At 39.2% G+C, this 576,716-nt stretch overlaps 3 protein-coding genes across 12 annotated transcripts; all 3 read left to right on the top strand.

Moving 5' to 3' along the window:
* Positions 1 to 134,930: 134,930 nt before the first annotated feature.
* Positions 134,931 to 360,675, top strand: LDB2 (LIM domain binding 2). 9 transcript variants are annotated; one of them, XM_050896283.1, is made up of 9 exons: positions 134,931 to 135,089; positions 215,808 to 215,910; positions 307,525 to 307,697; positions 312,870 to 312,992; positions 314,629 to 314,712; positions 349,180 to 349,303; positions 350,446 to 350,594; positions 356,808 to 356,950; positions 359,672 to 359,729. In XM_050896283.1, exons 1-8 carry the CDS (start codon positions 134,958 to 134,960, stop codon positions 356,910 to 356,912), a joined length of 993 nt encoding a protein of 330 aa, XP_050752240.1. In that variant the 5' UTR covers positions 134,931 to 134,957; the 3' UTR covers positions 356,913 to 356,950; positions 359,672 to 359,729. The 9 variants fall into 9 exon arrangements, with proteins under 9 accessions (XP_050752240.1, XP_050752241.1, XP_050752239.1 ...); XM_050896284.1 differs by having other exon boundaries at positions 350,443 to 350,588; XM_050896282.1 differs by having other exon boundaries at positions 350,443 to 350,594.
* Positions 360,676 to 429,376: 68,701 nt separating this feature from the next.
* TAPT1 (transmembrane anterior posterior transformation 1) lies at positions 429,377 to 478,623 on the top strand. 2 transcript variants are annotated; one of them, XM_050895396.1, is made up of 15 exons: positions 429,377 to 429,617; positions 434,420 to 434,550; positions 438,699 to 438,817; positions 443,673 to 443,696; positions 451,761 to 451,923; positions 455,787 to 455,922; positions 456,789 to 456,886; positions 457,040 to 457,109; positions 465,349 to 465,429; positions 466,313 to 466,422; positions 468,026 to 468,085; positions 469,456 to 469,524; positions 471,046 to 471,122; positions 473,620 to 473,780; positions 476,484 to 478,623. In XM_050895396.1, exons 1-15 carry the CDS (start codon positions 429,377 to 429,379, stop codon positions 476,711 to 476,713), a joined length of 1,770 nt encoding a protein of 589 aa, XP_050751353.1. In that variant the 3' UTR covers positions 476,714 to 478,623. The 2 variants fall into 2 exon arrangements, with proteins under 2 accessions (XP_050751353.1, XP_050751354.1); XM_050895397.1 differs by lacking the exon at positions 443,673 to 443,696.
* Positions 478,624 to 510,157: 31,534 nt separating this feature from the next.
* PROM1 (prominin 1) lies at positions 510,158 to 575,845 on the top strand. Its single transcript, XM_050895540.1, has 28 exons — positions 510,158 to 510,216; positions 516,630 to 517,043; positions 534,389 to 534,447; positions 538,485 to 538,511; positions 540,080 to 540,285; positions 546,850 to 546,970; positions 549,759 to 549,822; positions 552,134 to 552,223; positions 553,568 to 553,785; positions 554,198 to 554,272; positions 555,500 to 555,563; positions 557,367 to 557,526; positions 559,598 to 559,750; positions 560,596 to 560,719; positions 561,144 to 561,247; positions 561,663 to 561,747; positions 563,100 to 563,246; positions 563,528 to 563,599; positions 566,296 to 566,388; positions 567,517 to 567,570; positions 569,085 to 569,165; positions 569,258 to 569,326; positions 569,884 to 569,976; positions 571,529 to 571,644; positions 572,334 to 572,357; positions 572,738 to 572,806; positions 574,907 to 574,947; positions 575,176 to 575,845. Exons 2-27 carry the CDS (start codon positions 516,824 to 516,826, stop codon positions 574,923 to 574,925), a joined length of 2,607 nt encoding a protein of 868 aa, XP_050751497.1. The 5' UTR covers positions 510,158 to 510,216; positions 516,630 to 516,823; the 3' UTR covers positions 574,926 to 574,947; positions 575,176 to 575,845.
* The last annotated feature ends 871 nt before the right edge of the window (positions 575,846 to 576,716 follow it).

Here is a 576,716-nt window from a genome sequence, read left to right as displayed (position 1 = left end):
GGCTGGAGGGGCACAAGAAGTTGGGAGGGGACACAGCCAGGACAGCTGACCCAAACCGGCCAAAGGAATATTCCATACCATATGACGTCACACCCAGTATATAAACTGGGGGGAGTTGGCCGGGAGGGGGATCACTGCTCAGGAACTAACTGGGCATCAGTCAGCGAGTGGTGAGCAATTGCATTGTGCATCACTTGTTTTGTATATTCTAATTCTTTTAGTATTATTATTGTCATTTTATTATTATTATTATCATTATCATTATTATTATTATTTTCTTCCTTTCTGTCCTATTAAACTGTCTTTATCTCAACCCATGAGTTTTACTTCTTTTCGATTCTCTCCCCCATCCCCCTGGGTGGGAGGAGTGAGCGAGCGGCTGTGTGATGCTTAGTTGTAGCTGGGGTTAAACCACGACAATATATATATATTAAATTCCAGATTTTTCAAAGCCTGATTGTTACATTTTTTTTCAGATTGGCAGCACCAGGAAGTATTCACTTTTGCTCTTTGGACTGTTAAATGTTTCTTCAGGCCCTTAGCTCTGACTGCAGCTTTGCAGGAACAAAGACTCCAGTTCATGTTGTTCTGTACTGGCTTCTTCTGCCAAACTACTCCAAAACTTTGGCCACTATATTTCCCTAGGCAGCTGTTCATCCTTCAACCTCTAAAAGGCTTCTTATCAAGTCTGTCTCCACAGAATAGGAAAGCAATTCATTCCATTTACCATTGCTAGCCTGCTGTCCTTTTCTACCTGAGAGATTAGGAAGGTTTTACCCTCTGATTATGGGCTTCAGCTTGGGGAAACTCCAGATTCTTTGATTCAGGTAAAATCTGACCAAAGAAGACTTGAGCTCAAACTCCTTTTTCAATGGTGGTGTATTGGGTTTGCATGGCAAGGTTTTGGTAGTGGGGGGGCTACAGGGGTGGCTTCTGTGAGAAGCTGCTAGAAGGTTCCCCTATGTCTGATAGAGCCAATGCCAGCCGGCTCCAAGACAGTCCCACCACTGGCCAAGGCCGAGCCCATCAGTGACGGTGGTAGCGCCTCTGGGATAACATATTTAAGAAAGGGGAAGAGTTACTGTGCAGCAGCAATTGCAGCTGGAGAGAGGAGTGAGAAGATGTGAGAGAAACAACTCTGCAGACACCAAGGTCAGTGAAGAAGGAGGGGGAGGAGGAGCTCCAGGCGCCGGAGCAGAGATTCCCCTGCAGCCCGTGGTGAAGACCATGGTGAGGCAGGCTGTCCCCCTGCAGCCCATGGAGGTCCACAGTGGAGCAGATATCCACCTGCAGCCCATGGAGGACCCCACGCCGGAGCAAGTGGATGCCCGAAGGAGGCTGTGACCCTGTGGAAGCCGTGCTGGAGCAGGCTCCTGGCAGGACCTGTGGCCCTGTGGAGAGACAAGCCCATGCTGAAGCAGGTTTGCTGGCAGGACTTGTGACCCCACGGGGGACCCACGCTGGAGCAGTCTGTTCCTGAAGGACTGCACCCATGGAAGGGACCCATGCTGGAGCAGTTTGTGAAGAACGGCAGCCTGTGGGAAGGACTCATGTTGGAGAACTTCGTGGAGGACTGTCTCCCGTGGGAGGGACCCCACACTGGAGCAGGGGAAGAGTGTGAGGAGTCCTCCCCCTGAGCAGGAAGGAGCGGCAGAAACAACGTGTGATGAACTGACCACAACCCCCATTCCCCTGTGCCACTGGCAGGGAGAGGGCAGAGAACTCCGGAGTAAAGTTGGGAAAAAGGGAGGGGTGGGGGGAATGTGTTTTTTTAAGATTTATTTTTATTTCTCATTATCCTACTCTGATTTGACTAGTAATCAATTAAATTAATTTTTTTCCCCAAGTCGAGTCTGTTTTGCCCGTGACGGTAACTGGTGAGTGATCTCCCTGTCCTTATCTCTACCCATGAGCCTTTCGTTATATTTTCTCTCCCCTGTCCAGTTGAGGAGGGGGAGTGATAGAGCGGCTTTGGTGGGCACCTGGCATTTAGCCAGGGTCAACCCACCACAGGTGGTTCACCAAGAGATCACATTTCATGCTCAGAGATATGTCAAAATTCTTTAGCATGTAATAAATACAATCTAAATCTACTACATCAAAGTGGCATGGAGGGAAGGTAACTGAAGATTTCCTTATTCCTACTGGATCCTCTTCTGCTTCCTAGAGTGGAACGCAATCTCTGTAGGCAGAATTTGATTTGCAGGAAATAATAAACTTTCGTATGACTGTCTCCAAGCTCAGTGTTTCTGCTGGGAGAAGGAAGCCACAGATTGTCTAGGGCTCAGCTGAGAACAGCGATCATGTGGTGAGAAGCCTGAAGACACGATATTCCTATCTTTCCTGGCTAGAAAAGTACTGGCCTTTTCCCCCATAAACCTGTTAGACTAGACTAAATTAACAATGGTGAGATCTTTGTAGTAACCTTTTAGGTTTTGAGCCTGTAGAATATACTCAGAACGTGTTTCAAGCTTTTCTCTGCCAAAAAGACAACCCTCTCCCTTTTTATTTTTAATGAAAGTTCAAATTTTCCTAAAATAACAGCTCTTAAGGAACTGGAACAGAAAAATAAATAAGCAGGTAACATCTCAATATCATAATTGGTGCAAAATCACAAGGATTTTCAGTGTCGCTTGGGCTTTGCTTTTTTCAGTCCTCAGAAGGAACAGCATCCTCCAGATGCCAAATCTGTATATCCCAGAATGGGAACAGGAGCATCCATGGAATGAGATGGGCAGGTGTGGTGTTAGGTTTAGAAATGATGGGCTGGGACGTATAACAAGGGCAGTGATTCAAAGAAGAGGCCAGGATGAAGGAGAAAATGAGTATATTTCAGTTTCATCAACTATGCCAATATAAGCCCTTTTCAGATGGGGAGGAACTTTGCATTATATACCTTACCTCCAAGAAGTTAACTTTTGGGCCTGACTAGGGTTGGAAATGCTGTGCTGCCATAACAAGTGATGGCATGTGAAAAACAAACTCCCTGAACTGGCTCTGAGACTCCTTAAAACATCGGGTGAGGTTCTGCTTGGTGCTCTGCCAGCTTACTTTGGCATAAATCCTGGCACAAATGCCTGGCACTAGGAAGTCTGCTGGGAGGAAGGTTATAGCAGTACAAAACTGCTGCAACATCCCTTGTGCCAAACGCTGTTCCAAGAGGCCACTGCAAACCAAAGGACGGACAGTTTTAAAGGTGGCCAAGCGTGGCTTGCAGATGTGCACAATGAAAAAATGTTTGAGGTTGGATGGGACCTCTGGAGGTCATCTTGTCCAACCCCTCTGCTAAAGCAGGGTCACCTAGAGCAGGCTGCCCAGGACTATGTCCAGATGGCTTTTGAATATCTCCAAGAATGGAGACTCCACAACCTCCTGGGCAATCTCTTCCAGTGCTCAGTCATCCCCAGAGTAAAAAAAAGTGTTTCCTGATGTTCAGAGGGAACCTCCTGTGTTTCAGGTTGTGCCCATTGCCGCTGGTGCCCACTGTCACTGGGCACCACTGGCTCCTTCTTCTTTACACTCTCCCTTTAGATATTTGTAGACGTTGATGAAATCCCCCCTGAGCCTTCTCTTCCATAGACTAAATAGTCCCAGCTCTCTTAGCCTTTCCTCATATGAGAGATGCTCCAGTGCCTTCATCATCTCTGTGTTCCTTCACTTGACTCTATCCAGTAGCTTCATGTCTTTCTTGTACTGAGGAGCCCAGAACTGGACACAGCACTCAGGTGTGGCCTCACCAGTGCAGAATAGAGGGGAAGGATCACCTCCCTCGACCTGCTGTCAACATTCCTCCTAATACAGCCAAGGATACCATTAAAGGTCTTTGCTGCAAGGACACATTACTGGCTTATGTTCAACTTGGTGTCCACCAGGACCCCCAGGTCCTTTTCTGCAAAATTGCTGTCCAGCTAGTTAGCCTCCAGCATATACTGGTGTGTCTCTTACCGGCACTGCTCTGCTGGAACACCTGAGTTCTCATCAGTCTATTTATCCTGCCATACAACCTGAGAGAGATGCAGCATTGACATGACCTACTCTTATCATGTGGCCAAAAGGGCACTGCTGGAGGGAGTTGTGACTCCCTTCTCAATGCACTGCCTTTAGTAAAATGCCTTCATTCTTGGAGACAGAGGTTTAGTAATCTTTGTAGCCCATAAAATGATGAAAGGTCAGGGGCATTTGACCCTTGCTGGATAGGTTACTTGGCAGATGTTCCCATGGAATCCTGAATCTTAGGCCTAAGGATGCTGTGGATGGTTTTGCAATGCCTAGGGCAGACAACAGAAACAAGATGAACGTGTCTCCAACTCAGTTGCCAAGTAGAGAAACTTTGCCCAGGACTAAAAGAAAACACAGTCTTTAAGAGAAGCAAGAGTAATGAAGTAGGTCATGACATGGTGTGGTAGGTTGACCCTGGCTGCATGCCAGGTGTCCACCAAAGCCGCTCTATCACTCCCCCTCCTCAACTGGACAGGGGAGAGAAAATATAATGAAAGGCTTGTGGGTCAAGATAAGGACAGTTTAATAAAACAAAAGCAAAGGTCGTGCACGAAAGCAAAGGAAAACAAAAGATTTTATTCTCTACTTCCCATCAGCAGGCGATGTCTGGCCACTTCCCGGGAAACAGGGCTTTGGTACGCGTAGCGGTTGCTCCAGAAGACAAACATAAATAACGAATGCCCCCCCTTCCTCCTCCTTCTCCTAGCTTTTATTGCTGAGCAGATGTGATATGGTATGGAATATCCCTTTGGTCAGTTTGGGTCAGCTGTCCTGGCTATGTCCGCTCCCAAGATCTTGCCCACCCCCAGCCTACTGGTGATGGGGGGGAATGTTGGAGAGACAGCCTTGATGCTGTGCAAGCACTGTTCAGCAGTAGCCAAAACACTGGTGTGTTATCAACACCTTTCTAGCTACCAGTACAGAGCACAGCACTATGGGGGCTGCTATGGGGAAAATTAACTCCATCTCAGCCAGACCCAATACACATGGAAATGTGAGTGGCCTTTTGCAACGTACCACAAAATGGGGCTTTGCAAAGATGATGCAATCTGAGAGAAGTGGAAGAAGAATTTTGTACAGCCTGCTTGGAGATTTTGATAGAAACCTCATGCTAAATCAGACAGAGAGAATTTGAATCTGTATCATCACTCAGCAGAGGCCTAGACCTGAAATTGTCAGAGGTAACAAAAGTCCAATCCAGTTTTTATATAAAATTGCTTGCAAAAGCCAAAACAACAACAAGAGACTGTGGCTATGGTTGCATGATCATTAATATCAGATCTATGTTCTGGAGAATCATCCAGCAAGACAAATTAGATCCGGATCAGGCACAAGCACACAATTGCATTTCTGTCTATTTAGTCAGAACATGGTATGAAGTTTGTGCCAGCTTTCTTACTTTTACACTAATTTTATGCTGATTGTAGAAAGACAGGTGATATCTGATCCAGAATAAAACCTGGCAATACAAATGTTTATGAACAAATATGAACTGCCAGAGCGAGTTTAAGCTCTTATGTAAGTTCTGTAGACACAGCATTTTTGATCTGGTTACTTAGGAATCCTTAAGTTACATTTATTGTCTCATATAACCACAGCATGAGTTTTTTCCAAACCATAAGTCCTACTGACAGACCTACAAGCTGTATTACATGAATTTCTGGTAAATAGAACCATGTCTTCTCTTGGTACTTTTCTGCCTGCCATGTGCTTTTGTTCACACAACTGGATGCAGGCAAGCAGATGAAAAGCTGCCTGCAACATCCCAACTAGTGCCAGGTCTACTACAACAGCCAGACTGAACTAAGGGGGCTCAGTCATCATAGCTGCACCTTGCTACTAAGAATACTTATTACTAAGATGCCTTACTCCAAAGAGCAGTTAGCATGGTTATACAAAACGTCTTAACCAGAGGAAGCACCTCAGCTGTAGTACTTAGTTCTCCTATTATCTCTGTCTGGTTTGACCTTTCCCTCCCCCCTCTCCCCTTTTCTTCTTTGCCTTCTGTTTTGACATTTATGGCTAAAAAGGCCTCTTTTGTGACACTGCCATGAAGTCATAATTTAGAAGGCAACTAAAGGCAATCTCTTAAGCAGGTTGATGTTGGTACAGGTCACTCAAGTCCGTAGTAGCGGATAAAACCTTGTGCAGTGTCTGCCTTTGTCAACAGGGAGTCTGTCAACAAAAACTGCATTTCCTGCCTCTGTTGTTTGCTTTTCTTTTGCATCACCTTTAGGTGTATGTTTGTCTTGGTTTGTTTTCAAAGAAGCAACACTGAACTTTAACAGCAATTCCCACCCATGTCAACTGTTGCTAAAAGGATAGTTCTTACCATCTTTAATATCACCTGAAAGATTACCAGGACTGCTTCCCGTTAAAAATGTCTCTACAAGTAAAGGGCAGAGGAATAAGGGGTAGTTAATATAAAAGCGTGAGTTAATACTTTACAGTTTCAGTTCTTTGACTGTTTTTCCATTATATCTTTAAGAAAAGGTTAAAGTGATTCTTAATAGTTCCTGTTGCCGGGGACTAAGAAGTTGAAGATCAGAATTTTCTTTGCTTAGTTTTAGACAGTGACAAGATAGGCAGTACCCAGGCCTGTTTCTTCCAGGAAAATTAACCCAAAATAATTTGTCTAAACGCTGAACTTCAGGGCATAAGCAGGATCTCCTTATTTCCATGTTCTCACCATGTACTAAAAATGGCCCCCAAATTGTCATAGATCAAACAAAATATTTCATTTAACCTGTAATGAATGTCTTAAGTAAAAAATTCCCTGGAGTTCTAGTTTCAGGTTGGCCTCTTTTTTTTTTTTTCAGTTCAGCCTGTGTAACAAACCCCCAGTTGATGCTTTCCAAAAGCATAAACCAAGATCCAACATCTTAATATTCTTTTTCTCATGTCTCTCAGTAATTGTATTTTTTCTCTCCTTGCAACTAGGGAAAAGCAGAGAGGAAAAATGAAAAATAAAAGTGACTAGCCTCAACATTAGTTGTGTATCTATAACTAACTTGTGTTAGTTCATCATTATTAGTTAGCCCTGTTCTTATTCTTGTCATGTTGACATGGTAATTGGAAGACAAAATCCACCTAGATGAAACACAAGGGAAGTGGTTAATGCTTATTGTTACCACTTTGCATTAGTCTAAACATATTAGAATTGCAATGAAATAAAAACTGCCTTGCTATCAATATTTTATTTTGTTACAAGAAAATACAGAGATGTATACAGACTGCCTCTGTATAGCAGTCTACAGAATGAAATTACTGGGAAAACAAAGAAGGCACTAGAAAGGAGCTAATAGACTATATAGCTTGTTAGTGAGAGTTAGTTGTCTGATAAGTTTGTGCCAGTCTCATCTCTTTTATGCCCATTTACCTCCTGATGGCATAGGTCTAAGTCTGTAAAGGAGATCCCAAAATCTCTCATGCTTTTTCTTTTTTGCTCTTTTCTTTCTCTTTTCTTTCTCTGTTTCTTATTTCTAACTTAAAATAGGCCTTTGGCCCCACCTTTTGATCATTTAAGGGAGAAAAAGGTCTTTTTCATGTTAGAAGTGTTTGGCCTTCCTCAGTTTTATAGAAAATACCTATAGGAAGGCCAGATAGATTGTGAATCTTGAAATACCCCTGGAGTAAATTGATCAAGTTATGTAAACTTTTGTGGCTGGCAGCACATGAGAACAGACTTATCAACATCATCAGCCATCAGACAGCAACTTCTAATTCCTAGTCCAAATGATGAGATGATACCCTTTCACAGTTGGGTAGACTGAGTCTGGGGAGAGCCTTACCTGTCTTAACTGGCTGGCCTCTGTTTATCATGAGGTATGTAGCCAGAAGTGAGGTATTGAATATTTAACAAAGACTTCATTTATCCAAAACATTCACTTGTCATTGTAGACAAGTAGGTGCTAATAAGTACCAGAAAAACACCAATAGTTTAAATAGTATTAGCAAATATCCCTTCCTTTCTTAATTGGTGTATGCTACACAGGAACTGAATTTTGAATGTACAACCAAATGTTAAAAGTTGTTTCCAAGCCTTACTCTCTCCTCAATGAGACATCAAACTGTTGTCACCCAATCCTTTTTACTTTATTTTTTAGTTCAATACTTTGATCATTCCCCTCTGACATGGTTCCTGCTGTACCAGATTAGCTAGCAGCAAGTTGCTAGCTAGATGAAAAAAACCCTTTAATGGGGTCTGTTTAGTACTTCATCTGTAAATCATTTATGTAAAGAAAGTGTAACCAAGTCACAAATTGGCAGATAATTTCTTAGACATTTGTGTTGCTTATGAAATTATTACCCAACTTTCCCTTCTGCTAAATACTCTTTAAAATGTTGATATAAACATTTTTTGAAAGGAAAACATGTAGAAGAAGATTGGAGCAAGCTAACCAAATATTTTCTTTGAGAAAATAATATAGCTCTTAAACAAAGGAAATGCACTTCCTCTAATCCACTGGAAGTCAGTAAAGTAACGGATATGGTGCAATAAGGAAAAAGACTATTTGAGTTGGAAAGATGGGAGTTAGTACAAGTAGCAATGGAACTGTTTAGAAGAGAAAAAGTAACAGAGAAGAAAGGAGGGGCCAGGAAAATGATTGGAGTTGTAGCAAGAGACCTTTAAAGCTAAGGGAAACCCAGAAAAGCATCTTCCCGTACACAAAGGATTTGAGGAAGGAAACCATGGGTATTATTGCTTGGTTGAGACTATTTCTACATTACTTTTTGTTGGTACAAGCTAGAGCCCTGGAGGAAGACAGAATTGGGGTTATTGAAGAAACAGGAGGAAATGCCCTTTTGAGGACTCAAATCTGATTACAGGTTAGGAAGCAGACGGTTGAGTTTTAAGGTCACTTCAGAAAGGAAAAGAGTGAGTAGTGGAGACTCCCAGAGACCAGTGCTAGTACCATTCTTATTCAACACTTTCATTGACCTGGAGAAGGGAGTGTGCAGTGAAATCTCCAAGTTCATGGACAATACTATGCTCTTTCAGGTTTTCAAATGCCACACTGTTGATGAAGAACTCTGAAAGGACCTTGCAAAATTGAGTGAGGGGACAAAAATGTGTCAGATGAACTTCATTATAGATAAATGTACAGTAATGCATCTGCAGAAAACTAACTTAAAATATACATACTGCAGATCTTGTAGTTACAACTCAGAAAAGAGATCTTGAGAGTTATCATTGATTTCAATTCTCTGAAGCAATTGGCTCAACGCGCAGTGTCAGCCAGAAAAGCAAACAAAATGTCAGGTGTCATCAGGAGGGGTTTTGAGATCGAGACAGAGGGTATAATTTTGCTGCTAAGTAAAACCTTAAAGAATGCATATCTGAAGTACAGTGTGCCATTCTGGTCTCTGTAGAGGACACAGCAGAACTATGGAAGCTACAGAAGAGGGCAACTGAAATGATTGAGGGGGTGACAGCTGTTGCATTACAAGGACAGACTAAAAAGACCTGGACCTTTCACCTGGAAGAGGTAAAAACTGAACATGATACATCTGATGTTTGCGAAAAATGCGTATGTTATTCAACAAATGTGGCAACAGTAGATCTAGGGACACCCACTGAAAATAGCAAGAGCGAAAAACAGGGAAAAAAAGGAATTTTTTATGTGGTGGATAGTGAACTTGTGAAACTATTGCCACGGGAGGTTGTGGAGAGGAGACAGATGATACCATCAGGTGGAAAAGAGCCTTGGAGAAATTCCTGGCCAACAGGGCCAAGGCAAATACTCAAGACAGAGGCAGGGATGAACCTCTGAGATCCCTAATCCAATGATAGCAGCTGCTGGAAGAGCAAGAGAGGAATGAGCTGCAGGTAGTGGCCAGGCTGATGTGCTCTGCTGCGCTAGGAGCAGAGTCTCTGATGTGGCTGGAGACAGAGGCTTGGCTAGATAGTCTGACCCAGCAGGACTTTTCCTGTGCTTTTTTGTTAGACTGGGTGTAAGGGAGGCATCCCCTGACAATTCTTTGAGGTTTTGCTCCGGTTATAATCTAAATAACACATATGAGGGTCTTGTCATAGCTCTCTAGGTGAAAGCACAGGGGATTCAGTACTTTGCAGGTTACAAAGTAATTGTATTTGGGTAGACTCTGAGCAATCAGGGAAGCCTTCAGCAGTGCAAGGATCAGGGTGATTTCGGTTGCAAAATGGCAGGTAAGTAGTTCCAATGAGTGCTTTAAACTTGGTAGGTTTTAAAGTTCAAAGCAAAAAAGTTTTCCCTTCTTTATATGGCTTACATACATATTTCTGTCTCTCATGTATGCATTGACACTGTCATGTTTCTATTCAGAAAGTATTTAGTATCTTTTGTGGTTTTGGCTGCTTAGATGTACTTGTTTCCCTGAATTTTTTCAGGTCTGGATTTTGTTGTTGTGAATGTCTGTTTTGTTACTGTGGCTTTCAGTAAGTAAATGACACCATATAAACTGGCTTAAAATGAGAGTGTTTTGTAAATTAAAAATATAGAATTTAATTTGGATTTTTATTTATCCCAGTCTTCAAAGTAGCCATGCCTTGCTACAGCCCTAAATGTTCCTTTCTGTTCTTGATATTTTTGCCTTTCAAATAGTTAGTTTTGCTGTCTGAAACATTCTTTTTAGTGCTACACTTAATGTGTTACTGCTGGGGCAGAAAAAGATATTTTCACATCTTCCACATTTGCAGATGATGTGGTGCCAAAAGAGTTTCACTGTTTTACAAATGTGCAGATCCCAATAGTTGCCACAGGGTTGCATAAAAGTGCATATTTTAGTTTATTAACATTTGCATTTGATTCAAGGTGTTGATGATTTTGTTAGTCACTGAGGGACATCTACCTTAAAAGCTGAAGATAGATCATGCTTCAGGTTTTTTTACTCTGTTTATGTGCAACTTGCAGCATATCAGACCCAGTGTTAATTGAGTTGTAACTATCTAAGAAATGGTCTAAAAAATTTGTTGAGTGCATGTTTATATGGTAGACTTTTGCTGGCATAGCTCTGTTAGCCAGGTAAATTGTGCTCTGCTGGCTGATCACACTCCGACTCACATGTCTGGATTTCTCTGAAATGAGACAAGATGCTACTGGCCTTAATTTTTTGCATTACTCTATTGCTACAGGTGAGCAGAGGAAGCAGAAAGGAACGCGTATCTTTGTTATGAGTGTTCCAGTTCACATTCTGCTGTATTTGCTTAAATTGCTAGTGAAGACAGGCTTGTGCTAAACTGTGAACTGGAGTTTGCTTTTGTTGTCTCTGCTGTGGGGGCAGTTACCTCTGCCAGGTGGGTGAGGTAAAGAACTGCAGGCAATAATGTCTTAAATTATTGCAGCAGTTTTCTTTGCCTGAGAATCAGTCTGTTATATCTAAAAAATGTATTTTTATTAGTGCTACTTGTTTAACTCTTGTGAGGATGAGGCTGGGCTAGATATAGTCTGTCAATATAGCAACATCTGCTTTAGAAGCATTACAGTGGTATAGAGTGTGTTACACTTTATAGTATGCAGGCATATATAACCTGTTTATATAACACTAATCTGATACTAATATAGATGGTCTAACTGATGTGTAGATATGCTCGGATTGAAATAGCTGCAGTGTGGCTCACCCAGGATAGGAGAGCAGGGATTATACTTTATTGATTGGATTATTTCTCACTTTAATTATTCTTACTCAGTCGCAAGCAGCTAATTCTACCTTAAAATCTAAGGATTGTATTTCACATAATTTCCCTTCCTCCAGCAGCCAGAAAAGGTGGAACCCCCTTTAAAAGGTGTTTATAAAGTGCTCTTATATACCAAAAAGTCTTGGAGAAAATGTCAAAATATTGGGCAGAAGCAAAACCTTGCTGCATCCTTTTCTGATTCTTGTGAAACTTTTTTTGTGTCATGTAATGTGAACAGAAGAACCAGACTGCTATTGTGATGTTATGTCTCCTCCTTCAAAGGGTTACGTGCCTGCATTAGCTTTCTGTAGAAAGGCATGATTATGGCAGCTCACACCAAGGCTCACCCTTGAGATGCTGACTAAATAAGTAGGTAGGTGGTGTCACATTCTGTGTTGCTGCAGCTATGTTACCAGTGACACCTGAACTAGCTAGTTTTAATCTAGTTTATGGCTGCTTATAAGAGCTACAGTCACTACAAAGCGGTCAGACCTTGAGTCAGATTCAGTTGTAGGTCTAAGAGTCTGGTAAACTGTCTGTTTCTGCAGCATTCCTTTACAAAGGAAACCAGAAAGGTGTTTGTATAAATTTTGCTTGTGAATGTTCTTAAATTCCTAGATCTTTAGATGTTTTGGCACTGTTCCTGGATACACACCCTTCCAGCCTCAGGATATAGTAGTGAAGGTCTGATTGTGCTCATTTGTGGTGCATCAAACAGAGATGCTGCTTTGGTACAGACACCCTCTTTCCCATGCTGGTATGTTTTCTGTTTTAATACAAAAGTCAACCCCTAGCTGTTAGCCTTGAAAACAGGCACTGGATGCAGGGACCTGAAACAATAGCTCTGACAGATGTGACGGGCCCATTCATTCCAATGGTATTAATGCTGATACCTAGTTATACTGTAAATGTCAGTGCTGTTAACTATTTCACTGCTCATCAGAAGCATGTTAGAGCAGGATTATAAACAGCTGCAAAACCTATTAAGAGCCAGAGCTTATTTGGTACCACTAGTACCAGTGTGGGAGATAAGCCACCTCTTTACCTTAATCAAGAGGGAGCCAATTGTCCAATTGTGGCAATAACTTTTACCACTCTTGCTTTCTTCTCTTTCCCTGTAGTTGCCGTTATTTTCTTCTGGTGAACAAGGGTTAAGAAACACATTGAGACATGCAAAGTTTATTGAGATGCTGAAAATGAGAAACCCATAAAGGTGATTGAAACAGTCAAACCCAAGTGATGGGAACCTGTCACCATGGAGCCCAGATCATATTGAGAATGTCTGCACTAAAAGCAGCATATGACTTCTACAATAGTAGAAGAATAGATAGATGATTCTGGAGCCAAAACCCGGAAAGGGTAATGTTTTGCTCTGATGCTGTTGAGGGCTTGTACCACAATAATATGGTCTTGCCCTTGGGGAAATGCCTAACAGAAAAGAGAAGGTGACAACAAATGACAACAGAGCATCTGTATAGTTGAATTCTTCCTAGGAAAATGGTATAGCTGCTAAAGCAAAGCACACATAACTAGATTTTGCTGACTTATTATAGTATACTGCACAGGGTTAAACTTTTAAACAGTATTAGGCTAGGCTATCTGCTTTCCCTCTATACCTTCTATACAGCTGTACAGTGTAATGATAAACCAGAGAAAGCTGTTGTTTTCTTTTGATTGCCCTTATTTGTAACGTGAAAAGACAAGCCTTATTCCTATTCTTCATGGTGCTGTTCAGTAATGCCTGTTTTGAAAGGGCTAGCAATAATGCAACACAGAGTCACTGCAGATTTCCGTCTCTGTGCCCTACCTCTGCACTGATCAATTCTTCTCATACTTGTGGAAGAGAAGTTGCTGTTTGTCCTTTATTGCTGCTTTAGTACGTAGGTATCAATGAGGAAATTCATTACTAACCATGAATCAGAGTACTTGTCTTATTTCAGGTTTGTTTCTTATCTGGTTATTTACGATCTGTGTTTAATTTTCTTTCTTAATTGATGCACTTGTAATACCAGGAAAATTCATGTGGACCGCTTCCTCTTTTGATAAACCAGGAACAAAGAAGTAAAGTTACTAAATGTGTACAGTGTCACAGTTGTAAGGCATGTGGTTTTAATTAAGTTTTAACTAATTCCCTTTATCTTGTCATAGTAATTATGACTGTGCAAGTCATGTCACATTAATATGTGAAAGCAGCACTTTGGCATGGCTGGTCCAGGAACAAAGCCTTTATGACCTGCCTTGTTAAATTAAACCAGAGAGACTGATCAACTTGTATTTTGCTACCTTCTTTGATAAATTATGTTAAAGATGAAGAAAAGTGCTAAAGGGCCAACACACATTGGTGCTAGATATTGCTGAACTACGGCAGCAAACAAATTGAGAGGAGAGGTCTTGCAGACCTTTTAAAGGCCCTGGGCTTTGATAATGAAAAATGAAATGACATGTAGCAATGAAGTAGCTTAAGTGAATTGATAATGCTTGAACAAACCTAAACTTTATCCTTTTTTGTATGCTAGAGTTGGATTCTCTAGAGTTTCAACTAATTTTTCCATCTTCTTTTTAAGCAGAGGATGTCTTATACAGAATATAACTCTGAAGTTAGCTAGGGCGTGGATTCATACTACATTAGCTAGTCTACTACCAAATCATCCAGATAGTTACTGAGAAGAGCAAGTGCAACGTAGTCTTCTCAGCCTTTAGCAGGACATAAGGTCTGCTCCATTTGGAGAAAGCTACTTTTCACTGTCACAGGAAAGTTGTTTGAAATGAATAACATACTATAAATTTGTGTTCTAGCTCACTTTGCAGTAAATTTCCTACATAGGCAAGCTCTATCAGCAACCTTGTAGCTTAGCTAAGTCATCTTGAGTTTTGGCTTCTGTACTGATTTATGTATGTTTGAACTATATCACGATAGCAGTTCATCTCTTCATTACAGTGTGAAGTCATGCTCATAAAAACTAGGAGAAGAATGAATACATAACCTTGTGTCAAATTCTTCGCGGGAATGGTCTGCTTCATCCTCTCACCCCCCACATAGACTTTGAAGGAGCAAAAGAGAAGTGCCATCTTTTTCATGCTATGCCAATAACTACTGGAGGGGTCCCTCACAATCCTTCTGACTGCTATGTCAATCCTTATCTTTTTGAGTCATTTTTCATTTTAAATAACTGTAGTATCTGCTTCTGTTGTTTTTGCATGAAGCTGCTGTAGGGGCAATTTTTGAAGACTCCTGGCTGGATTCTTAGCTGGGATCTGTGGCCTTTTCACAGCAGAGACTTTAATCAGTTTTGAAATTCAGTCCTCTGTTCCATGAGGAATATGCTGAGTAATAGCAGCATATCATTGTCACAACAGCTTGCAGGCAGATTCAGGAAGACAGCCCTGTTTTCTTTTCACATATCTGCATATATTTCTTTCCAATATCTTGGGACCAAAAGGGACCCCCAAAAATTTCTTTTCTTTTTCAAAGATGTCTAGGAAAAGAGTATACTCTAGGTCCTTCTATCTGTGTGAACAGTCACTGGTGGATGGCATTCTTCAAAAAGGGAAGATAGATTGTGTAGGAGATTACAATGTGACTCCATTTTGCTACATACAAATTTTAACATTGTGTACTTAAGTTTTACATACTTCTTATAGTAAAAGCATTGCAGGCAAAGATGGGTGGTCTGACTTTGGAAAGTAAATAACCAGGAAAATGAGAACTAAGAATAAAAGGCTTATTTACGAGTCTGGAAAAGAAGTTCAACATAACCACCTGTTTGTCCACGCCAGCATTGGGAAGTTGCCTCTAATTGACATGTCACTAAAATGAAACACAGCAGCAAGATGCTTTGAGGGCCCTCATAGTGTTCAAGACTTGCAAGATTATTTTGTTAAAACACCATAGAATTCAAATGGAGGAAAACATAGTAATTTGGAGACACTTGGGTTAAGCTTTTTATAAGACTCTGAGAAGGCAAGTGGCTGATGTGAACTTCCAAAAAGTTCCATTTTCTGACCATTTCAGTCAACATTTCCTAAAGCATAAGACACCAAGTATCTTTCAGCTGCAAAATAGATACCAAGGTCTGATCTAGAAAATTTATTTTACTAAACGAACGATACAGGAAAGTAAGCATACACTTACTTTGACAAGAGACCTGTTTTACAGGCATGTGTATGTTGGGCATAGACCTATTTTAAAAACTGTCTGCTCAGGAAACATTTAATCAGACTCTCCTATATTTCCTCTGTAGGTCATTTAGAAGTTAAATGGCCCAAGGGCAACTTTTGCAGTGGTCAACAGAATGACTGAATGTTTTCGGTGAATTAGCTCAGGAGAATTTACAAAGCTCTGGGTTCTGACACTTTCCACTGAAACCAAATATAATCATAGCTCTTTACTAAGTTTTCAGAACAACGTACACAAATATCATCCTCCTCTCAGACCTGTTCTCTACCTCTAGATTCCTAACTAGCAAGACATAGCAAACTTGCATACCTACTGATGTTGCTGTTTATTGCTCCACAATCTGCAAACAGGAAGCACCTGGGAGATTAAATCTCAGAGTGGGTTGTTAAAAGCGCAAGAAATCTGAGAACCTGACAACTTAGAAGGCAGAAGGAGACTGCTGATATACTGAGGCCATATGAAGCATCAGAATTATGAATCAAGCTAGTGATTGGCAGGTTTCTTGCTTGAATAGAGGTTTGTGATGAAAATTTGTGGAAAGTAGTGATTTAGAAAATGTGAAAGTTCTGACTCTGCTGGTGAAGAAGGAAGGCCTGACTACATCCTGGATATGTCCTAGAATGCATCTTCTGGACTTTCATAAATCAAACTTTTGGTGTTTTTATACTTGCTTATTGTTGATTGGGATGGAAAAAGTATGGAAGCTGCTTTTTGATCTCCAGATAATTATCTCCTGCTAATTATTGAAATGTGGAGGTTTGTGGTTAGAATAGGGACACCCTTTTGCTGTTGGGGAAAAAGTACATTTTAGGAGAGTTTTCAAAAGCATCCATATAATTGTTAGGATTTCTTTGTCAAGATTGGAATATTTAGTTTTGTGCTTGAGTTTTAAGTGAATAGGCTTTTTAGTTTTGTTTCAGCTTGCTTTCTATTAAAGAAAGATTTTTCACCAGCTGACCCTGCATTAATCTAAGCAATGAAAGACTTTAATCAGATGCTGCAATGTGCCCATTTCCTGCAGGCTTCTAACATGAATTGGAACCTGCTGGAAACAGAAGCTGACTTTCTTGGTAAGTTGTTGTTCAAAGTGAGCAGATTTCAGGAGTGGCACCTTTTATTCCCCAGCGGGAGCTGAACCCCTACTTCACTAGACCAAAAAAAAAAAAAAAAAAAGGCAGAAACACTAAGAGTGAAATCAAAGGTTAAGGAAATAAAGCCTGAAAGTGAGAAGTGGGGTGGGGAGGCATATTAATGCAGGTTTGATGGAGCCTGCTCTGCAGAATCATGCCTTTTACTTCAGACACTCCTACCTGCTTGCAGAGCCTGTCAGTGTAGAGTGTCTGCAGTGAAGGGTGCTCTAGCATTCCCCTGCTTCCACCTTGACAGCCAAAATAGGCTGTTTGCCATAATATTAATCTTGTTTCCATCACGGAGCAACTAATAGTTGCTCAGCCTTACCTGCTCCCAAGTCAATGATTCAATTCATCATCTAAGTCAACAAAAGAACCCAAACTCATCTCTGGAAGTTAAAGAGTCTGAATCTTGAATAATCTACATTCCAATCAGTATTATTTCATGATATTTAACATTCTCTGCCCACCCTCCATAAAATCAGTGAACATTTTTCTTTGTAATGTATTCAAAGAAAAAAAATCTGTACTTTGGAGGATTTCCTGCACTAGTGGCATTGTAAGATTTTTTTTTTTCTTTGGAAGAAGAAAAACAGTATGCAGTTTCCTAATGCTGGCTCTGCCCCAGTGCATTTCACTGGTCCTCAAAAGGGAAAAGATTTGTATTTCCAGTTCCCCACTTGAAGCAATGTTTGTTCAATAACATCACACCACACCTCCAAAACAAAAACAAACCCAAAACAAACCCAACAATCCCCCCCCCCTCCCCCTCCAGGTTTTGCAGCTTGGAGAATAGGACACATAAAATACACATTGCAGAGCCTAATCAGTGTGAGACAGGAACAGTGGAAACAAGAGTAAGAGATGCAAAAAGAACACTTGTGTCTGTACATTTAGTGGAAGGGAAATAGCAATAACAATATTCTAATTGTAAGGTATTCCTTTTAATTTGTAAGTGTTAGCACTGAAGCTGGTCAAAGACTAGCCTAGAAAAAGCCCCTCCTTGCATGTCCTGCTTACTCAGCTCAGTACAGCAGCTGTTCCAATAAGCAATTTGATGTTTAGCACCTGAGAATTTGCTCTCTCCTTCAGCCAGGATTGCAAGCTCAACAAAATGTATAAAAGCATGAAGTTTCATAACTCTTTCTCCCTAATGCAATAGCCATAGAAAATCTGGGTTATGGTATATTCATTAGCTTTCTAGTAAAATTAGTTTTTATATTTTGAGGCTTTCCTTTTTTCTCAACACAATGAAAATCTCTTCTCTGTGTCCAAAAGGAAGCATTTAAAAGAAAAAGAAGGGATAGGGGAAGAGTATGAAAGAAAGATGGTGCTGATTCATACCTCCAAATAGCTTGCTAAAGATATACATTCCTTGCTTGCAGCCTACCTGTAACCAGGAAGTTACTATTATTTAAGGATAAAAATGATGAAATAGAAAATTTTTCTTCATTATCTTTTTCCAATCTGTTTAGAAAATCAAAAGTATTTATTTCTCACATTCTCAGAGCTTTAAATTCACATAAATTTTACCTACTCTCAAGTGGACTTCTCTCCAAGCTGCTGGGTTTACTCTTCCAGTTTTGTCACCTCCAACAGCTTTCATATGAATTTCACTATATTTATCTCAAATTCCTGGAGTCATGGGACTTATTGTTACTGCTTTCTCATTATTGCATCAGAAAGGTTGGCTGAAACATACCCAAATGTTTCAGGAACAAGAAGAAAAAAAAAAAAAAATCCTAAACTTATTTTTGGTAAAATCAAAACTGTAAAACTTTAAAGCCACTTAGGAAAAGACATACTTCTGATCTAAAGAAATATTTATATATTTTGTCTATATTGTATTCATTCTCCCCAAAGAGTGGCATTGCTTCCTTAGGTCTGACACACTGTCCACCAGCTCCATCTTTTCCTGGTTTTGGTTCTAGGTTAGTTCTTGGCTGCTCCTACCCAGGCTTCTCAGTAACTGTGATAGCTCAGCATGGCTCTTGGGAGCTGGGATTCATGGGAGTTGGGGTACATGAAGAATGTAGCCCAAGAAACAAGAAAGGTTTTGTGAAAGCATGAGATGTCAGAGCAGTTCCACCAAAGAGCCCCTGGAAGTGTGGTTAGATCCTTCTTTTCAAGTGGATGTCCTATTAAGTCTGAGCACAAAAGAGAACTGTGTTTGTTGCCAAGCATTAAACATCTGTGGGATGGGCAGGAGGAAGGAGGAAAAGGAAAATGGGGAGGAGAAGGACTGTGTTAAAGTAATCTCTCAGTGGATGCAGCAGTTATTTCTCAAATGTTGCATTGCTTTTTATCTTAACTGTTTAGCAGTCACCAGAAGTACAAAGTTACACCATGAACAAATTCTGATGGGGATGAGAGCATAAAAAAAAGCAGTAATGTATCATCAGTTTCTTTTATGATTTACTGCTAAAAAGGAATTCATTTCAGGAGCTGTACGAGCAAGAAGACATTGCTGTCAGCTGTGTAGCTGTTGCTCTCAGAAAAATCTTGTATTAGAATAAAAAGATGGGTTTGGAGCTTGCTAACTGATTTACCAGGATTACTAAGAGTTTCTGGGCCTGTTTTCTGTGAGGCTCTAAGGCACTGAGGAGAAAGGATTTGAAAGCTGAGGACGAGGTTGTCAGTGATTGCTGGGTGGGTGCAAGTGGAGAATGGAAACCAAGGAGAAGGTGAAAAGTGACATGGTGTTGCTACCAATGTGGGTGGAGCTAAACAGAGATTAGGGACCTAACTATGCAGGATCTCCTTCTCTCTGCAGAGAGGCTAAGAACTCTTTATTATCCTGTTCTCATCAGGCACAGCATGATATGAAGATAATTTTACAAGATTATGGATTTCCGTGATATGTGAGGAAATTTGTATTCATTTCCTCAAGACAAAGACTTCTTGGCTAGTTTTTCATCAGAAATAAATTGCAAAATACATATAAAGCTTTTTCTCCCTCATTCCTATTGGAAGATATCACAGATCTGTAATTTGCTTGAAATTATTCTGTCTTCTGTTTCGTCTGTAGACTTCAGTGAGAGTTTGCTTTTTTAATTGTTTTGGTCACAGCAAACACTTTCTGTTATGCCTCATATAGCAAAGGATTGCTGTCTGAAAGGGGGGTGATTCTGAGAGAGAATTTGGAAGACAAGATTTTTCATGTTTGGCATTCTTTTAGAACAAAAGGGCTGAACTTACAGTGAAAATTATTGTCTTCAGTATTTGTGCGGTTTTAAGTCTGATATTCCTAAATGTTGTTGCTTGGATGGGGGAAGATGGTCCTTAAACAAGAATCAGTAACAATATGTGTTAGCACACTGGTTATATGTGTAGTGTTATCTGAGTATTGATGACTGTGGTATTAGAATAGAATTTGACAGACCCTGTCCTATCTAATTCTGGACATTTCACTTTTCTTTTGTGACTCGTTCTATTCTTCCCCTTTTGTCTTGTCTATTCAGACTATAGCTTTCTTGGAGTAAGGGGATTATCTTTTATTATGATGATTGCACAGTGATGAAACTATCAGAAATCCATTTCTCGAGAGGGTTTTCTAGACAGTGCTGTTACATGTGAAGTCATCTAGCATTCAGGTACAGTCTGGTTTTACTTCTTCAGCGCCTTTGGAGACAAAGACATTTTGTATCTATATGCAGATAATAGTCTTCAAAATTTTTTGGATCTTGGTATTAATTCTGTGGACATGTGTATGCTATCTGTATCTTCAGTGTTTTGTGATCACACTACAGTATTAAAAATACGGACTGTTGTAGAGAGGGTTGTCAGTTGAGGCAGGCAATACAAACAACACAAGCAGTGCATTTACCAAGCTTGGTAAGTTCATTATTCAGGGAGGGAATTTAGTTAAATTAGTTGAAATGACAACCTGTTTGGAATGATGAGATTCAATGGCAATTTAAGATTAATCAGATGAGTATGACATGCCTTCAACTGATAATGAGGTTTATGCAGATGTGCACTGTTTTCTCTGTTCCAGTGATCCCAAGTACACATAACCAGCTGAAATGTCTAAAATTTAGTATTAAACTTAGCTCTAGCTTCACTGGTTTCTTGTAACAAAAGGTTACTTTTGTCTGAAACTCAACAGCTACTCAAAATTCCAGGGAAGAGTTGTTGTTTAGCTTAGGAATCTCCTTTAATTTTCTGTCTCTTCTAGTTCTAAACTTGAAGTTCTCTGCATGTGCACATGGTGCTACCTGACACAGGTTAAATGTCAGCACTGTGGCAGCTAGCTTCCTTTAAGGGACCTCCACTAATGATAGCTATTGATCCAGTGGTCAGCATAGCTCAAAGGCAAGATCAACTTCAATGCTTTTCCCTTCTCCTGCCCTCTCATTTATAGTAAAGTTGCCCTCAGACATCGCTTTCACACTTGGGGGTGAAACCTACTTATTGGTGAAGCATCTTGTGCATTCATTTATCAGATTTTACTGCTACATTATTGTTACAGGTTCATAGCTAGAACTTTCACAAGAAGAAATCTTTAATATGACATGAAAATATCCACAGGCATTGTTCATAACACTTCAGATGCGAAGATCTCACCCATCGGTACAATATGTTGTGTAGAGCTAAGGTGCTCGTGCTCAACATGGGGTAACTTCTATTAGCTAGAAGAAGTTTTAGAGTGTTATTAGAAAGTAATGACTGAGTAATTATGCTGTATAGCCTCTCAGTATTTCTGTTGATTACCATGTTATTAGAATATTAAAAACTTTTAACTTTAAAAATATTTTTCTAAAGGGAACTTACAAATAACTCAAATTGACATTTGGCTTTTAAGGAATCCAGAGTGATCCTAAGTAAGCCAACAGGCTTTGATTCTTCATTTTATGGAGCACATTAAAACTGAAGTAAAAGTGATGCATAGTATCTGTGAAATGCCTTCCCTCAAATTTTCATATCTGTATGTAGTGTGTGTATATATACATATGTGTATATTATGTATTATGCATATATAAAGATGTGTACTTAATGGGTTTAAATAGTGACTGGACAAATTAATGGCAAAACCCACCCAAATCCACCATCAATTCAGGTACCTCTGTCTCTCAGTGGCAAATACATGGAGGCTTGAGAGTATCCTGGGAAAGTAACACTGCATGTTTTCATGCTGTTGGCTACGGTCTGAATACTGATAGGACTAGGTGGACCTCTGCTGTAAGTGCTTTTCACCATTATTCTAGAAGGCAAAATATAACCCCCTCACCCAGTGGATGGAAATTAAGTCAAAACCAATGTAGTTTCAATGACCACCTACTCTTTCCTTATGAATGGAGAAACAGAAAATTCTACAGCATATTGGAGTTTCAAGACATTTGCTTGTTTGGACTAGGGAAGAAAATCTGAGAAAATATAACTCCTTTTTTCCCCCCCCTTCTAAAACTGAAAGAAAACAGGAAATATGAAAATCTGAATCTAAGTCTACGTTCGTTTTTTCCACCACTAAAATAATCTTCATCATGGAGAGAAGTCTGCATGTGGTACTATGGAGACAGAATTCGTTGCTTATATAGGTAACTTGAGTAAGTAATTAAAAAACTAGTCACTGCTGAATGATTTTCATCTTGAATGCCTATTATGCAGTTTGAAATTTAAAAGATTCGAACCATATTTTTGCGGCTAAGTCCTGCTGAATAACAAATGTTGTATATAAAATTGTTGTGCTAAATAATTTGTTGCAAAAAGACAAGAATATCCATCAAACAGTAATAAAATGTAACCTGTTAATTTCAAAAGGTTCCCACACAGAACTGCCTGGAATGTAGTGTAACTTCTGTAAATGCTTCTGATGCCTGGGACCCTGTTCTTCTTGGCACAGACATGGACTTTGTCCTGAAAGAGCCTTTTTTATTTCAAATGTGACACAGAGACATAAACGAAGGGAGAAAAAAGGGAGACGACCGGTAATTTTGAACCATTAATATGTTAGGCATGTCAGGATGCCCCATGGAGCCACACAGTGCCTTAACCAAGGCTTAATTTATACTGAACCATAAACTAAAGATAAACCAAAATTGCTGTGAAATGCTAATAAAAAATTTTCTTCCAAAGCTACTCTATCAAGCAAATCTTAAAAGAAGAAAATGTTCCATGGCTGAAGACTGATTAAAGGGCTAAAATGGAATGGAAGAAAGAAAATGATGAAAATCCAAAATAATGCGGAAAACAGAACTGTCAGTGCTAAGGATGCTAATAACCCTACTGCTAAGTCACCAGCTTGCAGATCCCATGTACTTCATAAGTTTTGCATTTCTGTGAAGATAATGCCATTGAAATAAATGGGATTGAGTCAAGGTGAGGGTGGGGTTAATAATCTGATCAAAACCAAGAAGAGATAAACCTCAGTTTAACTAAGATTCAAATGAATAAATCTAGGGATTGACATTATGGTGGTTAACACCAGAAAAAGGACTGTCTCCTTTTGGGACACAAGTAGAGTAGACTCTGGCTAGAACTGATGGTCTAACATTTAATCAGGTTGAAAAAAAATCTCCAAGTAATTGATCTGGAGGGGTAAAGCTTCATTTATTAAGGAAGTCCCAGTGTCCCCAATAAAAAAATCTCAATACTCAGTCAACAGCTCAGCTGTTGGCTGTAAAATGCAAGGAACAGATTCAGCGAATGGTTGTTGTGATTGCCAATATGTTTAAAATAGAGCGAGGAAAGGCACTGTAAAAAAAGCCCAGAGTAGCAGAGTTCATAGTTTACTTTTGTCTAAAAAACAAGAAAAGCTAAAGAGAAACTAAAATAAAAAGACAGAAGTAACAGTAAAGTTGGTATGTCTGTAGAATTAGTAATGCTGGGTGTATTTGTCCTGTAAGAACAGGAGCTAAAAACTCTCAAAACAGAAAAATATGTATAAACAGTAATTCTTTACAAAATTCCAGTACAGAGATACATCTTCAGTTTTTACCTTAAAGTCAAAACTACTATTGCTTATGTGATGTTATGAGCTACACATTCCCAACTGTAGCTTGAGCATCCATTTACATTCATGGGGTCAATAGTGTCTCTGCCAGTTTGCCTTAGTGGACCAAATGAGAAATGCTAATAGATGGTCTTAGCAAATGTTAATGTTAGAAAATGCCTTGGCGTACACAAAAATGTTTTTGTGCTTGACCCTATAATGTAGTCTGGATATGAAGTATTGTACTAAAATTAAAAAAAAGCTACAGTTTGCTGCAGCAAAGTGAACTGTGTTTGAAAACCACTAAAACTGACCCAGGACTTGACTCAATACACTGTGGTCTCAAAGGGAGTATGTGTTGCCTGGTGAGCTGAAGCCAAAGCACTCATCCTTTAACTGTTGACCTTCTGAAATGCAGTATGATTATTCTCCAAAAGGTTAATTACTTTCAAAGAATGAAGTGGGTTTTTATGTTTTTTTCTAACAGTTCTAAAAATGAGAACCTTAATAAAGAAGACTGCCATAAGACCAGTCTCTCTGAATGGATGTGGGCATTCTGGCCCCGAAGCGTCAGAGGGCTATACCTGGGGGCTGTGCAGGACAGTTTTTTGCTGGCAGAACAGAGATTGGCAAGTTTCGAGAGGCAAATGAGGAGAAGGAAGACCACCAGCAGAGCATTCCGTGTCAGGAAATTATTCACTTCCCTGCAGTAATCTGCTTCCTTGTCTTTGTCCCACATAATAGGGTACTTGATTTTTCAGGAACGTATGTGGGACTGAAGGAATTTCTTTGTGACCTCTTTTGGAGGGATAGCTGACTTTGTTCAGTCTTCTTCATGGAAATCAATAGGAAACCTTGTTCTATTAAGTTCAGCTGCTACATATACTGACTTCTTAATTCACTTCATAAAAAGGAGACATTACTGGTGCCTGGTGACATCAGGAGATGAGTGACCTCTGGATCCTTTTGGTTCCTGTGCACGCTGTTAAAGAAGGAAGCATTGGGCCTAGCAGCCTCTTCAAATTTCTTTCTCCTTCCCTGTTTAAATCAGACATCAGGTGGTTTCACTGACCTCCCTAAAATAGATTGAGCAGAAGAAAATAGGCTCTGCTGCAGCCAGCCTGTGGAAAATCAATGAGCCTCTTTGGGCGATGCAGCCAAAAAAAAGAAAAAAACAAACAAACAAAAACAACCCAAAACCCACCCTGTGACTTACTTTGAGTTTCACAGACTTTGCCCAGCTGGGCAGCCATATGGTAGAATTTGTAGTACCACTTTTGGAAAAGGCCCAAGCATTGTGACTGCTACTGAAGGAAAAACTTCCTCATTGGGGGCATCCTCCACAGCTGCATATTCAGGACAGCAGCATTAAAGATCTTTTTTAAACATGAACGTAGTTTGGTTGCATGCCATATATATCTTATACATTTCAAAAATACCAGATTGAAAATACCAGATTGTGCCTATTCAGGATGCATTTGTTATGAAACCTATTTAAGCCAAAACTTAGGTCATACAAAACTTAGAATATATAAAATCTTTATTTAAAAAGTCAATATTGAAATAGTTCAATAAATGAAATAAATTCTACTGGTTAACAAAAACAATTGCCTGAACTATAAAACTTGCAATGTTTTGTTCTTAGCTAAACCGTTTTTTACTTTATAGAGACTCAGAATTATAGTGTCTTTTTCTTTTCTTTTTTTTTAATGCATCACAAACCTGATGTAGAAGCACATGTAAAGGCTGGGGACAAAAGGTCTTGGCTGTGGAATGAACTTCCAGAAGAGATTAGGTGAATTGAAACCCTGACCATCTTTAAGAAAGGCTTTAAAACCTCTCCATCTGATAAAGTCTTTCCATCAAAACTAGAATGTCACTCACAACACCAAGCACTCACACTTCTTAAATAATCATAATTTTCTAAAATCTCAACAAAAGCAGAGCTTTTCCACAGCCTCAACAGACAGAAGGGCCAGAAATTCCACATGGTTTACCAGAGACTTCATTAGCGCTAATCTGTTTTATGTAGAAACATTCACATTCTCCAATGGCTGGTGACAGTACAAACACTCAGATCAGAGGAAGAGGGTTTTTAATGCATTAAGGAGTTTTATTTTTTTTATTGGCTTGCCTTTCAGTATAAATTCTGTAGGCTTTCACAAGTACTTACAGCACAAGGGAGGCTGAAGCTTTGTGCTGGATGAAATAATTTTGAAATGTCTGACTCTGATACATATAAAAAAGACAAGAATGTGATGACTTTTTTATAGAATTATTTTAAGCAGAATTATGTTTTCTTAAATATTTTATACGAGGAAAGTGAAACTGAATATGAAAAACACTTGGCTTAGAGCCAAGTCCTTTCTCCAGGGTCATGGCTTTATAGCTAAACTTAATGTAGAATTATTTCATGGATGCTGGAAAAAAGAATCCTTCAACTTGCTGAACAGCAGCAAAATTATTCTTAAGTTGTAACCTCAGGCCTCTGCTGCAGCTCTGCAGAAGGTAACATGCATTGGACCTGCTCTTACCTCCTGTTGTCCTCTCCGCCTCACCCCACCTCAGCACAAGATTTGATGCAAAGAAAGTTCAAAGGAGGATAATGAGGCATTTTTGCAGATGCTTAAGGGCACTGCTCCAAGTGTGGGCAGTAGCATGGAAACAATGCAAAGGTGTTTATTTGAAAAGATATCAAATGGCCAGGATAGGCTGATCTAATGGATCAAGTCCAGTTGTCCTCTCAGCTGCGAACAGAAGAATTTGGAAGTGGTGATGGGGGCATCAGATGGTGTATCAGATAAAGATAGAAAAAATATTACATAATTATCTAATACCACATTTAAAATAATATGACCAAGCTTCTAACTGAGTTGTGTTTAGGAGGAAGAGAAGGTCCTATCTAGTTCCATTGAACTCTATGGCCAGTCCCTTAGCAGGGTAACAAGTAACTTCATATTCATTTAACAAATAACCCCATTAGGAGTGCAGGATAGCCAAATCCAAAAATTAAAAATCTTGAGGCAGACCTCCAAAGAGCCATGAGTTTAGCTGGTATGTGTGTACATATGTGCATTTATATATGAGAATATGAATTTACGTGCATGTGCTTCAAATGTTTAGATGTATTGGCTTATTTTGGTGTGCCTTTTGATTTTGAATATCCCTGTCTAGCTCCAAAGTGTTGGTCTGACAGGGTTATCAGCTGTTTTGGTCTGCCTGATGTTGTGAGGCTTCCAAAATTATAATTAACTCTGTGCCTCTCCCAACCTGCAGATCATTGCAACAGAATTGACATCTGCCTGTCCTCAATCCTGATGCCCATTCTGAGAGGACTGAAGCTTCTCTTACTATGGACAAAAAATGTAGTTCCCATATCAGTTCCATCTCTAGATCCAGAAGTTCTTACATTCCCCTCTCCGGTATATTAATCTCTCTGTTTCAGCATTGCCACTTTTAGTTTCATCATTGCTTTTCCTTCAGGCCCTGGATTTCTCCAATTCCTTGAAAAGCGTTAAAGAAGTGGTTAGGGTCTCCAACTTCTCCATAAAGCCTAGTGTTAGAGAGGGCAGGAGAAAGGACTTTTTTTCTCAAGAAGAACTAGATAAAGGTGGGAAAAGAACCTTAAAATGCTGAGCTGCTTCTGCTGTCTCGTACAGTCTCCCCTCCAATGAGAAAAGTATCAGCCTCTGGGATCTTGGTTTGGAGAGGAGAACTACACTACCCTTGTGCATCAGACCTGCTTCTCTGCTTGACTTGTCATAAATTCCCTTCCACCCCTCCAGTCAGCATAGAAATTTTTGCTAGGTTTGGAGCTTTTCTTCTCATTGCTAGGTTAGCTTGTCTCTACCTCAGCTTGCACAGGAATCGTTGTGGCGTTTTGGAGCCTTTATATGGTATGAGATTTGCTTGCTCAATGTGGGCTCTGTGTTAATGCCCAGTAAAACTTCTCAATTTTATAGGGAATGGTAGAACTTCCAAAAAGGAGATGCTGCCCAGGAGGAGCTCAAGATCTGTCTGTGAGGTATTTTGTTATGATGACACTTTTGGGTGTGCTAACTAGAGCAACCAAACCCACGTGTTAGAGAGAATAGCCAAAAAATGGCAGTCAATCTTGATCACTGCGTTTTTCCTGTGTGTAAGAACAACGGAGTTACCACTGCAAGAACAGATCATTTCCTTTTGTGATAAACAAAGCAGGCACAAGCAAAAGGAAAATCATTAGGTGGCCCAACATGTGTAATGTTAGACTTGTACACATAGTGTACTTCAGATGTACACCGCAGGGGTATAATGTGATGTGTTTAAGCAGCAAGCATTGTCACGAGACTGCCCACAGTAAAGAGCTTCAAGGATTCAAGAGATGCAGTAATATGAAATTGGATGAATAGCTCAGTGGTTACACATATGGAATAAAAAAGTGATTGTAAGTGGAGCTATTTCAATTTAGGTAAAGTATTAAATGGGGTCCCCGGGGATCAATACTTGAATTTGTACTGTTTCTAATCTATAATAATGCCCTAGGTGAAAAACCTAACTGCAAACCCATACAATTTTCTGGTGAAATAAACACGGGAGAAGGTGGAGTACAGAACAGTCAATGAGCAAATGTAACTTTGAACTAGGTCAGCATATAGCAAACAGAATCTGTTAAATATATAGCCAAGCAGATGGGATCTCAGAACTGGGTAAATCTGACAGGAATAGAACTGTACTTGGTTAAGAAAAATTTAGAACGGAACACAAATGAATTGTGGTAGAAGGCAAGGATTTGGTCATGTAGGGAGGCTGAAATGCTGGAGACTGACTCTGAAAAGTATAATGGCAGAAAGTAATATTTCATCTTCAGCAAAGCAAAGCAGAAAAACTTGCAAACTCCAGTCACTTTTGGAAAAAGCAATTCCAAATTAATTTAAACATGAAACCTGATCCAGCTTACTCTGCACCCTGGAGAAAGCTAGGGAAGTTTGAGATGAGTGCTGGCAAAATCTACTGCCGACCAATTTAGAAAACCTCCAGTGATCTATCCCGAAAACCTGAGCCAGAATCAGCCATACTCCACAATGCCTTCCAGCAAACCCTAGCAAGGGGACTTGGAAGAAACAAAAGGAAGTGTCAGAATTTTTATCCCAATATTTAAAAGTATTACATAAAACAGTTTTCCCTATGGATTATTCACCTTACCCCAATTTGCTTATGTACTTTGCTAAGTTAATGCTTTTCCTATTTGTTATTTTTGTTAAATGGGATTTAGATTTCTGTCATTTTGTAGCTCTGCCAAAAATTGCCTATAGTTTCCAGTCATACTATTCTGTTGTTTTTCCCCAGTTTAAAAGATAACCTAAATAAACCTAAGTATCTTTTATATGATCAAAACTTCTGTGTTTTCAGATATAACTGGGTATTGACTGGAATTCATGTATGACTATGAAAAAATGGGGTTTTTTTGTTGTTATACATGGATATGAGCTTTTTTTTAATACGTTACTTATTATGACAACCTCTCACATCATACATGAAAAATATTTGAAATACATTATATTCCTTCCCTTCTACCAGTATTTCTTGTTCAGCAGGTGGTAAAAAATGCTCCCTTTTTACATACCTGCTCCTTGCTATATAACTTAGCTGTAAATAAAGTATGATCTCGATCTCTCTATCTCTTTTATTTCTTCTATTTTTAAAACAATGCACAGTGTGTGGACTCACTCCGTTATCTGTTTCTCTCTTGTACACCCAGAACAATATGTCTCTTGAGCTCCTCTTTTGGCTTCTGTCATGAGGTAAGAGCAACATTTCTACAGGCGATGGAATTATCTATATTTTGTTTTCTGGGGGGAACTTTGTCCCCAGAAGACTAATTCAGACTCTTCTTCAATCATTTTGACCTATCTGCTTGATGAGACTGAATGTAGGATGAGTTTTTAACATGATAACAATTACTTCTTTTTCACTGGTGTTATTGCAGTTTCTTTCTCACCCATGTGCTTAGTGCTTAGTTCCCTCTCCAGAGGGAACAGTCATTCCTGTAAGTTGCATTTTTCACCCATTTACTTTCTATTACCTGTTCCTAACTACTCCTTGGTGCATGGGCTGGGCTGATGTACAAGAAAGGAATGTCCTGCTTGATTAAAATTGGGTTATAGACTATTCACCTGTATTGGAGCAGTGAGCTGGCAGAGGTGATGTTTTCTTGTCAGCAGCCCATGTTACTGGAGCTTGCAAACTACTGTGAAGTGATCAAATCTATTATTTCATTTATTTCATTTCATTTCTTACCTTTTTCTGCTGTTGCAGCTTACATTAATTGCCATAATGGATATGAACTTTGAAACTCCCCCCTAACTGTTTTCCTGACATCTTTCTTCTGTTGTGTATCCTTAATCGTGGCTTCAGTGTCAGAGAATTGCTGACCTTTCATAATCCCATAATCTTCATTACGTATTGGACAACTATGGTTGTGTCGTAAATTCTAATTGCATAGTTCAGGGTTAATTCTGTGTTTTCCAGTGAACACTCAGTTTTTCTTCCAGATCTCAGTTACAGTCTTATCTCATATCTGGTCCTAGTTAGACTTGCAAAATTGGCTTAGATTGATCACAACCCCCTCTGTAATTTCGCATTCTTCTGTGCCCTGATTAAAAGCACTACTTCATGTGTTTCATTTTTACAAGGAATGCGGTGCTCCTCGAGTTTCTGGTATGGTTTCATAGTTAGACTTCTATGTGTAAGATAGCTGAAAACTATTAAACATTGTGCTCTGAATCAGCCAGTGCTATGTGAAAAATCAGACCACCTCCTATGTATCTTCTTATTTTTTGGCTTCTTATTCTTTGCAAGTACATCTGAAGTGCTGTCTGAACTTCCTTAGGTTTTTCCTTTTTGAAGGTATTTCCGACTCTCATCAGGCTTTTAGTTACTTCATTCTTCCACTGTGTGCGTAATTTAAAAAACAAAAATGTCATTATTGCATCAGTGGCTAGTCTGAAATCAGAGTCAAGTTTCTGGGCGTAGTGCAGGGTATCACAGCAGTTTGAGCAGATCTAACTGCAAGAAGTTGCCACCTTCAGAGAAGTCTTTGTCCTTATCCTTGATGCTGGGCTATACAGTCCTGCAGCCATCCTGCTGTATTACCTGCGTACAGCTATCCAGTCAGCCAGACCTACTTGCCAGTCTGACTGAAAGATGACTAAGAAGTTCACATTTTCCTGTTAGATGAATGAGATTGTCTGTGTGAATAGGCAGAAGGAAGAGGTGGGAACATGCATCTGGGGAGGAGCAAGAGGGATTCAATTACACCTTTCTGTGCTGGTTTGCAGTTAGATCAGTTTAGACTAACCTTGAAATCACACCTACAGACCTGCATCATCCAGTGTTTCGGTTACAGCTGCTTCTGTGTTACACAGCATGGGATTGTAGGTACCACATACTTCCTCACTGACTGCCGTTTGTCTGGCTGTGCCTCTCGTTGCCTCTCACCTCTTTGTTGAATAACTCTGGACTGTTACAAGCATAAGCATGGTTAACATTGGCAAATTCCTGAGAAGCTTGAGTTTTCTTGGGTTTGAGCTCTTTTTTTTTTCTGTTGTTTTTTTCTTTTTTAAACTCTGGACAGTATTTTTTTACTGGTACTTAATCAAGTTGAAAAATGGTCTCCACACTGAGAGTAGGGCAAATTATTATTACCTGTATTACCTCTTATGTTGGAGATATTTATCTGATAGGGCATATTTAGAAGTAAAAGACTCATAGAAAAACAAAATCTTGCCCTTTCTTGTCCCTGATCCTTACAGCACAGCTGAAGTTATACATGATCCAATACTGAGGTGATATTTTCCAGAGTAAAGAAAATTAAATTAAAAAACAACCTCTTTTCTTCTAGCATTCACATTTCTACTGAAACATGGCTGAATTTATCCATGAAATGCACAGGTTAAAGAGTTCCACTGCTTCTGAATACACTTTTAAATTTTAAAAGGCAACTTTCTACTATTCTCTTCATGAAATTAAATGCAAGTCATAGGAAAAAAAAAAGAGCAAACCAGGTGTGTTTAGATGGGCGTTTGAACTGAAGCAAGGAAAAGCAAAACAAATTATGAAAAATGTTTTTGTTCTGAACCACTTTTAAAATCTACTATGAAATATACCCCTTTTGGGGTTCTGAATCCTTTTCTCCTTAATCTTAAATAGCAGATCTCTCAACTTAGTTGATACCCAGAGCATGGTGGGAGGAGCTGCGATCTGCAGTCACAATTGCAGCTGGGAAAAGCAGCATTTCTCATGAGACTCCTTTGAACACAGCACCCCATCTGCTTCATAGTGTTGCATCCTATTTCTAGGGCCACATGTGAGACACAGCTGGTTGGAGGTCTAAGTGGTATTGTCTGGCATAGAAGGTTCCTGGAGCTGGAGAGAGAAGCCTCTGTGTTGAACTGTGAATGCAGAAGTTGCCAGCATCACAGCAGGGGACAATGAGACAGGGTCTGGAGGAGAAATCCTCCTGCATGGAAACTTAACAAGCAACATTCAAGGGGGATTTCTAACCAGTAAATCAGTGGGATTCTAGAACAGCCTCCCAGTAGGACTAGTGGGACAAGAAACCTAACTGGTTTCGACATCAAGTTTTATAAATTTATGAAAGTAATTAGATACTGCTGTTGTATAGAAGCAGGGAATAGGACTCAGTGATTGAAGATGTTTCTGCTAGATTAAAATTCTAAAGCAAATAAGAAATACATTTTCTCAGTTGAAATATACAGGTGGAATGAGGAGAAGGAAAGAAACTCAACCCCCTATGCCGCACATCTGAATAGGCTTCCTCATAGAAACCTTAACTGAAGTTTAGCTCTGGAACACAAAAATGCTGATTCTGTATTGATGATTTCAGTACTGATGGATACATCAATAACTGCTACAGAATGCTCATATCCTGTCATCTTGAATCTGTCACGTCTGCCTAGGACCTAGAAATGTAATTTGCAAACTGCCAGATTACCAGGCCACTTTTATTTTACCAGCAACCTGTGCTGCTGTAATGTAAATGGTACATCAGTCTGGCCATTGCAAATTTGAGGGGAGCATAAAATAAACTAAACTGTGTATAGAAGAACAAACTCCATGGTGTATAGTCAGTTTTCATGTTTAATTAATAAGCTTCTGATTTATGTGAGGCTGCTACAGAATTTTTAGTTCACTGCACTAGAATTACATAAAAAATCAGGCAATTCAGACAGAATTGGTATTTTATTGGTGCAAGTTTTAGGTCTTGACTATTAAATTTGGTTTCTCTCCTGTGAACAAACAGAGAATTTCCTGTATTGGTTTTTGCCCTCTGGTGAGAAAATCTACAAGTAAGCCTTAAGTATTTACAAAAAGGAGTGAAAGGGAGGAAGGGAAACTCAATAGATACAGTTTGGACCATGCTGAAGTTAGAACTTGATTAGAACTAGGCCAAATGCTCATCCTTAATTAAAAGTATAGTAAAAATATTCTGAAATATGCATATTAAAACTTAAAGTTATTTTAAACCAACTTTAAACATTATTTCAATTTCGCCAAATATAGTTTAAGCTTTCTTTTAAAAAATACTGCTTTACCATGAGCATCTCTCAGAACAATCCTTTATATTAAATGCAGAAAGCTTCTAAAAATGCTCTGGTAGCAAGACTGTGAAGTGCAAGTTTACATGCAGTGTTGAAGATATTCATTAAAATTGTAATTAGACTCACGATTAAATTCAGCCGCAGTAGAAACTTTGTGTGTAAGTGTTGCTACAGGAAGAAACCTCCAGTCTGAAAATTAGTTCAGCAGTCTGAGCTATTTTAATTATGCAGAGTTGATTATCATTGGAGAAAGAAACCTTTATTACTGCACCAGAATGCTGATTCCTTCCACCCCCCAGCACACTGCCTGTTTTTCTGGGCTACAGTGTGGTATGTTTTGATAGCCTTACGATGTTCTGTGTAAATAATAGGAAAGTTAATCTAAATAAGTTCAGGATCCTGCTATTAACATTTTATTAAGTGACCATTCATATGGTCATTTAATGTAGCACCTATCTTGCTTATCATGTTACAGCGGTAGCTTCTAGTTGCATATAGAAACTTGGACTTGTAGTGAGATGGTTTTTAATCTGCAGAATTTTGCAAAGCTGCATTCCAAGGCAACATCTTGTTTCCATTTTTGCAAACCCAAAGCTAGTGACAGAGATGCTGATGGATGGCTCTAACTGTCTAAAATGTCACAAATATACCTAAATTTGGCAAATCTGAGTATAGCAGAAGGAAATGTCCCTCCTCCTATTCATGTCTAATTTGATTATCGACAGAGTCCCCTATCTTAGCAGCAGATTTTATACATCAGTTGAGAAGAGCTTGATTCTCCGAAATGGATCTTGACTTTATTTCAAATGAAAAAGCAGAGGGTACAGCACACACTCTCCTTGCCAACCCCTTCATGCATATGTCCTAGTATGGTGTGGAGGTGATGAGTAGCTGTGCAAAGATTTTTGGGCAGGGTAATCCGACTGCAGCAGTTTGCCTTGCTCCCTGGGAGACTTGCTTAGACTGCAGTGGCCAGAGAGGCAAGGTAGTTGTTGCCCTGGTCTGAAAGGGTTCTTCCGTCCGTCCCCTAATTTTCATCCATTGTCCTGGAATTTAATTTCCAAGCTTCACACACAGCTTAGTCATTGCTATTTTGTTTTCAGGCAAGTGAGTTTTAACAGTACCTTTGGGATTCCCTTATTTCTGGGGTTTTTTTGCTTCATGTCTGCTGCTTTTCAGAAGCATGTACCTGCCCCAAATGTGCCAGCTTTCTCTGAGCTGGTCCTTCTTTGTATGTGTATCTGTGATTCTGTGAGTCTTGGAGGTGTCTAAATATTGAAACGTAAGCCATGTAAGGTATGAACTATTCCTTTCATTTGTCATAAAGAAATGGATATGTCAAAATAAATTGATGGATTTAGCCAGATTTACAAACTTACAGCCCAACTACCTATTTAGGTACGCTGATGTGATAAATTATACTTTTCCCCTATTCTCTATATATTAGTGCTTAGAAATATATATTTTTATTTGAAAATAAAAGCTTTAAGGTGGAATTGGGTTAATACATCTAGGTGGGCTAATTCACATGGAAGGGCATGACCAGACGACAGGAAGACTAGGCAATTCATAGAAAGGTGTGGCAAACTTGTACTGTGGCGTAATGCAAACCTGCAGTTCTTCATCCACTTGCTATTGTTACTGTTGCTAAAAATAGAGAAAATCCTCAGCTAAGACTTCAGACCAAGTAGATCTCACACTGTTGTCACCTCTCACCCAGCTATCATAAAACCAGAATATACTACCCTTCTTTTTTTTAAAGAATGAACTGCTTTTAGTGTCTGCCCTAAAATGTATGGCTTTTTGGATGCACAAATTTAAGATTAATCCCTGATTTCTGTAGGTGTTGCTACATGGCTGTTTTTTGTAATTATAATTATTTTCAATAGTGCACTGTAATAGGTGCTATCCACGTATTGCTGACGGCCCTGGCCTGTTATTAATGATGTTCCACATTATCCTTTTGGGGGGAGGAGAACAGACCTATAACTGTGGTCTGACTGAATTTTGTGCTGCTGGCAAATGTATTTTGAAAGGATAAGGAAGTTCCTGGTACAGAGCCAGCCTGGGTGAATATCTCGGATTTTGAAGCCTGGATAGTGACATGAATGGTTTTTGGCAATAGTTCAATAGTGATTTTACTTGGTTTTTCATTGGTAATAATGTTGCCAGGAAGTGCTCTGGAGCAACCCCATCTCTACTTTAACTAAGGTTGGTTCATTTATTTGTTAGGTTTTTTAACAGTAACAACCCTATCATAGGTACCCAAGAGTTCAAAAGTAGTTTGTCCTCTCTGTCACTGAGAAGGCTCTGTTTATGTCCACTTGTGCTCCAAAGGAAAGCAGAGGTTACATGTCCTCTTGTTAATTTAGTCAAGCGTAAGCATCCAGTGTACGTAAACATAGCTCTTAATCTTTGCTCACAGTTTTTTGCAGGGTGTATATTATACCTGCTAGGTAGTTCTCAATTAAGTGAGACAGGCATGGGACTGTCCAATGGATATTCCATAAAATCCTCTAATGTCCCTTTACTGGAAGGGGATTTGAAAGGATGGGGGAAGGCTGGAGGAGAAAGGCAGAAGGCAGTAGCAGTATACATCTCATTCTGGGCCTTGAAGTGCTTTCTGAAAGGTTTTCAGGCTCTTGATCTCACTGGAAATTATTTCTACAGACATCTTAGTAGTTCCTTTTTTGTCTTTTTTACCTGAGTAAGCTTTACTTTTATACAGTACAAAGTACATGGTACTGGTGGGTTTTTTAATTGATTTACAGAATGTATTTTTTTCTTTCATGTTATTTTCTGTCTTGCTGTCTGTATTAGAGAAGTTGGGGTAATCATATATTTGTTGTGCTTCTGCTGGTTGCCAATTGTTGCTGTTATATCTTTTTATTACAGTGGAGGCTCTTAGTCATATGTCATCTCAAAATGTTTTTTCAAATACATAAGTTTTTTCCTTTATTCTGGCAAATAAACAATCCTCTGTGTTTATAATAATGTATATATCTTTCTCCATTGAAATACTCAATGCAGCAAAAATATGAGTTTTAAGAAATATTAGTATGACATGATAAATATGAACCATACCAGGTTTGACAGTAACACAAGTGAAGATATTCTTTAGTCTGTCTCTTTGTCTTCTCAAATAGCTCTCTGCAGATCATGGTGGATGGATTGACATGAAAGTAATTTAAATAGCCATTTTTATTACTGATTTAAAGCCTGAAGCAGGAAAAACTTGTTTTAAGTAATAGACTTTTAAGAGGCTTTCTTCCCCACCACTTCTCTGCTGCTTTCTGAAAGAAGAGTTAGTTTGTGTCAGTTGATAGCCAGTGAATTTGTATTTTGAAAGTTGAAGTTGCCATTGAGTGTTGATTTGCTGCAAAATATTGCCTTTACAATAAAAGAAACACTTGCTGGTTACCCCTATATACATTATTTAAGGTATTCATAAAGAAAGAAGCATATATTCAGATTATTATCTGAAGTAGATTCAAGAATTGAATGTTTTACTCTTCTAGTGATTTATATTTTGAACACCTTTTGGAGGCGATTGAAGTTCAGTTAATAGATATAAAATGGTAATGTGAATTTAAAAAATCAGTTAATTTAAACATATTGGATGTATAAGTAAGTTTATCAAAATATATTTCACATAAAAATACAGTTATTTAACAAAATGAGTATTTTCTGCAACGAAGGAACTGACGTAATACCTTCTGGGGACTGAGTCTGCCAGGATTTAGAAATAGTGGATCTCATTCACTAATGCCTAGTTCTAGCCCTAATCTTGGAGAGGGAAAATAAGTTTATACTTTTTCAGGTTATAGGTTGTTGCTCTGTTTTTCATTATCTAACTACTGAGTTTGCTAGTTGAATAAGTAGAAGTGAAGAGAATATCCCCTCTCCCTGGTCTTCAGAGGCTACTGCAATAAATTCTGATTGAAAAACAAACTGTAGTATTAAGGTTTTAGTGACACGCTTTAACCCTGTTCTTGGGCCTTTCACAAAGATTATCATAACTTGAAATTTAATTTTAAATAGGTTTACTTTTTAAATGAAAACATTATTTATTTTTAAAATATGATTTTCACATAAACTGCTTAAATTTGGCTTAATTACTCCTATTAGATATTAATTTGGTTTAATTTTTTTAGCTGTCCCTATATAGACAAGGACAGTACTGGTATTTACTGGAGTTAATGGTAAATTAACACAAAGAGCTAATAGAAATATCATGTGAGAAACATTCATACCCACCTCTTAACTCCAACAGGGAAAAATGAACAAAAATCAGTGCCGTGGACATCTTTTTTTTTCTGTCATTTTACCTGGATTGTGCTTCATTCTGTCAAAATGCTGAGGGACATGCACTTGTACTGAAAAGAGCAGGAGATTTAAAATGGGCACACACAGTCTTCGTCCTCTAAACTGTGTTCTGCGAACTAGGGAGTGTTTTCTGTCCCCACCTGTGTGAAGAGGATGTGGGGCATTTAACACACTAAAAAACTGAGTCCTTGTACGTATAGCGGAATAAGTACATATAACTTTTACCAATATGAATGATGTGTTTCTTGCTCAAAGATCCTTCCAGCTTGGGTCCATGATGATTAAGTGAAAATGTGGCTTGAAGCATCTGTTGGCAACAGTTCTGAATTGGCACGTTGGGCAAAAATGCCCTGCAGTGAGGAAATGGTGGTGGGTGATAGGGTTAAGTGATAACAGGCTGAAAGTCACTTCCTCATCAAATTTGTGAAGTATGATTTCTGGGCACAGTTCTGAAGTCAGTGAGAGAACTTCTGCTCAAATCATCATGTTTTAAAAAAGCACATTGCAAAAATTCATTTTTCAGGTTGAGCATCTTTTTGTTGCTGAACAGAAAAATCTTGAGTAGGTGTTATGGAAGGATAAAAAAAGGCATCTAGGATTAAGGCCTCACAGCTGTTTGACAGTATATATTAAAAGATCCCTTTGCCTTTTTAATTTTTGATTTTCCTTTCAAGTTTCTCTTGGTATCTCAGTGGAATTGGGGGAAAAATTATTAACACAATACTACGGCTTCCAGTTGCAAGGGAACTGTATTTGTGCACTAGACAGGTAGGCTAAAAATGGCTTAAGGGAGTAGCAAATATTTTTGGTATGTGTTTTAAGTGCTTGAGAGTGAAGATGTCTGAAAAGCGTCGGGGGAAATAATGAAGCAGCTGAACCTGTCTGAATATTTATTTTTCCTCAGTCATGTTTATATACTAGCTAGTCCATTTATTTATTTATTTTTAAACTACCTGGTAACTGCATACCCAGAATAATCTCCTGGGTTGCTTCCCTTGCAGTTTTTCCCTTGTGGGCAGAATTTTACTTCTTTTTCTCATGTTATAAAGTGTGCTGTCTGCCACGAAACCTATGTAATTTTGTTTTCCTAGACCAAGAGCTGGCTTTGAGGTGCCAGTGTAGAAATTTAACTCTCTATGTACAGCATGATGGCACACTGCTGTGAAGGAAATGATTTAAGAGTGGGGATCTCCTGTATGGAGAACAGCAGAGACTGTTCCAGCACATGGTTGCTGGCTGTGATAGCAGATCGACTTCACAGAGGTACTGCAGGCTGGCACCAAAGGGTGCTGAGAAGAGGGCTCTTTCCCACTTTCCTTGCTGAATACTTCCCTGCCAAGCTCATTGGGGGGAAGACTGGAGGGTTATCTGTGCAAAGGAATAGAGATTACCTATACAATTTATTTCTGGTGTATGTTAAGCTGCTAGTGTAAACAAGGTAGTGGTGTAAATTTTACGTGTTAGCTAAGGAGAAGAAATACCAAAAGCAAACAATAACTTGCTGTCAGAACTTTAGCTCAGGCTAGGCAGTAGGGTTAAAAAAACCTCCACCCACCAAGCCCCTGCCCTAATGTTAGTGGGCACGAGCATCTAGAGATCACCAAGATTAAATTTAAGTGATGCTAGACATGGTATTGCCTGTCCGATTCTTTTCGATTTAAGAGGAGGAGAAAGAGATTCTGTAAATGATGGCAGAAGAGAGTCTGATTCTCCAAACCAGCATCTCTCAATATCTCGTGAGAGGCTCACATGCCAATTCAGCTGTCTCCATCTGACACTCCTTTTCCTCACTTCAATTACTTACTATTATTATTTCATGTGCCAGTGTTACTATCTTCACTGACAACCCTGCACTTACTACCTATTTGTGTTAGACACCTGTTGTCCCTCAAGTGTCCCATATTACTTCATACTCTACCTCAGGTCCTGGTGGAAACTAGTCGCCTAAAGGAAAAATGGCACACAAGCTGTGTGCCTTCCCCGTTCCTGCTAAGATTGTTCTCGCTGAAGAAAAAAATTTAAGAACAGGTGTCTGGAGCCAATACACTCCCACTAACACTTACAGGAATGCTTAACTTGCTGCAAATATTATTTGACATTTCTTCACCTGTGTTGAAGGGGCAATGACAACTTGACTGATAGATAGAAAGGCCTCATGGCTTTCTGGCTGTCATTGGTTCTTCTCTATTTACAGCCCAAGCGCTGCTTTGCTACCCTCTGAGATGAACTCTCAGAGAAATTAGATGAAGAAATTACTGTAGATCTGTGAGCATATGTACATTGTTAGTGAATATTCTTTTCGTGTGTATGTATAAATGGAAGCATGTTGCTGTGGAAAAAAGGTGGTATTAGAAAGGGAAATAACATTTACTGCTCAAGATTACTGCACGTAGGGCAAAATGTACCTTGTTCTTCTGGAGCAGTTTGCAAACAAAATTTGTTCGTTTTTAAATTCAAATGTAGAAAACAAAGTCTTCTTGCTATCAAGAACTTCCTCTGCCCTTACTTCTTTGCCAGCTCTCCAAATATACAAGTATCTTTTCTGACTAAGAATTTAATGATTCATGTGCTTGCTGGATGGGTGACCAAAAGGATTGCTTCAGTGCTGAAACAATGATTTTGCAGTGGGCAGATTATTGTTGCAACGCTACCTCTGCACACTGTAAAGCCAAATTAATAGAAGCAAGTAAAACAGCACTTGTAAATAATCAGTATAATGTAATGAACCTTTTGAAGTTGTACCATCCTCTTTCCCTATAATTCAGGTAGTTTCAGAAGGCTGGAAAGAATAGGCAGATTTTATTTGGCTACTTTCATACTCAAGGTGTCACAAAGCGGTTTTAGAAGGAGAAAAGAATAATAAGCAAGAAAGGACTGAGTTCTAGCATTGTAATAGGAGATACAGTCAAAATCCTATGTTTGTTGATTGATGTGATTGTGTTAGGCAGCTCAACTTTCCACCTTTTCAAAAAAACAATTTTCAGAAGAAATAAATATGACAATATAAGACTTTTTAAAAGCTAGAATTTCTCTACTTCCCATTCAGATGATTGCTTAAAAAGAATTCACCAGTTTGATTAGAAGCATTGTTGCCACGTATTCTATGACCTTTGTCAACTTGTGAAAAGAGGATTTAATAGAATATTGCCATTTTAACCCCTTAAATGCACTGTTCCTTTCAAAACAACCTACACTTGCACAGGTTCTCTGAATTTATGCAACTATGAAGAAAAAGACAAAATGGAAACATAATTATGAGCTGTGCTACCACCACTGGAACTCATACTTGAACCTTTCTGTCACTGGCAATCTCCAAGGTTTTATTAGCTCTGAAAATCTTCAGTTACACCTCCTGCAAGCACAGAAATCAGACAGAGGAGCAAGACTGCCTCAGAAGGAGGAGCTGTTTTATGTAGTCAAATTCCAGAAAGTAGCCTGACAGCCTCTGACATGATGGACATCACAAATGTCCTCAATAAGTGGATTCATAGTGATGTTGGGCCATTGTAAAGTGTGTATAATTGTTGCAGTTGTGCTGAGGAGAAAGGTGCACTTCAAATTCCTTTTTTTTGCATGTTTCATTTTGGGAATGTCAGTGAAGTATAATGCCTTGTGAAGGAGGAAGGAGGGAATTACAAGATTGTATATGGCTAAAATATTTGTTTTCATTGCCTGAGCTTGCAGCCTAAGTCCTTTCCAAAGTGCTTTTGAAGATTCTTTTCAGCATGCCCAACAAAAACCATACCTCATTAGTAGTCACTAGAGTAAGCTGCACTTTCTAGTAAATGGGTTAGCTGGGCAAAAGCATTTCATGCCAGAGCCCATTTCAATAAACTTCAGTAGAACAACATAGTGAAGAAGTATGACTAGGCCAAGAAATTTCTGTATTGCTGAAACATGAGAGAAACATTACAGACAATTGCTCTGTACTCCACTGAACAGGATACAGTTTCACTTCAGCCGAATTCCTGAGTGGAAGTTCCTGGTCTTTCTACTGAATAGGGCAAAGCTGTGTTGGGCCATTCAGGATTTACATTTTTTATTCATCCTTTATGTATCAATAGGAATAGTGCTGACAGTTATGGTGAAGTCCTCAAAATTTGAGTTATGGGGGGGAATGTAGATGTAGAATTCATGTATTTTATCAGCTTTATGACACAGCTGATAAGGAGTTCATCTTGATGATTCCTTAATACAAGGGGAAAAATAATAATAATAAAGAAGAATGCAAATGCACAGTTAATGGAGGAGGACTTACATGATGATCTCATGATTTTTGTCAGCTGTTGCAGAGAATGAAAGCTAAGGTAGCCTTCTGCTGGGGTCTCTTGGGCTTTACTTCTGAATTCTCCTCTAATACCCATAGACTTTGGTCAACAAGGGTAAATCAGGAGAAATTAGACATGTTCCTGGGCTTCAGATGTCTTGGGTCATCACTTCTAGCAGTGAACAAATGCTAAAAGGAGTGCATATGGTCCTCTTCACTTTGCATATTATGGACAGTTCTCACAGAGAAGTCATGTTAGTCACATTAGGCCAAACTGCTGCCAACAGAATAAGAGTCACTTCAATACAGTTTACCAGTAAATAGCTACAAAATGTGATGGAATGAGAGCCAGACCTGAACAGTTACCTACATATTACTACACCATTACGCAAAATGTCAAGGACTGATCATTATTCATGAGAAAACACTGAAGAAAATCCATCAGCAAAAGACCCTTTTTGCACCAACGATGCCAGTAATGTCTCTACCCTCATTTCTGAACAGACATGAGGACCTGGGATTTGGCAACATTCTTGTTTTGCAGTAAATATTCAAATAGCACCAAATAAGTTAGTGATGTTTCCAGAAATATATGTACTCTTGTCCTTTGATTGATTCCTTGATGCCATATGTCTGTGCTCCCAAACCTTCTTCTTCAGCTATTCTCTGCCCTGGACGGATCATGAACCTCTGGCTGATGTAGGCTGGTGTTTGGCCAGCTGCATTGGGGCTGTTCTTTGCCTTAGGCTCCTCCTCACCCAGTGGTTACTCTCCTGAAGCAATCATTGCTTTTAAGCTGTGCAAAGTGTTTGGTGCACAGTCTTCACTGAAAATGTGGGCTAAGATTTTTTAGGACTGTTAGGAGGAAATGGCGTTATGGTATTTAATTTGCTTCCTTTTTGTCCACCGAACGCTGGGCTGCTCTGGAAGTGGTTCCTGCAAAAGTTAGGATCACCACTCTTGCAGTTACAGCAACTTCCCTGCATTGCCTTGCAAGTGCAGTGCTGCCTGCAATTACTGCCTGGTGCAATGCTTTTCCTGACAGATCTCTTTGGCTGTCTTCAGACAACTGCTCCTTCATCACAGCTTGCAGAGAGACCCTAAGGAAGTAATTCCTTCTCTGGGGAAATCTCTTCTAGGGCTTTTATGTCACTCCATTCCCCTTATGTGTATGTGGACCTCACCAGTAGAAAGAAATTTTTCCCTTGAAGATTTGTCGTTGTCCTAGATAAGATTAAAATTTCCACTCTTATAATCCCAGTGGAAAATAGGCAGGAATAATACTAGTTTAGGTTGTTGCCAGATGTCCTGTTTCTCTGCTTCATTGCCCAAAACCAAAAGCACAAGACTAAGGTAAACTGTAGCTCTCAACTATCAACATGTTGTTTAACTATTTAGGGAAGTTTCAGGGGCTGGCAGATAGGAAGTGGTTTGTTATAACTTACAAACTAGCCATGAAGAGGCATGGTATGAAGAACCCCCTGTGTTATTTTCTGACAATAACTACATTTTAAAAATCAGACTAGAAACTCTTTCGGAGCTGATTTTAAATTATTCTGTGAAGAACTCGCCTTCCTAGAGTTGCTTAATTCAGGACTTAAAAGATCTCCAAATATATAAATCTACCTAAGAAACAATTGAGAAGTGCTTTTAACCCCTTACTTAAATATGTTATGATATAAGGAAATATTTTGACCAGCAAGAACAAATCTCATAATGTCATTTAGATAGATGAAGACATTTTCTTATTTAAGTTATTCCAGTTATATGAACTAAATATTCTGGGATCAGCTAACAGTACAGAATACTTCTGTAAGTAAGTACCTTTGATATTGGTGTGAATAATCCTGACTTGCTTTATCAAAAATATGGAGGAATGTCACATATTGCTATCAGCATATATAGCTTTCTGTAAAATAGCTGTAAGGTTTGCACTTACAGAATTGCTGGAATAGAACCTCTATTGTTGGTCAAATGTTCAAAATATTTTTCTAATTCCATGGCACTATTATCGTGTCTCCATAATGCTTGCATTATTTCTAAAAGATTAGTAAACACACTGTAGTAGTAACTTAATTAATATTCATAGGAAATAATTGTCAAGGGAGTTTGTTGATCTTGCAATCTGAATGAAAGATAAAGTAGGTTTCTGATGGAATTTTTTAAATGCAAAGTACATGCTTCTTTTTTCTCCTCTTAAATAAAAAAAAAAACCAAACTAAACAAACAAAAAAAAAGCTGAGAAAGATTCTGTCATACCAATAGTACTACCAGCTGTCTAGACGCATAAGTAATGTGAGGTGATGCTGTGATGGAGCACTTTCCATTCTTCTATTCCTCTTTGCAGTTAGACCCTTTCTTATTAAGGAAAATGTATATTCCCTGTTTAAGAATTTGCAGCGTGAAATAAAAAGGAGAATACATTTCAGAGAAGGAGGGGAATACTGTCATTATCATTGTAACTACGGTTTTTGCATAATCTTTACGATAAATGCACGTAAAGCAACAGAAGCTAAGGAAGGTTTGTGCAGCATTGTGTTACTGTGTCTGTAAAACCTTTTTCTCTCTCTTTTCTTTCTCTCTAGAATGTTAAATAGAAGCCCTAGCTTGGGAATCGATAGTTCAATTAGATTATATGGTAGGTTTTTGGATGACTGTTAGCATAGCCGGGAGATTACTTTCCTTGGATATTGGGAGGAAGCTGCTCTGGAGTGGAAGCCTGTAACTGCACCTTTAGCTAGCCTGCACTGGGACAAAACTGCAGTAAGAAACAGCCATAAGCTTGTGGTTTTATATTATGCTCGCTGGATGCCCAGGGACTAAAACATAATTAGCTATCCCACGTCCAGAAGGAAACAGAAACCATTTGCAATACATACAAACAATGAAAGGAAGTATTAGGCCCAGGTCCCAAAAAGTATGTACTTAACTTTAAGTATGCAAATTGTTGCACTGGAGTCAACAATACTGTCTAAGTGCTTTAAAGTATTGGAACATGAGTGCCATAAAATGACACTGCACAGACATTACGGGATAGCTGACTAGAAGACTCCATTTTGAAAGTAAAAAAAATTATGTTCCATGTTGGGGTAAAATTCAAACAAAAGTTTGCTTTTTAAAATCTTTAATAAGCATAGATGTATGCAAATAACCCTGCCTAATAGCATCACAAATAGCTTGGCCAAGAGAGAGAATGCACTACTGACCTCCTAAAATAAATGTCTGTAAATTCTCTTTTCCAAAAATCCTCAAGCAGAGTGTCTGCCGTTCCATAACATCAACATCCATATGCATTGCACAAATACCATTTTGAATATTTGTTGGATACCTAACACTAAAATTGTTGAACATGGACTTACTTTGTGGCTAAGAGATCATTCACATAAATTGCACTAGATTATATAGGCTTTGGTTTGCAGTTCCCCCCCCCCTCCTCACAGATAGACAAGTATATTTCATTTTGGGAAGCTTAATTTTTTATAGACTATTCCTGTAAAAATGTTACATGGATTGGAGTAGAGATAAGCATCTATTCTCTGTGTTAAATAGTAGTATGTCATTGCTAAAGCAAATGTTATCATCTAGGTGGTCTTCTGGTAAATTCTTAAAATAAGAAATAAACCCGAATTGTTAATTTAAAGAGGGCTAAACATTTCCATAAAGATACCTTTTCTGGAAGCAATCTTTTACTTTTATAAATGATCTGTCTGTTCAATAGTATAGTAATATTGCAGGCATCCTTTGTGAAGCTCAGGCATTGCTCATTATCATAATATTTCCGGATGAAAGGTTTGAAAAGGTTAGTCTTTATTCTTAGAGTAACCAATTTAGAGAAGCTGTAACGAATCACAATTACAAAAATCATAGATTTTATATTGATCAAACCCCAATTGCTCACTCAAAGAATTAATTAGAAGGGAACAAGAGCAGCAAAAGGTGCTGGGGAATTTTGAAGTTCAGAGTGCATGAGAGCCCTGATATCCTATGGAATCCTGGCTGATGGGTAGAGTCCTCTTTTTTTTGTTTGTTTCCAAATGTGTCTACAGCTGTCCTAACCTCTTTATAAAGAACACTAAGGTTTGTAAAAGGAGGAATGAACTTAGCAGTGTTTATTGGTGGCTTCTGTTGCATGAGGGAGAACAGAACTGCAACTGATCTCTGAAAGCAGAGCCACCAGGGAAGATAGGGGCACCAGCAGAAGAAGCAGGAAGGTTCAAAAGGACCTCTTTACCAGGGAAAACTGAACATGGGGACATAATAGAATGGAGTTGGAAAAGAGGAAGATGCAAGTAGAAAAAGAATATCACAGCAAGTAACACAATCCTTTTCCTGACCTCATCTAAGCTAAACATTACTGCAAAGATACACTGTTGTATTTTCCCATTGCACACTGTTTGGAGAGAGTTGTCTTGCTGTCTCATTCTCACCTACAAATACAGCATTACATGAGATATAAATGCGTTATCTAAAATCTAGTTACCATCCTTAGGCACCTAGAATGGAGAGCTACACTGCATGCAGTGACAATTGCCAATGTGTATGAACAACTTCTGAACTTTGCTTGGTATTATGGAGTCTCCATAAGTATCAGTTTCTGTTTTGATTGCGTATCTATTTACTTTCATCTTTTCACCTTTATATTGGGCCAGAAATCAAAGACTAACAGTGACAGTTTGCATGGCAACAGCCCTGTAAACGTAAATAGACAAGAATTGATGAGGTCATTACTCTAAAAAATGAGTTATCTGCTGAGGTATGCCAACTGTTTCTGATCAAGTCTTGTCAAAGGAAATGGAAAGTACCTTACCAAGCATTGGAGGGGGAGATGGGCAGAGATAAGCTTGGATGGACTGACCAGAACCGAAGCAGATTTGCATGATTTAGAAGAGATATGCTAAAAGAGAAAATCCTGGAGTTATACATTTAGATTAATATATATCCCTGGACACGAAAACTGTAAACCAAAGAAATAAAGCTTTGCTTAAACTACAAAACACACATGCAAAATGTGCTGGAGAGCCAAAGAAAGACACTGCTGAAGCCTGGAGAGAAAGCTAAATTTCCATGAGTGCAGTGTGGTGGGACATCATGCACATCTGACCGTAAGAGCTAGAGTGGACCTGTGATACATATATTTCACTGCCTGGGTTGACAGAACATGAAAGGTTCTTTGGTTTTCACTAAAATAGAGAGAAAAGTAACCATAAAGTATAGGGATTCTGGTTCATCCTTTAGTCTGCTACACTGTTTGAAGATAACAAAGAAAAGGAGTCTCTGTTTATTTGGGAAGTGTTGTCATTTCATATTACTTTCACAACGAGGTAGAGATGAGTTGAGATGAGCCCCAGCAACTGAGCTCAAGATCTGAACCTCCCCAGAGACTGGGAGGCATCTTTGTTCTGTGCCTACACGCCCATGTGCTGAACCAGTAAGTGGTGAGATGGCAATTGCTCCATGTCTTTATATGATAGATAAGGAAAGACAAATCTTGTTTTGCCATTCCCCTAAGCGTCAAAGCTTAGCCTTGAAAAAATGTTGAGGAAAATAAAATGATAAAAATCCCAAGAATTAATTGGCCACTGCAACTTTTAAGGGTCACAGCCGTACAGGCTTTACAGGCAATTCTTCTGGTTCATCAGCCATGCCTGTGTAAGAGGGACAGGCTGCCACCACTTCTGCAGTGACCTGTGCTCTGTCCGGTGTCACTGGGTTATTCTCCCTCAAGAAAACACCAGGTGTAAAACAACCTGTTGTCAGTGCAGCTGCCACCATGTGAGTGAGAACCTGTCGTGATGTTGAAAAATGCCACTGATAACAATGGATGTGTGCCCCTTTCTTCTTGCTCCCTCCACTGAACACTGTTAAAAGGTGAAGGCTGATAGCTGATGCCATGTTAACAGCAGCAATGGATATACCGAGGTGAGGAACAAGTACATTCAACGTGAATTATTGTTTCACGTTTTCTCTACAAAATCAACAACTGATACAAATTGAGCATATCTCTGTAAATAAAATTTTAGCCAATCTACAAAACCCCCCATGATTTGTTTGCCTGCATGTTATCTCTTTAGAAATGATTAGTATTTTTTGGTATCAGGGCTGTAAGTCAAACTGGAGACATTATTAAAAATCTAGGAGAAACGAGGTAAAAAAATGATACATGTGATGAAACTTCAAATCCAAAATGATGTTAGAATGGTGTAGGTTGATCATTTTCTCGTTAATCTATAACTTTCATGCCATAAAATAGCCTGATCCCTAGAGGTACTGACTGCAGCTTAGCAGCTGTTTTGTACACATGTAGTTTATTTTTTCTGGCAAGATACAAATGAAAGTATGGTATCTGCTCCAGTTAAGTTATATGAGAGAAAGTTGGAGATAAAAAGTAGACATGGAAGATACTTAAGAGAAGATTAATCACATCATGTGATTACAGCTGAACCAAACTCTGTAGCCTCAGTTCTGTGATGTTCCTGTCCTTGTGTTGCTCTGGGGGAGAGGGGCTGTGTCTCACTCTTGCTTATGAAGTGTCTTCCCTTCCTCACCTTCCCACACATTCCTGGACATCTATCTTGGCCATGCCATCTCTTCCAGTATCCACAATTCAACACCAGCTGTGGCTTTCTGGAGATACTTCTTCCCTTCATTCTCCCCCAACAAAAGGCAACAGATCTCATGTTGGAGTGCCCCTGCCCTCCTTCCCTCCTCAAAAATGGCAGTAGCTGCAAGATCTGCTGCAGATCTTTCTCTGAATATTTTAGAGTCTGCAGGCTGTGCAAAGGAAGGGGGTGCTTTTTCTCTTTTTTCACCATCTGCTTTCATAGAAATGTGTCATTTTCAGGAGCTCTGAAGCAGGTAGTTGCTGTATTGCGCTCCAAGTAGCTGTTTTGCACTAGATACAATGCCTGGATGGGCATGTGTTGTGGTTTGAACTTAGCCTGAAGCCTGCCTGTGGAGTCTCATTGATCTGAAAATATTTCTGTGAAAATAAGACACACACCCCACCCCAATTTTCCAAACTTCATTCCAAGGCTACCGTAAGAAATATGCAGGCAGCCCACAAGACCCTATTGCCTTACTAGAGTTCTGAGCTATGAGTTTAGTGACAGGGTGTTTGGTGGTCTGCAACAAATGTTGAGACTTCACTGAAGACCCATAATTCAAAAGCTTTGGAAATCAAAGAAGATCCTCACTGACATTTGACAAAACTGAAAATCTGACACGCTTTTATAGATGTCACGATAGATGTCGGTCATTAGGCAGGATTGAATATTTAAAGGATTTTCAAGTATCATGGGCATCTTGAAAGAAAGCCTGAAATTGCCAACGGGGAAAAGGAAGCCTGGATGTGAGGCTGGTGTTGTAGCCATGACAACCAAAGCAGAGGAGATGTGAATGAAGGCAGGCATTCAGAAGTAGAGCTGCGCAGGGCCTTGAAGAAAAGGCCAGATATTAGGAAAAAAGGTGGAGCTAGTTGCTGGTAGATAGAATCAAAATACGGGGAAGGAATTTGATCAGAAAAAGCACAGATGCGTTTTACAACATGCCGTGCTTGTGAATGGTATATGGAGACTTTTATGATGTGAGAGGAGGGTGTTGACTCTAAAGGAGGAAAAAAGCAACTGTAGAAATGATTTGGAGGAAGAAGTATATCAGGTGATAGGGCTTCAGTGCAAGGGCAGGTATCTATGATGTCTGCAGAGAATACTGTGGTATTGACTGTGACACAGTAGGAAGGAAAGGACGGAGCTGGGAATGGAAATCAGTGGTTCCTCTGTTTTAACTGTGAGTTATTCCAGTTGGAAATGCAGATGTGGTTTTGGCTGGACAGAAATCAGTTGTGAGCGCAGATGCGCAACTGAGCCGTCAGCAAAATGTTGGCAGTCGGACCATGTAAATGGCTGCCACCTATCCAGGAAGGGATGTAAGCAAGGGGAAGCAAAGAAGTAAATAGTTTGCTACATGGATATATCCCTGGATTCTCTCTAAGCTCTGTCCCTGTCCTGCTATGTGATACTGGGCAAGTAATTTAAATCTGTTTCTTATCCTATCCTGTGACTTTATATAATTCACAAATACTGTGAAAAGTATGTTTGGGGTTTTTTAAACTATCTGTATGTACAAAGTTTACCCCAATTGGCCTCACTTTCAGTGGGGTCTTTTAAATGCTACCTTAATAAATTTACAAATGAAAAATAAGAAGATGTGAAAAAGTCTGAGGAGCACTGCAGAATATCCCAAAGTCACAGTCAGTCACTGTCTGTCATGTATCTCTCGCTGCTTATACTCATTACATTGAGAAGACTTCTCCTTCTGCCCCAGTGTTTGGATTACCAGTTCCCCAACAGGCTTTTGCAGCTCTATGGGGCCCTTTCTCACCCCTAAGAGTGCTAATGTTGTTGAGTTTGCCTGCTTCTAAAACATTTGACTCCAAGTCTGTTTGTTTGCTCCATGAATGTAAAAGCATTCTAGATTTATTATACTTAATTAAAAATTATTGTTTGAAAAAGAAAATTCTTCTGATCTGTTTGTTCTAGAATAAATATACATTTATTCTAGACAATCTAAGAGTTTGATTTTCCTGATTACAAAATAGAAAATAAAGCTACTAATGAAAAAAACCCAATAAATGACAATTCTGTTGTTTACTTAACCAGTGACCTCTTCATCTGCTTTAGCATCTTGGCTACTTTTGGGGAGGCTGACAACTCAGTCTCCTTCCTCCGAGTTCAGGCTAGTATGCCTTGGAGAATTTTTCTGAGGTTACATATCCTCTGAGTTTTTTATCCAACCTTAAAATAAGATTGTATTTAGTTCTTGGCATGTTTCAAAGCCCATATTGCTCGTGGCTGGTTACATTTTTGGTAAATGGATGTAACCATTCTCTTTTTTTAGTTGACTACCCTGAAAAGCAGTAAGTTGGAGTGCTCTTCGGGAAGACATGGAACTGTACAGAAATCTAGGATAAATCAACTGAGCAAAAGAGAGATTAAGGCTACACAATTTATGGCTTACACTCGCAACGTGTGCCAGGGCCTCTGAGTGTGCCCTGCTTCCTTTCTAGGAGTTCAGTGTTTCACTAGAGAGATAGCTCTTGCAGATCTGGCCACTCCACATAATTTCCTAGGCTACTCTAGGCCCATACAGCTTTATATGCTGATGGCACACAAGTAACTGTGGACTCATAAATCTGACCTGTAACCTTTTTTGTTTTCCTGTGAAGTGGCATGTGTATTTGCTCCGTTTCCCACAAGTTCTGCTGCTGCTCAGAGCACATATAGTATATGGATGCTGTGCCAGCATGGCTACCAGGCTTGATATCAGGTGACAAAATAATCTGGGAAATAAGTTATAGTGCCTCCTGAAGTTTTGGCTTTTCAGCCCTGGGCAACACAAGCAATAGTAATGTGAATTTATTTTTAAATATGGCATCACAAATTAAAAATAAACTTTCTTTCTTTTTACCTGTTTAAATGCAAGCATGATCTTTGTGGTGTTTTGAAACAGCTCCTTTACATCCATAAATTTTGATGATAAGGTTACTATCTAAAGAGTTAATTTCTCGGAACATATACCCAGAGCCAGAATTCTCCTCGACCAGTAAAAAAACCAGATTGAATTACTACTTTATTGCTTAATAACCTAGTAGGTTTTGCTTTGATATTTCTTCTTTTAGTTACTAAGTAAGTCACAGATGCTTTTTCAAGAATTACACAGAGTGGAGTAGGTGTTTCTAATTATTTCTTCAGATGTTTACGTTTTTAGCACTGGAGTCTCCACTGGCCTAGGGACAGAGCAAACTTATGACTTCGGTCTTATGGCAATTATTTTAAATACTTTTGACTATCATTACTACATGAACAGAACTTTATGCACCATCAATATTTCAAATGTAAATAAAATAGTTCTTTAAAAATGAAGATCACTTAAAACATAGTGCTGCTTGAATGTTGAGGAGCCATTATGTTTAATAGCATTTTTAAACTATTGAAGTTGAGTGGTTACTTTTTATTTTGCATTTAGTCACTCATGGGAGACATTTATTTTGTCTCATACTCTGCAAATAGTGATGCTGTTAGTAGAGAAGGTTCTCATTTTGAATAATGGTCTCATTTATATAATATCCCTTAGTATAATATATTCATATCTTAGAGAGGAATGAAAATTCACAAACTGTTAAGGGGTGTACAGAAAATCAAATGAAATGTATGTCTATAAAAAATCTTGGGGGAGGGGAAGCAAAAGGGTGAATGTCCTATTCTAGTAATTATTTGGTTTGAAGTTAACACCCTTTTTTAGCAATGATGACATCAATAGGAAATAATGATAATAAAGAATAGTTTGTATTATGGATTGGATAAGATTTTTTGCAATATCCTTGGACAGTGAAGTCCAGGACAATTCGGAATGGCTGACTGCATGAAAACGCAGAAAGAAATTATGGAATTAGATGTAGCAGTTTTTATAGCCCTGACTTAGCTTTATGTAGGCATTTGAGAGCCATTCTTGCTATTTTTTATTCACTTTTTATGGCTATTCCAGCATGTTCCAGTGATTCTCTTTTTATGCTGTGGTAGCACCAAAAAGAAAGGCTCATTTATTTGCTACAAACCTTGCAGAAAAATGAATAAAAGACTGATTCATCGTTTGTTCCACACAACGTATTTTTTTCTATTACTTTTGGGTGCCTTGCCAAATGCCCGGGTTTATATTTCCTGATCCTGAGTGCTTTGAAATTTGAACCAGAGAAATGGACAAATTGTAGGTATAGGTGTACGAGTCTTTTTGGACACTCTTGTTTAAGACAGAGTAGAAGTGGGAACCAGAAACCAATACACATTTAGAAGTACTTAAATCATTGGTGGGGTGATGGATTTTGGGTAGATAAACGTGCGTATGTATGTGCAAATGCTAGAAGCTATATGTATGTAGCCACCTTCTTGAATATACAGCTGTTATTGCTATCAACAGGACTTTGACCAGAATAGTATATGTATCTACCTATTTAAGTAAATACTGCTTTTAAAACAGTTATTTGTAGCATAAAATTAGCATTGACTTTGCAATTACCAGAGCTGCAAATGGAAAGTTAGCAACAAATTTTGGAGGTTTCAGTGTGGTGTTGGACTCTGTATTTTGCTCGCCTCAGATCATGTCAGAGGGGACAAATCAATGCGTTGCAGCTTAAATCATATCGGTCTGATAAGGATTCTTTAGAAGCAAGTGAGATAGCCAAAAAATCTGCACTACAGGACTATCTTTCAATTTGTTATGCCATTGTAAATTTTAAAATATACTTTAGTTTTAAAGAAACAAACCTTGCAAATTCCTCTTTTTCCTAAAGCAATCAAAACCTGTATGGATTCAGGCAATACCTTTTTCAGTAACCACGTATCATTTAGCTACCCATTTGTGCTTTGTAACCTTGGCTTGATAAAGCTGTTTAAAAAATTTTAAGAAATCTTTTGTATGGAGGATTGTTAATACATGGAAAAGATCCTATTACTTTATCTAAAGACTAATGCACTACAGTAGCCTTTTCAGTGAATATAAGCTATCTTCTCCAACATGTCTGTAATTCTGTTAAATATCTATTTAAAAGATGTCTAACAGTGTTACTAAAGTGATAGATGTTATTTTTACTTTTAAAACTAAAAAGTACAGCACCTTCTGAAATACTTTAAGATCGTTTATGTGCAAAATGAATGCATGGTATACTTTAAAGAATAGATTTTTCAACTCGGTAATTTTTGCAGTCTTTGAGATTGTTTCAGTTGCTACAATGAGGGAATTTGAACTCTAAATAATTGGCAGAGCATTGTGAGTTTTATGTGGAATCTGTGGTCTTTTGAGCATGAAACATAATTGCTCTTGGCTTTTAGAAAGGTTTTCTTTCAATAGCATATTTCCTCATTCTCATTAATGGAGATTAAATAATTATTTTTTTTAACTTGCAAATTTTGGGCAAATTTCTGTCTAAATTTATATCTCTGTTATCTATCTAATTAATGTATTACAGGTTTTTTTGTATTCTAACTATTAGTGTAGCATACAAATGTCGTAGTTAATTGATGCAATTTGTATTGTGCTGTATGGCTTGGTGTAAAATTTTAATGTAAGCAGGAATTTGTAAAGAAATTTTCAAAGGAAATTATCTGATAGTAATATTCAAAGAAACTTTTAAAATGAAATTTAGTGTCTCATGTTATATAGAGGCATAGATATACATGCTTGATACGTATTTTTCTCTATTAAAATTAAGTTTTACAGAAATAGAGGTATCTTGGAGGAATTGCTAGCCAACTTTCTTATTTTCTTTGCCTTCCACTACCTGCTAAAGAGCTTTTAAACCAGTAGATTCATGGTGAATCTCACTTTTATAATGCAATAAAACAAATGTTGTCTGTATGATTATAGTTACTTGAGCCCCAAGGCTGTACTCTGTTACATGCAATGTGCACTTCTCACTGCCAAGACATGGCCCTTGTCCAATGTATACAATCTAAAGAAGAGTTTAGGCTCTATACTCAGGTTTACACTTTCAAATCACTACACCTTTGTTTTCTACACTGTGTGTGCACAGTAACTGATGAACAGTGTTTTTGCTTGCACACTATGGACAGTGTTTGGAAATCAGCATATCTTGTAGTCCAAGATTTCTATGTATCTTCATCCATAGCAATGTTTTATGAATCTGAGGCTACTGTATTCTTTATTTTGGGACCGCTAGTCAGAGGTGTGACATCTGGAGTCAGGCAAAGTAACTTCTATGTTTCTTCTCCATGTGCAAGCTATCTTAGCACTATAGAAAAGCCTATGGTCAGTTGCTCTTCAGAAATTTACTGTCACATATTCTTACCCACCATGTTGTTGAAAAGAGAAACCATGGATATACACAGTGGAATAACGATGCTGTGCACTGGTTCCCAAGAAGATGCTGTGTATTCCCCTTCCAAATCACTGTCCCTGTTCCCACTCACAGACATAATTTTAAAATCACTGTTACTGCTTTAAAAAAAAAGAAAAAGAGGCAAGCTTTTCTAAGCACAAAAGAAAATTTTAAGGTCTAGGGCAAAAGAGGATTTATTGAAAGTGTTTTGCTGAATACAGTGCCTCAACTCCCCAAGAAGTGCAAGAATTGCAACATACGCCTTTGCCAAGCATTCCTTGTTGCTTAAGCTGTGTGTAGCTACTCATTTAGCATGCAAGTTTTCTGGCTCACTATGAGACACCTATTTCCCCTCTGACAGAACAGGGCATCTGAGTCATCCCATTCAATCCAGACACCTTTTTTTTTAGGAGTTGCAACACTTGTGTACTTAATGTTATTGATCTGATTCTTGGCCCATATGTGTGGCCTTTGTGCCTAGCATCAGGCTTTTGACAGAAAAAGGGAAGTTTCCAGTGGTGGCATGAAATGTGGAAGGTTCATGGTTTCTATGTGAGATAGTCTAGAAAGGTCCATGCTACCTAAATTTGTAGAAGATAGGGAATATTTTATGTGATGGCAGAACATCTATTCATAGACCTTAATAGTGGGACCGTTGTTCCAGGTTAACCTCTTCTTGCTAACTTAAGAAACCTTTTACTGGATGTGCAGATAAAAGAACAGAACTGTTTAAATTTATAAGTAGCTGTAGAATCTCTATGGAGTGTGCTTTTTGGAAGACTGGAAAGCAAAAAATCTTGAGACTGAGCATAAATACCAATAGATTACGTCTTCTTTATGTTCCAGTTTTGTAATGAATTTTGCACAGCCTTCATGAGAAGAAAAGAAGGCTGTTCAGAATGTTCTGAGGATCAGGAGGTGAATGTTTCGAGTGGCCAGAGTAGAAGTTTCAAAAAAGTAAGACCTCCACCCACAGGCACAGAATGACAGAAATATTATACGTGGACATCAGGTAAAAGGGCCAATTGTGAGGGACTTGTGCTTTGTGTTAAAGCTTTTTTATAACTAGAAGTACGGCATGCCATCGTGAGGAATTCAAACCAAGCAAAGGTAGAGTGCCTCTGCATCTAAACACAGAGGAATAGTGTGAATGAGAGAGGACCCTCTCTTCCTGGAAACTTTCCATAGTAAAAATGCCTTGTTAAAATAAAGATCCTTGATTATTAACCTATGTCTTGTTACTATTTTGTGGTAAATGTGGAACATACTGAGCAGAGAGAAGGAAGTGAATAAATACTATGCTAAACTTATGGACATAAGAAGATACTCATAGTGTCTGTCTTTCTGCATTATCATATGAAAGAATGGAGACTTTATATTTACTTTTTGGTGATTAAATGAATGCCAGTTTACATGCCCCTGAGGCAGAGAAAAATTAGACCACCAGTTCCCAGGAATGCTTAAATTCTCCCCTATCCCTCATTAAGTTTTATTACAATGCATCATGTAATGCTTACTGGAATTGGTCCCATCCACAGTTAAGAGTCTCCACCTGTGATTCAGGCTAATCCTCCAGCTGTGATTCAATTTGGGGTGGTTCAGCATCTCAATGATTCTGCCTGGTACTGGGTTTACTGAGAGTCACCAACATCCCAGGTTTGTGGAGCAGACCACAGCAAACTGGAATAGTATTTGTGCATCTCAGAATAATGGCAGTGATCAAATTCTACCTGGACTATCTATAGCTCATCTGAAGTACCTTTACTTCATTACAACAGTTAGAAGTGTCTTGAATGTGCTTCTTATTCATCATTTACTGTGACGCCTGTTTTTATGTTTGCATTACTATATAGCTGGACACTTGGGCAAGATAAAACACTTCCCCCGGGCTAGATAGTATCTCACTACAGACAGGGGAACAAAGCGATACACGGCTGATGAATAGTCAGAAATGTGACATAACTATGGGAAGTCCTTAGGAAGTGGAATTAGAAAATATAGTCATAAAGATGAGTTCAAAGAATGGGTTTTGGATTGAGGTGCCAGGTACCCTACAGGAGCTGAAATACACATGTACCCCAAGTGCTTGTTTCTCCAAAATAGAAACATTTTAGCAGAAATCTGAGTTGCTTAGTACCAAAATGAATTAAAAATCCCTACTTTTTATCTGAGCAAGTAGTTCTTCTGATCTTTAAATTTATCATTAGGGTAGTTCGACCTCTTATGTCTAGGCCACAGAATTTCACTGATTATCTCATCAGTAAGCCTAGTTACTTGTGTTTGGCTAGTGCTGATTTTCTAGTTGTTTTTGATTCAAATTTATCAGGACACAGGGAATCCACCACTTCTCTTGGTACTTCCAAGAATCCATTGCTGTCATTGTTACAATTGTACCTTCCTTCCAGTATTTATTTTATCTGAATATAAATTCCAGTCATGGTTCCCTGTTACATCTCTTTCTGTGGAATTTAAAAAGCCATTTACAGCTTGATGATTTCTTCTTTTTAAGGTGTTTAAATGTTGCAATCACATCTCAATCTTCTTTTGCCTATACACACACACCAAATTTGAACCCTCATTGTAAGTTCTCCATCCCTCACATCATTTTTGTAATGATCCTGGATCCACTTTTAATATAATTTAAAAAACGTGGTCACCAGAATGTACATAGTGTCCCAGTACTGCTGCAGAGAAAGGTAAAACAATCTCCCTACTACTGCAGGAAGTGAAGGGAGAAAATAAAGTTTCTGGTATTGTATCTTATTTAGGGATGCTTGTTTGCTTGAGATTAAAGGGACATGTGTTCCATCTTCTAAAGATGTCATCATATAAAAGTTTAGTTCTACAAAGTCCTTATTCACCTGGCTAACTTCACTGATTCATTAGGTCTGACCATGCCAGCATTACCTGGTATGCAACTGTTGGATGTGTCAATCTGCAAACTGACTAACAACTGAAGCCTCTGAAGGAAGGGACTGTCGTTGAATAAGGAGTTTCTAAATAGTACCAGGCACACTGGGTCCTACCCTAGTTGCAACTTTTAGGTACTATGAAAATATAAAGGTTAAATTTATTATGATAATAAAAGATTGTGGGAGCTGTGCTGCTGAAATCGATCAGAGTAAGATTAAACAATAAAAAGCTGGTTCAAGGCACACTGAAGGGGGAGCATTCATTGGACTTTGGATCAGGCCCAAAATTAAAGGTTTCTTTCTTAAAAGAGATTTTAAATTCCCTATATAGATCTCCTACACATTTTTCCAAGGATCTTTAAGAAATAACAACTTAAAAATCATCACCTTTCTTATGTTCTATGTGACCTGAAAGTGTATTTTCTTGATAAATCAGTGACACAAACTTAAGTAGTAAAAATAAATGGTTTTTATTTTGCAAATACCACCTGCACTTCTTAAAGCCAGTAAGATTCTGCCTGCGTGTGGAGGGGGGGGGAGCTGGTGTATTGATCAGCTGAAGTGCTGCAGAGACTATAAACTGATAGTCAGAAGGAGAAAAGAAAAACAAAAAGAAATCACAGAAGACATAGCAGCAGAAAATCTGTTGAAAATAATCCACTGCTGTCTTCTTCTCAGTTTTTATCCCCAAATGAGACTATATCTCAGTCTGTTTCTGGTCAAGACCAAGCATAACAAACCTTAAACATTTGGTTTCTATTTTTTCCCCATGAAACTTTGAAGGAATTATAGAGAAAATCAAGGCATGTCTTTAAAAATTCTGATCAGGTTTCCTCTGGAGTCTTGCTGCTGGAAGAATGTCTTATGGGTAAATTTCCACTCTCTCAGCGGGGCAGTGTTTTGCATGAACCAACTCCCAGGAGAAAATGTTGTGTGCTTATTCTGTACAACAAGGCTCAGGCAGCATCTCCATATTAAACTGACCAGAGGGAGGGAGGGGAAGCAGTTGACCTGAGGGGAAAGGGGGAGGGATGAGGAGAAGAAGACAGTGTTTATTTCCAAAGCCAGACAGTGCTATTCATAAAACTAAAAAAAAAAAAAAAAAAAAAAGCCCTCAAATATTCATACAGGTTTCCAGTGTGCTATATTACTTACAGCAGTTAAAGAGTGTGAATATCACCTTACCAGAAATACGCTTGTTAAAGGTATGAGATAAAGCTTCTCAAACAAGAAATCCTTGTGTCAAGTAATTTTTTTAGTCTCTTTTAGAGAAAGTCAGAAAAATACTCTTCCTTTATTCTTTTACTGCTTGGACTTTAGGCTTTTTTATGCTTCCTAAAAAATTGACTTCACTTTTCAGTCTTTTTTGAACCTGGTTGGCAGTACATACTGTCTCACTAATGGAGCTTGTTGTTACTGGGCTATTTCTTGGTATGGTTCTGTGATTCAATACTTTTAATTATCTTTTTATTACAACATGTACCAGCAGTAGATTTACTGATAAGGCCATATACCACTTGTATTGTATCCATTTATAGTCATTTTTATAATGGTATCTTGCTAATAAAATGTTATCTTATTCATTCAATTTGTGCGTAATAAATCAACAGCCTGTTCGCTTTCTTCTCATGCAGATATCGGTATAAGTATGTATGACTGTGTGCATGTACTAAACCTGATGATGTTGCTTGCATACAAATGGAAATTAGCTTAAGAGCATTTCATTAATGAAAGTGTAGCTGTTTGCCTGTGACCCGAGTAAAATTAATACCCTAAATAAAATAAAATAACATGGGACTTTATTTTACCTCTCACAAGTTGTTTGAAAAAATGCATCCAGCCCATTTTTTCCTGCCATTATTCCCATATTACAGATTGCAGACCTAAATAATTGTAAATGGTATATGATGCTCTCTTTCAGTGTTGTTTCCGCTGTATAAGATAGATCAGGGATTCCTCGATTCACGTTTTTTGTGTAATACCACGAAGATGCTGCATTAGCTAGCTGTGGAAGTAGCAGCAAATCTCACTCTACATATATGCAAAGAAGGATGTATTTAGCTGCTTACACTGCATTGTTATCACATTTAGAAATGTGTGATATACATAATAGAAGATGAAGTAGTGCTCTATGCCCTTGCTTTAAAGGTGGCCCATTGAAAGCAGCACTTACATTGTACCTCCTTTCAGAGGAACCTGAATCAGACTACAAATATCATGAGGATGTGACGACAAACACAAAAACACCTCGGATTTAGTCTGGATCCTTTATAAGTGTAATTCCCCCCATACAGATAGTAAAAGTTTGAAACAAGCTTTAAGATGTTTGGAGAAAATGCAGAATTAGATATTTCAATCTTCTGTAAAAACAAGCAATCAAAAAGCCCTCCATAATTCTGTCTGTTCTCTATGCAGCCATTCTTCCCTGTAGAAGAATAATCCTAATAGCCATACTACTTAGTCTTTAGACTACTTTAGACTTGACATTAGGAAGCATTTCTTTACTGAGAGGGTGGTCAAACACTGGAACAGGCTTCCTAGAGAGGTGGTTGATGCCCTAAGCCTGTCAGTGTTTAAGAGGCATTTGAACAATGCCCTTAATAACATACTTTTACTTTTGCTCAGCCCTAGAGTAGTCAGGCAGTTGGACTAGATGATCATTGTAGGTCCCTTCCAACTGAAGTATTCTATTCTATTCTATTCTGTTCTGTTCTACTTCAAAAAGACAATTGAAGAGTAAAATCCACACATTAACAAAATTTTTAGGAAAATATAAATTGGAATTTGTTGCTAAGAAAGCAAGTATATTACTGTAACTGTTATGGGATGGACAACTTACGTCCTAAACATGAACTGTGTCACCAAAAAACTATATACGCTAAAGACAGTGAGAGTACGTCAAAGTGGTCTTCTGGTAACTTTTCTCTCTGATCCACGTTTTTAAGTTTTCCTCTCCTTCTGCTGAATACTTAATCAAACCATCTTCTAGTTGGCAAAATCAGTTCATGCAGCTCTTCCTGCTGTTTGGAATCGTCTGGTGAGTAAATGAAAATGGAAACTAGAGGATTAGATTAGTGATTTTTTTTTACTCTAAAGATTTCTATTGTGATTATTTTGAATGTGAGAACCTGGGAATAAAATAAGATTTAGGACTGATTATCCATGTCTGTATATCTCCATTGTTCTAAATGGAAAACTAACTTGGTCTTGCATGAAAGAAGTGCATGGACTTTATTTCTTGATCAGAAGCAAGAAGCATATATTTTCTCTCTGAGAGCAGGGTGGCAAGTGTCTGCATTTGCTCCAAGAACTGCCTACTAGTTTTCTCAAAGGAGACTGCAACTGGCATTAGTCGGTGACTCAATGTTCCTCAAAAGCAAGAATCCATTTAAGAAGAAACTGAAGGATTTGAGCAGAAAATGAGGTGTTTCTCCTTGGGGCAGAGAAATGTAAAAGCCTGTTATGGTAATGGACTTTTCCCCCTTCTTATTACTCAGTTTTGGGAGGACATTTACCATATTTTCAACTCCTATAAGGAAAGCACTTGCTTTACTTGGGACAGCTGATCAGCGAACACGGTTCATCTGCTTCTGTTGTAGATTCTTGTCTGGCTGTACTCCTACCTGATCAAATCTCTAAGAGATACGGGTCAGGCTCATCTTGCTATGGTAGCAACCTCTGTCCAGGGAGAAATTTTAACTTCATTTTATGGGGTCCAGACAAATGTATAATTTATTTATATGTTTATTTTTGATCCTATTGAGTATGGCATGTTAAAAGATAATCTGTAAAGCTTGGTTAAAGAATCACCTCCTTAATTCCCGCCCCCCCCCCCCCCGTAATATTTTCCTTCCTTCCTCTGAAAAACAATTTCTGAAAACCTTTAAATTTTTTCCTTGGTTACATTTATATTATTAGCCTCAGTAATTAAATCTTAGTAGTTCAAACTGTTGAATCTCTATCTGTGAACTGCAATTCTTAATTCAGAGTACAGTGTGAGCTAATCAATATCCCTACAGTAATCCAGTTCTCATGATAAAGGTCTGATCCTTCCCCACTGAACTCAGGGACTGGTTTTCCCTCTCAGCACACGCAGGATCAGAATTCAGCCATATCTTGACCAATGCTATAGCCTCTGATAAAGAAAACAGAAAATTCTATTGATGTGTGTATACAAGATATTTGATGGTTTAAGTTATGACAGGTTTTAAATAAATTTGTCCATCTGTTTATGAAAAGACAAGTTTGAAGGAAAAACTAAGCAGTATTCTTTAAGATAGCATCCAGCATGTTAACTGTTGAAACAGGATAACTATGCTAAATTGGTACGTTCTTTTCTTTTTCTCTTTCTTTTTCTTCTGTCTTCCTTTTCTTTCAAAGTATTTCAGGGAGTGTCATAAACTCATAACAATGGTCTTTCTTTTAAATCTCAATCATAATAATAATAATAATAAAAATTGTGAAGGGGGAGGAGTAGAGATCCAGATTTTCCAAACAATGTTCTCTTCTAAGCCAAAACCAAATCATCAAATCCAAATCCAGGTAGGGGATTAATCCAAGCACAGTGGCTCAGTCACCTTTCCCACATGAGTAGAGTGAATTTCAAAAAAATTCTCCAAAGTGAGAAGTATTTTATTGTCTAAACCCCAGCTTTTCCATGTACAAGTGTTTTACAAAATACCAGAACGAGATAAAAGAATCCTAACCCTTCCTATCCAAAGGATTCATTGCTTTAGTTAATTGTTTCTCAGTCTGAGCTCAACCTTTTCTGTTTGTGTACAACGTTACTATCGGCTACCCTGAAATCTCTGAATGAGATGCCAAACCTGGAATCCTGGGCATACAGATTGATCGTGCTACTGTATTTTATTTCCTTTCTATAACCGAGTTCTGTGTCTCCAGGCAGCAAGGTATTTAACGTTAGTGTGAGTAAAGTGCTTAAGGTTTAAGCATGTGCTTAGGAGCCTTACTGGATCCGTTTTATAGTTAACTAACTGACAGACTTTGAAATGATCAGAAAATTGACTTGTTATTTAATGACACTGTTTTGGAAAGAAAAATTGTATTACTCATAAGTATTACAGGTAGGAGGAAGTGGCTGATGATGAACATGACAGATCATTGATACACAGTGATCTCAGATTGCTTGTTAAGGTAAGTGGAAGCAGGCGATATGTGTTGTAGTACGGTCAAATGGAGACGAGTAAGGGACAAAGCCAATGCTTGGAAAATGGAGACTCCATTGTGGGAAGCTGTGGCTTTAAAAGGCTTCTGAGTTCTGGTAAATAATCAGCTAAAAGTGAGCTGCCAGCTAATACAGTAGGGAAACTAATGTGATGTTTGGATATATCAAATGGAGAAATCTCAAGTAAAGGACAGGAAAATGATTTTGTTTTGGGGGGTCTGATGAAAATCTAATGAGACTTTGGGTTTAGTTTTGGTGCCCAATTTTCAAGAAAGACGATAATACTTCAGAGAGTGTTGGAAGAAAAAAGAGAAGAATGGTTCAAATATTTTTTTTAAATATGCTTTGCAATGAAAGAATCTGAGATCTCCATCTGTTTTCTTATCAGAGGAGGTTACTTAGTCCTGGTGTACAAGTACTAAAATAGATAAGAAAATTCTAGAAGGTTACAGACAAAAGCAAAACAACACTCTGAAGCTGGAAATTGAGGGCACTTTCTTAAATTAACCATTGTAATACACTTTTCAAAATCAATGGAACAACTTACCTAAGATTTTTAACCCTGTGATTCCCTATTGCAGAAAACATATGAATAGGTGTTTTTGTTAAAAGTCTTTGCTCCTGTTCAAAAAAGGTTTTTTTGGAAAAACATCCATGGTCTGAGTTACACAGAGGGGTCAGTTTTCATGACAGCAATGCCTCTTGCAGCCTTTTTCTGATAAGAATCTGTAGAAAGCAGTTCAGTCCCCGCTTTTAAGAGAAAAAAATCATCCTAGTTTTCTCTTTGGAGAAATGAGAAATGCCTCCATAAAAACAGTAGGTACCTTCCTCTTTCAAAGACTGTGCTACGTTTACACTAAAGTGGCTCTTAAAACTATAATTCTATTTATATGCATGAGGAAAAATACTGAGAATTATGGGAGAACGGACACTTTGTCTTCAGGAGTCAAAACAGCACAGCAAAGAAATGCAGGCCTAAAGCCACCTCATATTAACCAAATAGATGGCTGAATTAGCTGAAAATACTGTAACTTGAAGTACTGTGGGACACAAGTATGATCTTCGCTGATGAGGGTTGTCGACAGAGCTGCCCCCTTCCCTGGGACTGATATACTGGAAGGTGAGCACTCCTGTAGGTGCTCCTCTGAGCGCCCAGCACAGTGCCAATGATGCTGGTCAGGAAGGAGAGAATGGTTCAGCTCCATAAAGTAGCAATGCTTCAGCACTATAAAGTATAAATGTGGCTAGTCGGTCCTGTTTTTCAGGTGGGATGAATGCTTTAGCAACTGCACCGTGAAGGCACAGCTGTAGGGATCTTTAATCAGTGCATATTTGGTGCTAGTGCTCAATGAATTGTATTTTGAGGATGTGGGTGCTGCGCCCGCTGCTGGGTGTAAATATGCCCTCAGTTCAAGTGAAGCATGCCCTGAGCTGGCTGCTCTGTGCAATGAGATCAGGAGTAACAGAGATGCTCTGATGAAAGTGTAATTGCATGCACAGTGTTATTTATGACTCAGTTGAGTCTACACTTGAGAGATACCTGGTGATAAGGAGTATAAGCATTTACAGGATGGTGTTTGTGATTTGCCTCGCTTTTCCAGACCCCATAAATGGCACAATCCCCTGATAGTTTGTTGCGTTTGATAATAGTATCACTAAATCCATTGCATGTAATACTGCAATTACTTTCTTACAGGTTTTGCTTTTTGTACTTTTTCTTTGGCAATTATTTCCTGATTCACCTCTGTAGCATTAAAATTACACTTCTCAGAGCCAGCTAACATAAAGAAGATGGGAAGTGCCTACATCTTTTCACTTGTTTTTTCCTCCAAGCATTTTATACAAAGCAAAAGGTCTGTTTAAAGCCAGAAGTGGAAAACTTGCACTTGTTTTTAGAAAGTCTGTTTGATATTTATATTTATTTATGTGTCTGAGTTTGTGTGAATTTCTTTTAATTACAATGCCATCTTGGCCTGTTATGGCATTGCCTAAATTATGGGCTAAGAAGAAAATAGTCAGGTTTTAACATCATCACATTGTCTTATACCTCTATCTTAAATTGTAGAAGGAAGAAGCTTCAGAAATCAAAGTCCTTTGAAGAGATTGATGGTGTTTAGGCTTGATCCTGAATAGTACTGAGCATTCTTTCCCCGGTCCTGTAAATTCTTAACTTTTAAGTTCTCTGCAGCTGTCTTTCTTTGTGTTTCAGGTCAAGCATGTGTTTAAGTGTTTTGTTGGATTTGGGCCAGAATGCTCAGCATTATAACTAAAGAGTTTTAACCTGTGGGATCTGGATCCCTTAAACTTGAAATGAGACATCTAATATTTCCAAGACTAGCAATTAAAATAACTTTCAATCTCTCTTGGCTAAAGTATTGATTAAGAAACAAATTTTAATCATCATCAGTTGTGCTTAGACTCTGATCTTGCAAACAGCTGCACATATGCTTAACTTCACTAACCCATAGACTTCAGCGTTAACATATAACGTCTTTAAGTGATTTGGAGAGAAAATCATCTTTACTATTACCATGTCTCCTCACTGCAGTTTTTTCACAGGGAGTGCAGTACGGTTGAGGTCTTCTGGTGAATGGTAAAGTATTTTGGTCCAAGTTTAGAGATACCTCCTGCGTTCTCTGACAAAGTTTGACTTCAGTTATGATAAGCAAGGATGCATTTGCTTGCTGTAGTTTGTAATTTGGCAGGGGGATATTTTACTGGTTGTTAGGAGAGAAATGAGTTCTGCTTCCTAGTTAGGACTTTGTTTTCATTGGATGAGAATGAGAGCAAATATTTGGACATAAATGTTTTATGGCAGTACCATATGGTCCTTGGTATTTTATTTTTAATTTTTTGCAGTTGCATTAAAATTCCTTTAATATTACCAATGTATTTCATTTAAAAGATAAATGCTGCACGTAACCTGAACAGCTGTTTTTCCTAAATTTGCTACAGCACCAAGAGTTTTGCTTCTTTGAAATCCAGTGGTTTATCTGAATAGACAGTTTTATCTCTGGTTTGTTTGTGGAGAACTTGCTTCTCTTTTAACTAATAAATACTATGTCAGTTATATTGCATTGTCACAGCTTTGCTCTTAATTGTAGTTTGTGATTAATTTCTAATAGCAATCAGTGAAATTAAATAGTTGGTTAATATGTGTTGCCAGGATTTTCTTACCCTTGAAAGAAATGGCACTAAATTAAACACAAAGAAATCAAACCACCAAAGCAAAACTCTTCCATTCTTTCTTTCTCCCTTCCCCTCCCAAAGGAAAAAAAGTCCCTTAACTGGCACTGAAGACTCAAACCTGAAGATTTACCTTATTCTCTTCTCGCAGGGTAGTACTACAGGGGAAATGAGCTTCAAAATCTGAAGGCCCTTGCAGCACCTGGGGACTTGCTGGGACAAATGAAACACACAGGGGTTTAATCTTATGAGTATCTTCACAGAAGAAAAATGTTAGATTGGAGTAAAATTACTATAAAGTTATCTCTCAGTATTTTCCAGTGTCCAACAGTGTGCATGCTATTTAACAAAAGCAAATAGAGAGTAAGAGCTGTAACCAAACAGCTCATGTGTGCACTAAATCATACCCTAATAAATTGGGAAGAAGGCCAATGATGGCATTTAAAAGACTCTTTACCTTTTTAACTGTATCTGGCCCACAGTACTCTTTTTTTCTCTTTTAAAAATTCTGCATTTTTTGGGGAGGGGAGGTGGGAGAAGAAGAGTAAGATTTCATATCAAAGTCTAATTTTATACTTAAATTCTAAAAACTTATTTTCTGTGAGAAGTTAATTCAGTAATAGTCACCAGATGGTGTGCAAATACTAATGAAGGGATGTTATGACTCTTGGGTTCCTTGTGGAGGTTGTAGGAGTCGGCATCTTGCCATCAGAAAATAGATGCTGGGGGAGTAGAAGTCCTCCCTGGGGAGGATGTGACTGGACCAGCAGGGCTTCATTTTTGTTGCTGCTTTGTTGGTGGGGGTTCTACGAGTTGTAAGAAACTTTTTCTTCATTAGTTTTAATGAAAGAGAAAATGGTGGGACATGGTGCTCTGTATCACTACTTTGAAGAGTATGATTAATCTTTGTTTTCATCGAACCTGAGCAAATAACCCTGAACATAGCCCATATTAGCTACTATAATGAAAATTAACTCTGTCCCAGCCAAAACCAGCACAATACTTAATACAATTTTTAAAAGTGAAGTAAAGCACTACTGTAGCCCAGATAGATTTAGAGTTTGGGACATAGGGTGAGATGATCATTTATGGGATAAAGAAGGAGTTATTTCAAGGAAGAAGGGAAATGTTCTTATTTTTTCTGGTGGAATACTTAATGCTGCCTCTTTAGAATGATAATGCTGTACGTTCTCTGCCATATGATTTATTGCTAGTTAATCCATCACATCTGTTCTCCGTCCCAGTGGCAGCATATAAACATTGTAAGGCAAGCAAGATGAAACAGAGCTCTGGGATGTCTTTTATAACAGATCTATGTAAGTGTGAAAGTAGAAATGTCTGTTGATTCATAGCAGCATGCTAAGGAGCTTCTAGTCAACAATGGGCACTGACATGTCAATTCCCTTGTGTGACTTGGTCTCTTTTCCCATCCACTCACTCACTCATCCCCAGAATTTACACTGCCAAACTGAAAAGGAAAAGAAAATGTTGACAAATACATAACACTGTCTCTTCCAGATACATTGCATTTATATTTGCCAACAGGAGAGCTACTGACTTCAACTACTGAAAAGCCTTGGGACACCTGTTCAGGGGCTTAGTAATGAGATGTAGAGTACTGTGCTGCTATGGAGAAGTCTGATGCAAGATGGTGTGCAAAGAAGTCTGAAGCAGTTCATTGCTCTTATTCAGGTTCATGAGAGGGGTACCCCTATTATATAATCTGTGGTGATGTTCTTTTAAATCCTACCTGGTGAAAATTGTTAGACACAGAGACCTCGTGTAGTCCTAACATTTAGGATTGAGACATACTTGTGAAGCACCTTGGAGGACTGCATTTCTTCTGTTTTCAGTGATGGATAGAGTTAAATCTCTACTGTTGTAACCTTTTTATGAATACTAATCTTACTCAGAAAAAACGTCAAATCACAGCAATTTTTTAATAGCTGGCTTGTGAGTGTTGAGAAGTGTACCTGAATACATATGCACCTATGGAGAACAAATTGATCCACTAGGAACTGTAGATATGTCAGCTTCATTAAGAAACAATGAAATTATTTTAAGAATAATATTGCCTGTATTGAGGCCATCAGTAAAGCATGTAACTTGACACATCAAACATGATGAATTTAGGGAACTAAAGAAATGGACCACTTGACCAAAGTACAGCTAGACAAAGTAACTCTTAGTACACCCCAACTTTCACTCTCCTAGTTCAAGCTTGGCTATATTTTAGTCTTAAATGCTTTGAGTGAAGCATACTGTGATGAATTCTGATTCTAGGTTCAGAAAACCAAAGCAAGCTATTTTGTGAATTTGATTCACCAGCTTCTGGAATTTGATAGACGTCTTTTGGAAATACAAAGAGGTTTTTAAAAATCTTTTTCTAAACCCGAATTCTGTTTGGTTTCCATTTTGCTTCAGGCCTACATGAATTTAAGACATGTTAGCTTGCATAATCCATGACATTTTTTTCTTGTATTAATCTCTGGTTGTAACTGTAAGGTATACGTCAAAAGCTAGAATGTATGTTCATATCTTGCCAATGAAATTTTTATATTCTCCATTATCCAGGTTATTTAAATGGAGACCAAGGTTCTGAACCTTAGAACTAAAAGCATTTTGCTATCTTAATAGCCTGCTATATCACAGATTCCCATTGTATCTGCCTGAACAAATCCTACATGTGTAACTGGCATGTCAGGACGTAGATCTGGAATCTGCTTCCATTACCATTTATCAAAAAAAAAAAAAGTAAAAAAAAGTTTGGCAACCTGTACTATACGGAGATAAGGACTTGATCACTTGTGTCAGCGGTTGTTGGCAAATAATTTTCCTGGTGGAGCTCCTCAGCACCCCAACAGAGTTTCTGTTTGCATCTAAATCAATATGTAAAGATGAGAGAAACAACATTCTGCTGAACTTCCATTGAAGTTTCAAATGGGTTTGGATGGAAAATTTGGCTGAGGTTGGAAGGGACGTCTGAAGGTCATCTTCCAACCCTTTTGCTCAAGCAGAGCCACCTAGAGCCAGTTGCCCAGACCTTGTCCAGTTGGCTTTTGGATCTCTCAAAGGATGGAGATTCTGCAGCCTTTCTGGGTAACCTATTCCAGTGCTGAGTCACCCTCAGAGTAAAAAAGTGTTTCTTGATGTTCAGAGGAAACCTCCTGTGTTTCAGTTTGTGCCCATTGCCTCTTGTCCTGTCACTGGGCACCACTGAAAAGAGCCTAGCTCTGTCCTCTATGCACCCTCCCTTCAGGTATTGATATACATAGATGAGATCCCCCTGAGCCTTCTCTTCTCCAGGCTGAACAGTCCCAGCTCTCTCATATGTGAGGTGCTGGAGCGTCCATGCTGGAGGCATGGACATACTAGAGAGAGTGGCCCTTTGTTGGACTCTCTCTAGTATGTCCATGTCTCTCCTGTACTGGGGAGCCCAGAACTGGACACAGTAATCCAGGTGTGGCCTCACCAGTGCAGAATAGAGGGGAAGGATCACTTCCCTCGACCTGCTAGAAACACTCACTCAAATCAAATCAAATCGTACCTCTCATGATTTGTATTCCATTGTACCAGCTGAGATACAGCCACATCTAACCTTCTTATACCTTCATTTTTCAAGCACTTGAAATCATCTTCAGTCTCTGATCTCTTTTCAGCTCCTGCTGAAATTGATCTCTTTTCAGCTTCTGCTAGACTTTTTGTGTGGCCATTAGAATAAGGAATTATACTCTATAGGAGTGTATTGTTTTCAGTTTGGGAAGTTATATCAAACAACTGTTACCTATAGAAAAGCAGTTTCCACACAGTTTCATTTGTTATGTATTATGGAAGTGCCTGGGATGTAATCAAACACCTGTACTGATTTGTGCTAAGCCCCATATGGACAACTAGAAAGGAAGAGAGTTTGCTGTGGCTGTACTTGTAAATTAAGCAGTGTCCAGGAGTGCTCCCAAGCACTGCCATTCTGCTGGTACTTTGGGAGAACAGTTTCTGGCATGGCTTTCATCTGTGCCCGCTAGCACTTTCCCAAATGATTCCTACCCATAGCTCAGAAATTAGCGCAGGTGAGGGACCACTCCCAACAGGCTGTTTGCATGTGTCCACCCTGTTTTGGATGCTCATGCTGCTTTATAATATGGCTGCACACCATTCTGTGCCTGCTGACCTCAGTGCTGTAGTATGGTCTCGGGCAGATTTAAATTACTGGGATAGGCATAACCTGTGCCTCTGGGTCCCATGATGCCTCCAGTATGTGTGGCAGGATATAAACAGAGAAATGAGGTTATAGTGGGGAACAAGCTAAATGAACACAGTGGAATAATGAAATAGAGCTTATAATTCCTAATCAATACCAGATGGAAGAGATTTGTAAATACCATAGCAAAAGTAAAGTTAAGAAAGGATTTAAAGGATAAAGTAATGGCGTTTTAAAAGTTTGGTGGCGCTGTTCTTTCTGCATACCAAGGCAGTCTGAGAGAAATCATCACTGCTTGCAGGGCAGCAGCAAGAATTTGATACTCACGTTGTTGTCAGAATGAAATGGGGGATGGCAGGCTCAGTAAGGTAAGAGATCTATGTAACAGATTGTTCTGAAGTTCTGACAAGGCATATCATTTACTGAAGTGGAAGTCATCAACAAGTGAGCTTAAGGGCCCGTGCAGTTTGGTACAATATATGGCAAACTGTAAGGCCTCAGAAGTTTCCAACAAAGAAGTCATAAATCGTATCAATGTACCAAAAAGTGGCTTAGTCTTGTAATTTGTGATTCTCTGAGGGTCAGCAAATACAACTGCAGATTATGTGTATTGTAGTTACATATATTTCTCAACACAGATTCAACACAGATATATATAATCTATTAATGTATTAGATTAGATATTTAACCTACCAAAAGCTAGGTAACTTTTCTTGTTTGGTTTATCAGTCTTCACAGCTTGTGTATTTGCAAATGCATGAAGATGGGAGAAGTTATCAGAAGTTTGTTTTCCTTCCAGACTTCTGGGAATATAATTCTATCTAAGGAGAATGGAGATATTATTAAATGCACATTAGTGCAAGGCAGTATTTCATGGGGGGGGGAAGAAAAAAGCAACCAAGCAACTCACCACTGTTGTTGGATTTCACATGCCCCAGGCCACCCCCACAATGGATTATGTAGATAATACAGATCCTGATAGTTTTGTTGGCTTCTCACCCTTTTGTTAGACCAAACTGTGGTGGTTTTGCTTATCTTTAAAGCAGAAGTTATTAATAAAAACACATTGCCAAAAGTGCTGTTTGCCGTGATTCAATCCAGTGGCAAACTCTACAGTAGCAGCTAATCTAGAGGCTAAACTCAGTCAGATGACCATAAACGGATTTCCAATGAGCTGCTTACTATATTTAATTCAAGGGCAGATCATACCACGTTCCCAGTGACACACTCAAGAAGTAAAGGACAAAAGTAGGACCATGAAACATGGAATCTCAAAGCTAAGTAATAAAGGAGTTTGCTGGAGTAGTGAAAACTTAAAGAGAATGAAGGTGGAATTGAAGTCCTAGGAATTGCCAAGAGGTGTGTTTTCAATTCTGAAATCTTTTTTGCTGTGTGATGGAGCTTTACCTTTTTTTTAAGTACCATTTTTTTCTTTTTCATCTTAATTAGATATATTATGCAGCAGAAAAAAAATAATTTTTCAGCTGTATTTCAGATATGCCTTTAAACCACTTGTGGAAATGGCAGAATAACTGCACTGCATGGACATTGAATCTTTTTCAGGTGGTTGGACATCTAAATTATTGAAAAGCTTTTTTTTTCCTTTGGAGGTGGCTTGGAAAGGTTGTGGCAAGGACTTAAAAATACAGTTAGGAACCACTTTTTTAAATATGTAAAGAACATAATACAAATAATCATTATATAAGTGTAGCTCTCCAGTGACATGCAAGTAGAAAAGACAGAGAATATTTTAAGGTTAACATTATTATATGTGACAAGAGCATTGACTTTTTATGAAGGAGGGGATAGAACCCAGGGTTGCTGTGCTGCTGCCCTCTAACACTGAATAGTTGCAGTAGGTGAATTGGTAAATCTCTGTTTTCATTTTCCCCAACACTCTTATGGCACATGTCTAGGAAAACAAGCTGAGCTTGAAATGTGCACTTGGTGTGTTGCATTTTTCTTTGGAAATCCATGTAAAATAGGATTGTCTTTCCTGAATGCATAAGCTACTCAATGTCGAGTGCAAACTTAGTATGTGTTGCAGTTTTTTGAAAATCCGCAGTATTTCTGAGCAGGTACAGATACTTACTTTCCATATATCTGTTCAAAATACTTTTGAAATTCCATTATAATAGTTTTATACTAGTAGATCACTTACCTTGTGTTGAGAGAATTTTTTTCAATCCACTTGAATTATGTAAATGATTATACACTATACCTAATTTAGCTTTCACCAGAGCTAATATTAGTGCTACTTCCTTGCTTTTTGCATTGGGCTCTTTCTTTACTATGGAGCTGTCTTGGGATATAGACTGGGACTTCGGTGTGAACGGCTACTCTGCAAGACAGGACTTCAATCTGTCTAGCTGCTGCTTCTGTGATAAGAGTTGCTGCTAATAAAGGCACTAGGACTTCTCTGATCGTACTGTCTGTTTACCAGGGCTGTGGTAAGCTGAGATGCTTGATGATGCTTTCCTGCAGACTTGTGGGAGATACAATCTGGGTTTTTTTGGTGTACAAATGAAGGATTATGAGAAGGCTTTGAGAGGACTGCCTGAGCTCAGGTGGTTTAGTTTGCATCTGGGCTGCCAAGTGGATGTTTAGCCTCTCAAAGAGAGTTGTCTGCCTGACTGTAGCCTGACCTTCACATTTATGGGAAAAGATTTACGTGTGCATGAGGGGAGATGGCTGTGTATGAACTTATATAAACTTAAATAAACATATTTAAGACTATAAAACATCTTTCACAATGAGATTTTTCAGGGGAAAAAGTGTTTATGTTTACTTACTGATTTATAATGATTCTGAGAGTAAATGTTCATGAAACCTTTGCAATTAGGGAACTTTTCCATTCGCTTGTAATGATGACTAAGTACTGTCTGATAAGTGTCGTCGTAGTGAATGTTGCACTTGTCAAACAGTGCCTTGAAATGTGATTTTTTTTCCTGAATACTGTTGAAAATCATTAATCATTAATCATTTATTAAGTGCCAACAGTGCATTACTGCAGTATGAAGAACAGAATAAGACTCAGTTTGGCTCCAAGGAGATTACAAGACAGCAGATATTTAAAGGAATAAATATACTGGGCGATTCAGATGTTCTGACTGCCAGTGGTGTCACTGTTTTCTCTTCATCTGTCCTCCCTCATAGCTCACATGAAAGATGGCAAATGGGTGAAACACTTTTATCTAGGCTGGTGAGTGCTGCAAAAGAAAGATTTGGCCTGGGAAACATGGGCTGTCTATGTATGAGAGTAAGAGGGAGGTCTAGGTATATAGTTCTAAAAACTGGGTTTTCCTTCATTACTGTGCCACCTGTACAGCAAGAGGGCTGCAGCGCTCGCATCATTTAGTGGCTGGAGAAGCAATTTTGGTATGAGGACTATAAATTTTATTTCTGACAAGCTGTATGACCTTAGGGAAGTTATTTTATTTATCTGGGCTTCAATTCATCCAACTATAAAAAGTGGAAAATAATGATTTTCCACCTTTCCAAAGTGCTTTGAAAGCATTATAGATACCATTTACAGAATATGCAAAATATTGGTGATATTCAAACTGACTTAGAGGGAAACTCCTTATCTTCTTACTGATCCCTTGGGATATCCAGCTGTCTTAACTAGATTTTAGGTGCATCTCCAAATCTTAGTATTCATAAACCAGTTTCAGAAAAGTTTTCAAAGCTGTACTTCATGATCACATTTGGTGTAATTCTTAACAAAAATGAAAGCCCAAGGTATTTCTTTTTAATGTCATTAACTCTGTAGAGTTTAGCTAATTAATTTTAAAGGCTGATGGGCCTTCAAATAGTCATTGTCTAGTCTGAACCCCTGTTTCAAACTTACCTTGAGACCAGTGGCTCTGCTTGAATGACAGATTGTCTTTCAGGGGGAAAAAAACAGACAGAAAAAACAAAACCTCATTCTAGTCTTGGTTTAAACATTTCTAATAATAGAAAAGCCACTACAAACCTTGGTAAATTGCTCTGGGTTTAATTCTGTTTGCTGCAGAAATATGTGCCTTTTCTCTAGTTTGAATTTGCTTAGTTGAGGTTTCAGTGTTAATTCTTGTATTGATTTTAAGATGTGAAAATTCATTTTTATATTTAACAGGAAATGGGTCTGAGTTTCAGTACACTGTGGAATAGAAACAATGTTGAAATTATTTTTCTGTGAAATAATTTTCCTGTTATTCAGTCAGCTCTACTATTATCCTGACATAGTTTTGCAATTTTTTAACTCCGTGTCATTTCTTGGGAATAGAAGTCAAACTTATGCAAGAGTAAATTTCATAACTCTTCTTCTTTATTTTTCATGAATATTTTGTTACTTCATTTGCTTTTCTTCAATCCAGTACCTCCACAATTCTATTATTTTCATTAAAGCACCATCAGTGGTATACATGTCATTTCTTTTTAATTCCATAGAATGAATACCAAGAGGCCTTTGCAGAACTGATGGGGTTATGTGGTTAAAATTAGAGGCTGGATAATAGCAGCACTTTTGCTGGAGAAAAGCAGAGGACTTCTGCATTCATTCAGTTTTGCATTAAAAATACATTGGTATAAATACACATTAACTTTTTTAAAAGAAATTTTGGAAATCATGACCACTAAATCATGTTATATAGAAGAATGAAATAGTTTATAAATAGTAGATAAAACACTTGCAAAGATCAGGTATATAATTGCCCAGTGAAGAAGTGTATAGGGACTGAAAGGTACTGAGGTATGTAGGACTGAAAGCATGGTTTGTTTGCATCTACTCATGCTCACACAAACAACCAATTTTTCTGAAGCAAGCCTAAATTGGGTTACAGGCAGACCCTCCCGATTGTAAACTGTTTTGAAAAACACATTAATCTTTGATATTATGGTAGCAAATGTACTAACAGGATATAATTCGGCATATATAATGATAATAATGCAGAGATACATAAAACTAGAATGAATGATTTTCTAGGTGATCCCCAGTAATGCCATTGCATATGTGCTATTGCATATAAATTAGGGCACCACTGTTTTGAGCAGGGAGGGTATGTGTAATTGTTGGTAAAAGAAATGCCAGCAATTTGGTGAAAGGAAGTTTAAGGAGTACTGACTGAATACCAGGTGGGCTGTTCACTGGTTGAAGTGGCTTCCCATTTGTTTTGGCTAAGTGCCCCTAGACTTGATGGCTCCAGTCCCAGCAGGAATGGAATCTGCTCTCTGAGATAGCTCTGGAGAATCAGTCCTGAAAGACTAGTTTCAGACCATCTGGAGCCAGATGGCCAACTTCAGACTTGTACAATTTAAAGGGCAATTTATTGGGCTTATTGAAGTCTAAGTGAGCTTTGCCATTGATTTCAAGGAGGGACATGAATTTACACAGGGTTTTGGATTCAGAAGTATTACCAGGTTAGAAATCTTTCAGGATAGAAGACAAACACTCTAAGAGAAAATGTGTGGGGGCTGTACTGGGAATGAGAATCTGGATTTTCCAGGAGCAGATGGTGAAAAATATCTTTGCTGCTAGCTGGTGCCTGAGCTTGAATTGCACTACTTTGCTGTTAAAATCCAGTCTATTCAAAGTCTGTCTGCATGAATTGTACATTTCTAAATAAAAGTGTAATAGGATAATTTAGTAATTTGGTGTCTGCTGTCTACTCACTTTCTCTCCTAAAAGAAATTACCAAGATCCAAATACACTAACCACTCAGTGTCATGACTACAGATATTGCTGAATGATTCCTACTGTATTCATTGGTGAACTATTGTTTCTCCTGGGTGTTTTGACTCTTTGTTCTTAATTTTATTCACCTTGTTTACTGAACTATCAATTTACCATGCTTTTGCAAATTGAATTACCTTCTGTTCATGATTCTTCCATTTAAAAGTCCCTGCAAAAATAAACCCTAAAATAGTAGAATTACAAATATTAAGTCCTTCCTTTGAAACAAGCTGAGTAATTCAATATGGGAGGACACGGGCTAAAAGAAGAATCGAGAAAGGAAGTCCATATATTGAAAAGAATGGTGAATTATATAGCAAAAAAGGTGAGGACCTTTTAACAGTTACATTATTCAGTGCACAAAGTAGCTTATTTTGGGCAAAAGCTACTTAGTGTATAGCACCTATATAGACTTTTCAGGCAATGTTTTTATACCTTGAAATTGCATTGAGTTCTGTGGAATCACAGCATCCTACGAACAAGGTTCCAAATATATGTGTGATGTTGAAAAAGAATGGGGTTAAACAGTGAGAAATTTGCTTATTACTGGCATAGGTGTATAGACATGTATAACAGTGATAACAAAGTAGTGGTAGTTACTACTAGATGAGTTTTTATGACTCTCATTGCAATTGTGCAAGTCCTTCATCTCATTTTCTATATATATAAATAAGGACTGTTGTTTTCATTCTGTAGTAGAAAAACTATGACATTCCATGTTTTTCAGTATACAGGAGCTTGGACTTAATCAGCTAACCGTTGCTTATGGCCCCAAGCTCTGAGACTCTATGGGTGTGCCTCTGATACACAGCGGAGCATGACAGAGAATTTCCCTAACGAGTAAGATGATCAGTTACATTCCCTCAGTGCCGTGCAGTATGGCACCATACTAGTCCAGCAGTGGCATACACATGTTACTTCAGCCTTGCTTCCAGGTCGTAAACTGCATCAGATGTTCTGATCCCAGCACGCTCATTCATCTCTGATCTTCACTCCTCTGTGTGGACATGCTGTATGAATCTCTATAGCCCTCTTATACTAAAAAAGAATGGAAAAGACAATGTACATTGGAATACATGGAACATGTCAATAGATACTGGAGTGCAGACACTAGTTATAGGGCCCAGGTAACTAGATATAAGATGTCTGCTATCTAAAAGATATTAGTGTTGGCCCCATTTTATTAAGGGATGGGCATCACTCTGCTTTCTTCTGTATCTTCGCTACACCTCGAGTTTTAGTTTTAACTTGCAATCTGACAAGTAGTGATCTTATTACTATGTCCAAATCATCATTAAAAAAAAAAAGGTTGAGTACTTCAAAGTCAGACAGAAGTCAGTGGGACTGCCACTATAAATATCCCCACTCAAGGATTCCCTGCTGACACCTTGTGCTAGCAATTGATCAGTTGGTCACGACTTCATTCATATAACACAGGCTTTATTGATATTGTAGAGTGCTCATGTTTCAATTGGGTTGTTACACATTACAAGTTAGTGCCTTATTAAAAGGTTAAGTATATTGCGTTCAATTCAATTATATTTATCAATTTTTCAACTTTTGCCAGACTTGTAATCTGTTAAAAATGTCAGATTTGATTAGATTTATTATCAGTAAAACTGGTTAGCTGGCATTATTGAGGCTTCTTTGTGTTAATTTTTATTCAGGTTAGTACCGTATGTGATATCCCATTGGCTTAATCACTGGATTAAACCTAGGCCAATAGTTATCTGATTTTATCACTTGGTTCCTTTTGAGTATTTGCACAGTAGCACTCTGCAAATCATCTAGAATTTCCTTAATACAGCAAGATTTATTATGGATTAACATCAGTATGATGAACATTTTCTTGGCCATTCCTTTAATATACTTGGGTGGTGCAGATTACTGAGATCCATTGACTTCAGAATACTTATTCCAAGTAGCTATTGTTTTAACACCCGCTATGACTCTAATGCATTAAAAAAATATCATCCCAGTGTCACTGTACATTACCTTTTATCATAGCTAAAGAACATGTCAGCTTTTTCTATATGCCTTAGCAATTTGTCACCTTGAAACAGTCAATACATTGCTAAAAATCACTTTTGTTAATAATATCCTTACCAAAAAAAAATATTTACCAGGAGCCCTGCCAGCCCTGGATTTTTCTGAATGCCTTTAGCTTTCTTCCCAGTCAAATTGTCCTGGTTTTTCATTGCAGGGTCATAGCTTTTTTTTTGGCTAGATAATGAGCTCTTCTTAGAAAAGCTCTTATTTCTATTTATTTGTTGTCTTTACTTTTTCTGCCCAGTCAGTCTTGCTTAGAACTTTCTGCAGCTTTGGGAAATTAGCTGTTTGGAAACCTTCAATGCATATGTATTATTGGTGGTATCAAGCTCTGCCCATATTAAATATCAACAAGTCATGCTTATACATCCTATCTATAATGTATAGTTTGGTCTTAATTATCATTAATAAGAGTCTAAAATAGTTATGTCATGTTGGGTTCAACTTCTTTTAGGTTGTTTTACTGTTACTATTGGCTGAACTGCAAGACACAAGTTTGTTATTATTTGATAGGTGAATTTCCACATCTGCCTTCCAAATGGAAGTACCCCATAATATATTTCTCCTCCACAAATTGCAAAGTTAAGGAATACTTTATCCTGGTTTTGGTTTAATTTATTGTTTTGGTGTGTGTGTGTGTGTGTGTGTGTGTGTGTTCATTTTTTTAAATCAGATCCTTGCTATGGGCTTTGTCATATAGCACATTGGTCTGCTTCCATTGAAGGTCCTTTGCCTCTGAGCAATCGCTCTAAAGTAAGTATCGTTTTTAGCAGAGAGTGTCACCCTGTGGTTTTAGTTGTACTGGAATAAGTGCCCCTCCGCTGCCACCCACGCACCTGGTGTATAGTCAGGTACTTCAATATTCTAATCATTCAGACTATCCCAGGTTTCAGTGACTGTCCATTTTCTCGAGATGCAAGTAGGGGCAATATAATTTTGAAGAAAGTATTTGTATACAAAGAACTTAAGTTCCTAAGGAAAAGCTCTTCTAAATACTTCTCTTTTTGTCTTTGACATCTATAATGCATACTTTAAACATGCATGTATTGTATGTATGTGTCCTGGTTTCGGCTGGGACAGAGTTAACTCTCTTCTTAGTAGCTGGTACAGTGCTGTGTTTTGGATTTAGTGTGAGAATAATGTTGATAACATGCTGATGTTTTAGTTGTTGCTAAGTAGCGCTTATCTTAAGTCAAGGACTTTTCAGTCTCCCGTGCTCTGCCAGCAAGCAGGTGTGCAAGAAGCTGGGAGGGAGCATGGCCAGGACAGCTGACCTGAACTAGCCAAAGGGATATTCCATACCATGGAATTTCATGGCCAGTATATAAACAGGGGAGGCGTGGATCGTGGCTCTGGCATCAGTCAGTGGGTGGTGAGCAACTGTATTGTGCATCACTGGTTTTGTTTTCTTTGGGTTTTTTCCTCTTATTTTTTGTTATATTTCTTTTCATTACTATTATTATTATATTTCGTTATTATTATTGTTAGTATTATATTTTACTTCAGTTATTAAACCATTCTTACCTCAACCCACGAGTTCTACCTTCTTTCCCGATTCTCCTCCCCATCCCACTGGGAGTGGCGCGGAGTGAGGGAGCGGCTGCGTGGTGCTTGGCTGCTGACTGGGGTTAAACCACAACAGTATGTCAGCAGAAGACAACATACAAAACATCTTTCTCCACATATCAGGGAAAAGGTGTCCCATGAGTCCCCATCAGTCAAGAAGCAGAACCAAATTCTCTGTCTCTAGGGGTCCATGGGCTGAGAACTAGAAGAAAATCTTGTCCTAACTCTATGACACAGCACGTCATAAACAGCTTGAACCAACGTGCTAAAGAATGCAAAAAGTTTCAGTTGCTTATAAATCAAGAGTATTGAACAACAAATGGACAGTGGAAGTCAGTTCCTAGAGTGCATTCACCCCTTCAGCACTGAAGTAATTTTAGGATGTAGAGGACTTTGAAAGTCTTGGAGACCTTTGCTATGTTTTCCTATAATTTGCATGATGATTTCTACCCCCAGCTGCAATATTATTCCCTGCAGTATTCTCATTCCAGACTGTTTCCTTATTATGTGATTATTACAGTTTTCAAGACTGATTGTTTTATCAGTCAGCAGCGATATAAGGGATCTGGCTAAAATGACTTTCAAATACTATTTATTTAAATGCTAAAACAGTGTTCATGATTGTGGTCACAGCTTCAAGTCACTAAATTCCCAAATGTTTGTGAAGCTGAAAATGTAAAGATTTTATATATATATATATAACAATATATTAATTTTATAATCATTGGCATGATTATAAAATACTTTAAGTTTATTAAAGATTTTGTAAAAAAATCTTTCAGATTTATTTTCAAATTGATCAATCCATCATATATTTTAGAAACAGGCCAGTCAGTTCTTTCTTAGATATAAAGCATAGAAACCATACATTCCTCAGATATGTACATAATTTTTCTCATATAAGTTAAGCATTTTAGCTTCTGAGAGTTGATTTCAGAAATAAAACTTTGTTGCTAAGATTATAAATCTTCAGCAAGACATACCTGCTCAGCATTTCAGGATGTGATTCCCAGGGATGTGAGGCACACAAAGAACCACTGAAGTCAACTGGAACTGTGATCAGTTCCCACTTCTCAAAATCTGAAGGGCTATTTGCTTTCATCTTGTTAGTGATCATGTAATGCTAGTTCAGATCCAAGATGCAGGGATAAAGTCAGCATTACATAGGCAAGAATGAAAGATCTTCATAAGATTTTCCCACATAACTACTATGTAAAGCCATTTCAAAGAAACATGGGGCCCTCTAGTCAGTCATTTCCACTGGGAACAGATTTTTAGGGCCTAAGACTGGCTTTACTATTTATTATGTAGTAATGGAACATTACCTTTGTTGTGAGACTAAAGGAAAAAGTTGAAAGCTGGGTTATAAAATCTAAAGAAAGCCTCACACTTGCCAGAAGTAGCCAGTAATTACCACAGTGATAAGTTTGAGGACTCAGGTCCCAAACAAAATCAAGAAATAAGAATTCAAAGAGAGGATTTTTTTTTTCCTCCCAGTTTCCTCTATTCCAGGAAATTCATGTGGTCAAAGGTTTCTTTTAACAGAAAATTATTTACAGGTGCTGTTCCTGGCTCTGTCACAAAGTTGTGTCTTACACCTCCGTCTAAGTGCAGTCAGTCTTTGGATCAATGTGACTTCTTCCTGTAGGGGTCTTTCTGTTAAATAATTGCCTGCTACAAAGCCAATGTCCGTGGCCTTCCAGAGCTTTGGATGACTCAAAAGGGCAATGACTATTTCGGCTGGATGGAGCAATAGTATTTCTAGATGAGGTTATAAATTTGTATGTAAGTTATAAATTTGTATGTAAGTTACTGTATTTCAGAAACACTTCATAGCAGAACCTGAACACTTATTAAAAAACTAAAACTTCAGTCCACAGCTTTTCCTCTGCAATATAGTAATCCTGGGGTATGAGAATTAATGAACATGCTTGACCAATAGTGCATGACACTGCTTACAATGAGGTTTGTTATTTATTATTGTTTAATCTTTCTGCATTCCAATTAACTATCAGAAATCACAGTTAGTTCAACTAGAAGTTGACTTAATTTAAAGCTTCTATTACCTAACACTCCAAAGGACATGTGCAATATGTTATTGAAAACCTGCTGCTTTTCAATTTTTTCCAGTTTCTGAACTGAATTCTTACTGTTCACTTGCTTTCAAACCATTTCTTTATCAGGCATTTTTTCCTACAATCATGAAGTGTGGAAATGCAATTCTTACAAATGATGAAAGAGAAAAATAAAAGAAAGTTGAGATTCAGTCATAACCACATGAATCCTGAAGCTGGGGCTAGAAGATACACACCTTTAAAGTCCTGTGCGTTGGCACTGCCCTGCAGGTATAATGAATTGCAGCTTATTTTGTTTTTGCATTACAGTTGTCAAATAGCCTTCCTTACAGTAGCTCTGATCAGCTTTGAATTAGGCCAGTGTGGCCTCTTCAGGGGTGAATCACATTTTGAGTAAGGCCTGAGCCAGGTAAGAGAGCTGCTTCCCACAACGTCACATGAACTTCATGTTCCAATTCACTGTAACAGTGTAAAAAGGTGCAGAAGTACTACAACTTCAGTCCTTTTCCAACATTAAAGAGAATTTCTTCAATTACAAGTACATAAAACAAGGGCTGTGAATTGTGTCTAGCACCATTTTGAAGTTACCACAAAAGGTTTGATCATGTAAGATACCAATTATTTAAATTTTATCTAATTTTGAAATTGCAAAACTGACCTAGCCTGAAAGTTCTCTCGAAAATCATTTGTCTAAGGAAAAAAATAAAAGAAAAATCTCAGCCTTTATGGGATTTGTTTGAAAGTGTTCTAATTCAATCTTTATTACTTGTCTTCTCTTAGTAAAAGTAATATAAGTACGTTTCATCCACTTACTGAATTTAAGCAGGATTTTTTTCAGATTTAAAAATATTTTGATAAATGGGTGCCTGTAACCCTGAGGAACTTTTACTTGCAAACCTGCTGAGTTTAACAGAATGAAGGGTGACAATTCCTGAATATTTCCACTTTGTTTCATTAGATCCAAGAGGTTCGGGGCTTTCCTCAGTCAAGCTAAACTCTAGATGTGAATCGTTCAGGATTCACCCAGAACTTAATGATTTTTATTTATGTGGTGTAAAATCCATATCTTCTGTGCACACACAAGTGAAGCTTGTCAACTTCAGCTCAGTGTGATTTCAAACAGCTGAGCTATTGAACACTCAAAATGAGTTTTGTAATAGAAACCTCAATTCAGCATTAACTATGGCACTTTTAAATGTATGCATACTATATTAATAACATAAAGCAGCATTTGTAGCATTTTAATCTTGCTGTCAGGTAGCTGATCTGTTAGTAGTTTTTTGTGACAAATTCAGACAATTTACGCTTAGGGCTTAGAAGGTGAACATTGCACAAAATCAGTTCAATAGTGAAAAGAAGAATTTGTTACTAAATTTTCTTGGTCACCAAAATATTGAAATTTCTGTAGCAGCCTCAGCTGAAAGCTGGGCTTATTTTTACAACTGAGTCTTTTCCATTATCCAAGAATGGTTTTCCCATTTTAGCTTTCTCCTTTCCTTCTTTTTTTCCATACACTTTTTGAGGTTTCCCTGCTTGGGCCTCTTTTCTATCCTTCAGTAAGGTTGAATTCCCTGATGGTAATCATAATTATAAACATATGTTGTTACTGTGGGCTACCAATTTACTTGCAGTCCTAGGTATTAAAAAAAAAAAAAGTAGGTTTTGGAATATATTTTACATCATCAGGGCATATCTCATGAATAATTAAAGGCAACTCAAATTTATAGTAAAGAGCAGCCTCTGGAATGCCATGTCTAAAAATAATTGTATACTAAAATTGGTTTGAATCAAGTAACCACTCCAAACAATTAATATCATGGCAGAAAAATATTTTTGAGTTTCATTATCATTGATATATTTTTAAAATTCAATATTTGTGTCTTTGAGATTGGGATGACTATTAGGAAAACAGAAAAATACAGAAATAAGTATTTTGGAAATCAGTAGACAGAATATTTAATTTATCACAGATATTTACTGAAAAAAACTTTTCAACTAAAAAAAAATTAAGAAAGACAAAGTAAAAATACTCTAAATTTTGCATTTGTTTTAGTGGCTTCTTCCACAATCTGTCTTTCATTCAGTGTTATTGCAAAGAAGTGCCTCTGTAATTAACATGTTAGATTTTTAGTGACTTATTTTACTGTGTAGCATTTTATTGCTGATGTGTCAGTCAGTGTAATGTTCACAGTGCTGCAGGGAATAATCAGAGCATGCATTAGGCAATTCATATTGTATTTGGTATCCTGGTAAGACAAGATAAAATGTTTTGAAGATTAGTTTAGAATTAAAAAAACCAACAAAACCGATGTCCCCCCCAACACACACACACTGGGAAGACATAACAATAATTAATGAATGAATTTAAAAGGAAGGTAGGTCCATTTTAAATTGGGCTGGACCTGATAAAGTTTGCCACAGGGTACTTCAAGAATAGGTGTCAGCAATGTCACAGCCCTGAGTGAGCAGTTCATTCATGGATGTGGTGGTAGCAAGAAAAACGGAGTATCTACCTGTGAAATGCAGTGACAGCGATGCTGGGAGTTACACACCACTCAGCTTAGCACTAGTTCCTGGAAAAGCATTGGAACAAACAATGAAGGTTTGTTAACAACCATATAACAAGGAAAAGAATAAGAGGTAACATGGATTTATAAACTAAATGTGTCAAACTAGTCTAATTTCTTTGCTTAATAAGGTAACAAACATAAATATGAAGGAAATAGATGTCATACATCTTGACTGTAATCAGGCTTTTGTCAGTGTCTTACGGCACAGACTGGATGAAATCACTATAAACTGAAAGAAATACTGGTTGGAAAGCAGTATGTATAGTAGTTATGTGTTAAACCAGGAGGAGATACTGAGTAGGGCTCTGCAAGAATGTCTCCTGGGTGTGGCTGAATTGCATATTTTCAGTAATGAAGTGGATGACAGAAGAAAGAGCATACTTACTAAATTCACAGTGCCTAGCTGGGAGAAAACAAAAGTTTTTGGTAAGGAAGAGATGCAATTCAAGCTGATCTCGAGAAATAATCTGAAAAAAGCATGCAGTTCAAGGAAGAGAAGTACAGGGTTAGGTATGAACAATTGCACAAAGATAGGATAAGGAACAAGGGGCTTAGATATGGTCTTGGAGGTCTAGGAGGCACAGTACGTTGCAAGCTGAACATTTACCAGCAGGTAGCACGAATCAGCAATGGCACACTGCTGGGGAAAGGTCAGCTGTTTTACTGGGATGGAGAGATGATTATTGTCTGGTCCACCTTTTTGATCGAGTCAGCACAGATGTTGCCTCAGCTGGAAAACTGTGCCCATTTACAAGCATAACACTTTGAGAAAGATATGGATCAACCGGAGAAACTCTTCTTGCTGTGGATAGAGAAAATATTGGTCATAAACTGCAGAGAGAAACATTCAGGTCAGATATTAGGGATTCTTTTCTTATAGGAATAATTTAGCTTGGGAAGAAATTGCCTAACAGTATTGTGGAATTACTGTCACTGGGAGATTTCGAGAGCAGATTGGGTAAACATCTGTCAGGAATGTGGTAATTATGTTTGATACTCTGCTGAAGCAGAGAATAGACTAGATGACTTCTCACTTCTCCCACCCTGGTTTTTGATGATTTGTTGAAATGATCTCAAGCTACCAGTTTTGACTAAATGACCAACTGTTCTTATGTTGAAGTCAAGTGATGTCATTTTCTATTGATTTCACTAGGTTTGGATCAGGAACAGAGCGAAGAAAAGGCATATAAATGTCAGTTGCAGAATAAGTATAGGAAAGGCCTGATCCTGCTCCCATTAAATTCAGAAGAGACTTGATCTCTTTCAGTGCAGGTTTAGTTGAATTCTAAATGTAGGCCATGTATATGTATGTATATAGGTATGTCAAAATATGTAATGTTGATACAGTTCTGTCAGTTAAGCATTATCACTGAAAACTTGCTGTTTGAGCAAGTGTGAGAGAACTAAAACTTTACCAACAGTGTGTCTTTTTCAGAGTTTAGCAATAGAAACTCCAAAGAAAGTGTTCCCCAGTGACGCACATTCCAAGAAATTCTCATAGACTTGCTGATAGCACCTGGGTGGACGAGGTACCGAAGCATTTAAAATGTATGGCTATAATGAGTGAATAAGAAGCCAGGAAAAAAGGGATACTTGGGCTCCACTCACAGTATCCTCTTGGTCACCTGAATTTTTCTTTTTCATTTTAGGGGCTTATACTGTATTCTAGGAGTGATAAAAGTGGGATTTTGTGATCTTGCTGTCTGGGAGCGGAAGAAAACTAGCAGTAGAAATAATCAAAATGTGCAAAAGACTCTTTTCAGCTTCTCCAGGACCTAGCCAAACTCATAGATGGCAGCACAGTAAGAAAATCCCCTTCCAGATTATTTCATTGTTAGACTGGTCCCAGGCTGGTAACTTGTCCCTGTTTTTTACACTAAGCGAAGTTCCTTTGTATTGTCTGGAATTTTTGCTCATCCTCTTAGCACACAACTTCTTCATAAGCCTAGCCTTAGGAGTTTTACGGCTTCCAGAACCAGAGAGGCTTAGCCAGGTTTAAATAAACATCCATGCTAACCATTTACCACCGAGCATTGTGATATTTGCCAGCCCCATGGAATGCATGCTCTAAGCATCAGCTAGATACTTTGAGCCCCTAAAAAGGGTCAGTTTTACCTGAGATAAGATGGGCATTAAAAATGAGATACTAGACTGCAGAATAGCCTTTTATTAAGGAAAGTAGACTTTCTTTTTTAGTACAGGGAATATTGGTTTATATCTGATCTTAAAGATTTTGCTTGAGGTTATCCAATGGAGGAATGATTCACAAGAGATGGCTCCTAACTGTGCTTCCAGATTTTAGTATTAGTTTGTTAGCTAATGTGGCTTTTTGCACTAGAAGGGTTACAAGTTCTCCACTCTCAGAAACTCTTGTGAAGAAATAGTAAAGTGTTTGAAGGCCTCCCAGGTCGTTGCAGTCCACACAAAGGTGGGCTTTTGCCTTGTTTGTAACATTCCTCTGAGAGATCTAACAGGCTTTTAGAGCTGACGTTCTGTATGTCTGCACTGAAAGAACAATGTCATTCAGTAGACTTGCCATGAAATGCCTTGGAGGAATTCAAACAGCAATGTGTATATGTGCATGATGCATTCTAGTCCACTGTCATCCAAACCCAGCAGAGGAAAGAGACTAGAAAGGTTTCAGGAGCAAGAGGAGAAAAATGTGTAAAGGTTAAACTCAGTGCTAAAATCACTGACATTTGAACAACATAGATGTAAAAGAAAACTGAAAGCATCAGACATTAACTAGGGTTATTGTACTGGAAACTTTATCTTTGTAATGATTGCAAAGCAAAAAAAACCCCAAACCCCAAAAAAACCCAACCAAAAAAACCCCAAACCAACCTACTAGGAAGGCTGTGGATCAACATAAGTACATTTTTTTTTTAATGCTGTTAATTGGAAAATATGCCTTTATATAGATATGATCAATATAAAATTTTGCCTGTCATACATGTTTAAACTTGTTCTTTTGTAATTAAAACCAGAACTAATTTAGAACTTAATGCCATAAGAGCATAGTGTCAAACAGAATTATAAATGTGATGCCATAACAGTATTTTTATCTTCTGAATTATGTATTTCTTCAACATCCCTTAATATGTTTGAATCCATCTAAATATCATGGATAGATTAATTGACTGTTAAACTAGTGCCTACTTTATGTACAGGCATGAACATTTCTCTTGTTTTCTTTCTGATTGAGAGGACATTAAAGGGTTTTTTTATGAAGAACAAATCAAAGATTCTTGCTAAGCATATGATCAGGAATTTTATGTTTGATTTGAAGTAATATCTGAATGTGTTTACATTTAGGAATAGAATGATTTCTAAAATAGCCTGAAAATCCTAGAAGAGCAACTGAGTCTGATAGTGCCATGTGAGCTCTAACTGATGTATTTTCAAATTTTGTAACAAGTGTTTGAATTCTTTTACATTAAAAAATGCCCATGATTATCAGGAAGGACTTCTCAGCACTACATAAATAAAATAAATTTTTTTAAAAAAAGTGCAAAAAATGTCAAATGCCATAATTTCAGTGAAGGACTAGTAAGATTTATACAGGTGTCTCTACTTGTTTGTTTGCCCAGTTCCTGATTAAGAAAGAACAGATATAGGTATATATTAAGTTCCTTTCATTTAAGCTCAACCACCAATAAATATATTGAAGATAATAGCTGTTCTTGAGCTAGCCTGCCCTTGCCAGTGGCATTATTAGCTCTTGGGATACTAACAACACAGATTCAAATCTCTCCTGAAATCTAGCTGCTTTTGAGAGAACCAAAGCAATAAACATCAATAAAAAGCCATCAGCATCCCTCTTATAAGCATGTGTGCATATACTCACAAGTGTGGATCACTTTTTTGTAGGGGCATGAGCAAGCATGGGCTTCCTGGATTCCATTTCTTTGAGACCTTATTAACTTCAGTCTATTTCTGTCTTCCACTTAGCTGACCACATTGTCAATGCTTACCAAATAATAAATCGTAATTATACTAAAATCAGGTTTGGAGCACACAGCTGCAAGTCAGTCCTCCAAATTTATCTTTCATTCTGCCTCTAAAAACTCATCCTCGCTGAGACTGCTGCCTTTCGAGCAGCAGTATTCTTGGCCTGAAGACTGACTGATATTTGAAATGAATCAGCACTACAGTACATTTAATTTTCAAAAACAAGCGGTTGTTCATATTTAGAACTTGGCCAGAAATTGTAAGTAGCATCCACTCTGTGTGCTTTGCTTTCAAAAGGGCTGGTCAGTGGTAAAATTGCACCAAACCAGGGGACCTCTAAGTATGGTTATTGGTATGGGTGAAGTCAGGCTGAGAGAAGGCATCTCGAGTATCAGAATAGAGCTGACGCTTGAGGGTGTAGCCTGTAAGTGATCAAGCCGTAATCATGGGAAGCTGGGACCAGCGTGTGCAGGTTCTGACTGCAGTTGGGTCAGTTCCTTGCACCTTTGCAAAATCAGCACAGGTCTTCCAAAGTGGTCCTGAGCAGAGAGGAAGAAGAGACACCAAGGGAAGGAGAGAACTGGGATACAGATACTGAATAATAAATAGAGATAGCAGGACTGCTCAAGAGCGTCCAAAACAACATTTAGAGCCATGTCTGAGATTCGTTTATATACAGAATAGTCACTTCTTTCCTTTTCATTTGCCTAGGAAAGTATTTCTGTTGTTCAGCACGTTTTCTCTATCACTCCTATCAGGCAGAGCTGAACCTTGCTATGTTGGAGCTATGTAGTTGCATTTTGTGTTCCCTTAGCAACTGAATAACTGACACTTGAAGAGGAAGCAATAAAAAAGTGTGTTTTAATTTTTTTACAGTTTGATAAAGCTTGAGAGATGGAGAAGCCATGTGGCAACTTCATGAGGAAGGAGAAAGTAAACTGCCTTTTGTTTATATCTATTAACTGTTCTGAAAATACCTGCACTGTTGCTTTTACTCAAAAAGCACACTCTATATAGCTAATCTGAATTGATGTATTTATGTTATATGGAATCCTAGCTATAGGTTATTTGTAATACTGATTTATGTTTTTAGTATAGTAGGGCGAGAGTGAAAAGAAAAGGGAGAGGAATGAAAAAGCTAAGCCACACCTTAGCCACTTCCTAATCCTTTTGCCTTCAGAGACAATTCTGGTTATACAGGTTGGTCAATTCTAACTTTTGTTTTGCCCAGCCTTGGAAGCTTCTTTGGTGGGAAAATTCAAGGCGGCAGAAGAATAAACTGGCAATTTGACTTTTTGAGGAGAGAGGTGGGATAGTTTTTGGAGGACCCATGAGGTGGCTGGATAAAACGGATCTACCTGTTCTTTTGGGAAATGGTATGCCTTTAGATAAGGCACATAAATATACTTACAGACAGACTGGTATTTTAAAAAACATTTTCCTTAAGGGAATCGTTCCTTCTGTTAAATGTAACCTTTTTGCTAAGGAGACTATTATTTACCCCATTTGGTGCAGAGTTGTGGGGGATGGAATGGAGGGAACCAGGCTGCATAGGAGATACTCAGAATGTAGTCAAAGTACTGTGGTCTAGGGACTGTTCTGAGAAAAGTAAATTTTTTGAAGCTTCTCAAGAAAAGGCAGATATACAAGGCCTAGGATAACACTCATCAGAAAAGAGTAGAATGGTGCAATATCCCTCTAACCATGACACACGTCCTGTAAGAAAAATGTTATATCCCCTTATTGCCTCTTTACTTTTCCTTTTTGTCTGCTGTCTTCTGTCTCACATTTTACCTTTCTCCTTGTATTGTCCCAACCATTCATTTTCATCAGCTCTTCTTCCATAACCTGCAGCTTTAGTATTCTGCATCTTTCTGCATGTTAAAATTGCTCTCCCGAGCATTGCTCCACCCACACTTTGATGGATTGCTGTTTACATGCTACCGCTCCCCTGCTCTCTGAAAAGCACTGCGTGCACACAGGCACACAGTGCAGACACTTCCACACTTTGGTATAACACTGAACATGGATCTGACTAGACCTACAGTGATGCTTCTACATTTCTATGATTGTACTTGAATACCTTTTGCTATCAAAACCGTTTTGGGGGGATGCTCCTTCCTCATGTCCTGTCTGACTCTCAATACTTTTTTTTTTTCTTTTGTAATTGCATATCTCCAACCCTTCAGAAAAGCACATCTTCCTCTATTAATGATGCTTGCCTAGGGCCAATGCCTGTCAAAGCAGACAGGTACTCTCAGTGTCCTATTAAATTAGGTAATTTCACTCAAATATCTGTAAGTATGTTCAAGATTTTGGCTACTTTTACTTTGCAAAGTTTTCTGATGCATGGCAATATCCCTTTCTTCCCCACAGATAGGCATGGCAGCAAATGCTCATCTCAAGCCATTGAGTCTGTCCTAACTCTTTCACCAGGACATCTACCACAGGGGTCCCTTTCCACTAGTGGTGACTTGCTGATATTGCAATGATTACTCTGAAAGTACTGTTCATAACCCTCCATTTCTGAATTCGTAAGATGACAAATAATTTCCACCTGAACATCTGTGACATTTGGGTTCTGAAACAGTCTCAAATACCATGCTGTTCATTAGTAGGGATTCAATTTCCTGTCCCTCTCTGCTTCAGTTTTGCTTCAATGCATAGAGTGTGCATATTCATTAAAAACAACAATAATAAAGTTTTGCCGGAAAAGAGGGGGTTGTAAATAAAAGATGCCTGGGGCAAAGCTGTGTTTTGTGTTCTGGACATTTATATAGCTATTTACAGTGCTCTTCAGTTAAATAATAATAATAATAAAAAAAACCCAGAATTACCATAGCAACTGAAGCAAGTATGTGTTACATTTTTAATCTCTGAGATACACAAACCCCTACTAAGAAAACACACAGAAGAAAAAATGTGAACTTGTGTGCCTTCCCTATGTTTGAAGGGAATTTTGTTTCTTATTTCCTTGCCAGTACTTAATGTTGCCTTTGTTAGGGGAGTAGCTTTGTTCTCTTTGCATTGTTACACTTGCATCTCAGGCAGAGAATGAGTGCAGGAGACAGCTGGAATGCGTTCTCTTCCGAGACGTTTTGGAAACTGCCAGGAGTGTGCAGCAAATGGTGGCTATGAGGCCACTACAATATTTTTTTCTGGTACACTGGAATGAATTCCACAGGTGAACACATGGGGAACACATCTATAAATAAAACATGCTTGTATTTCATATCTGCACAAAACTACTTGCTATGCTTTTCTGCATCTGATGTACAGGGAGGTACTTGTTCAAGTTTATTTCCCCTCCCTCCCCGCCCCAGTTCCCTGGTTTTACTTGGTTTCCTTAAATCCTTTTTGAATTGGAGTACACAACATTTCCACTACATAAAAGATCCATAACAGTTCTGTTTAAAAATATATAAAGTTGTGTCTAAGAAGAGTGAGGGGAAAGAGGCATTGGTTAATCCATCAGTAGTCTCTCCATTACTCTCTCCTATGGTGGTAAATTGGGATTTATTTCTCTTGTTGATGGTAAACATTTTTTCCTCTATTCTATCCGCCCCTGTTATTGGCAGAATAATTACAATTCCTCTTATCAAGACAATCAAGGGACTAAACTAGCTGCTTTCCCCATATTACTGCAGTACTTTGTTTTGAATCTCTTGTGAAGAATGGGGCTTTTGCAGTAACATGCCTGGACACTTCACTGTTTCCAAGACAAACAGCTCTTGAGCCAAGATCGATTTGGACAGCATGCAATAGCTTGCATCTTTTTTCAGGAAATTCAGAGTCCTTTAGAAAAGCTAAATGAGCCTTACAGCAGCCCTAGAAGGAAGGTACAGAAAGATTGTGCCTGCCCAAAGCCATATGAGTTGACTTAACGGTACAGAGGCCATGGTTCTCTGAACTATTAAACAATTTCAAGCCTGATCCTGTTGGTGCAGGCCCCTGACACACATTTTTACCAAGTATGTCTTCATAATCCTTAGGGAAAAATCTGTCCTTCTCATTTCCCTGTCAAATGCCTGCAACTTACTGTATTGCAAAACCAAGTGAGGCTCCAGATTTTGGAGCAAATCCTTAAGATACTGATGTTACATGCTTTTCATATTCTTTACAGACATAAAATTTTAGGTAGAACCTTATTGTGTTTTGTCAGCATGGCTGTATGGCATCCTTTCTAGAGCTAGCCAAGAGTGTTTCTCTTGCAAACTAATGTTTTCTCAGAATTAAACTTTGCATGGGAAATCAGCTGTTTCTGATGAATTTTCATTTTAAAAGTTTTTGATGGAATCATAGCAGAATGTTTATAACTTCTTGGGTTAGAACACTTTAATTTGCTTTGACGCTATGCATCATGCACCAGTCAAACTGAATGTCATGGTTTAACCCCAGCCAGCAACTACGCACCACGCAGCCACTCATCCCTTCCCCCTCCTAGTGTGATGGGGAGGAGGATTGGGAAAAAAAAGTAAAACTCGTGGGTTGAGATAAGTGCAATTTAATAACTGAAGTAAAATAAAATATAATACTAACTAATAATAACAAAAATATAATAATAGTAATGAAAAGGAATATAACAAAAAAAAAAAAGAAAAAGAGAGAAATAACACCCAAGAAAAGACAAGTGATGCACAATGCAATTGCTCACCACCCGCTGACAGATGCCCAAGCAGCGATCCGCTGCTCCCGGCCAACTCCCCCCTGTTTATATACTGAGCATGACGTTCTATGGTATGGAATATCCCTTTGGCTAGTTCAGGTCAGCTGTCCTGGCTGTGCTCCCTCCCAGCTTCTTGCACACCTGCTTGCTGGCAGAGCCTGGGAAACTGAAAAATCCTTGCTTAAGATAAGCGCTACTTAGCAACAACTAAAACATCAGTGTGTTATCAACATTATTCTCACACTAAATCCAAAATGCACTGTACCAGCTACTAAGAAGAAAATTAACTCTATCCCAGCCAAAACCAGGACACTGAATTAAATAGCTGGCATTTATCAGTAAAGAATATTTTTTTTAACTCCAAGCAGATGTAAAAAATTGTTTATTGAAAATTTCTTAAAAAGTGGAAATTCTCAGTTTCATCTAGCTCTATTTTTTACCTCAAAATGGTGAAATAATAGTGGCATAACTCAGAATTTTTTCTGGTTTATTTCTGCTAGCTAGCCTTGAAGTAGCACTTCCAGCTCCTGTGAATGTTGAGCAAAATCCACAAATGAAATATGAATTTTCAATAGCTTATGTTCAGCTTGAATTAAAAACAAGTAATTCTTCCCTTCCTTTCTCATCTTGGAGTTCATCATGCGGTGACAATTTGAAATTTACAACCCAGACATTTAACATCCTTCACAAGAACATATAATTTGAAAAACTTGTGAAGAGAGATGTCTCTTCTAAAAAATGGCACTATCTCTTTGTAAAAAGACCCCTGTCATTTAGATTTCTGTTCAGCTTCCCATCTTAAGCTAAATAACACTGACATTTTTTTCAGATGTATTTCTTTGAAAGTTACCCAGATTAGATATTTGCTTAAAAGAGTTTTAATGTGACATTGCTGGCTTTCTTCTATATCCCTTTGTGTAAATTTGCAGCTAATGCAGAATATAGATTTTATCAAATTCCATTGCTGAAAACAGAGGCAATGCCATTCAGTAGGTGTTCATAGTCCTACAAACTACCAAAGCAACATTCACCCTGAATTTGGAAAATGAACCCCAAGAATTTTCTTTCAAAAAATGTGGAATGATGTATGTTTTGATAAAACCTAGCAAAGGAGGGTTTAAGATGAGATTCTGTCTGTGGAAATAGATCTCTGATGAGATTAATAAAAATAGGCTTGATGTCTAACTCTCTTTGACTTCACTGGATATTGGACACAATCTCTTTTGGTAAATCCCTATAAATGTGTATCTTTATTTTCTGGTAATTAACCATCTTTGCAAATCTGTTCTTTACAAACCAATAGGTATCTTTCAATTATGTTTGGCATGCCTGATCCACATGAATACCTCCTTATGTTAAGACCCCAAAAAACAGGGTATTTGCCTCCTGAATTTTATGGAAAGATTCATTTCCCCACTAAGCTCTAGAAAATGCATCATTTAGAACACAAGTCTTGTGGGAAATGGCTGCCTTGGAAAACTTTTGAGTTCCTTCATATTTTAATTGGCATGAAAAAGTCTTTTAATTCTTCAGTATTTCTAATGTGTGTTAGACCCCCCACCCCCCGTTCATATACAGATAGTAGAAAGAAGAGGGAGGGAGAAATTAAAAACTGAACCTCTACAAAGTTTGCTCTTCGATGTGAAAGTTTTGTATGATGGCAAATTAGACAAGGGAGAAAATGACAAGTAGAAGACACAAGAAACCATATTTCTTTTGTGAAGCAGTAGAGCAGATTACATATTTTGATTAGACGAGATGCTTAGCTCAAAAAAGGTAACAGAAAATCCAAAGGAGTCCCCATAATGGGTTGTCTTACATGGTAAGCTACATTGCCCTACAATGTTTTCTTTCCTCATCGTCAATAAACAGGCTTATGAATATTGGCAGAATTGCAGAACACAAAACCAGTATAATAGCGAGCCAAATTTTATGCTAGGAAATGCTCACTTTAATATCTTTAAAATATTGTACAGAGTCTTTTTTAATTCTAATCCTGGCATCAGATTGAGGGAGAAATATTTCTGTAGGGTAACTTTGATGATGACCAAGAGACACAGACCTAAACTTTCAAAGCATGCAATGTGAGTGTTTAATTCCCATTTTCAAGAGTATTTGGAAGCTGAGAAGTCCTTAATATGAAGCATGTTGCACAAGTTACTAGCAATCCTACTATGCCAAGTAGTTATTCAGGGGTGGGGGTTGCTTAACATTTGCTGCAGACAGGTAATGCTGCATATTTGCCAGAAGTGAAAGACAACAACTAGTATGTACATAAACGTACTTTAAAAATGCACATGGGGAGACAGGTACATAAAGCTTATGCATTTTGAGTTTATTAGTGATCTACCTTGTTTTAGCTTCATCTTTCATTCACCCAGCATTTCTATGATGAAAGTGATTCACGTCTGCACTGTATGAGCTCAGGACTGCATACAGTCCTGGGTTAAAACATTTCTCCAATTAGTGTTTATTAAAAATGTCTATGGTTGAGTTTACTTTGTGATCATACTTGTGTGCTATATGTTATGAGCATACTAAGAAACAGTACGTTTTCCATGTCTGACCAGCAGCTTGAGACCTATCTGCATATCTGGTAGGGGTCATTGAAACAAAGAGGTAGAGAAATATTTTTTAGATTTTTTTTTTTTAATGAGTGAGTCAAGCTGCAATTAAGGCTCAGAAATGGTTATGCTTTCAGATTAGGTTATCCTCTTTCCGTTCCAGGATTCTCATTGGGAATAAAAGTATGAACAGGGACAAAAAGGGTGAAAGAAGAGATCATTCTCTTGGCAGAGTCCTGTACTGGTGGTCAGTTTTGTGAAATGAACTATAAGTTACGGGTTGGGAGCATGATTTTATTTCTAGAAAGAGAAGCAGCCTAAAATTGCTTAGAAAGTCAGTTCTAAACTGAAAAGAAAGTCTCCTAAACTTTGGTAAGTTTTGAAATTGGACATGAACTTCTCAGTTCCCTTGGAGCTTTTCTAAACGCACTCACTTTATCCCTTGTCCGCATGCTGTGTTGCAGTTTCTTTAATCTCTGAATCAGTTGCAGAAGTTCACAGGTCTCTCTGTTTTGTAGTCTGGTAGATTTTCTGATACAACTAATTGGTTTTGACTCCCCTGGAATGGTCCATTGTGGTTTTACGTAGTTTGACATTGTAATGAGATACGTTTGTTCACAATGTTAATTTTGTTAGCACTGAGATTCTTTATTTCTATTAAATATTAAGAAACACAGAATGAATTCTTGATCTTCAGACTTGTGCCATGAGCAGCAACATAGATTACAGCAAAGTCACAATGTTTTAATTCATTCTGCTATGCTTTCATTTCTGGGTTGTAAGCCCAAATACATTTGCCTTTAAATGCTTTAGAGGTAGACAGGTTGGGTTTTCATTGCTTCTAAATATGTGGCTGCCTTGGGGCTTCTAATTTATTTATTTTTTTAATGGAGTGAGAGGCTATAAAACCTATGTGCTGTAAAGCAGGCAGACTTCTAAAAGTTTCCTACCAGCTCACCAGGCTCAGCTGAAAGAGCAGGTATCTTCAAGCTTATTTAACTCTTGTTCCTAGGCTTCTAATTAAAACCACTGAAATGCTCCCCATTTTGAAAAGGTCACATCTGATTTCATCTGAGACATTCCCTTTGTCTCATTTTAGCTGTCTCTGGTTTATATACTTACGAAAAAAAATAAGCAATTATAGTCAACTGGTGGATGAGCTTTGGCAGAGGTGTGGACACAATCTCCCTGTCTCTACACATATCTTAGCAGAGTTTAACCCAGGAGTGCAGTCTAGAGACTCCTGAATGGCTCTGCACAAAACGAGGGAGCACCAGGGAATGGTGCAACTATGAATGGGTTTATTTGTTCAGCCCCCAATGCTTACGAATAAAGAAATTTGATTCTTCTGATTCTTATTGCATTAATTAATTCAGTTCCAATCCAGGGTTCTCATCTCAATAATCTAAAATATCAGAATTTTTGGTGCTATCCTACAAGGTTAACTTTTTAATATATTTTTTAAAATATTGTAATAAGATAATTGTCTTTATGTTTAGAAGATTCATGGAGTGCACTCTCCAAATGCGGTTATTTATCTTTGTCTATTTGCATGGTTCCCATTACCATAATATACGAGTTTCATACCCTTTAATGTGTGAATCTGCCCCAGGCCTCTCTGAATAAGTGAGTATTAGCTACATTTTGAAAACTGAATGTAATTCATACCATCCAGCTTTAATTGTCTAAGTTAAGCCTCATTTTGTTGCCTTGGATCCCAGTATGGGCTATAAAAAAGGTTAGGCTGTTAACTTAGCCATGCTGACTTGTACTCTACAGTCTCTGAAATGACTGTTCAGGAGTCTCAGCACCTAAATAAGGTAGTATCACTATCCCTCCAGGAGACTAAGTAACAGGTTTTCAGAGATGTCTAGACACTTGAGAAAGCAGAGGAATATCAAATGGGATTTAAAAAAAAAAAAAAATGCTGAAATGCTTAGGCATGTTCAAGACTTACTGAAGACATTTATCTCCATCTGCCTGTCTTGCCAGAGCAGAGCAGGGTCTTGAGTTCAGGTCTGCAAAGTCCTGTACCTCTGCTTAGTCAGTGGCTCAGTCATCTTCTTCGCTGCTTTATTTTTTTGTAATTCATGTCTTAGGACAGAGAATAGACATTCTGCCCAGTGACCTTTGAGAAGTCTTTTTAATCACATTTGTGCCTAGGGAATACCAGTAAGAAATAATACTAACAAGTACTGCACAATGACAGGGTCAGAAGCTGTCCGCTGTCGAGTGGGTAAGAGGAACTGTAAACTTTATCCTTCATAACTATTTCTTTTTAATATGTGACATAAGAAGAAAGATAAATATCACTTCCTTTATTTGTATAGTTTATGATATTATTCTTTCTGGAAATACTAGTCTGTAAGACTTTTTCATCAGACAGCATTCGAGTCCTGGCTCAATTGATGGTATTTGCTTTAACTGGCTGTACCAAAAGGTCCGTGCTCCTTTGTATGCTGGTGTTGCTGTATAGCTTTATTGTCTCCCCTCAACTTTTCTTCCCTTAATCTGAAACCTTAAAACAAAGTACCAAAATTTGCTGCAAGGAAAGTAATGATCCTCCAAAAGAAATTCAGTGCAACTGGAAAGAACCATTTTAATTAGCTGACAGAATTGCATTGTTTAGGTTTCTTTTAAAAATCAATGAAGTGGCTGCAAATGTTTCTAATGTCTTCATGTCTTTAAAACTCTCACTGGGGAGCCCTCATTCTTACCACAAAAGAAGTTTTTATCATTTTGAAATTATTGTAAAGGCAGCTGGTACTTGGAAGGGGCTAAAATGCACTTCTTCATGTCTACAGTGTTTCTCTGAGTCTGCTTGGTGGCAAAAAATAGGTTTAAAAATCCTTTCCCTATTTCTGCTTTCTTCTGGGTTTTGGGGTTGGTTTTTTTTCTGACTTTGTGTGGGTCAGATGTACATGCTATAGAATTTTGTGCTATAGAATATTGTGCTATTGAAGCCTAAGCCTGAAGTAAACACTTCTTCCCAAAATTTCTCTATCCAGTAAGGATAGAATCATAGAATCATAGAATGGTTTGGGTTGGAAGGGACCTTAAAGATCATCTAGTTCCAACCCCCCTGCCATGGGCAGGGACACCTTCCGCTAGACCAGGTTGCTCAAAGCCCCGTCCAACCTGGCCTTGAACACTTCCAGGGATGGGGCATCCACAACCTCTCTGGGCAACCGCTTCCAGTGTCTCACCACCCTCACAGTGAAGAACTTCCTTACATCTAATCTAAATCTACCCTCTTCCAGTTTAAAGCCATTACCCCTTGTCCTATCACTCCATGTCCTTGTAAAAAGTCCCTCTCCAGCTTTCTTGTAGGTACTGGAAGGCTGCTAGAAGGTCTCCCCAGAGCCTTCTCTTCTCCAAGCTGAACAACCTCAACTCTCTCAGCCTGTCTTCATAGCAGAGGTGTTCCAGCCCTCTGATCATCTTTGTGGCCCTCCTCTGGACTCGCTCCAACAAGTCCATGTCCTTCTCAGGTTGTGGGCCACAGAGCTGAATGCGGTACTCCAGGTGAAGTCTCACAAGAGCAGAGTTAGAGGGGGAGAATCACCTCTGTTGGCCTGCTGGAGGATGCCACAGACTTCTCCTGTACCTAGCACTGTGCTCAGCTTAGACTAGCTGGAACTGTTTTCTAAAACCCAGGTCTGGATCAATCTTCCCTTCCATTCACATGGAGAATACACATAATTATGCATATTGCTCTAGTAACACTTGACAAATGGCTACCACTGACTGAAATCTGTATAATCTATGTAACAAAACGGTTCTGAGAAAATAAAATATGAAGTGGACAAAGAATAGAGCTACATCTTCATAAACCAAAGTGCACTGAACAGCCCTGCTCAATGTGCAAAGTGGACATTCCCCTTCAAGGTCAGATTGACCAGAGGCTCTCTGCTGGAGGTCTCACCACTGATACCTTTTCCTTCATTCATCTTCATCTTTGGAAGATTAGCATTTCTCTAAGGTGAGTCCAAGTGTAGCTTTTGAAATCATACAAGCACCTGATACAGTTACATAAAAAACCCAAACCTGTATGTATGCTTTTGTGCCTTGCAGTTGTATTCTCTGAACGCTAACAATAAAAGAGAAAAACATATCAATCATTCATGGGAAAGGCCTTGCTTTAGTTTAGGGAGATGGAGAGCAGGATGTATTGCTCCAGTTAGTGGCAGAAGGAGACTGCAGTATTCTGACTATTGCTTCCACTTCTATGAGCCCCCGCTTGCTCCTATCCAGTCCTAGCTTAAAATAACAATAACATTAGCTTTGTCTCTGACTCTGAAAAGAATTGATTTCATTTAAGTTGCTGTGTAACTGACAAAGAAATGTTGCAAAAGTGTTACTGTTCTTTCTTCACTTTTCCTTTGTCTTCTCCTTAGAAAAGAGTTAATGATGGTATCAAGCCATGTTCTGTCGATATTTATGCATGTGCAACTCCCAAATAAGGTGTGCTCTGCTTGACGTAATCAACAGAAGATGCAAAGATCACAGCTGATCAACGTGAACTGCTTTTCTGTGGTAGGGTTTTTTCAAACAGATAGATCATGAGTCGAATCCTGCATTCCTTACTCCCAGGAAACCTATTTGGATTTCCTTTAATGAATATCAGCACTGTTAATCTCTAGTGATTAGAATATCACAGGCAAGCATAAAACTCTGAAGTCCCTGAGACTTCTTAATATGGGAAAAATTCTTCTTGAGACCTTTCCTAACTTCCTATCCAACATAAACAATACAGAAAAATATACTCAATATTTTACTTTCCAGTTCTCTCATTCCATCAGTATGTAACAGATAATATTATTGGTGTTCCATTTCTATCACTTTTTTTGAACTCTATTAGATATTTATTTCTCATGTACACTACAACACCACTACAACAGCTAAATCATGGTTAGAAGTTATTATTATTCTTATACAGTGTATCTCTTAAATATATTTTTCTGATTCAGACTCCTCAATTACATTCCTCAGTTCATTCTGTCCGGACTTTTCCTAGCCAATCACTTGTGAACATGTTGATGATTGTGAAAGAGTAAATAGAATTTAACTTGGATTCTCAATTCTTCCCTTGCCTCCCTCTTGAAAAACAACATAATTGATTTGAAAATGCTTGCCTTAAAGGTTAGGAGATCAGAAAATCAGATGTAATTTTCTAGCTGTGAAAGATTTTATTTTAGAGGGAACTACTTCAAAAAAATTTAGACTGACAACTACAATCTGCTGTCATTCCTGAGAAAAAAATAGTGACATAGCTGTATTGGGTTTGCGTGGCAAGGTTTTGGTAGCGGGGGGGGCTACAGGGGTGGCTTCTGTGAGAAGCTGCTAGAAGCTTCCCCTATGTCCGATAAAGTTCATGCCAGCGGGTTCCAAGACGGACCCACCGCTGGCCAAGGCTGAGCCCATCAGCAACAGTGGTAGCGCCTCTGGGATAACATATTTAAGAAAGGGGAAAAAAAAGTTACAGGGGAGTTGCAGTTGCAGTGAGAGAGTGGAGTGAGAAGATGTGAGAGGAACAACTCCGCAGACACTAAGGTCAGTGAAGAAGGAGGGGGAGGAGGTGCTCCAGGCGCCAGAGCAGAGAGAGAGATTCCCCTGCAGCCCGTGGTGAAGACCATGGTGAGGCAGGCTGTCCCCCTGCAGCCCATGGAGGTCCACGGTGGAGCAGATATCCACCTGCAGCCTGTGGAGGACCCCACGCCGGAGCAGGTGGATGCCCGAAGGAGGCTGTGACCCCGTGGGAAGCCGGCACTGGAGCAGGCTCCTGGCAGGACCTGTGGCCCTGTGGAGAGAGGAGCCCACGCTGGAGCAGGTTTGCTGGCAGGACTTGTGACCCCGTGGGGGACCCACGCTGGAGCAGTCTGTTCCTGAAGGACTGCACCCTGTGGATGGGACCCATGCTGGAGCAGTTTGTGAAGAACTGCAGCCCGTGGGAAGGACTTGCGTTGGAGAAGTTCATTGAAGGACTGTCTCCTGTGGGAGGGACCCCACACTGGAGCAGGGGAAGAGTGTGAGGAGTCCTCCCCCTGAGGAGGAAGGAGCAGCAGAAACAACGTGTGATGAACTGACCCAAACCCCCATTCCCCGTCCCCCTGCGCTGCTGGGGGGGAGGAGGTAGAGAAAATTGGGAGTAAAGTTGAGCCCAGGAAGAAGGGAGGGGTGGGGGGAAGGTGTTTTAAGATTTGCTTTTATTTCTCATTATCCTGCTCTGATTTGACTAGTAATAAATTAAACTGATTTTTTCCCCAAGTCGAGTCTGTTTTGCCCATGACAGTAATTGCTGAGTGATCTCCCTGTCCTTATCTCGACCCACGAGCCTTTCATTTTATTTTCTCTCCCCTGTCCAGCTGAGGAGGGGGAGTGATAGAGCGGCTTTGGTGGGCACCTGGCATCCAGCCAGGGTCAACCCACCACAATAGCTCTGATGTCAGACTGTACCTTAGTTTTAGGAGTAAGAAGAGAATTTTGAAATTCATTAAATACAAGCATATATCTTTTTTCCTCCCAATACATGAATTACAAGCAAAGCTAGAAAGAGCTTACATTTTATTTGTTGTACAAATACTTGTGAAGAAACACTGTCCTGATTTGAGAGAAGGCTGCTTTTGAGGCAAAAGCAACGTAATTGTCAAATGAGCTTACCCAAGAATTGGATAGGAACTCACTTCAGCAAAGAAGGAATTTCCCTTTATTCGGAGACCCTCTTCCCTAGCTATACCTCCATAGTTGTCAATAACATCTATGACTTAGATCAACCCCTTCATAGCTGATGATCAGTAACATAAATGTGGAAATGTGGTGCTCATGTTCGCTCCATGTAGCCGTATTTCAGCAACAGTTAATTTATTTTTCTGATTTTAATTCTTGTGTTGTTAACCATGAATGAAATGGAAAAAAAAGTTCAAATGCAAAGTCAGAAGTTCCTCTGTGAAGCTTTTTTTCCCCTATTCAGTTTACATGAAAGATGCTGTTATGTGCTTGAAGTGCCAGTGTGACATACAGTCACATACTGGCCTTGTTGAACTGCTGTTGTTAGCTGTATTACTGGCTCAACTTCTATAATCATCAACGGAATGAAATACTGGGTCATTTGATACAACTACTGTGATGTTCAGCAACACCTATTCGAAAGCTGTGTGTGTGCATGAGAGAACAGGAGGCTTGCTTTAGTAGCAAAGTTCCCTTGGTACACACCTTGCACACGAGGATGTGGAGAGACATTTTCGTTTCTTTAGCAGGCGTGAGGTAAGTGGTATAGGTGGTCACCGCAGGGTCAACACCACAGAACGTGGAGGCTTTCAGCTCGGCCTTGCGAACAACTAGTTAGCTTGTGTCCACTGAGCATTACTTTGCTGCACACTTTGCTTAAGTCGTATGGTAGCGGTAGGAATAACTAAAAAAGGCCTCTTTTGCAGTTACAGGTTTTTTCCATTTTATGCCTTCCCAATCTGTAACTCCAACTTTTCTCAGGCTGTTAGTCATCTTCTAAAACTTTCACATTTCTGGTGTTTACAGAGTTTTAGGGCTCAGAGAGAGCTGTGAAAGTATGCAATTAGTGACAAGGATGAGAGACGGCAGAACCTTGTCATTTCATCATATTTATATTATAGTGCTCACAGAGCTTCCTAGTAGCCAGCTGCCTCTTATGAGAGCTATTGCACAGAGCTAACAGAAGACTGCTGTTGCCCTTACCACCTTGGACTTCAATTTTTCACTATCCTTTTGTGGTCTGTCAAAAGGGAAACTGGAGTACTTATGTTTCAAAAGTGTGGGGTATCCATATGGATGAGAAGCTAAACTGTGTGCTGTTACAATTAAATAGTATGTGGTACCAGAGTGAGCTGTCTTTTTTTTTTTTTTACAGCTGCCTAGGGTATGTCTACATTGCAGTGCCATTTGTGGTGTAGATGCAAACTTCTTTAGCAGGAACCAGATTTCAGTTTCTCAGACACTTGCTTAAGCAGAAAGGAAGCTAAAATTCTCTTCTCACTATTTTTATGTCTGTGGCTTTCCAGGGTTTCTGTTTTGTTCCAGATTGCTTCACCATGTCACATGTAAAATTCCACGTCCAAGAAAGGGGTGGAGGGCTATGCCTCTTCTGAGCTGAAGAAAAAAGTCTGAAATCATTTGTGCAGTAAATGAAATAGACTCAAGCCTCCTCTATGGTATGCAACTAATTAGCTGATGTTCATTTTCAAGTGCATTGTTCACAGTCAAGCTGAGACAATGCATAATATGCATTATAATGCCCCAGGAATGTGTCCTGATTCTAACTGCTTCCTTTTACTACTGCTGCTCCCAACCATGAATAAACCCTGCTTGAAATCTTGAAAGGTGATGGGTGTATTCTGGAGACATACATTTTCAACATCTTCTGAATCTGAGCTCTCTGTGATGTAAAGCCCGTGAAAGAATGACTCTGGCACTACAGCCTGGGAAATGTCTTCCTTTTGGCTTTTTCTCTCTCTTTGTTTCTTCCTCTCTCTTCTTGATGACTACCAAAAATTTCAGTTCTTTCATTTCAAAAAAATTGTTGCTCAGAGACTTTTGACTATTTGCATCCATTTAATTTTAATAATACATGTACTGGATTTTAGTGCTAGCAATGAAACATGATTTATTTTCTATTATTTATTGCTATTTATTTAGGATTTAGTTAACAGTCTCTGTAGTTACAAGCAGCTATAAGCCAGCCTAGTGAGTCATTTCCTTTACACTGACACCCATTGAAATGGCTCCTTTGCTGAAAATTCACTGATGTAACCAGACAAGCAGTATCGCGAGAGGTCATAGCTCATTATTTCCCATTTGCTCAAGTATGTGAATGTTTCCTGGACAGAACAAAATCAAAAGAAATCTAGGCCTAGGGGGGTCAAGGACACAAGGGAGAATGAATTTTATTCACATGAATTGATGCAAAATTTACTTGTAAAAGTAGGTTTAGTTCCCATTGCAGACAGAAATGGGGCAATGAAAATGTTCTTATTAACGCTCCCTATCTACACAAGCCCTGGTGTCAGGCTTGCCTACGTGTTTGGAGATAAAGTATTAAAATCGTGATAATGCACTGACTCTTGTAGAGAAAGCAGAACCGTAATTGACTTAATATTTAGAAGCAGCTAAACTAAATAGACATTATTAGTTCTTGGCATTTGTCTGATAACTTGTTCATTTACTCATCGTGGTCATCTGAGGCCTCAGTTTTCTCCCTCAGTGCTTAGAAGGCATATAACTGGATCAAGGAGAATTTTATTTCTGGAACATTCAAGTGGAGGTTGTAGCTGTATTTTGTTGGTAAGAAATCAAATGCTTACAATGTACAAAGTGTAAAGGCATGCATGTAAATGCTGGAGATCAAAGAGTTAGTCTTCTATGGGGATTATCTAATGTTACTACTTTCTTCCTCACTTATTATTATGGTATCACTCAGAATATAGTGGGATTTCTTGTCATATTTGTTGATATACTGGAAAATACTTGAACTTCCTCCAAGTCTGCAGATCTGTCTGCCAGGATGGATTTCTGCAGAACCCGGAGGGGCAGCTTTGGGAACATCACTGTGGTTTTTCACTAGACTAAGATACATTCAATAAATAAACAAGTAAACCAACCAACCAACCAACCAACCAACCAACCTTGGGATAAATGAGGTTCCAGATACCGACCTAAAAAAAGAAAATCCTACCCTCGCATGCTTCCTCTCCTAGATAGCATTGTGCTGCCATGTTCTGCCTGTCCCTGCAGATTGTGCCTCATCTTCTTTTGTCACACGCTTAGCTTGTGGCTTTTCAGGCCAACAAACAAACCAGCATAATGAGAACAGAGGAAAGATTTACTTTAGACATTAAATGGTCTCTGTGGTAATTTATGATCTTTTTTATCTTTTTAAGAAACCCCAGTGGTTAAAAAAAAACAGGTAAAATTGCATTTTTAAAACAGATACTGCATGTTCCTTACCAATACTGGGGGGAGGGGGAAAGCGAGATTTGGCTGCTTTAGTGTGTTTGCTGCTCAGCATCCAGAGGGGAGGTACGTGGATGCCTCGCTGCCTGCTGTGGCCGGGTGACCACAGGGCTGAGAGGCAGCTCCAGAATCAGCGGCAGGTAGTTTGGCATGTCTTTAGTAATCACTTTGCCTGCACAACCTCCTGTCACATGGCTCCCACGCCCACTCCCTGTCACAGCTTCACTTCTTAAATAAAAAGAAACTGACAGCAATAAGGAATTAAAAAGGTCTCTGTTGGAAGAAAGAAATGCATGCAACTGTCCTGGAAGGAAACACGTTTGGGTATAAGGAGTTTAGGAGACAATTTGAACTTTTCTTGTCTTTTAAATACCTGACTAAGTTCATTTGCTTCGCTGAAGCTGATTTTGTGATTAAACAGGCGTTTATCTCCCATTCACTTTCTGCAGAAAAGGCAGACAGAAAGGAAGCCTTGCGGCTTTTCAGCCTGTTGAGTAGAGGCTTTTCGTGCCTTGTTACATTCTTCGCATTGGGGTAAATAATCCCCAGTAAGAGGTGGGGAACCTCACATGTATTTATGAGGTGAACCTCACAAAGCTCGAATTTCTGATTCTTTTCCCATAAACATGGAACAGTATTGCTGCTTGACTGAAAGTGGAGTCTTTTATTGTTGGGTACATTTGCTGTCGTCACTGATGCTACAGCATTTCTCATGCAACCTTGTCTGCTGATCTACAGAACTCCTGAGCAGGGGGACTCTGCAGACAGCTTCTTTTCAGGCATCAGTTTTCACATGGGAAGCCTGAAACTACTTGCTACCAGAGAAACCATCATGGATCACTGCTGTCTTTCTTTACAGGACTCTTTCAGAAGGTAGCTATGGGCTCCCTACCTCACTGACAGTTTTAACGGAGTATATGAAGTGTTCAGGTTCATACCACTGTGTTTTGCAGTATTTTGTGGAAGCTTGTTTAGAAATATTCTGGTCATGATCATTTTCTAGCATCGTGCTATTTAGGGGAAGCAGAATAGACTATGCTTGACTAACTACAGTCTCATTCATTTTGGGGCAAAAGGGCAGGTTCTACATTATTGTGCAGCCCCTTTTTTTTTTTTACTGATCTATTGGGGGGGAAATGAAATAATTAATACTTAATTGCATCAAATGGGTCCAAAATTTGCTCGGAATTGCATGCACATAACTCACTGGCAATTGTACTTGCATTACCTGAAGGCATTTAGATTGCTCCATGAGATTCCCTTTCCTTTAGCCAAATACATAATACTTCTCCTCTGAGATCTGAACTGTTTTGTGTAGTAATTAAGGTAGTTTGTGCAGCATCTTAAAGATGCAAAGTGTAGATACATCAATTCCAAATCCAACGACTAACTCAATGGCTCTTAAAGGTTTCCCGTTAGCGAATTCTCTGAAGACAGAGAATTCTTTTGAAGGCATATGCCTCTACCTTTGGATTTGGCCCATTTTAAACCAGTATCAGAGACATAATGAAAATAAACACTCCTAAATCTAGTGGACGTTTAATAACATCCTCTCATTATGTAGTTTTACTACTTTCTTTTTCATTTCCTTCACATATTTTAGAGCTGACTCTCTCATGTTACTCACAGCCCTTTGGTCACTGCAGGTTTGATTTTGTCCTACAGAAGATGTGTGAATGTGTGTACAAATTTGAAATGAAGTTAACTTTGTGTCGATGCTTGCCAAAGAGAATCCTCAAAAGATGCACAGCAAAGCTTTTGACAAATTCTAAAATTTTGGAAATCTTACAGCAATCCTGGGCTGTTATGGCTTGAAGATGATAATTTCATCAAAAAGTTCCCCAAACACAACTGGGCAGGTGAACTAGAGCAATAGAAATAGAAATTCAAGTTCACATTTTTTGCATTTAATATTATTTTTGCCCTAGGTTCTACACATATGAGTGAAAGAGGCCTGATCTATCTGCACATATAGGATAAAACTAGATAGCAAATTAGGAATGACATGTTGGCAATTTGCTAGTGGATGAGTGTCACTTGTTTTACAACACAATATATTTTGCATTTTGCTGTCTTCCTTCAAATCTCCCCATTCATATCTCTGAATGCTCAGTTTTGGCTGGTCTTGTATGCCAGAGATGAATGGGAGGCATCTTTCCTTAGCAAGGTACTGTGATCCACGCTCCTGGCTCTTTCTGCTCTTTGATTTCTTGTGTTGTTTGATACCTCTAGTGGCAATACAGAGCATTGGGAGAGCATATAATTATTTGTCCACATCCTCTTTTGGAGACTAGTTACAGATTTTCCCTGCACTCTTAGTCGGGTTGCTGGATTTCTTCTCAATGGAAATGACTGTAAGATTTTAATTGGGCTAGGCAACTGATTTTTGAGGTCTGTTCCAGAATTCAAACAAAAATCTGTCTGCTTTTGGGGAAACAAATAATTAAAGCTGCTAGATGAACCTGAGATAAAACATTTCATTTCATTTTGAATTGTTTAACTCCTTTTAAAAGACACATGTCAAAGTAAAAAAGCTATTTTGAAAATGAATAATCAACAGTTTTAGACACAAAAATTTCTTTCTGATCTTTGTGAGCAAACCTATTTGTTTCCCTACTGAAGTGCATTCTGCACCAACTTTACTATTCACTGAGAACATCTTTTTCCACCATTTTACTGAGCCAACAACATTCTTAGCAAAGACAAAGACTAGCAAAGACATGGAGCTAGACTAAAAAAGTTTGCTCTGGAATTAAATTTCTCACGAGTTATATAAAGTAAGTAAACTTTACTGCTTTAGGTACAGGAAGAAAAGTAAGCAGTTTCCATCTTGTTACCATTAGTTCCCGCTCTCTGGGCCTGTCAAATGCAAACCAGGACCAACAGGTTTGCTCTTGGGCCCAAGGATAATTTATCAATCTCTTCTGATATCTTACTCTAGGCTTTCCAAAACAATTTTCGCTGGCTATGTACGCACAGAGTAGGGTTTTGATTTTACTGTTCTCTTTAGGCGATAGAACACCAAGAATGGCAAAATCCTTCTGGGATGAGCAAAGATGGCTATCTTTGAGAGGTTTAAACCTATTCTAATTCAGGTATTAACCCTCACATTGGCTGCTTTAATCTAGTTGTGGAGTGAGATCTTGTTTAAAAAAATCTTCAGTTATGGTTCAGATTAAAACATTGGCTGCAGATTGTGGAACTTCGGTGTGCCCTTGCCCTGGGACACTGACTACTGAGAGAGGTGGGACACAGTACAGAGCAAGAATTCCTGTAGCCATTCCAGCTTAATCCACTTCCCCACATGAACTGGCACCCATCTTCTTTTCTTGTTTGTTCTGACACAGTGGGCTGCTCAGTAAGGGCTTTGAGATATACTTGTGCCACTAACTGTAATATATACATTGCTCAATGGCTGAATTTGTAATAGCGTGTTTGTGGTTTGCGTATGCGTACACGTAAGAGGCTATTTCCTGTCTTCCAGTCTCCGTTCCATCGCCCACAGTCCATGTACCTATGAAAAAGTGGACGTTTTGGATTGTTTTTAATTAGTCTAAACTTTCTTGCAACTTCTTCTTAAAAACTAACATTATTTTGGCTCTATTTTCTACCGTAGAAGAATTTTATGATTTTTTATGAGAGTGCCTCAACTGCGGGTATTTAATTGAAGCTTGCAAAACAGTCAAATAAAAAAAAGTCTGCCTCTTTCCAGCTGTCACAGTTGTTTAAGCCTATTTGGTACCATATCAGGAGTACTAAAATTTTAACTATACTGAACAGTAAATGGAACCGTTTAGTAAACTATATCTGCAAGATTGTAAGTAAATCTCTCTTCCCTAATTAGCCAGTAATACATTATTTGGATCAGCTAAAATAAATAGGCAGTTGCTGCTACTGCCATAAAATGCATTTTTAAAACTCACAGAAAAAGAAGGCAACTGCTAGGAGCTTGTTTGTCCGGGTTGTTCATGACTGTTCATGCTGTAATGTTGTCAAATTGCAGCACTGCATGGTATTTGCTGTACAACAAGTAGGCATGAAACTGTGTTTAATACAAATTATACTCTGTACTTTCTGAGTGAAATACGACTGAGTTTATTTGCCCAAATAAAGGGATAAATAATAAATAGGTCACCCATAACTGTTTTGTAGCACTATTTTGTGTATTACAGATGAACTCTTTTCTGTGGGCTAGTTTCCAGGATCCTCTGTTTAATTGTCAGCTTCAACTCTTCAGAAGAAATGTTCTCTGAAAAATCTGAAAATACCAGGGGTTTTTTGATAATATGAGATTTTTACTAGGATGCAACTATAGACAGTTCATAACCTGTTTATTCCTTCTGGACACTGAGAAAATGAACATTAGATATATTATCTTTAAATTCGAAAATATATGCATGTATAGTAAAATAAATTACTTAAACTTTGTTAAAATCAGATGTTTACACTTAAAACACTACAAAAAGAGGCTTACACTGTGTGGCATGAGTATGAAATAGGATGTATGTTTTAAAATGGCTGAAGTTTAATATTTTAACAGAAATAAACTTTGGTCCTTTTTCCTCAAGAAATAGCTATGGAATTTTTTTGACAAGTTTTGAACAAATAACAAGACAGCTAGAGATAATAATCTATTAAATACAAAGTCTTTGAGTTAAAATGCATCAGGCATGGAATGTGAATTTGAAGGAAAGCTGAAAATTGAAGCATGAAAAAATGAGGAAATAGTTAGCTGATTTCAGAAAATGCTATATTCATTTTCATGGAATTTGAGTGGCCCTGCCCAGGTTTTACTTACTTCATGAGAGATTATTTTCAGGAATAATTACATGAGGAAGAAGGACAAAAGTAGAATGTTGAAAGTGATTCATTTGTAGGAACAGTGGGGGCCTGCTGGGTGAGTGATTACGGTAAGTTATCAGTAACTTTGGCCAAGGAATAATAGCATCCTGAAGGCATCTATTCTACACTACTAAACCTGTAATTTCAAAAGAAAATGTAATGCATGCATTTTTGAAAGAAATATAAATGCAGGTTTGATTTTGTGATGTGATATGGTCCCAAGGCGCTCCGCTGCACTTGCCTCCCAGAAGAGCAGAAAACAGCCCAGATCCACAGGATGGAATAGGTAGGGTGTCGTACTTCTGTAGTGTCAACTGGCCATCCATCATCAACAGGTGTCCCTTCTCTACCTTCTTGTGTACATCAAAGCATACATCAAGGAACTGGTGAACTTAGGTTGCAGGTTGACATTACTATTGAATCCCTTGCAGGTGCTGAAACTCCCAGCACGCAGCTTACTCATTGAATACTCGCTGTCATCTCCAGCTGAGGATCTACACTCATATGCTTGTACATTTGTTACTCTTGTATGAACTCTGAACATGTATGATACCCATTATGTTGTCTTTAGCATGTAAGAGCCTCCAAGAACAGAGACTTTTTAAAAAGTGTATTCTCAACAAGGCAACCTACTGTGAGCACATCAGATCTGTCCTCTGATGCTTTCACTGGCTTCCCCTCAGATTTTAAATCAGATTCAGGGAGCTGTTGTTTATATTCAGCCTTATACTTCATTGCCTTGTATGCCAATGAAGGCATACTTCATTGCCTTGTCCAGGATATGTAAAAGCTGTGGAAGGGATTTGTTGCTCACTACACTTCCCTGAAAAATGGAGCACTCTATGTTAAGAGGAAATCTCATCCCTATGGAGAGGATAACTTCCTCCAGGGCTGATCTCACACTGGAATGAACCCTGGAAATTTAAAAAATCCCCACAGACCTCACTGCCTTCTGCTCCAGTTGCAAGGCACTGTTCTTTGACCGCATCCTCTCTAATGTAAATATTTTAAAATATACATATGTCAAAAGCAACAGTGACCACAACTCTGAAACTCTACCAAGCAAAGCACAAGCTTTTCCCATGGGGAGTGAGTGAGAGGACACACAGTACTAGTGATAGCGCTTCCTGTACGACTGTAGGTGTTTCTCCATACATAGCAAGACAGTACTGAGTGTGCCATAGGAACCTCTGTAGAATAATACAGCAGCTTTGGGTTGCCTTTGGGAGAATGTCTAGCCCTGAAGCGAGTGGCCAGCCCAGACTCCTTTGCATTTGAATAAGCAGTGGAGATGGTACAGGGACATCTGAGTTACAGGCAGCCTGAACCTTGTGTCCATATTACCTTGGATCTCGTAGCAGTCTAACCATGTCGATATCACACATTTACTTCAGCTTTATACTTGAAGTTGTAAGACTTGTGTTTTAACTAGTATGCCTTGCCACTTCATGCTAGTGGCAGAATTTCAGGTATCTGAGTGCAGTACTCAAGGGATGTGACATTTTTTTCTGTTGCTACCTCATCAGAGGCTAGTGGTCAAGTTGATAGCCTGACCCAGGCTTTTTCAAGCTGTATTTCAAGACTGAGATGAGCAAGTTTAAGTATTTGCTCAAATAAATAAGCAAAAGTATTAAATCTTGGTAATAAGAATTTGACAACAAAAGCTTTTTATTTCTGCCTTGGAATACAACACCATTACTTCTTTCTCTCCTTCCCACTCCTTTGATTTTCCAGGTACCACTCAAATTGTCCATAAATCTTGGACTCTTAATTTCGAAAACAATCTCTCAATCTCTACCACCTCCTAAAAAATACTCCTGAAAAATGGTAACTGTTTTAAACATCACATTATGGGGTTTGTTCAGCTTTCAGTGCTTGTGCTACTGAAAGAACATTGGGAAAAAGGGAAAATGAAAGTAATAAAAATAAAAATCCTAACTGTGTGTAGATTTCTCACAACACATTAAATAGAAAACACGTATCATGTTACACCATTAGATTAGCTGCAATCTGCCAATTCCACTGAAGTGCTACCACCTACATACACACTTTTGTCCAGTGTTTGTGACAGATTATACCTGGCAATAAAACTCTTGGTATTTTTGAAATAGCACATATGCACACGCAATACTTGAGATATATGCCATAACCCTGTGATCATGTTTTTAGTTGTATTTACAGGAACACAGAGGCCTTTAGTAGTGATATGGCTTCTAATGGCCCCTGTTCTATTAAGTGTATATACACATAACCAAGACAATCATAATACTTAAGAGTTTATCTAATTAATGTGTGGCTTGTGTCCCACATTTGTGAGAGATATTTCAGGGGAAAAAAAACCAACAAAAACCCCCACTTGTCCTATCTTTTCTATCCTCCACTTCCTATCATTACAGGCAATTTTTGGAGGCAAATAATTGTGTCCTTCCATCCATGATTTGTGTCCCTACTTGAGAGGGAAAATGTACCTATCTATGTCTCAGGCGGTTTGATGAGAAGTTAAATGGAGAAGCCTTTGCCTGTCTGAAGCTGGCTGTTTGAAACCCACCCCTCAGCCCCAGCGCCCCTGGCTGCCTGGCAGAAAGCGCAAGGGGGTTGTGACAACCCTCCTCTCGCCCCAAAGGATTGTGCAGGGTGCAGAAGTACACCTCTATAGTGCTACTACGGAAGCACAAAACTATGTGTTTCTTGTGCCAGTTACATTCTTATCATGGTGCAATTCTTTTAGGTGGCAATAGTTTATTTTAAAGTTGGGGCTTTTTTTTCCTTTTGCAAGTATTTGAGATAAAAATTGAGTTAAGTAAGCTATTAATGATTCAATGGGTGTATTTTTAGGAATGACCACTCTACCTGTGCTCAATATGGCTGAAGAGAACAGCTGGTGCTCTGGTTACATTATCGTGCTTTAAAAATTCAAAGGGAGATCCCATCAGAAACACTACTCCTTATTCACTTGTGCTCCCTAATGGCAACTTTAAATTCTGTCTTCTCTATTGTCTTTGCTAAAGACACATGATTTGTGCCTTTGCTGTCAGAGCAGCGTGTATTGTGCCAGTGAAATCAGTCAGTGCCTAACGTGCATTTACAGGACTTTCAAAGACTGTTATATATACATTTCTCTTCTCTTTTTTGTGGAGGATGTGTGATTTCTTCTATCAGTGCAGCAGCTTGTGATGTGATAGTACAATGAAACATGAGGCCAGTGCAGCCAGATACCTTTTTTCTTCATATTGTGTTAACGGTATGAGCCTTCTTTGATGTCGGTAAAGTTAATAATGTTTAGAGATATAAAAATCAAGTCAGTACTCACTGACTAAGAACATAGTACTAGACTCCCTTGCTAGCCTTGGTGTTTACTAACTTTTCTATTTCTATAAAAGAAAAAGCTTTTAGAAATTGAGACATACATCCTTTGTTTGTACAAATTCTTAGGCAATATGTGGAAAAGAAGACCATATGTTCACTCCAAACTTACACCATCTTTTGGTCATTTTATAGCACACAGAAAGGTGTCTTGCAGAGAAAATCGCTACAGCTGGAATCCCTCTAATCTCTCCACAGAACTCACAGCAAATCCAAACTGAAAATTAATTGAGATTGGGGAAGAAAAGCTAATGCCTTCTCCCTTCTCAGTGGGCATTATTTTTACTTTGACATATATCTGCATTTTTTTAGTCTGAAGAGCACAAGGAGAATTCTTAGGGAAAAAGGGTGCTCACTGAACATTGCCACAAAGTTCAGCCTATAGGCTAGAGAAGAAATAACAGTGTAGTAATTTTGCCTTTTTTACACCTGTCCATGATTTTTTTCAAACATGCTTTTAGTTTCCTAAGTATACACACTGCTCAAAATCTGGCAACAAAATAGATCTTTGGCTGTTCAGTTTTAGCAATTACATGACAGAAATGTTGTGGTTTGTTTTGATTATAGGTAGACTACATGATTTTTTTTTCTGTTCTTTTATTTTAGGACTAACTCCTAGAATAAATTGACACAAAATTTCAAAGTTGGCTTTCACTGAATATTTGCTAGTTTTTTCTTGTTATGTTCTATATCATTTTGGGTAGTGACGATGGTTACTATTATGTATCATGTAATTTATAATGCATCATACAATCTATTTGCTGCATTACTTGCAGAGATTGAAAACAGAGGGGCAGAAAAATGCTTCGCTGCTGCTGTAACACATAGTCCTGAGTACATTCCTGTTGCATTATCTTTATCTATTTCCCAAACAGAACATGATTCTAAAGTGGCTAAATATGCAACAAACTAATTAAAAAAAAAGAGTCATAAATTGAAATGTGTCAAAATGCGTACTGAAGAGGTTCTTGATTAATTAAAGACTCCTCCTTATGTTCTGAACATAAGCCTGAGCCTTGATACCCAGTTTGCTTCTTATCCATACCTTGTAAATGAGGGCTTTTGCTTAGTTTCAGGTATAAGGTTTGAGCTTGAGCCAACTTCAGAGTAATGCCCATCCCTTAGGTCAGTCTACAGTATCCAAAGACAGCAATATGAATGCATAAAACTGGACAAGGGAACTTGCTGGATTCTTTTGCTGGGCTCTTTTGCCTGGCACCCTAAATTCAATACAGACCTAGCCTGAGGAAGTGTCAAAACAAGGTTGAGAAGAGACTTGTGACCTTATCTTGCCTTTTGCATTCATAGTTGCTTATGATTTTCAAGGATACCTGTAGCATGTGCCTTCACAGAATCTGCTGGGTTTTTTTAAAGTTCAGCCCTATCCGGAACAGGACCATACCTGCTGGTATCACACCTTAATTTAAGTATGATGTTTAATAAGCAGATAATAAAGTCAATGACTGAAATGCAACCATGAGTATAATAACATACCCTAACACCTTTCAGCTGACTGTCTCATGTTCATTTAAGTGGCTGAGGATTAAAATAACGGGAATAAGGTAAACCAGGCCTGTTCATAACATGTACCAGCACAGTTAAGCAGGGACTAACATACCATGTATTTATTATATTGTATAATAGTTGTCCTTCAAAAGTCAGCATTGCCATGTATTTCTCCATCTTTTATCCAGAGGGCAACATAACTCTCTGTAACTGGGAAATGCTAAGCTTTTAAAACACCTAAGAATGAGGAGACATATTACCATGATATCATATGATGAATGGAAGATGTGACGCATCCCTCTTACTGCATTTTACTGGCAATATTATAGATTTACATATATTAGCAAATTAGACGGTAGTCTTAAAGGACGGCATTCTGAACATTGCATTTGTACCCTGGACATTAATATGAAGTATGTCTAGTATATAAATATCATTTTGCTCTGACAAAAAAAAAAGGAAAACTGCTAAAGAACTGTAATTTACATGGTTATTTTGGCTAAGTATCTGAGAAATAGACCAATTCAGATAAGTTTCCTTGCAACCTCTATTTTAATGTCTGTACCTCTTTTCTAAAGGCCAGGTCTACTCATGTAAATGTTCCATGATCTGAATTGCATGCAGTAATCTTGAGGGGAGAATATGTATTTGGCACTATTTTCAATGATCAAGACACTTTACATGACATTCTTGTTTAAATGGCATGAAAATCAGAGTTAAGTGCTGTGTAAATGAGGGCAGAATAGAGCCCTTTGTATCTCATTTTCCAACTGCCCTGGGATCATCTGGAGGTATAACCACATAAATCCCCTGAGGATATGTCTCCAGCTCTCTCCCTTAACATGCTGTTCCCTGATCACATTGGAAATCCACTCAATTTAGATTTAATCTCAGCAAAATCTACCCAGGACTTTCTTTCTAAATTTGCAATACTATCTTTTTGGCACTTTTTTGCTTGGGCTATTATGTTTAGCTGCATTTTTGCTTAGACATCCTCAAACCTGCTTCTCTGTGGGGGCACCACTGTGTGTCAGGAGGGTAGGGGTCTCTAAAAATTAGAGATGAAACTGTTGGCTCAGCCTCCAGTATGGGAGGCATGTTACTTCCGCTGTCACTGACTGCTGCATGATGTTAGGATTGTACTTTCTTTGCTTATCTAAAATATGGCCATAATGTTTTCCAAACATTTTTTACTTTCTAATCTTTCCAAGTTAAGGCTCTGCCTTGCATGGAGCAGAAGTACGACCATTCTGCCCACCCAAAAAGGAAGCTCCGAGCTTGTAATGAATGAGTATAGCAAATTTACAAGTAAAAAATAAATGGCAAGTTGCATGTGGAGAAAGAGAAAGAGACACAGAGACAGATGGATTTATATAAATTCAGCTTTTAAAGTGTTGGGGTTTTTTTTTAAATTAAATAATTGTAAACAGTAACCAGCTGTAGTATTATTCTTCACTGTGTAATCTGCACAGTGAAATGTAAACAGGGGGTCAGGCTCTCCTGTGGCCATATGACCCTCTCAGCAGGAAAAGGGGGCACGGAGAGAGGCTGTGCACAGAGAAGCGTACAAGGATATTCATGAGCTGGGAACTTTTGCAGCAAAAAATAGCTTTCCTGCATAGTCAATGGTGCATAGCGTTCGGTTTAAAAACCCTTATTAAATTAAGAGAAGCTTTCTGCATCCACCAGCCTTTGCCGCTGCTGCTGTGTGTACTTCCATAATGTTGTTGAGAATACTGGGGCTTAATATCAACTTGAAGGTTTAGAAAAATGCAATAACATTCAGATACAACTTGATTACTGACGGAACGGAGATACAAAACATGAAAACTGATATGTCTGGGGAATCTAGCTCTTCTGAATCTCTTTGTTCCTTAAAAAAATTCTTTCTTAAAAAATAAACGTCTATCTATATGTATATATGCATTCCTTTGTCAACACAGGAAGATGGAGGGATTGGCAGCCACGCATTCTTCAGTATGTTAATTATCTAATGTTTTCTGTTCTTTAAAATTCTCTTCTTTTCTTCCTTTTTTTTTTCCAGATTAAAAAGCTGAGCCCATCTCTTGCACTCTGATCATAGTTCTCATGCTGTGTATTTAATAGAGCATATTTTTTAATTCACAAGCATACTCTTTCTGTCATTGCTATAGTCACTATAGCTCTAACTACCTTTTTGTTGTGGTTCAAACATCTTTTCCTTGCAGTATTTTTATGGCATAACAAACCTTTATTTATTTCTTCATTTATTATTTTAAAAACCAATATAGTTTTCCACCTGAAATACCTGTTTTTACGTAACTTTGAGATGCCTATTCATTCTTTCCCAGGAGGCATTCAGGGGAAAGGTGCAGCACCCCTCTAAATCACAAATGAAATGAGTTTGTTGGCTTGAATAGTATTTCTCCTTTCAACCCTCCGCACATTTCAGTGCATTCCATTAGTCATTGTTCAAATGAGGCTGTTCTCCGACCCCAGAGGCAGGGGAGGAAGGAGTTTGGGGTTTAAATGAGTTTGCCGATCAGTACATAGAGGCACATTGTTTCTCATCTTATATTTTGCATGTTCTGTTTACAGACAATAACCCTGGTTCCCAGTACCAAATTGTTTCAGGTTTTGAGCATACTGTATGTTTGATGCAGCTAATTTAAATAAATGACTTTCACATTTAAGCAATTAAACCTATAATTAGCACTGTTTGAATGAACTAATCAGCTAATACCCTATGACACACAGTTCTTTTTCTCCTCTAAATATTTTTAAAGGGAAAGGAGAGAGATTTATGAAAAATTATAGGTGATGCAGTAAAAAAAAATGCTTTGATTCATGGAAATTAGAAAACAACACCACAAACTATTTAGACTGATGTTCTCCTTTTGCCTTCCAGGGAATGTGGAATTATGCACACTCATTTCCTCTGAATTCAGGGGAAAAGACTGCAATAAACAAAGTAGCGAATCTTTTTTAAAATGGGGCAAACTTCTACCACTGTTGTGTGTTTTCAAAAATACCCAAACGCACTGTTAGAGGTACTCTGTACTCACTGTATTTTAAAATGTGTGCATACATCTATTCCAGTGGCAGGAGAGCTGCGTAAGCCATACCCTTGGGAGTTCCCTCTGACTGGCAGAATGTTAGCCGCTCTCAATAAGATGGAAATTTATTAGGAGGAAATTATCCTGGTGTCCTCTGAAAAACAGCATTTCTGATAAAAATCTTGTTCTCTGACAGCAGTCTAACAAGATACATTTGTTAGCTGGTTTTGTTCCTTGGACTCATCTGTTAATTTTAATTCTTCTGTTGCACTGCTGCGTATTTACGTTCTGAGGCAGACATGATCTATGTGTGCTCAGTGGAGATTGAGATGTTGGGGGTGAGAGGGCACAGAAGTTTAGGAGAAAGCTAGTCTTTTTTTTTCTTTTCCTCTAGTTAAAGTGGAAAAAATGTCCTTACATTTTTATTAAAGCTTGAATTTGTGAATAAATGTTGTGCCTCTTTGAATCTATGTTACTATAGATTTCTATTACTACAGAAATATGTATAATTTATCATATAATTCTTCTTTTCTTCAGCTCTGCTGTCCCTAAATGTCACAGTACTGCACACAGGCCATACGAGTCACACCACATACTAGCATTTTACTTCCCCCCCCCCCCCCCCCCCCCCCCCCCCCGAACACCATTAAATGTCTTCAAATGCTGAAAACAGCTTGAACACCCTTGAGTTGTTCAAATCTGCCTATCCTCACTGCAGCTCCACTAAGGATGGGATTCAGGACCCTTCTCTCCAGCCTAACTTTTCCTTGAGTCTCTGCCTCATGTGGGGCTCAGGCTGGAAGGTTTTCAAAGAAGGAATGTGGATTTTTAATGAATGAAGCTGGCATTGGGAACCCTCCCCCCAACATTATGACTTGCCCAAGTTAGTAGGTATGTAGTGCTCTGTTCTTGCAGAGCAGAAAGGACAGCAGTAAGATGGCAGATGGTCTTTTGTGGTTATATGGCTCACCAAAACTTGGTTTCTATACTGGTTTCTATTCCTGTGTGATAACTAGCTTCTGAAAATGCTTTTTCATCTGCCAAGCTTAAGATAAGAGCTAGTTTAGATTTAGATTCTTTTTGTCAAACATTTTGGGGAGAGTAGGAAGAAAGAATGGGGTCACAGAACAGTACTGCCTTATCAAAACTTCTTTTACTAGGACTGGATTCACCCTTGCTTTTGATGGAAAGTCTCAGTTTAATAGGGAATTTCTTTCTTAAGTAAGAGAAAGAGATAGTACCACCCTATGCAACCAATACTGTGGTGTAGGGAACATTCAGAGAAGGTCTGAGTTTGAACCATGAGGTTCAGAGCAGAAACTTGCACCTCAGGCTTTTACGCACAGGCAAAGGATTTATCTACCCAGTCATTTCCCATGGTGACAGTCTTTCTACCTAATGTTTCCAAATGTTTCCTCTGGCCTGGACTGGGGAAAAACATTACTTTTGTGAAGATTTAATAGATAGGAAAATAATTTCTTCTTGGCTCTGCTTCTGAAAATCAGGGTATAGGTGTCTGAAGCACTGATAGTTCTCACTGTAGATGAATCTGAAGGAGGGGCAGATAGATAACCAACAGCTCAGGGAAATCAAACCCTAGGTATTTGAAGTTGGGCATCTAATCACTGAGGCACCCCAAACTTGATGAATTCACAAATTTTAGCCTTAATCTTGTTATGCTTCAGAGCCCATATGCAAAATGGAAGCACTTATGCCCTTATCTAACAGGGGAGCTCATCGGTACTGCAAGAAGTGCCTCCATTTGAGAAACATATGATACCGATGAAGTTCCTGGAAGAACTCATGAGAAAATAGATAATTTCTTATTCAGTGCAGCTTTTGGATAAAGTGTAGTGAGTATTGTACGATAGGGCTGGCAAGGTTCACACATGGGCTGAGAGATACCCAGTTATGAATATGCTCTCTTGAGAACTTTCCCCTACAGGAAGAAACTCCCGAGTACTGATACTCAGCAACAGCAGAAGGAGGTGGCCCGCAGGCCACCCCACAGGGATGTGGTCAGTCTTGCAGAGGTGCCCTGGAAATCTAAACTATGATCCTCCCATGTTTCTCTCAGGATGCAGATCAACTGGACCTTTTCTTAGCACATGTCTGCCACACCTTTTAAGGCCTGCTAGGGAAATTACTCTAGCCGTAATTTTACAGATTTGGTTTGGAACAAAGTGGTTTTGCTACCAGGAAGCTCATTATTTCTAGAGCAGAATGAAAATGGAAAGACTTCAAAACTATTTTAATATATTTTTTCTATGTAATAATCTCTGTATGATATTAAATGATGGTTGTTCTGATTAAGTATTGACAGCCATTACCTCTGAATGCAATTCTTTAAATACCAGGAAATATGCAGTTAAAGCAGCTTCTGTAACATACCTAACTCCTACACAGCATGCTAACCTATCACTTTGTTAGGCTCTACACCTCTCCAGTGCCGTTAGCACAGCTGACCTCATGCAGCAAAAATTACATCTGCAAAAAAGTTTCTAAATACTATCCTGGTTGGTTCAAAGTTTAAAATTCTACTTTGAAAAGTAGAAATGCTCTTTTCAAAACTATTCTGCTTGTTGTTTCTATTCATTGTTTCCATGGCAGAGCTGAAAAACTATTACAGCTGTGTTTTGGGTGGTCTATTGTATACCACTGTTGGTTTTGATTATTACGTTCAACACTCTCTTGGTATGTGTTTCACTGTCCCACTGTCTCCACACAACTAAAGAGTGGTGCTGCCTCCACCCATTGTTTATACAATTGCTCTATGGTTACAAAGTGGGAAACCTAACTTCTTTGCCCTCTTCTGCTTAAGGGGTTCACATGGTATTCCATGGGTAAAACCCATGAGTTTTACCTTTTTTTCCGATCCTCCTCCCCACCCCACTAGGAGCAGGGAAGGGGGAGCAGCTGTGTGGTGCTCAGTTGCTGGCTGGGGTTAAACCACGACACCATGCAATGGTTCCTGGGAGTGTGCCCTAAACACTAGGTTATAGCTTAGTATTCAAGAGGGCATCGCTCTGCCCTTCCTTCAGGAAAAGTCCTGGAACCAAATGTAGAACATAGAAGAAGGAGCATGATTTAATGTCCAAGTGACAGCTGGCTGAGGACACCAGGTTTCTGCTGGTTTGACTCTGTGTTTTATGTTGGACCATCATCAGATTAAAAAAACCCAAAATGCAAGGAGTATAGAAAGATAGATATAGGCTAAGGTATTGCTGACCGGATTTTTAAACATCCTCTTATAACGACCTTCTGCTGAAGTCATCAGGCAATACATAGTGCATTTGCCTGGAATATACTGCTCAGTGTAATGGAGACTAACTTTCAATAACGTGTTTAAATGTCTGCATTTGGACTTTGCTCCAGAAGATGTGATTTACTAAAGGTTCATAACTCTAGAACAGAATTATGCGTAGTTAAAATACAGACTGTTGTCTGTAAGATACACACATTATTTGCTGCAGATGATGGGAAAATAAAAGTGCTTCCTTGGACCCAGTATTGTGAAAATAAGTGATTGTGGGTGTAAAATTAGTGATTACTTGTATAAAATGGCAGTTGTAAACAGTGTGTCTCAGCTGACCAGCAGCACACATCCTGTCCCGTACAGCAGCTAGTGAGGATCAGAGTAAACAAAAACTGCATTGTGGCCTGTCTTCTCCCGCTTTGCAGTTACACAGCATTTGACCTTCTGCAGCTGAAGCAGGACCTTGTAGCCTCGCCATAAAAAACATCCTTTAGAAACCCGCACCTTGAAGTGGGCTTAGGACAGCTGAGACACGTGTACCTGGAATCAAAAGTAACTGATGCCTTACGACAGTCAACAGAAAACTTTCTTACGTGATAGACTTTTTCTTTAACTATGCGGTCTCATGTGGTTTTAATTACTTCATGTAAGTGTTTCCATTTTACTTTGGTTTTCTTTGTCCAGTTTTCACCAAGAATAGGAAATCTGTAAAGGCAGGATTTTTAGCTCAAATCATTATTCAAAACTTCAGATGTTTGTCTGAAACTCATCTGAGCTTTCTGCACGTGTGTTTCCAGGTTAGTTCTGGCAATATTGTTAAATGATCTTTTTTGTATGTAAGATCTTCAGTCCTTGATTTAAGATGGCATCATGGTAAAAGTAAAACCAAAATAAAAATCCAGGACATTATTTGAGCATTATTTAAGGGAACTAAAATTAAGATCAATTCTCAAGTAGGAAAAATGTACAAGATGGGGCACAGCAGCCTTTTGTATCCTGAAAAAAAATCACTAAGCTTTTGTATTCATGAGAAACAGAAGTTTGTAACCTACTTGGCTTAACAGTAGAACAGGAGTTGGTTGAGCACCCGAATGGACATAACTCTGGGTTGAATGGGGATGACTACAAGCCACACAGATCATGTTGTGAACACCACTGCCTCCTCTCTTTCCTCTGACTCTATCCAAGTCTTGAATACATATTTCAAGGAACTGTGACCTGAATTCAGATGATTGATCACGGTAGCAGTAGAGTAAACTTTCAGTTTATCTTCACATTGACAGTCAACCTGATATCAAACTTTAACCTGCAGCACTTTGCTTTCCTATAAAATAAAAATATTCTGTCCTAAATCACTGCCTTTTCAAAAACATAAACAAAACCAAAAAGCCAACTCTTTTTGACTGGCTGCACTCATTTCCATATAATTCCAAGTTTCTTATCTCTCTGATTTCCCATGCACTCCCTCTTACCTTTCCTGATCTCCCACGAAACCCTGGCAGAATATCAGCAGATCGGATATTTTCTTCTGGGCTGGCTGCCATTACCATATTTTATGTACTTCAGGGTTTCTGTGGGATTGATGACGCACAATGCATCATTGGACTGCTGTGACCAAACAAGGTTTGTGTGCTGCAGCTTCCCCTAGCATTTTGCCAGAAGTGCTGAGACCTACCAAGGGGCTGAAGAAAGATGAGTAAATGTTGGTGAGGGATGGAGGAACAGTGTTGAAACAGAGTAGATGCTGGGTAGGAGGAGAGGTCTAAAAACAGTGGCAGGGGAAGAGTTAGTAGGTGTTTCAGAAATATCTGAAATTGAAGGGAAGATAGAAATGTTCTGGTTCAGGATAAGATGTAAGGAACGGGCTACTAGGGAGAAATGAAAACTGGGAATTGAATAGAATGGAAGGAAAAGAAAAAGGTGAGTTTGGATTGGGAGAATGATGACTGCAGGGCAGGATGATGGTGAAGAGGAGGCTTCATTAGGATACAGTAAAATAAGTGTCTTTGTATCTATGCCTTTGGCTGAACCGAACTATACTTTCCAGCCTTTGTGAAATAGCCTGTCCCTAACAGCGGTCTATCGCTGTACGAGGTTATTAGTGTTAACCAATGTATGACAAGGATTACGTCTACACTGCAGGACAGGTGCATTTCAGGATCCCATGGGTGAGCCTTGCAGTGATGTCCTAACCCTGTGTTGGGAAGACAACGGGGCGTGCTCTCTGCCCCTTTACCTCACTGCCGGCAGAAGAAGACCCAGCTGCATGAACTGCCGTGTATGACTTTAGAGAGATCAGTTTGGACAGCTGGGAAATCAGTGCCACAAGACACACTGGTGAGTGTATCTGCCTTGATACGCACTGCCAGATTCCACTGATCTGATGCTCTTATGATAAGTGTAGGAACTGCAGAATATGATTTGAGCACAATATGCCTATGGAAATGCCATTCTGAAATTAGCAATAAATGATGTCAAGCTGTATGCATGATATATGCTCCCGGTTTCTTACAGGAAACATCATTAACATAAATTTTAGGTTGTTAAACTTCATTTAGCACCATCATATACTGTAAAAATCTAAGAAATAGCTAGCACAGCCACTCAGCTCACTATCCCAGTCTCCCACCTCAGTCTCACCTCCTGCCTTTTCATCTCAATGAGCACTCTCTTTGAAGAATGGTCGTGGGAGATGCATGAAGAAACCAAATACATGAAAATAAAAATTTTGGAAGAGGAGGCAGAGGGGTCTCTCCTTTTTGTATTATGGCCTTATTGTCCGACTCTGAGACTGTAAGGACAAGTGTAATCTATGTCTTCGTAAAGGCTTGCATTTTCCCTAAAGTGGCAGGTGCCTGCTTTTGCTTTAGACAAGAAATACTGTAAGATTTTCCCAGTGTGACTCAGTTTGATTGTTTTGAATCAAGGAAATTAATGTGAATTTGAATTTTAGGGTTTCCAAAGTGGCAAAGGCTTAAAATTGTGCCGTAGTGAATATATTTACAATTAAGACCTTCTGGGAAGTGTAAAAGAGGTAACAGCAGTAAACATATAGAAATTAGTCTGGACAAGTTTTCAACAAGGGAACTTTTTAAAAATGTTTCCTCTGTACCAGTTAATAAAAATGAATCTTAAGTATGGAATACTTAAAAAAACTGTTATTGCCTTTGACTTATTTGTAATCAGATGTGCTCCCTGAAACTACTTAGAAAAGCCTGAGCTGCAAAATGGAGGTGTGACTGCAGATCATATACAAACTACCTGCCATCTACCTTGCACAGGGAATGGTAGCAGCAAGGAGACAATCCATGGACATGTCCCTCCATAAACGTGACTACACAAACTGATCATGTACGCATCCTGACACCCCCATCCCATTGTGCTTTTTTATTACTCCACTAGAAAACTGTAAGTGAGCCTAGATATGGCTGGCAACACTTTGGTCTGTCCCATAATGCAAAGAAGTTCTGAAAATCTAAACTCAGTTCATCAAAATATGAAATGATTGGATTTAAATGGGTTTTTTTAATGACAAATTTCAGTGTAGACTTAACTGAAGGCATGTGAACACCTCTTTTGTTTTGATCTCTACGTAACACATATTACTAACTAGGGTGCAATTATAATGTATGTATATACATGAAATACAAAGGTTGTATGAAGACTTAAGAAAATTTTCAGTACTCATGCTGTTAATATAAAACAGCCCTGTAACTGTCCTTATTATGTTCATAATTCTTTAGCTGACTAAATGTCCCTTCTCACACACTTTCATTTATCCTTCCCCCAAATCTTAAGATTTTAAGTTTAAAAATGCAAAACCTAGAATGTTGTGAGTTAGAATTGTAATGCCTGAACTCAGTCCAAAATTTCATATCATGTTAAGGATGAAGTGGTTTTAAAATAATTGGCATTGTTGTGCTACCTTTTCTAGCTAAGACACAGAAAAGTTTGACTGCAGGTCCTGTGGTAATTTTACTTGCTTTTTTTGCTTTTGCAAATTAACACAAATGTCTTGCTGGTTAATTTAAAGCCTTTTATGTTCCCTCCAAAATTTCTATCTTTATTGGATTCACATCTGTAGTTTTATTTAATATGAACCAGATGTTGAAATCAAGGCAATATTTATTAGGACGCTTGCACTGAAGAAGGCTTGCTACAGACAATGTGTTGTGCCAGTTCTCTGGGTACAGTGTCAGGCAGAAATAAAGTATGCTGGAGGTTTTTTCTGTTCCTCTAATTAGAAACAAAGCTTTCTAATCAATAACCTTCAAACTTCAAACTTCACAAGCAAAGAGATATGGACAAATGTACATAAAATTCCACAAGCTGTTGTACTTCATACACAAAACATTGTGCTGCTGTTAAAACTGCAGGTTGTTAATACACCAGTATAAATGGGCATGCATGGCTGCAGAATCTGTGCAATGGGATGATGCTGGGAAGACAACAGACAGCAGAGATCAGAATGCACTCTTAGAATCAAAAATCAAAGCTAGCGATGAGAGTGGAAGCTGGGAGATGCAGCTGCTGCCATTGAGCAGCTGGTTGGTGGTGTCCTGTCTCCATGAGAGGCAGCAGCTCCTGATGTGGGCTGAGTTACGAGTCAGAGGGAGCTCAGATCTGCTGCTTCTCCAGAGATGTCAGCATCTTTCCATGCTCTCTGCAATATGTGCACGTCGGACATGTTTAAGATGCGTCTGGTGTGTTTTAAATACTGAATTAGATACATGGTCACTTTTTTGGTCACTGTTTGCATATAGGTCACTGAGTATCATGCCTGGAAGGTATGAGATGTAGAAGGAACAGAATCTATGACATAGAAGAGATAAAGGTCTATTCAGTATATATTTTGCTTAGACTCTATTTTTCTGTGCGAAATCGTTATTCACTAAAAGGAGAGGCACAGCCAGCCTTTCGCCCTCATGAGCTGGAACATTTTGCTCTTGCAGCATAATCAGATTTTCCAAGCAAAACTCCTGGTTATTTCAGTCACATTTATGCAGCCGTACAAGGCCTTGGCAAAATTCAAGCACTGCAGAGCATGGTAATATTTCAAAGTATAAAATTTAAATCAATAACATACTTAAATTTTAAAGGCCAAATTAAAAAAATATATTGTGTCTAAAAAATATGCATACAGGTAACTGATTGCATTTTTCACGTATTGTGTACAGTCTACAACAGTGTAGACAGTACCTGCAACAGTGATATCCAGAATCTCAATGGATCATGTTCAGCATGCTTTCATTTCCTGGCAAATTTTGGCTTCTGTTTTGCAAGTGCAAAGGTTTAAGCTTAAGATCAAATCTTTATAAAGAACGGAGAATGAGATAGCAACGTGAAATAAAAGACTCTAGAAAAATCTGTGTAGGAAATAGTATTTTCCAACATACATTTCTTTCCACTTTTGGTTGGGACTTGGTGTTAAAATAATTGAATAAATAAAACAGAGTGGCACTGCATGTTTTGTAGTAAGGCATAACTGTTGGTTCAAAGCAACGAAGTGAATGCAGTATAGGCTTTGGTGGGAGCTTGGCTCAGTTATATGATAAAGGCCTAATTACAAGATCTAAATTGCTGTCAAATTAATCCCACCTTGGTACCAGGCACAGAATTTCTCCGTGCATCATTCCCTTTCACATCACTTCTCCTGTCTGTCCATCACTTGTTCTACTTAGTATGTATGTCTGTGCTGTGCAAGATCCAAACACAAATCCGTAAGCCATTATTTCCTGAGGTATAACTACATTTCTGCCACTGACTTCCTCAGTCATTCATCTCTCCCTTACCTTCCCCACCTGTAAAATGGGGAGAGAGACCCATATGCAGGAAGTTGCACAGTTTTGTCGTAGTGCTAATCACCACAGTGTCTCTATGAATGTTTATAAAGTGCTTTGAAGATGAAAATTGCCAAAGAAGTGCTAGGGATGATTATTATAAGTTAATGAATAAATTTCAACATGTATTTGATTGCCAGGTAATTCAGAAGGGAATCACCAACCCTTCCCACTCTTCGAAGAAGAAAAGTTGACAGTCAGCTAGTTGCTAATTAGCACTCAACTGAAATGCCTCCAAAGCTGAGTGCTCCCAGTTGAGTCCTTTAAAAAGTAAGCTTTCAACTAATTGAAATATGCTGAAAGTTGAGCAGTGGGTGAGGTGTGTAACAGGTAAATCAGTATGGTGGAGTTTGGTATGTAGAAGGAATATTAAGCTTTTCCAGGTAGGGACTAGAACTTTTGGGGGAAATGCTAGCCAAAATGAGCATCTCTTTTTCATATTCACACATCTGTTCCCTTTCTGAGGCCCAGTTTGTAATCTGTCACAGGCAGGCTATGCTGCCATATATTTGTGAGGGTAAGTTAGGGAGGAAGGGTTGCTTAAAGATTGTGTTGAAGTCTGGTGTTGCTTATTTCTTACTATATTGAGGGGTGGTTATAATGATTCTTGCTTTGGACTGAGATAAACTTAAATTTTGGATAACACATTGCGTAATATGTTAGAGCTGAGTGACTGTGCCACCTGCATTTAATTCATATTTAGCTTGTCTGTAAGGGAAACCAGTGTATCAGAAAGGGGCTTGGGCTCTTCAGGTCCTTACCTCTCTGCTGGCCTGTCTGATTTTTCGCTGGAGGGTCAGTCTCCCAGACCATAGTCTGCTCCTGTAGCTTCCCCCACCACTTCTTTGGATTTTTTTTTGGCTGTCTGCCAATGCTATAAACCGCAATACTGTCTTCTCTGCTGCTGAAGGCTGTTTTCTTCCTCAGCCGCTGGGAGATGGCTGCAAGAGGCGAATGACAGGAATTTCATCCCTTTCTTTTCCCTGCTTGACTGCTCTGGATGCACCATCCCCAGCATCAGCTCTTCAAGCTTTCTTCAGGGAAAACACACTCAGCTAAACTTGTTGAGCACTTTGGGTGAAAATCTCAGTTGCTTCAAGTAGCGCTTACCAGCATCAGCCTCCAGTGATAATCCACCCCAAACTTCAGCAGCCTATATGGGGGCAGGGGGAAAAAGAAAGAAAAAACATGTAGGGTGAGAAACTACCAAGGCAGATATTTAGAAATTATTTATGGAAAAGGAACTCTGTACTCTGAAAGGGGCTACGGGAAGCTATGGATGGTATGAAGGAAAATGGGAGAAATGGAGTGAACATGGAAACAAGGGGGAGATGGAACAAAACAAGACAGAAATGTTCTTGAAGCTGCTGGGTTCTGCAAAGCAGCCTTCGTGGTGTCCTCAGAGATGCAGCAAAACCAAGGTATATAAAATCTCTTTGGCGTTTTACTAGTCTGGAACATGATCTAGTTCTGTCAATGGGCAGGTGTTCTTTGGTATCCTGAAGCTATTGCAGCCCAGGGAAGCTCCCCTGGAGGTCAAGGGCTGAATATTTCACACTTGGGACCTCATCCTCTCCTCCCAGCACCTCATGGAGCTATTTCCTGTGACAAGAGTCCTCTCTGGTATGGTCACGATGTACTTTGTAGTTACAGTGCCCAGGTGTGAGGCAGGGTAGGTGGAGGCCTCCCAAGTATACTGTCCACTCAGGGTGCCACACTGACAGCACAGTGAGGAGCAAAATGAAGCCTCTAGTGCTTAAAGCATAAGTCTCTTGTGAGCTGAAGAGCCTGACTCTGCAGCTAACAGCTCCTACAGACCAGTATCCCCTCTGCAGTAGGCATAAAGGGAGGACACTTAAAACACACTGAACACTGGCTTACCATAGCTTAATCAGAGAGATGACAAGTCAGTTTGCCTGCTGTATCTTGGTATGTTTAGAGAGCCCATCACTGTAACACCAAGATATGATTTGCACTACTTCAAGTTTGTCTCATGTTTTCTTCCCCAGCTCTGTCTGCTGCAGGTGCTGTGCATGTACTGTATGGGTAAAGCAGACAGACTGCTTGGTCAGACATGGGCAGGCTCCTCAAAGACTGCATTCAACTGAGCATTCATAAAGTTCCAAGAAAAAATTTAATATCCATTTTGATTGCGGACAAAGACATTGTGTACGCTGCAGAACTAAAAAATATTTAAAATCTCTTTTGTGTTATCATCTATTCAGAGGTATTTCTAGCATCATTGGTGAGTGCTGGAGCTGTAACTCTAATTTACTAGCATTAAATAGGTGAAGAGAATTCTTAGAATTGTCATATGTATCAAATTATCATTATATGTAATTTATGCAAAGTAGGTTTGAGTTTGCAAAAAGCCTGAAGTATTTAAAAGATGTGAACCGTTCTTGCTGCACTGTAAACTCTGAAACACAGTAGTTTGGTGGGCCCCACTTATGGATTTTTAATAACCTTTCTGATAAAAATAATCATGTCATTTATTAATGACAGAAAAGGACAATTATCACGAAAAAAAAAGTAGTCTACATGGAAAAAGCCTGGAAGTGTATACTGAGACCAGCAAATATTTTTAACAATGGATTAAAAAGATCTACTTAGTTTCCTGTCCACCAATTGTCTGTGAAAGGACAGTGTTTTCCAGAATATGTTTTTTATTTCAATATATTAATATTTAATGCAAACAAATTACAGCTTCTAGATTTCTTATAAATTGCAAGCATCTGGTACACTCTGTTCTATAGCTGTAGAAATTAATGGCAGTATTCAGTTCTGAAACCTGTCAAAATCCTGTGTTTGAGCTCAGCAATTGAGCGTATATTACAGATGATGGGGTATTGCTGGTGGTTCTTCATTGTGCATCCCAACTTTTGATAAGCAAATTTCATTTAGTCACTCATGAGCATCCACAGGAAAACAGTTTTGTTCTTTTACCTAAGGTCACTCCATCAAAAGTCTTCAATGCTTTCTGGCTTTTGTATAAACAAAGGACAGTTTGAAAAGGTAGTTTTGTTATTTTTTTCAAGAAATTCATGTTTACTTGAGTATTCTCAAGAAATCTCATTTCAAGTACCTCTAGTTTTTAGCTCTTCCTTTGCTGTGTATCTTTAACTAAGATCAGTCTCTCCCCTCCTGTCTTTTCAACAGCTACAAACCACCTTAAATGTATCCTTGTAAACCTGATTACTGACAGAGACTGAACAGTCAACGCATACCAGGGATAAATACAGCAATTACACCTATTTACAGCTGTATCTCTTTTCTGCATTATTATTATTACTAAGTGGTTATTAAAAATAGTGCAGCCTTCAGAGCTGCTTCGATTGTCAGCTTGGCAAAGCGAGGACCATGCCTCAGTTGCGCGTGGCGCTTTTGGCAGCACTGTGCTACGGGGCTGTTGATGCTGCTTGGTGGCGTGGCGTGGCAGTGGGCAGCGTGGGTGCCCTTGCAGTACAGGCTGTGCGGGACCCCCTGTGCCAGGGGCTCCAGTAATAGTCACAACGAGAAGGCAGCACCTGACCACGTGTGACAGCATAAACAGCAGACACAGACGAACAAACCACTCTAGTTCATCCCTTCTCGCTCCCTGCTTGTGTCCTGGAGGAAGTTTCTGCTGTTGGTTTTTGGTCCTTCTATCATAGCGCATCTCGGCTACTCATAGGCACTGCGGGTTTCACGCTGGTAGGTGCAGAGGAAGAGGACCTGCACCCTTCCGCTCCACCAAATCCATGCTTCCCCCTGAAATGAAGGGAAATTGTCCTCCAGAGCTGTCAGAGGGGAGTCCTTGACTTAGGTGGGTCCTTCTGTTTCTGCCCAGGAGAGGGCAATCCGGCACCCAGACATCAGCCAGCTCAGCGCACCATGTCTTGAGGCTCCTTGGGGTGTCGGGGGCCTGTGTGGTTAGTGCCTGGCCAGAGGGACACGAAACATGGCTCTGTCTCTGCTGGTGGGGTCTGACAGCACACTTCTACCCAGCTCCCCTTCCTCAGTTGGGAATCGCAGGCCTGCATCCTGGTGCCTCTCTGCTCTGGTGTGCCGTCTCCTTTCATGCCCGGGTGCAGCACCCATGCGGGGGCCGGGCGAGCCTATGCAGTGTGGAAGTTTGAGGACTGGGTAACCGAGGTGGCATCACAGTCCCTCCTGTTTGGGCTCTGAGTGGTGGGTAAGGCTGTCCACTCTGTGGTGTGGCGGTATTCGCAGGTGCATACACCCGTGTAAATGCAACTCTGCACATGCTGTTTCCTCATCTGTTTGTAGCCGTGCATACGCAGGCACAGGAATGTACTCATTTTCAGATTTGGGAAGACTAACTAGTCTCTTCCTCTTGTTTTCCTCCACCTCTTTTTTCCTCTGCTTGCATTAAACTTGTTTTCCAGGTTAAGGAATTTATTGATTGTCCTAAATCTTGGGCCAGATGTTTGCTTTGACCCCACAGCCGCTTTGGGCAGTGGCTTGATGCCAGTGGTGTGGGGGTTTGGAGCCGCCCAGGCAGCGGGGCTGGCTGCATGCCCCTTAACTGGCACTCCCGGAGAGCACTCGAAACTTTAAAGGCGGCAGATCCAAGTGGGAATCAAGATGACACTGTCAGGATCCCTGTAACTTTATTTTCCTTTGATTCTGCCTTCTGTTTTACTGTTCTGCACATCACACTGGTCTGGATGATAACAGGCAACTGGAAGTGCTGCTGGAGCCTGTAATTAGCAGGTTCCCACCCTGGGACTTGATTCTTGCTGGTGGGCTGTAGGTGTGCAATAATTTGCCAGTTAATCAATGGGAATTATTAAAATATCACTGCATATTTTTGCTTTACACTAGACCTGTACACAGAAGCTCTTATATGGGGGGGAGTATCTGGGCTTCGCAATCATGAAAGCAAATCCTACTGCTCATTCACTTTCAGTACTCTGAGTTTGTCTTTTTTTATTATTATTTTAAAGCAACCTCTTCCTTTCCCCCCACCCCAGCCAAAATGAAAAATATTAATATTATTGCCATGTTTAACTTCTTGAAACATTGAATTTTAGCCTAGTCAAAAAGTCCTTAAAACAAATATAGTTTTCAAGCTATGCAAAATTCCACCTTTTTAATTACAAAAAGCAATGTGTTCCTTCTCAGGCAAATATGTTCTACTTTGGATTTTCTTTGTAAACAAAGTAAAATCCACAGTTTGGTGGGTTGATTTTTTTTTTTTTTGACATTTATTTAAGTAGGTGGTACTTCAGCCATAAAAATTGTGTATATTACTGCTGTAATTCTGTAATTTTTCTGGTCATTTTGGTTTTAGGCTTTAAGGTAGCCTTGCTGGGATCTGTTAAGAGTACAAGGTAGACACAGGGAAGTTTTCTCCTAGGTACGCAGCCATGTTAGAGGCTTCTTGTGCAGCCAGTGAACCCTGGCAGAGCACTGTCACTGTCATTGCAGCACTATTGAGCCAAACGTTGTACATGCTATTTATTAAACTCAGCACCTCCTGTGATGGTACTGGAGCAACAGCGTAGTGTTGCTACATAGCTGGGGAGCATTTAAAGAGAGAAGTGAAATACCCCATGTATTATCTGTTGGCTCTGTGTTTAGTGACAGAAGCTGTGGGAAGTCTATAAAACAGCTCAATACGTCACTTCTTATGGAAACTGTTATTCCACAAGAGCGTACAGAAATAGTTTTGCTAAACAGCGACTGGTACGTCAAAGATGAATTGTGATCCTGGTCAGTGGTCACTAGAATAAAACGATGAACTTTTGTATTTTATCCTGAAAAGAGAACTCAGATTTTCCAGATTCAGCCAAGTGCCAGTGAAACTGGAATTTTTCAAATCTGTCTTAAAATATTCCTAAATTCAGTCAGAGTCGAATTAATTTTTTTGGCAGTGGGTGAACTCATATCACGCTCAAATATTTTTCAGGATTATTACATAAATTTAGAAAATGTAATGGCATGTGCCTTGATTTCCCCATCTGTGAAATGGGCGATCCCGCAGCGTTCCTGTGAAGCACCCCGACTGAGAACCGCTGTGACTGCAGCTGATTGTTATTCTCTTAATCATATTAGTTAAATCTGTTCCTAGAGTGGTTCCATTTGCTTGAATGAATTTACATCAGAGATTAATTCAGCGCTGTTTATTGTTGTTTTTACATTTATTCAGTACTGTAAATAATGCCTGATACTTTACAGCTGTGTATAAAGACACGGTCTGTGCTTCAAGGGCTTTTTTGTACAGGTAATTTGAAGGCTCCGCTCTTAAACCTTGCACTTTCCCATGTAGCGGATGAGCCCATTTTGTTTCCTCTATATTTTGAGGACTTTTTGTTCACGTGGTATCTGCTCCCAGCACTTTCCTGCAAGTATGATTCAACAGATAAAGTTCATCCTTCACCTCCAAAGGGTGATTACCTCCTCTTTGCCTTCCCCTCCTCCCTCGGATCCCCCCCTCGCCCCCCCCCCCCCCAATTTTAGACATCTTTCATTTGCAACGTATTCTAACGGCTACTGGATTTATGCATAGCAATGATTCTGAAAATAGGGACCAGTCTCCTACCTAGCTGCCGCCACCTTTAAGCCGGATAGCTGCTTTTAAAATGACCCATTTGTTTATTCCTAACCCCCGCCGAAGGGGATTGCCAGCAGTTATTCGGGGGTCTCCTTCTCCCACCCGGCTCTTTGTGTTTTTACATTTTTCCGGGAGGTTTCTGTTATTAGCATTTGACTGCTCTCCATTGTGTGAAGTGTGGTGTACGGAGGTTATTTCTTTGTGCAGGCTCCCCGTCCCCGGCCATCCCGCCTCTGCTGCAGCAGCAAGGCCGCCCTCCCTTTCGTCCCCTCAAACTGTTGATGTGAGGTGCAACCCGCCCCCCCCCCCAAAGGCACCGCCGGGGTGGCGAGGGCTGCCGAAGCCTCGGGAGCCCAGCGCAGCCACTCTGAGCGGGCAGAGCTGCGCTGAAGGGAACCGTCGCGGAGCGGGTGAATCACCAGCTGCAAGCGGCGGGGATTGTCGTGGCCTGTGTTTATGTATTTTGTAGTAATCACATTTCTGACATTACCCAAGCGTGCTCCTCGCAGAGGGTGATTGGCTCAGGCAGCTTTTAAACCACCTATATGCTAACAAGCCTTGCTGCCAGGTTCCTGAGGGGTCCTGGCTGGGAAAAATTAAACCCAAACCTTAGACCTCTGTCAGGCGGAGAGGAAAATTATATTTTTGAACTAGTCTACAGCGTGGACAGGAAATGACCCCTCCAGAAACTGCTGCTTTAAAAACGAGCGGTGGTGCCTGAAGCTATCCAGTCTCTCTCTCTCTCTCTCTCTCTCTGGAGCGTGTGCGCTCCCGCTCCCTCTCCCCCCCCCCCCGTCTCCTGCTATAGAGGGCTCCCACAGCAGTTCCCAGCCAGTGCGTGCAGCCTGGATGTGTGTGTGTGTGCGCGCTGCTACTTTGTACTGTGAAGAACACACAGCCCATGTGCTCTGTATGGATGTTGATGATACTCTGTGTAGCTTGAATCTCTGCAAGCAGGCAAGATGTCCAGCACACCACATGACCCTTTCTATTCTTCTCCTTTTGGCCCATTTTATAGGAGACACACACCATACATGGTGCAACCAGAGTACCGAATATATGAAATGAACAAGAGGCTGCAGTCGCGGACGGAGGTAAGTCCCTCAGCCTTGTTTTCCTGTGCATGGACCGTGTAGGTTTCAGCCCGAATTCCAGCTGAAGCGTCCCACTAGACAGTACAGTATATGCAGGCACAAACCCTAATTAATTTAGTAGTTTAATTGGGTAATCCCTCATTATGTTTCCACGCAGAGCAACTCTTTGAGGAGATACCAGCTTAGGCTGAAATCTTGAAATTACAGTACAGCACTTCAGGATTGATTATAATGCTGGTCTCAGGAAATTTCTTTGCCTTAGTGTGTTGTTTGCTCAGGATCTGTCCTGCTGGCATTCGCAGCTATAATATTGCAAGGTATCGCTTGAGCTTTTGCACAAAACTAGTTCAGAAATGTTGCAGGTTTAGGGGGAGAGATGAACCTTTCTCTGGTTTTGTTTTGTAAACTCGTTAAAATTAAAAATGAATGATAACAGAAAACAGGAGCAGAGTTTTAAAAACTTATTCCTAGGCTGCACTTAAAGAACACATGTTCAGGATGACCGACAAGAGAAATTCATGTTTACATTTAGAATGCAGTTGCTTTTAGTGAGAGAGATGATCGGTTCACGACTTTATCATATAGCTGTCAAAAGTACCCAATAATGTAAACTACATTCAGTGTTGGTTATGCTTTGTATAATCTGTTAGTGTTTTATACACCCTGGCTTCTACACCCAGATCAGCTGCCACAAAGAATATGCTGAAAGGGAAGGGGAAATACTTCTGTCACTTAAAGACAAAAAATAGTGGAGGCTGCATCTTGTTATTTACATGGTTAAATAAAGCACACTTTTTAGTCTGTTGAAGTGAAAAGTGTGTGGACTGAATCAGGCTGCGTTTCTGCCCATGTGTCTGTGTTTGTGCAGCAAACGTTCTTGGTGCTGCAATTTTTCATAACAGTTTACTAGTGGTGCCCTGAAAACACTTTTAAAAAGTATTTATCTTTTATAGTGAATGGCTTTATATAGAGGCCAATATCTGCCAAATTCGTGCCATGAAGCATGGTAAAGGATCTCAGATTGATCTGTTTGTTGTATTGTAATTCTTTAAGGGAACATGAGGTTATCATAAAATAAAACACACATGCCTGAATTGTCAGCTAAGCCATGGAGAATCTGTGACGTTTAATGTATATGATACAGCTAACGAGATGTGACCTGCTTTCTGATTGGGTAACTGCTACGGGGTAACTGCTTTTCTAACACTGTTATCACTGCTAGTCTTAAAACATTGCTGTGGAGTAATTGGTAAATACACTTTGTGCTGGCTAAAAACTCCAAGCAGCTCATTGCTCCCAAAATCATGGCAACTGTTTGTCAGTTTTGCCCAAGTTGTTGGTTGCGGAAGGTCCCTGCCATTTAGATAGAATGAGGGAGTTTGGGGAGATTTATTTGCTACTGTTTATTTGTCAGTGTCTTGCAGCTCTGTTCCTTACGTTCCTGTACATATTAATGTAATAATTTCTAGACTTTTTCAACTGAAAATAAGAAATATGTATCATTAAGTGATTACTTCAGGGTTTTATACACAAGCTGTTCTGAAAAGCTGTCAGTGCTAATTTAGCCTTTTTACATATTATTTTAGTGGTACTTTTAATAATTGACCAGTTTCTCATTGCAGCTCCTTTACAAATGTTACACTAGAAAAGTTTTTGAGGGACTTGTGAAACAACTACCCCCCTCCTGCATTGCTGAGGTGTGCTGGGTTAGACTTGGGTGCAGTTTTTGCCGTGCACATTCACATGGATTGTTGTGGGCAAAAAGTGATAACCTACTCTTCCTTGCTAGTACTGCCATAGGTTTCAGCAGCATTTTACTTTGACAGACAGTGCTTAGTTAATGAAGGCCTTATACTCCAGGATTTCTTTTATTTGCTCAGAGGAGAAATACTTTTGCCTTGTGATTGTTCAGTGTTTACATTCTGGTTCTCTGTTTTTTAATTTCTGAGCTCCGTGCTGTAAGCATTGTTGTTTGTTGAAATGTATTTTCTAGCTAGCTTCAGCTCATCTCATTCATCCTCCAATTAAAACACCTTCCTTAATAAAAAAACATTAAATTAGTTTCCTGGGACACTTACAGTGACTAGGTGTGGACAGCCTGTAAAGAATCATGCTGGCTTCTGGGGCAGGTTGGGAGTGGAAGTTTCACATTAATTTTACGCACTTCCAAGCATGTTTGGGATTGGTAGCTGAAGGCTTCTGGAGCGTGTATAACTGGCTCTGAATTTTTTGAATCCAGACTGATGGAGCCCTGTATGTCATGGAAGGAATGTGCTTGTGCTGTGGGTGATACAGGCTTACTGCATGAACGTTTCTCTTTAGGCAGTCTTTGGAATAATGTAGGCACTGGTCTCTGAAGGGGCTGCTTGTACTCTGTGAGCCCCAGGGGGTAGGTGAGCACAAGCAAAGCAGCTTAAGGGGAAAGGAATTACAAAGAAACTTTCCAAAAGACTGGGGGTAGCAAGCTGGCAGATTCCACTTGGACCCAACTTCTGGAGAGAGCCAGTGGCAAGTGAGGATGCATTAAAAAATGGGAACCTACAGCTCTTATCCCAAATACATCCTTGGAAAGCCTTTGGGATTTTCCTGTTTTCCTACAAAATAAAAATGTTCTTAATAATCCTTTAGGGTCAGATTCTCTTTTGTCCCTGGCAGTGGTGGAAGTTCCAAGGCAGAGCAAAACGTACATAATTTAATTAAGTTGTACAGAGGATGGATGGAGAGCCTGTGAAAGGAGTATCTGTGTGTCATGTCTATCTGTTTTCTCCCCTCCATCTGTAAAGCTCACCTTTGTAGTGAATTCCTGTAGCTGCTCTCCAGAGCTTTCAGGTAGGTGAGAAATGATTCAAAAAAAGCAATGGGCTGGTAGAGACACCATTAGGGAATCCACTGGTAAATGCCATTTCTACTCCTGCTCTCCCAGCAGCAGGGTCTGCGGTATGTTGGGGGAGGTAGAAGTGCCCTCCAAGTGGCTCTGCGCTTGGGGACCCTCCCTGAGAAATCCACTGCTTCCACTCCTGTTTGTGTCAGCATTGGGTGGAAGGGAATAATAGTCGGTGTGAAGGATGTGCTCAGTGTATTAAGCAGACAAAGTACAGAGTGATAAAGAAAGGTCATTTGGATGCAGCATGGCTATCTTTGTTGTTCTTGTTTTCTTTAGGAAGAACTGGTAGTCATGAAAGTAAAGAATTAGCCACTCTAGCCTGTGCTAGATGTGCAAACTTTTGCTCTCCAAACTTCTTATAACTTTATGGGCTTCTCAGGCAGAACCTACAACTGCCTTTTTAAATTCAGGGTCAGTCTTAGGCGAAGAATTCCAATCACACCCAGGCAGGGGGTGGTTTTATGATGTAAGTACTGGCAAAAGTCCACCACCTAGCTAATTCTTATGTGATCTAAAGTAAATTAGGGAGTCTGACTTACTAACTAGTGTACAGGAACACCTTACCTTCCTTAAAAGTTGTTCAAAGAAATCTAACCTGGTAATACTTTTTTCTAAATGGAAATTAATACGTGCTTTCTTAATAATACTTTGGGAGCATCTAGTGCCATTTTGTAATGTATCAACAATGCTGATTTAAAGAAGTAAAATGAATATTTAAATGTTTAATAATCTCTGGCAGATATAAAGATAAATCTTATTTACTTCTATCATAGTTGATTAACTTTCTGGTTAACCAAAATGCAGCTGTTTCCTTGCTCTGTGTGTGGTTTTAAGGATTTCATTACCATTCACTCAAACTCAGTTTATCTTAATATTTTTATATCTGTTAGTTTAACGTTTCAGGAAAGCAATCCTGTTGTGGGATAATCAGCAGTTTCTAAAGTTCTAGGTAGCAATACACAACATAGGTAAATTAGCTTAAACAGGTTCTGTTTTTCATAAAACTCGATGTTTAAAAAAAAGCTTCTCTTCCTCTTTGATGTTGTAAATCCTTTTCAGTTCTAATTTTTAATCATTTGAAATTGCTCACACTTAAAAGAAAACAAAAGGTGATTATATCTTGTATATAATTATTTTTCAGTAACATTACAGTGCGCTTTGGATAGATCACTTAAAGTTGCTGACAGTTTACAGTTTGAAGCGTTCCTTTATTGCCAGTAATGAAAGAAATGTATCAAGCCTTTCACTTGTTTATTTAGTCCCCTATATTGTTAGAACTTTTGCATATCACAATATATTAAATTCACCTGTCTCTCTCTCTGTCACTACAAGAGATTATGCTTTACATCACCATTATATGCAAAACACAGCTTTACTTCTGGCTAAGAGAGCAGTGTTTTAAGGGTGACTAGAGAACTTGGTTAGTAGCATATTTGTTTTAAAGACAATCAGCTTAATCAAATCATATTAAACTCCTATTAAACTGTATAGTGAATTGAACAAAAGTAGATTTCATGATGGAAGAAAATGTGAAGAAAATTAAAAGGAAAATAAAGGAGGATGTTATGATTATTTAAAAGCTACTAAATGAACTGGAAGCTTACACAGACATTCATATTCAACCAAATATTTAAAGCAAATCAAAGCAAAACAAAATTTCTGCAGCTTAATGGAAGTCTCTTATTTTACTTCCTCACATTGCTTTCTGATGAAATAATCTTTTCTTCTTCTTCCTGATGCATTTTTAATAGATTAGTCATAAAAATCTGTGTTGTGACATCACATTTGTTCACATAGCAACTTAGTATCGCAAACAGATCTCTCATATTGTGTACATAAGTCTGAGTTTGTCCAATGAGTTTGTGTTGTTGAGGGGAAAACACATAAACTTCTGTCTCAAAATATTTTTGAGGAAATATTCTTTCACCCACAAATATACTAATACTTAGCAATTCGGAATGTAAGTAAAGTATTTTAAAAGAGTATTTATAAACCATGCTTTGCTGAAACTAAAAGGTCAGTTTTAAAAGAAAACCCTTGAACTCCTTTAGGCAGACACTGACTTCAGAATGGATTCAAGGCTCTTTTTACTGATTGTCTTTTATTTCATATAGTTTTTTCATGCCTTTTAAAAATTTCAGTTGCAGCTGTTTTCAATTAAAATTGTTACAAACTAACAATTCTTATGAGGCTGGGGGGTGGGGGGGAAGACTCTACTTCCTTTCCATGCTGATCCTTAGTTTTACAGTCAGGGATGTCTTGCTGCTTTTTTTTTCCCCCAAAGTTATAATATAGAATGTAAACTGCATGCGTAAGGAACACGGAGCTTTTGGGGGCAGGGGCTGGTGACGGGGGAGAGAGAGTCAGTGTTAAAGTGTAAAAATGGATCTCGTCTGCAAACCACTCTGATGCTTACTAGATCATTTTCTATAAAGAAACCTTTTCAACCCTTCCTTTTCTCTTTTTCATTCTTTACTCTTTAAAACATAAATCCACTTAAAAAACTTAAAATCAGTCTTTTCCTGACGTAAACAAGATTTACTATGCAGATCCAGTCTCAAAAATAGAAGCCTCTGGATGGTGAGAAGGAACAAAATAGAGATCATAACAAGGGCCCAGTCCTGTGCTCTTATTTAAGCTGGAGTTTTGCCTGCAGTAGGATTGCAAGATCAGATAAAAAAAAAAATCTTTTTTTTGGTATATATACTTTCTTTGTTTACAGAAAAAGGGTATGGGTAGATCGCTAAACTCATTGCAATATTTTTAGCTAGACTCCTCACTTCAAATGGTATTTTTTTGTATCTTTTTGCCAAAAGTTGCATATCTGCTGTAAACAGGCATTCCAACCGTGCCGATACTTTTTTCGGTTGCTTCCTCCCCAAGAAGAGCTTTCTTTCCTGCACTGTACTGTGTAAACAGGCCAGCATATATCCTCAGTTTTGCTGGGTGCTCTCTTCCAAAAGTTGTTTCTGGGCTACTTGAAGCCTCAGAGGGGTGATCCTGGCAGGGACAAGGTTGCCCCAAAGTGGCTCATGATTAGTCTCCAAAAAAGACTGTGGTACTTCAGGGCCTGTTGGCCAGGTCTCAATGATCTTATTTATTAGGCAAAAATAGTAGTGAAAGAAATCTTCCTGAACCCCTGGCTGAAATCTTCTCCCTAGGCTTGTGTCTGTCTTTTCCCCAGTACATTCTTTCTGTGTTTGGTTACTGTTAGCATTTCAGAGAGAAAGCACTTTATGGTCAGAATACTGTTTCCATTTCTATTACATTGTGGTAGACAGCCATGCCCTTCTTAACTAAAGCCTGTAAGTTGCTGACCTAAGCCAAATAGTACACTTGGTACTCCTGAGGTAACCGGGGATCAACTAGAACCGCCTGTGGACCATAAACCTCAGTATGGGAACAGTTGATGCTTCTGGAGACAACTCTGGCACTTTCGTGCCTTATGGGGCTAGTGAAAAATCACCGACCTGGAAAAATCAGACCTTTGCAGAACTAAACCTGAAGCAGGACTTGGTGGCTTTCTAAGCCTATCACCTCTTCAGGACTCAAGAGTGTTGGTAGCGTACAGTCTTTGCAAAGGCCATAAATTTTACAGGAGCAGGCTATCCTCTCCATGAAACTTAGGTTGCCTTGGCACCACCTTGCTGTTTATACACCATTGTCAAGAAGACATACTCATGATGAAGCTCCTGGCCAGGGTGGTGTTCCCATCTGCATCATACAGACTTGAAGCATGAGACTTGAGCGTAGCAGACTTCTTTATGAATAACTCTGATAACTACAGCCAAAATATACGTATCAAACTAGAACTCCTCCGTAAGGTCTTTCTGTTGTCAGTGTTCACATCCAGGTACTTGGCCAGGGCAGAGTCCCAAACTCACAGCTGACACAGTATAGCCATAACTTTATGTAGGTTTCTAAATGTACTTAAAATCTACTGCCTGGTTACCTGCAAACTAAATAGTTAGATCTTTGCATCCTTCCAAGCAACTAATAAATTAGAACATTGCTGTAATATCTATCACACGTAATGTGCAATACCTGCTGATATCCGTCTTTCCTGATTCTAAGCCACAGAGTCAGCTTGCCAAGCCTAGTTAGCTGAGCAGAAACATTCAAATCTGTCTGTACCATTTGTGTGTGTGTTTAAAAAGAGAAGGGGGAAATCTAATCTCTGGGTATAGTTTTGCCATCCGATTACTCACATACAGCAGATTCAATATCTGTCCAGATCCCGTCCATTTTACACAACTGCTAGCTGCAGACTAGAGCATCCTTCATGATCCAGAAGAATTGCACGGGCTAGTTGGATGACCTTATCTGTTACATTCAGAGGGCAAATGAAACATTATGTGTGTACATAAGTGATCATATTTGGAAACCCCTGATTAAGGCAGACCCAAGAATAGACCTAATCGTAGATCCACTGTGCTCATTCTTCAAAAACTAAATACCTGGAAAAAACAACTGTCCCTGTTTGAATATTATTATGTGCAGCCTTAACATCACCTGTGCAGCAGACTATTTTTACTTTGGACTTTCAAACGTCTCTTTTTTTCTAACTACATTTTTTATTAGGTTACTCTCTAAAGTAGTAAATTGAGAAAATTATGACTTCCAGTACATTGCACGTTTAAAGTATTTCATGTACCTTATTGTGATTCTTGTTCCAGTTGTGTAGTTTTGCCTCAGCCATTAGCAGAAGATTGTATCAGAGAAAGGGCTGCCATCTGTCCTAGAGCAGGTTACAAAGAGATTTCTGAAATATCAATGACCACATTATACAAAAAGAAATATTCTAAATCTTTAAATATAGTAGTCACATGGAGAGAGGAAAATGGTCAGAAAACAAGAAAGTAAATAGAGTGCAACTTTTTTTCATGTTATTATTGTTTAAGCTGAAGCACCCTCAGCATACCTCATCCCTCAGGAAGGCAGTCAGCAGCACCAGCGTTCCTAACCATCTACTCTTCTGCGGATTAGAGATCCTCCAGGGTGCGATTGGCAAGACAGGCATGAAACCTGCTTTGCCGCCAGGTTTGCAACCAGGATAGTGTATTACAGTTGGAAAAAGGGAATATGAAATGCCTTGCACCCAGAATGCCATGTTTTATTCATGCAGTTCACAAAAGCCTCACATGTGGGTTATGCGGCAGTGGAGGAAGGCCTACAACTGTCTGTTTACCCTGTCCCCCATATTCTGATAGTAACTTGCCTTTTCAGATCAGTGTCACCGTCTTCCATAATTCTTGTATGCACTTTAAGTACCAAAAATGTTTCCATCTTACTCCATTTTGCATCACAATAATGTTATTGTGACTAGAAAGGAGAAGAACTGCTGTAAAATAGTTCCTGTAGAGCAAATAAAAATTCTTCTTGTTGAAGTTGTTCGGCATCTTGCAGGAGGGACCCTCCTTCCTTTTGGTACTCGGCCAGCATTTCTCCACCTTTCTTCTTCGCCATACCAAGATGTTAAAAACATTGACAGGATATAGATTCTATATGTGCGTTTGCAACCATACCACTTGCTGTAGTGGATGAAGGCAATACAATAGCTCTAGCACTTCTACCTAGACTTAATCACTGGAGTATCAGTTAACCCTTAGGGTAATTAGGTAATAATGTTGTTGACGTGATCTGAAGTATCATTTTAAGCAATTAGAAGTTCAGATATAATATGATGCAATTATGCATTATATAGCGCATCTATCCATTTTACAGAGCAAAAATTACCATATGTTTTGTGGGAAGCTTGGCATTTTGCACTGACTGGAGTTCTGCTTGTATTTACGAACAGCATGCCTGTAAACTATGGTAATAACTCTTTGAAGGCCACACCTATGCACGTTGCTGATTATGTTAAAAAGCATAGGCCCATTTTAATGAATGTGTTGGCATGAATAATGGGACATGAAAAGCCAACACAGTGGGTAAAGGTTCATTACCTGAGTGCAACAAATACTACACGCAAAATTTCCATGACTATTCACGTGAGTTTAACAGCGAATTTGCTTTGGCTATGCTCGTGCTCTTTATGCATTTCTGTGAATGTTTGATCAATGGAGTTTTATTCTTACAAATAATTGCAGAATGCAAATTTCAATTTGTTAAGCATTCTGGAAAGAAGTTGCTTATTTTATATGGGTTAAGCTGAGAGGCAGTGTCTCCTGTTTTGAGTTTCCAAAACCTCCCAGATAGCACCATGATACTTAGAAATGAAATACACCAGAGAAGAATCTCTGATTGCTTTGCAGTGAGGACTGACTGGCGTATGAATGTAAAGCAAATTGATGGCAATGACTGGTGGCAACGGGAAAATTACAGGTCAGTAAATATGATGTATGTGCATATTTTTTTCATGGGACAGGATGCTGCTTAACATGCAGTTACTTTAGAAAGATGTAATAAGAAAGAATTGGTGAAAAAATTCAAAGCTTCCTGGCATTTAAGCTCTAGCTCCATCTGTGCTCATCCAGTCAAGGATGTGAAATAGTAACACACAGTATATGACCAATCGCAGCATATAGTCTTAGCAGAATATTACATGCTTACAACACACTGCTTGTTATGAAAGACGAGCAAAAATATGTCTTAAATTTGAATAATTAATGCATTCAAATAAATTGTTATTAATTCTTAGCAACTCTGGGTAGAATGAAGTGGAATTCATAAAATTTATTATTTGGTGTGAATGATTAGCTCGGCTCTTTTCAGTACCTCTTAACGCTCTGTCAGGGTTAATAATGCAAAGTAAAAAGATCGGTCAAGATGCCAGCGCACCAAGTACATCTCTTCTCTGACGATGCTGTAAGATTATTTAACACCCACATCAAGAGCATCCTGAAGCAACCGAGTTACACCTTGACTGATTGTTTCATCCAAAGGGCTGCACTTCTAAATACACAGTGTAGCACAGGCTTCCTCGTACAGAGCGGTGTTAGCACTGGTATGTAACCTGAAGCCACAACCTGCGTGTCTAGACTGACAAGAATCCTACCAGTTGAGCCACTGTGACACCTTGTGGCTTATGAAGCAACACAAGCATCTTTTAGAAAACTAACAGGTAAAAGCCAGAGGTTAATGGATATTGATAAATGCCCCATCATACAACTATCAACAGAAATCTCTTTGCTGGGTTGCTTTACTATGTTTTCGAGATACAGTTAAATTAAGTGGTAGTGGGCTCATTTCTGTTTGGGCTCTTTATATTTTGTATTTTACTGTGACGTGTCATAAGATGGGGCATCATTTCGCTAAGTCTGACCTGCTGCTGTTATCTCCAGTGCTCTGGTGTTTGCTCATCATTCAGATTACATGAAGAAACACTGTTTTGGCTGCAGTACAGAGTAAATATTTTATTTGTTTGCAACCATTAATTTGGTTAACCAAAAGAACGCTTGAAGGAGTAAAATACTTTTTGGTGCTGAGTATGTTCAAACAGTAGCAGAGTGAAAAGTAACTAAGATCTAGTAAGCATTTGGCAATGGGCACACAACTCCGTAAAACCCTGAATTTGGGGTTAAATAGATCAGTGTTTCAGCTGCAGATAATTCATTAACTACAATGAAGCTGTATTTTGCTGAGGAATTCTCAATAAACTTAAAATTGGGCCAATAATGCATGGAGCTGAGAAGGAAGTCTACATCTGTAAAGGCTCAGGACCTCACAGTACCTGACACTAGTCTCTTGATTGTCACTTGTTACGTCTTCAAACAAGCATGTCCATGTTTCCTTCCATGATAATCCTGAGCATTTGAGAGGAGTTTCCTGTAAACTCATGCATTATGTCCCATAACTTGGCAACAACTGGGCTGAAATAGTTGCATTCTGTTGCCAAATACAGACTTATTGCTGAATACGCTCCCTTACGATGCAACGGGTCTGCATTCCTCTGTTATCCCTTATCTTCAGGTACATCCACAGTGCTGTCACTTAAACATAATACGTAGACATACATGCCCAAACTTGCATTTAACTTGCTGGTGTGGGAAGCAGTAGCAGCACAGGGCTCAGGGCATGCAGTCTACCTTATTTCATGCATAGGTATTTTGATCCTTTGCTGAGCTTTATGCTCTTAAAGTTACGTGGCTACTGATGCTCATATGCAACCCTGTCTTCATGATGTGTACCATTATATTTATTATAAGATTCTTGGGACTGGGACCACCTTCTCTGTTCTTGTACAGTGCTAGCACAGTGCAGTTCTGGTCTGTACCTGCAGCCTGTTTTTAATACTGTGCTATGTATTGTAACTAACTAAAAGCTAAAAGTAGATAGTAGTATTTAAAATACTTTCAAAACCAAATCTAAATATACCACATTCATTTTGATTTCACACATCAAAATGTTTTAATTGATATTACATGTATTTATGCACTACAAAGAATTACCTGACTAGAAAATACCATGATACTCTAGGTTCTTGGGAGATGACTATTTAGTGTTGTTAACACATTTCGTTACTTCTCAAATAATTCAGCACACCCGTGCAAACCTACTGGCTTTGCCAAGCGAGTACAAATATATTTTAGGGCAGCATTCTGCTGGTTGATTTGTACATCTGATATTGTTATTAAATCTACTACTTTTTTAGTGTGATTCAAAGAAGCTCATTCCAAGTCCATTTTCTCTTAACAGTGAAAAGACTATCTTATCTTAAATTCCACAGGAAAAGCATATTCTTCTTGATGGGAACTGGCGCTGTGGAATATGTATCTTATTTCATGAGGATTTGGGAAGGGAATATTGTAAAGTCTTGTAATAAATAAGTTCTTGTAATAAATAAGTAGAGGTGAACCAGAGAGGTTGTTCTAGGGAAGAAAGGCAACACTTATTTTTTCTTTTATTGTTTGCACTCTACTGATTTAATTAGCCAGTGAGAACAGACCCACTTTGAATATTAAAAAGACAAAATCAACTCCCCCCTCCCCCGTCCCCACATCTGTTGCCTTTTGGAGACTACTTACAGTACCAAAACTACCCAGAGTCTAATGGATTTTGCTTTTTAACAGACGTTACCTGTATTTGCTTGCAAATAAATGAGGTAGTTTATAAATATTTTATTCTGGTTCTGAGGGAAAGGCGCTGTTTAAATTGTCATTTTGAAAGAAACTGGGCTACCTTAAGCAAAACTAAAACATTTTTGGTGTTACACAAATGAAGGTAGTCACAGTCTTGATACATTTCTGAATGGTGATCTAATAGCAATATCTTAATGATTACCATATTATAGAAACGTAAATCATTCCTGAGGCTGCTTGAAGTTGGAAGGAGTGGAGTCCTGTGTGGGGTTATACATTGGTCAGGAGCAGGAGAGCACAGATGGGTAAAACTACTGAAATGATCTCTGCTCTATTTCATTATGCTACCGCCTTCTGCAGTATCAATTAGAGGGACTGAATTTCAATAAGGAAGCGAAGCAGTTCGCTGCACCTCTGCTGGGTTAGGCCCACCCCCGCACAGGAGCTAGAGCCTTCTTTCTAATCGCAATCTAGAATATGAATATTAATGCCTCATCCAGATCGCAGTATTGCAGGACCAAGGGATCCTTGTCCTGCTCAGTGCCCATCCTATTTTGGGACCTTTCATCATCCGTGGACCCCAGAATTCCCTTAGCTTTGTTTAATGCCACATCTAAAGACAGCATCAAAAAAGGGTGGATTTTTTCAATAGTTTTTTCTCACCATTTTTATAGGTGTATACTAGCTACTCTATTAAAATATTTTTCCTGTTGAAAGAACTCTCCCAATTTTGCTGAAAGTGGCTTTTTAGAAACACCATTACCTATATAATTTTTCAAGATTTTTATTAGGAAGTATATGAAACTATTAGGACCATGGGAACTTGGGTAAACCCACCTGGTGTGCAAATTTTGTTACCAGAATAGCTGCACTAAGCTTGAGAACACTGAGTGTGATTATAAGAGTCAACTGAGAAACATAAATTGAGAACTCGGCCCAGCAGTTTTTCCCTTCCTTAGAAATTGACGGCACACAGATGCACAATTGCAAATAACATAGTTTGTGGGCCAATGGTGCTGTTGTGATTTAAAAAAAACAAAACAAAACTTTATCACAAGCTTCCTAGGTTTGTTTCAGCCTGATCTTGTAAGGGCAGCTCCTCACCTCATGCAAAGCTTTCCTGTTTATGTCAATGAAATGAGCATTTGGCCCTGTATATGAAGGTGCTAGAAGAAGGTGCAGAAGCTGGTACAGCAAAAATTTCTTTTAAAAATTTATTTTAGGCCTACCTATTCTAATGGGTTTAGCAATTTTAGGTGACTTAGTTCTTAGAGATGAGTTTGAGGCACCTTAAAAGGACTAGAAGAGCATATTCAACTTTTACGTGTTGTCCATAGTTTGCTATGTGATAAAACCGCATGTTCAGGGGCTTAGATTGTGTTTGCACTTATCATTTCACAAATGCCGAAGGTATAATAGAAAGCATGGCTAAGAACAAGCAGCACTTGCTATTAAGGAATATTGTGTAGCAAAACAAATAACAGAAAGGGGGTAAAGTTTTTCTCAATCAGAAATTTAGCTGGAGAGAAATGTATGGCCCATAGATTAGCAGAATAGTAGGTAGATCTGGCAGGCTGTATGAAGTACATCATTTAGCTGAGCTTATCCATATGCTCCTTGAAAGTGGACTCCAAAGCCTACATTGTTAGCTGTATTAATAAATAACAAATTTTGCAAGATTTTTTACTAGGTTTATTCTTCATTTGTTTGGTTTTAATACCAATCAGAACCAAATCCTGGACATTCATAGTTAATATTTTTCAGCATTTTTCTCCAGCAGCTGCTAGCCTCTACTGCTTTACTGGGAAGGGGAAAGGAGACGATTAAATGAAATTCATAGCCTTTTAGTGTCTGCTCAGCCTGTGACTGGCAGCATGTGGGGTTTGTGGCTACTGACCTGGCAGACTTACAGCATTTTTATGACGTCAAGTGCACACATCATGGGTCTGTGCAAGCTAAATATGGGCTTCAACCCCCCCCTCCCTGGTTGCTTTCATTTAGGAGAGTAAGGACTTCTCCCAGTAAAATTCAGAGTGAAAGAATTGAGCCACTCATTACAGTTGCGAACTTGTGTGCTTGGCAGCATGGCCTCAGTTACTGGGCCCAGCAGCTTTTTTTTGTAGACATGCTTTCTGTATGGTGCTTTATTTGTTTAGTATAGTAAATGATAACTTGCTGCTTTAATAAGTGAAAAATGGATGCAGCTAGCAAATCTGAGTTCTGCTGAAATAAATAGCAAATTCTTCATTAGCTTCAACAGCACCAGCACTGTCTGTCTACCTTAAAGTATGGATTCCTTCAGTTTGTTATTTGTATGAACCTTTGGAGTTCTTCTGCTAAGAAAATGAGATTGAAATAATTATCTCTACAAGGTTTTATATATGTTGACAAAATGTTACTGTTGTTTCACACTCAGTTGCATTTAAAACCTGTGGGTGCATTTCAGGCCATAAAATAAGTTTACAAAATAACAGCCGCTTGCATTTGTAGTTGTCTCCCTTGCATCTACTTAATGATTTATTTATTTCTAGGAATTACATTTGAAATTCCCAGACATCTAAACCTTTTTCAGCATCAAACTGACCACTGATCTTAAAAAAAATCATCTACATCAGCACCAGCTCAATCATTGACAAGGGCTGGAGGAAATGAAACATCTGGGATCTATTAAGATTTTTATTTATGCTTTTAAATATTGAAATGTGTATCGCTGCTTGCCTTTTATGCTTTGAGCATGAATCCATTAAAGAAAGCTCTCACAACACAAAGAGTTACATGGTAAAGTGCTTTGGGCTAGAAAGCTGGGACCCCACCAGGTAATTGTAGAGGAATCACAAGGAAGGCGACAACTGTGGTGAACGTCAGTGTATTTATTTATTGTGGTGATAGAAAGACTTTACCAGGTTCTTCCCAGAGATAACAGACTCTTCAGTTCTCTTGTGGCTTCTCACAGAAAATGCTTCACCGTTGCATTTATCTTTCTATACGCTGTACCTTTGAGGTGCAACCTTGTTGGCGTCTTCAGTGAAAGTGATGGCCTGAAATTTTCTCACGACCACACTTTCAAATAATCCCCTACTTGCACCCTCATCGAAGGACATTGGTTTTTATTATTAGCTTGCCTTTGTAGTCATGTAATATTTTTGCAGAGGGCCAGTAGCCCAGGCCTCATCGGAAGTCAGCCGAGTTTCCACAAACTCTGCTAATTCTCTTCATCTCCCCTGCGCTCCTCCGGAGCCTGTGGAGAGAGCAGGGCGCAGGATGAGGGAATGAAAGCCTCTGAGGTGCTCTGTCACCACAGTACCAGGCCGATTGTAAATATATCGTTAAAGACAGACATTTGGGCAACAAGCAGTACTGCTACTGGGCTTTTTCGGAGGTCGGCTGAGGAAAGGCCTGAGCTGGAGTGCTGTCAGGTTTTCCGCAAGGCAGCCCTGCACCTGGAAGGGAACGGCCATGTCTGAACGAGGCAACTGTTGTGTTGGGGCCTAAATTTTCCAGACTGCAGGCCCTTGTTGTCGCTTTGTAAATATGCTTCTCTGCCTTGCTCCTCTTTCAGCCAATACATTTAATTTCTAAACTAAAGAATCGTGTAGGCTGGTCTTATTAATCAAGTACTTGCAGATGGCCCTTAGGGAAGGAGAAGACCCTGGAGGGGTTCCCACTGTAGGAGCCTTTGGCAGAGCACATGCAGTATGGCAGCGCTGCTGGCGTGCAGACACCTGCATCGGCAGCACGCACAGCACCTGGGATTCTCAGCATCAAAAACAAAAGCTGAAGGAATGGCTCGTGTTAACGATCAGTAAGTAACTGTATCCTATTCTCACTGGGACCAGTCACTAGAGGGGGGTGAGATCTCATATATTAACCTAGAGTGTTACAGGCATTTTGGAGGAAGATTGTAAATCCTATTTATAGTGGCTGGTGAAAAGAGGAGCTCGTTACCAGGTAGCAGTCCTTCAGCTGAGGCCGACTCCCTTCCATCCCATGGAAACCCTCTTGTAAAATATATTTGAGATTTTGTCTATGGCTTGCTGATTTTACTGGAGACTCTGAAAAGATATCTGAAAAGAATTAACTGGAAACCATGTCATTTTGGGGGAAGAGGAAGGAAAAAAGATGCACACTTGCAGATAATTGGTGCATTCAAAGTATGCTTCTCATAGTGATTTTTACTAGAATTTTCCATTCTTTACTTTTGGATTCAGGGAAACAGGAGAATAATACAGTAAATGGTGAAAGTTAGCTTTAGGAAGGGAAAAGTTTTCAGAAGTGACTTGCCAGCAAATATACCAGTCTGACTGACCATGAATAGAATGAATGTTTAAATACCATTTTTATAGACAGTACTAACCCAAAGGGAACAGTAAAAGCGGAAGGGTTTGGTGATGCAGCATACAGTGTCTTTAAAAGGACATTTTGAAATTTGTTGTGACCTGACGTGAAAGTTCAAGGTTGCATAATATCCTGTAGTGAAGAGGATTTACTTAGTTAACTTCTATTACCTTGATGAGCTACATTTAAAACTTGCCTAGGATGTATCTAAAAAACTATATTAGCTTTTCACTGCATTATTACTTCAGTGTATTATTTATCAAGTGTCCAGTAGATTACAAAGATTTGGATATCCTTCAGGATTTCCCTTTGGGTGTTGCCACAACGTACACATGAAAACGTCAGACATGTCAGCATGAAAACTTAAAAGTGAAATTAGTTGAAGTTTCACCCAGAACCTCCATTGCTGATACAGGGAACTGCAATGAATACAGATGATTCCACCACTGATTATCATTCAAAATACCAATGCTGTGGGTTTTTCCTATTAAGTGATACTGTAAGAGAGATATTTTTTTTTACAAGTTTAAATTGGCATTTCTCTTTCACTTAGAGAGATGCACAATGTTGTAATAGCTGACAACCTAAACTTATGCTATGAATGAAAAAGCACATTTACAAAATCTTGGAGCTAGATCCTAGCGTGGCAATTCTGTGAAAGACTGTTCACTCAACGATTAGTTGCAGCATTCTTACTAAATGTGTTTCAATTCATTTTTTATCACTGAGAAATCGAGAAATAGGTAGCTTATTAAAGGCGACCACATCCTTTTATGCAAATTTAATGCACTTGGCAGGTTTATCATGATAAATGGTCAGGATGAGATAGTTCATGATGTATCTCTAATCTCTTCTGTGAAGATGTTCATGTCTTGCAGGGAGTAGCCCCTTGAGAGCTCAGATCTTTAGAAGTATGTGGCAGATGGTGATGTCTGCAGAGTCTTATAGATTGCTTTGAAGTTCCTCAAATGATGCCTTCAGTTAGTGTGTCTGAGTTTTTGCAAGTTCTCTTGCTTCATCTCTCCTTTGGTGCACTCTTCTCTCCTCCATCACGCTGTGTCCACAAGTTGTTTCTCATACTGGGAACATACACCACATCCTTACAGAGTACATCTCAACTCTCCCCCCAGTCCTGACATATCGTTGCCTGTACAGTTGTTCTTCCATCAGGCATCTTGCATATTTTAAGTGCAGCGGTTCACAACAGGAAAACAATAAAACAGAACAAATGTCTTAGAAAAGCTTATCTATCATTCATGCTTTGTGTTCAGTTTTTGAGTAAATCTTTGGAGCCAACATCAGCACCAGTGTCATGTTAACTAATTCATCAATTATAATCAATTACCAATATTAATTAGGCCAACTTCTCTTTAGATTAGTAACAAGAAATGGTTAAATTTTAATGCTGCTGCAGGGAGTCTGAAGGAACTCACAAAATCAAAAACACTGCAAAGCTTTTGAAAATCAAAACTTAGTTCACTGGAATACAGCTAATGAAATAGATACAATATAAAAGCATAAAATAATACAGGTTACAGATCTGAACAACTGTGTATTTTCAGAGCTGAATATTTTCACTTTTCACTAGTTGGCCTTGGTTGATCTGAGTTTGGATGGGCTTTTTTTCTGAAATCAAGTACCAAATTTCATGTAAATTTTTATACCTGTCATATTCCCTTTGTAAGTTCACATTTTAGAATCATTCTCCTTAAGTATTTATGTTGCCATCTTTACTATACTTAATCTTGTGTGTAATAATTGGTAATATTTAGTTAGGTATACATAAATTTTTAGTGTCTAGGATTTTTTTGGCATTACTTCTCTCTCAAATGCAATTCCCACAACTTGATCCCTTTTAAATATCTGTATTTGTAATGGTTTTTCAATCATGGCCTACTGATTCCTACTAAAAACATTAAAAAATCTTGTATTACTATTTCAAGTAATAGTTTCATAATTATTGTGCTATTTCTCAGTCTACTGTATGCTGTGTAACAAAGAATAGCTTCTATTAAGACTAAGACCTAAATATTTCTGCTTGCATCACACTTTTGCTGTTTAAACCATCCTCGAAGGCTTTTTTCTTCTTATACATACAGGACCCGTGGCTAACCATGCTGTGATACCCAGTTGCCTTTAAAAGGGAGAGGGCCAATGAGCTGCATATTCTTGAGATGTGATTCAAGGAAAATTCAGGGAAATCATTAACTTCTGTGATTAGTCCAGTTTAAAAATTCTTGATTTTGAGGTTGTACTTGCAACCGTCAATCTAAGACATTAACTAACCTCTCCTTGGACTGTTGGCATTTTTTTATGAAGTGTTGAAGGCACATTAGTACATCTTCATCAAAATATGTTTTAGGTCCTTGTTATTATAATTTGCAAAACATTATAGTTTCATATCACAATGTAGTTGTTTAAAAAAAAAAAAAAAAAAGGCCCTGAAAAACAGTACCACACACCTGACTCAGCTGTCTGTGATCTAGAAAGGGGTACTAAAGAATTGTAAAATCTCCTTGTTAAGATTCTGCTCATGAGTTAAGGAAAAGACTGTAGTGACTTTTCTGTCTCTGTGACATTCCCTTTGTTTCTGGTTATTGCTATAGCATGTCATCCCAAGGTGATTTATAGAATCACTTGGAATGATTCTAGATTTATAAGAATTCATTTGCAGAGCAAGGAGGTTTTTTTGCTTTTGGAATGGAAAAGAAAGTCCGAAATTATAGTTACAATCTTTAATTTAAATGTGTATATATATTCTCTTACCCAATCGGTACTTTACAGTCTAGATCTACAAGGCCTATCAAAAGTCTTCTTTCCCTTCCACAAATAATTCTTGCAGTTCTAATCCAGACCCAATGAATACTTTAATAATGATGTATCTTGTACTATATTTTAACAAATTATGTGACTGAATGCGAAGTTAGATTAATCCTCATTCAGAGTGCCTGGCTGAAATGTCACCTTTGCATTTCTTCCCCCGCGTTGAACTGGCAAACCATTTGTACATGCAAATGAAATAATAAACATTTACCTGCTTACTGCCCTTCCTGTGAGTGGAGATTTTTCTGGAGGAGTGTGGGACAGACCTGGCAGTTGATTCAATCCATGCTGAAACCTTTGGCTTGTGTGCCAGGGAGACTGAATCAGTACCTGTAACTTGCTGTGCGCTACCGCAGATCATATTAAAGTTTAATGGACAAGACCATTGGACGCAAGCGGGCCATGACCAGAAGATTCACGTGTCCAAACCTCACCTGTTTTCCGATTCAGCTGTTAAAAATATGTCTGCGCCGTCTGTGTTCCTCTCTGTTGCTGTCCTTTTGTATGAGCCATGCTGCTTGTCTTTCATTTGTTGAGCAGCACCCTTTCTTTCTCAGCCTGCTTTCAGACCCAGACCTAGACCTCCTCAATGCCATGCTCTAACCTAACTCTTCTTGTCCTCTGGCACTGGAAAGATTGTTAATATGGTGCTACATTTTTGCTATTGAAGTTCAGTAATGAGTATTGTACTTCTCTGGATCATTTCTTAGGCTTTCTGGAGCAGCACCCAAAACACCAATATATTCACAATTCTGAATTTTCCAACTTTGATGTTAATTTTGTTGTAGATTTTTTAAAATAATAGCAAAATAAGAAACTTCTTTCAGTATTATTCTGAAAATCATCATATATCCATGTTGCAAATGAATATGCAGTACAGTGGTATCAGTCAAGAATGTCCTGAACAGTACATACATTGCACACATTATGAATCATAACCCAAATCTTTTATCTAGGGCATCTTTTGACTGTGCTTATGAGTGGATTGCTATCTGGTGATCTAGTGATCTTGAGAGGAGAAAAGCTGCTTAACTGGAAAGAAAAAAAAAAGGGGGGGGGGGGAAGATAATGCCATCAAGACTAAATGCTTCACCAATAGCTAATATCTGTGTCCACGCAACTGATGCTACTTTTTAATCGATAATATGCACTGATAAAAAGGAGGTTATGTATTCCAGCGTGGAAAACCCAAAATATTTACTCAACCGTCTGTTTGCTTCTATAGTAGCAACCAATCTAGACTTTTATTTGCAAATTGTGAACAAAGATGAAACACTAAAATAGCTGTGAAGTTTCCTTTTTTTTTTCTTTTTCTTTTTTCTTTTTGGAAATACTTTCCACAACCGTCGGTTTAGTAAATGAACACATTTTTAAACTTTAGGCATCATACATGATAGCTGTATAAACGAGCCAGAGCCATTTCACTTACAGGAATGCCAGCAAAGCTCTGAGAACTAAAGTAGACCCTAAAGCTAGCTTTAATTGTCCTGGCTGTGTGGGCACAAACATGGAGATACAGTGCCATCTCTTCTGTGTTGCTTGGCCAGCCTGCCTGGAAAGAGAGATCAGGAGAGGACAAACTGGCATAAACCCTCATGCTCGGTTCCTGGGAACACCATGAAAAAACAGATTCAAACTCAATAATACTGTGGGCTAGCTAGCAGAGTAAGGAAAATATTGGCAAAGTAACAGCTTTGGTTTTAGAACAGCCCGGAGGCTCTTATTTTTGTTAGGCAGTAAGAGTAAAGATAGTTGATAGATGCTATTCAGATTAGTCAGCTTTGATGCTCTTTCTAATGCTAAGGATTGCTTTAAGTAAGTATCTTTTTTTTTCTTCATAGAATAACCTTCCTCTGGACTTAACAGATGGGTTAAGAACAGTCACCTGGTGATGATCAATAGAGTAACTCTTGTTTTTTCAGGAACGTAATTTAGCGATGAGTGTGTACAATTGGCCTGTGTGACCATCATGTTTATACAAAGGCCAAAACTGATACATGGCTTGAAATATGTTACTTGACCATTTTCCATGAGCTCTAACACAGAGAAAAGAAGGTGAAGGACAGACTCTACAAATATATCTGATAACTAATAGCTGTAAAAGGAGACGGTATTGCAGGATCCTCCTCTGCCCCCCCGTATGTCAGAAAATAGTGTATGAATGAAAGCAAGCAAAACATTGTAAACTTCTAGGATGGTCTGCAGCCAAAAAGTGGCAATTCTACTTACTAAAATAGAATAGGCAGTGTGTTCTCAACGGGAGAATATTGCCAAAAGGAGCAACTGAATACATATTCTATAAAAAGTATGGGTTTAGGTCCTGTGAATTTCTCGTAGTTGAACTGAATATCACATAGGAGAGTGTAGAGCACTTGAAAATGCACAAAACCAAAACCCTAGAAAATTCTGTTGTCACTTTTCCATCCACACTCCCTATCTGATTTTGTCTAAGATTCATATTTGAAACTTTAGTGAAAAATGTAAGCTATATAAAAAATAAAAAAGCAAGGAAACCAGAATTCCTTGCCAGTAGCACTATAAATAGAAGAAACAATTTTTTTTTTTAAAAAGGTCTGATATACCTAGCACTGTTTTATTATGTAGTGTTCAAATTTGCATAGTGTTTTCTACCTCATAGTGAAAATACATTAATTTTTTTTTTTTTTTTTTTAAATCTGTTTGTGGCAGATTTCTGGGAGGGATTTTTCTGGGACTGGTTGACCTGCAGGACTACTTATAAGGGCGTCATAAAAGGTAACTAGGAAGAGGAAACTCCCTGTTGGCAGCCTTTTATTTGCCTTACAGGGGTTGGCATATCTTCTGTTTAAAACTTGTAGGTGTCTGCGTATAAAAAAAAAAATGAAAAATGATGCATTGTTTGGTTTCATTGTCATATTTTAAACACTAACTCCATTGTGCAGTGTCTGGATTACAAATAAACTGATTCATTGTCCTCTACTTGTGTCCTAATATGCAGGCTCAGAGACCTCAACAGAGATCCATTGAAATTCATTAGCTCTGACTGTAGCTTCCAAGTTTGTTTGCTAATTGATAAAAATACTAAACAAAGCCTTAAAAAGATCATTGTCGCCCCCACCAAAAAAAAGAAAGAAAAGGGAAAAAGGCCTGGATGCCTGAGTTGAACTGCCAGACATTATCTGTTTAAATTCTCAAAGATAGTGAGACCTGCATAGAAACTCAGAAAGAGCATCTTATAGACTGAACACTTTCTCGCATGTCAGTGCTCTCACGGGCTGGCATGTCAGAAGAGGCTTTGCAGTTTTGTTTTTTAGGGTGTCACAAGCTAGCACAAGCATGCAAGCCTTCTACATTGCATGAAATTTTAAGGAAAAACTAATCTCCTCAGATAAGAGTACAAAGGAAGTGGGTAAATGCTGCTGTTTTCCTTCCATCCATCCTCCATCTTGCTCCCATTCAGAAGGTAACATTTAGATAGAAAATGTAGATCTCAAACATTCTCTCCTGTATAACATTTTTTGAAAGATCAGTTTGGGATGGGGTTGCGTGTTATGTTCTCATAGACCTTCACCTATGAAGTCATCTACCATTGAGAAGCTCTGCACCCCCCCACAAGTCTGTCTTGGTGCCTGACTTCATTGTAAATCTGGGGCCTAAATGGGTTTTTTCAGCACAGATTGCTGCAGTGAAGATAACTTTTCCTATAGTTTTTATTGTGCTTGAGCTTTTAGAAGACTTTCCCCTTTCTGTGCCTCTATGTTCACACAATAATTCATTGTTTCAGCTGGGATCAGCAAAAATAAGCATTAAGTTGGATGAATGGATGAATGGAAGGAGTGAAACTCTCAAAGCTAGCAGTGAATCTTTAATGTACGAATTAAATGCTTCTTCCTTCAGCCTGTCCAACTATTTTGGTGCCCCTGACAAGAACTCATTGATGGGCTGGCATATCTCTCTCTTACAGTAAAACAGTTTTTGGAGAATGTCCTAATCTGCCTGTCTAGGATCTTGTATTAACACTCATTGCCATTGTATCTGAGCACTTCCCAAGTGTCAGAACAACAATGATCTCTCTCTCTTCCTTCCCCGCCAGGGTTCGAAACAGTTAGTTTGTCCTTTCCCCATAAGGGAACTTAAATGGGGTCAGGGAGCCAGGATGGTTAACAATATGGTTTTTTAACTTAGCTGGATGGGTGGATTTCATACCCATTGTTGCTTTCTTCCTGCTTTGTGGTGGTTGCACGCTTGCTTGCCAGCTTCCCTTCCTGGTCATTGGCACAACTCAAAAGAGGAAAGGAAGGCTCTAGAGTGGCTAGTTGCAGAAGTGACGCTGGGAAGAAGTGAGATGTTGCATGAAGCAGACTGATAAGGAAGAGGCTTGATGACATGGTCAGATAGAGGAGCTTTAAAAGGCTAAAGTCAGATCTGCTGAGAAGGATTTATTGCAGTACCAAGAGGTGATGTATTTTTCTCTTATGAAGCCCTATAGGAATGGGCAATAGTGCAAAGAACTATGTGAAAAGCCTAACAGCAAGGAAGGGGAGTTCTCTCTCACAAACCAGTGGAGAGTGAGTCATACACTGAACTGTATGGGCAAATGTGCATGGTGGAGGTCATATAGCTGGGGGCAGGCCCCAGCTTTTGCTGCAGTTGGGTGCTGTCTAGGAACTTCTTCTCCCAAAGGCAGTGACTTTAGCAGGGTCCTTCTAGTAGGCAGGTCATGCTGCCAGAAAGCGACTCTGAAAATATTGGGGGGGGGGGGGGGGGGAGCTGAGAATATGCTCCTGGCCAAAGGTTTTATTTAGTTAGTTATTTAGCTCAAAAACATTTTAGCAGTGTCCATGCACCCTTTGCATGAGAGCTCTGAGAGGTTTCATCCTTTACTCCCCTGAGATGGGCTTGATGGCAGAAGGGAAGTAGCAGAGGAAAGACAGGGTGGTGCTGAGAGGCTCAGAGCCGGAGGACTGCAGGGTGCAGGATGGATTTGCCTCGTTAAGGCAGGATGCAACGTTGGCTTGAACATGTCAGACATGCTGGTTGCATGGTCAGATCAGAGGAATGCCCCATCCTCAAGTATTAAGCTTCATTAGGCTTTTCAGAGTGTGTGAAATGCAGGGGATTTGCATTTCTTCGAGAAGATAATATTTCCATGCACTATGTGTCCACCCCGACCCGCCATACAAACAGCAAGAGTGGCACAACTGAGCGTAACAACACAGCATTAGGCATGATGTTTCCACTGTGGTCAGTAATTCTGCAGGATTCTTAATGCAGTGAGTATTTACAGTATGAATTGCTACCAGAACTACAGGCACGTTGTTGCTAGAACAGCAAACAGTAGAGAGCTAAAAATACCAAGGGCCAAAATTTACGATTGGATTAAATCTGAGAACTGTGTTTGTTAGTTTTTGAGGGACTCCCTCATGCATAACCAATTTACCAGCATATGCTGCTTGATGTCTGGCCATACAAGCCCTTTGCTTTCTCAGTTTTTGTAGTACAGGATTCCTCCAGATCTACCTTATTTCTTTTTGGAAGGAAAGTGCCTGGACTATGAAAGCTCACTCTTTGCCTCTTGTTTCTCCATTTATTTTTTAATCCTTCCTTGGTTTCTCTCACCTTTGGTTCACAAAAGCTGATGTCCTTAGTAGCTGTCAATGCACAGGATGCCCCAGTGCTAGCTGGTGATTGATAGGTCCTTTACTGAACCCATGTTGTCTTTCTACATCCCCTTCCCTTTCCGTGTTTCGTTTCCTTTTCCCCTTGATTACGCAGTGGTTTCCAAACTGGATGTCTTTGGCACTGCTTTGGCTTTAAAAATACTTCAAATTTACATGTTTTGGGAGTTCTGGAAAGGAAAAGAGGATGGTTGAGGGCTTTTGTGTTCCTCTTATTTTCTGCTAGAGTTTGAATTTCCGTGAATTCCCATGGGAAAGAGAACAACTTTCACAAGGAACAGCTTTGCCAGACTGACCGGCAGTTAAATCCTGGGAACTTGCACAACTATTCACATGTACTATGAATGCAGCAGTCAGAATACCTCCTATAATCTCCTTCGTCTTGCAATTCAAAGCTTTTGATTCAGGCTGCAAAAAAACATTTAGTTCAATATCAAAAGAGATGAGAAAATACAGGTATCCACCTCTTACTGGGCTTCTAAAGCTGCCAGAGAATGAAAAGCCTTCCTTCTTGCAGCTGCCCATGCAGTGGTGTCATCTCTCGCCTTTGCTGAGATTTGCACTATTCTGGAGAGCTCTGCCCAGCATATGTTAGAGATATTTTTCTGTAGGTATCTTCTGTCTCAGTTTTACTAGCTAGACTCGACTCCATTCTCCCACTTTCCTTTTGACTTTGGATTTGGTTCATATATTTGTTCTTCCATAAAGTGTAGCCAGAATATCCGAGGCAATTCTTTCCACACCACTCCCTGTGATAGTCTCCCCTCAATGACCGTAACAGCCTGGTTGGCTGGCAAAACACCTCATCTAACAATCATTTGTAATTGTTTAATTTATGTTATTGCAAATCTCTAAACAGTTTCCACACAGCCAAAATTTGGTTATATTTTCTACATTTTCTATTGAACTCTGCACTGTTCAAACTTGAAACTCCCTGGTGCGGATGAGACACCCCTGGGAATGGAGAGTTTTTAAGCTAGCCCTTCTCCACCTCCGTAACTCTTAAGCGATAGCATGAAAGAAATGGAAAGCTGCTTTATACAGTTCGAGAACTATTTATCTTTGTATAGAAATCTGTGTGTGGCTGTGATAGCAGAGAATTCTTACGGGAGTGTGGACTAACCTGTGCAGTATTTTGGGCAAAACTGCTGATGGCAGAAAAAAGAAGTGTCTACTGACCACTCTGTTTTCACGTGGTGGAAAACAACATTGGCCATTACTTGTTGACTGAGGTGCTGCCTTGATCCTTTTGGCCTTGGAGACCAAGAATAGAAGTACCAAGAACTTAACATGACTCAGTTACAAGCAATTACTTGCTACACTGAATAACGCAATCTAGACAGTTTTTTCTTCCTATCTACATACTAGCTTTGGCTTAATAGTTCAGGAGGATGATCCAGAAAATAGCTCTCATGCTTTAGTAATTTCGGCAAATGTTTATTTGTGTTCACAGCATTGAGTGCAGACTGAAGCTCACTCAAATAATAAATGTAAGTTCCTCACACATGCACATGTTTTCTACAGTCTATTGTATTTATTAGCATGTGTATTTAAAATAACACTACACAAATGTTAGTCCAAGCTTTTTTTTCTTGGGCATGATCCAGCTTAACCCTTCTCCCCGTGGTAAGCTGTTCCTACACTCCATTCCCACAGGACTTTCCTCTCTTGAGAGCTGTTGTAATCTCCATAAATATTAGGGTAGACTAGCCTGATCACTAATCATCACTCAGCATTTTCCAGGTGGAACAACACCTGTTCATTTGGATGTGGGGAATACGTGGCAAAACCATTCCTGCTAGCCTGTGACAATTAATAATGTTTTGTTAGTTTTAAAATTAGTCTCCTAAAACATACAAAGAACTGAGGAAAGTTCTGGGTGTATGGCTATTAAACACACTTGTCTTAGCCTGCATCAACAGAGTTGATAAATGCTGATGCTACGCTTGTATGATTAAATAGGGAATACATAGGTGACCGATTGAAACAAGAAAAAGACCTGCCACACAGGAGCATTTAAAATTCAGCTTCTTCCTTTAGGACTGAATGGCAGTTTTAGCAGACAGAGAGCTTGGACAAGCTCACGACTGACCCTGCATGCTCCTAACCCGCACAACATAGAATAAAATACATCAGCTTAAACGCTTTGTGCTAGCAGTTTCCATAATGTGCCTTACCTTGAATTTGTGGTAGGCTAACAGCATGCACCCAGCCAGTTGCTGTCTGACTGATGTACAGACACATGCTAGATGGTGGTAACTCATTGTCTGGGTCTGAACCCCAGGTAATGTAGCAAGAATGGCCTATGTTTAGAGGACTGGGTTTGAAAAGAGGGTTCCTTAAAGGCATTTCCTACAGGCACTGCTGCTGTAAGAGCTCTCTAAGACGAAGGTTCCGTAGCACTATGATGAACAGAGGTTAGTTGACAAAAAATAAGAAAACACCTTTACGAAGAGGTAACAATCCATTAGATAAAAAGCACTGCTTTGGAACCTGGAGAAAGAATAAATACACCTGATAAGCCTTGTTGCTCTCATGGTCCTATTTTTCACTCTTAAGATTCAGTCTGAGATTTCTGGACCATAACTGATTTTTCCAAGTCTAATACCTCCCCAAATACATATTACATATGTTAGATATAAATACATATAGTAAGAGCATATTTTATTCTAACTTTGTCTGATATTTTTGTTACCCTCCGTTCAAATGAGAGAACGTGGGGGAGATGACATAGTATTGCCCATGTAATCCTGCCACAATCCTTTGTTAAGCAATCCAGAATGCCAAAGAAAAAGCAGGAGGAAACTGTGTTTTATAGAAATTTTATCCCAGTGATCACTCAGGCATCCTTACTTAAGTCTTCAGCCTCTTGATCAGGGTTGGAGATCTGTTGCTCTACATGCCTCTTGGCTTTTACCCTCCTCCTCTAGGCCACCTCTGGATCATGTTAATTGGTTTTCTTAGTGTTCTGTTGTGGTTTTTGGGTTTTTTAATCAGGCTACTTTCATTTAAGGTGTCTAATTCAGATTTAGTAATGCAAGTATCAGCAGTCAGATTTAAATATCTTGGCCATAATGTTCATACTGCACTGAAATATTGAATCTGTTCTCACTAACAAGGCAGTTTTTCACACATTAAAGGAATATGTCGAATGTTGGATCTGTTATATTCTTGAAGTGTTGGATCTCTCCCCTACTCAGAGCAGTAGTCCTCATCATATATTGCAATTCAACAGTAAAATATTGAAACACTATTGAATCACATGTATTCTTCCCATGCTTCAGTCTATAAAACAAGAAACAAAGCTCAATTGGCCCCTTGAGCCTGAGACAATAATTCATCAACGCTGTTAAAAGAGAATGTGTCTTAAAGTGCTAACATAATTTTTTAGCTTTATATGTCCTCTACAAATAATTGGGGGGAAAAAAACCCAACACCACTCAAAATAAGTGTATATAACATGCAGTGCCTATTCCTTCCTTCTATCTTTTCAGGTTTAGTGTATGGCACCGTCTATGTGTCTGCTCAGAGCTTGTTTAAAACCAATATGCCTATTAGGTTTCCGTACACTCTGTTTATACGGTCTCCTGGACCTCTACAGGAGGCATTTAATTCACTGATAAATACCTCAGCTGTTTCCTAGTTAAATGATAGAATTCTGTGCTTCAGTAAAACTGAGGTAATAATATACATCTTGACTAAAAAATGGAATAGTTGGTACTTTAAGATACTATTTAGAAAAAATAAAACTATATAAAATAGAATGTCAACTGAAATAGTAGACAATGCTGTACCAGAAGTATCTTTAAAAAGCAACATTACTGGGTGATTAGACTTTGTTTTTTAGAGTTAACAGTACTGAGTTGCAAGTGTATATTGATGCAATTTTCAAAGTCAATAAATAGTGCATCAGCTCCGGTATGGAAAGAGGATGTTGCAGAAATAATTATGACATGATGTGATAACCCCTTCTTTAAAAAAAAAAAAAAAAATCAAAAAAGAAAGGAAAAAAGCAAAGCAAAACAATACTGTAGTGTTCTGGCCATCAGGAAACCACGACAATGCTCCCACCTTTTTCCTGTGACTTACCCAGAGTTCCTTCCAGGCGACACAGATAACTGATAATGCTGCGGACTGGATCCTGTGCCAGATGAAAATAGAGTAATTTTTTGTTAAATTTATATCTGATTAAAAATGGATCTTAACAACACCCTTTCCACTCAGCTTTACGGCTCTTCTAGGTAAAATACTTCTTTGTAACTTTACACACTGCATCATTTCCTAGTGCAAGTGTTACTTCAGCGGGACAAGCACAAAAAATTACTTTACTTTGTAAATTCATATCTCATAAGCTAACTGTGACTGAATAAGAAGGTTGCTCATCTCTGTTTCTATTGAAGAAAAAAATCTTTGGAGTTAGGTTTTCTGATTCTCTGGGACTTGAGTATTCCTGAAACAGCTAGATTTACCAATAATGCTTTTCAAAGTGCATGTGACTTAGGGAAACCATCTCATCTCGCAGTACTTGAAAAGCAGATGTATTCCTCTACATGTGAACATCTGGGGTTGTATGTGTGTCTTCGTGGGCACCCCCTATTCTTCGCGCATCCATGGATGTGTGTTTTACTGTCTCCCTCTGTGCTCTGAGCACGGTGGAACTGGGGCAGCTTTCCAGCCAAGGCTGCAGCAGCACATGGGTTTTAGCTTTAGAGGTCCTTGGTGTCTTACCTAGAATAGAGCCGGTGTTTTATCTGTTTAGGAATGGTGTTTAGGTAAAATTCCCCATCGGTGCAGGGCTCTGCAGCATGTCTTTGGGGAGTGCACTATGGATTAGGAGTTGGCTGCGGCATCAGGGTGCAAAGAAACTCTTTGCCTCCTGCTTGCTGGGCAAGAAGGGGCCTCTCTGATGTGGGCGAGTGATGCTGGGGTCCATGGGGACTCGCTGTGGCTCCCATCAGCACACACCCACAGTTACCTCATGCTTTCCTTACAGGTAGGGAACTCTTCATAGTCCCTTGTTTTTAGCTCTGCTCACCCAGTTAATTTCCTCAGGCATTTTGCATGCTTCAGCCTGTACTTAGCAGCCAAGTCATTTTTTTCTGACTGGCTACTAAAAAAGAATAAGTCAATTTATCCTCATCAGTTAAATTATAAATACAGAAAAAACAGAGTAAAAATGTCACCACATAGAGATGGCTTCGCTTTTTTCCATTCCCTAAATCCTAGTTTATGTAAACTGAGATAAATATTTATAAAAATTGCTGGGCACAGTAACCCTCTTTTTTTAAACTATTTGGATTAGCTTGTGAGATGTAACTATTGATAACACAGTTTGGTACCTTTGTAAATAGATTTACTCAGTACAGCTATGTCTTCCACTAGGTTTTAAAACAAATGTTGTCTTTTATTTGAGCTGTGTAAGAAAGGAACTTGTGAACCACCAAAAAAATAAAAGACGTCAGAAGAAGGTTTAATTTTCATAGTATATGTTGTGATTTAAAAAAAGAAAATGCCTTCCTTACAGGCCAAAACTTGGCCCCAGACCAAATGGGATTAAAGGGGACAGACAGGAGGGACTTCCATGGACTCTGTGGAGATCTTCGGTGCACCCAAAACACGTGCAGGATGCAAACGGTTGTCAATGCAGGTGTGCCAGTCTCCCCCCTCCTCAGCACGTGTGTCTGTGGGGCTGTGAGGAATGAGGCAGCTGATCGGCTCAGTCAAAGTCTTTCTCAGAGGGGCTGATCCTGCTCCCATTGAAATCAATGCCAGGGCTTCCCTGTATTTCAAAGGAACAGTGTTAAACCCTCTATTACATGCCCTGGAGGTTGTCCTCTGGTGTGACCACCTTGTGCCATCCTAACCTCACAATTACTACTTCTGCTGTAATAAGTGTGCAAGCCAGAGGAGTTTGTATAATTTTTTTCCCTAAAAAATACAGTGAGGGATTTCAGCATTTTATGACATTTTTAATAATTAATTGTCAAAAAACACAACAAAGATAGATGGAGCATTAAAGCAAATTTGCAAGCCATTGAAGTAAAGAGCTGCAAATAGAAGCAATGCCTGTATTCTACCTTCAGCTATCAGTATAAAACTCATCAAAGTAAACCAGTTTTATTTAGACATCTGGAAAATGTACTTTGACAAACATCCACTTGATGACTGTCAGTGTCTTATAAAAAGACTTTGATATCAAAGATCCTTAGAAACTGTCAGAATAAATAGTATTTTTTTTTTATGACAGAAGGATGTTTCCTAGCCATGATTTGTATTGTCTGGGTGATATGTTTTTAGTATCTTAATACAAAGGATTATTTTTACAAATGTTTTTGTATCTACTTGTGCAAAATGACGTGACGTTAAGAAGATATTTTCAGAAGTTAAGCAAACTAGAAAAGCAGAATCTGTATTCTTGCTCCTTCCAGGACTCTTAATTGTTCTGTCCCCAAGGTTAATGGATAGCAACTTTAAGACTTTGTATTTTCGATAGACTCACAGAGCGTAGGTAATCTATCAAAAACCCTTTTCAAGCAGATGAAGAGAATACGCTAATCATGTACTTTGAATAATATTGTTTCCTTGCATTTATGCTACTGAAATATATAGGAACAGGGCAAAATACAGTTGATTCTGTTACATATTTTAGCCTTTCTACAAATGGCTTTTCATGAGCCATATCCAACATACCTCACCTTAGATACAAAGAAGATAATTAGTCACTGAACTGTTTGAGGCTGTAGGTATGACTGCAGATGTCCAAAACCATTTTTTCCTCTTGGCGCCTTTTTTTTTTTTTTTTTTTTTTTTTTTTTTTTTAAAGATCCAGAAAGGAGGTATTGCCTTGCAGTGTTACTGGAGATGCTGAATACATTAAAATAGGAAGATGAGAGGAATGCCTTGTGGGGACTTCTTGTAAACATGCAGCATGATTGCTTTTTATTGGAGAAGGCATTTCTGCGATGTTCTGTGCAGTGCTGTAGTGCCATAGATATGTTGAAAATGCTATGAAAGCCTTAACTATTTAATTCTCGTAATCCATCTGCGAGCACTAAGTGATTAGTTGCAGTTTATCCCAGTGTCGAAGCTGGTCTTGGTGCTTGCATAAGCCTGCCCTGCAAGGCCCTGCTGGAGACGGCAATGCCCACGCTTGGTGTGGGTGGCAAAACTTCTCTAGGAGATTAAGAAGAGGGCTGGCAAGGTGGTCCTGGGTAAACAGAAAACTCTGCAAGAGTTGAGCAGTTTAAACTGGTTGGGGGAATAACAGTGTAGTGGCTTGATGGCTACAAGGATGCTCACACTGCTTAATTTTAAGCACCAAATTTATGAGTCTAGTTCCCTGTTTTGTCAATAGGGAACGGAGGCTCCTCACATAGGTGAATCAGAGCAAGAGACAAACTAAATTTTAGGTTTATATATACATCTCTAGGCTCTCCTTTTCAGCCTCACTTGGATAGTCTGGTATTTGCTTAAGTGTAGGTTTCTGCACATGTGTTTTTCTGGTACTAAAGAGATGCCATGGTGTATCTCAGTGTCCCTGCCTTGGGAGAGTACATTGTTTGCAGAAAGACATTTTATAGGCAGATAAAAGAAATCCAGGAATCTTGAAACAGTTTGTTTTAGGAAAGCAGGCTGCCTTGGGGTGGATATCCTGTATGGAGTCAGGAAGGTATAGGAGGGGACAGGAGATGTTGTGCTTGCAGTGGCTGTAGATCTAGAAATGGATAACAAAGGGGCAAGGGGAAGTTAGTCGCTCTCTCGCTCTTTCTCTCTCACACATAGGCTATTTTTGTCTAACAAATATCAATTCATCAGTATTATAAAGCAGTCCTGCTAAGGAAATACCCTATTTTCAAGTTTTTGTTTGCTGCAGAGTTTCAGAAAGTTCGGCCAACTTTATCTCAAAATGAAGTGACTGAATTATTTCATTATTTACCTTTAGGATGGCTAAACAAGGATTCAGTTCACTTCTAAAACACTACGCTATTTCAGAGCAATTGCCTGTGGTACAGGTAATTACATGATACAATTCCCTCCTTTAAGGATGGCTGTTCAGAAGAACACAGGTATCAGCCTACTGGGACACGACTAGCATCAGCTGCAGCCTGAACATTGGACTAAATGAGTTAGGAGAAGGCTATTTCTACCTTTGAAAATCTGTTTTTCTTAGATAGTTTTTTGAGTATCCTTCCATGTTTTGGGTCAACCTCAGACGGTGCTCCAGGAGAACCAACTTCAACTCTCAGTCTGAACCAAAGGGCAGCTCGAATCTGCTTTTTCCTGGAGGGTAAAAGATCATATGCTCCGGTGTCTCTGCTATTACTTAGTGTATATGGATTTTTACAGGTGTGCACAATGCTTAGTCTAGAATTGCTTGAGGAAATGAAAAGGAATCATCAGTAACTTAAATTTTACCTGGAATGAGGCAAAGCTCATTTAGGAAGGGGCTAGAGAATCACTGAAAATAAGTGTATGCTGCTAAACTTTGTCCTGCAAGGCAAGACTACGAGCTATTTTGACTAGGTGGAAAAGTTTTTAAAGCTGTAGGTAAGGTTCCGCAAAAATAGCTTGTGTCTTTGTGATAGTTGTGTCCTGGATTATATTCCCCACTTTTTTTCCATGACCATAAGTGTTTGAGCTCACCACCTTGTATTTCTAGCAAGGAGCTCCTTTTAGCTAATTTGGGTAGGTTACTTTCCTTGACCTAGGCATGGTGTTCTTCCTCCCCACCTGCACATGTCTTTCTTGAGGGAAGTGGCCTCCTCTGCTGGTCATTTTATTTTTTCTTCAAATGTGGGAGATGGAGAACTAGTATCCTCATTTCCTTTTTTTTTTTTTTTTTTTTGTCCCCAGAAATGATCTTCAGTTGTTTGCTTTGGCAAATGATTTCTGAGAAAGGATCCGTGAGAGCAATTGCTACTATTATATTAGCTTCCTCTAACTCATTTCTAGCCCCACCCCCAAGTCACCTCCTCTCCCTGCTTTTACTCTTCTTGACTATTCCCCCTCTGGTTTCCTTTGGGGTTTTTTTTGTTGCCTGTTTATATATTTTTGTCGTCCTTTCAGTTACAATTTTTCATCTATCAACTCACTGCTTTTCTAAGCCAAGCCAAGAAACTGCAATAGTTTGCACCTACACTCATTTAGCCACACAGAGATTTAAATCTTCAAGCTTCCGACTGTAATTTGTCAGCCAGTTCTCACCTTCCTTTCCCTCTGTATGAACAGCCTGTGTCTTTCCAAATTCCGATTTTGGGATACTCTTTTTTTTCTCCCCTTATGTTTAATTCCTAGGAGGTAGGCTGAATTAGGCAGAATAAAATGGTGGCTACACTGCATGCTCTTTGCTACAGAGCAGTGCCCACACTTTTCATCTCTGTGACTCATAACATACAAAATTAGTGCCTGTGAAGCTCAAAGAGCAGGGAGAAGCTGCAGTTCCCAAGAAACACTGTTAGCAGGCATAAGCCACTGCTGTCACTGAAGATGGTAACTTTCTTCTTTGGGCTTATCCCTGTTGCCCACCCTGCCTGTCTTTCCTTATGCCAGAAGAAGCATTTGTGTAACTTGCCAGATCAGGGAAAGATTTCAAGTAAAGCAACTGGGGAAAATAGAAGGCTAATTTGATTTTTTTGTGTCAAATGCAGAGATTTTTTTAGTTGATTTGTTCCTTCTTTTTAAGGAATTTCCATTAATTGTTTTTCTTTTTTCTTTTCATGGATTCTGTGGTGACAGAGAATGCTTAAATCTTGTGTTTGCTGCCAGAGAAAATGTGCAAAATTTTGCATTATAAATCTGACCAGGGTTTCCTGTGGTAGCCAGAGACCTGCCAAAACATATAGATTCCATGGGAATTTCCCAAGCCTCCAATGAAATCTCACATCAGCTACAAATTTGTAAAAAAAGAAAAAAAAAATTTTTTTTTTAATTGCCTTTACCACACCATTTAAGAAGCAAAAGTTACTATCCCACAGAAGGATTCCCAGTTGGAAACTATTTCAGTCTTAAGATGAAGGTGAGAAACTTGATGTACTGAGAGCATTATATCAGCAACTGTAGCTAACAATGTAGTTTTAAAAATATTTTAAAACAGAGAATAAAAGTTACCATGGTTGTTTACATCTAAATCCAAACTAATCTCCTTATTTGAGTAAACTTTCAAAACTGTTATGCTTTCTAATAATTGTGTATCTGATATGAGTTCGTGCATTAAGTGTTTGTCATCCAGAAAATTGAAGCTTTACAGTTGGTACAACTAAAAATATTTAAGAGTCCAAAGACTTAAATTTTCAGTTTTTGATTGAGCAATATATATACATATGCACGTATGTATATATGCATATGTATACACCCTTTCAAACATATAGCTAACAATATGTTTTTCTGCTAGATAAAAAAAAAAACAATAGAGCAGAGTGTAAGTAGTCTGTAATAATCTAAAATAAATCATCCAGGAAAGCTGAGGTGACCATATTTCATTCAAAGCTGCATAATTCTGCCCATTTCAGAATTATGATGTAACAGAAATTTGTATTTATCAGCACAGTTTTTTGAATTCAACCATATTTTTTAACATTTGAAACAGCATGTAACTTCTCCTCTGTTTAGGGATGCTTTCCTGAAAATTTAAGTCTGCTCCTAAATGCTAATGCAAGAGCTAGTTATAGTTCAGTTGAATTTTAACAAGTGTATGGATGGCACGTTTCTGTGAAATAAAATTCAGCGTAACTTTCCAGGATACTTGCTGTGCCAAGAAGTATGTAATTTCCCAAGCTAACTGTATGTAATCGTTGGATGATATCTTGTGGTTTCTAGTGGTGGAGATGGAAAAATATGCCAAAATTGGTCAGGCTAGGTAATGTTATTTTGAGCTCAATCCTACATAGCACTGAGCGTCTCCATCACTCCTTCTTCCTTGCGGGAGACAGCTGGGAGGGAGGCACAGTGATGCCCATTTTTCTTCTGTCCCACTTGGGACTGTAGCTGCAGATCCAGAGCAAATGGATCACTCTTTAACCCCAGCCGGAGGTTATGCCCATTAAACTCTCTGTTTGCTTTCTAACCCCTCTCTGCGAAACCATTGCCTTTTATAAAGAGGGCAGCTTTTGGTTTTAACTGGAATCAGTTCACAGAACTGGATTAGAAAATGGCCGAACAGTTCAGCTGGCTGTAACGGTTGTGCGAAGTCTCTGTGGCACTGAGTGGGGAGAGAGGGGACTGCGTGGGGACTGGGAGGGAATGTGAAGGAATGAAGGAGGGCTGAATGAAGGTGCTAACTTGGGTCTGCTGCCGGCTGGGCTGTTTGGTCAGCCGGCAAAGCTGCTGGTTCTTGTCAAGGTGGTCTCCCTCTAGCTGTGCCCTCTCTTGTAGTTGCAATGGCATGTCTTGAACCCCGCCATGAATTGATTTGACTTGCTAAAGAAACAGAAAGCTACCCCAGCAAACTAAGAGACAAATCCCCCCAGTGTTTTGCCGGGTGAATGACCTGACCAGGCCCACAGAGCAGTCAGATGAGCTCAAACGTGGGAGGTGGAGGGCGTGCAGAGCCAGGAGAGGACGAGGTAGGAAGGGAAGGAGGCCGAGAGGCTGCTCATTTTGACACGAGGAGCTGTTGGACAGGCTCAGCCGTACTGCCTAACCACACTCTCAAAATGGGATTTGCAGCTGCCAGAACACTGTGCGGGGAACCCGCCAGCCTAGCCGCAAGGTAATGCAGGAGAAAAACCAGGAGCTGTAAATCCTGCCTTCGCGTTGGTCTGCAGGGAAAGACTTACTTCAGTGTGGGACTGTCAGCTCGACTGCTTCCAGGAGCAGCCATGTATCCCTTTCTGGCCCCAGTTTACTTGCTCATCTTTGCATAAGGTGCTGGTGAGGAAGAGGTTCCTCAGCTCTCTTGCATATGGTGGGCAAATGGGCCCAGAGAGCCACATCCATGCTTACCAGGCAGGATGGGGTTGGAGAAGGGACTCGAGACCACAGGTTAGGGAATGGGGCTCTCACCTGGAAGCAGGGAAATCTGGGATCCAGCCCTGCTCCCAGCACACCGGCCACAATTCTGATTATGTGCAGAAGAGGAGACTTCTGCAAACATGAGGGATGGGACTCACCTGATCAAATGTGGATGGCTACCTCTGAGTTGTGTTTCTAGACTCCATTTATAATCACTAGAGAGAAACATGTTTGCATAGGAAACAATTTATCTCCTTCCAATGTGGACATTTAAAATAGATCAGATGAATTGCAGCCTCAGAGCATCTCTTTCTCTCCACCGACTACAAGGAGTTTAGAGAAGCAGCTCATATGTAGGTGGCTACACTAAAGGAGCCTGGTTGAGGTAAATCTTACAAAAGGTAACTGAGGAATTCAGGGGTATTTTGAGAACAACACTTTACAATTCTATTGCCTGAATTTTCCTATCAGCATCTAAGTCATTTAGTGGATCTGGGTCATGTTACCTTACAGGATAGGACCTTTGTTTCCCAGAGTATAATGATTTTCATGTCCAAAAGCGCACTTCATGTTGCACATTCTGATGGAATTTATAGCAAAAAGCCTAGCACGGAGGAGACATAAAATGTCAGAGAATAATTGTCTACTGACTTAAACAGTGAGCAGAATTTGTTTTGTGCAACTCTTTGTCAACCTGAGCCTTTTTCATATCATTAAGATGCATACATTATTTAGATTGGGAAAAAAAGCATATTGAACAATAGTCTGGTATCCACAAAGCTGGGAAAATGTTTGCAACATTTATCAAGTAATTTCGTTTGAAATATTGCAGCCTGATCCTGCCAATTACAAAACCGATTTTGTTTCCAGGCTGCGAAGATAATGGCTGACCGTAGTACACAAGCCTTTCCACCAACAGAAAGGTGGCCATAGCACACTGGGAGCAAGTTGTTCCCCTCCATGCTGGTGTGTTACTGCATACTGGGTCACATACATGTGTTTGCAGAGCAAAAAAAAAAAAAACAAACTGGAAGGAAAGAGAGGAAGAATAACTCCCTGCTATCCAAAGGGCTTGGCTGTATCTCTAAAAGTAAAGGTGTAGTGAAGAGAAGTTATTGTGCCATTTTCTTAAATAGTATCTTCTGGTTTTATTTGCTCAGTATAGACCTGTTATGGAAATTATGAGAGAATTAGAATATTGAAAAAGTGAGCTTGGGAAAAAAAAGTAACATCACTGATTGTAGCACAGCTCTGTTCCCCTTATCTGGCTGTGCTGCTGTGCCCTTCCTGTATGGAAGCCACCAAATTTCAAACTGTAAAATAAGTGTCAGGATACTTGTTTTTCTAAAATTTGTGAAGTGACATGACTCTTGAAAGTCTGTGAAGGTTTCTTTTCACTGGAACAGATCTAATAAATGCTAATTCGTCTGCAGAAAGAAATAAACATTTCATTCTATTAAAAACATATCCATATCCATATAACAGGTGTGGTTGTGATCCAAAAGGGTTGGTGTCAGGGATTGTGGCATATGAATAAGGTCTACACAGGGCCAAATAGGACTGGCAAGTAAAAAGCCCTCCTCCGCAGATTTTCCATAGGCAATGACATCTGCTGTGATATGCAGTGGCATTGCTGTGATACATTCCCATCAATGTCATCCTCAAATTAAGAATTTAGGTCTAAAATCAACATTTTTATTTTTCATTGAAACAGTAATAGCTCAGTAAAAATGGACTGGGAGTTTTAAGAAAGACAGATATCCGTTATTACAAGCATCTGAATAAAATGCATTCGTGAACAACTAATCAAATTTCAGTATTCTGTATTTATATATCACAGTGTCATGGACTGCAGTCCCCTTCAATCAAATGACAGTTGCTTTATAGTGACTACAGTACTAATCATAATGAAGCAACAGGTGAAAAACACAGTAATTTAATTAATTGAACCTCAAGCATTAATTTTCCCCTGATTTGAGTCATACTTTTGGGAAAGAATAACAGAAAATTTATGTTTGTTATTGGAAGTTGTTCCTGCATAGCAGCTTTGTTTTATCTATTTTTTTATTTTCTAAGCTTCACACAGTGGTTTGATTCTGATTTAGTTAATGTTCAGCCTATTCAGAAGGGTAAAATTACTGGGGTGAGGTTTATTGCTGTAAAGAGAAATTTAAATTGAGAAGTATTCTAATGCATCTCTGTAGAATATTATCTGCCTTACTTCTGAATGCTTTGCTACCATGTGCAGAACATGGCACATAAGTGGCTTTTGGGGCTTGATGCATTTATGCAAGTGTTTTTCCTTGCCGTCTCCTAACACAACAAAAAGACACTTGAAGCCTCTTCTTGGGGCTTATTTTTATTGCTAACTTAAATGTAAAGAGACTAAAGTCCACCACAATGCGCCTGTAGGCTTTTTTTCCAACTGTAGACACAGTGATGATTTTCAATGAAAAATTCTGTTGCTGAGGAATTGTTGAAGTGAAGGTTTGTAAAAATCTATTGTTGTAGATAGAGCCAAGATTAAATTAAACAAAATTATTTTTGCAACTTGTTGTAGATGGAAATTGTTTATAGGCTTATATTAGCCAGTCAGGGAACATAAACTTTATCCTGTGCTTTAGCCAGCCGGTTCTATAGTGCAAATGTTGAACTGCATCTAATGAATTATCTAAGGAATATGCTCGGTGAACAGTTGCAAACATTATATGCTGAGATGTGTTCGATACACTGTTCATTGAGCAACTCTGAAGAGTAATAATAATAATAGGAGCCTATTTGCAGACAGTTGCAAGCAGGAGAAATGGCTAAATGCTTCAGTTAAATGATTCCTTATTTGCCTTGTCATACTATGTGGTAACAGTTAATAATATAATGCATTTTAGTAATGGGTTGGGTTGGGGTTGTTTTCTGTATTACTTCCTCTGGCCAGCTTATTCTCTTCCATTAGCCCATTCTCAGTGGTTTATTTGTTTGCGAAGTCCATCCAATGATTGTAGGCTGAATTCAAACTCAGCTTTCCTACTATGTCCACATGATGAAATAATGTGTTTTTGTGGACACTTTTCCAGCAGATATACTAGTGGAGGGTTTTGTTGCCATTTTATTGAAATTCTTCCTGGAGGCTTGGTAATAGCTGTGCTGAGTATCAAAGCTGGAGATGGATATGGATCTCCTTTACACATTTTTCAGAGAACTTCTAACCCCATTTTCTGACCTTTAATACTATAAGATACTTTAACAAATATTATGATTGAGACTTTCAAACAATCAGACTTAGGATAGTATTAAGTCAGTTTAAAATTACATCAGTTTTGTAGTTCAAATATGAGACTTCACACCTCACTAAGCTTTCCTATTTGTATTTAACTCATCTATTACTTTCTGCAGAGAAAAGTATTTAAGCTTGTAGAAAACTGTGTCTTCTCTTAGCTGTTTATAACAAGCTGATTAATGTAATATATTACAAATAATGTGGTATTCAGGGTTTTTTTTAAACTAAATAAGTTCATGTCAGACTTTATAAAAATGCTAAAGACATGAAGTATGTTCAGATATATCCATCTAAAAGCAGAGGAACATTGTGCATTAGAGTGAAGCAAGAGGAATTTTAGTGTATGCAGTGGATATTGCCGCTTGCATAACAATTCACCTCCCTCTGTTGCTAGTGAATATTCATATTCCCATAGTAGGGCTCTTTGTATTTACTGTTCTGCCGAAGTGTGAGATGGCATCCAAGCCCTCTAGCGTGTTTTATCCGAGTAGCACAGCATGTCATTTGCAAGATTGTGTTATTACTAAGCCTTCCTAAATAGAAAATAATAAATAAAAAAGAACAAAAAAAAGAAAAAACATGAGCAATGAACAGTACTCTTGTTATACCTCTCCTATAAAACTCCTTATAAATGTAAATGTAATGTGATATTGACTCCTCTATAACTTCCTCATTTTGTAAAATCACTTATACTGGCTTGACTTGGAAATAGGAAAAGCGAAGGTGGGGAGAAGGGAGAGAGGGTGGTTCTCTGGACCCTGAGCAGAATGTATTTGTAGTCCAGAAAGCAAACTCCAAGAATCACCTGCATTAGAAGAAATAGTTTCTAGTATAATAGTATGCAGGAGAGAATTGTTACACAGGAAACAAATTACAGAAGTTACAGGTGATTCCATTCAAGGGTTCTGTTTGCTGTATAGCTGGAGTACAAACTTTCCAGTAGCCATCACTGCCTGCCTGTAGAAGCACAGCCTGTAACTACGAACAATAGACTGCTTATAAAATAAGTTATCAGCATGATTCCTGGCAGTCTTCCCTGCTCTGGCTACCCCTGCCTTCATGGCCCTTCCCTTGCTCCTTATACCATCCTTCCTACCTGTGCTCCCCCTCAGGCCTTTTCTTCCCGCTCTTACTGCACTTTTCACGTGCTGCATTCTTCACTGTTCAGCACTGGCGCTGCTCAAACCATCCACTCTGGCAGCTGCATCTTTTCCAGGAAAGCAGCCCTCACTCCCTGCTCCAACAGCCCTTTTTCCGTGCGGGGTATTGGTTGTTCGCCTCCCTTTCCTCCCTCCCCTCTGCTGCCTTCCCACTCCAGCAGCTCATTACCTTGGCACGTTAAGTAACACCCAAGGGTTGCATGCAAATTTTAGCACACTTTATTTACAGCTGCATTGGCTACGTTTTGCTAAGGGAGTCTCGCCAGAGCGATCTGGACCCAAACCATAACAGTGCTAGGTGCTCTCCCTGGCTTTGAGGGGGCTGTTCTCTCTCTGGGATGGAGGGGCTGCTCTCTGAGCAGTCCAAGGCACAGCGAGTTTCATGCAAAGCCTGAAATCTGGACTCTCCAGGTTAGACCCAGACATGAAACAAGTATACAGTCGCAGCCTCAGGTGCCAGATGTAAGTAACTTCTTCTGTCTTGAAAGGGATTCAAACCACCTGCATAGCCGCCCTTATCAGCTAGCTTGTACTCATACAGTTAGCTTCTACAATGTTTGTGTGCAAATAGTGCTTTAAAGTGATCAGGCAGCGTAATTAGGCAAAACTGTACTTTAGAAGCACCAAGTGAGTTTCCTCTTCATCTTGGTGGGAAAAGAGGAAACAGCCATCAGGCCTCACACTTCAGCACGCCAGAGCCGTACGACTCCTGTCGCTGCTCTTCAGTGCCTCTCTAATCAAGGTGCTTCTTTCCAGATCACAGTTAATGCTTTGGCAAACCCTCATCAGCCTCCAGTGCACTGCAAGGACTGGGAACGCAAACATGGAAATAACAACCTGTTGTTCTGATGGGTTGTTGTGTGCTGTGCTGACAGCGTACCTGCAGGAGTGGGGCTGGCTAATGTATGAAATCAGAGATGGGTAGTGGAAAGTTCGTTTTTAACAGTGCTGGAAAGGGCTGAGCCTTTGATGCTTGACCCCTGGCAGCAGCTCCGTGGCTGAGGGGCTGCCAGCCCAGCTTCATGATGCAGCCCTGCAAACTGCTGAGGGCTTCTCCGGGTGCCTCGGGACAGGGATTCAAAGCCTGCAGACAGACCCCACTAGGCAGCGTAAGGCAACTACTTGGCTGCTTTTATCGACTGTCCTTATTATATATTAATATTTCCAAATACACGAAGGCAGAGGTTTAGTTCTCAGATTATACGGTGACTTTTGTGCACCATCTGTATTCTCTAGGAATACGCCGCAGCCTGCCGTTACAGGTAGACCATATTTATCCACGTAGTTATCCAGTGCCTGTTCCCTAATGAAAACATCATTGCCACAGGTTTCTGTCAGGGCAGGGGACATTCAGAGCAGCAAATGGGAACCGGGTGTCTCATTCCAGTTGGATTTCTTTGACTTCTGTGTATTTCAGCTGTGGTGCTGTTGAGTGTCCTTTTTGCTAGTGTAGTTGTCATACGGGGTTTAAAGGACTGATTTTATTTAGTGAGTGTTGTTATCAATAAAGATATTTTTAATAATTCTCTTTCTATAATCTTTTAGTTTTTCAGTGTGACAGGGTTATATTTGCTATTTGATTTTATTGCAGTCTCTATTAATTTGAATCTGATTTTTGTTACTTTATTACAGTATTCAGCAGCCATTATATTTTATAAATATAAATGACTTATGACTTGAAACACTTGAGTGGGACATCATAACTTGTCATTTTGTATTTTGGAAAAGAGATTTTCATTATTTTGTCAGGCAAACTTTAAGCTAAAATGCACCTACCAGTAAATGAACAGCATGACTTACCTTGGCTGGGAGATCTAAAGTAATTTGAGTGAGCCGACTGCAATGCTTGCTTTGTGCGTCTTACACAGGCGATACTTCCATCAAAAATAATGATTCTTAGAACCACCTTTTCATGGAGATTTTTCTTTGCTCTCAACACACCAGCAGATACAAGAACTCTTTTTACAGACATATACACGTGTGTAGATACGGAGTAAGGATGGGGTATATTTCAGATGGCACCAGCTGCCTCTGATGCAAGAGGAGGGGAATGCAATTACTTCTGTGGAAGTCTGTACATATTTGCCAGAATTTATAAATGTTTACAAGTAACTGGTCTTCACATAAGCAGGGCCCTCAGGGAGTGCTAGGCCCCCATCTGCTGGAGAGTTTTATGTCAATTCTGGTGATTTTTAGGTTATTTTCCCTGCATTTTTCTCTAAGAATTATCATCACTTGGCTTTCTTACTTAAACGTTGATAGTGCCTGGAGAGGCAAAGGCCTGATTGTTCGGAGTACTCTACGTACATATGGTGAGAGACAGTTCCTCTCCCAACAAGTTTTCTGTCTAAATAAACAAGGTTAACAGGGCTGGGAAGAAGCAGTAACTCCCCATTTCACGGAGGAAGCACCAGAAAGTGAGAGGAGCTGAGCACTGAGCCCCAATCCTGACAGGCACCAAAATGCTTGCTCCTGGCAAGGGCAGAGGTTTTTGGAAAATATTTTCAAGTTGAAAACAGTTGGAAACGTGCTTCAAGAAAAATAAACATTGCAATCTGCTTGGACAGCTAAGGAGGAATGGCACAGAACTTGGCATCCCAGAGGCTGTGGGCATTAATGGCTTTCGGCTACTTTTATGCCCTTTTGGGGATATTCTGTGGCCTCCTGAGTAAGTTTGGTAGCTTAATTTGCAGCTTTTCCATGTTACAGTGCTGCCTAGAGTTGTGCCTTTGACTGGAGTCTCTCAACTGTACTTACACAGCAAAACCCTTGATGTGACCGAACTCTGACTAAAGTGATCCCTTCCTCGGTGGTTTCGAGGAGCCTGAGAAGGTAGCTGAGATGTCTGCCTCAGTGTTTGCAGGGAAGGCTTGCTCGAGGAGCTTCTGACATGGCTGGCAGTGAAACAAATGGGGACTCTTTCTAGGGTGCAGCTTGTCTTCTGTGCGCTGTTAGTTGGGATGTAGGAGGATGACATAGGAGGATGTAACCAAGACGTTGAGAACAGTCAGGCTTGTAGAGAAATTCCCTCCTTTGTTCCATCTTTCCCCCAGCATGGCCACTGCAGAAGGCAGCAGTGAGAGTGCTCCTGGGACCAGCCTTACAGCTCGTGCCAGCCACCTCAGGGCACTGTGTTCCAGTGGCTGGAGTAAGATTAATTGCACACTTGAATTTCGCACACATCTTTAAGGGTACCTCTAATTATGAATGCATTACAGGTTACAGTTAAAAATTGTTAAAAACATGCAAAAAAAATTTTGACACCTGAAATTGTAACATTGGGAATGTTTAAAAACAGACATTTGTCATCAGCAGGGAAGTATTTAAGGAGGTAAATCTTATATTATCATTTCCATCTTCTCCCGGATAAGAATAGGAGTAGATGAAGAGCGAAGGTCTCTGGTTCTGTAGAGGAAAAGCCCCTCTGTCCAGTGGAGATGACATTCCCAGGGGAAAGCATCCAGGTTTTGGGATTCTTTGGGAAATCTGCTGTTTCTTCTCTATCAGATCTAAGAAATCCTTCACAGACCTGCCCGAAGAAACTAGCGTGAAGCTGGGCCCAAGTTGTGCCAGCAAAGAGTAGTTACACTTCAACACACAGTGTAGTTTGAAGAGACCATCAGAGCTATGAACACAGTTGCCTGGTTATAACATTGGGCTGATTTGCAGGGGAAATGAATCGTATTTAGGCAGAATCCCATTTATTGCTGCAAATTACAGTCACTTTGAAAGTGACTGGATTCACCTGATTCTTCTGAAGTCCTGCTTTCATTCTGTAACCCGATGTGGTGTAGAAAGGATCAAACAATCTCTATATTAAAAAAAAAGAGAGAGAGAGAGAAACTGTACTCAAACCATAAAAAGGTTTTTGCTTTCTTCAAAAGAAGAAAGGCAGTCTTGCCATAAGTTCGGTAAACTGCATTTATAGTGCTTATGCCCACAGATTTAGCTTGTAACAGGGAAATGTGCTATGTTTAAATACCCAGAAGGAGTCTGGAAGACAGATTTGTCCTGATAGCTTGTCATTTACCAAAATGGGTAGTGATAATTGGACACAGGAGACGCTTGCAGATCAGCCTTTAGTGACAGTGCTGATAGTTACTGAAAACATAAAATATCTCATGGTGGAGCTTCAGTGCCTTTTCTCTGATCAGCCCAGGCGATGTCCCCGGCAAACACCATATGCACCATTGCCAACTGCATTTTATCAAAGATATTCTCAGTTCAATCCCTTTCCAATTCTTTAAAATATTGTACAACTGTGCATATTAAAATTTACAGAATATTAATGAAATTGGAGAAGTGTAAGATAGGGATAGATAAACCCATCCTTCTGAGGTTGCCTTTGGCTCTGATGGCTCTGGCCTGGAGTGCAGCAGGCATATTAATTACCTGCCAGGTTTAAACCTGTTTTCCAAACCTTGCTACCCTTGATCAGCATTATACCACTAATCTTCACCTTTTAGCCACCCCTTTGGTATTCTGTGCCATAGGGCTGAACGTTGCTCTGGTGGAGTGGAACAAGACGATGAAGAAAATAACTTCTTCAAAGAGTGAAAAATCACAGTTAACAGAGAATTCAGTTATCAAAGAGCCTCCCAATCTTTCTTAATTAGAACCTTTTCTTTTGCATTGCTTTTAAGTATCACTTGTTGCAACTTCCTTTTTTTTTTATGCTTTTTAAAAAATGTGGGGTTTTCTGTAGGGCACTGTACACAACTATGATATAATGGTAGAAATTTCAGAAAAAAGTCGTGTATCATACTGACTTCTCCGACTAAACCTCTGCCTGTCAAGTAACTTATAAGAACTGGGTTTTTTTTACTGTTTTTACATGCTTGGGTGCCACACCTTGGATGCAGGATACTTATCTCCTTGCTCTGTACTGCCTTTTCTGCACTTTTAACTAGTCCCTTTCCTGCTTCTCACATAAAATACACAACACTGCCTGCAATGGGTGCCTAGATTGCTTAGTTGTAACATTTGGTTGTCTAAGGAGTTGCTGAAAATGATACTCAGATGAAGCTAAATTGCCAGCTAAATATTGAATTGAGCAGTAGATGATGAAGTCCCATGTGGTATTTTATTATTAATCTAATCAGGAGGTTGTAAAGAACAATACCAATAATTAGTCGGCCTTCTAACCTCGCAAAACAGAACCTATTAGTTATATTACCCTTCATATTGTATTTTATTAATAACTTCCTATTTTCCTCATCATATATTATGACGTGAGAAGGATTGCTGGATCTTAATGAAGGTGTTATATGAATTAAATAATATAATTTGACTGAACAGGTTAAAAATTTATTTATTCAGATCTAAACCAGTGCTCAGTAGGTTAGTGTGTGTGGTATAAAAGGTAACTGTTTGTTTCTGAAATGAGACCTTGGATTAATGGATGCTGGAAAGATTTAAGAACTTACTTTGCTGCCCTTCTGCTTATGTTGTTACCCTAGTTATAAGATAGTCAGGCTGTATGTTATATTCATATCCACTGCTTCTAAGACAGATGACCTGAATGTAGCAAAAAGATAATTTTATAATATAATGGTAAGAATTTATAAGGATAAGAAATGAGGCCAGTAGCTAGCCTATAATGAAGGTTCTTTTTGAGGAAGGGATCCGTGTACAGGAGAGCTGTTAAGATCTACTAAAGTAAGTGGAATTTAGGCATATACATAAAGTTAAACACATACCTCAGTGTTATTATTAATCAGGATCAGAAAGTTTGTTGAAATTTGTAATTGAGTCAAGAGAAAATGTTTGAGTATGTTTCCCTTGAACTTGTTATGGCTTCACTAAACTGTCTGCTGCAATCGCATGATTCTACCCAAAAGTTATTGGGAATAAAAGACCAAGGGAGTTCAGTAACACAGACTGGCTCAAGTTCTCAAGAGAGCACAAACACTAAATACATTTATAAGTTTAACTTTAAAGCATTTTGCTAAAAATTACATAATTTAACATTTGTTGCTATGTGCTAGAAATGGTTTCTCTGACCGTACATTCGATGTATGTATGAGTACCAGGTTGGCTCCATGCTTTGAACTGATAAGCATTTACTTAGAAAGATGTTGGGTTTTTCTCTAGTTATTAAGCTGATGAGTGACTAGTATAGGTCTGGTGTGAAGAGAAGTGCCGTCTCAAGCCAACCCTCCTTAAAGTAGGCTAGACACCGAGACTGTCTGTTTTACTACTGTCCCCTCAAATGCTCACCACAAGCCACAAATTGCCCTTTTAGGAAAGCATAGCAAACCGAAGGCAATGGTAATCAGCAGTGCCTAGGCAAAAGCACTTTTTAAAGGGACTTGCAAACATTGCTGTAGAAACACACAAAGGCAATTAAAGCTTCAAGTAAAGAAAAAAAAACAACCCCCAAACAAAGAAGGTAATGTTAAATGTCCAGTAGGATCTGTCAGTATTTAAACTTATGGTTGAAATCCCATCCCTAGCTTTCCTCCTGCAGATTGGTTTGGATAGTTACGTGAAAGAGAAAACCCTGCTTTTGCTCTTAGGAATCTTCAGTTTTTCATTTATTCTTCTGTCTTTGGCCCAAATTAATCCAACTCTGATAAACTTAATGTTATCATCTTTTTTTCAAACGTTTGAGGAGAAAGGGGTGTACTGAAGACCAGTTTTCAAGCTTTAGGGCTTGCTTTCTTTTCTTGTTTGTTTTGTTTTGGGGTATTGGGTTTTTTTTATGGGAGTATTTTTTTTTTCATGTGTCTAAGATGCTGAGAGCCAGGCTAGTGGGTCTCTGAGGTATCTGATAGACATTCAAAAACATTGTAAACTGTATTTATTACTCTGTGTAAGATACAAGGCTAATGGAATGAATCGATAATGCTCTGCATACACACGCTGTGTTTACCTAGTTCTGCATAAGTGTGAATGGAAATTTTACTTGTTGTTTAACTAATAATTAATTAACCAGCTATATTAGTTCTGGGTATTGATTTTACACTAGCAGTAAATTTGAGAAATCTTTTTACAATGATTTAATTGTTTATTTCTTTGTTTGTAGATAATAAAATTAAAAGTCATGGCTGAGACATTCAGCTGCCAGGAATGAGCACACACCTATCCAAACCCAATAATAATTCTTTTCTCCCGAAATTCTTTGCAAACATCAAATCGGAGTCTGATCTGTGTACCCACATGTATCTAAATGTTGAATTCTTTAGAAGTTGAAAATAATAAACCTCTAATAGTACAGGCAGGTGTCTGAATTTGGAGTAAGATGCCCACTTAGAGGTCCTAATGAGGAATAATTCAGGTGAAAGTTGCAGCCACACTTAGCTGTCCTGTGACTATTTTAAATTGAGTTAAAGATGCTTAAAGCTGCATGGAACCACCGCAGTGTAGAGGACGGGGATCTGAACACTAAGAGCCTATACAGGCTCCACCTAAAGTTAGTAAGTCAGAGTCCTGACGTATACTTCTGCGAGTAAGCATTGTTCCTGGGGGGGTAAATGGTGAAGAAAAGCATGTTTGGAGCAATGCTGGTTAGGAATGATGTCCTGCTGCTCATTTAGATCATGAACTGTTCATCAATACTAACAATTAGGGGGCTAAAGATTCCATTGACCACATGACAAGAATCAATATACACAGTACTTGTTAGTTATTTACCACAGAGTGTATTAAAGCCTATAGATTCACCATAAATCCTTTAAAGCTATCCTGCTATGATCCTTGCCACAACATGCATTGAGACATCAATAAATCCTTTTGACAAGGACGATATGTGAAAATCAATACCAGTTTATCAGTTATTTCCATGTAGTCTTTTCTACAAAGGTTTAAAGATCTTTTCCCAAAGCTGTATAACTGACACGGTGTAGGGACAGATCTTGTATCAAATAGTGACCTTGATTAATGCCGTTCACTCCAAGAATCTTGTAAATCCCATACAAGGGACATAAAACCATTTCTGATGGGTTCACTGTTTGGAAAGTGCTTTTCAAAGCTTTTACCGAAACTATTTTTTTTTTCATGAAAGCGAATGAACTTTCTGTATGCACACAGAATGAGTTAAGCTTTTTTTCTCAAAGAAAAAGAAGTTTCTTCTGCTGATAAAAAAATGCCAGGTGTTTCCTTTTCACTAAGCTATTTTCTACAACATAAGGGCCATCACCAAAGGCTGTGACGTGTACTTATTCTGCTATACAAACTTTATTGCGTTATAAGAATAGATTTAAAACATATATGTATAATGTAAAAGTATACAATTTAGGCAGAGTAGACCATTTGTTTTTTAGCTGGTTCTTATTTAGTGCTTAAGGAACTTTGAGCTGATCCCATCTGATTTCAGGTGTTGAGCAATCTTTTAAAAATCTAGGCTCCTTAGGCTTCCAGTGGTTGGTTATCTTTCATGTCCAAGTAACAGATTTTTTAGGTTTTTACAATGATTCCTTCTATGCACACTTTCCTCCAAACGTATGCAGTAGTTTTATCCTGGAGTTGTATACACTACTTGTTTTACCAGCAAGTTCTAATTGTCCTGGAGGATGTAATAACCTTGGGGACCAATGGAAAAAAGAAATCTCCCTAAAATACAGAAACATATCTGAAACAAAACTTATTCAGAAAATAATAGCTACATTAATAACATTAATTGTTATTCCTTTTAGATTAAACTCTCTACCCCCTTTCTTGCACAACAAATTAACAGTTGGAATTCCAAAGTAGGCAAAATATTTAATTAGTTCTGTATCTTGCATTCAGGGGCATGTAAGTCACGCAGCAGGTTAAAAACCATCTCAAACCCCACAGAGGGGAAAGGTTAAGGTAGCCTGTTATATGGCTCTTTGGGAGTACCTCTGCCGAAGTCAGCTTTGATAGAAGCAAATCCAACTCCCACTTCAGTCAATGGGAGCTGGCGTTGCTAACGGTAGGGTTTGATTCTGCCGCTTTCATATAACTTTTTCCTGTGAAAGCTGTATTGTGTGTTACAACTCAGTGCAAATTTTTCCTGTAAAGTTTTCTGCAGACACTGACCCTAAAGGAAGGAATAAGAAAGCTTTGGCATACCTTGCTGTGGTTTTAAATGAACTGATGCAAAAGATAACTGTAACACTCATGATGGGAGATGCTGGTCTCTCAGTCTCCCCCTGCCCCATGCTATACAGTATTTTACTGTAAAAATCTTACTTAAAACCTCCACTCTAAAATCTCAATTATTCTGCTATGCTTATGATATAATACTATACACTGTGTTATCTGCCTTTCTTTCTCCCCTTTATTTTCCTCACCTCTCCATCATTTCTCCTTTATGTTGTTCCCTCTGATGAATCTCTGAAGTACTGATAAATGTAATGTATTAAATGGCAGCAAAATACAGGGAAAACTGTGTATTGTTTAACTACCTTGTTTATGGTGATAAAGATATTTAGATGGCATCCCCTCCCCGGTTTAGATACATGAGCTATCCTTAAAACTAATTAGTGAATTTTTCATTTTTCACAAAGGATTTGTTAAATACCTTCTCTCTGTCTCTCTCTCTCCTTTAAAGAGGAAAACTCTGTTTTCACTCAGAGCTGCTCTTTCCCATTAGAGTAGTCTGGATTTCTCAGTGCACAGCCAGGATGGGCTTCTGGTATGTGCTGTAGGGACTGCAAGCTGAACAGGGAGCAAAGCATGAAGAAAGGGGTGGAATAAAATCCACATAAACAACTGAAGAACAATGATCCCTGAATGAAAAACAAGGTAGAGTAGCCTCAGGCAACAGATAACCCAAGCTCCAGCTGACCTTGGCAGCATGACAGGGTCTTTATATAAGGACAGAATCCTCCAGCAATGTAATCAGTCTTGCCCCAGTGTCAACCTTGCATCTATTGTTATTTTACATCTTCTTTTCTTTTATTTTCTCTGCTCAAATGTATTTATTGTTCAAATGTATTTATTATGGCTAATAGAAGGAAACTCTCTAAGTACGCTTGAGCTCTCACGAGTCTCTCAGACTCCAGAGGACTGATGAAATTCAGGACTGGTGGTTTTTTTGTTTCAAAACTCTTGAGCCAAGGAAAATTAGATACTAGTTCTGCACCAGCAGGGTTGAATTTTGGGCATAAGAGCAGTCTTGCTTTTCATTTTGGCATAGTTGTAGAGTACATCTTTCGCCCTTTCTGCTGTGAATGTGCAGTTAAACTAACAGCAGAGGATGGAAAGGCAGCCGTTTCAAGCACGTCAGTTGGCAGCGACAAGACCTTAAGCATGAACAGATTTGTTGAGGCAGCTTTCCCAGCCTATTCAGTAAAGGCAACCAATTCTGAGCCTTGTGTACTATGAGCTGATGGGGTCTATTAAATATCCTCACATAAAACACACCAGGGGCCAGTGTAAGGGAAAGAAAAGAGTATTCATTTAGAGACCTAAGTTCAAAACTGTCAACAGTTCTGTCTCACCAAGGCTACTTGTTTGACTATTCGTTTGCAAAGGATGCGTGAATGCATCTTACTTTAAAATTATAAAGTCTGCATGAATTTTTTATCGTATAATAATTTTGCCATTTCTTTGGCTATAACAAATGATCACACTGCTGCACTCACAGCTGGTATATACAAATGAAAGTCTGGCCAGCTGAGAGAGGAAGAGTGCTTGGTGGTGTTTTTGTTACAGACTACCATGTACCCTATGCACCTGTGTTACTGCATGAGAAGAACTTTTAAAAGTGACAATATATCAACAAGAGTCAAACGCTTGTGAACTAAGCTGTACAGGATAAAAATGTGTTACCATGGTGTTTTGATGTTTTAGCAGTTTTAAATGTTAGTATCACTAAAGAGAGTGAATTACAAGTTTTAATTGATGATTGCAAAAGGATCATTTCTACTATTTGAAGCATTTTGTGTATATCTTCATTTAAGACTGATCAACTAATTTCCAATGTGTTTATTTTTAAAAGAATGAGTCCTATAGCTTCAAAAAGCACACTAGTAAAAATACTGTTAATTTGTAATGCTGCTGAAAATAAAGGGGTCTTCTGGTCGCATAGTTAAAAACGAGACTGTTGTCACATGACTAGACTGATAAATTATTACACGGAGCGCTGTTTGCTGTTTTCAAAAGCACAGAGAAATGTTGTCAGTCTTCTGCTGATTGCACCCATCTTGATCAGATTTTGCTGCAGAGGAGGTGCAGTGGCAGAAATCTGTGCAAAAAAAAAACCCTCTAGGAAGTATTGCTGCATGACCGTGAGGTCTCTTCAGAAAATTATTATCCCTATAGTTGACAATTTGGGTTAGGAACAAAGTTAGAAATTTGAACAAACAAACAAATGCCAAGGAGCAAGAGAGACGATTTCAGAGGCAGGGATTTGTTTGGTAGTCAGGAAGATGGTTTTATTCCTGCCCTCCAATCTGACCTACTTTCTTTACTTTAGTTGTTTCATTGTTTTACATGAACAGTGATGTAGCATGTGTGTTAAATAAGTGGCAGTGTTTTGGCAAGAAGAGGTTATATTTGAGTAGAAAGACTGTATCAATTGCTTTAGAGAGTTTGTAAATCCACTAGTAGAGATACCTGAAGTCTGACAATGCTGCATAGATATTTAACTGAATTAATGATAAGATGTAAAAGCATACCAGAGCCCGTTAGACAGGGAAGCAACAAGCACATTTTGGTTTCACCTTCAGTAGTTGTGTGACAAAACCAAACCACCCATTTTTCAATTTGTGCTTTGCACAGCGGGGGTGACGGAATATTTTACTTCTTTCCAAGTATATGATGGTAGTGTGCTAAAATACTCAAAGCTTCTTTCTTCTAGAAATAATATTTCCTCAGCTTCTAGGATCATAAAGAGAACAGACTTTAAAAAAAACCAACACCGAAAATCTTGGGAAAGCCTAGGCTGTTAGGCTGTGTAGTCAGTCTGCCCATTATATGTGTTTGTTCCTGGGAATTTCTGAATTCCTGGGATTCAGACATCCCTTCCGTACTCTGACTGAGACTGGGGCCTGTGCTGGAGACAGGTTGGAAGAGGAAGGACTTGCTTTTAAAGATGTCTTAGCATGCATTTTGGCTGAGGTCCTCTCAGGAGTCATAAAGAAATTTGGCAGGTGAAATGCAGTGGTCCTTTGCAAAGATGTTTCCTTGTGTTTGAACAGCTCTGATGGCTGGTGCCGAGGAGGGACAACTGCCAATCACTCCTAAACTCTTCCCAGCCCTTTTTGGGAGAAACTGATGTCATGATTCATCTTTGCATGAGGCAGCGTTCATGTTTCCCTGCTGTTTTATGCCTCGGCACAGGAGGAGGTTCTTTGTTTTCTCTCCCCTCGTGCTCGCTCCTTGCAGTCCCATGCAGGGCTAAATACAATCTGGCCCATAGTAGAGATTTGGAATCCATTTGCTTGCTCTCCTACAGCTTTCAAGGCTTGCCAGCAATACTGTGGGAAGCCTGGAAAAAATTAAAGTGTTATTCTATCCTGAAACTTGTCTCTGCAAAAATGCTATTCTAGGCTCCCATGTTTATTGTTTCTCCATGATTCTCTGTATGAAATTCGATCAGTTTAAAAAAGGGGACCAAAAAAGCAAAAAAAAGAAATAAAATCCCTGATTACCTGCCCAGCAGACTCCTCCTGTGAGCAGCCAACCTGAATTCTCTCTCCTCAATCTGAGAAAAAAAGATTCTTCAAATGGGATTTAGCACTGGTGGTACGCACTGCCGGTGAAAGGAGTCAAACCCAGCTGAGAACAGCTCTGCTGTGTTTGAGCTTAAAATTCTTTTCAGCTGAAAAAGCTGAAGCTACTTGACAGCAAATTCACAGTGCAAGGCTATTTTTAAAGGTTAGTATATTGACTGGTTCATAGGGAAAACTGAGGACTGTAAACTGTGGAGCAGAGATGGGGTTTCCTCCGAGCAGTATTTTCGTCACCTGTATTCCAGCGGCATTTATTCAGCCTGCAGAGTAGCTTCTCATGTTTCAGATGCAAATCACAGACCAGTTCTCCACTGAGCCCTCTTACAACAGCCCGAATCACCCCTGTATTAGTTCAGCTGGAGTGAGCCCCTGGAGATTTGAATATTTTATCTCTATAAAATTCAGTGAAGTTTATCGCAGACTTTCCTTTAGAAGCTTTTATTGGGAGGAAAAGCACATGGCACATATCTTGGCTTTACCTTTAGGCTAGTGGCAGAGAAGTTGTGCTCTACTGAAAGGGTTCCTGTGCCATAAATACAGAGAGGTACATCACAGGTCCTGATGTGGAGAAGATCTGCAAGAATTCTGGATTAAACCCAGCAGATTCATTAATGGTCAGATCTTATAAACAGGTGAGTAGCCTTTCCCGTTTCTGGGAACTGTTTCTGTTTACATACAGAAAGCAAACAAGTGAGCTCAATCAAGTCTTCTTGATCTGTGAAAAATAAAGCTCTTCTGGCCTACAGAGCCATAAAGAAGACACCACTCTCCAGGGAACTAAGAGCGTGGCCATTATTAGTTAGCTTGGGAGTGTACTTATCTCCTTAAATATAAATAATAAAGAAGATCAAGCTTAATGGACCACTACTTATTTAAGCATAGAAGAGCCAGGAAACTCAGAAGTCACATATGCAAATCTATCTTTTATTCTTTTGGTTATTCCTATACAGCATGTCTTGATAGTCACGTATGACAAGCCAGAGAAAAGAGTGGGACTTTGTACATGGCCTTGCAGCTGGCATCCCCTTGGACCTGGCTTCACGTCCTGGCCTTAAAGGAGCTGCTTAGTCCGATTGCCTCAAGTGGTGTGTGCCCTGCTTCGCCTCCACAGTGCCAGCGCTGAGCGATGCGGGCAGCCTGGCACCGAAGGCTGAAAGCTGGTGCTTGGTGCTTGTCGCCAGGAAGGTGAAGCCAGGCTTCACTGCGCTCAGTGGGGTAAATTACTGCCTCAAGCCTCAGTCTTAGCTGTGAATCTCTTCACTTATCTGCATTTAAAACTGTCTCCTATGGTTAGTAAGGCACATTTGAAACACGGCTGTTTTCCCATTTTTGAAAATCAAACATAATATAGCCATTAAAAAAAAATTGTGGATACTTGCGAACAAAGAGAATTGCAGGGCATTATTTGTTGCAGTCATTGCCAGGGTTGATGTTCTCATTACTTCTAGTTTTAAAAGTCCTTTTGGCCCATGACAAAAAGGATTTTTTCGATTTGATGACATCTTCAAAATAAAATAATGCACTCTTAAAATAATGTGCAGTGAAGTGATTGCCAAAATCTATCATAGAAGGCTATGCTTTCATTATATCAGAAGCATCAGTAATCACGTTTTATACTACGTTTTGTGCTCTTTGGTGGTGTAATAGATGAAGTTTTACTAAGATTGCCTAATGTTCTCCATGATAACTCCCTGTTTGCAGTTGCTGATAACTTTGCCAAACTTGAACCATTTGGCATCTCTGTGGGGCGAAGCTTTCCATGTTGGTTTTCTTCTTAGTTGAATCTGTTTTGGAAAATTCAGCAAAAATGATTCAAATATTTCCAGGCATTAGGCAAGGGGAAAATATATTTGTTTTGACCACACTGAAAAGTCCTGGCAAACCTTGCTCTGAATAGCTGTAGCTTCCCCTCCCTCCCTCTGTCCCCCATCCTATTGTTTTGGAATAAGGATCTGAAATTTGGCAGGAGGGTGATCTTTGTTTTATAAAATTTTTATGAAAGGCATCACATTGGGTGAAGATATAAATCTTTGAGAAAGTTTAATGAAGGCAGGTGGGAAAGTGGAATCAGCTGAGAAAAGAAATAGTGCTATCTCTGGTTATTGCCATTAGGAAGTAATGGGGGAAAGCAAGGAGGAAAGGGATATGAACAGAGAAACAGTTAATCAGGGATGAGACACTGATATGAAACTGGAAACCAAATGGAGTTACAGGATTTGATATTTCCTACACAAAAGATCAGGCCTTGGATTCAGCCTTTGCAGAAGAAAAGATTTGTGGGGAAGAGGGGTCAAATGTCCACTATCCTGCCACCAGCAGCAGATGGTTTGGGAAAACATAAGTGAGCGAAACTGGGAAAGGACCAAACACTTTCTACTGATATATCAGCTCGTCCCAAAGGGGAGGTTGTGCCTGGAGCACTGCATTCAGGAATTACCAATGCATTCTGCTTCCACTAATACATCTAATATGTTTTAAAATTTGTTTATGCTTGTGACTTCTATGAAGCCCGGCAGCAATGAGTTCTGCAGCTTGTGCGTTGTGTGAAAAATTACTTCCTCTTACTGGGTTTAAAACTGTGAGCTAATTTTATTAGGTGTCCCCAGATTTTTTTTTTTGTAATTTATTTATTGCAATGATGATTATTAGACTGAATAATCATTCCCTAATCACAGACAAGAAACCCCAGAACTTTTATGACTTGCAAACCTCTGTTGTACCCATCCCCAGTTACCTTTTTTCCGAGCTGAAAGCATGCCGTTGGCCTTTTTTATCCCTACATATCATTAAACCAACATTTCCATGGAATCATCCATAATGGTTCTGAGATTTTTGTGCTGAGTGATAATAGCTAGGGTCCGTTGTGGTTTAGATCTAATTAGGATTGTTTTCCCTCATATGCCTTACTTTGCATTCATCAATACCCTCTGCTGTTTTATTGTTTAGTATTTTAAGCCTCCCACAACTTTTTGCATTCAGATCAGCTAGCCAGAGTGACTCTCCATGCCTGGTAAACTTTTTCATGTTGTTATCCATCTTCTTTCAAAGTCCTACAAGACTATGCCTAACACCTCAGGTCCTTGGGAGATGGGCTGGTAGGTTTCCTCTTTTGTGAAAGCTCACCAGTTATTTCTGCCCTTTGTTTGCTATCTTTTAATGATTTATTAACCAAGTCTTTGGTTATCCTTTATTAAAACTTAGAATAAGATAAAAACTATCTGACTTTCATAAAAAACTTCAATGCCACCACTTGGAGATGCAGGAATTCAATTTGCCTATGTAACTTTAACGGGCATCTTTTAGCTTACAATAAATTCTCTAATTAACTGATCACACAGTATCCAATCATGTGATTCCTGCTTTCTTCAGTGCACAACATGGCCCTGTAATGGGAACGAATCAGGATAACATAGGGGAAGAGACTTTTGTCTGGAGTATATTTCTTCCAGAACTTGGCAACTGTACTGTGAATAAAACAGGGGAAAATAAGTCCCCCGGTTGAGGTGGTTAAACATTAAGCTGAACAACTGGTTGCATTTTCACATCTTACTTCAAGGTACTCACATGTGCAAATAACACACAGGTTCTCATAGGTATCAAGGCCTCTGCCTAGCTATTTACAACAGGCTACAATAATTTTACAAGAGATTGGAGCAGTGAATGTTGTGGCATTCTCTAAGAAGAAATTGTGGATGAAAGAAGACACTCCCACACAGATATATGGACAGATAGATCTAGGCACGTAAGATCCTTCTTCTAAGTGAATTCAGAATTACATTATTAGTATTATTATTAGAAAATATCTTTGTCTCCAGGCAGCAGAACCACTGTCCACTATGATACAGAACAATTGCTTGCAAATGATTAGGCTTAAATGTTGGCAAAATAATATCTAAACTCTCAAGACAACTCTGGTGTTTATAAATCAACACCAGCTGTTCCTGTTTATGCAATACTTTGTAAAAATAAAAGAATAAAATAGAATCTGATATGACAGCTCATATACCAAGATTCAGCTTTTTGCAGAAACAAACCAGGCCATTAAAAAATGTGGGGTTTATTTCAGATATTCTAACAGAGCCAACTGGTCTCATGATAGTAAATGTAACCATGTTTCTCTAATGCCTTTAGGCATATGGCAGGTACTTGGCAAAGAGACTCCTAAAGCTAAGCCGTTAGAGGGGTTTTCTTGCTCTCGCCCTGGAAGGAATGAAGAGGAGGACCCTCTCATAGGCAGCACCTGTCAAGCATTTCTGAGCCATGTCGGGCTCAAATTTGCCCTAAGTGCCAAATTCTGATTTCTGTCACACAGATTGTGTCACAGAAAGTGAAGGGATTCTCTGAAGTCGGTGGGGTTTGCTTTAGTCTAATTGTCCTCAGAATATAGCCCCAGATCTCTCTTATGAGCTGGATGTGTAGTACCGTTGGAGTATTACTCCCTGCATAACTAAAAGCTCTTGGGTTGCGTATTTTGGTGATTATTTCTCATGTGCAGAGTGGCCTAACTGACACAGTTAGCTAAAACCAGTTAAGTGGGGAAAAAAGTAAGATTTAGTCACCTCACAGCTAGGTGCCCGGCCCCCAGAATGGAATAAAACCACAGGCTGATTCCATGTAAAGTGTAGGGTGAAAGCCAGATACCTCGGAGCAGAGTTTTGAACAAGCCATTTGCTAAGCTCAACACTAAGCTCATGATGGAGTGGTCTTTAGAAGAGGGGATTATTTTTTGTTTTGTTGTGAAAGCTCAACACCTCTCCAGAGCTGGCATTCACCCAAACACAACTGCCCACCCAAATCCCTGAGGATAGGAACCTAAAATTTTCTTCTCAAAAACTGGTGCGGAAATGAACACTGTTTTTCCTCTTAATTGTGTCTGGAAAAGGTAATAGGGGCTGCATCTTCACCTCCGCTAGTGTTTTAGTTTCTACTCGGATTGCCACTTTTGAAGCAAATTATCTGAATGTCTCCACTTACTGCGTGTTGGGTCATGTTGCAAAGCAGTATTGGCATGTGTGAACTGGACCTTAAGGTCTCTGACTGCTCCTTGGCATTCATCCCGTGAGATTAGTCTCTAGCTCATTGAAATTAAACCCTTCTTTCCTCCTCCCTTGCCCCCCAAAATCCATATATTGTGGGCATTGGATCATCAGCACCAGCTTTTGTGCTTTTATTGCAGCTTGCTAATGCAGATATGACTAGAGACCATCTGTATGAAAAGCTACTGGTTAGTCTCCAGAAATACAAGATCCGTATCTCCCAGAGGTGCTTGGCTCCCATAGCTCCCATAGCCCCAGAGTAGACTTCTTTCTTGCTTAGTCCCTTCTTGGCCCTGAAATTTTGTGTTCCCTTCTGAAAACAGTGACAGAGCCTCAAAAGAGTGACTAAAAAGAGATAAACGGTGCCTCTTTTGGACTCTCTTGGAAATTAGAGCACTGCCTGGGTGCTAGGCAAGCAGTTTTGAATCTCTGCAAGCTGCAGAGAGACTTGAATTTGGGCCTTCTCGGTAAATACTTTACTGACAAGTTGTCATGTAGGAATTTTCTCCTCTTTACCCATACTGGCCCAGCCCTTCAGGGGCTTAGGTGCTGTCTGGTGCTTGCCAAACCATGTTGCGGCTGTTTGGGGAGGAGAGGTCTTGGGCAGGACGGAGCCAAAATCCAGCTGACTTAGGATCTCTTGGTGTGGACATGACAGTGTTTTCAGAGAGGGAGAGGTTGCATTGTGGAGGCTTTTTTATTAAAAACATGGATGCAGGTGGACTTCAATTGACCTAGTCTGTTTTAGGTGATAAAGGCATTCTTTGGTTCTGGCTTCCTATTCTTTCTAGATGGCATATCTGTAAGTTTTTCATTCATGAAATGTTCAAAAGCAGATCATAAATTTTTTGACTGCTTTTGAAAATTGTTCGGATAAGTGTTATATCTCACTGTTTATTGTTCATGAACTGTTTGTAACAAATTTCCTATCTCTATTCAGATTTGCTACTCTTGCTTTATGATTGGTCACCTTTACTCATCATTTCCTAGTATTTTTTTAAAGCAAACAGAAATCCCATCATGTGGCAGACTAACTAGTAGGAATAGTAGGTTGTCATGCTGGTTTTTCTATTCTCTAATTCTGCAACTCATTTTTTATAAGCTACCTCTGTCTCCACTGGAAATGAATTTAATTTAATCACAAAATGATTTTTCTTTTGATGATTGCATTCATCTTGGCAACCTGCCCCTAAATTCATTGTTCACAAACATTTGTATGAACTAAACTTTGGTTGCAGAAATCTACATAAACAAATCAAATTGAGATCAGATTTGTAATTTGAAAAGTTCCCTACAAAAAGGTTTTTACATTATTCAGCGACTTCTTCTATTGACTGTTACACTGCAAACAATGCAATGAGTGTAATGCCTGTGGATTATTCAGCAGTGCAGTGGTAGGACAAAACATTAAATTGAATACTTGAGAAGTGGGATGTACTTTCTCTGGCTGAATTTTATGGCCCTTGCCTTGATAGAATTGTTCTCAGAATATTTACTGTTCAAAAGCCACGTTTATTTCTAAATAGTACATTGCAAAAACTGTATACAAAAGAGCGCCATAATTTTTTGAAGGCGGGGTTCAGGTGATGTTTGTCACAGTGATTTGAAGCTAATCAAAAGGGCTGGGTAAAATAAAAAATGCAGTCCTGTTAACAGAAGCTTGGCCCCAGGATGGAGCAGAAATGCTCCCCTGGGAAGGGAATTGTTGCGTCTTGCTCTGCATCCAAATACTGTGATCAGTGCTTATCAGAAGCCCACCACCTTCAGGGTGTCTATCATAGAATCATAGAATGGTTTGGGTTGGAAGGGACCTTTAAAGGTCATCTAGCCCAACTCCCCCTGCAATGAGCAGGGACATCTTCAACTAGATCAGGTTGCTCAGAGCCCCATGCAGCCTGACCTTCAATGTTTCCAGGGATGGGGCACCTACAACCTCTCTGGGGCAACCTGTTCCGGTGTTTCACCACCCTCATCATAAAAAATTTCTTCCTTATATCTAGTCTGAATCTACCTTCTTTTAATTTAAAACCATGACCCCTTGTCCTATCGCAACAGGCCCTACTAAAAAGTCTATCCCCATCTTTCTTATAAGCCCCCTTTAAGTATTGAAAGGCCACAATAAGGTCTCCCTGGAGCCTTCTCTTCTCCAGGCTGAACGATCCCAACTCTCTCAGCCTTTCCTCATAGGAGGGGTGTTCCATCCCTCTGATCATTTTTGCGGCCTTCCTCTGGACACGCTCCAACAGATCCATGCCTTTCCTGTGCTGAGGACTCCAGAGCTGGACGCAGTATTCCAAGTGGGGTCTCACCAGAGTGGAGTAGAGGGACACAATCACCTCCCTCGACTTGCTGGCCTTGCTTCTTTTACTGCAGCCTAGGATATGGTTGGCTTTCTGGACTGCAGGCACACATTTGCCAGCTCATGTCTGGCTTTTCATCCACCAGTACCCCCAAGTCCTTCTCCACAGGGCTGCTCTCAATCCACTCATTCCCCAGCCTGTATTCGTACTGGGGGTTGCCCTAACCCATGTGCAGGACCTTGCACTTGGCCTTATTGAACCTCATAAGGTTCACATGGGCCCACTTCTTGAGCTTGTCCAGGTCCCTCTGAATGGCATCTCATCCCTCAGGCATGTCAACAGCACCATTCAGCTTGGTGTCGTCTTCAAACTTGCCGAGAGTGCACTCGATCCCACTGTCTATGTCATTGATTAAGATATTAAACAGTACTGGTCCCAATATGGACCCCTGAGGGACACCACTCGCCACTGAAAAGACATACAGATGGCCTTCCTACTTACCAAATTTTATGCAACATCTGGAAAGTAAAGACATGAAACTGTGAAATCTCAACTTTCCTGTTCAGAGATTTTCTGGGACATGACATTTTAGTGGCAGAATCAGCTAAATAGAACACATTATTTTGGAACTCTATTTTTAGCTTATTTATTTACAACTTGGCAGTCTCCTACTCAAGGGGGGATAACCCTGGCCCTAGTGATAAGTTTTAACAACTGCATATTTATGCACCAGTAGGTATCAGGAGGTCAGTCATAAAAACCTGTCAGTTTGTATTACTTCTCTGTTGACTTTCTATCAAAGCATGAAGGCAGGGGAGCAGCCATCTTTCTCTTCCTACCAGTGGGTAGTATGTCATGAGTTAGATAAAATAAGCTGATTTTTTCTTATGTTGGTGCAAAATGCTGTCCTTTTCAGAACTGGAGAAAAAAAAATTGATTTTCCATGTATTTATTCTGTCACTGAAGCAGAGATACCACTTTTGCAGGTGAAGACAGTGGAAATAATGTACAAGACATACTTCTTCTGGGTCTTTTTAAAAACGCATTGGCAGTGCTCTCAGATACTTGTGGTATCTAGTGTTGAATTCTGATCAGGTCTCCCCAAAGCAGATCTGTTTGGATATTAATGAACTGTTAATTTTTAAGTCATATGCAACAGGGACTAGTGAAACTTGCATCATCTTTAATATGTTCAGGACACTTTCTTTTGATACCAACACTCAAATCAAAGAAGCTGAATGAGAAAAGATAATATCAAAGATGATCATGGCTTCTTCTGCTCCAAATGAGAAATTTGCACTCTGTTTAACACCCTGCCTCCAAGTGAGCTTCCAGTTATCTGATAGTGATGGCCATGAGAATGAACATATGCAATTAAAATAGGCAAGCCACTCAGTGCTTCTACCTAAAGCAGAGCCAGGCTCTGAAGGATCATGCAATTGGCTTAAATGTCATCCTATCGAAGAAGAAAAAGAGTTTGGAATTCCCTTTATTCCCTTGCTCATGTTTAAATGCATTTTGTCACACTCAAGCTTCTCTCTGCAACCATGGCTACCATCAGGATAGGCTCCTGTTCTTAAAAAAAAGAGCACACTTTAATATCTATCTAGAGGACCTGAGAGCTTTGATTTCAAGTTAATTTTTTGATAGGACAAGCTACAGAGTACAGTCTACAGCAGAAGAATAGAGGACCTTGTTATTCTAAGCTTGTAGCAAGAAAGTAGATATTAAAACCTGACAATTTCAAATGTTAAGTTACAAGGTCTGTCTGTTTGCTCCCAGCACTACACCATGCAGAACAGACACTGCTGCATCTCAGCTGGGGTAGACCCTGTAGTTCAGGAAGATATCCAGAATTATTTTGATCATTATCTGGGTGGGAAATAATTTTTTTTATATTGAAACATGATGTATAGTAGTTTCCTTAGAGGAACTACTATGGTAGCAGTAGTCAAAGTGAACAAATTGTATACTTGTTTCTCTTTATTTCACCATGAGGTAAGTTACTTTTGGGTTTTTCTCTCTCAAAATCCAACAGATGGCCACCTTGGAAGTACAAAAGTACTTGATTAAATCTAAGAAGTGCACCTGGCAAGTGGACATTTTCTAGGAATGAAAACAGAGTGTAGTCTTTCAAGTAGGAAACATCAATTCTTAGAGCTATGGTTAGTTCATACGGTACCACCTTTTCACCTTGCATTTCTTAGGAGACATTTATTATGCCTGACTGCTGTGCTTATTATCATAGGAACATTGTGGAACATCATATCTCCTTTTGTGTTTGCAAGGCACTGCTGCTGATGGTCCGATAGGTTAGATATTTCCCTACGACATTCTTTATTGTGAGACTCATCCTTTACAACGTAGAGGACACTTCTGTTTTCATGTCCCATCCTCACCACTGGGTTCAGTTGATAATATCAACTGACAACCCATAGGATCCTATGTCTGCAGCACACTGTATAATACAGTTGAAAATATTCAGTATCTCTGCAGTTTCTAGGCCATTTCCCCTGGGCAGTTTGGCATCACCTCCTTGGCTGCTACTAATGAGTGCTTGGAATATTGGCAGAGGGATGAGGAGAATACTGACAGCGTAATCCTGCTTGTGGTCCCTTCAGATCGAGGTGTGTGAGTATTTTCAGGGAGAGAGGGGGGATCTGCTTTGATTCTGTACTTGTTCCGCGAGTCCATTGAGGCTTTAGGATGCAGAGGCCTGCGATTGTCAGCTGTACTGGAGAGTGTTGAATCAAGTCAGAAGGAAATCAGCCCAGATCTGACCCCTGCCAGATGTTGAGCCTTACTGAACTAGAACATTCACAAGAGTCTGAACAAGGAGCTGCTTGGTTAGTACAAAGCATATTTGATCTTCAGTACACTCCTTTGTCCTTGCTGATATGCCACGAGATACATGGTGGGCTCTGTGCTGACCTGGCCTTTTCTGTTGGGCCTCTTGCAGCTTTCAGACCTCACATGTTGTGGAGGTTATAAAAAGTTCACATTCATTCTGGAGTGCCTCAGACCAGGGATAACTTAATATATGATTTTTTAAGAGGCAGATGACCTGATCCAGGAGACACTGCTGCAGAAGCTGAGAATATCAACAAAAAGTGAGTGTATGCACACCTGTATCAGTGCATCTGCTTGTAGAAAAAATTCTTCCAAATCAGAAAGTAGAACTAAGAAAGCAAGAGGGATAAAAAGAACAGAAGTCATTTGTTCTAGAGCAGAGAGGTGATCCTTCAGTGTGGCATACAGAAATCAGGTGTGAAAGTCAAGCTAATTGCAGAGGAACTCATCTGGAGAAGGAGACTCCTAAGATGTTTGAACAGTCAGCACCTGAACCCAGCACTCTTAGAAGAAGATCTGTGATATTTTGATACAGTCTTTATTTGAGGACCTAGAGAGAGATCCACCTATGATCAATTTTGTAGGCTCTGATTAAACATAGTGCACAGAAACATGATAACATCTCACAGTAGTTGTCACTGCATTGGTGGAAGCCAAGCTGCTTGGTGTGGATCCATATATTCTGGACTGAGCTTGACATAAGCTTCCCCTAGTCTAAGAAGACATTAGCACTGAATCTTTTCTGATTTTCTGTCTCACTCTCAGATGACAGCTCCTCTGGCAGTTCCACGTTCCCAGAAATGGGACCATGTAGTTTCTTGGCTTTGTCAAGGATACTGCTGCCTTCTCAGGCTCTTAGTAGTCTGGACAGAAATCTTCCAGAAAAGCTCTGAAACTGTAGATGCTCTGGGTTTACGGCACTCTTGAGGAACACATAGTACTTAAAAAAAAATTTAGGGTTCTGAACATGATTATTGCTTATTTTAGTTAGAAATGTGCAGCTGTAGCAAAACAAACAAAAAAACCCAAGCCCCACACTATATGCTTTTGTTAAGACATGAGGTTGTAGATGTTTGAAAATAGGTCTGAGCTGCCTAAGAAGTGCATTCCTATACATAGCTTCTTTAAGTTATTCCTCTCTCCTCTGCAGCAATTCTGTGCATGATTCACCATGTTATGCAAAAATGTTTTCTTTCTTAAAATAGTTTTGTGTGTGTTTGAGCTTTCTCCCAGACTTCATATTCTTTATGGTTTTAAAGGCTGTATCAACACTGATATTTTTGTTTAGGCTATAGATATGCACCATGTCTCTAGATCCTGTTCCTTAAAGAAGTTGGGGAGGAAGGGAGCTGCTTTTCCCAAGGCTTTGCTTGCTCTTTGTCAGAAGATGCTTTCACCTGCAAGGCAACAAGGGTAAAAATCTACATCAGCAGTCCTAGGTGTCACTCATTCGGCTCTCAGACTAATGTAAATGTTAAAAATCAGGAAGACAATTAGTCAGTTTTCACAATGGAGCTTGTCGGCTGGCATGAACACACCAAGAAAGTCCAGAGTTTCCAAGCAAATTCACAAGCTTTCCGTAAGCAAGTTTTCCACATTGTCACATGCATACGGTCCTTTTTTGTATTGCTTTACATCATACAACTTTATACAAAGAAATTTTGAAATCATTAGAAAATAGGGAAGGCCAAATACCATCTATTGAAAGCTAAGAAATCTCAAGTGAATCAGTTTTACTGCTGATCTAACAGGTCCACAGAGTCTGAAGTGATAGGTTGTAGTTCATAGGAGGCTACTGCTGTGATGAAAAGATGTTAAAAATTTTATTAGATGTTTATGGACCTGGAGGTGAGGCCCCAGTGGATTATCATATACAACATAAAGTTTTTTTTTTTTAAAAAAAGGATTAAACGCTGACCTGTTATGATCTTTCGGCTAGATCTTATCAGGTCTCAGCTACAAGGATGACCTTAGTGGGTGATTTCCCTGACATACGTAGTTCACACTTGGCCTTGCTTACTTTGTTTAAATTTAGATTTATACATTTTTCATGTTTAAGCAGTAGGGTAGCTAGTAAGTAGACATTTTTAGTAAATAATTGCTTATGTTGCTACTAGTTGACTGACAGCAAATGAAATCCGACAAGGATTTTTATACATTTTGGTGGTAGTGATACAACTAAGTGGCCACTTGGTAGGTGAGAGCTTTGTTTGTCTAGGGTTTTAGCATAATCATTAAATCACAGCTTTCTCTAATTGCTTCAGCCACAGCCAAACTCAGTTGGATGGGATTCTGTAGCAAATGGAATTCTGTCACATTCGATATCAGTGTTTGCTTTATTAAATAGCATTTCTCTGGGGACCCACATAGACTTTTGGAGTTTTTAATTTGTTACAGTATGTAATAGCTGCCTTCTGTGAAGGAATTGTTCACCAAACTGCATTCTGATTATTACTACTGATGCCTTTTTACTTTAAATGAGGTTGACAAGATAAGATATGCCATTTAGAAGAAAGCTGTACTTACTTGGCTCAGTGCAGACTGAGTTTTGCAAGGGAGCACTTCTTGGCGTGCATAAATTCTCCCATTTCTTTTGAAGTGAAAATTTAAAGTTAATAATTAAAACAAACACACAAAACCACTCTGTTATCACAACCTCTGGGTTTCCCAATGTGTGCATCATTCTCTCTGTATTTCTTTCAGTGCCTTGCAGGACAGGAACTAAATATCCTTTGATTTAGCAACTTTAACACCCTTGTCAGTGTTCTGTTACACTGTTATACAATATTATAGCAGCAATAACTGTAAAAGTTTTGGTTCTAAGTAGTTTTTTTCATTGTAAGCAGGTGATTCAGACATCTCCACTTGAATCAGAGTTTTAATTTGTAAATGCAAATGTCAGTTTAAAAAGTTGACTACCGTGTGCTTCTCACCATCAAAACTTGTAAACCATGGTGTATACTGAGAATCTGTGAGTGTCTTAAGCACAACCCATCCTCGCTTTATCAGAGCAACCTGGACTCCTGATTATTGTTCCTTCATTAATCAGACTTGGCTGTCACATGCCCGTTAGTGAGTGTTACGTGCTTGAGAATGATAGTGCTACACGACAGAAACAGGGAGCAACCGAGTGATCTGACGGTAGCAGAATAATGCATGAGAAATGGCAATATTTGATATGTGTTGTCTTGACTTAGGATTTCCTTATATTTCAGGTTTCTGAGGATGTAGGAAGGTACATATGAACAATTCTGCCTCTAGTTTAATTGTATTTCGTACAGGAATTTTGTATCCAAATACAGGGTAAGATAAAACGCAGGACCTGAGGGCCTTTATTGGCAACTATGGCTAGCTGGGGAGTGAAGTTAGGAAGCCAGGCAAATAATCACATCTTCTTCATTTAAAACATCTCATACTGGCAAAAATCTTTAACCAGTGCTCCAACTTCTGTCTGCCACTCAGAGCTTTTTATATGAAACAGCAGGAACCTGGCAGCCTGGAGATCTTTGAGTGTTGCAAGCAAAAAACTTGAACATCATTTATAGGTTTTCCTGCCAAGACTGTAAAAATCTAGACAAAGTAGATACAGGTATTTCACCCAGCTTTTCACTTATGTTTGTCCTTCACTATGTAAGCTCCCAAAACCTCAACCAGTTTTCTTCCTGAATTTTAAATTCTTGGTAGGTACATAGAATAGGATTTATCTTACCTGCCTTTATCCCTGTAAAAGTTCCATGGCTAGACTGAACTATTCTCTAGGCTCCCTCTACAGTCAGAGAAGAGACAGATATCTCCAGGAGGCTTTTTATCTCATATGAATTTAGACAACTGTCTTGGGGTGAAATGAATCCCAGCCCTGTTGTCTCCCTCCAGCTTTGATTCAGCAAATGTAACAAGTTCCATTTCCATGCTGGGATTTGGAGCCTTGCACAGAATATTCCAACATCTGATTTCCACTGAATTTAATGGAAAATGAATGCATAAGTCTTTTAATTAGCTTTGAAATCTCAGCCTTAATGTTTGATTAAGTTTGAATGCATATGTGTGTGTATATCAAAAATATAATACAGCAATAAATGTAGCTGTATTATTTTCAAAAACCTGAGCATCTGACAACTTCAGCTTATTAGTGGCCCAAATGGCTGATACGGATGATACTAATTATGCTGTAATGTCAAAAACTGGACCAAGTAGAGTCCAAAATATGGACTTAATAACTTAATACCTCAGCACTACCTTTTTTCTTGTCTCTCTCTCAAGTAGTGTTTAGATTCTGAAACACACATTTAGCACAGATAATATTTGTGGATAGAGTGACATTGCCAGTTGACAAAAATGGCTGTGATTACTAATCCTAATAAGTACAGAATGTATACAGGAATTAACTTGAAATGTACTTTTGCTATACTAAAGAAGTAATCCTTTAAAAAGATCACAAGAGTGGGGCTTCTGAGATAAGCTGAATAAAAAATGTGAATGAACTTTTAAGGGACATAATTTGCAGGTGAATATATATCTTTTATAAAATTACTTGTTAATTCCCACAGTGGTTTTTTGCTTAAAGAATATACACTGTTTATGTAGCAAAGATACAGTATTTTTTTTATTAATAATACATAACAAAACTCAATTTTGTACTTTGCCATTGCTTCTTACCAGAATTTCTGTAAAGTGTTGTAACATTTGCTTCTCTGCACTATCTGGAATTATATAGTGCTGTTACAATTTCTTTGGGTGATGCCTGAACACCCAGAACCACAGTTATATTATTAAGCACTTAAATGCAGCCAACAATATATAATTTAAAGTGTAGATAGGCTTGTAAATAGTAACAAAAGGGAGTGATTTCTTAAATACTTCCCTCTTAAATGTCTTCTCTTTTTCTGACTAGTTATTGCTAAATTAAGCTTTTGTGCATGAGATTACCTGTCCTCTAAAGGAGGTGGGACATATGATACCCTGGATCTTTTCCACTTCATGTACCTTCCCAAGAAATAACAGCTCTTTGGTTAGACAGAGCTGTCCAACATTGTGATGTGCTCTTACCTGGTTTGCAAAGCTTAATGGGAAGTCATAATCTTTAATTAATTTGACTTGCAGGCTAACAAATGCATACTTGGATCCCAGTCCAGCAAAGGATTTAAGCATATCCTTAATTTTAAAAGTCTTTTGCTGAGTCTTAGCAAGAGTTTTCTCAAAGTCCTGTAGGGTAGATGGTGTGTGTCATATAGAGATATATCTCCTCACCTATATGTCTTTTCAACCCATATAATCTTTCTTTATGATAAAATCAACTCTTCGTTGCTGCATTACTTAGCCCTGTCACCGTTTGATACTTCTCCAAGAAGCTGGAATGTAGGTAGAAGCGTGGTTTGTCTTATCTGGGTTTCCCTTCCCTACCTGGGCCACAAGACTTGCACAAGAATAAGGCACAAGAGATAAAAGCAGTATGTTTTCTTAACTCAGCTGAAGAGCTGTTTCTTACATCTCAAAATACAGTCTCTTAGATCATAGTTTAAATTGTAGTTGTTCAGAGACAGGGACCTCTGAAGGTCCCAGCTATGCACTTGTCTCTAATATGCGTGGTGCTTTCTTGAGGCTTCAGTGAACAAAGAGGTGGTGAGAGTCCAGTGTGAAATGGAGGTGTCTTCATTGTGTTCCCATTGTAGTATTTAAAAGTTGTCAGTAATAATTTTACTTTCACTGTAATAACTGATAAAGACATTTGTGTTCACTAAGTTTTAGAGCCTTGGGAGTTGGTGCAGTTGGGTAGATAGACTCAGAGAGGCTCTTTTACTAATGTTGCTGGGAATATGACTCTTTTTCTGTGCCCTAGTGACATACGATGTTTGATGCTCTATATTCACTGATGGCAATACTAGTTATTGCCTTTTCATTGGGATAGATGGCATAGTAGCTTCCATTTACTCATATAGATGGAAGTAAACAAGGTAAAAAAGAAACCAGGTCAAACTGTCAGAATAAAGTAGGAACATTCATATGACTGATGCTAGTACAATAGATAATAGACACACTTAATATTCCATCTCTATAAACCATTCTCAAAGGCTGAGGCTGTGGGGTATTCTGTGGCAGAACAGAGAAGTGTAACTGTGGTTCATTTTTGATAAACACAAAACTCAAGTCTGTGATTTGTCTGCAATGATCATGGAAATCCATTACTGTTCCCAGCCAGCTAGAGTCATCCTCATGCCTTTTGAAAAGAGGGCTCAAATTTAAAACAACTTTGAATATGGATTTAGCATGCGCTGTATATATACCAAGTCCAAACAGATACTATGCTATGGGTGGAAGTGTCTATTTCTGTTAATAACTGCACATGATTTAGTTGTTAGTGCCCAGTCTTTTTGTTCACACAGCCAGAATATAGGTCTTATCCATAAAGACCAAGTACAATCTTATCCCATATACTTAAAAACGACAAAAGAGCATCTTCTGCTAGTTATTGATAATATTGCTGTGAAATATCAAGGATGATGCTATGGTGGCTATAAGGAATTGGCAGTAGAATATGTCTTGAGCCCAGCTTCGTTGCTCTTTTTTCCCCTTTCTTTCTCCTATCTATTCTTGTGCACAAGTTCCAGGAGTGGAAATAATGAATTCAAATTAAAGAAGCAGGTGAAATGACACATTTCATAAATTAACTCTTTCTGCTCTGTACTGCTTACAATGCAATATTAAACTCTGCAATCTGTGTCTGTTTGCTGTAGGTGAATAGTGAAACATGCACAGAGTGAATATTTAAGGATTCATTTCTCTTTTGTCCACAAGCTGCAGTAAAATTTAAACAATGACAAATAATAGGTTTGAGACCAGGCATTCTTCTTTGATTCTGTTATTAGACTGAACCAGATAGCTCTCTGTCTTATCCTTTCCTGAGAACTTAAGTTAGAAAATCTCCGTAATCTTAAGGACTCCAATTTTAAAAGGATATCCAGCTTGATATACGTGTAGCATCTGTGTAGATGGAAAAATTGGGTGACTTAGATGTAATGGAATAACTATACTTTTATAGCTGTGTGTAGACTGGTCTTGCTATTTGCCAGCTTAGTGAGCAGTTGCCACAACTACTCTAACAAAAAGTCTCTAATTCAGGCATACCTTAGTGGCCAAATAACAAGGAAGAGGTCAACCATCCTTCTAAATACAAGAAAAATATTTCTGTTCCTCATATCAGTGTCAGCATGTTTCAGTTAATCTGAACCCCTGGTATAATTGCCCAGTGTGGACTTGCTATTTGAGAATCTAAGTGACGCTATCTCAAAGCAGTGTATCCGCAAAGCTGAGGTGTATGGCCAGTATCATTACAGCATAATTATTTTGCTGCAGTGATGCTGATTCCCACATCCCTGGGTTCAGAGTACATCAAGAAAATGGCATGAATCAATTTGCATATTTTGCAAGGCCTCTGTCTTTTTTTTTTGTTTCTCCTGTTTTTATCTGAAAAAAAATAATTAATGTTTCATTTTCACAGTTGCCCATTCAGAAAATGAGCTGTTACTGCTCCCCCCCTGCCCTGGTATTTTGTTGCCTTATAGTGTAGTGGTTTATGGGCAGTAAAAATAGGATCCTCGATATATTAAAAATTTCCAGTGAATCTGTAAGAGTAGCTTTCTGTTATGAGCTTTTTCCTGTAATTCCATTGGATTCTTAAAGTTACTCCAGATTTACATGAGAAGCAGAGACGTTGCCCCCATTTTGCACCCGAGTCAGTCTCTCTGAGGTGGTATTGCTGTGGGGATTTGTTACATGACTATATTTTGCCTTTTCAATAAAACAGAAACTTGATGTTGTTTCTTTACTGTACAAATGAAGGTAAGTTCCAAAGTGGAATGTAAACAATAATTTAATTAATTGTTAAGTAAGCTGAAGTAACTGATATGTTTTGGGCATTGAGCAGAGTTTTGGCAAGAAGTTGTAAGTATATAATGGAACAGAAAACTACTTATGACCAAAGCCAAGTCTTAAAATCTTTCTGCCAGTTTTACTACACATTGTTTGAGAGATGGCATCCAGCCACACTAGTAAGTGAAATAAAAGCAAGCAACACCATTAAAACTGTGAATATGTGTGAAATAACAAATGGAAGGAATAGAGTCGGGCATTCCTGCAGGGGGAAGGGAGCTGGAGATTCTGTAAGATATCACTAGCTGCAAGATTAAAGGTATTTTTAATGCTATGTAAAACATGCTTTATGTTTAAGATAAAATAAATGAGATAGAATAACAAATGCAAAAGCAATGGGAGTGGTCCTTACAAACCAGCCCTGGGCAACCAGATTGGTCCTCTTTTTCAGGTGCTTTTAATAACTGTACAAGGTACCACATATTGCTAGCAAAGATGCTCTGAATGTAAGATAGGTGCGCAACTTCTTGTACCTATATGATAACAGACAGCCATTTGACTATATGGATTTCTCACCTACATACTGTATATGAGTATTCCACTCTTTCACTCTGTTCATACTGTTTCCAAGAAAATCAATTTAAGACTCACAATATCAGTATTCCATATAGAATTTATATAAATAGCAAAAACCCCCTATGCCAGATCATAAAAACATTGTGCATTGCAGGGCCAGACCTACAGTTCAGTACTCAAATGTCCAAATGTATAAAATTAAGATATATGGATCCTTATTAATTTGTTACTCCTGTGAAACTTATATCAGAACCTTAAATATGTTGGGTAGACTCAAGACGGGTCTAATTTAAAGCTAATGGGGAAAGTTATTGGTTTTTTGTATTCAGGCATTTTATTTTAATGGTCTGTCAGTGTGCTCTGAGTATAAACATTAGTGTCAGAATTTTTTTATGATACTTACCTTGTGAGTTTCATAATTTGTAATGGCTATGCAGTTTTTACAGGTGTATTTAATGGCAAAATCTTATCTTGAACTGCATTTTAAAAGCTCAAGTGTAGTTTGATTTGCTGGGAATGGGAGGAGGGGAGGAATACCATTCTCTCCTTGGAGAGACAGCAGTTTCCTCGTGTAGCATTAACTTGAAAGAATATGAGAAACGTCTATGTTGCCAACAGGAGTGTGGATGTATAGAGTTCTGAAAATAGTAAGTGTCAATAGGGAAGGGTTGCAGGTGCCAGAAGAAAAATGTAAGCTCCCAAGGGCACTATCTCTTTTTATTTTTGCCTTGTCCAATGCCAAGCCACATAGGTTGATGTTTAAAATTCAGTTCTTTGCTGAAAAGTGATTATATAAAAAAAAAAAAAAGTCCTGTTTCAGAACAGATGTGTTTCCTGTGTGTATTCAGAATCGCATTTATTTGTTTCCATGACTCTCTTTAATATACTATTTACACCTGTTATATGTGTGCAGCCAAAAGCAATGTGAGGGAGAAACAAAAATCCACTTCTTGCTGAGTACGAGCCATGGAGCTGCCACGATGGGACAGCTCTGCCCGAGGCTTGTAGGCAGCGGGACCTCAGCATCCACTCTTCTTGAGAACACAGTAGCCATGCTCTGCGGCTCTTTCCCATCTGCAAAACACTAGCCTAGAAATCTGTAACAGGGGATTAAACCACTTAACCCGCGATAGCAGCAAACTGAGCCGATTATTACTTCTTCTGTCCTTATTAGCCACCGAGGACAAGTGATCGCTCTTCTTTATAGCAGTCTTTTCATATGGTTGAAGGCTGTCGTCATGTTCCCTGTGAGCTTCTTCTGTCTTATACTAAACACAGCTAGGTCCTTCTGCCTTGCTTCCTAGGAGTCTTTTGTGGTTGGTTGGTTTGTTTGCTTATGTCTTCAAACTCAATGATTCCTGTTGTTCTCAGCTAAATTCTTTGAGAGTGGGTGACCCAGACCTGGCCACAGTACTCCAGAAGTGGATGGACTATTCCAGTTGAAGTCCTTCCAGAGATGTGTTTGCTGGAGTGGAAGGGAATTATATCTAAGACATTTTCCTTATTTGCAAGAGCAACAGATTGCTGACATATTTGCTTTATGGTCTGGACCATTTTCTACAGTACTGCTTAGCCGGTTATTCCCCATTTTGTATTTGTGCTTTTGTCACTTCACTTTAGTGAATTTCATCTCCATTTCAGATCATTTCTGCAATCTATCAAAATTATTTTGAATTCCAATTCTGTCCTGCAAGGTATCTGCATCCTCTCTAGAGCATGGTTTCATGTACTGACTTTTTACATGAACTCCATTCTGCCTTCCAAGACAGTAAACAAAAATAAAGGAATTTGGAGAAAATGCCGTAAGCATTTTCTTATATTCTAGTTGCACTATCTGTTTTGGTTCAGCAATCACCATCACAGGCAACTAAAAAAGCCTCATTTGACTTGCAGACTCTTAATTATGCAAGTGTGTAAGGTGTAAAGAACAACCCAGCTTGAAGAATCAACACCCAGCTTGGTGAATCAACAAATGGTTACGGGACTGGTGCCACAGCCAGGGGTTTGGCTACTTAGACCATGGGACTCACTTTGAGAAACCTGGTCTACTGGGGGCTGATGAGGTCAATCTATCAGAGAAGGGGAAGAGTATCTTTGGTCATAGGCTTGCCAAGCTGGTGAAGAGGGCTTTAAACTACGGTTGCCAGGGCAGGGGAACCTCAATCCATCCCACTCCTACCAGTTTGATGCCAGTGCCAGCAATAGATACCCAGAGCCTGAAGAAGGATCACAGGTCAGCAGGAGAGCACCTGAAGAGCAGCACAAAGGAATTCCAGCCACTCCAGCCAGAAAGTCAGCTTCATTGGGGGCCCAACTTAAATGCCTCTATGCAAACGCACGTAGCACGGGGAATAAACAAGAGGAGTTAGAGGCATGCGCACGCTTGCAGGGCTATGATCTTATTGGCATCACGGAGACATGGTGGGATGGCTTCTATGACTGGAGCATTGGAATGGAAGGATACAGGCTCTTTAGGAAGGACAGGCAGGGGAGAGGAGGAGGGGGTGTTGCCCTCTATGTCCATGTTGCCCTCTATGTCCATGACCAGCTGGAGTGCATGGAGCTCCGCCTGGGGATGGAAGAGGAGCCAACCAAGAGCTTATGGGTCAGGATTAAAGGGAGGGCAGGGACAGGTGACATTATAGTGGGGGTCTGCTACAGGCCACCCGACCAGGAAGACTGAGCAGATGAGGCCCTCTATAGGCAGATAGCAGCATGCCTCACATTGACAAGCCCTGGTTCCTCATGGGGGACTTCAACCCCCATGATATCTGTTGGAGGGACAACACAGCAGGGCATAAGCAATCCAGGAGGTTCCTGGAATGCGTTGATGACAACTTCATTCTCCCAGTGATGGAGGAGCCAACGAGGAGAGGTGCTATGCTGGACCTTGTTCTCACCAACAAGGAGGGGCTGGTGGGGAATGTGAAGCTTAAGGGCAGCCTTGGCTGCAGTGACCATGAAATGGTGGAGTTCAAGATCCTTAGGGCAGCGAGGAGGGCGCACAGCAAGCTTGCTACCCTGGACTTCAGGAGAGCAGACTTTGGCCTCTTCAGGGATCTGCTTGGTAGAGTACCATAGCATACAGCCCTGGAGGGAAGAGGGGCCCAAGAAAGCTGGTTGATATTCAAGGCTCACCTCCTCCAAGCTCAGGAGTGATGCATCCCAACAAAGAGGAAGTCAGGCAAAAACACCAGGAGGCCTGCATGGATGAACAAGGAGCTCCTGGACAAACTCAAACACAAAAAGGAAGCCTACAGAGGGTGGAAGTAAGGACAGGTAGCCTGGGAGGAATACAGAGAAATTGTCTGAGCAGCTAGGGATCAGCTTAGGAAAGCTAAAGCCCTGATAGAAATAAATCTGGCCAGGGACGTCAAGGGCAACAAGAAAAGCTTCTATAGGTATGTTGGTGATAAAAGGAAGACTAGGGAAAATGTGGGCCCTCTCCGGAAGGAAATGGGAGACCTGGTTACCCAGGATATGGAGAAGGCTGAGGTACTCAATGACTTTTTTCCCTCAGTCTTTGCTGGCAAGTGCTCCAGCCACATTGCCCAAGACACAGAAGGCAAAGGCAGGGACTGGGAGAATGAGGAACCGCCCACTGTAGGAGAAGATCAGGTTCAAGACCATCTAAGAAACCTGAAGATGCAGAAGTCCGTGAGACATGATGAGATGCATCTGCGGGTCCTGAGGGAACTGGTGGGTGAAGTGGCTAAGCCACTATCCATCATATTTGAGAAGTCGTGGCAGTCTGGTGAAGTTCCCGCTGACTGGAAAAGGGGAAACATAAGCCCCATTTTTAAAAAGGGAAAAAAGGAAGACCTGGGGAACTACAGGCCAGTCAGTCTCACCTCTGTGCCCTGCAAGATCATGGAGCAGATCCACCTGGAAACTATGCTAGGGCACATGGAAAATAAGGAGGTGATTGGTGACAGCCAACATGGCTTCACTAAGGGCAAATCGTGCCTGACAAATTTGGTGGCCTTCTATGATGGGGTTACAGCATTGGTGGATAAGGGGAGAGCAACTGACGCCATCTACCTGGACTTGTCCAAAGCATTTGACACTGTCCCGCATGACATCCTTGTCTCTGAATTGGAGAGACATGGATTTGACGGATGGACCACTTAGTGGATAAGGAATTGGCTGGATGGTCGTACTCAAAAGAGTTGTGGTCAACAGCTCGATATCCTAGTGGAGAGCAGTGACGAGTGGCATTCCTCAGGGGTCAGTATTGGGACCAGCACTGTTTAACACCTTTGTTGGTGACATGGACAGTGGGATTGAGTGCACCCTCAGCAAGTTTGCTGATGACACCAAGCTGTGTGGTGCGGTCAACACACTGGAGGGAAGGGATGCCATCCAGAGGGACCTTGACAGGCTTGAGAGGTGGGACTGTGCAAACCTCATGAAGTTCCACAAGGCCAAGTGCAAGGTCCTGCACATGGGTTTGGGCAATCCCAAGCACAAATACAGGCTGGGCAATGAGTGGATAGAGAACAGCCCTGCGGAGAAGGACTTGGGGGTGTTGGTTGGCAAGAAGCTCAACGTGACCCAGCAATGTGCGTTTGCAGCCCAGAAAGCCAGCCGTATCCTGGGCTGCATCAAAAGAAGTGTGGCCAGCAGGTCAAGGGAGGTGATTCTGCCCCTCTACTCCGCTCTCGTGAAACCCCACCTGGAGCACTGCGTTCAGCTCTGGGGCCCCCAACATAAGAAGGACATGGACCTGCTCGAGCGAGTCCAGAGGAGGGCCACAAAGATGATCAGAGGGCTGGAGCACCTCTCCTATGAAGACAGGCTGAGAGAGTTGAGGTTGTTCAGCCTGGAGAAGAGCAGGCTTCAGGGAGACCTTCTAGCAGCCTTCCAGTACCTAAGGGGGGCCTACAAGAAAGCCACAGAGGGACTTTTTACAAGGGCATGGAGTGATAGGACAAGGGGTAATGGCTTTAAACTGAAAGAGGGCAGATTTAGATTAGATGTGAGGAAGAAGTTCTTTCTTTACTGTGAGGGTGGTGAGGCACTGGAACAGGTTGCCCAGAGAGGCTGTGGATGCCCCCTCCCTGGAAGTGTTCAAGGCCAGGTTGGATGGGGCTTTGAGCAATCTGGTCTAGTGGAAGGTGTCCCTGCCCACAGCAGGGGGGTTGGAACTAGATGATCTTTAAGGTCCCTTCCAACCCAAACCATTCTATGAATCTATGATTCTGTGCTTGACTCTCAGATCACACAGTGAACATGTGGGACTATTAGATGGAGGGGGAAAAAGAACATCATTGTACTTAAAATCTGATTACATTTGCCAAAGAAATCAGAGTCAGGAAAAAATATTGAAACCCTAGGATTCCATTTACTTGGAGACCCTATTCAGAGTTGAGCCATGCTTGAAATTACAAATAATACTGGGGGTGGAGGGGATCAGAGGGAACAATGACAGTTGTGGCAGAAGACATTTTGCTGCTTGGGTAGCTGGCTACAGCAGCATGGCATCTTCACTTCTGACCCAACTTGCTGGCTGTCTCTGCCCTCTTCTCTCCTTTGACTCGTTCCTTAAGTTTATTTTAATACAAAATATTTTTACAGTATTAATTTTTTTTTGTTATGTTTAGGCCATTATTTCAATGTTTGAGCGTGTGAGTGCACTACGTGGAAGGGAGGTTGCCATGGTAATTTCTCATTATTGTTGAATAGAAAAATAATTACTCTGGCAAAATCCCCCGTAACCTGTCAGAGCATAAGTTAAAGATGCCTGGGGGCAGCCTTGCCTTCACCATCCCCTTTTTGCAAGAAAAAGGGGGTGATTTTATTATTCTTCTTTTTTTTCGTAATAACTGGATCCTTTTTCAGCTTGGCTAGGGGACACCTCATTTGGTTTTGTTCACCATTTGGCTGTGAGAGTAGTTGGGCCCACCTGTGACAAGGGTGGAGCAGGGAATTAATCAGTAGAGTGTATCCAAGCTTGACAGAGGATTTATATATTCTATTAAGGTTTGGGGGTTTTTTTGTGGGTGGGGGTGGGGTGTTGCATTTTCTGTTTTTCCTTCTTCCTAACATAAAATATGCAAAAGCATAAGATAAAGACCTTGGACAGTATTCAAACTGTGACAGAGTCTGGATATTTCATCTGTCCAGGGAGGGAATCCACAGTAACTCCGTCTCCACATTTTTCTTGACTTCAGACTTCTTGGAAGCAAGAGCGAGTGCAAATATGTGTGGTTTTGAGGTGAGGCCCTGCATTTTCCCTGCTCTTCTCTGTCTTTCCCATGTGCATTTGCATCCTGACTATGTGATGATCCACTTTTGCCTCCCGTGTCATTGGATGCTCCATGAGTAGCTCCAGTGATACTCAACCACTGAGTTAACAAGAGCCGCAAATGTGGTATGTAACATTGCTTCAATCCTTCCCTCCCTCCTTCCTTATGACAAGTATGTCTGAAAGATCCCAGTTAAGCGATACTGCAGCCTCTCTTTTGGCAAATGGCAGAGCATGGTAGCTCATAATTACTTGTTGGACAATAACAATCTTGTATGGGCTTATAATGTCACCCACCAGGCTGTCCTGAGTGAAGGGTCAGTGTGCAAAGGTGCGTTGCTCAAAGCTGGTTGCTGGGCTGCTGTTGAACACAGCGAGAGAGAGAGAGAGAGAGATTCTGTACTTACCGTTGTGGCTATTCGGCTAGTCGATGCAGCGATGTTTGCATGTGGAAACACTCATCAGGTTTACACCAGCAAAGAGGAAAGAGCAGCAGCTCTCTGTGACAACAGATTTCTAAGACGTGAGGACGGTTTTGATACCTCTTTGTGTGACTGAATTTTGAGCAAGTACTACAGGGCCGTGCTGCTCATTGTCCTGCCGCTGCTGGGTGGGATAAGCCTTGGCAAGGAAGGTGAATTACAGGCTCTGGCCCAGCCAAGAAGTCTCTTGGGGGTCTCTGGTAGGAGCTGGAATGCTAAAACCTGTCCTTACCATTTCTTCATTGGATGCTTGGCAAAAATCAAAGTAAAGTTGTGAGGCAGGAAAGATACCCTGCTCGGCAGTTTGGAGTGCAATTGAATAGTAACGTCTTCAGGAAAAACAGGAGCAGAACTAAAAAACCCAGATAGTTATTTCTCTGCATGTGTACATATAATGAATATGATAGATGCATATTTTGTCTTAAATCGGCATTTTATCTCAGTGTTTTTTTTTCCTGTGAAGGTAACAAATCTTTTCTGGCTTATATATTGCTCAGGCATTAAGAGGTACTCAGTGCTCACTACGGTGAACTGGCCTTGCACGCTGGGAAGGCAGCTGCCGTGAGTGGGATAGAGTGGCTCTGAGGAGTGCGACTGGGGCATCTTCAGAAGTGTATTTTCAGCTTCGTTGCTGATCCTGTGTGCTGCAAATGATTTAAATCTCAGGGCCTCAAAGGAGCAGAAGAGACTGCACCAAACATTTCAAATCCAGCTATTAAATATATCTATAGCTTTTGAATGAAGCAATTGGTGGATTCTGTTGTTGTCTGACTTCTGTGAAAACTCTTGCAAGCTAGACCACTTGCACAGATGGTAGACATCGAGGTTTGGGTGCCTGTTGTTCATCACCCAGGTCTGAAAATGCCTGGTTCAATTGTTAAAGCCAACAGACCACCTGTAGTGGTGTATTGGTATATGCTTTACATTGTACACTATATTAATAATTGCTATGTTCCAGCTATGTGTATTACTGTAAGTCTAAGTATACACAGGTCATCTTAAAATATTGTTTTCACTTCATGTATCACACTGAAAAGTAAAGATTTCTCACAACAATTACATTTAAGTAACTAGCTGGTATTTAATTAACCTGCAGTAGCATTGTATTTACATTAAATGCATTGGAGTGGAATGCCTATTATATTTAGTTTCTAAATAACTTTCTTGTCAGCTCATGCTGATAATCAGGTTATGTAGCATTACAGAATTAAGTACTGAGGTTTTTTCATTATTAGGACCAAGCATTTGAGATACACAGCCCAGAAAAGGGGGAAAAAAGTCATAATCACTTTGTTTGCAACTGATTTATAAAACCATTTTTAACATTTGAGGAAAAACATGTATTTATGAGAATGAAAGTTTTTACATATTTAGTGTGCTCGATAAAATGAAAGACAGTTTATTGTATAATAAACTAAACATTTTAGCTTTTTTCTTAAATTAGAACTACAACTTTATCTAGGAAAATTAGTTTGAAATATATAGACATCTACACCCCAAAATAGTAGGTGAAGAAATGCAAACTATGTGTGATCCTGTCGAATTTCTTTTACAAAGGATGAACATATTTTCATTTTGCCTCCTGTTAAGTGAATCATCTGTTGCTTCCTAGGATAGTGACAACCTCTGGTGGGATGCCTTTGCAACTGAATTTTTTGAAGATGATGCAACCTTAACCCTTTCATTTTGTTTGGAAGATGGACCAAAGCGATACAGTAAGAGATACAATTTTTGTTCTAATTTTAAGCCTCAGTTTCTAAACACAGTTTTTCTGTAAGAGACAGATGCAACTCTGGCAGTGACAAAGTCACTTGTTTGTATTCAGTGACCATCAGGTTCCATTAAAGAATTGCATGGGTTGGGAATCCAATTTTTGTGGAATTCCTCTGAATTTTATGACACGAAAATAAATTATTTCCTAGTGGAGTAGGGCAATAATACAATATAATCTTTGGAATTTTTTAATTAATTTGCTTTGGCTGTGCTTGCACTCTTTGTTAATTTGGTTTCCGCAAACGTTCAAGTGTTGAGTCTTGTGGGCAAAATTGTTCACAGAAAGGGAGCTTTGTAGCAAATTTCAGTATTGTTGCTGGAAGGGCTTCCAGATTTAAACAGGGATCAGAAAAAAAATACCAAAAGCTATATCCTTGCTGGTGTAGGTAATCATTATTCCATCAGCTGCGTGGATCTATGCTGTTTGCACACATTAAGGACCTGCCCTGGATGTTGTCTGAACAGCAGTGGAAGTCTAGAATACTCTCAGTCAAGCACTAAATGAAAGCTTGAATAAAAGTGAAGCAGTGAATAGATTTGATGGCATTGGTATCCATTGCCTGCATATGCTGAACAGGAAAAAGGGGTAAAATTCATCGAACAAATTGTCTGAAGTGAATAATTCACTCAGCTTTAGCACTAAGCAACAGAGATAAGTAAACATTGAAAAACTGTATTGCCAATTGTTTCACTCCATTCAGTGTGACCCCTGTTTCACGGTGACAGCTTGTGCTCTCTGCTTAATGTTCTGAATCTTGCAAGGTTCTTCTTTTTCGTGAGAGTGACTGATTGTCAACGTATCACTCACATACTTCTAATTCCTTTTATCAATTATCTCAGGTATTTATTTGACAAGTGTTACCTTCTCCTGGAGAAAAAATAACAGCCACTTTGAATGTAGATTCTGGGATTAGTGTTGACAGAATTACAGTTTCTTGCCTTTCAAAGCAAGTGATAACTCTGTAAAGGTCCTCAAATTATAGCCTATAGCAACGTTGGTAACAGCTGATCTGTCCTGATTAGGTTGAGTCAACTTGTCAGATATCAGATTTGCTAGTTGTGTTATCAGTCCAGAAGGCACAGATACATCAGCAAAAAAGCAATTAATGTCCAGTTAGATCAGAGGGAGTTGTGTTTCTGGAAAACAGTGCTGCATATGAAAGAATTTGTCAAAAAGTAAAATATTCCTGTTGTCACAAATGCTTGATAATGGTTGTGCTATCGGTAACTGGGACAGTTTGGTATGGGGCAATACTGCGATTCTTAGCATTGTTGCTGATAAGCATGATTGAAAGATCAAATTACTGTAGGCAGGTTTTTAAAAGTGACTAGTACACAGGATTTTTCCTCTGGTTTTAATTTCTGACCTCTGCACAAACTGTTGTTATTTTGGTGTTGTTATTCTCAGCATCTGGAATTAAAGCTCAGCATTTAGGGCTCTTTCTGTTCATTCACATTTCCTTTCCTTCGTTAGTAAATATTTATGTAATTCTGAACTACAGTATTAGTGATTCTTTCTGACACGGAAGTTTAGTGATACTCTAAAGAGCATGCTTGAGCTGTTCCAGTCTGGGACTTCCATTGCCATCTGAGCAGGCTTTGAGAGCAGCCTTGGGGGTGCCAGGTTGTCCAAGTCCCTGCGTGGGGACACCTCCAGCATTGCTTGGGGAGGGCGCAGAGTGGAGGTTGTGTATTAAGAGCAACGCTCTCTTCCTACCAAGGAAGTTTGTGTCCAAAAACACGTCCAGGAGTTGAGAACAGAGCAGTCTGCTCCCCTTCGGGTGCAAACATTAGCAGAAAATCGCTTCTACCTGTAGCAGGTCCTTGCTGAGCACAGAGACCTGATTGAGGTCTCTGTTTTGCCTGCCCAAGCCGCATGTGTGCTCTATTACGACTATGGAAGGTCTTGGCATCTCCCAAAGACCATAATGTCACCCAGTACCTTTATTTCAAGTAACCGGTGAAATTGCTGGGCAGTGGACTGGGGCTTCTGTTAGGTGAGCCAGAGTATGCTGAGTGGTGGCAGCACCAAGCGTGGAGTGTTGGAAGACATGAAACAAAAGTGCCTGGTCTCCATCCGCGCTGTCCCCAGCGAGACACCTGCCTTCTTGCCCAGTGTGCACGCTCTTTAGTATGTAGTGGGCATTAAAAACATTGGAGCTGGCTGAGAGGGAAGAGAAAAGACAAATTGTTCTTACTCTTGCAGGCACGAACGGTAATGGAGGGAACCAAGATTAGGCCCTAGGAAAGAGAAATAGGCATCCTTTGAGAAGTCATTTATAGAGTTGAAAGTGATGAAAGATGCTGACCTCTTGCCTTTGCTCCAGGATTCAGCTCAAAATTGCCTGCCTTTGTCTTGCTTCAGCCTGTGAGAGATTTGCTTACATCTCTGACATCAGTTGTGGCTGCCACCTCAGTTTCTTTCCTTTGGGCAATGGTTTCCCTCTTTTGGGAACTGAAATATTCTCTTCTGGAGCAAACAAATTCCAGAAAAAATCTTGGGGGGGCGGGAGGACATAGTTTTTCGTTGTCCATGGCCACAGTTTTTCTCTGGGTTATGGCAATTCCAAGTCCTTTTCCCTCCTTGTTCTCAGGGACTATCCGGACCTTGCCTTAAGCCTCCAGAGACGAGGAGGAGCATGGTGTTTTGCCCCAGGTTCCTTCTTCAAAGCCCCTGATAGCATTGTGGGAGGCTGCTGGGAACTTGCATATTCTCTTCTGCTCTTCTCTAATCTTGACTGCAGTCCCCAAACCCCTCTGAGGGCTTCTTTTCCATGCTTGCTTTAAACTTTTCCTTTCCATGGGTTTCCTATCGCAGCCTTTTTCGCAGCTGGCTCTCTCTGTCCTCTGCTCTTACCTTACTCTTAGCCCAATCCCACGGCCAATGCAAATGTTCAGAGCACGTGAATCAGGCCTGTAAATCATTGTTTGTGTGTTACAAGATTAAAAAAAAATACTACTTTTACTTGCCTCCCATTTCTTTTAACTTTTAATATACAGTTCTGTCCAAGAAGCTGTAAGGGTTGTAAACTCACTTTTTTTTGTCTCAGAAAGCTAAGCTGCTTATTTAATTTCATGGCCCCAAACTGAAGCTTTATGAAAAACACCAAATATTTTTAGGCCTGCCTTTCACGTTACCATGTTTTACAGCACTCCTCTCTATACTGAGAAAAGTGGTTTTCTTCCCTTCGCTACTCTCACTGTTGGGTCTGCAAGTTTCTCCTTGACTATCAGCTCTGAGATTCTTTAATATGTAGGGAAAAATAGATATGGGTCAAAGTGGCGATTTTAAGTCACTGGGTTATGTTTACTTTACTTGGCATGAGACAGCACTATGTACTGATACTCGAGCTAGCTTTAAATGTGCCTGTATATCTGTATGGCACAGCATGTAAAGATACTTACTTATGCCCTGGGAAGAGTAGAGGTCTGTTAGTTCAGTGATCCACCAGTGCTAATTAATTTGATTGCCAGGTTTGTTAGACCTAGACCAGTTATCTTTGCAGAACATTATTCTGCCTCGGATAGATGTGCACTTGAAAGCCCAGATCAACTTTTCATGCAGAGATTCTGTGTCAGACCTGAAATCGCTGCTGTGCCCATCTTTGCAGCAATTTTTGTCTTTCTTCAGTATTTTATTTCTGTAGATGCGAGAACTTTACCTTCTGCAATCCTTCCTCCCCGGTACGGCATTCCAGAAAGAAGATACTGTCTTCTTTCAAACATCCACTGAAAATGTATGTTTTTCTCCTGCTTGCTTATACCCCTCAGCTATTCTTTTGGTCTGCTATTATCTATGAACCCTACTCATGTTATTAAATTCTATGTTGAAATTGAGTTTTAATGAGAAACGCTACAGAAAATAAAGATATATTTTACTGTAACAAAGGTGTAAATTATATGTGTTTTCTCCATTCTGGCTTTTTGGCTACAGTGAGATGGAGAGAAAGCTCACACATTCCAATGCCTAAAGACAGGGAAAGATTCCCAAAACCAAAGAGATGCTACCCGTTTTAAACTGCACTGAATGATATTCAACAGAAACTAAGAAGTAAACCTGTGAAATTCATTTTACAGTGAGAGCAAAAAGAAATTTGCTTTGATTTATTATGCCCTGATTTATTGGGTCAAGAAGTAAATAGGATTTGAACAAAACCAAAAAAGAAAATATGCCTAATGGAGCAGATTTTTTTTTCCTTGTTGTGGATAAAACATACTCGTTTCCTGTTAAGAGCCTTCTATCCCTGTAAAAGAGTAAATACTAGACTCTGATCCATTGTTGCCCAGGTTCTTTGTTTCTTAGAGACAAAATATTTCCCGAACAGATAAGAGAAACAAGTTTGATTGACAGCTCTTAGCAGAGTCTCATCAGCTGCTGTGCTGACAGCCTGGTGATGCGCACTGTGCTGATGTGGTAGGGACTGACAGGTGATTGACAGCCCAAGACTGTGGAGACAGGAAAGATGAAGCATGCTCAGTAAGAATAATGTGCAGTGTTTATGCAGCACTGCAGAGAATAGGAGCTAGAAAGTTAACTCTTTCAGAGCAAAGTGACACTGTAACGCATAATGGATGCGGTTGCCACTGTTACAGAAAATTAGAGTTTGTCTACATTTCTCTTCTGTTCACTAAATGCTTTCTGTTCATGGAGGAGCTATATACTGTGAAGAAGCAAAAGCATGAGCTATCACATTTGTAGCTGTAAAAAAATTTCATGTGTGGTATGTATGATGGAGTCCTCAAAATGGTTTTATTTAAGCCTATAGATGTAGAATGTATTAAGAATTTCAGGCACTTTTTATGGGCTTCCATCACCCAATTTTATATGGCATTGCATAATGTTATACAGCAGAAATTTCAGAAGGAACCAGCTGAGCTCTTTTGCTCTGTGTATCCCTAGAAAAATATAGTGTTTTCAGTTTTATTGTTGCTCTGAATCTGTACCTGATAATTGAATATGCATTTCGTGTTATAATTGCTACTGCAGTTTGTGTTTGGAATATACAATATTACTATACCATGCTTTGCATTTTATGCACTTATTGTTCATTTTCTCTATTTGGTGCATGGACACTGCTTGGTTTTTCTTCATTTCTTGATTTTTTGATAACTGGAAAGTTAGAGTTTTCTGGGCAATAGTTTCAGAGTACAGTGAACTTTGGGCCAAATGGTAAAATCATCAGCTTTAAAGTCCTTATCTAAGTTTCTCTGTGTGCCTTTAGAATATATTACATAGATGTATCTTAGACTTTACTACAGATTGTTTAGTGAATACACAGTGAGTGAGCTGCAACAGATTCATTCTGCCTTTGTCCCTGTTTATAACCTGTGCAATACAGGTAACTTTACAGCCCTTTGTTGGATAACTTCTGCGGGGGTTAATGGTGGAAAGCTACATCTAGTGGGCATTTCTTACAAGCAGTGAACGTAGTTTGGGAATAAACAGGGAAAGTTCGCCACACATTACGCATTTGCTTAACTATTGTCAAAAAAATGGTTTCGAGAGGCTAGCACGCTACATTATCACCCCAGGTTTCTGTAAAACTGTTGTCTGGCTTCTCTCACATAACTCTTACAGAGAAAATTAAATTTGCCAAGAGAAACAGATTGTAGTATTTCCAGGAACATGCTCTTTCTTTTTCCTTTTATTTTTTTTCCCATAGAAATCCCAGTCATTAAACATGATTTGAGCATTCAGGTACAACACAGTAAATTGGCCTAGCTTAGTGAGATTATTCTGTGTGACTGCCTGGTCTTCATCTTTATATACCACTCTTCTAGTTCTGTTTTTTTCAAAGTTTCTTGGCAATACTTTCAAGTTTAATTTCAGAACATAGATGAAAATTTCATTAAAATCAGGTCTAACAGGTCCACAAGTGCCTGTGGATCACCACTAGCACCTCCACCCCCCAGTTAATGATTTCTAATTGATAATGACTTCTTAAAATTGGTGTTTTAAGGAGCTTTCAATCCATTTTACATATGCTTTCTTAAAACTGTATGTTAATAATTTTAGTAAGAACATAAACAATGCACTAGAAAGTCAAATACATAACAGATGTCTAAGTGTATTACACCTATGCACTTACCTTTATCATCCAAACTTCTGTAAGCTCATCAAAGAATAAAATGAGATCTGTTTGACAAGACCTATTTCACATAAACCCATGTTGACTGGCATTAATTACATCTCTCTCACTTCAGTCTTCGTCAGTTAAATCCTGTATAATTTTTTTCACTATTTTGTCTGGATTGATATCAAGCAAGTGTATTATGTTATACAGTTACCTGACTGTATAGTGTCCCTTCTTAAATATCAGCACAACAGTAGTGGTTTTTTAAAATTCTCTCAGTAGTTCTTTTTTTTTTTTAATTATTATTTTATAACACCAGGTAGAAATGTGCAAAAGAAGCTCTTAGAACTGCTAATTTTAAAACATTTACTCCTAATAAATAGTATTTAAGATCCTTCTTAGCTGCTGACGGACTAGGAAGCACTTTTCATCTCAAGATCAACATTCTTTCCAAAAGTAGAACAAAAAAGCTTTTTATATATTGATGTTAACAAATTTTCTGTTTCCAAATTAAATCAAGTTTTGAATAAAATTCAAGATCTTTCTTATTTTCTCCAGCCCATACAGTCATGGATTTTTCACTGCCACCTTCAGCATCTCGTTCTAATATTTTATATTTCATAATGTGTTTTTACAGAATGCTTTCCCCTTTTTTGTCTTTGCTTTTACATTCTATATTCATCATAATTATCAGGGTTTTTTTCTTCTAATTATTGCCTTCATTTTTCTACTAACTTTTTTGCCAAAGTTGTTTTCTTTCTTACAGTATAGTTGTGGCTTTTGTATATCTTATCAAGTCTGTTTAACAGATTCTTAATTTTCATGCATAGTTTTTATCCATATTTTGGCCCAGTCAGTTGAGCTTTGGTGAATCCAGTATTTTGAAGCACCAGCTGTATCTCTCCTACTGATTGGGATTGCCTTTTCTTTGTCTGTACTGAATGCATGTTTTGGATGGCATTTGTACAGAAACATATGGTCTGATTGGAGAGTGTCCAAAGGAAAGCAAAAGTCTTGAAAATAAGACCTACTAAGAAAAATGAAAGAATTTGAGTTGGTCAGTCTACAGAAGAGAAGGCATGGGAAAAAGGAGAGGGGAAAATGGGATAACAACACCACCTATCAAGGAAAGGCATGTGGTCTGTTTCCATATCCAGGATGAGCAGAAGAGATGCTGGCCTTAAATTGCATTAAAAAAGTACATTGAGGGGTTAGTTCCTACTGATAAGAAAAATGAGGTGCTGGAACAGATTCCCTGGGGAGGCTGTGGAGCCTCCACTGGCCAAGGGGCTGTGTCTGACCTGCATCTCTGATTCCCTGGAGTCGCTGTTCCCAAAGCAAGTGCCAGCTCTCGGCCCCCTGTTCAGTTCAGTCTCAGCCATCTTAACAAGTTCGGGAATGATTTTCTCATCTTAGGTGCTAAACTTTTTGTGATTAAAAACACCCTACTATTTCTCATTTTTAACAATATGAATAATGTTTTTCTAATACTGCTGGCTATGCAAGACTTCCTGCACAAATCTTCCACTGATTTTCTTCAGAACATGCATTTTTCTTTTTCTCCATATTACTGACAGGTGCTGAAGGAATAATTCCTTCTAGTTCCTGATTTGCGATTAGCAGATATGAATTAGACCTTCAGCTCTGCCCGCTGCAGGCTTGTTAGTTAGCATAATGTTCCTGAGCTTCTGAGTTATTGATACCTTTAAAATACAACAGAGCTTCTTTACTGTAAAGTGCCAGCCATGTGCAACATGTATGTGCATGTACATATGTACACACACAACCTCGGCTAGGTACTCCATAGAAAGGTTTATTATGAAAACTGTCCTAGCAACCTCTTTTTCAAATATCTTACAAATAAATACAAGATTTCAGATATCTTACAAATGGGTATCTCAAATCTCTTCTGCTTGTTACTAAGCATGTTATACAAATCAATGGTGGCGACCCTGTGTCTGTAAAGTGGCACCTGGAAAAGGGCTACTAAACTCCTAATGTGAATATTGCACAATTATATATAGCTTCTAATTGCAATGGCACACCAAAATCCCAGTCAATCAGATTGATTCTGCTGCTGTATAAACAGATTAAGCTATAAGCCCTCTTTGGGAGAAATCATAATATAATAGGACATGATACATTATAGGAGTCTAGGGTCCATTCAGAGAGCAGGAAGAATAAAGGCAAAATTAACATGAGAGAATCACAGTGATTTATGGGCTTTTCCCCTGTCCAATACAAATAATCCCTTTGTTGTGGTTGGCTTTTGTTCACTCATTTGGTCCAAATTATGTAGCGTTCAGTTCTTTCTCTCTGCTGGAGACAATCTTAATAAAATGCTGGAAATCCATGCAAAATAATGGAAATCAATAGCTTTTTATACCAAAATATTAAACAACTTTTCACTATTACAAACTCAGGGTAAATGATTGCTTTCTTTGCATAGTGTGATGGCAGTTGTGAAGAATTGGTCAGTACTTTGTTTTGCTGAATAACTGGCAGGCAGATCACTGTTTGGCTTCAAATGGCGTCAGTACATTAAATACAAATTGTTAAGTTTTTTTTTAAAAATTGAGAAATAAAAATGTTGCTATACTAAGGTATTTTAAAATATTTTTGATAGGAAACTGAAAATATTTGGTTATTACTTCAGCTTTTAAAATTATCAGGTGATTTTTAAGATGGTCAGTTAGTATATGTTATGTTCTTGCAGAAAAATGTTCTAACATACTTACAGAGTTCCTGTAAGAAACAAGACTCAGTTTGAATATTCATCCAAATCTAGAATTATGTGTATCTTTCCCTTAGTAGTCAGGAAATATTTTTCTTCTGCATTTTTAATTTTATTTCTTTTCTTTTATTACACTTATGTTGTTTCTTTTTCAGAAGTGAAACACCCCGCTCTATGAATGACCTAAGCAATACCATAAAAAACTGGAAAATTTGTGGCAGAGCATATTTTCATATTGTTATCTCGCTTCTAGACCAAAGAGAGGCATTTAACTAAGTATAGTAGTTTTACCCCCCACTGTATAAACTATAATACTTTGGAGCATACAGATTGCCTGAAGGTATTAGAAACGAATTTCATTTTATAGAGCACTGAATAACTAAACAGTGGACCGTCAGACTTTTTTCTTCCCTTTTTGAATCCTCAGGTGTAGGTGAATCAGAATATCAATCCTAATGGGTCTGGGAGCATTTCGTATATTATGATAACTTTATAATAATTTGCAAATTTTATATTGTGCATATACACTTAACACTGCAGGTAGTGGTGTTGCAGACCTCGCAGCTCTAGGACAGTAGCAGGACAAGGCTTGTAGGTGCAGAGGATCTTTTTTAAGTTCAGATAATAAAAAATTCGCTGCAAAATATGACCTCCACCCACAAATTTAATCTCGCAAACATGTATGCACACACAAATAGAACACAGTCAAATATGCAAATGTGCATCCTAATACAGTGTTGGATTTATTACACAAATGTGCATGTTTGTGTTTACTGTACAAATAAAACTTTAATAAAATTTTACATTGTATTTCAATGATGCTGTAGTGCTGTTCCACATGATGCACCTTATTTTTAGGCACTAAGTATTTACTGTAGTGCAATATTTTTAAATGGTTTAGGAGAATACAATATGCAACATCACCAAAAATTATGGAATCTTTATAGAAATACATTTAAACTGGGTCAGCTGCAGCACCACGATTAGTAGAAATAGAGCCAAAAGCTGACTCTGGACACTGAGATACTGTTCCCAATTCCATATTGGAAGTTTCCTTGAATTAATGTAGTCATGATTTTTTTTTTAAAGTCTGCTGTGTATGAGAAGGCTGAGATATTATACAGTGGCTATCGTTCTTTATCATATTGAATTCTGCACTCCAAATTGTATTACCTTTAAAATGTTGCTGACATTTTGCTGTTCCACTATTCTGATCCATACAGGTTTTGTACCATAGTATTTTAAGTTCATTCTGGTGCATATAGCAGTGTAAGCACTACCTTGCATTTCTTGTTTCTTCTCTCCTTGTTTTCTCAGAGAAGTGGGTTCTGTGGAGTATTTGTTTAGGATTTTTCAAGACAAATGCAACCAATATATAGATACTATTAAAAGTTTACATCAGAGAGGACAGCTTATAGGAATGTGTGTTGGATTTGAAACAGAATGATTGAGATTTGTGATATTCCTTTGGTTTTGTGGAGTTCAAACTACTTTTCTTCTGAACTACTGGGAATGTCCTGTCTCCTGAAGGACATTGTTCGGTGCCCCGCTCTGCCTGCCCAGGAAGGAGTGCTAATCCAGGTCCAGTATTCCAGAGCTGCTCTTTTTTGAAGTATCTTGGCTCCAAGCCATTGAAAGTGAGTGATGATACCTTGATTTTATATGGTATGGGTGTGTTGGGTTTGTGTCGTGAGTGAGGGACTACAGGGGTGGCTCCTGTGAGAAGCTGCTAGAAGCTTCCCTGGCTCCAGCTCGGACCCGCCTCTGGCCAAGGCTGAGCCCATCAGCAATGGGAAGAAGCTACTAGAAGCTTCCCTGGCTCCAGCTCGGACCCGCCTCTGGCCAAGGCTGAGCCAATCAGCAACGGTGGTAGCGCCTCTCTGATAGCATATTTAAGAAGGGGAAAAAAGACTGCTGAGGGAGAGAGTAAAAGGGTGGAGGAAGATGGGGGAAGAAGAAGAAGAAGAAGAAGAGAGGAGGAGAGGAGAAGGAGGAGGAGGAAGAAGAAGAAGAAGAAGAAGAAGAAGAGGAGCTACGGTAAAAAGAGAAGGAGAGGAAGAAGAAGATGGAAGAAGAAGAAGAGGAGCTACAGTGAGGAGAGGAGTGGGATGTGAGAGAAACAACCATGCAGACACCGAGGTCAGTGAAGAAGGAGAGGGAGGAGGTACGCCGGAGCAGAGATTCCCCTGCAGCCCGTGGTGAGATGGCAGGCTGTCCCCCTGCAGCCCATGGAGGTTAACAGTGGAGCAGAGATTCCCCTGCAGCCCATGGAGGACCCCACGCTGGAGCAGGTGGCTGGGCCCGGAGAAGGCCATGACTCTGTGGGAGAGCCCATGCTGGAGCAGTTTGCAGAGGACTGCAGCCCGTGGAAAGGACTCGCGTCAGAGAAACTCATGGAGGGCTGACCCCCGTGAGAGGGACCCCACACTGGAGCAGGGGAAGAGTGTGAGGAGTCCTCCCCCTGAGGAGGAAGGAGCAGCAGAGACAATGTGGGACGAACTGACTGCAACCTCCATTCCCACCCCCTGCGCTGCTGGGAGGGGAGGAGGTAGAGGTATCGGGAGCAAAGCTGAGCCTGTGAAGAAGGGAGGGGTGGGGGGAAGGTGAGTTTTTAAGATATGGTTTTATTTCTCATCATCCTACTCTGATGTGGTTGTTAACAAATTTAATTGGTTTATTTTTCCCCAAAATCGAGTCTGTTTTGCCTGTGACCATAATGGAGAGTGATCCCTCCCTGTCCTTGTCTCAACCCACGAGCTTTTTGTTGTATTTTCTCCTCCCCATCCCACCGGGGGGGAAGAGTGAGTGAGCGGCTGCGTGGTGCTTTGTTGCCGGCTGGGCTTAAACCATGACAATGGGAAAGCCAAGAGAAGGAGTACAGGCTAGCTCTGATGCACTAGAAGTGGTCTGGGCTGTTGAGGAGATAACGCTGCAGCACATGGAGTTACCTGCAACCTTGTGGTTTCACTGTGTAGGTCTGTTTCATTGCTGTCACCCAGCCGAGACATGTGGATCATCATTCACTGGTTGAGAAAAGTTTATTACTCGAGGGTGCTATCACATGCAGCTTAGCATTGGACAAGAGTCTAGGTGATGTCTCTTCCATACCTCTACTCCAGAATGAACTGCCCGCTTGTAAGAGTGTTCCTTCAGCCAAAGGGGCTTGCGCCTTGACTGCAGTGTCTTGAAAGTGCTATTCCTTCATTATCAGTGTTGCCTTTTGCATACCATTCAGCTTGAAACAGCTGCTTTTCATCTGTGACCTGGGCTAATCTTAGAAGTTTACCATTTTAGATATAGTGGAGGAATGTGTGCAGAGAAGCACGAGTGGACAGCTATCTGTTCAGCGGCAGCTTTTGAGTCAACATCATCTGTGCAGTTCACTGGGTGCCTGAAAATAGATGTTGACCATTTTGTTGTATCTTTTAAAAATCCATTACTGCTCCCATCTGCATTTGGCTATGAAAAAGGCTTTCATATACAGTTTTATCTAGTCCAGAAATATTAGAATACTGTGTAATTCAATTTTATTTTTGTCTTTAATGTCTGGACCTGAATTAATAGGGCATTACTTTTCATCCTGATATCAATCTTGTTCCTTTCATTCAGATCCAAATTCCTTTGTAGTACATGATTTAATTCACTAAAATGAGGTAAAATGAAACCCTGGTCCAGGGAGCATTAAACTAACATATTTTTGGTGGCACATGTGATGGCAGCAGCCTGCTGTATAATTGCTTGTGTTTCCCTCCCCTCTTAGTTGCTCAGAGACTTTAAAACTTTTTTCATTCTCAACAACTGATATTATCTATATTTGTTCCCCGCCCCCCACCACCTTTCAGCCTTAAGGAAAATCAGTTCATCCATTATTAAATGAGATTAGAGAGATTAAAAATACACTTTTCTTTTATAAAATCAGGTCCCTATGATTTTTTTTTTTTAAGCAATCCTGAACTCAAACTAGCTTGGTATTCCCTAACTGAGGATCAGTGCTTTCTTTTGTGGCAAATTAGCTTTGATTTGACAGCTATTTTTGTTTCAAGATTGTACGCACACCAGCTTTTCTGCTGAGGCTTGGCTCTTAGGGACAGTTGCACATGCATGGCTGGCTATGCATCAAATTCTGTAATCCAAAGGGATGCTCCAGGTCATGGTTATTTAAAAAAAAGACGACAATAAAAAAGTCCAGGCAAAGAGATGTTGAACCAGAACGTGGCCTTGCACCAAGAAAATGTTTATCAAGTTGGAAAACAAAGGAGTATCTGCCCTTTCCAGACTGTTTCTATGCAATATTCTGCTTTTCTTCATCATGCATACCCAACTAAATTGATTGAACTGGTTAGTAGTTTTAGAATGAAAATGAAATAGACGATATCTTATACTGAGAGAAGGGTTTAACTTAGCTTAGTAAAATGTGCACGACCTGTAATGTGAATTTGTGTACAACTTGAGAACTGTATTATGGTAGGGAGTAGGTGCTCGAGTAAATAGAAAGGAGAAGTCTGGACAATACATTCCAACCTGGTGATCCAGCATCTCCAACTACCTTCAGAAAGGTAGAGTTTGTACTGTTAGCAGTCTCAGGGCAGCTTGTTGATTCAAGGTTATAATTTGTTGTGCTAGTAGCTGGACGCTACGTCGACATTAGTGTGCAGTGCAGTAGGAGAGGATCTGAAGAGCAAAACAGCTGATGTTGAGGACATGACATCCACACGGCACATGTTTTGCAGAGGTTTACTTTAGACGAGGTCCAGTCCAGTCTAATGAAATAAATGCCTGTTAATGGCTGGCATGCATTAGGTGCATTCCTGGAGTCCATCTGATTCCTCTCTTGTGAAGGGAATCCAGTTTGTGAGCTTGGAGACCTCTCCACAGTGCAGACCAAAACGGGGTGATTTGGACACTGACTTCAGAAAAGTGGTCCTTAACTGAGCTAAAAAGTGAGTGTGAATTTAGCTCTGGAGAAGGAACCCCTTTGTGATAATGCCTTCACTAGGCATCCTGCCAGGTGCCATGTCTGGCATCCTGGGTAAAAAAGTTGGTTTGATTTTACTTTTGATATCGTTTATAGCATAGAGGCAATAACCCTCTGCTCTTCTCCCTTGCTTCCAAAAAAACCATGTTAGTCCTGGAGGAGTCTATTCTACATATCCAGCACTGATCATGTTCCTGTGATGATGCTCTTCTCTGGTCTGATGGCAATTCCTCTTCCCCAAACACCTGCTTGATTTTTTTTTTCTTCTAGAGATGTGAAGAAGGTAGACTACTCAGCATGCCACCTCCCACTCTTTTCACTTATTTTAGTCTTTGTGAGGTCTGTAGCCTTGCTCTTCAGCTATGTCTCTACCCCTGCGGTGCTGCTGACCTCCCTCCACATAAGCTGGTAGCCAGGCTTGGTAGTAGCTGGTTTTTCTGCTCTGGACCCACTTCCCCCATGTTGGGTCAAGCAGTTAGCCCCAGCTGACAGTCCTAGAGTGCTGTGTGGAAAACCCATCGCTCAGGGAATAGGGTCATGCATGTTCTTGGCATACTTTGAAAGCCAGTCTTACGTCCCAAAATGCCTTCTTCTGAAGCTTCTTTTCCCCCATCAATTCTCTTTAATAATAACAAAGATAAGAGACCTATTTAGAATCTGATGGTGTGATTCTACAGTGTAGAGCTCAGATATAATAAATATAACTTTAGCTGCTCCTAGCAATAACTTTTTCAAAAGAATGTAACCAATATGTCAGTAGAAATATTGTGGACTGCCGCAACTTCAAATTAGTATTAATATACCTTGATGTGTCTCTTGATTGTAGAAAGGTGCACACATATATCTAGATTGTAGTAAATTTGTATACTATCAAATTCATTTGTGCAAATATATGTGATCATGTAATTACAGTCTGCATTATTGCAATACAGATGCACAGGGAAGCAGGATTAAGATTGTGCTGTCAGCTTCAATTTGAACATCCCCTGGCATCTGAGCACACTGCAATGCAACATTAGCTTTTGGTGAAGCTTTTACTGCAACTGCTAGAATTAGGATCAATGCCTGCTTCTCTTTGGCAAGTCACTGCTATCCTAAACCCAGGTATGTGGACCTGGTCATTCTGATCAGTGTACTGGTCACCCGCAGCACACAAAAAATGTATTAGAAATGGAAGTAATGTCCATGGAGAACATTAGCTAGTATAGAAAATGGCAGTGTACTTTCTCAGCAGAAGTGGTCAGTGAGAGCTGACACAAGTACACAGAGCAGAGCGTCCTCTGGACCTGGCCACCACTAGTTCATCTTGCTGCAAGAAAAAATGAAGTGTTCTGCAAGACAGTTAGCAAGGACTGGCTCTCTCCTTGCTTTCATCATTACAGAACTGCCACTTCTGGAGGAAAAGGATTGACCCAGCATTTAGACCTCCTAGAAAGGAGGAGAATGTCAGTATTTGATTTTTGCTTGTTTGTACAATGTATCATGAGGTAGTAATTCAATTCTATTTAAGTTGAATGATTGTTTAAAGACATTTTAGTATCTACTGAAAGTGCTAGTTAACATGCAGAGACAATAAAAAAAAATACCATTTACAGAGAGCATGTTAAAGCCATTTTTAAGCAAGGCTTTAATGAGATAATATTGGCATGTGAGAATTTTCTGGCTTGCACGTCTTTCTAATTGAGTATTGCACTTCTTTTTTAACGTAAGACTTACTGCAGTTGCACAGCATTTATAATTTGTCCTTATGAAACTGATACATCTACTCACCAGACCATGACACATTTCTCTAGACCTGTTGATAGGATCTAAACTATACTTCTTCTGTGTGCTTTGAATTTGCAAGCAAAAGTCAGCAGGATTGAAAGGGGCAACCATGAGTCCTTTACCACGAAAATTTGAAACAGTTCTAATATTAGAGAAAAAGAGCTGGGAGCCTGGATCAGACAGCTGTGTTACGATAGCATGTACAGCTTTTCATGTACACATTACCATCTGATTTTCATTCTCACTGAAGAACATTATAGATTTTTTTTTTGCAAGCTTTTCAAGCGCTTATGTCTTTCTCTTTTCCTTCTTTATACAATCATAGTTATACTCTGATTTTTGTCACTGTTTTACTTTATGGAAGATGCTATTTGACATGTCTAGCTAGTTTAGTTATTAAGTAAGGAAGCAATGAGAAAATAGCATCCTAATATACTCATTATATTCAAGTCAACAGTGCTCGGGCACAGCAATGCTTTTGGTTTATACTCATATGCCTTACCTATGCAATGATGAGGCAAAGGGGCAAGGACCAAAATTTTCAGAGGCAGGGAATGCTTACAGTCATTTTATGCGTTCATATAAACTTCTCATTAATATATCCATGACAACCATTATATACAGCCATTTGGGGAAAAGAAAAATCACTATTAAAAACATCGTGCTATGTTTTTAGAGTCTCACCATCATTTATGAAACTTATTCATGAAACTTAAAATTTTGCTTTTTCATAAAATAATTATTAGTGTTCCTAGGTTTCTGGCACAACCGACTTGGTAAAATGTCAGGCATGTATAGCCTTCCTATTTGAAAAGCAGTCTAGGAAAGATAATATTTGATTGATTACATATGAGTAAACCTACTATTTCAGACAACGTAGCTGAACGTATTTTATGCAAAAATATTAAAATGCTTGGTTCTTCTAAAACAAAGATAGGCCAAACCATCAGTAATTATAAGAGTCTTTATGCAGGTTCACAGCAGTACAGCGGTTCTCTTTCATTTGATAATTACCTTGTTAAACTAGTGTCCAGCTAGCTCTGTATCTTTTAAAGAAAAATAATCTTCTCATTAATTCATGGCAGAGCTCCAGCACTCTTCATCAAAATATTGGTCTGGAAATTTAACTGAGTTTTAGATTTTCTGGACTGAAGTAAGCAGCTCCTTCTCAGATTCCCTCTGGATCATTTGCCACTCTCTTTTTCCATTTCTTGTCTCTACTATTATACTTCAAATTATGCCATACTTAGTCGCCTGTGTTTGGATGAATTCTGCCCAGCGCTACATAAATGGCAAGAACTCCCTGTTTCAGTACAAACCAAAGAGTATGTAATTTTTTTTTTTAATTATTTTTTTTCGGCCTGTCCATTTCCCCTCTAACTTTGTTTGTTGAAATTAAAAAAAGAACAATATATACCACCTTTTTAACTCATCACATATTTTTCAGAAGAGAGAGACACGTGGTTCATGTTGCAGGGATGGCAGATAACACAAGAATCCTTTAACAAAACATGTAAAAGTTTCCTTGGATAATGTGAGATGGCTACAAATCCTCAAAGGGAAGTTTCTTCCTTCTTTGATATTTCAAATGTAGCTCAGACTTGTTTGGTGGGATTGCTGAGAGCTGTTGACAGACTTAGATCAGTGGAAACCTTTCTTAAAAGTTACATTTTCTTCTTTTTCTTCCTCCAGAAGAAATCTAACTTCCTGTTTCACATCTTAGATGCCTCATGCTCACTGAGAATAGCAACAATCAGGTTTATCCTGTTGCTGAACTAGCTTAAATATAGATATCTACAAAGACAGCAATAATGAATCTCAGCTAATATCCTGTTTATTCTTACAGAGCTTTTGTATAGATTCCTTTGCTGTCACTGAAGATGCTTTTATGATTTCTGTAATGTATTTCTCTTTCAAAACAGCAGAGAAGCTTTCATCTGTCTGCCATCATTACTATTTACAATTGCAGTGGCACTAAAGATGATCTTCCTCAAGTTTCCAATCCACAGTATTTTCTCAGGCGCTTCAAAACTGCCAGAAGTTATTTCAGGGATAATACATTTAATATAGACTATTAAATCTGATGCCTTGAATTCCTCAAGACATGTCAGGAGTGACTCAAGCTCTTATTTGTTTTCCCACAGACCACATGAGAGCATCCTTTTATTTGAAATCAACCCAGTTTTATCCATTGCCAAAAGTGCAATGAAAATTAGTTCAGGATGGCTGAAAGGTCATAAGATGCTTTGCTAAAGGTGTATCTCATCAAAGTCCTCCGCCCAGTGCTCTAGACACGCTGCAGAGTAGGAAAGTCCAATTTTCTACTTCAAGGAAAAAAAAAAAAGGCATGGGGGCGTGGGTAGTGGTGTTTCAAAGTCCTCCTTTGCTTTTACTTAACATGACATCTTAAGTAGTCAGTTCTTTTTTGACTTTGTATGGCAGTTGAATGCCCAGTTCCCTCATACGCTTTCACATCCTGACCTTGTGCATAATCTGAGAACATGAAAGTGGGAGAGGGCAGGAAGGGGCTCTGGCCTGTTGGATCCCCCCTGTGAAGGACTCATTACCCTTACCAGCTCCTAAGCTGTCAGTGCATAGTACCGTGTTACGTGACATCCAGAAGTGCCTCTCTGCAGCCTCTGGGACGACTGTAATTCCCATGTGGATGGAAGCTGAATTGGCTCTAGCAACTGCTCCCTGCCTCTTGGTAGGAAGACCCAGCCGTTTTTCCTGTTCGGGAACATTTACAGGCATGCATTGAGCCTGCCTTCCCTTCACCATGCACTTTTACGCTTATAGTTCCAAGGATCCCTGAAATGCTCTGGAAATACCACGTTACTGATTCATCCCACCCAACTGAGCCATCTGTTAGCAGGTATCTGGATTTGTCTGGTTTTGGGATTTTTTTTCTAATTTTGGTCAAAGTAAGAAATCTTCTACAAGATTCAGTCCGGACCTTCCTTCCCTGTTCAAATAGCAATGCATTGCTATGCAGAATTTTACTGAAGACACCTGCCTTTTGTTTGAAGTTTGGTCAGACTGTGCTATTTCTTTTAAGTTTCGTGGGACACAGGCATTCATCAGTGCTATGCCTCTGTAGGCAGAAAAGTGTCTTTTGGAATTAGAAGGATGCCACACTTCAGAATCTCAGAAAGTGTCATGGTATACAAATTTGACACAGTTGGGAACAGTTTTCGTATTCTCATTTCTGCAGTATTTGGACATCTGAGCTCCTCCAAGCTCCCCAGTACCTGCCGCTTCATCCCCTCCTCTCCAGTGCATGCAAAGAGTCAGCGAGGGCCCTACCACAGGAGCAAATTCTTCTTTTAGCTGGAGATAGAGGATCACTTCTGGGGCTGGCCAGGGAAATGGGACCTGAGACCCTGAGGGGGACTTGGTACAGGGGAGAATGAAGGATTGTAAGAGTTTGTTATGTCTGCCAGTGGGGTAAACACTGGAGAAGGAAGTAGGAGAAGAACAGATCCCAAATATTTATTTTTGTGTGTTCATTTCTAAGATGTACTTGAGGCTTAGTATTTGGCTTATAGTACCTGTGCAGAGAAACCTAGCACCTGAAAAACAGAGTGATCCTCCCCAGACTGTTGTGGGTCTTTTTTAAAGTAAACATCAAGATGAATTTTTTTCTTAATATAATTTTTGAGTGTTCTGAGGTCTTATCTCTTGCGAAAGGCAACACAGTGAGCTGGAGAAGTAGTATTCTAAAAGCTCTGAAAATAATGAGTCCAAGATGAATTGTCTTGCTCTAGTTATATGTAGGGGCTAGGAAGAAAATACAAATCCTCTGAGTTATCATTCCTGAACTTTCACTACAGATTTTTTCTTTAGACCACCCTTCCTAAAGCTTTGGACAAGATGCTGCCTAGTTAGACAATTATTTCTGTCGTTAACCTCTTCTTTTACTATTATTTATTTCACTTATTTTTCTGCTGTTGCCACCTTTGCCACATTTTGCCTCATTTTGGAGAGAAGGCACTGAAATAGCATGGGAACCGCTGTTTTCTCAAGATCCAGAAAATTGCGAAATACCATGCTAAAGTACTTATCATTCTAAGAGATCCAATCTGATTTTAAGATCAGAGTCAATGACGTCTAGCTATGTAACCAAAAATTTGAAAGCCTGCGTGATCTAAACTGGACCTCTTGTGACTTCTATATCACCATAAAACACACAGCAGATATTTTTCTTTTGCTGTAAGTGTTGCTTGAGGTCTGAAAAGAATTCACAGAACTTGCACAGGAAAAAAATCTCTCTTCCACATTGGCATCATTTATCCTGCATTTTCTACAGCAAAATACAAATTAATTTTATGTAGCGTAGAGCTAAAAATCAAAGGTAATAAAACCTTGCAGGTTACTTCTAATCTTCTACAGTGTGTCTGACTGCATCACATTATCAATGGAGAAAAGACAGTTTCCATTTCAGCACACAGTCTTTTTCAGCTTTTTATCATATAACCTCTTGGTTTTATGAGGAAAATTACCATGCTGTCATTTATTTTGTCTCTCCCAGTTTTATCATCCCGGAAGTGAAAAATTCTGTACCCAGTGATTCCTGTCCAGTAGCTGTTCTGAGAATTTGTGCTTCTACATACTTTTTTTAGTGAGATTTTTCTTTAATTCATAACCAAAAGCTACTGTAGATAATACTGTGCAAACAATGTATTGTATCTGCTAAATTAAGCTGCCGCCTTCTGCTATGATTTGTGATTGAAGTTACACCTCGGCAAGTGGAGAAGGTCTGTGGGATGCAGCTAGCAAAGGATCAAAATCTTGTCTACTCAGATTGTGACAGTTAATTCAGGTAAGATTTGTTCTGTTGGACAAGTTCAGAAGCCTTCTTTGATTGCCTATCCTAAACACTGCCACACATGGGAGATGGGTATCCAACAGTTCAAACTGCCTTTCCACATGCACAGGTACTGGGAGCTTCCAGGCTCATCAGAAAGTTGTCTTCTGCACAGATCAACTGTAAAGACTTTCTAGTTGACCCTCTTGCAAATGGAAGTCCATCCACATCTTAGATGGAATTAGATGGTATGAGTTTTGGTCATGATGTTTGCAATAAAGTGTTTGTCTTTACTTGCAACACCAGTCCTACTTATATTTGTTCTGTTTCTTATATCTGCATTCCTTATTACCGAGGCAGTGCTTTAGTGTTAGACTGTGAGGTGATGAACATGGACAACAGGTTTCAACAACAGGGTCCTCGAACATGTTCTAGAACATGTATTTAAGGCCTTAAAAAATTGCCCTCATTTTCAAAATTCCAAAACACCTAATTTTCCACAAAGTCAGTGAAAGTTACTTGCATGGTTGAGGGGAGGATTGTCGTAGGCACACAGAGGAGATAAATGCCACATGCGTGTGACAAGCCAGTGTGAGGTTAGCTGGCTGATACCACTAGTGCCGTTGAAAATGCAGACCTGAATATCAAGGCACATTTTAAGAGCAAATCTGTGCCATGGAAAAAGTTTGTCATGCAAATAGCCAGCATTTTCACCCATTAAGTTTTTAGCATCCAGGATACCTTTGGTCTATATTTCTAAGTTTCTGATAGGTGAGAAAGCCTCTTAGAGGCAGAAGATAAATGCTGGTGTCTCTCTCCATTATTAAATGTCTGATAGAAAAGGGCAACGCTTGTTCAATCACATGGCAGTTGTGCATTGGATTTGTGAGGCTAAACTGTTAGTGATTCATAGCTGTCTCATTTTGGATAGGAGAGGTAACCTGTTAGGTCCTTGTGAAAGACTGAGCCTCTTCCATACCACTTCTTCATTCATATCTTTTTGGGTAGTAGTGACAGTCTGTGTAGACTGCATCATCTTGTCTATGTCTGTCATTTGTCTTGTAACTGTTAGGTATCCATATAAATACATGGCTAAGGAAATATAATTGAATGAATTATACAGTAATTTTATTAGCTGACACAAAAATCAACTTCTACGCCTTTTTCCCCTAGAGAAATACCATGACATTTGTGTAGATGTGAATTAAAAATGCCATATAGATAGGGCCTGGACTTCTGAACTCTGTTGAAAATGGAATATATATAGCTGTCAAAAACAGTAACAAAAAACTAGGCAGTGAGGAGGCAGATCTGTCATTCAGACTGATTGGGCTTACATACATTCACCACTTTCTGTATCTTGCACTATGCAGTATTTGATCGTCCAGACGGCTTTTATCAACTGTTCAACTGACAGAAGTCCACTGAAAATTGGCCTAACGGTGTGTGAATTACCTTGCTATGATTCCTCAGGCACCGGAGGGCAGCTGTTAAAGGCTGAATCCGATTCACCTCTGTGCTCATGTCAGACTAAGCAGGTGTTACTTCTGTTTTTATTTGTTTTATCTGATTATTCATTTAACAGAAATTGCCAAATAAAAAACCCTGACGACTTCTTTTAGCTAAAGAGAGGAGAATTTGCTGGAATGCAGTGTTTACTCCTTCCCTAATGTCAGTTTTGTTTCCATTCCTTTAAAATACATATCCATATTCAATTAAGTTTAGTTTTCTCAAACAGCTAGTTGTCTGTGCTGCTTCCAAAGCAAGGCAGGCTTGCATCTTTGCTTTATGTATTCTGATGTCCAAAACAAGACAAAAAGGATCAGAGAAAATTGAAATGGAAGGACCTTATTTACAGGAGAAAGTTCTACAGATGTAAATGGCTTCAATCAATTGAGTAGATTTTATTTTGGTATTTCATAATTCCCAAACTTCTGTGGCTACTTCTAAAGTGCTGTTCCTGCTGTTTACCAGCACTTAAAAATTTACAAAGAGCAAAGACTTTTTGCATTAGTAGATTCATCTCAGTTTCCTTGTCCTTTCCTGTTTTCAAGATCAGCCACTGCCTGGCAGGGAGCGTGCTGTTCTCTCACCGTGCTCCCTACTACGTAAACTGCCTACTGCCTTCATGTAAAAGGTGAGGCTCTTAATACATGGTTAAATTGATAGAAACTAAGTAGCATAATGCATGTGGTGTGTTACACAAGTTAAAAATCACACACAACATGAAATGCACATGGTGTTTGACACAGAAACCACAGCTATGAAATATAAGATTCACTGTGCTCAAGCCCACATTGAAGAAGCACCTTTTTCCATTCTGCAGCAGTCAGAAATCTGTGTATTAAGTGCTGTATTTCTGTTCCTTATTCTTTGCATGTGTGTGTGTATTGTATATTTTCAAGAGTCTAAAATCGTAACTCATGTCTGCAGTTTTATTTATAAAGCAAAGTCTTTGAATGGACAAAGTTTTAATGTGTACAATGTGAAGAGGGACATTTAAATCTCTCAGCGCTGCTGGAGTTGTAAGTCAAACTTTCTAGTCTTTGGCTCAAGTCTGTAGCAAATCAGGTTGAAATCAGGGAATGCCATGGCTGATGATTTAATCTTTTGAGAGGAATTTCATCCTATGGGGAAATGTTCCCCTTTTAAAAGACTGAATTCTAGGAGGTGGGACCTGGATCTGATATCACGTTGGTTTCCCAGTGCTGTCACTAATTGGCTTGGGGCAAGTTGCAAGACTAGATTTACACCTGTGTGAAATGAGCATTAGCCCTTTCATGCCAGAGTCTAAGCTTGATTGTAAAGCGGATTTAGACATATCATTTGGATATGTCTAAATTAGATAATAAAAATTGCTTTGTTTTCCTGGCACAGTTGGCAAGGGACTGGAACTGGAGAGCATCTCGGTTGATACCCCGAATCCCAAACAAATCCCAGTGCCTGCTAGGAGAGCTCAGGCATAAATTTAGCATCTGTGACCACTTCTCTTGTTCTGGGTTACACATGGGGTTCTGGGTTATCTACAAAGAAATGGCAAAAGCATCCACATGCTATCAAACCAGGTGCTGTACTTCATTTTGTGAGGTCTCTGAAATAGATTATGTGAGTGCAAATATTTGTCAGAACTGGTCTTGGCTATTCACTGATTTTAAACAATTGGACAACTGTCATACTGCTTCCCTAGGTGTTAAAAATCAATGATAATGCCAGACTACTTCACTCATTGTTATTTTAGAAAATCCCTAATCAAAACAAGTATAAGTGCTGATGTGTGCTCAGTGGTGGAGTTTTGTGTGTTCCTTGGAAAGACGATATTTCCTGGAGAGAGAGGAAAGGATTAGAAATGATAACCACTTTTTAAATACGTCGGCTTGCTCATGTGTGTGGTGTTTTTATCAGCTTTACAGCAAAAGCTTCATTTGATTTGTGCAGGGATGTGGATAATAAGGAGAGAGGCCAGCGAGCTGATTTTTATAGTCTGTTTGTAGCTTAAACAAAGATCTGGGATTTTGTGGATAAAGACCGAATGAAATACAGCAGATTATGCAGCTTTGGTTTTTTTCAAAGATTTGTTAATTTTTCTCCCACGCAGCCTGATTTTCATGTGTCCACTCCACAGGAAAACAGGGAGTTTTAAAACAGAATTTGTGGCAGAACTGCTCCTTGACTGTGGCTGATTCTTTGTATTCAGGAATGTGCCATGCTTAGGCACTGTTGCATTTGTGATAAACAGGGTTTGAACTTAGACCACTGTGATATTAGCAGGCATAGTTCTCACTGCTAAAATGCCACTGTTCTGGATAAAATCCTTGAAGTCAAACAAGAGGTGGAGCAAGCTGCCGTCTTCACTGGAGAGTGAATATAAGTCAGTGGCGTGGCTCCAGTTTTTCTGTGACACAGTTAGAAAGCTTGATGAAAACTGTACTGCCTTGTCTCCTGTACAGGAGTGGAACGCACAGCCCTGCCAACAGATTTCTCAGTGCAGGCAGAAGTAGTATTTTCCCTTTTTTCATTTAATTTCTTGTGAGCATTGTATACTTCATGCTTAAGTTACGATCACTTGGATGCAAAGTGGCTTCTGGATGCTGAGAGCCAAGTGAGAACTGCTGTTAAAGTCCAGCACTGTGGCTCCTGCACAGACTCTGCAGTTCAGCTTTCTTGCAAAGCTGAACAAGGTGCCTTCACAATAGAGCTCAGACCTCCTGCATTGGCCGTTAGCTGGAAGTGCAAAGAACCAGATAAATAAAAAGCATCACAGAGATGCTCTGTGTGAAAGTATCTGCGTTATTTTTAAATGCGTAGCAGAAAGATAGGCAAGTGCAAGGTGGAACGGCAGGACGACACATAATTTTAGCAGTACTGCTAGTTTTCTTATTCTGATGAAGTTTTTTTGTCCAGTGTTGGAAGAAATGGATGTTTTTAAAATTCATTTTTAGCTTGGTCTAGAATTTAGCTTCTTTCAGAACCTGCGATAGAGACGTTGGTCACATTTATTTTTAAATTCCAAAGGAAACAAATATAGGAATAAAATCATGTCTCCCTGCAGCACTTGGAAAGCAACTACTATTTCATCCACCAGGTACATGACCACCTGGAAATTCAGTTGACTAAAAATTGACTAAACAAAGCTGAAACTGCAGGGAATATTTCCATTGCAGAGAAAGCTGCAAGGAGTAACTCAGCAGCGAGGCAGTGTGATATAGTGGGCAGAGCTCTGGCACAGCTCTGGGGGGAGCATGAGGAGACATGGGTCTCAACTCTTGTAATTTGTAAAACAAGGAAAGCAATGCTTTTCACGTATGTGTTTTAATTTTTCCGATACATGATTTATATACTTTACATTTTCAATAAGCAATCCTTTTTTTTTTTTTTTCCCTTTTAAGCAGGAAATAGCAAATTGAAAGAGGTGGTACAGGCAAAACGAAGCATTCGTAAATAAACTAGAGCTACTTGTAGGAAGATTGAACCAGCTGTCAGTGACTTAGAACAGCTAAGGGATGGGAGCTGATTTTGCTCTTAATAGCTAGACTGTCCCTTGTTTTAGAAGACTGCTAGATATTTTCAGCTTATGTTTGCAAATTTGCCATCTTTGCTGTAGTCTTATCATATCTCATGTACAACTGACACCCTGATGAGAGATTTCTGAGGACAGCTCAGCCTGAGTGATCAATTACTGCATATTCAATCTGTAAAGCACTTCGGGTTCTTAGTGAGGTTAAGATGCTGTCTGAGTTTTCCAGCACTAAGGGTCAGACTCTGATGCTAGCCCTCATATTAGCTAGTACCTAATCCTGTATCAGCTTCAGTGGGGATGTGTGTTGGATGCAATATTATTAACCATGAGTTAAGGTAGCTGACGTAATCCTCAAAAGAATACACATCGGTATATAATAGATATGGTTAAAAAAACAATGCCTTTTATAAAACCATTGGCTATACATGAAGAGGAAAATCTCAGAAAATAATATTCAGAGCTTTCCGAAAAACAACTATTAAGACCTCCACTTTCAAATCATCCATAAGTGTGTTGTATTTTGTGGTATGCTTTTGAATGGTACCAGGCTGTGAGTTCAGATCATGTTCAGTTCTCTTGCAAGTGTCTGGCCACAAAACACAGTTCTGAACGACCTGCTTTTTATTTTGCTGATTTTGAAAGGACTGAAGTAGTGGGGCTACTGTTGAGGGACTGCCAGCCAACTGCCATCTTCAATTATATCTGGCCTTCTTCAGCTTCAGTAGGGTAAAGTCACAAAGTCCCTTTAAGAGCCTTTTTTGCTCTACAGGAAATGTCATGTTTAAGGTATAGTAGTGCATCTATCATGAAGTGTTCAGTTATGGGGCAAAACATTGCTAAGGGAGGTAAATTTGGTCTCTGGGAAGCAGATGAAATAGAAAGCAAGCTAAGAGTCTCAGTTATAAATGAAAGAATTAGTATCAAAAGGATAATTGTGATTGTGTGAGACAAACCCTGTGTTGCTCTGACTTTCATACAGCTGGCCATTGAAATTCAGGGTCAGGTTGTGCTGGGTACATAAAGGCATATTTTGAGGACTTGATCCAAGGGAAAAGCTTACAGTGGGACTGGCTCCATCAGGACAGGCTGCAGCCCCAGACTAGACAGGGGTTGGTACGGCCGCATTCATACTGTAGGACCTGAAGCAGAGGCACGTTGCACAGCTCAGTGTTTCCTTTCCTGTTTGTGATGACCATTGGCCAGTGTGGGCTTTTAAACTGCCCCCACCACGCAGGCTGAGGAACCCCCTGCTCCAGGCAAGGGCATCGTCCCCATGACACAAAGTCTTTAGGTGAGCACCAGGGGGAATTAATTACTAGCTATTTACCCTTGCTGCTAGCCAGAAGGTTCTCATGTAACTGTGTCCCATTTTTTAAGAAGTGGGTTATCTCGGCTTAGCTCAGCATGTTGACTTCATTAGGGACCTTTGAAGGTACCTCCATGCTTGCTCCTGCCAGTGGAATAGGTGCTCTGCGTCTCCAGCCCCCGCTTTGTCGCAGGCCAGAAGCAGAGAGTGCCCCAAAGTTGGGTAGTGGTGGCAATCCTCAATCCTCTGCATTTTCCAAGTGCTGCTTCCAAGAGTGCCAGTCAGCAGGAAATAATTTCTGTGTCTTACTGTCTTGTTTTGTGCGTTTCATTGATCCACTCAGCACTTCAGAAATGGTAGAAACATGACCTTTCCCATGAATTTTTAATATAAGGGCCCTTATCTTGCAAACTCGTCTGCCTCTGCACACCCTAGAGGACTAAAGTCAGGGCAGCTTGATAGGGTAGCAACATTTGTTAGCAGAGATCATCCTGAATCTGGCAGAACTGAAGCCTAAATACTTTCTGATTCTTTTAGAAATGTCCAACAATTTTAGGATTTTTCTATTTTAAATGTATTAAGCAGAATCAAATTTTTAACCTGTGCTTTACATTAACTTTCTGACCATATGGCAGTAATTTCAACCTGTCTTTCTTAGTGCATAAAGTTAATTTTTAATGCTTCAGTTTACAATTTGGAATAAGATTTTATGACATTCTATTACTGTACATCAATTTGACAAGATTCTGCTATTGAAGTTAAATGTTTTAACACACATTTATAGTTGGAAACAATCTCTGTTATTGTGAGATTGTTTAGCAATAAATAAGCTGAAATAAGTAAATTTTATCTGTTGTGAAAATAGTCTGTCATTGTTAAACAGAACTTCTATTATACACATATTATTTACTATTATTTGAATTAAAAAGAACAATTTATTTACATTACAAACTGTAAATTTAATTTACTGTTAAACAGTTAAATTACAGCATTTGTGAAGCTAAGCTGCCAGTAATTTGACCATAAATATATGCGATTTTTTCCCCGAATGCTTTACACAAAATATTATGAAAATGCATACATTACACGAATCCAGAGGAGTGCAATTCAAGCTCTCCTAATTTTTATCTGAAAATCTATCCATTTTCAGCATTAGAAAGTAAGATGCAATAATGTATTCAGAGTGACAGAACAAGGGATTCTGATGGCTTTCAGCATCTAACACCCTTCTTAATGCTTCTAGGTTTTGATCCTTTAAGATATCATCTTGAAAATCATTGTGAAGGAAAGCTACTATAATGTATGTGATACAATGTACCTGGTATCTGCTTTCGTGCATTTTTTTTTTTAACTGCCCTTTTTTCAAGTGCTTTAAACTCATACGTATTTTTGAACTGGTTTCCATAGTCAACAGTTACTACTGACAACAGTTTTCATATAATTCACCAAGGTCTGGGTCCTACAAGGTGTTGACTGTTCTGGTGCTGATCTCACAAGGGTTACCTCAGCTTTAACCTGAGCATGCATCTCTGTTCCCTACTGACTTAGTGCAGTGCTAGCAGAAGGGCTTATATCCGGCTGCTGGATTTGGGGAGGGAGCAGCCTTGTGGATAGCAAAATAAGAGACCTGTCCAAGACTTGACATCAAAAGCGTATGAGCCGTGAAAATGCAGAAGGTCTGAGTAGAGGCTCTAACCCTTTCTTGCTGTCCATTCTGACTTCCAAACTGGAGGCCTTCAGTTCAAATTCTTGCTGGTGTATGCTTCTGGATGGCAAAAGGTGCTGTCATGTATGTCTTCTGCCACATAAACATTAACTCTGGTGGCATACAGAAAGGAAACATATGGTAAGACCAACCAGTCCACTGGCAGGACTAGTCAGGTGGCAACCTTGGTTTTTGAAGGGTTAGTAAGAATTTGTAAGTTATTAGTGGGACATTGCTGCTGTTGGATGTTTTCTTCATCTGCTTTCTCCTACTGTGGCATGACAGAACACGCACAGGTCATCTGCCACTTTGACACTTAATTTAAGCAGAGACCTTAAAAGATCCCTATGGCTATCAGTTAATTTGGCAGAGACTATACAGACCTACTTTAAGTGATCAATTTGTCCCTTCTCAAGCCTAGGCACTTAAAATTTGCATTTTCTTGTCTTAGCTGTGCATTCTGGATCTGGCCTTTAGTTTTTCTGCTACTGGTTGGACCCTTGTGTTTAATTCTGTCCCTGCCTACATAGATAGGGCTGTGTCTCCTCTTCTGTATCTGTACTGTCATGCTCTTTCTTCATCTTCTTTGGAACAGAAATAAGAGTCACAATTTGTCTTATATATAACTAGCCAAACAAGAAAATATTTTAAAATTTGATAATAGAGAACAAAGGGAATTTTAAGATCACCAATAAATGAAAAGCTGAATTGCTTGTGCAAGCGCAGTTGGAATGATTATGAATTCACCATCTTTTCTCTACTTCAGCTACTCTACCCACCCTCCTACTCTATCAAAACTCTCAGATGAAAATCTCATCCTGGCTTTCCATTTTCTTTAAGATCTGCTTCTGTACCCATCACCTCTTACATTGCTGCACACTTGACAAACCAGAACAGCATATGTCTTTACTGTGCTGTCATGTGCAAGAAGCAAATTAAAGTGTTTTGTGAATCTCACTGCTAGTTTCATTTCTACATGATGTGGTACAGTGTGTTTGCCCAAGCTGTGCTGACAGATAGGATGGAGAACATATACCTACCTTGAACAATTATAGTCTTATCAAACGTTAGTTGGCTATGGTTTTGAGTTAGATCTTCTCCTGAAGAGATTCAGTCAGTGATAAACATACTACATGTGTTCTTCACAACTCTTTTGAGAAAATTCCCATTCAGAGCAGAGTGGTATTAGAGAGCACCAACTTGGCTGGATGGTCGTCGGCATGGCGCTGGCTGTATGTTCCTCATGTGAACCACCGCCCCATCCTCTAGCTGCCTCTGGTTTATTTGTAGTTGGCAGATTCGCAAGGAATGCCTTTGTGAGTACCAGCACGGGCAGCTGCCATGAACCAGTTGTTCGAGACGAGCAAACTCCTTTCTGAAGTTAGTGAAAAAACATTACTTGGAGCAGTAAGAGGTCAGGATGTATCTTTTTTAACACCAGGAAAGCCTCTCATTTGAGTCATGCAAGCAAATTTGCTTGGTGCTTCTTGTTCTCTTGCTCTCTGTTATTGAGTTGCACGTATCGAGTTCCTTGCCTCACAGTAGCGTGCCATGGGTACATCTGTAAAAGGTCACTATATAATGATATAACAGTTTGTACTTGACGACATTTTTCACACTGGATTTTTCCTCCTAAACATTTCTAAAAAATATCACACAGTTTTTAAGCACTTCTGAGCTGAATTTGAACAAGCTGCCGTTAGGAATTCGCCATCGCACTGCTCACCCATCCCTAACCTTGAAATGTTTAAAAATAAATAAATAAACGGATTAGCATAAAATAATATAGTAACCCACCGAATTTATTTAGTTTAATTTATGCTAATCATGGCATATTGGTGCTCTGGCAGATAAAATAAAGCTGGTGGAGAAGATTGCGTCGAGGAAGCTATGACAATTAACCCTAGAAATTACCACTCTGAAAGTGGGTTCAGCTTTGCCATTGAAAAGAACCAGTCCAGCAAATTCTGTTAACTGTCAGTAATAAGATGGATTTATTAATTTTAGAGATGTGTAAATTTAATTTTGTATTTATATATACACACATAGGTGCACATGTATTTTCTTAGGGATGTGTATATTCCTGTTAGATATTAGAAGTTAAAATATTTGAAAAGATGAAAATACAACTTAATCCAGGAGTAAATCCAGGTTATTTTGTATAGGCTTTTAATTATTTCTGGCTTATAATTCTAATTATGTTTTTTTCAGGTTATACTGTACATAATACGGAATTTAATATTAGTTTAGGCTTCCAGTAACATCAGAAGTAATGAAAATGACCAAGCAGAAAAGGTTGTATTCATCTTTACTGCTGTTTGATCAGAGAAGGATAGAGGGAGTGTGTCAGGTTGCATCTGTTACAATTGTGCCTTGGCTCTGGCTACCAGAGGAAGCATATTGCCCACAAAAAATAAATAAAATTATTATCATAAACAAACAACTATCTCAGGACTTCTCATGTGCTCTAGTTCCTGTGTGTGCTGATTTGCTTTTAGATGTAAATTAACTCCTTTAGTTTCTGACTTACAGATTTGTATAGCACTCAATGGTAACAGAGTTTTAGCTGTAACTTTTTTCCACATGAAATGAAAGATTGAAATTGGGGGTGAGGGGAGAAAAAAAAATGTTCCCTCCTTCACCATAGACCACATTGCATAAGATAAATGTCAGACAGGATTTAAGTGCAAGCAGTCTTTGAAAAGGCAAGATATTTTTACTGTTTGCTAGGTTGGGGTTAGGATTTTTGTTGTTTTGATTTGCTTTTTAAGGAGTAGAACCACAGGCTTAAAGGTGATGGCAAGGATTTTCCAAAAAAATAGCCTCAATTAGATTTTAATTTTATTTAGGGCATAAGTAGGTGGGCTGATTTTCAATATTGCAGAGCAAGCAATGGCAATCCAAGGCCCATGAGGACTGCAGGATTTTTAGAATCCATCCATTTGTTTTGCTGCTGCTTTTTGTGGCTTTAAATCATATTATCCTGAACCTTAAAACAGTTCTCTCCTCCTGGTTACTGCCTGCAATGTCTGAACAAATGGCAGGAGCTGAGCAAGTAGATGCCTCTGCACAGGGAAGAGTAAAACAAACATGAAACTAAAGCTTATTTTCTCAAAAGCTTTTTGTTTGCTGTTGTTATTTGAAGCGAGGGTCACTAGCAAATTTTTAGGTGCAATTACAATCTCTTATGGATTGCATTACATGTTGAACTTGCATAATAGTTTTCATTTTAACTTCTTGTTTTCAGTCACTTATAAGTTGCCAGAGTCTTCACTTGGGGGTTAAAAATGCTCCCGCTGCACACCTGCCTAGAAATCTTGTTTGCCGGTCTGAACACGGTTTGAGCCATTTTCTAACATGGACCAAGATAAAACATACTTTTCCACTTTTACAGAGAATATTTGTGGACTCTGACAGCTTGTTCGGCTGTAGGTAGAAACTTGAAATTTGGCATGGAAATAGCTCTCATGAAGGAGAAGTGCTGTTGCTTTTTCTAGAGAAAATCGCTTTTGATTTGACTGAGCTGTAAGCCTTTGAGCAAGTGGAAAAAAAAAATTATTCTCTGAGTTTACAGGGTGTGCAGCGGAGGAAAGACTCTGCATATGGTTAATTTAGTGAAAGTGCTGATTGTAGTGCAATATGCTTCTGAAAATGGGTGGAGGCACCTAAGGCTGGGACTTTATAATGTATGAGGGACACATCAGAAGAACTTTCAATTTTTAGGGACTAAGCCAAAGGCCTCCTCCTCTTCTCAGCTCCTAGAGATCTCCTAACTGATGCTCGTAACACAAGCAAGCAGGTTTTCCTACACACACAGAGTTATGTTGCTCTGCCCCAGAGAAACAAAAGAAGGAAAAGACTTTGTACAAATGTTTTTAACCTCCTGTGGAGTTGAAATTACATTATGGTCGCACTACAGAAAATCCAGCAGATCTGTCATGCCATATACACCATGATCCAGGTAGCAGGGTCTGTATCTAATTTATCACTTGCCACATCTGCTGCCTCAGTTTCTTCACTTCTAGCTAATATCAATCCCACATTTAAATCTTTGAAAATCAGTCTTCAGGTATCTTGCACATTTTTAATTTCCTTCAGATTCATTTTTTTTCCAACCATCTTTCCAAGGCCAACATATTCCACCCAGTCCTTTACCAAAGCTTAATTTTTTTGTTTGTTTGTTTTTGTTTTTTTTGTTTTTGTAGACTTCCCATAGGGTGTCTACAGTCTTCTCTTCCCTAAAGTTCAAAGTGCTCCTCTGGATTTGATGGCACAGGACAGAAGAAGGGATCTGTGGCATGTTCCTTCCAGAACAGCTTTTGTTGCCTGGGCAGACAGCAGCTTTCCAGAGCTCTGGCAGCTTCTGCCCCGGCTCCAGCTCCCCTGCACCTCCCTGCCTTTCTCGTTGACTGAGCCCTGAGCTTCCTTTCATGTGCAGCTGTGTCACCTGGCTGTCACTTCATGAGTAGATCTTCAATTCCATCACCCATGAAGCAGATGAAATTGTTGAACCCAATATATACTTAAAAGGCCAGCTCTGTGACAGGCCCGAGCACTTTACACTGTGCAATTTTACTATCTAAAGCCTTACCCAATTATAACTCCTCTGACAGATACTGATCGACACCCCCCCTCCAAAGAGGGTCAGATCCAGTCTCCCCAAAACACCCCTCCATCAACCCCGGCTTGACTTCCTGCCTGCAAACACGGGTACTGAAATCAGGCCAGTGCTCAGGGAGCAAAGCAGTTTCTCAGTTGTGTGCAGTGAGGTGAACAAAACCTCCCTGCAGGACCTTCCTTCACCAGAGCTTCCTCACCAAAGGCTGCGGGTAGAGATCAGAGTGCCAGACCAAGGGCAAATCCATCATAGATCTACCTATCGTAGAAGGGTATCATGATTTTCATATTTCCCTTGTCTTTATTACAAAGCTGTTTTCTCCAGAAAAGCTGCCAAATAGACACATCATTCACGCTTGCTCAGGCCTGCCTGTTGGCCTGTCCCGCTCCGTCAGAGCCAGTAACGCTCCTGACCCCATTGGACTTGGTCCCCATGGAGATTTCAGAGAAGGGATGCTTTTCTTCTTTAGGCCTCTAGCTGCCAGGCTTCCCCACTAAGACTGACACAATGTCAAAGCCAACTCATTCACTGCTAAATTAATTATGTTGTTAATTGGTTAACCTAGGGCAGACCGTATGGAAAAAAATGCTTAATATGTGTTTGTTGGCAAGAGTGGATGGAGTTGGGCAATGGAGATGCACAGATTATGATAGTGGGACGTTTTCGTTGTAAAACATTGGAAGATGATGTACAGTTGAATGTTGTAAAATGTTGCTAATATTATTTGAAAATACAAATCCCTCTGGAATTAAATCGTAGACATGTGAGAACTCAGCGTAGGTAATTTTGGTATCTCTTCACTTTTTCATGCTTAACTGGTACGGTCTTACCATTCTCCTAGCTGCCTGGTATACAGAAGACAGCATGGCACAAAGTGGTAATGGGGTGGTGCCAGTCGAAATGGCGAGCTGCAACAGCTGGGCCTTGAATCCCGTTCTAGCAAAAGGAGAGGATGCCACCATGAGCATTAAAAAAAAAAATAAAAAAATTTCCAAAGGTAAAACATCTACAGCAAAGTGCTGCAAGGAAAAAAGCCTAATTAAATTGCCCAAATCATTTTAGCCCCAGAGCTTGGAAATGTCAGTAAATAAATAATTGGTTATGCAAAGATTACTCTTTTCTGCTAATAGAGCATAGGAGAAAAGAAACAAAGCCACTAGGGGTTCCTTCTTTGATCCATAGCAGGTAATAAAAACACAGACAATACCACCAAAATGGAAAAAAAAAAAAAAAAAAGACATTTCCTTTCATAGCTGTCAGTCCAGTCCTTGCTTTGGAAGGGAGGAAGGCAGGTTATCACTCGTGCATGCATGAAATTCAGCCTTGTTTGCAGTATGATTGTATAAATGGCACTTTATTAAAAGCTAACTGTTATTTGCAGACTTTAAACTTAAACACAGACAAGTTCAGGGATAGATATAAAATCAATATAACTCTTCAAGTATTGCAGACAGCATTTTGAAAGGCAACTATTTAGAGTGTAGCAAGTGATTTACTGATAAGGTTGTTCTGCTGATCCATTTGTTGCTGATTTGCTATACCTTGTCCATTAACATGACGGCAAAATGGGACTGAGAGCTTAGTTTGATTCTGCTGTAGGATTTTTATTTTATCCTCTGAAAAAATTGAGAGCAGCGTATCTGAAAGTTTGTACAAGAGAACTCCTAACACCTAATATGAAGACACAATGTGTTTTTACACAAAACATGCTGTGCATTTCAGATGATTTTTTTAATCATGAACTGTGCTAAAAATCTTGATTTATTTTGGAACGATTACGTGCACACAAGTCTAGTAGTGTGTAAGCAGACCTAATGAAATGCTGGGTTACTAAATATGCCTTTAACTACTTCTTATTGTCTTTATACGGATTCTGATGAAATTATATATGAATTCTGTAGCATTAATATTAATAGTATTTTCCTTGTATTACATGGACTGAAGTGAGCACAGTAGCCATGAAACAGAGTGTCAATATTTCCTTGATAGCCCCATCTTACTACATTAGTTTTCTAGCTTATCTGGTTCTGAGTACCATCTAATAGGTGAATGTCATTCATCGCAGCGACATTGGTTTGATGTCAAATGTGACTTACGCTTTGAGGTTGATGGGATGATAAGTAGCCCACCGTTTCCCCCTGTGGGAGATAATGTCTGCACCAACCTGCCTTTTTACATTCAAAGGTCATGTCCAGTTGAGAGAGCAACATGTACAAATGGGATTTTTGGTACAAATTACCTTTTGCCCCTGAAAGTACAGGAGGGTTGTGACGCAATAAATATGCAGGGTTTTCTTCAATCATCTTACCTGTTCCTATGACTATTCAAGCAATTTAAAAAAATGTACACAGCTTTAGCTTAGATATGCTTGTCTCTTTAATTAGATCCTTCGCCCAAAAAGTCAGTTTTTCAAAGCACAAGTCAGTCAAAAGAAGGAAAAAAAACCGCAAGGATAGACTGGGCAAGTGTCTTTATAGTCACTGTGATGAGCACAGTAGAGGAACTCCTATATGGTTTGAGTATAACAGATGGAAGAGCTTTTGAGAATTTTTTTCTGAAGAGCTTTCTAAGTGAATTCAACAATGATATATTTTTGCCCATAATTTATATTTAGTATTTTAGGTCTCTCATTTTACTACCTACTCTAGAGATCTGAAAAAATAACTAAAATATGAAAAGAGGACATACAAATACATACTGATATAGTGCTGAAAATGTGATGGGAAAGATTCTTATCACTTTCCAGTCTGTATTGTGAAAATACTGTTTTTTAATTGTGGTATTTGATGGTACATAGACACCATATTTTGGACCAACATGAGTTTTAACAGGTAAGGCATCATTTTGCCCAAGGAAATATGGAGTTTATGGTGGTATCACTGCCAGACCTCTAACTGCTGTTACCGTGACACGTAATAGTGACACTAGTGACCACCACTGTTGTGGGTGTAAATTCTACATGCACTGAGCTTTTATACACAAGTTGAAAGGTGAGGGAGGGAGAAGGAAGAGGAGACAATGCTGTACAATGCTTCATGACCAGCTTAAGGGATATTAAATCGACCTTAAATCCTTGCCAACCAGTTAGATGGATAGCGCACTGTTTCTAAAATTTGCAAGTCAAAGGGAGACAGGCCTAAATTCTTTCCGCTATGAAACCCCCACAGTCCTCTGCCTTTCAGGCAGAAGCAAAAAGGAATGGAAAATTCCAAACTAACGAGCGCTTCATTTTTTTTTTCTGCAGTGCTGTGCTTAGAAAAATTGCACTCTTTTTTTTCTACGGCAAAGAAGTAAAATTAAAGTTGTATGACTGTTATAAATATTACATGTTCAGGGTATCAAGAGTACCTGTAGTTCTCTGGTTTCTGAGGGTGTTTTTGAATTAACCCTTTTATAGATACCGGGTGTTGGTAGGAAAGGATAACATTCACGCTTAGTCAAATCTTACACTGTCTATTAAGGAGAAAGTATCCTATCTTAAAGGTGCACTCATTGGAGTAATAATTTGTGGTATTTGTATGTACACCTGTTTGCATGTCTGTTTTGTGTAAGTGGACTGTAGAGCATTGAGAGAAATAGTGATTCGGCCAAGTTTGCCTGACAAGTCAGAGATGGAGCAAGAAACGGAACCCAATGTCTTCAGTCCAGATTCTGTGATGCTTCGTAATTCCTTCAGTTTCACTGAATATTAGAGATTAGTCAATGTAGACATTGGTTCCATATTAAATACATATGTATTCAGCAGCAGAAGGATTCAGGATTCAGGAAATGGTGAACTTCTACTGAATTTCTCAAAGGCTGAGACAAATACGCTGTCCTGTTTCACTGACATGGTTCAGAAGCACTTCTGACTGGTCCTTTGGAGGAGTAATGTAAGACGGAAGGAAGTTGGAGCTGCCAAATTCCTTGGCTGAGATGTCCTAAATCTGAAGGACCCATACAAGCAGGAATGGAGTGTACAGGAAAGCAGGCTGTCCTGCTGATTCGGACAAGAAACGTGCACTGTGCAGTGCGCCGACGTTCAGGCAGTAGATGTAGCCTGGAATTCACTTTGTCATGAACTTCACTTTAGCTGAGCACTGCTCTTGCAGGGGATGAGATCTTCCCAGATACGCTTCCTACATGGTTAAAGCTCATGTGTAGCTTTCTGCTGGGTCTTGTATAAGCAGTAGAGAGTCTGTATGTCCTCATTTCACGTATTCGCAACATCTTCCTACATAAAATCTATCTGTAATTTAACCCATACTGTCCAGATTACAATGCTTAAGAAGAACTTCCATCATAAGCCAAAGTCAAAAAGAATACTGCCCAGTTTGTTGTATTTCTTCTTGTGATACTGTGAATAATTTTTTAAAGCTGCTTCACTTATGCTTCTCTCTTGACTCCAGTGAATTTACTCATTGGATCAAACTTTGCTTTTCCCTTTCATCATAATACCCCAACCACACACCCTAACATGTCTCTGCCTGCCTCCAGTCTTCATTTTGCAAGCTGCTCACAGCCAGCAATAATGGTGTCCCTTCATTTTCTTCATAATCTTTAGCTGTCTTTGGGCTGGTTGATGTTCCCGTAATTTAGGTAAATGCTACCCTATTTAAATAAATAAACACATTAAGTAGATTGTCAGGTATTAACGTAGACAAGACAACCCTAGCGTAATTATTGTTCTGTGCATTAGTGCTTCAGAAGTGGATATTTTCTGTGTACAGCATTACAAGACTGTTTTTGGGGAAATGAATACCAACTCTTAAATTCACTACTCTCTCTTTACTGCAGAAGGAACCGGTGATCTTTGAGAAAATGTACCATTTTGGATAAACATAAATAACTTTACTAATTGTGTCACAGGCAAGAACAACAATTTGAAAGGATGTTAAATTTTGTATTTAATTTATGTGGCAGTTCTTAAAGATTCCCCAACATGTCTGTCTCTTTAAAGTATTCACTTGCTTCAAAGCTATTTTTGCCTCTGACCACTATCTGATGAGAAATTCACATGTGCTAAATATACCCATAATAATAATCTTATTTTCAGTCCTCCACTAAAAATGCTGATGGCCTGAAAGGGATTTGAGTCCTCAGTGTAGCTTCCCTGCCATTATTTTTCCAATGGATTTCAGGAGAAAGAAATGGTTAGAATGCTAAGCAATAGATATTGCCGTAATGTTGTTTACCAATAATTTTGTCAATATAACAATAATGTAGCAATAACAATATGTCAATATAACAATAACAGTATATATAATAATAACGATGATGTTTGTCTCACAAAGGACTCTTAGTGAATAAGTGACTAAAGAAGGGGGTTGGGAGAAATGAATTGCTCACACATATAATACAGTGCCAGGTGTGAGTAGTATAATTCCACCTATGTGATACATTTGGGACAGAAAGGAGTGTTGCAAAATTGTTGAGTTGTTCAATGAAACTTCAATTGGATTTTCAGGTCTCTGGGCTACTGCTTGATATACAGACCATGGCAAACCTCTCTGATCAGTATACATGCATTCTTAGCTTGAAGTCAGTGAGACTATTGCAAAGTCACCTCAAAAAGACCAGGTGTTGGAATCCAGGTTTCTTCTGGAACAGATCTAAATGCCACTTTCCGCTGATTATTTTGGCATGTTTAGGGCAAATGAGGTGCATCTGTACGATCATGTGCCATGTTTTGGTAGCTAGACCACAGCTTGATTAGAACTCTTCTGTTGTCTTCATGTTAGTCCTTTAGCTGAAGAAGTAGAAGTTTTAGTTCTTGCTTCCAGCAGTTCCTGATTTAGCTCAGGTAGATGATAGATAGGGCTTAGGCACAACTACACTGTTAGTAAGTGTTGAACCTCTCTGCTGTAATGCCCTGCAGAAAGATGAGGGCACCCTGGTACCTGGTGCATTGTTGCCGTAGAAGTATTTATGTAGCCTACAGGTAGCAATGTCTTTATTTTTCTCTCTCTCTGCCTGAGCTGGTCTACACAGAAGGCAGCAGCATTCTTGGTGTCCACCAGACATTTCTGTGAGCTGAAACAAGAAAGCTGTAATGAGATTCTGAAGGCTATTGATGCAAACCTTTCAGATTACCAATGAAAGATTAAAACAGACAAACAAACAAATCAAACCCCCAGGCAACAACAACAACAAAATGACTAAACACAAACCCCCAAGATTTAAGAATCTGGGCATTATTTTTGGAAAAAGGTAGAGGGGAATAAATGTGGGTGTTATACCAACAGTGGTTTTATTCCTGCATTGTTTTTGTTATTAAGGCAGTCTGGCAGAGTGGGATTATTTTTGAGAGTGAGAGCAATAGGGAAGATCTCGGCCAGTGTCTAGAGAATACAAGACACTGTATTTGTGAGCTCCAAAAAAGTTAGGAATCGATTTAATGAACTTACTTTTCCAGAAAACAGGTTCATTCTCAAATATTTAACTAGCATGGCCAAAACTAACTGCTTATAAGCGATAGATCACTCTCCAAAATAGCATAAGCTTTAAAGAACGTAGTTTTAAATTTTGTCACTTGATTTCAAATGTTTTGGGTGTGTGCTGGTTCAGTTTTGGTTTTCTTTTGCAACCACTAAGTCTATAAGGATTTTCTTTTTATCACATGAAGGCAGATTCTTATTCCATGACTTGCTATTTAAGACAGTCATCAACTATCGTTAGACTTTCAGTAGAATTATCAGCTAATCGTTTATGGTAGACTGCATTCTTCAGGGTACTATCAGTGAACCACAGAGATGTTCTCACCCACAGGCCACCATTTCTGACTCCCATGAGATGAAGGCTGATACAGTCATGCAGAGCATGAATTTTACTAGAAATCTGAAATAGCAAAACTGTACTTGCTGCATACATATCAGTTAGGTGGAGAAAATTAAAAATCAAAACAATGATCAGGACCTAAACTCTTAATTTAATTTAATTTTAGATTTGATCTCAGACATAAGCATTTGTAACTTTGAGGCTTAATAAAGATAATGCCTATAGGACCTTTTTCTACCATGATTAATTTTGAGGTTTGTGAGCAGTTGCTACACTTAATCTGTGAGGGTCTCCACTTTTGAGTGCTTATTCATGGTGGTAGTTCTCCTTGAAGATTTGGATGAAGTTACGGTGGTATTTGCAAATTCCTGTCCATCAAAATGATTCCAACGGTAGTAGAAGTTACATAATAAAGAAAGAGCTTTATCTGAATATTTAGCCCTGAAATTAAATAATAATTCCAATTATAAATTATAATTATTTTACTTAATTATCATGTCAGAAGATACAGATAGATAAATGAGTCTTTCTGGTAACATTCTGAATAAAAGCAGCATTTTAGTGATCAGGAACATTTTCTTCCTTCTACTATCAAACTGACAGAAAACTACAATGCAAATGTATTCTCATAATTTGAAAACACATTCCTTCAACAAATATTTGATTTGGGTTAAGAAGTGAGGAAGATTATAGCTGTCTCTTGGTGTTTTATACTCAAGTGACGTTAGTTATCTAACAGGAAAAATTAGGAATGTGGCAAAGAACTGCATGGAATTCTGTGTTATAGAAGTACATTTTATTTAGTAAATCTTATTCTCTTTTGTATATGTTAGGTGAAAACAAATGACATTTATCTGGATTTCTTTATGGTACACTCCACTACCTCACATGAAGGTTTGTCACAATTTAGCAGTACCAATAAATGTTTAGGCACATATTATTTTAAGAAATTAATCAGTAGCCTAAATTAATGCCAGGTTTTCTTCACCTTGAAGTTGCTTTCATGTTTAAATGGAATTTGGTTATATAGAGAAATAAATTCTGATTATTTGTCTGATTCATGGACATACAAAAATCACTGTATCAATTCTTGGGGGCTAATTTAGCCTCCTAGTGTGGTGTGAACCTTCAAATATGACGGGGTTGTAATACTCATGCTTCATTTACTAGCTCAGTTTACAAACTCTGAGGATTGTCATCCTTACGTAGCAAAAAATGGGCATAGGCTTACTGCCCTTTTAAACCAAAAATTAGTCAGTCAAGTGAATCATAGAAATATTTAGGTTGCTAGGGTTGTCTGAAGGCCATCTGGTCCAAACTTTGTCTCAAAGCAGGGCTAGCATCAAAGCTAGAAGGTATTCTGAAAGATCTAAGTCTAGGATCTGGTCAGTGACAAAATAACCTATTCATTATTAATTTTATTTTAAAAAATTATTTACTTTAGTTTTCCTTTATAAAGGAAAATAATTGACAGTTCTTCCAGAAATGAAACAGTGGGTCTTTAAAGCACAGGTTTCTGTATTGTATAACACAGTCTGGATTATCTCAGTCTTAGCTCAGTGAAATCCCGTCATTTTGTATGTATAATTTGCTAGACTAGTGGTATGATTAATACTTCAGCTTGCTACGCATGCTAAAAGATCTAGAAGGAAAACAAACCATTCTTTTTCATTTTACAGATAAATAATCTGAAAGGCTGCAGGAGATCTCTCCAGGCATAGACAGGAATCGAGCTGATAGATCCAACTTTTATCCACTTGTTTGGAAAAACCATGTTCTTTCTGCTTGGCTGTCCTGCCCATATGCACTAAAATACATTCTTTTCCCATAGCTAGAAATAAAATCTCAGATTTCTGTTTCCTTCACTACTGTCTAGTAACTGTAATGGCAGGTAATTGGTCATTTTTCCATCTATCTCTTAGTTCATATAGAAGCTATATAACTTGTTTGGGCATTAGAAGTCCATGGTCAGAAATTGAGAGTGCATGTAAGAAACAAGATGACTAAGTTTTCAACAGGACAAGACAGTGCTGAAAAAGAAATCAGATAGAGTTTACTGATTTGACAGCATGAACAAATCTTCTGCAATGAACACCAATGTTTTGCAATAAAGTTTTATGTTAATCTTTCAATTGAAATCATACAATTGAATAAGAGTGTTTTACATTTCAGCCACTTCTCAGACTTGGATTTGTGTGCGTTTCTCCTCAGTGCCATTGTAGATGGGAAGCTGTGAAAGCAGTTACTCATATCTTTTGGCCTCAGTGGTTACTTTGCATTGTTTTATGTTGGTTAACTTTTGCAGAGCAATCCAAAAAAAGCAAGGAGGATGGAGAGTCCGTGGTGATGATCTAAGAACACAAAAATTATGGATCTCAGGGCCTTTGGGCCCTGGAGACCAGCTGTGTTAACTGTACACTGACTGCTTCTCCTTCTCTTCTGCATCTGATGGTGCCACAAGTTTCTGTAAAACTGAGCTCCAGTTCATTGCCACCAGATCTTCAAAAGCACTGGAGTGAGTCTTCCCCTTCCCTGAATATTGAAGGCGAATGGGAGCATTATATGGACAATGGGCTTTGGCAGCTGAGGCCTTTCCCAAATGCATGTGAAAAGTCAAAAATATTTATATCAATCATGTGGAATGTTTTATTATTATTGATAGATACAACCCCCCTCTCTTTCCCCTCCACAAGAACGAACTTTAGGCTTCACTGAACCCCTGGAGGATTCACTGTCTGAAAAAGGAGGAAAGCACAGATAACAGAAAAAGAACTCAAACAGGGGAGAGGAAAAAACAAACTGGAGATGTTCCCAAAGCAGCGTATAAGGCCTTCCAAAATGTCACTAAGTTATTCTCATAAAGCAGCTTAGCTCTAGGTTTTGGCACTCTTCATCCAATGTTTTTGTGTGAGACAGCAAGAAAGAGACTCTGGTGAGACCGGTCATTTCTGGTTCTTTGGTCATTCCCTATCTAATGTTTGGAATATTCATCTGCCTCCTTCCACACTTAAGAAACTTGGTCATGCCTTTCATCTACCTCACCAGAAACCTGGGAAGGAGGAGTGTTTCCTTCCCTCAATGAACCCTTATCGCAGCTGGGAACACCTTTTCTTCTCTCTCTGTGTCTCTGTTCAACTTCGCGTCTACGTATCTTCGAGCATGTTTTTAAGGCCAGGAAGCTCAGCAAGGAGAGAATCATGTCTGTACTTGTACCCATGGTTTGAAGGAATTATAGCACAGAATGATTTACAGATATTTTCTAAAAGGCAGTATTTTGAGGCATGCACAGTCCTTTTTTTTTTTTTAAAGAACAAGCAAAGAGCTGTAGTAATTACCTTCAGTCAGCATAACCCTCAGCGTTCATTGCTGTCACAGAATAGAAAAATATTTCTTCTTTATATTTCTGGATGCAGTGTTTTCCACTTTTAACTGCTGTATAAAAGGACAATGATTTTCTTCTCCACCCCCAGAAGAGTGAGAGATGAATGTTTAATTAGAGCCAGAATTTGTAATGTTCACAGAACAATTTTTTCCCCATAAGTGTCTCCACTGATATGGATACTGTTTGTAGCTCATCTCCATACGTCCTTACTATCTGCTAACAACAGAGCCCTGCTGCAGTTGCTGCATAAGCAGTTTTTGCTTTTTTAATAAGGAGAAGGGAAGTCTTGTGGTTCATCCCAGTGGTGCAGTTTAAGAGAGAAACAAGAAATGAGGCAAACAAGGGCAAAGACAAGATTCTTTTAACCCTCTAATTGCTTTTGCCACATTGCTTAATTTCCATTAGTGACAGAAATTTCAGCAGAGTGTGCCTGATGCACCTCATTCCCCCTCGCTGCCAAGAAATGTCAACTGGATGCTGTCAAATGACTTTTACCTGGCCATTTTTTCTTGCATAATTTGTCATAGCACGTTATCTGCTTCGACTATTGGCTCCCTCAGATTGCTGTGGCACGTCAAAAAGGAGGAGGGGAAATAGCAAACTGTCCAAATGGGATCTGCTCAGCAGGGCCCTGGTGAGAGAAAACCTGCTGAAGCAAAAAAGAAAAGCTGTGGGGGAAGCAGGGGAGAATGAAGACCAGGACACCAACAGCCTCCTATTTTAAACCTTCTATAGAAATCAGCAATTGTTTTCCTCAACGATTGCCCATATAAAACAATTATAACAGAAACAATCCCATTGTTTGTAAAGGAGCTCTTTGCTGCAGCTTGTGCATGAAGTGATTTTCCATAGTCTTCTGAATCTTTCAGAAACGGGTGGGACTCTCAGGGCTGTGTTTTTAAGGTGGATTTGCCTGGCAGACGCTGCACTGACCTGCACACTTTGCATCCTAATAGCCAATTTAATTGCTCTTCTCTGACTTCAATGAAACGACTTACAGAAAGGCAGTGCAATGTTGCCAGGCATAAAATCTAAACCCCACAGAGGGGTGGGATATAGGAAAAGGTGTGATGTTCATGTTAATCACTAATTCCAGTAAAAATGAAATATTGGGGAGGGAGGGTTATATGATCGCAAACATATTGCTGGAGTGGAGCTGCTGTAGTAGCGCTCTCATTTATGGAGCAGTGAAATGTAGGAATGATAATAGCTTGAGTTTATATAGCACCTTTCATCACAAAGGATCCAGTGGTGATTTACAAACTTAAACTGTTATATAGATGACACTTATAAAACAGAACACAATTGCTGTTTTCAGAGTAATGGTCTGAAACACTACGGATTGTATTAGTGCTACTGAAATGATTTGGGCCATTATTGGAGAATAGGTAGGATTTTTTATTTTTGTAGAATAAAAACTGGATCATAGTGGCCAGCTCGTGAGTGAGCTGTGACAGCTGTTTAAATGTGCCCAGAAAAGCAGCACAACACAGGAACCGGCGCATCTGGGGAAAGAAGGTCTCTCTTGTCACAGAAACTTTAGGAGTGGTTCAGTGAAAGCAGTAGCATCACCATCCCATGGAAAAATCCATGTATAAGGGCTCCTGATCTCTACAGAGTGGCACGGGCCTTTCAAGAAGCCTTGACTTCTAAATTTCCTGCAAAAGTATGTCCAGCAGCTTGATGGCCCAAAGCACTGCAGGAGGAAAAAAGGCCTGCAGTCCAGGCTCCTGGGGAGGAGCAGCCTCTGCTGAATTTGCAGTCTTACTTGTGTCGCCTTTAGGTTCCCTTCCAGGTTTCCAGCCCAGGTGCTGGTGCTGCCTGTGATATTTAAATGTGATTTATGGAAAAATACACTGAGGGTACGCTATATGAAAGAGGTGGATCTGACACCTGTAGGAGCTATCATCTTTTTTTGTCACTCATTACCCCTCAGATTGTGATTGCAGAAGTGGTCTATGCTGGCCCAGCTAGAAGGAGGCAGGTAGGAGCAACTGCTGTACAGTTGTACAGTCAGACTCTTTTGTCTTTATCTCGAGTGCCCGTTACTGCCTGTTACAGGTGAAGTTACAGCACAACTTTCTCCAGCATGAATGTATGTAGTGACTCATCTGCCTATAAACTGAGCTGAAACACTCTAACATTTTCTCTGCAGAAAGAAGTTGGTGTTGTGGGTAAAGCTGAAAATCAGACATCTTCGTTTGGTACAGACTGAAAGCAGATGTAGGTGAAAAGGGGTTCAAATGACTACTAACCCTTGACTTACTAATTCCATACTAGTCATGAGGAGGTGGTGCTGACACCTCGTGCAAACCATGCTTCTGCACTGTGCCTGCGTTCCTGTGCAATTATCACCACACAGTATTAAATGGAGGTTGCTTTCATCAGTGCTTTCAACAAGACTTGCATTTCAGTCTGTAGGAATTGTATAAAATATTCACTGTAAACTGTTAGCGTGAAGTGGTTGGAAATATTTAAGAGACGGGCAGAGGAGCTGTGTGCTTTTTGTTTCAGTAACAGATTTAGTCCAACAAGCTGTTGGGGGGCTGTATGCATTTTTATTTTTGTTTTCCTGTTATCCTGATTCATTGCGGACCCATCTACTCCATGCAGTTTATTTTGACCTAAAAACAAAAGTTCCAAATGTAATGTATTCTAAGCACTTAGAATTGAAGGAATGTGTCTTGCTGGCTATATGGAGTACTAACAAAGTAGGTATTTAAAAAAAACGTAAAAAATTTCAACTGAAAGATATGAGATCAGCTTGACGCTAAGCAGAGTGTTGGCAGATCTCTGCATGGTTTTGTAGCAATGTGACTCCCGTGCAATTTACTCTGGAAAATGCAAACCTTAAAACTTTGCGTAGCAATCTGAAAATATTTGTGTCTGTCCTGTGCTTATTCCAGTACAATGTGAAGGGTAATTCTTAATGCAACTACAGTAATACAAACTGATCTACGTAATGGGATTTGTAGATTAAAGCCTAATTAGGGCAAGTAGCTCGTGAAAGCCTCCTCCAAAGTGCAGCTGCTCTCCCAAAAAATGCACCATAGAGCAACTTGTAACAGTCTTTTACCAAACAGTTCTGTATTTGTAGCTAAGTAGACTAAATATCAAAAAGATCATTGGTCCTGAATTTATATCTTGGTTCTGTTAAAACTGGAGTAAAGAACTAGTGAAGGAGATGAATGCTGTGGGGTTGTTTTTTGGTGGGAAATGGGGAATTTGCTCAGGAATATAAAAAGTTAAAATAATCAACTATATGTAATCCTTTACAAATGCCTGTACAAAACTCAAAGCTATTCTTAATTCTTCCCCGGGAGATCAAATACTCTGCCTGGACAGGTTGCTTTTTGAGCTAGCTAGAATATCGGGAGACCATGCTTTTGTTCTATTTTACTTTAGCTTATAGTCTTATGTATTCTATTATTATTATTATTATTATTATTAATGTTTTAATAGGTTTATTTCTTATATATGACATATAAGTTGACGAGACAAAATAGGACAATAATATACTTTCATGTAGTCACATTTTATTAATTCTGGATCAGTACACCTGTTCAACAGAGAGATGCTTAAATTTAAGCCTGTGTATCATTACTTCACTAAAATGTGATCTTACTGTTCTTGTTCAGTTTTTGTTCACTACTTTGGTAACACTGTTGTTGATGTCAATGGACATTCTGCCTCAGAAAGAATTCACTAGAACAAAAAGGAAATTTGAAGGTATGACCTAACCTATAAAGAGTTGGATTTGCTTGCACCAGAAATGCTGGCACAGGAAGTAGCTCTTTCTTACACAAAGGATGGTAATCATGTGCAGCTCTATCCAGCTGAAATTACAAGGGAAGGTTACAAAGACATAATACAAACCCAAATTAGATTTTGGTGAACTGGGCAAAACTAGCACCTTACCCTTAATTTTTTTATGTGATTTCCAGTGTCCCCAGTGGTCAAGACCTTAGATTTATTTCTCGTAAGAAGACTTGTGTGTCCAGGAGCAACACATGTGAATTAGAAGAGAACAGAGGGAAAATAAGTCAAACAGGAAAAAAAACCCACAACCCAAAATAAAAAAAAACCTCGAAGCACTTTTATTTATGTGAGAAGAAAAAGGTGTGTGCCTAGAAAACTAAATCAAATTCTGTGTGTAGATCTGAGAAATGTTCTGCTGTTTTATGAAAATTTGGTGTTGATCAAAGAGAGGGAATCAAGCAGTTAGCTTCTTTGAATGAATGCTAAAATGTGTGTTTTATTAGGGTTTCTGGTACTTTTCAGAAGTATGGATGCCATCCCTCTCAGCTAAGCTTGCTGGGACTCCGGGAGGGAAGGTCCCATGCAGGACTGTGTGCCACTGCGGCTGAGGGGGCCCTGGTGAGCTCCCGCTGCTGTAGCGCTTCAGTGCAAATGTTTCTTTTCAGCAGGCATCTCAGCAGAGAGTGCTGATTTAGAGCAAAAAAATTTGTTGATGTCTGTTTCGCTGATGGCCAGTTTTTGTGGGAAGTCAGGGCCCCTTGGAGACTGCATGCCAGGCTGTGCTGTTACCTGCTCGTGCTTAGTTAGCAGCAGACTTGAGGCAGACCTAGGAGAAAGCTCAGCCTTTGCCAGGAGTGGTTCTGAGAGAAAAGAATCTGTTCACTGAAAGACACAGAAAGTCTTTTCTTGTGCAAAGTCCCCCCGCTCATTCAGTCTTGTTTCCCGAACTGACTGTAGGCTCTTCTGCGGCAGTTCGGGCACCACCAGAGAGGGTGCTGCGTGGCTCTGCATCACCTGGCTGTAGCTCCCAGTGCAGTGTGCCCGCGGGGGGCATGTCCCTGGGGACACAGCCTCCCTCCATGTGGCTTCGCTGGAGCTCAGCACTCTCCCGGCCGCCACCACTGCTGGCACTGCTGCCTGCCGTAACACCCACCCCTGGCAGTGCTGCGCCACACGACCCTGCCGCTTTCCAGCCATGCCGCACGCCCGTATCTCCACAAAAGCCGACCCGCTTATGTGGGTGCCCCCAGTCCCCTCACTTGGACCATGCAGGGATTAGAGTACGAGCTTGTTTCTTCTTCCTTTCTCTCTGCCTGGTTGTACAACCCGCTACTGGGGACAGGCAGCGGCTGCCAAATTGCATCCTACATCTGTTCATTTCCAAACGCGCCTTTGTTAGGTGCAAATGAAGGCCTCATTATTGGCTGTAAGTATGTAGTCACTTAGGAAAATAAGCCGGTAAGTAAACATCTGAGTGAACAAATTGGTGATTTGCATCTACTTGTTCCCTGAATACATTCACAAGTGGTAAGAAAAAGAGCCAGTGTCTCCAAATACATCCACGTGGCATTTCCCCACAATATACTTTTTCAAATTGACTGTCTGGCTTTTGCAGCCAAGCGATATGCAGCAAAGTCTGGAGAGAAGAGAGATAAATGTATTGGATTTAGTAATATGGAGGACCGTGGTAAAGGTACAAAGACTACTTTCCTTCTGGAATACTTCTGATTTACTCCTAAACACAAAGTTGGCCATATGGAGAACTTTTTATGTCTGAAGAAAAGCAGCTCACTAATTCAGGTCTGCAAGGGGAACTTCTGCTTCTTATGACAGTAAATCTCTGGGCTCTCCATTCCTACAAACTTTCCATTTTTCTGTTCAGTAGACTGAAGTTTAGATTCAGAAACAGTATAGAATTAGAAGCAAATAAACTGTTAGAGAAACTCTTAAGTCATATTGACTTAAGTGATGAGATCATGCCAAGAAAGTTAATACAGGCAGCTCTAGGGGAATGCTGATCAGCTGATTTATTCACCTCTGTTTGTTCTAAGCAAAAACATATGTCTAAGAAGGCTTTCAAAGCAGAACAAAAAGCTGAAAAACCAAGTTTCCTTTAAACCACTGTTGTCCTCACTCCCTTCACTATATAGTTTTCATATAGAGATAAAACAGTATGAAGACATGAACACACAGCATAAATGCTTTTTAAAGTATCTTTTCAATTCTGCATTGACATTTATTAAAAAATAACCTTGGATTCCAGGTTGTGTGGTCCCCACATCACTGGGGCAGAATGTGGCCATATGTTTCTGCTTGCCTTGGTCACTGCTGATCTCCCTTGCCCACTTTGGCTATGCTAGAGGCCACTGCCTGTGGTTTTATTATAAATGATTTTCTGCAATTTATGCTTGCCTGTAAGGTTGTACAAAGATAACTTGACAACATAAGATCTAAAATGAGTTTAGGCTTTTCCAAACTGTAGATGCACATTGCCCCCACAGGCACATGGTGCCATGTTAAAAGGGTGAATTTTTTTTGTTAGTCCTCTCCTTTATGGGATCCAGTCTCACCTTGACATGCAGATTTGCTGAGAGTCTGTTAGTGTTATAAAGAAACAGGATCCCTTTTTCATTCTTCAGAAAACTCTCAGAAATGGAACAAAACAAAAATTCCAGACAAATGTGCATGACACACAAGCATCCTAGGAACACTTAGAAATATATTCTATTTCTAGACCATAACCTTTCCCAGAAGTTAATAAATAAAGTTGTCTACAACAAATCTGTGCTCTGGACTAATTCAGTGTGGACTTTAATATAGTTAGTCATCCATCAGTATGAACTATAAAGCATTTATATCAAGGCACTGAAGAAGCTTTTAAATATTGTATTTTTAATATATTTAATAGAGACTTATAAGTTTAGTTGTGATTGACTATCAAGCAAATAATGCACATCTCACATGCAAACATACAGCTCTGAGGACTGGCTGTGTAAATTAAACTCATTTGTGTAACTGTGCTTTTGCATGCATCTGCCTGTTTCTGTGATAGATGGAGATATTACCACATCAGCAACGAAAACCCCCACCCATGAGAGAATTCATGTCTCTGTTCATTCAGCTGTCTATGGCCAGAGTTTTGAATCCTTTCTCGTAAGGATTCTTTGCGTGTGTCTGGCTTTATTTATGTCTTTGCTTACATATGAATTTAAAGGCTATCTTCTCTTCTGCTTCCATATGTAAGCATTAAGAAACACATTTAGCTGTATTCACCAGGAAGCACGCATGCTATTCTCTCCAAGATCATATTTTTTGTTCTTAGATGTTGAGATCATTAGATGTTAGACCACCAAAGTGTTGAGAGATATTGTGTCTTTGCTGAAAAATTCATTACCACAACTCTTTGTCACAGCAGAACCATAAAGGGATCCCTGACAAAGCAGGAACCGACTTCTGGGGGACTTTGCGAGAACCTTGTAATTGAGTGGGTATGGACCAACCACCATTGCTTGAAAGGGCAAGTCAAGTTGTTTGAAAGGGAGAGAAGTGATGAGCGTGGTCTGGATGAGAACTGCAGCCAACAGTGAAAAAGAGAAAGTTTAGACCAAATGTTATGGGAGAACGTCACATGGGCCCTATGGTGCTCTCCACTGAGAAGTGGTTAAATAAAACAGTTGGTTGGATTAAAAAATACGTAAATAAGGGGTTGGGAAAAGTCACAGAAGAGTCCCTCAGGGGATGATTTTACATGGTTTCAGGAAATGACCAAATAATACATTCATTCTTATCTCATTGATTCATCTTAATATGAGCCAAAAGCTCTTCAAGTCTCTGAAGAGGCACATGGCTCATCATTTTTCAGTGTATATAGGTGACAGAAGTGAAATCTCATGTTCTTTCTTTCTCTCCAACTAAGGCACTCACTGTTAAACCTGATACACTCTTAAGAAAAGACTTTCCCCATGAGGCACATAAATCCTAGTGAACATAAAGATTCCCCAGTTGCTGCGGGATGGAGAATTTGGATGTAACCAGAATCAAAGTTACCTTTGAATTCCTAAAGCAAAGATGCCAGTTCACTAGCACAGGAAATACTGCTCAGTACAGGGGGTTCTGATGAACCAAGAGTTAACTCATTATTTAAAAAGCATTTGTTGCATATGCGACTAGTGATCATGAACTTCTGTGAATAGAAATTATGGCACCAGCCAACAATATCTGCATTTGATACTTTAAAAAACCCCACCTTTTTACCAAAGCTGAAATCTCTCCTGGCATAAATGATGGCAATATTATATTTAGAATCGGAATTGTAAATCTTTCGTATTGCTGAAAGAGATTGTACTGGTTGATCCAAAAGCGATGACTGTAAAAACGTGAAAAAAGTTCTGAAAAGTCCCTGATAGAAGACATGTAAAAGACATGTAAAGACATCTTTAAAAAGTAAATACAAGTAAATATAGAAATAATGGGAAAATGTGAAAGTAGAAGCAGTGAATTTAAATTACAGGTTAAAAATGCATGCAGTGGATAAGAGAAGCTAAAGAAATTAATGAGATATAAGTAGAAATAGAATTAAAATAGTAAGAAAGATTTTAAAGGATATTAGGAATAAAAATCACCTTAATCCAAGACTAGGTCCGTTGCAATATGCAGAATGTAAAATCAAGTAATACAGAAAAGTCAGAAATGTTCAACTAATAATTCTGTTCAATGTTTGAAGAGAAACAGGAGATGATATGGTGGATGAAATGAGAAGTTTACCATCTGCAGTGAAAGAGAATGTGAAACAGTATCTGCTATAATTAAATGCTATAGAAACGAAAGGCCCAGAGAGTGTACAATTAGAAGTCTTAAAGGAATTATCCAAGGAGCAGAAAGAGCTGAATCACTTGATGACTGAGACATAACTTTAGGACTGGACATGGATAATTATCCGTGGAAGACAGGCTTGATGGAAGCTTAGATGTCACAAACAAAAGCACATAAGGGTCCGGTGGGTAAAAGTGGAACTTAGACATATTCAGCCTTGAAGGAGACAGATTTTCCTTGTATTAAGGTAATTTAGCATGGGAACAGCTCGCCAGGGAAGGTGGCAGACTCATCAGTTGGAGACTAAAATGAAATGAGATAACTCTTAAAAGAGTTGCATCTCAGAAAAACTCTGTCCTGTGTATAGAGGAGGTCAGACTAGATGATCAGAGCAGTCCCTTTTGGCCACAGAGTGTATAAATTATAAATTAAACTCAAACTAATTTAGAAAATGATGTTTCAACCCAAACTAGAAACTAATTTACTGTCTCCTGCATTAGACTCTTCCCTCTTACAATGTCTCCAGCATAACTGCCATTGATTTTTATTAATTAATGGCACATGTTTCTTATGTGGTCTGTTTTGTGGCCAGTTAGTACTTAGGCTCCTCTTATATTGCTGCTGTATATGCACGTGTAATGAATTATATGTAAAAAAGGACTGTAAAAGAACTTACACTGGAAAGATAACATGAGAGGCAGCAGGTGGGCACAACAGCCACATTGAAGGGGGCTGAGGGATGGTACAATACCAGCTAGAACTGAAGTGTTTCTGTTGAATATAATAAGGATGCCATCTGTCCAGACATGCCTGAATGTACTGTGGGGGCTTTTCAGCGAGACCGGCTGCCCTAGCAAAAGGCTCAGGAGGAGCATTAAAAATGACAAGGAGAAAAATTTATTTAATTATCAAAGAATCCGACTCAACAGAGGAAGGCACCACAACGCTGCGAATACAGAGAGCACATGCACAGAATCCAGGCCTACATAAATATAAATATTTTCAATGTTCTTTTTTTAGAGGATGTTGGATGTAAGGATGTTGGCATCCTTAGAGAAGCTGAACCAAGTCATTGAAGTTACTCCTTGAAAACCCTACCAAGAAATATATACGTCTGTTCTGTAACAGATACTTCCAAAAATATCTGAGCAGTAATGGATGTTTTATCATCAGCTCCAAGAAAAGATGGGGTACCTCTCCTACCATTTAAAATAAGTTTAGAATGGGTATGCAGTAAGAATGGTTGCTTGTAGCAAGTGAGCTTTTAGATTGAGAAGAGTCGTATTGCTTCCTTCCCAATCACTTGGAAGGGCAGAGTGTATCTAAACCTTGTGAAAAATACCCTGCTTTCAAATTCTCAGTGGCAACCTGTGCTTTACTGGGTACTTTTCACCTGTTCAGACACTGTTCTACAAGAGTCTGGTTAATTATTTTTAAAGGATAAAGACAATAAAAGACAAAATGAGCCAGTAAGCATCCCCCAAAACAACTTGTAATACGTGGAATATAGTGGGTTTCATATACATATACATATATATAAAATTATATATAATACGTATTATATAGTATTTGTTTACTTGTTTGTTTATTTCTGTAGCTAGCTCAACTGGCTATGCTAGATAACCTGTAATGATTCCAATATTTCTGGGAAAGCATCTTTGATGGACTGGGAAAAATAATCTTAGACTACAGGCAGTGGTATGCATATTGATACCTTTGTCTATAGCTGTATGTGGGACAACTGTATAAAAGGTGATAGAGAGCTTCAAACCTTTATGTGTCATCTCTATCTCAGATGACATTTAACGTGCACTGTATATGGTACTCTTATCTGTAGCACTTCCCAGAGCTTGTTAAGAAGCAGAGGCAGCGGTTTGCTAATATGCTCATATATACAAGCACTGTGCAGAAGTACACTGTGCAAACTGAAATGTGGACCATTTGAAAAGTGGAATTTGTCCAGTGATTTTAGTGGGCAACAGATCAGACCCATACCGTTCGTCATCATTCCTGTTTAAAGTCCCAGCTGTCACGTCTGAAGAGTTTTACAAACAGCAGCAGAAGAAAATCTGTATTTCCCAGCGACTAGTTAAAGTCATTCACTGAAGTACTGCGTCTGTCTGAGGGAGAGCAAAGGTCCTTGGGGTGTAGTAAGGCAAGAGAGGCACCAATGGGGATTTTCCCAGCACCAAACCCCCAAATCTGGGCCAACAGTGTAGTTTTTTCGGAGGCTGCATAAGTCAGTTTGTATTAACATCGTGGCTGATGGTCCTTAGCACAGGAAGAAGGATTAAAAAAAAAAGATTCTTAATACATTTCTCAGGGCCCCTTGCTTTTTGCATTATCATCTATATACCTGCCTGCCTCTCTGGGTGTCTAGTTATCAGTCGTAGTGTGGCCTTCCTAGAATGCTGTGTGTAGTTATCATTTGAGCTGCTTTTTCAGTCTGCTTTTTTTCTGTAGAAATGTAATGAATATATAGTGCAAGCTGAGGTATTTCTAATATCCCCATAATTTGGAATTCAGGTGCATTGAGAGAAATTGGTGATGCTATTCCTTGCCCAGTCAGTTACTTATCTGGAGTCGTTTTGTTTTTCCTAAAAATTGAACAGTTGCAATCCCAATACAAATGTTATATAGTTTTAATATATCATTACTTATGAAAGCAGAACTATTGATTGCAAAACATAAGTGACTGCAGATAGCTTCTTTTGTTTCTTACTGTGTTTGGCCTCACCATCTCAATTCTTAGATGGCAACTCTTTTTCTTCTTCTATACAAGGCACATTTCATATTGTATTACTGAAATGTACAGCTGTGTTTAGTAGCTCCATCCTCTCACATTTAAGAATAGCCGTGCCTGATTTTTTTGAGATTGTGCCAATATTCCAAATGGCTTCTCTTTTGTTTTTGAGAAGTTAAAGCTTAATTTTGACATTTATCAGTTCTGAAGTTATGTTTGGTTTCAACAGCTTTTTTTCTAAGATTCATCATCTGAAATAACCCGCAGTAATTACAAGAATTTGTCAGGATATTGCCGATCACCTCCTGCACGTGTTTTTTTGAGAGAAGCGTGGGGGCAGGATGCGAGGAAGCATGCGGGTGTGCGCGAGCCCTGCCTGGGGAGCGCTCCCCAGCTGCTGCCCGCGCCATGCGGTGTCAGCAGCAATCCACCTCGACGGCTTCCTGATCTTCAATCAGTCTTTATGGCCCCTAGTTGCTTGTTGTTCAAGCTGTGTGTCACAGCCAGTCACAACAGTTACTTCAAGCAAATTTTCACACTCTTTGGCTCAAACTGCTGGCAGCATTCCTAAAGACTCTGAGGAAATAATTCCACAAAGTGGCATAAATTAATGTGACTAATTAACATGATGTTAATTATTTGTAAATTGTATGTTTGGATACACATTACTTGAGAGGCATATGTTACATTCAATGTTTACTGAAACAAGTGACTGCTAATCGCATCTCCTGAGTGTTCCTTTCACAACAGTCAGCAAATAGAGGCTTCTCTAAAAATAAAAATTGTGTCCTAAGGGAATGCATGAACTATAGCATGCAGTGCAATGAGGAACTGGAGTAGAGAGTTACCTTCATGTCGGCCTGAGAAACGCATTGGAACGAGTTTCATAGGTAGTAACTACTTTCACCTCACGTGTAAGTCAGGACGTATGTAGTATATTAGCAGAATGTTTTTAAATGATCAAGCCTGTGGAAAAAATAAATGGAGCTCATGTAATTCAAAGTTGCACACAAGGACAAGACCTCAATTTAGGGTTGAAAAAGCAACAGTAACACGGTTGTTTTCTAACTTTTGAGTTTCTGATGTGGTGCTGAAAGGGTCCTCCTGCATCATTAGCAGTAGATGCACGGCACTTGAGTGGTAAGTGCAAGGAGGGCATAAATACGACATGCTCAGTAACCTGCGACTTTCTCAGCACAAGAGCCTCATACAGTGGGTTACAAGCTGTCTACAGACAACTGCTCCAACCGCACCTGGTAGCAGACTAAGGTACACATTATACTGATCCCACACAGGTTCTCGCATGCTCTAGAGGGCATCGACAGACCACGCTGGTGCTCATCGTTGCACGCTGCTTTTGTGAACAGGGAGTTTAGTTTTGAATAACAGTACTAAAGGGGTATAACAGAGAAATGCAGTAAGTCCAGTGGTGTGGTACCACAGGCCACCACGTCATATAATCCCTTTATTAAATTGGTCAAGCTCCATTATTTAGGATTGTTTTCTCATTACTGCTGCCAGAAAGTTATTTTAGAATACAAGGCGGTAATGCTTAGAAACTCTTTTGTAATTTCTAGATTACATTTCTCCATGATTGCTTAGAGCTATTTTTTTGTCACATCAACATTCTCTTTTAGATTAAATAGTTCTTTTACCTCTCTCATGTTTCCCCTCCAATTTCATTTACATCACATCTTTCAAAGTGCAGGTCCATGGAAGCTTAATTACTTTAAATGCTGGGTTATTTTCCTGCCACAGCAGCTCCCTAAACTTACTCGCCACCTGACTGCACATGCGCTAGTGGTGATGTAAAGGAGAGGGAGGAACCATGTGGCTGGAATAGAAAGACAGAGAGAGAAATATAGATGTATAGAAAAAAGGACAGGCATATGGTAGCTGTGAATTACGTCAGTTTAAGCTGCCATGATACACCACCTTCAGGCTTCACTTCTCTATACTGAAAACATTAGCTCTTATTTAATCTCTTCTCATGAAACAAGCTCTGAACCTTTCCAATCAAACCCATCTCTTCATCTTTTCTAGTTCATGTGTTGTGAAGAGCTGTCACACTGTGGTTGCTTTCAGTTACAGAGCGTGGATAGCCGGAGTCATTCAAAGCGCTCTCGCATTGCCTGCCTTGGCCTCCGGTCTTCCCAAGGTCTGTGGCATTTGTGCCAGCCCCATGGGGGTGTCTCAGATACCCTACAGCATCGCAGATGGCACCAGACACTTAACGTTGGCCATCTCAGTCAAGTCCTGCATGACTGATCATTTTAGATGTAAAATTTCATCTCCTACCATGAGATTTATGTTATTCCTGAGTCAGCAACCTTTATATTATTCAAATATTATTGAATTAAAAAAAAAAAATCCTATTTTCTGCAATTTAAAACCAAACAAACACTGTCTTGAGAATTATTGGAATCTTTTGCTGAACAGAATAAGTCTCCATTTCTTGAACTATGCAGTTGGCAGCTACAGAAAACTCCGTCTCTAAGAGATGTACTTTAGCAGCCAGAGCCGAACGGGAGAGCATGGTCAGTACAGACAGAACATTTGGTGACTGAGGTGACTGATCTAACAGCCTCTGATGTATTTTATTGTGTGAAAAGTACAGATTTTTGAGAAGTGGATTTTCAGTCACAGTAACAACCATATCCTGGATACTAGGGAAACCTTTGCATTTTACCCTTTCTCTTCATCCTACCATGCTTCCTATTCTTGCTTCAATGCATCAAGGCATTTGAGCTTCCCAGTAAAGAAAAAGGTTTTGACTTTTTTTTTTTTTTTTAACACAGGCAAATGACATGTTTCCCTAACATTCTTTTAAAAAATAAAGTTTCATCTGAGGCAAACATCTAGCCTGGAAAATTTCAGCTAATTAATTACAGCTTGGCAAAGACATAAGCAACTGAAACCAATGTATTATATTAAAAAATATTAAGCAAACTTAACCGTAGCTCTTGTCTATAATAAAAATGTACGCAGGCATACATATGTATATACTGTGCTATTTTCTTATATATGTAATGAATAATGCAGTTCATTATTTTTGGAACTGTATCATTTGCCGTACTCTTTCAAGCCAGCTCCTGAATTCAATGGGGCTCATTGTATATGTAAAGTTTAATACATGCATAACTCTTTTGCAGGATCATATTCTACAATATTAATGCGGTATTCACATTATGAATTTACCTGCCTGAATATCCAGAATATTTTAAAATATGGCTGCACACATACTGGCAATTAAATTACAAACCCTAGCATTCTACATTTTCATGCTTTCTTTGTGTAAAGCAGTTGTATTATATTGAAAAAAAGACAACATGTAACTTCTGGTTTTTTTCCAAAAATAAGTTATTGTGGTTTATAGTCTTTTTTTTTTTTTTTCTTCTCCTGGAAGAGGAAGGGAAGATACATTCAAACACAGATTTTACATTTTTCTTGTTTAGGTAGTATTTCGACAGCTGGATGCATGAATCCTCTGCTGGCAAGGGTGGGGTGGAAGACCCAGGTGCTGCTATGCTGAGGTGCAGATGTTCAGCAGGCTGGTTTGGGGCCTTTGTTGACTTAGGTCTACTTGAATAAAGAGCCTTCCACAAGCAGAGACTCTGAAAGTCTGTTTTGTGACTAGGAGTCTGATCTGTTTGAACGCTCTTGACTGTTAAGTTAAAGGGGAAACTCAGCTCTGTTCATGGATGGGCAACTGAGACTGGGATTTGGTGCTGAAGTTATACAGAATGCAATAGTGAGCTTATTTTCAGAAAGTTACAACTTCCAGCCACTTTTCAAAAGAAACTTAGAAGAGCTTTATTATGCCACAGGTCATAGTGACTCAGAATTCTCCATACAATGCATTTTCAGATAAATGGAAATAGGTGAGTACTGGGAAAAGTTTTTGTTCTATAAAAACAAAAATGCAATTTTTGAGGTTTTGCAGTCATGTTGAAATCATATTAAGGTTTTTGAAAAGAGAAACAAGAGGGTGAAGAATTACATAAATATAATGACTAACAGCAGGTCTTTAAGCTATGAAGTCTATTTCAAATAGAAATGTTTATAGATCTCTTCCTCAATTGAAGTAGTTTTCTTAGCATTTAGGTATTTCCTAAATGTTTCTGACAGTGGTCAGACAACAACAAAAAACCTAGGATAACTCAAAATATTTTTACAAAAAACCAAAATATTGATTTTTTTGAAAATTAAAAAATAATTATGATCTTTCACTCATATATCCCATTCAGCCAGGCAATTGCTAGCTGACTCAGAGAGCAATTGAATCAATTACACTGGCCAGGCCACCCTTAAAAAGGTGAGAGAATGTGCTGGCAGGTCCTGTCTCGTGTGGCTGTGCTCAGTCATGTGAAACAGAGCCACTACTCACAATAAAACAACACAAAGCAAAGTTAGGATAGGACAGGAGGTAAATAACAGAAATTGCAGAGAAGAAATTGCAACCTGCGGGCAGAACTAATCATCAGAGCTAGTGTTGGGAGATACCATGGAAATATGTCCAGAGAAATACCATTTCACTGAGCACATGTGCTAAGGACTGTTTCTTTGGGGATCTGCTTTCCCCAATGGCATAGTCCTTCAAGGCTGAAACCTTGCCCAGGCAGCAGGTCAGCTGAAAGGAAAGCTTTGGTTTGCTTGGTGGCCCCTCCATCTTGCAGCGCTTCAGTTTTCACTAGACGTTTCAGGCACAACCCAGCCGTGATTAGTCTGAGGAGAGGACAGGCTGAGACCTCGTGGAATCAGCTGTATGACATGAATGTAATTTTAAGGGCCTGACACAGACCCCAAAGATTTGGCAGGGAAAACTGACTTCCATTCAACTACTTAACTATTTGTAGTTTTCTTTTTCTTGGTGACTGTACTCCCTGTGCTGAACAGCCCATACGAACCGTTGTGAAGTCCCAGTTGTGAAGACCTGTGCTGTAAGGCTGACAGCCAGTACTTGCTAATCCCATGGATTTCACTGGGAGTTTGACCAGAGCCCAAACACCAAGACACCACAGGAAATCCAGTTTTCTTGCTGAATTCCTCCAATCTCCAAGCGATATTTTGAAATATCCCTAAAGAAATTAATTTGAGAACTGCAAGAATCCTACATATATTATGAAAATTGTAACCAAAGCTATTGCAATCCCAGACTGCACTGAAGAAAGCTGGTATCAAATGTCTCTGAATTATCTTTCGATGTTGAAATAATTTCAGACACATAACTTCTGCAGTATTTTCTGGGGAATAATTTAAGTTTCAAAACTGTGATTTCTGATTTTGTTTTACTTTCTTTGATATTTTATATTATTTTAAACTTTTATTTTATATTGGTTTTAGCTCTTTATATTCTTTGGCATTTTTTTAGAAATTTTCAGCCTCATAGTAACTGCAGCTATAAATTCATCACAGTTGCATTCTAGCTGTAAGATTTATGATGATGCAAATCCCCCCAAAAATTCAAGAACTGGATTTCTAGAAAAAATGGGTTACAACTATAAAACAAGGAAAGTCATCAAAACCTAACAGTAGTGACTTTCAATGTATATTTTAATGTGTTCCAAAAATTGATCTGCCTTCTGGAATCACTGCTGCCATCTCAAGTCCAAAAGGTGTTTTCTGAAATGAAAAATGATAGTATTAGATTTTCAAGAGTCTCGTTGGGTGTGTGCAGAAGGTTGCCTGCAGGTAAAGCTGCTGGGAATAGACCCCACGATAACATGAAGTAATGGGGCAAGGAGAAACTTCAGGAGGCTGGTGGCTTTTTTTACTTGAAGGTCAATTTTGTTTGTAGGACAGGAATGGAAGAATCTGCAACAGATTTTGGGGAACCAAAGGGTCAGATTAGGCCCCTAAAATTATAAGTACCTCTCTGGCTGGGCCAAGTGAACAACTGCTGTCTCTTATGGAGTTTAAAATTGAAGTCAGCACCTTGGATTACGTCCTAATTTCCTAGTGGCAAAAATTGTGCCGATATATTAGATGTTTTTAACTTGAGCATATACTCATTCACAAAAATAGCCAACTAAGGTAAAGTTAAACTGCAGGCATATAACTTTTTCCTCTATGCATCATCTTTCTTTTAGGGGTGTTTCTATTTGTAGGTTATATCGTTGGGAAAATGCATGTCCCTTTGCGCAAAACTGGAAAACCTTCTCTTGCTATATCCATAAAGGACATATTCTTGTTCCTCCCTTCTCTGCCTGATGTGTGACACACAGGACAGGTACACCCACCAGCCTCTCTGGTTTTGTGTGACGAGACACAGGTCCAGCCGTTGTTAGGGCACCTATTGGCACTGTGCATCTCAAAGATGACGAGTTTCAGGTACGTAACCTTCCCAGAACGAAAAACCACCCCAGCATCTCTACATTAAAATGAGGCTCGTTCAAAAAGTCACATGAATGTGAAGTTCCTATGTTAGCTGTATTCTTAAAAAATGCAATGACATTCAGTGATCCATTTTAAGAATTTTTGTATAATATTGTCACAATTTGCCTATCCGTTACTTAGACATCTCTGATGGAGAGATGTCATTTAAAAGTGCAACGGTGATGATACTTGCTTGATTTATAGTCCATTCTTCTCCCTAGCTTTCTGGCCTGCAGTGGGTTTTCTATTGTTGTCTGTTGTTAAATCCCAGCATAATGGATACCACAGCTGCAGTGGACAGCTGTGATTTTTACTGACTTCTGTCTTGGTGTGTGACTCAGCTATGCAGTTCAGTACTCAGCCCATGTGTTTTGAAAATGGATTTAAATAATGTAAGTGTATATATTGTTTAATTAACAATAGGCAATGTTTATTCTTTTGAACTTCACACTGTTGAAAGAGAAACAGAACATGTGTCTGTTTTGAATTTAATATTGGCATTCCCTATGTGCTTAATGAGGGAATGTATAGGACAGCTGTTTTGGATGTATACAGAATGTAAACCCTTGGTGGAGTGTTTAACTTTTTGAAACTACATTTAATTTTGAAGTCTCATGAAAGGTAAAATAGTCACAAAACACTGAAGGAGTCATATGATATTACTACAAAAACAGCAGGAATATGGTATGTATTAGCCAGGATCCTTAGTACCTAACATCATGTTTTGGTGTTTGAAGAAGAGTTTCTTGCCATCATTTACTTACTAACTACTTTTTTTTCCCTGCACAAAAGCCTTAGAAAGTACCGTCATCATCCCTGAGCTGAAATTGAATTGATATAACAGCTTTTCACTAGAATATCCCAATACATTCGACTTGTCATGTTGTATGTTGGATCTTGTCCATTGAATGACACCTGATACCTCGTATAATTGAACAAGAATTGTATGCTGCTATTGTTGGGGTTTGTACTTAATAACAGGTAACACACGTTTACATGTAACTTGCTCGAAAAGCTGAATATTTTCCTCCAAACAACTTCTACTGGGAGAACATCTGTAAACACACGCTATCCTCATGTCACTTCTCTATGGAACAAAAGAAGAGAGAAGATGACATATTTGCACACACTGAAATGGAGCAGTATACCCAAAAAGCATCCCAAATTTAGCTATATGCGCAAAACCCCCTGAGAAGTAAGAACCATCCCTGAGAAGTAAGACAAAGACATAATGCACAATTTGGCCTCTCTGTTTTGTACCTGATAAGCCAATGAACATCCCATAATCTCATAAAGCAAATCTAGATTACTGAATAGTTTGCAGGTGAAAAGCCCAGTGCTAACTACAGTTTAAATATTTAAATAATAAGTCCTCCATTGCATTAGGTACAAATCTGTTTTCTGTCAACAGTCAGGCACTCCAACCTAGGATTTTAAAAAGAAATATCAGTCGTAAATCTGTCTCCAGGCTGCATGAGCCTCTCTAATGTGTAATTTCAAGAAAATTGCCACAGGACTAATGTGTATCCAGCACTGAAGCATGTAGCACTCTCCATGAGATTTGGTGTGATAGAAAAGTGGAAATAAAACCCTCAGTCTCTCCAGGAGGAGGTACATTAGTGTAGTGGTTGGCCATTTTTAATATCATTTGATATCTTGTAAATGCATAAGAGTATTGAGAATTAGTAGTCTGTTTTTCTTGTGTTGCAACAGGAGGGCAGGTGGTTTTCTAGCTCTTCTCCAGGTGAGAGCCAGTTTTGCTGGCAGCAGTGGTATTTTAAGAGAGGAAATAGTGTCGGTATTTCCACATTTTTATCTGATTACAATAGCTACTTAACAAGATTCTTTACACCCTCAGTCAGGGAGGATGCTAGCTACAATCTGTTAATTAAAACTGGAAGGGTTTGGGTTTCCTTGTAAGAATTTTGGTCAACTGTCAAGTGAGTGGTCAGAAGGGACACTGGATACTTATGACAATATTCAGCTTCTAACTATCAGGGTCAAATTCTGTATTGGATTGATAAAATTGAGAGTGTAAGGCTGTAGAATACAATGTAGTAATAAAATTCATTACCTTGGATATCTGGAAAATTATGATAGCAAAGAACATTTTGAATATATACAACTAAAACTTTTTGGCTTTGGAAAACAAGATTTGCTGCTATGGATCAGCATATGGTTTACTGTTCCATTTGAAGTAGTTTGATTTTTAGCTGGTTTAATTCAGAGGCTATCACTGTATTAAAAAAACCCAACTTGTTCTAAAAAACCTTTTCACCTAATTATGATTTACATGACTAATGTAATTAATGTAATAACACAGGTAATGTTTCTCACAAATATCCCAGGAATAGTATTATCCATTTATTACTTTTTTGGTATTTACTCTTTGCATCTATATGCTGTTGATTTTTCCTGTTAATAGTTTATTTAATTTTGTACTCTCTTGTAGAATAACTTTCCATTACAAGAAATACCTTGCATAGAAGATCAAATATTGCGCTATGTAGTCCACTCATTAAAGAATCAGTAAGCTGTTTTCTGTATTCTAAGTAGCTTGTTCAAAGTAGGAGCTTGCAAAAGTAATAGTGAGACACCTCTAGTCTGTTTTTTCTGTTTCCCTGGATATAAAAGGAGCAGCTGGATAGAATCTGTCTGCCATATTAAATAACATCCCAGTAGGAACCGCTTCTCTCTCAGAGAAAAGTCTGACACTGAAAGACTTACCAAAATGTGCAGACTGTAGATTCTACTTTGGCTTTTACTTTAATTCATCCTATAGGTTATGTTCAGGTATATGTTGCTACTTTTCTACATATGATTTTTAATGAATGTATTTTTGAGTATTTAAATTAAAACCTAATAAATGGAAGGGGACATTAGATTTTTCAAAGGAAGGATGTAAAGCTCAAGTCCTGAATTCTGAGTTTTAAACTCCTCTGGGAGGGATGAAAACCCTATAAAAATATTTTTGGTGGTGGTTACAATGTGCATGTTCACATATTACGTATGAAGGTAAAAGCAGTGCGTAAGAATTTTCTGAAGAGCCCTGTGCATGATGAATCTGCAAATTAGATGCCAGTTATTTATTTTATTTAAATTGTATAGCCATTTGTCACAGAGCTTGGAAAAAAGCTGTAGGTTAGAAAGGGTATGTTGAATTGTACACGGCTTAAAATATCTGAACAGCATTCTGTTCAGGTGACATCTTCAACTATTAAGTACAAGGTACTCATCATCTGAGTGCCAAATATAGAATGTTAAGACAGCTATTTGGCATGTTGGCCTGTTATATGTACTTTTTCTAAAATTTATGTGATAATACTTGTTAGATTTTTAACAGTTTTCCTTTGTTTTGTAATCAAGATTTCTTGGTGATTATATTTGGAATATGTTTGTGTAGGTGTACACAGACACACACCCTTAGACATATGTATAAAATAATGAGGTAACAGTTTATACAATGGTGAGCTATTTATGCTTAAATGTTGGTTACAGATTCATTATACTCTTTGACATCATTATATTTATATGTTTAAACCATGAATAATTCTTCTTCCATAGCAAACTAAGACTATATTATTAAAAGAATTAAACTGTTGAAAAATAGCAGTAGTAGTTAACCAGAAGTTCACCTTGGTGAGTTAAATTCTCCTATTTAACTCACATCCACTCCACTGTGAGGGGTTGTGAACGAACTTCATGCAAACCTTTTCCTGCACTATACCTGCAGGAAAGCAGTTGTTGTTATTACAGGTTTCAGCTGATCTAAGAGTAGGATTTTGTCCAGTAGATTATATTGCATCTGTGCATAATTGCTGTATCAGGGGCTGCTCCTAGAAGCTGCCCCAGGAGACCAGACACCACCAAGGGGACCCCTTGCAAATTGATAGAGGTACAGAAGATATAGATGGTATAGATGTATGCTGAGGCCAGCTGAGGTGCGGCATCGGGAACTGGGTCAATGGTATCTTGTGCCGCGTTGCCTTGCTCTGGTGTGGAGGTATGTACATGCCATGAAGAGAAACCCTCCAGTCACTGAGGAAAGGCCAGGGGGAAGACTCTCTCATGAAATCGTAGAAATGAAGGGAACATGTTACAGAACTGATTCCTTTTTCATTCTGGGTCTTTCTTAAGATGATTGTACAGGATTGTACTCCCCCCTGTTTGCTTTATTTTTCTTTTGGAAAGGAATTTTAAAAAGGAGTGAGCAAACGCATGCTACCTTCTGTGAGGGAGATCAGTAAAATGCATGTGCCCACAGGATGGGTTACAAAGGCAACTTTGGCATTAGAGATAGTGCAAGTTCCAGTGATATTCCCTGTACAGCAAATGAGGAATTACTCTGGCACCTGCAGTTCCTGTAGTAATAGAAGAAGCTCATGCAGTAATGAACTCTGTTATTTTTATTTATTTTTATTGTGACCATCCATAATGAGAAATATTGGGGCCTGTCCCCGATTACTTTCCTGCTCAGAGTACTGTAGTTCAGTGCAAGACCACTGCTCAAAAGCATATGGAGAAGAAGTTTAATCCCACAGTCATGCAGGTTACTGCTCTAGAAAATAATGTATAGTCTAGTTCATCACATAGGAAAAACATGAGTTAGTCTTATATTCAACTGTATCTGTGATGAATACTGTGTATTGCTATTGATGTATAACATTTTAACAGAAAGTAAGAGAAGCTATTGTGGTAATCTAGGAAACAGCTAATTTTCCTCATTTTTTTTTCAGCTGTTCCTTACCAATGTACTTGGCATTGGACCTTAAAACTTTCACTTCTGATATAGAAAGTGTAGAGGAAAATGGAATCTGCCTGATAGTCTGGCTGACAGCTTCATTCAGGAAACAATAGTTTTCATCTTTTAATTAATATCATCTGATTCATTTGCCAGACCATATATTTTTTCATTTTGCTGCTCTTGTCTGTAATCAATTCCTTGATTTTTTCTTCTTGGAAAAAATGTGTGGTTAGGTTATTTTTTCCCATCGTTCCTCCTGTTAACTCTAACTTTGCCTTCGTGCATGTTACAGTGTATCCCAGAAGGTCTTGACTAATTTCAATAACTAAATAATCTCTGAGGTGGCAGCAGCATTTCTTAGTGTTCTATAATGATTCTGAGAAACAAGATTAAATTTAGTGCAATGATGACATAGGAACCCATTAATTGTCATGAATAGATAATATTTAAATTGTAGAAACATTTTACAATACAGGTTTATATTAACAAAGTCCAGGGTGAAGCAAATAAATTCATAACTGCTCTTCAAGCCTGGAATTGTGTGTCTCAGTCTTACCTGAGGAGAAAAGGAAGCTGCTGCAGAAACTAACTTTATTCATGTGATAGAGAGTGACATTGCATCAGAGGAAAAGGGTCATCACTTCTGAGCTTTAAACAGTCTTTTAAACATCCTACACCCAGATCTTTAAGTGATTTGGAGCTAAGGCTGCAGAACTGACCTTAATATAATATTCTGGAGGGAACTGGCGTAGCTAGTGGTGATAGATGTGACATATTCTTGGCAGTATTTCCAACCTTTTGGCTGGAGTAGCCTTAGAGGCCCTTTGGGAAGTGTTTGGTGGCCCCCTGTCCTGTTGTCTGACTACAGATGTGGTTCTGCTGTGATCCAGGTAAAGCAGGAATCAACCATATGGCAGCCACATGCCTGTCACATATGCCTCCTGAGCCATGATGGGACATGTAAGCAGCCTCCATCATGTCACGAAGGGCATGAGCACTCCCAGCATGTGATGGATGGGAGGCTCTGGAGCTCCAGAAAGCAGAAGGCAGCGAGGCAATCCCAGGAGGCACAGCTGGCCTCTGGGCTGGGCCTGGGCAGTCTTTCGTTCAGAGCATCGCTTCAGATTAGACAGCATACTGCCATATTCGCTACTTATGGTTTCTTTCAATGTGATGTTTAAAGCTCAGGCAAGCTGCACTGTTACAGCCTGGTCAGATGTTTCTTTCAGCTGCAGATAGGCGTGTTAATTTAGTTACATGCTCTCAGAAACATCCTTGTTATCAGTTCATAGTGGTTGCCTCCTGGGTGACTACAGTTCCCCAGTGAAGATCTAAAAAGCTCCAGGAAAAACTGAGTCCAGTGGCGCAGAACATCTTCCAAAACTCTTTCCACAGTCACATATTAACTACTGAATTTAGGCTAACAGCTACAGATCTTCCAATGATGTTGACTTACTTTCTAGCAATAGCAAGCTCAATAACTCTGCCAGAGCACAATGCTAATCAGCCTCTAATCAAGTCTCTAACCAGCCTGGAAAATGCGTTATCTGTTTGAAGAGCAGAAATTCATGTATTTGTCATTTTTTATTTTTCTGCCTAGCACTTATAATAGCTTTTTCTTGCTATGCTCCATCTGCTATGAGAAGCCTGATACATTCTCACAGATCTGTGCTTTTTCACTTCTTTTCCCGTATTGTGAAGATGCATGAATGCTTAGTTTGTTAATAGATATAGGAAGATAGTTATGTTTAAAACACAAGTTCATATAACAATGTTTATTTCTTGCAACTTATTTTCTTCTAAGGCTGTATACCAAATCTACATGATAAGTTATCCTTTTTTCTTACAACCATTTTAGATCACTTTAGATTTTTTAGTGCTTTCGTTAATTTCTTGCATATAAGTTGTCTTTATTTCATGGGTTGCTCTGAAATAAAATTTCTTTAACGACAATTTTCTTAAGAGGTAATTTACTACCATCTCATTTTGTCTGACCTTTAAATTAGTTTTAAGCAACACGATATTAGAACATTCAAACAAATGCAACATAGATTTATCAAAGTTATTATCGCAAACTACACTGATACCTAGATACAGGAAATGTGGTAGATCTGATATTATTTGGACTTCAGCATTTGATACAGGATCACATATGGGAAATTATTAGTCCAGTTCAACAAGGTGGATGTTAGTAATGGTACTGCAGAACGGAATGGAGCTGAATAAAAAAGAGATGACAACAGGTTATGTTAAATGGAGAACTGTCACAGTGGAAGGAAGATATCAGCAGAATTTTTCAAGGATCAATCTAGAGGACTTGACTTACTTAACATTTTAATTAATGATGTTGGCACAAAATGTAGAAGTAGAGGAATGGAATTTGGTGGTGGCAAAATATTGTGAGGCATCATTAATATAAAGGATGATCAGAATATTACACAGGAAAAATCTTCTGACCTTGAGGACTCAAGTAATAGAAATGAGATGAAATTTAAGAGTACAGATGGCACTTAAGGGCTGCTAAAAAGAATTTCTGCTAGAGACTTATCAGTTGAAAACGACAGAGGAGGCAAAAGACCTGTGTGTAACAATCAGTCATAGAATAACTGTGAGTCACCGATGTGATACAGTTGTGAAGAAAGCGATGTGATCCTAGAAAGTATCAAATGAGATATTTCCTGCAGAGATAGGGAAATGTTAATGTTGTAGCAGCACTGGAGAGCTCGCTTTTGAAAAAGTGGACACCCATTTTTAAGAAAGATGAAATCCAAGTGGAGCAAGCGTTAGGAAGGGTTATAGGGATGATTAGAATGATACAGAAGCTTATGTTGTGCTAACAAAGCAAAAGATTGTGGCTCGTTTAGTCCAGTAATATAAGGTTGCAGGAGTCTGGATTGCTGTCCACATGGTCTTCAGAGGGGAAACAGCAGCATGGGAGAAAAGTGGGACTTGACACTAAAACAAATGGATATGAGTGAATATAGGCTGGAAATTAGAGGAACATTTCTAGTCATCAGATCAATGGGGTCTGAATCAGTAGTAGCAGTGGAGGAAGAAATGGACTGGTTTTAAGACAGCTCAGTAAGCTCGTGGAAAAGATTATATGATGTGATTTGCTGAGTCAGTAGGGGACTAAATCTGCAGATTTATGAGGTCTTATGTTCTTTGTTGTTGTTAATCACCTATGTATGCATCACATGTGGCACAGCTTGCTTAGACCATGCTATCTTATTTATCCTCAGATTGATATTGAACAGCAAGATGCAACCTTTCCTTGAGAGGCATCCTCATTCATACCTAAAATATTGCTCAAAAGTACTCAGATATCCTCATTCATACCTAAAACATTGCTCAAAAGAACTCAGGCCCAGAAGATTTATGTATTTATTAGAGGTACTTTAGATTGTACAAAAGCTGGATTGTATTCTAAAAAAATTATGAAATTATTCTCATTTATGTTAAGACTGCATTACATAATTCTGGCAAAGGAAACACAAAATGGGTGTAAATAAAACTGCTGGGTTGCTAAGAGGACATAAAACACCTTTAATATCAGTAAAACTCAGGTCTTCTTTGCTGACACGAGTACAAACCTTAAAAAATATGAAAAACACAGTGTCTGCTCTATCCATTGAATGTTCACTTCCACAATGTCCTGGTTTCGGCTAGGACAGAGTTAATTTTCTTCCTAGTAGCTGGTATAGTGCTGTGTTTTGGATTTAGTAGGAAAAGAATGTTGATAACACACTGATGTTTTTAGTTGTTGCTAAGTAGTGTTTATACTAAGTCAAGGATTTTTCAGCTTCTCATGCCCAGCCAGCAAGAAGGCTGGAGGGGCACAAGAAGCTGGGAGGGGACACAGCCAGGACAGCTGACCCAAACTGGCCAAAGAGCTATTCCATACCATATGACATCATGCCCAGTATATAAACTGGGGTTAAACCACGACACACAACTAATTCACTGGAACAGTGTGGTAGTAAGTTTTACTGAAGTAAGAGGTTGAATTTGGCTCAGAATATAAAAGGAACTTCTTGGAGGTTACGATGCTTGCAATGTGAGTTCTACCAGTAGAAATTCAAATGCACATCATTTCTAGCAAGATAATAAATGTGAAGGTTCTGGGCCGCTAAAAATGTTGATCTTTAGATACCTGTCAGTAACAATTAACTGTACAAGAATGTTTTCCTACTAAAAATATTTGTAATGGGCTAAATTATTTTCTGACTTTCGGAAATAAAAATAATTTAAAAATATATGCAAGAGAAGAAAGAGGCTCTGGTGAAAAAAGCAAGTCTAGGTTATCTAATTTCAACTGTGAAGTGGTTCTTCATATTACTCCCCTACTGTAATGGAGGGAGGGCGGGGTATGTCTTTAAAGAGCACTTTAAATGACAAGAGTTGTTATTAAAAGAAAGTAGAAGAAAATTCTTAGAGGGGAGCATCTTGGGTTTGCCTGGCTCACACTACTGGAGAATACTTGTCTTGCTTGAAAAATATTTTAGTATTACAATTACAGAACCCTCTGAGCTCTCTTCAGCGCAAAGTATCTGCTGCTTTACCATTATGGACATTGCAGAAGGTTGTGCATAGGGTTCTGCAAAAAACCAATTCTTCCAGCATAAACATCCTTTTTGCAAAAAGTTGAAACAAAAAAAGAATGCAGTACACTGACATGTTGCTAAGCAGCAAAAAGGACATATGTCAAGAACCATCTCTGTCTTTTGTATTACTACACTTGCTTTCCTCACACCTTCATCACACAAGTTATGATTCTTACGTAGCCATAATATGGACAGAAAATGACACAGAAGGTAGTTTTTCCTCCATTTCTTCTCCATTTCCTTTTTTAAAGATCTACTGTTAAAGACAGGTCCCTAGTGGGTCTAAGCTGGTTGAGACATTACTAGTTTCAGGTCAGTCCAGGGCTTTAGGCATTTTTGGTGTAGCTGATTAATTCATTAGTTGATGGGCATCATGTTGAAGTCTTTTGGGCCTGGGTTACTCTCAGAAATGAAACGAAAATCTCGCCAAAAGGGAGAATATTAACCTTAGAAATAAAATTGGCCTCCCTAGACCATGAGGAGGTTAGCAGCATTCTGCTGCTGCTTTGCTTTGGCTGGGATAGTTAAGACCTGCAAAATGGTGACTGCCAGAAAAAAAGAGGTAATTTGAAAACATGACCAAGCAGGAGTTTTGAGATGGCTTGCACTGACCACTAATTTATGTTGCTGACCGCGTCTCTTATTCACTGGAGCAGGTGTAGTTGCTTCCTAGCAAGTTTTCACTGAAAAAGCATTAAGGTCTCCCTCTTGCTCTCCCATAAACATTTATTTGTGTGAGTAGTTTCACTGACATGTATTTGTAAAGTGTCTTGTATTAAAGAACTTTTGCTAATTGATTATATTTTTTGCAAGGATGCCTTTTATGGTAATCACATTCCATGGTTTTAAAAGCATTTATTTACTGTGAAACTATTACAGATCACTTTCAGGACACACTGTCTTCCTGATAACAAATGTCTCCTGAACTGAGAAAGAGCTTTTCTTAATTTAAAATTTCAGTATTGGGATTATTTTTTATTATTACAGCCATTTAATAATTTCTTCCAAGTAGTTTCATATTTTCAAGGTCAAGATTTTTTAAAAGGACTAATGAGACCCAAATTTCTTTTCACTTCTATCAGAACAACTGTGATGAAGTAATGGTGTTCTGCAAGTTGGCACTGGAACAACAAATTATACATCAGCCAGGATTCGTCAGCCAGGGCACATGCCTTATTCCCTATGTGCCCTATGACTATATGACTAATAAAATGCCTATTTTTATTGTGTGTGGTCCAGCTTCAGAATAATAATCATCCTTGAAGATTAAATTAATGAAAAATCAATTTAGCAATCAAATATTTCAGCCATAGTGGGTGGCTGAGTTAAGAAAGTATTATAAGCAGAATATAATTTGTTCAGCCATATAGGCAGTTGTTGAATTTCTTATTCAGCCATCAATTACTACAAAATGGTTAGCTGAAATTACAATTAAATAATGGTTGCAAACCACGCTGTTAGAGCACAGTCACATGTGGAAACAGCTATAGTTATTTTAAAAGTGACCATCCCTGCTGTTTGCTACTGCTCTTCCTCTGGAGGTGACTGACCTCAGAGGGGGGCTTTTGTCACGCGCTGCCTTGCCAAGTCAGCTTCAGCCACCACCAAGCCCTCGTTTGGAGTAGGAGCCTTCACGAGGGCTATTGTGGTGTCTCCCCGTGGGCTTGTAACTCCCAGCAGGATGACAGCAAGCAGCTAAGGCTGGTCACGTCTTGCGTTGTTCCTGCTCTGCCTACTGCATGGGTTTGCCTGTGAGCACGGGCCTTTGCTCACATGAAGTATTCCTTAACCCCTTTCATGGTGATAAGTTTATAATGGCATTCTTCATGCCTGTATACAAAGAGGGATAAGCTTTACCTGAATAATATCTGTTTACCCACTACTATACTACTGTGACCACTCTTGGAATGTTGCTGCTATAAGTATTTCAATAGTATTTACTGTCCTACAATTACACTTCTATCAAACTGTGTGTAGATTAGGAACTAGGCTGTAAGAGCAGTATTTTCAGCGAAAGTATTTGCCATAAGCTTTCTGTTTCAATTTCCCACATGTTCAGTACCCATCTTTATGACATGAGTGAAAATAATAAAGTGCTTCTTGATGAAATAATTGCCCCCAGTTTACTGTGCACCATAGGACATTATAGAAGACATGGGAGAGGCTTTGAAATTTGCTGTCAAGATTTTGAAGGGAAAATGATGATAAGTTAAGGAAGACTTTGGGGCTCATCATGAGTTTGTGATTCCATTTTAGGGCTCAGCTTCTCACAGAAAAGCAGTGACATAATAATGCAGACCAAGTCTTTTCTTTTTATGCATGGTACAACGTTTTTTTAGTACTTACTGTCTCTCTCTCAGAGCATTATATGCTCGCTTACATATTCAGGGGGAAAGGTTGTTCTCTGCAAGCTTATCTGTTGCAATATTTCCAGCCATCCTGTTTTAAAGCATTCGCTAGTAGGCATGCGTATGCAATACACCATGAACAAATGCCAAAAAAAACCCATAAAAACTTATTTTGTGTCTTGAAAGAGGATGTGGGTTCAGTTGTGCTCCAACACTGCACCACTACTGTGTCTTTTTAGTAGTTTTACATGTAGGCGTTTGCTATTAGGTGTTTGCTATTGTTAAAAGTGACAGCTACATCCCCCTCTTTAGGCAAGCCTTTTAAAAATAAGTGTGATTTACATATGGTTTGCATATTTTAATTCATAATTTGCATATGTTAATTGACAGTGCATTGCAGCGACAAATGGTATTGCATGTAGTCAGCATGAATTGTAAAGAGTTACAGGAAAGTTTGTCTGCTCAAAAGCAGGGTCCCTTCTGTATCTCAGCAAAGACTGAACTGCTGTTGACTTTGCCCAGTGATGCTGAGGGGGGTTCTGTATTGCACGCTTCAAAAGCATAAGTAAATAAACACGATGGTCTGCTTCCTATTTTCAAAATACGTCTTGCAACTCTGGAAGGGAATCATCCCTTGCTGTCAATGTCTTTCATGACAGTAACTTTGTGCCACATCATATAGAGATCTGCTCTTAAAGTGAGCCTACATTTCTGAAACTTTTTCAGGTAATGAGGCTCTTAACTTTACCAGCAAAATAACATATGAAGTAAATGTCTCTTGTAACCATACAGAGGAGTCTGCAAAATATGTATTGGAGGAAACATCCACGTTTTTGCTCAAAAAGGTGTTAGATAGGAAAGGACACAGTAGGGAATAACTCCTTTAATGATATTTTGCTGAATATTGCAACAGTTGACCTGTACTGGAATAATCTTATAAAGGGAGCCCACTGGGATCCTTCCACTCTGTAGCAGACACACTGGCATCGGTTTATATATTTTCTAGGCCACTATGTTTCAAATAAGAGCAGTTTCATATTACTACTGTCAGTGATGCATTGAGAAAAAATAGTGAAAAAGACAAAAAGAAAACCTGTATAATTTTCCATTACAGTGGCACCAATGTGGTATCAATAATATGGATCATCCATCTTGCAGTAGTGTATTCCTGTGGTTAGCAAATATGCAAGTGGCTGATGACTCTTTCCTTCAACCTATCTAATGTTACTGGCAGTACAGTTTTTATTCAATGTTTCAGCAAGACTCCTGCTTAGTATCACATTTAATAAAGACAACGTAGTAACTCCTGGTAAATCTAGGAGAATGGTTCATAGATGGATAGGTAGTTGGAAGAATCCCCCATAATTGTCATCTCACTGTGCCCATTAAGAAACATCCATTGGCAGTCACCCTCTTGGGACTAGCTGTCAAACTTGGCAGGGAGCACTGCTACATTTGCTTAAGATACGTCAACCCAACATGCCATGGTCAGTTTAGTAAGTATGGTGTATGGGAAGGAGTTGATTATTCCACATCAGTCAGCTAGTTATATAAAGGTTTTGTATTTCAGATAAATCACTATAGAATATACCAAAATATTCTTAATTTCTGGAATCACTGGGGAGACAAAAAAGACACCCACAACATAGATATTGTCATTTTTTTCGTGATACTGGAGTGTAAACATAGAAGTTTCTCTGAAAAAAAGTAAGAATTTTTCTTGGTTTCTGATCGCATTTGGGATAAAATTTACTCCTTATAAAGTAACACCACTTTTTCTTGACACTGTTAAGAATGTCATTCCTCAAGTGTAACTTGTAGCTCTGATGCAGTAAACAAAAATGTTGTTTTGTTAGTACTACCATTTGCTCTTAAATCTTCTCACAGTTGCATGAAAACCTGTGTTCTGAAATTCAACTATTCCCATCACCTTTCTTGAGATTCCACAGTTTTGGGTGCATTTATCACTACTCAGAACATACAGAGCACCGATAACTTAACAAACAAGTGGCAAACACAAATTCTTCAGTGGAAAGGCTTTGGGTGACCTTCTTGTGAGTGACTTCCATGTGAGTACCCCTTTGAAGGACATTGAATGGAGCAGACGGCTTATGACATGGAAGAATAAAATGTGAATGGGATGACATACAAGTGATGAAACTCGGGGGGAAAAAAGCAGGTGGAAATAACAGAGGAGGAGCAAAAGTTCAGCTCCCCTACGCAGCATCCCCACGCAGAGCGAAGGCTTCCTGTGAAGTTGCCTCTTTGGGGGTGTAGCCTGCCATCTGCCTCGGAAATAGCGGATTTTTAGGAGAAATTAAAGGTGAGAAATGTCACTCAGAGCCACTGCTTGTGACTACGCTGCACACCACCTCATGGGAATAGCTCTGGGAAATCAAACTCATGCTGCTTTGCCAGCACAATGTGCATATGGTTAGAAGCTCCTGTTCCACCCCAGTAGGATATTGCGTGAGTGTGTTGGCATAGAGGATTAGCCTGAAGAAATTCAGAATCACTTTGCTAAATGTTTATTGCTCCTGGAGTGGGCACGTGTCATGGTTTAACCCCAGCTGGCAACTAAGCGCCACACAGCCGCTCGCTCGCTCCCCCCGCGTCGGGATGGGGGAGAGAATCAGAAGGGTAAAAGTGAGAAAACTCATGGGCTGAGATAAAGACAGTTTAATAGGTAAAGCAAAAGCCGCGTGCACAAGCAAAACAAGGAATTAATTCACTACTTCCCATCAGCAGGCAGGAGTTCAGCCATCTCCAGGAAAGCAGGGCTCCATCACGCCTAATGGTTACTTGGGAAGACAAACGCCATCACTCTGAACGTCCCCCCCTTCCTTCTTCTTCCCCCACCTTTATATGCTGAGCATGATGTCATATGGTATGGAATATCCCTTTGGGCAGTTGGGGTCAGCTGTCCCAACTCCTTGTGCACCCCCAGCTTACTCGCTGGTGGGGTGGTGTGAGAAGCAGAAAAGGCCTTGACTCTGTGTAAGCGCTGCTCAGCAGTAACTAAAACATCCCTGTATTATCAACGCTGTTTTCAGCACAAATCCAAAACATAGCCCCATACCAGCTACTATGAAGAAAATTAACTCTACCCCAGCCAAAACCAGCACAGCATGTTATGTAGACACAAAGCACATACTGTAAGAGAGGGCTGATATTTTCTTCTTTCAAAAATATAGGTCCCTATATACTGATACGAGTTTAATCTGCAGTAACAGGTGAGATGCGGTTGCATGGTGTGGCAAAACCAAACCACCCCATGAATCTTTTCTGCAGTTCTGTGGCATGCATTGTGTTACATTGTGCAGTCAGTGTGGGCACCTACTGGGTACGAAGCCCAGGGGAGAAGAGTCTTTAGTATCACATTGGTTGCTGTGAATTGTTTTCTATGTTAACTTGTGTACATTCAAATATTTAATGAGTTAGTTATAAGTTCCAAGCCATAGCTCAGACCATCAAAGTAATTTCACTGTTTTCCAATGGCAAGCAAAATAGCCATCCGTTTTTAAGAACCACTTGCCTCTGAGGTTCTTGCAAAGGCAGGAAACAACAAGAATTTCAAGCTCAAAAGCCTGGGAGAATGAACTCCCTCATATGATTTTTAGCACTTCCTAACTCTAACCAGATGTGAGGTATGCAAGAATAACCTTTTAATTTATATTTCTAGCTGTGCTGATTCTAGGAACAGGAGAATAGGAGGGATGTGGATAAAGTACTGTATAAAATACAAGAGTGCTGATCCAAAAAAATGTTAAATGTCATGTTCAGTCCAAGGTTTGTGCAGAGGTCTGGGAAGAGCTCTTATTTGTCTAAATTGCTTTATGCCTCACTGTGGGTGATTTTTCCTCCTTTTCTATTTTTTGTAGCAAAATGACATTTTAGTTTTGAATTAATCCACAATTTTGCTGAAAAAAAATTATGCAAAATTCAGTTTGTATTAGCGAGTAGTTGCAGAGCAAAGCCCATGTTTTGTGAGGTTTTCAAGTTGTGTGGTGTGCTTTATTGACAAGATCCAGACACACAGGGAGGAGAAATAGTGCAGCTACCTGTCCTGCATCAGAGTATTGCACTCCTCCTCTGCCCTTACCTCTTAGATGACTAACTTCACAAAAATGAAGATAATTTTCTTCAATTCTTCTTATCGTTATGCAAGCAAAATTCCTGCTGTTTAAGTGGAGATCCATGAGGGACCAGGATTTGTCCTTGAATAATGTCTGAAGTTAGATCAGGATTAACAGGGAAAAATAATTTGAAAATATTCATGTATGAGTATAGTGAATGAAGACTGACTTTAGGCAGAGGTATTTTTCTATGGTTATGGTGAAAAAATGACTGTGTTACTTTCTATTACTCTTCGGCGTAATGGACGCCCACAACATAACAATTTTGGACTGGCATTTTCTGCATTTTATTCCAGCACCTTTTTTATTTGTCTTATAACAAAAGCATGAATTGGTTCCTACCAAGGTTACTCTTATATGGTGTTAGGTTTTGTAAACAAATAAGTCAGCTAACTATTCACTGCAGTAATAGGCACACAGATTTGTTTCCAGATCCTGAGCTGAGTTTGCAATGCTGCTGTTAAAAAAAATATTCTTAGCTGTGAAATATGTACAAATTATTTGAAAGCCAGGGGGATATTTCAAATATGTATGTATACAGCATCATATTTGCAAGTTTACATTGCAAGGTGGAGTATCTTATTTTTTTTTATTCGGAGTCCTGTTTGACCGTAATGAATGTGAAATATACCAAATTCAATTGGTTTTCCCACATTAGGTGATTTCTGTACATTTTTCAAATTCAGTAGATTTTGAAAAAATATATTTAATTTGTGAAAGAAGTATTTTGAATTAGATCGTCATATGCATGTTAAGATATCAGAACATCGAGTTATCGATCTGGATCATTCTCCCTGATGTCAACAGGGATGCTTATCAGCAGCGTTGCACTGTAACACTATCAACAGTGCCGAAAGACAAATGTTATTGCTAAACCTTTAGAGAGGAACTTCCCACCTTGAATTTCTTCAGTTCTGTAAGAAAATATGTTCCAAGAGAAATTTTTTTATACGTTTCCAGTCTGGGATCATAAAGTTTGTATATCTTTTTCTGTAATTAAATTAAGAGTTGTTAGGTTAGTATTTGGAGCATGGGGTTCCCTGCAATCTTATTGCACTTGGATGTTAATAGCTATTTGTAGCCATGACTTCCATGTGTAATTGAATGCAACCATCACCTTTGTAGCTTTCCACCTGTTCATTTTTGGAAGCAGATATGATGGACCAGGGCAAGGATCATGTCACACTTGTCCTTTCTTTTTTCCATTTTTTTCTTGGGTTTTTAGTTTGGCTCTTGTCAGGCACAGGTGTTGGTCTGGGTGGGCATTTGGGTTGATCCTGTGTGGTGGTGGTTGTGTTTTATGTTCAGGGGGTCCCTGAAGCTGTCCTCACAGTGGCAGTTCAGCGTTGTCACAGGAACTGCATCTTACCCATGGTGGTTCCAGAAATCACAGTGAGTAGTTGTAGCAAAAATATATCAAGAAGATGATATAATGACTTTCTGTGAAATGTGGAAAAAATGTATCATACAGCTAAAAGGACAGAAAACATAGGAAGAGGCTTTTTCAACTTCAGTACAGATTTGTTACAGCACTTATTACTGACGTTACCTTTTTTAAGTTAAGAGCATTCTGCATTACTTGCTGCATAAAATTTTATTAAAAACTACGTATAACGTGTGTTCTGACTGAAGCTTATAAACCTGTTACATTGCTTGCCCTTTTCTGAAAGTGATTCTTTATTATTTGACATTATTTTGTCAGACATCTGATTTGTATAGCTGAACACAGGGCACTTGCCTTCATTTTAAGGGTAATAAACAAGCTGCACTTTTAAAACCAACAAAACATTTTTAAATGGTAGAATATTTTCCTAATTATTTTGTCTAGTGTGTTGAATACCTTTTTACTTTCTCTGCAGTTAGCTTCCATGAGCTTGAAAGAGAAAGAGAAAGAGAGTGGGAAAGCAAGCTTTGCTGCAGAAAAAAAGAAATCAAAGCCAACCACCAACGGCTTTTTGAAAAAGAGTGTTCTGGTTGTTATAAAACATGTATATAACCGACAACTGATATTATCCACTGGTGAGATATTGTTCATACGTCTACAGCATAAAATTACCAGAAAAATCATGCTGGTTATCAATCCACATGTGCTCAATGCAGTTTGAGGATTTTGAGAATGCCGTGTGTATCTTTTATCATACCACCGTAACCCCTCACCTCCCACCAGTTCTCCAGACACACTCCCCACTACGTTATGTCCCCTTTGATGCACGTATCAACACATTTCACCTCTGATATTTTTCACCTGAATGCGGACCGTGCTGTGATGCTTGACTGACAGTGCTTGAGCATGAAGTCCTGTGTTCAGGGAAGGGACTATCTTTCTCCTTCACATCACCTACCCGTGGGCTTCAGTCTTGCCATGAAAAGAAGTCTTCCAGCATTGAGGAGGTCAGCTATGCCTATATGGCAAATGCCTATATAAGGCTGTTCTGCCCACATGCCGGGCTGACCAAATGCTGTGTGGCCATTTTCATCTGGCTCAGAGCCCAAACAAATATATCCTGCTTCTTCACAGAGTTTACGTGCTCAGACGTGATGCCACGCTATGCAAACATGTAGCTTTTGGGTCACTTGGAGTGTTAGCAGAGCAAGTTGGTGTCTGCCTACAATATGTTTTATAGACACGTGCATGGCTAACTTTAACTAACTTAAACTAGCTGCCATAAGTACTGTTACTAGCTTTCTCTCAGTAGAAGGGAGCTTGTGAAGAGCTGCAGAAAGCATGCAAGAAGAAAGGTAAATTCTGCCTGAGCTGAGCCCTGTAAGGTCCTGGCAGCCTGTGCTTGTCCTCAGGCTTCTCATCAGGCTTCTCATCAGGCATGGTGGTGATGGTGTGAGGTGCTATTCTGGCAGATACAAACTGGATTGAAACCAAAAATAGGATTTATCAGAGTTGCAGCTAATGAAAGGTGTGTGTTGCTGCTGATTTTGCCTGAATGTAAATCAGGAGCTTTAGAAGTGAAAAAGCTATCCACTACACATGGTACTCTGTCTCAGTCACTCACAGCTTCTCTTTTAATGTTTCTAAGGGTGAAAAGGACCTATACATTATGCAGATGAGTACTTTGTCAGTTGTTTATTCTTCCTTCATATAGGCTGTAAATGGTTAATAGTATTTCTAGAATACATGTAAGATCTTTTTTTTTTTTCTTCTCTGCCTCAGCTTCCCATCTCAACATGGTTCAGAGGAGAGAGTGGAGGTCAGACACTGGTAGAATTAAGTTTGTAAACATCTGCCTTCAGAACAACTTTGCACCAGCAAACACAGCACGACAGATCCTCCTACATGCTTTCATAGCAATTACTTGAATATTTATACAATTGGGGGGGTGGGGGGGGGCAGGGAAGATCCCCAACATAATGGCCAAATTCTTTGAAGGTGGTAATTGGTGTGGTTCCAGTGACTTGCTTAATTTTCGTGGAACTGTTTGGATTCAGATCAACAAGAGATTAATCGAGTTGATTGCTGTGAAATGTGTGGGTTGGTCCGTTAACCCACCACCAGCAGGAACACACACCACAGAAAGGCAGACACGCATTTTCTGCAGCAACTAAGCTTTGGTTTTGAGCTCTCTGTCTAGGTTCTGCCCCAGACCAGCTTGGGTACCTGCATAAAAGAATTGTGGCAGTATGTGAGGGTATAGCCAATATCACTTTATCTTAATGTAATTTTGCTTGTGCTTTTACATAATTTTTTTGTTTCATGCCGCATTTAGTATTCTGCTAGGTCAGATGAAGTCAGGGGTCAGGGGTGTGCTTGATTTAATACAACTGGATGGTTTGCCTGTTTTTTGTCTGTTCCTTTTGGTGTCCTGTCATTTGAATTTTATGTTTTTGCCTGTATTTCTTGAGATGACTTTTCTGGGTATCATTTTCTGTGCTGTGTTGGTCCTTTATGCTGGTACAGATTGCATTTGTTCATCTAAAATGCCTGTCCTGCACAATTTCCATCATTTTTACGGTCTTACATTCTGTCATTTTCTGCTTGAGTTTGGTTGTGGTTTGTTATGTTTTGACAGTGGTTTGTCATACAGCTGTGAATAACCTCTTTGGCTTGCCTTTAAGACTTTCTTCTTTGCTGTTGTTGAACAAAGTTAACTGAAATACTCTTTCTTCAAACAGAATGATTAGCATAGAAGCATGAGTGGCTGTATACTGCAGCCAGGCAAACCATTTGTTCTGGCTTTATTCGCATTCAGAGTGCAGATTTTTTATGCAAATATAAATATTCTCTTCGCTAAAATATTCGTGTATAGATCTTTGCTGGGGAGTGATGGTTTTGATTTATAAGATGTGGAAGTTTTACAGTTAAAACTGGAGCTTCCTCATCTAAGGTATGTCTTTTGTCTGTGGAAAAAGAATATGGGTAACCCCCTCAAACACTTGCCCTCCAGCCTAAAAAATCAGCTTAGACCATAGGCTTCCTCAGAAATGGGCCAACCATAAGAAATTCTGAATTTTTCAATGTGGGGTAAGGGTCTGGACCGCTCTGTGCTACTAGAAACCCAATTCAGTTGTTTAAACAACAAATTGTATGGGCTCTGAGTTTTCATTTTATGATCGGTTAGCAGACTCCCCGAGTTCTTAGAGTGTTGTCACTGGAGACAGAGCGAAAACTTAAAGCTTGAAGCTGGTACAGAACTGTGCAAGGCCACTGCTCTGCTATTTGTGCTTGAATTTGAGGTGCTGCTTATGAGACCTGCAGGAAAGGAGCTGAGAGTTCAAGCTGACTGTGTGCCCGCAATGTGCCATTGCAGCAAAGAAGCCAACAGCCTCCTGGGCTGCATTAGGGAGAGTTTGAGGGAGGTGATCTTTCCCTCAGTGCTGGTGAGACACATCTGGAGTAGGATATTCAGTTTGGGCTCACCATTTGGAAGAAAGACATGGATGTACTGGAGTGAGTCTAGAGAAGAGCCATGAATATGATTAAGGGCTTGAAGGATCTGCCATATGAGGAGAGACTGAGAGAGCTGAGACTATGCAGCCTGGAGAAGGGGCACCTTATCAATGTGTGTAAATATATGATGGGGACAGAATAAAGAAGACAGAGCCAGGCTCTTCTCAGTGTTGCCCAGTGAAATGCAAGAGGCACTGGGCACAAAGTGAAACACAGAAAATTCTGTTTAAACATAAGAAAAAGCATTTTCCTTGAAGGATGGTCAAACACTGGCACAGGTTACCCAGAGAGGTCGTGAAGGCTCCATCCTTGGAGATATTCAAAACCCAACTGGACGTGGTCCTAGGCAACCCACTGCAGGTGACCCTGCTCTGAGTCGGGGGTTGGACCAGATGATCCCCAGAGGTGCCCTCCAAGCCCAGCTGTCATCCTGTGAAAGGGATCTTGGACTCTGCCGCTTGCTGTCCACATCCCCTGGTCCACACTGTCTTAGCCCGAGGCTGAAATACTCGAGATCTGAAGACTGAATTTTGTAGTGAGCAATTCCTTAAAGACTGGTAGTATGCTGCCAGTATAATAAGGAGAGGGTTGGGAGGAAATTTTATTGTAATAGGTAGGCTGGCTGAGCCTTAATGAAAAACTATGCTGATGCAGTTTAGCTTTGTACTGAGACATACAGAGCTTTTTATAGTTGTTTTCTGACTGTTTTTACCAAAATGAATTGTAGTAAAATATTGTCTCTCTTCAGAGAGATGATGGATTTAAGACTGAGTTGCAGATTATGTGTCTATGAGAATAAGGGTCATAAGGTGTGGGGAGTTAAGCTGAGGTCTCATTGTCATGAAGTTTCTGTTACTTGTTCTTGACTCAAGTGTGTTTTAGAGGATTGAAGTGCTAGTTACAGACTTTCAAGAAAAGGAAATACACTGTCAACTGAATCAAAATTATACAGGCAAATCGTCACCAGGGTAAAATGTGGTTAGAAAATACTTATTGAAGAAAAGACGGAGTCAAACCTAACACAATGATTGAATTACACAGGATAGAAGGAACTGGAGAGGAAAACCTATACATTTACAATTTTATAAGCTGTAGTATTTTGGGTTATAGCTTTTAACTGTAGGCAATATTATTGACATAAAATAAATAAGATATTGCATGAAAGTATCATGGATCAAAACAAAACCACCCCAAAACATTGGGTTCTGGATGTGGGAAGCATTCAAGTCACTCAGTCACAGTGCTGAATCCATGTTACTCATCCCACTTTGCAGTTTTGTTACAAAATTGAGAACAGAAGCAAAATGGTTGGAAACCTTAGATTTCCCCAGTTTCCATAAATTGTTAAGTAGATCATTAAAGATACAAACAAAATTGTAAGGATGTGAAGAATGTATATATGGCTAATTTTACTCCTCAAAAAGCTGTGCTTTATTAGCAATGTGGAGGTAGTACTTCCACTGTCTTCCGAACTTCGTGGAGTTTAAAATCTGTAATAATGTCTGTAGATTATACAGATGTTTTCTGAATGTTTAAATATAATGTGGTATATTACTAGTATACTACTATTAATAGTATACTAGTATACTTTAGTATATTATTATTATTACTACTGTTGTAACAGATTTTAAATCATGCATTTAATTTTACTTAATATTTAATTTGTATAAATAACTAGAAATTTCCTATAAGTGGAAATTAATCATACATTATAATTTTTATTCTGTAAGTAGTCTAAATGATAGGACCCCAATCTTACCCACTAGATAGGGAGGAAAAAAAGGACAGGTCTGTGTGTGCCAGATTCTGCCTTGGATACATGTGGGTGGTTTAATCAACAGGGCCCACGTGTGTCTGAGACAGAATTTGGACTTATTAGACTGCCTTTTCACTGCCTTTTGTGCCATACTATCAAATCTGACAGTAGCTTTTCCTGGGAATTGACAGATTCATGTTGTTTGGGTTTGAATCCACTCACCAGATAAGGTCTTATAAAAGTAGAAGGGTGTTCAAACGAGCAGCCTGCCTTGCAGCTCTTCCAGCGAGCAGGTCACAGTACTGAAAACTGGAGCTTTACTGTTGTCCAGTTTCATGGAGGGATCCCTCCCTCCACATGCCAGCCAGATGGACTGTGTCTGGGAGGGAGCACACCTGATGTGCTATTTCACTGGGACAAACTTGGGCAAATAGAAATATAGGGAGAATAACAGCAATGACATCACTATGCAACTCCATGAAGTTTTGCTTTGTGTGTACTGATTTGTTTATTTCAGTTACAAAAACATACATAAATGAACATGCCAAGCTCTGGCCCACAAAGATCTCAATTAGCCATACCCAGAGATGTCAATTAACACTTAACAGAAAGCTCAGGCTTTCTTCTGTGGTGCTCAGGAAAGCTCATTTGCAATCAACGGGAAGTTGTCTCCTGGCTTCCCTAGCCCTTACATCTGGCTGAGGGAGAGTTAGTCGGAGAGTTAGTCGTAGCATCTCCATTTAATTACTGAGATCCAACTGTGATAATCGTTCAAGCAAGAGACTTTCATGGTCTGCCTAGAGCTTTCAGGACAGCTCAACATTTTGCGTTGGGAGCCAAAAAAACCCACAGCCCCAACCAGTGGAGTTCCTCAAGCCCATCTATAGCATGTTGATGAGATAATCAGCTGCAGACTGCACCAGAGCTTCCAGACAGAGCTCCTTTAAGCTATAGTCACAGGGTGGTTTTTTCATTGTTGCTGATTCCGAGGAACTTTTAAAAGCTTTTTATATTTTATGTTTTTATTTGTGTCTGTTTTATCACTTATTTTATATCCTAGCTCTAATTGAAGACATAGGACTTGACAGGATTCAGAGCTGCAAAAACTAGCCTGGAAGCAATAAACCCAATATTTTTATTTCACTGATTAACACTTCCATTGTTTCACTTCTATACCAACTTGGCAGTTATCTTACATGGTGTATATGTATATGCTAAATCCAAGTCTCTGCCCCTGCGAGCTTCTACTGTAAAGGCAACACATGAGCAGTTCAGTGAGCAAGGAGGGGTTTGCTATCAAGCCCTGCTTCTGCAAAGAGGCAGTGAACCTTCGTTGTGTAGAGAGGGCATTGAGATTTTGACAGCCTATCTTTGGGACACAAAGGGAGGAAGTGTTCTTCTATTCCTAACCCACAAATAATACCAGTTTCCTGTGAACTAGAAAAACATGTTTACTTTCTATTTTATTCAAATCTTCCTTGGGAAAGAAAAAACCAACAGTACCATCACCACCACATGGTGTGTGGTGGTACCACAATTATATTACAAACTATTTTTTTAACTGGCTTTCTGCCCATAGCTAGTCTGAGGCTTGCAAAAACCCTGAACAAGTTATGGCCATTCCCACCTAGAGATCATTGGACTTTTTGGCTCAATTTGGGATGGAAAAATAATTTTAGACTTAAACACATTCCTGAGAGAATGAAGTATTTTACACTCAGGCAAACATATTTAAAAGGAGAAATAAATGAAAGGACAGCATGAAAATAACGATTGCTAGGATCAGAATGACAGGGGGCCACTCTAATCATTATCGTTGCATGCCCAGGCCAAAAAGCAGGAGCGTGACCTAAGTGCGTCCCTCCCCAAGAGGCAGGCCTTGGGCCATTTAATATGTCAAATGGTTTCATTCTTTTCTTTAGAATTCCCCAGGAATGATACTTAAGAAATTATATATAATATAACTGTTACTGATCTATAAAGCTTCTTGCCTATGTTCATAGATTGAATTAATTGATTTCTGGACCGCTCATATTTGGGGGAGTGTCACAAATCTACCTGTCTTACTTCAATTCTAAAATTGTGTTTAGGTCTCTGATACACCGGAAAGGTATACAAAATCACATGGAGCCAAGCCATTACACCACTGAATAGGCTAAACGTACGTCATTCCAGTGGATGACAGCATTATGTTTTATGCAAAATAGTCACTTCAGATATGCCTTTCTTATAGACATTTTCATATAAATAACTATTACCTGTTGCTAAATCCAGCTGATCTTTGTCAGTTTGCTTTGCTATCTGGGGATTTGCTAGCACAAATGAAGCAGACGTTAAGGGGCAGTGCCCGCTTCTCATGGGAAATAGTACATCCTCAGATACTCAGCTAGTGATGAAGGATGCTGCCCAGGACAAAATGATAATTTAAAGCAGCATTCCAGTGATCTGGAATTAATGCCTGAATGCTGAGGGGCAAGTGAATTTTCCTTCTAATATATCCAGTATCTTACGATGCAGGGTGTCACATTTCACACTATAAAAAGGTCTTTTCTGGGTAATGTGACTATAAGAGCCTGTTAGTATTTGTATAGATGTGGGTATGAACCTACGTCTGCTTTCCTAAGCCGAGTATTGGGCTCAGAGCCTCAGCATCTGCAGTCATGGCTATTCTAATGTATTCTGCAGGCAGATGACATAGCATCTATTATTAATATTGTTTGATAAGTCCCATTAAAAGGCCTTCTTTCGACTTATTTATAATTTTGCCAAACTTGACCCAATAAAGCTGAAATTGTTTTTGCTTTTAGCTAGTTCTTTTTTATTTAAGCCAAAAAGGTTTTCTTCTTTCCCCAAAATGGAAAAATATTGTTTTGTCCATGTTACAAAAGTCTTGCAACTTTGTTTTTTAAATGCGCAAGAATCTGTATGCTCTGGAGTAGCGTTGCTCACCTTTGCGGCAGAGGTTTCCCTTTTGTCCTCTGTGGAAATCTGACTGAATTTAGCAAATTTATAAATCTTTGGGGAAAAAAGCGCCCATTCTCAAGTACTCAGTGCAGGCTTTACTAGAGTTTGACAGCGAAAATTTCCAAGGCCTCCCTTTCCCAGGAACATAGTAAGGCTCCTCGTAGGAGCCCAATGGGGCTATCCACGTGCCAACTGCAGAGAGTAACCAGACATGTTGCAGCTCAGGGCTATGTGGAGTCATGGACATTTCCACTGCAAAGCCCGCAGGGAAGGCTCAGCCAGTGCTGTACGCGAGAGCAGGAAGCCCTTCCTTCTCCTGTACTGCCAGCGGATGTGCCTGGGATCCAGGTGGCCCTGCAAAGGAAACAACTTGACCTGAATGTGGGGGAAAAAAGAGGGAAGAGGAGGAAAAAAAAGAGAATGGAAAAAATCAGGGCAAGATGACATTGATGTGAGAGAGGGGAGAGAAATAGTAACTGGGAGGTGAAAGGAGAAGATGGAGGATGATTAGGTAAGGCAGAGTTGGAAGTCAATGAGAAAAACACAGGAACAGGGAGATGTTTGGCTGGGTAGGGAGCACAGAGGGAAGAGGTCCTCTTGTCTGGTCCCTGGCTGGATGAGAAGCTGAAGGAAGGAAGGAGAGAGAGGATTCATTTGGAGAAAGAACCTGCTGTTAGGAGGAGGCAGAGTGGGGAAAAGGGCTGAGAGAGAATCTTGGGGGGAAAAACACAAAATCAAGATCCAGAAGGAGGGCTTAGACTGCTGAGGCAGGGAGCCTGGGACAAGGAGCTGGGGCAGCCTGGCTGGGTAGGAAGGGCACCGAGAAAGTTTGTGTGAAGCTGGTGTTTTGGGGAGAGTGGAGGAGGACAGGGAGACTGAGACTAGATAGCTGGGCCTGCTTAAGTAATGAGAATGAGGAAATCGGGTAGATTTGGGAAGGGTTAATGAGCCTCCTTGAGCAAGAGAAAAAGCATGTGAGGAGGGGGAGAGAAGAGAAGGCAGGGAGATACTGGGAGTTGAACAGTGAACTTGGAAGATAACCGATTGTTGTGGTTTAACCCTAGCCAGCAACTAAGCACCACGCAGCTGCTTCCTCCTCCCCCCTCCCAGTGGGATGGGGAGGAGGAAAAAAAAAGTAAAACTGGTGGGTTGATAAGAACAGTTTAATAACTAAAGTAAAATAAAATACACTACTAACTAATAATAATAATAATATAATAATAATTGTAATGGAAAGAGATATAACAAAAAAAAAGAAATAACACCCAAGAAAAGACAGGTGATGCACAATGCAATTGCTCACCACCCGCTGACAGATGCCTGAGCCACGATCTGCCCCTCCCGGCCAACTCCCCCCTGTTTATATACTGAGCATGACGTTCCATGGTATGGAATACCCCTTTGGCTAGTTCAGGTCAGCTGCCCCGGCTGTGCTCCCTCCCAGCTTCTTGCACACCTGCTTGCTGGCAGAGCATGGGAAACTGAAAAGTCCTTGGCTTAAGATAAGCGCTACTTAGCAACAACTAAAACATCAGCGTGTTATCAACAGTATTCTCACACTAAATCCAAAACCCAGCACTGTACCAGCTACTAAGAAGAAAATTAACTCTATCCCAGCTGAAACCAAGACATCAATGCAACACAACCAACCATAAGGTGAGAAAACGGAGGATTGGACCATGGGGGTAGGTGAGCAAAGAGATTGGAGAAAGAATAAAGAGCAACAGTTGGATAGGAGACAGGACTGGAAGGAGATCCAGTTGCAGGGAACTCCACAAGGATGTAGGCAGAAAGCCTTGCAGTAGCTGGGCAAGGATTTCCCCCGAGAAGCTAGAAGGAAAATCTGCCTGGCAGCCCAACCCTGAAGCAGGGGTGCTCTCAGGGCCCTGACACTGGGAAAGAAAATTACAACAGTCTCCCCATACTCAAACTGCTACTGCAAATGCTCCCTCTTGGAGCTCCTATGGCAAAGATCTGTGTGCTGGCTCTGAGGGTGTCCATATGATGCTCCTTTAGGGAAGTGTGGTGTGGGAGGGAGAAGCCCTACAAAACCATGCACAGAGATACATTCTTAAAAGTGTATTCTGTGGACTAAAAGCGAAGCTCTAAAACATGAAGGAATTCCAATGGCAGTAGCATGTAAAGCTTCGTTCAGCCCTGTTGGTGCGATTAGATACTACACCATATGCTATTTAGACTATACTTTCCATTATTGTCTGTGACTGCCTCCGGGGAATTGCAAACCCAAGACCAAGCTAGCGTACAGCTTACTCTGTGCTCTGCGAGGTGTGAGTTCACTTTACTGGCGCAAGGATGGCTAAACTACATCCTGAAGTGGCCACGGGTATCAAGTTGTCCCAAAATCCTGCCTTCACATTACTTGGACTCCTCCTAGGAAATAGCCTTCAGCTGACTCTGGCAGAAGATACATGGTGTTGCTAAAATCCTGTTGAGATGTACAGTGGCAGATACAGGTGGAGCATGTACATCCACACCTGAGTGTGTCCGTCTACTGCAAGAAGGGAAGGAAAAGCACATTTGCCACATTCATATTCCTATGCCCAGGAAAGGATTGTATGTATGCATGCAGCAGAGCTGGGGGTGCACACACATATGTGCTTGAATACTCATATACACAATTATGTTTTGGAGGAGAAAAAATCAAGGAAACGTCCTTTGCACTTAAAATGCACAATGTTTGTGATGATTCCTAGACTTTATAAGAGCTGTTCCACAGCCTTTTGTTGTTCTTGGAAATACCATCTCCTGTACAAATAAGCTTTGTTACCACTGCAGAGTGTTCCATGTTTACCCTAGAAATGAAATGATCTTTTTAAGCCATTGAGTGCTTCAGGAAGAGAACCAAAACCTTGAACCTGCTTCAGTCTTCTGTGGCAAGGCAACATGGTGAGCGGAGGACAGGTCTGCTTATTAATACAGGTTTCCATTAATGTTTCTTCTGGAGCTGAATATTAGCTATAATCGTTTATGCTGGACATTTGCATTAGCTATTTTCAATTTTACAGACAGACAGGGTCTGCATGTGCATCTGTCATTGAAAATCAGGTTCCATGGGGCATATCCTTGTGTGCACCTCTATTCCTCTTCATCCTTTTCGTCCCCCACTGTGTTGTTCACAGTAGCATATCTCTGTGGCAAACATAGATAATGCTTACTAGGGAAAGTAATAAGAATAAGGTATTTAATGTATTTCTAGCCTTCTTTAATGTGTTGGAGCTGTAAATACAAGGCAAAAAGCAACACCGTATGACCATGCTACTTTGGGAATGGTCTATAAACTGAAGTTAAAGTAGTTGCAAGATATTTATGCAGTGCATAAGTCACGTGAATAGAGGTTTATCACAATCAGTAGGAATGCTGGATTTTCATATCACACATTCGCTGCTTAGGATGATTAGCAGGAAATTTAATTTGCACTAATTAGCCTTAGGGGAGCAAGAAATTAACTTGATGGGTAAATTTCACGTTTTACTATATACCATACTAACATGGAGAAATTTGAGTTAAAGCCTGAGTTGAGTCCTGTGCTGATATACTGGACTTCAGTTTTTCTAAATTAAATTAAACGACTGTAGAAAATTAATATATGCGTGGTGAGTGGGTGGGGTTTTTTGGGAACTAGAGTCGTAGAATAGTCGTTCAATGTATTCATTGAATTGTCAGCCACTTCCAGAGAGTGTGGTATATTTTTATACATTAAATTACATTAATATCTAATATTACAGCATAGCTTTAACAAGTCCTAATTTTCTATATTTGTATATTTTCATTATATAATGTGTGTTATGACTGCACATGCAATATTCCACATTGTAATGCACAGAGCAGGAACAGTTTTCACAGAACTACTGTGAAAACACCATACTTTTTAATTTACAACACCCACTTGCAAATACATTTTTAGGGTCAGGAGCCTTTGTTCGTATGCTGGCAAAATTCCTATGAAAATAATTTTTTTAGAAATTACTCTCAAAAACATACAGCAAATGAGGGAGGCATGAGTCACCACATAGTCCTAATAGACGAATAAGAATTAGGAACTAATAAACTCTAATCTTGCCTGTTGATGGTGACTTTTCTATCTCATTCTTCTAAAACAGTTTAGATTGGCTGGTTTTCCCCTCTGTAAAATGGAGGCAATTTTTATGTATCCACCACTCAGAATTACTGTGGATTGATTAATGCATGCAAAGTAGTGAGTCATTCGGTATGGAAGTATTGGTCTATTATAAACTGAAGTGTTCTGTCATACCAGGCTTGTGGTTGCATCCAAATTTATCTGTAGAAAAGGAGGTGGAAAACATCAGTTGCATATGAGATAATTGCCTTTGATGTCAGTGCTTCTGCTAGTTTGTGCATCTGAAGTACACTCAGAAGCTCACTATTACTATTACGTATTTGGAATTAGACCTTGTAGTACTTACCTGAAACTGCTGTTGAAGTGAGAGGTGTGACTTCAGTGAGAGTTTTGCCTGAGTAAGTATTGCAGAATTGGGTACCTTGAGTCCATAGTTTGGGATTTAAGTGGTGCATATAAGCTAGTTCAGGCGTCTGCTCAGACTTTCTAGCCTATGACATAAATACTTCTGGTCTAAAGAGAGATCTCAGATAGACCCGTGGGTAGTCATATATTGTGTAACGAGTATCATATTGCATTCTCAGGTCCTTCTTCAATCCCCAGGACTCTGATTTCTCAGCAGTAGCCCTCCTATTCAATCAAGAGTGTGTGTGCATGTGTGTGTGTGTATGTGTGTATGTGTGGGTGGGTATATATAAATATACATGTGCCCCCACACAGACAAACATATATGTGTACACAACCCCCCTATATAAATGTGCTTTGCCTTTTGGGTGTACGAGTATATTTCTGTAAATGCTCACCACTTGTATTTATATATTTATGAGTAATATCCAACTTTCAGTCATAATTGACACCATGTGGCTTTCTGTATAATAATTACTTTGGGACAAAAAACCTTGCAGATGGTTTCAAGAGTGACTCTAACTCGCCATCAATGTAAAAAGATTAAATAAGATGAGCCCACTCCCTCTGAATGGAGTAAGCCATTTTCATTGATTTCAATGGGAGCAGGCGCAACTTCATTTCTACAGCAGACAGAGAACATGTATTATATTCGTTAAATGAAAGTTTGATTTCATTGCACTTAAAATTATTCATGTTCTGTTAGCAAATGGTTTGAGATTTTATAACCTAGAGCATTTGCTGAATTCTGCTTTGTATTTTCCTCACAGCAATTGGAAGGACCCTCATTCCTCGTTATTTTAGCACTGTCTTTGAAGGAGGTGTAACAGACCTGTATTACATTCTCAAGCACTCAAAAGAGTCATACCACAACTCATCCATCACAGTGGACTGTGATCAATGCACCATGGTCACTCAGCATGGAAAACCCATGTTTACCAAGGTAACAGGGAAGACTCAATAAAGCATGTTGTTGGTTTTTGTTTTTCTTTTTCTTTTTTTCTTTTTCAGTGTGTATAAGGGTGAAAAATATTGGCTGTTGCATTTTTCTGGTAGACTGAGATTATTTCTAATACTAAAACCCCTTGAAGCCATTTAATTACTATTTTCTATATTCATTATGTGATTGGAAAATTCTGTGGGCATCCTCTGCAATTCTCCCAGAAAGATTGCAAGAGAAGCCCGTAATGCCAGGTTGCCAGAACCATTAGTTGTACATGAATTAAATTCAACCTGCCCATCTCCTTTTCTCTGGGCTTGATTTTAAAGCAATAATGAGATTTCACATTGCTGGTACCTACCATTTGGGATGGTATGTGTTACATTTGATACTTACCCAGTCCAAGGACTGTAAATCTCTAGGAAAATAGTGATTTAATACAGTAGGATGCTGGTCCAAAGGGTAGTGAAGTCAATGGAAGGAGTCAATTGATTTAAACATGCTCTGGATCAGGCAGTTAGTGAATATTCAATATTTGTAATTGATAGTGAATTATCTTCATGCACAGGCCACTTCTAGTCCTGTAATTAAACTGAGTGCTATATATTTATAAAAAACAGTACCAAAAAGGTGGAAAATACAAATTAAAACAAAAATTTTCTTATATTAAAAAAATCAGTAAACTGATTTTCAAAATGGAAATGCCCCCTTTCATAAATTAACAGGAAATGATGATTTTCAATCTTGTACCTGTTCATCTGTATGAATTTTAACCTTTGCATGGAGAAAAGCACAAAAGGAGAAGGGGCAGCAGGAGGAGATAACACATCCATGTTGCTCTTGGCCTGCAGGACTGTGGAGGTTTTAGAGTCAAAAAAGGCACTGGCTATGGACAGCATCATGACCAGGGCCCACATGGCTTGCACTGTTTCAGCATGTATGTGAGTCCTGTCCCTTCGTAGGGTCTTCCCTGCCATCTTCATGGCTCTTGGAGTGGGGCTCAAAGAAGAGGGAGAGGAAGCCACTGGTGTGCAGAGCACTGATGAGCTGGGAGGTGTGTGTTTAATGGTGTCGTCGTTCCAGCTCTCCCACTCCAGCCCCCTGTGACTTGCATAGACACAGAGAGAGAAAGAGATGCAAAGAGACCAAATATTCCTAGGTAGCACCTCTTTGCCGCCTCACTGCTCACGAGGAGTTGTGTGTGCTGGCCATGTGCAGAGGACGTGACGAGGGTATACAGGAGCTGCTTCTCTGCGGAGCTCCCTAAAGCGATTTCGGTGTCATTTCCCTTTGTGTCAGCTTTAATGCAATAGCAAATAAAAGAGGGATTTTTTGGAATCAGTCAATACAACACGTTTTTCTCAATTCAATTAGTTTATTTTACTTATCATGGCAGCACATTACAGTGTTGTTACTTTGGAAAGGAGGCTAGTATCCAGCAAGTCAAAGATAGACTAGCAGCAGGGACTAGGCTGGGTGCACACCTTGGGGGGGGGGGGGCCACAGTCACCTCCCGTAGCACCATCCTGTTGTGCACAGTGAGTCTCTCCTTCTGCTGCAGCCCTGGCAGTGCACAGCCTGCTTCAGCCCTGACATTTCTGTTGCAGATTCTAATACAAACCTCTGTATCCCGGTAGAAAAGTTCAGGTGGGGATGTGATTTGGATTCTAGGAGAAAAATCAGGGGGGTTTAGTGGCTATATGGTTAAAATATGACTGTGTTAGTAAGAGCAAATTTGAAATAAAACACATTAGTTGGTGGAATAAGGGAGAAAAGAATATATTACCCTCTCAGAAATAAGTTAGAGCTGAATGTTGTCTCAGCTGTGCATGTGTAACTTCTAGCAGAGATACTGAGGGCACCAATCTTGTAACCCAAAGGTAAACTCCTACTGTCACACCATCGGTGGTGGAACAAAGCAGACCTCCCATAATAAGCAGCACTCCAATGGACTGGGTAGGTCCTTAGATCATGTCTGAATCTAACCCAGTGAAACTACCACAAAGGGGTTTTTTAATGCAAAAATACAAACTCACTATATTTGTTAATAGCTGTTTCGGTTTCACAAACAACTTCTAAGCTCCAAATTCACTAACTTCTAATATAATGGGCTGAAACAGTTCTCATCATGTATTGAATCAGGAATCCACAGCTGCATTTTATTCATTTCAACATTTTCCTAGTTAGAGCAACTCACTGCATACTGCAGTATTGGATGAATATATAAAATGGCATTTCCAATTTTTTTCAAACAAATATGGCTAGAACATACCTAACAGTAAGAATATGAACAGTCCAGCTTGTCTTTAGAGGACAAGAGGTTCTTGTAAAGTGTCACACACTTAAAAATTGTTTTATCAAGGTATAAATAAATACTATAAAGAATTTAATACAGTTCAATGTCATGAATTAAATGTGGTAAAAGAAGAGACTGAAGCCCTGACTACCGTGTTTGTTTACCTGGCAGATTCTTCATTTTTTTCTCCAGGTAAAGGAAAGCTTTAGGAGTCCCTCCTAAGTCTCTGTTTTCACTGTGTTTACCGACACTCCAACTTTATGTGTAGGCAAACTGTTTTTCTGCAGTTAGTGATGTTTATATTTCCCAATAGATTGGCAGAGGCGAGCTTTGCCTTCACCACTAGAGCAATGAGCACCCCGTGTTCAAACCGTTCTCTTCCTGCGCTCAACCGTGGGGCCATCAGCTGGATTTTATAGGTGAAGCCCTTGAAACTCAGTGATTTTAATCCTTACTAACATCTCAGGCATTTCCCAGATTTGTATAAGCTTTAGGTTTCTTTTCAAGCAACGACTCAGGTTTGAGAAATGGTAGTTAATAAAAGGGGAAGACTTTTAAAAGATGCCCGGTGTTAGGAGAGGGAGACTGAGCGATAAGGCGCAGGACCAAAGTTGGTTTTCATAGGTGCAAGCAGTTGAAATTCCTACAATTAATAAGTGCAGTGAAGGGGTTAAAAAGCTATTGGTTAGTTTGAGAAATGTTCTTTTTTAGTTTTTTCCTGGCCTAGTCTAGAGCAACCACGTGATATACTGAATGCCTGCCAGCCTCTTTCTTGTTGATCCTCCGGAGACCATCTGTGCTGGGGGCATTGATTAGAGTGTGTCTGCTGGGATTACATCTTTTCTGTTGCCATGCCAACTAATCAGCTGATTTTGGTTACCACAGAAACAAAATGTCAGAGCTCACAGTACGGTAACATGAATTCAGCACAACAGAAAATGTTTTCTTAATTGGAGACCCTTTTGATTTTTTGGATTCTATGTAAAAGGCAGCTTTAAAAAAAAATAGAGGCCCATTTAAAATAAGAACTGTGCCAATTTTATTGATTAAAAGCAATGCGTAAAATTCTGCTCTACATAAGGAAATTAAATTCCTTTATAAGATGTATAAATTTTTACCACTGTGATATGAGGAATGTGTTTTAGTTTTTCTATTAAAATTTGTTAATGCCGGTGCATAAAATAAATCTGTTAAGAGCTGTGGGGTTTTGAGCTTAAGAGAAGAAACATTTGAGAAGCCACAGGTATTATTATAAAAAAATATTTTAAACCTGAAATATCTTCATGTTAACTGGTCAGTAATCAGGATCTTTGGCCTCAACACAGTAACATTAATATAAAATGTTTTTCTTCTTGTATGAAGCCTTATGTGTGTGCATGTGTACCCCTGTGTAATTTCTCATCATGGTGCAAGAGATGTGAAAATCAAAATCAGGGTCAAATACAAAATAAGTCACATTAAAAATTTGAAGGCATCATGAAGGTGTGTTGAAAAGGGCACATAAGAACCTGTTGCAAGATTCTCCTTCATAGGTCTACAGTAATTTGTCTGTATAGTATGCCTGTTAAAATTACCTACGTGTTTTTGCAGAAACAACCAGGAGGAAAAATTATGACGACATTAAGTGAACTGTTAACCAGAAAAGCCACACATTGCCCAAGTGGGAGCTAGCCAAGTCTGAGTTGGGGCTTGTAAAAAGGCTTAACAGACTCAACTGAATCTAGGATGGCTAATTGTTCAATCAAATATTAGTTGTATTAAAATTAAAGTTTCAGAAACCTTTTCTTTTGAAAGCCGTTGCACCCTGTTTCTACAATGTCTCTGTACCCTGCACTTGCAAGTTTACTTTGAACAGGAGTTGTAAGTCTAAATATCCAATTTTAAAAATAAATCAATGACAGAGGTAGTTAATTTTTAGATCAGCATCATTTACAGTACTCCACGGTACCTGTAGTCAAGATACCATGCTGGGTGTATATTTTGCACCTTAAAGAAGACCACAGCCACAGTGGTTTTTCCACATAAAGTTGTGGACAGTTGTTTAAAAGTCCCCAGTAATTTATTTTATTTTTCATTTCCAGGTAGTACCCACTTGCTGCATTTATTCCTCCTTTCTTACACAAGACCCCTCACAAAGCTGTGAGAGCCACTTTCTGTGGAAGCAGCTCTGTTGTCCATGACTGCAACCTCTCCTTGGCTCCCCTGGCTCTCAAACCGGCCGTGGCGATGCAGCTCATACAGCCCGATGGCAGACACCCTGTCTGGCTTTCCTTGGAAGGAGGGATTAATAAAAGTAGATAAGAAATGAAAGAAAAGTAAAAATGGGATGAAATGCTTGGAAAAGACAAGAACACTTGGAAAAGACAAGAAGGGAAAAAATAGGAAAAAAATCAGGTTTGGCCACAGGCATTCAGGGCACTGTGTACTCCAACTGGACATGAAAGGAAGGTTTATATGCCAAACTATTGTAAGGAAAGGGGAATGTAAAACAGGTTGGGAATGACTGGTTCGGCAACTTGACATCAAGTGCACGCAGTTGCACCACAGCCACCTCCACTGTGAGGTTCAGTCATTAATTAGCAGTAGCGAACTGTGAGGGAAAGAGAATTGATGCAATAAATAAGATTTAGCACACACAATATTCTATGTTTGTAAAATGCTATAAAATCTATAGTATTATAAGTTACTGTCTCCACAGTAAGGCCTATGAAGTCATTTTCCCACATCTATTTTTTATCCCCAAGAGAATGAAAAACAATCTAGCAGAGACGAACAATAGAATACTGCTCTGATATTTTTAAATGTTGTTTAATCGATGATACAATACCATTGAAAACAAAATTCCTGGGAATTTATTTCATGCATTTTATGTATTCTAGGTATGCACAGAAGGACGTCTTATCTTGGAGTTTACTTTTGATGATCTTATGAGAATAAAAACATGGCACTTTACTATTAGACAGTACAGAGAATTAGTCCCACGCAGCATTCTAGCCATGCATGTAAGTAATCCTTTTTTCACTTGACCTAATGCAAAGAGATGAGATTAGGTTTATGAAGAACTCCAGCAAATTTCACACCCGAGGCAATTAACTATAAATATTTTGTTTTGCCTACAACTACGTCCATTTACAAGTTCTTTCATCACTCCCTTGTTTCTCAGTGCTCTATTGTTGCCGCTGTTGCTAAGTTTTCATTTTGTTTTAGTACATAGTTGTCCTTTTAATCCCATTTGGTAGTCTGTATGATTTGAGCCCCAAATCTGTTCTTATTGATATGAACTACACTAAAGTCAGTGAATTTTCATCATTGTAGGTACGAATTATATTTAGTCTTTAAATAAAGCAAACTAATGTTACCCTTGCATGAGACAGAAAATAAGTAATTACCCTATATTTACTTAGAAACCTTTAGAATTTTAATCCAGATCTTTTTTTTGACATTCCAAGACTTTTTTTTTGTAATTGAATGAAAACACACACAATAGAACATTAAAATATTAAATATTCTACAAGTTGAAGTCAAAATATCGTAAGGTAAATCGTTGAGGAGAAACAAAGGACAAAGTCTTATTGCCACTTTCAGTTCTGCACTGTAGAAGCATTTCGACTAGTAGTACTCTATATACAATATTAATTGCAGGACTATGGTTTTGTAGAGGGTAAGAACACAGGCCCAAATATGTGCCTGTGTTTTGACATTGAGTTACTTAGATATCCATAGATAAAGATATATTCTTAGTGAGGGATTTTAAATGACATAAGAAGCCTGGACTTTTTTGAAGATGCTATTACAGGCCTGAAGAAAATACCTTTGAAAACCTACACCATCATTTTTGTCCCAGGGTTATCTTTTATTTTAGAGGGCTGATCTTCTGAACTCTTCAACAGTGTCCCATTAAGGGACAACAAGGATGGCCATGAGCAACATTATGTATTTAGGGGACTGCTGCAATTCAAAGAGAGTGGAAGCAGGTTAGCCAGCAACCAGCAGGTATTAATTTTAGTAATGAGATTGATCTCATTTTAAAGAGGAGGCTGGTCTCACAGGTAAAGCTCCTGCCTAGGGTCAGAGAAGGACTGTACTTGCATTTTTCCTGTTTAATTCTGGGAAAATAACTTAGACCAGAAGGGTTCTCCAGCCTGTGCTTAATGCCACTTACATGATCAGCTCTGCTGAAGGTGCCTTGATGAGTTCTCTCTGCTTCAGTTTCATATCCACAAAAAGAAAGCGATGCCTTCTTTATTCCTGCCTTTATCTGCTTAGTCTCCTGGGGCTCCCAGCCAACAGATGGAAGGCTCAAAGTGTACTGTGATCCCTCAGGAAGCTCTTTGGTGGGGCCCTGCTCACTTGTACCCCTGTGCACGACCGGACCTCCTAGGTCTATCTTTTGAATGGGCAGGGACAGAAGGAAGGTATTGGAAAACAGTCTTTATTCTGCTCCAATTTCATAATGTTTTACATTTTCCTATGTAAACAGAACTCTAGCGTATTACAAAAATTTAGCATCAATGTGTAATTTTTCCATAGGAGTGGCACCTCTTTTCAGAGAACCCTCCCTGCACTCCACCAAGCACATAGAGAAAAACAAATAGACAAGAACCAAAGTGAAAATTCTTTTTTTCCTCTGTTGTTTAGGCACAAGACCCTCAGGTGCTGGAGCAGCTGTCCAAAAACATCACTCGAATGGGTCTGACAAACTTCACCCTCAACTACCTCAGGGTAAGCATACCATAGCTGATGATTATTGTGAGCATTTTTTAAAAGTTACTGTTAGCTTTGAGTCAAGGTAATGAGAGCAAAGTCTGTGTCGGTCAGGTAAGAAATGGACCTAACCCTTAATGAGGGTGAAGGAGAAACACAGAGACTGAAATAAAGATGTAGCTGCTAACAATGCACCATTAAAAAGGATAAGAATTTTATCACGGAGTCAAAGCAGTGTGTGAGTAGCCCCTGTTTTTAATAGTCTTTCTTCTCAGTTTTGAATAATGGCTTTATTTTTTGTAAGCAAGTTCCCCACCATTTTTCCTCTCTGCTTCACTGTTCCTGAGAAAACGGCAGCTCATTCTTACTAAGAGCTGTCTGTCTTCTCCAGCTCTTTGACCTCCCCACCTCTCCCAGGCAGAGGCAGGGCTGAGGGAAAGCTCAGCTCCAGCCCTTTTTGCAGCAGTCCCTCAAAGTAGTCCTCACTTCACTTGCCTCTGGGAGCCTGAGCTCCCTCCTCAGCCTTGCACTGAATCAAGTGTGTTTTTTATGATTAAATAATGCATTTGTTCCCATTGCTTTTTGACCCTTAAAGTGCATTCAAAGTTTGGAAGTTTATTTTTATTTTTGAAAGCATTCCCTGGTGTGGGCTGACAATGCATACGCTAAAATACGGGTTTGTAGAGTTCATATTTCAAGGTTAAAATTCAGATTTTTCTTATTTCTAGACATGCCATTAGTAGATAAAATGAGGCAAATTGCTCAATGATACACCAAGCTAACTTGGCCAAGAATATCTGATTTTATTCCTTTTAATTGTGTGAGTAATTATTCAAGATGCTTTTTGAAGATAAGAACACTAGAAAATGCAGTTATTTTCGGCCTAATGTAGAGCTGTACCTGGCAGTCTGTATTTTAGCTGCACTTCATTCAGGTCTACAAACCTTGTAATACCTTCCCTATGGATGGAGTCCTACTCCTAGAGTGTTTTGAACTCCAGGGGGGACAGTGTGCAGGACTGAGACGTGTGGTGAGATCTCTCTCACTGTATCCCTACAGCTTATAGACAGCCTGTAGTTGTACTTACTCTCCCAATATGATAAGCCATTGCTGATTGTTGCTTATGTGGTGTTAGCGTAAAAGTTACTGTTCAAATTATAGTCTGAGTTGTGTCAGGCCAGTCTACTGTAGCATGATTGAAAGAAGAATATGGCATAAAACCTCAGAGGAATAATACATTGCATTAGGATTTTTCTGGGTATAAATTCAAGGATAATACGTCTATGTTTTGCGTATTGTATTCTCATGGTTAGTTTAGTCTGTGGTTTGGTACAGAGAACGACTGTTGTGCTTTGGCAACATGTCTGTAGCCACGCTGTCATTGTCTCATGGTGAGGCATCCTAGAGCATGTTCTCCAGAAATCCCCACTGGAGATTCCTCCTCAGTCATGCCAAGTTTTGCATTACACACCTGTGGCAAACTGGGCAGCAAGTGGCTGGCTTAAGTAGGCTATTTCCATGTTTTCTTTCCAAATTGTCCTGTGGCACAAGGTATTGCCCCACTTTTGAGGTCTTTGATCCCCTTAGCATGACCGGGCGCACAGGCAAGCACTTGGGCTGGCCCACACCAGCCGCAGTACTCAGTACCTGTCCTCTGTGAGGCTCGGAGGGCCATGCTGAATTTGCAGCACTATCTCTATCACCGACCCCTTCTGGGTCCTTTGTGGTATATTCTGTAATTGCTGAATGTGACAATGCAAATGAGAAAGGCAGGGTCCCTTTTAGGACGCAGCTGGCATCAGGCACCCATGCTGCTCCCTCCATCAGCATCAAAAAAAAAACAAGAAAGGAAGGGGGGGAGGGAGAAAAAAATCCTCAGAAAAAGAAAACTGGGATCAAGATAAGCACTAGGGAGATGAGCAGTGAAGTGGAAGGGGATGAAAAGATGAAGTCTTACTTTCTTTCTTCTTCCAGACTAGTTTTGTTAGCTTAACAGACAACTTTAGGTCTCTGGGTACAAGGCTTCCTCTGACTCCCGCTGTGGTGATTCCAAAAGGAAATCTTTTTTTCCCCAAGCCAGTCTTTGCATCTCTCTCTTGCAGTGAGGAATTGATCATTCTACTCTTTTTTCCGGATGTTCAGCTCATCATGGGAGCTCGTATTACATGATATATTTCCATTTTGATTTACTTCTTTCCAATTACTTTCTTCTGTTAATTTTAATATGAAAATCTTTTCTGAACTCAGGATTGTAAAATCATGCACTAAAAAAATGTGGTAAATGCACTTAGGTTTAAGGTGTTTTGGTTTGTGGTTGGTTTTTTTCAGTCAGCATTTCATGATATTTTATTCAGTCTTCCCAGTGTTTAGTAATTAGCACTGTTACATGGTTTTGAATAAGGATTTGAAACTAAGCATAAAAATGATTTTCATTTTTTTTCTGCTGCACGCAGCAAAGGTTTGTGATACTCATAAGCTAAAACTTCACTGATGGGCAGAATTAATCATTTTTATTCTCCAATGTGCACACAGCAGCAAGCTGTGCTGCAGTCTCTTTAAAGGCAGAATTTAAACCTGGATTTCAGATGGTTGTGATATAAAGGTATAGTCTGTGTTTTTTACGCTCTAGACATCACAGAATGCTAAATCATTGCTAGTTGGGATAATTGCAGTTGCTGGCATGTAAACCTCCATTCCAGAGTGCCACATGCCTGTAGAGCCACAGCTTTGGATGCGTGCCCTGGTTTGTCTTCATTCACTCTGAGTAAAGCTGTCCAGCATAGAAGAACATTGATTTTGTAAATCATATTTAATCCAAATTTAAAATATATCTTCTTGGAACCTGGAAATGAAATGTTTTGTCCTGTGTCATTTGCCAAATGCTCTTTCTCTCTGTTTTCTCTGGCTCTATATAAAACCATAGGCTTCCTTTCTTTCTAGTTACTAGTTTGTTTTGTTCCAGCATAATTGATTACCTCATCAATGGGGTCAGCATACTTTGCTGTAGCTGCTGACTAGGAGTTGAATAGGCTGTCTCAGAAATAATGAGCAAAACCTTGTAGGTTTTAAATTAATATCAAGCTTTTTAAAATGTAATTTCTCATCAAGTCATCAAGTAGTAGATATTATGAACTATCAGATAATAAGGCCAAGACCTATATCCTAGTCTCAGTCAGTATGAGTCCAGGAACAAACAGGAATCCTGTACAGAGTTTGAAGATGGAGATAACACTCAGAAGAACAGTTTCCACCAAGCTACAATAATTTAGTCCCCACACATTACCTTACTTTTTTTCTATGTAATTTTCTAGTTGCTCAGCTATTTTATTTAGATCTTCAATGCGTAATGGATTTGAATGCACTCTAAAAACGGTAGCTTTATACCAGCAGCACTATTCACAATTTGGAGCACAAATGTTTCTTGCTGCCTTCTATAAAATGATTTATTCTCTCAAAATTTCTGACATTATAAAAAAGCCAGCCCCTACTTTCAATCAGGTAGGACTACCTGGCCTGAGCCTTGAAATATAGTTGTATCATGCCCAGCTGGTTTTCAAATTTGTCTCTGCTTTCTTGCACTGGCTGGGTTGGAGTGATTTCTTAGAGCTCTTCCCCAGATGTAGCTATTGCATCCTCTCCATGCTGTGCTCTGCTCTAGTAGCCAGTTTATTGGTGTTAATGGAGCCGAATCTGCATCTGCCCTTTGCAAAGTGAAAGCGTGGCAGAGCCCTCCCGCTCTGCGTCAGGAGAGGTATCTAGGCAGGGGAATGCACACTCCCATTTCCCCTTACATCCTGTATGGCTATATTAACCAAGGCTTATCTAAGCTACAAATTATCCAATTTGTTTGTTTTCTGTATAAACCAATAATGAAGTGTTACTATTACAACACAGAGGACAATATTTTCTGAATCCCCACTTTCGCTAATTTAGTTCCTCACTAGACACTTTTGGATTTCTTCTGCTAGGAGGATAACATGAGTTATTTAATGGGACACAATTTTCTAAAGGCAATACTTACATTGCAATCAAAAGCCATTTGTATGTATACCCATCGTGTATGCAAAATTTTCTTTCGCACATGCAAAATAGACACGCATGCAACAGCTTCCTTTAATGTGCAGGGAAATTTGCTTTTCTAAATACAGTTTCATGCATGGAAAAGATATGAACTCAAATCATTTGGGAGCTAGTTTGCTCCTAATATGTAACAGTTTGTGGCAGCTATCTGGTCAATATTTTACAGCTGTTTGTGTATCTTCAATGAAGAAGGAGAAAGATTACACGCAAGCGTGTTAAGGATGCAAAGTCAGGTTCTCGGGGAAAAGAAATGCTGTATTTATAGTCACCCATGCAGCATGAATTCATTTCCCTTTGTGAGTTACATTGTGTCATCATCTTCTAACTATCATCGTGCACTGTTTCCCACAGTATCCCTGATGCATGCAGTGCACGGGATGACTAGCCCTCACTCAGTAGCAACTGCTCCAGTGCTACTCATTTCCTTGTAGGCTTTTCTGCAGCGTCATTCTAATATCTCAACAGCAAATGTTAATGGCTGCATAGCACCTACCAGCTGAAGAGGCATTGTCATTCCCCGTGAGCACATGTGACATGGAGGCTCACAGATGAGCACCGGGGCGTGAGGGGTCAGCTAAGGGGAGGTGGCCATTCTGAGAAAGCAAGGGCCTGATTTTGCAGAGCACTTGGAATTTCATCTCACCCCATATACTAGTAACAAAACTATTGCTGTTGAATGCAGTCTGTTGTCTCAGGCTAGCTATATAGTTGAAAAAGGAGCAGGCGGTGTTTCTCGGAACACACTGGTGAAAATGCTTTTTCCTTGACTTAGTACCACAGTAGAGCTTGGGGGCAGGGGCAGTTTGTTAAAGCAGCATTGCGTTACTCTAAGCTCATCCTTTCTTTTCTGCAGTTCCCTGCTTCATGCTTCTGCTACATTTCCATGTCTTCAGTAGATATGAATGAAGTCCTACACACAGCAACTTCATTTACTTTGTGCTGTGCACTGAATGGGGGGTGCTAGGGAAACAGAGTATGTGATCATGTAGCGAGATGCTGTATCCTAATGGATATGAATAAGAAGTTCTATTAAGGGTTGACAAGCACTCAAAGAAGGAGGTTTGGATCATTTAATCATTCTGGAGCTTTTCCTGTGAAAGCTGTCAAAATTTTAAAGAATCCTCGAAACTGGAGATGCTGAAAGCAGACACAACATTTTGTAGACTTTATTCCTATAAATGATGGAATTTTTCAACCTAAACCAATTCGGCTTGGGGCAGCTCTCCCTAGGAGAATGCAGTCAAAATCAGAGGGTTCTCACAGAAGGATTCAGATGACTATAGCTGGCTATCCGTAATCTATCTGTGCCAACTATAATGAGCTAATTCTGCCAAGGTTTTCTGGTAATGTAATTTCTTAGCATTTATTTTAGTAATGATCACAGTGGTTTCTGTTCCTCTCTTTTATGCATCTAATGCTTTGTAGACAGTGTTATATGTTACTTTCAAAATAATAAATGAGAAGAAATGTATTCTTTGCAACAGCTCACACAGTCAAATGTTAGCTTTTCACTTTTTTAATAGAGACACAACATCACAGAATAGTTATGTCAAGAGTTATTCCATCATAAGCAAGAAAGATCAGAGAAAACGATACAGCAAAATTTTAAAAAAGAAGTGGTCAGGATGGAGTGGGTGGGACAAGGGAGCAGAGATGGGAGAGTTGCAGAAGACGGGACAGGTAGAGAATGAAGCACCAACTTAGAAATGTTCTGAAGAGAAGATGGAATTCTGAAGCAATCTCTGGATAGGACATGGGTGGGAAAGATAACATTGATATTGTTAAGAATAATAGTGGTGTGCTTTTTGTCCATTGATCTCTAAGCATTTTATTAAAACAAATTAAGTGTTTCATAGATGGGAAAATTGTGGCACATGAGAAGCAAAAAAAGATGGAGCAAACCCAATAGCATTTAAAAAAATCAGATGGCAATTTTAAACCAGACTTTGGAAAGTACAGTGAGCTGGTGCAGTAGTGACCACTTCTGCTTCTCATGGCTCAGAAACAGATTTTAGTGTCTGTGGATAGCAGGAATTTCAGAAGTCAGTGAAAAATGGGGGAATGGGAACAGAGTGCAAGTGATTAGAGAACAAATTAGGATTTTAGCAGAAATGGCAAATTTTACCGGTATTCTGGAGATGGTAATGGCCAATCTTCAAGGGCACTACCAGGCTCATGAATATCAGTTAAGGAGAAAGATATATTGTGTATGAACACAAGCCAGCTACCATGCCCACTGGACATACAGACCATATGACCTTTAAAATAAAATTAAGGTCTGGACTAATGAGAATGGAAGGATGATAATCAGTGATATGAGTCCTTGAAGCATCCATGAGTAAGAAATCAGAATGAAGTTAGGTTGGAGCAGTTTAAAAATAAAAAAGTCAGAAGGGTAAAAGGGAGAAAAAGAGAGACAAAGACGAAGCACTAGCCATACAAAAACAAGCCACAAGATTTGAACTAATAATGTTATTTCAGAAAAGAAAAAAGATGAAGAAAAAAAGTCCAAGAACACTGCCACAGGCTCTCTTTTTAGAAGACCAAATTAAAGCTTGGACTAGTATGCAGTGCAGTCATAAATAATAATAACTATTAATTAAGTTTAGGAATGAGAGCTGCAGAGGTACGATTTGTATGAAGACCTGAAAACGCCAAAACCAGCTTCTTGTTCAAAGCAATGAAAACAGCAAAAATTTTAATTAGTTGTTTAATATTGAATATCCATGCGTGTTTGGTGCAAATTGTTATGCAGGGAGGGGTGGGTGCTCAGAAGAGGTCAAGAAATAGGCTTTAATGCAAAGCTGGTGGTTCAAATCTTTGTTCTTGGAAGCTGTTATTTTAGAACCTGAAGTATTCATTGTGGAAAGCTTATGGCAGACCTATGGTCTGCTCTTGATTTGGAAAGTGAATCCTATACCCCCCCACCTTGTGTTTTTAATCTTGAGAAAGATTATTTCATGAGTCTGTTTATTGTGATATCACAATCAACTAGGTCATATAATCTTTTTTAATAATTTTCTATATGTAGTTAACTTTACTGGTTAGCCTGCTTGTCCCTTCCCCTTCCTCTGCCACTCTTTCTATAGGTAAAACAGCATTACTGCTTACCCGTCTCTGCTGAAGGGATCTTCTTTGGTGCATCTCAAGATCAAATTTGGCTTTTCCATGTCTACATATGTAGGAGGTTTGCTTTGGGCTCTTGAGTTTCATCCTATTTCTAGGATGTTCCTGAAAAGCCCTCATCTTTCTTGTGTGATGCCATGATCCTTGTCTGTATGGAGGATTCCTCCCCACTTTGTCATTCAGTCTGTCTGTATACTCCCACTTTTTCTTCTGTAATCTTGCCATTTTATTTTCACAACAGAAAGCCTAAAAACCAAAATGTGACTCTAAACAGTAAAATAGAGAGAGCATTTCAAAAGTGAATAATAGTCCTGGGTTTCTGTGGGTTTTAGAGACTGGCACACACAAAGCTAAATTTGTCTTTGTCACCTCCCTTGTAGTGGTGCAAGCACTGTCAGAGCTGGGTCAGGAGATTGATCTGATGAAAAAACTAATCTAGTCTTTTCCACCCAAATGATGACCATCCTTAATAGTTCCCTGAGCGCTACTTGTGCTGGGCAGGGAAGAGAGCAGCAGTATGGATTCATATCAACTGGCATCTGTCTTGAAGTTGGACGTCATCTCCAAGTTTGCCAGCACTGAAAGGAGAAGACAAGAAAGTGCTGGGGAATCCTACAGATCCTAAGCTGTAAATTTCTCTTTCTCACTTCTGGATCTGAGAACATTATAGCAGTTGTGTCTGACCTGTTATGGCCTCACACTGCTATAAATTTATTCACTTCGGTAGAGTGACTACTGACTTTCAGCAGTACAATTTAGAGCAGATTCTTGCTTATACCAGGTTACCGTAATTTACAAAACTTGAATTGAAAACAAAATAAGCAGAAAGAAAAAAGGTTGATTTATTGCACTGGTTCTGAGTGAAAAACAAAATTCTATCTCTATATATGTACATACAGATATAAATGGAACGCACAGTTTTGTAGGTACCCTATGAACCATACTATTTAGTAATTTACTGCTCAATTGCAAATATTCTCCATTTGTACTAACCTATTAGAAACCTTTAGTAAACTTTTTCACTGCTCTATGTACACATACATGAATATCAGTGTCTAGCTGGTGGTCATTAATGTGCAAATCTGCGCATTGCTTTTGATTTGTAAGCATACCTTCTGTTCATGTTAAAGGACATATCAACAGGTGGATCAAATTAATAAACAGGAGCCCATGATTTTGTGTTTACCTTGCCTAAGGTAGACCCATAGGATGTAATGTGGAGCACTCATACAGGCAGTGCTGATGAGCAGAGGTGCTGATGCATACATGAGGCTTGTAAGCAGAGAGGAGGTAGAAGACATTATCAAAACAATAACACAGGTTTCCTTCTGAATTGTGTCATTTCTGGTACTGTGTTCTGCACAGCTAGAAAACTGGGCTATATTGAATATCCTCCCTACCCCACATCACTTCCTTAATCCTGTGCCTCGCTACCTTTTCCAGTCGGTGTTGCTGCGTCACCGTTACTTCATAAGGCAGTTTGTTAATCAAAGATCCAGTTCAACATCGATTAAAGTCAATGGGTATATCTCCTTTGATCCAAATGTCGTCTCATAGTTTTTCATTTATTCAGAGGTCTTTTATACCCATAAAATCCAATTTATTGAAATTAATTTCTCCATTCCCTCGGGCAATTTTAGCCATGAAAATGCCATGCTTCATGAACAACAACAACAAATGGTTATTTTTATTGCTTTTTTTGTTGTTGTTTTGTTTTGGAGTTTTGTGACAACAGAAAATTAACTTGATTTAGCCACAGATTATAGTTCTTAGGTTAGCCCAAAGGAACAAATATCACCTTGGGGATCTGATTTGAAGAAAGGGTTTAGGAGTAGAAAAGAATGAAGGAATACAAAAGACTAGAGCTTTCATAGCAAGACAGAGAATTTTCTCATTTTATTAATCATTCAGGCAAAACTTAGAGCTGATTTAATTAAAGGACTGTGCACCATTTCTACTCAAGATAAGATGATTTTACATAAAGTAAGTATGAGGCACAAGAAAAAAAGCCCACAGCTGTATTCCCTAGCCTAAATTTCGTAGCATCTCATTTATAAAGCAGGATTGCACCCAGCCATGCTGGATCAAAACCTCCAAGGAAAACACAAGCTCTGTCTAAACGAAATGGTGTTGGTGATTAGGCAGAGATCACAGTACTCTCTGGAGCAGACCTTGTCTCACTCTGGTGCTTCACTGCACCAGCTTCATCAGGAGTGTTACCACTCTGTATACCACAATGTAATGTAGATCCCAAGTCTACAAGAAGGCAGAGGTTTCTTTCTAGAGACTTTCCAATCAAAGTAATGAAATATAAAATGGAATAATCTTCTGATAGTGATAGGCAAAGGAAGGAAGTAAAGTTTCAATCTTCTAAACACTACACCAGACCTTTCCACTGATTAGCTTTTGACAAGATGTATTAGAGCTATGGTGTCATTTGAAATATTATAGTCTATTTAATAGCAAGTCTCTGTCTTTTATAACTCTCCCAATATTGTGTTGGTATTCCAGTGTATCCTTGGATGCCTTACTGATTTTCTTTCCCAGTGTGTGAGATGAAATGTTCAGCCATACAAAGGAGAGAATATCATATTTTCTATTGCTAAGTGCCCTTGAACAATGTAATTTTTAAAATGGATTAATTTTATGAAAATAATTGCAATAAGAAACAGAACATGAAATACAGCTTGCTCATTATGATAGCTAACAGTGTAAGGAGAATGAAAAATGATTCAGGACAAAATGTATATTCTTGGAGTCTTTCAATATTATCCCCAAAATCGTATTCGTGACACTTTTTGTTTCTTTTGTGCACTTTTGTTTTCTTTCTTCTTGGTGGCTAATTGTATGTTGAAGACCATCTGGTCTCTATTTCTCAGCTTCTTCAAATTCTTTCTAGTTTAGTATAAGGATAGGTTGGTTCCTATAGTCTTATTTTAATATTTAGATTCCTTCTGTGGGCCACTTTGCTACCTAAAGTAAGCTTCCTGTTGCTATAATAAATGGTAAGGAAAAATTCTGCTTTCAATTACACAAGTATACGAACTGGAATAACATCTCAGACAGTGATGGCCTTTCTCCAGAGTGACGTAAGTGGCGCAAAGCTTCTCCTGTGGTATTTATATATTTCATTAACTTTAGAAATACAAGGTACGAACACTATCATATTAATCAGTGAACTTCACAGCAGCAAAGGACATGTGGACACTGTCATATTCTGACTTCCAAGGCTTGCTCCCAAGCCTCGGCCAATCAGCCCAGTTCTGCTGAGACCACAGGGAGCGGCCATGCACTGCTCGAGACTCTTCTGAGTACGAACCCAGTTTGGAGGGAAAAGGCTGTCTCCCTTCTAGACCTAAAAAAAAGGACCACAGAAGCTTCAAGAGCTTTCTTTTTCACTGAATACTGCAGCAGGGATTAGAAATACATGAAGCAAGAGGAAAAGCAGCAGAAACAAAATCTACTCACATAAGCCAAAGCACTGTAGCCCCCCAGGGGGCTTGAGAAGGATGCTGTCTATGAAGATGCTCTCACTTCTCTGCTTACACTGTCCTCCCATGTTTCTTGCACGAAATTCTGCTAAAGACCATTTCCCTGAAGCGGATGGAAAACCAGAGAAATCATAGGAAGGGTCAAAATATAAAACAAAATACTTTTTTAACACTGATTGGTTTGGAGTGATATTTTAGGCTTTTTTTCTCTCCATTTCCTTTAAGTGAAATTAAAGAGGAAAGCAGCCTTTTTTGACACCTGCTATGAAGGCAGTTATTGGTCCTTGATAATGCCTTTGTTTAAATGGAAGTTGTGGCTGCTTAGTACTTCTCAAGATGGATGTATCATACCAGCTTTTACCCCTAATTTATGTTCTCATACAAACCTAAAGGGAGCTTACATTTTTAACTTCCAGTGTTTGATTTCATTGTTCAAAGTTTTGTTCTTTTATAGTTTCTTTCTGGACAAGAATTAGATTAGAAAGAACTTCAGAGGATATCAACTGCAAGAGGGTTGTTGATTTCAGTGGAATTATACTGAGTTATAAAAAAATCAGGCCAAAACAGGAAAAAAACTTAGAGGAAAAGCACATGCATTTAATATTCTTCGAGCTTGCTTTGACAAAGCTTTTAAAAGGTGAGCTGCTTAAATTTTTCTCACACTCATTTCTTTTAGGCACATAAACATATGCTTTCCCAAACAATTAATACAGTTCATCTTTTCTCAGCTTCCTACTAGTAAGGCTGGAATCAAGTTCTTGAGACAGTGTCTGAGGCTAGTTATGGATACAGTCCAAAAAGCTATTCATCTATATGTGTAATCATGGAAGGTGATGTATATAAGGGTGAAAACAACCATTTGTCATCGCAATCTAGCTTAAAGATGATCTGTGCCTTGGGAATAAGGCAATATGGGCAGTTTTTCTTCTCATTAGCTCCTTTATTTGTATCTGCAGGGGCTGTCAGAAACATGCATTTAATAATACTCAACTCTCTGTGTTTTAATAAATAAGGCTGTATGAATCTATAGAATAGCATAGAAATTGTGATTGTGCAGAAAACGCCTTTGGTGATGAACAATTCAACCTGCTGCTTGGGAGCGCTCAAAAAAATTAAACAAAACCCAGAAGGGATTAATCTATGATGACTTTTTGGTTTTTGCTTATCACATAGATATTTTTATATGAATATAAAATTCTGTGTTTTCCCCAGTTTTAGTTGAAAAAAACCTCCTATATTAGTTGGCCATTTTAGGCAGTGTGTTACTGAGGCAGTGGGAAAGTCCAGGGAGTGCATCTGTGGTTGGTTATCAGTATTAAACACCTTGAATGAATTGCGTAGCATCAGGAAAATCAGATGACTTCAGCCATCCAAAAAGTGCAAGAAAATGCATTGCCTGCAGGCTCTTGTGGCTATTATAAAATAGAAATAATTATGAAGAGGGGAAAAAAGTTCATCCACATACATTTACTAAAGTATATGTCCATGACATCATTGAAAATGTGCCTGGAAGTTCTGGCATAGTAAAGCCATTTCCTGTAATGAATTTTGTTATGCCTTCTCATATTTTCTGTGGACTCCAAAAATCTAGATCTACCTGGACTCCCATCATCATAGTATCTGATCTTTTTGCAATTTTTAATTTTTGATTCTAGCAATATTGTTATAAAAGCCATTATACCCATTGCACAGATGAGGAGCTTTAGGATGCTCAGAAGGACATAAAGCCACAGTCAGACTTAGGGGCTTTACTGCAGCCTTAAGCTAGAGGCTTATCTTTGACTGGAGTTCATTGCTTGGGACAGCACAGGCATCTGTGCCATGCCGGTTTCAGCCAGCCATTCTTTTGTTTATTTTTACAGCACAGCATTGGAGGTGGTAAGCGTTGCCTGGCTTTATCTGGTATTCCAGAAACCTTGCCCAGAAATCTTGACGTATGGGTCAATGTCCTCCTTAACCTGAAGGAGCTGAAAGCCTCACATGCTGATGCACGGCTAAAAAAATAGTGTGTGCTGTGAGCAACCTGTTGAAGCTGGGCCATGGTGCAGCCAGAAGGGCATGGCTCCCTGGGTCAGAAAGGAAAGTACAAAAAGGAGCCAGATTGTCTCAGCTGATAGGGAGCGTGGACTTCTGTGCTCCAGTCTTTGCTCTCAGGATTCATTTTTTTTATTGAAGAGCCACCTGAACAGCAGGTTGGAGTAAAGGTGCCAGTGGTTGCTCTTCTATGTACTCAACTTGTACTTCTATGTTCTTAAGCCATCCAGGTCTGTCAGACTTAGATCTCATTTGTCTGTTTAAGACCCTTAGGTTATGTCCATCCTTGTATATTAAACAGCATCTAGCAATGTTGTTAGGTCCTGAATGCAATGTCTATACTCTTTTAGAGGTGTCCCGGGCCTGCTTTGCAGACTCTCAAATAATTCCTGGGTACAGTTCAGGAGTTGGTGTGATACAGAGTCCATTGCTGGAAGGCAGTTTGTATGTGGTCTCCTGCCTTGGTGCATGAGAACACTTACCGTTATGAAGGTGAGCCATTCCCTGCCAGTTGGCCTCACTGCCAGGGAACAGCGCTGGCACATTTAGTTTACTAGGGTTGCTATGGCTTCAGGGGGCTTAAGCACACTATTTTGTGAATTCTGAATTGTTTGAGTATGTGCCAGGCTCACCTCAGCCAAGGTAGGTGAATCACAGGTGCCTCAGCAGGACTTTTATGGCTCATACTCTTGGAGTTGAATGCTTAAATGTAGGTACTTTTGGATCCTTTTTTTTCTGATGTTGCATTTAGTGGTACGACCATGGTCACAGACCAAGAATGAGCTTGAAGACCAGCTCTCCTAATTTTTTGCCTGATATCATTACCACCGTTTCATTCATTTTTTTCTATATTAACAGAAACACATGCTTGTGTGTACCTATTCTTTCCGTCACAGGAAAATGCTACTATTGTTCTCCTGTGTACTGGGATCACAGTTGGTAATAACAATTTGCTCTGTCAGCAGCAGGAGAAATGGCAGTCTCTTTTTACTCCCCTGCCGTATACACTTCTAGTAGTGACAGAAATACCTTTACTTGCCTCTCTGGAAGAGGCCAGCTGCCTAGGCTGGAGGCAGGCATGTAATGGCCAAGCATTGGTGCCCAACTGGTACATAGCACAACATGTTCCGGGATGTGAGGACAGCTCCTGAATGCCATGGAGAACCTATAACACTTGGAAGTGTGTATCTGGGTCCACAAAATGGGGCTGAAATCTGGAAAAAAAAAAAGCCAGCTCCTTCTTGAATACCTCTGGTCCTTGTCTGCCTGTCTGAGTAAAGTAAGAATTTACTCTTTGATTTCTTTTGTTAGTGCTGCAAAGTCATGCAGCTTGCAAAGATTAGAGGGGTTCCTCCTTTCTGAGTTGCACTTTACAACAGAGTTGTTAAGCGCTGAGTGCAGTGTTTTATTGTGGTGATATATGAGACAGAAGGAACACAGCTTGACTTTCAAACTCCAAGCAAGAGTTTGCAGTGCTAGCAATTAGGAAAAAGATATTTGTACATGTAAACTGCAAGTCTATCTGGAAATCACTGTGAGATAATAATCTTTGGACCTTATGACCTAATTTTACCAAGACACAAATGAAGTATAACAGCAGTTTAAGGACCTTGTTGTGCGAAACTTTGCACAAATCTAGTCATAGATCAGCTGGTCTGTTTTTAAAAGGAGGGAAGGAAGACTATTTATTTCCCCCCAAAGGAACTGCTACAAAGCTATTTTCCTTATCAGAAGAACACCTTTTTCCTGAATGTTATCTCTTTGACATTTGTTCTGTATAACCTAATGAGGGCAGGTGGAACACCATGGGAATGAGTTATTGTTGATTTGATACAATTTTAACTTTTGTTTCAAGCCTGCACATGGAGTTGGTATTTTGAGCCTGCATTTTGCTTATTGGTGACCTTGGGCTATTTTATAGTCAACAGAAGGAAAAAAAATAGTGCTTCTTTTTAGTGCTAGTCTGTTAGGTGGCTCAAAGTCTTATCTAGAGACCATGACAGAGTTTCTATATATTTTTTCTTCTGTGAGCAGCAGAGAGTGTTGCTTGATCTCCCCACATAAAAAGGTAGGGAGCATTTGTGATTTAGATTCTTCCCTGAATGTTTGATTTAGATCTCTTACACATCTCATAACAAATACACAGTGGTCTTCCTGGCTAAGGGCCCTGCTGTGCCGGCAGGGTGAAGCAGCACACTGTGGCCCTGCCTGCTGCCCCCATTACTCAATGGAGCTGAGAGCCCGCTGGGTGCTACCCGCCCTGGCAGCCAGACACAAGCTGACCTTTCTGCATGAGAGAAGGTTCCAGGAATCCCCCCCCAAATGATCTTTTGAAATGGTCATGCCCAGAAGGTGGGCTTTCCTCTGCCAGACGTAAGGGGCTGTGCAAACCTGTTACTCCACTGGTGTCAGCGGTATTGGCATAGGGGTTTGATCCTCCTCAGAGTGGATGCAGTGTTGTGCACACAGTAAAACCCAGTGATTGGGAGAGGAGCTTGTGCATCCTCAGCTATGCCCATGCTTCTCCCGTGGCCAGCCTGTTTTAATTTGCCTTCTTGGCACTAAACAAATAAGTATGGGGGAGACCTGAGGGTTAAAAATGATCACCATGGAAAGTAAAGATTTAACCTTAATCCAGGTGCAGCTTCTTCCCATCCTGGCATGAACCCAGAGGTGTGTTAAACTCTAGATCAGACAGAATACGAGGTTATGGAATATCAAGGCTCAGGGAATACTTTGACACAGTCTCTTGAATCTTAAATGGGTGAATATCCATGGTCTGTTTACGTGTCCCTAATACTTTACATGGTGCTATACTACCAAACCCTGGAAGAAGGTGAATTCCCAGTGCTGCTACTCTGCCAGGATCAGGGGGCAGCTTCTATCACAATAAGAATAAAAACTGCTTTAGCTCAGCCTGCCAGATAAATGACCATTCTTTAGAATTCCATCAGGAAAATGTTTCTTCTAAAAACCACTTTCTCCTCTTCACCATACTTGGCTACTGGGAAAACTAGAAGAGTCATACACAGATAAAAAGAAATTTAAATGCAACATAGAACTAAATGTAGTTTTATCTGTTGTCATCTATCCTGGCTTCTGGCCAAAGAGATTTGGTCCCCAGCTGTTATGTCATCTTACTTATGCAGCCCAGCCATAGTGGAGTAAGGGTGATCCCCAAGAGCTCTTCTGAGTCTGGACCTGAAAGCCACAAGCCTCCACAGTGCCATCAGTCTCTGCTCCAGAATGACCCTTTCTGGGGAGCAGAGATAATCGGCAGTAATTAGAGCTAAAGTAAGATAGCTTTCCTTAAACAAGCCAGCAAGGATCTGGTTCAGAACACAGTCCTAAAAATGCCTATGTCTATCACCAAGCAGGAAACCTTCTCCAATTGCTTTCAGAAATCCATACACGGATTGGCTGTCTGTACCAGTTTCTTAAGCAGCATTTGTCCCACATGACCAGTTTCAGCCACACATTTCTGCCCACATGCTGCCTATTCCCTTGGTTATTTTTTGGACAGATCTGTTCCCCCAGCTGGTTTTCTGTACAGCCACACAAATAGCTGTGCTCGCACAGCAGTGGGGACAGCACGGTGCTGCTTAAGCTGGCATTGCCACCTAAGAAACAGCAGCCTTAGTGTAGTGTCCTTTGGATCCTGTCCCTTCCTAAAGCTTCCACATGATTTCTTCTGGCCTTGCTTTCTGGGAGAGGGGGAGAAGGGAGAGAAGTCAATTAGTACTAACGTCTCTGAAACAAGATTTTTCCTAAGTAGCAGCTTATTTAACATTTGATGGGTCATTCAATCACAGGTTATACAGTTGGATACAAATACTTGCAGTCTTCTTGCTTCTCAACAAGAGAAGAGTTTAACTCATTTCTCCGCTTAGCCACAGATTACTGAAGGGTTGGGGAAACTGGGGCATACCTAGTGAATATAAAAATATTGCCAGCATTTTTCATGTTCTCCACACCATTAATGTTCACTTTGTGGTGTACATACCATATTGCTTCCCAGAACACCGAGACTAGGATTCTTTTGCAGTCTGCAAAACTAGTTAAAAGCTTAAAAACAAGGGGTCTGAAAGAGCATATTCCTGCTAAAGCTTTGCTGGTCAGTGCAGACTAATTTATCCTCATGTCTTGATCAATTGACTCATGCCATCGTGATCTCATACTTTTCCCATTCAGTCGCAGAATATTTTTAATGATTGGAAATCTCTGGCTCTGGCTGTGCTTTATGCCTTGTGTCATCTCTTAGACTTCAGGAAATTTCTTAACAAGAGTTTCCACCTTTCAGTGGAGCTAACTAAAGGGCTCTCCAAGCTGTATGATTCTTCATCATCAGCTCCCAGAATGAACTCACTCGGGAAGAACAAGATAAATCAAACAACATAGGCAAGGACATAATGCAGACAATTCACAATAATAAAGTAGCTGCATTAGTCTCAAAACAGCAATTCAAAGGAGCATAGGATTAAGCAAATACTGTATATGCCAGTTCATTTGCACCATCTGCTGAACCAAGTATCAGAAGGGGGAAGGATAGTAGACACATGGGACTGTGTGTTGAAATACATTTGGAAAAAGAAAATTGTTTCAGAAAGCTATGAAAACAAAAATTTGGGTGCTTACAAGTCTGCAGCCAGGAGAGGGAAGGAAGAATGATGTCATTTCATAGCCCTCGGAGATTTGATTTTTTCATTTACCGTTTTTAGGAGTGGGGAAGGTTGTGGAGCTTAATATTATCTACTCTGGAGTCTCGTTCAGACTCAGATAGGAATTGCTATTTAACTATAGGAAACACAAGTGTGGAAATTATTATGCAGAGAATAAGAAGCACAGGTTTTTCAAACATGCTTGGATGCTGTGAGTGAGTACATGCAAAGTTTGGGCTTGGACACAGTCACCAGGATACGGCCACAGACTTGACTGGGTTTTAGATGGTTTAGACAATGCAGCTGTTTACTAAGAATGTGTTGTGTTGATCAGAGCGGGTGATAAGCATTTGGATCCTTTCAGCTGATCTTTGGATCAATAATGTTACTGAGGATGCTTTCCTGTAAAATATGATCAAAAGCTGAGAAACTCGGTTGTTCAGATACTATTGTGAAATATGTGTATTAGTCAAAAGATGATATTGGATTTATGCATTGCCAAACATAGGAACAGTAATATAGGGAAAAAAGATCCCAGTATTCCAGTAGCCTGGGAAGTGCTGGTGCATCTCTCTGAAGTGTCATATGGCGTATTAGCATATACCAACCCATTTCAACTGCTGAAAATATGTGTTTATTTCTCTTCATCAAGACTGCTTAGATATTGGAAGTTACAGTTTTTCCCTTGTAATATAAATTGCTATAAGAAACATAATTGAATTGTTAATTAATTAATTGATAATAATTACACTTAACAATCTGTGCCACAAAAGATAATGGCTGCGGAAGTCAAAAGGCATTTGCACAGAAGTTTAACTTGGTGATAAACAGCTTCCTGTGTGAGATGACACACAAGAGCTGCAAATACTGTCCCGTCTTTAAAGACTTGAAAAATTCTGATTTAGCTGCAGGAAAAAAAAAAAAGAGGAAAAGAATTTTCTGTGTCCTTTCTTTTGGTGTTGAATAGGGCAATATTCTGGAACATGATTGTAAAAATTAGAAGGGTCCCTTAAAAATGCAGTAAAAAGTAGTAATTGTTTAGATAGTTTAATTTTCAGTTCTTATAGTATCAGAACACCTCAAAATTACTCATAAAAGCATCGTTGATTCATAGATAGGTGGTGTTAAAGGACATAAGGCATCAGCAGAGAATCCAGTCAGACTTTGTGTATATCATAGGTTGTTATATTTTACTGAATTACTGCCAAACTGAGCCCAGTGGCTTCCATTTCACTGACACATAACTGGTGTTTGGCAAGAGCAGAAAGTATCCTCACAGTACCCATTTCGAATTATGGAATTATTAGTTTCCTTATTGTATAGATGGGACATAGAGTAGTTCAGGGAACCTTTGGAAGGTCTTTCTGGATGTTGCATGCTTTACCAAGAGGCTATTTTCTTGGGGGAAAAAATAAAGAAAACACCACAGGAATCTTAAGGTCTTAGTAACTCCTTCCCCATAAAACTAACTTCTCCTGACACTAGTGGTGATAATGAGAATTTGACGATTGTTCTGTGACTTGTGTGATATTTTCAGTCCTGGCTGGAACACATTAAAAAGCTGTTTTGAAGATAGAGGATGCATTACTGTGATCACACTAGCAGAGAAGTTCAAAATCTGTCCTTGCTCTCTAAAAGCACTGAACTGCCTGAAGAAAATTGATGTGTTAGCATAGGCAAAATTACCCAAGTTGTGTGCCAGAAGTAAAATTCACATTGCCTTGCTCATGTAAGAAGATGTAAATTGTAAATATTTTTTATAAATAAAGTATAAAAAGCCAAATCATAATTGTTGTTGTGGTCAGAGTTTCCAGAGACAGACACCGTGTCTTGTGAGCTTCTGGGGACATTGTGGCCACTCTGGAAATAACAGCTGCACTGTCCCCAGCAGCACCAGGACCGCTGCGTACTGTCTGTATGCATCAGTAATGTACGGACGGTGCTATCTGCAAGTGATCACAGATTTCGGCTTCCCGATCCAGAAATGTACATCTGTCCAATTAGTCCAGTTCCTCTTCACCATAGAAAACAAATAGGACATCCCAGTCAGCAGACCTGTAGCTGTCATTAGGTAGACGATGTTCTTGGCGTAAGTCTCTCTGGCTGCATTTCTGCTAGTAAACCAAACAGCGCTACAGCACTGCGTTGAGAGATGGCATATAAATGTCCACCCAGGTGAGCTGTTGGCACATTTTCTCAGACAATTTATCCCATGCCACCTCAGTCTCTTCCAGACCGTGTCTTGGTACTGTTCTCAGAGCAGCCTGGGCGAGGGATGGTTTCCAGTAAGAAGTGCGGTTGGGGCCACCCTCCGCTGGCGGCAGGAAGAGTTTAGCTGTGTGCACACAAGCGCTGCTCTGTCACACACCCTGAAGGCTGGAGAATGGGCCTCACCCATTTTATTTGGGAGCATAAATGTACCCATAAGTCTGTGGTTCCATACCCATTAGTAATGGATCCTTGTGCGCTGGATCACCAGGCCATATAAACTTAGCCTGGATCAGACGGGAGCAAAGTTGCATTTCTGTTGTATTAACAGAGCATCCATTGTGGAATTTAGACTGATGTTTGTTCTTTGTGCTGGGCAATAACTGATCTGATGCTGGAATGGAACTGGCAGATGATTCCTTGTATGGCATGAAGCGTGCTGATACAAAAGTAATCTGTCAAATATTTTTGAAAAAATTTGAACCGGTCAAATTAATTTCTACAAGCACAGCTCTCTGCATCACTGGTACCCAGGAGCTTTAACACCAGGGTTGCTGTGCTGCTGAAGCACAACCTCAGTTGCACAGTTAACAGCATCGAGAGCAGTGCTGCAGTGCAGTTGGTAGCACTGATACACGCACAGAAGACCTTTTTCAATATTGCTATTATTGAGAACTTCAAATGAGTGGATGCATTTGAAAGACCTCCCAGAAAATACATTTCCTTTTCAGCTGGCAGTTCAGTTATTCATCTAAGTAGTCTGTGGATTAAGTAATTTGACAACTATTGAAAGGTTTCTTTTTGTGAAACAATTGTGTGTTATTGCTCTCTCTGTTTTCCATTTCACCTGTACAACTAATCCAGAAATTCAACACAGACATATCAAGACACACACCGAGACCAGATAGCAGCCACACCAAGTAGCGTGTGATGATGCTGGTGCATCTCAGGAACTACCGCAGGACGGGCTTGTAAAAGACTGGGGAGGGAAAAAACAGAAGCAGGGAAATGGTTAAGAAGATTGTTTTTTCCTATTTGCTTTTTAGCTCACTTCTTTACATACATGGGGAAAGAGGGAGCATGGATCTTGGTCATTTCACGTCGCAAAAGATTAGTGTAGGGGAGGTCAAGTTGAGGTACAGCATCATGTGTTATAAGGCAGTTGAATGATCTGGTATCTAATTTATTACGATACCAGGCAGATTGGGCAATCTGATTTTTCTAAGTGCGTAGCGACTGTCGGTTTGGTTTGGTACTTCTCCTTCTTTCTGTCTAATGCTATGCTGCAGTGGCGGGGGGTGGAAAGAGGCTGGACTGTCCCTGACTGGCCACAGCTGCCATGTCATGGCACTTTTCCCCCTCAGGGGGGACGTTAGATGTGTTTCCCTGGGGAGTACCTCCACAGCACCGACAGACCACTGAGCACTTGTGTGAGCGGGTGGTGTGAGGCAGTGCCATCGCCATGCACGATGTCCCCACAGCGCTGCGAGATGCAGTTGTTCTGGGAAGCGGGGGCCGTGCGTGCCGGTGTGTTATACCTCCACCTGACCGTCAGATCCACCCACCTTAAATCCCATCTCTGTTTTTTGTATAGATCCTGACAGAACAGCTCGAGTACACTGTGTACAGTCAGAGGAAAAGTATTGATTTTGCTGTACCTGAATAGAATTCTTAACAGAAAAACAAACCTAATGTTGGTGTTTTGTCTTTTTTCTCTTTTGACTTTTGTGCGTGGGTTTCTGTACTCACCATATAGTATTTGATCCATGTGAAGCAGAGAGTTAGAGCTTGACTTTTAAGATGAGCATGACCCAGGCTCTGATCTGTGCAGGCACAATTTCAGAACCAGTAAATAATTTTGCCCTTGTTTTATTACCTGTATTTAATTGAAGTGCAAAGTGATAACTTTCTTCCTACCTACAAATCAGAGAATCAGATGGGCAGTTATTACATTTTTCTGGGGCAATTATCAGGAACTGTACCTTACTACATCAGCATTACCAAAAAGATTCAAAATATAGCTTATCCGCAATCCACTGGGCCAAGGGACAACTAGCCTGATCCAAAGTGTATCCTTATTTATTTTGAGGATGTTGCTGTGAATTAAGTTTATTAAAACATTATTTTAATAATAAGTATAGTATACATTAGTTGTGTTACTAATTATATTGTTATGAAAACAGTTTAAACATTATTAATGCACATACTATCAATACTTAAAAGCATGGTTGCCTGATGGTGATAATACAGCTTCACTAGTGGATGATCTATGACTGCAAGCATTAAATACTCTCTACTTTAAAGTCATTAATCCCTACTTTCTTCAAATACGTTTAATTAAAAAGTTCCATTTTCCAGTAATTGCTGTTTTTATATAACCACGAAATGGAATTTTATTGAGGCACAAGGTCTTTTATATAAACATCCGTCTGTCCACAGTATAACAGTGCTGGGACAAGTTTTGTGGATTGGGCGAGAAGTGGAGAGATTACAGAAGACTCTTGTGTCCCTGTAAGAACTATGAACTTTTGTCCTCTGTGTAATGGCTCTGGAGGATTTTTGCTTTCATAATTTTGGTACCAAACAAGGGAATTGCAGAGTCAATAGGAGAGAAAATCATGAAACAATGGGTTTAGTGTCTAGTGGAATTGCTTTATTAGTTTATAAAGAAAAGCTCCTTCCTTATTCCTTTTTGCCTATGTCAAGCTCTGCATTGCAAAGTGTCATCTGCTTCTTATATTGGTCCTTTCTATTTGAACACAGAATTAAGCAAACCTCAACTGCATATATAAAAATACATATACATATTTCTATATCTATGCTTCAGGCTGAGACATATCACTAATAAAATAGAAAATATGTTGGTATTAATAAGGTTGGCATTCAAAAAGTATGAAATAAATGCATGGAAGTTTGTCAGCTTATTAATCATTCCATTATAAGTGGTGTTTTTACTTTCATTGCTCTAACATCTAACCACAGTTCATTGGCTAAAGGCCAAGCTAGCTTTTGCATTGGCACATTACCATGCGGTGTAGTTCTGTACTTCTCTTCCATTTATTAATGCTGCAGACTTCCTTCAATTCAGGCTAAAAATAGAACTGGTTATGTGAAAAACACTGCATTTGTGCTTGAGCTGCAGTACAGAAACAAGAGAATTTTATATCACAGGGGAAGAGATTCATGACACAGAAGAGCTAGCTGCTTATAGTCTGGAAAAAGCTTTCTTTTTGCATGGTTGTAAATAAGATTAGAGTTGCTATGTACATGTTAGTCTGAAGGCTGAATCATAGTTGTGGTATTGCCTCGGTATGTATGAATCTTCATGTGTATCTATTGTATGAGGGAAAGCTGATTTCTTGTACAAGGAAACCTGAAAAGAGTGCAATGTACAAAAGTGAATTTGTAAAATCAAAAGGGGAAGGTGATGTTTTGTTTTTCAGTATAAACAGCGTCTTCATCTGTGGCACATATTTTGAAGTATCCTCAAAACATTATACACTAAACTAAAACTTCAACCACACCACTAAATTTTTAGACTTGTATTTTGGCCAGGCATAGCCTCTCCTATTGTTCTGCTTTCAGTATCTTTAAGGCAGCATTTGCTGTCTCCAGACCACTTCACCATGAAAACATTCCTAAACTTATTCCAAGTTGTAATACAGCTGCACACTAAAAATTGTCAGCATTCAAATGCAGTCCCTACACTCTTGATGTTTTTTATAATGCTGTGATTTGTTTTGGATCAGCAGGAGTTTGAACAAGACAAACAACATACCGGATTCCATCTGAACCTAAGGGAGCTGCCAGGGACACAGGTGAAGAGTGATAGTGGATGCATTTCATAGTCAAAATGAAAAGCGGCAAAACTGATAAGGTCTCATTGTTGCACAAATAGAAAAAGCTAACAGTTTGCATATCAGAAATATCAGGTGTTAGGATTTGACTCAGAACCGCTGAGTAGTAGCTTGTTTGCCTTTGGAGAAATAGAGAGGAAGGAAATGTCAGGCAGCAACATCACACGTGATAGTGATGGGAGATGGCAAACAGGGAAATAGACCTTTCCGATGCTGTTTCCTAAAGATACTGTTTGGACTAGCTGTGATGGTCAATTATTAAGGAATTCTGATTATTAAATATCTGCACTTGGCAAAGAATAAGAGAGGAATGAACCTCTTTTGAAGTGCACAACAGTCTCCGAAGTCACCCTTGTTTTGTTCTTAACTTGGTACTGTGTAAGAAATAAAATTGGTGATTGTGTTAGGAGCAGAGGCAATAATAATGAAATGAGAATAAATTGTAAGCTGTATGATTTTTGAACTATCTAGAGAAAATGAAATTAAGAAAGCTTTCAAATGTCATGTGCTTTGCACCAGGCCACCAAAACACAGTGAGGTAAAACAACAGCTATTGGGCTTCTGTGTTGATTCATAGCCTATAATTGGATGTAAAAAAGGAGAGGTTAGTTCACAGGACAAGGCTCAAGTAAAAAATATTTGGTCCAAAGTGCTTAGTTCCTCCTCTTAATTACTACAGACCAGCTTCAACCCGCACATAATGGCAGAACTCCGTCCAAATCCAGTATAGGCTGAAATCAATGAATCTCTTCGATTTACATTAAAATTTAATTTTGTCCTGACAAGCTCTCTGAAATTGATACTCAGCGCAATACCAAGTGCAGTATAAAGGATCATATCGTGCAGTCAACATGATGCACTTTGCAATATAATTTAACGCTAATGTTAAATTAAATTACAAAGATAAATTTTATGGTCTCTCGAAATCATTTAAGAGCTTAATTCTGATCTGAGATGTGTAAGACACAAATCTTGCCTATTGATCATTGAATACACAGATAGTTGTGAGAGAAGAATCACACAATATGATGGGCTGTACAAGACTTTTCGTTATGATACAGGCTTGTGATTTAATGTATTGATCCTTTTCTGCAGTTAGGATCTCTGCTCAAGGAGAAGGCTCAAGCAGGTTGACTTCATTGCAGAAAACACCAAACAATCTATATACTTTGGATGAGGCCAGATTGCACCAGAAAGTCTATAAGGAAGAGTTAGATGGTGAATTATTCAGATTCTGGGTTTTCACGGCCTTCAGAACTAAGGCCTTCAGAACTAAGCCCATCAGGAGGAAGATGAGAGTTCTCCTGCAAGTCCTTTTGTTTTCATTAGCTGAAAATACATACAGCAACTGGATGCAGTTTGCCTCTGCCATTGGGATTCCAGGAATGTCTGCTTGTGTTATTGAGACCAACTGCCCTTAGTTTGCCTGATTTGTCATCAGGGAAAAAGGAAAGGAACCAGATAACCTTCACTGTTCACTTTGGTGTAAGGAAGTAGGAAGAGGCATGAGCCCAGCTGGTGCAAACAATATTAAAAGCTCATAAGACTTGTGTGATGCTGTTGAAGGAAGGGTTTTTCAAAACATAGAATCATAGGATGGTTTGGGTTGGAAGGGACCTTAAAGATCATCTAGTTCCAAGCCCCCTGCCATGGGCAGGGACATCTTCCACTAGACCAGGTTGCTCAAAGCCCCATCCAGCCTCTCTGGACAACCTGTTCCAGTGTCTCACACCCTCACAGTAAAGAACTTCTTCCTTACACCTAATCTAAACATGCCCCCATTGTACAGAGGGTGAATAGGAAAAAGAGCATTTACTGAAAGGACATTCTTTTAATGGCTGGGTAATGAGAGGAAGAGTGAATAATTTAAAGTTGCAAAGTTCTTGCAAAGAGTCCAAAAAATATAAATCTATTAAAAAACAGTATTAAAACTTCAAAGAGAGAAGCAAAAATACAAACAATAGAACTCCTTTCTAAACCCATAAACTATAGATCTAAATAGAAAGATTAAGCAAAATCACAAGGAAAGTAAAAAGAGCTACTTTTTCAAAAAGTCTAAGGGGAGAGGATTATCAAATAGTTACACCAATGGCTGGGAGGCCTAAAACTTTTTTTAATGCTTAAGAGTATTGTGAAACAGAATTCATACCAGCACATGCTGTAATGATGAGCGTACTGCCAAATTGATAACTAAATAAGGCAGATGTCAAACTCGTCTCCACAAATGCAACTCCAGCATGAGTGCTTCCCCTCAGATGGGGAAAGGAGAGCACGTCTGTCCAGTTCAGCATTCATTACATGGCATCTTGAAGGTCTTTCACACCATTCATTACATATAAACTGAAGATGTCACTAAGACTGCTCATGTCCAGCGTAAGAAATGCTTGTTTTGGTACCATATGAATGCTAAGGAGGCCCTCAAACAAGGCTCTCCTCAGGGGAGAGTGTGCTCAGCTGTCTGCAAAGCATTTCAGCAGCAGTTTTGCAAGAACAAGGAGGTTTACAGCAATGCTTTTCTGGTTACAGAAGTGTTGAACTCAGAGTCCTTTTGCTAGTATGGGCACACAGCAGGGAGTGAGGAACCTGAAGTCCCGGGTGGGATGCAGGGAAGCAGGGAGAAGCTTTTTGAATTGTAAAGGAGGTTGGGTTCCTTGCTGGCCAGGCACGCGGTTTTGATACTGTCACTGATGCCACCACACGAAAGGGCAGAATTAATGGCCGTGAGAGCTAGCAAAGTTTCCGTAATCACCTGCATTGCTCCGGAGCGCATAGAGGAGAGGGCACTGGTGGAAGCTGTTAGCTAGCTGATATGTTAAAAAAAAAAAAAAAAAAAAAAAAAAGAGGGAAGGAGAGAGAGAAAGAAATTAAATTGGGGTCCAACACTCTATCAAGAATTAGCTGCAGCGCTGGTGATAGCTGTGCTGTGTTAAGAACTGTTTCTGTTTCCTACTCACTCATAGTATTTGCCTGGAAAAACACATTTTTTTTAAGCTTAGCCTTACCTGAAATGAATGCTGTTTCTTTCCATTCTCACTGTTGCTGGGAATTGAAATGGCTGCAGATACAGAGCAGTGTAAAAACATGATGAGCTATGTAGCTTGGGAGCAATTGAGCAGCTGAATACTGCATTATTGAGAAATCATTTGCTACCTCTGGGTGTTAGTGAGAAACTGGAGAGTCCTAGACTGGCATTCAGGGCAGAGCATAGGATGAATAAACATTACGGAGTGCTGAGTATTTACTAGTGAATCCAGCATGGAGCTTCAGTAGTTGCATGTCATCCCACTGCATCTTGCAGGGCTGGCAACACACAGGAAAGAAGTAGTGAATTCCAGGAGCCTTGTGGCAGAATTGATCTTATATTGTTTCCTAAATAACCAAATTATCAATGAAATTAATGACAGTTTGCTTAATGTGCGGCAGGCAATCTGCATAGCAAAACAGCCATATTTTCAAGTGACAACACATGAGAACCATTTAAATATATATCACTAGTACTCAAGGGACTTGTAGATAGCTACATGAAATTGTTGTTTTCATGTGCATACCTTACTGTTGCCAAATTACTCCTGGCTTAGTATTTTCCCTCTTATCTAGTTGAGATAGGAATCTCTTCAGAACGAGGGGCTCAGTAGTTTGTATAATATCCATGTATATCTCTGGCATTGTATAAATAATAAACAATAAGCTGTAGATGCTAATGATCATTAATATTGCAAGTGGTAAGCTGGAAATTCTAATTCCTAGCTTCTTAGGTGATTGCAAGTATAAATATTTCTTGACTCAGCATGGTGAGTAGTCACAAAACGTGGAACCTTCTCCAGTGCAGAGTGATGGCTATTAAGTATATCCCAGACCCAGTAAATCTCAGGTTATGGAATTTGTCCCAGAATCTGCTCTTGCTATGGTATTGTGCTGCAGAACGAGTTTCTCCATTTTTTGAAGCAAACACAAAATATCCACTCTGTATAGTTTTGGAGACGTACTTAAAATATGAGCCAAGTTCAAGCTGATGCAGCGCTGTCTTGCTGAGCCCTGAACTAGTCTAAAACAATTTCTTTGAGAGGTGCGATCACATTCATCTCAATGAGATTTTAAGTTAAAGCCTAAAGAAGGACATTTCAGTGACAGTTTTTAAACCTTTTCATTACTATCTGTTTAAAGCAAATGTATTTAATTTAGGAGTAAATACAGTAAATGTGTCTATACCATATTTCCAAGCAGTTTCCCATCTCCTTCTGGATACCAAAAACTCATATTGTTCCCTACCTATGTAGCAAAACCAAGGACTTCAATCTGCTTATACACTGCCAATTTAAAAATCTTTGGCACAGAAGGAATTGGAAATACAGAGAGAACAGTAGTCACGGTAAACAAGTCAGGGATTACTCTATGGTATTGGACTACTTAAGCTATTGGGGTTAAGAGCTGCCTTTTCATTCTATCCCAAAGATCATCTAAGGTTTCACTAAAATAAATGAGCCTGTGCAGACTGGATTTTGAATAGTCAGGTTAAAATAACTACTTTTATAGTTTAAATCGAAGTGGTTACTGAATTTGCTGCTTGCTACATTAAGTACTGCAAAATTTCAAAATTGATCATTTATTTATTCCGTGTATATCATTACATGTGATGTACAATGAACATTTCTTATTAGTGTCCACATCTCAGCAGGAGTGTACAGTGGCTCTTCAAAAAGTGAAAGCAGTTAGCAGACTAGTATGTTGAGTGATGGGAATCTCAAAATCACTTATTTTGGCTTAAAGTTTATCATGCAGGGAAGGAGCATGGATAAAGTTGATCCACTGAAATGCACTGATGGAAGAGACTTGTATTTGACTTGACATACTGGGCAAGAGCTTAGAACAAAGCAAAAGCAATCCCCTCCAGAAAAACAAGTATGTAAAAAAAAAAAACTCATTTCTTTTGGTTCATAAAAAACCCCAAACATTTCTCATTTATATCTCCATGTTTTTAATGGAAAACAAAGACGGTTTTTAAGATGAATATGTTCTGTATTCACATGTGATTCTTAAAAAACACAAGCTATTTTGAGCAGTGAATTGCAAGCCAGCCAGTGAAAGAAGCAGCAATATGTTCCTAGGAAATTTTCATTCCTCCCTCTGTTCTGCAGAGGAATGATACTTACATTAATTTTGAAAAACAAGCATGAGCAGAGAAATTTAAACTCAGCTATAAGCCTTCCCTATTTCTAACACCAAAGAATGAACCCTATTGAGGACTGCAGCAAAGCATTACTGTTTCAGTGCCATACTGCTGGGAGTGCAGGGCACTTGTACAGGGCTTTGACACCACACCTGGAAGTCACACTTTCAGGTATAGCTCTTTCACAGGGGCTAAAAAAATATCCATAATGTGTCCCCTTCCTCATCACAGATGTATCAGTAACACATCATGGACCTCTGGAAATATATATCCGTGGATGTCCATAAAACAGTGTGCAGAGACATTTCGGTTCTTTTCAGAAATCCTGCCCCACTGAAGTCAATGGGACTTTGCCCAGGGAAATGCATTGGGGCCAGAATTTCATTGCCAGCGTTAGCTGGAGCTATTCTCTCTAGAGCACATATAGGGCATGCAGAGGGAAGACTGCATTTCAGCATAGAAATAAAATGTCATTGTGTTCAGACTTGTTGGTTAATAACTCAAATTCTTTGTGGAGGATAAAAAATGGGCTCTAAAAGAAAGCACTGAACCCCTTCAAGGCTGCACAGTATATTCCAGATATACCTTCACTGTCAACATCCTACCTGAACATTAGACAGTGACTAATACTCCCATTCAAATGTTTTTTGTCACTTTTAGGAAGGGTTGTAAATCTCTGTGAGCTCTGACTATGCAACAGTTCCTATAGTTTTCAAGTGATTAATACAGGCATTCAACCAGGAGAAGCTTCAAGCAGCAAAGAGTTAAAATTAAATTTCAGTAAAACTTCAGGGAACACTCTCGTTGCTGTCAGGTTCCTTGCTGGTTTCATTCAGAAAAACTGATGTTACATTATACATTAACATTTTTAAGTGTCATCTACATGAAAATTTTAGATAATTCCTTTTTTTTAATTGTGGTTAGTGAAACTTTTGCTTATGCAGACAAAACTGGTAACCATGGGAAGATACAGTTCTCAAAACTTGCTTCTTTTAGTAGACTTTGGGACTCGTTGGCTGCCCAGCACTTACTGACCAGATACGTTTCCTGCTTTAAAGAAACTGGCTGGTGGTTCTGTCAGTCTCACCGCCTAAGTGTTGCAAGACTCGAGTCCCACTGAATTCTCTTTAAAATGCAAAAGGCATTGAAAGGCTGAAAGGCTGCAGTTCTTTTGTGCTCCTAGCATGGAAGCAGGGGAAGACTGTTAGCTGGGCTAGCTCTGCCACCTGCAGCTCAGAGCCGGCAGGACCACAATGTCTTCACCAACAGCGTAACAAACCTTCGCTACTGGAAATGTAAAAATTCTCATGGAGACAAGAGGTTTCACTGAAGAGGGTAACTGCTAATTAAATTAGCAGTAGAATACATAAGCTTATGGCATGCATAAGTAAGGTAAAAGAAAGCTTTCACATTGGTCTTTCTGCTAATCTTCACTGCTATCAGAATGCATGTCTATTCTCAGAATGGGATAGAAACCCGGTGTTAGAACAAAAATCATAAGGCTAAAACATATTCTTGGTGTGACTGGAGTGATCTCAGAGCTGAATCTGATCCCTTAGCTATGAAGGCGGATTTTGGCTCTGCTGATACCTGAAGTATTACAGGAAATTACGTGTGGATCCATATTCTCAGAACCCTCTAACTCCTGTCTGCAGTGCCTCCAGTATCTCCTCATATAACTCCCTTCTTAAAACACACTGTTTTTTGAAACCTATAAATGCTAGTCTTCTCCTCTAAAAAAAAAGTCCTTAAAAAAATAAAATAAATCAAATCCTTCCAGATGTGTTTTACTAACGGAAAAAAACATGTGCTTTATTATGTTCCCTACTTTCACTTCCCTGAGCCCCAAGGGTATAACATTACCATTTTCTCAAGTTGGATCCAAGCCCTGTAATTGATGAATTGTCCATAGGATCCATATGGAACTCTAGCAAAATCACTGATACTCTATACAACACTAAAATGCGTGCATGTGTCCCAGTGTGTGCCGGGCACCCACAAATATAAACTTTTCATGCCAGTGACTTCTCTCACTGTAAAGCGCTGTGTTCGTCTCTAGCGCTGGATCCAACTTACAGCTATCCACAGTGAAACAACAATGGCTCTGCAGTAGCGGTCAGACATCATTGTGATGAGTTCAAATAAGAAAACATGACTGGAAACTAATTCTAATAATACTGGGTTACTAAGCATCATGTGGAGTTCTTTCAGTATGTTTTAGTACTGCAGAGGGAAAGTATATAATCTATTATGATACACATTCTTCCGAATATGTTTTAAAAGCTAAAAGATGCATCATTTTTCTTTTAACTTTGGGCTTCATTCAGTTGCCCACACACTAATGACACCTTCTAGTGCCTGAAACATCCACATGGAGCCTTGAGTCCTTCTGGGACAGCAAGAGCGATCAGGTAGATCAGATCCAGGATAACCTAGGGCATTTCAGCTGGCGCTAGACAACTATGTGTGGGCAAATGAGTCCCACCTTTTGTGTTGTCTAAACGTGGAGCTTGGAAATGTCTGTGTCTTGTCAAAGCATTGCCATTAAAGGTTCTGGGCCCCTAGAAATGTAGAAATTATTTCTGTGATCATACATCGTCACTGCACTGAAGTCCTTAAGTATTTAGGGTGCTTTCCTGGGTGACTGATTCTGAGCTGTGCAGAAAATGCTTGTAGAAGAGATCAGTTTTGTTGGTGTTCCAAATATTATTATTATTATTATAGTACTACAGTAAAGACTTGTACATTTTAATATTATCAAATGCTTGAAAAAATGTTAAAATAGATGTTTTGCAAAGGAATCTCACAGAGTGAGATTAGGTGATCTGTGGGGAATAGGCAGTCTAAGCCTCAGGCTTCTTCTATATGCCAATGAATGTAGGAGTATGTAAAACATTTTGTTAGCTTTGTTTTAAGAAGTCATTTTGTAAAATGATGCAGTCAAACCAGCCTGCCAGTTACCCTGCTCACTAGCAGTTAAAGACAGCAGGTGGTTTTGGCCAACCTAGCTCTTAAATGCATCTTGTCCCCACATTTTTAATCTAGCTCTTTGCAAAAACCATGCTACTGCTTGTCACTGGCAGGTTCCTCAGACTTAAGACAATTGGACCACGATCTTTTCCTCTTTCAGGGATTTGGTTTTGAGTCACTTTAGATTTCAAGTAGGTCTCAAAGGTCACTGAAAAAAACTGTGAGATTTAATATCAATCATTGTTAATCCAGTTTGTTTTACATTTGTGCCCAATTCACATGAGCTAGACACATTTAAAATGGACTTGTCACTATAGAGTGCAGTGCCCTCCTGTTACTCAGGCATCCAAAGCTGACCTTACAATTTGCAGACTTTAGAGGGAGAAAATGGTTGTGAATTCCCCAAAACCAGAAGAGGAATTCACACGAGTCCGTACAGCTCCCAAATATCCAGAAGATGAGACCGTGCCATGTCCCAGTGCAGGGGCCCCAGCGCTTGTCATTTTGAGTCCATGCGTGTGAGATCAGTCAGGCATTGCTGCATTTTGGGTCCATATCCCATTTTAATCTCGTGTGTGAAGTGAAAGAGATTATAGGCAGGATTAGCAGTCAAGATATCTACAGGCAGCAGGGACTGTGTAGTTATCCTCAGCACGCATTACGGTTAGAGCACAATAGGAAACATCTTTGCCAGATGATAAAGAAGAAACATTCTCTTTGTTCACAACAATAAATATATACAGAGGAGTAAATGTGTCATGAATAAAGTGTCCCTGAGGAAATCTTGGAAGACCCTACATGTATATTTACATACTTTTAGTCCCAGCAGCAGTAGAGCTATGTGAGTGTAGTGCTCTGCCCAGGCTAACTAGTTTGTTAAGAATTAGCACAGCTATCTTTTTCATGCTAGTTACTCTCTGCTTATAATGAAACAATTTAGGCAGCCCTGCCAGAAACCCAGACTTTTGAGAACCAAAGGAATGGTGTCGATTATGATCATGAATCTCTCTCTCACACACACACACACACAAAACCTGAGCAAGTGCCTGCAGTTTTCAGAATAAATTGAATAAGAATTCAAAATACAACACCTCTTTCACAGCATAAACTGGATCCTGCACATACTTTAGAACCTGATGCCCTTAATTTTTTGTAGAATATTGAACCAGAGGAAAATCTGAGCCCAAAGTGCACAATCTGATAGCAGCTCTCTGTCTATTAGATTATCTTGCAGATATTTATCTACAAAAATATATGTAAAAAGTCTACGTAAGAAAAAAGTCAATGAGGCAACTGCAGATTCAATTTCTGCAGTTGGAAAAAAATAATTCCTCATATTGAAGCTCTTCATTCTCCCTGCTGCTTTATGTTATCTCTGTTTTAACTGCTGTTAATGAAAGGCTCATCAAAAGGCAGTGCCAATACACAATAATATTTAAATGCTGAATTAATCTCTTAGTCCTCATGGCAGCTCCCTTTCAGCTATTTTCCCTGCATACTTTGCATCTCCATTTGTATGAATGAGAGTGGGGTGCACATGGGGAGAATGGAGCAAACATTGATCGGCTCTGCAGCCCAGAGAGAAGAATTTGCCTCATGTCTTATATATTTGTAAAAGTATGGAGGGAAAACATCGCCTGCTGAAGTAAATCCAAGATGCTTCTTCAGCAAGACTTGCTAAAATTAAGTAAATAACTCAAAACAAGACTTAGCTTAAGTTATGCCTTTCTGCAGTTGCCATTCTGACTTCTAATAATTTGACCAACTTGTTGCCTTACTTCTGTTGGTAAAAAAAGCCAAACCTTCCCCTGCTTCTAAATGCAGTTCTGCTTTGAAAAGTGACTAGAAGTGGCATGCAGGCTCCATGTTTATTCTGTGTCAGCTATTTCCTTGTCAAATGTGCTCAGTTAGCAAGTAAGAACCTTTCCCTCCTATGTGCCAGCCCTGCAAATTTCAGGTGGAACCTAGGGGTCAACCTGGATTTTTTGTTCTCATGTAGGATGACCAAAAAACAAGGTCTTGCAAGTGAGAGTAAGCCCTCAATTACATCTGTGTAATTCTGTAATCTTCTGTGGCTTTGCGTAAGGTTTAACTGACTGGAAATGATTCTGTGGTGATAAACAGGAGGGAATAGAAACCAGCTCACTGTGTTCTTTATGCTAGATCTGCTGTGCTAACAGGAACAAAAAGCGGTGAACAGTGATTTTAATTACTAAGTGAACAGACAGAAAATATGTAAGACTATTTAAGGAAGAGGTTTGCTTGAAATGTCCATGTTTTCACAAAAATCTCCAGCTTCAACATAATAGAGCATTCAAGCTGATGAGGAAAATAAAATGCTTCTCTTTTTTTCTTGGACATGTCATTCATGTAATGGGAAGAGAATGTATAGTCCTCATAACAAGAAAGGAACAAAATGATTTGACTTATTTTGCATGCAATAGCAAGATAAAATATCATGTTTACAACCCTCATTTATGAGAAGTCTTCACTGTGGAGTGCAGCAGGTCAGAAGATGACTGTGTGTACATTTTGCTATATGGGAATGATAACCCGCTATGGGCATTTTATTATTTATTAATTCATCTTTGCAGCTTTGGCAATCAAGCATGAAAATTTTCTACTCTTCTGAAATCTCTGTGGTCTGGAAGACCAGAGTTGAAGTTTATCTGATTTTTTTTTAAAAATAGTTAAGATAGCGAATAGTGAGCAAAAGTTTTCTCAATTCAGAGTTTTGATCCTGCAATCCCAGTGCAGATTAAACTGAGCTGTACAAGGCATACTCTGTTAGCAAGGGTAAAAAAAAGCCAAGAATATGCTTTCCAGCTATGTAAATACTGATCAACTGAGTCTTTGCTTGGATGAAATAATTCTATTCTGACTTTTTCTTCCAGTTGTGTGTAATACTGGAGCCAATGCAGGAACTGATGTCAAGACATAAAACTTACAATCTAAGTCCTCGAGACTGCTTGAAGACTTGCTTGTTTCAAAAATGGCAGAGAATGGTGGCCCCACCAGGTATGTTTCATTTCCAGTGTTTTACTTATTTTATAGTTAAATTAATATAGAAACAATGGGAAAATTTACTGCAAATTTAGTTACAAAAGAAAGTAATAAGAATTAGCACTGTTCCACAAGTAAGCCTGAAAATTATTCTGATGTTTTATGATTTCAGTCTGACCCAACTGATTTATAGATGTGCACGTTCAGATGGTTTCACTATGACTAGGATATAATTTAGTACAAAAATATGTGTAGATGGAATGCAAAATGCCTACTGGCTCCATTAGAATTCATCGTTTGTGTAATTCAGCTTCCTGCTGTGACTCTGAAATTACAGCTACAATTCATAATTAATTGTCTTTGAGACTAATACAATGTTATTTACAGGCTTGGACCCAATCTCCTTCCTCTTACACCTCAAAATAATAATTCTCTCTTTTTTCAGATTATTAAAGATTTGTATATCTAAGACTATTCACATGGGTGCCCAGGCCAAGTTTTGAGAAGTACAATTGCCCCTCTGTTCTTTGCCAATTTAAGCAAAGTTATGTAATTGTCCTGATTCGGTCTGAGTTTGGAAGACTTGCAGAGAAATGGCATTCAGCACACTCCAACGTGTTCTCTTGGGAGTGGCAGTTTTAAAGATGAAGCTCACATCAGAGGTAGAAAGAACTCAAATGCTAGCTGCTTGTATGCTGCATTGATGGCAGCAGTAGGGTAGAAAGCTACCTTTAGCCTTTGCCTCTGGCTGGGTCAGTTGAGGCTATACCCTACATCAGAATAAGACCTGGACTTTTGTTTAGCACTGTTGCTTGCTGTGTGACCTTCAACAAGTTACACAGTCACTTTGAGCATCATGATAGTTATCATGACACTCCCATTGGTAAAATGCTTTCAAATATCTTTATAGATAACGCTGTGAGAATAAGCTTCATTAGTCCATTATACAAAATTGAAAGCAGATTCCATTGGTTTGGGTCCAAATATTATTCTACGGTTCGTATGTTAAATCTAATACTACTAGTACTACTACTAGTAAACACAGAAATTTAAAAGTAGATGAAAAAATATTTCAGCACTTCTGCTTATGGATCATTTTAGTACACACTTTACAATATCTACCGTTTGCTTTCCTTCTTACCGTTTTATTGCAGCAGAACCCACAAGACAACCGACAACCAAACGGAGAAAAAGGAAAAACTCTACCAGCAGCACTTCCAACAGCAGTGCTGGGAACAATGCAAATAGTACCAACAGCAAGAAAAAGTCAGCTGCTGCAAACCTGAGTCTATCAAGTCAGGTACCTGTAAGTCTCACTTTCCTTTTAGGCCTGAATCACTTATGGTGCTTTAATTCTTTCCTTACATTGTAAAGAAGGTGCATTCTTGAGCCTAAACTATCACAAGCAAAAGGCGATCTTGCACAGTGTGCTGTGGAAGCTGGGGAATTAGTGGAGAGATATGAAGAAGCCATTCTGCAGTGCAACTTTAACGAACGACCCTCAAGCAGGGATATCCTGAGGACCAGATGTGATTTTTTTAAGGCCTGGGCCAGCTCCCCTTCTTGTCAGTGGGAGCCCTTCCACTGGCAGTGGGACTCGGGTTGGGCCTCATGTTTTTAGATATAGCATGAGTCTCGTAGACTTCCATCTGCCAGGTGCTAAGTGAGGATGAGTCCCTGTGGAACAGGACAGCCGTACCTGAGCAGATCGCTGGTCCCTCTACGTTAGTACCTTCCTCTAATCGGTGCCGGGTTCAGATGCTTCACTGGAACAGGTTATGAATTAACTTACCTGCAGAGGTTATCTCTTTTTCCAACCACTCCACTTGCAGAGGGTAGATCCCCTGGAGTATGGGTCTCAGCTTATCTACCCTGCTAGCTGTAACGGTTGTCATCCTAGTTATATAGGGAAACACCAAGTCATTTCCAGAACTGTACTAGCACTTTAATAATGTCACGTTTTGCCTTAGTCACAATATAGGGGTAATCAGACCCCAAATTGTGACAAAGTGTGCCTTAGTCAATAAGGAGATAGCTTATGCATTTTAAAGCTAGGGAAATTAATTTGATATTATAGAACTATAAAGTGGTATCTTGGGAATAACATGCAGGGATTTTTATTGGATTTCTGATCAGCAGATAGGAAAGGGCTAGGTCTCCTCTGAAGCCTGACAAAGAATATAGGCCTTTTGTTAGCACAAAGCAGGCACTTCCTAGGAAGCTTGAATACCCAGATAAAAAAGAGGAGTAGACTAACACCAGTGAAATGAAATGAAGATTTTTGTTTAGCAATTGATTCAGCAATCCACTAGCTTACAGAAGCTTTGGGCTTCAGTACATTAAACTCATATTTTCTCCTTGTCATATTAAAATTTTCATGTGGCTTGCATCCCTGGAGTCAGATTCTTTCCCTAATATAGGCATCTCTGGGTTTTTCTGGCAGCAAAAAGCAGTCAGAAGGCCAGCTACCTGATCTCCTGGTGGCAGGGACCGCTCTGCCTCACTGACTGCGTCTGCCAGAGAAACCCTTGGATCGATGATCAACCATATTTAAGAAAAAACAGCAATTAGGTGCAAAACTGAGCAACCAGCTAGTTCCCTGCTGTCTCCAGGTTTAAAAGACAGTAAAATCACTTTATCTTGGCTACTGCCTGCCCTGAGTTCAGTTCAGTAGGACCAGAATCTGACCCCCACCTCTCTTCATCCTGCTCCTCTCTGGAGAGACAACTTTTGTTGGCTTCAGTGGTAGCCATGTGTACTTGTATGTTTGAGTGTAATTGAGCCCTCTGATAGTTACCTGTCACTCCCACTGATATTCAAGCTGACTTCAGGTACTGAAAGGCTACTCCTGACAGATGAAGTAGTCAAGGCTACTCTTCCTGATGGAGATGATAGTTGAGCATCTGAGACATAATGGTGAAGTTTATCATGGTATGAGGGATGGATTTTTAGTCTTCATTGACTTTCAGGATGCTGCATAGTCAATATTTTTCCATATTGTTTGCTTTCTGTACCAGAGTAGCAAGATGGTCCAAACTCTTTTGTATGGAGGATCAGGTTCCATTTTTAGGACGCTTCTCCTTTCCCTCTGCAAAGTGGAAAATGCTTAGCTGTTCAATTTGGCATACTAACAGCTCTTCCCATCTTCCCTACAGCAAAGATAGCAAACCAGATGGAATTGATGGTTGGGCCACCCTATAGAGCAGACAGAACTCAAAATAATTTTAGCAGTAGGATATTTTGGTGTAAAGCTATTCAACACTTTTCAGTTAAATAGAGAGATGTTACCATGTTTCTTCAAAATTATGCATTCTTTGAAGTGGGCCTTATTACAGGCATGCCACTGCTTTCTGAAGTTCGCTGCAGGTAGCAGTAACTTGCTTTCTGTTTCTTTCTCTTAGCTTTACCTTAAGTGAATCCTTCAGTAGTTAATGTTTGATTTCCCTTATATGCGATAGAAGACAAGATATCCTCAAACACAATTCGACAGTTTTCAAAAAACTAAAAGCTTCATTTGGCCATAGAGCTTTCTGTGAATGGGACTTGCCTGCTTAGTAGAAAAAAACTACTGAAATCATTCATTTTCAGTGTTAAAAGCATTTTCCCCCTCATTATTAGAGAAGAGGAATGAAATCACTGCATCTTCTGTCCAGATGACTCACATAACCAGAGCTAGTTTCAGTTCCATTTTTACCGTCCTCCTCTCTGGAGAACCCCAACAATGAGCTCATATCCATACCAAACCTGGATTAATACGAAGCCATGTATTCCAGCTTTCTCTTTTTCTCCAGTGATTTCTTCCCAGCCAGCAAAGACAGTCTCTCCACCATAATATAATCTAACTCCTAATTTCCTGTCACTTTTATGCTTCTATGTTGTTTTCTCTTTGATAGTAAATTAATCCTGGTTAGAGAATGTTTCCTTAGCCTCTATTCTATGTAATGTTTCTTGGTTTAGGACATTAGTAATTATTCAGTTTTGCTCCTACAGTAATGCTGTGTACACTCTGGCAAATGTGTGAACTCACCATATACCTCATCCACATTTCTCACTTGCACCACCAAATTCTGTTTCTTTAATGAGGTCTTCATGTCTGGAGAGGCAAATGTTCCATGTTCAGGACAGTGACCGGAAAGCAGCTGGAGTACCATCAGCTATGACAAAGCTTGAAACTTCAGAGAGATTGGTCATTTTCCCAATAGCCCCTTCCAGATCTTCAGATAAATACATGGGGCTATGCAAACCTTGATCAATGAGATGGAACAGTACTTGTTACATACATGTTCTGCTTCAGTCACAGGAGGTTGTGCCGTTTCCTCTACCTGCGTTATTTTCTGATCAGTTCTTCAGGCAGGGACAATGCTGACAATACAGAGCCAATTCCAGAAAGTGAAATGATGTGGTTGTATTTCCATGCATGGGTCAGGTTGGCACTGCACCCTGAAGTTCAGTTGCTGAAGCCTAATCAATCCATATCATTTGTGCCCTTTGTGTTGCTTTAAATTTATTAGCACTTTGACTGTGCTGACACATTCTGATACATCTTTAATAACACAATCTTCAAAAGCATCTTAAGGGTCTCTGCCAGTGGGTGGGTATGCATCTTCCCTCTCATCAGTAATTTGAAAAGGGTCAGTCTCAGTCTGTCCTCATGTCTCTAACTATTCTTTATACTTTCTCAACCCTGCTAAATAAAATACAAAGTTTTGCCCTTTTCACAGTCACTTGCACTCTGTTACACTCATTTTCCCGTATAATGGTGGGAAAACCAGTGGTTTCTGTGATTCTATTAGTTCTTATGCTACTGATTGCAGACCTTCAGCATCTCTTGTCAATATGACTCTTCCTGCTCAAGTCCCTTGTTTAACACCTTTTCGACATATTACATATTTCCTACATTCTTAAAACAAATGTAGTTAGCCAGTGTACTACATGATTGCACTGCACAACTCATGCCTAGGTTGGCCTATTACTTGACAGTGATTCTTGTGACCTGAATCCTGCAGGTGCTGAGGCAACACTGTAGTGTGTTGGAAGTAGAACCAAGTGCCACTAAAGTCACTCCAATAGCACAAACACAAAAACATTTTTCTCGCCAGAAGTTTTCTTCTCTCAGGCTCTCATTGGTGCAGGCTCAATACTGCCAGTGCTTTCCACAAATGCATTGGCTTTTTTTAGTGCATAAAGTTGACAGAACAGGGACCCAGAAATTGTAGTCCACTCAGCTGTCTTAGTCTCAGCAGATGCCAGTCATTTGAACTGTTCTTATATTTGTTCGTTCTTGATCACATCTGATCTTTGGAAGAAACGTTAACCCATTGTGCAGAAACTGGAATTACCAATTTCCTCTTTCCTCTAAACAAAGAGCAAAGATGGGCAAGACTCCTTCCACAAGGTTCATAGAAAACCTGCCTTTCTAATGTCAGCCCTCCTATGATTTCAAAGAAATTAGTTTGAGTATGTCATTGCCTTATCACTTACACAGTACTAATTTCCTCTAATACTTGAAGCTAGCTGCAGTGTTTTCCCAAGTCTTTGCTCAGTTTTCAAGCCTCTTTACTGGCTGAAATTGTATTCCTTTGCATTTTTCATATTCTTCTGTTTCAAATAAAACTTTCTTGCAAGCCCAGGCCCTTGTATGTAGAACAGTGACTTGTACACTGTGATCTGTGGATTACAGGTATATGCAAGATGATCAGAAGGGGTCCATACAGCCATTATCACTTAAATATCACTTTCTGTTAAGTTTCATAAAAACAGTTCACGTCGATCCATTTTCATCTATTTGAATTTGGAAATTTGACAACAATACACAACTCTCACAAACTCTAAGAACCATTGCTCTAGGCTGCTCCCAGTCATAACCATAGAAATTAATAGGTGGATTTTGCTTTCATTTACTAATGAAGATCCTGTTGAGTGTAATACTGTAACCATGAACCCAGAGAAATATCATTTGTGTTGGAAAGAATAAAGCATCACTACATGCCACTAAGTAAATCAAATGTTCTTTCTTACATCCAGAGGCTTAATTAGTGCCTCCTTGCACTCTTTAAGCAAGTTACATACCTCAGTAATCTCTCTTTCTCTTTGTAGTTCTCGGTAAGCTCCTCAAAACCCAAATCCATAAATAAACCTGCTAATGTGGAAGGGAGCAATACAATCTCTTACGTGTTTCAGAAATAGGGGGGTAGGTTTAGGTGGTTTGTAATGGATGTTGTAGTACCAGAGCTACAGTTCCAGGGCCAGAAGATTAGTGTCAGAAATTATCCCGTGTCTCAGAACTGGGCAATTCAGAATCTAAGATTTAGCTGTAAGGAGATGAGAGTGAACAAATTGGTTTCCAGTTGTGCTTTAGGAAAAATATGCCAAACAAGACCAAAATGTGAAGTTAACAGAGAGGACTATGATGAGATGTGAAAGATAACCATTTTCCTCTAAAAAGTGTTTACTCTGAAACCTAATTAAAATGTCAGTTCTGTTTCTATGGATCATTTCAACACCAATGTCAGTCCGATGTTTTTGTCTTGGAAGCAGTGACCATTATGGATGTGGGCAGCAATGGGGCTCTCAGTCAGTAATTTTTGTGGCAAGGAGCTAAGAAGTCAATTATTAAAATAATCGCCACTAGCACAATTCCGTAAGAAGGAAGGCAGGCAGGAGGAGGTACCCTTCTTCTTTTGACTTAGCACTTAGAGGTATGCTGGCTGCTAAAACTAGTGCAACTTTCAGTCCTTGGAGTATGAGACTTGCTTGAACAATATACTTGATAGTTTCAGGTGTTTTTCATTATCTCAGGCTTGTGAAGCACTGTTTGTCTGCTTCTGGGGACTGTGACACCTGAGCTACGAACTAATCACTGTAACACACTGAGCGGGGCTACGTATTAACAGCAGCAAAGATGGCAGGCATAGGGATGGGGAATTTTACATGGCCCACCACACATTTTTACCTCCAGACTCCAGTAAGACATTGTTTAGCCATAGGATGATCTCTAAAATCCCAAGTTAAAAAGCTTAGTTACGTAACTGGGCATAGCAGAGCTAGACTTTGAGGCTAGGTATAAAAAAGATGAAGCCTGAGAAATGACCGGTCTGTTAAATAGAAGTGCTTGCATTTGAGTTGTGTATGAAGTGATCTCTGTGTATAGTTTATATGCATCAATTTAAGTTTGGATGGCAATTAGGGTTATTTCAGGATGAAAGGTATGATATACATGAAAGCTGCTTTTGTGGTTATATTATTAAATAATACATTTCTATCACATAATGTAAAACATCCACTGCTTTATTTACAGTGCTTCACTGCAACCATATTTTACTATCATGAGACATTCCTTGACCAAAAATGTTGTTTCTAATCACAGAGTAACTTAATAAGATTGAGTGACTACAGTCTAAATCTTTTTTAAACTAATCTAGTCAAATATGTGCTACCATAACTAGGCCATAGCAGTGTGTGCTGCCGTGCAAGAGACTAGGGTTTAATTCTTGGATTCTGCTTCTCACTCCATGAGCAGGAGCTAGGAGCACTCCAGAGCTGCAGCCTCAACCCTGGGAGGGATGGAGCCTTGTGTCATTCAACAGCAGTGACCCCCACTGGCCAATTTAAGGAGAAGCATTGAGGGGCTCTAAAAGGAGTCACTTCCAGTCCTCCTCAGAGGTTGGTGGTCATTGCACGGGATCTAGTGAGTGGAGGTTCAATGGGGTGCACTCGGTGGGGTCTTCAGCTTTCAGTCTGAGGAGCAGAATCCTCTCCGGGGAGGAACCAGCATGTGTGCTTCCTGAGACACTATTTTTGCCTGACATAACTATAAGTGGCAGGATTGTCAAGAATATATATATTATTTTTTTAAAATGTCCTGTAACTAATGTTGTGATATCTATCTTTTAAATAGAATGAGGGAAAACTCCACTAACCTCAATATAATTGTAGTTTGATTCCCAGAGAGAGAGAGAGAGAGAGACACTCAATAGCATGGAGAGAAATATACGTGCAAACTGTCCTCTCAGTGGGTGTCATTATATTAAAGGAATAATATTTGCAAAGAATCTGAGAAATTAGAGATGGAAATACTTACAAGGTCATTGAGCATCTCCCCGCTGATGCATGAATGTTTCCTACCACAGATTGAGATTTTTCCCAGCCCGGTGTTAGGTGACCTGAGCAGCAAAGCTAGCACTGTTCCAGCGGGGTCGTTAATCCTCAGTCTGTGGTTCTCAGTAACAGGAATATTGTCTTAGCAGTGGGGGTTACATTTTCATTCACTTAATGTCATCTTAGTACCCTAGTTTACATCTCATCGGATTGGCCTAAAGCGATCCTCTTCCTTTCAACGCTTGCAGCTGTTAAGCATATTTACCCCTCCCAATCATTTGGTGGATGCAATACGTATTTAATTCTTTCACATGGCCTCCCCAGCCAGCTGTTCTAGCCCCATACTTATTTTTGATGTGCTTCTCTAAGTCTCATCCAAGTTGCCAACATCTTGCTGGTATGGCAACAGGGAGAACTTGAGGTCCAGGCTCAAGGGCATTGAAGTAAGAGGAACTGTTGCCACCTCGGTCTGTGATTCTGTATTTCAGCCACTGTGGTCCTTTTTGCCTGCCGTATCACATTGCACGCTCAAACCCAACTTGCTGTCCTCTGCCAGGTTTCTCTTGTCATTAATGCTCTCGCAATACAATGGGGTCAGGTCTGGTTCAGCAGTGCACACTATACATTGTTTGTTGTTTAGAGGGACGAAATAAATTAGGATAAACTTTTGGTTATAAACACCTTTGTCTTTTAAACTTGTATGTCACAAAGCTGTGTGTGAGTTTTATTTAACCAAATATTTTATGGATATATGGAGTAATAAAATGTAGACAATGTAAAGAAGAAATCCTGTAACAGTTTCCATCTACTCACAAATTTTTCACATAGCACAGGCTGAAAATGTGATATAAACATTCTTCTGTAGCATGTCAGCCTTTGCTGAGGGATATCAAGAAACAGTGTAAATACTTACAGGCAATAATTTGTATTGTTTCATGGTGAAGGAAGTACGTATCTGATTAAAAAGAAACCTTATTAAATGCAAACATTTGTCTTCTGTTTGCTTTTTACAAATGCTTTTACATTCACAAGGAGGAACAGATCCTTTAAAATGTGAATCTGTTGTTCGCTAGGATTCTCGGAAGGGCTTGTTAAATCAGCAGGTACAAAGCTAGACATCTGGAACTACTGCACTCTTACCAAACGCTAGCTGATGCCCTGCCACCTGAGCTGCATGAAAAGATGCATCCCACGTATTTCTTTAGCGGTTAGCACAGTAGCCTGATTCTCCATTGAGCAGAGAGAACCAGCGAACTCTCTGGCTTTGCACCTTTGCTTTCCAATCTCAAGTTTGCACCTTTCTATCCCATGCTGGTTAGGTTTTTTGCAGCAAATGTGTGATGCACTGGAGTACAGTAGGCGGTTTACTTGTTTTCATGGAAGGACAATTTGTACTTAAAGCAGTGATTAGATGAATTCTTTCTTTCTTGCATGCTTCAGTTTTTGATGACTACTAGCTTCATCAGTGTAATTATAATTAGCACTCTTCATCTTCCTTTTACGGTACCAGCTGGACAGATTGGTCCTCTTACTGCACAGATTGGCGGCAGGGTTGCTTACATGGAGTTAGGTGACAGGCACCATGAAATAACAGATGGTAAATTCAGGGCTTGTTGGCAATCAGCAGGTTTTTGCTAATGACTTAATTAGCTATGCAAATTGTCAAATCAGTGTGAACATTGTTTTTATCGAAAACTTTACCTAAATTAATTACCATAATTAAGTAGCAGAATGTCAAGTATATTGGATGCGTAAAAGGGCTTGGCTGGCTATGGATAAGAGAGTTACCATCTTTATTAGAGTGCTGTGCTCCACATTTGAGAAGTCTGAGGATAAGAAATGCAGTTTCTTTTAAACTACTTTTAAAATACGCATATCGCCAAGTTCCAACTGAGATGCACCCTGGTGCCTTTCCAAATAAAATGGCTCAGGAAAGAATTACTGGATAAAGGCTAAATATTTCAAGCAGGAGTTTAAGGCAGTTTCATAGCCTGCTTATTTGCTTAAAATCATACACATTTTTCAGTCTACCTGCTTTTCAGTTCTGGGGTTTCTGAGATCCAGAGCCATGAGCCTGGATGCGGCTAGAGAGATGTGTTACAGTTTTTCATTTAAATTAGAAATAAAGTGTAAGCCTGTCTCCTGGTTCCTACTATGCAGGAACTTTTAACTCTGTTGTTCAAATATCACAAAGTTAAGAGATGCAAATTCTCTAACATAATTTTTTTAAGTTGATTTTTTCTCTCTCAAGGTTTCCATATAACAAATATTGGGTGCTGTTCACAGGATGTGATGGTGGTAGGAGAACCAACTCTGATGGGAGGCGAATTTGGGGATGAAGACGAAAGGCTTATCACTAGATTAGAGAATACACAGTATGATGCAGCAAATGGCATGGATGATGAAGAAGATTTCAACAATTCACCTGCACTGGGAAATAACAGCCCGTGGAACAGCAAACCTCCTGCTAACCAGGAGACTAAATCTGAAAACCCCACACCACAAGCTTCCCAATAGGTTATTCTGCAGCAGTACCCACTGCAATGTCTGTCAGTGGGTTATTAATTACTGTTTCACAGCATTCTTCAAAAAAAAATTTAAAAACCACCTTTCAACAGATACAGTATCTATTTCTAAACTAAAGCTATCTGATTTTTTTTAATTAGGGAAAACTCTTGTATAAGCTTCCATATACATTTCTTGGAAGCATTCACATTCAACATGATACTGGCACTGACCTCAATTAAAATAATTGAATATTAAATAGCATCTCATGGCAAATTTCTGACAATGCATTTTATTGGAAGGGGTTGTTTTTTTCCTCATCAAACAATGGCCATATTTTAACAAGTCATCAGTGCTCAGGATCTCATTAACGTAACTATGTAAAACTTTTTACAATTGTAATATATTTTCTGCTTTTCAACTTGCACCTGAAATTTCTTGTTTCAGAAGAAATCAGCTTTTAGGGAAAAGTAATTTAAAGTAACTTTTGTTCTTTCTTTAACTTTTCTTTCATCGGTTAATCATTTAAAGGACCCAGCATTTTTAATTTACGTTTAGCTGATGCCAGTAGATACTCTTTCCATCATTTAATAAAAATGCTGAAACAAGAAATGTCTTTTTTTCATCAAAGACATGAGAAATATTTTTATGTGGAAAAAGACACCCAGTCCTATGAGAGTTTATGCTTTGTAAAATTGCTGTCGATCCAGATATTTTAAAGCCATGTAATCCATTAACTTTGTGGGCAGCTTAATAAATCTAAAACTTTTGTGTTTTTATTATTGTATCTGAGTTGGCTTTGTTGTTATTTCTTTTCATAGTATATTTCTTGTATAATATTTTTGTAAAGCCCTCAAACCATTTTTTGTTTTACTTTTTTTTTTTTTTTTAATTCCGGTGTATTTATGTGAAACTTTATAAAAGAAACTAATTTTTTCATTTACATATTAATATGTTCAACTCATCATGTAAAGACACAGTGAGTCAGTGTGTTATATAATACAACTGTATTTTATGTATGCTTTGCCAATAAGTGTGCCAATAAACTGTGTTAACAAATGTGCTCTTATATAGTGCATTTACAGTTCCTTGCATGCAAAAGACACACGCCCATGTGCAGGATCATGCACCAGGAATTTTTGGAATTAGTGTTTCACTGAATTACAATCTTTTTCCAGCAAAAAGGGAATTCTGTAGTTTAGGTGTGAACTGCTTACAGCTCAATTTGGTTAGATGCTCTTTTTTTAACATTAACGATGTGTAACACCACAGGTCAGCAACAGCGGCAAGAGCCAAGCACGAGGGAGTGCAGGGCATCCAGCAAGCGCACCTCCATCCTGAACTTTGCATCTCTTGCCTCCCAGGGCTGGGGCTTATCAGAGCAGGGATTTCCATTCTGCTGAATTCTGTCTGATAGTTTTATGATGAGTCCCTCAACTGGGGCTGAGAGGATTTAAAAAATTGTCCTTCTTTCTTCCCTTTGCTATCAAATCAATTGTTCACGGGAGCAAGCAAAACCTCTGGACGGGTGCAGCTGCTCTGACTACAGCCCAACATGTAAAGCCCCTCGGCTGAGCTGGGAGGCAGAGGCACACGCCTGCATCCCGAGGCAGCTGAGAAGCCCTACAAGGTGCACCCTGCGGGTGGCAAACACTTACAGGGAGAATTACAGACGCAGAGAAACTGAATCTACACGATCCTGCCTTTTGTGCAGGGGAGTGATGTTTTGCTCTTGATTGAAACTGTACGTTTAATATTACTGACATTATAAAAGCGTCTGAAGATCTCCTGCTTTTTTTCTAAGTGTACCCAGAAGCCACTCTAGGGAAATGTGCCTCCCAAGCGTATATATGTATTTTTGAAGCATGCTTTCGCTGGCTGTCATTCCGCCAAATAGTTTTGAAAACACCATTGCAGAAGAAACACAGGGCAAAGCACCCTGTGTTGCCACTTGGTTCTTCAGCGGGAGACAGCTCCCTCCCTGCCAGAAGAACGAACCTCAGCCTCTGACGTGGGCGCCGTTCTCCTGCAAGCAAACTCCTCGTTTGATGAATTTCGGCACCTATGGTAGGCCTCGCAGGAAGACAGCCTAAAAGACACGCCCAGTTTCTGTAGGATCTAGAGCACAAAGGATATCAGCTGTGGGGTAGAATTTAAAACTAACTAAATAAGAAATGTGGACTGAGTGTGTCTGCATAGATAGCAATGCTGCTCCTTCGTAACACTTGCAGGATGTAGGAAACGGTAGGTCTATCATTCAGTGACTATATCAGCCCTGATTTTTCCATGTAAATAATTAAATTCACAATGTATTCCATTAAGGGATCACTGGCTCCTATATAGCCACTATAACATTACAATTATACACTGTAATTCTAATGTTCAAAAACACTAATCATTCATATTACATTTCCATGAGCACACTCTAAAAGGCGTTCCTTATTATTAATCTTTCAAGACTGGCACTACTATTTCAATTTTTAAAAGATTTATGATGTCATATTACTCCTGTTATTTCAGTAAATAAACATAGGAACGCTTGAAAAATGAGTAACAGACTCCTTAGAGTGCTGTCCTTGAATTAATCTGGAAGGACGCTTTCTCCATATCTCCTCAAAACCCCATCTACAAGCTATCAATCCACCCTATTGTGGTTAGGGTGAATAACAGACAGAGCTAGCTGCTTTTATTTATTCACTTACTTATTCATAAAAGGAAATGTCCAAATGGGCCGGCTCGATGAAGCAGTTTGAGACGTACAGCAGCTGACCACGCAGTCTCGTCATTGCTACTTCTGTCATCCCCATGCCCTGGGCCGCTGCAGGGGCTTTTCTTACTGTGTTTCAAATGACATGGTAAACTCGTCAGGGCAGAGCCTGTGATCCCGTGTCTTCCCCTGTGCTTGTGCCCTGTCCTCAGGAACACTCCCTACAGGTAGAGAATTAAGGTACAGCAATGACATTAACTACTGGATTTTATGCCTTTCGGTTGTGAGTTGCAGTTAAATGACGTTGCAGCTTCTGTGTGCTCCGACTGTCTGATGCAGAGATGTAGGAAAGGTGAATAAAGATCACAGGTGAGCTGAAGTAACACGTTCATGAAAGCTGAGGTTGCTGCCTGAAGAATGAAAGCTTGAAACCAACAATTAATTTTACTGTAATCTAATCTCACCACCTACAAGAACATTGTATCTCTCTCAGAATTTGGAAGGAAATAATGTTGTTGACACTTTCCTCTGGAGAGCCCTGCAACTATTAAAAGGAGGAAGGAAACTTATCTCATGATGCTGAAATACTTTCAAAGTGAAAGCTCTTGTTTGTTTTAGCTAAATGGAGGGAAATACTGGCCCTGAGAAGTGCCCTCGCAAATCAGAGGGAGGAAATTCCAGGAGTTTACTTAGAAAAGCAGAATCATATAATTAGTAAAGTGACTGAGTAGGAACACTGATAACTAAGCTGGTTGCTGTTACAAAGGCCTTGGAACATGCAAGAATCATAAGCACTGGTGGTTTTGGTTATTCTTTGAATTGCTTTGTTTGGGGATTTTTTTTTTTTTTTTGTCTTGGGTCAGCGAAGTCCACTTCTCAGGGAGCTTCCAGCTGGTCTCACCAGCTGCCCCTCCTGAGAACATTTGAGTTCTTAAAGCTCCTTCTTTCTTCCGTTTCACAACAAGCAAAAAGAAGCAACATGTTCAGCTTTGTAGTCTTCAGAAAGAAGGTATCCTCAGGTCTCATCATCTTTGCATTGGTATGTATGAATGTAACAATAATATTGTAGGATAATTCAATTTGGAAGGGACCTTGGGAGGTATAGCTAGCATTTGTATGCTTGCAGCATCATAGGGCTCTGTGAAAGTCATAAGCAAGTAATTTTTAACCTTGTTCCTGGAGAAGGTACTACTCTTGCGCATTGGGGAAGCGTAACCAACTTGCGTCCTTGGGGAACAGAGCAGAAGTACCCGTTACCAGAGAGATGCCGAGGAGAATCAGTCTTGAAGTGTGCAGAAAGAGATGGGAGTAGAGGGGAAGGAAACTACTGAATGGAAAGGCAAAATACTGAGCATTACTGGGTGTTCTCTAACACCAGGGTGGAGAGAGGTTCCTCACCCAGCCTTTGCTGTGAAACACCATTAAAGGAGTCTAAATGATAGAACCAGCCGTAAGAGCAGACTAGATTTTGCAATTTCATGGCCTCCATGAAAATCCCATTTTAGCAAAGACAGGATGAAAGAGAAAACATGAATGATTGATATTGAAGGAAACCCAGTTTGTGCCTAATATATCCTGGAGAAACTGCTAATGGAAATTGAATAGTCCTGAAAATATTTCCTGAGACTGCAACTCTGATCAAGTAGCCCTATGGTGATATATTGCACGTCCAAATTAAAGCTGCCCTGGGGCACAAGTAACCCCAGCAGCTGGTTTTACGGTGTAGGACTGGATGATTTGTATGTTTTTTCTAGCTTTTTGACAGCATGTTTTTATACAGGGCTAAGGCCTGAATCTTCTACTATGTAAGAGGAGCTACTGAATATTTAACATCCCATAGAACTGATGTTACTCCAGCATATCATTATGCTTCTATTAGGAGATCTGGTGGTACCCCACCATTGCAGAATGGCAGATGGTACCTTTAGATAAAGAGTCACTTATGGAAGTCTCTAAATTTATGGACCATGCTGCTATGTTTCGTGAGAAAAAATGAATTTCCACTGAATGTTCACAGTATTAAAATCTGTTCTAATTTAGCATGTTATTTTGACAGCGACTAGTACCAGCTCTTTCAAAGGGAGAGGCTTTATTAGGAACAGTGATGGCTCAGTCTAACTGTAGGAGCATTTCTTCCATGACCCTGTGAGTCACTTCTGAAAAAAGAGAACTATATCCCTTACATCAAGAAATAATTTTAATGGGTCTATGGGCAGTCTTAATCCATAAGCACATTTTAAAACACCTTTGTGCACTAGATGACATCAGAGAATAATACACTTGTGCATACAGAATCAAAAACTTTATAAAAAGCATCCAGCCACCCCACAGCCCAAACACTCCAGCTCCCCAGGAAACTCCTGATTGTGCTTCCATCAACTTTACAGGGAGCAGGATCAGATTGATAAGCTTCAGTTTCGATAAGTTACTAAATGCATCCCTGATAACTCAGGTGCTGAATGCCATTACTGCACATTAGTAGGGGAATGTGCTTCAGTTGAACCCAGATAAATGCCCACCCAGTGTGTCTCCATGCCTGTTGGACACCCAAATTTAGGATTCTTTAGGTCTGTGCTCATAGCTGGAGTCCAATATTCTTCAGGTTGTTTTTCTTTTCTTTCTCTGTGTGGTTGTGGGAACTTTATGAGGGTGGGGATTTTTTGGTTTTGGGGTGGTTTTTTTAATTTGTACAGTGCTCTATGATATAAATACTTCTCAGGTGTCCAAGATCTTACCAGTTGGAAGGTGGCATGCAGAACAGTCATTAGAGTGTGTGTGTGGAGAGCAGTACTTTATGTTATGCTAAAAGGAATTCTGTCTGATCTCTGGAGATCCTCAAATTGTGTATTGCCCCAGTTTAATTCAGAGCTCTGCCTCAACAACTCTGAATTCATCTGAGATACTATGTATAATTTTGTATTGAACAGCTATAATGCGTAAGGCTAGCGTCTCCTTTGTAAGTGCATTAGGAGACATTTTAGCAAATGCTTGATACGAAGCAGGCATTTAACACTCCTTATCACATTCGACTGCAACTCTCATTTCATCACATAAAGTTTCATCCTCCCTGAGTGATCTCTTGGGGGGTCTGACTACTGGAAAAGCTTTTAAGAACTGTGTTTGGTGCTTTCAGATGCTGGGTTGAGGGTTTTTTTTCCATTCAATTTTCTTTCATCTCTCTTTGATAGCTTATGAAAATTTGGTTGCCATTTTGCCCAAAGTTTTTAACTTTCCATCTTCTTCTGGCTGTGTGTAAAACAAAACACAGGACTTGCTTGTACTCCACACAGACAAACCTATCAAAACCAAGGTAGGTTGCTCCTGGGTTGCCAAGAGAGATCAAATTCAGCAGACAGAAGGTGTGAAATTTAGGAACTGTGATGGATACTGGGGCTTGTGTCTGTCTTTGACTGCAAACTCCATTTTGAAAGGGAATTTTCAGCTGTTTTCTTTGAAATTTCCCCTCCAGGTTAAACTCGTGTTCCAAAGGGTGATAACAAAAGGTGAGCAACTGAGACAGCTATCTTTTCACACAGGTTTTTCAGCAGCTCTATGACTGTCTCTGTGCTTAAATCACCAGCTCCTCCAATGTGAATCAGGTGTGAAGTGCCACAGGAGCTCAATTTATAGGAGCTGGGCTCATAGCTAAGGAGTCCCTGGATGGTGATCAAGAACCTTTATTGTGGTTCCCAAGCTTTGTAGGAGCAATGCAATTTCATTTTTGCATATTGCAGCTATCATCTCCTCTGCTTGCCTCTGTGTCAACAGAGACAGGGAGTTTCAAGTTGGCTTTGTTTAGCAAACTTCCAAGTTTTGCTGTTATTTCAGCCTAAGGGCTCAGAAAAATATAACCTAAATCAGCCTTCTTTCTCCCAGAAAATGCATTATTTTTCAATATCCCCCACTTTTTTTTTTTTTTTTTTTTTGAAGTCAGAACTCCCTTGAGAAGGGCCTAACTCACAAATTTCACGCAGCAGGATTTGGCTTTACTGTAGATGCCAGCCGCATTCCTGTCAGGGAGGAAAAAAAATAATACTAATGGCCAGTTTATAATGAGTGATTGAACAGTGGCACTCCACAGGGAGGCAAAGTTTTTAAGCTCAAGACCATGTAATAGTGGGATGTAGGCTTTTAAAATGGAAACAGAGTTGTCAAGTCCTATGATTTTATTGTGAGACCCGCAGCATAGCCAGTTCTCAAGTAGAGAGGGGAACTGTTGGGGGAGGAAGGAGTGGTCTGTATAGTAATTGCCTTCAAACAGTCTGACACTTCAGAAACTGGCAATCTACAAGGCGGCAGTTTCCAAGAAAAGCCCATATACCGGGGAAGAAAATTGCAATCAGTAATGAAGGAAACCTTCCAGAGATGGGCCTCATGCAGGCACTGCCAGATACCAGGGTGGGCACATAGCTGCAAGGTCAAGACTCGAAAGGGAAATGGAAAATTGATTTTATTTTATTTTCATTTTATTAATTTATTTTTAATCATCTGTGATAAGGCAGGTCAGCACCAAAAACTGTTCTGGTTTCTTAACTGCAAAAATCTCCTTTAACGGATTAACAGATGGATTAATTTGAAACAACCTTTGAGGTAAAATAAACAAAACACAGGGACAGTCCTACCTTGAAACCGGTAGAGTCATTTTGTCACATTAAAGGCCTGGCTGCAGTCACAGCTTTTCCAGGACTGTTATACCCGTCCACCTACACCTCACCCTCCATCCAAGTACCCTGCAATCTCCTCCAGGCCAGTGCCTCCCTGGTGGGAAGGTTTATGGCCATTTGACTTTCACTGCAAAACGCCTGCCTACGTGACTGCAGGCTGCTGTGAAACACCTAGAATAGATGTACAGAAATAATGATCATCAAAATCATGATTTTTTAGATTTTATTTTATTTTATTAAACCAGAACTTTTTTGTTTGGTTTGAATGCACTTTTTCTTTCAGTTCCTTCCAGGTATTGAAATTTTAACTTATACTTTGACAATTTTTTTTCCAGATTTTATTTTCGTGCAGCTACAAGCACTACAAATTTGGTTTTCATTGAAAACAAACAGTTAAAAAATGCTGGAGCTAAAAGTTGAATATCAAATATAAGCACCTCTGATCTAGCCAGGGGTGGACGGATGAGGTTCCGTTCTCAAGGCTCCTGACTAAGCCACGACGCTGCAGAGTGAATTACACAGATCATGCCCTGCCCAGCTCTCTACAGAAATATGCTTGTAAACATCGCAGAGAGGTAGCTTGAAGGACATACAAATAATATAGATCACCCAAAGCATCAGTTATTCCATCTTTCTCCTCTCCTCCCTTCCCCAATTCCCTTCAATATTTGAAAATAGACTAATCCAGGAGAGTCGCAATAAAAAAAAATAATCATAAAGAGCTGTCAGCTCTGGCTTTCCAGTTACAAGTGCACATCTCAGGATGCTCTTCTGGCAGCTGGTGCTTTACATGTGACCAGAAGTGAACAACCCTGACTGTAACGTGACCTTTGTGTGCCTGGGTGGTGTCGCGGTTTGACTCCAGCTGGCAACTAAGCACCACACAGCCGCTCGCTCACTCCCCCCCGCAGCGGGATGGGGGAGAGAATCAGAAGAGCAAAAGTGAGAAAACTCGTGGGTTGAGATAAAGACAGTTTAATAAGTAAAGCAGAAGCCGCGCACGCACGCAAGCAAAGCAAAACAAGGAATTAATTCACCACTTCCCATCGGCAGGCAGGTGTTCAGCCATCTGCAGGAAAGCAGGGCTCCATCACGCATAATGGTTACTTGGGAAGATCAAAAGCCATCACTCCAAACATCCCCCCCTTCCTTCTTCTTCCCTCACCTTTATATGCTGAGCATGACGTCATATGGTATGGAATATCCCTTTGGTCAGTCAGGGTCAGCTGTCCCAGCTGTGTCCTCTCCCAACTTCTTGTGCACCCCCAGCCTCCTCGCTGGTGGGGTGGTGTGAGAAGCAGAAAAGGCCTTGACTCTGTGTAAGCACTGCTCAGCAATAAGGAAGACATCTCTGTAATATCAATACTGTTTTCAGCACAAATCCAAAACATAACCCCATACTAGCTACTATGAAGAAAATTAGCTCTATCCCAGCCAAAACCAGCACAGTGGCTTTATTGCATTTTCTGTGTATACAGTGCAGCAAGCAGGACTGAGTCCTTCTCCCTTTTTGTTGTTCCTAAAAAAACCCCCCAGTTTCCTAAAATTCCCACAAAAGGACTATGTTGAGGACCCCACTTTCTGTACAAAGATAAAAGGCTTCAGAGCTCAGCTGGCCTTGTGGCACATCCATGGTTCTTCATGGAAGCACACAGTGCCCTGGTGAGGACCACGGCCCACGCAGCTCCTGCAGCACGGCGCTGCCCATCTCATTAGCTGCCCCATCCCATCCTTCGTCAGCTGGTACCACCCCTCTGCCTGAGCATCCACAGTTCCACGCTGAAGCCACTCAGCCTTTTACGTGACCCAAGACACTTGTATGTCTTAACATTAGTGAGTCTTGAGTGGAGCTGTGCCAATTTGGATCCCTTTATTAGCAGTATTAAATTCCATTGTGCAGGTATTTCCACAGCTGTGAGTTATTCAACATAAACTCCTACTGAAGTAGAGAATAGGCTGCAAATAACCCACCAGGGAACAATTTCTTAAGTGCTAGTCATCCAGCAAATTCCTTTATTCTCAGTTTTTATAGCGGGATTATTCGATGTAGAGGATATGTCCAGGTTATAATGTATTTGATTATTTATAGCAGATATCTTGTGGTGTGAGCTCCACTTTAAAATGGACAAGGATTATTGGAACTAGACAGATGTGATGTTAATTTCCAAAACTAACCTCATTTTCTGTGGAGCCTGTGGTATTGCTTGCACTCTTGAGAATATCACTTTTCTGGTAATTTTTCAAACCCCCAGTTGTTTTCCTACTAAGCCTACTTCAGCCTGTGATTTCTCTGTTTCCCGTATCTTTCCTTGATGATTATTCCTATTTCCCAGTAAAACATTTCCCTCCCTGTACCACCAAATGGATCCCCCCACATGGAAAAAAAAGAGCTCTTTTTCTGTTCCACTTTTCATCATCCCTTGAGATTTGTTTTCAGTTCTAGGGAAACCCCAAGAGCAGGTGTCGCCTGATTTAAACCCCTCATTAAAATACCTCGCACTCCACTGAACGGAAGCTCCCCCTTCTGCCCTGTCACCTGCCTGAGCCACCAGCCTGCCCTTTGCACTGGGAAATGTGTTTAGAGGAAATAATACGCCCTTTTTCTAATGCTACTGCATTAGCCTAAGGACAGGTAGACCCTTATACAATTCTTCTTGCTGGTGTCTCCAAATCAGGCTATTGACACAGCATGGTTCAGTCCCTTTCTGAAGCCATCGTTACTCTCTGCCTCCTCACACCCTGTTTGCTACTTAAAATAGTTTGAACCGACCCAGTAGCTTCGTCAAGGGCCCCTATGTCTTGTACCGAGGGGGTTGTTGAACAACAGCTCCACATTCAGCTTCTCTGCTGCCTTCCTGCTTTCATAAAAGTGATCCCGTTACCCGGCCTTTCTGCCTGAAGGTTTCAGAGAAGCATGTCAGCGCAAGGCTGGCTTCGGTCCTACCGTGTAACAGGCTCAGCAGGGATGGTAGGTGTGCTGGAGCAGTAGTCAGGCAGTGAAGTCTTAGCAGATGCTGTGCCTCTGTATCTACAGCTCTGTCTGCCCCTTTCCTCCATGTGATGGAGAGACCAGTTCTGGAACGTATATTCATGAGGTTATTCCTTACTGAGCTGAGCCATTAAAGTGCATTGCCTACAACTAAGGTCCTTTTATTTATTTATTTATTTATTTATTTATTTATTTATTTCCCGTGCATTTATGGAGGCACACTGGTGTGGTTTCAAAGTGCTGTGCACAGTTTTTATTTGTGTGACTGCCATTGAATTTTTTTTTGTTTTTTAAATAGAAACTTTGTAGCAAAATCTTCGAAGTGCTGCTTAACAGTGCTAGGATTTCATTCCTATCATCCCGATCCTTTTTTTGCAGACTATTCAGCCAGCAATATTCAGGGCTATTCTTAATGCCTTCCATCTCCTCTACACTGCTGGGAAGGGGCCAGCCATCAGCCAAACAGCAAGTAAATAGACTGCATGCATTTAGCGTAGTGACGGGCACATATGTTTTTAGTGAAGAGTTTATTTGCCAGAAGAAAAGTAGTTTGAGAATTCAGGTCAACTTTTGGTGAATCACTTTGAACTAATAAATATAAGAGGTGAGGACAGAAAGATTTCAGAAGTGCAGAAAAAGTTCCCATCAATTTTTCTGAAACAAATCAGCTCTGTTCAGTTGGGCTAGGCTACTCCTGTTGCAAGCAGAAAAAAAAAAAAGGGGGAGGGAAGAGGAAAAGGGGCAGGAGATTCTCTTACCCCAAACCCAACATCTAAGTCAGAGGTGTTTAATAAATCCATTTCCTTTGGTGCCCATCACTCTCCCGCCCCAGCCCTTGCCCCACCTCTCCCCCTCTCCTGTGCCAAAGCTCCTATTTCCAAACCCATCCATTACAATCTTCCACATCCCTCGGTCCTTCTCACAAACGTGCCCGGGACCCAGCTGGAGAACCCCCAGCCTCTGCCATCCCACACCTCTCCTTCTAAAGCTCTGCATGAAACTCTTCTTGTCCAAACCCACCCAGAGCTCCCCAACCTCAAGCACCTCCACAAAACCTCCCCAAACCCCCTTCCTGCTTCAGACATCCATGCCAGAGCAGGTACTTGGCTCTTCCCTGTTGGCTGCTGCAGTCCACTGTGCCCATCTTCACCTCCTGAAAAACCCTCTGACTGTGCTCCAGCAGCAAGTGAAAGATCCCAGAGGGATGCTGCACTCACCAGTAGTAGAGTCCTGTCCTAACAGGTCTCCAAGGGCAGGAAAGGAGAATTATGACGGGGGGAAATCTGATGTACGGAACCTCTTTTTTCAGGTTGCATTCACAAGAGACTGAAATGTCATTTATATCTTGGCAAAAATGTTGCCCTTAACGCTTACTTAAGATGTAAAAGAGCTGGATTCAGTCCTCAGCCTCCCATGTTACGTGGGGGTTACACTGGAGGGAGGGCGATCTCATCTCCTGTTGAAGGGCAAAGATGATCTCAGTAGTACCTGGCCCAGAGGACAGCGAGCGGCTCCAGAGGATGCTGACACTCCCCGCAGAAACTTCGTCCATGTCTTTCCTCCAAACCAGTCACAGGGGGGATTTGAGCTTGGTTTTTGTACCACACAGAAAACACTATCCTGTTGGTTATTCAGGTGCCACTGGGATCACGCTCCCTTCCATCCACTGTCCCCTGCCAATCTCAAGTTCGGTTTTTGTTAGAGCGAATAAAGAAGCAAGTCCCAGTGAACTGAGCATGCTTCTTTCAAGCACACGAAGAAATTTTGGTTGAAAGCTGACTCAAAAACATATTACTTAATTTAACTTCTTTTTCATTTAGTAAATTAGGAAGCATCACTACTGAGAGAGCTCCAGCCATGTGGCCCTGCCATGGAAGGACAAGGTCATTTTGGTGCCAGGGGGACTGTACCGGCCATGCAGAGAGGAGAGTCCAAGGTATCCTGTAATGAGGTGGCAGTTTCCCACTGGGGTAGGTAATTCCGCCGATTTTGGTGAAATGAAAAGCTGTGAGGCTCAAAGATCCTAATGTTAACCTGCTACCACCACACTAAACCCTTCTTCTGGCTTTTCGAGTTCAGTGAGTTCAGCCCGTGCAGCTCCTGGCAGCAACCACCGGTGCAGGTATTTCAGCATAATGGTCCTTCTTCACAGGCATGGCAAATGGAGCTCTGAAGAGATTTATGCATTAACGTATTGAATAGCATTGCATGCTTGAAGGTGACAAATATCAGTGTAACGGACCACAGCCTGACTTTACAGCATCAGTTAGGATACCTCTTCCCACAGAGGCATGGTGTATGTCTGCCCCGCCTCCCACCCAACTTAGCTCTTTCCAGGCCAGCTACAAAGCTCCAGTCCTTGCCCACGCCGGCAGGATCCCCAACTTGAGCATACCCCGTTGTTGAAATCTCATCTCCGACTCACAAAACGAACACACCTGTAGTCTAACTGCCGGTCATTTAGCAAACGACCTCATTTAGAAACTAACCCCCTCAGCCCAATTATCCCTCTTCTTCAGCCACATGTCCTTATGTAGCAGCATTGCTCATTTATATGCTAATTTTACTAAGTCTACTTCAAAGGGGAGAATTGTTTGTTAAAAATCTTACACTCCAGCCTCAGTTCAGACCATCTCATTATTTACCTGCAAATTTAGAGAGATATGGGTAAAAGCTCTGTTCTTTTATGATCTATTGTCTAGGTGATCAAAGGAAACCATTCAATATGAAGATCAAAAAGAGTCTGGCTCCCAGCAGCCCAGCAGCTGGCTCTGCCAACTCCCAAAGTCCGCAACCTCCGTTATAAGTAAAGACTGATTTTACTATTAAATAACTTTTGATTACAAATTGGAGGGAAAAAATACCCTTCACATCATAGTCTCTTTACTAAGGTGTTAATGAAACTAGGCTTCATATCGATATTATCTCAATTATTAGTCAAGGAATAATCACTATGTATGTAGTGTGTCTATTAATAATCCTCAGATAATGAAAAATATCCCACAGACATAACTAATACTGCTTGATAAATTGCTGGTGGCCCACAGCTAACCCCGATTTTCTTTTTTATATAGATATACTGCTCAAAGGATTTTTTAAAACAGGAACTCAGACACAGAAGTGTTTACTATTTAGAGAAGGCGAAAGCAGTGACTGTAGGTTGAAGTATCAAACTGGGACACCTCATGTCCCAGTCTGTTAGGGAATTATGTCAACAGAGTAACACGATGTGAATAATGAACCCATGCTTTTCAGGGCTGACATAATTCCTCAGCCTAAGGTATTTCAAGAACCGTGATTTGTAGAAATCCTACTCTTCTACAAAAGATAACCTACAGAATTTTTCATCTTCATCACAAATGAATGTTAAACAGTATACAGCTTTCTTTAGAAAAATAATGTGAGAAGTAAAAAAGCATAGACTTTCAGGCTTTAATCTTCCCTTTAAAGTCAACACACTGTTATTCACTATAGTGTGTCTCTTTTCCACGCTACAAATGGCAATAAACAAGAGGCTGAGCACTGAAGCATATTTGGGGGCTCTGCAAGGGGAGCACGAGGATATTTTGACTTCTGAGATAATGAAATGTGTTGGGTTTTTTACCAAGTCACTTCATGCATTTCTGAAAATACACCGAATTCTCCTAAAAATATTAAGCTACCTCTAGAGAAGAAAAGCCTCCAGTGCTGCTAGGAAAGGTATTTTTCTTGTTGTGCTATAGCTGGTTTGCATGATTCAGTATGTTGTACCCTTTCCTGTCAGTCAGTAGTAAATGAGTACCTCAGCAGGTCTTAGGTGACTTTTAGTGCTGTTCTTGTTTGGAGCAGATCTAAAGCTGATGTTTTGACCAGTTGTTAGTATTAAAGGTCCGATGGCACTTTACAGGAGGGCTGGGGTGTAAGTTTTGGTGTCCTGGCCAAATTCCAACATGGGTAATTAAATTCTGTCCATCTAAACTTCCCCCTGTGGCTTTAGTTGGCTCAGGTATTCTTAATTTCCTGTCTTAAAATGTTCCATAGTGTTGCAGCGGTGCTGTTTAATAGTTGCCAGGTTCCACCTCGGCAATGTGTGAGATGATTCATACCTTACAGATTTTCAGATAGCTGCACGTCAGTACAGCCTATGAGAGCTGGAGGAGAGGCAGAGTAGAAATGACAAGATGTCATAATGACTGTTTCCTCCATTCATTTTCTAATTTTGTGACACTTCAGAAAAGAAATTAAAATCTCTCAATTTGTTAATGAAATAAATTCCTCTCCCCCTCAACCCTTCCATTTCTTGCATGCCCAGAGAGAAGAGAGCAGCTGAACAGATGTGGGGGGGGCTAAATGAAAACCCAGATCCCTGACTATGCCAGGACGTGAAGAAAACGGAGGTCTACGTTTGAACTGTTCTCCTTCCTCACCTCCACAACAGGCAGGAGCACATTTTTCACTTCACGTACTCCGAAGCTTTGAGAAATTTCACTTCCAAATCTAAGCTTTATGCCCTGAAGTCATTCTTACGGTAGTTTTTCTTCTTAAAATGTAGCAACGAAGCACCAAAACCGTGCTGAAAGTGAGATGATCCCAAGTGAATGTGTACTTTAAGTTGCTCCCTATTTTGTCCTTTCACTGGAAGTTTAAAAGCCAAACAAAGTCTAAATTACACCACCCCCACCCCCCCCCAAAAAAATAAAATACAGCCTCCAGAAAGTCCTTGTTCAGTATGGTATAGGCAAGTCTGTTATTTGACACTCCTTCATTGTTATCTATATCTGCCCTGTTTCCTCCCGTAGTCTGCTTCAGCATTGCAAAACTTCTGAACTCAGTCTGGATGTGGGGGAAGAGCTTGAGGTATTCAGTCTCTCACCAAAAATAACTTAGGAGGTGAAGCTGTCTTCGTGAGGGCAGAGAAAGAAGCTTTTCTATTAGCTGATTCAGCCCACCCAAAAATCCAAGGAGCCCCCCAGAAACGTCTACCTGAATCCATTGCTCAGGTAAGAAGAAGTAGAAAATGAGGCTTATAACTTAAACACCTCAGTTTGTTGCCTAAGGTGGGAGGAATATCCCTGCCATTTTAACACAAACGATATGTAATGTGTCTGCCTTGCGGTATGGCTTATGCATTTATCATGAGGTAGCAAAACTGGAGTAGTAATAAATTGGTGAGATTTCATTCTCATACAAATTTCTGAAAACTCTCAATAGCTATAGAAGTCACTAAGAGCCCAGCAAACACCCACTACAGTATTCTGCAGTGTCCAGTATAAGAAGAATCTCTTTTGCAAGAGTAGGGGAAGAAGCTGAAATGCATGACAGCTCGATACTCCCAGTTTTATGGCTTTCTCCTGCAAGCCTTGCTTCAGAAATGGATACCAGCGTAGCTCACAGCAAGAGCTTTGTCTGACTTGTCTGCTCAGGAGCTCAGTGAGTTACTGGCTGGATTACAATCGCTTGGCTGCCCCGTCTGCAATTCTGTGTTAGTGAGGGGTAATGGGCAGACTTGTAAACTTTTGTAAATAAGGAAAAAAGCTCTTTCAGAAAGAGAAAGCAAATATATGCCAGGTTTTGTTAACGACAAATGCAGAGCAGTAAAAAGGGGGGAAACATTAATGCTGCTTTGGGATAAAAGTGTCTCGAAGAGGTACATCTTTAACTGATCAGGAAGCTCTGGAGGGTGGGCCTAATCTTTTTGGTCTAAGCAACAAAATCTATGTGTCTCATTTTCTGGCAGAAAGCCAGTTTTTCTAGTCTCAAGATTTCCTGAAATTAGATCAGTTAGGGCCTGATCCTGGTAACATGGAAGGGGTTGAGTTCCCAGGAACCACTGTGTAGTACGCTGAAAAAAAAAAGTTTTTCTGCCACTCTGAATGAAAGCAGAAGTCAAGCATTTTCATAATTGGGGTAATCGTTGGCTATATAAAGCCAAAAAGTGATGAAAAATGTGGTGTAGGAAGTCCCAGTAAGTGAAGCTCTGTTTGAAAGTCAAGAGTTTTCACTTTGTCTTCCGTGAATGCAGGCAGGGATCATTTTCTTGAACTGCTCTGATCCTGCTGCCCTTAAACATATAAAACTCTGTCGTGGTTTAACCCCAGCCAGCAACTAAGCACCACACAGTCACTTGCTTCCCCCTCCCCCCTCCCAGTGGGATGGGGAGGAGATCAAAAAAAAAGTAAAACTTGTGGGTTGAGATAAGAGCAGTTTAATAACGAAAGTAAAATAAAATATAATACTAAATAATAATAATAAAAATATAATAATAATAATAATTGTCATGAAAAGGAATATAACAAAAAAGAGAGAGAAATAAAACCCAAGAAAAAGACAAGCGATGCACGATGCAATTGCTCACCACCCGCTGACAGATGCCCGACCAACGATCCGCTCCTCCTGGCCAACTCCCCCCTGTTTATATACTGAGCATGACGTTCCATGGTATGGAATACCCCTTTGGCTAGTTGGGGTCAGCTGCCCCGGCTGTGCTCCCTCCCAGCTTCTTGCACACCTGCTTGCTGGCAGAGCATGGGAAACTGAAAAATCCTGGGCTTAAGATAAGCGCTACTTAGCAACAGCTAAAACATCAGCGTGTTATCAACATCATTCTCACATTAAATCCAAAACCCAGCACTGTACCAGCTACTAAGAAGAAAATTAACTCTATCCCAGCCAAAACCAGGACAAACTCCCACTTCAATCAATGGGAGCTGTGCATACTTAAGAGCTACTGGGTCGAGTTCATAAATGTCTGTCACCGACTGTATGACACATCAGCACTCTTATGGCTGATTAAAGGAACAGATGTGTCAACAGCAGATGAGACCTTTGCACAAATAGGATAACGACACCATGTCAATATTTTCTTAATTTGTGAATAAGTGCTGTGAGGGACAGGGCACACAATATTCAAGAAACTAAAGTGTGGGAGATGATTGAGGAAGCTTGCTGAATTCTTATCTAAACACAAAAAGGAAATATTAAATATTAAATCAAATTGTTAATATTAGAATATAATATGTTAACATGACACTTCACCTTCTCTAAAGCAGCCTGTTATCACTTGCCCTTGATTTTCTGTTACTGCTTTCCAGTATGGAATAAATGGGGTGGAAAAGCTTTCTTTTAGTCAGAGAGAGAGAGAGAAATTTCCAGACAAGATTGCATGATGTTTTTACTGGAGGTGGCAGTAGCAGGGGTAGACTTGGATGGGCTGGCCCTTGCAGCGTGTGGGGATAGAGGTATGCAACGGTGTTAAGCCACCGTGAAGCCCTCCAGTCCTCAGGCTCTCCAGCTCCAGGACAAGTCCTGTGCAAGAAGCAAAGCAGTGCTGTTTTTCTTCTGTCTTATGCCTTGTTAAATATGGTTCGGAAACAGCTAATTGTGTAAGCGTAAGTCTGCATTTTTAAGATCACAAATTGATCTAAGTCTAATTGATTTAGTATATTTATTTACTTCAAGCTTAAACAGAAAAGTCATCATTTAGGTGTACAAATGCTTGTGAAAAGGCTTGTCTGGTGTCTGGGACCACCTGGGGATGCTAAAAACATTTTATCCTTGTCCTTCCAGCACCAAAGTCAGTGTTAGAGTTTATAGGAGCAATTCAGAGGAGACAGGAGAAGGGAGACGGTGGTCAGCCATGCACACAGACAAGGGCTTCCCTTCTCAGGAAAAGCTTCTCCTTGACAGTTGTCTTGACTTAAGGCTGCTTTGTAGCACCTCACAGGGCAGGAGATCTTGCCTGCTTTCTCACTAACAAAAATGTTACATGTTTATTAACTTTTTCTAGTATTGCCATTTTATTGAGGGGTAGGTTTCCATTTTTCTCCAGTCCAACACAGTGAGAGTGGCCCTTGCTTACCTCATTTTTCCCCTTTGCTTGAGATGGATACACGATGTAGGAATATGAATGCATCACCAACTCAGTGTTGCCATTTGCCTTTCCTCCCCACCAGCCCTGAGTCCTCACAGTCTTTTTTCTGACGCCTCTTGTATAAGCCATTCTCAGAGTATATAGGCTCTCTAAAGACGTAAGTGGATAGCAGTGCCAGTTACCTGAGTTACCTGCTCTCTTGGTTATGACTGTGGGAGATGCTAGTCCATTTCTGTCCACAAGAAGTCTTTAAGGAGTCTTTTTATAAGCAAAGTATTAGCAACTAAAAAATGAAAGTAGACAAAGTGGACAAAGCTAGTATTTAAGCCAGACTCCCAGGCAAAACAGAAGGGAAGACTTATGGTTGGACCCACTTTGAGCAGGGCCTGGACCAGAGGATCTTCAGAGGTCCCATCCAACCTACTGGAGTCTGAGTGTGGAAGGAGGGATGGAGTGAAAATGCATCAACATGCTTTTGCAATGGACAGGCCCAGCTCAGATCTTGGCTAGTCATAAGGAAAAGGAATGAGAGGGCTCATGATTCAGAAAAGGATCCCAGACCTCCAGAGGATCAGGTACTCCTTGGCACAGGCTTGGATGAGCTACATCAGTTTCAGGACATAAGCATATAGGATCAATCATTAAGTGAAAATGCAGGAGGCCTTCGAAGTGCTTGAAGTGAGCACCTGATGTCTTAAACTCGGGGCCAAGAAGCTCTGGGGAATTTGGAAGTCCCCAGCAATCATGCAGGGGGAGCTCAGTCATTCCCATGCCAAGTTAGTGACGATTTCTGACGATTTCTGAGTCCTACAAGAAAACTGGTCATGTGTCAGCAGCGTCTATAACAACTGGACTTTCACATCTGTGTTTTTACAGTAGAATTTGTAATTCTGTAAAGTACTTCAGTGCTTGTGAAACCCATTGCATGAATTAATAAATAATAATAGCTTGGAAACGGCAAGACATTCTGCTTCAAATCTAAGAGGACTCTAATCCTTTCATGCTATGAGGACATCTTTTCTATATTCCCTTTCTTGGGATGTCAAAGATATAGTTTTCCAAAGCATTTCAACAATTTGACTGGAACCCAAGGGGAAATTCTGGATGCTTTGTGGTGGAGTAATGAGTCAGAAAGTTTTCTTGCCAGGGATTGAGAAATGCCTGACCTCATTTCTGAGAACACTACATGCAAAGGAAAAATCTTCCCCTTAGTGGAATTCTAAATGTTTAGTGTAGACCTCTGAGCATAAGGCAATGGCATCCCTGTTCAAAAAAAAAGAATGAATTTGTGATTATCTTTGTATTTACTTATAGGGAAATACATGGTTTAGGTCAAATTTAAAACCTGAACAGTACAATTAAAATCTTTGTTTTGGACTAATTTTAGGTGTTAAAAGAATGTAATAGTGAAGAGTTTCTAATAATTTTTTATTGAATATATAGCTTTGACCTAAGCTGTAGCTTTGTATACATAGCTTTGTCTTTTAAATCATAAGTCTGGGAAAGCTGCTGGGGGTCCAGCCATTTGCACCAAGGCAGGATTAGCCGTATCTATTGCGTTTCTGACAAATATTTATCTAATTCCTTCTTACAGACCTCCGGCATTGAAGATGCCCTAGGCAATCTATTCCCAATGTCTAATCTGAGTTGTCCTTGCTCCAAATGTAAACCCAGTGTCTCTCAGCTGCTGTGCTATAGTTGTAGAGAACAACAAGCACATATTAGCCCTGTGGCTATATGGAACAAGTTTTCCTGAACTGCTGGCAATTAGAATTTGAAGCATTTTTGTTTTATTTTTATAGTTCCTGGGTCTGTAACCAACATACATGTTCCATAAGAAGAATTACTACTGGACCTAAGTAAAATTATATATATAATTGCCAATTTTGTATCATTTTCTTCTGCAAAGGATATCTAATTCTTTAGGCACACAGCAAAGCGCCTGTGGTTGGCAGCTATGCTGTGGGTGGCAGGCTGGATGAAATCCCCAGTGGATGCACACTGCTCTCTGCTTTGCTTTTTTGTTTTGCTTTGCTTTGCTTTAAGGTTTACCTCAGTAAGTCCATAAACAATATTATTCACTGAATTCCATTTATTTGCCACAAAACTGTTTGAATTGAGTACATCAGGGTTTGACTGCCACCTTATCTTGGTATTTGATCATCAGACAAACACACACAAGTGTGTACAAAAATCTATGGAAAAGTTAACAAAGCTGATTGATAGCTTACAAATGTTTTTTTTTATGGTAATTGTTCCAACTTATGATATTCTACAAAGGAAGCTCTTAAATGCACAGCTTTTTTTTTTTTTTTTTTTGTAAGGCAGTGGGTACCACTGTCTTTAATGAAAATCAGTCTTTTTATCCTGGAGACTAATATAACTCCTGGCCCTGGAGTTTGAACCCTATCTCCCTAGACTGCCAGAGCATTCTCATTTTTCATCCCTGCTGAGAACACAGCTACAGCACATTTCCTAATTTCTATCATATGTTAGTGTGCTTTGTAAAATGCAATTCCTTTTTTTTTAAATAAAATAATCAAATAAACCACATTGCAATGAATAGATGTCTTCCACTTTTTTACCTTACTTGATCAACTCATTTGAGAAGCCAGTAGTTATTTTGACTAGAGCTAGAATTTGTAAGACTTCAGTCAAAAATGTGACTTTTTATATCTTATTAAATTTCATGTGGGTTATGCAGAAAATAAATTACATGCAACTGTACTACATAAGTACCATTGCTGTATTTTTTTTCACTGAGCAATTTCTGAAAGCAGTATAAATCATAGGCTAAATTCTGCTGCCCTTCCTCCAACCTTGCTGAGCCAAAATCCCATTAAAGTTAACTTTGAGATTTGGCCCCATGACTGGATGAGTATGGGAAAGCCTGTAATTTATAAGGCCATATCCAGTCTATTATACTTCTGGAAAATGTGCAGAAATATATTTTTAAGAGACTTTTCTCTCCAAATTCCTAAAAAAGCCTGAGTAATTTCAGGGAGGCAATCTGATAGACAGATTTGTATGAATATTTATATAACTAATAACAGAGCCAATACTTCTAAATATTTTCTAAGAATATTCAGTCAAGTAAAACAGTGAATGCGTCTTGGCTGTTTGTCTTCTTTCTATTTACTTCCTTTGAATATGCCCACAGATGAGTTCACAGGCAGGAGTGTTGAAGAATAATGACAGTATTCACAAAGTGGATTTAAACTTGTAGCTTGGAGCAGTTTCATCAGAAAACTCTCCTAATTTGTGAATAGAAATAATGATACGTGGCAAGTGATGTTCAGAAAGATCTTACATTTTTAATTTCGAATAGTGAGTCTTTCAAATGTAAACAATCTACAGGTGATCTTCAGAGAACTTATTGAAAGAGTAATTTCAACTAATCCAAGAAAATTATAAAGTATCTTCAGAAAATATGCAAACAGAGAAAGGTTAAATCAATTAAGTAGGTTATTTACTACAAAATACTCATTCAGCTGTGGCAACTAACCCCAAACAGATGTACACTGGTCTGATGTACACTTGTGGTCTATTTGAAGATAAATTAAAATGCTTCTCTTAATATCAAATAAATACTCTTCAAAATGCTTCTTCAGATCTTCAGTCATTACCACGAACATGTGCAGTGCAGAATTAAACACTGCAAATATATGCATCTTAAAGGTCAGGACCTGAATAGAGAAGTCTGTATTTCCATCATAGGAATTAATAAATTCCCACATATCCTATATGCTTGAGCTCAAGTTCTTCATTAAACAACTTGAATTTTGATGACTGGGATGAAAACAGCCCAATACAAATTTGAGAACTTCCCTGGAAGCTATTTTGATTGTAGCCAGGGTTCCTGCTCCAAAGTCCTGCCAGGCTCTTCTCCAGAAGGACATCTTAAATCTGGTTGAGTCCCCACTGCTGGGCAGACTCTAAACAAATGAGGGTCCCCAGTTTACCTCCTCCTTACAGTTTTGAGTAAGTAATGAATGACAACCCAGGAAAATGTATCAGTTAGGTCCATTTTTTTCCCTACTTACTGCCTGCCAGCAAGGGGGAAGAGACTAAAGCTTTTCTGTCTGAATGGGCAGTGTGGACACATTAATAGGACATGCAGAAAAGCTAGCATTGATTATAAGAGTCTCTTGGATCCACTAACAATAAAGCACAGTATAGATTTTAGAAATTATAGGCTGTTCAAGCAATGGACATTTACTACAAGGCTAACTACTTTATTCATGGAAGTTTTACTTTCTTATATGTTTAAACTGCTTGCACGTGTATGTGTAAACCATATACTTAATTGTGCACATGGTCTGCAATTGTTTCAATACCCATAACTTGTCAGACATAGCTGGTTATTATATTTTACAAGCACTAATATGTTTGATTGATGTTGATATGTTCTGATTAAATTTACTGCTGATTAGTTGATCATCACTTTGAACAACAAGAAATTATATTTCACTGTTTTTATTACACTGATTGGCATTCAGTTTATCAACCGTGGCACCAATGGGAATTATCAGAGCTAATTGATTTCTAATGAGGATATATTAACTACATAGATGTAAGGAAATTCAACCATTTTTAGTCTGTTTTATTTTAAGGCAAGCAAACATAAAACTATGAAAAGGAAACATCCAGATCCTACAGTAATCTTTCAATTCTATACAAGTGCATTGACCTTATACTTTAGATTGATCTGCCTGTATAATGGATCTTTACTTCTGAGGGCTTTTCCTCTGATTCTGACTGAAGATTTGAAGAACTGTGTCTTTTTTCTTTTAAGTTTAACATACTGCTTTTTTCATCAAAAAATAATTCCTAATGGGAGAAATAATTGTTTTGGTTTTATGTTGTACAGCTTCATATCTTCTGGGGTAAGAAAAAATGATTTTAAATAACACTGTTATTAGTTTTAAATACATGAGTAAAAAGGAATCAAGGACATAAAATATAAAAGTAAAAAAAAAATTAAAGCAATTAAAAACCTCTTCAGAGTCCTTACTTAAAATCTCATATCTCTGCCTTCCCCTGCCTGTGGCTGCCAAGACGAAACGTTCAACTGATTTTGTAGTTTTTAATACTAGCTTACTGGGGTTTGGGTCATGATTTTATTATAGCCCTACTATCTGGTTCTCACATACTGATATCATCAGTGCCATTGGCCCTAATTCAACAAAGCACTTACATATGTGTGTAAATCCCACTGACATCCACAGAGGGTTGCACTTTGTTGAATTGGGGGCTGCTCTCATCACAAAATTAAACATGGGAAAAAAACTATAGTCAAGACTTTCATATGTAACCTGAAAACTAGCAGCCGTACGTGTAGACTTCTGCTTGCATTTTCCATGATACCCTCCCAGCTAGCCTGCAGGTCTCTGCTGCACGCTTAAGCTGATCTGGACTATGGGGATGCAGCATGCTCGCACCAATGAACTTTCCTGTCTTTGCTTCACATGTTCATTCTCCCTTTCTCTCTCTCTTTCTCTTTGTCAGATAATTTGGTGTTTTGCAAGCCACAGTCTCAATCCCGCTTTAATGCTTTCTGAAAGCCGCTTGTTGCAGGCTCAGGATCGTATCTAACGTGTGCCAACATTTTCTTTAATGCTCTTGCTCACTTTTAGGCCCACTAATGAAGGCTGAAGTGTTTCTGCTTAATATATTCAGAAGAATCTTTTTGAATGCGCTCTAGTTTGAGAATAAGTTGAGGGTTTCTTATGAGCACATGCTCCAAGAAGAAAGCACATATACTCCATCTTTAGGGAATTGCTGGCTGTCTTAACATCTCTCCAACATGATTCATGCTAAAGCACTTAGGAATATCAGTCTGCCCATGAGTTGTTCACCAACTTCCCCAGCCTGTGCAGGAGCAGCAAGAGCGGCCAATTGGTATGAATAATTCATGGCTGGGGCTAAAGCGTTTTTACATCTTCATATGTTCACCCATTAAGTGCAATTCAAAACCCACAGGAATGCACAGAATGTGGGGACTTCAATGGGCTCCGAGCACCTTAAAGGAAAAGAAACTTATCCTCATGTGTCAATGCTTCAAGTAAAAATAACTTGGGAAAACTCTGTTTCTAATGCAGTATTTCAAATGGAGGATCTTAAGACAATTAATATTTCTTAATTATTTTAGCACCATAGTGCTGACCACAAGACAGATGCCAAACTGACAGCGCAGTTATTACCTGAATGCTAAAGTTCAGCTTTACAGATGGATGTGCTTGCAGCATGCACTCATTAAAGCACACATTTCCAAACATACTTTATTTCAGATTCTCCTCTTTATAGTATTACAAGACTCATTATGAATAAAATTAGTTTATTATACATCGATAAGATGCTTATAAAGCACAGAGTAATGTTTATTTTTATGAATCCTTACCTCAACTCATAAAGGTTTGTTTATCTTTACAGTAAAATAGGAACCTGACTGTCCTATTTTCAAACGTGCAGTTTATTAAAACACTCAAATTCCATATTTAAATATGCTCCTGCTTTTTTACAGTTGAAATTCAAGTAATGGTATTTAGCCATCAGCAAATACTACATAAGTGATGGGAAAAGGTAACAGTACTCTCCTAGTATGCTGATGGGGCCTGTGACACATTTCCAGATGGGCTGTGGTTTTCCACTGTATGGGGAAGGTTAGGTACTCACATGCATAGCTTGGATATTTTAAAAGTGACTAGCCAGAGCTTAAGCATCAGATAAACAAACCCAAAACTAACCATAAATTCAAGAGGAAGGTTCAGAGTTTACAGTCCCCATCCAACTACTGGAAGATGCACAATCGCTATAGACCAAGAGGTCTTTCAGAAGTGGCATGTTCCTGGTATCGAAACTGCCAATATTCTCGCTGGGCAAAAGCATTCAACAGAGCCTGCAGCGTTGGAGGAAAGTCTGAGCAGCCCGTAGCTAACATATTTTGCTTATCTGCTAGGGGATGGCTCAGGCACAGAATGGTCTAACTGGCAGATAGGAACTGTAAGAAGATAGAACCGGCTCAGTTTAGATGAAATCTTCTGACAATTAGCCACAAAACTCTGATGTGTCTCAACAAGGCAAGAAGAAAACACAGACGAATTTTCATGAGCTTGAAAAAAGGAATGTCATTGACACCAAACCAACCCTCTTGGCCAGATTTCAAATTCTGCTATAACTATGAGCATGATAGAGACTTTTTTAAAAAGTAGTGTTTTAACTCTAGAAAAAATAATTGCTTTCTTAGTCTTAACTCTGGAAAATCAGAAATCTGTCTTAACTCTGGAAAAGCCATTTGAAATACTGATTCCCAAGCTCTCCAAAAAGTATATCACCCTGGGGCAGAAACGCAGCACAGAAAATTTCAGCCTAGCTGCTTTGTATTTGGCAAAGTCATAAGATCCCATAACAGGAGTGGCTGAATAAATCACTAAAGATGATGGAGACAGGCCTGAAGAACTCACGGTTGCGAAGCTAAACACTGAGCAGTCAGAAAACTCTGGAATTAATGTTAGATGATGAACTTTAATTTGCCATGCTTGGTCTTTAAACACATGACGACATGCTTCTCTTGTTCCCTCCTGTTGAACAACCGCCTTGTCCAGTGCCCAGAATGAGCAGGGTTCAATTAATGAGCAGATCTTCTCAGGGAAAATGTGAGTCCAATGTGAGAAAGAGAAGTTTTCCCCTTGCCTTGTCCTTTGAAATGGTGTACTGGTGTTCACTGACATAAAAAAGTTTTTAAAACATTCTACTTAGCCAGACATCGATGATATCAAACTGGTGAGGTACAGCAATCTTAAAGGCATCGAGAGGTATTAAGGAGGTATTAAACAGGAAAGTCTGAGGAACTATAACAGCAGTGAAATTAGTATTAAAAAAGAAAATGCTTTTAAAAATCATCTGAAAAACAAAAGCCTACTTATTAAGAAGTACACATGTACTTTCTGAGTTGCAGGTTTGGTGGTGGTAAAGAAAGCTTTTCTTACTGTTTTAAGAGGAGTCACATGAAATATGTTTATAGCTACATTTTGTGAACATTTTCTCTTTAAAAAAGTGAAAAAAACACTTTTCATAAAACAAAACATGTTTGACAATGATGTCAGCAATTTTTCAGACAGTATTTTCATTTTAAAAAGAAATAAAATTGGTTGAGAATTTTTCAACAGCTTCTTGAAACCCATTAGCCTTGGCTGCCATTCTTAAAGGAAGTGTACAAGAAAATTCATGTATTTAGAGAGACACAGATGAGTAGTTAAATCTTGTACTTTGCTGGGTTAATGATCATACACAGAATGTCAATAGAAAGGATGCTACCATGTTACTTTCTGACTTTATTGAAAGAAATACACTGGAGAATGCGTTTGAAGGTAGGCAGCCCTTACTACTGAAAGGGGAATAAGGGGAATATACCTCTTGGAAGATACGCTTTGCATCAAAACAACTTTATGAACAAAAGCTGTTTCCCTGCAGAAGTATTTCTGATTCCAGACCTTTTATTGTGAAGGTCTTTGTTCCTCTATCATGACACTGAAATGGTTAACAGCAAACTTTTGAAATCAGATTTGAAAAGCTTGATGAAAGAGCCTGATGTTTTGCCTGATTTTTCTTTTCTTTTCCTCTGCGGACAAAGGCCTTGAATGCTGAAGGCTGAAAAGCCTATTATTACCAGAAAGAAATGTAAGTAAACAAGGCATTACAATAATGAATTCTACAGTACATGACACGAAGGCAAGAACCAGCTCTGTGCAGCAAGCAGTGAAAGATTCGGCTGTATCTTGGCAATTTTTCAAAAATGATAACAATAAGAGGTTTTGTCGCTTCAGACATGTAAATCAAAAGGATATTTCAGCACTAAAAATGATACTGAGAGTTTCTAACCATTGACCCTAAAACAGCATTGAAAAATAGACATTAAAACTAAGAAGCTATAATCCTACAAGCCATGCACAATCAAACCTAAAGAGCTAAAAAGATTGAATTTTTAAAGTCTATTTGAAATTAGGTTGGCAATAACCACCCTTATCCACAGGAGAAGGATTTCTGATATTCAAAGTTAAGATGTGATAAAAAGGAATAATCCAAAAATTATACCAAGAGTATATTTCAAAACCAGCATTTGAAATGGTCTGAAATTCCCCAATCTTGTTCCTAAATAAACAGCAAATACAGAGGCCACGCACACAGGTAGTTTGGACTATGAGGACGCTGAGAATTTTATTTATAAGAAGTCAAAGTGTGCATAAGTGAAACATGAAGATGGTGAAATTTGATATTTAGGCTTTTTATAGTGCATTAACAAACTGTGCAAATGTGCCTAAAAGCAAATAAAACCAACAGCTTGGCCAAACGGGTGCAGCAGAGATTTGGCAGAGCAGAAGGGATTCGTTCAAAACTTCATCTACTGATAGAACTTAAAGCTGCTTAAAACTCTCAAAGCAGGAGAGAGTGTCCATATATGTGAGCAATGCCTTACAAATTCTAAATGAACACAGAAATGAAAGCATAGTATAGCAACCTGCTAATGGTGAATTGAGTCTTTTGCACTCTCCGCCTCATCTGTGAGGGAGGACAAGAGCCCTTGCTGCATTGGCGAGGTGTAGCTCTTAATGCTACTGACAGCAGAGTATTGCTGACTTATCTGGGGCATCCTATGGGAATGAGCAGTGTCGCTTCGAGAGACATATCCAAATAGCAGGCAGGATTGGACTAGGCACTTGTTCCTTTCCTTACCTAAGCCCTAACTACACACTCATACAAAAAAAAAGCAAACAAAGGAGCAAAAGAGGGCTTTAAACAAAACACATACTTAGATGAAGCGAAATTCCACCACAGATGGGGTGCAGGTTGAATTCACGTATTGTCACTAACCTAACTGAGGTCAGCACCGTGCCTGGCAATCCCCAGTGCTGCAACACTACGGCCCCTTTTCTCTCACATTAAACTGAACAAGTGTGACAGATTCTCAGCCACTGAACGACCTTCCCTTTGGGATTTGCCCCTTGAGAAGTTTGTCAGAGCCGGACTCGCTGAGCAGGAGCACAGAAAGTTCAGGCAGCAAAACCACCACAAATCTCAGTTCCTGATACAAACCTCCCCACAAAAACAAGCCCAAAAGACTCCTCTTGACAAGCCCAATGCCTGAAAGGACAGTACGGAAAAGACAGAGCTGCCTCTGAGGTGGTTTTAGGGTATGACCTAGACTGGGAAGAGTAGCTAAGATGATTTGACTTGGGTGAAGATGACCTTTGGGGTAGAGTGCAATACAGGGTGTGATGGGGGTCAGTAACACTTTTCTAATGAGGAGTAGAAAGCAGTACCGCTCCATGAGGAGGCAAGAAAAACATCTTTCTTGTATAGATTGTCACCAAAGGGTCAGCACTCAGGCTGTGACATGAAGTAGGCAATGTTAAAGAAAGGATTTGGGGCATGGGAAAAACTTACCCTCTCAGCAGGATCAGATCGGGCTTTCATCCAGGCTTGGATCGATCCTAGGCTACAAGCATTTCTGCGCAGCTCAGCTGAGTCCAGTGCAAATAACCCCCAAAGCAGTGACAGTCCAAGCCTGCTCCAGGACCAGAAGTGGTAATAACACATCACAAACACAATAACAAGTCCCACCACAAGTTCAGAAATTTCTGTGTAGTGTTGCATGACATAACATGGCATGCTCTTATACAGCTACAGGTAATTTTGAGTAGAGCAGAACAGTCTGAACATGTTCTGGATTAGTGCTTACTGTTACTCCCTACAAAGACAAGACCTTTCAGTAACAGGAGCACCCACAGAGCAAAAAAAAAAAAGAAAAAAAAAAGGCCAAAACCTCTCCTCACATCTTTAAGATCTACAGTAATCACATAAATTTGTAGGAATCGTGATGTTAGCAAACTGTGAGACCTTTGTTAAGGCTTCTACAAATGGGCCAGAGTGGAGCTGAAACCTGGAGTCTCCAGGGAAATCTCCACTTTCCTAAAGGTCTGCCCTGACTTCAACGTGTGGAGCTGAACAACTGAAAAAGCAGCTCTCAGTTTCAGCTAGCACCAACATTGGAATCAAGATCAAAGATTTGGTTCATGATCTGTCCCTGCTAGCCCAGCTCTGCTGAAGGCAAGAAAAGTTAGTTTCAGTTAAAGCTCTGGCTCAGGGTATATAAATGAACCAAATAAAGTGTCAGAAACTATGATCTTTTTCAGTGATAAATAGTCCACTTCGGGTTTTTTTACTGATTCCATTTTATAAATCATTTTAATGTGCATGTGAGGTAATATTTTCATGCCAATTTGAGTTGCTTGGTGCTGACTACTTGAAGGTATATATATACAGAAATGAGGAAGAACTATGAAGACAAATCAAATGGTATAAATATTTGCACTGTGAAACAAAACTTGATTATTCGTTGAAACATGTAATTAGGTATTAATACTTCATAATGGGTAAACATTTATCCAAAAATCAGCAAATAATAGTTCTCCCATTATTATTATAAAGACCTAATCATATACCCCTTTCACAGGCAAAAATTACTGCCTTGAATGTGAATATTCCTGTTTAAATAATGTGCAAGGGAAAAAACCCATCATTTTCCTCATGGACACGTTTATTCAGAAGTATTCAGTATCCAGTACACTTACTGGAAGCAGTGGGATTACAGGTGATCATGCAACTTTCAGCAGTATAAGTTACTAAACTTTCTGCTTTATCAGCATATCTCATACATGCAGAAAATTTATTGCTGTTACATTACAAAAGTCGTTGCATTAGCCATTGGTCTGGTATATTTTTTCTCAACATTAAATAGTTCCTCTAGAGTTTGCTACTTTCCACATACATAATTAATTCCCAATGGATTTAAGTGATTTTAGTAACATATTGACGACATCAAAGTACTTTATGTATCTAGAAGTTGAACCCAATATTTTTATTAAATTACTGCATTTGGATTAAAATATAGGTAGTGAACTACAGCTCCCAGACACACTCCACAATGTTCATGCTTAGTGGGTCACAGAACCATTAAGGTGTTATTGTAAAGCTCAGCAAGGCTTGGGGGGTGGGGAGGGGGGTGGGGAACGGGACAAACCAGAGTGAGAACAACCAGACCAACCTAGACAAACTACACTAAATTCCATAAGCCATACAGACTTACTACATGTTATTTATCCAAAGAAGAAAATATTAGGCAGGAATGAGGAATAACACAGTATGATATGAAGAGGAATTGCATGGCCAATTAATTTATTTTTTGTGAAAGGGAAGGAAGCTGTAAAAAGTTGTCATTGGACAATTTAGTCCTAATAGGACAGCGTAGGTTTTAGGCTCAGTATTACATGTGCCAGGCTGTTTACCTGTAGAAGCTATTGAGTGGGTTGCAGAGAGGAAAGCATGAAATAGCTGTAAGTTTTGTGTTTTGGTGGCTATAAGTGTACGCTTTAATTTCCAGCCTGGCAACAGACACATGAAACGTGGGAGCTTTGTTGAGCATTATGCCCAAATTAACAAATTATAACGATATTTTTTTTCACTATAAACCTGTTCCTAGAAATATTTTCCCATTGTGGGAAGCCCATTTGGCTCACAGTGAACACTCCCCTTCTGACAGAAGCTTCATCTGGTGCCTGTTTAGGTACCACCCAGAGCTCTAAGCTTCTTGGCACTGTCAGGATATATTTCATGCCTAATATAAACACATCTGATGGGTACACTCCCTGTTGACCACATGTCCTGTGCCTGGTCTAATAGCTAATTCTGACTACCTCAGATGGTAGCAGTGGTTTTCTACTTTTGCTCAGCTTCCCTTTTCATTTCTCATTGGCCAGGGCCTTAAATTACACCTACTTCATATATCCTACTGGGTTACTGCTCCATGCAGCTGCACCTGAGAGACCAAAACCCTATTAGACTAGGTGCTGTACAAATATCAGTTTAAAAAAAAAGATTGATCCTGACATAAAGAATAAGGCAGAAATGGAGAAAGAGTATGTAGTAATGCTAATAGGTGTTTCTAAGACTTCCTCATAAAGTATTTTAGAAAGTAAGTTTATTTGCCAAAGTCAGGTCAGAAGAGACGACAAGAAAAGAAAAATCAAGGTGAAAAAAAGGAATGAACCGGTGCAGATAGGACTGACCACAGTACGAGATCAGGCTGGTTTAGCTAATCCCAGAATACACACTAATGGACTTAGATCTAGTCTGCCTGGGAAGACATCCACTTGCCTTATTTGTAACAATGCAGCCTGTATTAATGTTTGGATACTAAGCTATTAATGATTAGATAATAAAGATCTACATGCCCTACAGCAGCAGTCCTCTGCAGCTGAACATCTGCGATTGTTGAGGTCCTCACCTGCAGGGCAGAAAGGTCCTCACTTTCTCATACCTTAACTGCAAAAGCTCGGACAAGATTTAGCGCCAATTGGCTAGCTGTCTATTAATGGTTTTTACGTCCTTCAAGAAGAATTTTGGTGTTAGGCTTCTTTCTGTTACATTAATAAAATTATTCTGCTCTTTTACCTCTTTTACTCAGTATTTTTGTTACACAAATTGATTTACAGCAGTCCATTATTAATATTTTCTGTTAACTGCTTCTAAAATCAGTGCTTTGCAATACTTTAGTTTTTCAGGCACTGGTTCCTGGAAAGCCGCCTGTGATTCCCAGCTCAGGTCTGGAAGTCTTCTGTCCCTTCTGGGAACATACCTTTAGTGTCTGACTCTTCCACTTCATAATCTTGTACCTTGGGTCTCTGAGATGGCAGGGTGGCAAGGTTAGGTGCTGCAACCTTCAGCACTACAGTATTAAAGGTCTCTCCATGTAAACACCGACTAACCACAGCAAAGGTCCTTGAACAAATCCTACTACCCAGGCAAGCTGGGATAGCTGAGCTTCTCCCTAAAGACTGGACGCTGCCAGCTTTCTGGATGTCAAATAACTCAAACATCAGGGGACCTTCGGTTCTATATCCCAAGGGTGTAACAAATACTGCTTTTTTTTCCCGTCCTATTCCTTAGGCTTACCCAAAAATTCTCTGCAGACATTTTTACTTATATAATCAATTTATGGGTTAAACTCATCAAGGAATAATGAATAGGTATCATATCAACAATTCACTACTGCAGTAAATTACATTTGTTAAAATTAGAAACTTATTGAATAAGACCTTGATGATAATTGCTGAAGTTGAGTATTTATGGTAAAGTGACACAGACTCAGTCATTAGAAAAGCAAAATTCAGCATTTTCAAAGTGTTGGTTTTCACTGACTATTGAAATTCAATATGCTATCACTGGAATTATTTATTGATCTATTTAACAGTTTTACAGACCATTGCCATATACTTGTTAACATTTGAAAAGCAAAACCAAAACAGCTATCTTTTATGTTCAGTCCATCTTGTACTATGACACATTTCCTGGATGAACTATGAGCAATAAATTCCATGTTTGCTACGTGTTTTTGCAAAACTATAAAATCTACAGAGGCATCAAAAATAAAATTTAATAACATAGATGATGCCCAGACATTCCTTTCCCATTGAAACACCTAAGGGCTGACTTGCAGAGGAATCTAGATGTGCGTTTCCCACTGATTTCAGTAAAAGCTATGAATAAATCCTTGAAGTAACTTAGTCACTGAAATATCTTACTCATAGATGATTGCCATCTAATACCATCTCCGTTCCTGATTTAGGAGCCTGTGGGAGCAGAGAGCACTTCTGGAAGAAGAGAGCTGCTTTATCAGCCACAATTGCAGTTCAGGGGAGAGGACAAGCCCCAGGAGCCAAGAGGCTGACCCGCCTGGATTTGGGCACCTAACTCTGATCAAGTATGCTCCTCCAGCAGGATCCTGAGGAGTGAGACACATCCTGCAACCATGCTCTGCTCTCGTTCACAGCAAGAACTTTAACCAACATTTTCCATCCCCTTGGTCAGTTTAGGATGAAACTTTCCATCTGTCCCACTGGTGCTGTTCCACTTCATACAGTTGCCACACGAACAGAAAGAGGCAGAACATACAGAATGCTGGTTAATTAACGTGAACAGAATATCCCTGCTCCAAGGGATATCTTTTATTTATTCATAATAGAATATCTCTAGAAGAGACATTTGGAAAGGACAGAGTAATCAGATACCTTGGCCATTGGGGATCTGGTAGAGCTGAGTTTAAGCAAATTTCTTGGATCATACAGAAGAGGAGTATGAGTCTTGGTCCTTCATCTCCCTAACAGATGCTCTAACTACTTAACTCCTCTGGACATATGCACACAGTCTCTCCCCGACTTACTCCCTCTCCCTCCTTCCGTTTCATGCTTTGAGCCCACCCACTGGCTGTCCTCCTGTTTCTTTGCACAGATTGAGATGTTGGCTTTGGCGCTGGGCAGCAGTAATAGCAAACCATATGTAAGTTTCTATATGCTAAAGAACGGAAACATTTTCTTCTTAGTGTACCTGGTTCAAGAAGGAATGAAATGAGAATGCATTGAATAGAGCTCTGCGATACAATTTGCGCCCTAAAACTACTAATAGTTAAGTCTTGTCCTAAAAACTGTAGCAATTTCATCAAATATAATTCTGTTATTTCTAAAAGAATTGCTAGAGTTCCCCCATAATATTTTTTGCAAATCTTAATAGAAACACTAAAAAAAAGTTGAAAGACGTAGATGCAACTGAAAATGTTTAGAGAAGAAAAATGAAGTTTTACAGTCCAGTACCTAAATTCAGCTAAGACATACTTGGACTGGGACAATTAAATTGCCACACTTTGTCTGACTTCAAAAAAGTTGTTCTTCAGGACAAAAGCTAGGATAAGTGGAAAAGGAAAGCTTTATGTTTAGAACTATAAATTTTGGAACAAAAGAACACAGTTTCATTTGCTTAGTTTTTCATACTTACTCAACCAGGTATTTTATCAAAGGTGTGATACCATGTAAAAATAACTGTTCATGTACAGTATCTACATATGTATCTCCATTGTAATATTAAATGACCAAATTAGAAAAAAAAAAGAGTTCGTATGTAAAAAACATACAATGATGGATAACATGCCATCAGTATTAGACTTGCTTGGAATTAAAGAACAAGATCTTTGGACGTGTATAAAAGAGAGGTTAAGTATTCCACCTTTAAATCTGGTACTAAAAGCTAAGGAGAAAGTCTTGCAGAAGAAAATGAGAGATGAGTCACTGTTATCCACGTGGGTGGGTTTTCACCATCATCTGCTTTTCCTCAGTCCTGGTGTTCAGTGAGGACCAGGAAAGCAAGATCAGTGGCACTTACTTTCACTCATGGGGCTTTACGTTGGGACTGTGTTTAGCAGCTGGGCCAGGCACAATGGTCAGCTAGGCTATGGCCAAAGCAGCTGTCGTGGTTTAACCCCAGCCAGCAACTAAGCACCAGGCAGCCACTCGCTCACTCCTCCCCCCTCCCAGTGGGATGGGGAGGAGAATCAAAAAAAAAGTAAAACTTGTGGGTTGAGATAAGAGCAGTTTAATAACGAAAGTAAAATAAAATATAATTCTAACAATAATAATAAAAAATATTGTAATAATAATAATTGTAATGAAAAAGGAATATAACAAAAAAAAAGAAATAACACCCAAGAAAAGACAAGTGATGCACAATGCAATTGCTCACCACCCGCAGACTGATGCCCAAACAGCGATCCGCTCCTCCCGGCCAACTCCCCCCTGTTTATATACTGGGCATAACATCCTATGGTATGGAATATCCCTTTGGCTAGTTCAGGTCAGCTGCCCCGGCTGTGCTCCCTCCCGGCTTCTTGCACACCTGCTTGCTGGCAGAGCATGGGAAACTGAAAAGTCCTTGGCTTAAGATAAGCGCTACTTAGCAACAACTAAAACATCAGCGTGTTATCAACATTATTCTCACACTAAATCCAAAACCCAGCACTGTACCAGCTACTAAGAAGAAAATTAACTCTATCCCAGCTGAAACCAGGACAGTAGCTTACCCTGAAATCTGAAGCAGGAACAGCCAGGTACACGCCAAGCTGTTCTCTAAACCTGAAAACACGTGACCATTTGTCACAGCCTTCAGGGAAGTATGGATATAAGCAGCTATATGATCTTTCACTTGCAACACTGGACAATCTTTTGGTAACCTTATAAGTGTGCCAACACCTCACTGTTTTTCTGTCAGTACGCCTGGCTACAAACTGACCAGAATTTAGTCCTCAGTATTTTAAGGTATCATCACAGTTAACGGCAAATCTTTTCCAATAACAAGAAAAAACATTTTCACCCTTCGGTCAATAAACATTTTCAAGCACTGCAAAAGCTAAACAAGAGAGCTCTAAAAGTATGGGAATACTAAGCCCTGATTGATTAGAATTAATCATTTATAATGAAGGAAGCAACTGCTTCATTCATGCCTCAGAGTCTTGCAGGATTTCATGAGGTACTTGAGGGATGCAGGTTTTAAAAGAAAATACAACATTTTAAAATGTAAAATTCAACATAGTAGTTGCAGCTAAGAAGTCTGAATTAGCCAAGTAGGTATTCTCCCTTTCTGTCATTTTATTTGTAAAGCTATATTCCCTTTGGTGGGTCAGGTTTAGTGTTAATGCATTTGAATATTGTGGCACATCACAAATACTGTAAGACTGGTCTTAACTGCTAGAATGGAAGAGTGTTGATTTTATGCCATGCCTTGCGATAGATGTGCCTTTGTGTAAAGCAGTAAAAATTGGTAGAGATGAGATACAAGTAGCAGTAAAAAGAAAAATGTTGAGACTCTTTCTTTTAAAATACATCCTGCAGTTTAGCTATAAAGCTCCTTATTTTTAGAAAACCAGTAGAATTGTTCAGGCTCTGCCCCTGCAGTTTCAATAGCAGTCTAGTGCTTTAAAACCCTGACCTTGAAAAGAAAGGGTTTACATTGTAAATGTACTGGCAGTATGTAGACTATTCTATGACTGAGTATCCAACTGCGGCAAAAAGTTCAGAAGCAGATTTTCTTTATTCTGAAAGGCCTAATCCATGGGGCTTTTTTAGTGGTAAAAGCACTTGGCACTAATTGTGACTTAGTTCTAGCAGTGAACCTGTATAATTCTCAAATTTCGCACAGCCAATTAATTCCCATGAATACCAGGAATCACAGACTCTGATAGGTGTCGATATGCAGCATTTTTTGATGCTTAGATTTTCTGCAAACATAGGGGACCTCTCAAAGCTGGTTCTTGTGTCTAAAATGCAGTATGGCTTCATAGCTTGGGATTCTACACAAGTTTATGATGACCAGAGTACTTAAAGGATAAGCAGAAAACAATCTGTGGAGGTAACACAGGGATGAAGTGTGGCACTAGAGGGATGTGCAGCCCCTCCTGCTCTTGGGGCTGCCTGTCAGAGGAAGTATGATGGAGAAGAGGCAAAGCACAACTGCAGGAACACCCTGCATTGGGTCCAATTCACAGCAAATCTTTTGTAAAAAGTCTCACCTTTGAGAATGTCTTTGAAAAAGGCTCAATTCCCCCACCTCACCACAAAGTTATCGGGTTCTCCGTTCTGGTATGGAGGCCCCGGTCACACCCCTACAGTTTAGGGAGACCTCTCTTGCTTCTAAAGCAGAGATTCACCATTTTTATTACGTACGAAAAATGAACACACCTTCTCCAAACTTATAGTTCTCATCCTTTAAAAACAGGATGATCATTCTGAGCATTAATAAACAAATCTGTTAATTTGTGCTAAAATTAAACTGGTCATTTAAAGAAATCTAGCATCTGTTCTTTGTCCTGAATAATCTTAAAACAACAGACTCTCTCAACTCTCCATGTAGTTAAAATTAATTGAAAACTTGTGCACAAGCTGTACTTTATAAAAATAGGTTGTAACTAAAAGAAGTTACTAATTATTGTTTTATCTAATTGTTGTAATTATACAGGATTCAAAGAAGGTCGAGTCAATAGTTCAGCTAACTGAAGTGGAGCTGCATCAGAAATGTAGCCGGTCACTATCCTCCTCTACAGCTGGTCTTCACCAAACAAGTCGGCTAGATATGACAGTGATTCAGTGGTAGGACGTAGACTGGGCATGTCAAGAATCCCCATTATTAGTATATTTTTTGGCACAAGTATCACTGGCTGAAGCTGGCATGAATGACTGAAAGGTCTCCTCATGTCATTGTTGCCTCAACTCAACAGCATATTGAAAAAGCCCTATCAGGGAAACTGAGGCACCAGTAGAAGGAGATCCCTTCAGTTGCAGTGGCACCACAACTATGCTAAAGAAGTCTAATGAAGGCCGTTGGTGGGCAAGATCTAGAAATTTCATTAGCTGATCATACCCTGCTACATTGAATGAAGTAGCTGATGAAAATATTAAGAATAAAAACCTTCCAATTGTGGGCATGTTTCATGAATTTGCAATAAAGCTGATATAAACGTGACCTTTTAGAGCAGTCTTGTGAAAAATTGAGATTGGGACACCTTCAGAAAGGCTCCTGAGGCAGCAGTTACTGCTACACAGGCTCTCACGTCTTTCAAACATCCTCAGCACTGTGTGTTATGCTTCTTAAGTAAATAACTGCTGCAGTCTCCATATCACAGCTGGACAGTTTAATACAGAGCTGGTTATACTCCAGTGTCAATGGCAGCTTGATAGTTATGTCCAGGGACTCCATTTGACAAGATAAATAATCAGGTCACTGTACGCTGCTTGTTACACATTCGATTGAATCCCACCTGCAAGAATTCATCAAATGGAGCCAACAAGACAATGTCTTTCTAGCATTTGATATCCTGAAGTAAAACGGTGTCAACTCAAAGGTCCTGGTTCTTCTTCAGCATATCCATCAAACAGTCAATGAAGACCTCAAACAAATGATCGTAGAAGGTCATGGCCTTGCCAAATATAAGCACCTTGTTAACAGCGAAAGCACAAAATAGCTATACATTTTTATGGTTCTATAAAGAAACCATGGTAGTCAGTTTGGGACTTAATTCTGATTTAAAAGGATATCTTGAATAAAAGTAGTACTCTTCCTCCCATTATATGATCTTAGTAAAATAGGTGATTCTTTACGCTCTTCAAGTAGTTAGAACTATGGAAGTCTGTCCCCTACACTTCAAAACAGTGTTGTAGGATTAACAACCATTTCCCCCCTTAAATATTGTTATGTTTAGAGTTTCTTCTGCAGAAAATCTCATGGAAAGTGTGGGAAGCTTGTCTTTCAAAATGGTTGCTTTCTCCTAAGTGATAGTGAAGTCCCAATACGACGCTGCATCTATACTCCGCTTGAGTAAGTGGTCATATGAGCAGAATATAGCCCACCTTACTCCCTGACCTGGCTCTCTGAGGGCATATTTATGGAGACAGGATGATTACAGCTGAGCTCCCAGTGTCCACAGTATGCGAAACTCAGGCTGCCCATCAGTCCCAGCTACCTTTGTAGCACATGGTATGAGATACAAGATGAGTGCCCTTCTAGGAAAGATGCCAAGAAAGCCGGTCTACAGGCCACTGGCCAGACCATGGCACCAGCACGGCAAAAGCAATGCAGAACAGGAGCCTAGTCATCCTGCAGCTCAACTTGCGGACACCGCCAGCGCATACCCAGCCTGTGCCAAGTGACAGAGGTACCCAGAAATCCAGTCTGACCCTACTCTTCCCTGGCTGCTTTGAGGCTTGCGGCACTGGTGTGAAGAGAGTTTATGATGAAAAAGTAGAGCAGAAGAAGCCTATATCCACAGGGGCATTTTGAGAAGAACAGCGTGTTTCCATTGTTCTTCCTGCAGCTGAGATCACAGGCTTCTTTTAACGAAAGTAGCTGCTGGCTATATTCTTAATGGGAACACTAAGATGACACAAAGAGGAAAAAAAAAGATAATTTCTATTTTTAGGCAAACATTTGAATCTGGAACTAGAAACACAAAAATGTCCCTCTTTGGAATAATTTTATTTGGTAATGTTGTTATACAACAGAGCTGAGGTTCCTTGGATGTCATTTCTGAGAATTTATCATGCTATCTTCTACATATTTTCTTAAAATTTCACCTTCCTTTGGAATTTTAGACATCATTTATGTTTGATTTTGGATAATTACATGATCCCTACAAATTTCCTGTTTAGCTTCAGGTTAAGTTGAACTTTATTTCAATGCAGTTGGTCTTTTTCTTTATTTTGACACAGAATATTTTCTGCATTTAAGCACCTACAGCTAGTCTCACACAAGTCCTAGAAAACAGAGTAAATAGGTCACCTCATCTATTCCTCTGCCTCAAGGGAGAATCAACTCTACCTATGTCATCCCTGACAGATATTTGTCCAACTTGTTCTGAACAACTCAAATGATCAAATTTCCACATATTCCTTATCTATTCCAATGCTTAAATATCTTCTCAAAATTGCAATAATTACGAGATTACTAAGAATGAAACTATGCTGCCACATTTTGCAGTGGAGTCCTTTAAATTAATGTGAAATGACATCTTAATGTAAAAATGAACAACTGTGTCTAGCGGTTTGTTCAAGATGGGTGCCCTCCCACTCACACAATAAGAGATAAAGAATGATCACTAACCTTCCAGCTCTACAAGCAATTGCAAATCCCTTCTCTTTATTTCAGTTTTCCTAACTCTAGGAGCCGACATTTCATATCTGAACTGCCCGCATGTCTTTCAAGGTACTTCAGAAGGTCTTTACTGGAGAGATGGTGTTTATGCGGGAGACAATCTGATGCTATGATTATAATTATACCGTAAGCATCTAGACAGTGTATCATGAACACAGATCTTCCAATTTTATGTACTTGCTGTTTCAATCATGTTCTTTAACTGAGCTATATTTGAGATTTGAGACCTTAGCAGTAATCTTTTGTATCTGGGACTCACTCCACTATTGCATGCAGTATATAGCCTATAAGAGAGGGACAGCTTTCCACAGACTGACTTCGTCTGCTTTTGCCATCTCCCAGTTGCTCACCCCATCCTGCTTTCCTGTATGGCCATACTCTGGCTGTGACTCCTAGAGAAAAACTGTCTTCTCGCCATGCATTGGTACGCCTTGTTGAGCAACACCTTGATCCTTTCACAGTGCCGGTAATAAATACTAACAAAGCATAACTAAATTAAAAATAATGACTGTATATCATCAAAAGCTGTTTCAGTAATAATCGTAACAGTTGTGGGTATTTCACGTAAATAGGCAATTTCTTAAATTAAACTGCTCTTCAGAAAACATACTGCATTTCGTTAGAGATTCACAAAACAGCGTTTCCATTTAAGAAATCTCTGGTCCATAATATACAGGTTTCTGAGGAAATTTCAGCATAGACATATCAAAGTTTCACCATTGTTTTTTTCCACAATAGGGGCAATAGCTGGCATGGTCCCTTCATTCATCCTCCTGCCAGCTGCTTTATTAGCCATTTTAACTGTCGCGGCGCAGGACAAACAAGCCACCAGAGAGACTGGTGAAAGGTAGGTTAAGCAGCTGAATGAAAGGGGGCTGGAGGAACAGGGGAGCATAAAGCAAATACCTAAAAAAATTATTTTAAACATTTTGCTCTGCTTTTCTTTAAAGTAAAAAACACTGTGGGAATTACAGGGGCACTTGTTCTTTTTCCTGAAGTGCAGAACTCCGATTTTCTGAAAGGCTGGAGACTGATGAAATCACCTGCACTTGAAGCCTGAGCAAAGACTGCCCCTGTCCTAGGAATATTTTTCTCTACAAGTTCTAACAACCAGAGCTTCTATGGGCTTATTATTATTGTGCAGGCACAAAGTAACTGAAAGGAGGAGGAAAAATAAGAGATCTTTTCCTGCTTCCATTACTGCTGGCTGCTGGGTCACCTTCTCCAGCCCTCTGCAACACATTGGTGGGTTTGCAGCACTCCCCTTGCTCCAGCCAGGGCTGCCTGTGGTCCTGCGTCGGGTTTCCCTCGGGCACCCCTGCAACCGCTGCAACTCTGCACAGCTAAAACCCCTACGGTTTTTACCTGCAGAGCACTGTGGGAAGTCCAAAGGGACGACTTCTGCAGCAGAAAAAGGGCCCAATCCTTTATGGGGTGCATCAAGCCAAGTGTTCTAACTGCTCGTGAAACCCGCTTTATAAAGAGAGGCTTTAGAAAAGCAGACTCAGCTCTTCAAAGGACGAATCCTATTAGAGTTCTCCTGAATCTCCGAGGCAGTAAGGCACCTCCTTGTCCCGGCAGAGTGGCTCAGAGGCAGATTACCCTGCTGCTGCACTCGCACAGCCGAGCACGACTCCAACATATGTTCTTTGCTTTTTTGGCTGAAGTTACGGTTGTCTTTCCTTTCCTCTCTTTCTCTCCCCCCCTACTCACCCTCGCTCTGACTCTCACAGGAGCAATAAATGCCAGCAGTAAATATTCTCAGCCTTACAAGGATTTCAGTAAATTAAGGTTCACATCCAAGCTTTGGGCAACTTCCTGTATTCTAAATGGGATCCAAATGAAGGTTTTCCAAAGTCTACACAGTATCATAATAATAAAAAACATATCTAAATCATTAAAATGAGTGACAGCATTCCCTATACCAGTTCTGGGCTCCATAAATAATGTATAAAACCAATCTGCATTATATTAGCAAAAGATAAAAATTAGAAAAGGGTGAGTAAAAATGTTTCATTTTTCGATTACACAAAGAAAATCCTCCCCGCTCCTGAGCTGAGAGCTCCATCTCGTGGGTGACGGTGGATGCGGAGTCGTTTTCTGCTTATCACAATATTACTTTTTAAATTTTCACTCATTTAAAAAAACATTATGAGAATACAACCTCTTTATTGAAAAATAACAGCAAACCAAAAGAGGTAAAGCAGACCAGCACCACCACCCCGTGCAGCCCCACCATCTGACTTTGCTCTGCTTCATCTCACGTTTTCTCCCAAACTCTCTCTCATTAGAAATGGGCCAGTAATTTGTCCTCATCACTTATGGTGGTTATAGCCTAAATAATTAATATACACTGGCATCTGCGATCTGCTTTGCATCCCTGCTCATGAGCCGAGCGTTGCCCATCATGCATGCCAGGGTCAGTGCGTGGTGCCTCCCCTCCCCTGCCCTCCCGGCCGCTGGCGTGATGCCCATGGAAGCAGTGACAGGCTCACGCGGAGCCAGCTGAGCTCTGGGCCAAGTGCTTCATGGAGACATCTGGGCCAAGCCCTAGTCCTGGTCCTACCCTAGGTTTTTTTTCACCAGTGTGAGGTGGAGCCTTGCAATAGCTCTTCGGTTCAGCTCAGCTTTACAGGGGTCAGGGCTTCCAGCAGGTTCCTTGGGGAGTGACCCCCCATGGCACACAGCCCGACCCACTCCAGGGTGGCAGAGGGCTGAGTGGGAGCCAGCACTGTGCTGGCTGGGGCAAGGGTGCTGCTCAGCCCCCCCTTCCTTCTTCCCTCCCCACCTAGCCAGCCCATACCTGGCAGACCTCGCTGGTAGCAATCTTTCCTGAAAATTTTTTGCAATCGCTATTGCATTTATGAACATTTGGAACATACTTCCAGGATGAAAGACTACTTATCTGGTTAGCTTTATTGCCTAATTTCATCCCATTATGCCTCGTTATACACCCTTTCATGCCAGGAGCTCCTGTAGGGCAGCACTATCTCTTCAAGCCACCCTTCAAATATTTGTGAATATATCCCTCATTCTCTTACCAAGAGAAGTGAGATAAAGCATTAAAAAATCTAGCTTTTCTAGCAGTTGGCTTTTTCTCTTTTTTTTATTAACGCACTCTTCAGAATTTGAGATGCTTTAAATTTAACCATTATTTTCTAGACACCATTAACCAACAAAGAGTGCTTTGTTACAGGCAATGGTGAATAGTACAGTACAGTTTACAAAGCAATATCCTCCTAAATGCTACCGAATGCAGCAATCTGCTGCACTGGCATAGGCTTGTGATTAATAGAAATTTGGACGCAGCCTTGGCTTTTAAAAGTTGCAGACTGGAGCACAGAGGGGGCCTAAGGAATGAGACAACATCGAGAAAGGGAGGACACAGATATTTCATCAAAAATGGGCAGAATTCCCCCGGAGAGCAGACTGCAACAGAAAACCCACACAGAGTGAGCGCATTCATGAAGTGTGCGGGTTTCCATAGCCACCATGTCACCGCAGGTACATACCAGCAGGGAGCCACTTCCCTCCACACACTGGTGAGACTGGAGCCCCATGCTGTTGGACTCAAGACTCGCGCCTTGTTTGTAAGGGGGGAGCCGAGGAGGTGCCTCTCTTTGACCCCCCAGGCGTTTCTAAACGGTAGCTGAAGCTGAGTATCCCACCTCTTAGGCATCTGCAAAAGAACAAAATGCAAATCTAGTCCCCTTCCTTTTCCTTCCAAAGCAACTATGTGAAGTAGAGTTTGGCCATACTGGGGACTCATGCCCCAAAGGATCTGCATCAGATCCCGAAACTCCAAATTTTATGTGAAACTCATGAAAAGCCCAGACTTTTAAGCAAGGTGGTGAGCTGGGGGTCTGAGATCAGCAATGCATTTTGTGATGGAGGAGGAAAGAGTGAGACATGAAAAGCAGACCAAAGAGAGGCGAAAATGAAGAAGCTTACAAAATTAACCTTGTATATATTAGATGGAATATAATGTCGGTGTTCTGTAACATGTATACTCAAAGCAGAAGGAAGTACAAAATACTGTTTGGTGGATTGCTGCAGTTCAATGGCCATCAGCTGTTCATAAATCAAGTACACAGACAGACTGCAAACTGCCTTGCTGCCATGACAAAGACACAGTGATTAATGCTTCCGTTATGGATTAGGGAGGCACTGAGGTAATATTATATGTAACTCTAGGATGCTACCTTTTTTTTACTTCTCAGCTGAAGGCCAAGCAAAGTTTAGTTGATATTACTCAGAATTAAACTGCTAAGAGCGTGCCATATGTTTTATTTTATAACACACACACGTGTCCTTGCAAGTGGCTTTTAAAATTTTTTTGTAAATTCAATAGCAATTATGCAGTAACTTTGTCAGTATTTTCTTACACTTATTTCCCTATTTTGTGCTATGTAAGTTTTTGTACAGGCTGTATTTTAGCATATATGTATATGTAATTCTCTTTCCTTTGCTGAGGCGTTTTTTCAGTCTCTGCAGTGTGGCATCAATCCAGTATCTACAAATCATCTAGTCTCCTCAGCCTGGAGAAGAAAGGAATCACAAGAAATTCCCCAAATTCCTCAGGGAGAACAAGACAAAGAGAGTCCAAAGACTCTCAAGCAGGAAGAATCGTGGTGCCCTAGTCTGCACAGAGCCAGATCTTCCACTGCCAAGAAGATCAGGAGGGGTCTGGGACACACCGAGTATTGCACACACGGCTGTCCCGCATCGTCTGTCCCCTCCAGACCATAGGGCTATCTCCTCTCATATTCCTCTCGTATACAAACTCCTGCTAGTAAACTCAGATTAGCTCAACTCTTGGACAGAGAATACATGGGTGTAGCTGGACTGTTTTTCCACGATAGATATGTTGTGAAAAACTCGAGGAACTGTAAGGTCTGTAAGAACCCCTCCTCTCCAATGCCTTTCTATGCTCCCTGCTATTTTCTCTGCCTATGTACAAAGACGCAGAGGATTCATTAATGGGATTTCCTAATCTCATTAATTGACCAAGTGTGGGGAAAAAAAAGTCACAGACACTGATAAAGCTAATATGTGACTCTGGATTCCTACATTTGAAATCAGACCTATGTTTTTGGTTTTCTCATACAGCCTATCTGCAGCACTGGCTATTCTGTTGCTACCCATAGCATCTGTCTAACACTCATGCTTCTGTGATTCTAGTGTTTTTAGCTGAATGCACTGTCTGATGGATGGCAGTATTCTAACCTAAATTGAAATATATTTGTTGGAATCACTGTTAGGAAAAAAATCTAACTCTAAATTAAAAAATACGCTCCTCTGATTTCGTTTGCCAATGAAAGAAATGAGTGAAATGAAATGAGCCAAAATGGAAACACATCCCTGCATTCATAGAAAAAGTCATTTGCTGCTATTTTAGCAAAATGCTCACAGAACTCATACAACACATTTCCTCAGTTTCTTGTTTTTAAAGGGCAATTGTTCCATATTTATCAAAAGACTTAGAGAAACATAATGTTCTTGTCTGAGAAAAGAGTAATGTTAGTGGACAAACTGTTCACTTGATTTTATTTGGCTTCACAGAAAGGGTAGCTGTTGTATTTTGAATAACCAAAGATACCCACCATGTTTCCAATATATTGCTGTATGCACATCTCACTATTTGCCTGCCTAATTCTGTCAGTAGATATTTTATGAAGGGTACAGACTGGTGCAGAGGACACATCACCAAATACTTTGAAATTTATTCACCCCTTTCTTTTCGTCATTATCCATTAAGAATGCACGTGCACTTGTCTTCCAAATCTTTTACTAGACGTTCATAGTTCAGTTTTTATGAAGCACACAGGTTCCATGAGAAAGGCTCATCAAAGAAGTCATTCATATTCTATATTTATTTGCATTGATCAATCATCAATTAGCCTTTTAAATGTATGAAATTCTTCTTCATGTTCCTCTATTATCCATTTCTCCCTTATACAACTGACTAGTCTTTCTGTTTAACCTTCCAAGGCAAAACCAAGACTGTTCATAATCTTACAGAGGCTCAAAATTAAAAATAACATTTATGATTCTGTTTTTTCCCCTGGTAAAATATTAAAAGAGATATTTTATTCACATTGATCTTCCTTTGCATACATTTTCTGGTTCAGTAGGTTTCAGCTATTTTCCTTTTGATTCTAAATAAAGCTTTTCAGTACAAATATTTCTTTCAGACTATTCAAATCTTTTAGCATGATAAACAGGCATTGCAATTTGACTGAATCGCTATATAGGTAAACAGTTCTTTATTACACAAAAATTACAGAAAGTGTTGTGACAAGTATTTTCATTCTTCACATACATTTCTAGCTCTTTCAGACACTCAGAAAAAGTATTTACACTAAACGCCTTGCAGTTAAGTCATAGTAAAGGCTCTTTACTAGGCATGAGTCTCATTTCAGAATGTCTCTCCTTTGGGAATAACTCTATCATCTTACATTAGTTAATCAGATAGGTCTGATTTTAAGTAACTTCACAGCCTGAGAAGACAAAACATTCAGGTTTTGCACTGACTGTGGATATGTGAAAATCTGCCTCAGGCTTCTCATACGACCTCGAAATACCTGTTCATGGCCTGCAGGGGTGCATGGAGGCGCAGGGTTTGCGAGCATGCCTTAAATCCTGCTTTTCTGGGTCTTAGCATTGTGCTTGGGATCCTTAAGCTCTAATTCCTACCTCGGAAATCCTGGTAATTAATGGTTCTGTCCTGTTTTTGATACACAGAAAGTGTCAGTATACATTTGCAGTGTGGGTACAGCCCGCTGTTACATGCTGGCTCATCGCTGCAAAGCTTGGAGGTCTGGCTTTGTGGCACTCAGCTTTAAATGGACACAGCTTTCCAAGGGTATGGGATTCTCTGCTTACACGGCAACAGTCACTCAGTTCATCAAACTAGGCATAGCATACACTAAACAGGGGTAAGAAGGATGTTGAGTGCATTTTTGTTGTTCTTCTCACCAACAGTTTACTAGTGGTTTATTGCAAGGAGACTATACAGTGAATAAAAGTTGTTCCTAAAAAAGTGATGGATATGAAGTAGCTAGTGCAAAAAAATTAACAATAACATTTCTCAGTTGGCTTTTTGCAGGGGAAGAAGAGCTTCCCCTTGGAAGTTTCTTTTCCTGAATTAAAGACGGTGCTCTGCTGGCTGGGATCTCATTGGCCTTTGCCTTTTTTAATTTTCCTTTGGCAAAGATGTGCCCTTGGCTCTATGGGTACTAATGTGAGGGGTGTGGACTACGGATCTTCTTCCTTCTTCAAGGGGAGGAACTTCTGATGTGGTTTAAAACTGCAAGTGTGAAAAATGAGCAAATTTTAGCAGCTACATGTTTTGATTATTGTGACTCAGTCTGGTGATATCTTACATCAAAGAATAAAGACATTTACAAAGCCCCAGGTCTTTATGGTAATGATCAATGAATGATCAATAAATGCAGAAAACAGTTCCCCATGATGTAAAACAATGGCCCAGAGGAGACCGCTATTTTAGTGACATTAAACTGCAGCTTTCCTCATTAGAGCTCTTGGTAAGGTGTGCCCTGTGATTAATGACAGATCATTTATACAGCGTTACCAGCAGGCAAATAATTCTAATTACCAATAACATTAAATCATAATCACTATGCAAATAATTTACATAATGTAATGGAATATCTGGTCATTACAGGGCAAACAATTCACAATGTTAACTGAGGTTAGTCAGTTATCGCAGAGTAAATAACATTGGAAATTAAACAAAGCCAAGCTAATATCAGGTTTTATCCAGTTAATAACCAGTGCGCATGTCCCTAGCAAAACACATCAGACCATGTAAAGATGTCAAGTACTAACTTTAGTGTCTAATACAATTCAAATTGGAGATAACATCCTATCAAGCAGGATGTTACTGGCTATCTGGAGGTGTGTGAATGAGTGGTTGGGGGGATTCATGGTGAAGCTTACTGATTTTTATTGCTTCATAGATGATATTTTCCTGTCTTTGAAGGATTAAGTCTTCAGATGCTGGCCACAGGATCCTGCTTACAATGCGGAGGATAAAGCACTGTGGCAGTCAAAACCAGCCCAGATGAGGCCAGTCTGTGTTCACACACTTGAAAGATAGCTGTAGAAGTAGCATTATACTAAATCTGGCATTAATCTAAATCTATTAACAGAGTTATTTACAATCATGGAATCAGATAATGTTCTCATCCAGCACATGGGGCATGCAACGTGCCAGAAATATGGTGGGAAGGAAGAGAGCATGATATACAGGAGGTAATAATATATCTTGGAAAAAAGCAAAAGGCAGCCCAGAGAATGCTGGATTACCACAACTGTGAAAATATGGATGCAAGGACTGAGCTACATACTTGACTAAGGAGGTGAAAATATTAGATGTTGGGGAGAGGTAAAAGGAACAGTTGTTTTTCAGCTTTTCATTTCCCTACTGAGAAGAAAGGATAAGAGGCAGACATTGCTGTGAATAATGCTTGAAAGCTAACAGATGTATTTGTGAGCTTTAATACAGATGATTTTTTACTGACGAGAGATTACATTTTATTTGCTTGTTCTAATTTTTGTCTTCTGAAATCATAAAGCAGAAGAGGGTACTTGGGTTACAAAGCTGGACACTCAGGCACCATCGGTAATCTTAGGGGCATTAAAGACTTTTTCACGAGGGACTGGTCTCCTTGTGATGCTGAAGGACATTTGGACATCAGCAGTGAATTCTAGTTGAAATCTCCATCCATGGTAAACAAATCAGAGACAAACCCTTGATTTGGACTCTATCCTTACTCAGTGTTGCTCTCGTGACTCATTTTTGTTTTCCCAGTGTTGCAGATAACTCCATGTTAGGCCATGGACAGACGTCCTCCTCAAGATCCCAAGTGCCTGTTCAACCATTCTACCCCCAGCTGTTTGCACAGCCAGCAGCTGGAAGCTGTCCCCACTGTTCTGCTCCTGGAAGGGATCTTGGGTGGATTTGCTAAAACGCTTCAGGCAAACTTAGCCCCACTAGCGCAAACCACTTTCATCAGCTGTTTAAATTAACCCAATTGTGGTTGTCTGAAGCAGATTAGCAAATGCTGACAAGATTCCTCCCGAGGACAGTAATCTCTAGGATAAGCAAGTAGCATACAGCTGGGGGAGAGAGAGTATTTCCAATGGGCATAGCTGTGTGAACGTCCATCCCTGACCTTAACTGGCTGTGATGCACAGCTGTACAGTAACTGAGTGTATTGAAAGCAGGGTAGCCAAACTGAGGTCAGTCAAAGGGACGGGAAGTGTGGGGCACAGTCTTGGGTTTGGGCATGTTCAAGTACCTACAAAAAGAGCTTAGTTTTCATACATGCTGCCTGGTTTCTGCTCTTATGGAAGCTAACATTAGTGGCAGACGCTCAGCACCTGTGGGATCACCAATTTATTCAGGCATCTCACTCTTTATTAAAGTGCCAATTTTAATCTTAGCTTTGGAAGTTTTTCTCCTGTACATAGACCTTCTGAGGTTTTAATAAATTCTCTTTAAAAGAATACTAATCTCAGTTCCTTCAGTTCTTCTATTACCAGGAACAATATTTAGAGTATGAAGGAGGCTGGGAGAGAGACTGGCCAATCCCGTAGCAGGTAACTGAAGTGGTTTTGCTGTAGTTTTCTAGTAAAGCATCAAACTCCACTCATGCATTGTGACTATGCAGTACAGATGTGTGTTTGCCAGTCAGCTGTTTTGCCTGTGTATGCACAAAAAGAAATTCTTTAAGTGACAAAAGGAATTGCTCAAGTCTTTGTAAATCCAGACATAATAAGAAAAGTGAGTAAGATGGTACTGAATGAACTATTTTGGTATTAAGACTGTAGAACATTACGGTGTGATAGGGCTTGAATTGGGAGAAGGGCAATAAATAAGTCTTATCCTATTTGAAATGCTTAAATTAGATACAATAGTAGATAATAGAGAGGTTTAAAATGTATTTGTGCAGTGATGAATTCTGCCCATGTTTAGTATATCGGGAGTTAGATACAATGTATTGCTGAAGAGTCGGTTGTGAGAGTCACCTTCAACTTACTAGCCCTAATCAGGAGTGCAGATGTGACCCTTCCAGCTTGGAAAGACAAGGAACAGCCTTCTGTCAAGGCAGAGGCATGAGATCCAGGCAAGCAATGCTGTAATTACACCCCAAATTACTCTGTGAACCAGCAATACTCTCGATTGGGAGCTTGGCCCATCCTTGCCTGGCAGGGGACTGCAGGTTCCTGCAGGAGGCTGCTTCCTGCTGCAGTTCTGGTGAATTCAAAGTCCTTAGCTTGTGCTTTTTTACTTCTAATGCTTACTTCTGCCCTGCTCTTCACCACATGGCTCACTCTTTTCTAACTGCACCTATATCAGTTGCTATCTCTGCAGTGAGTTACTTCAGTGAAACAACTGGGGCATCGGTAGGCAGTCCTTGATCACCATGGTTATTAAAGCAAACTCATTTGTTCATCAAGATTAATGAATCCATGTTATTCAAGGCTCTCAAACTTCTCAAAATATTTTTCCTTGGTAGCGACGTATCTCTTGATCGCACTGATTTAACCTCTAATACGCCTAGCATCAGTCTGTGTGCACCAGTGGTTCACACAAGGGGTTCAGATCCTGTGGCCCAGGTCAGCCCGGATGGGGCACAGCTGTGTGCCCCTGGCTCTGGCTGCTGTGAAAACAGCTAACTGTGAGAAAGAGCTGCACCAAGCCTTGCCTGGGATATCCCCTATGTACCCTCTGCCCACGGTCCGTCACCTGCGTTTAAGCTCTGGGGTGGTGGGACTGAGCCCATGCTGGTGAGGCCCCTACCCTGCTGCCTGGCTGGTGTCCACAGCTCCGGAGCTCAAAGGCTTGCTGCTCCCTGATGCCTAACGTAGCAGAGTATCTGACAGTAACCGGCTACCTGCTCCAGGGCCAGATCAAGCAACTGGTACTGGAGGTATTTTCAAAACACTTAGGTTATATCTAATTTTATTTGAAAGAATCTCTTCCTATTTCACTTGAAAGGGATTTTTAAGCTCGCACGCAGATTTATGTCCCTTCAGAGCAATATGACAGGACTTGAGAGATGAGGTCTTTGTGTGTCAACTAGATGAGAAAATGAGAGCAAATTCTCCTCCTCTACCTGAGGAGAACTAATGAAACAGGGCTACTCAAGTTTCATACTCCTGCTTGGCCACACTGTTATATTAGAATTCATTATTCTTGATCACTGGGCATAGCGAAACCCTGCTCTGAGGCTAGATGGTTGTTGTGGTTTAACCCCAGCCAGCAACTAAGCACCACGCAGCCACTTCCCCCTCCCCCCTCCCAGTGGCGTGGGGAGGGGGATCGGAAAAAAAAGGTAAAACTCATGGGTTGAGATAAGAACAGTTTAATAGCTAAAGTAAAATAAAATACGCTACTAATAATAATAATATAACCATAATAAAGATAATGAAAAGGAATATAACAAAAAAAAAAGAAATAACACCCAAGAAAAGACAAGTGATGCACAATGCAATTGCTCACCACCCGCTGACAGATGCCCGACCAACGATCCGCTCCTCCTGGCCAACTCCCCCCAGTTTATATACTGGGCATGACATTCCATGGTATGGAATACCCCTTTGGCTAGTTGGGGTCAGCTGCCCCAGCTGTGCTCCCTCCCAGCTTCTTGCACACCTGCTTGCTGGCAGAGCATGGGAAGCTGAAAAGTCCTTGGCTTAAGATAAGCGCTACTTAGCAACAACTAAAACATCAGCGTGTTATCAACATCATTCTCACACTAAATCCAAAACGCAGCACTGTATCAGCTACTAAGAAGAAAATTAACTCTATCCCAGCCGAAACCAGGACAATGGTCCTTCCTTAATTTGGGTTGTTAATAAAGCTAGAGGCATGGTAATTCTGGATTTACCTGAATTTACTGAAAATTCTGTTAAGTATGCTAGCTAACTGTATTTAAACTCAACACCTTTCATTAGTCCAGTCTATAATAGTGATAGAGACAATTCATACCTATTCCCGGTATGTAACATGCTGTTGTATGCAACCATGTATTTCTCCACCTTTAGCCCATGTTCTAACATCATCTAAAATGACAACATATGTACGGCCTTTGGAGGCTTAGAGAATTTACCAAGCGTTGACTGGTCCAAAACTCTCCTGGTAACTTTCCCTCCTGAGTACAGTAAGTACCTTGGTATAGTGATGAATTAACCTCATTGCAGCTTACTTTTTGACACGACATATTTCCCTTTAAACCACATGCATAATGCTTGATTCTCCACCTGCCTGTATCTTTGATACAGAATAGGTTCATTCCCTTCATCCTTTTCTCTCTAATTGAAAAATTAGGTTTTCTATAAATTGCATTTCAGACACTTAGTCAACAGTGACGGATGGCTCACCTTTCCCACCTTCTCAGAGAAGACAAGCTCAGGCTTTCTTCCCCACCTGTCACTGGAGCACTGCCACTCCAACTAGACCTTTACTTCTGTTTGGATAGACTTGCCGATAGGCTCCATTCTGGCAACCCATTGCCATTTTCCTTAATTTCCACTTTTTTATCCTGGAAAGTTGCTCTCCTGGGTATTGTGGGTTGAACTCAAAAGCTCCCCTTGTCTGCTCTGGTTTCTTCATATAATTCCTACTGGCAAAAGAAAGTCTCTCTCACTAGTGGCCCCAAGGAAAGATTACTTACAGTGGGTGATGTAAAACTTCATAACATGCTTGTCTTTTTTCTTACACATATTGCAGGATAGCTAACACTTCTTGGAAATTATTTATGGAAATATTGCTGCATTACATATGATCTACCTATGCGGTATTCAGGCAACATAATCTAAACTGGGGAAGAACACACCAATTCTGGGTGGATGAAAACATGTTCGTATAGTATTACTGTATCAACATGCTTACTATATAAGCATACTTAGTTTGTCATTTTCTCATCAAAGAAAAGTCCTTGGAATTAATTTATATTCACATATTCCTCTTCTTAACCCTAATGTTGAGGACATTACCTCTTTTGTTTTAATGAAAGTTGAGCAGAAGATGGAAATCTCACAAAAAGTATTTATTTGCTGACCTCCCTGAATCTAGGCAGAGGGGATAGTGTGTGATGGATTGTATGGAGTAGAAAAAAATAACATTATTTGCCTCTTGCAAACTGATATGGCAAAGAGAAGATAAATGAAGCAGCATTAAGGCAGCAAAGGAGAAAGGAAAGTGATAACTGACTTTAAAAGATGACTTTAGAAAGGGGAAGCAATATACTGACTGGTTTTACTTATAAAGAGTGGATGAAAACTCTGAGCTATGGAGGAGGGAGCTGGAGTAAGCAGTAATAGAAGACTTTAGGAAAACTTCAGGTTATGGAAGTAAGCTTTATGGAAAGGCAAACACAAGCAGAAATGGAAGCTCTTGCCAAGTTTTTAACTTGAGAGAGGTATAAAAAGCAGAGCAGCCTCCTCTTTTAAATGAGCCACTGGTCAGTACCGCAAGAGTTGCTAACTTTCAGAAAACTTGAGAGAAAAGATAATTTTAACAGATGACATTTATTTTGCAAAGTCAAGAGAATGGAAACAGTGGGACAGAAAAGACTGTATGACCCAAACACATCAGGTCTTTTACCAGAATGTTGTCAACCTTAACTATGAGTATTTAACCAGCTATTAAGCAATATCTTCAATGTCTGTGGTCTTTAAAAACTGGAATAAACTTAACCACTCCATGCTAAACAACAGATTGTCATACATTAGAAAACCCTCAATTTATTTGCAACTTCATGGCTGATAAAAGGTATATTACTTTGCTAAGGCTGCCCTGTTTTGGTGACTGACTTAGTCACAAAGTTCCACAGCCAAAAATCAGCCCTACATGACTTATTTGTTTTTCTAAAGCCAGCAGTTGCACTGAGTAAGTCAAACACAGGCCAGCTTTTCTACTGCAAGTTCAAGCTGCTATGGAAGCAGCAGAGGTAGAAGCTTCCCAGTTCTTCCAAGGTGTAGCACATCCAGCAACAGCACAGCCTTGTTTAGCCAAAGATGCAGGGAACTCTAGGGGCAGATGTAGAGAAGCTGGGATTCTGGAGGTGGTTGCAACTTGCATGTCACTTTTCAGCACGACTGGACTCTTGAGGTGTCTATAAGGTGCAGAACAAAGGAGGCGTGCAGAGCTCCCTGGGGAACGGTACACGGTGAAGGAAAGGTTTTAGGGCCTTGAGGCCTTATTAAATGGCACCCATCTCAGTTTTCTTACCAGATGGTTTTGCCTTCTAAACACAAAGTAGGTTTAGAAAAGGATGTAGATGTAGATGGTACAAGGGCCGTGTATTTCACCACTAGCTCACCACGGTTCAGAGAAAGCAGGTTATGCTGGCAGCATTTGTCAAAGCAAACCTTGAGAAAGCAGGAACATCATGGCACATACAGGTTCAAGAGATTAATTTCCCGTCTCTGACACCCCTCTTCAATCTCCACCCTGCTGTTTTCTTTCTGAGCACCTGTAAATGGAGTGTATTTATTTTTACTTTGCTACATCCAGTGGAATATTCAAAAGATCTGCTAAATGCCACACCTCTCCTACACTAATCTTATATATCCCTGTGCTACAACTCAATAATTTCAAAATATCTGTTATTGCAACATCTGGCTCCTTTTAAGATTTTCCTCACCAGTCAATCTCCAATTCAGTCTCCATCTCCGCCATTCACTTAACTAGTTGCCACTGCCTTCTTCAAGCTGTCTGAAAATACCTTCTCACATAAAAAGAACTGCCACTCTGCAAATGTACACTATGTGCACAGTATGTCAGCTCTCAGTTCCATCATGAAATGCATTCACTGAAGTTTAGCAAATGTATGCATCATGAAATATGGGTGATACATGCATCATCTGTGTACATAAAACATGCACTTTATTCTGCACACAGAGAGCAACATATCAGACCCGCTGCATGTGCTAAACGAATAGCTCCACCTAGTTTCTAAATAATGTTATTTCTTAATTCACACTGATCATGTACTATTTGAACAAAACTGAAGGTGAACAACAAATTAAAGTAGAAAATACTTAAAGCAATTCAATAATGTGGGGTTGTCTCAACTGGACTTCTCACCCTTCCCCATGCAAACTTCCAAACTGGAGCTACACACCACAAATTCTTTCGAACAGCAGTTCCTCCTCCTCACTACAGGTGTACTTCCTGGGAAGGTGAATCTGCCAGGCTTCATCAGTGTTAGAGATAAATTTGGGCACACTTAGGTCCAATGGTCTTGAACTAACCTTGGAAACTGCCATTTTCAACTCAGTATGGGTAAAACAGAGGTCTCTGTTTTCTATTCAGGTCTTCCATTTCTCTTCCATTTCCTTTTGGATTCCACTCTGTGCATGTAGCTCTATGTCCTTCAAGCTCTCCCCTTTTCCAAGTCAAGCTACATCTAAATCTCTCGAGTTGTTGGGGTTTTTTTTACATTATTTTGTTAAGATACAACACTTTCCATTTGTTCATGTAACTGTAAGTCTTACCTGACCTTTCAAAAGTTGGTGTCTCGTTAACTGCAGCAACCGCTGGACTGGACTGCAGGCAATCCGAATTCTGGCCAGCAAGTTTTCAACAACTTTAACAAGATTCATCCTATTACTAGCCAGGTTTCCTTTGCTCTCCTAGATGGCCATTTCAGAACCTCACTGACTGAGTGGTTAGAACCTTTTCTCTAAATTCTAGGCTAAATTCATTCATTCTTGGACAATCCATGCCCTGTAATCTATTGGATGATATTTGCACAACAAATTAGTTCTTCCACCCTCAGATCATATTGTTATTCAGTATGTCCTCCAGCTTTGAAAGTTCATTTCTACAGTATGGTGCATGGGAAGCATTAGATGTAAATATCTACTCTACCATCTACCCATTACTGTAAAGCTGGTGTGCCTTCATGTGCAAAACTTCCTCCTGAGTAGCATCACCAAAACCAGAGGCTTTCCAGGCTGGCTTTGCTTTGTGCTAGTGATACAGTGCATGGTATTGCCCATCTTACTGCATGTTTAGCAGCTAAAAGAGCCACCTTCTTTACTGGCTCTCATTCAGTCATCTTCAATAGGCTCCTCAAAGCCAAGCTGCAGGAACAGCAGGATATAATGCTCTATAACATCTTATTCAACCTTGAATTTCATCTCAAGCTAAATGTCTGTTCCGTTATGTTACAGAGAAGAGAGGGAACTCACATGCTGGCTGTTATTTCATGTTGCTTTCCCATAGTGACAGAAAAGCTAACTTGGTGCTTTCTCTAGGGAGTTTTGAAGAAGGGCTGCCTGGTGGATCTGTTTACTCATAGGCAGGAATTGATTTAATGGAGGTTTACAGAAGTTTCCTTCTCAGAAATGTTCACGGACAATGACTTCACTGTGTAACCATCCTATCCACAACGGCCAAGCTTGGGACTCCTCACTGATGACTGCATTAGCAGAAATATTGCCAAAGTATTTTCTCTGTTCTTTCCCTGCTATTGGTTCAGTATGGACTGACAATGTAAGAACAGAAAGCGTATTTCAATAAAATGTCCTCACCGAGCTGTACAGGTCGTATTTAAAGGGCTTGGTCTTCTAGCTGTTATATACCGGCAGGTCACATTTACAGTCACAAGATGGCAGCATAGAATAAAAGATTACTGATACGTTGGATTTGTAGCTTATGTGTATCAGCTGAATTTCAGTTTGATTCTATACTATAGATATTGAGTTTAGTAGTGCCAAAAACATTTTACCTTTGGTGCTAAATTTATTAAATATTTTACAGGAGCATAGTCACCTTTTTATTTTACATTTTCCTACAGAATTCCAGGCCTTTCTTTAAAAATCTGCTTATCTTTGGATTTTCTTCATAGTGAGTCTTTCAAAGAGAAATTGTACTTATAAGCAGACAAACGCAACCAATTTATATCCATGTCAGAACTATAGCACAGAGTGTGATAATTCAACTGCTGGCAAGAACTCTTCACTGGCAATTATATAGATCTGATAGAAGTCCACATTAAAAATAAAAATTACAGTGAAGTGAAAGACGCATTTTTAAAAATCAAGGGATTACTCATAAATACAAGCCTGGACACATCAGTAAGACAAAGTAGTGAAGAGAGTTCTGATCTGAAGGTCCCTGAGGTCAACAGAGAGCTGAGAAATGCCATAATTAAAAAGGATATATGCTACCACAGGTGTGTGCAGCCCCTGGAGTACACTGGCCTAGTCTAAATGTCTCCCATAACTTGTCCTGTCTGCCCATTGTCCCCCCAGAACTTGCAGGAGCCAAGCCATAGGTGGGATGATAGACTACTCAGAGCATATTTTGTCCTACTCCAAATATTTACCCAAGAATGCTTGACATGTCTCGCAGTGACCTCTGCAAGCAGTGGGCAGACTGTCTGTCAATACAACTAGCTGCACCCAGGTATTTTGGGGAGCCTTTTGGTTTTGCCTTGCAGTCATTCTTTGTTAACCTAGCTGGGGCAAGTCTCTAGAATACAAAATATATTTAATTGCTGATTGTTTCCACAGTTCACAATGCTTTGTATTATTACTAAAGATGTTAATCACTTAATGTCAACATAGACTGCCAGCATGTTATCATTATCACAGGTATGCAGATTCAATAGGCTACATCACTAATGTTTCCAAAATACCCATATAAAGAACATATATACTCAGACTTAATGGAATTTCTTCATCACAGAAGCAATCAGTCTCTGCACTTTTTCTCCTTCAAAATGGCATAAATTCAGAACTTACAAATTAGGAACAGGTGAGAGACCCAGAAGCAATCTTCCCTTTCTGACTGCTGATGCAAAGAAAGCCACTGAGACCACATGGAAGCAGAAGCCCAGGTGAAGCCAGATGCCCTGGTACTGCCTCCAGTTTGGTCCGGGTTACAACGGCAGTGTGAGGTAGAGACTGGTGTCTGCCAACAAGCGAGACACGAATGATCTCTGTCAGCTTGAAATGCTTTTGTGCCAATTATGCCAAAGCTGCAAAAGGGGGCAAAAGCAGAATATAGCAGAGGGCTGAGGCATGCCAGAACTAGCCCGCTACTTGACCCAGCTCATTCACAGGAACGCGAACATGGAAAAGCAGCACCCAGCCACTTCGGGGCCCCTTTTCTGTTTAAGTGGGGAATTCTTCTCAGTTACTGGTAATTGCTCATTGTGTGGTCCTTAGAAGACCTATCATACTGGAATTCATAAAATCTGTGCATGTTTTGGATAAACAGATAAGCATGGCCACAGCTGATGAGACCTCTACTTACTATGAGGCAGTATCCTGTCTCCAGCATCCTACCTTCAACCTCAATTGATTTCCTAGGAGGAAAGAGCAAGAAATCCTGAAGCATACCAGGCTGGAATAAAAAGTGTTCTTATGGGCAGATTTTTCTAACTCTCATCAGTTAAAATTTGGTTCATGTCCAAAAGCATGAAGATTAATCCTTACCACAGAACTGAATCTTTACCAATGCAACTCTGAATATTATATCTTCATTTTCTATTTGAAGCTGTTGTGTAGCATAGCTATATGCTGTTAAAAGAGCTTTTCTTTATCCCTATTTTGACTCAATTTCAGTTGTGCAGACAGTCCCTATGCTTTTCAGCAGATTTTTTTTTGTATAGTTATTATTTGTGGCAGGCATGATTACACAATCTCTAGACGACAAAGTGAACCCTTACTAGCTTCTTTCTGAGTGTTTATCCAACACTGATATGAATGATCTTAGATATCACCATTCTCTTTAATTAGAATAGGAATTAATGGTTCTTGTCAATTTATTGTAGCTATTTATATGATTCTAGGAAAAACACAAAAATAAAATTTTCACTTGGGGCCTATATATTTTAAATCCAAGTTTGTGTTGATAAAAAGTTTAAAAACTGCTATAATTTTCAAGAATAACTGAGTGTCATTGTGCTTTGGACAATTTAAATAATCCTACATTTACCTGTGTTGTGGTTTAACCCCAGCCGGCAACTAAGCACCACGCAGCCGCTCACTCACTCCCCTCCACCCAGAGGGATGGGGGAGAGAATCAAAAAATAAAACCTCATGGGTTGAGATAAAGAAAGTTTAATACGACAGGAAGGAAGGAAAAGTAATGATAATGATAATAATAATAATAATAATAATAAAATGACAATAATAGTACTAGAAGAATTAGAATATACAAACCAAGTGATGCACAATGCAATTGCTCACCACTCACCAACCGATGCCCAGTTAGTTCCCGAGCAGCGATCCACCCCTCCCGGCCAACTCCCCCAGTTTATATACTGGGCATGATGTCATATGGTATGGAATATTCCTTTGGCCAGTTTGGGTCAGCTGTCCTGGCTGTGTTCCCTCCCAACTTCTTGTGCCCCTCCAGCCTTCTTGCTGGCTGAATATGAGAAGCTGAAAAATCCTTGACTTAGTATTATATTGACTACTTAGCAACAACTAAAAACATCAGTGTGTTATCAACATTATCTTCCTACTAGATCCAAAACACAGCACTATACCAGCTACTAGGAAGAAAATTAACTCTATCCCAGGTGAAACCAGGACAACCTGCTACATCAGCAACCTTCACATCCATCTTGTACTGAGAAAGAAAACCTCCTTGCTTGTAAAAAGCACCTTGTCCTTTCCATTTGTTACTTGGATGAACTAACAAAATATGTATATAATAGTAACTGTTTTGTTACCTCTCACAGCTATGTTCTTCATTCCCTTGTAGCTCACTCATTTTGCATTGTTAACATTTGATTTGTTATTATTATCATCTCCAGTTTAGACAGGAAAGTTCTTGGAACAAAATCTTGTTGTGCTTTATTTGTAGGGGAGATGCTATGAATTTATATGACAGTACATAAACAACTGCAACAATCAAGCAAAGGAAATCCAGATGTAAATCAAAGTTATGGTGTTTGCCTTCCTGTTGTATTTCCTGTTTGAGGATTTCAGAGATATTAACAGATGTTGCTGAATCAAGCATCACAGTTCTGTGAAAAGGTGGCATATGTAATAGTATCCTCTTTTTATATATAGGAAAAAAGTGCTATAGAAATAATGGTTCTACTTCTGGAATAAGAGAAGAAACATGTTGATTCCCCATGCTTTAATCATAAACTGTTCTATTCTCCTCATGTTTTAAATGGTCACTTGTAAGTCTTCTACTGCAGAGAAATCCCTTCCTTAGCCCCTCTGGCCGAGAAGGCGGCATGCTTTTCATTTGTTCCAAATTGATGGGATGGCTTTTTACTAAAATAGTCTACTTTTTGTTCTGTGCATTTCATTTCTAGTTGGATTCAAATGTCAACAAATTGATCCTTGGCAAACCAAGCTTTCCACTATGTAATATCATTTCCTCATTGAACTAATTACTTCACTGTATCAGCTGAAATATTGCTTTTAAAGTAATTGGGGACTTACATATCCATGTTCTTTATGCAAATTAAAATGAATAGCTCTACTTAGTAAATGGGAAAACTGCCTAAGTGTTAGGCTGTTCCCAACCTGGAAATCCATTTCCCACAAGAGAAAATCTGTTGTTAACCCACTCCTGAATTTAAGTTACAATTTTTAAGCCTGTGTGTCTAAAATGACACTGCTCAACCCAGATCTAAAATTCTAAATACAAGTGGCTACCTTGCAAAACTGCTTGTCACCTCCAACTGCCTCTAACCCAGTAAGACACAGTACTCTCACTTTCTCATTGCTGAATTATCTGCTCAACTACTTCCTTGAAAGCCCACAGAAATCAGGCTTTGTTGCACAGAAAGAGCTGGCTCAGGATCAGTCTATTCCTTAACTTCCTAAAACAGGTGGCTTCCAGCATCACAGTGCTTGAGCAGTCATTGCAAACAAATGGGAGGGTGTCCCTCTCTCCCAGGACACCAGTTATTTTCCAGAGTGAAACACGCAGCTCCTGGCTGTGCCTTCAGGACACGATGATGCTGATCGTGTGGCTGATTCAGCCAGGCATTACACCTGCTCACTCAAGTTGGGCTAGAGGTCTAAAAGGTCAACAATAATGTTCAGGCAAAGTTTTAAAAATGTGGCTACTGAGGACGTGAGCCAAACACGGCTAAGGAGGCGAGAACAAGATCTGCCATGGAGACACACTGTAGGAAAAAAGGGTGAATTGGCACCATGAACAATCTTAACTCACAGCATCAGAAGCCAGGAACATGCTGTGAGTAGGAAAGAGTAAATCAGAAGACACAGTAGTTCTGTGAACTTTATTATCGTTTTTCTATTAATTCTCACCTATTGCTTTATTAGTCTTGCTTGTCCATATCATGGACTCCAATTTAAATGTATGCTTGTGCTCTGCAGACACATTAGGACATGTAATTTAACCACCTTACTGGAAGTGTGAAATATTTCTATTAAACAAGGTGTCCTTTGTATATTACCATAAAGTATGCTGCTTGCAGTTAAGATGATAGTTCTGCATTGATCCATGGGGCAACACCCAGACATTCAACTGTTCTTATTTCAATTGATAATTCCCCTAATTTCATTTCAAACAATCTCACTTAAGGAAAGGGGAGAATGATTGTTATGCATTGTGAAATATAGGAGTACTGGGAGGGAACTGAATGTGCCAGCTGGAATATACAAAGGAGGGAATGAGTCATGTAACTTCCAGTCATTCGGAAAGGGGTCGCTCTGACTGGGCAGGGCTGCGATTATTAAAATTGATGTATCAAGCATTTATTCCCGGGTTGAATGTATAAATGATCTGCTAGCAGATCATAATAATCATAAATGAACTGCTAGTAATGCTGTGATAAAGATTCTGTCAGCAATTATATTACAGGGATTTATAATACAGAACTAAAATAGTGCATCCTGGTCACTAAAATAACTCCAGAGTCAGACTTTGGATCAAGTTATCATAACCAAGCAGCTGACTAATGCCCACAAAAATATCCGTATGCATGGGAGTCATCTTTGTGCAAGCTGGTTGGGTAATTGCTTGTCTAGGGTTCTTTTTGCCTACAAAACATCTCTATAGAATGTATGGATACTTGGTTATGTGAACACGCATTTCGGTGTGCAGGTGCTCTAAACAAACACATGAACATCAATGCATACCTGTGCAAGTATTTTAGGCCAAAACAAGCCATTAGATTGTAAAGAAGCATATATTCTTAAGGCTGAGTTAGAAGTTAATCTAGCACTCCACAGTAAATCCCGGTAACAGAAATGCTGACAGTACTTTAAACGTAACAGTGTTAAGAGACATCATTTACAGGACTTTTTCGTAGTCAGCTGCCTGTGTTTGAAAATGTGCTTTCATAAGATTTTCCAAAAAGGAATATATTTCATTTAATTGTTTCAATTAAATTGGTGGATTCTTTAACCAGTTGACCGTTTCCCCCATATTTATGTTCTGATATTCCGAATGTAAACTCAGTGGCTGACAGATGGAATCTCAGCTTTTACTCTTGATGTCCTTCCCTGAGTTCTGTCAACTCTTAATGTGGCTTTGGTGCATATAACTTGTTGTAAATTACAGGATCTCACAACAATAATAATTTGAAAATGGAAAGGAAAAACATGTTTAGTTAATGCTCTGCTAGTTGATGCAAATGTAGGGCAGGTGGGGTTACTTTGCAGGAATATCAGGCATTTTCAGTGTAAGTGCCTTTCTTTATGATCTGCCAGGGCTGATAGAGCAAGCCCAAACATATTCCAGTGCATCTTGTTACTCATCAAGGTAGAGCAATCCTCCTGGAGTTCCAAACGGTAATTGGATTTGTATGGAGCCTGCCAAATTAAAATTGCCTGCTTCAAAATACAAAACTTGAGCAAAAAAAGGATGGGAAATTTTGAGTTCCAGTTGACAACATATTCTTATCTCATCATGCTACTATAGAGGGTCTTTGGTGTGTGACATAAGAAATCACTCCCTTGATGCTGTAACTATGCTATCGATAGACAATTTGATATACTGATAGACACAGTTTGTGAACACATCAAAAATCTATGTCTGCACACTAACATATAAAAGATCATGCAGACTACGTTGGCGTTACTGGAATTAAATCAGAGTTGAATTTGATCCAAATACTGTTGTCACGTTTGACAACTGGATTATAAGCGTTAATAACAAAAACAATAACTAAAGCAAAAACCAATCTCAAGGGATGAAAATTATTAACAAATGTAGCACTGAACCCTTGCCTGAAAGAGACTGGCTGATTTTAGAACATTTCTAATATTAAAACAATACTTAGCTCCTAAAGTTGATCTTGATTTCAGTATTCTGTTGTCATGTATATGTAAATAAACATTTGCATGCGTTTATATATATCAAAACAACATCTGTGTTCATGAAGAGCAGTTCTGCATAAGGTTTTTCACCTTCATTATATTGTGCACAGTGGATTAGGTGATCTGTATCTATTACAGCATCGTTTAAATAGCAAATAACAAATTAAACAACAAAACATTTCTTGTTTCAGACTTCAAATAATTCAAAACCAGTCCCAACCTCATGAAAACTGCATGAGTCCACAGAAGGTCATGACTTTATTTTGACTTACAATGACTGAAGGTTTGGTCTCAGAGCCATTAGTTACACGTTTATAAGCAATACATTTCCTTTTCTATGTATGCTATGGTTCATGTTTTTCATGTGCAACTATAATTACAAAATGAGCCATGATTTTCAGAAATAGAAGTCTAAACTAGCGGTCCCAGAACCTCTTAACTGATTCATTTGGTCCTACAGGAGGCTCAACATCTTTGAAGAACACATTTTTACTGCCTAAAATCAGGGAAGTACTTACCCTTATGTTTAAATCTAACACATTTGAATTCTCTTCTGAGTAGAGATGCTTTCCAGAAGTGAGAGACTCAAGATCCTATCTAGAGATCTCACAATCTAATTTTAGGCACAAAGCCTGTATGTATGTATATATCTGCATACTTTATCATAATAGAAATGCTCTTGCTGAGCTGAGATTTTCAACTTATTAAAATCAATAGGACTGTTTACAGCAACTCTGATTGCTAATGATTCTTATAACAGAGATTTCCATCTCCACTTGGGTTTGGCATGACTGAAAACTCATATTGTAAATTCAGGCACAAAATCCAGGCCACTCTAAGTCTGGGATTTCACCTCTGCTCCCTGGACCTGAAAAATATGAAGAAATGGCACACTGAAACTTACACATTAGGAAACCAATTTTTAGAGGTAACTTATTTTCTGACACCTAAAGAAAACACCAGCCACTTTCTGTTTGATACTGGGTATTTCACTCTTAGGTACAGCAAACTCATGTTTAGGTGCTGAGACCCTTTTCCCCAGGTGCTCTCCTCTTCCCAGTTCACGACTTTTGGGGCCCTCATAACCTTTTTTCCATCTGCATTTTCTCCCCCAATTTCCTCCCACCTATTCTCCTCACACCTCATGTCTGTCTTGCTTAGCTCTGCTGAGGAAGTAGCTGAGGATGGAGTCAAAGGCAGCTGCACTCTTACTTTATAACACTTAGAACCATCTTGTCATGTATAAAGCCATCTTTAAATGTTATGTAGTATAGCTACAAATACGTAACAAGAAAAAAAGAGGAAAGAAGAGATTACAAAACCTTTCTTCCAGCACTTCAGGATGAAGATTGTGATAAAGTAACTTGGAATCGAAGAGATTTAGGAATCTCCCTGCTACTTTACTTTCAAATGTGTGAACCTTGAGGGGAAATGCCCCGTATATCACTGAGTTCAGTTATGTTGATGTTGAAAAGACCATTTGCTGCTTTTCTTACATAATAGGTGTCAGAGGTTCAGGTATCTGCACTCCAATAGAAGCAGCAGTTAAAGTATTAGTTGTGGCATTTTGCTCAAGACATAAATCCTGAAGAAATCCTGACACTGAGAAATGGAGATCAGACTATGGGCAGGAAAAGACTGTCACTGACGGTCACAGAAAAAGGATTGCCTTGATAAAAACATTCAAGATATCTGTCAGGGAAAGAGCTATAAAAATATCACACTAGGGAACTCCTAGAAGTCTTAACAAAAATCAAAGAATACGATGAAATTTATTTTTAAGATAATGTGAGCATGTTTTTAAAAACCCGTAATACTGAACTAACTTTCTGTACCTCTGCCCTTCAGTCCTCCTCAAACTATGGTCCCAGGATAAGATGCCACATAGAAGTATCTAAAAAGAATTATCTCTTCCAAAAATTTCAAAGATGGCAGGTGTGGGAAATCATGCTGTCACTGGAAAGCACCATTGATTTTAACTGTGCAGCAGCTCTTGTGCTATATAATCCAAAGCAAACAAATAATGGAACTGTACCAGTGAGAAGTCAAACCCAACTTTCAGGTACTGTAGTATTGCATAACATGATTTGTAACTGCATTATTCAAGGACATGCTGATGTTGAGTAATGCCCTTAGCTTACCTAAGAGTCAACCTAATCTTTAGCGAGCCTACAACTCAGGGAAAAAATACAGTAAACTCTAGCATCGTAAATTTTATATTGAGAAAAAAAGAAAAAAAAAATTAATAAGTGAAACACATAGGGTGCTAGTGTCTATACAATGATTTCTTATACTGATTATTTTTCATATGCGAAGATTATCCCATGCAAAAATTCATGTGCTGCTTAGCTGTTGAACATAAAATGGAGGAAAGAATCTTTACATGATTTTTCTCCTGTGGGCGTAAACAGATATTTTTAACTTCAGCTACCAAACAGAACTGACTGAGACAGAATTAGATTATACTTCCAACCAATACTTTTGTACCTTGCAAATATATGACAGCTGCGATTCTGCAAGATTTAGAACTAAGTTTGTTAATATCAGTTGTTGCTAAGAGATGCATTGCCTTTAGTAGAAGAATGAAAGTGCACCCACATACTAAGTGGATCGATGAACTAAAAGTCACAAACCCAATACAAAATAACTTGTTTATATTACAAAAGGGCCTGAAAATATTTTATTGTGGGAGAAAATCAGCATTGTTGCACTTTGAATTCATCATAAGTTTTGTTGACTTGCCTCCTCACAGAAGGTGTACTCAGTGATGACATTTTTAAAAATGAAGAATGATTGAAAATCACATTGAAGACTACAACTCAATATAATTCTTGCAGGAGACTCAAGAAATTAAACCATTAAACCATACATTTTTAGTATCTAGTCTTTTTTGAATGATAATGCAAAGTCTAAAGTTTGAGCCTCACTGGCAAAAAGCTTACAATGGAAGATAGATACCAGATGTTTTTATATAGTTATGAGCATTGCAGTTACTCGTAACTGTTTCATACAGCTATGAGTATTGCATTGTTATTATCATAATTTTAGCACCTGCCTTTTCTTTATTGCTAGTTAATGTATTCTCCAGTTTCACTTACCTCTGCTAGCTACAGTACACTGAGTTTCCACACTTCTCTCTAGACTTCTTTCGTATTTCCTATGTCCATAATTTACTTCTGAGATATAATTTTGTTGACAGATTTTTTTCCATGTTTGTATTGCTCTCTAAAAAGAAGATCTTACTTGACCTCTTTTTAGTGCACTTCATTGATAGACCATCTATGTTAAGAGGGGATATCTGAGTTAGTGGGGGTAAATGACATAGATGGCAAGGTCTGAAAAGACAACAAAGTTCTGCCAGCAAAAAGCACTACAAAAAATGATTACCCATTTTCTGAGTCTTCTTCTTAACGACCTTTTGTTATGTCTTGTGGGGAAAAAAAATCCATTACAAAAGGAGTTTTAGACCATGTAAGAATGTTCTTTAGAAAAAGACCATCCTCACTAGGAGACAGAGTAGTTGCAGCAATGAGTACTCAGGGACTAAAGCACAACTGAGCTGGACACACTATAAAAGTTTTAATACTTGACAGTGCCAGAATAAACTTTCCTGATATCAAATTAGCAAAAATCCCTCTGTGATGATTATGTGTAAGATACATTACAGGTAGATAAACATTACTCTAGTATATGTATGGAAAATTTAAGGCAAAAAATTAAGTAGCTTGCGCAAAGCCCCAAAGATCAGCAGTGCTGACATTTCTAATAAAATTCAAGTAACTCTTAATTCACGGTCTGTATTCACTGCACAACTACCCTAATGGTTTTTGCTGTTGTATGAATGAAACTGCTTTTTCTCCTTGGAGACAGTCATTATTTTGAAACAATCCTCCCTTTCCCCCCCGCCTGCTAATTATCTCTTGGGAAAAAAAGTGAAACTCCAGCTGCGAGAACATAGACAGGCCTGTGTCTTGTTCTAAGGAAATCGCTTCAGGAAAAAGATTGGTGAATGGTTATGAAACTGCAAAGTGGATTCTGACCTGCTGCAGAGTCACTCCGTAGCATGTCTCATAGCAGATAAGCTATGGAAAGCAACAAAATACAGCTTCTCGTGCCCAAACAGCAGATGGTCCCAGATAACTCCCAACAGCAGATATCGTAATGAACCACTACTTCCTATATCAACACTGCTAACATTTTTCACTAAACAGCTTTTCCCATCTGACTTGGCTAGTTCAAGGACTCAAATATCTAACGACTGGATTTTGCTGCAGTTGGGTTGACCTTCTGGAAGTGGCCACTGTGCCAAAATACCACATGTAATAGTTGAAATACATCTTTGCATTTGGAAAAAACACATTAAAATTCTGGCCAATGAGGGGTTACAAACTGGATGTAAAGTACAGAAGAAACACACAGAAAGACTCTATGGGTAGAAACTTGAGGGTAGCTGCTCAATGTGCTTTTGAAGCGTCAGAAATATGAGTGATTTCTTAGCTGAACCATATCACAGTCATACTATTATCGTGCCTTCAGCTGAACTACTTCAAGCGGAAAACTGGAAGATCTTGTAAACTAAGCAAGGTTATCTTGGGTCAACCCCTGAATAGAAAATGTATGTGCTGTCACAACTGGTGCCAGCAATTCATTAGATAGCTTCTCAGTGGGCCTGAAGGAAGAAGAACATAGCTGGTTGTTAGAAGATGCTTGATGCCGCAAACACCTTCTTTTGGGTAAGACTGATAACAAGGTTGTGACAATTTGTGGTCTTTAAATATCATGCATCTTATGGATGGATGTAGCTTTTATACACAGTTGGAAGGAGAGAAGCAGAATATCTCTCAGGGTGTCATGTAAGTTTGCATGGACTGCAACAGCACTCCAGCTGAGGGCATTTTTCAGCTCTTTTGGAGCTCTTTGTTCTGCATCCTATTTTTCCAACTGCTTTTTACATCTGCAGAGAAAAGATGGGAGAAGAAAGCCCAAACTGATAATGTGTAGTAGCTATCACTGTTAGCTCCCTGTACGATACTCTTATTACGCATTATGAGTGCCTGTAAAAAGCGCTCCGCTGCCTGAAAATACCAAGACTTGGATTAACCCTACCAGATTTTAGGCATTTAGAACCACTAATGGCAATGGAAATGGGCACCTCTAGTTTATCCAAAGCCTGAAATGCTCTTTGAGACAACTGTACAATTAACTTAGAGTTATGGAGGAAGATTACTATGGCCTTCCAAAGAAAGAATAAAGCACTCTTTGTTTTCCCAGGACAAGTGGCTAAATACTAAGCTGACTGAATCTGGCCTCTGAATGCATGATAAGAACATGAGAACTGAGTGTGAAAGAGATCTTGTACTTGAAATTCAGGCCAGGTGTTTTGTCCTTGTGTCCATGTGAATTCCCCCTGCAAACAAGTGCTTCGCTGTTACCTTGAGCTCCCTGCTTCTTATATTCATGTTTACTCTTGTATAAATTATAAGCACTTTGAGACAGGAACAATTATTTTTCATTAGTATGGCCTCTGACAAGCCTTATCACCACCAGTATCACGCTGCCAGTAACTACCAGCACTTCCTGCCTCAGCACTTCATGAACCACAAGATTTCAGGCCCTGGTTCTCGGGCTGCCAGGGCTTGTTGACCTTTGCGGGCTCCTCGAGCACCGGCACGTGCCCTCCTGTGTCCGGCGGGGCGTTGTCAGCTCCGTGCGAGCCAGGTGGCTAAAACAGCACCCGTCCTTCGCGCCGGTGGGCTCAGCAGCAGCGACTCCTTCCAGAGGCCTCTTGCGGGAAGAGCTGCGCAAACCCGGGGAGCGCAAGTCTGTGACCTCAAGTGCCCAGTCTAGTCTGACCCGTGTTACGCAGTTCATTGAAATCCTGTTGGCTTTAGAGTTAATAATTCACCTCTCGCTTTCCATTTTCAAACAAGGTCTTTATTTGCATGGCACGGGGTAGATTAATCACGTTATTTGCAACTGTTTTGAACTACTGTCCCCCAGCCCGTGTGGTGGGTGAAACTGTGACCATTATACGTTTCTCAGGACAACGGTAGAGGGCTCGCTAGACCTCTCCCCTAACACAAATATCTTTGTTTGTCCCCAGCAGCATCTACAAAACCAGACTAAGCTTCGAGGCCGGCAGAGGAAGGCGCCGAGAGGAGGCGACACTTGAGCGCGGGGAGTCCCGGCACCTAAGCGGTTAACGGCGGCGGCGCCGCGGCAAGATGGCGCCGCGCCGGCTTCGCCCCCGCCCGCCGCGCCGGGCACTCGCGCGGCGGCCGGGCCGCGCCGCTGTCGCGCGGTGATGAGTCACCGCCAGGGGCGCGGCGCGGCGCGCGGCTCGGGGGCGGCGGGCGCGGAGCGGGCGGCACTGCTGGCGGCGAACATGGCCGGGGTTGCCGACGCTGCTGCCTCCGCCGCCGCGCCGGGCAGCGGCGGGGACGGACGGCGCGGCGGCGCCCCAGAGCAGCAGGAGAGCGGCCGGGGGGAGCCGAAAACTCTCTGGGGGAGCAGCGAGCCGCGGCCGCCTGCCGCCGGCCCGGGGCAGCCGTCTCCGCAGCAGCGAACGGAGACGCTGGGCTTCTACGAGAGCGACCGGGGCAGGAAGAAGAAGCGGAGCCTCTCGGGTGAGGGGCGGTGGCGGGTCGAGAGGCCTCCTCCCGTAGGCCGGGGCGGGTGGAGGGCAGCGAGGGCCCCCGGGCTGGGTTGGCCCCCACGGGAGACCGGGGTGGCCGTGGCGGTGTTGCCCGGGGCGGGCGGCGCCTCCGGGGCGCGCCGCCAGCCCTGGCTCCTCACAGCGCCGCCCGGCCCGGCCCGCCTGAGGGGCCGGGCTGGGTGCCTGAGGCGGGGCTGAGGTCGCCGCGGCCGCCCGCCTGTGCAAACTTCGGCGAGCGACTTCGAAAAGTGCGCCGGGAGCTGGCGGGCCGGGGGAGCGGCGTCGGTCAACCGCTCCGGTAGCAGGGGCAGCCGGGGGGGGGGCTTCCCCGCCGGCCGCGCTGCCTCTTCTCTCCCTGCCCTTGCGTTTAGTCAGCGAACTCGCCCGTGTCAGTGAAGTAAAGCCCCTCGGCGTGACTGGTTGTGTCCCTGCTTTCCACACGAGCACGTTCAGGAAGAGGAACGGGGGCAGTGAAGTCCCTGTGCCCGGTTACGCAGCACGTTAACTGGTAATCGTCAGGAGGTTTTTAAACAACACGGGCATCATCCATCGAAGTGTTGTACACTGAAGTTGAAACTCGGGTTGTTAGGGTTGATACCTGCCAAGGAGCGACTGCAGCGAGCGCGTCGCGCAGCAGTTTCTGACAGGAGCGGAGCGGTTCAGACCTGGGCCCTGTGTTTCCTGAGCCCCACGGGCCGGGAGGGCTGCGGGCTCACTTAACTTTCTTGCTGAAGCACGAGAAATGCTTTGTCGTCTTAACGGTTCTTATTACACACACATAGGTATGAGTACAATAGTCTTTGCCTCTACTACTGAAAATAATGGTGCTGTTAGAGCCTTGAAGTTGTATGCAGATTATTAGAAATCTTTTAAACTAAATGGGGTTTACTAACTGAGGATTTTATAGGGAAAAAGAAGGGAAAATGTCATGGCCTTTGCTTTCAGTCTGCAGCTGTATTTACATTTACACTTGAACTGGTTATTTCAGGTATCTACGGAGTAATTTTTGAAAATGCCCTGCCTTTTTTGTGAAAATTGTCACTCTGTGGCAGGGTTGATTTAGTGTTGTAAGGTTATAAATAACTTTATTAGCACCATATTCTTAATTGAGAAGCTTGCTGAAAATCTGGAAAGTGCTCAAAGTGGTGTTCAAATTTCCAGGCTTTCTACCTCAGTGTTGGCTTGAATGTGATACCGCAGGTCTTATCAAAAAGAAAAAAATAGGAATTAGAATTTAACTTAAATAATTTGCCAACAATTAAATGCTTTCCTTCTGAGTTTGACGGGTGCTGTGTCCGTTTCTGATGTGTTACGTCATAGGACATGCAGCATCATTGACTGCAGTTCTGCGGTGTTGATGAAACTGATGTAATTTCCATAGTTGTAAGGAATTGGCTTGACTGTAGTATCATGAATTGCTTTGTGGTGAAAAGAAGAATGGTCAAGATACATACTGATGTGCCTGAAAGACAGCTGAACAAATAACTTTTTATAAAGTAAGGAAATTGTTATTGGGGCAGGGAATCCCTAACTATTTTCCAGCAATTGACTTTAAATTAAAAAATAGTTAAAAATCATTGGCGCTGTCTGACTTTTCAGGACAAGAAAACGTTAGAAGAACAGGCTTCTTGATAGAGCAACTAAAAATTTTAACTCATCTAATGGTAGCAATATGTTAAATAGTAGATACAAGTAGGTTTTTTTCACAATGGTAAAGCAGGACCAGTACTGTACAGAGAAGTTGTTTAGAGGAGAAGGAAATACTTTAAAAAAAAAAAAATATTGTGCTGTTTTAGTCTTGATTGATTCATTTGAGTGTTTATGGAAGAAGTGTGTATTTAGGATTGACGGGAGTGAAGTGAGTGCCTGGAATTGTTGCATTTAGGATTAAAGTTATGATTATATAGTGATAGAAATTTATTGAGGTGCAGTGCATTTCGCATTTGCACAAATTTTCCTCTCCATTTCTGGTTAATGGTTATCCTTTGTGTAGCTATGCATTGAAGTATAACTTAGGTAAATCATTATCTTTTTACCTTGAAGGAATTAGTGATCTTTTATGTTTTGAAGATGCTTGTGCTTTTCTGTCCTGAGGTGGGGAGATAAATGAGAATACTTTAAGCATTAAGAGTATGCTATCTGAACAGTTTAAACTTAGGCCACAGTCTAAAACTTTCTGACTGCAAAGGAGGGAAATTTGAAGTAGGGAAGGAATTTGAAGTAGGAATTAGAGTGTTTACTTATTTTTAAAAGAAAATGGTGCTTTGATAGCAGAATTAAGCTGTTTTTCAAATGATTTATTACTCTGTCCTGCTTTGGTGTCTCGTGCTGTTCTTTTCCTTACTGTGTTTTTCCTATGGGGTCAGCTACTGATCCGTTTCACAGCTGGCACGGAACTAGGGCTGATGCTGGGTGGCAGTAAGTGCTCAGAAAGGCGGTGGCTGAGCGACTGTGTGCTTCACTGCATCCCCTGTCACTAGAGAGATTGTTTTGCAGTCACAGTCTGGAGCTGGAGTATTGATCGACCTCAGTCATGAGGAGTGATTATCTATTAATATCTAGGGCATGGAAGCCTAGCCAGGTGGAGGAAACTTAAAATCATCTGTTTTTCAACAATAGGCCCGTGAACCAGTTTGTGTGAGGTAAGAATGAGTGGGAACAAATAGCTCATTAGTTAGAGCTGAAAGGGACCCTTAAGGGACCAGTAAATTACTCCATGGTGGTTGCCCACATGCATGTATTTACTTTGCAGGAGATTTCAGTTGTTTGAGATGCATTATCTTTAAGTTAGAGAAGGTTGGTTATCTGACGTGGAAGAAAATACACCCGGGCAGTTAACAGAGCAGTTAATTTGTGTGTTTATAAGTGAGATTATCTCTTCTTACTTTTAACTTTTTAAACAAGAAAGAATTGGGAAAAACAAAAAAGTTACAAGTGATAGTGTTACAGAGGAAGACTCCAGAAAACAAGTTTGCAAGAGATCTGAACAATGATTTAGTGGTCTGAACTTTTGCCTTATTTCACTGGAATGAACTTTGATTGAAACTTTACATGTAAATATTAGTTTATTACTACTCATTAAACTACATGTTGGTTTTGTTTGTTTTAAATACCTTTAAGGCTTACGGTGGCTTTGGCCTATTTAATAGAAGTGGATCAGTAATATATAAATCATCAAAATCACTATCCAAACAAGCTCATACAGGGAAAAACTGTTCAGTTCACATAGTTTAAGGCAAATCATGATTTAAATGATTTATTAACAATACATAATTAATCAGCAGTCAGTGAATTACATAGCTGTGATCAGTATCAGCAACATGATAAATCACAATACTAGACATACACAGAATGTTAATACACCACTGCAAACTTCAAAATGCCTGTTTGTAATCCCCACAAGTTCTAATCACACTCAATACGTGTGCCGCCCACCCAAGGCAGTGTAGGTTATAAACACACCCTGCCTCTTCTGCTTCTTTTATACTTCTGTTTAAGCTGATTCCTTCTTTGCTTTAAAACTCTATGTAATTTTCTGGCTACTCTTCCAGCTAATGGTCTTCATCTTCAATGTGATGAATATTGGGAAGCCACTATCTCAGACAGTTTTGGGTGAACTCTTCACGTGTAGCATGTATACTTGCATTCCTCTCTTTAACAGCTGTTATCTAGGCTGTTTTACTAAGGGTGTGTTATGCAGCCTTTTCCTCCCCCCAAAAATGTGGTGCATTGTACCATGCAAGGTCCACCCCCCCACCCCCAGTAGTCACTAAGACTTTGGCTAAAATCTGAATTTACTATTTGTGAGCATGTTCTTGTGTCATGATAAATGCTCTGTAGCTTTTCCCCTATCTGTCTAGATAAGTGATTTCCGTCTTTTGGATGTTGTGTGAACACTGAGAGTTTCTATTTTTAAATGCCAATAATAACCAGAAATGTTGAACAACTTTATTGTAGTGTTCTGTCACTTCTGAAGTGTTACCAGGAGGTGGTAATGTCAGACCTTGTCAGTGAGTGTTGAAGCTCAAGCTCAACCTCCTTGTGCTGACAGCCTGAATTTTCATAATTATAATTTCGGATTTTATTTCCTTTTGCAAGACTACTCTGCACAAAGTCTTTTTTAGAAGCCATATGAGTTGACTAAACATAGGTCAGTCAGCCTTCGGCTTATTTACCTACAGGCATTAAAATGCAGAAGACCTGTACATGCTTGATAGCTTTTTGGTCTTGAAAGACTTCAGTCTGATCATCAAATGATCAGCATGCTTGTACTGTTTATGCACTGAATCACTTAGGATCATGTATCCATGAACATTTTGATCTTACAGAAAGTTATTCTTTAAAATAAAGAACAAGCTGCTAGTGTTGCTGAGAGAGAAAATAGCTTTTTAGAAGTCTAAAATAGAGCTTAGTAAATTTAGGAGGACTGTCAGTACATCAAGGATTAGATCCACTCAGCATACTGCATTCAGTGTAGCTGCTTTGAGTAATGTTTTGGAGAAGTGGGATGTCTGATGAAAATGACTGGCTGGGAGAAGTAGCTTGTTTTGTTTGTTGGGAGGCAGCAGGGGAATGGGAGAGCATAGGACTTGCTTCTCATATAGCTCCTTCCATACCAAGTTATTTGACATTCTGGTTACAATCAGCAGAAGTCTTCTGGGTTAGATGTGATGTAAATGAAACATGCAGCCAGTAACAAAAGCATAGCAGTCTTCTCACGCTTTGGAGGTCATGCCTGAAGTGTCTTCTGCTTGTGTGTGTTCCTGAATGTAGATCTTTCATTGCTGAGATTCATCAGTGCTGAGCTAACAAGAGGTTACTTCCTTGAACACAATGAAGCAAAGTACACAGAGCGGAGAGAGAGAGTATACACATGCATGCGGATACCAAAAGAACTGGAAAAGGTGAAGTATACTTTAAGATTTGCATTAAATTATTTAAAGAAATATTTATTTTTCAAACACTGTTGCTACTAAAAACGATTTAAACATCTATAATGATTTTCAGTGTTAGTAACTTAAACATTTATGTTTCGGGGGGTTTTTCCCTATGTTTTCTTGTTGCTGCTGGCAACTCATGTTATTAGCAGAGAAGGACATGACTAACTTTCAAGTCCAGATGATGACAAATTAATTCAAATATAAAGATGTTACTGATCCTTAAAGGAATAGTCAAGCAAAAGAAAACTTTTTACAGCAAAATGTAATTTTACATTTAAAAAAAAAAAAAATTGCTATTTTCATAGCCTTCTATTTTGCTTCTTGCCACTGTTTACTACATCTTCCTTCTCTATCCCAGTGCTATGGCCCTTCCTGAGGCATTCCTGCCACCTCCTTTATGTCAGCTTAGATATAATTCTGACCCTGCATGAGCCAATTCCAGTGCTGTAACGTAGAAGAGAGTTTTATTCTGGCTTAACCATTTTCATTTGGGAGGCAGCAGGAGTATGCTCAAGGATGACGAGTAAGGCAACATTGGTAATAAGGTTTGGCTAGGCTACAGTGTAACGATAACATTAAAAGCGGTATTCCTAAAACTCTCAAAACCTCTAGGGATGAAGTTACATGGTAGGGCTAAATCAATTTAACTTATATTGAAGGAAGAGTCTTGTTTCACTGTTCCTCCCACTTCGGTCTCCTGCCTTATGCATGCTGCTTGTTTTGCATGAGCTGTGGTGCTTGTTGGACCGTTCTAAGAGTTAATCAGCTCATAATTCGACAGTGAATGTTTCACTTTTCTTGCTCTGTTTGTTCTTTGCTAGGATAGTGAGCTGAATTGCTCAGCCAATATTCTTGAGAATCCAGAGCCTATGCAAGGGCAGAAGGGGAGCTGTATAGCTTGGGGTAGGGGTAGAAAAATGAAAGAGCAGTGGAGGAGGGAAGGGAGAATAGGATTCCTTTGTCAGCAGCACTCGGGTTCCCCCTTCAGTATCATTAAATTCATCCTTGGACCATGATGAGACCTGGTTTTACAAAACTAAATTCCCTGTCAGTTACTGCAGAAAATCACCGTATGAAGGAGACTGGGGTGGACCTTTCGAGACGATGTAGTCCAAGCCCTTGCTTAAAGCTGCATCACCTACAACAGCTTGCTCAGGACCAGATCCAGTTGGGCTTTGAACATCTCCAGGGATGGTGTCTTCACATCCTCACTGTTTACCCATTCCAGTTTACAGTAGAATATTCCAGTTATGGTAGAGTCACAGTTGAACAATATAGCAGTTCCAGATCATCTCCGTTGTAATTATGCAGACTATTACATGCTGTCTCCAAGCCACAGAAATTATTCTGAAGGATCATCACCATAGATTTCCAAGAAAACTTTCAATGTGTAAGAACAAGTGAAGGGCAGCAGTCTTTTAGAAATAAGGTTGATGCTGTAAGTGCTGAAATTGATGGTTTTTGCATGGTAAATCAGACTTCAGTCTGTACTTTGAATATGAAAGAATATGAAACTGAGTAATAAGCAGGTAGATTTAAAAAGTGATAGTTATCTTTTTACAGAGAGATGATGAAATAAATTTGTTAGTTCTTTGCATGGGCTTAGTCCAGGTTAGTATATATACTAGCTATATCAAATTGAATCATACTTGTTGAAAAAATTGAAAAAGTACGATGATGAGCACCTAGACAGCAAACTAAATAGTGTACAGATTATCACCTATTGCAGGAATCACTTGACTGTGTAATTCAAAAGTCTGCTTAGTTGAAATAAAGCATGTGAGACACTAGGAAAGGAAGAGAAGAATTTTCTTAAAGGCTTGTATTGTTTACTACCTAATAGTATAATTACGGACTAGGAATGAAAATCATAATCAGGTAGAGTGAGAATAAAGTAGAGTAAATGTATCAAGGCCTAATCTCAGGAGATATTCTTTAACATGCACTTATTACATGCACATAATTTTAGAGTGGGATGCGATGTTAAAAGGGTAGTGGTGGTGTTGTTCTGAGTACCCCTTTTTTATTTAGAGAAGCTAGATAATTTGCAAGATAAACGCTACTTCCACTCGAGCTTTTTTTGCAGTTTTGGTGGAAGCTCTTCATTGTAATAGGTTATTTATACTAAATGAAAAGGTGGTCCCTATTCCTGCCATCTTAAGGGAACACTTGTCAATTGATCTCAAAATTAAACTTTGTGCTCTTTTGCTAAAATATAGTTATGATGATGGAAAAGCTCTGTAAGCATTTCTGTTAGTTCCTCAGTATCTGGAATGTAGCAGCAAAAATAATGTTTACAGAAATGCGTGGAAGGTTCACTGCTGATTATATTTCAACGGGTGCATATAAGTGTGCAAGTGCAATGTAGTAAAAAATTAGGAAAATGAGGACATTAAACAAGAATTGCAAATATTAACATGAGCTTATAGAATGTGAAAAACTGTGATTACACTCAGGCAGAGAAAAAATCTGTCTAAATCAAAAAGAAAATGCAGAGTTGTTATCCAGGTTATAAAGGTGCCCTGAAAGAATGCAGGGGCAAAATGACAGGCTATCTTTCTATTTTGCTTTGGAAGATACATGTTCAGCTCCAGTCATCCTCAGTGCTTGGATATTCAGCACCTGGTTTAAAAGCTAGCAAAGAAATAGGTAACTTAATGGCATATTAAAATGCAGTGCATAAATTCATCCATTATTTGTAGCCACTGCTCCTGATAATTTTGAATGATAACTCTCTGCTGAAATTTTAGAAAATGGTACTAGAGGTGAATGAGTGAATATCAAGGAGGAGACCTTAATGTCATGATGGTATTGAAGTACAGACTGCAGAATTGGTAGAAATAGTGTTATAAGGGAAAGCAACAGCTCAGAGATGACAGCAGCACTCTTCTGCCTGAGTCAGTCATCTTGTGTGGCTTGCAGATAAATGTACTGGAGTGTACTCTGTAGGATTGCTTTCAAAGTTACAAGGATGCATGAGGAGTAAGAGTGAGAGAAAGGTATGTATTGGTGATATTAGCTCATTGGACATTGAACTGGCTGTTGCACAAGCTGACAAAGAAGGTATTTTGAAAGGCAAAGAGATTGTGGGAGATAAAAGTAATTTACTTGTGCTTTGGTTTACATGCCCCCCCCCCCCCCAAAAAAAAAAACCCAGTGTCTTCCTTTCCCATCAGCAATACATACAACTTTCACATGTAAATGCCTATCTGTCATGGATATCTAGGCCTGCTTAGATGTTGCTAGTCTTAATTGTGTAGCCAGTTAAGCTTGCCTTTTTATGTGATTTTCCTTGCAGGAAAAAACACTAGCTTCTGGTCTGACAGAAGCATAAAAGCATATGGCTAGAGTCCCATTCAGGTAAATCTTAGATAGATTCAAAGAGCAGATAAAGAAGGAATGTCATGTGGGGAGAGTCTGGTATATAAGAGCTTTTTAATCGCAGAGTTTATGTTTAGTTTAATTACCATAGAGTTGCTTGGCTTGTGGCTATAATGCAATGGCTTTAACTGTTTCTGTAAATTAAGGATAAAGCATTTAAACTGAGGGCAACTGGAAGTTTACCTCTTCATATTTTATATTCTTCTTTGTATGAAAAAGGTGGATATTCTCTGAAGGAGAACTACCACAGCTGTAATTAGCTGTGCAATAGAAAATTAACGAGGTAAAAAAATTTTGGGGGGGAGGAAAAAAAGCATATTAAAAAGGAGGTAGGCAGAAAATGGCTGTACACATGTACACACAGCTCTACATTTTTTTTCTAAGGTTCAAAACATTAACTTTTGTAACCTTAGAGGAGAGTCACTAGTGGAAAATGAGCTACAGTTATATCCAAGTGCAAGTCATCTGTTCAATAAAGACTGAGTTCGGTGAGCCATGGAAGTCTGCAAAAGCCTTTGCTGCTTAGACCGTGTGGTGCAGAATTTTTGCTGAATAGTCTTCCAAGTGCATAGCATGGTATTTTTCTTACAGTTCAGCTGATTGAACAAGTGAGTGTATTGTGCTTATTTGGTTAGACTTATGTAAATGTATTTTTCATAAAATAATTCTTCATAAACTTTTTGTAACTTTATAAGCTACTAACATACTTCTGTTTTATTTTTGTAATTTAGTTGATGTTTTTTGGAATCTTTTTGTGCCTGGATGCTTTTCTGTATGTATTCACCCTACTTCCTTTGAGAGTTTTTCTGGCAATGTTCCGGTTCATCACTTTGCCTTGCTATGGCTTACGGTAAGTTGATTCAAGAGAAAGGTGTTGATACCCTTAAATAATGTTTCTCTATTTATGCGTGTGCTTAATTTTGTCGCCTTGCAGTGCCATTTGAAAGACTAATGACTTCTACTGTAAAATAGAAGTTTTGGTCTAAACTAGCCAAAGCAAAGGTGTGTGTGGGATCTTTAAGCTTTGCCACTAGTCACTAATTGTCATCGTTGTTTACTTCGGACACAACAATTTGGTAACAGCACCGCTTAGGCATATTCAGGTTAGTAAAGGACATAGATGTAACCTTACCCTATAGTTTTGTTCTTTTAACTAACATCTGTTTGAACAGTGTTTGAAGATTTCTTAGACTTGAGTTAATGACTTGGCTCATGTCTTTTGATAGACTCTTTGACACTGAAACAAAAGTTTGATTTTTTTACAACAAAAGTTTTCCTTATTTCCACAGTAAACTTTGCCCAAAAGATCCCTGTATAAAATGTGTTATTTTCTTTCCTTCAAAGAATCTTAGAGAGTAATTGGATGGGACTAACTAATCAGAATAGTATTAAGAAGTTTTAGATCTTAACCCCTTGCTTTTTTGTTCAGATCAATACTAAGAAGTAGTTGCTAATACATAGGATTTTTGGTTTGCCTTTCTGGCATAGGCATCAAAAACTGGAGAGAATTAATTTCCTTCATAGAAGTTACTACTTCACGGTAAAGCTGATTATGTAAGTCTTAAGTGTAGCATAAAAGAAAAGGAGTATTTGTATTGATGTTGTAATTTTTTCTTGAATAAATAAAGACTTCAGGGTTTTCAGTCTGGATTTCCCTAAACTTGAAGTTGATTTATGGTAGCTGATTTTTTTTTTTTAATTGAGTTGCTTGCAATTGCATTATCAATAGTCTTTTATATGTGAAGTGCTTTTAGATGCATAGTTTAGAATGTATGTTCTGATTAGAGCAAATGCTAGTCTAGTTGCATAAGAAATAATATTTTGAAGTATAGTGTTAAGTTGAAATGTTTGTACTTTGGTGATGCTTAACATAGGCACTAGGTGGCAGTCTCTAATATTTTATTGTGCTGTTAATTTAGAGCTGAATCTCAGACTTGCATTACGTTAAGAGAGTTTTCCTAGCTGTGTAAAAAATATGACAGCTATTTAGTTTTAGCCTGATGACAAGTCAAATTATGTGCCTATTTGTAAATATCTGTATGGATGCTATTGCTAAAATATTAAAATTCAGGTAAATGTAATGGATTTTCACCTGTCATTTGGATCTTACCACTTTTTTCTGTTTAAAAAGTATTCTTCCATGTTTATAAACTCAGCTTTGCTTTTGACAAACAAGTTTTCTGCTCTTCTGAAATTACAATTAAAAATTTGAAAGACCAGTTGCTGGTTTTGGGTATTGTTCTATATACTGAAGAAACGACATTGAAAATACCATATACACTCACACGTGTGTGTGTGTGTGTGTGTGTATGTATACGCACCTGCAGTGTTAAAACTTAGTCTGCTTGCTTGACAGTATTTTTAGTGTGTGAGGCAGGACAGAATCCAGTTTAATCAACTTGACTATGTTAACTTTAAAGTGTTATCAGGTAAGATGCAATGAAACTGAGATTATCTTGAGTGAAGAAGGCTTTATTTTTGTAACAACTCCTGAAGCAATTTCTTTTGTCACAGTTTCCTCAAATGTTTATGGAATTTATTTCCCTAGAATCTCTTTACTCGTTCACTACTTGAGGCTTTGTCTAATTCATTAATGTTTTAAAGTTGGTGGCTTTTTACTGAAAGGTTCACAATTCATGTTTATAGTATGTAATGGAACTTTTTCAGATGTAATGGTTCTTATTTCCAAATATTCAGAGCCTGCACTTTGATTTTTGGGTTTTTTTGTTGTTTCTCTAGTTATGCTGATTTGATTTGTTATGAAAAAAAAGATTTGGGATTTTCTTCTAGCTCAGGAAATATATTTTTATGTGTTTGTAACAAAACAGAGTTCAATAGGTAAAACACATCTGTAATTACAAAAGATACTTACAAAGCAGGTGGCTGTTTATCTTTCAGCTTGCTCTTCCTCACAAATGTCAAGAAGGTGTTGAGAGACATGACTAGTTGTTATTTGAACCTGCCACATCATATTCCATTCTGTGTAGTAAATAAAAGTGCTCCTCCCTTCATCTTGACTTTTTTCTCAACATCTCAGTGAAGTGATTGAACAGTGAGTGTTCCGTCTCCCTTCGAGTTTACTCTTCAGTTCGTTTATTTCCTCATAACTCTTTCTGCTCTTTTCAGTGTAGAAAAAGATTATATTACCTGTTATTTCTTTAAAACAATAAAACAACATTCTATGTGAGATGGGCTAATTCCTGTCTATGGTATTGTGTGCAGTGCTTAAATGTAGGGGGAGTGCTTTATAGCCTCTTCCACATGTTTTAATATTCCGTTTTACAGAGCTCTGAAAGGGAACAGAGAGTAATGTATCTTAAAGATATTTGTTTCCTTTTTCTGCCTAGACAGTATAAGTGTAAGCTTGACTGCTAAGTCTTCATTCCTCATCACTTGATCTTTCCTTTTGAGTCAATTTAGTTCTGTGTATTTGTCAGAGCTATACTGGTGTTAACATAGCTATTTTAGACTCTAAAACTTCGAAAACTTCGGTCAAAAGAATCCAAGATTCTGTCATTAAGTAAACTAAACTGCTGGTTAAATTGCTGTGGTCAAACTGGCAGAGGCTGAATCATCAGATTGTGGTGGTTTTGGCAGGTGCAACTTCATTACTGCTATGCTCTGTAAATAGCAGGGTGCTCTTAAAAAAATTAACAAACACTTCACAAAATTAAATTACATCTTCCGAAATTACCAAAAAAAAAAAAATCTGCTCTGCTGTATTTTCTTCCAAGTCGTGGAAAGAAGTCTTCTAAATTATTCTCTTCGGATCTTGTAAACTGCTCTCATTTTATTAAAATATTATTTGACAACATAAAAGCATGTACTTTGCTGGAACAACAAATCTAAGGTAGGGAGAGAAGTGGACCTGGTGGAGTTCGCTTCAGAATTACAGTCCTTGATGATAGGTTCCTAAAACTAACTCTGCCTGTTGTTGAAACGTGTGGTTTCTTTTTACAATTCAGACACTTTTTTTTATTAATACCTCAGACCCTGAAATTCTGGGCAGATTAATATCTCTGTTTTGAAACACTTTTATAGAGCTAACTTTTTGTTTTTCTTGAAAATATGTTGCACGCCAATAAAAGCTCTTGTGGGAACGTGGAAAAGCTCTTCTGTATTATTTGAAAAACACCATGATTTGAAAGCTAAAGTTGTATGTTAGTGAAACTGATGGGACTCCCAATTTAATTACACTTAAAGGCATTTTACATCTTGTCTACAAAGCAAGTAAGGACTTGTTATGGCAAGTGTGACTTTTTTTTTTCTCCAAATTCTAGTTTTCTCAAGAAAATACAGAAGTTGATTATGAATTTTCTTATATGTGAAGACTGATTGACAAGAACTTTACATTTCTTCTATGTGGAAATAGATATAGATTATAAATATGTGCTCTGTGTTTTTCTTTTACTCTGTTCTCTTCTCCCTGAAATAAGTGAATTTAGGTCCTGTCAGCAATAACATCATTAAATTCAGTAGTATCATATGTACCTCTTAAAATTCCCATTGCCCTCCTGTGAAATCGTAGATTTATACTTTTTGGTAGGAAATAAATAGAACAGCATTACTTCAAGAAATAAACTGTAGAAAGAAAGTATCTCAGGAAAAGAACCACAAACCAAACCAAAACAAACAAATATACTGGCATTCTTATTATGGACATTATTTCTTTGTTCATATTATCAGGTTAAGTAAATTTGAACCTCTGTTGCACTCTTATTCCCAAGCCTAATTTTTTTTTTTTTCATAAGGGCTGTAGTTGTTAAATACATAAACTTCCTATTGTCTGGTTAAGTTCATTGAGAAAGTAGTGCACCTGTCCACCAGAATGTGTAGCTTTCTACCAAACAAAAAAAAGGCAGGTGCATTCAGTATTTTCTGTAGTTAACTCTCAGATCAAGTACTCCTTTCTCCTTTCCATAACAGTGCATAGTGTAGCAACATTACAACCTTCTCTTTCTTTCTTTCTTGTAAATCAGACCGAAGGGAAGAGCACTTTCACTTCCTTTATAGGATGGAATGTGGTGTCACAGGGATTCCTCCTTGGTGAGTAAATCCTGATTTTCTTTTTCCTTCTATGCTGTCAGCCAAATTCACACACCTACATGTAATCAGTAAAAAGACTGATTGCAAATGAATAGTATAGCTAAATTAACCAACGTACTTCAAAGGAGAAACCAACACTTAGTTTTGATAACCAACACATGAAATTGATTCAATGCTGTTTATGGTAGGTGTATTTTCATATGTAACTTGGCATCACTGTGGAAATAGGTTGGGATCTTATTAGATTTGAAACATTTTTTACATAGAGTGCCTGTGGACCAGTTTAGCCCGATTTAAAATAGGTGTCTTGGAAAAACTACAGCCCCTGCTGTACTTAGTTTATAGTGTCTTAAGCTTTTTACATTTATTCTAAATAACGCTTCAGTCAGGTTCATAGCTATATTTTTGTGTGTACTTCAGGCAGGTTTTTTTGTAATGCTTAACGCAGTTTTGAGGAGTTCTGAAAGTTCATTGCTGGGTACCTTAGTATTAGACTTGAAGTTGATTCTCTGCATAGTAAAATACAGCACTTTAGCATATGTTCATTTACTGACTTCAGTTATAGTTGATTCTGTTATTAAAAAAATAAAAGCTTAATGAAAGCTAATTCTAGTTGTCACTTATTTGAAACCTCATTTTTTTTATTTATTTCGAGACAGCTCTCATCGGGGCCTAACAGCAAGGTTGGTTTTGTTTCATTCTTAGCATGGTCTCGTGCTGTGTTGTGTGCATGTAGAGGCTTTTTACTGTTTGAGAAATGAAATGCCATCTAATCTTGGCAAATCCAGCTCTCCGTATGTTGGAATTCTTCATTTGGGACATATTTTCATTAGCACTTGGTCTGTATATCTCACAATTTTACAGCAGTGAAGTCCTGCATACTGTAAACTGTATCTCTTTAAAGTCTCAAACTGGATATTAGATTTGATCAAAATAGCTTTTCTTCCTGAAGCCAAACTTAATTCCAAACTTGAGCATAACTGTAGGAAAATATTTCTAAGAGATCACTTTGCGCATTTTGAAAATTCTTAATGTGTAGCTATATGGGCAAGTATGCCCTTCAGACAAACTTGCTTGGATTTTGTTTTCCCTGACATCTTTACTTAGTATGCTAACAGGAAAATATCCCCTTATGTGTTAATCTGATCGTTCTTGTTAATGCTTCATATAAGATTAGAAACTTAAAATACCACAGTTCATTAATGAAGGATACATTGAAGGATTAAGACTTTGATCAAGACTAAATATCTATATGTAGAACAAAATCCCACAGTTCAGTTTCCATACAAGTATATGTGATGTAAAAATGGAGAAAGAAAAGATATCTAAACAAAACATTAACTAAACCCACCATTTCAATAACTGAAATATATTATTAATTAATGTAAACCTCAGTGGATGTCTATTTCAAAGAGTTAATATTGAATAAATAATACAGTTAGAAAAGGTTTGCTGTAAAATACTTGCTCAAGCTTGTAACCTCAGTGCTAAAACTCTTCTTCAGTGCATTATTAGCCAAACAATAAACCTATATAAATGAAAAGGTTTTTTTAATAGTGTGAAGTACAATAACATTTATAGAAATAATACTGTTTTCTTAAGAGTTTATAAATGTATATGTATGCAGGTGGTTAAGTTCATTATTTTATTAAGATTAAAATATCCATCTAAAGCATTATTGCAATGATAGTGTATTCATATCTTTACTGTATCTGTGACATTGGTATTGGAAATTTTGTCTGTGCTAACTGAAGGAGTAACTGTTTAGAGTAATCTGAATTATTTGGGTGAGACTGTATTAAAGAAACCAATTAAAAATGCAGTAAACTGTAAAACAAGAAAAATGTATTGAATTCCTGTTGCTTTAAAAAAAACCCAACCTAACAACAATCAAAAACCAAACAACTCTACAAGGTGACTGGAAAACCATATGTAATCAGACTAATGAAGAATTGAGGAGCACCAAAAAGCCTGAAAGACAAAAGTAAAGAAGTTGTATGATAGCATATGACAGTCTGTGCAGAGTTAAGTTTAAAATAATATATGCAGAGTGCTTATACATTGAATGTTAAAGTAATTAAGTACTCAGACAAGTATACTTGTCTACAGATTACTTTGTATACAATATAGTGAAAACATTGTGCATTTCACAGTGACAGTTGCTGAAAAGCATACCATAGAGGACTGTAGTGAGATTTTTTTTTTTTAGGCTTTTTTTAATACAGTAAGAACAAATTCCTGTTTGTCCTGGGGTGCATTTTATGTTCCAAATGGTTTAACCACTTTAAATTCAATAGGCAAGGCTTATTAAAACACTTAACACTCGATCTTGGTTTTTTCGGCAGTCAGTCACTTAAGCAAACTTGTGCATTAGCTACTTGCGATTTGTAACATATTAAAGCCAAATATCAGTAAACTGTGATTTATTTTTAATAATGCTGTTCTTAATGCTAAGTAACTTTAATTGTACAGCTGTTGGAACAAAAAAGGGATTGGTGGGGTAGCTGCCAATGCACTGAAAGCCTTGAGCTGTTTTGCTTCTTTAATAACTTAAAGGAAAAATACTGTGAAATCCAGCATGCTGTTCAGTTGAAACAGTCACAAACATATATCGGTAGTGTGACCGTTGTATGGTCATAGCCCTTATGAGTGATTGAACCTAATGTTTTTCAACCAGTAGATGGAAACAGAACTCTTATTACTATATGAAATGTGGATCATGGCCTTTTGAGTATGGTATCAAATAGACATAGCTTGAAAAAGACAGTCAGGTCTTTTAAGTTCCTTAAACTTTCACTTGTCTAAGGAGATTGCTTATGATGAACACTGGTTTTCACACCAAATTTTTCTTCATTGGGTAGCTGCTTTATGTATATCTTGAAATAAGTTTGACTCTTAATTTTGTAACGCTTAAGAGTAGATTTTCTTACAAATGTCACAAGTAATCATGAAAAAAATTTAGGTGGTTGTTGTTGTTCCTAAAATGTATAGAACAAATTTGTGGGTAGCCAGAATATTTGGTACTATTCTAATTTGATAGTATTTTAATTTTATAGAATAGCAAAGTAATTCTTCCTAACTCTTTATAAGGGAAGTTGCTTGTTTTTAGCTTTCTAATGGGGGAGGACATACACAGATCCGGTGGTTTTCTAAACAGAGGAAAGACTTGGATTCACGCTTTCTAAATGTGTCTCAAGGTGGACAAACCATAAACTGGAAAGTTTGAAGCATGAGTATTAAACTCTGGGCTTACGAATTGTGTTGAAAAAAGTAATTTTTTTTCTGTAACAGACCGGTTTTCTGAATTCCTAGTTCTTGGTTGATGTCAGTCAGTGCACTGTATAAATTTTGCTGTAGTTTCACTTTCAATTGCCTCAAACAGTGTGATAAGCATTGAGCTTGGCATGCTTCTCCTTTTGTTAATTGACTGGGCTGAAACGGAAGCATGTGGTGGAATAGGGGGGTATAGTAATAAGGCTTGCACATCACTTTCTTACATTAAAATGAATAATAAGCTTGTATATCCCCTTAAGTGTGCATTTGTATAATCATATTATTTGGAGACAGAAGGGTTTGTTTCATTGGAGACTTTCTGTCAGTTAGTAGATGTTAATGGTAAAGGTAGCTAAAGGCTGAGGAGTTTGAACATCTTGTTAAGTACATGCTGTAGAATATTGAAGTCCCTGCATCTGTTTTTTCTGTGTTGTCTTAATTTGCTAGTGAGTGTTACAGTGTGAGAGAGTTTATCTGTAGAGGAATACTTGGATTTTCACTCTGAATTCATGCAGATTGAAGGATCATCTCATGTTTAAACAGCTCAGTGTATTCAGCGGTAGTAATAGTAAAGCAATACAAGATTTTATGTAGTGGATAATAGAAAGAATGGATAAGCCTTAGTCTTTACTGTTAAGGTACTTTGATGTTTTATGAAGTTTAATTATAAATTGGATTCCTTGGTAGTCTAGTCTGTACAGCCAAATGTGGGAACTCGAGGCTTAGCATAATGAAACCACTTGTAAAATTCTGTAAAGAGCATCTTGGAGAGCATGACTTATAGCAAAGATCTTAGAAGTAATAATGGAATAATGGCAGAAAATAATTAGGTGAAAAGACAGAAATTGTGTATTTTAATAAGGCACATTTGAAGGACAGCCCAAATGCCCTGAATCCGCATATTTACTGGTTTATGAGATGTGAAAGTTGTAATTTAAATTATATTTAGCTATGTAATCAGCCAAATTGTGAAACAATTCACATAACATTACTTCTGGAATCCAGTAGGATATTAGAGGAACTGCATCTTGTACAAAGGCTCTCATGATACTATCTTTTAAGAGCAGTGTTCACTAAAGCCAGGAAAGTGTTAATATTTAATTCACTTCTGCAGCATCACTGTGTGCCTGGGATAGCTTTGAAGGAAAAGACCAACTGATTTCTATAGAAAGATTGTATTGCTTGCTGTTTTGTAACCGGAATGATTAAATATAAGATAGTTGTTAGGCTCTTTATTTATTGTTCTCCTTTTCTCACTCATGAGAAAAAACACCCATAACTAATTTTCGTGTGAAATCTTTCCCTCTGTGTTCTGTCACACTTCATGCACAGCTGTAAAAATACAGTCTTTTGAAATGAGCTAAGCTTTTTCAACTTCTTAAATCTCTGTTCAGTGGTTTCTAGAGTTGTACAGTAGCTCAGTATCGTCTAGTTCGTACCTCTTGGCTCACTACTCTCAAATAAGATATTGAAAGTATTATCAGCGCCATACTACATATTTCTTGTTTGTTTCTTGACCTTTGTATAGTTGTCATAGCTTGGACGATACCGGCTTTTTTCTTTGGTTTTTTGAGATTCTGTAGTACTCATGATGCGGATGAATACAGCATTATGCATTTGTATGTGATATTAATCACAAGGTCTGATTACTTAGTGCTCAAGATTGTTCTGAAAGTACTTTCCAATGTTGGCACTAACTGTGTAGTTACTGGAGACAATGAGTAGAAACACATATTGAGAAAAATGAAGGCAGAAAGTGTAATGGGTGGGCTAAGACTTTTTATGACAGGCATAAAATCACATCAGCCTGTGTGTGTTATATGTATTGAACAGTTTAATGCGAAGGATAGGAATGATTTGTGACAAATACAGATTGAACCAATGTGAGCCTGATCATATACTAAAACTGCAGTGTTCAGTTCTCACTGAACACTGACTACGTCATTTCATAACTGCAGGCTTTGCAGGCAGTTCTCTGTATTTGCCAAAAGGTGACAAATCATTAGACATAATCCATTTACTTGATTTCCTTGTCTTTGTAGGAAATAATTATTCCTATCCCATATTATATGCAGAGCCACACCTCAAAATCCTTTTGTAAATGTTATTAGCCAGAGCAGAAGAGGATTCTGCTGCAATAAAAGTGCTTTTGTGGATTTATGCAGTAGTCATGGTTAATCTCTCTCAATCGGAAACATGTTAGTTGTAGACCATAGATTACTTGCCTAGCCAATATGAAGGGGTCTTTCTTAGTGAACAATGAAAGAACACTGGAATATATTTTAAATGCCAGGATCTTCTTACTCTCTTCACTTTCTAGAAGGCAGTTTTATGTACTCAGCCTTTGCAATAATCCCTTGTACTGACTAGGGGTTAGAGATGCTGACAGCTCTTCTGTCATCAAACCGAGTATATTGAAACTGTGAGGATATTTTTGCGACTTCTTTTAAAGATGTATTTTGAAGAAGTTGTCACAGCATTACTGTTGGTTCTGTTTCTCATGTGGATGAGAAGCACAACTTTGAATAGAACATTAATAGAGTGTATTTTTAGTTAAAATGTCAGGAAAAAAATGGAGTGTTTACTGCAGTTTTTTCTAGATACACAGACTACTGAGAAACTAAATCCAAGTCACTTTGCGAGGTAAAATTCTCTAAAAACATTATTTGAATGTACTCTATTGTACAAAAGCTTAATTCCTATAAGGCACAGCAATCAAATGTAGTTGATCTGATCCTTTTGGGCAGCCTTTGAGTTGAATCGTAGTGATATTCAGTTTGTTCTGTACACAGCATGTTCTCAAAATATCTTCATCTTTCCAGTGTATAGGATGCTGTGTGCAAGTTTGGATGCACCTTAATATGGCATTATTCTCCTCAGTTAGTTTTCAGAGTTGAGACTACCTTTAGAAGAGCAGTTGTCCTCTTGAGTGTGTGTAATCTGTTCTTAGAGTTTGTATTCCCCTGTGATGGTTGCTGTCTGCTTTTACATCTGCTTCTACTGAGTTGGTTTTACTCAAGGGAGTGTAGTCATACTGATAAAAATCAACACAAGCAGAAGAGTGATAGGGTTAACAGTACAGAATAACTGCGACTTGTGACTGTACTGGTGGTTGAGCATCTTTGATGTTATTTGTAAGCCAGAAAACCTTTAACATGATAATTTTCAGTCTGTATTGATTTGTGGACATCAAAGCATTTCCCCGTGAGAATCTTTCTGGACTGCTTCAGAAACTTCATAAACAGGTTCTGCTTACTAGTGCATTTCAACAAGAGACCATCCCATTGTAAAAATCAGTACCTTGCCAAACTTTTAAAACATAGACTTTTGAAGTTGGTGTCTCTTTTGCTAGTCAGGTTTTCTCTACCAGGTACTCACTACTTCTCTAATGATAAAGTAGGTGTTGGCTGGAAGAATGAAGATGCTAATTTTCTGAGTAACAAGTTCTGATTCTTTTTCAAATGCTAAGACCTGGCATTACTGTTGTGGAGTAATAATACCTTTACTAATTTATCCCAATCTGTATTGTGGAGTATGAGTGTTGGCTGGGGGGCTGGTACTGAAATGACTCTGAGAACGCTTCCAAAATTGAAGTAGGTTGGAGAAAAAGGAGCATGCTGTGTTACTCAGCATATGAGTGGTAATCATAATCATAGGCTTGCTTAAATCCTATAAATGTTTCAATATATGCTAATATATTTAAATAAGTATAATCATTTAAGTCAGATGTAGTTAAATAGGGCAATAAACTTTCAAAATGTAATTTTGCAGGTTGGAGAGAGTGCATTTTTGTGTGTGCGTCATGCAAGGGCATAGTCATAGGTTCTTTAAGCAGCAGGCAAATACTGGATGTGCTGGAAAATGGACACTTTCAGTTTTCTTTAAGTTTTTAAACTGGTGTTTTCAGTTAAAAGTCAATTTGGGGGGGAAAAAGGGAAGAAAATTCACTGAGGCTTTTTGTCAAGGACTTAGTCTGGTATAAAATGTGGCATGGTTACTGTTACTGGATGACTTCTGAGAGCAAGAAAATGTCTCTTAGGGTGAGAAAGTCACTCTAAGCAGTTCTGGTGTGCTGGACCAGGTTGAATTCTATTATTCAGAATAGAATTAATTTTAATACAGATTATGCAGTAAAAGAGCAGTTACTCTCTGTTCAAAGTGTAATACTGTAAAACTGAGAGTTCTGGAAGCTTTCTCACTCATACTCCTAGAATAAGCATGATCTATTTGCCCATTGTAGAATGACACTGTGTGGTTCCGTGAGTGTTATAATGCATGAGTGATGTCTTCAGGGCTCTTTTCTTTTGAATGGAAGACAACAAAGAAGCCTGAAGTATAACAGTCTAGCTCTGCTGTTGTATTTAAGTAGAATGAGTCAGGTAGCTGGGATTTTTGACTTGTCTGCAGGGTCTGTAGAATGTCTTGACTCCCAGAGGTTATAAGTAACTGTTCGGATGTTTTTTAAAAACAGCATGAATTTTTATCGACTTCAGTTTTTTTCTAAATGCGTTACCAGTTTGTGGGAGCATTGTCTAATCTCTGGATAACCTAGTGATTTAAGAATACAGAAAACAAAAATTCATAACTTGCATTCTGCTAATTGGTTCCAACTTTTGTGAAACGTTAACTTCTGCAAAAGCTTTTCAGTGTACATTAAAAATAAATACGTGTAATAGAAATTATTTCTCTATTTTTTGATATTTAATTCTCAAATAACCTTTTGATTTAATTTGAAGACTGTTAATACTAAACTAAGTAAATAGAAAAGTAAATACTGCCTTGCAATCTCATTATGCTCATGACTGCTATTGTGGCAATTGAGGTAAAGCTATTTTCTTCTGTAGTTTTAATTTATAGGATGAAATTGTGTAATGATTCATTTAGTGTTCTGGGTTACTTGTGGGACTATAGATAGAAAACTTCTGCATTGGTTCAAGATCAACCTCAGGCTCTGATGTCAAATTGTTTGCATTTACTGCTGCAGAACTTAGAGTTCAAAGAAGATATGGAATTGCATTTAGAACCTGTTCCTCGGCATCTGGTTCATTATACTAAAATTGAAGATGACTGCTTCATTTCTTTTGGTTATAGCAAATACAATTTCTGTAACTGTGAGGAAGTCAAAATGATAAGTAGAGTTGGCTGGAAGAGGGAAGGTAAAGTAAAAACCAAAGGGCATGCATGCGGAAGATTCTTAACAAGTGGGAGCTCTTACCCAACAAATACAGTATTTTAACTAAATGGATGTGGCAGATAAGAGAATGTGATCCTCTTCAGGAGTGTGATCTATAAATGTGTATTACGGTCATGGTGTTCCTTATGTGTTGGAGTGAGGGGCAGGGGAAGGGGCAGTAATAAACTATACTAAAATATATCCTTGATTAACAGCTTCTGTAAATTCCTATTGACTTGGTAACATCTGTATTTTGTGGGTATATGACATTTAGTGGAACTTTTTGCCCTTTGTATTTCAGTGATAGACGTTTGCTACAACCTGCTCAGGTATGTGACATTCTCAAAGGAGTTATATTGGTCATCTGCTACTTCATGATGCACTATGTTGACTACTCTATGATGTATCATCTGATAAGGGGACAGTCTGTCATAAAGCTCTACATCATCTATAACATGCTTGAGGTAAGAATGTTGTCATCAGAATATCAAGCATGCTTTTTCCAGACTAAAATATTGCTATATTACAGTATTTGTACTTAGAATATGGCACATCTCATATTCTCACAGATGTGCACACACCCATGATAATAAGCCTAGATGCAGTGAAGCAGACAAGTTGGTGAAAAGTTTTGTAGATACTGTTTCATATTGCCTAGTTCCTGGAGCTTATTAGTCAATGGAGTTGAATGAAAACTGAGAACTGGAAATGGAAGAAGGAATGTCTTAAACTGGAATGCAAGAAGTGGAATGAATGAGGTTTTGAACTCATTGAGAAAAGTAGAAACTATTGATTTGAAATAGTTGTAAGATCCTGAGAGAGAGCAGAGAAGGAAGATGGTAGAAGACATGGAATTTGGTTTTTAATTCTTTATTATGGAGGTATAGCTTTCATTGTATGCAAGGACACATGTTACTGCTTAACCTGTCTCAGTCCTGGCTAGCAGACAAAAGCTTGAGTACATAAACAATAAGTTGAATGAATATAGTGAAACAAGAAAAGGAAATTCTGTTTTGGGAGGTAAGATAAAGAGAAATTCTGGGGGAAAAAATTGTTTCTGTTTTGTTATTAATGTAAAGCATGAGATTTTTAATTGCACTCCTATGATCAATGATTCACAAAGTAAATAATGTTTTCATAGCTACAATCTTATCTCCATCCTGCAAATATAGGACATATTAGGAATACAACCTCTTAGAAGGACTTAATCAGAGCTTTGTACACAAGAGTTACTCTACTAGGATTCTGGGGTCTCTGAATAACACATTAATCCTTGTTTCAACATCTGTTGTACCTTTGTTTGAAGACTGCTAAAACAGGGCTACACTTTGTGCAAAATCTGAATATTTTGTCTAAAAACATTTGTACTTTCCTCATAAAATACGAAAATATTGCATAAGGAACACAATTCATTATCCTAAGTGAAATAAATATCATACAAGCCACCTCAGTTGTTTATTCATAGGGTTTTGTTTCCTTTGATTTTAGATTTCCTGAAAAACATGTACAAATATTAAATTGGCACTGAGTTACTATGCGGATTTTAGTTGTGTTGGGCAATATTCATCCATATATAGTTCCATAATCTGTGAGAGATTATCACTTATTAAATAAATCCACATGCTCAAAATAGTAATTTCTCTTTATGTCAAGACTACTTCAAGTCACTTCTCTTAAAGCTGAGAAAGTACAGCACTATGTGCTTACCACGTAATTTGAAGAGAGACTGCAGTGTTTGCTGTGAATTGGAAGCCATGTGCAATTCCATTTTGAATGAAGAGGATAAGAGTTGAGTTTCTTTGCTATGTTTGGCAGAACCAAAAGTGTGTGTCTCAACTAAGAAGTGCTGCCCAAGTTTCGTTTCTTTTTTTTTTTTTTAGGAAAGGGGGAAGTCTGTTAGCACTCATAGTTATTAGAAAAATTACATTAGACTTTGAAGTTGGTATTTAATTTCCATGGTGTCTCATGAAACCCAACATGCCAAGCAGAGGGCATGTTTTTTAAGGGGCTTTTTTACTGTGGTAGGTTGCAGCCACAGTATTGGCAGAAAATGTAATGGGATCCCACTGAAAGACTTGGTTGATAGTCAGCTTTCAACAGTTTGAATATTGACTTGCTTAGACTACTTCGGTGAATTTTGTTATAAGTCTCTGCTACTAATGCAAGCAATGCTTTTAAAGGAACTGTTAAATACGCCTTTTTTTACGTAATAAACTTTACAGTTTCACAAGTTTCCAAAATAGGAAGATCTTTTTAATTTAGTTAAATCACTGAGCAACAGAGATGTTTACAATGTCCTAATGTTTTCGGCTGTTGTCAAGTCCAGGGAATATTGTCCTGGACAGATATGAGGAATGCAAAATCTTCAAATTATGTGCTGAATGCTCCAGATAGACAGCCTAAGGGGAGCATTCAGCACATTTGGCTTAAATGACACTTTTCTTTTTTAGATTCAGACCCACCGGCTCCTGCTCCTTGTGAAGCCCCAGTGTGCGTTATGCTGGTGACAGCACTCACCATGGAATTCTGCTGGAGCCTGGAGCCGGCATGTAGGGTTTAGGTAAGTCATATTTGGAAAAGCAAGCAACAATATTGTGTGGTGGGTTTTAATATTTTCTATCCTGTCAGCTATGAAACAAGGGCTGCTTAAATAAAAAGGAAAGCAAAGCCACCATTTTATCTATTAAAACCCTCACAATATTGTGAACAAAAACTTACCAAACTCTAAGCATTCCGTAGTTGGTGTTACTACATCAGGTGTAATTACTCAGTGGGTCATCACAATGAGCAGGAACCAAATAATGCAGACCGCCTTAATTGACAAAATTTAAAAGCCGAAAACAATACCACTGTAAATATCTCTCAAACTGATGGGGTTTTGAACTTCAGATTTTTGATAATTCATCAGCTCATGGTTTTGTTCATTTTGTTCATAGGTGATGCTTAAAGAGTACCATATAGTACAGTTTACTTGAGTCATCCAGTAAAAACTTGTTTTAATTCAGCCTTCATATTTTAGGAAACTTCAATAAATGTTGGCTTGAATAAGTTAAAGTGTATGACCTCTCTCTCTTCAGTATCTTTACCTTTAGAACTCTTAATTAACAAAGTCAGGAAATGATCCCAAATCTAGGTTTACTTATGTTATCCCAAGAACTTATTTTCTAGTTAATAGGTATGGTTCAATATTTGCAGGTACATCGTGTACCTACTTCTATATTGCTACATGTTGTTTTAACATGTCCAAAATTGTTGTCTTACAGAAAGACAGTAAGAGGAAATATCAGGTGTCTTTATTAAGTAGAGATAATCAGTTTTTCATATTTAACTATTTCTGTTTGGTTGAGTTAATAAGCAGTGAAAAATACCTCTTTTTTTTTTTTTTTTTTTTTTTTTAGGCAGACATGTGCCTTGTGGTACCAAATTTAATTTCTGAAGTGCTGTTTTTGTTGTCCTATGCAGCTTAGTTTTAAAATTACTGACCTGTAGTGTATAGGCAGAAAAGTCTTTCCTTGTAATGATCTTCCGTTTTACATGCTTGCTGATGATGAAGTGTTGAGAACTGGTGGAACTCCATGTAACCTTTCTTGCTGTGGTATTGAATTACAAGCTCAGATTGCTGTCCATGTTTTTCCTATCTTTAGAATTACTGCTAAGTTTTTTTTTTTTTTCCCTACTTGTGCATATATTCTTTGGGTTACGCTTCACGTGTTTGTAGTTTTTTCAAACTAATTTTCCCTTTTTGGCAGAATTTCTAGTCCCTGTTGATCACTTGCTGTTGTGTTACAGTACTTTTAATTTTGAATTCTGCTTTATGCAGCGATTTTTATTGAGTATATACTTTATTCCAAGATGAAACAGTACAGCCAAATCTATTTTCAGTCCCTTTTGTACCTGTAAGCTGATGTTATTCCCTATCACACATATGAAATCCACTTTTCATTATTTTTTTTCCCCTATTATACCTAGGGGGATGGGAAAAAACATGTAGGATAGTTTGACGTGACATACGTATTGCTTTACCAAAGGCTGAAGTTTGAACTGTACTTGGATGTCTTCCAAGGAAGCATCTAAGATAACACTATGTGGTTATATATTGTAAATACTGTTGAAAAGGGGATAGTAGATTTGAGAGGGAAAGTAAGCAGCTGAGTATACAAAAGGAACAGTATCACTGTGAAATCCAAAGTGGAAATGGAATGAACCAGAGATGGAAAGTGATAAATATGTGAAACTTTTTTTAGGTTGAGCTGTATTTACAGTGACATATTCATGTGTCGGAGAGAAAAATACTGCTTTAAGGCAGTAAAAAGTTCTTCTTGTTTAGGTGGCTGATCGTCTGTTTTCTTCATTTGGACAAGATATTTTGGATGCTCTTTATTGGACAGCTACAGAACCTAAGGAAAGAAAAAGAGCTCACATAGGTGTGATTCCTCACTTCTTCATGGCAGTGCTGTATGTCTGTATCCTTTTTCTTCAATGAATTGCAAAATTTTCTAAATTAAATTACACAGTAATTGCTCTGCATTATTTTATTTTAATATATTTGAAAAATTGATAGTATTCCTAAATCAGTGTTCCTTTACTTTCAAAGTAAGATTGCCAGTACTCCAGGTTTTCAAAATGAATGGAAAAAAAACTTTTAACCTGCTTTAAAAAAAACCTTCATAATGGTATTCCACTGCAGTAGTGGACAGCTTTTTTAATAGCTAATGTGTAGTAAAATGAAAAACAGTAATTGGATAGTTCATGGAAACTTTGATTTCTGATTTGTATTTGAGTATTTTGGGTCACAGGGTCTTGAAGACAGTGAGGTTTTGTCATTTAGTGGAATGTTACAAACACCTAGCTTGAAAACATTTTCTTGAAATGAAGGGATAAACTCATGCATATTCAGGATGCAAATAAGTTTAGTGTGAAGTAACCTTACAGTGAACTGATGAAAATGATCTGTAAAGGGATAAATAGTCCGATAGATGTGGTGATGAATTTAGAATTCTTGTACTTTCCCATTTTCTCTGAAATCTTTAGGCTAATTCTGAATCTTTCTCGGATTTTTTTCCTTCAGGTTGTATTGCTGTTTCTTCTGACTAATGTCATTGGACTCTTTTAGAACAAGAAAAATTAATGTAATTATTACATGCTACAAAGCACTGTGGGTACATTACATAGGTTTAAGTACGCTCTTGCTGTAAATCTAGTTGACAGGGGGATAGAAATTTTTTGTTAAACTTTGGAAACAAAATAGGAAATTTGAGTTTTGGTGCTGTTCAGTACTGTTTTGTAGAAAAATTATTTCCAAATATGCTTCCTTAACCCTGCTGTCTAGTCCTGCATGCTATTCTTATAATGGTTCAAGCAACAACCCTTAATGTGGCCTTCAACTCCCACAATAAATCACTGCTTACCATCATGATGTCCAATAATGTAAGTATGTAGCTTTATTATATAGCTATCTTAATTTTTTTCAGCATCCTCCTTTGTGTATCATATGTCTATTTGCATATTATTTGATTGTCTGATTTGTTTATATCAATTTTTTATCAATAAAAACTAACTAACTGTTTTTAAAAATTGCAGTTCGTTGAAATAAAAGGAAGTGTTTTCAAGAAGTTTGAGAAGAACAATCTTTTTCAAATGTCAAATAGTGGTATGTATAGCTGTGCTAATCAGGAGAAAATGTGAAGTGAGAGGCTGATTTTTTAATATATTCATTTATTTAATATTATTGTTAAAACAGCTTTACCTTGGTGAATTCGAGCATTCTGACTTAAATTCCTCATCTCCCCTATTACTGTTTGGTTCAGTAGGACAAAACTGGGTTTCCACTTCCAGGAACACTGTTTTTGCTGAAATGGCTAGTTTTTATTTGAGGTGCTAAAACAACCTATTGGCTGTGTGCTAAAGTTATTATTAAATACAAATTTCAGATTTAAGTTATGGTATTCAAAATATCCATGCTTTGAAGTGTCTGAAGTCTTCTGTGTTCAAAAAGTTGGCTTTGTAGTGTCCTGTGTTGACAGTGATCTCAGAATGCATGTTGTTTGGCAGTTGTGAGGATGGATCTTGAAATACCCCCCCCCACACACACAAAAAGAATGTAATGATGAAGTAGCTGGCTTATGAAGGAGATACCAGAGATGATTGTAACTTTTGACATGCTATCAAGATAATAGTAGAGGGTACTTAGGAAACATGTTGTGCTTCTGGCACTTCTTACCTGTATTGCTGCTTAGTATGAAATTTGGGAACTCTTATTCAGTGTGTCTCATGAGGAAAAGCTGTTACAGGTATCCTTTGATGGACGTTCTTTCTAATACTGATATCAGCCATCTGAAATATTTGTTGCATTCTTGGTTTCAAACTAATAGGAGAGATTGCACTTTAAGGTTATACTAGAGTTCTTTGCTTGTAACATTTTTCTCATCTTTGAACACATTTGTTTCTGTTATTTTGTGCATGTTACTTTTTTGGTCAAAGCTATTTATACAGATAAGCAAACAAAATAGAATATATTTTTTCATTCCAACTCCTAGTTTTTTAAACCAGAGAACTCAAATGTTCAGTAAGTCAAAAAAAAAAAAAAGGTAGCTACTTATTTAAAAACAGATGATTCGGATTTTTTTATCTGGAGTTAAACTTTCAGCAGGCTTGCTTCAGGTTTTGAATTCTGGCTATTGATGTGATTTTTGTCTAATTCATCTGCAAACTGCAATGATATTACGTGCAAATCTTAAATGGCAATTGTTTTGTGATGCCTTGGATGAAAGACTATTTACATAAAATCTTAAATATATCATGTAACAGAAAAATTAGCACTAAATTTTAATCTACCTCATAGAAGTTCTTAAAAACCCAAAAACGTGGTCTTCCCAGCCGGGTTGATAAGGTGTTTATTCTGTGCTACTAGTATGTATTTTTGGTTCCAAGATTTAAAATACTTATATTTTTTAAATTAAATGTATTTAACTTTACAGTGAGAACATCTAAAAGTGATGTTTACTAAAATACTGACAGAAAACATAGATGAGTTTTTTCTTAACTTTTCTCTCATTAATCACAATACTCGCAGAAAATAGTTACAAGTATGCACCTAGCTCTCTTACTGAAAGGCGAGGTCTCTTTCTTGATTTAAATGTTGAAATAAATGAGGGACTGCTATTAGAAATGGCTAGTAATTTCTTCCATAAAAAGCACCTGCAATAGTATGCTAGAAGAAATGTATATCAGTATTTTATTGCTAGCTATTATTGTTGAAGACCCATAATAGCAATATCAGGTCTCCCTTTATCACTTGGTGGAAAAAGTGATGCCATTCATTATACCATATGGGGATGGAAGCAGGTGAGTACATACATAGAAGAGTGCACAAAGTGCATAGAAGAGTGCACAAGCTAATATATTCCCTTCAAACAGATAACTTTTCCTAGAATACTTCTCAGTATGATTATAAATAGCGGTGGTTTTCTTCTCATAGATAAATAACGTAGACAGGTTTTTAGAAGAGATTTTCACCTCTTTTGAACTTGAACAGATTTACTGCATCACAGCTTCAGTAAGGATGGATCAGTATTGCTTCAGTTCATGTATTCTGATAACTTTGTTATCCTTTAAATGTTTTGTTTCCTGCAGCTGAAATGGTAGTGCATCTTGCCTTGGCATGCTATGCCAATGCTATATCCTACCCCTGGAAATGAGACTAGTCTGGTCCTGTGGACTGAGCTTCCAGTTAGCCTTTGGAGTGCCTTTTGCGTCCTAGAACACGATATGCTTAAACTGCATGCCTGGACTGAACTAAACTGCTAAAATAAAGCACTAAATGTAGGTTCCCCCATATATTTTCCACCTTTCTCTTAGTTTCTTCCAGCTGTTTTCTCAGGTCTGCAGTCTCTGCTGTAGGGCAACATGGCAACAGTAGCTGATTAAGCTTAGACAGACTGAATGGATGCCCCCTTGTCCCACCTTTTCTGGGACTCTGCTCAAAATATTGCTGTTGTCTCAAACACGCGGTTTAAATTCAGTGAAAAGGTACTGATTAGTACACAGAAGCTAAATATACTAATTCTTGGGGGGGAATGGGGGGTGGAAAATAAGCTCAGTCTCATAGAGGTGTCTGAGGAACTTGTCATGAATAGGTGAAACTCCCTTCTTATTTAACATGTTAATCAAAAGAAAAATATGAACTAGCAGAAAAGTAAAATATCAATGACCTCAAGAGTAGACATTGTGATCAAGAGAAGTTGCTACAAATAGAAATCAAAAGCGAGTAAACTTGTGAATAGAAGCGTGAAAACAGAAATGAACTTTCAGTTGTACTTTCTAAGACATGTCCTATATCGTGCATTGAAATACCTTGCAGAGCTCTGCATGGTATTGAAGACGCTATGTAGTAAGACACCAGGATATGAAGTGCCACCAAGCTACCAGTTTAGATCTGGAAATCGTGAAATCATTTTCAGGTGGCACTGTGCTCAGCACTGGCTTGTGAAGAGCGAGCTGATGTGTGGCTGTACTATTTTTCCCGCTATTTCCAGTTCTGGACTTCATGTCAGTGGAGTCAGTGATCCTTCTCACCTTTGTATGGCCATTTAAAATTCTGCTGTAACAGTTAATTCATTAAAACTTCAGGACTAAAAGAACTCTGAATCATCTACATAAAAACTAATTCAACAGACCATGAGATATACATTGGTTACACAGTTATCTAATAAAACCAAACCTATTATCTTTTAGGTGCAGGAGGTCAACAAAGATCTCAGGGTTTGTATAGCTGCTTGAGATTGCAGCTACAGAATCTGTGATTTCAACCATATCGGTTCCTGCAGCTTTGATTTGTCAGCTGCAGCAAAACTACTTTCACATTGTCACCCTGACTTTTACAAGGAAATTTATGTACACCCAGGTAATCTAAACATGGTGGCCATTGGAAAAGACTTGTATACAGAAGACGTAAAACCTTCTATTTGTTGTAGCAGGAAGCAATATTTCCCTAAATTTAAATAGTACATTCTCTTTTTGAAATAGGTATCTGTAAGCTAATTTTGTAGGGTTCAGGATTAGTGAATGAGGAGACCAAAATTATGAAGAGAAGCTCTTTCATCATTGTTGAGAGCCCAGCATGCTGCCTTCCTTTATGCTTTTAAATGTCTTATTTTAATTTCAAGCTGTGCTCTAAACTAAATTTTTCACAAAACACAATTGTACCTCATATGAAGAAATACATTAGGTGCAGCACATTACGTTATTTGCTTCAGTTGGCTGTTTGGCCAGATTATTCCTTGGTTTTTAAATCTCTTGTCTCAAAAATTTAACATATTTATTCTGAAGCTTTAGGAACTTCATTTTTTTTCTTCATATTACTCTTTTTTTTTCGTTAATTCTGTTCTTTCTACTTTGTTCCCAATTTATAAGTCTCTTTGGCTTTGATCAAAATATTGAACAGCATTTATTTTTACCTTTGGTTTCTGGAATTCAAACTGCTTTCTCCTGTGGCTTTAGTTTTTCTAATACAATTATTCTAATCCAGTTGTTTATTTTAAGGATGAGGGATTTGGGGGCAGGAGTACATTTAAGAAAGGTCGGTGCCTCCTTGATGATTCCTTGTTCAGTCTTTGATCCTTTCTTGTGCTCTGGTCACTTGTTAAGAGGTAGTTGTCACTAGACCTATGTAGGATTTGCTGAGATGTAAACCAAAAGATCTTGTTTCACTTCTTACACACTATGATTTATAACCAGCTTTTGATCTAAACATATAAACAGTGGGATTAACATGATCAAAATTATTTTTTCCTTCATGATTAAGGATTCCTGCATGATGTGTGAGGGAATCTGGAAGGAAATAACTAGGTGTTCTAAAGACTATTTTCTGCCCAGGTGAGTAGAAGTGCCACTTCTGGATCTCTGTTCCTGAGATCTCACTGACCTTCTTGTTAATTACCACTGCAAAGTACCCGAGTTCTTCAGAGTTCAGGTCCTTCCTGAATGAGTTCAGTAATCAATTGTTTGGGATGTTGGCTAATTAATTACGCTAGTCCATACTAGATGCAGTGCTGTCCTAAGAACATCCTTTATTTCCAATTACATCCATTTCTGTAGTCTTTTACATGTTTTTTGAAAGTGATGATACCCTCTAACACATTGGCAATTAAACTTCAGGTCTCTTTTGCTATCAGTCCTTTAAACTGAACGTCTCCTTTTTCCACAAGGATTTATAGAAGGGCAGAATGTGTTATTAATGTGGGCATAGAATTCCGTTCAAATTGGAATGGCAGGGTTGATGTAAGTGGGGCAAACGTATTTAAAATCTGATTTGGCTATGTGCAATCCTTTGGGCTTTACTTCACAGGACCAACATAAAAAAAGTACATCTTGCTTTTTTCCCCTATTGCATTTATGGCAGTATGTGCATTACTGGCTTTGAAATAAATGTTTACCACCTCTATTCATATGACAACGCTAATAGGCGCACATAACTTATCTTTATGGAAAAAGGTATATTGTGGTTAGATTTTGACACATGACCACTAAATTCTGATGTACTAAGTCTTGGAATATCTGATTCTTCCTTTCCATTTTCAATATACTGAAATACATATTTTAAAGGAGACTGAAAAGCTTTACTTGTATGTAGTCATTTGCACCACCAGTGGATGCATGGAAGCACAAGCAAATTCAGTGTCATCTTTCAAAGTAGTCTAAAGAGTGTGTATATGGGGAGTATATAGTATGTGTGGCCAGGCTTCAGGGCCAGCCCTATTAAGAGTAGAGTTTAAGCATGGTATTAGAATGCAGTCTATGCATGGTATGTGCTGACAAGAGACCAGTCAGGGGGATAAGTATATCTGAATTAGTGGTAGATGTCAGTTCTTCAACACTTAGGAGCATAAACAATGAGAAAGTAAACTTCTTAATCATGTGCTTGTGGAGGTAGCTGAAGACGGTGTAAAATTTCCTCAGCCTGTTATTTTGGCTGTCATTTAACCCTATCTTATAATGGAAAGGGTTATTAAAGCTACACTGTATTCTAACTGAAAAACAGTTTGTGATATGCTTATCACCAACACTTTGTGGGATATGTTCAAAACTGAGTTGAAATGGCGTATATCAATGTTATTAAGGATTGTCATGATGGAGAATGAAGAACAGAGATCCCTTTTTCTTCCCACTTTACTCTTCGTCATACTAAAGCAAAATAGAGACATTTCCTTTTGTCAGTACCTGCACTCTCTATAACTGAACACTAATGCTGGTGGTTTGTCACTGTTTCCCAAGATTCACAAATATAGTAATTTACTTTCCCTTTGTTCTTCTTTAAGAGCATGATGTCCGTAAGTGTGAATCTAGGGATGTTATTCTGTAGTTCACCACATCATCTAAGAAGTGGCAATACATGGTACAGGAAATTCCCCTCACCTGTTTAAAAAAAAATACATGTACATATACAACATCAAATTAGTTCATAATAAACAATGAAACGTTATTTGTGCATATTTTGTATTCTGAAATTTTAATTGGGATTTAGGACTGATTACCATTGGTTGTTTTGGATATCCTGAAGCCTTTTTTGTCCTTGTCCATGAGGGTGAGAAATGAAACGAATTTCTGAATCATTTGGGTTTACTGTTGAAGCTGCTGTAAAATGCCCTTTCTCCCTTGCTTGCATCTCTGACAATTGGTTGATGAGAGAGACGAGGATGAAGAGCAGCCGCACTCATTCCTCTCACTCTGAGCGGCCTTGAACAGCTGTGGCAGCAGAGATAACAGATTAGAAGGGAGGCCAGTGAGAACAGGAAAAATAAACAGAGGGGAAAAATAGGTGTCAGCCTGTCATCCAGTCTCAGAAATTAGTGGGGGAAAAACGTTTATTATTACAGCATGAGAGGAGATTTAAGGCCAAAGATATCCGTTCTCAATTTAATCCTGTCGACTGGTGAGCTAACATATACTGAGCAGGTAATAAATGTCTGAAGGATTGGCTTGAGACGTGCTTTAATATTTAGGCCTGAATTAAGGTCTTTACTTCCCACATGAGAATTTCTGTCTATACAGGCCTCTCTGGTATCTGAAGCACTGAAGATGGGATCTGTGTGTTGTCTTAGGCATTGCTGATCAATGATGTGTCATGGCAGTGTGGAAGTATGCAACGTGGGAAATAAAAGATGAAACCTTTTTGAGATTTTGGGCAAAAGTCTGAAAACTCAGTGTTTAATTTTCAAGTTGCTAATGGGTGTGATAGAGAATATAGATCAAGGAATGCTAGACTGCATATTAATCTATTGGTGACAGTGCCAAGCGATATCGCATAACTAGACTTATCAGAAAATACTGTGTTCTGGTAATTTGGACAGTATTTGGTGAATTCAGAAGCATAGAAGAACATACTTGACTTGTTGGAGTGTTATTGGCAGGAAACCAAGAAATTAGGGTTAGGACTTCACCTATGTCCTGGTTTTTCTGGTATTTAAATTTATTTTACTGAAGGATTTCCTTGTGTCTTCCCCCATACATATGCCACTTGTTCTGTTTTGGAAACTTGTGCTTCCTCTGACCCTTCCCCAGCCCATACTGAGAGATGAGTTTATGTACCCCAAAATGTGCCTTTTTACGTGTGTGAATGCAATCTCATTCTTGAATTCTGTGTGCTTTTCATTCCTCTCTCCTGGAGGAGTTGTTCTGTTCTTTTTGCTCCCTTCCTTCAGGCTTGCCAGTATTTTGAAACTTCTTTTTTAAAATGAGGGATATTGTAATACTGAATATAGTAACTGCAGCCATGAACATTGTTGTTGGTCTGTAGTCAGTTAGAGATGATGGAAGCTGCTGACACAAAGTCAAAGTCAAATATTTTTTTGGCCAGCTTGATCCTTGTGTGTTCTTCTGAATATTTCTATTTCTTGTGTTCTAAAACCAGTAGGTAGAACCCCACAGAACATTCGAGGTGCTTAAGGAAATGAACCCTTTGGATTTGGAGATGACTTGCCCACAAAGAAATTACTGTCACGGTTATTAACGGGTGTAACAAGTGATAACAGTATCTTCACAGATTTTCATAATAGTTCTGTCATCTAAAAAGACTTCTTCAGACTTGCTAATTTGTGGTGACATTATGTTTTAGGTTTTACCCCATTTTTCAATAATACAATTTCAGGGAGGTTTTTTAATATATGAAAAAATGTAATGCTTCCTGAAGCAAGCTGTATGGGTCGTTTCTGGAGATAGGGCATCAAAGTAGAAAAAAAGACCCTGCCTAGTCTGGGAGGGCAAGTCATAGGACTCGGTCTCAAGTCAGACTGCTTTTGTGTTATAGTTCTTACAGTTTTGATAAGTGAGCTGATGTATCCTGCTGTTCCCTCTTAAGGTGGGAATGTGAAAGACTAGTAGGAACCTTCTAAATAAGGTGTAATAGTTGTCTTTGAACACTTTTTTTTTTTTTCCTTACTACTGGACCCAGTATATAGCAATTGGGATATCTGTGATCTGTAGAAAATGAAATTTGCCTTGCTAATAACTTGAAATGACAGATGTATTGTCTCCATTTTTGCACCAGGAGGTGCTGGTTCTTTTTGAATCCCACAAGAAATGCACAAACTTTCTCAAGAAAGATGACTATTTTATTAACATATTAGAAAAGGTGATAGCAAGTCACAACTTAAGTCCTTTTTTATGCTGGGAACCCCGAGTTGATGCAGCATTGGATGGACCTCCAGTCAGGCCACAGCATACTGCAGAGATCTTGTCTGTGGTGAGGTTCCCAGCATCCACTTCCCTCAAACCCGATCAAATAATTTGTGGAAGATTGTCTGATCCAAGACTTAATAAATGATAGAACCTCAGAATGAGTAGATATCTATGTATGCAAATAAATGTTGACAGCTTTTTTTTTTTTTAACTAGATATAAAGGAGAGGTTCACCAATTACGTGCTGCTACTAATTGTATGTCTAAGAAATATGGAACAGTTCTCATGGAATCCAGGTGAGTAAACTAGTAGAAAAATTAAATACAAAATGACAAATTCCTGTGCTATCAACAGCTGTACCTCTTGCTTCTTTCCTCAGTCTGAAAGATAAGGGTAGCCAGACATTTAATTGAGGAATCTTAAATTGTGAAATACCTTAGATTCTCATTTTTCTATTTCTGGCTTTCTTATAAGAGTGACTCTATGCTTTCTGCTAGAAGTATATGTTTTTATGCTACAAATGTGCATAGTTATGTTTCAAGTAGTGTCTTGAATGATTTCTTCCTAGCCCTTCCCTTTCCTTGGAGTACATTGAGGATGAAGGATCCCCTAGAGAATTTTATTTTGTGAGGCTAGTGAGATTGAAATTTGATAGAAGATGATGTAAAAATTTCCATTCATAATTTAATATTGATTATACTTAGGATTTTAATACCATATTGAATAAATAGAGTAAAATTTGGATTTTGTTTTATTAAAACTTTGATTTAATGATTTTGAGCCCTGATCTGTGGTGGTGTATTTTGCTTGAATGTTACCAGTCTACCTAAATTTTACCTTAAGCATCTAAAACCACAGGTGCTCTGTGCATTCCTCATACATACTGAACATCTACTACCTAGTACGTGCAAAGGTTGTCCTCCTAGTAGAGATAAAGCTTTATGAACTAAAGGCTTTAGAACCTGATCCCAATTGTGGTGTGATTGTATAGTGCTGATAGGTTTCTAGAACACCAATGGAATAAGCGAGAACTTGCACACTACATGCTGAGTGGTGATGTAAAGTTACAGACTCTTCAGACTCTTGAGGATTTTTCACTGTTGAGCAAAAGTGTTATAATTTTGTTTTGTATACTGGCATCGAAGTAAATGGCCTAACTTGTTTCTTCCCAACCTTCAGATCATCTTTGGGTGTTATTCCCGGATGTTTGCATGGTGGTTGCTTCAGAAATTGCAGTGGATATTGTGAAACACGCCTTTATAACAAAATTCAATGACATCACAGCAGATGTAGGTATCCTGTTTGGAATGCTGAGTGCTATTTTAAGTTGTTGTTTATTTTGCTAATGTTTTTTTTAAATATTAAAATTTATTCCAGTGCAGAAAATGTAAAAATTGTTGTTTTCATATAAAGGATATCATTTGGGAAAGCTTGGTAATTTCCTGATACAATATACTTCTGAGGATCTTTATAATGTGGAACACACACCTCTGCTTCTAAATTAGTAGTTCCAGATCCATAAATTATTGGAAGTGTTGTATAATAGTTCACATAATAACTACAATTCACATAACTGGCAGATCACTTTGTGAAGTGGTCACTAGTTAAATTGACAGAAGGTTACTTGTTCTACAGTCTAGAAAGAGCTTGTACCTTTTCCTAACAGAATGGATTGTAGGTTAAAATTCAGGCTTTAGGAAAAACAGATCTTGTGAGGCTGCTGCATCTCTGTTCTTGCATGTGTGTTAAAGGTGGAATCTGAAATCAGAGATATATTTTTTTCCACTGTCCCTGGAGCACTAGTATGAAGTAGGTTATGTTAGTTTCCCACTCCTGAAATTTCTTAGGCCATATATATTATGCAGTCCTTCTTTTAAAGTAGTAGGTGAGGTTACTTTTTGTGTGTTGTGGCCTGATACATTGGGCATTTGTCTTGCATGTTGTGTGAATTCAAATGCACTTGATAAATTTGTGAAGAGATGAGTTAGTATTTTTTCACTATTAAAACCACTTTTCAGGAAATGAGATCAGAACTTTGAAGTGCTATCTTTTTCAGCATCTCTAAAGTAACTACATTGTGCAGTGTGGAAACAGGTTTAATAGATGTACTTAATAAGCTCCCTTATGCCAGAGGCATTTATGCGTGCCCTACTTCCATACAGAGAGAGTGGAAAAGAGCAATAATGCAGTCATGATAGCCAAAAATGTAGCATGCTTCAGTGTGCTGAAACAGCTGGAGGGTGGGGGTAGTGAGTGACAATTTTGCAAGGTTTATTTAACAAACTTGGTATTTTTTGTATGAAGTTCTAAAGATTTATGGTTGCTAGGTCAGACTTTTTCAGAAGTTTTGAACACCTGCAGTGCAAGTTGCCCTGCCACTTATCCTTAAAACAGATGCTTTTCTGTCTTAATATGCAGAACTGTTTTAAAGAGAAAGAAAAGCTTCATTCATCTTCTGATACAATTTGCTTTTTTCATAGGATCACTTGCTTAGTATATAAGTAAGCTGTTTCATTTGTTTAATTTGATCCAAGTGCTACCTTTCATGTAGCTTAACAAATTATGAACCGTAGGAAAAAAGTAAACATGATTTCTCTTACTTTGTGTTTCTGATGATCCTCAAATTCAGTAAATGCTTTATAAAGTCTCTCAATTCCAAAAACATAGCGTAGTGTTGTTTGTTGTATATATACGCAAGTTACTTGATCGCAGAAATATAGGCTCATCTATTGAAGGGTGCAATTAGACCTCAGAAAAACTAGCTTTGACTCCTTCAGCCTGTGCATAAGTGTTTATAATATTTTCACAGAAATATTTTATTAATATCTCTGTTGCTTCTATAAAGTGTGATAACACATTAATCACACATCTGATGTGCTGGATTTTTTCCAGGTCTACAGTGAATACAGAGCCAGTCTTGCATTTGACCTTGTCAGCAGTCGACAGAAAAATGTAAGCCTGAAAATAAAGGCATTTTCTTGTATTAAATAACATAATTGTTATGGGGGGATATTGGAACAAATACTTAAAGAAATACATACAGAACTGTTACACTCTTACAGCACTGAAATTCTACTCTGCTTTTTTTAATAAGAGATAACAGGAATATTTCCTTGTGATTTATATTCTTTATCCAGTTGTTCAGGTCAGTTCAGGCTTTATGTAATATATTGTTGAGAAGTCTCTTCCAAATACACTTATAGTCAGGGGATGGTTGTAACAACTTTGACATTTTTGAGATATATGGGAAGTCAGTAAGCTTAACAACATGTTCTTGAGATAATTCTAAATTACTGTTCTTTTCACTTTATTTTAACTGTGTTGGATCAAAATACATTATTTCTTCACAGACAGCATGCACAGATGTATAGGGATGTTTGTACCATGCATGTTACTGTTGTGGCATGGGTATTTACAGAACACACAGACTGCTTGTGTTTTTCATTAGTACTGTTTTTTGTAAGACTATTTACAGCACACCGTTCCTGGATGAGTCTCTTAACTATTAGCGAGTGCTCTGGATGAGTGCTCTAACTATTAAGTGAACTTTATTATAATTTATGTAGTTTTCTTGAGTATGTTTAATAGCTGTTGCTAGGAATGCAGTAGTTATACCTCATAAAGAAGTTAGACACCTTCAGTTACAAATAATTAATTATTAATAATTCGTTAATTTAAAAAAATGGTTTATTAGTTCTGAAAACTCCATTACTTTCCCTAGGGATCCTCTGTGGAAAATGAAGTAGCATCATATAGACACTAACGTTGGCATGATGTTCAATACAACACGAAAGCTGTCACGCAAAGTAGTTGTGTTTTGAGAGTTCAAATGTAAACATATTTTCAAAATGATTTTAACATGATTATCCTGAGGCTAATCATAGATGTTTGTAGAATGATTTAAAATTGCTAGTGTGATGGATAATTGTTCTTTTATCCCTGTTGTGGGTTTTTCTGTACAATATTTAAGGATCAAAGTCAAATTAATACAAAAATCTCTAAGCTAGTAATAATGTAGAGATGAAATATCATAGCACGGTTGGATTCAATGTCCTAATTGCTCTCGATTTAGAGATTTGTATTATACTCCAGTTGCTCTTGATTTAGATCACTGAAGCTAATCTTACTGGTCATGGTAGTATTACATTTTTGTCTGAGAGTACAGCTGTCTGCATTTGAATTTCAAAATGTGAATAGGTACACTTTATACCGGCATAGTGTTTGTTAGCAGGGATTGATTCTTATCTAGAGGGTGTGCCAAGCTAAAATAAGCTCATTCCTTTGCACAATAGTTCATTATTCTTCCTCTTTTTTTTCCCTAGGCATATACAGATTATAGTGATTCGGTTTCCAGAAGAATGGGTTTCATTCCTCTTCCACTGGCTGTTTTAGTAAGTTGTATCTTTCCTATCAGTTTTCTGTCAATAAGATCTCACTTTGAGAATATATGCCTGTGAGATAGCTGGCTCATTTTGATGTTTTGAGGATGAAATGATCATCTTAAGTAACTGAAATGATGCTGCAAGGTTGACTTAGCATTCAGTATAACCTATGTCACATACTAATTATGACTTCACGAATGTGTTGCTGTTTATCAGCCTTTCATAGAAAATCCAATATATATTAACTTTATAGAATTTATAAGCACTTGAATTGTAGTGAATTGTAGCAGTGGAATTAAACTACATCTGTGCTTATTAAACATTTATTCCTTTTGGCAATTATCCTGTTCATTCATTCGGAATAGTCAAAGCAGCTGGTTGCCAGAAGGTTAGCAGTAGTGCACTAGTTTTTTTAGGTTTTTCATAGGAGTCCTTGTGGTTGTCCCTGTAATGATATGCTTAATGACGAAGTTTTCTTTTATATGGGGCACCGAGCTTCTGCGCTATTGCAGAATACATGATTCTGAAGTAGTTGACCTTGTTACATGGACATGCTGCTATAAAATGAATCACTTCATTATTGAAATTGTGTTCACATGCTGTCTGTTCTGAATTAACTACTGCAGAATGTTTTCTGTGAGTAGCTGCTCTGACTTTCCCCATACACACATGTAGACAAGCAGTAGTTATCATAATACTGGGAATGTGTCCTTGCTTTGCCAGCAAACATGCTAATTCATTATTTTCCTGGAAGAATATCAATATGAATTAACTTTTAAAAGTAATGCTCTCCCATGGAGATGGGGAAAAATACTATTGACAGGCTTTGCCTAGTTTTTATCCAGGATTTAAAAAAAAAAAAAAAAAGCCAACAAAAAACCAACCAAACCAAAACAACTATGATCATAATCATTTCTTTTATAACTAAAGTACATCCAGTGAGAATTCGACTGAAATGCTTTTTTCAAGTTAATTGTGTTCTGATATGATATCCTGGATACTAATAGGTTTAAAACAAACTGAAGTGCTTTGCTAACTTGGAACCCTAACTGTGAAATACTGAAGTAAAACTGAGATTTCAGGATCATTTGTTACTGAAGCTTGGGATTCATATGCCTAGTCCACAAAGCAATTTTGTATTCAAAATGTTAGCACAGTGCGAAACACTGATTCTGTTTTACTGCATCAGCATCTCTTGACATTTTCCTCAAAAATTGTTAACTGAGCTTCCAGCCCTTGACTTTTGGGGAGATTTTTATTGCTTTTTATTTTACTTGGAAGTCAGTGGTGAAGGAAACATTATCAGACTGTAGTTTTGGCAAAGTTGCAACTAGGTACTAGTATAATACTTATTCAAACCAAAATCTTGAATAGTTAGCACTACCATGGGGAACATTAAAATAAATTTCTGTTAATGTAAATGTTTCTACTTTTGTCTTGAATTTACCAAATAAGAAATGTCTGTTAAAATGTTCTATTAATAATTGTGTGCTATATGTTTTAACTGTTTAATTTTTATCCTTAAAACAGCTCATCAGAGTCGTAACAAGCTCAATAAAAGTACAAGGAGTCTTAGCTTATGTTTGTGTTGTGCTGTTCTACTGTGGGTAAGTAAATGCACACAACTGAAAAGTATTTACCATTATTTGATCAGGTATGTGAAAAAAGCTTCTGTTGATACTTTTAGGTATAAGTGTAAACACAGTTTATGTTCAGTAGAACATAAATGTAAAACACTTATGCTCATAAACTGAAATTGAGAGTGCAGATTGGTCCTTAAGTACTGTAACTGAATTGGGGGATTATAGCCCTCAATAAGTAACTTCAGTAATGAAAATAACAATGGAAAAATGATTGAAAAAATTTGACAGACAAGCACCATACCTCTGCATAAAAGGGGAAATTGAATTCTAAGGAATGAAACTTTCTGTGAAAAGAACTAAAGAGTCAATATGCCAACAAAAATAAGCCGTTTAAGTGCTCTGAGCAGATCATGAATTCTTCTCTCTGGTAGTTAAATGCAAAGTTTCTTCATGTTAGGAAACTGCTATATGAAAAAAAAAATGGAAGGCTTGCCTTTCTGGGAAGGGAGGGGTCAGTAAGTAATCTTAGTGAAGGAGTATAATGTCATATGGAAATTTGTTTTCCAAAACCAATGATAGGAAGTATCTCTTCACTGCCAAATCAGTTTATATTTGTGTTATTCTTAACTTCTCACCAGTCGATACGCACTTCTGAGATGCGTTTAGTTGTACTTCAAATCCCATCTAGTTTGCCTGTCAGGAGGCACTTGCTGTAGACTATATGGGGATGACCAGTTTCTAGGAAAGCTGCGTACTGAACTGTGTCAGCACTTGTTGTCTCTCCGTACTGATTGATATTGGATTCGTCCTGAAATTGATCATAAAGAATTAAGTGATTCAAATTACTGCAGCACAGAGAGCGTGCCTACAGTATTGTGGGAATATCCCTTTCAATGCCCTACCAAGTTGTAACTGAAGGCAGCAAGACTTGCGAAGTAAAAGACTTCTAGATCTGGGGCAGTGGTTCAGCAGGTACACTGGAAGAGAGGAGGCTGCTGTTTTACAACACCTTATGAAAATGATGGGATTACTGCACATTTTTTATCAATAGGTAAACTCTTATCTCTAATCTGACCTTGATCTGCAAAAAAAGTAGAACTTGATCTGATGTGTCTAGTCCACATCAGTGTAGAGACACATCTCTTTAGTGTCGGATAGCTAGGACTTTGAGATATTGCATATAGGCCAAATATTAAAGTGTTAGCCGTATTCCTCTGCACCATACTTTGATTTCTTCCCCAGCATACCACCTGCTGTGCCCATGTTCTCCCTAAAGCGAGCTCTATATAATTGAAAGCACTAGCCCCCTGATCATCACATTCAAGCTGTGGTAAACCAATTCTTCCATTTCTCTAAATTTCTTCTACAAGTAAATGTATTGCATAAAATTCCCTTAAAAGTGCAGTGTACTTTGTTTTTCTGTTTGACAAGTTCTGATTACATTAATGCAGTGAGAGATAGTGAAGCTGCTGCTGAAGTGTGCTTGGGTCACTTTATGATTAAGCAGTTGGACCTGCTCCATGGATCTGTGAATGTTCACTTCAAGTCTTCTTTTTAGTCTGTTAGTGATGTACATAATAAACAGATTTTCAGAGAGTAGAGAATGAATTTAGAGTCTGCATTTTGTTCACTTTTGTTACATAGGTTGATTTGCGTAGAGAGTATTTATATTCATTCTACAGAGAATAGATCACTATTTCCTTGTTCTGTAGTGAGCCTTCACCTGCTTCATCTCTATTTTCACCTCTGGAGTGGACATTGGTTTGCATGTCATGTAATACTAGTAATGGAAATTAAATTTTACAAAGCTCATTTGAGTTGTAAATCTAAAAGTACTTGATGATAGATGAGACCTTCCTGTTCTTCAAATGAGAAGACAGGTATAAAAGGGACTTCAGTGATTTGCTGAACTTTGTGCTGCAAATCAGTGATAACAGAAAAAGAATCTGCCATCAACTGGTCCGTGCTATGATGGTAAAGCAGTGCTCCCTCTTTGGATTTGTTGAGTTTTATGGACCGTCTTTTGTGATGTGAAAAATGACTTGTTATGGTTAGCCTGTAATTTGTGAAAGCTACATGTTTGCTTTCTTGTGGTTCAAAGTCCACTAGTGATCCTTGGCTGGGCACGCTAAGGCTACAGTTTTAACAGTAGTGCATTTAATTTGGACTTGCACTGTTGAGGGCCCTTTTTAGTTCTGTGTTTAAATATTTGATGTATTAAATGGCTGCTTAACTGTCCTTGTAGTCCTTTTGTTAAACTGTGATAAAACTTGATGTTTTTCTCTAGATGCCTTCTGAAGAAAAAAAAAAAAAAAAAGCATTGAATCTGAAACAAATTGTTAGAAAAAGGAAATTATCTTTTGATCTTGGTATTGAAGGGATTTAATTTGTTAGCTAATCCTTCCAAGACAGCAGTAACCTTATGCAATTATTTTAATACGAATAATTGCAGTATGAATAATATGCAATTATTTTAATATGCTAATGCAAATATGTAAACAAATCCTTTTATTTTTTTCAGGTTAATATCTCTAAAAGTCCTTAACAGTATTGTGTTGCTGGGGAAATCATGTCAATATGTAAAGGAGGCAAAAATGGAGGAGAAATTATTCAATCCTGTCCTGACTGCCACCCCAGGGAAGCCGGCTGGCAAACAGCAAAGCATGTTTAAATCTACCCAAGGTAAGACTAACTGCCTCGTTTTGTTTTCAACTGTGATGAAAGTTGCTTTCAGACTAAATTTAATATTGAACCAGATGTATGACATTGTTTGCACAGTAACCCTGTTGCTGGACCTTAATTGTACCATATCACAGCTGTGAACACAAGTCTGTAAATTTAATAAATTTATTGCTTTTAGTTCATACATCTTCTTCTGGTTATAAATGCTCATCTCTCTGATAAGATCCCACCCTGATATGTGGAGGTGATAGAAGCATCAGAACAGTAGCACGCTTTTGTTTGAAAATCATAATCATAGAATGGTTTGGGTTGGAAGGGACCTTTAAAGATCATCTAGTCCAACTCCCTCTGCCGTGTCACTATACAAATAAGTAAATATTTACACGTCATATCTGGCAGGGCTGAAGTTTAATAAGGAAGCAATCTATGCATTCCTTATGGAAATCAATGTAAAACATGGCACGCAATAGGGATAATTACTTGTAGTTGTCATGAACACATTAATGAAAAGCTTTATGAAATCCAAATAGGAATTTCAGCTGGTCTCTACTCACTTCATTTCAAGTCTGTGCAGTGTGGTTTTCTCATATAGGTCCTCAGCATTAGCAGTTAATATATAATTGGAATGGGGCATTATTATATTCCTGTGACACATTATAGAAGGAAACAGAAGCCTTCATTGTTCCAGTCAACTGAATTGGACTGTATATCTTCCTCTGTGAAGAGCTCAATGAGAGCCCTAGAGAACTTAACAGTGAGGCTTTTATTGTGTTCACTCTATTGCTTGCCAAAGACTTGAACAGCTTGAAATGTAAGGTGCTTATTAGTCATCATAGTGTCTTGCCAGCAATAGAAGAGTTAAGAATCTGTCAGTGTTTCAGTCATAAATCTCTATCTCACCTGTGTCAAATCACATCAGGCAGAAACTTGGTGCGGATGTTTATTTTTAAATAGCTTAAATTCACAGAGTTACTTTAGTTTCATGATGAAAGAATGTAATACGAATTGGTCTGAATGTCTTTTGCATTTCATTAGACGGCGATCATAATGATAATGTTTTAATTAAACATTCCTGTACTACACTTGGATATGAGACTTAGTAAGTCATACTTACTTAGATTGACCCTTAAACTTACTGTAAATAAATCCTATTTTTAGCTGAAGCAGCAGCAATTTTATCAGGTCAGTCAGCAGAGATACTTATTTCCTCAAATGGAAACATTTTGATTGAAAAGTAGCAGTCAAAAAGCTTTTGCTGATTTTATTTAGAATATTCTTAACTTCCATCACTGATGAAAAAGCTCAATTTTTAAGAGTTTTTCGGGTTTTTTATACCTTTTAGCAGCTCTTTATTTACTAGAAACATCAGTTTTGTGAAAGAATGACTTTTGCTTTCCCCAGCTTCTGTGTGTTTGCATTATTACTGCTGGGCTCTGCAATATTGGTTAATCCCTGTGCCCCACTTATCAGGTTTTTTCAATACAGTCTCTCAACCCATCTCTTACTAGAATGAGGGTGAGGGAATTAATCTGGTCTGCTTTCTATCAGCTTATAATGTAAGTCAATTTATTTTCCTAAGGGTTTCCACCTCATCCATAGAAACAGTTTAAAATTTTGAAGGATAAAATTTTATACTTGCTCTTAAAGGACGGAAGTTCTAATTACTGATAATCATTTATAGGCTGACCAACTTTGTCTGGAAGCTGCTGGGTTAGAAAACACTTACCTTTGTAACGAAGTTCTACAATTAGCATTACTTGTCTCCTCTCTCGATGCACGTTTAGTACCTTTGACTTGCATAAGACTGTAGAGAGTAATCCATGTACCTTCAAGTAGTAGGTGGTATACTGTGAAGAGATGCTATACAGAAAGAAGTGTTTGTAGTAATTTGGATAGTGCTGCCATTCTGACAAATAATGTTGCCTTGGGCTGGTCTGCAGTACTCTCCACATCAGTCAGATTTTTTCAGATTCCTTTAGAAACAATAACTCAGTCTTTATGAGGAGATAGTAAATAAGAAAAAAATATTTCTTTGTCATTTGCCTGTGCATTTAAATTCTTTAACTGTTTTAACAAAATGTGGAAACAATACATGGATATTACTTACAAATATCTTAGGTTAACGGAGCCAGTGTTCGATTCCACTGAAGTAAGAACAGGAATAAAAATAGACATCTTTAATAGAACTGCTTTAGGAGCCAGTGCTCTTAAAGTGTGTAGCAGTGCATGAGTCATTAGCTATCCCTAGAGAAGCCAGGTTTATTGTACTTATGTAGAGGATTAGGCACATCTAGCTCCCGCTACAGAGATTCCTTTTCTTCATTTCAGTAGAAAATATTTGTGTGATTCACATAAAGTCTGTCAAAAAGCTTTTTGCCTAAGCCAATAAAAATGAATATGTAAACTAGAAGAATGCAGTGTATGTCCTAACATCTGCTGATTATGCTCTTGCTCGTTATCTGAACTTCTGTAGAATTCATTTTCTATCCTTTTACCAAATTAGAAAAGGAAATCTCTTATGGTAAAACTAAGAAGAGGTCGTGGCTTGGTAGTGGCTTCCACAAAGCATTCTTCTGTTGCTTCTGCTGATTTGATGCAGCACACTTTCCCAGACAGCTTTGGATGAATCTGAATGTTATAGATGCACCAGTATGTCTGTGTTAAATTCATGATTATCTTTGTAATTGTCTTCTGTTCCAACAGGAATTTCCACAGATGAAAATGGATCTACATCAGTTACCAATCAACCTATGCATCAGAAGGAGAATACGCCGTCTTTACTTGTAACAAGCAATTCTGATCAATTTCTGACAACTCCTGATGGAGAAGAAAAAGATATAAGCCAGGACAGTTCAGAATTAAAACACAGGTCTTCAAAGAAAGACTTGTTGGAGATAGACAGGTTTACTATTTGTGGAAACAGAATTGACTAAGATTTTTTGGTTTTTTAATCAATGTGCTAAGGATACTGAGCTGTTGGGACAGCAGATGCTACCAGAATGGACAGTTGCCAAAAAAGGCACATAAATATTTATTTAAAAACTTAAATTATTAATGGCAAAAAATATTAATTTCTTTCTACAAGTAACTTGGCTTGGTATCTGGTCAGGTCAAGGAAGTGATCTTTAACTTGCCTCTTGAAAAATGTGGTGGATCGTGAGTCTCTAGCCTGGTGGCAGAGCTGCAGTATCACTTTTCTGGAAAATAGACTGGAAAAAAAGCATAATCCTGTTCTGCATTATGAAACCATGCTTCCAGAACATACTACTTTTCATGAAGGTTCCTCCAGTGTAAGGATATTCCTGGAAATGTATGACAACTTGACTAGAAGTTTGCCTTTCCAGTTACCTTCTTTTATTAAACATCTGCAAGCAGAATTCAAAACTTGTGCTTATATCAACAAACGCGTAAAGCATTGGTACATAAAACAGTAAGTCAAGATAGTTATTCTTGTCAACAAAAATCTTTTCAAGATGTATCTTGAAAATCTTGTAATCAGAATAAAATTTTGCCTTTAAATGAAAGACTTAGCATACTATTTTATCTAAATACTAAGCACCAAGGAAAGATCACAGTAATGAAGGTTCTGCTTAACTGGGCAAATATGAAGCATATTCATTTCTTGTGTTGTGTGTCCTGCAAGGCAAATTATTTATAAAATTATTTTTAAAAGCTGAGGGCTTTTTGTTGCTGTAGGAAAAAATAATAAAGGGGTACTTCTATATGTTGAGGAAAGGCAGTGTTAATTGCAGCAAGCAAGTGTTGCGTTGGAACTGTATGTATGGCATTAACGCAGCAGAAGAGAATACTACACTGCGTTTTGGGTTTAACTCTGATAAGAATGACATCTGTGTATTAACTTGACTGAGAACATGCCTATAGAAGCTCATACTGACAATCAAATCAGAATTATCCATTTTAATTGATAGGTTTTAGCCAAACTTAAGTAGATAGACTAGATCTATAAAGAGCATTTAAGCATTACAATGCATCTTAATTTCTGGTGTGAGATGCCGTTGTGTGAGAATTGATGAAAGATGGTTTGGAATCCTCAGACCAAGAATGGAATAAATTTGAGCTCAAAACTTAGGCTGGAGACTTGTATCAGAAGAGACCCTTTAGTTAATGATAAATTCTTAATACATTGTTGTTAAAACACAGCATTAACTTCAAATGCCTTTCAGATATTTAAGTAAGCACCAGTTTCACTTTCCAAGGGAAGGTGTCATAAAAGTACTTCAGTGCTGAACAAATGAAGACAAAATTTGCTCTTTGCTAATTTCATAATTTGTCGGAGTGGGAAAGCCAAAGTTTATTTGCTTTATGAACATGTGAAAGTTTAATGTGTATGCTAATCCCTGAAACTTGCAGGGCTACAGTAATATAGCAAATGGAGACAGTTGGACAGAGTTATCCTGTATCTGAGCAGACTTGGTAATGAGATAGCTTTGCCATACAGGTTAACGTGGCTTGCTCTGGTGGGAACTTCTTGCTGCAGTCTTTCAGCCTCTTCTCTTCCATCAAGAGTAGCTGGAGTAACAGCCAAAATCTGTGGTTACTGTGCAGGGATGAGAGTAAGAAGAAGAGGACTTGTGCTGGGGAAAAATATGAAATTCTTTAAATTTTGATGTATTTTATACTAATTGGAGATGTTCACACATTGAAATTCAGATTATCTGTCAATTTGGTGTATCTTATTTTTGAATTATTTAGCAGTTGCTAAAGAAAGCTTGGAATTGCTTTCGGGTTTTTTTTTCTGTTGAATTACATTCTGTATCAATTTTATAAGTGCATCTTGTGTGAAACTCAATAAAATCCAATTTTGTAATATTTGTTTAAAAAAGGAAAAGTACAGCGTCGACATTTCTTTTAGTATTCAGAGTTGGTGAACTTGCAATGTATTTGCTTTATGGAAATCAGAATTTAATACAGTAAGATTCTTGCAAATATGGGGCATGAATGTGCATAAGAACATGGCTTTACATAAATGGCTTTACTTCTCATTTATTTCTGTAGCAGTTGGTTATTGCCGCTTGTAGGAAGAAAGTATTGATGCCAACCTACTATTAATTTGGTTTTTAAAGGCAAAACCCATGTAAGTGAGAAAATATTATGTCTTAAGGGAGTTCTAATTTATGTAGTCAGTTACTACAATTGGACTAGCTACACCTACATCGCAAAGCCAAATACAATTGCAGTATAAGCTTAGGCAAATCCTTTCTTGAGCACATGACAGTAGCAGTGAAAGGGTAATGGCTAACTGCACTTAAGTCCAAGTCCTGGCCCAGCTCCTCGTCTTGAGGCTGGGAGCGTTTGTTGCTTTTCAACAAACCATTTGAATTGTGGTAACTAGATGTAAAGTAGGATAGCTGGGCTTTGGGATATGGCTGTTACACCTGTTTGTTGTGTAGGCATAACTTTGACTTATGGATCACAATAATTCAAAGGTGTACTTGAGGCACTGGTCGTAGAGGGCGTTGCAAATGCAACACTTCCCCTTAAACTCTCTGAAAGTCTGATAGGGGCCCAGCTGGGCATGAAATGTCATTGTTTTCTCTTGCTCCAAGCTCTCTAATTGTTCTCATGTTTTTGTTCGTGATTAATAGGGATTCCTTGAATATCTAGCAGTGCATCTTTAGTGAAAGGTCACAGCTTCTTCTCTGACCCTGGGTGGTCCTCTCAGAACTCTAGAGGTGGCTGAGGGGGAACAAACCACAAAACAAACAAAAGCCAGCAACACCAAATTTCTTGTCTACAGATACAGTTCTTTATTTCTTTAGGTTTTCTTGAAAAGCTCCTGTCTCAACAGTGAAATAAATAAGAGCATTAGAGGTTAAGCAGTGAATAAATTGAGTTCTTCAGTTCATAAATCCCTCCAAAAATAAAATCTAGGCAGTTCTGATGCAAGCAGTGACATTTCAGCTGAAGTCACAGTTGCCAAATTAATTCCAAAAGCACACACTGAGTACAGTGTACATTCATAATTAGTATTATTCATTATGGGAAGATTAAGGAACAACTGTGTTTTCCATAGGATTATTTAATTGATCTTTTGAAGCTTTTCAGATGTTCATCAGCTGAACAGAATTTCCCCTCAAGCAAAGTAGTTTTACAATCACAAGTACACTGTTAATTTACTTGCCTTTTAATTTAGAGTGGGTTTGTTGAAACTTTTCAACTTTGTCTTGGTTTTTTGTGGTGCAAAATTTTCTATATTGTACGTATTCATTTAGAAGTCTGTTTTTGTAAGTCCGCATAGTTGTTGAGGTCACTGTTGTTAAAGCCAGTTATTTGCCCAGTTGTGGCTGCTATGCCAGCTCAGCTGTTGGGCGACAATTCTGAATCTATTTGGTGGTGGTAAGGAAGGATGAATGCAACTTAATTGTAGCACAAATGTAATAGAACTGTGAAACTCCTGAAACATTGCAACATTTTGTCTTGCAAGCTGGGATACTCCATTGTGAGTAAGCTAGGAGTTGTACCAACTGTGTCAGTCTTGGGTAATCATGGCTTCAGAAATGCTCTTCACAATTACTACACAAAGTTTGCTCTTAAAACTTCTTCAGAGTAATTGCTCTTTCTTAGAAATTTGGACTATGTTAATTTTGCTGACTCCCATGAAGCAAATAGTTTTGTGTAAGTACTAAGCAGCTAGCAAAGGGGGCTGTAACAAACAGTGAAAGCGGTGCAACGGGACCATCTTTACCTCAAGGAAATTTTTCTGTGTATAGTGGTATGAGATGCTTAGACTATGAAGGCTAGCAAAAACTCCTAACGTATCATTTCTGTATGTCATCTTCTCTAGGAGAATAGTATCTTTCATTGGCCATGCCAACTAAGCCTGAGCCTAGCTAGACTTTTTTTAGGACTTCAGTATCTGTTATACTCTGATTTAGAAAAAACGCTGCCAACAGAGGAGTTGTGAAAGGGATCATGAATATCTAACACCAAAGAACACTCTTTAGTAAGCTCACAGCTCTAATAACAGAAAAATCCAAAATTGTAATAGGTTTTAAAAATATTTCTGTTTTGACCAAAACAGTGTTGCCATGTTTGCGATGAAATAAACTCAGATTTTAAAATGTGCCCTTATTGTAAATATGCTGCTCACCTGTACCTCACGGCCACTGTTTTAGGCTGTGTAGACTGTGATTTCTTCCATTCCATTACTACTTTGTAGGAGAGTAATGCTGTCCAGCAGAGCCAAGGTTTCACTCTTAATTGGAGGCAGTTCTGTCTTATAGCTGAACTGCAGAAAGTGTTGAGCATCCAGGGGAGAGGGAGGGAGGGAGAGGAGTCGATTCTTTGTGAGTACAAAGATGTGGGTTGCAGCAGCACTACCTTGGGTTCTAATTTTTTTAGGGTGACTGGTGCAGTTCTGTTGTAAACTTTGCTAAACAAATCCTGTATTGAACAGGCAAACCACGTTGCATGTATTATACATTATATTGCATTTACTACTTTCATGTTTTTATACCAAAAATTACTTATTAATCTTAGATTGGTGGTATGAGAATGATGTTGCAAGATAAGTATATTTTTAATAGAGAAATTTTTGGTGTTCAAGGAAGGTTCAGGTTTTATGTTGGTGTTGCTTCTTCCCATCCATGCTCTGTTTGTTGGACAAAAGCAGTAATAAGTAACTGTATGTTGACTACTTTGAATATCAGAAAGAGTATGCTCCTGTGATGCCCAGTCCTGACAGATGCTTATATCTGCTGTTCCTGTTGAAAATAAATATCAAGGTAGCTCAGGAATCACTTGTTTGATGCTGACAGTTTAAAATAGGTAATCAGAGAAGTGGAATTGTGGCGTCGTGGGAAGTTGATGCCTCTGGTTTACTGAGAAGTGTGGCAATGAAACTTAAAATCCAGCATTGGACAGCACATTCTTAAGCTCGGTACACCAAATCAAAAGAGGAAAGTGCTTCAGTTGATGCTAGCAAGTACAATCCTGGTGACAGGACTGACTGTCAGTCCAAAATTTTCCTGCAGATTTGATTTGAACTTGACATTCTTGTTAAAGGCAGCAATATAGCCATCAGCCAACTTCTTCTGTAGCCAAGGCAGCAGGAGCTGTGCTAAACTAGTCTCTTCTGGAAACAGTTCTTGAAGTATCGTGTATATGTATCTAACCTTGAAGCTATGGGACCTTGTTTTCAGGTCAGTTAACACTTTGTGCCCTTTGGACTTGTGCAAGGCATAGCTGTAATGAAAATCTTGCATTGAGGCTTGGCACTAGCTACTGATTTGAGACAATGTCCTTAATACAGTAGCAGAGAACCCACCTATTAGGCTGATCTAAAAATTTTAGTTGTCTTTAGTCACTTACTTTTGATATTGGAGAAGGAGAGCGAATTCTGCTCCATCTGAGGTAATGGTTTATGGTGCTTGTTTGGCCATTTAGTGACCACATGCTATTTTGCCTCCATGCGGGCAGGAGTAAATTCTCTAGCTAGATTTTTGTGCTAGACACTCATTTCTTAAAAGCGAGGACCAAAGCCCCAGTGTATATTTAATAAGTGATTGTTTACAGTAGATGTTCTGCTAATGGCATCAGAGTCATTTTGTGGAATTGATTTACCTGCTTTGTACGTCTTATGTTCAAAATGGCAAATTGCGTGAGGTAAGTTTCAGCTTTTGATCTGAATACACGTGATTTCTTTTATTGCTATTTAATTGATTTGACAAGTCTAGTTTCTAAAACGTTAAAATTCCAGTAGTCCCCATTTTCAGTAATGTGGATTTTTGTCCCAAGGGGCCTGAGGGCAGTAGGTGTGCTAAGCTCTTGATATGCTAATCAAACTGCAAACCCTAAGAAACAAAAATACAAGCTCCGTAGTTTCAGATAACCACTGTAAGGAGCAAGATAATCTCTGGTTTATCTCTGGTGTGAGCAGTCCATGAGAGCAGAAAGAGCACAGTGAGTAAGAGTCCAATACACAGTATGCTCACTTCGCAGGTTTTACAGTTTACTTCTAAATTTGCCTTACAGTTTAAACACTTAGGAAATGAGCTAGATCTTAAATCTGTTCTCCTTGCTGTCATTTTGGATATGTCAAATTTTCATTGGTTATTCTAGTGTTCATCCAGACCTTAATCTGCAGCTTTTTTTTTTCTTTTTTTAAGACAAAAGACTGAATAAATCTTGTCTGTAGAGGAGAATATTCTCACTGGAATTTAACTTGAGAAGGGAAGGGCTCTTGGACTATTAAAAAATGTTGGTTGTCTTATAGTAATTACCTTTTCTTTCTCTAAAGACAATTGCTGGCTTTGGGTTTGCCATAATATTCCAAGTAGCTGTCGGCAGCCTGTGGTGAATAGTGAGATGAGTATCAAATTATTAGCGTTACGATTTCACTACTGGATAATACAAGTACGAGGACACCTGGTAACCTTCAAACACAGTCCTGCAACAGCTATAAACCAGAGCTCCCTAATTAATGAGAAGCTGTGGCCTAAAAGCCACATGAAACCTGTTAATTCTGTTTAGCATATTATGGAACATTTGAAAGTCTTTCCTAGTGTCTTGAAGAGAAATTGTTCAGCATAATTTTTTTCCCAGAAAAAATAATCAGGGATTTTCTCCTTCTGCCCACCGTGGGGTAATGCTCAGCAGACTGGGGCTTCTAAACCCTATGTCATTTATATGGTTGCTAATGATCTATAAAGAATATATATATGATTTTATTTATTAAAAAAAAAGGAAGGAGGGAGGGGGCTGATCAATAACTTCAACCAGTGGGGAAAAAAAAATGAAATGTTTGAAAATAGCCTCTGCAAATGTAGAACTTCCTACATGAAGTGTAACAGTAGGAATATCATGCATTTGAGTGCACATTTCTAGAGATACATTTGTGTATGTTTACATGGTAGAGACAAAGTAGGGTAAAGTCTTTTTTCATTGTCATTCCACACTCCTAAGCCTTGTCATCTTGTCACTTTGACTGTCAGCCTAGCCCCTTCAAATCAACCGAACGGTCCCTGAATGAAATTTGGCTGTAACACTAGTTACTGGGTGCTTTTGTTCCTCCGGCTGGATACCAGGTCTTCAAAGCATGTAGTTGCCTCGGCAAAGGTACGTGCTCAGGACTTGGGGAAAGTCTTCCTTTGAGCAGCATTTTCTCTGATACCAGATGAGAAGCCCTCATAGAACAAGATCTGAGTATGTAGATGAGAACAAACCTGCTTTTTCATGGATCGGTGTAATCCCTGACTCACGGAGCTGGGGGGGCGGCCTGGCTTTGGGCACTTTATAAGAACAGATATTTCCTCTCCATTGTTACACTGCTCAGGAATTTGGCCAGGTATGGTTTCCCTCTGCTGATGGGTGCCAAGGTGAGGCTACGGCCTGATGTGAACTCTGACAGGCTCTCCTGGATGTAGATTGCACATAGAGAACAGAGCAGAAAATGGAGACCGTTGTCAAAGTCCTCTTTGTAACCATAAATAATGCACCTTTGTATCACGGTACAGAAGTTTCCTATTTGACCTCATGTTGTAATAAGTAAATGGTACACTTGCATCCAGAGAGAATCATTTAGAGAGACTTCTGCATCTCAAAGCTGACAACTGAGCACCATGGGAGGGATGAGGGATGGTACTGTGGTGGTGATGATGGTGTGATTTGACTAGCACAGGAAGAAGGCAGATGGGCTTTGTTCCACTTGCCCCGTGTAAAATGGGGTGGGTTTGTGTGTGGGCATGTAGCAGCTTGGCATACACTGTGGGAGATGGGGGTACGAACATCTGAGCTCCAGCCAGTACCTCATAGAAGGCAAAGGAGGCATTTAGAAGAGTTATCCTACAAGTATGGCAGCTCCAGCCTTTCCACTATTGGACCTTTTTAAGCTACTTGCCTTATTAGGCCATACATACACACAACAGTCACAGCTTTTAAAGAATCAGGGAAGACAGTCCAGTACACTAGGCTAGAGCAGCTAGAGTATTTTGGGAGGCCAATGTCATAATTTGAATCTTTCTGGTGTTATTCTGCTGTCGTTTCCTCCTTGTTCCACTGTGTTGGCGCTTATCACGTAGTCCAGCACTGGTGGCTGGGTTCCCTGCCACAGGAGCAGTGGAGAGTGGCTTGATGCCAGGGCTGGCGTTTGTCCTCTGAGCTGTTCAGCTGGTTTCTGCCTGTTTTGTTCCAGTAGTCACTGCTGCACTTGCTTGTTTTACTTGTCTACTTTTTTTTAACCTTGTTAATCAAGCCTGTTTCATGATATCAGAAGCTGGATAGAGCTACTTACTCTAGCTCAGGTCCTGTCCAATGCAGCATCCAATTCATGTACCTCCTGATAGATATTTGCTTAACATCTTCCTCAATCTTAAATGACAGAGATTCCACAACTTTCTTGAACAGTAAATATGTACGCTGCAAATGCTGTTATGACCTGTAGAAAGCTTCCTACTGTCTGTTTTAAGTCTTCCTTGCTGAAATTTAACCCCCTCTACTTTTTGTCTATCCTGGGCATGAAGAATAAATTTCACCTCTCCCTCTCTCTGTCTCTTTTTCTCTTACGTCCTTGGCAGCTGAGACTGCTTCATGTTTCCCTTCAGGCTCCTTTGCTAAACCACCCCAATGAGCTCAGCTTCTCTTTGTGCAGACAGCTTGTCCTATGCTCGTCCTGGGCACAGAACTCCAGCTGATGCCTTCCTACCCAGCTGAGCTGAGCCTGAGGATTACATCAGCCAGCTTTTAGTTGCCGTATCCTGGTATGGGATTTACCTCTTAAAAACAGGATGCCACTTCTGACCCAGGAGAGTTTGAATACACTGCAACATCTATATACTTTCTATGGAACTGCCTAATTGTTCCCAAGCCTGCACTTGTGCTGTAGTGTAGTGTTGCCAAAATGTAAAATCCTGTATTAGAGCTGCTTTGGTTTAATTTTTTTACCATCTGTTTCTGTCGTTATTCAAGTTTGTTTTGAACTCCCGTTGTGTAGTGTATCCACAGCCCTTCCTTTACCTTTCTCTGGCACCAGCACAGTACTACCGATTAGAAACACTGAATGGCAACGGAACATGAAGAGACCTCTGCAGAATCTTACTCCTGTGTGATGATGAACTAGTGATAAATATTCCCCAAGCAGGATTTCCCAACAAGCTTTGTCAATGGCCTCAAGCAATTTTAATCTGTACTATGTTTCCTTAGTTTGAGAATATAATGTGAGAGAGTATCAAAAGCCTCATGAAAATCAACATATGTGATATCTGCTGCTTCTCACCTTATGGTGTATTACACTGTTGAAGGGAAATGCACTGGTTTGAAATGATGTGACAAATTTATGCTGGCTTTCATTCATCATCACATTACTCTTCAACCACTAAAAAGAACAAAACCCAAATCTGATTACTTGCCCAGAAAAATTCTGGAAGACTGCAGTTGGTTTGATCTATCATTTCCTTTTCCCCTGTTCTAAGGATTGCTCTTTTAAATCACAAGAAAACTGCTAACAACTCTGTTAGCCACTTTTTAGAGTTTTTTGTTTTGGTGCCCAGGGTAAGACCTAAATTGAGTGAAAAATCTCACATACCTCAGTACTGATGTGGCAGGATCCATATGAGTCCCCATGAAACTGCTGGTGGTATATTTGGTAGGGAGAATGGTGGGTTTGTACTGCTGTGTTTTGTCTTCATGTGGTGTTCCCACAAAGAAGGTTGATACAAATCTAGTAAGAAGCTCTCACAATATGTTGTGCAAAGCCTTACTAATGTGCCTTCAAGTACCTATAGGGATAAAAGGAGGAAAGTGCTAACCTATCACCAGAATCGATGTTTATCGAAGGACCTTAAGGAGGAATAGGGAAGAAATGAGATAAACCTCTGAAGTGCCTTGTGATATCCTAATGTCCAGTGATGAGAAACAAGAAAGTAAAGTCCTGTCAAAGTCAGCCAGGCAGGGCAGTATCCCACCATGACCTTCAAACACAGGGTGAGGGCTGCAGCTCTGCCCCTGTCCCTGTCCTTTGCTGGCTCGGGGAGAGGGAGCAGTGTGCAGCTCAGGCAGTATTCAGGCATCTGAAATGTTCAGTGGAGGGATTCCCCCACATTCCTTCCTGTCCTTCCCTTGGATTTACAATAACTATCTGATTTTTTCTGCTCCTTAGACTTTAGTCCAGATCGAGCTGTTACTGCTTACTAATGGAGTCCTGTTACTCTTTTCCTCCCAAATCTTACTTAAAGCTTTCCCATGCTGGCAGTCAAAGAGGCTTTCCTTGTCAAGAGGATTCCCGTCTTCCTCAACAGCTCATGCAACGTCATCCCATGGCTGAGGGTGACAAAGCCATCTTCGAAATATCATCTGTGTGCTTGTCTCCTGATCCTTGAGCAGAAGGATTAGGATTCACAAGTCTAGAGCAACATCACCACTGCTTTCTCTCCTGTTCAACCCTTTCTTCAATGTATCTTAGTTGAGCAGCCAGGGTCGCTTGGTGTGTGACTCTTGGCTGTCTTTGTGCCTCTCCAGTGCCTTTGAGGCTCGGGTGCTGACAGAGACCCCATCTCCTGGGCAGGAGCCCTTCTATTGCACCCAGCTGAAAATCCACCAGCCTCTGCTGCTTTTTGCTTGCAGTGATGACTGTGAAATGGTTTTTCGGCGAGGCATTTGTTGTTTTCCGCAACAAGGAGTGAATCCTTACTTTGTGGCAGGAGCAGCAATTTAAACCATCTTTAATCTGGTGGCTACTTGTTACGAGCGGAAGCAGAGGAAGCCTGCGATATGTTCATTTCCTTTCTCCTTGCCTTAGCAGATAGAGTGAGCAATGAATCACTTTCTTCATAACAATATTTTTAGTGGAAGACTGTTGTCATACCTCTTCTTGATCATCTTTTTTTCTAGACTAAAGTAGCTTAATGTTCTTTCCTCTAGACTCTCCATAATTTGTCTGCATCTTTGAAGTGCCATCCCCAAGAGTGGAGGCAGTCCTCCTGGAGAGGCTTCACTGGGAACAAAAACAACAGAATAATGATTTCCTTTCTGTGTTTTGCTCCTAATAATGTATCTTATAGTTGATAAAGCAAATCTTTAATTAAGTTTTCTCTGTCAGCATAAACTTTGGACATTTCTCATGTAGCAGCATGGCCAACTGCACAAAGTCTGGGTTAGACTTTAAAAGGATTTAGATGCTAATTAATTTTATTTAGGCACCTGAATACTTTTAGAAAACTGATCTCTTGCATATTCTGTTAAGATTGTCACTTCTCCTTATTAAGGTGTAATAGCCATAAATATGGATTAATGGCTTTGCTTTGGGACCCCGATGCCTGGATTACAGATAATCAAAATTCACTTTTTTTTCAAAACCTGAAGCAGGCAATTAAGATGCAATATCGGCTCCACTTACAACGTCACTATCTTGACATGAAACTCTAGATGTAGCGCTGTGCAGGAGAGATGAAAGGTGCAAGATTTGCCTGATGTCCTTTGCACTTCACTAATCTTTACATTTACACTTCCAGTGAGGCGTCAAAGATTTGGATGTTATATTTTTGGATGAGAATTGAAATAAAATACTTCAGGCAAGAAGTTAAGTCCCTGAGCCTGTACTCTCAGTGGAATACCAGCAGATCACAAAGAATCAGAGACATACTTCACCCTGACAGGTTCCCCGTGTGATTAATGTATTTTATACAGTGCTAATTTAGTGTAAAGACCCCACCTTTAGGTTTTTTCATTAGATGTTATAGGTAAAGTCAAAAACTTGTTTAAAAAACAAAACAAAAAAAACCCAAACAAAAACCCAAAACAAAACCAAAACCTCACAAACCCCACCCCACACTGTCTTTTTAAGACAAATTATGGCAATTTCCAGGGCATTGCAATTTACAAAAATCTTAAAAATGTTGTGGGGCAGGTCCTCAGTTCTAGCTGACTTTTCCTAATTAAAACAAATTCAATTAGTAATTCCTAGGTTGTAAGTTGAAAGTACCAATATAGCTTGCCCTTCAATGCAGTAACATTTAAAGATACCTTTAATCTGAAGTAATTAATTATGAAATATACTATAGTTCCCCCTAGGCAACTCCCCTAGCAAACAACTGGCACTACTTAAAAGCTTGTGTCTGCTTGAAAGTGATATACATATTAAAATGTATACCCCAAATTCTATAATATCTTTCACTTAAGCCACAATCCTTTCTGCTTTTTGAAATGTGCAATAAATCCCTGTGCAAATATAATATCATGCTTTCACATTTCAGCCAATAATCTCAAAAACAATAAATCTCAATTAAGCTTCACAGCAGCACATTCTCCCACAGTGGGACATAACAGACTATTTCCATTCAAGAAATTCACGAAATGAGTACAGGGAATCTAGCTTGCTGACCCCAAATCTGTCTCACAGCAAGGAATAAGGCCAGAAGGACCTATAGCACTGGTCCATCCTAAAGAACAGCACTTCCCTGAAGCAAAGGAAACTATTTGTTTTACTGTCATTGTGTTGGGCTTCATCAAGGGGAATATGCAAGAATATTTCAAGCCTAGGCTTCAGAATTATCCATTCTCCATGGATAAAATTCTGAGCAGGTTCACCCCTCTCTGAAGCACCATGATTGATACACACCACGAAATTTGAAAAACAAAAAGGTTTGGATACCACTTTCTTTTCTTGGACTTCCAGGACATCTTTTTTATTATTATTATTATTTTGGAAGCTTTTGTCTGTAACCCTAAGAGCTGGAGGCTTTTTCTCTAAAATAAATGCATAAATTGCAGATTGTCATACAATCAGAAGACCCCAGGAGTTCCAGCCTTAGGAAGTACAGCAAGCGCTAGTATTGTGAGACTGGCAGGACTGCAGTGCAAAAATGAGGCTTGCCACCTTAACTAAAGGTTTTCTCCCAGGTGAAATGCTCCTCTACCGCAGAAAACCCACAGAAGTAGTTTTGCATCGTATTACCATATAATTATATGGGCTTATTAAGAGCAATCATAGTAAGAACTGAACAACTCCTAATTCCCATCTCTGTCATGCGCACACTAGTGAGTGTTGCCTCGGCTGCACATGCAGCTTCATTTCAAGGCAGCAATTAGAGCAGACGCTTTTATGAACAGAGTTAGCTGATATTTGGCCTGCAGAACAATTTACTTTGACTGAAAAGTTGTCACAAGTTGTTGAGTTTACAGTCACATACAGGTCTCTAGAGCTAATAATAATCTGATAATGCAGTGAACAGTTTTTCTCTTTCCTTCTTTAATGTATATCTGAGAATTCTTAAATCTAAGTCTTTTGCATTAAAGCATATGTATTCCTCCTTCCTGACCTCATGATTTCTCAGCATCCTTGAATGGTACAATTAGAAGTGAGAAGGCAAGTCTGCTCCAGATCCGATGTACCATTGGACCAAATTTAGTATGGCAGTCTAAAAACGATTGTACCGCTTTGGTGAGGTAAAGTATACATTAATCATATCTACCAGTTAAGTTCTAACTGTGGCAGCAGTACTCTACTGGAGTTCCTCAGTTCATCTGGCAGAGATGTCGGCTGTAGTAGAAAGCTAACAGTAGAATTCAGATTGGGTAAGTACTGAAAAAGCATCTTTTCTCTATTTTCATTCCAGTCGAGCAACATCCTCCAAAACACATCAATCTGTATGTCTGTTGCCCAGTCCTGACCTAGAAATTGTTCTTAAAAATGTAATGAAATTCAGCACTGGTCACATGCGTGGAGGATGTGCTCTGAATGCATTTCCCTCACTAGCAGGAGTATTTGTTATTTGATAACTACAACTGTACTGAGTCAAGGCCAACCACTGTGCTACAGTTCAGATCATATTGTGTTAGGGGAGCTATAAATAGGTGTTGGGAATGACCATCACTGTGTAGACAGTTGAGGATAGTAACTGATGATCTGGAAACTTGATTTGAGTGAGTACCATTTGCTTCTAGCAGTATTCACCTGCAGAAGTTGAATGGCAGCATGAAAATAAAACAACACAGCACTGTCTCTTGTGCTAAACCAGGCAGTTTTCATGTGTTCATTACTCTATTGAAAAATAAGTTGAAACGATCTAACTCAGCTATAGGTTGGAGTCTTGATAGGCCAATTCTCTTCAACGAACTCTCTGAGTAAGTTGTAGTTCAAATTTATTTGCTTTCAAGAAAAATCACAAAATGTAAATCAAACATGTCTGTTTCAAAATCCAAACATAATACGCCTGTATGGTTCTAGCGTATAGAACTGATCAAAGATTTAGTAACACTGTTTGAAACAAATGCTGTTTCTCATATATTCCTCAATGCAAACACACTAAACGTTCCATTAATTTCAGAGGGCTTTGTTAGGAGGCTTTCTTAAGAGAGTCTGAAAGTAGAGTAATGCTTATCTTCATTGTCTTGTTCATGATAAAGCAATGACAAGTCCTAGAGCAGCAAAGGTCATTGTGCAAATTTCATATGGGAATTACTTAACATCTTCACAGGTTTCACTCTGGATTGCTGCACAACTGAACCAAGACAGTGAAAGATCAGAAAGGTCTTTCAAACTGTTTTAACTGCGGGAGGAAACTGAACATGGATGCATCTTGAATGCGATGCTGCTTGTTGACAAAGACTCTGGCATTGTTTAGCAGAGCCTGAGAAAGATCAAACAGGACGGCGTTTCCTTTCTAACATCTCATCAGCCTTACAGCCAGCACCCTGGCCCAGAGCCCTGTCTTCGCAGACTTTCTTTTAGGGTCCTGCTACATGTGCTTTTGCAGCTGTACCCATGGCAGTCCCCACTGGCTTCCTCTGAGTTCTTTTTCCTTCTCTTGTGCTCATACCTACACCTACTTAAGCAATACCCAAGTAAGCTTTGTGGCTTAGCCTTGCCCTTAATAAGATTCATAGAGGGTTTCCTCTTTAAACAGATACCACTTCTGAAAACACATCCACTTTACTATAGCAGTCCTCTTCCCTTGCTGGGTATGGTTTAAATGGGGTAAAGCCTGGTAACTGATGGAAATGAGTTTGAATTAGACTGCCAAGGCTTGCTATAGGGCTTCACACACACTTTCCTTCCTAAACTGTGACCCTCCTTCTAACATCCAGCCCCTCATCTCAGTGTGTTTGTTTCCTGTTACAAGGCCCTTCTAACACCTGAATAATCTCATTTTACCTAATGGTGTCTTATTTAACCCAGTGGTTCCCACTGTGGGTTTACAGGAGAACCAACCATGGCAGAGCGCAATGTTCATCAAAGAAAAGGACAGTGCCCAAGCATACCAAACAGCAGCTGCCTTTCCAAAGAAGACCCTGTTTCACTGGCAATAGTTAAGAGATGGAGATAAATGCAACTGTGAATTAGTGCACAAACAGGGTCGTCAAGAATTTCTCATTTCCAGAAACTTAGGACTGCTTTTTCCAGAACATCTGCTGTTGATACTAATAATCTCTCCCTCTTTGATCTTCCCATTTTTTTACTGCTTATTTTTCTCTTCCACAATTAGTGCAAGTTGTTTGTGCCCTTTTATGGCCACCATATGTTGGAAACCTGAACTCTGCAGGGAGACTCAGTCAGCGCCGCACAAGCTGTTGCAGTGTTTGAACAGAGCTGCTGGAGTTCTGCCAGGGGAGGTTGCTCTGGACCCATCCCACTGGATTTGTGTGTCTCTGTTTCCCAGACCCTGTAATATTCCTGATAGCTCTAATGATCAGGGAAGACACTTGCACACACACAAGCAAGAGGTAGTTCATATAATCCCCACAGATTTTCAATAATTGAGAGACTGAGCTGGAATCTGATCTGTGAAGGGCTCCAGGAAGAAATTTTCCAGGTTTATGTGCTGCTCTGTCCAGTTGTTGTTTGATGTCCAACTCGGAAATATAACACCATTGTCACCAGAAATTCTTTTGATTAATATCTGAGAGTTATTTCTAGTAGGATCACTATTTCCTCTGAGGTTTCTATTTAAAAAAAAAAAAAAAAAAAAGGCAAGTTACTCAGAAAACAAAGTAAACCTCTTGCGCGTTATTTTGGCAAGAAGCCCAGTCAATTCCCAATGTTTTTGTACATATTCTGTCCTGAAAAAATTTGACTCTTTGCATTTGGGATGTATAATTTTCTGCCAGGTAACTTGTCTGTTTTCAAGCTACAATTGCCCGATAGGTGATTTCAGTGTAACTCTGCACAGCCACAACTGTCTGAATGAGAGTCTTGGATTCCTTCAAGTAACAGGGACTATAGCCCTGCACAAGCAAAGGCTGCACAAGCTCTGGCTGTCTCTTAGATGCTTGACAAAGGTACAGATGGAGCACTGGACTGATAATTTTTGGATGTCAGACATCCCTTCATGTGGATCTTCTTTATGAGAAGTGCCAGCGAACAGAGAGTAGCCCAATGTGGCAGTCTAACAGTGGTGTTGACACTGCTTCATTGAGTAATCTTGTTTAGAGGTGTCCTTACTTTTGCTTTAGCTATTAGCATGAATAGGCTCAGACAGTCTGGTCCCATTGTATGAAAAAATAGTGTAGAACACAGTTGTACAAAAAGAAAGGGTTCCTTTGATTTTGAGAGCATGAAGAAGCTCTCCTTGACCAATGAATGCCATAAGGAAGGCAATATTCACCCTTTGTGGGTAATAGAGGGGTGTTGAGTGATGAGGGCATGGTATGATATGTACTCTCACATTGTCTAAGCATCACACAAGCGCAAATAAAACTCAAATTTCTCTGGTCAACCAAATTGCAGGTAGAGAGGAAGACATGGCAATAGAGGATGAGATGCCAAACAGTTCAAATATTTTTTTTTTTTCTCATGGCATAAGTATCACTGGGTGCACCCAGAAAATACTGAGAGAATGCTCCAGGTTGAACAAAAATATCTCTGTTTCTCTGCAACTGGAAATTAAAAGAACTGATTTTTTTTGTATGCCTTCAGGGTGCTTGTTGCTCCAAACCACAGGAGGGAGGATGTCATCTTCCCCCTTTAAGATGGCTACAGACTGGACTGTGAACACCGCAACCACTGAAAACAAGACTCTATTGCAGCATGATACAGCTGCCAGCTTGAGGATGGACGTTTTCTTTTTTCATGTTCTTCCAAACAGGTAATGGGAGAGGTTTCAGCATTGTCATTTTCTTGGGGAAGAAGTTCTTCCTGCTCAGGAAGAATTCTGGGGGAATTGCATGAGTGAAATTTATTCCTTTTTTTTTTTTTTTTCCTTTTAAACATTGTTATTTCTGTGCCTTTAAGCAGCTTTGAACTATGAATCGCATCTATTTTGAAACCTAGAGACTAAGTTTTGTATGAATACCAGTTACAGAACCTGAATCCTTATCAGCAAGACTCAAATCCCATTAGTTATTGCATTTTGCATAAAATATTCAAGATGAATTATATACATTTGTAGGGCAAAGGAGGAGTAAATTAGTAAATAGGGGGAAAAAAAAAAAATTATGTAGGAAAGCATGGCCTGAAGTGTGTATCTGAGACTTGGGAAGTTACGCATAATGAATAGGTAAGTGTGCTGTTGAATTTGGATATATTCTGTAGGTGGATGATGGAAATTGCACAGCACTGATGTGTAAATAATGCACATACACTTAGTAACTCTGACCCATTGCTTCTGAAACACAGGAGAATGTACCAGGAAAAGCCTGACAATAATGCTCAAAATAAGTCTGTAAGCCACACGAACACATACAGCTCCCAGCAGCCATTACAAAGGCAGACTGACAATTTGGGAATTGTATTTTGATGATTCCTTCTCCCCTCCTGCCCTCACTCATCACAAGGGGTTTTTTGCAACTATATGGATGGGGGCTTCCAATGCATGACTTGTTCAAATACTGAACTTTTCAGTTGCTAGAGGATAAATTCACATAAAATGTGTGTCCTCTTTGTATGCTACTGAAAACAAGTACATACACGGTCTAATTTGTTTATAAAATCTCAGAGACGGACATGTGCTGCTGTAGATGAATCTAAAAGAACAGCTGGCTCAAGCTAGATGCTGTGGATTGGAAATACTAATTAATGTTTTTCTAAAGGCTGTATCTCGTACTGCAATTCACCCCAGGACTAGGGGAAAAAAGATATTCACAGCAAGAGACCAAGCATTGCAAGTGTTTGTATGCTACTGAAACCTTCCCTCAAAAGCAGCACAAGTTTACCCTGAGCTCTTCCTCTGCTTCCACATCCTTAAATGCAATAGATCACAGTGTTTGTATTTGGGGCAAAACAATCGTAAATACAGAAGGCAGTAGGCAACTAGTTTTTCTATATCCCGATATCTTATCTACTGCCTTTCTGCTCTGGTAATTACAGTGGTCTTGGCAGTGGCGGAAGCCCCAGGTAATCCTGCCCAGCGGGAGCATGAAGAACGGTGCCTTCTCAAAGCAGGGCCACACGCTGGGGAGTCTTTCTTCAGATCCTCACGTAATGTTTTGGTAAGTAAAAGTAACAAAGTCTTGTGAAATCCAGAGAAAATAACTCCTCTGCATATTTTTCCAGTTACAGAGGACAAGAAAACCCCATTTGCCTTGTCTTTGATCTCCACAGATTAACTGGGGAGACTTAGTTGAAGGCCTGGGTCTTCCTCCAGTTGACAGCAGTGTTCTAGTCTTTATTTCAGCTTCCAGCCTCTGAGGCACCAGGACTCCTGCCATCCTGGCAAACCTCTCCCAAATAAAATAATGCTGTGACTTTGGTAGCCTCCCATTAGGCTTTTTATTGCCTCACTGGCAAGGTGTCCCTTCCTTGCTGTTGGTTGAGAGAACTTCAACAGCCTTTCTCTTACTGCATGTTAATAAGACGGATGGAAGATCTTTCCACAGTGTGGAACCCAGAGCTCTGTCCCTGTCTGAAATGCTAACAAAATTGATAAAGGAATTAAATCTTCTAGCAAGCATCTCAAACAGATGTGATATTCATGTTTGGAGGTGATGTATGTTCTGCTCTGAATATGGAAAACTAGCTCCCGTCCAGTGCATTCAGAACGGGTAAACAAGTTGTCACGCGTAATTTTAATGGTGAAAATAACTTTGCGTGGGTGACAGAATGAGGATAAATGCATTTAATATGAAATCCTGTTTTATATATGGACACATAGGCTGTATTTCTCATACACGATAGCGTAATTTCTAAAGCATTTTTAAGGTTTTTATAGCTCCAGTTCTGCTCAAAAGATAATTCACCAGACCATGTGGAAACCCTCCTCCTCCTTTAAGTGGCTTAATACATGGGCAAAACAGGCAGTTGCTGAAGACAGAAGCCTGACGGGGACAGCAAAAACCCTACAAGAGGCAGCCACTGCCTCCTTTGCCTACAAGAAGGGGAATTGCTGCTGGTGGTGCGGGTTTCGGCTGTGTGGGGCAGGGCTGCTCCGGTGGCAGGGCAGAGACAGCTCTGCCCCCATTCTTCAGTGGGAGCTGTATCAGGGAGATGTTCACAGCTATGTGAACAGAAAGTTCAGCTTTGTCTGCTCCATTAAGAAGACTTGCATTGGCCTTGTCCCATCCTGAGCTGTGTGAAGTTGAACCTCTGTGCAGGATGCGAGCCTGCATTTATAACATGACACTCTGATCTCAGCTGAGCTTCTCCGGTGTTGCAGAGCGAGCAAATAAACACATGAAATAGTGGTTAATATATATTTGGAGTCTTCTGCCCTGATGTCAATGGCCATGATAGCTGCACGGTGTCATGCTGAAGGCAGGCTTTCTCTCAATCAAAATACAACAAAAGCAAAAAGCTCTTAATGACACCGATGCTGTAACTTCATTTCGAATGGGTATTCTACTATCTGAAACAAAAGCTCAGCAGTGCCAGAGGGCTCTTGCATGGATATGACTAATATAAACAAGTATTCAAAAGTGATTCTTCCTTTGCAAGCTGATCCCATGGTGTATTTACCTAAGCCATTCTCTTCTGGAGGTAGCTTGGTGACACACTTCAAGCATAAGAATCACTAAACTAGATTTAGTCATGCATACTTGAGTCACAGCCTGGTGTTACTTAATTTAGTACAGGCCATTAAATATTTTTACCTCTGTATTAGGGTCAGGACAGGAGAACTAATCAAGTGAGATTCACTGAGGCTTTATATGTCATACAAAGTACTCAAGCTAATCTTCCACACTCAAACTTACCCCTCACCACATGTGACTGAGACAGAAATACACAGGGGTCACACATGTCATGTATATACACATATGTTTACTTGTGAGTTTGGTGAGATTAGTGTGCGTGTGTGCAAGGGCAATATTAAACATTAAAACCATCTTCATGCAAAAGCAAAGCCTTTCAAGGTGAGGATAAAGATGTTCAAGGTGACAGCCAGAGCAGAGGCGCAGAATCCCCAGCCTGGCCTGACCTGAAGATGTTTTGTTGATACGGATGCACCATGGATGTGTTGCAGTGGCACAAAATACTGCTCACTTCAGCGTGGCTACCTTGGTGCAGGCTATGTTCATTTGGGTTTCAAAGCACAAGACTTATTAATATATAAAGAGATAGTTACACTGGTTGAAACATCCTTGCTACACAGAGGCCTGAAGTAAAAAGATGCATTTGGCACAATCATTTTAGAAATCTTAATCTATTTAGCCTCTTTAGTATTCATCTTGTTAAACATGTACAGCACTAAATAAATTGGTGCTACTTAAATATTTATCAGATGTCTCCCTGCATGTTTAAATAGCAAGCAGGCAGCCAGTCATAAACATCAACATTTTTTTTTACCATCCCTCCAGGATCATCTACATTTCTTCTTTTCCCCTCAAAGGCTCAGCATCACAGTCACCCCAGTGCCACCAAGCAGGGAGAAGCTGGGCAGGGTCCGGCAGGCTGTGCAGGAGCGGTCCCAGAGGCTGGGACTGAGCCCAGGACCCACCTTGGGGCTGAAACCCAAGTCCCTGGCACAGCAGCGTGTCCCCTTCCCCCAGGCTGCAGGGCCGGAGCTCGGCTCGGCCGCCTCGATCGGTTACCCGGTGCTGTTCACCGCACTGAGCAGGCATTTCGGCACATTTTCATTTGGAACAAGTTTTGTTTATCTCCATGATTCCAAATATCACTGCGGCTTCAAGCTGTTGTATTATTATAAACTTTTGCTGCAAATAAGCTTTAAAAAAATGGTTTGCATCATTGCCAGGAAGCTTAAAAGCAGAAAGGAAAGAAGTCAACTATTTTAATACGAATTACAAAATCATAGCAACAACCATTAATACAGACTCATCCCACACCCCATTTCCACTGGTGACCGGTACATTTTAATGGTGTGAGAGTTTGTGCCAGGTGCACGCAGGGAATTGTAATTAGAATTTGTTTCCAGCTGCATTTCACACAGCGCTACTGCCAGCCAAGTACAAATGCACGTCCTGCTGCCGAATGCTAGAAGAGGAAATCGAAGCAAAGGGTCCTGACAAGACCACAGCATAGTACAGACCTGGATTCTGATACCGAGAGTGTAAGTCCTACAGATTCACTAGGTTCAGCAACGTTAGTTTCAACTAGCATGAGTGATGACAGGGCCAGATACACAACCATTTATATTCTGCACTTCAATAGCATCTTCCCCCTGAGGAGCCATGCACTTCACAAGCATCTTCATTTCCCTTTAACAGACAAGGAAATCAATGAAAAGAGAGGTTATAATAACTTTCTACCATATGTATTAAAAGTTGGGGACAAAACAAACAAAAAAAATCAAACCTCTCTGACTCCTAGTTTCGTGCTATTACCACAAAAACAGGCTTCACTGTGCTCCACGTGCAACCAAGAAAACTGGTAGCGTGTCAATCTTTTCATTGTACGCAACAGGGCGGTTAGATATCAATGCTTCAGTGACAACCTCTGAAGGCATTTCAAGTGGGGTCTTTTGGGGCCCAGTTCTGTGCCTTCCAATACTTTCCTCAAGGATACAGATAAGGAGGTGTAGGGTATCCCTATAAAATATGGAACTGATGCCAATTTGAGAGACACAGCAAGCATTTTGGAGAGAGGATTATTCAAAATAATGTTTATAAACTGGGAAAGTCCTAAATCAAACATACGAAATTAAAGAAAGTGAAGTGAAAAGGAGGGAAAAAATCAAACACACAAAAAAACCCCAGAAAATATTTGCCTGGGCGGCAGTACTACATAAGAGATTCTGGATATTGCAAGGACCGACACACACACTGAGTATGCACCAAGGACGGGGATGCTCTTACCAAGAAGGCAGATTCAGTAGTGCATGAAGAAGAGGCTATGTATGGTATGGGATGTCATTAGGTTGCTTTCCTCAGGAAGGGAACCCTCAGCTGGAGTCGCATGTTTACACAGAGGAACAATATGTTTCAAAGGATGTATGCAAATTGGAGACAGGTCACAAGACAGAAATGAAAACATGACTCTTCGGATAGTTTTGAAGAACTGGGCAGAAAACAGAAGGCCGGGGGAAGGACATGGTAACATGTTGCAGTGCATGTTCTAGTATTTCAAACACTGTTATAAAAACTACGACAATCAATTACTCTCCATGTCCAGTGAGGGAAGGATGAGCAGAAACAAACCTAATTTGCAGCAAAGAATATTTAGGTTAGATATTAGGAAAACTTTCTAATTATGAGCATAATTAAGCGTTGGACCAGACTGCCTGAGGGACGCAGTGAATCTGCCTTCACGGAAGGTGCTGGAGTGCAGGTTGGGCAAGTGTCTCGAGATGCTCTGGGCAGACTTTGCAGCTGGGAGAGGGAAGTGGGGACTCTTCCTACTCTGTTCCTATGCCTATGTGGTATTTCTGAAGTCCTGAGATCCAGTGCCCAAATGTAATGTAATATTTCTGAAACTACTATCTGTCTTAACATTCATCTGGTCTTTGTAGCAGCTTCTGGAGCAAAAGAGAGAGGCTAAAAGTTTGCTCCAACTGATTAAGCAACTCAATTGATAAGACTGAATAAAAGTGCTCCAGAGAAATGTTTTTGGTCACAAATAAGTTCAAAATTACTTCATACTACGATCAAAGCACTGCTAAATCTGTGCTAAACCTCTTCCTGCCCACTGAGAAGAACTGACATTCTGCAGATTTGAAATACAGCAACTGAGGCAGCCTGGATACAAAGGTTAAACTAGACAGATTAATATGAGCTCGTATAAAGCTCTTAATGCTATTCCAAATGCTAATAGTGACTGACATTATAGGGTTTCCTGGAACTGATTTAGGAAGACGAGAACTGTTTGCAATAGAAAGTCTGTTTATCTAATAAGAAGAGCAAAAATTCCTTAATTACCCAACAATTTAACCAATTATGATCTCATTTAATAGATAAATCATTTCTAAACATGACATACATCTGTCTGATTTCCCAAGACACTGTACTGTACCATACAGTGCTCTTCAAACAGGGCTCCAGAGGCAATTCTGAAATACATGCTGTCAGAAAGCTGCGAAAAAAGACAAGTTTTATTATAACCATTTTGCCAACCAGTAAAGTGAACTGCAGCAAGTACAGTGTTTTTCTCAAGGTGAGAGAGAGGGGACAGACAGATTCATAGAAAGAGGTTTTAGCTTCACAATGTCTGTCCCCTAGTCTTTTGTTCCAAGCTTTGGGATACACAGCTCCTGGTTAAGCAGTAAACGATCCTCAACACTCTTCAGCACATAGGTGCTCTACAGAGATGCTTTTGAAGCTTTTCAGCCATGCACATGCTTTTCCTTTTTATTTCAGCCACGCACATGCTTTTCCTTTTTTTTTCTTTTTAGTGAAATAAAAAATGCAAGACTATTGTGAATCTGGCAAAGGCATAATGGGAATTTTGAGAACCTCAGGGAGCTGAGCCATTTCACTGAGAGTAATCTTAGCTCACAAATAGAACAGCAGTCCCTGGTAGTATTGCAAATCCTGCTTCAGCAGCAAAAATGTCTTAGAATATTTTTTTCCCGTCTCTAAAATTGGTGAGAAAATGTATACTTAAAATCTTTAAGTGCTTTTGCCAAGAAAGGTTGGACCAGATGATCCTTGAAGTCCCTTCCAACCTGGTATTCTATGATTCTATGATTTAAACATCTAATTATAAAAATACTACCCCCCCTCCTCCATCGCAGAAGAACTTCAATATTAAAAAAGAAATTTGGCTTCTCAGCCAAAATCAAAAGACAACATATTTAATTTACTATCTTTCAGATGTTACGAAGTGACTGCAGAAAATAAATAAATATTGGAATGGTTACAACATACACAAACTTAGGCTGGAAATTCAACTGGAAGGATTTTTCAAGTGTATGTGGTATGCTGTGTCACTAAGTACAAACTAATAACATTTGATGTATACCAGAATTCAGATTTGGCTGACAGCTACACACACATATATCTCCTCTTGTTGGGTTCAATGTAAACTGTATTCCCACCCCAGGGCAGACTTTGTTTCCTGGTCTTTCTGGGAATTTTCACAGATTTCACATAGGCAGGAAACATTTTTCATGTGATCTCTGTGCTCTTGCTTTGGCAACTCTTGGGCGGAATGACTATGCATACTTTTTTATCATGTTTTGCTGGGTTTTGCTCTGTGTATTGAGATATCCTGCAAGCTACTTAAATCCAATTACAAAACCACTGCAATGTGCATGTTTGGTAATATGAAACAGCTGCTAAAGAAAGCTCAAAATACATCTGATGTGCACTTCTTAATTGCATGCCTTTACTGTACCAACTCTCAGATAGCTCATATAGAATATATTAACTGTTTTGCTGCAGTGAATTGTGTATTACTTTTTATAGGATGATTGCTTCTACAGCTACAGCATGATTTGGGAATTTATTTATTTTCCTTACCAGAAATAGCAGAGGGTAAAAACTACAAATCTGCAAAAGCAAATATTCAAGCCTGTACAGAGGCAAATGCTAGGATGAGCACAGTGCAACACAAACTGAGAACTGGTAGCCTTGAGAAGGCTTTACCAAAATATCGTGAAAATTACTATTGTTTGGACTTGTAAAGTTAAGTACAACAAAACAACACAAAGTCTCTAAGTTTGTGGGAATAATCTGCCTGGCAGGTAGCTGCCCTTGATTGTCCTGTAAGGCCTTTCTGTGACTGCCTCTTCAGATAGGCAGGATGAAATGGAGAGGAGTTAAATGAAGTGTCCATTTAGCGAGAGGAGTGGAAACCGGAGTTTGCAATCTAAGCTCAGTCTATTAGACCTCCAGCTCTTCAAATGTCTGTAATTCAATGTTCAGGGAATTAAAGAGCAGAAAGACTGCCACAATATGAGTCAGGCTCAGATTTATAGATAAAGCATTAGAGTAATAAAAAATGGCTTCCAGATTTGTCAAAAGACCTTTTCTACCTTAGCAGCTGTGTAGGATTTGCAGGCTTTATATGCTGAAGAGAATACTGCTGCTTTCTAGTTGGAATTGGCATCAAAATCCCAATCTTTTATCTGTCATTTTCACTTTGGACCACTGCCTCTTCCAAGCACAGACCCTCTTTTTCTACACTGTATACCTTGTACTATACTTGACAGCAGGGAAAGCCAACAACATTCAATGACAGGCACTATTTTAATCAAGTGACCAGGCAATACCAGTGCTGGTGGGTGTTAAAACATATTATTTAACACGGTTCTTTCTAATATTTAGTTCAGAAAAGGAGAGAAAAGCATCAAAGTTCTACTTAGCAAGATTCTCTTCAAGAATGGTGCTACGCTATCATAACAGTTTTAGTTTGTCAAAGGAAAAGACTAAAAGAATCTCATAAAGGTCAAATGGCATCAAACAGTGTTGGGCCAAGATGTAGAGGTTAGACTTGAAGACTAGTGTCACTACTGAGTGGTACCACACCTAATTCTTTGGTATTGCTTGGTACCGTGGAGCCACCACATTGGTCATCACTATTATGAGGCTGTTCAAGAGAGTAGAAAAGAAATTGGAAACAAACTAGACAACTCAGGTGAAGGCTAAAATTTGAATCTTTAATAATGAGAGAAGATGGCTGTTCACAGTTCACAATACAACTGAGGCCTACTGTCATCTGAAACCTAGGTACCTCTCTCCAGAAGTCTGCCATACCTGATGAGCTTGATGTTGAAACTAGTATGTGAGTCTTCATGGCTTCATGTATGTTGTGCATGTGAATCACATGCAAGGTAATCAGAACAGTCCTCTCTGACTTAAAAGAAAAACCCTATGAATCAAGGAGCTTATGAAACAACACTTGATCATTCATTTCTTCACCAGATGCAGTGCAGACCAAAGAGTGCATGACTTGCTGCAGTCCCTTTTATGAAAGCAGGTGATGAGTAAGTATGATGATGAAAGTTAGTCTTTGTTTTGCCCAGATTATGTGTGCAATGTCTCTGTTTTCTGTGCCTGTGTGGGCCTCCATTCCCAGGCCAAAGGGTGCAGACTGCGGGATGTGCTCCAGTGAACGACCTGCACCCCAGACTTCACTATTCCTTGAACTGTGCCAGTGTGGAGACTACACGTGAACTAATACTTACGCAGCCAGAGACTGGAAACCCGAGCAAAGAGCAAATCAGCATGGCAACATGGATGTGCCCCTGCTGTACTCATCAGCTCGACTGTGAACTCAAGTGCAGAGGGAGGGAAGATGTAGCCTGCAGCAGGACAGAACCAAGAGGCACACTGCAGCCTTTGGAGCATGAGGCTGATTCTTGCTCTGCTGCCTGCACAAATATAGCTGTGTGCTACCTCTTAGGCTAGATTTTAAGACTACAGACTAACTTTAAAGCAACAAACCTCAGGTGTCCTCCAACAGTATAAATGTTCCCTGTTCTCAACCGCTTAGTGTTGCCATGGAATGCTTATAATACGGAAAATCATTTGACATTCTGACGTGCAAAAAGGCAAAGGAGCAGAGTTAAAGGTCAGCTTCCCTTTTTTATGTCTTGCATGCTTCAACAGCGGGAGTACTTTTCCCTTTCTTGGTCTCTCATAGTTTAATCAGTAGGGAGGTAGAATATAGGAAATAATAAATTAATGAGAACATTAGGGAAAGAAAAAGCCAATCTCCTCCATAAAAATTCTGAAAACACCTTCCTTGGCCAAAAAAAAAAAAACCCAAAACAAAATCCATTATATTATAGAGGAGAAAACGTCACTTTGCTTGGAGCATGTTATCATCAGGGCTGCAGTCTTCTGCTGAGCCGTAATGAACATTTTTGTACCAAACTTGAGAAGACCAAGGAGGGAGCTGGAGCTGTGAGGCGGCAAAGGGGAGAAGCTGCACTTCGTTTTGCGTGATAACAGCTTGTGGATAGTAGGCTGCTGTCCCAACCATTCAGTGGAAAGTGGGGGCTTGGGATGGGGACGGACAGAAATGGTATTTTTTTTTAAGTGTGCAGTTTAACATGAGGAGAGGGAGGGAAAAGTTCACCGCCTAGACCAGAAGCGTGGACAAGGTAACAATAAAAATTGTTCTCTACCCACGCTATAAGAAACTTAGGGATCAGACACTCAACATGCCTCTGTGAAGGGCTTATAAAACCCAGGCCTCTTACTATCCTGGTAATAAATTTTCAGCTGAGGTACAGCCTATGTAAGATAAATCGTTATACCTCATATAGTTCATTTGAGGACACTTGCACTAGGTGTAAAGTTAATAATAGAAACTGGAGTGAAGGGGCCCTGTCAGGTTAATCCTGCGATGTGTGTTGTTCATGCGCTTCCTGCAAGATGGTGTAGGTGGTGGTGTCATTCTCCCTGAAAACAGAATGAACGGATGCCTTCCTTTCTTGTATTTTGTTGTGATACAGATTATTTTATACTGATATTAAAAATAACCTTCTTCCAATCTTCTTTACTCATGTCAGACAGAATTTACTCCTGAGCAAGCAGACAAAAGAAGGTCACTGCAGCAGCTAAGCTCCTAAGGTAGGATTACATTTTGTGGGAAGCGTGGGATGGTTACCCTGCGCTGAGGGGGCTTCTGCTTACCACAGGGTCACAAACAGAGATGAAAACTGATCTTTTTTCTTTCCTGACAACTGACTATCGAGATCAATGACTTTGCTTCTGTGCTAGCTTTCATGAGTGTACTTGGTTTGGCTGATTAATTATTTCTGTAGTGTTCTGTTCTTACTGACATACGGATACTCTTATTAGATGAATAGCTTGTTTAAACCATATATTACAGCCTCTCTTGCTTCTGTCCAAGCAGTCCAGCTAAGGTCCTAGCTTTCAGAAGAGATGAATAAATGCATTGATTAAAACAAAATCAAATCAAATAAATAAGCCACAAGAGAGAACGAAGAATCTCTCAGTCCTAATCTCCAGATGTCCATGACTGTAGCCCAAGGTGAGGCAGCAGGCTAGGCTCAGTGCTGTGCCACATACAGCTGCTGGCCACTTGCATCATGTGCACAGGTGACTTCATTAGCCAGGACTCAACTTTGTGACTGTGACTGTGCCTGTGGGACCCAGCCTGGTTGAAGCCTGTATGTGCCTCCACAAGATACCGGTGTACCACATGAAACTGTCGTAGTGGTAGTCAGCAATTCGCTGGTCACAAGCAAGGAATTACCAGTAGTTGAGAACAGATGTGCCCCATGGCCATACCCTCATTTCTGAGGGAAAAGGCACCAAACTGTGTGTGTCAGTTTGGTAAACAGAGGCATCCTTATTTAAAATCCTTTTTTCCATAAGGTGAAATTACACTTGTACAGGAGGTTTTCAGGACTTCATTTGAAAGCATTTATTTAAGGCTGTAAGTTGCTTTCCAACAAACTGAAATGCCCTTGCAGACGTGGCCACATCCTCTATCAGACGGCTCGTTATGTACAGTTCCCACAGAGAGAACCTGGGAGCTGCTGTTCAGGACCTTTACATCGCCAGAGAAGTGTAAGGTGCTGGAGCTGGAATGAAAATCTGGGGTGGTAGTTGGCCATTGCTCCCCAATCTGTTATCAAACAACATCAGAACCAAGTCATGCTCCTTTTGTTCCAGTGTCAAAAAGACATTTGACTTTCCCATTTTAATTTCAAGCATTCCTGACATGGTAGTTTATCAGGATGTCAAGCATCAAAGCTTGTGAGCAGAAATAAAACACAGAGATGATGGAAAAACAGAGGGGGGGGGGGGGGGAAGCTCATAAAAGAAGCTACAAGCTCCAAGTACATGCATCATGTAATCCCTGTCATTTTGTATCTTTGTTTAGCTGTGAAATCTGTTATAGCAACTACTAGTGGTTTCCTCAGAAGAAAAGCGATGAATATAATTTTTAAGTTCCTTGACGAGTTGTCATGCAGATCTATCACAGTCGCGAGAAGGGGGCACAGCAGAGTGTAATGGCAAGACATGTGTAGCTGACAAAACATCAACTCTCTGAAGGCATCCTAAAGTGATACACAGCAGGATAAATCTTCCGTTCAAATGAAGGCAATCCTCACTGAAATCATAGCCTAAACTGGCATGAATCTAAGGTCTACAATGAAATGTCATGTTGGTTTCTAAGTTTGAGAATGAATGTAGGATTGTCCATTTCCTTTTTTTATTTTCCCTCAGGAGTAAGAAATTAAGCAAATACATGGCAGGCTATAGCACACAGCAATTGTGCTGCTTCCCACCATTTTTATGGATCCTAATCATTCTTTCAAATTTTATGTTTTGTGTCTAATACAGCAACACTTTCCTCCTGCCTGCTATAACCCCAGTTCCCTGCTCTCCCAGAGCCTGCAGAGCCTGGGCTAGCCTGGCTCCAGCCTGGAAGAGTTCACTGCTCGGAGTTCGGCTGTGAACTCACACAGCCCGTAATCCCTTAAGCCTCGCATCCCACAGGAGAATTAAGGACGAGGAGGGATGCAGCTGTGGATGTCGGAGAGGGGAGAAACAGGAAGGCAGGGCATGGGGTATGTGGGTAGCTGGTGGGTGCTGCTGGGCAGCATTAGGTAATTGGGAGGGCTGGCAGAATCCAAAGGGCTAAGCCAGACCTGAAGGGAAGGGTGGCATCCAGCAGCAGGAGGGAGGGCAGAGTTAGGCAGAGTGCACAGTGGCGGAGGCCAGGGAAGGACTCGGAGGTTATAACCTGCAGAAAGCTGGGCAAAGTGGGCAAGTGTCAGGCTAAAGGGTAGAGCTGACAAGAGGGATAGGTAGACTGGTTGGATTTTGGGGTGTTGGCAGAATTCACTCTTCGGCATGTTCTTGGCAAAGGGTGTAAATCACTATTCTCCATAGCCCTGGTGCAGGGAAGGTACGCTGCTCCTCTCCCCCACTTCCATGCACCCTTCTCTCCCTGAACACACACTCAGGAAAGAGCCAGAGGAAGACTAAACACAATAGAAGAGGTTTTCTACCTCGACCTTTTTCTTTTTGGGAGGTGGAAAGGTTGGAGTTATGATTTTAGATCTCTTCAGGCAATACTATGCCTAGCTTAACTCCAGCTAATGAAAAAGGCTATTTATCTAATAGACCTTTAATCACGAGCTCTACTTAAAAATCAATTACATGATACAACCATTATAGTTAAGCTCTAAATCTCATGTATCTTCCTGTTATCTGAGGATTTTCCTCTGAGATAACAGAGATGATTGATACGCAGCCAGATTTTCAAATGCTCACCACAGAGTACGGGCCAGGTTTTTTCATCCAGCTGTTCCTGTTTTGGATGCTTATAAAGCAGGTTTTCAAAGGCCTTAGCACCTACTGTGCTGTGGTTTGAAAGACCGCTTCCTCATTTATGTGAGCAATTCGGGGTTCAGCTATCTCGGGAACCTGACCGCAGCTCTTAGTGCTGAGATCATTTAAAAGTTTTGGCCACAAAGAATAAAGCTAGAAGGCATCTTGATTAATTTTAGCTCAATCGCCCTAAGGCATGAAGGACCACAGATAAAAGATGATGCAGTCCCTGGAGGACAAGTATTCTTGATGCTCTCTGAGCCTGCTAAGACTCCACACCGTTTTCACACATTCCGCTTCCCTAATGTGACTGCATTACACTGTGCATGCAAACCACATACCAGCACATCGTTCACAGTGCCCCCAGCCAAACGTCAAGCAGGTAAGTGTGCAGCTAAGCAAGCCCGGACACAGTTGTGATTTGGATGGCAGGGAGACAGGGAGTGAAGGAAAGGGCTGCAAACGGGTGCAGTATTTCCCACTTTACAGTTGTCCGCCTCTACCTGACATGCAGTTAGCGGAGAAGAAACATCAAGGAAAGGTCAACAGCTGCTTAGAGCACTTTCAGGTCAGATATATACTTGGAGTTGCCAGCAATGTAATGGGAGGCAGCTGAAGAGGTCATGCTTCCATTTACCATCTCACAGTGACAAGCTCTGACATTTTAACTAGGTGCTACTCAGAGAACACATTTTCAGTACCTAATACGATATAAATTATCTTAACTCAGTCACTTCCAGAGACCTTAGGCAAACTCCTTGTATCAGGCTAGATACCAATAGTACAAAGAAACTCAGATGTGACTGGAAAGCTTTCTTATATTGATGGCATCATCCATAAAAAAGCAGGAAAGCTGTTACACATGGATAATACTAATCAGAAAATAGGTGTTGGCTTAGTCTACTGAAGAAATGCCTCCATTAATAGTGTTGGTCTTGATTTAGTTTCAATTCTTCCCTGAAAGCTAATGTCTTTTTCCTGTAACTCTAGTTGCATGTCCTTGTTTATGCAAACTATAGACATTTCTCACCTAGAAGTCCTGTGGTAGCCTACCATAAATGGTAATAAACCTATAACTTGTATTAATTAGTAATCCAAAAGAAAATCTTAGTGTCTTTGGCTCTAGCAAGGCAAGATTTCCTGAAACTTCATTCTGTGCTGTTCTCTTCCACATTTCCACATTCTCTTCAAGTTCCTACAGACTATTCCACCCTTGGAGTTATTTATCACTGTAGCCATATGCCTTCACTCTGCAGTTTAAAATCAGTCAATGAATCAATGAGGCCAGTGAGATTTGGCCTTTATGTTTTAACCCTGTATGGAAGCAAGGGAATCAAATCCACCAGATCATCTCATTAATAGTGTTGGGCACTCACAGCCCATTATTTGGAAAGAATATTCTCTTGTATTTAGAACAATTTTAATCCAAAACTTAAGACAGGAGCTGTACTTCTGGATTTGAGGACTATCATCTGGCTAATTTAACACATTCGTCCTTTTGACAAGATGTTCTGTGTTTTCCCCAAGACTACAGCATTGCCCCTCTTTGACACACGGCTTAGGGTGCATATGAGACCTATAACAAGAACTAGGTCAAGGGCCTTTCTTTGAGCTCTGTGCCACTCCATTTTGGGTTGTGCCACTATGTATCTTCCTGCTGAACAAGTCCAGGACTAGCTGTGGTCAGAATAATTGTTCTTTCTATGTGCAGCCAAAGTGGCAACTTGTTCTTTGATGTGCATTGCTGGCAAATGCCCTGAGCTGAAATACAAGCAGAGTTCAGCAACACCAAATACCATTTGTGGGAAAACTGTTCGATGTTTGGCCAAACTTGCATTAGCAACGCAGACTGCTGCCATAGCCGTACCTTTCATTTCTTTCTGCCTGCCAAAAGGGAGACTAACCGCCTTCTCCATCAGTGTTTTAAGGACTTCCAAGGAACCAGCATGACGTTGGATCTCCAGCGCAAATTCTTGCTTTGCCTTGATCTGTGATGCTGAATAATGGAAGGTCTAGTAAGAGAGGTAAGAATCATGTTTATGTTTTAATATTGTAATGGAGGAACCATGTTAAAATGTCAAAGCTGCAAATAAAAATCACCAAAGGCAGAAGGAGGAAAGTGCAGGAGCCTTTGAAAGTGTATGTTACTGTATTGCAACCTGTGGGAAAAGTGCTTCTTGTCTTACCAATAAATCACTGGCCCTCAGAAACAAAACCCACTTAGGAACACAGATACCAGCCCTAAAAGAAGTCATAACCCCATCAGGAAATAAGGACACCCCTTGGGAAAGGTAAAACAAGATGTTTTTCCAAAAGCTAATGGGGTAAATCACCTTGATAGGAAAAGCAAACCCGCCTGAACTCAAACCAAGCCCTAGAAGAAATCGCCAGAGGGATGGCACGGCCACACTTGGGGGTGGAGAGGAAGGATGTGCCTCGGTGGAGGCCGGCCGTTGGTCCCGGCGCTCCGGGACACCTTCCCGGCCGGGACGAGGGCCGGGACCAGGTCCCGCCTCGGAGCCTGCCCAGCCCGGGGAGCAACAGGTCGCCGGTCGCTGTGTGCTCCCACCCGCCTGCCCGCACGGGTGCAGGTTCAGTCGCACCCGCTCGGCCGCGTTTAAATAGCCACGGCACGAAGCCTTTCCCCCGTCCCCAGCTCCCGCTCGCCCGGCGGGTCCGTCCGAGGTTAAACGCCTCACGCTCCTCCTCTTCCTCCCCCCTCCAGCCCCAGCCTGCCGGGGTGGTCCCGCAGCCCCGGCCCGGGGCAGAGCCCGCCCTCCATAATCCATGCGCGGTCGGCATCACTACTACCGCCGCCGCGGCGCTCTGAGGCAGCAGGCGGAGCGGGCAGTGCCGTGTAGTGCCCTGCCGCCTGCGCCTCGCTCTCCCCGCTTGGCCGGTGAGTGCTGCCGGGCGGGGGGATGCGTGAGGGGGGGTCCCGGGGCAGTGCTCCACTGCCGCCGCTCTGCCCGCGGCGGGGCCGGGGGAGGCAGCAGGTGGGGGTGGGGCTCCTCCGCCTTCCCCAGCTGCTCCCGCTGCGGGCGGCAGAAGGTCCTGGCCGGGAGAGTGCGGCCGCGGGGGACGAGGGCCCCTTCCCCCGCGGGAGGAGAGGTCTCGGCGGGCGGGGGGCCGCTGTGGGAAGCCGGGTGAAGGGGGGCGGGTGGCCGTCGAGGGAGCGGGGCTGCTGGCGGGGAGGGGGTCGGTGGGGATCCCGGGGGGCTCGGTCGGGGCTGGGAGAGCGACCTGTGGGAGCGGGGAGTGGCGGGATGGAGGCGCTAGGCGGGGGAGCCCCGGCCCTGAAAGCGCGGGGTGAGGCGGGGGCAGAGGGGCAAGTCTGTGCTGAGGGGAGCCGGGGAAGCGGGCTTGCGGGCAGGGGCTCTGCGGGAGGGACGGGTTTTGCCGGGGGGAAGGGGCTGCGGCACGGTGGGGCGGTGTGTGCCGGTCCGCGGGGAGCGAGGGCGGATACGCCCGCTGAAGAGAGCGGGGCGGCGGGCGCGGCCGCTGCGAGTGAAGGGGGTTTGCTTCCCGGAGGGCCATGTGTGGCGGGGACGGCTGAGGAGGGGTCGGGGGCTGGCTGTGAGTCTCTGGCCGCTGAAGAGAGAGGAGTGGCGGGAGCGGGGCGGGGAGAGCCCCGGAGATCTCCGGGGAGAGAGGCAGCCGCTCCGCGGGGCCGAGGGCGCCCGCTGAGGGCACCTGCCCAGGGCGAGGACGGGGAAAGCGGGCGGTGGGGCCTGAGCGGCGCCGGGGCGGCGGAGGGGGACGGGGACACCGTGCTGGCCTCGGAATCGGCTCGTCAGGGGCGGAGGAGGCAGAGAGGCGAAACCCTGCCTTGGCTCTGCGGTGAAACCGTGCCTGTGAGTGGGAAGAGGGGCCCGTCCGCTCCCGCCGGGGGTCCCTGCTCGGTACGGCAGCGCGCTGCGGCGAATGCCGCCTCGGAGGAGTTAATTGAGGCGGTACTGCTGGTAGCTTGCTGCTCAGCGTGTACCTGGGCAGATCGCGCCAGCCCGCCCCGGATGGTCAAACCTTTTTCTCGGCAGGGGTGAGCTCTGCTGTGAGCTGGGGACCTCGTCCGAGAGCCGGGGGGAAGGGGCAGTTGCGGTAGTAAACATGGGCTGTGTCTTCCTCTGCATGTACATGCAGGGGAGCAACTGAAGAAACTACCAAATCGGTCGGTATTCCAGCAGAAGCAGAGCTGCGGTACCCGTGCTACTATGCAGTTTGCAGATCAAGGACTAAGCAGTGTGGTTAGAGGAAGAGGTCTCTACAGTTTTAGTAACTGGAAAGAAGACGAAGGAAAGACTTGGTCTCAGCTGCCAGTGGGAGTACGTGGGGTCTGTTGTCGCAGTACCTTGGGCTTGGGACACGTACTTAGCCCTCATCAGTTCACAGTTGCCAAAAACCTGCCTGTTTATGGGCTGGCTTTACTGTGTTTTAAAATTTTCTATGTGATGCTGAAAAGTGCTCTCACAAGGAATGCTCTATGAATACTAGGGTAAATGCACCACTTACAATCAAGTTACATATATTAATTTTTTTTGTTCAGTTAGTGAAAATATACTTTAAAAATTCAGGCAGTCAGCTAAGAATCAGACCTGCTGATGTTCTGGGGAAGATATCTCACTTGTAATTTTTACAAGTCTGTTTCTGTTGTTTGCAAATGGCTGTGACTTGTAAAACAGCAAGTTTTTTTGGTGTTGCTTTTTTGTTTATTTATTTATTTATTTTCAAATTATTAAGTAGCTGCTCAAAGTGAACTGGGTTCTGAATATCCAGTGTTTCCTGACTTGAGCACTTACTCGGTTTGAGTATATAGCAAGCATGTCAGATGCATACTGAGGCTACCTTGTGTGGAAGATTCTATTTGTTTGGTTTTTGTCAGTGCTATCAGACTCTGTTCTGCAGTCCCTAGTGCTTATTAGGTTTATTTGCTTCCTAATCCTCCTATGGCAACAGGTTGTAATTGTTTGTAGGCTTAGGACAGATTTTGTAGTGGAAGGTTTTTAACTTGCCAGCATCTAACTTGGCTTGCTGTATTATGTCTCTTGAATGGGAAGGTGGTGGTGTGGTTTGTTTTTTTTTTAAATGCATGCTTAGGAGTTTTAGTCTACCTGTAACTATCTGTTTTGTGGCTGTTTTAATTCATTTTGCTCTTCTGGTGGTTGCTCTCACTGGAGCAACCTCACACAAGGGGATTATGGACTTGGATTTTCAAATGACTAATTAAAAAAATGTAACAAACATAGCCAGATCCTTTGTGTGGACAACTGCATCTTCCACCATCCCATCCTGTCGTGGTTCACTGCCAGCAGGCTCCCACATTGAGCTTTAGCAATCTAGCCTCTGGTTGATTGAATTTCAGTTCACAGGGTTAATCATCATTGCATCACTGCACTGCAGCGTTGTATTTGCATGGATTGCAGTGTTAAACAGGAGGAGGCCAGTCCTGTTGAAACAAAGAGCTGGACATCATGCTGTTTCTGAGCTCTGTTATTTAGAGTTGATGTATCATGGAAGCAGTTGCTGAAATAATGCGTGTCTTGCTCTGTCTCCTCTCCCCATCTTAAACTTACAGTGGAGTTACTGAAGCTTTATTGGTTTTGGAAAATATTACAATATTTTTAATAACAGGTAGGATATATTGGAGATATGATAATACTGCAGCGTACGTAGTAAAAGGGTGATGGTATTCTCCACAGATAGTGTTTAAAACCCCAGGAATTATGTTTAGTGACTTGTACGTGTAGAATATTAGTGACAACCACAGAATAAAAAGCAAAAGCTCTAGTCTTTTAAAGATGGACACTTGCAAACCACACAGAAAATAAATTAAGCGCTTTCATTATTATATATCTCATTAAGTACTTAACAGGGTTTGTGTTGTTTTTTTTTTTAATCGAAGCATAGTAATGAAATGGATATCTTATTTGATAATTAATGTAAGCACTTCAAAGGTTCACACAACTTCTTTTCATTCACTGTGTGCTTGAACTTGGGGAGAGTTGTACTGGCAGTTACTGTAGCTCACTGACTGCAGTGATGCCAGGCTGTTTCTGAGGAAATGAGATGGCCACATGCTGCAATGAAGAGTACCATAAACTGCTGTGTAATTCTCTTCATGTGTGTCACTCGTGTGTATGTCATTCTTGCAGTTCTCACAGTTAGAAATTTCATGGATAGATTTTTTCCTCTTTAATGCTGTTTGTCTAGCATATTTAACTAATAATATGCTCCCAGCTAAGTTTCTTTTAGATATCAAGATAAGGATAACTGCTGGGAGCTTTTTACATCTGAGTTATTTTTAGGTGGTTGAACACATATTGAATGCTCATAGGTATCCTGAGTTATAGGTTTAATAGTGTTTCTGCGAGTTCCTGATCATTATTGATGTAACCTTGAAAATATATTAGTGTTTTATGTAGTATAGAGAAGATCTGGTCTCACCCTGGAGGAATTGCCCAGTAAGATTATATATACCATGTTTATCACGATACATTTGCCAACAAAGGGAGAGGAAGAGAATATGGTCAGAATTCTGCAGTTTCTTTGATCTGCAAGAAACCCACCTGCTTTGCTGAAAAATTCTGAACTTTATAAAAGCTTAACTGAAAATTATGTAGAGTTGGAGACTACAGTAGTGTTTTTGGAATTGAAAGCTGGTTATGTGTCTCCACTTAGCAGGATATTGTTTGTATCTGTGGTACAGGTAGTGTCCTTGCAGTTTCAATAGTGTCCTTGTCTTAAAACTGCCAACTTTCTGTCTTGGTTAATACATGACTTCACATTTCTAGCAGGCATAGTGATTATTTTCCTATATTAGGAGGACATTTTGACAGTGCTTTATTTGCCTGTTTGTACAATTAGATACACTTTAAATTGTCCTTAACCTAAAATCTAACAACAAGTTGTATGTACTTTCTCTTCTTCTGCCTTCTCTCTAGTATAACAGAACGTGCTACACAGAACATGCCCTGTCTCCTAGCTTTGCCTTAAGACACCAGTTAGGGAGGCCATCATCCTCTCAATTTCGTCTTTCACAAACACACCTAACATTTCCCTGTATTCTATGCTTTTTATCTGTTTCCCTAACTCTTGGAATCAAGGCTCAGTCACCATGCATGAGCTTTTTCTCCTGACTCCATTGAAGCGTTGCAACTGTACTTGAGAAATCTCCAGAAAACTAAACTTTACTTAGAAAAAGTGTTCAAACTTTTTTTTAAGAAAACCAAATTGAACTGTACTGTATCAAACTTGCACAATCTTCACTGTTCCATCATTAAGGCAAAATAAATTTTTTTTTCACTTAGTTCTGGTCTTGTGATATTTTGTCCCATAGAGTTTCTGTAGATTTGATAGTAAACTGCAGCCTAAGCAATTTTCAGTTTCTGATCATTTCTACGTTCAGCCCTGGAGTAATAGGTGCATAAAAGAAAAGTCCACTGGAAAATGTCTTTTAGGCTGAAGAAAACTAGTCTCATGAAAAAAATTAAAGGAGGAAAAATAATATTTTGGAGCTGGACTTCTTTTTTTCTTTCATTATTCTTTAACAAAACATTCTTTTCCAGATAGGAGAATACTCATGGTTTGATGTGTATTAAGTTCTTATGTTCCTATGTTGAGCATTATATTTCAGAGTGGTTGCTAACATTGCCTTTTTGAATAAGGCTTGGATAATTCTGCTATTCATAGCATTATTACTGTTCATCCTTCTTGGTTTTTACTAGCCATGAGGGGAAAAGATAGATTTGAGTTTTTCTTCTTAACTCGATTGGACTTCAAAGAAACAAAACTGTTTCTAGTTCTTTGATCTGGTCTTGTATTCCTTTGTTCCATGTTTTTCTTGATCTATCCTTTGCAGCATGGACTACTACATAAGCTTGCAACATGGTTTTTTGCAAGTCAGTATTGATTTTCAGAAAGGTAGCCTGTGTTTTACCAGAGACCGTAAAGCATGGGAGAGACTTAAGTCTCACCTTACTACCGATTTTTTAAGTCTTTTGTCTTCAGCATCTCTTTGACCTCGAAGCACCTTGGAAGTCAAGGTATGGGTGTAGGATTGGGCTGACTGAGGCCACGAGGTGTTTGTGTTATTTTGCTGTCATTCTTGCAAGTGAATGGTCTGAACACCAAGGTGGAGATTAAAAATACTTCTATTGGGTAGTGCTGCTGAAAAAGGCAACAGATGCACAACTATGCTAAGCAAAGGCAGTTTGTGCTGGGTGCTCCCCAGTTTGAAGTAGGCAGCTTGTCATGAACAGTGTCTTCCCAGGCGTCCCCAGCAGTGGCACTCTGGTAGATCACCAAAGACGTTTCAAAGATAAGCCAGTCTGATGGGTGGAAGGTCAGTGCAGTGCTTGCTGGCACACTCGTCAAGTATGACTTCCGATGTCAGAAAGGAGCAGAAGTTTTTCTGTTGCCTTTTGTTTGGTTTTTTTTTTCAGTCTGTTTCCTTGGAGGCCACCATGGCCCACGCTGAAGTGAAGGAGTCCTACCCAGCCCGAGGTAGATGAAGGTGTGGTCAGTTGTTTTGTTGGATACCTGGGGTGGGGGGGTTCTGTTTACATTTCTTAAGTGGTGGTTGATTAAACTGCTGGGATTTTGTAGATTCAGAACGTTCTTAAACATGTATAAGCATCCAAAGTCCTCTTAATGACACTCAGCTTTAGCAAGCTATGAATAAAAATTGTTGAGTTGACTTCTCCAGTTCCTAAGAAGAGCCTTGAGATAGTTTGAGTTAATAGAAAGTAATTACTGACGCCCATTGTCACCTGTCAGGAGAGTGAAGTTTTGTTGGTTTTTTGTTTTTGTTAACTTTTCAGTGTGAATAATTTCTTTCCTCAGTCTTGGAGGACGATTAGGAGTAGCTGGCATCTGGAAGGTTTTAGTGAAAGGTTGAGATTAAAGAAGCTACAGGATATGACTTGTAATAATTGCCATCAACTACGGTAACATCAGGTGGCTGATTAAATGCATTGTGTAACTGTTGTGACGTGACATATTGTACTTAGAAGTGCAATTCATACATTGTTCCTTTAGTTTTGTTTCCCTTGGAGCTGTCCCAATGCTCTGCTTTGTTTGTGTTTGAAAACTCACTGACCTGGAACTATGCATAATTGTTTTTTCCCCCTCTTTCAAGTACACTGTATGTAGTAGACCATATTATTCACAAACCTCAATCTTTTTTTTTTCTTTTCTATCCTCTGGCTTGCTTTTACAACTATTGATGTGTTCAATTTCCAGAGAAGGTTGCAGGTTATTTTGCACTTTCCTATTTGCTTGCACGCACCTTAACGAGCTCTTTCTTGTTTTTGCCAGAGATGGTGCGCTGAGTCATTGCCACGAGAGGCTTCTGTACCACTCCGAAGCAAGAATACATGAAAGAATAAAAGGTGTGAGGGCGCACCAGCGTTTTCGTGGCTAGAAAGCTAACCCCCAAGTGAACGTATTGAAGATTTCTAGACTTGGTGGGACAAATATCTCTACCTCCAATTTTATGAATACTGCTAGCTATGCCTGTGGAACTCTGTTTGCTGCTGCTGCTGTTTTGTGGATGTACTATTTCAGAGGTACAGCCTATATACAAACCGCCTCCTGGGACTTTGGATTTTGGATTTGTACCAGCCAAGATGTATGATACAGGTGCATACCATGAACCTGGGCCAATAGGAATTTTGTTTAAAATAGTACATGCATTCCTGTACTTAGTGCAGCCAAATTCTTTTCCTCAAGGTAAGGAGATAAACTACTTTTTTTTAATAAAGGTTTGTTATTGATGCATTCATCCTCTTGTAGATAGCAAGACCATAATCTGGAAGTAAATGATATGAAGGACTTTGTTAGTAGCATGTGTTATGGCCTGGAAATGTGTACAGTTCCATACAAAATAACATTTTTCTGCTAAGCGTAGTGGGGGGGAGGTTGTTAATGAAAATGAGATGTTGATGAAATTTCACAGAACTTTGCTTACGTATCTCAAAGCTGTCACTGATGCATTTGAAGCTTTTTTTTTTCCCTTAACAGAAACTTTTTCTTATGTATGCTCAGAAGCATGAGATAGGAGTAAAGCATAAACTGCTTTGTATTTAATATTAAATTCATAGGAGACAGCTCTCTGAGATTTGCCTATTATGATAAACAGTCAGGTGGTTATAATATTATGAGATTTAGCCTAGGAAATGGAAACTTAGCAACTTGAAATAAATCTCATTTGTTTCCATATCTGTGCATCCACAGTCAAGTTTTATATAAGGGCAGTTCCATTACACAGCCACGTGCAATTTCTTGTTCCTTTGTAAGCTGTCAAGTTAAGAAACTGCATTTGTTTATTGAGATACTTTTTTTCCCATTCCTTTCCTACTAAGTTGTTGCTTCTTCTAAAGGAAAAGTTAAGATACCAGAGAAGTGTGTGTTTATTGAGGTTGCGTTGATTAAAAGGTGCTTTTGGGAACTCTGTGTGTGGATGTGGTAGTTGTATCAACTTAACTTTCCAACATGCTTTTTGTTTCATTTAGCTCTTAAAAGAAAATGCTAATGTGTTTGTATAATGTTGGCATTTAAAATTATATTGAGGTGAAGCTTTAATAAAATCTAAGAATGGATTTGGTTTGTTATTGATTCCTTTTGGTGGTTTAGCTGTAACTGTATAAAAGGGGTTTATATTATTTAGTAGTACATCTTTCAATTTATATATTAAAACCTTTAGTAATTTAAAGTCTTAAATTCTTCGGTCACGTACCTGTATGATACCTGTGAACTATTATTTGCTTGTATTTTTGACATTTCTTCAATAGCTGTAGAAGAAAGCTCAAATGAACTTGAATGAATGAATTCTATTGAGACAAGTGCCTGGAGTCCCAGGTGTTAAGCAGGAGAGCAAAATCCAGGTTCTGTCTTCTGAGCAGGTCTTACACAAGATGTAATGAGGGCATTTGCATGAAGCTGACAGTAATGTCACCTTTTGGAGGAACCGTTTCCAGATACCTCTGCTTTTGTGGCCTCTTTCCTTCCATTAAATATGCAGATGAACTATTTGCCTCTCTGTGAGACCTGATATGTTAGGATTGTCATCTGCATTCCACTCTTAAAAACAGGCCTTCATTCTGCCTAAAGCCCTGCTTCAATATTTTATTCTCTTACGATTGTGGAAACTTGATTTTGTTGAGATGTTTACTGTGTCTTTATATTAGAAGCAATTTGGTCTGTAACCTTGTATGTCAAATTTAATATTATGTGTCCTAAACATGTAAATAATTGAGTATAGGATTTATGGTCAAGATTATAGTCCTGTGGGACTGCTTGTTAGTGAGTTTCGCATCAAATAGGCATTGTGAAATCCAACATTAAAGAGAAAGGAGACATCCAGAAGTAAATCACTTGTTCTTAGCTTGTAAGCTTTGAACATCTCATACCTCTCCTTCCTTCCTTGCAGATACTTTTTGCCAAATCAGTTATTTTTAGAAGTTTGGCTTTCATTATTTGCATTAGGTGAAGTCCTTTTCCCATGCCCCCACATACCTCACTGCAAAATACAGATTTGACGGATCATGTCGGTTTGAGTCATACCATTTAATTGGTTAATCCCCATAATCTCTTTTGCCATATGCTGTTCTATTTTCACATTCAGTGTATTAATGGTGTAGTTACATATTTGAAATGCCTTTTTTTTTTTTTTGAACTGCCAACTTGAAATAGAGTTAATTCTGATTCAGAGATGAAAGTAAACATAATCACAAATGGGCACAGAAAGCAAGCCATTTGATGTTTCTAACACAAAACTTCATCATTCCAATTGGGCTGGTGCTTCAGAAGAATTAGCTCCAGGTTGATGCCCCAGTATATTGCATATAACCATAACATAGAGAAGTGTGATTCGTGTGCAGGACTTGGCATCAATCACTTAGACCTTTGATCTTAGTAGTCTTATATTTTTTTCCTAATACTTGGTAGTATTTGATGTTTGGTTTTCCAATCTACTGTTAGTACTCTTAGCTGGGAGGAAAAAAAGTGACAGGATTGTCTAATCGCACGTAGATATTCCTGCCTTTGCAAGTCATCTTTGTGCTTGCAGTACTGCTCTGATGGAGCTGATTATGTTACAGTATAACATTCATACTCCTCCAGTCCCAAATATGCCTTTTAAGAAGAAAGCTAGTATGAGCTTTATACTGTTGTGATAAAGCAAAATATGAAGTCGATCAGAGTCTTTGGGAAACGTTGTTCTTAAAGTATTTGCATGCTGCTAAGCCTTAACATTTATTTAAATGTTCTTATATGTTGCTTAAAAGTTGAAAGGGATCACTTCATTTAAAGAAAAAAAATCAGTCAAGAAATATTTTGTAAGGGTGGGGGGGTTTTGAGTTAAATCTAAGTGAGTAATTATTTACTTCTAAACTTGTTCATGCCGTCCGGTTTGTGGACATACAACTTAATCTGAGTTTAGATTTAATAGATAAGTTATTAATGAGATTAAAAAAAGTGCTCGCGTAAAGCATAGTAACAGAACCAGGGCAAGGAACTGTAACGCCTTAAGTTTTTTTAAATTGCTGAATCTTTAAGACCAGCACTGTGTTCTTTGGATATGGCAAGAAACTAGTTTAAATAAGTGAACTAGGATATCTGATTGCAATGCTTCAGTGAGTGTAAATAGATTCTGCTTTCAACTCCACCAGTCAAATACTTTTGTCCTCACTAGATGAGGTACTGGTGTAAATGGGAGTGAATTTACTCCCAAGCATAAACTGTTATGCAGGAAGCAGCCTCCACTTTGAGTTAATGATACACTGGAGTGTAAAACACTGTGTTTGGTCACTGGTTTGCTACTTGAGGCTGAGTAGGTCACTTTAATCTTGCTGTGCCTTGGTTTCTCCATTTGCAAAATGGAGATGATGGTGCTACTACTCCTTTTGTTGAGGACTCTGTAGGATAGAGCATCGTTATTCTTTCCTGTTAATAGCACCACTTACAATAAATAGATGATAATAGGAAAATTACAAGTTGCTTCTATCACTCAGCTAAGAGGACATCTAACAAAACGAATTGTTAGTTTTTCTTTTACTTGGAATTTGTCATAAACCGAAGCATTAATTTATTAATAAAGTCAGTTCATGGTTGTGACATGGTGCATGTCATCTGTTGTGTTGGAGACCTTCAGATGTGAACTTGGTGTAGACAGGGCATGGTCAGTATGATCCTGTGGCTGCTATGAATATCTTATCATGGTTTTGTCTTTGTTCCCATGGAAACCAGTTGTTAGTTGCAGTAAGACGATGTTAATCTGAGATTCCACTTGCCAGCAGGATGTGCACAACAAATCTTTGGCTTCACAGCTTGTGTCTTGTAATGAAAATGTGAAGAGTTCACAAAGGAAACAAGCTGGAAATAAAGCTCCTGCTCCTAATTTTTAGGTGAAATAAGACAAAAACTTACAGGTCTGTTTACCTTACTCTACTGTACCTGAATATATTGCAGAACAACTGTGCCACTTATGTTAAGTTACAACTGCTTTCTTCCAGCTTCTGCTTCTTATTCTGGATAACCCTGTTTCCGCTGAAGCGGGAATAAAACTTTAACGTGAAAATCAACAGTTGAATGCAGGTACTTCCTGGGCAAAACATAGTGTGAAGAGGTAGATGTACTATTTGCCTGTGGGGAACAAGAACAAGCTGTTTTTTAGACCCAGACTACACCTCTCAATTTTTTCTGTTTGTGGCGTCTCACTTGTTGAACAGTTTGAGCATAAGACTGAGGATCAGAACTTGACTATTTTAATGCAAAGCCCTGTCTCTGACTCCTTTTGGTCTTCCTTTCTCCTCACCTGGTCAGCCTTTAAAGCAGCTGCAAATTGTGGAGTTGAGCAAGTTAGTCTTGCGTTCCCTATCTCTGCAATTAATATCTCACATGAGTGTGTTCAGCAATTAAAACATTTTAACATTTAAAAAAAAACCAGTGTGAAAATAAACAGTGTATCTGTAGCTAGTAGAATAGAAATATGCATATCCAAAACCCTGTTGTTTTAGGTAGGTTTGATGAGCTCCTAGGATATTGATTTTTTTAATATGTTAGCTGTGTTGGGCATGAGGTTCTGAAGCAAATAATCAAAACGCTTTATCACCCCCTCAGTTAAAACCTCAGGAAGTCAGAATTATTTTTTTTGTGTGTAAAACTAACTTCTTTGCCTTTTGTAACTATTTAGTTCTTGGTTGCCCATTTCTGCTTTAGTTTTGCTTCCTGTTGGTAATAAATCGTCCACAGCTCCCCCACAAAAAAAATGCACGTCTGGATGTTGCAGCGTTGGAGCTAAACTCAGCTACGCGTAGCTTTTGTTTTTAAACTTGAGACTTCCCCAGGAACGCTGGGCATGTCCGCACCAGCATACGGTGAAAGGACTGTGCTCTGGCTCTGACTTACGTGCAGATGCTGCAGTCCAGCAACATAAGATACTGCTCAGGTACCCAAAGCAATTATGACCTTTTATAAAAACTTAAATTACAATATCCTTTTTCCAATTGTGTGAAGTCTCAGTTTTAGTTCAGGTGTGAAACTGCACTGATGTGATAGATTGCTTTTTTGAGCTGGTGTTTGACAGCTACCCCCTGTGCATGTGAGCTGGTTTTCTTAAAGCTTACATCCTGGAACTGGGTTGGGAGCACAGATGCGATTGCTGGTGCAGGAGCTGGGAAGAAGAGCAAGAGCTGCCCTTTAGGAAGTTAGCTGTTAGATTGGCTACGCTGTATTGTGAAATGACAGTTTCAGTAAGCTGTAGAGTCAGTGCCATCACCACATCCCTGTAACTGTTTTTTTTTTTTTCCAGCACTGTGGCTAGAGCTGTGATGTGAATTTAGAGTAGTAGCTGAAGTGTCTATATCAAAATGCAGGTTTCAGTGACAGAGGTTGTATACAGCAAGTAGTGGTGGTCTCATTTGGGTAGAACTGGGATAAGAAGGGGGACTTATAGTGCTCCTTTATTTGGTAATATGATGTATACATTGGAAGAAATTTCTTGTGTCTAATGTTGGAAATACTGGGGAAGATGGAGCAGCAGAAAGATACAAGATAAATTAGCCTCTTTTTCTCTGCCCACTCGTATACATTTAAGGAAATAGTGTTTAAAAAAATCATTGCTCATTTCATGCTGGGAAGTTAAGAGATGCTCTACTTGATAACATACACATGTAAACAAGGAACACTCTGAGAACATTTCTGAAGCAGATTTAAGGCCTGCTTTTTTATTTTCTTAGGCCTCAGAAGAGTAATTCCTTTTTCCCTGAACTATTCCAAAGTGCAGACTATCTAACAGATTGCTTGTCAAAAGGATTTTTTGTGGACAGGGAGGAGACAGAGGTTTTAGGGAGGGGAGGCTTATACCGATTATCTACTAGAGGCTACTGCAGGAAACTACAATTGCAGACATTAACACTTCTCTGATGTCTTCCTGCCCACTTCTTTTGGATTATGTAAACAAGGAATCTCTTTTGCAGGCAGGTATTATGTGGAAAATATGCAAGTAATTTTTTAATCAGTGTAGCATAGCTGATCATCTGAAAATCTTGCACTATACACACATCTGGAATCCTTTCTCTACAGTATCCTCAGTGCTTGCCCTGATCTGGTTTAATACTGCCTGCCAGCTGTGCCTAGGAGAAAAAACATGCCTTGACAGCAAATGGAAGATGACAATCCAGCTTCACAATTTCAACATTATTAGGACAGAAGGGAAAAACTCATGAAAATGAATCTCAAGCGCAGTTTGAGGGAGTTGGGTTACTTTCTGTGGGCAGGGTGTTCAGAAGTGGCATTACCACAGATGGCTGTGGTAATAGGCTGGAGGGCATCTCAAGCAGTAGTGCCTCTTGGAGGCTAGATTATAATAATAAATAAAATGGGCCTACAGTTATGTGGTATTGAGACTCAGCTCGTATTTCCTAAACCTAAACTGCCTTCCACCCCTTCCAAATTAGAAAGCTATGACCTTTCTGTCTGTTGGGAATGTTTCCTGGCGTTTTTCTGGGTGAGGTACTGAGTTGGCTCAGGAAACGTGCTAACAGTTACAGCATGGGCAGTGCCAGGCCAGTGCTTGAAACTGTCCCGACCCTGTTCTGTTTGTCTAAGGACATTAATGGCAGACACAAGGTATAACGAAAGAGCTGATCAGCAGGGTTCCATGCCTTGGTGCGCAGGGGATGAGTTCTGGGCGCAGCTAAATCCAGGGGTGCCGACTACAAGGAAGGGAAGGGTGGGAGGTACAGGATGGTATTGTGACAGAAGGTGGCCTTGTTGTTTGTTTATCATTCTAGATAAAGAAGCTTCATTGATAGGGTTTGTGTATTTTTAAAGAAAAAAGCAAAGGTACCATGTCCTAAAAATGCATGTATCTAGATAATTAGTACTACTGTGTGGTGTGCGTATTGGGGGTGGAGGTGGTAATGTTAGATATGTTGAATGCAGCATGGTGGCTGTGTACTAGCAATTACAGTAAAACACTGAATTAAGCTCTGTGTGAATTCATTGTTCTTCTCTAAAAGATTGCACATCCCATTTAGTATCTCATGGCAAAGAGATAAGCACTTTGGGCATCAGCTTGGTCAAAGCCTAAGTTTTGCCTTTCAGATGCCAGTGCACAATCACTGTCAGAGTACACCATGTCAAGAAGGCAGTTCTTTATGTCCCTCCCTCTGTTAACAGGAAATCTAAACAACTAAGAGCATGAAAGCTTATTTGAGACTTCCAGAGCATACCTGCAGCATCTTGTATGGTGAGAAGTGGGATGGAATAGGTTTTGGGTCAGCCACATTCTCTGGTAACATGTATCGTGTGTGAACCTCTTTGAAAATTATCTGTGACTGTAGACATCTTACGGGTTTTCAGGCCACTCTGCTGAGGCTCCATGATTTTCCTAGCTTAACAATGGCAACTGCTCTGCTGTCCATCCTCCCCCTCCATTTAATTTTTACAAGCTTATGTATCCATGTAGTGTTGAACCTCATTCTCTTTTCGAATTTGGAGTTTATGGAACTGACGGGGAGAGAGAGCAGGGATGTCACTGAACTTACTGGAATAATGTTTTCACAAGCCTGTAAGGGACCTCTCAATTCCTTCATCATCTTGGCTGTTATGAAGCATTTTGAGTTAATCATGTGAGATACTGTACGGATACTGCCTGTTATTGGAAAAGCAGTCATTTGACTTTCTCTTTTCTTTGTTATAGACCATCATAATTAAATAACATTAGCCTAGCCCTCTCATTTTTTGTCTGACAATTTGCTTAGGTTGTTGTTTACAGAGCAACAAACTCCTAGGTCTTGTTCAATGATGGCTTTTTCTTGAATGATGTCAGCCAAAGTAATAAGAATTTGATAGCTCTTTGCAACAAATCTTCTTTCCACAGTCCTTATATTCAATGTTTAACTACATTGAAAATTGTCAGAATTAGAATTTTTTCCTCTCCCTTTTTCTCACTATCTTTTTTTGCTTCTCGAGATGCTTTATGTAACTTTTAGATCATAACAAAAGTGATGCTTTCTTCTAAGTGAATATGCACTATTCAAAAGTTACTGGAGCAAAATAAATGTATACGTATTAATTTTAGTGGGTTTTGTCATCCTTTTAACAGTATTAAATCTTTCCATATTGGTATTAAAGCTTTTGAGTATACTTCTTCCTTTTCCACAAGCGAGTTATCTTGTTAGAAGGGAAACCAGCTGCCAGGAGTGTCAGCTATTGTAGTTTCAGCTGACTAATCCATCAGTATATACATCTTAGTGTAAGCTTACCAGTTACAAAAAAACCCCACAAACCTGCTTTGACACTTTTTTGCAATATGCAGATACATTTCTTCTCATCTAAACCCAGTTCTGTGATTAAATTATGACCTATTGCATCATAACATAGTCAAGTTTTCTTTTCTCTGAAAATATACCAAATTGTTTTATTTTTGTAAACTTTAAACAGTGATTACAGTTGTGAATGTGAATATTCTTGCTACTACGAAGTATTGCTTTGGCTGTTTAACTCAGCTGAAACATTCCTGGGTGTACCTGTACAGAACAAATACAAACTTGAGGCCTAATTAACTTTCTTCAGCATAGCAACCTTTACTTTTGCTTTGATTTTTGAGTGAAGTAGTGATCTCTGTAGTACTTTGAACAATATGTGTGCCAGAGTTATTGAATGTATGTGGAAAATTGTGGCCCTTGCAGAAATGGGAAAACAGAGAGAGGGAATTCTGAGGAATCTCGGTGAAGCTGCAGAACACCAGTCACTGAGGTAATTAAAAGCTGGTACCAGCAGGGCTCCAGCGTGTCATTCCCAATTACCTGTGTTCATATTCCCAATAATTCCAGTTATGCAATATAAGAGAGGATTTTCTGTGCTTTCCTCAGTTTACAGCAACTTCTGAGGAGAGAAAGGAGTAGGAAAAATGCTGCTGTTCATACAGTCTAAATATTTACTACTTTGATAAAAGTTACAAGTCCAATATGTCTACACAACCCACACTATCAAGAAGTTGCTCAGTCTCTGCAGTGTGCTAAAACAGATGAGCATATACAGTGCACCAAGTTAAATCTTTGCCCGTAATCTGTTGTAAATCCTTACCAGATGGTGGCCTAGGGAGAACTTTAGGTAGCTACTGCAAACAAAGTCAGTGGCAAAAAATAGCTGCTGTGGCACAAACAATGTGCTACAGAAGTTTTGTTGCCTTCAGAAAATGAGAGAATGCAGTTTCTGTGTGGAGTACTTCTTCAAAGCTTTCTACTTGACTTTGTGTCTGTGATACATGGAAATTTATTACAGCCTCCTAAGCAAAGATTTTTCTGAAGGCTTCTTTTTGTTCTTTTTCCAAAACTTCAGCAAGAACAGAACTTTCTTTATAGCAAAGAACAACTAGAAAGTCCCTGCAAAGGTTATTTTCAAAGGAGAAATCTTTCATTCTAGGTGTCTTGTAACGGTCAATGTTGTGGCTATTTTTTTTTTTTTCTTCAGACCTTTTCCTGACCAGGGTCTTTAACGTTGTCTGTGCACGTTGATGGAAAGCAGAATGTTTCTAAACAGAAAATGTGACTGCACTAAAGGAATAAACTCAAAATTGAGGTAGCTATAAGGCGTGAGGATTTTCTGTGGAAGACTTAAATTACCCATTTGGTCTTCCTGACTAATAACAACCTTGAGGAAGCTAAATTTATAAAACTTCCATTGTTTCATCCATATTTTTGGGAAATTGGGGAACTTTGTATGTGCACGAATGAAGTTCATTGACTGTTACTATTATCTGATCCACTGCTGTATAATTTCTTCAGTGGATCAATGGTATTTTCTGTTAGGAATGCTGCAAAGGGCGACTCCTTGATTTTGTGTCCTGGTTCCTTCAGCAGCTTTTGCTGCCCTGCAATTCCTCATCTTCAGCAATTGCACCATGCGTAGTCCTACCTGCGCTCTGGTTAAAGCTCACTCTGTTTAGACCACTCCTGCAGTTTCAATCCTGCTCATAGCTGTCCATCTCTTCATTACCTACTTCATATTGTAGCTCTACCCCCTCTCACATTGCGCCTCACTGCAACCAGTATAAGCTAAGACTCATTTCTAGGTGTCTAGTAGATTGTCCTTTCAACTATGAATAAAGCAGTATGTGCTTTACAAGTCTGCCGAGACCTTAAAAATGCATTTACTATGTTTTTGCTTGTGTCATATTGTGTGTTGCTGGATCTTGAGACTGAGCCAGAGTACTGCAGGATAAGTGTATTTCTCTTGCTTTTGATCAGCATGTAATTAAAGAATACGGAGTCAGAGAATGGGAATGGACGATGATCATGTTGATGAGAGGAAACAGCATACTGAAGGCAGAAGAGGGTGAAAAGACAGATTGCCATAGCAGATGAGAAGTTAAAATACTTAAGCAATTTAGTATGTATTTGTCATTTTTTACCTCCAGTCAAACAAGTTCTTCCAGCCATTGTAGAATAACAGGCTCTAGGGCTTCATTTTGCATGTCGGTGAGGTACAACAAGCAGCAAGGTTTCTTTCTTACTTGCCCTTTTTTTCTTGTCCAAAGGCATGGCTGATGGTTTAAGATTATAGTTTTTGCACATTATTTCTTTAATGAAGGTGAATAAAAGGTGATTGAACAGAGAATTTCCTTTCACCATCCTGTAGTGTGAGTAGGTGGTCTTGTGTGTGGACTTCAGAAGCAAGGGAAGGTAGGTGTCCCTCAGGAGTTGTGCTCGAAGGAAAGAGGGCCAGAAATGGCCTCTTGCCAGGAGCAGGAGGGTGGAAGACAAACGAGCCTGATGTTCCCAGTAACTCAAGGAAAAAACCTGGGAATTGTATAGAGAGCTTGCCTAAAAGTTGTGGGGAGAATTTATCTGAGAAGGCTGGGTTTTTTCTTAGTTTGGGGACAAGGGTTTTGGCCCAGGTCTGTCTGAGGGAGACATTGTGAAGAGGAGAGTGAACCTTTTGAATGTGGAGTTGGAAAGGAACGGTCTAGACTATATGAGTGAGTGCATGGATTAGACTCCTCCTCTGTAGACTAAAGAGGTCTCTTATTTTGTGGGAAGTGCGAAGATCTCTTCACCTCCGAGACTTCCCACTTGGCCTACAGAGTCAGTTTTCTTCTTGTTCTATGGAAAGATGACAGGCTGCACGGGGTGAGCAATGCAGCAGGACCCTCTCTGCAGTCTCTGCACCAATGTGCATGGTGGATTCTTTGGCCATCAACATTACTGAACTCTAACCTCACTCTGCAGTGGAACCAGAGCCAAGTGATCGCTGCGGCATTAGGGACAGTAAAAGCGAGCAGAGCCGTTGGGTAGTTAGTGGCAGTAAAGGGGGTGAAAGGTAGCCTGGGGTTACCTGCTGACGGAGACCTCTTCAATGGAAGCTGAATCTGACCATAGTAAAGGCTAATGGCTAGAGGCTTTCTAACTTTGAGGAAGCAACCAAAGCTCCACTCAAGTCAAAGCAAGTATTTTAAAATGTCAATAAACTGAACTTGCAGTAAAACTTGCTTTAAGATACCTGAAAGATTTTTATCTCTGATAAGTCTGAAAGGCTAATATAGTTTCCCTGGTGTTGTGGTTTAACCCCAGTCAGCAACTCAGCACCACACAGCCGTTTCCCCCTCCCCCTCCCAGTGGGGTAAGGAGGAGGAAAGCAAAGGAAAAAAAAGTAAAACTCGTGGGTTGAGATAAGAACAGTTTAATAACTAAAGTAAAATATAATACTAACAATAGTAATAATGAAATATAATAATAATAGTAATGAAAAGGAATGCAACAAAAAGAAGGCGGGGGGGGGAAACCAGTGATGCACAATGCAATTGCTCACCACCCGCTGACCGATGCTCAGTTAATTCCCAAACCGCGATCCGCGCCTCCCGGCCAGCTCCCCCCTGTTTATATACTGGGCATGACATTCCATGGTATGGAATACCCCTTTGGCTAGTTCGGGTCAGCTGCCCCGGCTCTGCTCCCTCCCAGCTTCTTGCACACCTGCTTGCTGCAGAGCATGGGAAACTGAAAAGTCCTTGGCTTAAGATAAGCGCTACTTAGCAACAACTAAAACATCAGTGTTATCAACATCATTCTCACACTAAATCCAAAACCCAGCACTGTACCAGCTACTAAAAAGAAAGTTAACTCTATCCCAGCCGAAACCAGGACACCTGGTTTTCTTGAACTTGCAAGAGTTATTCATTAGTCTGAGTCGTAATTAGGGAAAAAAACAAGCTTGAAGTCATTTTAATTCATTAATTTCAGGCTAATTATTGCTACTTATTTATGACACTAAATGTGGTCAAACTGACCCATATTCAGAGAGATGCTGAACTGTTAAGTGTGTGTGTAGTCCATTGACTATTATAGATGAAGGGGAATGGCATGAAGTACTGTTTTATGCATTAGAATGAGATCGCATTAAAGCAGTTATTAATTTATCTTGTATACTATCTATGTAATTCTCCCCTGTTGTTCTGAAAAATCTCCATTCAGTGTGACGTGAGTGCTTCAGTCATGGTTCTTACTGGTTTGCTTGAAGTGCTTTTCAGAATAGAAGCCTAATATGTTATATTATGCACAAAAAGATAAATTAATTTCTGGCATAATTTGATTAATGCCAAAGTTGCACTATAACTGAACTGGCTCAGTGGAATTGTTTGAGTGAAGAGGAAGCATAGCATTCCCAAAGGTTTTGCTCCAACTGTTTTCCTGTCACCTAGATTTGAAGAGCTTTCTTGGCAGAAGAATTTGTAACTAATTTATGTTGGTACTTAATAGCCAGACAGCTTATTTTTAAATCTCTATTATTTTTGCTATCCCTTTCTGTAGAGCAGTTCTAAGAAGCAAGCCTAGTGATAACCTCATTTTCTTGCCTGGGTAATGAGATACTGAGTGTATGTACAAAATACTCATGCAATGCAGGAGTTGGTGATAATGTTTTCTTAACTGGAGCTCCTCAGAGGTGCTTAATATTTCATCACAAATTGCATTGGTAAATTAACAGTTCATCTGGCTAGTTAGATTTACTAGGGCAGATGGCATTTCGCATGTGTGATGAGAGCAGGAAGGAGACAGAGCAAAGCAGTAATGTAATTAGCCGTGTAAATGAGCCTCACAAGGTAAATCTCTTTAACCCCAGTGATAAAATGTGTTCTGTGCTAAAGCCTGGATTACTGGTCCTGTGAAACAATGTGTGCAGCTGGTCAAGCCAAGATTTCAGAAGTAATCCTGTTAATTTGAAAATAGAGGACACAGCTTTTTATCACACCTTCCTAGCACTTTTATATTTGAAACAGAAATCAGCCTCAAGGTGGTACTCCACCAATAATGCAGAAGAGGGTTGTGTGGAGTTACCTTAGTTCAATTTTAAATAAAAACTTATTTGAATGATAGAGATGAGATGTTCTAGCTAGGGAAGAAAGATGCTTCATAAAAGCAAACCAAAATCACAGGCTGAATTAAATGAGTTGAGGTGTCTCTTCACTGTGCTACAGTGAGCAGTGTAGCCATACGTGAAAACATGATGCTTGTGTTTGCACAGTACCTGGCACAGGACGTTTCCCCGCTTAACCCTTAAGCGCTGCAGTAGTAACTGTGATCACTGTCAATGTGCGTAAAACCTAATAAAATCATAGAATAGTTTGGGTTGGAAGGGACCTTTAAAGATCATCTAGTCTAACCCCCCCTGCAATGAGCAGGGAGATTCTTGATGCTGCAAAACCACTAAGGCGTGTTTGTGCTTACAGATTTGTGGATGACTAACTGCAGGTAATCTCACATTCAGTTATAGCCAAAATTATTTTTTTTATGGGAATATATATGACTTCCACATTTCATTTGAAATGAATTAACTGGGAATATGTCTAATCCAGTTGATACTGAAGGCTATTGAAATAGTAAATTCATGGCAAAGACTGGTTAATCACTGTGTGCTGCCTGGTGAGAACACCCTGAAGCATCATGTTACTTCTGAAAAATCATTGCAAAGTAATATAAGTAGTAAATCTTTATTCAGCAGGGAAATCTCACATTCTGAAAAATTAAGGGGAAAAGTGGGCTGTGTAATAGTGGCCATTGTGCTATGTATGAAACTTGTATTGTTCTCACTAACTTATTCAGTCCATGTGGGAACTTTTTGTGCCTATTTTCAGGCTGTCTTGTTTATTATAAACCTAAAGGTGTTTTAATTTCTGATGAACAGGCTTTAGAGCCTCTAAATTTCAAAAACACATTGAAAACGCTGTTTTCTGCATCAGTTTGTCATAGCGTATTCAGGTTGATTTTTTGACTGGCAGGCTATACATTATGGAAACAGTATAAATAAAAAACTATGAATCAGGAACATTCTGAGCAATTTAAGCATATCACAAGTAATCAGAGCATTTGGGGGGGTTGGGTTTTCTGTTTTGTTTTGTTTTTTTTTTTTTTTTGTTTTGGGGTTTTTTTTTGGTTTTTTTTTTTTTTTGACGTATTGGATGTTCTCCTTGGAGATACTCAAAACCTGACTGGACATGGCCCTGGGTAACCTGCCATGGGTGACTCTGCACTGAGCTGGGGGGTTGGACTGGACGATCTTGGGGGGATCCCTTCCAGCCTCAACCGTTCTCTGTTTCTCTTGAGTAGTTTTACATGTGCATACACATATGCATACAGATGTCCATAAATATATATGTGTGTATAGAGGTATGTGAAACTTTATGTAAATTTATGTAATTTATGTAATTTACTTTATGTAATTTATGATGGGGGCAGACACTCAACTAGAAGAACGGCTAAAAACTGTCAACTTTTATTTAACAGGAAAGGCTAATGCTTTTAGAATTTTATCTTGTACCAATTCCAGACAGTAGGAAATGTATCAAAGGAAGTTTTTGTCAATAATAAAATTTAGCTTTCTTACATGCTTACTGACAGTGCTTTCACTCCTCCATTAAATAACTTGTAATAAGAAGTCATGATGATTGTAGGATAACTTTGGAATAATTCAGATCAGAAGGGACCTCCGGAGGTCATCAGGTCCAACCCTTTTCCAAAGCAAGATGAACCTCTGAGTTAGGAGCAGCCTGGAAGTGAGGGCAGGTTGCTGGGGGCTCTCCTGGTCGGCTTCGGAGTAGCAGCAAGGAGGGTGATGCCACAGCATCTTGGGCAGTCTGCTCCCACGTTTGACGGCCCGCATACAGTCTGTACTGCTTCATGCCACTGAGGATCGCAGAAGCTATTCCTTTTTCTTCCTTCCCATCACATTCTCATTTAAGTTGGTAGAAGTTTCTCTTTAGTGCCTGTTCTGCAGTGTGTTGTCACACAATGCTAAATGGTTGAATAAATACGTAAACAAGAGGGTTGGTTTAGCTGTTTTCCTGCTTGCTAAAAGGCATCTAGCTGTAGAGAAAATTCATTGCATTTATATTTCATGCACCAATATTTCTTAAATGTTTTTACGTGGTAGGTATATAGATATAAACAAGAAGAAAGAAATGTTACCTCTGCTGAAGAAGAAAAAATTGTCTAACAGCCAGTGTGAATTACGTCTTTGGGGTTTGTGCAGTTCTGCCTCACTTGGCTGGATACCTCCTTGGCGTTGAAACTCCCAGACAAACACAGATGCTGCCTGGGATGGTCTTGATACAGGGAGGACTCTGCTGGTCCCAGTGTGCGAGATGTCTCAGATCTGCAGCGGTGGATCAGTTGTCTTGCCCATGCAGTGGTGTGTGCCCTTTCCTTCAGTGGTCTCCTGACTCTCAAGATGCAGAGCTCAAAAGGATTTGCAGGGACTGTAACTCTTTTGTTCTTCCTCGGTGTTTATTCTACATATGTTTTGGGTTTACTTCTGTTATTGTGGGATTCAGCCTTATCTTCTACCTTATATATGGTCTTTCCAAAATGAGGTTGCCTCACCATAGAGAGTCCTTGATCATCTACTGCTAGCACTCTTTCTGCATTACAGAATATACTTTCCATCTGTGGATGATTTGTGGCTTGACAATCCTGTGATATGTTAACAGATTTTTATACTTTTTGTTTTTTAATTGGCAGTCTTGCTGGCTACAGCTTCCTTGCAGGGAGTACCTTCCTTAAAACAGCAGTTGTTGCCTCGCTGTTGTGTGTTTTCTTTCCTTGGACACAGTTTTCTCTGAGGAACTCTTCAGGATCTCTTCAACTTGCAAATCAGTTGAGTCCATGTTCCCTCTGCAGGGTGTTGTGGAGGGAGGACTATGGGCGCTGTTTGCTTAGGGGTTTGTTTTCCTGAGCCACATGCAGGATTAGAGAGGAGTGAGATCACAGCCCTGTGAACTCACTGAATATATTTCACGAGTGCTACAATAAATTCTGAAAGGGCTTGGATTTTTGGGAGGTGAACAGTCAGTTTTGAACCTTTAGGTCCTTTATTGATCCCCAGGATAGGTAACTTCCATAAAATGGAAGTTTTTATCCAGTATATTCATTTGCATATGGGGAGACTAACGACAGGGCAATAGTACCATGAAGTCCAGCTCTATGAACATGGGGGGCAGAGTGCTCCTCTGTGAGGTGTAGTGTGCTCCTTCCTAATGTGTTTCTTCTTCATCAGAGGAGACTGGAAGTTCAGTCAGTCATTTCTGCCAAATGTCCAAACACTGCTGCTTTTACACAACCTAGCATGGAGCACACCCAGAGCTGCTGATGCCCCCCTGAGGTGGAGGGTCTGCAGAGCTGGTGGTGCCCCTCTTCAAGTGCAGGGTGTCACAGAAATGACCGGGAGCCATAGTTCCCATAGGGTTGTCAAAACCTCAATAAGGGTAGGCTGGTGATGTCCCAAAAAAGGGATCCATTCATTGCAGCTGCTGGGGTTTACTGAAAGAAACTGGTGTGGTGAAATTATAATTATAATGTTAAGTTACACTATTTGTGTTAAATTCCTACTTTCTTTTTTTCGTGGTTGCTGTGTTTTGTCTATATTGTGAATAAGTTAGAAATGAGTGTGTTAGATGGAGCTACGTGCAGAGTAAGTTGGCATGTGTTAGGCTTTCTGGTTTGTTTTGGTGGTGTTGCATACTCTCATGCAAAGTCTGTTGGTCCAGAGACCAAAAAAAATAAAAAAGAAAGAAAAAAAGATTGGGATAATGTTGGCAAGATAAGGGCCTTCTTCCTTGTACCATTCAGTCAAGAAGTCATCAACATGCTTGTTTTGCACATTATGTATCTGGTGCTGTGTATGTATATATACGTATGCATGTATGTACTTGGCATAAACATGAAGCAAAGCTGATACCCAGAACATTGTCCAAGTAATTGATAAGGTTGTGATTAACTTTTAATAATGATTTTATGTTACAGAGGATGATCTTGGAAAAACCTTCACAGTATTTCAGTGGAAATTGATTAATTGATAGATAACCTGATTATCTTCCTGTGAGCTCATAAAATATACAGTTGATGAAAAAAGTTGTTACTAGACAGGTTTATGGAAACACTTAGGTTCTTGCCTATCCTGTTGATGTCTGTTCTTAATTTCATCTTGCCTACCTAACAGTAGAATTCATACCATCCTCTTTCCCCTGTTTTTATAATTTATGTTGTTTAAAACTCTGGAATATTCTTGCTTATTTTCAGATCTCATCAGAAAACTAGCACAGCAGAAGTTTGGAAATACACAGGGCGATTATCAAAAGGTAAATTGTCTATGTGTATCTGCATAAAATAATGAAAACAATGATTTTGAAATTCAGTTTTGTTTCTAAAACAGGAAATAGTATTTTAAAGCTATACAACAGGATGCAAGAATGAAATTTGTGAATAACAAATCTGATGGTTTCATACAAAATGTGGGACCAAAACCTTTCAAAAAATATTACAAAGAAAATTTCATAAGCCACTGTAAAGAAGCTATGCATACTTAAGGCTCACTTATAAATTCCAGCTGTAATGTGATTGTGGTGTCTGTTGCACAAAGATTGAAGGCTCTTTGTATTGAAAAATATTGCTTTTATTTTAAAACGCTTAGAGAGAACTGTTACTGCTCAGCTCTCATGTTAGCTTCAGCTATTGTCCTCAAAAAGCTGAATTTATATGCTGGTTCTGGTGCCTTTGTAAAACGAAGCTTCCATAGCCTACTTATAAAGTATATTTTAGTTTATGTAGTGTGCTAATCATGTCAAGGATATTTTCCATTCTCTCTTTAGGTTTGTGATTATCCTATAACAGTTGAAATTCTTAGGGTATCTGGTAGCAAGAGAAGATAGAATGTAATGTGCATCTGATTTTAGGCTGTTCTCAAGGACAGTAGCTCATTTTTGAAGCAGTATCACTGGTTGAGTTCCTGCAGTAGGAACCTTAACTGCAACCATGCAATGGACAAGTTACTTCATATGAGCTACTTGCTTGTAGTCCCTGCAGTATGGTGTGCCTGTCAGGAAGACATCTTTGTCGGCAACATGGGCAGTGGGATTGAGTGCACCCTCAGCAAGTTTGCCAACAACACCAAGCTGTGTGGTGCAGTCGACATGCTGAAGGGAAGGGATACCATCCAGAGGGACCTTGACAGGCTTGAGAGGTGGGCCCGTGCGAACCTCATGAAGTTCAACAAGGCCAAGTGCAAGGTCCTGCACATGGGTTTGGGCAATCCCAAGCACAAATAAAGGCTGGGCGATGAGTGGATTGAGAGCAGCCCTGCGGAGAAGTACTTGGCGGTGTTGGTTGGCAAGAAGCTCAACATGACCTGGCAATGTGTATTGCAGCCCAGAAAGCCAACTGTATCCTGGGCCTCATCAAAAGAAGCATGACCAGCAGGTTGAGGGAGGTGATTCTCCCCCTCAACTCCACTCTTGCGAGACCCCACCTGGAGTACTGCATTCAGCTCTGAGGTCCCCAACATAAGAAGGACATGGACCTGTTGGAGTGAGTCCAGAGGAGGGCCACGAAGATGGAAGCCTCTCTCCTGTGAGGACAGGCTGAGAGGGTTGAGGTTGTTCAGCCTGGAGAAGAGAAGGCTCCGGGGAGATCTTTTAGCAGCCTTCCAGTACCTAAGGGGTGCCTACAAGAAAGCCGGAGAGGGATTTTTTACAAGGACATGTAGTGGTAGGACAAGGGGTAATGGCTTTAAACTGAAAGAGGGCAGATTTAGATTAGATGTGAGGAAGAAGTTCTTTACTGTGAGGGTGGTGAGGCACTGGAAGAGGTTGCCCAGATGCCCCCCTGGAAGTGTTCAAGGCCAGGCTGGATGGGGCTTTGAGCAACCTGGTCTAGTGGGAGGTGTCCCTGCCCATGGCAGGGGGCTTGGAACTAGATGATCTTTAAGGTCCCTTCCAACCCAAACCATTCTGTGATTCTATAAGATGAGTATGGCACTTGGCATACAGGCACTGAGCTATTACCTTGAATCAGGATGACCTGAATGATGTTGGGATTTGAAGGGGAGAAGCCTTGTGCTTCCATGTCTTCCCGACAATGAGCTTATTGCTCCAATAGCTTGATAACCTCTGCATGACCTCCAGGTGTGTGGTATTGTTATGCTGCATCAAGTGACTCTTGCCGATACCATATGCTTGTTTGGTGGGACTCTGTGAAAGTGGTGTATCACAGATTGTGCCTGCATACCTAGGGAGGAATGTAGGGTGGACTTGGCATAGTCTTTGGACCATTAGACCGTAGGTGGTATACATGAGCACAAGTATATTATTTAGTAACTAGTACATAAGTCATGAGAAATTTGAGACTAATGACAGCTGTAATCCTGCATAGTGGAGGCACCTGTTAAAATACTGTGTGATTATAGGGTGACAAATACAGTGTTAGGTGTGCTTAAGAAGCAAAACAGATACAGACCGTTTATAGGTCCTAATTCTGACCTGAATAGAATGGAAAACTTTAAAATAAATTTGGAAAAGGAAAATATATCAGGACAAGTAGAGGGTCCCTCAGAAGACAGACACATCAGTGAGTCGTAGCTGTGAAGAGGCCAGCATGGCTGTAGATGTGCCCCTGGAGGAATTTCCAATGGGGATAAGGAAGTGTGAATGTCACTGAAGGGTGCGGGTAAGTAGTTAGAAATGTTGCCTGTGGTTTTGATCACTCAAATTCAGGGAGAATGAACTCGGGCTAGGATGAGTTCAGAAAGTGTCTGTTAGGGTGGTCTGGGAAACACGCAGGTCTTCAGAGGAGGCTGGAAGAGTTTGCTTTGTTTAGGAGAAGAATTGATAAGGGGTGTGATTACTCTTTTTAAATATATATGGAGAGGAAACACCAGGAAGAAAACACTGCTATTTGGGCAAAAGATGGTGCTATCACAGAAGCAAAGGGGCAGAAATGGGCGATGTGTAAATCCATGTGAGAAGACTACTCGCTCGCCAAGCATTGCGAACAGCCCTTCAGTAGCAAGAACAGGAAATCTGTTTCTCATATTTAGCCTGTTAAATTTCTGCTGTCATTCCTCCATATCTTTTTTAACCTATATGTAGAATGTGTCAGTGACCCAGGAGGCTCTTCCCACTTCTGTGCTGTGTGTCCCAGTGTTCCCAGTTGGACTCTTACCATCGAAATCTCACCGTCCCCTGTCAGGGACAGCAATCTGCCAGGACAGCCCAGCAGCTGAGCGCAGCTGCTGTGCCTGCTCAGGGGGAGCCAGCTCGCTGCTGCTGCCGCCATTGCTTTACTTCTACTGGGAGATGTGCTCGCTTAAAACGTTCAAAATCATACTTGGTACCAGATTTATAAGGGAGGGTAAGCATTTGTCTTCCACCCATTAAAAATATAGTTCCAAATATGATTTTGAATATTTTAAATATATTGTACAGTAGAAGTTTCATAAAGATGTGTGTGATGCTGAAAAAAATTTCCTAAAACTTGAGAACATTTCTGATTCTCACACATCAGACTTTGGGTTGAGGGGTCTTGCTGTCTTTAGCTTGTCCACTTCCCTTTTCTCTTCCACTTACAAGAAAGGGAAAAGCGTTATCAGCTATGAACTTGTCATACAGAGATGAAGGGGAAAAATACAAGAAATTCTATTTCCATTGTGGAAACAAAGGGGAAGTTGGATTCTTCTGAAATTCCTGTCATTGAATATTTGGTTTGCAGTGTTTTTCTGAAATTACAGATAAGAAAACAGTTAAGAACCTGTTAGACTTCTTCAGTCTTTCTTGAATGGCTTTTCTTTTTTACTTTTGAATAATTTAAAATAAACCTCTACATAATTAGTTAAAAGTGAGGATGAATTTTGTGTGTAATGTGTTAAGATCCCAAAACTGCTATTGAAGCTGCCAAAATAAACCATTGAAAAGAAAGAGTTAGTCCGGAATGTCATATAAGTTATGACAGGTGGAATTTGTGAAGAAATTGCTAAACCACAGAGTAATGCAATCTCTGGCCTTCTCTTCTGTGAGATGTGTTGGGAATTATATGAAACAGATGCTCAGTGCAGAAAAACTGGTCTGTTGTTGGTTTAAGACGGAAATATTTGTTGGACAGATCCTAGATTCCTTTCACTTACCAAGGAAACCAGAAATTATCTGCTATGTATTTTATTGTAAATATTTTTCCATAATTATTTAATGGTGCTTCTATGCGTTATTTTACTTTAGTGGCTTTTTGTTATTGTTTCTGTGTTGTTAATTGTTTTGGTCATGGTTAATTATTCATTATTCACGTGATTTGTTTTTGTGCATGCTGCCTGTGTATTATACACATTCTCCATTTGTTTTGACTTCCACAGCCAGAAAATGTTGTCCTGACTCTTCAGGTAATGTCTTACGGTAGATGTACAGCTTTGAAAAGAAACTAACCATGTCTGTATGCACTACTTCTGTTAAAACATCCATAAGTATTTTTAATGTTATTTTAAATAATGTTTTTCCATCTAACCTATTTTAAAATAATTTGTTGTCAAATAATTTCTGAAGTGTTCAGCTAACTAGAAGAGAAAACTAGTAATTCTAGAAAACTAGTAAAAGAGTAATTCTTTTGCAAAATCTAGCCAAATTCTTCTTCCAAGCATCTAGTTCGTATTCTTCAGAATGGATAACAGCTTTTAACCAGCAGTTAATAACAATAATAAAAAAAATGAGTTTCATCCTAGAATTGGTAATTAGGTCAGAAATTTGCAACTCTGCTAATGGTCATGGTTGCTGTATTTGGATCAGTTGGTAATCAGGGATTGTGAGGAAGGGCATCAGCAAAGCTGGAACTGGAGCATGATTGATAGCTTGTGAGAAATTGTAACTTAATTTGCAGGACAATATGCAGCCTCAATTTCATCCTTTTACTGCCAAGTTGCCGTTGTGCTGGTGGATTTGTAAAACAGAAGAGGACTCAAAGTATTAGTGTGAGAATTAGTTCTCCTAAAACTGGGAAAGGAAAGGAGAAGAGAGATTTGTCAGGGAAGAAAGACCACTGGGGCGTGCCCACACTGTGCCGTCTAGCTCTGTGCGCAGACACCTGCCCGATCCGGTTTTGGATGTGTTGGCTTGTGTTTGCAGCAGAGGGAAACAGCACGGCCAGCTCGCAGCTTGTCCCCTGGAAGCCACATCGCCTTGCGTAGGGCAGTGCCAGGGCTGCCTGGCCCAGCTTCTCAGTCCTGGGGCACTTGCACTGCTTCCAGCATAAAAGCTAGTTAGGGTATTGCATTGCATCGTTCCCTTTCACTCCTTCCGGCTTTTGAAAGCGTCCTTTTAGTTGCTGCTGCTTAGCTGTTTGGCAGCAGAATAAATGCCTTTACCTGAGAGAGCTTAAAATCCACTCCTTCATGTTTTCCAGTCCCTAAGCAGTTTTAACTTCAGCAGTTTGGAGAAACCTCTGCCATTGCAATCGATGATCCAGTGAAGTACTTCCCTTTGTGGTTCATAGGAATATTTCTACTCATAACTGATTAAAAAGGAGAACAAGCTAAGCCTCCTTCCCAGATGAAGTGTTGATCTAGTCAGCCTTGCTGACATTTGTGAAGCCTTTTTGGAAACATATGTGAGAAACAGTAAATTTGTGGTCCGGGAAATCAAATATGTTCATTTTTAACCTATTCCAATTCCACTGATTCACATTGGCTTCTTGTGAGCGTATTTCTCTCTTAGCACTCACTCCTGTAGTTTACCTAGCTAATATTCTACCTAAATAATTATTAGCTATCAGTATCTACAATGTTATGTATCTTTTTGTTAGAAAAGTTGTCAATTATTGGCAAAATACGCCAAGTCCATAACCTCGGTAACTTGGTAGGTGGTTTAGTCTGTAGTTTGATTTTTAATTATTTGCTCTATATTGATTGCAGTTACTGTGTGATACCTGCTATTACCACTATTTTTGTCTAAATTACAGGCCATCTACTATGAAATCGGTTTTATAGTCTCCGCAGCCTTGGGATTGCTATTTATTTTGTTACTGCCTCTTGTGGGACTTTGCTTCTGTATGTGTCGTTGCTGTGACAACTGTGGTGGGGAAATGCATCAAAGACAGAAGAAAAATGCTGACTGTCAGAGGAGCTGTTTTGCAACATTTCTTTTTGTTGCTTCTTTAATAATAAGGCAAGTGTAATAAAGAGAACAATATGAAGCTTGGTATAGCACTGATTTTGCAGTGTCATATGACAAATAATGTTACTGTATTAGCCTACAGGTGCAGAAATTATTTTATTAGACTAAGTAATAATATTGCTTGTTAAAGAAAATGTGACTGCATTATAAAAATGCTGCTACCGTCGCTATCTACAGGTCATTATGTACTCACTTGAGAGGAAAGTAGGTGTGAAACAAAAAAAAAATTATGCTTGAATTTGGCAAATGACGTTTTTGCCAGTCTCAAAATGGCAATTGCAGAATGTTACGTTAAATTTATGAACATAAGATACTGTGTCCTATGTTCAGTTACCTTCCCGTAGAGGATTTGAGGTACGACATACTGCTTTGTTCTTGATAGTGTAGTAGAAAAGCAATTGTGTGACCTCCTTCAGTATATGCTGTCCTCCAGACTTTCTTAATAGTTCAAAATAATGGGTTTTCTTTTGGGCACCGAGTTGTTTAAACCATACATGCACTCACTGTAGAATCCTGGAGTTTGGAGAGATTTTTGTGCTGTTGGTGTTAAGAGCATACTCCTGTTCTCTGCTGGGTGTGTAACGGGTGATGAGGGACTACAATCAAGGCTTTTCTTTTCCCTGTAGATGCTTTCAGAATACATTGTTTGCTGTCAGGCTTTTTATTTTCCTTCAACTTCTTCGTATTTTCACTTGCCTACTATCCTTATTTTGTGATTATATTAAAAAAAAAATCAAATCTTTTGATCTATATTGTGTGACTGTTCAGTCAGGTGGAACTTACTTTGTCACTTCACTGTAATCTAGAATATTTTTTTCTTTTTACTGCTGTTCGTCGTGACAAATTGAGACCTTGTCTATGCTCAAATGTAGGCCATGCTGATAATCAGGTATGGGAACATGCTCTTTTCTCCCAGGCATCACTAACAAACATGACACTTAAGTATTCTGAAGACCAGAAAGCCGAATGGTATTGTAGGTGATAGATGCATCCCTGCCATGATGAAAGAACAAAAGTTCTTCATAGCACAATGATGCCTCAAAGAAAATAAGCTATTAAATTACCTCTCAGCATGCCAAAACTGAAGGTAGCTCACAGATCTTGCCAGCTATCTTTATACCATGTTGCAGGACGCTGTGTTGCTGGATGCTGTGTTCTGGTTGTAACGGCTGAGGAATGTTGCCTGTCAGCAGAGAAATTAAGAGATCGTCCCCCTTATTGGTCTCTTTAACTTGTGCATTTGCTGCCAGCTATTCTTGTGGTATTAAGCATACCCAGCATTGTCAAATGCTTCTTCCCAGGTCATGACTGGCAAATTAGTGATCCCTAGTTAACATGCTTTCCAGGTCTAGGGAAACTGCCTCTTTAACTCATCCTTTTTTTTCCTTTTGTATAAGACATCAGGACTATCAGATTATCAGATGCTTTCCTTAAGGGAAGGGTTGGCCTGAGCTCTGTCTGCAGGTTTCCACAGGTGGAGATAATCTCATATGACTCCCTGGCTAAGCCTCTAATGCTGTGAGTGCTGTGCAAGGCAAGATAGGGCTTTACAAGGCTGATACTACTGACCGCAGCCTGACTGAGTGCTCAGGTCTCCAGTACGCCTTTGTACAAAGCAGGATTCTGCTGCCCTTCTTGGATCTTCTTTCACAAGGGAAGAGAAGATGCTGTGCCTGGATGTATTTAAGCCCATGTCAGCTTGCTTACTGCTATGCTGAAACACAAAAGGACAGTCTTGTTAGTAGCCATTGCCCCAACAAAAAAACTGGAGAAAGCCCAAGATTCACTTACAACTGTTTCTCCATTTCTTACACTGTACTCAGACTAAGTCTCCTTGTGGATTTATTCTCTATTGTTCCCCCAAGTTACCATGCAATTTCAGCTTAGGTAGTTGTAGTTGTTCTTCCCAAAATCACGCTTCTCAAGGACTGTGCCACAGCTGAGTACATAAGCTGTGACAATAATCGAAAGAGTTTAGTCCTGTGCAAATAAAATGCTTATGGCTACTTGTAGACAGAGCCAAAAGAACAAAAACTTGAATGATCTCTGCTAATACAGGGTTATATCAAGATGTGCCATGAAATCACTAAGGTGGGTCCTCTCATTGTTCGGGTATAGTTTAAAGTTCATGCAACATTAAGGGTTTCCTTTGGGAGTGTGTCTCCCAAACCCCTGCCAGGTGACTGGAACGCCGTAGACTCCTTCACCAACTGCCGTGCTGCTTCAAAAGATGCATTTAGCAAGGCAGGCATCCATCAGAGTACCCTGAACCCACACCTCTGCCAGTGGGGCTTTGCTTTAAAGGCCCTCCAGTGGAACGTACATGCAGACAGCTGCTGGAGGGAACAGGAAAGATTTCTAGGGGATGGACTTCTTCAGAATTGCCATCTAAGTGTACGCTCTGCATCTTCCTCTGCCTTTCTCTTGCAGTGCCAGCCATTCTGGGATTGTCTCAGTCAAAGGAGCAGAACTTTGAAGAGCAGGAAGCATGAGCCATTTTTTCTTTTTTTTTAATTAAACTTTTTATTTTTTCAGTCCTTGGTATGGAAAGACAGGTCCAAACTGTCTTTTCTTGGCTGGGAAAGACAGGTCAAATGCGTGGTAGAAAGTGTTAGTAGGGGAAAGACTCTGAATGCGGAGCTTGCAATAGATTGCGTATGTAGGCAACAGCTCTTGAAAACTCTAGTAACATGGGTATGGCTTTTCAATGTGTCAGCATGCAAGTTCACACTGATATATATATGCTGTTAATGTAGATTTTAGAGATTTCAGATGGTAGATTTAATCATGAGGAACATTATTTCTTCTCACTTTTCCACTGATATAGTGCTCTGGTAATTAGGATGAGGTTTTAATACTAAGTTTACTGGAATGATGTGTAAAGGAAATATAAAGATGACAGATTATTATTTTTTTTAAATTAAAAAAAAAAAGCTCTACCTAGATCTGCTCTCTGAAGGTGGGGTGTATGTGGGACGTATGTTGTCCGCAAGGAGGGTATAAGAAACAAGTCAGAAGACTTGTGATCATGTACACAGTTGTTTATCTTAAAGTAAATAGGCCTTAAGTGTGTCATTTTCCAGTACATGCACTTTGTGTTTCAAATATTTCTTTTGGTAGATTGAGTCAAAAATACATGCAGTGGTTTTGGTAATTCACAGTTTTTATACATGAATGTTGTCCTACAAAGTAGGGTTCTATTGCTAAAGAGCACAGGATGTAGAAATAATCTATCAAATAAGTAGCTGAGTAGGTTTGATATTCCAAATTTATCATTAAAACAATTATGTGCTTTTCTTCAAAGGTTAACGGAGAGTTTAGGGACAGAGACCTGCTATAGCATCTTATTTCCTAGTCATCTGCAAGCTTAGGCAAACACATGTTTTCTCTGGGAAAGAAATGTAATTTCATTAATTCCTCTACATCGTAAAGGCAAGGAAGGGACATTTGATTTTTAAGAAAGCATACATTGCAATACCAAATTTAATACTGGTGATGGAAAGTGTCCTGGCTATTGGATAGAAAAACTCATAGTCAGTTTTCTGTCCTTCCAAGAGAGCTTGTGTTATAAATTCTTTCTTGAAGTTGTGGATGTTATCATGTATGAAGCTAGGGAAAGCCAAGTCTGAAGGAAGGGAATGATACTTGGTATCTTGGCAAGTACCTCATTCAGGCTTCATAGAAGTCCTTTTGGCTTTTCAAGATTGGTAATGCATGTTGTTCAGAACCTGGGAATCAATATTATCTGAAAGAATTGGTGAAAAAGTTGGTACAGAAATTTCCAGCTCATTATTTTCTTAACTTCATTACCTAGTAGTGAGGAAGGTGACATTCTTCCAATATGTAAATCTGTTCAGGGTTTCTATTCTGTGACTTGAAATTCTTTGCAAGCACAGCTAAAGGAAAAGCTTGGGTCCCCTCCACAACTGGATTAGTGACATTTATATCAGTCTGTGAAACCTGACAAGAAATTGTGTGTGGAATATCTGACTCTGAAGAGACTTTTTAAATAGTTCTCTAATCTGTTACAGAAAAGGCATGTCCTTTTTATTCCTGCTTTATGCCTCTGTCCTTGTAGCTGCTTATTGAATGTTGACTCAAGGCTCAGTTATATAATAAATAGATTTTTCCTCTCTCAGTGGTGTGTTTGTTTTGTTACATTCAGAATGTAGTCGCAATTGTTCCGAGTGCCTTGTCTGCTTAAAGCATCTCCGCTGTCTTGTTTCTTCCCACTCCTTGCATTTAGGAGACTGAAGAGAAAATGATTGTGCTCAAGTCTTACAAAGTACTGTTTTGTTAGCTTCCAATTGACCTTTTTGCTCTGTGAGCATAACATTGAAAGAACATAAAAATGCTGGCTGTCCAAAGAACAAGGATGTTGTTATAAACTCCGAACCTCAGAGTGATATGCAAATGTTTACTTTTCCTGATAGCTTGAGATAGCTTGTCTTCTGATTTAAAAAAAAAAAAAAAAAAAAAAAAGTTTTAAAAACAACTATCATCGCTGTAGGGTGAAAAGAAATAGTATATTGCATATGTCCAAAATGGAACCACTTATTTCTGCTTATGTTGAAAGTTACTCAGTTTCTTGGCATTTTATGCATTCTGAGTTCTCATTCCATGGGTGGTAGCTGATGATAATGGCTGCTCGAGTGGTGGTCATAGTGGAAATAAAACTGTGACATTTGCTGTTAGTTAAATAAGTAGTAAGATAAATGTTGGTGTCCCTTTGTTCATTAGTGACTTCTGAGAAGGTAGTTAATAGCCAGTTTTGAAGACACAGCTGTGAAATTTTGGGTAGAGAAGCAAACACTTTATGTCAAATTGTTATCCTGTTGTGAATGTTTTTGGATATTGAGAAAAATGTTAGTGAAGCGACCCTAATAGACCAGCACCTGCAGCATATAGTCTTGCTATCTCTCCCTGTATCATGCTCTGAAATCAGAATTTTCCTACTAAGAGTATTTGTCAGAGCAGCAAAAATTCTTGTAGTTGAGACCAGTTTTACCGGGAGAACAAGCCTTTACGTTGTTTGGGAAAGCTAAAATAGGAAAAGCAAAATAAAGATGAAGATTTGGTTTTGGATCACTGATAAGAGGAGACGAGCATTATCAGGGTGTTTGCTTCTGTCTTGCCAGGATACACAAATCATGTTATTTTAGGTATCCGTTTGCTCTCCACCATCTCATTGCTCATTTATGTGGCTGTAATATGGCTTCAGTTGAACATACATTCTTTGGAGCAAGAATTATACTTACAATATATATTTTGCCCCATAGGGAGCCTGGTATGAGTTTTCTCTAAGTCTTATTTAAAAATATTAGTATGTAGGTCTTCTTGACACCTCAACTCAGGAAGTTTGACAGTCTAGGAGGAGTACAGTACCATTTGTGTTAGTGACTCCCTTCTCTTGTTGTTTGGATGTCCGAAATGGCCTTTCAGGGTACTGCCTCTCTAGTATTGAGCTGTTGTACTACAATGCAAAGTAAGAGACTGAACAAATGTGCCATCCAGGAATTGCCTGTAATGCACCTGACTGCAGCCTCTAGGCAGTGTTTGCCCTTTGGGGAATGTATTGTGCCTGTGTTGAGTGGATCTGTGCTGTCTACCAGTTAAATCTGTGGAAGTTAGTGCTTAACCCATCAAGTGGGTTTGTAGTCAGCCTGCTTTTGAGGCTATTACCACTCTGGTGGTTACTCTTGATTTTTCTGGTGCTTGTCTGAAAGGTTAGCTGTTGTGAATGTGAGATGTTTAAAAACAAAAAGTCATCCTTCTGTTTAAGTCTATTTTACACCTAAACTGAACAAAACACTAAGGCTCATGTATGCTAAGAGAGCTTTTGAAGCCTCTCATGGGACTTCTAATTGCCTTTTTACTTACTGTTTGTGCAGATCTGCCATGCTGTAATTAGAATTTTACAGTGGGGAATGATCAAATAGAAAATAATCAGCAGCAGTGCTGACTGGAAGTCTAGCTCACTTTCTACCTTTTGTTTTAGTATCAGGAAATGCTTGTATATTATTTTAGCATTAATAGGGACTATTTGTGTGCTTTTAAAAGATCTATGCAATTATGTTAATAAATTGGGCCATTATGAGTAAAAGTTGCTGAAGTTCTCAGATGTAAAATATTCCTTTTCACAGTTAACTTACGAGCATTTGCTTGTAGCTGTGTCAAGGTTAATGATACTTGTAAAAGAGACTAACATTTCTAAGTCACGCACAATTTACCTAGGCTATACACGTTTTCTGACAGTATCAATGCAGATGGATAAGTAGCTGTACGTTAATAACTTCTGAAGACTTTGGGTTAACATCACTTTTTCCTTTCTTTTTTTGAATTAGTAGTACAATATCGGCCCTTATGTCTAATTCCTCTACTCTGCCTCGTGGTGCATGTGAGAACTTGTAGTAAGAAAAAGAGAATGTGTAAATTTATGGAGACCTTTATTTTGATAATGTTCACTTTTTTTTTCTGTAATTTTTTGGTTCTGTTTTATGTCAGAATGGGCATTTACAGTAATAAAGAAATATCTATTATCTGTATTTTTTGTAGTGTTGGAGTGCTCTGTGCGTATGCTGCCAACCAGCATTTAACTAACCAAGTTCGAGGAGCAAAGAAACTGGTTAACAGTAATTTTAAAGATCTGAAAATTTTCCTTAACAACACTCCAGCGGTAAAGAATTTTTTCTTTATGGGGAATGGTGGTGGGAGGGAAGAGGTGTAAGTAAGCAGTATTGCAGAAAATAATTCTTTCTATTTGATATAAATCACGTCTGCAGTATTTTGTTTATTCTTTCTGTGTCAGTCTCATGAAGTAGAATAAATGATGCAAGGTAAGACGTTTTCACACAGCAGTAAATATTTGGGAGTTATCCTGATGGATCAGCATTCTTTGAGCAACTTTTGAGCTGTACTCCTGGAGTATGCTGCGATGATGCTTGTAGGCCCTTTTGCTCCTACTGAACTAGTGTAGATTGCTAGCAGAAGGTGAATCATTTGGAAAAATATGGTTTTAAAAGGAATACATATAAAAAAAAGATATTACATGAAAACTTGGATTCCTTGTTGCTCTTTCCTGTTTTCTTGTATTTTGGACTTACTTGTATGTGCTCTGGGACTGAGCTACAATAACTTCTTTTCCAGAAGTAATTTTGATTGTTTTTTCTTTAAACCAGTGTCATACTGTGCCATACTGAACAGGAAAGCTTCTCTGCTTTCTACTTTCAAACTTTCCTTAGAGTCCCAAAAGCAGTCCTCTGCATATCTTTTTTTGCATTGAAATAAAAAAAGAAATGCTAGCAAGGAAGACTTGTAAACTCTCCTGTGTACAAATTTCAATTCTTTATGGATTAATAGGAAAAAAGTCCAACAGTCCTATTACCTTGGCTTTCATTAATTTTAATTAATCAAATTTAATTTAATTAATCTGTTTTACTTCCACGTGACTGATAAATTAGAAATAGGTGGAATTCACACAATTATGTGGGATCCACAAGTGTGGTAGCATCCCAGTCACAGTAACTCTGGTCTGTTTTTCTGCTGACAGGACTGTATGAGAACAGGACACATCTGGGGGATGCCATTAAATGTTTCCATATCTGGAGTTGTTCTCTATATAATTATTCATTTGCTCATGGTGTTGTGAAAATCCGGTGATGGAGGTACATGGCAGGAAGTAGAGGTCACGCCAGCAATCTCTCTCTTGAAACAGAGTGCCTTTCATCAGTCTGGAGCTGACTCAGGGCACAGAAAGACGTAATCCAGTTGAATCAGAAACCACTAGAGTCCCCCTCACAGCACGCTGAGTGCCGAGAATAGGAAACGTCGGAGTAGAAAATCTGTTATGTAGAAGTAACCATCTTAATACAGAAAAAAATAGACACTAGCTAAAAAGTTAATAAAAACACCTGAATTACTGAATTTAAAAGTGTCGGGACTTCAACACTTGTGCCAGGCGTTCCTCAAAGTCTCACTTAGGTAGTAGGTTTTTAGTTTCTATGCAAGATTATTAATTTTTCTTTTTTAGACTTGATGACACTTAATGATGCAGTCATCAGATATATCTTCTAAGTCATTTTGTCAGACAAGGTACATGTATATCATGTATACACACACATTTGTAAGAATTTCTTGAGGATAGGAGAAGGACTTCAGCTTCTTGAAAAAGTTGTAGAATCCAACTGATTGACTATAAAGCTCTGAAATCCTAACTGATGTCCTTGACTCATCAGTATGAGGTGTACAGCATATAAGAGGATTTGTAAAAAGCAGTCACACGTTAAGAGTTCATGCCTTAGAAGATTTGCAGACCATGAGTATTGAGCAGTAACACTGTTAGTTATACAGAATCACCTTTTATCTGTGACATTGCTGGAGACGATGCAAAACCTGTAGCCCTGCAAAATTGTAGTCCTTGGGTTAGACTATGAAGACAAAACAAACAAACAAAAATATACCTACAGCCTTCTTAGTAAGAAACTCTCAGTTTTTTTCTCCTTTTTGAGAAGGAGGTCTGCCTCATGCTTTGTCATTTAATTACATCCACTGTAATTATGGGTGGATGATGTATGATCAATAGGTTGGTTTGAGGGTGGTTTTTTGTCTGTTATTTTTTTCTTTACTCCATGGAGAGTTTGAGACTGCAAGCCAGATACACTTTGGTACACACTTGAGTCACGTTTAAAATGGGAAACCCATTTGTCAAGTGTGTTAACTTTTACATTACTTTAACTCAATTGGAGTAGGATTCGTAATGCATTATTTTAAACATGCAGAAATCAATGAAGGTTATTAATGTCTTTTCAAAATTATTATATTAAGATTTCCACTTGGGATGGTTCTTTGATAGCCTTTTGTCCGAACCCAGGATCTCGTGATAACTAAGTTGCTGTTTCATATTGTTACGGTGTCTTGGTAGAGCTCAAGTTGTGACTGAGCCAAATCCATGTGGGGGTAAGGAAAACCATGTGCATTAAGACAGAGCAGCCAGGTCTTTTCCGCAAGAGAAGCTCTGAGAGGCTGCCCAGATACAAGCCAGTCTGGTTGGTGAATTGCTTCAAAATTACCACTGATCAACTTGCTGCTTGTCTCTCTGTGAAGGAGGAACTAATGCCACTAGCAAATCAAATAACAGAGATGAAGACATGCAAAACCTTATTGACCTGACTGACTTGAAACCTTCATAAGGCCACAGTTCCTGCTACTTTACTCTTTTAAGCTGACTCATTTACCCCAGAGATGTTCCAATTAAGTAGATTTCCCAATTAAACACATCTTTTATTACATGCAGTTCTGCCAAGCAAGGTTTTAAAATACTTAGTTAACTGAAAACAGTAGAGCGCCAGGATTTTGGGGGTTTGCACAAATATTTTGATTGTTTCGAAGTGGCAGTTTGACTCATTATTTAAAAGCATTACTTTTTTCCAATATTTTAATAGGGTTTTTTCTCATCTTCTTTTCAGCAAATTGACTACTTGGTGAGCCAGTACAACACAACTAAGGATAAAGCACTCTCTGACCTAAATAGTAAGTACTTTGATTTAAAAGGCGTTGGCAATGTGTATTTAAAGACTTCAATAAGATGATGTAAATAGCTCATAATGCAAAGAGAAGTTTTATTTATGAGAATATGGTTTTCAGGCAGAAGTGCTGTTCTCAGTGGTAAATGAGACTGAAACCTAAAATTCTTTTCACATGAAATGTCTTGGAGCTGGTATAATGCATATTATTTCCTGAAATAAAAGTCTTTTATTAAACTGCTTATACAATAAGTCAGGCTAATACTTTATTTTCATTTTTATAGTTCAGTAACCACTAATATTTAATGCTTTTTTAGAATATTATTCCTCAGTTTTTAACTGTGGAGCCAAATGTCAAGGAACAGAGCTACTAGCTGTTTTGATGGTTCCAATGAGTGAGAGATCTCTGTATTTGTTTATTATTGTTGTTATACCTTTGTCCTCTACTCAGCTAGAAGTTCAGGTATAAGCATGTCTTCTTTCTAAAGCTGCTTAACGTATTTGCCATTTCAGAAAGAGCAGTTGAAGAGCAGGAGATAAGACTTGAAATACAACTCCTGCACTTTCCCATTCAGCACAGTTACAATATGAGGCATCACCTTTTAAAGCTCTCAGTAAACAGAAATAACCAAACTACTGATTTTTTTTTTTTTAATTTAAGCATCACTTTCCAAAACTGATAATAGAAAGGGCTGACCATATTCAGTGCATGTTAGAATTCAAGATGCATTGTTAGCAGGTGTTAATAAATGTGTACAGGTCTGCATTTCAGACTGAAGTGAAATACAGAAATACCAAAACCGATTTTAAACAGGGTTGTTGCTGGGGTCAGACTATGCAACTGTGGCAGCATGCCACTTATCATAAATTGACTTATCATGACCAGAATCTATGCTTCTGTCTAGGTTTAAAACGTATTTTAAAGGTAGTTTTCAATGCAGCAAGCTTGGCATACCCTAAGGTCAATGTGTCTTGTCTATATGAGGCTCCTAATGCACATTGAATGTGCTTGCAAAAGTAGTAGTAGCAGTAGTTTAGTCTTCCTAGTTAATTCTAGGCAGGAACACTCTGGTCTAAAAAAATGTGTATCATCTTTAAGTCTATAATAATAATCATAAATTGACATCTGCATTTCAAGTACTAGCTTGTAGCTTCCCAGGCATTCCAAACCTAAATTTCAAATCAAATATTTATTTATTCTCAATGCCAATTTAATACGTTAGTTAACAGGAACCTAGCTGGATCTATGATGACAGTGCTAATCAATAAATAAAGAAAGCTTTTATTTTCTTGAAATACCAGAATTAAATGTGTGACATAGGGGGACAAAAGAATTTCATTCTAAGGGAATCAACAGTAGCATAAACCTCGAGAGAAAAGTAGATGAGTTCAGTTTGCCCACCCTAAGGAAATGCTGAAAAGTGTTTTCTGCTTGATAAAAATTCTCATCCCAAGCCGGACATGACAGTGCTGACAGTAATGGATGCTTCTGTACCATGCAGTATTCCCATCTCATCAAGAGCAAAAAACTCAAAAGCCATTTACTGTGATCTGAAAATGGAGGAGACCCAGCAACTACCTAAAGGATATGTTACATTAAGATGCTTCACCAAACTCTGCTTGGCATTTGTCTGTCTCCTTGCTGAACTAAGCTTCATTTCTGTTTGTGGGCAGTGAGACAGGAGGGTTTGGAGGTGGGGAGAGCTACGGGTAAGCATGAAGCCAGCGCTGTGAGCGTTAGTGCTGAACGCACTGTGTGAGGGGGCAGGGACTGGAGACACATGCTTAACACGCTTAAGGGATTTCAACAGAGACGGCTGGCAGGTCTGGGTTGTGGGTGACCTTGACATTGCTGGATACATGAGGAACAGGAGAAGGGAAAAGAATCCGTTTTCTAGTTTCTCTTGCACTATGAAACATAGTGTGTAGTGAAACAGTGTGCCACAAAATTCCTGTCCAGATGTTGGATCTCTAAGATTTTTGGAAACAGATTTTTTTTCCCACAAAGTGGTAAATGCAATGAAATACATATTTGGAGTTTGTTGAAATGTTATGTGTCTTTACCTATATGGTCAAGTGCTAGTGAATATTCTCCGCCTTATTTTGATTTACTGCTTTCATTTATAGGCCTATAGCTAGCTAAAGGAGAACTGTGTTCCTGCATTATGTTCTGTCACTAAGTGCTGACTGTCAGGCCTTAGAGAAATTTTAATAATATTTGTATACTTTGTTAAGTAAGAGTCTGACAGCACCTATGCTAAGAGGTAGTTTAAATTGAACTAGTGTGTACAGGATTTTTTTATCTCTCCATGCTGCAGATGTTGGACCTTTGCTTGGAAATAGAGTTCAAGAACAGCTGGGAAAAGAAGTCCGTCCCGCACTTGATGCAGCTCTGACAATAGCAGGAGGTAAAGATGTACATATTGTTGTATTAGGGTTCTGTTGCCATGGTAAGACAGGGATCATCTTTCTAGTGCACAGCATGGGACGGCTTTATGCAGTACCATGATTCAACTTACCGTTTTTCTACATGCCTTGATGTTTCTTTTAAACTGAGGATTTCAGATACTTTAAGGTTTATAAATACATTTAAAAACTAAATGAAGATTTATGTGCTATTGTTGATACCTAGTTTCAGCAGTCATTGAAGAGAGATGAAATCCGAATTCCCTGCTCCAGGTTGTTGTCCCTTTCCATTGAATATAAGGGGGACTAGGAAAACTGTGCTTTAAGAGCTGTCCATAGGTCTTTGCAGGTTAGTCTTCGACAGGTCAGGGAATGAACATACAAGGGCCTCGTCTTGTACACTGCCAAGCTTATTATGAGAGTGTTAACCATCATTTCTTCACTGTATCTTTGAGTTTAGCATTGTTCATGCTTAGTTCTGTCTCCCTTTAAAGAAAATATTCCTTTATTATTTTTTCTATTTAAGGCTTTTTTCAGGAATCGGGTACAGCTTATAGAGCAAAGGGAAAGGCATCCGTGAACTTGAGTCACTTTGGTTTTTTAACCCATTAATTCTTTCTCATTCACTTGTCATCATTCTCCTTTTTTGCTTTATTTCTCTTAATTGTCTTGAAGTCAAAGTGGAAAGGGCTATCAAAGGTAAAAAATACAATAAAACCTTGTGTTGTGTGAAGTGCACTTTATTTTTGTAACTAGTGTATTTTTAGTTGTATCTATGTGGTTTTTTGTCTACTAAACACCTGTTCAGTGGGGGGGTTTTTTGTTTGTTTGGTGTGATTGGGATGAAATCTAAAACCAGACAGTGTTGAACACTCATTAATGCTTGGCTGATGCAACATGATCTCTTTCCCTTTCATCTTGCAGCTACATAATTTGTGAGTTGGATTATAAACAAAATACTGAAAATACTGTTTTGTGGATATCGGCTTTCTTTTAATTTCTAATGATCAAGCATTAAAGTTCTTTACTGAAACCACTGAGTAAAGAGAGGTAGGGAAAGGGTAGAAAAGAGTAATCTGGGAAGTGGATAGAATCTCAATAAAAGTAGCCTGAGCACATTCATTTGTTTGTAGGAGAACATAAGTGATGTATTTTTATGTGCAATAAATATGTATTCTGTGCTAGAGGTCTTTTCTGGGAGGGGAGGCAGGGTTATTTAAATCGGTATTGTTAAGAATATCATAGCATTTATGCATGTGCACTTTCTCTTCATATCTGTATCTATAGACTGGTTTCTAACTAAAGTTTTTTTGTTTTGTTTTTTTTTTAAATTCACATCCTTGCAGCCATCAGAGAAACGAAGGAAGCACTGGAAAATGTGAGTGTCTCTGTAGAGGTTTTGCAGGAGGGAACAGAGAGGCTTCATGCAAACTTGACAGATGTTAAAATGCATCTAAGCAACACCCTCAATGATTCTGCATGCTCTGCGGCTCAGGCTGCATCAACTTGCAATATCATCAGGAATTCATTAAATCAACTGAACATCAATGCCAATTTTAGTGGGGTAAGAGAATATTTTTCAGATTCTTACAGTGTGATTGCCTTGAATAAGCCCAGTAGTGTCTCTGCAACTTAATGGCTTGGTGTGTGCTGTCACTTGTGAGATGTGACCTTCCCTTATTCTGTGTTTCTAGGTAATTCCAGTCACTGTTTTAATCTTCTGTGTAGAAGAGGATAAAACATGTGTCAAGCAGCTATGTTAAAGTGCTGCTCTGGGCAGTGAAATAATCTGCCCTCCCAAAAACGCTGAGGTTAAGTTTTGCTTTTGTACAGCAATGGTTTCAGGAGTGTGCTAGAAAGATTCTACTACAAATCGTCTTTCTAGTTTCTTCACCCTCTCTCCTACCTTTGAAATATTTAGTAAATTAGCAAGACTACTACTTTGATGTGACTCAAGAATGCTTTTTGCTTCCTAGTTGCCAGGAGTGAGCTCACAGCTTGCGAAGGTCAATGATGTCCTTAAAATCGACCTTTCTAGTCTGGTTCAAAAGGTATGTTTCTTGATAGGCTTGTAAACTGTTAATTAATAAACTGGGATACTTGCGTATCACTTGTTTTCCCTTGGCTTTCTCAAGCAGAATTCTCTTGTTCCCGCCTCATCCTGCCTCATGGTGGATCTCTCTCCTTATTATTCCATTGTTTGGCCAAGATTTAATATTTGAAAGTATGAATGTAGTGCTTTATATCCCCAGGATACTACAGATCAAAAATGTATTGCTAATTGTCTGCTTGAAAGAACAATCCTCAAAAAACAAAAAGGCAGAAACATGGATCTACTAGCATGCTCTATATTTTTTGGTTCAAACTAAAGAAAAAAAAAAAAATCCACGCTCTCCTAATTAGTTGTATTGTATTCCAGCTATTTTGAAATATGTCTTTCAAATTCTTTATGTGCATATTTGACATTAAATCTGGTGCAATGGACCTAATGTAATTACTGTTAGTATTTTTGCAAGACTAGCCACAAAATATCATGATTTTCACCTAGAAAAAAATGGCTTAGTTTGAGCAGTTTAAAAATCTAGCAATCTGAAAACATTTGCTAGGAATAGAAGGCACTTTCTGAAACCAAAGGCTGTGTGTAGGGGGCTTAGACCCCTGCCTGCTTCTCAAGTGAGCAGACCTGCAGGAAGTAAGACTTCAAGCATCCACTGCAGTGGCTTCTCTCTTCTGTCCAGATGAGCTACTGAGCTTGGTCCTTGTGATTTAGACCCTTTCTTTCCCCTTCCCACTGAAGAAAGCATTGCAATGTCTTTAGAGGCAGTTGGATTTCATTGTTTGTAACATGCATTTCATGTTAAGAAGGCATAGACTTGCAAAGAGGAGGTGTTTGACTGGTATGCAGTAACTCCTTTCACTTACGGCGTCTTCATATGTGCATCCTTAGTTTTATATGAGGTAGATCTGACAGGCAACAGTACTATAAACTTTGAGTACTTGAGATGATTGTGACTTATGCATGTGTATTTAAATGTATATTTAAATTCAGTTTTTTTTTTCCAAGGAATATGCTGGAGAGCAAACTGAATCTGAAACGTACTTGAGTTCCTATTTTGCTTTGACCTTTTCTAATGTGCAGTGATAAAAATGTATTTTTCACAGTATTACCACGTGCATTTTAGCATGTGTATACTTTTACTCCTTGTATAAAAGGAAAGAAATTGCAAGTAATTTGGCAATGAGAAACTTATTATAATTTTTCCAACTTTTATTCTTAGGGTTATGCAGCATTTAATGATACTCCAGACTTAGTGGTGAATCAAACCAGGAACATTTTATCAGGTGAGGACAAACTATCTCTTCACTTTGATTGTTTAATGTTGATATTTTTACATCAATTACTGATGTTTTTGTTTTCTTTTATTGATAATATATTTTCTGGGCTAAAGATCATTAAAAATGGAAATGTAAAACTTTTTTTTTAAATTTGGTGCCACAAAAAAAACCCATAGAAAGCAACTGTGTCTTAATGAGGACCCAAAATTAAATCTAAAAATAGACCATATGGTATTTTATGGATGAGTTTATTTGTTAGGCTTTTTACTGCTCAAATAATGGGAAATCTTTGGATCCCAACTGCACACTGACGCTTTATCTTTGTTTGGTTGAAAAGCTAATTTTCCTTGACAGATGTGTCTGTGATGTATTTAGGACTGTGATGTTAAAAAAACTGAACCTGCCTGCTGCTGTATTAAAATGTAGTTGATGGCAAAGGGGAGGTAAAAATATGCCTTAAGGATAATTTAAATGTTTGTCTTAATTGTTTTGTTACTTGGGCTTTACACTGGTACTCTTTGACAGTACCTGGACACTTGACATTTGAATAAAATGTAGTATAGTGTATGTATACTAATCTGTTTTAATTTTTGTTCTTGCATTGTGGACCTGTTCTGCATATATAAACAGCTGTTCCTTGTAAGTTTTTCTCTTTTTTTTTTTTTTTTTTTCCCCCCCTCCTGGGCAAAATGAAACACAGTATGTATACAAGCATAGCATACTGTGTGAACTTGCCTAAAATGAGCCAGTTTTCTAAAACTGATGTTACGATTTTCATTAGGAAATCTAAGTGCAGATTTACTCATTTTCTGATATGCATAAACACAGACAAGCCATCTTAATTTATCTATTTATAAATTGTTGGGGGTTTGTTTTTATAAAAACTGAGTTGGAGTTACAAAGCAAATAAAAAAAAAATAGGTTTACTAGAAAAAAATGCATTTATTTGTAAACTTTTAAAAGAAGAGTATTTTAGTACCTGGTTGAATTTAGAAGAGTAAACATCAAAACAAACAGCCAAAAACTTGTCCAGTTGTTGTTTGAGAAAGAGGAAGGTGTTGCCTACTACCAAATAGCACCCTATAGTTATACATCCGGCTGTTTCAAGTATGTTCCAAGTTGAAAGGAGAAGACTAAACAGAAACTGCATTTTACAAATAGACAATATGTGTAATAAGTGAATTAATCATGTCTTTGTGTATATAAATAGTGTGTATCTAAACTGTAAGTATAGGGTAGCATGTTTGTTCATAATTTGAGGGAAAAAAATGACTTGATCATAATCTCAAGAGTGTTGCTAACTAATTGGAAGGAATTTATTTAAGTAGTCTTTTTTAATAAGATTGAAAATAACTAGTATAGATTCTCAATATAGGCAGTCTAATTTCTTTCACAGTCTTGTATTCCCAAGGGATGGAGTTTAAATGGATTTTGATCTTCTCCTTTGTTAACTTAGTGGCTAATTGTCTTGCTCAGTGTTACCATTTGCAATATTGCATGAAAAGCAAGATTTAAGCTGGCTAGATAAAAAGTGACACATTCATTATAACGAAAGGAAAGAGAGAACTCTGGCTCAACATCTACATCTTTCATCATTAAACTGAATGCTAAAAATAAAGTGTACGTTTTAAAATGCCATTGTTACTTCGAAGCTCAATGTTTTTGTTGCCTTCTTGTCTCTTCCTCACACTTGTCTTCATGGCTTGCTTGTTACATGTGGCAAATGGCTTAATAGCATTTTATAATGCATACATGAAATGTAAATTTCTTCTATGAATCTGTAACAGTGCAATATGTTTATTCTTTTAGATATCAAAAACGTCCTGGAATCCATTGGTTCAAATATCACTACCTTCACAAAAACGCTCCCTGTTCAGAAGATTATAGCAGATTTGACGATATATCTTACACAGAGTGAAGCATACGTTCAAGATTATTTTCCGGTAGTGGAGCAGTACGATTTCTACAGGTATGTACAGGAAATAAGGCAGGAGTGAAGTGCTACCTGTTGTTAATACTTCATAATATTTTAATGTTCTGTGAAGGCAATTAAACCATTAATGATGAACGCAGTGAAACAAAGATGCTATAAGGCAATTGTTTGTTACTGGCATTTTGGTAAAAGCCAAAACTGCAGCTAATCAACAACTGGGTGCTGTTCCACTACAGAGCAAGAGGTAGTTTCTACTCTGTAGGCCTTCAGGTCTTTTTCAGGAAGGATAGACGTAGGTAGATGTCAAAGATGTAATGCATAAAGGAATGGATTGTTTCACAATGCCAGGGTGACTTATTATTTAAGACTTGTTTTTGTTGAGCTGCAGGTAAGTTGCAAGAGCATAGGACCAGAGAGGCCTTGAAGCCAGTCCCTTTTTATTGCACCCTTTCTGCCACAGAGGAGGAGTAGCAGGGATTCTGCTTCATACCTTGTAAATCTTTGTGCACCCATGCTTGTTCCTGCTGGTGTCGTACTTGTCCGTGTGAATGCAGGGGTTGATTATACCTTGAGAAAAACATATTCTTCCTATTTGAGACTTGTGTGACTCCTATAATTGAGTAATAATCTCATATTTTGAAGCATAAAGCTTTTTATTTCATACCATTTAACTTTGTCCAGATTTAGTCGTTTCAGTCCTCAAGCTTATCAAGTTCTCCCTACATTTTGACACTCCACTTGATCCTGTAATTGATAGTTGCTTCTGTCTTTGTGTCATAATCAGTTTCACTGCTACAGAATAAGTGTGCTAATGGCTTTAATGCAATGTTAGATAAAAGTGTACAGAAGGCTGAACTTTAAGAACCTTGCTTATAACCTTACCTTTAGCCCGTTCCTTATCTGGCAGTTTCTGTGGTGAGCCTTAATTTGACAAATTTATCAATATTTTCTTTGAAGCTTAGATTGCATTTAACCAAATAAATATATTGCTTCATTCTGCTACAGTATGCCTCTGTTAATTTTGTATTTAGATTCAAAAAAGTGGAGAAATAAATCTCATCTACATGGCACTTAAATACCCGTTCTTGTCAAACCTAACCTAGTAGTACTTCAAGTACAAATGAAATCAACAAGCCTGTAGTTGTCCAAATTGTTTTCTGTCTATCTCTTTCTTAATTACAGGTGCATTATTTGTAGTTCTTAATAAGTATTCTTTCACCAATGTGCCTGTCAGCATTAGTGTTTTTCTTTCTCTTTATTGGCTATGCATATTCATTACAATATTCCTTTTTCTAATTTTTTGGGTTCTTACTTCCTCTCTACAAAGGTACAGGGAGGAGAAAAGGGAATGTAAGAAATATAAGCTGGGAGAAGTGACGACAGAAGGAAAAAGGAAGAGCAGAGGGAATTGGGAGAGGGTGAAAGGCTGGAATGAGATATAAAATGTGTGAATAAATGGATGTGCTCCAAATATGTGGGCAGATAGAACTGTTATGTGATTTAATTAATAAAAATGAAAGTTCAATTCCTATCCAAGACTTTTCACCTGATCAAGTTCCATTAACTGCTCCATACATGGAAAGCATTCCAGCACAGACATAAAAAGCCTAGGTTTTAATAGTCTTAAATACAGTTATTTACAATTACAAGCCTAACACACTGTGCGCAAAAAGTAGTAAGCCTTACAGTAAGAGCGATTATGTACTTCACGACCAATGGCCAGTCCACATTCATAAATTTCTCCATTGCTTTTTGAGTAAATGACCGTTTGAGCATCTGCCTCCTCTGAGTCATTGTTTGCTCCGCTTGGAGCACTTCGACACTTCAGTACAGTCCACTTGCAGTAACTGGGGTTGGGAACACCTTGTTCCTGTGATGTTTGTTCCCCAACCCTTCGGTAGCAGCTGTCTATAATCCAACAGTGATTATGTTCTGGCCCAAAATACATGGTAGTGTAGGAAAAACATTTTTTAATTGCTAACATTTGTTGCTCAAACAGAACCACAAGTGGGCAAGTTGGGAATATAGTATTGCCTGATGTATTCTGCAGGTCTCCAGTGTGTTCTTTGCATGCTAATAACCAAGCACTTCGGCTTTTATTCCTTAGGTGGCTGGGTTGTCTCATTCTGTGCTGCATGGTGGTCCTGATTCTGGTCTTTTACTATCTTGGATTGCTATGTGGCACCTGTGGTTATGATAAACATGCTTCTCCAACAACCAGAGGCTGCATCTCCAACACTGGAGGAAACTTTCTTATGGCGTAAGTTTCACTTATGGGTGAAATATAAAAAAAAAGGTACCAGTTGAAGGTTGTTTTATTGATTTTGAAGGACGTATGTATGAAAAGAATTTGTTTTGTTATCTATGTATATGTGCTGAAAAAAAAAAAGAGCAAAAATAAATATTGATCTCACGTACTTCCACTGAGGGGCTTGGGGATTTTGGGTTGCTCTTTCATTGAGGATCATAGCTGAAGGATAAAACCTCTGAATCTACTGTTTTAAGGCCAGTGCTGTAGCTAAGGAATTTCTACATAAGCCCATTTGGAAATTGCAAAAACTGGGAACAGGTAATTGAAAATATAAAGGGAATTCATAGCTTTTTAGTACATGCTTTTTTGAGCATTTGCTTGGGAAAAAAAAAACAACATGTGAGGAGACAAGAAACACTTGCCTTTCTCAGAGCACTTCAAGAGATTTGGGGTTGCTTCTGGAAGTTCCCAGTAGTGGTTTAAAGTCATTTCTGCTGGGTGCCAGAGGAGATTGCATCTGAAATCTGTCTGAAACTCCTTTGAGAGCACAAGGCTAGAGAGTTGAATTTAAAAAAGAAAATTGTATGCTTTTGTGGCTCTTAACTGTTAAAAGAGTTTGCATGTCCAATGCAAATGTGAGCATTTTAGATGCGCTTTAGCTGAAGACTTTACAGGGCTGAAACATAAAAGACGTTTCAGAAGGCAAGGACATATTTGGAAAACAGAAGTATTTCAACCATCTACCAGTTTTCATATCTCTGTTACAGCTGCTAACTGTTGGCTTCACTATTACCCCAAGTATATATACTTTGTTCTTAAAAAGCAAAAACTTACTCAACTTATTTCTTTTTCAGTGGTGTTGGATTCAGTTTTCTTTTCTCCTGGGTGCTGATGATTGTCGTGGTGCTCACTTTTGTCACAGGTGGAAATGTAGAAAAGCTGGTCTGTGAGCCCTTTGAAGATAAAACTTTATTCAAGGTGAAGTTATTCAAGTTATTAAACAATGAGTAGCATCCCCATGAGTCCCAATGGTCTTGTCAGTTATGTATGGCATATTATTTTTTTATGGGACACTTCAAGTGAGTTTGGATCTGGTTTTACTTTCCCCTTACGCATGGAATAGACACATTCATCCTTTCTTGGTTTAATTTGCTTTGCAGTGTAAATACTGCATGTCTGTCTTCCTTTGGAGATAAATTTTTCTGTGATTCAGCATTTCTTGGTGATGTGGAGCTTTAATATTCACTTTGTGCACCAGAGAGGTTGAATTCACTGTTTTGCCTGTATTTCCATTAGTGGTTGATAAGCTTAGATGTGGGTATGTGTCAAAAGATCGCATATGAATAAATTAATGAATTGAAAACTTGGAATTATAGTAACATTACTGAATTTTGTCTTCTAGGTTTTGGATACTCCCTACTTGCTAAATCAACACTGGAAAAACTATCTTTCTGGCATCCTGTTTAAAAATCCGAATATTAACTTGACTTTTGAAAAAGTGTACAGGTATTCAAGTTATGGTCAAGATTTAATTCAATTTATACATATTGTTTTTGTGGTATCTTCCATGCTTCATATTTCAAGCACATGCAAAAACCGCATGTGTTGCAGAAGGCATTCTGATTTTCTAGTGAGTCACTAGCAAAAGCAATTTTCTCCTATATGTGAGTTATTAGAGGTAGTCTTAGTGTAATATTGTATAACAATACTAGTTGAGCTTTTTGATAAAATATTTTGCATCTTTGAGACCAGCAGAAATTGTTAATTACTTGCTTTTTTATAGACTGAGCTTCAAAAAATATAGCCGGAACTTTTTTAAAGGGCTGATTTTCTTAGAATATGAAAACATTGTTTATCATTCTCTTAACACTTGGTCCTCAGGGTGTTTTTTAGATTGATGTATGTATTTTTATTTTTATAGTGATTGCAAGGAAAACAAAGGAATTTATACTTCACTTCACCTAGAACACCTGTTCAATATCAATGAATTTCTTAATATTAGTATGGTAAGTAAAGAAAGTATGAGTGAGTGCATGATTATTTTTGACGGCTGGAGAGATGTTTGCTATTAAACACAGTATAGCATGTCTGGGTTTTATGGGATTTTGGTATTTATATACAATACATCCTTCAAGGAGGCAAGAACTGTCCAAGCTAATTTGAAGGAAAGAATTCTGTTTACAAATAAGATGTTTTTTACCAGTCTCAGTGGGCCATGGAAGGTTTTCTGATGCACTTTTTTTATGGGTGCTGATGATAATGTTGGTTTTAATTTTGAAACTTGCATAGAAGGTTCAAGTCTAGCATCTTCCAAAGGCTGCTTACGATGTTTAATGAGAGTCTTGCTCTTTATATAAACACCTTTCTTGGTGTGTTCTCTTCTGATTCCAGTCAGATTTATGTTGATCCAGGATATGATATGCTATGCTCCTAAGAATGGTTCTGATTTCAGTGGGAAGGAGTTGGGATAAAATAAAATCTTTTCAGTTAAGCTGTAATAATACATGACTGCACTGTCATTACATGACTACTAATTTTTGGGTTGCCTATAATACTGATCTTTGTTACAGCAACCCCTAGGGGATCTGTGTTCTGTTCTGCCAGGCACTGTATCCACACTTACTAGATACGGTCCCTGCCCCAAATAATACACAATTAAAATGTACAGGGAAGATTCATTAAGAGGGAAAACTATTTTGATTTTCTGCAACACACTAATCGTGGAGGCTGGGAAGGAAGTCAGGTTTCCAGATTCCTCATCTGTTGCTCTGTGGCCTGTGCAGGACAGGTAACATTTTAGATTTGGGTGCAGTGCAGGAAGACTTCAGGTAACAATAAGCAAGTCATCTTTAGTCACTACTAAACATATTTAGAGGAGTCTCATCCAGTCCTGTGGCCAATACAGCAGACAGTGTCTTTCCTGTCCATAGCTGAGATACTGAATTCTCTACGTTTCCTTGATTAGGGCCAGGGGTAGAACTTAAAATTTTTAAGGATAACATTTCCTGGAGGGGAAAGAGAGTTCTGTTTTATCTCAGTCTCCTCTTAGGAAGGACTAACATCTATTCAGAGAAGCGCGCTTAAAACGTAATGGAAGGCAAGTAATTCCTTGGTAGGAAAGATGCATAGGTAGGTTAGAACATGGCATGTTCTGTGTGGATACTGCAGGGAAGGGAAGAACACTACCTGGTGGATTCTATCAAAGTTAATTGAATTAAACTGATGTAAGCAAAAATCAATGTGTGCTTCTTCATGGAAGTGATGAGTCAGCAAAAGCAAGATGCTTGGAGGGGGGGCTATAGAGGAAATATACACTGGGTGCAAACTAATTCTGTGCTTTATTTTGTTTCCCTCTCAGTATACAGAAGATGTAGCACTTAAAATTGAACATATTCAGATAAATCTCAGCAAAATCATTCTGCTGGATGAAATTGGGAAGGAGAATCTTCTGAATTTCAGCTCTTCAGGAATAGAAGGGATAAACTTTGCAGCATATTTGACAGAGGTGAGACTGTAGCAAACTAGAGACACAACTGGGACAAAGCATAAAATGAAATGTTTCTTTAACAATGGGCAAAACAGAGAAAAATCTGCTTTTGTGTGAAAGGGCATGTTTTGAAGAATCACAAAACTTGGAGCAAAAGCACTTCAGAAGTTAAGGTCAATAAACATGTAAAGAAATAAAGGGTAGACAGAGTAGGTGGTGTGGTTAAGTGCAAACAGTCTGTATATGCAATAACAACATACCCTTTCCCCCCCCCCCCTACTGTTCACATCTTGTTTCAGATCAATAAAAGTGTTACCAAGGTTGATCTTCTGTCATTTGCTAATGACTTAGAAGCAAGAGCAGACCAGCTGGTAAGTTTAATTCACTAATACAATAATACATAAAATGCATCATTTATATATTATATACGTGTAAATACATAGCCAAGTATTTAGACTTCCTATGGGAGAATTCTTGTACTTCAGACACTTAGATACATGATGCATTGTCATGTAAGGAAAAACTTTCAAGAACAAAGTTGCATATGAGCTGTATTTTAAATATTGCTAATTATTGATTTTTGTATGCTAACTGTTGTACAATTTCTGCTTTGGAAGTGTAATTTCCTAAATTCCACTGTTTGCTTAAGAAATGAGGGGAATACTCCGTTTGCATATTTCCTGTTATACTGTGTACATTTTAGGGTCCCAGTTGGAAGAAAAATTGGTTAGATCATGACGGAAAAGATGATTTGAATTAATTTTCTTTCAGTTAGTGAGCAGAAGATTTTGCAATTAGCAATAAAATTAATACTGTGGCAGCTCATAAGGGCTCTAATGAGAACTGGGGCTGTATTGTGGAGAGAGAATGCACAAAAAACAGATCCTCTCTGCTCTGAAGGGCTTTTTGAATGCAGACACATGGACAGTGGTCAGAGGGTATAGCTACAACATTGCCCGCAAATGAATCTGCAGAATGACACAGCTGTGTTAACAGATAGTGAATATTCAGTTGATATGTTTGTATGCATGTCAAGGTCACTTTATTTTTCAAAATGAGAGTTATAGTTTGGACACTAGATTGGACACTGGCCCAGGACAGATTCCTGCATTGTGATGTAGGAGAAAGAGTTATGCTGCACACGTACTACAATCGCTTGGATCACTAAGGGACGCAGACAGCAGAGTGAGACCATGCTGTTTGGAATTTATCAGATATCCATCCCTCCTTCAGGGAGAGGAGGGCACCAGTAGAGGCTCCTGGTGTGTTTACTCCAACTTTTTGCATAATTTGATCACACCTGTTGCATTTTATTTTTTTCTGCCACGTGTGCACTCATGTCAAGGTTAGGCTGCTCATGGTTTTTTTGTATTGTAGTTAGCATCCTCTTCAAGCACTGCAAGTGAGCCGCACATTGCCTGTTTACTCGTGTAGGTTGTCTGCTAACTTGGACAGATACCAGTAGCTTTGGCCACACTTCATTTCCATTTTCAGTTTTTACTGTGCCATTTTGAAGGGTATACAGGTGGGGAGTTTTTCCTGTTGTTTTGGGACTGTTTTCTAAGTGAAAGCTGAGGTTCTTCAAACGTGTTATGTCTTACATAGAATTGCCTCTGAGATGTCTCTTGAAAGGTATATTCTACATATCTCCATAAAGGAAAATATATTGTGCTGGTAGATTGGTTTTTCATTATTTTTTTGTGATAGAATCTAAAGGAAGCATGAGAATTGAGAATAGATCAGGCAGAATAATTTCCTCATATAAAAGACAAATACAATATTAAATGTGTTCACTGTCACAGTGTACATTTTTATTTCTTCCTTGTGATGCTATTTAGTGTAATTATGAAATGTCTTAAAAAAAAAACAAAAACAAAAAACAACCAAAAAACCCCACAACAATATGACGTATTACAAAAGTTAGATTGTTTCAAAATTGATACTGGTTTCCAAGGATATTTTATAATCCCGCTTTGTTATTAGTGATAGCTCTTAGAGTTTACAAGAACAATCAATTAAAAGATAAACTAAAACCTTTTGGAATTAATGAACTTTGGATGTGTAGTTTGCATTTTCTGGCACCTTACACAAAATTCAGCATATGTTTTTACACTGGAAGGAACAAATGGAATAAAACTTGCATCAAACCAAGGGGACAGGGTATGGAGGAGGGAGCAATACCACCTACAGGTGTTATTAGGTAAGTGAATTCAGCTTGTCAGTACAGGAGATGAAGCATCCTGAAGCTGTTCAGTGACCGCAGCTGACCGCTTACACGAACACTTAACAGGAAGCAAACTCATCTCTGAGCATTGAGGTCTGCCATTATTACAGTTCCGAAAGGGAGTTAACAGTGTGTATTCACTGTGTATGCAGTGTGTATGCAGGGAGCCAAGTGATTTTGCCACCAAAAGGAAATGGAAATGTATTTCTGAGAGTAAAATCAAATTTTGCAGTATTTTGCAACATGTGTGAGCTCCAGACAGGCATTTGGTTTTCAAAATCAGGGCACAAACTCGTATCTTCTGACTGAAAGGCAGGAGTCACAAAAATGAAAAATACCCTTCACAGACGCCTTTCCAAGCTACTGGTTGAAAATATTTAAAAATGCCCCTCAGAAAGCAGAGTGTGCCTCAGGGTGATGTCCACAGTGCCCAAAACAAAAGCAAGTACCCATGACTGGGAGATGTTCGTCCCCACCAGGGTGCCGTGCTGCAGGATTCTTGTGATGAAGTCTGGCGTGTGGCGAGTGAGAGGGGGATGTGCTCGCTCTTCTGTATTTAAAGTGACTTAGTGCACCATGTGAAAATTCTCTTCAGTTAAATCTGTGCTGATAATGTTGTAGCCAGAAAAGCAGTATAATATATCTGTTTTGGTTGCTGAGGTTTGAATTATTAATATAGTGATTTTTTCCCTCCTTGTGTTGAGGAATTCACTTTGTCATATCCCATTATTAGCATCAGCTGTTTTGCAGTGGATGAGTATAATGTGCAACTTTCATTGTTCTTTGCTTTGTTGGAAAGCTTTGAGACTACTAAACAATACTGCATAATTGCATTTTTTGCAGCCAAAAGGAGCACTGGAAAATGCCTTAAAAGGACACGCAAACAACATTCGAATGATTCATAACCAGCAAGTTGTTCCACTAGAGCAAGCTATGGTAAAATATTAAAGCAATATTAAAACATATTTGTAGAACATATGAATCTCTAAATCTCTTAAATACAGTTTAGAAAGCTGGACTTTTGCTATTATATAAGCACAGATCACATTTGCATTGTGTCACTGAAGACTAATCTGGTTAAAGTATGTGTTTAATAAATAGTTGCCTACTTATAATACTACTACTTTATAATACTGTCTAAAATAATGACCTTTTTCTTCCTCATTTTTTTCTGTATCTGTTTGTGATTATATATGAATAAAAGAGGAAGCAGGGGAGAACTTTACAAAATTCTAACCTTAAATCACCCATTTTCTCTTTTGCTTACCATTTGTCTTCAGTAGTAAAAGCAGTTATCACTTTCACACTTTATTTCTTTTAGTTAGCAATCACCTAACAGTGTTGGAATTGGAAACTTCTGACAGTTGTATTTAGAGCCAAAGAAAAATCTTTTTTATTGATACTATAAAAGATGTGAAAGGGCTTCTTCTGCCTGATTTGCCAGGCACTGATTTGTATAGTATCAAGCTGTGAATCTCATACATGCTAGGTGTTGCTTTTTCCTCTACATAACATGAAGACTTTCAGTTTATCCTAGCATCTGATACAGTATTTCTGCCCCTATCAAAGCCCTCTTGTAGAAAAGCATTAGGTCTTCTGTTCCACTCTGATTCTATGCTGTTCTTTCCTAATTAACTCCTAATTATTCTCATCTCTTTTTCCTTTTACAAAACTGACTGTCAAGAAATATGTTAAAGCTAGGGTAAGTGCTTTTTCCCTTCTGAAATTGCACAATATAGAATCCTCTGAACACTTGGTTCCGATTTTAACTGTTCTCTCTTCCCGCCAAATAAATCTTACTAAGTTTATTGCTACTAACTTTAGTTAAATCTGAAGTCTTCCAGTACACAATTCATAACTACTTAGTGCTGTCAGTGAAATACTGATTCAACGATTAGAAACACAATATATTAGTTTTAGTACAACTGTTGTTACTATATATAATGTGATATGTTGTATTAGAAACAAAATAATCTATAGAAGATCAAAGCATGCATATAATGTTAAAACAGGTGGGCTCTTACCTGTAGTAATGACTTGAATCTTTCCCCCCCTTTCTAATAGAGCACTTTAAATCAGAGCATTAGGTTACTGAAGAGGACATCATCTGAACTTATGGTAAGCTTTTCTTTCTGGCAACAGGAACGCTTTATGTGCTTTAAATCCATCCACCACATATGCAGGGCATATATTTTCAGCACAGCTTTTTCTATTTCTAGCTGTTCTGTTATTGGAAGAGATTGTAATGCATTGAGGTAGTAACAGGGACTTAGATATCTCTTCTGCACAGCTTTTTCTACCCTGGCTTTCCCTTCCTTACAGAGGAGAAAAAAAGAAAAAAAAAAAAAGAATGTTTGGGATATTTTTTTGAAGTATGAATGGTAAACTTAATTGTAACGTGATAAAATAGACTTCAGCACAGTTCCATATATTGTGTTATTCATGTTCCTAAAAATGTAGTTGTTTTTTCTAGAATCCTTGAATGCAAAACTGGGGGGGGACAATCAAGAAACAAAACGCAAAAATACAACTGAGAAAAGAGAGCTTTGTGATTCACATCCTTAACTACCTCTTGTCCAAAGTCCAGTTCCCACTGGGGCCTGTTTCTTTAGCATTTTACTCATTACCTTCCTGTTTCTGCAGCATCAGCCTTGCTGTGGGAACGTGGATCTGTATAGAGGCTTCCCCAGGGCAGCCCACGTTTCCCCTCTAAGTAGTAGCTAGTGCCTGCACCACAATGAGTGCAGCTACCTTCACGCTTCGCTGGACTCAGGAGAATAAGCAACAGGATGGTTACTTTTCTGGCAGCAAAGCTTTCTGTCGCCACCAGCCTTCCTTGGCTCTGGTAGCAAGAATCCAGCCACACTAGCTAGCACTTAAGAGTCATAGTCACAACAGCTTGATGGGCCATGCCTACCTCCGTTCTTCCCATTAAGTTTTTCACCCATCCACAGCAGCAGACCAGCTAGATTTCTTTTAGAATCTGTGATTTGAACCTGGATAGGGAAGTAAGAAGCCATGAAATAAGATATTGATAAGAAAAGGATGATGTTTGACCCTTAAGTATATTTAAGAAACATCTCTGCAGTTTCAGGCTGTATGTACATTATCCTTTGTGTGTGTTCTTTGAGATACTTTATGGGGTTGTACATATATTGAAGAAGTGTCTCGATCCTTTTGGATATTGATTAGGAGCATATTCTAGCTGTATAGAATCATACTCTAGTAATCCAGAGTTGTGATAGTATATGGCCCACTGTTCTCTTCCTGTGCACTGTGTGTGCCTGTAGTGTATATACATACATTGATGAAAGTATTTCTACACTTAAGGAAAGGAAAAGAGACTGGAAGAGAAAGCTGATCTAGTATATAAATTAGTTACATAGGTTCCAGGAAAAGATACTGTTCGTAACCACTGATACCACCCTTTTTTAGTAGTGAGAGAATTTTGTCAGATGATCATGAATCGTTAGGCAGGCTCATGTTCTGTCTGGAATTGCATGTTTTGTCAGGTTTTGACGGGACAGTGACGCTGGTTTATCAAGAGAATAGGTTCCCGACAATGGCTGCAGAGCCGTTGTAACAGCCTGAAAGGGATTTATTTATATTAAATGCCATCTCTTCCTCTCCAGGTTAAGGTGAAAAATGTCATTAGCGCTGTTAATGCTGCCCAGCTTCTCATAAATAACAACGCTTCCCTAGTTATTGTCCAGGTAAGCTTTATTTGATTAAAGTACATTAATTTATGATGTCATGGAGATAGAGGTTCACTTACTTTTGTTCACTTACTTTTGTCTGTTCCTAGGAGACAAAAAAGTACATGGATACCATAGTTGGCTATTTTGAGCAATACATTGAGTGGGTCAAGGAGTCGGTAAGGTGCATTTAATTTACTTCATTGACAGAAGCTGCATTTAAAAAAAACATTATAAAGCTAAATAATAACAATAATAAGAAAAACGTTACTTTGATAGTATGTTTTATAGTTTCAGTTTGTAAAATATTTGTACTTATTATGAAGGGGAAGACTTATCTTCTGTAAATAGTTTTGTTGTGTTTGAAGTAAATAGAAATGATGAGTTGTGTTGATTGGAATAAAATGCAAATTTAACATAGTATCATTTTTCCAGGACTAGCTTGAAATCTACTATTTGTGCTAATGCTGCACTGAGCCTGACCTTGCTTAGTTCAAATTGATGTCATTAGCATCTTGTTTTATTTTTCTTTCTTCAGCTGCAGCCTTTGAGAAAGTAAGCTGATGTTTTAAAGATGTTCAGTTGATAGCATATCCCACTGGAATTTATTTTGAATTTGGATAGGGTGAGAGATAACAATTTAGTAAACAGTATCTGTAACTGTAAGCAAGTTTTGAGATTCTTATTTTATTCTGTTAGATACTTCAAACTGTATTTTTTTTAATCTGTGTTTCAGATTGCCATGGAGGTAGCAGCATGCAAGCCTGTTGCCAATGTGATAGATACAGCAGTAGATATTTTTTTGTGCAGCTATATAACTGATTCTGTGGTAAGAAATATTTTCTGTTACTCAGAAGTGGGGCATCAAGTGGGAAATTATTTGAACATAAATCTGCGTTTAATTATTCTGGCTAGACTATTCTGAAGTATGATAATAAAGTATCACATCCAAAGTTATGCAAGGAAAAAATATTGTGATCTGGATCAAGTCCAAAGCCAAACCAGTGCTGGACTTGTTTTAGGTTCCCATTAAACTTAGGATTCTATTAGCAAGAATTCTGTAAAATTAACTGTTCTTACTAAATTTCTTGCAACTTGCATTGCAAAGTAAATACAGTACTACTGGTTTGGAATAAAAATTCTGGAAGGCGTGGGTTTCAGTTTGATGGCTTGATTCTGAACCACCTTGAAATGGAAAAGCATAAAGATCTGAAGTTTCAGCTGTAACTATTTCTAACTTAAGGGGATGGGGTGGGGGCAGGAAGTAAGTGAGAAATACCAAGGAAGAACTTTCTCAAGTATCTTTCCTGGAATCTAGAAAACCTGAATGAGGTTTTATCACTTGACTTGTAGGAGACAGATCTTGATTCATTCCTGTACAGTGGAGACTTTGAGCATGACTGGTAGCAGTATATAAGGGCGATATTGGCTTTTTCATCTTGCCAAAAGAGCTTGGAAAGATGACAGCATGTATTAAAAACAGAATAAGAAACCACATGCCTGGAAGCCACCTAAAACATCTCCTAGCTATTATTTAGCTTTATGGCACTTTTAGCCAGGTCCTAATCATACCAATGTAAATGCATGTAACCAGTCAAAGCCAAAGCATTCTAACCTTGATAATGCTTAACCTTGATAATGCTTAACCATGAAAACCTCCTAACTTGCCAGAATCATGTTGTACTCATTGATGATCTCATATGTTACAGAGCTTCTGTTCTCCTTTGTGTAGCCACTAACCATCTGGTGGGAGATGGACCATGATTTTCCTGATGATATAACTTAGCTGAGTCACTTATAAGTCAAAATGCCTCCAGCCAATACAAACCAAATTTGAAAAATCATCATTTTAACATCTGGTGATAAATCAGTTCAACTGTATGATAATGAAATTAGTTACACAAACAGGCTGCAGTTAGCAAGTTGAAAAGTATCTTGAGAAAGTGCTAGAAACTCAGATTTTGACAAGAACCGCAAGAAAGACAAATGCTTTAAAATATCAAGAAAGGAAAAAGAAATAATGTGGCTAGTAAATTAATGCTGAGACACAAAATTACTTTCTAGCCCAAGGCTGACTACATTGAAATAACTTCTTAGAGCACTATGGCTGTGTAGCTTTGAGCAACTTTGGACGTATTCCTGTTTGGTTACATTTGTAAGACAGTGGTGTTCTTACTTTAGTTCATGGTGACAGTGGAGAATGCTTATCACGCCCTGTTCCACACTAGTATAAGGAGCCTCAGGTGGTCCACAAAGACCAGTGCCGCTAATTTCTACTGTGTTCTTCCAGTTACAATGCTTAGAATATCAAGCAAGGATTCAGTACTCTTCTGATAAATTTTCTCTGTGACCTTTTTTCCCTGGATTTTGCTTTGTTTCAGAATACTTTCTGGTTTGGTTTGGGAGGCTCTTCAATATTTTTAATTCCTGCCATAATTTTTGCTGTAAAACTCTCCAAATACTATCGCAGAATGGATACAGAGGATGTATATGATGAGTAAGTATATACTCCAAAGTAAGCTAAATGGCAAATGGATTGAAATGTTTTTTCTAGTGTCTCACATGAAGGCGCTATAATCCTTAAACCTTCTGTACTGTCAGATTAGAACTGCATGTTCTTGTGAAATACTGCAGGTTTGGGTTGGTGCCTGCAAAGTGCTTCATGCAGGTGGGCTTTGGTTGCCTTGACTTGCCACGATTCTGTACAGATATTGCTAGCTCTGAGAAACTTATTTCAGAATGAGATCTTCAGAGCTTCGTGTACAGCGTTTATGTAAATACCTTCCAAATGTGCAAGTGATTAGCTTTGCTAAGTAACCTCTTAAGGTGAATTATGCCTGCTTTGTAATCTCCTTGAATTAACTATTTGCTTTCTTATTGTCTTAGTTATTCCTAACCAGTCTTTCCTTTTTCAATTGCAGTTCCTCTGTCTCAGGGACTTGGCATTTTACTTTATGATAACTGTTCTTACATATTTTCCCATCAGTTTTGTTTTTACTATTTTCTTTTCTACTCTTTGTTTTGCTCATTGTTCAGTTAGCCTGTGCACTGCATTTCTCAAATTTCACACTGATCATTTTTCATTACACATTCACAAGTCAGTAGAGCAGAAACAAGCATGCACAGCTAAAATTACTCACTTATTAGTGTCTAGTTAATTACTGCTCCTTTTCTGTGTTTTTTTAGTGTCGAAACTATACCCACGAAAATGTAAGACACTTTTGCTGGTATTTGTTAAAATTATTTTATTCAGGTGGGAGGGTTTATATTTTTAATGTAACTTGTTACTTCAAAAGAGGTAACAGGTTCTGTTTCACCAGACTTTATAGATTATACTAGAGTATCCAACTTAACAAGAATAGCAAAATAATTAATTAATTTTTGGAGAATATAAAAATATTTAAAAATGTAAAATTATAATTATGCCATAACTCCTGAATGTTACAAAGAAAAAGTTATATTCTATTGTACAGACACAGTTTATCTTTGCATATAATACCATCATCCATGTACATGTCTTAGAAGCCATACTGTACATAGTGCATCTTATAGTTAACATGGTCTTTCTTGGTGTATTTATTTTATTACAGTACAGAAAATGGTAATAATGGTTATCATAAAGAGCATTTATATGGTATACACAATCCTGTTTTTACAAGGTAAACCAAGTCTGAAACTGCATGCCTTCATGTGCCCTTACTTAATCTGCTATATTAATCACCTGTCCAATTTTCTGCACGTTTTAAAGTGAATCACTTAATTCTTTATATATGGGTTTTTTGCATGATTACTCACTATAGCAAATGCTGTATGATTTATATTTCTCAAATATTCTTTACATAACAGCAGATAATGTAGTAATTTCCAGCAACTTAACAAAGCAATTTCCTAAATTTGACCTTAAAATCCAGGTAATTAGGTACTTATCTAGTGCAGTGGGTGGTCCTAAATTGATAAACATATTAAAATACTCTGATAGCAGTTGAAAGTGATAGGATGGGATGCATTCTTACTCCTAAGTTGTTTTATTTTTTAGATCATGAGGAGAAGAGCTTTTCCTGTGCAAAAGGCAGGTGATCCAGGGTATGCAGAAAACATGAACAGAGAAAATGGGTGTTTCTGCATGGGTAGGACTAGTGTAACATCACAAAATAAGAAATTCAAGTTATGTTTAAAAAGGAGGAGATGTGGGTTCTTTTCTGTCTCTACAACTTCTGTGCTGTAAAACCTTAGCTAGTTGTGAGACTTTCAGTTTCCATAGGAATAACATAGGATGTCCCACAACTTCAGTATTTGGGTTTGCAAAATATCTGAGTTGCTTAAGGAAGGATCTAGTTTATGATTGAAATCTGTAGCTCACTGTGTCTTAACTTGCAACTTCATGACCGAAAGTATAGCTTGAGTATTGGCAGAGAAGGTATCACCAGTCTTTCAGTAATGGGTAAATACTAAGAGAGCTCAAAGTTTGGAAGTCTTGCCAGATTTCATGGCTGCATCAGTTGTATATTATTATTTATTAGAACTGTATTTACAATAATTATTTACTGACCAAATCTTGATTCCACATTTCCTTCTGAAGGAAGTATTTATATATAACAATGTTTTTAATGATATTTATGATCACAATTGTCATGGTCTGTTCTGCAGCTTAAGGGTACTCCCTAAATTAACCTACAAGCTGTTTAATTCAAAAGTACTCTCCACTGGCATGTCTAAGGACTCTCAGTTTTAAGGACTTTCGATATTTTATGTAAGAGGAAACTAATAATTGCTCAGGCCTTAGAAATTCCTTTCTGATCTTTGAATCTTTAATATGAATGTTAGTACTCTTGAGGTTCATAGCATGTTTTCTGTGATATTTCAGTGACTGATGAATAGTTTAATACAGTGTTTCTGAATAAGCTAAAAATTACTAACACAAAATAATCTTTTAAACAAAGACCCACTAGTTCAGTCCTGACTTCCTTTTCCTAAATTTTAAGTTACTCAAAATGGGCGTCCATAATAAAATGTAGGGATTCAGTCTGAAGCAATGCTGTCTTCTGATGTGCTAATTGAGATAATTTGAAAGACTGCAAATTATGAGATACATGCTTTGAATTTCTCAGTCTGGGATTCCCATAGCAATAGAGTCTTGGTTTGAATTTTCATTTCAGCAAACTCTTCGCTTTTATGCTATCCTTGTTTTTTCTCATTTCCTACAAATTATTTTGGGAGATACTTTGAGAGAGATGACTTTGAATAGATCTCTGTACACCTGTACTTTTGCAGGTGTAAAGAATCCTGTAGTGGTTTTTTTGTCCTTCGAAATCAGCTGGATTATTTTGTTGGAAAGAGATGCAAATATCTTTCTTTATAAATATAAGATATGTAAATACAAGTATGAGATCTATATGAGGTATATTTATATTTGTATAGATATCTCACACTAGTGTTTTTATATACATGCTGAAGATACAAATAACCTCAAATGCAACCACCATTTTTATGAGAGCAAAATTGGAGGCTGGATTAAGTTCTCAAAGAGTGGTGTTGAATAGGTAATCCAAGCATTTCTTTCTATCATGAAACAAAGATAACCGGAAAGGTTGGTGGAGAAAACCATGAATCCATTTCTTCTTGTTCGAAAAATTCTTGATTAAATGGCTAAAAGTTTGAGAACAGTTTGTCTTTGTTTCACCTTAGTTAGACACGGTATTTCTGTTCCGTTTGTGGGCAAAAGAAAATTATGGTTTTGGTTTGTGTTTTTTCTTGTATAGCTCTGTGGAACAGTGGTAACATATACTGGAAACATTAAGGGGTAAGTAATAAGCTTTTTAAGTCAATTCTAGGTCTATTACTACTTTACTATTTTTAAGAAGGCTGCTCTGCTTTCTGTAACATGAATGCTGTAAGGTTTAAAAATAAAAAATAAATTATTGAACCTTATTGATGTTCATATGAAAACCTATGCCTTCATTCTGCTTAAATTACATTATAATTTTGTCTTCATCAAACTTTCCTGAATTTTTTTTGTGATTATTTCCAGGCTATATAAATGAGGCTCAAGATTCTTCTACAGGAATATATCATTATTCTTCCAAGTGTATTGGCATTTGCATTCATCTTCCAAATCCTGAGCCACTTGTTTTGTCACCCATACTGTAAATCCCAAATGTACTATTGAATGTTATGCCATAAACTACTGTACAGAATATTTTGCGATCAGGGCACTGCCTCTCAAATACCACTGTTCAAGGCTTGAATTAAAATGTTTTTTGTTTTTTACTTTTTTACACTGGGCTTTCTACCTTACATCACAGAATATAAATTAATTAGATTAGTAGCCTTTGCGTAGCAATCCTCTGACAATTGGTCAAGTTCTTATATTAAATTGTTGATTTGTGTTAAATACAGTACATACACGTTTACATTTTGTATACAGAGACTTTTGTATATACATTTTTCTTAAAACTTGTAAGTGTTTAGTTAAGATTTTAATATTGTATAATACTCTTCACAAATGAATTTACCAGCATGATCAGTGTTGCTATTTGGTGCTCTTGAATGACCACTTTGGACTAAATTTGAAGTGTAATGGGATCCACAGTGTCTCTTTGTGTCTCTGAAAAGTTCAGTTGCAGTTTTGTTTTCTTCCTCTTTTTTTAAATTATTTAATATTTAGTCGTTTTTGCAGTATAGACCTAAAAGGGACTTTCTGGAGAAGTTTGTTTTGAAACTCTTTGGGTGGGAGGGTTGGGAGTGTGCGTGATGCGTAATATAGCAAAAAAGCTAAGCTTTCTAGAGTTCAGTAGTACTCAAAAAGAGCATGAGAGACGTCATACGTTGGTGATTTTTAGAATGCTTTACATTCTCTGTCTCCCTTTTCCTCATTCACACTCACTTCTGTAATGTCCTTACTAGTATCACTGTTAAGCTGTGGCTTTTTCGGGGGGCAGTGATACTATTTTTGCTAAATGATTTCAAAATATGATTTCAAATATTGAAATTCAAATGTGTTTAGCAGTTGGAGTTAACATTTGTACTATTAGAGTTATTGCCTTGAATTTAGGCATACAGTTGCACTGCTGAATTGTGAACAGCAGAATTCATCAACAAGGCCAAAAGTATCTATGTTACTAGGGTAAAACATTTCAGCGGGTGAAGTATTGGGTATGTTGATCTAAAATAGTGTCTCTTCATATATCAGTATTGTTAACTTTGTTTCCAGCAAGGTTCATTGGCTTGAAGTAGGTATAATCCTGTAAATCATTCATATAATTGTAAAGAAATGCTGAAAAGTGATACCAGTCTTTAATCTGGAATAACCTTAAATTTTTCATTTTTAGGTCATAAATGGAAACATTTCTAATCGACAGTATGTAGCATATGTGTATATGTAATGTTCAGAACTGCAGATTTTTAAAAGTTTCTATTTTTAATTTGAGAAAATGTTCCCAGTTCATTTAAATAAAAAAGAACTTGCTTAACCTACCTGCTGTTTGATTCTCAATTGTTTTGTTGTGTAGATCTGTCTCAGAAGAGTTTCACTGAGGTAGAATCTTATGAAAATGAATTTGTTTACCCTGA

Source organism: Gymnogyps californianus, chromosome 4 (assembly GCF_018139145.2).
Source record: "Gymnogyps californianus isolate 813 chromosome 4, ASM1813914v2, whole genome shotgun sequence".
Taxonomy (NCBI): Eukaryota; Metazoa; Chordata; class Aves; order Accipitriformes; family Cathartidae; genus Gymnogyps; species Gymnogyps californianus.
The sequence above is the reverse complement of the archived record's forward strand: the minus strand, read 5'-3'. Positions and strand labels throughout refer to the sequence as shown.

What these genes read in the sequence shown, in the direction of transcription:
- LDB2 (XM_050896277.1), top strand. Translation starts at nt 134,958, where the DNA reads ATGTCCAGCACACCACATGACCCTTTCTATTCTTCTCCTTTTGGCCCA. An exon ending in AGATGGACCAAAGCGATACA is followed by an intron (nt 215,911 to 307,524) that starts GTAAGAGATACA and finishes TTTTCCTCACAG; the next exon opens with CAATTGGAAGGACCCTCATT. An exon ending in GAAAACCCATGTTTACCAAG is followed by an intron (nt 307,698 to 312,869) that starts GTAACAGGGAAG and finishes TATGTATTCTAG; the next exon opens with GTATGCACAGAAGGACGTCT.
- PROM1 (XM_050895540.1), top strand. Translation starts at nt 516,824, where the DNA reads ATGCCTGTGGAACTCTGTTTGCTGCTGCTGCTGTTTTGTGGATGTACT. An exon ending in GGAGGAAACTTTCTTATGGC is followed by an intron (nt 559,751 to 560,595) that starts GTAAGTTTCACT and finishes TTTCTTTTTCAG; the next exon opens with TGGTGTTGGATTCAGTTTTC. An exon ending in AAGCAAGAGCAGACCAGCTG is followed by an intron (nt 563,600 to 566,295) that starts GTAAGTTTAATT and finishes CATTTTTTGCAG; the next exon opens with CCAAAAGGAGCACTGGAAAA.
- TAPT1 (XM_050895396.1), top strand. Translation starts at nt 429,377, where the DNA reads ATGGCCGGGGTTGCCGACGCTGCTGCCTCCGCCGCCGCGCCGGGCAGC. An exon ending in CCATCATGATGTCCAATAAT is followed by an intron (nt 456,887 to 457,039) that starts GTAAGTATGTAG and finishes TAAAAATTGCAG; the next exon opens with TTCGTTGAAATAAAAGGAAG. An exon ending in TTTTCAAATGTCAAATAGTG is followed by an intron (nt 457,110 to 465,348) that starts GTATGTATAGCT and finishes TTTTTTAACTAG; the next exon opens with ATATAAAGGAGAGGTTCACC.